We start from the raw sequence: 576,716 nt of genomic DNA on the forward strand, positions 1-576,716 counted from the left end.
GTTACATTGATTAAGATACAAACTATAGATATAATAAAAATGAAATCAAGATATAAATTCAATGAGGTTGGATAAAACATAATTATTCTAAGAATTTACTACCTTTTGATTTTTGTTTTCACTAATTCCATAAATTCCACTAATCCAGTATTCATTTTGATTTTTGATTAAATGAAAGTTTGAATTAAAAATGTTTTCCTCTTCTAGTGTTGTATCTTTAACTGCTGACTACTACAGATCTCCTCCCTCCCCTGAGAAAAAGATATAATCTTCCAAAGAAGATTACCAGATGAATATAAATTAACACATAGATACATAATGCTTCACTTTTTTCTGACACCATTAATAAGGTTACATTTACATGCTGGAAGCATCTTTTATCTGTGGCATTAAAGAAATCACATGATGTCTAAGTCAAAATAGGTATCTGTATGAAAGAAAATCCCTAATTATTTTATATCAAGACCAACTGACAATTATTTGAATGTCTAATACATACAATGCAATGAGAAAGAGCCTTCTACTTTTGGGGAGAAGGGGACGGATAGTAACTACAAAGGAGAGGCATCTACATTAAAAAAGAAGTTTTGGTAATTCCTGTATTCTGTAGCCACAACATACCTGATACAGTAATGAATATTTCAGAGTTTAAGACAGTCCCCACCTAAAGAAATTAATACTGAAAAAGCCTGAGGCAGATGGACATACAACTCCAAAAAACATTTCTTACAATTTTACACTAACTCGACACCATCATCTCCAGTCAACATCTCATTCAAATAGCTGATTTAGAATCTGAGAGTAAACAGACCGATCTGAGAAGGGACTAATCCCCAAATAGTGTGTTCTGTTATCTCACAATGAATGTAACAAAGTAGGTCAGCCTAAAGTTTCCAAAAACATCAGTAATTTTCAAAGCTCACAAAAATTACATGTAAATTCCCACATGTCTATTTTTCTAGAAGTATGAATCTAACAATTATGTTCTGGAAACATGGACAACTATCTGTAGTAAAAAGGAATGGTTGTCCCATATGCTCACATAGAGAGGTAAGGAAAAATGCTCACTGCTTACTTTGTAAAAACATATTTTTTTAATTTACCCAAAATAAAACTAGAAATTGCTGATTTTCTGATGTAACTGGCTTGAGAGGCAGTAGTGAAGATACAGTTACGGCAAAGGACACTTAATTGAAATTGAGTTTTAATAGCTAGAAACAGTTCTGATACACAAGTAAAAAGTTTAGGTGTGGCCTTACTTTACTTGAATTACTGATCCTAATCTGGAACTGTGACTAAGTAGGGAAACATGAGGCTGATCAACTGTGTCAATTTTACTCTAAAGAAACTAAAGATAAGTCTAGTATATCTAGTATAAGAAATCATCAAATTGATTTGCATAACTGCTTGAAAACAGAAATGAACTTACAAAGTATCTTTTAGTTACATCAAGTGTCGCTGAAGGTCTGCTTCAGTACACGTTGCTTTCATCAAGCTATACTTTCCCCCACACCTACTCAGTTTTACCTTAAAATTATTACACAAAATCGCATACATGAGTTATGATATTTGGAAGAGTTGTCCATCTATTTCCTTCTGATAAACATCCAATACAATTTGGAGTTGCTAAGACAAAACTTTTTAAATATCTCACTGATTATTGTCAACTTTGTTGACAGTTTTATAGACTTGAGTCAACTGCTCAATTTGCATCACTCATTCACTCTTTAATATGAAAATACAAAAGAAGCTCAATCTCATACAGTAATTTAGCTCCATCTGGAGCAAAAGCAAATGTAACAGACTGCTATCTAGGATTGCCACAGTCTTCCTATGAGGAAAAAGGAGCTTAAATATGAAAAACTGAGGCTTATTTGGGGATACATGATTGTAAAAGGACAAAGAAATTGTTTTATGTTTGTCATTTTAGTTAGAGTCCGCACGTTCAGGATTGATACACTAAATGAGTCGTGTGTGTTTTTTCTCTTAAAACAACACCAAAAAAACCCACAAGAAAACCAAAAAATCTAAGGCAGTTTCCTAAACTTAAGATAATGCAAGGTGATTTCATCACTAAAAAATTATTTCAAAAGGGGGGGGGACAACAATAAGGAAATACTTGGATATTAATCCTGGCATCATACCATAAGGTAGTGAACAAATGGTGATCTAATTTGGATAGTGCTGACTATCTACTTTGTCTTGCAGAAGGTTTGCAATGGAGCTCCAAGCACACGGGGAGGGACTTAAGTACTAGACTAAAGGGCTTGATGAAAGTTTAAAGGTCCTCCGGCTCAGCCTTAATTTTTATTAAACAATCAAAAATACGCATCTTGAACTCAAGTTCAAGATTCAAAGTTCTAAATTTTGAAACAGGTTGCATACAAATTTACTTTCTGGTACTCAAATTACTAACCCAGGACATAAAGACAGGATGCATAATACAGCCCTACTTCTACCATTAAAAAATTAGATCTTAGTCATTCCTTTAAGAATTCCAGTCCAGTTTGTATTAAAGATTGCAAACTTTGCTTGCATTAGTAAATTTACTGTGAAAATTCAGTACTTTCATAAAATGTGAGAGAAATGTGATGTTAATCATCTAAATTGAGAATCAGAAGTAAGTTTGTAATTCTAAGATTGAGTTAAACTTTTCCCAAGAGGTAGTCTGTACTGTATAAATACTGCAGCAGAGAATTATTCACCTAGATGTTTCTTTTTACAGGCCAATGTATACAAAACACAGTTTTTAAAAAACCTATTTCATATAAATTGAAGCCTCAATGTTTAAAATATTCAGCCTGGAATATATACAAATATTATGAATACCTTAATAAAATGAAAAAGGAGAGCTGAATAATAAAGTTGGGTACCCTATTGAAGACGCCCTCCCCAGGCACAAGCCAAAGCTCCAGAATAAGTAGGTCAGTACAGTGTTCTCTGCAATGGAAAAGAGACATGTGGTGAGGTCAGAAACCCCTAGCAAATCCTAATGTGAAGGTAGACTTCATCATTCCTCATCCAAGAGGCTCGTCAGAATCTTACTACTTTGACTGCCAAAAATCTGAATATAACTATTTGAGGAGTCTCATGTAGAAACCTTTCTTAACTAGTAAAGTGTAAATCAACGGCAAAGCAGAATTTTGCTTTAAAGAAATTCCTTTTATAAGTCAGCTTTAATGGGACAGATTAATTACATTAAAATTTTAATATGGTATTTAGAAAACATGGGAACAATTAAAAATCATGTGTAAGTACCAAAATAATTTTAAAATCCTTTTTAAAGACACTTAACTGTTAAAATCCTAGCTGAAAGAAAAGTTTTAAATCAATTATTTTACCTTAAAAAAAAAAAAAAAAACTCTGAAACTTGAATGAACTTTCTGGAAAGCAGATTCACAGAACCAAAATTCAGTCTCAAATAGCTAAAATTCTAAGTGAAATTCCATTTTAGAAATGTTCTAGTAGTTTCTACTCTTAACTTTCTAGAAATAGTATCTGAAAAAAGAAATCAATAACAGAGAAGTCTCATTCATTATTTGGAATTTTCTGGAATAAAAAAATCCTTCCGAGCATGTTATGTCACCTATGTTAATCAGTTAACTTAATGGCTCTTAATGACCAACTGTATATTTTAAGTAATAATGCTTCTGTTATTCTCCACAGAATACCATTCAACATAAGCTCTACTTCAAAGCAGTTTTATCAGTATTTCTCCTCTCCATTATGTCACAACTATTTTCAAGAAAACATTTTTTTACCTTTAAAAAAAATCCATTTGTGAAACTATAATTTGTGACATACCGTTTTCTAAAAACCACCATTTTAAATCTAGTCCTTTAGACTCGCCCTTGTTACTTACCTGGAATTTTATTTTCCCATTTCTCTAAATGCTTTAAACCATGGGGACTGCTAGTTGATTCTTCTACTATCATTAAGTATTACAAAAGGAAAATGATGTTGGCACACCTATTCCAAATATAGTTTTTAATGGCACCTGAGTGTATCTCCCTCTCATTATTTTTATCTTTTATAGTCTAGAAATTTAAAATCAATCCTTAAATACTGAGAAAGCTAGAACAACACAAAACGAAATAACAAAATCAATCCCATTCAGGACAGTCTGAATGCAAACACTCATAATCCAGTTTTACAGCTTAATGGACATTGTCTAATGATAACCTTACAGATCTGACATTATCTTAAATATTTGCCTCGTGTTTCTACTTTAAGTTACCCTGTTGTCCCTCACCCAAACATGTATAAAATATTCTACTTTTCCTTTTAATACTTTATAAGCTGATAATTTTCATCATCAGTAGTGGGCCTTGTTATTACTCACCTCCCGCTTCCAAAGTGTATAGAAGGATCAGATTAGAAAACGTAGCATCTTTTTTTTTTTAAAAAAATGTGCTTTCTTCTCCCTGTATAAGTGCCCACTCTACAATTTGTGAATGATACCTCTGTTACATATTATAGCACCTAGGTACCTGCTCACCTCAATCTTCCATGACCCTGCCTTGAACTGTTAGAAAAAGCCAACAGCCAGAGTTTAAAGAAAAGCAGTTACCTTCCTCAGACCAAATTATTGGATAAATGGTCTTGTCATTATGGCTTAACATGGATATGGCTATAACATAGGGACCCATCCCTGTTTTATTAACAGTGTGACCTGATCACAACTTTTTAAAGTCTAGACTAGTTTTCCATATGTTTTACATATTTTATTCTGACATATCTTTTAAAAACAAAAGGACGCAAACATTTGCACTTATCAATGCCTTTTTCTTTAGATGTGGTTTGACTTCTTTCCTTCAGGCTCTTTGCCACCAAGAAGCAAGGTCTGATTTCGATACTGCCCATTTGCTATGAAATTATCAGAAGGGGTCATCTTCCAAGCAATATTCCAGTTGGGCTTATTCACTGATTAGCTGCGTAATTTCTTCTAGGACATTTGTAACAGACACAACATATATAGGATTTCAGTTTGGGTTTTTCTTTCTTTTTTTTTCCCCCTAGGTGTGGTTCCCACTTCTCATTCGTATTTTCTTTTCTTTGAATATATTGCACAATATTTTATTATTAAAAAAGGTTTTATGTCTCAAGCAAAAAGTTTTTCTCCTTCACTCAGGAGGTGCTAATGTGTATTATTTTCTAAAAGAGGTAAGTGGTTGTCTGTGTGGCCATCCTCAAAGGGTACCTAAGGAGAAAAAAGACCAAAGCATTAGTTTTATTCCTTGCACTATTCCCTTTAATCACAATGCTTTATTTTGGGCAATCTCTTTCGGAGCACCAAAAACTATTGTTCAGACTTAACAATGATGCTGTGACTTAGAGGTCAGCGCCATTTCTATTGTAGCACTTACAGAACTGACAGGTTTGTAGGATCCAAGTCGGAAACGACAGTAAATTATTTCAACTATAAATTTCCCAATTCCATGTAACATGCCTGTAATAAAAAATAAGTTCATGTGTTCAATTAAATGATGCTTTAATGAAATTATTTCCTAATCATCTCCTAAATTATTACATAAGAATAAAAAACTCAACTAATTATAATGGCATAGATTAGTAAGGAAACAAAGCAGTTTGCTTTATTCATTTCCATGGTTAAAAATAACAAGGCGGTTGAATTTTTAAAACAAATGGATTTCCTTTCAAAATCACAAGGCCACATGATTCATGACCTTCACCATGCAGTCTTTTCAAGGGCGCTTTATACAACTCACACTCATACCATTTTGAAAAATAAATAATACCAGGCAGCACCACAAATTTAAACAAATTCAAATGAAGTAGTGACAAAGTCTTTCATAAGAAAACCTATTCATTCATTTCAAAAACATAGTTCAAAAAAAATAATTTAAAGTATATAAACTACATAGCTCCCCGTAAAACTGAATGGGGGTTGGGGGATAAAGAAGGAATGGTTTCCTTTCTTTATCTATTGTGCTTAACTCTCAGATTTTAATGATTATGATTCTAAAAGTTATCTTTGAGAACATCTCATAATCTCAGGGCAAAAAAGCCCCAAATCAGGAAAACAATTTGAAAATTTTTGTTGCACATATTGCACGGTTCAAAGTACCATAAGATGTGATTTTACATATTGTACAGTTAAAAATGCCTTACGTGAAAAAAAATTTACATTCAAGTGTCTACTATTTCTAGGCATTTTATCATCTAATCCTACAACACACTTGTAAGTATACATTATTATTCCCATTTTTATAGAGGAGAAAATTTCAGAAAAGGTAAGTGACCTATACACAAGCCTATCCCCACGTGATAGCAGATGGCAGAACCTGGATTCAATTCTAGGATCCTTCTAGCTCACTAAGTAATCTCCCTTGAATCACTGAATGCAGTGAACTTAGTTATGTGTAATGCTTAATCAATTCAGAGATCTGGAATTCAATCTTAAAGAAAAAATTCTTAAAATATCAAAACATGGGAATGTATATATATTTCTTGCTCCTGCTAAGTAACAGCATCTTAATTTCAGTGTAACATTCAAGAAATTAAACAAAAAAGGAATGAATCTTAACCTGTTGTTGAAAAGATTCCTCCAACAATACCACAGAGTCTTACAAAAAACTGCCAGAAAGGCATATGCTCCTCAGTGACGGTTACCATAAGAGAACTGAGATCATATTTCATAAATATCCCAGAGACTCCATGGCTGCCTGCAGCATGGTTAATGACACGTTCCTAAAACGAAGGGGAGAGATAGGAGAAGGAGAAAAATGGGATTCACATCATCTGGTTACTTGCACAGGCAATATGAAGCCCTACAGTCCAACTATACAAGAAGGATATCCAAATCTCTTTATGAATTGTCCTACTAGACTGAGCTCTTCAGAGACAATTGAATTATCCTGTATTCTTTGTGTGGTTAGCTTCTGAAAGAATCAAAAGAGCAGAGTCATTCTTTTCTATTTTCTGAAAAAGTCACTTTACATATAAGCATTCTACTGAGCTCAAGAGCTTACAACTATATGGCATCTTCTTCATTGATCAAATCCATAAAAACTAAGTTCATATTTTGACATACTTTTTGTAAGACTTCTTTGCTAAGAATTTACAAAATAATTATATTTATTTCCTATCATTTAAATGATCAGATTTGAAAACAAGTAATTTCACTTTCTGTTGTTTATTTAAACTGTAGGAGATATAATACAAGAAGAAAACAGCATGCACTAATTTGAAACATATCAATATTTGAGTTACTGGTTCAGTTTCTAAAGATAGTTTTATTCTTGAAAGGAATGGGACTAAAATCATAAACCCCCCATAGTGTATACACTGTCCAAGAAAATACTCTATTTCATTCCATCTTGTTTACACTTCAAAAATCAAGTTTGCAAACTGTCTAATAAATTTCTGTTATAGCTTGAAACAATTATGCTACCACGGTGCTTTGTTGACTTTTGTCATAACAGTCCCTATTTTAATTAAGCTATAACTAAACTGCAAGCTTTAGGAATACAAGTAACAAGGGAAATTAAAACAATTTTGTGTGAGGCATTACAAAACCCCTTCCCCTATTAGAACAGAGCCTTATAAGCCACTGATCGACTTTCCAATAAAGTGACTTCATCTTAAATTTCTGGTATGTTCAATATCATACCATAATTATATTGTCATCACCTGTATGGGCAGAAGCTGTTTGAAGGACGGGGGGTGGGGGTGGGGGGCGTTCATGTAACAAAACAGTAATAATGATTCACTTTGGGTTTCAGGACTAATGAAGCTCAGCCCTCCTCCTCTCTGTCCCCCTCATCCCCCATTTAACCAACTCTAGTTACTCCACACTTATTTTTTAAGTGAAACACAACTATTTTAGTCACCGTATCAGCACAAACACACTACAAAGAGGTCAAATGCTCTGAGATTATATATATATTTTTATTTAATTTGGCTGTTTAAAATTTATCCTGGAGGGGCACCTGGGTGGCTTAGTCGGTTGGGCATCTGGCTTTGGCTCAGGTCATGATATCACGGTTTGTGAGTTCGAGCCCCGCGATGGGCTCTGTGCTAACAGCTCAGAGCCTGGAGCCTGCTTCAGATCCTGTGTCTCCTTCTCTCTCTGCCCCTCCCCTGCTCACACTCTGTCTCTCTCTGTCTCTCAATAATAAATAAATGTTAAAAAAAAAATTTTTTTTTAAATTTATCCTGGAGTTAATTTCGTATCAATATATGGTTATCTTTTTCTCTTTTTTTGAAGTTCCATGTTTCTCCATTGTGAGGATGTACCATGTGAGTTGTTTATAATCTTCTACTATTACAAATAACAATACAATGAATAGCCTCATACACATCATTTTTGTATTTTTTTCACTATAACCTTGGATTCAATTTCTAGAAGTGAAATTGCTGGATCAAAAGATAAATGAACATATCATTTTGCAGATATTGCCAAACTCTCTTCCATAGAGAATATGGTGTTTTGCATTCCCATAGCAATGTATATGTGCCTCTTTTCCCCAAAGCCTTGACACTATCCAGACCTCCTAATGTTCAGGTGTTGCCAATTTTAGTGAAAAATGTTATCATTCAACCCCTAAAATTGCTGATGGGGCGCCTGGTGGCTCAGTCAGTTAAGCGTCCAACTCTTGGTTTCGGCTCAGGTCATGACCTCACAGTTCGTGGGACTGAGTCCGTGTCGGCTGTCAGTGCAGAGCCAGCTCTGGACTCTCTCTCCCTCTTTCTCAGCTCCTCCCTCACTAGCATGCGTGTATGCGCACACGTGCACACTCTCTCAAAATAAATAAAACTTAAAAAAAAAAAAATGCTAAAAAGCACAATATATTTTTTACCTAGTTTCTCTCTCTCCGTGTACACACACGCACACACACACTTAAGTTTTTCACCCTGAACCCTTTGAAAGTCAAACATGACAACTTCACCCCTGAAAACTTCAGTATTTAATCTCCTAAGGGAAACTCTATAATTACTGAGGACATAGTCATCATAAGCTAGAAAACTATCAAAAGGAAACTCCACATGGAGGAAAGCAAATTTTTAAAAGCACTTATACTTTGCCTTGGAATTCTGGATAATATTTCAATGTTCAGCATTCTTTAAAAAAAGGTTTTCTTAAGTTTATTTATTTTGTGAGAAAGAGAGAGAACACAAGGGTGGGAGGAACAGAGAGAGAGGGAGAAAGAGAGAATCTCACGCAGGCTCCATACTGTCAGTACAGAGCTCCATGCAGTCAACCCCCTGAACCCTGAGATTACGACCTGAGCCAAAATCAAGAGTCAGAGGCTTAACTGACTGAGCCACCCAGGCACCCTGAATATTCACCATTCTTAAACACAATAATTAGAAAACATGACCCCAGAATACATGTGAAGTCTGTTAAACTGTCCAATTCCAAAACTATATTCCTCATAATACATTTTTATAAGGCTACTCTCCCTGAGATTGCAGAATGTTCGTCCTTTTAATTAGATGAATAAAAAGCACTAACTTAGGAAGGCAAACCCTCTTAGTCTACTATCTGAGCCAGAAGAACCATGCATGCTCCAGGGTAAGTACATTAATTAAAAAATTAATAACACAAAACCAGAGAATCTGCTGGCAGGTAAGAACTAATTATACCAATACAAGAGAAAACATTACAAAATTAAGATATTAAGAATAAAATCATTAATACCATCATAGTTTAATATTTTGTTTTAATTGAAGAGAAGACATTCCAGATTTTTAAAATCTACTTTTCTTGCTCTACAGCATACTAATAATATCCAGTTCTAATATTTTATTAGCTTAAAATAAAATATTAATGCATTTCAAAACTTCCACAAATTTTAAATGGGGGAGAGCACCAAGTCGTAACTTTTTTTTGTAGAGGACTATAAAATACTGAAAAAAAAAATCATTTTATCAGTTAGATTCAACTTACCCTTTCTGTAACAGAAAACTGATGGGTGTCTGCTGAAATTTTATATGTATGTAGTTTTGTTGGCACAACTGTAATAAAATATTGGAACATCTGGTTGTCTAGAATAAAAACAAAATGTGTTTTTTTCATCAATCCAATAGCAACAATACTACTGCCAAATACACCCTCCTTCTATTATACACATTGACCTTGAAATTTAATGCTACTTATGATAGTGTTTAACAAAAAAAATTTTTTTAAAGAATCAACGAAAGCAATATACTCATACTTGGTAAACAAGTTCTCAGTAAGCATAAAACAGTCATGTATACACATCTATTAGTTGTTAAAAAAAATGGGGCGCCTGGGTGGCTCAGTTAAGGGTCTCTTATTAATTTTGGGCTCAGGTCATGATTTCACAGTCTTGACATCAAGCCCCGAGTCAGGCTCTGCGCTGGGCATGAAGCCTACTTAAGATTCTCTCTCTCCCTCTACCTCTGCCCTTCCCCCACTCACACTCTGTCTCTCTTTCTTTGTCAAAAACAAAAATGTTAAAAAAATGAACTAGTCATTAGATATCCTTTATAACATTATCCTTTTATCAAATATGAAAAGTAAAAGTAGCATTTCTTTACAGTAAAGAAACTAGTGAGAATAAAGTTATAATAGTATAACCACCACAAGACATATTTTCAGTTTTTACTAATATCTTAAGATATATAAATAAACCAATTTAGCCAGCCTTTGGATATATACAAAGAATTGATACAGGAGGAAAATAACTAAAGAACCTACTCTATGGTGGTCTAAGGTTCTTGCATAATCAAAAGGATCATATTTATATAGCCTTTAGGCATTTCTAAGTTTAATACAAATCATCAATACCAGTAGGTTATCAATTATTAATTAACCTTAAACAGGTAACAGTTCACAGAATACAAAACAGGTTAATTTTCCAGGTCTATCTTATAGAAAATTTAGAATTAGAAGTGTCTATCTAGAGTTTCAATTAGATAAGTAATAGGGCCTCCTTACATTTGACATGAAAATAGATGTACTTCACATTACATGATAATAACTGTCTATAGAAACTGTACAGGAATAAAATACACCAATTTTAAATATATGGTCTGATAAATTTTGACAAATGTCTCTGCCCACCACAGTCAAAATAGAAAATATTTTTACCACCTCACAAAGTTCCTCCATACCCCTTTGCAGTCAATACCCTGTACCTCTGACCCTAGGCCAACCACTAATCTACCTTCTGTCATCACAGATTAGTTTTGCCTATTCTAGAATTTCATATAAATGCGAGTACACAATATGGACTTCTGTGTGTCTATCTTCTTTTGCTCAACATTAATGAATTTTTATTTCCATCAATCCAATTTCTCTCTTATCTCAGTATAATTCAGAATAGGGGAGGGAAGGGTAAACTGTAGATAGGAGAGAGAGGTTAACAGTAAGAGTGTCTTCAAACACGAATATTAAACAAGTTTCTGACAAAATAAAATAAAACCTGTTTCAACTTCACTTACTTACCTACCACCTGTATGACTATAACTCTCAAAAACATGAACAGTGTTTGACTAGTTCCTCTATTATTAACCCCAACATAATAGACTTTAGTCTATTATCACAGATAAGATTAGGGAAGAAGAGTGTCAACTCTGTCCACCACCAATAGATGGCTTATTAATTGTGGGTGGTCTTCAGTTTCATCCTTTGATGTAAGATGAATTGCTTCACCTGTGCTTAGTTTTGAGGTTTTTACAAATAAACTCTATTGTGTTGTAAACAGAGGTAGTGAGCTCAAAGTGCTAAGAGAAAAAGGTATTTAAGTATTACATATTAATGAAAAAAAGGTGAAATTGAGAGCGGTGAAGCAATAACTTATAGGTGCTACACACGTGGGTAGGATAATTACTTTGGGAAAAAAAATGGAGGACAAAGGGAATTGTATCACCTGTGAGGAGTGAAGCACATTGAATAATAACCAAAAGGGTCAAAGAAATATGACAGGAAAAAATAGAAAGCATTGAAGCTGTGGCCAGAGAACTACTGAAGACGTAGGTGCCACTGTTAATTCAAGAAAAGGCTATAAATTGGTTAGATAACTTAATGGCTAGGTTTGGGGGTGAGGGTGGGGTGGAGAGGCAGATACTGTCGAATGACATTTTGTTGCAGGTCACAAATTGTTCCAAAGGTTATGGGTCTGTCCAAATTGGTACAGCATTCAAGATGTAAGTACTAAGTGATCCCCTCACAACTTCTGGGAAACATCCAGGGAATGGTTACCTGACACAACACATTTGTAATGCTAATTCTTTTTTCTTTTTGGGAAACAAAGCCCAATAGAACACATATTAATAAGGAGAAGTGCACACCTGCTTTAAAGCTTTGAGTAACCTACTGACACTCATCTGGTGGCATTTTAAAACATAACTCTAAAAGTCTCTTCGTCTTTGTGAATTTAGGAATAAACTCAAAAACAGCCTTTGAAAATTAATCTGTTTAGAACTGATTCTGTACAAAAATTCAAATTCATTTTAGCATCCTGCAACCAAGTATTAACCAACATGTTTTCAAATGATCATCTCATAAGTAACATACAGTGTATTTCTGTATACAATGAACATACACATAAAGAGGAGATTATATATTGAATAAAGCTTTTAATTCTCAGAATGTTTCTACTCACACATTTCCAAATTTAGTACACTCAAGTTTCCTTAAGTGAAGCATTTCCATACAAACATAAAATACTCAGGAATGTAAGCCAGGATTCTAAGTAAACCATCTTTGATGCATCTGATTACAACACAATGCTACAAGAGTAAAATACTGAAAATGATATTAATAAATCTATTTGAATTAATAAAAAATGAAATCCTTAATTAGAGTTTTGCAAAGGCTAGAATTCCTAGTAGCACAAGAAGCTTTACATGTCCTTAAAAGGTCCTATAGGTGGGGCATGTCATAAGATAGGACTATTTCAGTAGAGGAAAGGCAACCAAAAACCTTCAAGAAACACAAGATTGATTACTTGTTATAAAATTAAGAAAACAATCCATCCAAAAAAAAGAAAAAAAATAATCCATCCATATTTGGATAAAATGAAATTTTAAGTGGAACAGAAGGTTAAAACAGTAATAAAAGGGATCTATGCTATAATGTACTACTTCTGACTGTGTTAATAACCAAACTATTCTAGAATAACTCTACGTTTCTGATGTTCGTAAAATTCCCCAAGGAGGTTTCTATAATGGTAAATATGCATTTTAGAACTCTGAACCTATACTAAGAAAACATTCCTTATAATGTTGAAACTTTCATTGGTTCTTATTCTTTCTTTAGTGCCCTATTAGGAGTTATGCCCTATTAGCACATTCACCTTTCATATATTTAGAGAGCTTTTAAATTCAACTCTTTTTCCTACTTACTTGTTACTCTAATTTCTTATTTTGTTCTTATGGTTCATTTTTTAACGGACAAATTCTCTCTTACACACCTTACCAGAGAAAATTATCAATCACTTAATCCACTTAAAGATTTATCTGTTTATTACAAGGGGGTTAAAGAGAATTATTAAAAATGGGTTAATATTAAAGTTATAAAAACAATTCCTACATGCAAATTCCAATAGTAATCATTAAATACTTACGGTCTACAGCAACTTTTTCAGTTCCATCCAAAGGATTAATAATTCCTGGAACAAGCTCTCCAAAAGACAAATGATCTATTCTGTGAGAAAAGTTGTAAGCTAAGAGGAATAAAACAAAATTAAGTACAGAAATTAAATTATTCAAAACCACATATTACAGATTGGTTCACATTCCTATCTAACCTCAAATAAAATTATCTCAATCTGCAGGTATAATAATATAGTATTTAAAATCACATTATTTTGAGAGAATACAAATAAATATGTGGAATTAAATGTACAATGGTAAGTACATTCTGATAAAATGCTGTATCTTAAATTTCATAATTACATCTATGAAATATTACATCTAATCTTCATAACCAAAGATAATAATAATGAGTCTTTCCTGGTCCAAATCTTTATATAGTGATAGGAGTGTATTGTTAGAACAAATGGAATGATGTCCATGTAGCCAAATACTGAAAAAAATCAGATATATTTTTAATGCACACCATTGCTAAATGTGACAAACTGACTTTTTATGGAATTTATTACTTGGTTTTGTTCTCTAAAACAGACTTTAAAAACTAAGTTTTATGGCAATTATTACACAAAACTTGAATACTTTATATGTATACACGTGTCCAGATGTACGTTTATATATTGAAAGAAACTTCAAACACATTCCCTTCATTATCCCTAAAAATTAGCAGAAATGTGTACCAAGTGATAGAACGCGCACTGAGGCTCTACTCCCTAACCCCAGCAACTTCTGAGCTATAAATAAGTAGAAACACAGGTAATTTAAAGACATGAGAAAATGAATTAGAGTCAATAAATTAATCATTTATTTTCTCCTTTGGACATCTGTTTCGACAAAAGCCCACTTTTAAAACACTCCTTGCATCTGCACTCAGAACAAAACACAAGAAAAAAACCCACACACAACACTTTTCAATGACATCTTCACGGAAAAAATTTAGGAAACTGCTCACAGTCATGGTTGACAAGTGCTGCCAAGTGTGCATGACCTCGGGGATGTGGAATTGCCCTGAAAGGAAGAAAAAAAGATTAAAGTCGTAATATTTAAACATACAACTAATTAAAATCAGAAAGGGGATCTTTCCTCAGTTATATAATTTTATTAATATATAATAAAAACATGTTTGTCCTATGATTTAAAATGCTAAGTCTACTCATCTCAGCCATGCAAAAAACTGGGGGTTGGCACACTGTTTCTGTGAAGTGCCAGACAGTAAGTATTTTAGGCTTTGTGGGCCAAGATGCAACACTGAAAATATATGTACTAGTTACACAAGAGGAAAGAAAATTTTTCGCGACCTTTTCTTAATGATTTGTTGAGAGAGAATAAGCGAGGGTGTGTGAATGGGGAGGGATGGGGGAGAGGGATGGGGGGGGGAGAGAGAGAATCTTAAATAGACTCCACGCCCTGCATGAAGCCGGACATAGCACTTGATCCCACAACCCTGGGATCATGACCTGAGCCGAAATCAAGAATTGGACGCTTATCCGACTGAGCCACCCAGGTACCCTGACATTTAAAATGTAATAGTAATAACTGAGTACTTTTTTTTGTAGTTCAGGTATTTTTGCTGGGAGATAACCTTTCCTTAACTAGGGTTGAGAGTTAGGCTTCCCTATTTTCAAAATTGATCACAAAGATTTATGGGTTATGATGATCTATAATGAAATGTTATATGTTTTATCTTTGAAAATATTAAGCTATGAGCATATCTTTTAATTGAGTATATTCATTGCTTGGATAGAACTCTCTTACATTCTTCTCTTGGTATTTCCTTCCGGCATGTCATTGCATGACACAGATTGATCACTTGCATTTTAAGGTGGAATTTCCTTAAGTACACAGTTAAATAGATTTTGAAACATGTAAATTTCCTTTGCACCTGCATCAAGGTCTGAAACACTTCAGGAACTATAGTTTGAGGTTGCAAAATATATACAAGTATAAGAATGGAGATCTCGTTTCTTGTTTTAACTTTTGACAGTGCAGGCTGTCAAAGCATGGGAAGCAAGGAAAACCACTTAAAATCATTTGACGTTACCTATCGCTGAAATAACTTTACCACAATATGAGTTTCATATATAAACACTGCTTTTGCTTAAAATTTTAGGCTAACCTCATTGAGAAACATTATCCAGTCTGCACAAAACTTAACTTCCAAAGCTATTCAGTGCTCAATAATAATGGGTGGCAAGTGTCCTTATTCAGAAAAATTTCAATCTTGGCCCTGAGTTCCAAAACCATACACACACAAAATCTTTACCACTAAGCTGTCGAGCCGTTATGTAGCAGGGCAAGTTGTACCATTTAGCTTTTCCTTCTGACAAGTTCATGAAAATGATGATATTTAAGTCCATGAGAGCAAATGAAGTTCACCATCAACACTATCACTTCAATAATACATGCTCAATTCAAATATTTTCTGTGAAGTACTGCTACTGATACAGTAGATAGAACTACAGGCTTTAAACACCTTACATTTTCACAGGCTTTGAAAATTTATATACGTAAGCCTTTTTCTGCTTCATACATATTTACTACCAGCAACACACTGATGTTCTCTCAATTTCTTTAAAAATCTTTTTATCTATAGTTGTTCCATGCAGGCTATTCACAGACAAATAATTCTTCAATCGTTTCAAACTCACATCGACTCCTCAAAAAAAATCAACAAACAGTATTAGTAACTCCTGTTCACTCAACAGCCAAGGAAACGCACTCAGTATCACCTGCCTTGCTTTTTAACTGACTATTGGCTACTGCTCTCAAGGTCCTCAGTTGCTTAAGCACTTTACCCACCAAAAGGCTAACCATCCAAAGTCAGTCTATTTTCCCCAGATGCCTTTCTTTGATTGGTGCACACACACACAATTCCATCAGCCTGCCAGTAAGTGGCTTTCTTTCCTTAGCATTAGCTAACCAATTAGTCACGTTTAAACTTAATGTGGTGGCAGTCCTCAGTTTCATTTTCTATTCTTACGAAGAAATTCTACTTGTGTTTAGATATTCCCTTTTAAATTTTTATTTTCCCCAAGAGTTAGTGATGTTGTTATGAGTGCTTAGTCTGCTATTACTGAAGTGTCCTGTATCCTCATAGCACAGCTATAATGTCATTGCATAATAAACATCCTATTCTGAGGTCAAATTTGATAAAATAATCCACACTCCACTGTGCCTTAAAAGTATATCTGAAACCCGTATTTCTTTTTCTTTTCTGACAGAGTAACACAATAAATAAATTAAATGCTGGAGGACAGCAATACACAGGGCATCTATAATGCTGTCAAGCTATAAGTGTCATAACTGTTATAATTTGTAGTGCACACCGAGTAGCAGCACAAAGTGATGAGTCATGTACAGCCTTTGCCACAATTATTCAGTCCTCGTAGTGTGAAAGTAGCCATATGTAAACAGGGAAGCATGACTGTGTTCTAGTAAAACTTTGTTTTTGGACAGTCAAATCTGAATTTCATATATTTTTCATGTGTTACAATATATTGTTCCATGTGATTTTCAGTGAAGGAAAGATTGTTTTGAAAACTGGAAGGCTGGGAGGAGGCATTTTTGGCTGCCACGGTTGTCAGGGAGGAGTCACTACTGGCATTTATTGGACAGCAGCTAGGGAAGCAAGGCATCCTGCAATGCAGGGACAGTGTCACACAGAAAAATACTGTCCCACATCTTGCATGACCTATGAATAATGATCTGAGTCTAGAACTTAACTCCATTTAGCTACACAAAGTACTTTGTTGTAGTTTCAATACATACTAAATTTCCTAGGAAATGGAGAAAATATTTTACTTTGTTTTATTTGCAGGATTACAGAGTTGTTCCCTATTTCAGAATCAACAGAAATAGCATTTGTGGTATTTGAACAGCCAATACATCTGTTTCATTCTGCATACGCAACTGATATATACCTGATGATTCTACATGTAAGTGGTAAGCCTCTGCCTACTCCATTACCTTATCTAATGTATTCAGGCTCAAACATTTGCATATCGAAATACATATTATCGTGTTACAAATCATGTTCTTTTTATTTCTCCTTTATATTACAGTTGAGAATGATGATATTCTATCTGAGAAGATAAAATGAGATCTTCAAAAAGATCAATATTGAACTTGGTAAACCTAATACCAAATATTAGGAGTGGATTTCATAAGATATCCCGGAGATAAGGGTAAGATACAAACCAAATACTTTCCCATCTGGCCTCCCTTATTCATGGCATGAATTATCACATGGAGAGAGAAGTGAAATTTGGAAACAAGGCCATGATATAGAGGCTCATAAAATATTAGTCAAAGTTACCCTCTTTCTCTTTCAGTTAGTTTGGGAGTAGGATATTGTTTGTATCCATATGAGCAATAAAACCTCAATTTCTTTGAGCCAGCTATTATCTATTGTCTGCACTATACTAAGAAATTCTAAGGTTCCCAGCTACAGAATCAATCCTGGCAACAGTAAGAAAACAACAAAACATAAATGTCAAGAAGAATGGGACAAGAAAGACAAATGTCTGATCTCATCATTGTAAACACTGAAATAATACTGCATAAAAGACTTATTCTATTTATCTCCACATATAACAAAAAAATCTCTAGCAACGTTTTTTCCTGCTTTATGGCCTTTCCCTCAGTCTGGATGCCCTTTCTCCTTTATATATAAAATTCCTAATCATTCACTAGTGTTCAAAGGTTTTCCTCAATAAAGCCTCTGCTGATGTTCAGGGTAAGTCAAGTACCCTGTTATGTAGTTTCTTATCGGCCATACTTCTACAGCTTCAATACAACTATAATTAAGTATTTATTAGTGTAATTCACTGTTCAAAGTTTGGATTCTCTCACAGAATGTCAGCACCATAAAGGCAAAAACACTTTCTCTCTTTCTTTTTTATGGTTTTTATCCTTAGTATCTAGCATGGTACTATGCACACAGCAAGTACTCAAAAAATGTCTTTTATAATGAAGAACTGTTCAGCTCTACAACTCTAGATGGAAGGAAGGAGAATGAGAGGGAGGGAGGCAGGGAGAGAGCCAGAGAATCTATTTATTCAGAACTTTACCAAGTGTTTATATCATATGAGAGTATCTATACTGGTGCTGTTCATGAAGACAGGTGGTCTGATATTTTTCTTAACTTCTACATACTTTATCTTAGGCACTACTAATTTCTAACTACATAAAAATACTTGTCTCAAATTCATCAGGGATTGCATTTTGATGATGATCATCAGAAGGAAAAACAAAACAAAAACCTAATGCCATCCAACATGAACAAATTAACAAAATGTCTACGTAAGAGCTTCCTGGCTACTAATACTTGGCAAGTAGAAGGTTTTCATCCATATCCACTTACAGCTCATTTAATTTATAAACTATAACATGACTGTTTTACTTTTGTTTTGAAGTAGTTTTTAAAGTTAGTAGTCTTCTTGGGGCACCTGGGTGACTCAGTTGGTTGAGCGTCCGACTTCGGCTCAGGTAATGATCTCACAGTTTGTGGATTCGAGCCCCACATCAGGCTCTCTGCTGTCAGCACAGAGCCCACTTCAGATCCTGTCTCCCTCTCTCTCTGCCCCTTCCCTGCTCATGTGCACGTGCACACACACACGCACTCATTCACGCTCTCTCTCTCTCAAAAATAAACATTAAAAAAATAAATAGGGGCACCTGGGTGGCTCAGTCTGTTGAGTGTCCAACTTGGGCTCAGGTCATCATCTTGCTGTTTGTGGGTTTGAGCCCCACGTTGGGCTCTGTGCTGATAGCTCGGAGCCTGGAGCCTGCTTTGGATTCTGTGTCTCCCTCTCTCTCTGCCCCTCCCCCACTCATGCGTGCTCTCTCTCTCAAAATAAACATTAAAAAATTTAAAAAATAAAATTAAAAAAAAATAAATTGAATAAACACTGGGGTGCCTGCATGGCTCAGTCGGTAAAGCTTGGTCCAACTTCAGCTCAGGTCATGATCTCGCAGTCTGTGAGTTCAAGCCCCTCAACAGGCTCTGTGCTGACAGCTCAGAGACTAGAACCTGCTTCAGATTCTGTGTCTCCCTCTCTCTCTGACCCTCCCCTGTTCACATTCTGTCTCACTTTCAAAAATGAATGTTAAAAATTTTTTTAATAAATAAACATTAAAAAAAATTTTTAAATAAATAAAGTTAGTAGTCTTCTCTATCCTGAGATTGAAGCCCTGAATGTAAGTTTCAAAATATCAAAAATGCAGATACACAACATTGTAAACAGTCCTTTAGTAGTTATGTTATTTGATTAGCAAAGAATTTACTTTTAAACCAAGCTGCCAACTTGTCTAAAGTATTTTCAGTAAGTTAAAAGAACATACTTGCCCACAGTTATGTGAAAATTCCCCGCTACTTTATTGACATAGAGATGACCATGAATTCTGCAAGCATCTGGAGGCTGTGATGAATCATCTTCCCTGTTACAACATGAGAGGAAGGATTACTTATGGCACACTCAACACAGTCACCGTCCTGTGGAAGGAACACTTTGTAGATGGGGAAAAGAATCCCTAGAAATCAATTTTTAGGTAATGATTTAAATGTCAAAAGTACAACAGCAGTTTTTTGAAGTCTACACATTTATAAAAACTCTTACATCTACAAAGTAGAAAAACAATTACATATATATATACATGTATGTATGTATATATGTATATGTATGTATATATATATATATACACACACACACACACACACACACACACACACATACACACACACACACACATATTCGTTCCATGGTTCTTCACATTTGACCACAGGACTAAGGCCAGTAAGAGAAGAAAGATTAAAAGAATTAGTCCAATAAAAACATACTTTTGTCAGCTGTTTCTGGCACTGTAGGGGACAGAGAAAGATGGAAGTAAGAATGAGGGAAGGCATGCCATCCAAGTTCAAACAATGACATCTTCCTAAGCAAATGTCAAACCTCTGTATAGTTTTAAATTTAAATGATCATTTTCATGATTATAGCATTTCTAAATATCACCTGTTGTAACCTAAAAAAGAGAAAAAAAAGTGAAATAAAAACACAAACTCCTAACCAAAGTTTCTACATCCTCATAAAATAATGGCAAATGCAATTAATTTGTTCTTAAAACCTAATATAATTTTATATGGAAGTATGCCATACACACATAAGAGAAAAATTAAATGAAAAGGAAATAATATTATTTGTGATCAGGATGATCAATATCACAGGCTATAAATTTAAGAGTAAAAAGAAATCATCATACAGAATGATTACATCTTCTCTAAGAAATATGAGATTCAGGAACTAAACCAATACTCAAACTTTGTCACAGTCAATTCCTAATAAATAGTTGTACATTTAAAAATGACATCTCACCTTGGTGGAAGTGCTGTTGAAACACTTTTAAAAGCACTTTTAAATATGACATCTTGAAGTGAATGTTCTTCTTGGAGTCTGCTCTGAATCAGCTGCAGCATCCTACATACAACATCAACAAGCAACGGTTACAAATACACCTAGGAATACAAGAAAGCTAACACTTTTTTAAAATAACAATGGTTAGCTGACTTACTTAACCCATATATTTATTACTACAAGACTTTATTCTAAAATAAAGTACCAAATTTTCTTTGGTCATTTCCTTAAAAGAAGGAAAAATGAGGTAGGGCAGCTAAGTTTAATAGCTGATGGAGTGAATAATAGATGTGCAGTCAGAGTCACTAAGAAGGAGCTTCTCCTCACCTGAGTATCTAAACTCCTTTTTCACGCTTGCATGCAGCTGTTACAAAATTCTTACCTTTTGTCGGGTACTGAATAAAGTGTGACAGGTACAAAGAATAAGACAAGTACAACAGATTTGGTGGACTTAAGTGGGAGATTACTGGGATATAAACCCATACCACAAGCATCTAATTCTCATTACAAAATAGGCCATTATGGTGTCTCTTTTTCCAAAGAAAAATGGTATAAGACCGTTCTGAGCAAAATATTATACTCTACCTGTAATTTTTTAAAAGAATATTAGCATATAAGGCATATAACTATAAAACAAAGTATCCATTTGAGAACCCATACTTAGATTTTCTTTTTAAATATACCTAGCCCCATAGAACAAATTAGTTCAAGATTTTTTTTTTTTACAAATTTCTTTATGTTGACAGTAACTTATAAAATTATTTATTCTGAACAACAAAACCAAGAATAACAGCTTTCTCTCCCTCTAACACTTCTACCATTGGGCCATGTTATTTCCTACCACGTTTAGCAGTAAGTCTGTATCTTTAAATATAATCCTATTTTACCTCCTTTAACTCTACGTCTTCAGATAACTAAAATCCAAAATCATCTGTTTAAAGTTCAAACTCACCAAGTACAAAAATTACACACAGAGGGACGAACAGACAAAACACAGAGGATTTTTAGGGCACTAAAACTATTCTGTAGATACTATAATGGTAGACATATGTCATTATACATTTGTCAAAATTCATAGAATGTAGAACACCAAGAGTAAACTATGGACTTTGGGTGATAATGATGCATCCATACAGGTTCACAGATTGTAAGGAATGTACTGCTGTAGTGCCAGGTATTGATAATGGTGAAGGCTGTGCACGGGGGGTGGGGGGGCAGTGGATATTTGGGAATTCTGTTACTTTTCGCTCAATTTTGCTGTGAATCTAAAGCTATTCTAAAAAGTAAAGTGTTTTAAAAAAAAGTTTATCTACCTATATAAAACTTGGGGAAAATTATAAACAAATATAGACCCTTATAAAAGGAAGCAAACCTAAATCTAATATTTCACTCCCCACCATAATGATAAACATTTTTTAGAAGTGCAAGTGAAAGATCAAATATTTACGCACCATTCACTAAAAACACTGGTAAAATAGGTCTATTTAAAATAACAATTCATTTTTACACTGTAAATTTAGTTCAGAATAAATCTTAAATCTAGAACTAAAAAGCAGAAATCAGAAAGGCTATGTCTAGGGTTTGAGATTTATTTACTGCTACAGGAGAGAGACTAACTGGGATCTTAAATATTTTTAAAAAGCAGAATACCAACTGAAAGAAAACTTCATCTCTTTCAGCAAACTCTAAAGGTAAAGAACCATTTAATATGTACATTATTCAGGATGTTAGTCCTTCGGTATCTCTAGTCCATTCTAGAATATTTGTTTAGAAGCAGAATTGATAATCTACGAAGATTCAACAACCAGATCCCATCTTCAGATTCACATGTCTCAAGACAAAATCTTTGGATCTAATGCTACCAGAAACTGAAAGTTTCTTATTTGATGTGTGTCTTGTATTTCCAGAGTCCAATTTCAGTGCTGAGCAATGGAAAAAGAGGTTGAAGACAGCAAACTCTGTGTATAACTTTTGTCTCAAATATACCAATATCTAAGCTTATATTCCATATATGAAGATATGAAAAAAAAACCTCTGTTATGGAAAACAGCCATCATTTTAATAGTAAAAACACAGTGTCTTGAACACTGAATAAAATTCCATGTGAAAGGAGGCTTCTCACTTTAATAGTTCTGGATTAAAGTAATGTCTTTCATCTCTGGATGGCTTTCTACTAAAAGCGCTACAAGCCCAGAGACAACTACATTTGATTTCAACCTCAATTTTAAAATCTCCCCAAATGGCAAAACTGGAAATTAAAAGAGAAATGCCTTTGAAATGTACTTAGAAAGAAAAAAAAGGAAAAAAAAAATGGGAAAAAGGGTTTTTGTTTTTTTGTTTTGGCAATAATCTTAAATTAGGTAGAGCCTTTGTAAGCCCTGGAAACAAAAAAGAAAAAAAAGAAAAAAAAAAAAAAACAGCACTACATGGGAGTAGGGGTGGGGGAACCATTTATAACAAAGGACTACTTTCTTTAATATACAAAGGACTATTTAAAATTATCAAGAAAAAAAAAACCAACAACCAAGCAAAATGGGCATAGGGCATGAATGAGCAGTTTCACACAAAAAGAAATACAACAGGAAAAAAAATCCATAAAGATATTCAAGTGATTCATTCATAAAGAAATGTTAATTTAAAAAAAGCATAATACTATTTTCACCCACAGAATTGGCAAAAGTAAAAAAGCCTTGGTTATACCCACTATTGGTGAGGTTGTGTAGAAACAAATACTATCAGTTTTGAAGTGTAAGTAAAGATATTTTGGCATCACCTATCAAAATGTATTTTTTCACAGTTTTATTGAGATACACTTGACATATCACATTGTATAAGTTTAAAGTGTACAATATACGATTTGACATATTTCTATTTTGCAAAACGATCACCCCATAAGTTAACAACCATCATCTCACATAGTTACAAATTTTTTTCTTTGTGTAAGAACTTATCAGTATGTTAATTAAATATCCTCTGAAAGAGAAATTCCATTTCTATACACTTACACACACTTACACATATTCACACCAGTATATAAGGAATTAGGTTCAAGAATTTTCATTGAGCATTGTTTTTAATATTAGAATCCTGCAAATAATCTAAATGCCCAGTGATAAAAATCAAATTAAATAAGAACTATAGTTTATCAGAATGCTATATGTAGTGAAATGGGATGATGTCCAAAATATCAGGCTAGGTAGAAAAAAGCAAGTTCTAGAATGAATGTATAGAAAGATACCATTTGTAATGGGAAAAATAAAACATAAGCAAATATGCAAACATACAGAAAATTGTAAATTAACAGAAAATTTCTAGGCTACAAAAGAAATTTAACTCTAGTTATAACTGCTAGTTAGCAGCACTAAGAGTAATAATGAAGAGGCTTTTACTTTTAATATATACCCTTTACTTCATATCCTTTATATTCAAATTGAATTTTAAATGATCACATATTGCCTTATAAATTTTTAAATACTTAATAAAATTTTAAATGAAAACTAAAATGTACTTATGATTCAAAGTACACTAGAGAAAACATTATACAAAACTCTCCTATAATTTGACAATATTTTTGAAATTATAAAGATTAAATATTATATTCTGTTAATATTTCACCCCTAAAACTGCCCAGAAAAATGTTAAATCTATGAATAATTCAAAATGGACAAAATAGAGAAAATTTGATCCAGATTTCATGGACCACAATACTTTAATTCACTTATTACCTCTGCCACTCTTTTTGCTGTGGTGAAAGATCAAATATTACCTGAAATAAAGGAAAACATAATCACTAGCACTGTCAATTTCTCTTGGCTTTTATATCATAATTAAAAAAAAAAAATTTCTTTGAGCAAGTAACAAATTTATAATACTGATAAAAACAAGTATTCATGATTTACATTTAATCTTCTGTAAGTGAAAAAATATAATCTATAATATTCTTACTCAAAACCAATATAAAGAAATTTTACTGATCACAAATATTTACCTGTTACAGTTATCCACATTTATAGGAATGACTATAAGCTGATAATCTGGCATATGTACAAAATGGTATTTTAGGACTTAAAATCATTTAAATGATACGTGCATGAAAGTTTTTGTAAAAGAAAAAGAAAAACATAAAGCTCAACTGTAATATCCAAGCATCCAAAGCCCACATTGTTGCCAGAAAGATGCCACGATGAAATCAACAGTTTTGAAACAAGCTACACAAATTGCCCTATATTTCCCAAATGTAGGAATAAAATAAGGAATAATTCAAGAAACTGTATTTAAGTACTATCTTCATGAATTCAAAGTCAGACTAGGTGACTTGTAGAATCAGAGGGAAATATGCAAGCTTTCCATGCTTTGTGGCGATATCCACAATTTAACCTTGCAATAAAAAGGCCCACTTTTGATTTTTATAAAGGTAATCATAACAAAGCATATAGATTCTACTTTTTAAATTTAGCAATATTAGTTATCCCTCCATAATCGGCTCCTAACCTACTACTCTCTCTCTATAAAATCCTCAGTTTTTTAATCAAAGTGGAAGAAGCCTTCATTCTATCAAATAGTTCTACATCTCTGCCTTTGGTAATTTAATTATACCAACCTGGGAACTTCGTCTCCTGTAATTGTGACCCTCATGTCTGTCAAAATCCTACATACCATATCCTCCAGGTTAAATTGCCTCCATCTTTCTGATTACAATGAAATCATCTCTGATTACTCCTGCTGAACTTGTCTACAGCATGTTTCCCACCCTTTTCCCACCATATCACACAAGGAAAATGCTAACATCTGTAAAACACACGATGGCAAACAAGAGGCTGCGTGCAACTGCTTCCCAGTTACCTTGTAAATAAAACTTTTGAAGGTAGGGACTATGTGATTCTTCCTTTGACTTCCCCAAACTGCTTAGTGTAGTGCTTAGCATGTGGGTAAAGTAGAAAGGATCTACTGAGTAGCCTACCGCATGCTACGTACTGTTACTTAATTCATCACTTCATTGAACCTTCAGAATAAGCTCTGAGTTTGTTATTATTCTTGCCTTTTTTTATGTGAGGAAGAAGCTCAATAGGTTAAAAACTTCTTCCAAAATCAGAGACTGTAAGAGTCCATATATAAACCCAGCTGTCAGATTCCTCACTTTTCCACCATTTTTTAAATTCTTTTAAGTAAAGAAATAGTAATGAAATATGATAGTAAATAGCAAAGTAGTAACTCTCATAGCATAATGTGTGATCACAAGTTGGAAACTAGTAAAGCTATTAGGGTTAAGTTTTTAATATTCAGAGTACATATTAGGATAGTAAGTATGAAAACATAAAAACAAGTAAACATTTTCTCAAATAATTTTATATTGATAATTTTTACCTAAATCTTTTTTTTAATTTTTTTTTAATGTTTATTTATTTTTGAGACCGAGAGAGACAGAGCATGAATGGGGGAGGGGCAGAGAGAGAGGGAGACACAGAATCGGAAGCATTACCTAAATATTTTAATATAAATTAGGACAAAGGAACGAATACTTACCAGAAGTACTGAACATTTTAAAAATTACTAATGAAAAGTATACAATTAAGTATTTTTAAGTTCCTACCTTTCTGGCCAAGACATGACTTTTAATTATATGACACTGAAATTTAATTTTTTTGTTGTTGGGGGGGAGCAGGAGGGGAAAGAGTCTCAAGCAGACTCCATGCTCAGTGTGGAGCCCGACACAGGACTTCATCCCATGACCCTGAGAGCCGAAATCAAGAGTCCGAGGCTCAACTGACTGAGCCACCCACACACCCCATACGACAGTTAAATTTAAATAAAGCTTTCCTATTCCACAAGTGACTGAAAGAGATGACTAACTGTTGACAATGTAATAATCAATAATCTTGTTACAATTGCATAATTCTAACATATTCCTTATTGCCTATTATCTAACAAGGCACCTATACTTCACATTTTGTGAAACAAAGAAGAAAGGATAAAATTAATGCTTTTCAGGAGCTTAAAAATCTAGCTAGAGAGACAAGCTCTCCAGAAAATATATGTAAACAAAATCAGGGACTTAACAAATGTGAAAAAAGAGTAGGAATGAGAGCCACTCAGAATAAGGAGAGAATGCTAAAGAAAAAGTGTAAGTAAATTTTAGGGGTGCCTGGGTGGCTCAGTTGGTTAAGCATCTGACTTTGGCTCAGGGCATGATCTCGCAGTTTGTGAGTTCGAGCCCCACGTCCGGCTCTGTGCTGACAGGTCAGAGCCTGGAGCCTCCTTCAGATTCTGTGTCTCCCTTTCTCTCTGCCTCTCCCCTGCTCACTCACTGGTGCTCTCTCTCTCTCTCTCTCTCTCTCTCAAAAGTAAATAAATATTTAAAAAAAATTTTTTTTTAATTTTAGAGGGGAGGTTAAAGATGATTAAATCTCCTCAAAACCAAATTTTCACAATGTTCAGAGAAACATAAAATGAGGACACAATCTATATTATCATTTTAAATAATTTTAAATTCGCATCCCCATGCTAGAAATCGTCAAGAAGTTATGCAAGCTTGCATACAAGGGTGAAAGGGAGACTAAAGTGAGAAAAGAGTCCAAGACATAATTTATTTCATGGGACAGAGAAGTTTATATTAGGAAACAAGGAAAGTCCTTAATTCAGAGTAAGAGAGGCAACAGTGATAAAAGATAGTAAGACACCCAAGGAAGAAGCACTCTACCCTAGAAGCACTTTCAGGAGTTCAATCAAGTGCCAGAGACCACATGGTGAGGACATTCCAAAGCAGTGTTATTCCTAGCTCTTATGTGGCATGGACAGTGTTCTAAGTTAAGCAAGAATGCTGCCACAGCTGGTTGCTAATGAGGATGGTCACATGAGCTAAAGAAAGAGGAGTTACCCTAGCTCAATTTAGCCTGTCAAAACAAACACAGAAAAGAAAATTTGGGAGGGCCCTGGTGGACCACTCCACTATCCTGGACCAAATACCAACTTCTTCCTTCCTCTTCAAAAGCATCTTAAGCTCTAACATGATTTAAAAGAAACACAGTATAGGGGCACCTGGGTGGCTCAGTCGGTTAAGCATCCAACTTCAGTTCAAGTCATGATCTTATGGTTCATGAGTTTGAGCCCCATGTTGAGCTCTGTGCTGACAGCTCAGAGCCTAGAGACTGCTTCATATTTTGGCTCTGTCTCTCTCTCAAAAATAAGGATCAAAAAAAAAAAAAAAAAAGAAACACAGTATATCTAAATCTATACCCTTTCATCTAGGTATGAAAAAAAAAGTGTGTGTGTTGGAGAAGGTGGGTCAGATAGGAACTGACATAACTCAACAGTCTATTTCAACTCTCAATCACTTAATGGGCCACTTTATATCCCCATTCTAAAATTAGACAAGAAAATAAGTAAATAAATGAGTGTATAAAAAGATTCAATAACTTGAAAAAAGTGGTCAATCTCAAGTATGAGGGCTAATTTTCCTCTATATACCATTGCTAGGAATAAGAAGAAAAGTGTTAAGTTTTTCTAATTATTTCTCACCGACATTTAGCATCATGCAGACAGGAAAAAAATGGAATGATCTATGAGATATTAAAGATATAGAATATAATCATTGAATTTTAAAATATAATGAAGGCACTGAAAAGAAGATAGGTCATGCTGGATCAAGGTAATTTCTCAGAACTCAGAGAAGTATGAAATACACACCTAATGTAAGAATTGATAAGAATATTGAGAACCACTCCATGAGATTCAGCATCATATAAGAATTTTAAAAAGCAGAGGTAAAACCATTGCTTTAAACAAAATTAAAGCAGATAAACAAGCCAAAAAGTGTGTGTGTGTATATGAGTGTGTGTATGTGTGTGTGTGTACACACACACATATATATACACATATAAACTTTAAAATTCAGATCATTAAGATCAACAAGAACCAAAGAACAAACAAAAACAAAAAAATCCACACCCAAAGGGGATCCACACCTGGATATATAGGATAAATATGTGAATTGCAAAAGTAAAAGAAAAAAGCATTCAAGCATGAAAAGGTTATATGTGAAGGAAAAAATAATTGCATCAGAAAACAATGAAGGAAGTTCTATAAAGTTCTGAATACAAAACACCATATCCTGAGCTAAACTCACATGTATGAAGAACAGAACGGCGTAGGCAGTTGTGCTACAGTCTATAAAATATAACCCACATATTCTTACTGATTAAGAAGTCTCAAAAAGTCCTTCTGCAAAATGATAAAAAATAAAGAATGGTAGAAAATAAAAGCAATAAAACAGAGTTAAAACAGTAATTATTCTTAATAGTATGAAATGTAATACAAATATCATAAGTGTCTAATAATTATCAAGATCTACATCTCTAGATACTAGTTTAATATGTGATAACATGGTACCTGAATGTGTAAGGTACCTAACCTCATAAAAAATTACTGTGAAATCAGTTTTTTTGAGTGAGAATACAGGAATTAGGGAGCAGAGAGATTCAGTGTGGCAATAACAAAGTTGTCTTTTCTTTAGAAATCTCTACTTAAAAAGTGTGTTTCAAAAGGCATAAATATATTTTATTGCTATAAGCTACAAATAATTTGGTAATCAAAACTGACCTAAAGGCTTCCTTTTTTTTTCCCATGAAATTCAGCTACTTCTAATCCTTCTCCATCACCTTTAGTCTTCACTTTGCAATTTGCTTAAAGAAGTGTTCACAACTGTCAATGATAAACAAAAGAACTCAAGAATGCATGGATAAACATAAGTACCACAATGCCAACAAAGCAGTGAGCAACTCAAAGGGGCTGAGAGTTCCATTCCTTATTCCCTAAAGCTTCTTTAGAGCTGGTTATCATGACTTATTATCACCTGCTCCTGTAATGTGTTTTACCTGCCCCTGTCATGTGGTGGTGTTTCTGATAAATTGGTTATACACAACTCGTACTCTGCCAACAGAAGAAGAATGTCAGGATTTCACTAACTTTGGGAAATGGAAATATGAAGAAGAGAGAAGTAAATGCATAGAAAATTTCTCCTCTAGATATTGCTTCATTCTTGATTATGATAAGAGAAATACAGCTGAAACATTTCTAGACTTAAATTTGGTAAAGGTACAATACAAATAGGACAGAATTTCCAAATCATTCCAAATCATTCGAAGAAAAGAAGAAAATTTCATCATTAAAGCAACTATAAGAAAAGAGAAAACTATTAGGAAGCATTAACAAAAAATATAAAACACAAATAAGGTTATAAAACAGACTTTACAGCCTTATCCAATTAACAATGGTTATCTCAAGACTTTGGGATTAGATATAACTACCCCCCCAAATCTTCGTAAAGAATATGGATTACTTTTGAATAAAAAAAAAGGGTCTAGCTCATACAAAACTAAAAGCAAATATCAAAACTGTCTTCAAGAAAACAATACCTCAAAGCATATTAATTAAAAAAAACATGTGCATTAAACTTACTGGTTCATAAACTAGACCGTCAGCAGATGCAACCATTGTTTCTGCTAAATCCAATACATCTGCTCCAACATCTGCATAAAAAAATTAGAAGTTTTACATTCTGTGTTCAGAGCCAAACTATATCTGATATAAATTAACAAACAGAGATGACTAACAGAAAATTCAAACATATATAATTATTTGCCTATACCACTTATTTCTTCAAATAAGTAGCATTACATAGTTTTGGTGGAAAGTATTCCAAAATACTTCTGGAAAGTATTCCAAAAAATCGATAATACTTTTTCTAGTTCTTGTTCAGTAAATATTATGAAATGTAATGTAATTTCATATTCTTATAGTAAAAAGTGTAAACTCACTTCACTGAACTGAAGAGCTTTGCAAAAATGGTCAAGAACCTAATCACAAGTACTAAATGGCTGGTATATGAAATATTAAATACAAGAATTATTTTTAGAAATTAAAAGAAATTTTAGGAGAAAACTACTGATGACTTTTTAAAAATCAACAAATAGAAAAAGTTTATTTTGAAAAGACTAAAATTTTAATGGTATTCAAACATCTAAAATAAAGCAAAATATGATATATTCAGTAATAACACAGACTCATAAATATGTTTCTTTACTCCTAAAACAACTACAAGAAAAAATAAATGAAAAAAGAGATTTAAAGTTTTTCTCAATGAAATCTCCCAGAAATTAATCTCCTTAATTAGATAAAACTATTTCACAGTTAAAAAATTTTTATGTGAAATACTAACTTCTTTGTCTTCACATTTTAGGCAGTAATTCAAAAGATATCTTTCATGCAAAAGCATCCTCATTTTTGACAGCAATACTGATCTAAACATTATCTATCTAGCATATTAACATTTTTCTACTTCTAGCAGTATAATCAAATGAAGCAACAAGAAAACAGAAAAAAGTATCATCATTATTAAGTTAAAAGACTTGAATCCAGGGGCGCCTGGGTGGCTCAGTCGGTTGGGCGGCCGACTTCGGCTCAGGTCATGGTCTCGCGGTCTGTGAGTTCGAGCCCCGCGTCAGGCTCTGTGCTGACAGCTGAGAGCCTGGAGCCTGTTTCGGATTCTGTGTCTCCCTCTCTCTGACCCTCCCCCATTCATGCTCTGTCTTTCTATCTCAAAAATAAATAAACGTTAAAAAAAATTAAAAAAAAAAAAAGACTTGAATCCATATTTTAATATGCATAAGTAAAGAGTAGTAAACCAAAACAGTCAAACAGGATATGTTTGTAGAGCATGGGTGTAAAACTGGTACTCCAAATAAGAAATAAATGATACACCCAAATTAGAACTCTAACTCACAAGAATTTCCTCCGATTTTCTTTTTAATTATACTAATATGAAAGTTAAATCTCCTTTTTATGGAGAAAAAATTTAAAGAATATAAGCTGGGTAAAAAAATAACTTGCATTATTAAATAACATTACCATAGCATTTTAAGATATCATAAAGGAAAAAATAAAGTTAAGGCACCACCAGTGGTTTTACTTACTAGCAATTGTTTAAAACATAAACAATAAATGGATTCATCAAGTTAATGTGTACTTACATTGACACTTCATAGCAACAGTAATATCTATATTGATTCTCAATTTGCTAAAAGACAAAAAGAAAGTATTAGTATTACCAAGTGATCAACAAAATATAAGAAACATAAATCAACTGATCTATGAAAACTCAGATTTCAAACAGAATAAAATATGTTGATTAGAAACTGAATAGGAGCCTGGGTGGCTCAGTCTGTTAAGAGTCCAGGGGCGCCTGGGTGGCGCAGTCGGTTAAGCGTCCAACTTCAGCCAGGTCACGATCTCGCGGTCTGTGAGTTCGAGCCCCGCGTCAGGCTCTGGGCTGATGGCTCGGAGCCTGGAGCCTGTTTCCGATTCTGTGTCTCCCTCTCTCTCTGCCCCTCCCCCGTTCATGCTCTGTCTCTCTCTGTCCCAAAAATAAATTAAAAACGTTGAAAAAAAAAAAAAATTTAAAAGAGTCCAACTCCAGGGGCGCCTGGGTGGCGCAGTCGGTTAAGCGTCCGACTTCAACCAGGTCACGATCTCGCGGTCCGTGAGTTCGAGCCCCGCGTCAGGCTCTGGGCTGATGGCTCAGAGCCTGGAGCCTGTTTCCGATTCTGTGTATCCCTCTCTCTCTGCCCCTCCCCCGTTCATGCTCTGTCTCTCTCTGTCCCAAAAATAAATAAAAAACGTTGAAAAAAATTAAAAAAAAAAAGAGTCCAACTCCAGCTCGGGTTACGGACTCACATTTAGTGAATACGAGCCCCACATCAGGCTCTGTGCTGACAGCTCAGAGCCTAAACCCTGCTTCAGATTCTAGGTCTCCCTCTCTCTCTGCCCCTCCCCTGCTTGCAATCTCTCTCTCACTCTCTCTCAAAAATAAAGATTAAAAAGTAATTAAAAAATAAATAAATAACTGGATAGCATTTATTATGGCCAACACAAAGGCATTTTGAAAGTAAAAATTCTATTTTGCAATTCTAAAAGCCTTTCTGATGTCACAGGTTTTTAACACAATATCCTTTAATTCGATAATGGTAATTCAACAAACTCAACAATAACTCCAAGCAACTCAGAAAAGTCTACCTCTGTTTACATAAACCTTATATAGAATATTCTTTTGAAAACGTAAAACTTTCCAAATCAAGAGTTAGGAATTACAAGTCTTTCTCCTCTATTTATCAAATAAATATCATATATCAGGCATTATGCCTGATGCCCTACAAATATTAAATTTTTATTCCCTATCATGGACCTATAAAGTATACAGCTTCAGTTTTGCAGATAAGCCGGTGGTGTTCAAAGCAGCCTAAATGCCTGACTGAAGTGGTATATTGAAAACTAGGTCTGTGTGGCTCAGGGTAAATGCACAAACTACCAGAAAAAGAAAAAAAACAACACTATGATGTTTAAAATTTTGCATGGCCTTTAAAAAGGCTCAGTCAATGCCTTATTTTCAAATCAAATTAATTTTCAAGTATCAAAATTAATCAATCATCAGTGAATAACAGAATGAGTACAATCGTATCAGTCCCATCCTGTACTTCCAATCAAAAACTTTTTCATTCTAATCATTTTATCTTGTTTCAATAGGAATTACAGATTTTTGGAGCTTCCATAGAGTCTTAAAACTGTCTAGAGTTCAAACTGTGCTCCAAATGACTCAGGAGATGCTGTAGGAACCAGAGAATAAGGTGAAGTGGCCAAGCTTCTGGGCATCCCCACTTGGCTTACGTGGTAACCTATGAAATACTTCATTGGAAAAAAAGCAAAAAGTGATTCACTGGTGCTTAAAACAACAAACTCTTTGAAAACTAATGGTATCAAGAATAATACTCATACTATAGACAAAGAAACTGAGGCCCAAAAGAAGTCAGTTGTGTTATTTGCCCAAGGTTACACAGCAATTTACAAATACTGCCTTACTTAATTCTCATTAACCCCATGAGGAAGGTGCTATAATTATCCCCATTTTATGAAAAAGGAGACTAAAGCACATGCAGATATAGATTTAGTAACTTCCTGAAAGTCACATAGCTAGTAAACGGCAGAGCTGGAATAGGAACTGAGAAGTAAATGTCCCCCTCCCCACCCCTGCCCACCATCCAATGCAGTCTTTTTTTTTTTTTTTTTTTTTTTTTACATTTACTTATTTTTGAGAGACAGAGACAGAGCACAATTGGGGGAGGGGCAGAGATGGAAGGAGGCACAGAATCCAAAGCAGGCTCCAGGCTCTGAGCTATCAGCACAGAGCCCGATGTGGGGCTCAAACTCACGAACTGTGAGATCATGACCGGAACCAAAGTTGGACGTTTAAGCGACTGACCCATCCAGGCGCCCCCCCCCAGTGCAGTCTTAATATTATAAACCTGTTATCTTCAATCATTAAAAAATCCAAATACAAATAAAAGAATATATTTTCAAAGGTTTAAAGATGACACTATTTACATTAAAATTTTATTTAGATGTAATTTATATAAATCTAGTTTTAAGCATACACAATGTAGCTTTTAGACACTTTTCCAGCTCACACAAGTCAGTAAGATAGTTCAAAATCTAAAGAGTAAACAGTTTCAAAACATTAAACAATTTCTACCATTAAAACACCTAAATATATATTATGTCCTCCTAACCTTTTTTATACAAGTGCATATTAATTCAAGAAAATCTCTTTTAGAATTTAACCAGGATTGAAATGATTCTAAAATATTTCACCTAATGCATGCAATTAAAGAGGATTTTCCAGTACTATTTCTTCATAACTAAAATAAACCACATATAAAAGTTAGAAAAATTTTTAAAAAGAAGGTATGTTATCTTCAAAACAATTTGAGTCTAAAAGTATTTCAAGAAGAAAAAAGAAGTTACCTAGAAAAATCCTTATCTACTTCATATTCATACTTCATCCATGTATCTTGATATACTGAAAATTCCATTATGGTTAATAAAGCCATAGTGGTAAATGCTATTAGAGAAACTGAGAAAGCAAACAAACAAAACAGAATTAAAACAATTTTTAAAAAGGAAACAACGGGAAACTATTTTAAGTGGGATTAAAATTAGCAAAGAAAGCCCTTATATGATTGCCACATAAATGGATACTACTATAAAAGGCTTTTCTTAAAATATTCACATAGATTTCTAAAATAGTTAAAAAATGAGGATTTACTGAGCACAAACATAAACACAGCACTTCTACTATTGAGAAAACATTTTATCTCAGCAGTACTAAAGGTATCTCTCACTAAATAGATTTGCCAAAATTTTACGACACACAAAATTGTTCTTTTCTAATGTACAGCAGTGCCATAGATATGATAAATGATGAAAGTAAGCATAGTTTTACAGTACAAATTTGAAAGCAGTACCCTCATAATTAAAAATGCATCATCCATGCCTGTAGCCCAACCTATAAAAAACAAAATTAGACTAATTCCTAGTTTAAATTGCTAGTTCCTAATTCCTAGTCTAAATTCCTAGACTAATTCCTAAGCGATAACAATCTGTGTGCCAGAAACTCAAATAACATTTCCAAATCTCTAATAAAACTCTCATCTACTTTAGAATCTCCCAAATATATCACTTCATTTATAAAAACAGGTAAAAGATTTGACAAAAATAAGAGAACTATCAGATATTATGACATAACACACTTAAAATGGATCATGCAACAACTTGCACTGTTTTCATTAATAAAACTTAATTGCAGGTTAGAAATAGCAACCCCCTTACTATACTTTACCAAATGAAATATCAATCTTATGTGAAATATGCTATTTTATTAGCTCTTCATGGGGAAAGAAATAATAGTAAATACTGTCATAGTTGCATATTTTTCTTATATATTTCGTATTTATTTATTTTATTTAACAAATACTCCTATTTGTAACAGGTACTGTTTTAAACATTTTATAAATATTAATTTATTTAATCACTAAAGTAACCCTGCCAGGGAAATACTGATACCATCCCCATTTCATGGAAGAAAAAACTAAAGCACAGATGGATTAAGTTAACTTCCTCAAAGTCAGGTACTTAGGAAGGGGAAGAGGTGGGATTTAAATCCAGACAGTCTGGTTCTAGAGTCAAAGCTCTTAACTATTACCTCATGCTGCCCTTCTCCAGCAATGTGAAATTTAAGAATTTCTGTTATAATGTCTAAATTGATTTATTCTTAACCAAAGTAGAACTCAAGCAGTTCAACATTAAATAACTTCCTCCAAGTTCAATTCTATTTATATATAATTATACATAACTCAAGAGCACCAAAGCAGTAAAATTGGATTAAGTTGTTCAGTAATGTTTTAATAAATACTGCTAAATGCATAGACTGCTCTTGGTTAGATGCCAAAGAGAATGTATATGACAATAAAATTAGGGCAGTGTGACATGAGGACGGAGCAGTCACAGGTATGCAATTCACTGATGAGTTCCTCATGGCTGTATTTCTGTATGAGCTGACCGGCTCACCGAGAAGTTGCACTTAGTAAGGGAGTTTTAATCTGAACTGATACTTACCTGTACCCCCACTGGCTGAAGTCTCTACATAGCTGTCAGGAACCTTTGGAAAGGCATCCAACTCTTTCACCAAACTCAAGGTTTTTTTCCGATTCAGTCGCCTCATCTTCAGGAAAACCTTCTTCTTCTTTCATATAGTCATGCTAAGGAATAAATGATGAATAAATGAATCCTCCAAAAAAGATACAAAGGTTTCTTTTAATTTTAGGTAAGTGACAAATGTTCTTGAAACAACTTAACAATCTCATTCCTCCTTGAGAAAAAAACCTTAACACTTAGCTGAACCTCACCTTTCTCCATCTCACTCTGACAAAAAAATACTAATGAAAGGCAATTTATACACACAAACACCTTAAACAGCAAAAAGTGAAAAGTACTTGACATTCATAATATTTAAATGTATAAATTAAAATAAGAAATAACTTTCCTTCTATTAAATTAACAAATATATTAATATATTCCCACTAATAGATTACAATGAAGTAAATAAAATAGGCACACTCATCTATATTGCTAGCAAGAATATAAATATTCACCACTACCCTTTTGACTAAGTGAATTCCCTTTTTAGAAAAGTATCCTAAAATAATAATCTGGTGTCACTAAAATTTTGATTGAAAGGATAATTTTCCCTTTTTTTTTATTTTTTAATGTTTGTTTATTTTTCAGAGGGAGAGAGACACAAGGTGATTGGGGGAGGGGCAGAAAGAGAGGGAGACACAGAATTTGAAGCAGGATCCAGGCTCTGAGCTGTCAGCACAGAGCCTGGCGTGGGGTTCAAATTCATGAACCGTGAGATCTTGACCTGAATCAAAGTCAGATGTTTAATCGTCTGAGCCATCCAGGCGCCCTATGAGGATAATTTTCATGTCATTTTAAAATACTGAAGCTAGAAACAAATATCTGGTAGTCAATATAAAAACTATAGTGAATTAAAAGCTTTGAATCTATGTAAACACTGAAAATCTTAAAAAAGAAAACATTTAATGACAGGAAAATACTCATATACGTTAGGAAAAGACTAGAAGGTCATACATATAGTTTCATGGGAAACAAAAGGAAAATTTTACAAGAAACTGATTCAAAGTCTATATGCAAAAATGTTAAAAGTAGATCATGGGAGGATTTTACTGTCTTTTTTAAGAAAATTTTGGACTTTCCAAATTATTTTTAAATAAATAAATTAAATAAATAAACAAAATATTTAAAATAAAATAAGTATGTATTGAAATAAAAATATTTAAAAATGGACTGCTTGGTATTCTTTTTTTGATCAGTATGCCAACTGTATCTAAAATATGTTATAAAGCCATGAAAATAACTGAATTCTCAAATATCTGTGTAATTTTTATAAGACTATTGGTGATGCTATAAAGCATTACCAAAAATCAAAGCTGTATGACTAAAATCAGCACCTAACAGAATAAATCAAATAGTTGTGGAAGTCACTAAAAGAAAAAGAAGGTCTCTAGAAGAAAGCAGAAAGACTTGTCTGAAATCCATGGGTAGGATTAATACAGAAAGAATAGGCCATATAAAGGGCATTCATGAAGAAAAAGGAGAGTCTGAGAAGTAAAAACTGGCAGTGATCATGAACACTGTCCAAAAGACACTAGTCCCTAACCAGGGGCACTACTAATCAGTCCTAAAGTGAAGTTTGGATGCAATAATAGACTGATTTCATTTGCCATTAAAAACATCCAACTAACTTCTCTTTTCTATTCCATAAACACAACGTGGCCTTCGGATTATAATTTTGGTTCTCATGTGTATGTTTTTCTTAAGGAAAAAAGAGACACGTAGACAAGACAGATGAATTTCTGATCCCCATAACAGTCATAAAACTGGTATTCTCATTTGTAAATTATGCTTCCGTTTGTAAGCATAAGCTGTGCTCCCTAAGTTTGTTCATCTCTGAGCAATCACATTTATTTTCTGTACCTGCTTAGTGGTAACTGCACCAAGACCGATCCTTCTTCAATCTTTCAATTTCTACTCATTTGTTCCTATTGGGGTTAAATATTAAATATGTTCAAACCGCTTGTCTTTAAAACGAAACTCTGCATTTAAGATCAAGTCCAACTCCAACTATAGATCTCTGGCTGCTTATCTATAAACCAAACTTAAAAGGATGAATTGTCAGGGCACCTGGCTGCGACTCACAGGGCATGTGACTCTTGATCTCAGGGTGAGTTCGAGCCTCACATTAGGGGTAGAGTTTACTTTAAAAACAAAAAAAAAAGAATGAATTGTCCCCATTTGTACAGTGTGACTACTTCCTCACTACATGTTCAACTCTTAACTAAATTTGCTCTAAGTCATGAACAACTTTTTTTTTAATGTTTATTTATTTTTGAGAGAGAGAGAAAGAATGAGAACAGGGGAGGAGCAGAGAGAGAAGAAGACAGAATCTGAATCAGGCTCCAGGCTCTGAGCTGTCACCAAAGAGCCCAACATGGGGCTTGAACTCACGGACCACAAGATCGTGACCTGAGCCTAAGTCGGACACTCAACTGACTGAGCCACCCAACCACCCCATGAACAACTTCTTCAGTATAAAATTCTATGGACACTTTCTAGTCCTTACCTAATTTTGCCTCTGAAAAAATAGTTTATCAATTCTTTTTCTTCTTGAAACAGCATCTAACCTTGCCTTAAATAATACTATATTCCTGATTTTCATTCTATCTCTAAGAACTTTGGTTTACTATGCAGATTCTTCTTCCACTCAGATTCAGCTCTAGGCCCTCCTCCGACTCTTTCCTAGTGATCTCCCCTCCCTTCAATTTCCATTTATATGCCCATTCTTCTCAAATCTTTATTCCCAGTACAAATCTCTCCGCAGACATATATTTTTGCTTTCTATATTTTCATGGGGTCATTCCAAAGGCAATTCAGACTCAATTAATTGCTTGTTTAACTTTCTGTTTTCTCCACTCTAATGTTAGGGCAGGAACCCTAACTTGATCTGTGTATCTCCAATACCTGGCACAGAGGTATACAATAAATATGAAAGGAAAGAAAAAAAAAAAAAGGTGGGACATTCCCCAAAATATGAAGGAAGGAAATTTTCCCAGAAATACCCATGATAGCACAGCTTACCAATCAAAACAGTTAAGATAAGTAAATATATAAAAATATAAGATCCACAAGGAGAGGAATTTTTGTTTTTTTCATTATAGTAGTCCTAGTACCTAGAACAGTGGTTGGCACATAATAGGTATAGCATGGCTGAGCAAATGACAAAACTGAATTTTACTCCTAAACTTGCTATATTTTTATAAGTTTTATAAATATGTTCTTTTATATTATATATAAATATAAAGATATGACAAGCAGCTAGTAAGTTTTATAAACTTCTAACAATTCACACAGCTTATTCAGCACTCCTCCTACCTGGCTACCTCCCCGCCTCCATCTAGCATTTTCCATTCCTGTTTTCCATGATTACTCTTCTAGAATGGAGCACCTTGCCACTCTGCTACTCCTCCTGTCCCATTCCTGTTAGTCCAGCACTAACCTGCATCATCAAAGAAACTCATTCCATCTCCAATACTTGCCACTCTACTCTACAGAGCCACTGTTCTGATATGAACAAGTTGTCCAATAACTTCTGTTTTTCTGAAAGCAATCCTTTTATCTGCTTTCTTCACGACACTTGACATTCTCCTGGTGGTAATGCCCTTCAAATCCTTACTTCATTTCTGAGACTCACCAGGTAAGGCAGTCAGTGTTTTATTATGATTTCTCAACCATTTCTTCTCTTTTCAAGTCTACTTCTAATAATAATAATAAACACAGGGGTGCCTGGGTGACTCAGTATGTTGAACATCTGGCTCTTGATTTCAGCTCAGGTCATGATCTCATGGTTTGAGAGTTCAAGCCCCATATCAGGCTCTGCACTGTCAGTGCAGAGCTTGTTTGGGATTCTCTCCCTCCCTCCCTGTCTGCCCACCCCCCACTCATGCACATGCACTCTCTCTCTCAAAAATAAATAAATCTTTAAAAAAATAATAATGAACACATATACTACCCAGAATTATAGCTTTCATATTTTACGTTAGGTATTATTTGAATTATTTATTTATTCATTTAATCCTCTAAACGACTCTATAAAGATGATACTATTTTTATTCTCATTTATAGATAAGGAAACTGAGGCACAGAACAGTCAGGTAGTATCTGCAGGGACACACAGCAAGTGGTAGAACCTGTATTCGAACCCAAACAACTTGGCTCCAGAGTCCATGTTCCAAACCACAGTGCACACTGATACTTCAGTACTTGTGATCATCTTCTAGTAACGTCTGGATCTATTTAAAATTTCCTTAGTAACTTTAGCACCTGGATCATTCAATATGCTTCTCTTCTTCCCCATTCCTTCACAGTCCTTTGCAAGTCATAACCCTATGACACTCATCCTGTGGCATTTATTCACAATGATAATGCTTTTACCATGTAAATGTAACAGATTTTCTAAGCCAGTGACCTCCATCTATGCAAAGCCACACACAAGCGAGACCATTTTTGGCTTCTCTTATAACTTTCAAAACAGTTCCATCTCCAAAATCCAAAACACTAGTTTTCCTCTCTGAGCAGAACCAATTATCCTTCCAGCTCTTTAATTTACTAACTAGGACAGAATTTGTTCTTCATTTTCCCTGTGTTTTCAGTACACTGGACTTCTCCCCGTTATCCAGTCCCACTGCTCCCATCCCCACTCTATTTCCTTCACTGTCTAGCTTGGTCAGCCACTTTTAAAAATGCATTTAGAAATACGCCAAATCACTGGTTTCCAGAAGTCACTGCCATGCTATTAGAAAATTTTCTGAACCTAAATAAAAAAAAAAAATGAAACTTTTAAGCTAAATTTATTCAATTTAAAAATATTTTATTGGAGAGTATTTCCTTCCTTTTTAATGTGTGTCAATTCTTTTATGAAATGATAAAAGTGGGTAATAGAGGTTTTTGTTTCTTTTGTTTTTGGATGTCCTGCTTTACTGAAATTAAAAACTGCAATTCTACATCAGTCCTCAAATCCAGCCCCTTTCCCTGTATTCCCTCTATATTTTGTGCTGGTCCACATAATCTAAAAATTTAGAAGCCATTGCATTAGAATTTTTTGCCCACTGGTTGGTGCTGCTCCTCATACTTTCCCAATCTCCAGACTGTTTTCTTCAATATCTTCCCTAAGCTGTCATGTATATTAAGAAGCAAACAAACAAAAAAAAGTCCAGGAAGTCATTGATAATAGTTGAGACTAAGACAATGCTTTGAAAAACTGCATAAGAAATAAGAAACCACCTTTCATGCCGGAACACAGACATACATTATCAACCCTCAATCTAAATAATGTCAACAAAGCCCATAGTTCATCATTGCATCCATTTGAATATGAGACTATAAAATGTTTTGCTAAAATTAAAACAGAGTTCATGACACCTTTTAAAGTCTGCTCAATTAAGTTTACTTCTCCAAACAAAAATGGAGAAACAATTTTACTCCTGCTACCCACATTTTATGAGCTAACTTCTATTTTTAATATATATTTGGCAACATGAGAAATATTTAATTGGTTAATATATATGACCATGCTGTGGGTTGAACTGGGTCCCCTAAAAGGATACATGGAAGTCCTAATCTTGGTATTTGTGAATGGACCTTATGTGGAAATATGGTAGTTGAATCTTTGAAGATGTAATTAGTTAAGATGAGATCAACTGGATTAGGGTGGCCCAAAATCCAATGACTCTCGTTCTTATCAGAAGTCCATTTGAAGAGACACAACCAGGAGAGAATGCCATGTGAAGACAGCGGCAGAGATAAGAGTCATGCATCTACAAGCCAAGAAGAGCCAAGGAGTACCCAGGTGCGACAGGATGCAAGGAAGGTTCTTTCCTAGAACAGCCAGAGGGAACATGGCCTTGCCAAGACCTTGATTTCCATCTGCTGGCCTCCAGAACTGTGAGATAATAAATGTCGACGTTTTTAAGCCATTCAGTTTATGGGAATTTGTGAGAGCAGCCCCGTGAAACTAATACAAGCCATTAATAAGAATGAGAAAGGACACAAAACAGGTATTATCCAGGCCATCAACAAACTTCAGAAACAAAAAGCAAAACTACTTACCTATAACTTTAAATTATTTGATTATATTGCATTAGAATACTTTACACTAAAAATTTTTTATGAAAGATAACTTAGTTTCAATTGACAAATACTATCACCCAAAAGTACTTAATTCTTTTCACTTTACAACTTAGACCTTTTACAAGAGTTCTTGTTATTCTTAAAATTGTTTACCCCAACATAATTCAAATAAATGTAATAACCTTCAAAGTTATTTTTAAAAAAGTATACTTGGAAGCTGAGTAAGGTGGTATAAATATGAATTTTGTGGTCAGAAAAACTTGGGTTACTACCTAGGCCCTTATTAGCTGTGACAATTTTGAAAAAATCCTCAGCATCACAGAATCCTCTATTATATTTTACTTTAAAAGGAGGGAGGGAGGCATAAAGGCTACCTCACAGTTTCTAACCAAGATAAAAATGAGTCATTTGATAAATGTTTCTAATTCTCAAAAGAAATACAAACATTTGTAGGATACTTGAAATTTATGTTTAAGTCTTTGAGGAAAGTGGGATAGTATCTGAGGTTAGTTAATGTCATGAACAGAATGAAGATGATATAAAGTGTTGGAAAAGCTAAGAGAAGAGACTGTAGAGTGATGGCACAACACAATTTGGAAGTGCCTAGTAGCAATGTGAAGCAAGGACAAATATAATCCTCCTCAAATAATACACTGAGTATACTAACTACTGAATCAAAGTGTACAAAATTGAGGGACACCTGCGTGGCTTAGTCAGTTAAGCATCTGACTCTTGGTTTCGGCTCAGGTCATGATCTCACATGCGAGTTCAAGCCCCACATCGGGCTCTGCCCTGACAGTAAAAAGCCTGCTCGGGATTCTCTCTCTCCCTCTCTCTCTCTCTGCCCCTCCCCCACTCACGCTCTCTGTCAAAAATAAATAAACTTTTTTTTAAAAAGTATACAAAACTGAAGTGGAAAAAGGTCAAGGACAGGAGAAATACATTTATAACAGAACGAGTATCTCCAAATGCAAGGAGAATAGGTTAACTAGCACCAAGAGCAGTACTGACGTAGACGGTAATAAGACCATATGTAGTAGAAAGGAGCAATTTGTACCTCAATAATTAATAGAGGATAACAGCTTAAGAAAGCAAGCAACTGGAAGATGGAGTTTAAAGACATATTAACCACATAAAAGAAGAGTGTTTAATCACTTTAGGGATCAGAAAGAAATCACTTTAAAAAGTGTCTTCATGGGGGGCACCTGGGTGGCTCAGTCAGTTGAGCAATGACATGGGCTCAGGTCCTGATGCAGTTTGAAGAAGCCCCGTTCTTCAGGCTTGCTGCTGTCAGCCTGTCAGCGCAGAGCTTGGATTCTCAGTCCCCCTCTCTTTGCCCTGCCGCCCCCCCACTTGCACTCTCAAAAATAAACATCAAAAAAAAAAAAAAGTGTCTTCTTCAGTCTTTAATTTGACTAAGTACCAAGGTAACATCTTTTTTTAAAATTCTTTTTAATGTTTATTTATTTTTGAGACAGAGAGAGACAGAGCATGAACAGAGGAGGGCCAGAGAGAAAGGGAGACACAGAATCCGAAGCAGGCTCCAGGCTCTGAGCTGCCAGCACAGAGCCTGACGTGGGTCTCGAACTCACTGACCGTGAGATCATGACCTGAGCCGAAGTCGGATGCTTAACCGACTGAGCCACCCAGGCGCCCCAGTAACATCTTAAGTAACTACAGAAGTTAGGAACAGAAATGTTAAAACAACAAGGGCTAACATTTAATGCATGCTAACTATATGACAGGCATTGTTCTAGGTGCTTTGCATATTTTAACTCATTTAATCCTCACCAACTACCTTATAGTGTTAGGTATTATTATTCTTATTCCCATTTTGCAGATAAGGAAACTAAGACACAAAGAGGTTAACTTGCTTATTGTGACATTAAAAGGCAGAAACAGAATAAATACAGAAAAACTGTTAAATAGGATTTGTTAGCTGCTAGAATGCCTAAGGTAATGTCTATTAAAAATAAGTTTCACCATTTCTTCCAATTAAACCATTAACCCCTAAATAAAATAAAATTTTTTCTTCTAATTCTTTTTTGATGTTCCAGGAGACGCCTGATTTCCTTTGAGAGATCTTTCAATCTTGATATATTTTTATGATCTGTACCCTCAAGCCATTTCAACTCAGTTGTGTACTACAGTTTACTATCAAAAAAAGCAAAACAAAACTCCTCTCTTCCTCCTCCCAAAACAATGAAATTTATTTTTTTTCATGTTTTTCGAACTGGAATAACTGCACCAACTTAAAGATATCAATAAACAAAACAAGCAAACCTCCTGAATTTTAGAGTTTATGTATCAGGCTAGGCAATTACTTAAATACAACTTCAAACATATTAATAACTCCTGTTTTTAAAGGTATCTTTAATTGCCTCTGAAAGCCAGTCTTGCAACATTTTAACAGACATTATGTAACTTTGCACGAAGTTCGAGGGCACTAAATCCCAAATACAAAAGTTACCTAAACATGTTTTCTCAAACAATGACCTATCAACTCTATATATAAGCTATATCCAAGGCTATTCTCTACCACGAATTGACAAGTTACCTTCCGAGGGTTTCTTAAACCTCGAGGGTTTAAGAAAAGTAGTTACACTCAGACCAGTCTCTCCTAAAGCATCTTGCCAGACCTGCCCCTTTCTCATTCCCCCAGGCGATGTGCGAAACTCTGGAGACGAGGCCAAGACCTCGGTCTTTCTGAAAGAGAGCAACTTGCTGCCAAGAATTTGGTATTGGTCTGAATGGGGGTGGGGAGCCAGACACCCGGGAAGATAGGGACACGATCCGGCTGGTCTTCACAACGCGGGACCTTTCTCCCTGAGGACGAGAGGAGCCACCGGGGCACAGGGCACAGCGAGAAGCAATGGGTCAGGGTTAGCAGCTATCGGAGAAGCACTTAAACTCCTTCCGGTTGCAAGACAGCGCACAGACACCGGACTGAGAAGAAGGGAGCTCCCCCGCGCTGCGCTGCCCAGGGTCCTGCCAGTAACGCCCCCGGGGGAGGTGGAGCGGCTCCCCAGTCCGGCCCTCTCACCAAAAGACAGTGATGAAGACAGGGAACCAACCCCATGACAGACTCTTAGCCCCCTTAACCGCATTCACTACCGGAACAGCCTTGGAACAATCGGGAGAACATCACCCGGCGGGCTTTCAGTATTTTACCTTGTGTTATGGTACCAGCCGACCGCCATGTTTCGCAGAAGCCCGGGCCGCCGGGCTCCCGTTCACCCGAAAATATCGCGAGAACAAAAGCGACAACCACCGCTGAAAACGTCAGATGGGAGACAATGTAGAGTTCTCGCGATATTCCCTTTGCTTACGGAGCGCTTTGTGAATCAACAGGTGTGGTCGATATGAAAGGGGTGTGGCTAAACAGAACAGAGGTTGAAATGTATTTTAGGTGTAACCACGTGGCCAATAAGGAATCAACTTCTCCGGGAAGGAATGGGTTACCTTTGTAATGACACTTAGGGGTCACAGAATGAATCTCAACGCCTCATAGAGTGCTTCATCACTAATGACAGACTTGGGCACAGGTTTTATCATTTGCAACCCTAATGCGTATCAGTACAATCCGCATCATGTTTTGTGACTTCTGTATTGGCCTCCTTATTTCCTCACGTCAAGAACATTTAGACTCGCTTTTTCAAACGAAATTTCACTAAATTGAAACTATCTCAGAATATAAAAGCAGATAAAGTGTTTCCACTGATGCAATTTCATTTCCAGACTTTTCATGTCAGGGTTAGTCCTTCACATATTTAAGAAGAAGCTTACTGTAGTGGGTAAGAGCTTAGAGCTTTAGGAACTGGTGCTAAATTTTAACTAGGATTTCCTGGGTTAAAATTCCGGTTCAACCATTTATGGGCACATCATTTCATCTCGTTTCCTTATCTGAGAAATGACGCGATAATAATAATTTCATGTGGTTGTTATGAGATCTAAGTGAGTTAATAAATATCTAAACTGTTTCTTTACCTTAGCCACAAAGGTACCAGCAGACCATCCTTCTTTGTGGGTCTAAGATTATATGGGCTCTTGCTTGCATGGAAGCTAGCTAGCTGTTGTTCACTTAGTTACATCTGGTCCCTGGTCTCCAGAGGAGTCTGCTTTCACGATAACAGCTGACCCCTAAGAGTTGGAATTCCCAGTATAGCAAAACTGACTAGTTTGATCCTCCTTATTTAAAAAACAACTCACCATTTTCCAGACTACCAAATGAAGACAAAATTAATTTCCCCTGAAGATTGAAACTCAGCTTAACTTCAAAGTGAGGTGAATATTTAATCCTATGTTATTGGTGGTGGGTGTTATATCTGTGAAACAATTTGCTTAACACAAAAACATTACATTATATATTACCTGCAGAAGAGAATTGGGAAATAGGTTTTAAATTGGGGATTTAAACTGGTGCTAAACAACCTGTACTTTTTTTTAAAATTTATTTTAATGTTTATTTTTGAGAGAGACAGGGAGAGGCAGAGAGAGTGCATGCAACAAGTGGGGAGGGGCAGAGAGAGAGAGAGACACAGAATCCAAAGCAGGCTCCAGGCTCTGAGATGTCAGCACAGAGCCCAAAGCAGGGCTCAAACCCATAAACCACGAAATCACGACCTGAACCGAAGTCGGATGCGTAACTGACTGAGTCATCCAGGCGCCCCTAAATAACCTGTATTTGTACAGATGCTCAAAAGGTGTTTTCATGTTGCTTTTTTTTTCTTTATAGTTTGAGTAAAAGTTTTAGCAAGTTAGTAAAATTAAGATATATAGATAGATATACAAATGCCCCACAAACACCTCAAATTCGATATATTCCAAGTGGATCTTATTATCCCCAAAGCTTTTTCATCTCTTCTATGCGTAGGAAAGTCAAGGGTACCACTAACGTTAGATTCAATCAGTTTAGAATCCTGTGTCTCCTCCCCCTTCTTACTAACTACCAGTCCTCATGATCAGACAGTTCCTTTTATAAAATATTCTCAGTTTCGTGCTATACACCAGGTGCCTTCATTTTTATTTGCTTCTATTATACATGATTATCAATGTTATACTCAAATTGTGTACTTACATTTTCAAACATTGTGCTTTACACTCTTAAATAATTTTATCACCTACCAAGTTAGGACTTAAAAATCATTTTTCATGTGCCAAGTTTAAACTTGGTATGTCAGCTAATGGATAAATATTTTCAGTATGTTTATAGTGGCACTATCTCCCATTTAATATCTCTGTTTCAGTAGACTTACCACCAATATCTATAAAGCATTGTGCAACATTTCAGTATGACTAATAATAGATCATAGGGACCATAGATCACTCAATTAAACCTGTGACCTGGCCATTCATGTATCAAAGATTCGCTGAGTACCTTCTTTATGACAAGTGGTGTGTTAAGTACAGAACATGACCTAGTGACAAAGCAGACAATTCTTGTGGAATTCATACTACATTGGGGTATACAGTTACCAAATAATAAGCCCAAAAACAAATATATGACCGTGGCTGGTGTCATTTATCTTAATAGTAGTAGTAAACTATTTATTTTAATAGTTATTAATAATGTATTATGTGTATGCAACATTTTTTATTATGGTCTTCAATAAATTTTAACACAAAAACATCCAGCTGAAATACAGATTTTATATAATATTCTCTACATTGATTACAACATTTGAGTTGGTGTTTTGCTTTTCATTTCCAAACATTCTTTGACTAATATTTTTCATCTTTGCATCATAGATGTATTGTCTCATCTATTTGATTAGCTGTTTTTTGTGAACTCTCAATATTTTAAAATAAATTGTAGCTCTTTTATATTTCTTAACGCTTTTATTTTTTAAATATTTATTTATTTTTGAGAGAGAGACAGAATGTGAGCAGGGGAGGAGCAGAGAGGAGACAGAATCTGAAGCAGGCTCCAGGCTCTGAGCTGTACCCACAGAGCCTGACACAGGGCATGAACTCACAAACCGCAAGATCATGACCTGAGCCGAAGTCAGTCACTTAATCGACTGAGCCACCCAGGTGCCCCTATTTCCTAAAGCTTTTAAAAACATTACTAATTTCCTCCTAATAGCAGATGAAATTCTTTATATAAGTGCCTAGGTCATAATGTAATAAATACTTTAAGTTAAAAAGAGACAGCATATTTAACTCACATACTGTAGGTAAGCAAAATTTATTTTAAATCTTTTATTTATTTATTTATTTGATGCTTATCTATTTTTGAGAGAGAGAGGGAAAGGGAGAGATGGGGTGTGAACAGGAGAGGGGCAGAGAGAGAGGGAGACAGAATCTGAAGCAGGCTCCAGGTTCTGAGCTGTACCCACAGAGCCTGACACACGGCTTGAACTCACAAACCGCAACATCATGACCTGAGCCGAAGTCAGTCACTTAATCGACTGAGCCACCCAGGTGCCCCAAAATCTTTTATTTTTATTTTTATTTATTCTGAGAGAGAGAGAGAGAGAGAGAGAGAGAGAGAGAGAATTCCAAACAGACTCCACACAGATAATGCAGAGTCCAACTAGGGGCTTGAACCCATGAACCACAACATCATGGCCTGAGCCGAAATCAAGACCTGGACACTTAAATGACTGAGTCATCCAGGTGCCCCCAAATTTTGATTTCAATAATATGACATAAATAGAAATGTCTGCAAGCTTTATCACCCATCAAACTCAGATGCCTTCAGGAGTCAGGCTATCTGCATATGTGTCTCATCCAAAAGCTTTCAAAGTCAAATTTCTTTCCAGACCAAATGTCTGATAACCCCTATAACAATACTACCTAATTTTCACCTGTTGATGTTAATATTTATAAATTCATAATCCAGATGAACTTTGGAGGAGAATATCTAGGAGCAAGTATATTTGTATCTGTGTGTCTTTATGTTTGCATAATTTTTATGTACATGGGCAAACTGGCATAAGTACATAAAAAGGGGGAAATAACAGTATACTATGAGAGAAAAAAAACAATCAACTTTCAATTGAGCAGAGCAGAAGATATTTTTCCATTTTATGGTATAATTATCTAACATTGATGTTGAGCTAAAAAGATGAAATAATTTCCATCCTATATATGGGATGTGTCCCTACAAGGTAATTTTCATATCAGGTCAAAAATACATGAACATCTAAATATATAAATAATATATGGTCAGGATAGAGATGCTTTGACTAAAAAATATATACCTTACTATCACTGTTCAAAAGAACCTAACTTGGCAAATTCTTTTATTTGTTAAACTTGTTTTCCTAAGTAAAGGATAGTTGAGCCATCAGTAGTAAGGGCCTCTCCTTTCTGTCTGGGTCTTAGAAGGAAAGAAGCCAGTGAGACATAAGCATTCTCCCTTACCCTACACACACTTCCTCCTGAAGTAGGATTTGAGGGAGTAAGCTTGGTCAGAAGTTGATTTTCCTCTAATGGAGGGTATTTACATTGGGGGGGACCCCCTTAAAGATGGGAGTCTTTGACACAGATTGGGGCTGCTGCCCAATGGATATCACTTCCATCCTATAAGGGTGATGTTCTAGAACACACCGATCCCCCTTGGTATTCCCATAACAGCAGTGTTGCAGATCGCTGAGCCTGAGTTAGGAGAAACCACTAACATCAGTCTGTCATAAGCCAACTCCATGTTGAATGCATAGGAATCCATTGGAGTCTTCCCTTTGGAGGCAAAAGGTGGGAAAATATGAGGCTGAGAGATTAGTACCATTCCCATATTTTTCTTTTTGTCTATACACCAAACAAATAGTTTTGATTCAGTTAAGCTATGAGATTTGTCAGGGAAAAATTGAAAAGATTTAATTATGATAAAGCTTTAAATGCACTAGCAAAGGCCATAATGGACAGTGTGCCTTCCTCCTTGCTCTCTCTTGGATCATCCTTCAGGAAAATGCAGTTCTGTCACAGGCATACTTAAGAAGTCCAGTGGAGAGGTCCCCATAGTAAAATTTGCTTTAAATGTTCCCAATGAGAAGTTTAAAGCCACTCAGATCCCTGACCTATTGTGTGAGACCTCTTTTTCTCCGAAATCTTACATCATTTTCTTGTCCTTAGTACTCTTAAATTTCAGTGATGTGTCTGATATGGATCCACATCTTCATTGGTGTGCAGTGTATCCAGTGGCTCATTTCAGCCTGACAACTCATGTCCTTTGGTTCTAGGAAGTTTTCTTATTTTCTTAATTTCTCTTTTCTATTTTCTCTGTTATTTCATTCTTATACTCCTATTGTTATATAATATCTTCTGGACTTTATAAACATTAAGAGGAAATGGGACAAGGACAGCAGGGAAATAAAGAATTATATTTTGGGACCCCTGGGTGGCTCAGTCAGTTGAGTGTCCAACTTCGACTCAGGTCATGATCTCATGATTTGTGGTTTGAGCCCCGTGTCCGGCTCTGTGCTGATAGCTCAGAGCCTGGAGCCTGCTTTGGATTCTGTGTCTCCCTCTCTCTCGCCTCTCCCCCCCTCATGCTCTCTTTCTCAAAAATAAACAAACATTAAAAAAATTATACTTTTTGCTTTATACAACCACAGTATTGGTTTTTTTTAATTAGCACTATTTCTTTGCATTTATTTCTTTAAAAGGTATAAATTAAAATTAAGTAAAATTGAAAGCAATGTATGATAATTAGGAAGTGGGGGAGACTTCTGGTTGCCTAAATACTCTTTTCTCATTTAGTTCCAGAACCCTGGACAATAAACTCAAACAAAGAACTACATTCACAAGCTTGTCAAGCAGGGTAGGCAGATATGTAAGTAAAACTCATTGAGTAGGACTTTTTTTTTTTTTTTTAACATTTATCTATTTTTGAGACAGAGACAGAGCATGAACAGGGGAGGATCAGAGAGAGATGGAGACACAGAATCCGAAACAGGCTCCAGGCTCTGAGCTGTCAGCACAGACCCCGACGCGGGGCTCGAACTCACGGACTGTGAGATCATGACCTGAGCCGAAGTCGGACACCCAACAGACTGAGCCACCCAGGCGCCCCTGAGTAGGACTTTTATGAAAGCCATTTGTTCTCTTTTCTCCTTACCTTCCCTCTTCTCTGCTTGGAATGTGGGTGTGATGGCCTGACCCCAGCAACAATTTTATGGCTTATGGATTGAATTCATACACTGAAGATGATGGAGGAGGAAGACAGAAAAAGCCTCAGGCTATCATGGCTGTAGAGCTGCCTCCTAGTTTCCTGACTTCATTTAGGGAAGAGAATACAATCCTAATTCCTTCAAGCTACTGCAGTAAAGTCTTTTTAATTAGCATCTGGCAAGTAATTCCTAATGGATTCAAAGAAATTTTCACTATTTTTGACCTCTGAAAACAGAACCTCCCTATTACATATAAGCCTTATTTTTACCTCTACATTTTATTTTCATTCACATGTCCAAGTGTGTGCATGAAGCTGGCCCCATTCCAGTATCTCCCTGCTTCCAGTGTCATTTCCCTAGTTCAAACTCCACACGTACACTAGTGTTGTCCTCTGAAAACACTCATCGTTGTCATATGGTGATTAAGGTCTGCAATCATCAAAACCTATGTGCTAATTCTGCTGTGAAACTAGCTGTTTAAACATGCTCATGCTCTCTCAATAATAAATAAACATTAAAAAATTTTTAATATAAAATAAATCACTTAACGTCTCTTGCTTCAATCTCCTCATTGGTAAAATGGGAGAGACGATGCCTTTCTGATACGATTGGGCTTAGAATTAAATTAATACATGTAAAGTAGTTGGCACACAGAAAGCTATTAAGGTAGCCTGATGTCATTCCCCAATTAAATCCTTTAGGGATAAGAAAGAGAATTATTGAAAAAGACGTGGAGACATAAAGAAATGAGTAACTGAAAAGATATATAGGTACTTATATTCTCAAAGAGCAAGTCTTAATAAAATCAACCTTTCCCCAAGTAATATATGACAGTCTCTTCCTGCCACATGTAACAGTTTATTGCTGGATTTTGGCCACATTCAACTATCAGAGTTTAATCAGATTTGACCCATCCTGATAAAAGTTATTAAAGCAATTAAGAACTCAAACTACTTGAAAAAGGCTGTGTACAATTCAATGATTTTAGAAAATTTATGGAGTTGTGCAATCATTGCCATAATCCAATTTTAGGACATTTTCATCACCCCCATTTTGTTATCTCCTGCTCTCACCCATAGCCATAGATAGCCATTGTTCTGCTGTCTCAATAAATGTATTTTTAAGACACTTCATGTAAGTGGAATTACAGTCTTTTGCAACTGGATTCTTTCACTTAGCATAATGAGTTTGAGGCTCACTTTTTAAACTTTTAATTGTTCCCTTTTGTACAAAAATATTTTTAAAGGATTCAGGGTGTGGGGAATCCTCTTTAAAAGCTTTATTTTAGGAAAATGCACAAGATAATAATCACATGAATTGAAAGTTTACCAGGAGTCAGCTACTCTTTTAAGTGTTTTAAATTTATGAACTCCTTTAACTATAGGATATCTCTATGAATAGGTTTCTTTTATTACTTCCATTTTATAGATGAGGAATTAGAAATACAACAAGGCTAATTTGCCCAGTCATAACACTGACTAATGATAGAGCTGGAATTTGAACCCAAGAAGTCTGGCTTCAGAACCAACACTTAATCCCTATGCCCTGGGCTATATTAATAGCCCAGGGGTTATTAATATCACATTCAAAACATTTTCATAAAGATTAGCTTGAATAATTAAAGGAACCCAATGGAAATATCAGGTAATGTCTGGCATTCAGAAGATATTCAGACACATTTTAAACCCTTTTTCCCTAGAAGAGAATGGATAGTACAAAATGTAACTGCCAGCATTAACTAAGAAAAATTAATAGGCTGACTGTTAAAAGTGACATCAGCAAATACAAGTCACAAGAGCAATTCATGTTCTAGACAAAGGAAATCACAGAAAAATGATAGGGTTTAATGCTCTAGATGTATGTGGAACATTCTAATTAACCGGACAGAAGGATAAGTTCTACCCTGAGGAACTAGTGTAATTAAAATGGCCTTAAGTTGGGGAGGGGGATGAATGAGATAAAATAGATTCAGAGTACACTGATCAATGTATAGAATTGTTGCATCATTATACTGTACACCTGAAGCTGATATAACATTGTATGGTAATTATACTTCAATAAAAATATTTTAAAAAGCAAAGTGATATGGAAAGATCTCCAGCCTGTATGATCAAATGGAAAAACCAAGTTTAGAACAATTTACACGTTATTCTTGTGTTTAATGGGAGAAAATAAAAATATGCATTCATGTTTGCATTTATTTGCACAAAAACACTGGAAGAATATACAATAATGCAATAAAATTTAAAAAGGCCTTTAAGTAGATTTACATGGTGTATTTGATATATACAGAAGCATATATAAGTTACGAAGTAAGATAATATCCATGAAGCCACCACTCAACTAGAAAATTATTAATAGCATTGAAATGACTTGTGTGTGGTTCCTCCAGCATATCTTACTGCCTTCCCACTACTCCAAATACTGGGCTACATTCCCTGTTTTTTTTAACCATATATGATGTAAGCCTAAGCAAAATAATGTTTAAATTTGCTGGTTTCTAAGCTTTACGATGGCACCTAATCTTTTGAAATTTGCGTTTTAAGTTCAGCATTGTTTCTAAGATTCACCTAAAGAGCCTGTGGACTGTTTTCTATTTTTTACTCCTACATGAGTATACCACATTTTGATTATCCATGCTTCTATATGGGGTATTCAGAATTCCAGCATTTTGCTGATACTTACATTTCTGTAAACATTCTTGTACATGTTCAGTGGTCATGGTTGCCTCATTTCCTCTATGACGCTGTCTCAAACCCGACTGCACATTACAATCATGCCAGGAGCTTTAAAAAGCTCCAGATTTTACATCTTATTGCAGCCATGGTTGAAGACAATTCCCTAGGGCATACACCTAGGGGTAGAATTGCAGACTCAGAGGACACTGGCATCTTCAATTTTCCTGATCATGTCTCAGTCTTCCAAAGCTGGAGTTCCTGATTACTCCCCAGCCCCACCAGCAGTGAGGAGATTCCGCTTGCTCCACATTCTCATTATATTTATATTGTCATACTATGCAACTGTTTGCCAATTTTGGAGAATGCAGAAAGGCATTGTTCCTTGCTTTTGTATTCTGTTCCATCGGTCAATCTCTGCAGCAATATTATAATCGCTGTCTTAATGACGATAGCTTTTAACCTCTGTTAAAATTCTCCCACTATATTCTGCCTTTTTCTTAGTTTTTTTTTTTATGTTTATTTTTGAGAGAGAGAGAGAGAGAGATTGAGTGCACAAGTAGGGGAACTGCAGAGAAAGAGAGGGAAACAGAGGATCTGAAGCAAGCTCTGTGCTGTGAGTGCAGAGCCCAGTGTGGGCTTCAAATCCATGAACCATGAAATCATGACCTGAGCTGAAGTCGGTTGCTTAACCTACTGAGCCACCAGGTACCCCTCTTTTTTTTTTAAGTTTATTTTGAGAGCGAGAGAAAGAGAGAGAGAGAGAGAGAGAGAGAGAGAGAGAGAGAGAGAGAGAGAATGAATCCCAAGAAGGCTCCATGCCATCAGCGCAGAGCCCCATGTAGGGCTCGAACTCACAAACCATGAGAGATCATAACCTGAGCCAAAATCAAGAGTTGGATGCTCCACTCAGCCACCCAGGGGCCCCTATTCTGCCTCTTTTTAAGAGATTTTAGATGTTTTGCTCCCAGCAATTGTTTGTGTTGCCATTATTTGACAATTTGATGATTTATTCTTAGTTTGTAAATATCTGTAGGGAAAAGAAGAATAAGAGTGATAATCTTGTGACAATACAGCAAAGACCAAGATGAAATCAAGACCAGTGCCAAACATCATTGATCTTTGGTGAGAATTAGATACTTGTTAGACTTAATATTGTTGACTCTTGAACTGACAACATGCATGAAACACTGGAACTAGACTGCTGAAAATCATATGAAAGAAACAAGGTGGGGGTGGTGAGAAGAAATGAAGTCATGCAATTTCTGGCTTATGAATGAACACATTTGGGGTAGCTGGGTGGCTCAGTCAGTTGAGCGTCCAGCTCTTGATCTCGGCTCAGGTCGTGATCTCACGGTTTGTGAGATTAAGCCCACGTCAGCTCGGCACTGATATTTCTCTCTCTCGCTCTCTGCCCTTCCCCCATTCTTTTGCACACTCTCTCCCTCTCAAAATAAAAAGAATGAACACATTTTCCAAAAACATAAATGACAGGAGAAATTCAGAGTATGTAGAGTTGTCGATAGGAAAATAGTTTGATACAGATTTCTTTAACATAAGTGATTGGCATGTATCACTTTAAAACAAAAAAACCAACTAATACTTGAGCTCAAATATTACTTCTGCAAAACCATCACCCATTCCTGCAGAAAGTATCAGTTGTTCTCTCTCAGGCTGCCATGTTGAATGGTAATTATCTTTGTGTATCATTCTTTTCCATTGTAATGAGAGTCTAAAGATGAGGGAAACTTCTTTCTGGTTGCCTCTATTTGCCACATAGTAGGGGCTCAAAAATGATATTTTTAAATACATACATGGAAAATTAGGTGATTAGGTTTCTAATTTCTTTAAATTTGGCTATATACCTACTGTATCAATTTACATAGTGTTGATTGCAATCTGGCACACATATAGCTTGACCTTGCAATGTAAACAGGAGAGTTCTTGCAAAGAAGGTCAAAGTAAGAAAGTGTATGCCCTTCCTCAATTGAATTGGCTTTCAGCCAGAGGCAGGGCAAGTACAACAGTCTAAGAGGCCTCTTCAATACAGAAAAGATTAAATATGGAAGAATTTAAAAATTATTGCCAACTGAAGCTGAAAAGAGAGCACCAAATAGCTTCTGACCCTTGTAGGAAAATCAGGCAGCTTCCCGAGGTGGTACATAGAATGCTAATCCCATATCCTTTGCTGACAGAGCCCTGAAGTATCACCACCACCAGGTCACTGTCCCTGGAGGTCACAATGGAGATAGTGCCAGCACCAAAATTAACCACTAGCAAATCTCACTGTGAAGCAAAAAAGGCTTTAGACAGGACACTTTAAATTTTTTTTTTAACATTTATTTATTTCTTGAGAAAGAGCAAGCAGGGAAGGAGCAGAGGGAGAGGGGGAGTCACAGAATGCAAAGCAGGGTGCAGGCTCTGAGCTGTCAACACAGAGCCTGACACAGAGCTCGAAGTCACAAGCTGCAAGATCATGACCTGAGCCAAAGTCAGATGCTTAACCGACTGAACCACCCAGGTGCCCCAGGACTGACACTTTAATACAGCCCATCTTTAATCCCTTTTAATGTAATCTGATAAAAAAAAAAAAGAAATTCAACAAGAGACAAAGTAAAAATCGTACAAAATAGATTAACGGAAAAACTAGAGAATCCCCATTGCAAATCTCATCATCCATTTTACTCAGAGACCCTGTCAAAAAGCATAATTGAAATCAATGCAGGCAGTTTAGAACAATGTCCATGGAAGAAGTTTTTACCAAATACTAGGATATTTATAATACTTTCCCTTTGCAGCATTTGCAAAAGAGAGCAGGGATTGAAAGAGAGTGTGTGGGCTGAGGACAAAGAAATGACAGAAGGGAAAGAAAGATCAGACAGAGAATGAGAAAATATATTGCCTATCTCCTTATGAGTTGCTCTTTCATGGGGTTATATATGTGCTTACCTAAAGTTGAACTATACTCTGTTTCTGAATGCTATAATCTTGGAAACCAAATGATAAATTTTGGGTGGAAATATATAAAATAAGAAAAAAAAAGTTGCTACAGGCTCTCATTCTATATTACATATTTCTGTGGTGGATTTCATTCAGTCTTCTGGCTCAGGGACCTCCCTTAGTTCCTTCTCCCTTATTCTTAGCTACAACTTAGAAAGATGAGCATATTGGTTAACTGAGGTTCAGATGAATTGCTTTGTAAACAATTGAAATATCCTAACATTTGATCTAAAAAATTTAAAAATCAAGTGATAAGCCTGATAAATAATTCCTTAAATGTCCATTGTTCATTGAAATTCTGAAACTTAGAGGGATGGTTCCTATCTCACTGTACTCAGTGCACTGTTGTGTGTGAGGGAAATTAAGAATTATATGGACTGAATAACATTTGCTTGTATATTCTAATTTTTACCAAACTAGAAAAATAGTACAAGTGTATATGATTGTATTCAAATAATGACATATACATGGCATACTAAATATGAATTTAATGACATTTCAGATTATAAATTCCCAGGAGGCATGAATCAACATTATCTTTCTGTGTTCAATGTTTAACATTAAACGCATGTACACACCAAATCCAAGCTCCTCTGTGACAAGGGTTGGAGGAAGGGTCACTGGGTCTTTTAACACTGACCAGAGACTTATTTTTCAGAGATGCTGTTAGGTACTTCCTTTCCCATTTATGAACAGAGTTCCACCATGCTACTCTTTAGTGATCACACTTCCCCTCCAGTGACAGATGTGATCCAGTCCCTGTAGGCAGAAATTCTGGCAAAGACTGTTGGTGCAGTGGGCTGGCAGTTACTGCTGCCCCAGCTCACGATACCGATGAGCTTGTATTGTCCGTCCTGCACACACTGCAGAGGGCCTCCCGAATCTCCCTGCAACCGGCAAAAAGAGAAGTTCTTCTGGCTGCACAATTCATAATGGATGCTCACCTCCACCGCAGAGGTGATCAGACAGTGCGTAAGTCATTCTGCCACCTCTCATTACTGCTCACGACAGCAGAGGCAAATAGGCAGTTGGTGGATATTACAGATCTCTGAATCAGATTGAAACCTCTATTCTCAAAAGGAGGCTAAAAGGTACATTAAACACAAAGTCATTTAATGCTGACAACAGACTGCGTCTTGCAGAAAGTTTCAAGCATCTACTTAATATAAATCACGAAATTATGGCTTTGAGTTACATTAAAATATCTTTATATTTTCAATGCTACTAGAAGTAGATGCTCTGAGCGGTCTAATTCAGCTGTGAAGTTGAGACATAATAAATTATTTTTATAGGTCAAAAACAGTAGAACATCATCAATTTCACACAGTCACCCAAGCAAATGAACGAGCAATTCCTTTTGAGAATTGCATTCACTTCGAGTTTCAAATTAGCAATGACAGTACATCAGCTTAGCAATGTACTTCCTCTTCTCACTTTTCATTTTACAACTACCATGCACTTATACCTCTTTGTGGTCAGCAAACACCCATTCATGAGACACACTGAGAAGAAAACTGCACTCATCAGCACCATCCTTGAATTACCATGCATGAGGATGATCCTGCAGCCCCTCCACATATATTGGTGTTTTTAATATCCAGTCCCCAGTAACTTCGACAAGATGTACTACTGATCAGTGGTACAGCTGCCTGCTGCATTGTTTTAGAAAATTCGTCTTCTAGCAGGAAAGGAATAAAAACACAAAAATGTTTATGGACAAAACATCTGGGACATAAACATATGGGACAAAATATATGGGACAAAAATAGCCCATATATATCCAAGGGTTAAGTCCCACCCAATTCTCCTCTCTCCGCACTGTAATGACGCTGTTAAGTGATTTGTATAAAACATATTACTACTCCAGGTCACTTATACAACAGGAACCATCGAAAGAGAAAGAAAGAAAGAAAGAAAGAAAGAAAGAAAGAAAGAAAGAAAGAAAGAAAGAAAGAAAGAAAGGGAAAGAGAGAAAAGAAAGAAAGGAAAGAAAGAAAGAGAGAAAGAAAGAAAGAGAGAAAGAGAGAGAAAGAAAGAAAGAGAAAGAAAGAAGGAAAGAAAGAAAGAAAAAGAAAGAAAGAAAAAGAAAGAGAAAGAGAGAGAGAGAGAAAGAAAGAAGGAAAGAAAGAAAGAGAGAAAGAGAGAAAGAAAGAGAGAAAAAGAGAGAGACAGAGAGAAAGAAAGAGAGAGAGAAAGAGAGAAAGAGAGAGAGACAGAGAGAGAGAGAAAGAGAGAAAGAAAGAGAGAAAGAAAGAAAGGAAAGGAAGAAAGAAAGAAAGAAAGAAAGAAAGAAAGAAAGAAAGAAGCCCACTTCATGTGGTTCTTTTATTTTTTGTACAGTCCCAAGAAAATAGAAAAATGACATCACTATACGGAAGGACAAAGGAAGTTTATACCCAAATCAGTTGGTGATAAAGCAAACAACACGTTTCAGTTTTTACACATTTAGTCTATATCCCATTGGTTTCATGGTGTTCTTATTCTCTTGACTTCACGTTTCAGTGTTGACACTGGAGGTGACAACTGAAACTGCATTCTGACTTATTCTTTATTTTGCTGGATATTTGTTAACTTGTTAACTCAGCTGTAGAATATGGAGGATGTGAGATCAGAATCATGAGTTTGACCTATACGCAGACTATTTTCACATCATCTTTCCACCACTTACCATTCATACTAGCCTATGATTTCAGAAAAATGCATCACATCTTTGGAAATAGGCTCATGTCTTTAAGTAGAGGTTTTCACAGTAGCGGCCCCTATACTGTTGTGAAAGCAAGTGTGTGTGCTCACAGTGCAGCTGGGGGAAAATTACATATAAATGAGACACACAAATATTTACTAGGTACTAAAATCACTAGATGTTTTCTAGCACAAGTTTTTACAAGTATCAGTGAACTAATACTAATGAATATGATGTCATAAAACCCAAGTAGTCACCTTTAGATCCATAGTGGAAAAGACTTTTTCTACTATCATTCCTATGAAAAATACAGAAAAATTAAAAATAAGTAAACAATATATTAGACTCCACAAATATTTGTTTGGATTCTAATCTTGGAAGAGGCAGTGAGTATACTCACGATATGGTTCAGTTATTCCCCATCCAGCAGTCATACATTTGGAAAGTAAATTTATTTTATCATATTTCCCTGGCAAACAGATTAGAGACACAAACTCTCCTAGAATGAGAAAAAGGCAAATATCATTTAGTCCATGGGATTGATATTATCTGTACTGTTTGCTCTTCAATGATAGCCCTAAAAGTAACAATTTTGATCTGACAGTACCCATTTTAACCCTGTAATTTAATAAATAAGACTTCCAGAAGATTCCATCTATTAATTACTCAGAAGGGATCACCTCAATTTACATGTTACCACTTTATTCCAAGTATTACCATATCTGCCTAGGACAACAGAAACACAAGCCCCGCATAGAGGCATGCCCCGCATGGTTTCTTATCCAGTAACCATTTTAAAAAATGCATCTGCCTTTTTGTTTACATGCCTTCAGGACATCACCTTGTTGAATACGAGATGACAGTGCAGAACAATATAATTATCTTTTCTCTTCAGTGGTATTACATGAAGGATGGAGAAAAACCACATTTGTAGCAATTTAAACTTTTAAAGTATTTTTATAGCTAGTAAGTATCTTTGTGTCTATCTTCATAGGTATATTATAAAATAGATTGATATATGTTTAAACATTCACATTTTTTCTTATCACCAAAATTGGAATATATATATGAAATATATTTGTATATATTTGTATGTATCATTACAAAATTCATAAATATTGTCGGTTTATGTGTTTATGTGTGTACACACACATTCTCTCTCTCTCTCTCTCTCTCTCTCTCTCTCTCTCTCTCTCTGAATTTGTCCCTGTGTTTGCTCTCCCATGCTGTTTGACTTCAATTTTATTCAGACTTTTACACACTTACATGTTTCAACATATCTGCTGTCCTAGACCATTTATTTCAGTGATTTGTTCTTTATTTTTACTGCTGTCTCTTAGTAAAATCACATAAAGCTCTGTAACTTGTTTTTTTCTTACTTTTCTTTCTATACACATGCCAACTGATTCCAAATCTTACATTATGCTACTTTCATAGATATAATCATTGCTCAATCATATCGATTCCTGACATTTCCTTGAGCTAAAATATATTCCCTCTACCAACATATTTTTTAATCAGCCATTTTTCTTATTCTGATTTTCTTCATTTACTAGGTTATGGTCAAATCATCTATATCATTGCATATAGACTTATAATATATTTTTAGTAGTACACAGTATCAAATAGTGAATGTACTACAGTTTATTAAATCCCCTTGGTAAACATTTAGACTAATTTTTTTCCCCTGAAAAACTGCACCAAGTGTCCTAGATTATCAGTCTGTACATTAGTGTCAGTATTTGTGGAAAACAGAACTGCTGGACCAGGAGGCACACACTTTAGAAATTAACAGATATTGCGAAATTGCCTCATTTTTGGACCAAAAAAAGGAGGATGTATCGACTTATACTTATGTATTCCTTATGTCAGCAATCTTGAAAATAGTTATGCCCTAAAACTAGCAATTCTACTTCTGGGAAATTTATCTTAAGGCAATCCTAGAACTAGAAAAACACATACATAAGAATAGTCAATGCAGCATTATTTAAATTTAAAAAAAAGAAACTATAAGAATTGTGAAAAGTCTACTATGTAGACATTAAAATTACATTTTAAAAGAAATTTTAATAATATGAAGCAACACTGATAATAAGTGAAAAATCAGGATAAAATCCTTATAATAGGTATATTACAATTTTTTTAAGTACACATAGAGTTGTATAAAAAGACAAGAAAGAAATAGGCCATAAATGTTCACATGATGGCCATGGTGAGGTGGTGAGGATGAAAATCATAGGTAGAAATTGTATTGTTTCTAATGGGAGAAAGGATATTTCTCATTCTTACCGATGAACAGAAATGAATGGGTACAGATTAAATAAGCTAACCAAATACTTAAGGGGCAGAGGAACACAAAGTTTCATGTTGATGTTGACACCAGGTGGTGCTGAGTGGAAGTCAAGAGCCTTGGAGAACAAAATAAGGGGGAAAATTTCCAAGGGCACCAAACTTCACCAATGGTCTTTTCTAGAGCACTGGTTCTCAACTTTGGCTGCACATGGAAATTTCCAGGAGAAGTTTATAAAATACTGATCTGGATTCAGCAAAATCCAGGATACAAGATCAACATATATAAGTCAATCACATTTAATGTAGAATTTAAAATTAAAAACAATACTACTGGGACGACTGGGTGGCTCAGTCGGGTTACTATTGGACTTCACTTCAGGTCATGATCTCTTGGTCTGAGAGTTCGAGCCTCATGTCAGGCTCTGTGCTGACAGCTTTAGATCCTGGAGCCTGCTTCGGATTCTGTGTCTCCCTTTCTCTGCCCCTCCCCTGCTCATGCTCTCTCTCTCAAAAACAAAATAAACATTAAAAATTTTTTAAAAATTAAAAATAAAAACAATACTATTTATAATCACTGTTTAGAAAATGTGATGCTTAGATATGCATATACTCAGCAAAACATATACTGGATCTGTGCACTCAAAATGGCAATATTCTATTGAAAGAAATCAAAGAAGACCTAAATAAGTGGAGAAATACATTGTGTTCATGAATTGACTCATCATAGTAAAGATGTCAGTTCTCCCCAAAGTGATCTATATAGATTTAATGTAATTCCTACCAAAATCACAGCAAGTGTCTTAGACAGAGATAAGCTTATTTTAAAATCTACATGGAAAAGTACAGGGCTTCGAACTGCTAAAACAGTCTTGAAAGAGAATAAATTAAGAGCAATCGCTTTTTAATATAAACCCTACTCTACAGCTACAGTAACCAGGGCAGTGTAGTACTGGAGAAAGGGAGAGACATAGACTGACAGAATAGAGATCTCAGAAATAGACCCATACAAATATGCTCAGCTGATTTTTCACAAAGGCACAAAAGCAACTGATTGGAGGAAAAACAGCCTCTTCAACAGATGTTGCTGCCACAATTGGACATCCTGGGGGAGGAAAAAGAACCTTGACCAAAACCTTAAACCTTATATAAAAATTAACTAAAAATGGATGGTGACATTAAATGTAAAATACAAAAATTTTTAGAGAAATAAGAAAAAATGTTCAGCATCTGGGGCTAGGCAAGGAGTTCTTTGGCTTGACACTTGAAGCAAAATCCATAAAAGGAAAATGAAGAAAGTGGACTTTAACAAAATTAAAATCTATGCTTGTGAAAGACCCTGTGAACAGGGTCTACAGACTGGGAGACAAGTTACAGACTGGAAGAAAACATTTGCTAACCATCTATCCGACAAAGGAGTAGTATTTAGAATATATAGAGAATTCTTAAACTCTACAATATGAAAAACAATCCAATTAGAAAACTGACAAAAGCTAGGGCACCTGAGTGGCTCAGTCAGTTGGGTGTCTGACTCTTGATTTCAACTCAGGTCATGATCCCAGGGTCGTGGGATCGAACCTCGTGTTAAGATTCTCTCTCTCTCTCTCTCTCTCTCTCTCTGTCTCTGTCTCTCTGTCTCTCTCCCTCTGCCCCTCCCCTGCCACGTATAGGTACCCTCTCTCTCTCTTAAAAAAAAAAAAAAAAAAAAAAAAAATTGACCAAAGCTATGAAGAGACATTTCACTGAAGTGCTTTAAAAAAAAAAAAAAAAAAAAAAAAGGCAAAAATAGGCACATGGAGAGATGTTCAGTATCATTAGCTCTTAAGGAGATACAAATTAAAGTTATAGTAAGATATCACTATATACCTATTGGAATGCTTTTAAAAAATAGTGACAACAGCAAATGCTCATAAGGATGCTAAGAAACCAGATCACTCCTACATCTCTGGTGGGACATACAATGGTTCTACGACTCTAGATAGTCTGGCAGTTTTGTATAAAACTGAAATGCAACTACCATATGACCCAGCGATGGCACTCATGGGCATTTATCCCACAGAAATGAAAAGTCCTGTTCCATTTTCTTTACACAAAACCTATACACAAATGCTCACAGGAGATTTATCTGTAATATCTAAAAGCTGGAAAAAAGGTGTTCTTCAACAGATGAATGGTGAAACTTTGATGAATCCATATCTTGGAAAAGTACTCATCAGTTAAAAAGAATGAACTATTGATACATGGACCAATATGAATAAATCTCCAGGGCATTACACAGAGTGAAAAAAACGAATCCCGAAGGTTTACATTCTGCATAATTCCATTTATACAACATTCTTGAAATGACAAAACTATAGAAACAGAACAGATTAGTGGTTTCCAGAGGTCTGGTGGGGAGGAGGAAGTGAGTATTGCTATAAAAAGGCAACAGTATCACTTGTGGTGGTAGAAATGTTCTGTATCAAAGTCAATACCCTGCAAGATGTTTCCATTGGTGAAAGCAGGGTAGAAAGTACATTGGTGTGTCTATTTCCTATAACTGCATGTGAATCTATAATTAATTGTCTCAACATAAAAACTCATTAGGGGTGCCTGGATGGCTCAGGTCATGATCTCACGGCTGGTGAGTTTGAGCCCCTCGCTTGACTCTCTGCTGACAGCTCAGAGCCTGGAGCCTGCTTCGGATTCTGTGTCTCCCTCTCTCTGCCCCTCCCCCTCTTGCACTCTCTCTCAAAAATAAAAACATTAAAAAAAAATTTAAACATTTAATAAGCAAAATAAGAACAACAACAACAACAACAACAACAACAACAACAACAACACTGATGCCAGGTCTCCTGGCCTACAGTTCTTTATAAGCAACCCAAGAGATTATAACGCATAGCCAAGAGTAAGCAGCACTGTTCTAGATGCTCTCTCACTGACTCAGTTACAAAAGCACTGAAAGCAAATGGTGGGCTGAACCATGACAGAGGTTTTGCAGGATGAATATGTTGAAAAGACATTGAAGAGGGAAGTGAGTCTATCGGCAGGGGAACAGCTGAAGAATGCAGAAACACAGGAGAGAGTTGGAAGAGAGAAGAAAAACTGTCCCAGAGCCCCAGGAATCCACGGAAAGGCATGGGTGTGAAAGTGGTGACTCTCCGCTCCCCACCCCCCCGCAATTTACTTTCTCATTGAATGTGGACCCATGTTAAGTTGGTAGGAGGACTTCCATTAGGTAAAAACATACGAAAGCAGGGGCGCCTGGGTGGCTCAGTTGGTTGGGCAGCCGGCTACATCTCAGGTCATGATCTTGTGGTGAGTTTGAGCCCCGCATCGGGCTCTGTGCTGACAGCCTGGAGCCTGGAGCTGCTTCGGATTCTGTGTCTTCTTCTCTCTCTGCCCCTTCCCTGCTTGCGCTCTATCTCTCTCTCAAAAGTAATCAACGTTTTAAAAAAATTTTAAAAACCATACAAAAGTAAACTGTTTAGGCACATGCTTCAGCTTTTAGGGAGAGTGGCTTAGAATATAAGTTTTGAAATAATTATTGGCCCTCAAAAGTACGTATAGCACTATGAAGCAAGATGGAAGATAAAAACTGTATGGCAAAGCCTCAAAATCTAAAGAAAAGTTATCCATACTGACCTAGTTCAACAGGGTTCTCCAGACGCAGCAAAGACAGATCATCAGTAGGAGGGAACTGGGTAAAGCCAGGGTGAGTGTATACGGCTTTTACTGGTAGCAAATCACCGTTTCCTATGTTTGACAGGGAACTTCTTCCTATTACTAGGCCATCTGTGATGGTACTTGTCATAAGAAAAAGGAGTGGGGAAATAGATACCACTTTTAATGAGGTTATAATTTTTCAAAATTACTAAAAATGTACTGTGTAACATTTCTAATCTATGTAAAAATCTTTGTCATTTTGAATTCTTAGAAAATGGGGGTTCTTATTAATTCATCCCTGAGAAAAAGTATCTACTTTCTGGCCTTCATAACATCAAACAAAAAAAAAATTGATTTAGTATTGCTTGACAAGATTTATGATGACTCAAGGCAATGATTCCATGTATTATTACGATCATAATATTCCACATTATATGATATCCATATATAATGGTCACTGACACCTATTCTGTAAGTTATAGTTACTCTTCTCCCTGATACAATGTTTCTCAAAGAAATGTCTAAGAACTACATGCATTAAATCTGGCATGAGCACTAAAAATGCAGAATCCCAGACATAACTCATCAAATCAAAATTCAGAATTAAGATTCTAAGATTCCATTTATAGCAAACTCCCCAGATAATTCTGTGCACATGAAAGTCTTAAAAATGCATTAACAAGGAGAATTTCTTGTGATTTCTCTCTATCAAAGGAGTGGGGGAATGGTAAAGAAAATGAGTTTTTGATTTGTTGAAGGATCCTACTCACCAAGTTATTTGAGCAGGTACTTTTATTATAAAGCCTATCTTTGAGACACTGAAACACTAGATCTACTCACTTAACTGTCCATTGTGCAGCACTGTCAACCATATCACCACTTCTGGAAGACCAGTATTTAAAAACATCAATCTAACACTTCTTTGAGGGAGGAGTTTTCAGATACCTCCATATCACATGGAGACCAAGATTCAGCTAAAATGTTTAAAAATGTTTCCTTTAGGGGACATTCTTTAAAATTCTTTGAAAGTAGATATTTATTTTGAGAGTGGGTGTGATGATCAGTCATCAGAACAAGAAGGAAAGGAATTCACATTTGAGCAATGCCTGTGCTCTAGGCACAGTGCTAAGAAACCAATACAAAAATGTTAAGATATGATGTCCACTTTATAGATGAGGAAAGAGGGGGCACCGCTGTTACTTTTTAAATAAACTACACCTAGAGGCAGGAAGCACCTTCTGTAATTAACAGCTCTTGGTAGTAAATGTATTAGTGAAGCATGAGGTGTCATTGACCTAGTGTGCTCATTCGTTTGCATGATGGGGACTGTATCCTCGGGAGCTTACTGTTTCCTGGGATGTGGGGAGAGCAGGAGGATGCCCACCGTGGGCTCTCACACGGCTCCAGTGCCCCCTGCCCCACCCAGGCACACACCTAAAGTTACAGTGCGCTGCGGTCAGGACCCACTGCTTGGCGATCAGAGCACCTCCGCAGAAATGTTGTCCTTGGTGCTGCAGACTGACCAGCCAGGGCCACGACTTTGCAGGTGCTGCACGGCCACCAACCACCCTGGGCTTCCCCAGCCTAGTCGGCGGCACATTTGTGTTTCTCTTAGACCCTTCCATTAGAAATGGGTCAACACCAGGAATTCCACAGGTGTCTGGGGTTGGCTGTTTTCCAGGACTGGTTTCTACTGTTACCTCTGAGAAAAATAACAACAAAACATTAGATAGAGGTGTTTTATTAAAATCTATTAAAATCTCAGAATGGAGGTGTTTATTTCTTTTGTAGGTCAAAAACCAGGATTCTTAGCAAGAGAGTAGATTCCTCTTTTCTTTCATTGTTCATAAAATGAGCAAAAAATCAATAAACTAAAATATTAATATAGACAAATCAAATTGATTTTAAAAATATTATGCTTAATCATGAAATTGCTGGACATTGTTCTTTCTTTGGCATTATTTATGTTATCACAGTATAACACATCTAGACATATCAAGACTTTATACTAAACGTATTCCAAGTGCGACTTATATATAAAGGAAAAGCATAAGGGAAATTTCTAGCAATGTGTTGACTTCATTCTCAGATTTAAAAAGAAACCCACCAGGAAATTAAAAACAAGAGATTTTTCAAGTATATTCTGAAATATGAAGAAAATTTTCATGGCCTATAATTCGGGAATTATAAGATATGCTCATTTGTTAAATTCTTTACTTGAGAGGGGCGCCTGGGTGGCTCAGTCGGTTGGGCGGCCGACTTCGGCTCAGGTCATGATCTCACGGTCCGTGAGTTTGAGCCCCGCGTCAGGCTCTGTGCTGACAGCTCAGAGCCTGCAGCCTGTTTCCGATTCTGTGGCTCCTTCTCTCTCTGACCCTCCCCTGTTCATGCTCTGTCTCTCTCTGTCTCAAAAATAAATTTAAAAAAACCCGTTAAATTCTTTACTTGAGATTTCTTTGTTTACACCAGAAATCCATTCATTCATTCATTCATTTTTCGAGAGAGCAAGAAACAACATGAGCAGGGGAGGGCAGAGAGAGAGAGACAGACAGACAGACAGACATACAGAGAGAATATCTCCCCAAGCAAGGCTCCACACTGTCAGCACAGAGCCCAATACAGGGCTCCATCTCAGGAACCATGAGATCATGACCTGAGCCCAAATCAAGAGTCTGACGCTTAATGTACTGAGTCACCTAGGTGCCCCCCCCCCCCCCACCACTGGATTTTTAAAATAGCAACTGCCTTTTATGTTTATTTCTTAATCACACACACACACACACACCTGCACATACCCCAATTACCTATTTCCTCACATGATCTATATAAACTACCAAGGTCTTGTGCTTTAAGAAATGGTTTGAAATGACACTATGCTGTTTTGAGTATCAGAGAAGGTGACTACCAGGGAACCTATAAGCAGTATTCCACAGGTTCTACTTTGATATATATGGTTCCTGTTTTAGTATTTTAAAATCATTACTTACCATTAATAGGCAATTGGGTCCCCATATTACTTTTTTGTGAATGCTTCTGAACTGTGTCTTCCAAAATGAGTTTAAAACCTCTTTCTCCCACGGACTGATCAGTCTTAAAATTGATAGTCAGGTAAGCACCACTGGATATTAAGACAAATTCTTTCTTGGAGCCACACAGATGTGCTACAATATGAGATATATTCAATAATTAAAATAGTTCTTCTGGGCAGTAACATAGGTAAAAGAGGGCAAAAAGAAGACGTTAAATTCTGTACTGTTAATATTGGTAAAGGAATGATTATTGATAATGTGAGAACAAGATTTGTGGGATGGAATTCATGATTTGACTGCAGCAAAGGAAGGGTATAGATTTGAAAAGATCAAAGGCAAAGGACTGGGCTAGCATTTAATATGAAAATGATATATAATTCTATGGTAATCTGTGATCATAAGAATGAGAAAGAGACTTGCTGGTGAAGGTAAATGGACAGAGAAACAAAAGTAATAGCGGACAACATTCTGGACTGAATGTTTGTGTCCCCCTCGCAAACTCGTAGGTTGAAATCCTAATCCCAAATGTGATGGTGTTGGGGAGGTAAGGTTTTCGGGAAGTGGTTATGTCATGAGTCTGGAGCCTTCATGAATGGAACTAGTACCCTTAGAATGGAGACCCAGAGAATCTCTCTCTTTTTATTTTTATTTTTTTTTTGCCATGTGAGGACAGAGCAAAAAGACAGCTATGGATTGGGAAGTAAGTTCTTACTAGACACCAAATCTTAGACTTCCAAGCCTCCAGAACTGTGAAAAATAAATGCTTGTAGTTTAAGCCATTCAGTTTACAGAATTTTTGTCATAGCAGCCCAAACTGGCTGAGACACACAGGCTGCCCAAACGCAGACTAATGATGATCCTTTCTTAATTCAGAAACTCAAAAGTTGTTGCAAAGGTGGTCCTGACAGTGATAGGACATCTATTGTAATTTAGCTGTACATGCTATAATTTAAGTTCTCTCAAGATAAAACAGTGATACACTATTGATGCACCTTAAAGATAATGTTGTCTCACAAATCTGAGAAAGAAAGATAGGGAATAGAGGATAGTTAACCTCCACATCATTCTTATCTTCAAAGAATCTGTCTCATGAACTGGATTTGATGGGGAACTTTTGAGATACCCTATGTCAACAAACACTCCAGAAGTTTTAAAATAATGTAAATGGGAAAATGCTACTGATTAAAAAAAAAAAAGATTTAGAGGTGAGGGCAGTTGGGGAGAAGAGAGAGAAAACAAAATATAGGATTTCCAAAGTCATAGTCAGTGAAATTGTGTAGCTTAATGCTTAGAAGTACAGATTCTAGGGGCGCCTGGGTGGCTCAGTCGGTTAAGCAGCCGACTTCGGCTCAGGTCATGATCTCACGGTCCGTGAGTTCGAGCCCCGCGTCGGGCTCTGTGCTGACAGCTCAGAGCCTGGAGCCTGCTTCAGATTCTGTGTCTCCCTCTCTCTGACCCTCCCCCGTTCATGCTCTGTCTCTCTCTGTCTCAAAAATAAATAAACGTTAAAAAAATTTAAAAAAAAAAAAAAAAAAAAAAAAAAGAAGTACAGATTCTATAACCAAACTGGTTTAGACTAGCTCTGCTATTTCCTAACTATGTGGCACTGGGTAATTTATTTAACCTCTCTGCCTCAGTTTTTCCATCTGTATAATAGAGATAAAAATTATATTCAAATGGGATTGGTATGAGTTGGTATTTGCAAAGTATTATAAGTGCTTTTAAATAAAAATAAACCTCACCAAAATCTTTCAGCAAATCATTAGACAGATGGTTGCTGAACATGTGGAGAAGGAATCCATGGTCATGAGAAGCCAGCATGGGATTCTAAACATGCCACATTCAAGTAACCTAATTTCATTTTTTTTTGAAAGAGCTAATTAGACGATGGCTAAGGGGAAGGAGATAAACTTAATGAATCTTGATTGCTGTGAAGCACTTAATATAGCATGTTATGATATCCTTGTGAACAGATAAAAAATGTAACTAGATAATTATATGGCTAGGAAGTTTCACAGTTGATTAAATAGATTAAATAACCATACAACGTTAACCTGCAGGGAAGGTCTTAATGGTGTGGATATGGCTCTATCCTTGGTTCTGTCAAATACAGTATTCCGATTCATAACTTAGAAATATAACACATTTATAAAATGTGTAGTTTTTTTTTTAATGTTTATTTATTTTTGAGACAGAGAGAAACACAGCATGAACAGGGGAGGGGCAGAGAGAGAGGGAGACACAGAATCTGAAATAGGCTCCAGGCTCTGAGCTGTCAGCACGAGCCCGATGCGGGGCTCAAACCCACGGACCGTGAGATCATGACCTGAGCCAAAGTTGGACGCTTAACCGACCAAGCCACCCAGGCGCCCCTAAAATGTGTAGTTTTAAAATGGGTGCCTGGATGATAAGGGAATAGTGTCAATATGTAATCTTGGAGACTATTTAGTTCAATCTTTCATCTGACTGTGAGTCCTTGCTAAAATAACCCTGAACATGTGATTACTCACCTGGAAGATATGATGTAGAACTTATGAGCATTTTCTCTTTTTGAACGCTTCTAATTGCTAGACTGTTCTTCCTCACGTTGGATCAAAAAACATCAATGTAACAGTTTCTTCCTGGTTCGTGTAGTACCCAAGAATATAAGTGTTTGAATCAGAGTGCTGGGGTTTGAATCCCATTTTCTCTACTTATTAGTTATGTCACTGGAAACAAGTTACTTAATCATTTTGAGACTCGGTTTCTTTATATTTAAAATGAGGATAAATGTAACCTACCTCTACAGGATGGTTAAGAAAATTGAGACAGTTTTAAGTTTGTAGGACCATGCCTGAATAATGGTAAATATTCAATAACTATTAGATATCATCAGTCAGAACAAATTTCATATATGGCCTGAGAGTCTCTATGAGAATTCCATAACTACTTGAAAGGAAGACTTATGATCCTTCTGTCTTCTCCAAGGTAAACACTTCTAAGCACCCACACCCTTCAGCATCCTGGTCATTGTTCTCTATGTTTGTTTCAGTGTTCCCGTTTGTCAGTGTTCCTTAAACACTTGACTAATGTTACTATTTAATAACCAGAATGGCAGGGCAACAGCCAGGCATATTAGACACTGACCATGAAGATTTGTGAGACTGAGCTAGTGCATGCCCGCTAAGTGCCAACACCAAATTTAATGCAAGAGAACAGATTCCCTTTACTTATAATCCTTTACTAACACTGCGCTGAAATTTTGTCATTTGATATCTCTAAAATTTTTATTGCAAACATCCTGCTTTCTAAATCACCACCTCCTATCTATCCAACTTATCAGTGTTTCTCTACTATAATTGCTTGATTTCACCATGACCTTCTAGCCATCAATCCCACAAACTTTCTAAATCTAGCAGCCTCTAAGAAAGAGATTTTGCTGTAAAGGGAAGCAGAGAAATGGGGTAATAGCTAAATTTCTTGTTCAATTTTATTTAAAATGATGGGTAATACTAGAACATGTTTGAAACTGATGAGAGTGGTAGAGGAGATCAATGGTGTCTGAGAAAGGGTCACTTGAGGAAATCTGTTAAGGAGCTGGTAAGTCTCAAATCTTCATCTCTAGCCCAATCTTTTCCTCTAGCTCCAGAGTTCTACCTTTAGCTACCAACTCAACCAGGATGTTGCCAACTCAACCAGGATGTATTATGCCATTAAGAATGTAACATGGCACAAACAGATATCTCCCCATGAATCTATTTCTTCCTCTAGTATTCCCCATCTCTGTAAATGCCACCATCTCTAACCGCTCACTCCAGAGTAATCCTTGATTTGCACATTTAATTTCATATGCAATTCGCCCAGAAATCCTATTAGTTCTGTCTCCAGATCTGTCCACTTCACTTGCACTCCACAGTTGCCATCCTCTTATAAGGCACTATCTATCTGTTGCCTAAAACAGATAAAATAGAACATTCTGCAATGATGGAACATTCTGAATGAGGGCTGTCCACTATTACATGCAACAATGAGCACTTAAACATGGCTAATACCACCCTTTATTTAACTAATTTAAATGTAAAAAACAACGTGAACTGGACAGTGCAGATGTAGAATAACACAAGAGCCTCATAACTTTAGATATTCACCCTGTCACTCTAAAACTCACTCCCAACCCAGCAGCAGGAGCATTCTTCAAATTACTCCCTTGTCAAAAATCTTTAATGACCTCCCATTGGATTGGAACAAAATCCAAACTCATTACCATAGCCTGAGCTGCACAGTGGCAAGGCCTTCAGCCCACCTCATTCCTGTCTGTCCTCACTCAGTCTCCAATCACTCTGACCCCTGACAGTTCCCCAATTTACCAAGCTTTTCCCAAATTCAAGGTCATTTTCTCACCAACTTTTTTTTCATCAAATATTTACTAAGTGTTGGGTAGTACTCTACCCAGATGCTGGAGATACAGTAATGAATATGAGACTAAGTCCTGCTCTCAGGACATTTCATTCTGGTGGAAGGAGACAGATTATAAATAAATGAATACTTTGCTAGGTCTTGATAAATGCCAAGAAGAAGACAGAGGAGGCCTACTTACATCATGTGATAGAGGCCTTAGATGAGGTAACATGTGAACAGATACCTAAATGAACTGAAGACATGTACCCTTCCTCTGCAACTTAACTCCTTCAGATTACTTCTGACAATCAATAATTATTTGATTATTGTTTATTGTTATCTCAAATTATCATCTTATTTATCGTCTGTCTTTCCAAGAGAAGATGGCAGAGATCATTTCTGACTTGTTCACCATTGTGTCTCCAGTGTGCCTAACCTATTAGGAAATGCTTGGTAATGAATGAATTTAACCTGTACATTTAATGTAGTATTTACTAGTTACGGATATCTTACATCCATGGGGTAGGTAAATGAAAGAAGACCAGGTACAATTTAATTTTGATAATATAGTTTCAATAAGATATTATAAAAGCACTGCAATGGAAACCATTTGGTTGCTACATACCACTCCATTTACACTTACACAAATAACTAAAACCTGGTGTTCTACTTAGGTAAACAGATTTATTAAGAAAAGATAATGTGGTTCCATTTTATCTGGGAGATTGGCAATGGGGTTCTATGTTCACTAGTTTGAAAATGATTACATAAATTGTATGCTTTGTGGAAATAAATTATACAAATATATAAAATTTTATTAAATAAAATCGTATTAACTAACAAACGAATTGTGGCTTCCTTACTTTTTATAGAGAGTTATAGAAGCTAATAATAAAAATATGAGTAGCCTTATTTATAATCATTTGACATTTCTGAATTTTTTATTTATCAGAAATTTTAAAGAGGAATAGTACTGCTAGACTGAAAATACTAAAGAATAAGAAAGAGAAAAGTAGCCCCTGACATTCAGAAATGGGTTTGGTGGGGGCACCCAGGTGGCTCAGTTGGTTAAGTGTCTGACTTTGGTTCAGGTCATGATCTCATGGTTTGTAGGTTTGAGCCCCATGTAGGGCTCTGTGCTGACAGCTCAGAGCCTGGAGCCTGCTTCAAATTCTGTGTCTCCCTCTCTTTCTGACCCTCCCTCACTCATACTCCTGCTCACTCTCTCTTTCTCTCTCTTTCAAAAATAAACATAAAAAAAAAAAGACATGGGTTTGGCACTCACAACTAGACCATGTTGTTCTGTTAGACATAAACATTCTCACAGAACATCAACATCAGATAGGACTTTCTGAATCTATGATAAAGTGTGACAAAACACAAGGTTGTGTGCAACCACCAAAATACCAAACATCGACCTCTCTTGGCTAAAATGAGGGCTTGCCACTTCTTTGCCAAGTGCAGTTTTACCCTTGTTCGAGTCAGGCCTCCCATGATTGACATGCCTGTCATAAAATTACTGTACTTCTTAACAGCAACCAATCTTGAGCAAAGTCTACTTCCTTAGACCCTCTCCAAAACCACTTAACCAAAGCCAAAATCCCATACTAGGTTCTTTCTAACTCTCTCTGAGATACCCCATGGTGTGATCCCGGGGTCTTTGGCTGTAGGACATTGGTGAGAGTTAAGGTTACAGGGTCTGATGCTATAGATACCTTATATTAATCTCAAGGAGAACTGATATGTTTTATCTGCCTCCCGCCCCCCGCCACATTAGTGGCTTGAAATTCTTTGATAGGAAGTAAATTTACTGTTAAGAAAAAGTTAGGTACCTTTAGAATTTCAAAGCAAATTGCTGAGCTTGCTGGTGTTATAAATCAAATGATAACACATTAGAGATCAAGGTCTCAGAAAAAGATAGTATCAAAACTTTCCTCTTGCTCTTTGGGATAGGTGGATTGTAATGGCATCCTGAGGAGAACTTGTTGGAGACTGAAGAAGGTGATACAGTATTGGATTATAAAATCTTTGGAAAAGTTTTCTTCTATGACTCGGTCTGAGAGCAGGACATTGCCTGGCATTCAAGTGTGATGGACACCATGTGGTCAATAAACCTCTGAAGATTATTCAAGCTAATTGGACTTTTTTGCCTTTTATATTTACCCTGTGTCTAAAAAGGGCCACTCTTACTGTGAGGATGAAACCTGAGTAAACAAATTTTCAAAAAGCTACCTAAAAATGCAGTACAGTAATTGAACCTCTTAAAATACAGGACTTCCGGAGAAAAAACAGAATCAGAGCACCCCCTAATGGTAAAATGAGACAGGAATCAGCTAAAATCAGGAAGAGCTGGCGTTACAGGTAAAGATCCAGGGAGTCCAGTGGTCTCAAGCTCATCCCATTGTGCTCAATTAATACCTCTTTGGGATTCTGATGAAGGATCTCATGAAAAATCACTGACAACAAATTACATGTTTCCCAAGGCAAATGTAGGTCATGTTTTCCACATATATGCATTATATAAATGCCACTTAATGTAGGCCATTGAAGAAAGATCAGTTTACCAAGTAATCTTGATTGCTGATCTGGTCCATCATAAATACTGACATAATCCCACTCACAGTTCCAAGATTCTTCTGTTGTAAAGTCTTTAATCACTGCCTTCATTTTATTTCCTGATGCGGAATAAAAAATCCAAGTGCAGTTCAGCATGTTGGGATAAATGTGAGGATAATTGGGAGATGTGATCTCAGTTGAACTAACTGAGATCAAATCCAATACTGGACACCCTGAGGCAAAAATAAATAAATAAATAAAATATTTAACACAATAATCAAAGAGTAGAGTTATTTTCTGAGTCTAGTTGTAATGACAACCAGGTCATTACAACCTAAACTGCAGTGTACTTTAATTTCTGTCACTCCTCCTTCATACCCACAGTTCCAAATGACTTTTGTTTTGAAAAACTGACTTCTCCAGAAGCAGGCAGACTGAACTCATTTGACTTCAGTTCACAAACTGTGAACCACTAAACCACCCACCATCTACAGTTCAGTGTAGTTTTGTTGCTTATATTTAACACACAATCTTATTTAATGTTCACAATCAGGAGAAATAGATTTTATAATCTTTAGTCCACAGATAAGTGATCTATCACTTTGATATGCAATAGATATGTCCTGAGACTTGTAGGACTTCCCCAGATTTGTAACTACCACAGCAATATTTCATTTCCCACACAGCGCAGGAAAAGATAACTTCGACACCACAAAGTGGGAACAGAGAACAAGGAAAGCAGGTTGAGAAGCTGATCTGGGTACTCAGTTAGATTGAATTCCTGAATAAATTATGTGCTCCTAAAGGTCAGCCTCACAGCATGTACAATTCAAGTGCAAACATTTACTAGTTAGGGAAACTCAGGTCGTGTTCAGATAGCTGAAATATAGAAGTTAAGATTCACAAGGGCTAAGGGCCTACACCAAAAAGAGAACTGAAGAAGTCAGTGACGTTTGCGGCCTACTCCAAACGTTATAGGTATCATCCAACCTAAAATTAATGACATCCAAAAACTGATTTACTTCATCAATAATCTTAACATCTTAGTTTCATTCTGCAATGGTCCAGCAAAGAAAAACAGCAAAAATATATATGTAATCCAAAAGACATAAAATATATGGAAAGAATGGCAATGAATGGACTTCAAACAGCTATGAGGATTCCACAGACAAAACAGATGGGTTTCTCACCTATTAATTGAATAAGGTGCTACCTCCTCACCCTCAGTTCCCTAATGTGCCCCAGGTCTCTACTACCCCCAAAATTTGACATAAGGATCACTTCTTGGCCTTTTGGCTAAGATCAAGTGCAAAATTTGACATAAGGAAATTAATACAAATACCATTTTACTATAAAGTGACTAGAATCAGGCCACAAATACCTGAAAGTGTTTGACAAGTCAAAGTACACTTCTTACTAAATTGTGTTTAGTGGCAGTCATTTTCCACTCTATTTTCACAATATCATATAACCAAAGCAAGCCAGCTGGATTCCTTATCTCCTTTTATGGTCTTACCTTGATCATTAACTTTAATTTTTCCTTTCACGGAATCTAGAATAAGAGAATACTCAGCATCAATGCATCCAACTAAATATTTTATATTCCTTTATTCTTCTGAGTATAAAAGTGATACATGAACCTTGCAAAAAATTTCAAAATACAGAGTCCAAAAAAGATAAAAAATCTCTTGTAGTACCATCCAGTAAGTAACCAATACTCATATTTTAACAAATCTGGCAAAGTCCTATGGTATATATACAATATTATAAAAAGTTGTATGCCACTTTACGCCATTAAAACCATTTTCCTCCACTTAATTTATTGTGACTATTTTTCCATACTAAATATTTCACATAAATTTTAATGATTCTATATTTTTGATCCACATAGATGTAACATCATTTGTACCAATGTATTTTAATTTGTAATTTCAAAATATGAAAGATGAGTCAGATCTTTAAAAACTACACACGGGGTATACATTTTGCTGTCATTGAAAAATGTCTACACTAAAGGTTTTCTATGTTTATCTGAACACATAAATTGAATATATGTAATAATGGGCTCCTGAGTTGACACCTACCCATACACTGGTTCTCAGCCAGGAGGATTCCCATTAGTAAATGGATGCATTTCTTACTCATTCACTGGATATGGAGCTACCTCCTTACCCTCTTCTCCCTAACTGGCCCCAGCTGAAATGTCATTTCCTTTACTCAAACAATTGTTGCACACTATTTACTAGGCACGGTTGTAGGTTTTGGAAATAACCACAGTGGGGCATGTTTGGCGGGACTGAGGAACAGCAAGAACGGTGGTATGCTAGTGCAGAGTGAGCATAGGGGAAAATGATAGAAGAAGTGAAGGAGGTGGCTGAGATCCAAATTATATAGCATCTTGTAGACCACTCTAAGGACTTTGAATGAGCTGGGAAAACATTGGAGGATTATAAGCAGAGGAGTAACATGACAATCTGAATTATTCATTTTAAAATAGTCATTCTAGCTGTTATGAGTAAAACAGACTAAACAAAGACTTGTATCAGGATGCTACGGTAGAACTGCTCAGAACTACTTGCTGGAAAGCTCACAGATTAACTATACACAATATGGGATATGAGAAGATAAGTCAAGAACGACCAATATCCTTAGCTCGAACAATTAATTAATAAATGGGAGTTGTCATCCACTGAGATGGGAAATATTGGTGAAGGAAGGAATCTGGAGTCAGGGTAAGAAATTCAGAGTTCAATTTTGGTCACATTAAATTTGAAATGCTTGTTAGATATCCAAGTGGAGAGGGAGGTGATTGGTGATACAGTGCTGGAGGTCAAAAATAAAAAAGAATTTGGCACTACATTTGGGAGTTATTTGTGTACTGATGGTATTGAAATCTAGGAATTGGGTGAGGTCACTAAGGAGTGAGTACAGGTAAAGAAGAAATGAGAGTCCAAGACTGGGTCCAGGGACACCTCTACCTTTAGTGGTAGAGAAAACAAAGAGCAACCAGACAAGAGACGCTGAAGGAGACCAGTGAGGTAAGACAACAGCCAGAGAGTGGTTTCCTTCAGGCCAAGACAAATAGATTCCAAAAGGAAGGTGAGCTTATCTGGGCCAAATGCTGTTGGGGCTGAGAAGGAACTGTTGGATCTGGACGTGGGGATGTCATTAGTAACTTTGGTAAGTCCAATGCCTGTGGAATGGTAACAAAGAAAGCCCTATGGGAATGGATTTAAGAAAAAAAATGAGAGAGCAAAAGAGGAGACAGTAAGTAGAAATAAATTTTATGGCCTTTGTGATAAGAGAACAAACAAACCTTAAGTTTTCCTACAATTCTATTACCATCCTTTACCAAACTAAACAAGATCCCTCCATTGTATATTATTTTTGCATATATTTTTCCTTCAAAACAGTACAGTTCTTTCTTCACTCTATACTGTATGATTATTTGATTACTGACTATCTCCTCCACTAGACTATAAACTCTACTAGGGCAGAGACTGTTACCAGACTAAATTAAATACTTTTAGTAGAAATGTGTCTCCAATTGTATTCCAATTACATTTTTTAATGAGTATAAATTGATTAATCTCTTATTAAAAGTTTATTTATTTTAGAGAGAAAGAGAAGAGGCGGAGGGGCAGAGAGAGAATGGAGACAGAGAGTCCCAAGCAGGCTCCACACTGAGTGTGGAGCCCCACTCAGGGCTCAGTCTCATGAACTGTGAGATCATGACCTGAGCCAAAATCAAGAGTCAGATGCTTAACTGACTCAGCCACCCAGGTGCGCCTAAATTGATTAATCTTAAGGATGGAAGCAATTCTAATAACTTCCAAGTTGCAAATGTTTTCTCCATGATACTCAATTTCTATGATTTGCAATAGTTCTAGATTAATAGTTCTGATTTTTCATAATGTTATCGGTGTCTTCACCTAAACCATGGGAATGTAGGCCAAAGCATATTTTTAAATAATCTGACTGCAACCAATATAAATGAACTATCCACCAAAAAAATGAAAAACAACAAATTGCTCTTGATATTAGCACATTAAGGAAATTAATTTCAAAAGAGAAAAACTTTCTGAAACTTTAATGCTAAGGAAAAAGTTTCCTACTATATTTTTATAATCACCTAAATATCCAGAAAAATAGACAAAATTCTTAGATGCTATAAGAAAAAAAATGATAAATCTGATTGATATTATACTTTATAGAGGTTTAGCTGGAGGCCTCCACAAATTGCAGAAGTCATACTTTAAACACTGTCTTTTCTTCTCCCCCAAAGCTGACTAATAGAGAATTCAATCTGTTTATTTAATGACAGATTTTTCCTAATAAAGCACAAAACAAACAAAAATATATTCATAAACATATATGAAAGCAATAGACTTACCAGGAATATGAAAAGAATATCTCAAAGAAAATTCTTCCAACGCCAAACTGACATTGTATGTGAAAATCAACATCATTAGAGGACCACGAGATTTTAATGAAGGTGAATTTCCTGCACATAATTTTCCTGGCCCGAAATCAAGAAAAAAAACAAAGAAGCATACAAAAACTTACTATTCATCAAAGCAAAGGTTATTGAACAAAGTAGGAGAAAAACAATCCTGTTTTTGAAATTACAAATTTATACTGTATGCACTCCCAAGAATATAAAAATGAGAAAGTTAAGCAGAATAAAACCCAGTTAGAATAGAAAGAAAGATGTTCCAGATTCCTGGAATCTAAGCAGTTCTAAGGAAGGGGTCCTAAACCAAACAAAACACAGGACTCAGTTCTTACAATGTCTGGAAATAACCTAGATAGATCTCTCTCTTTTTTTTTTTTTTTTTTTAAGTTTGTGGGGTTTTTTTTGTTTGTTTTTTAATTTTTAAGTAATCTCTACACCTAATGTGAGGCTCGAACTCACAACCCGGTGATCAAGAGTTGCATGCTCCATTGACTGAGCCAGCCAGGTGCCACTAGGTAGATCTCTTTAAAGTGATATATTATAAAAGAAGATGACGTGGTCTAGCTAAGTCCTCAGGGAACTATATATCTATATCTAGGGAACTATATCTATAGCACAGCTAAATGAGTAAGAGGCAAGATGTAGCAATTAGCATGCTTCCCATGACAAACCATTTCTAACTTTAAGTGATCATACAGTAGTATTTTCTGAAACATTCTAACAAAGGTAGTTTGCTCTAAACACTCAATAGTATCAAAGTTTCAAGTCAACAATTCTAAGAATTAAGCTTTTCACTATTACAGAGAAACTCTGCCCTTTTTAGTAAACAGATGGCCATAGAATCAACTTCATTGTGTCAAGAAACAAAGTAAGAGATTTACTTCAGATTGCATAGTAAATGATATGAGAATATTCACTAACCTTTCTTAACTGTGAAAAGAGGCTAATGGTTAATCAGGGCTTTATGCTCTCAAGATCATGTGGATCCATAGTTTGTCATTTCTTGTAAAATGAACAGAATAAAAATCAAAGCTTTGGAGATTCTGGTTTTAACTTGAAATTCAATCACAGCTGAGTGATCCAAAGATATTGGAGCCTATACATTTATTTTTACAGATTTGAAATTTTTTAATACTGATTTGTTAACATTCCCTACGTTATTTACCTTAAACTTTTCTCAGAGCTGTTGAAAATTTCAAGTTTGTTGCTTTTAAATTTTGTTCCTATTGGGGTAGAGGTTTTAAATTTTATAGGAATTTATTGACAATTTCCTGTTTCTTCCATTGCTTTTATATGAGAAGGTCCTTCTCCATCAATAAATATTTACCCATTTTTTTCTACTCTGTATGGCTTAAGAAAAATGCTTAACTCTTTTCAATCAGCTCTTGTACAAAATTATGAAAAATATAATTTATATTTTCCTCTCTGATTTGTAAAGCCAAATTTCTTATACGTTCCCTTTTGGTCTATTTATTTCTACTCATGTGTGTTTCTGTGTGTATGTACTAGTCTGTTTTAATTATCATTGTTTTAAAGTATGTTTTAATATCTGATAATGTGCCTCATCACAAAAAAAAATCAAAACCTTTGGGGACTCTGGTTTTAACTTGAAATTTAATCAAGACAGTCTCTCAAAACATTTTCAGATAGTCCTATTTATTGTACAGATAAATAGTTATTATCAGTTTCTTCCTCACTCTCTGAAAAAAAAAATTCCTATGGGATTTTTCTGGGAAATATACTATATTTATATATTAATTTAGTGTGAATTAATGTTAATTCTGTCTTCCAGGTTTAGAACATGGTACGTTTCTCCATTCATATCTGTATGTTTGTGTGTATGTGTGTAAAGTTTTATATTTGCACAATAAATCTCACACTTAATTTTAGGGTTATGTCAAAAAAGAAATCAACAAGCCCAAAATGGAGTCATTTATGTGAGGCCATGTCACTAAACTGGGGTTTAATACCTAACCCAATTGCAGTTCAACCTCCCCCAGAAAATGCAGTCTTAACCAGTCAGTCAGGAATATTCTGGTTAGCACCAATAAAGTAATGTGTCATATGGGCCCTCTCCATTCCCCAAAGGAAGAGGAAGTAATCTGTATAAGAGTCTCTTTTCTTTTGCTAACTGTCCTGCTCTTTTTTTTTTGTCTATAAGGCCCTTCCATTTTGTATAGCTCCTCAGAGTATCTCTCTACTTACCAGATGGAATGCTGCCCAAGGCAGGAGTCCCTTAATAAAGACAATTAAGTCTTCACGTTTATTTGGTTGAATTTTCTTTAACAGATATTCTTATAGTTTTTTGTTGCTAATTATAATGATTTTTCCATTCTATCTTCTATTAATTTTACTGGTATGGTTTTAAGGGTATAATCGCTGTATGTTTAATTTATATCTTTTTTTCCTTATGTGACATAGTTCTACATAATACATTTTTCAATATTAAACTATCTTTGCATTCTTAAGATAAATCATATTTGGCTATGTTTAATAGTGAGTAACCTACTGACCTTAAGCACTGAGTTAACCCCCAGAACTTGTATATTTAATTTGCAAAAACTGAAATTTTAGGAAGTAGGAAATAGTACATATATTTTATGAACTTATTCTAAGATAAACAGGTATATAGTTCCATTAACATTCTGAATTATAACTGACATAGCTAATATACTCTCCCCTCTTTTTTATTTCTTTGTTCTTCCAAACTTTGTGTACTCTGACAATGCATTCATGGAGAGGCATTAGTGAAACATCAGTCTAATCTTTTCTTCTAAGCAACACAATTTTAAGAGTAAGAATGAAAACGTATGTTTATAATTCAAAGACAGCAGAAGCTTGCTCTCTTTTATATTGATTAACATGCATTCTTCCATTTAATTCCCAAAACAATCTCATTGGCAGTACAAGTAAAACATCTTATAAGGCAGGAAAGGAAGAAGTGTAGATAATTTCCAAGGATCCCGGGCACAGATTCTGCATTCTCCCCATAATAAGCTGTGGCCTTGTTGGTGCTCAATGGGCTCAGGAACCAGGAACTATCAGTGTTTATTAACATTTCCTCAAGTAGAAATACAAAGATTTTGAATGCACCTACTTCTGGGATGGTAACATAAGTTCAAAGAATAAAAGGACAGTGTATTAGCAATTGGCTGTTTTATCAGTTCTGGCAAGATCCTATCTAGGGAGAGAGGAACACTGGCATCTGGGCCTTTCTTAGGGAGTCAAAGGCCAGCAACATACCACACCTCCTCTTCCTCTCGGCAGTCAGCTGGTTTCATCAGGCATAGGTATGCCTAAGTAAATCGGTGGTAGTGACAGTGGGGGGTAAATTGTAAATTACCTGAAGAGCCAAGGCAGTTATTATTATTCTCTTGTCACAATTCAAGAAACAGAGTCTGAGAAAGCTTTGGGAACGCCCCCCAAATCATTTACTATGAGGTAGAAGTGAGACCTGGATACAGCACTATCAGATTTCCATCTGGACTGCTACATCACATCACATAGGGGAAGGCTGGTCAGCCAACTGAAGTCCCATTTTATTCCCCTTGTCTCTAGTCATCTCTCAGCTGGGTGTGGCTATGTGACAAATCTGGCCAGAGAGGCTTAAATCTGCCACAGGGTTCTTGGAAATGTGTTTGTTTTCTCAATGGTGACACTCCTTCTCTGTGTCCCTTCCTTTTTTCTCTATGTAATGGTGAGAACTGAAATAGCCATTATGGGACCATTAGGGAATGGCCAAGAGAACTGCCCTAACCTTAGTCTTGACAGAGTTGAACTGCTGAATTAGCAGTACATCTACAAAACTCTGGATATTTCTTTCAGAAAAATAAATTTAACTCACTGTAATGAGGTTTCCAGCTACTATCTAATTGATAAACCCACTTAATGCCTTTTCTGGTGGAAATTAGTTGGCCTGATTAATATTACAGTCTTAATTTTCTTGTGTTTCAATTGCCTAAAACTCCTTTATCTATCCATCCCTTATTTTCAGTACTTCTGGGCAAATTTAATCTAGGTATGACCCAGGTAAGCAGCATATAGTTGGGTTTTGTTTTTAACTCCATCTGAGCGTTACCTTAACCTCAATTACAAATCTAAAAAATACTAAGGCTATTTCAATACTACATAATTAACATCATCTGTAAGTCACACTGAATACAAAACAATATGAGAATATTTCATAAAAAATCAAGAACACAGTTCTTCATGGGACATTAGTTACCTATTAATTTTTTGCCTGATCCAAATCCTTCATAAACCCATATATGACCCTGACAGGCCAAGGGTGTCGACTTCATCTGGAAGTTGATAATATCAAGGCGAATGATGTGATCTAAAGGGGCTAATAACTTCCAGTGGCAACTGTGGCACAGATAAAAGAAAGTCAGGAATGATTTCCAAATGAAACATAATGTTATTTACTTTGATAAAAGAAAGTCAGGAATGATTTCCAAACGGCACATACTGTTATTTACTTTGTTCAGAATTTTATGTATCATTGTTACTGACTCGATCTTTGTGCATGGGTGAAAGAAAGATTTTTACTTTAAACTGTAACAATTAAAAAATATTTCTAATATCTAACTTATCAAAAGCGTTAATTAAGTTCACCCATCATGGCAAATGGTTGGTCAATCACTTGTACTCCTCTAAATTCTAATTGGCAATCTGTGAGTTAAGGATCTACTTTTGCCTGAATTTGCCCCAAACTCCCCTAAATCACATAAATTTACTTAGGATTGATATTATACCAATCTTCACTCCTCACATCACACTTTAAATTTATTCTCTTGTTTAATTCAAGGAAAGTTCTCCATTTTGGCAATTTAAGAATCATTTATTGAGTACCTAATATGTTCTAGAAGATTTTATGTACATTATTTCAATCTCCAAAACTCTTTGACAGAGATGTGACTTTCCACTTTACCTAATAAACGATCCCTTCTTTTGAGAAAGTGCACAATTTATCAACAGGGATAATCTTACATTCAGTTTTTGTATAGGGATAATCTTATGTTCAGTTTTTATATGCTGAAGGCCTTAGAGCAGGGATTACTTCAAAGGCTATTCTTCAAGGAGAGGAGGTGGAAAATAATGATTAAGCAAGTGTTGCAGTTTGTCAAGTGGTCATTCCTTCAACATAATAAGCATCCCTTCCTCACCTCATAGTGGTTCTGTGAGAGTATCTTGGGATCTGTATGATTCCTCCTGGTTCAGTCAGAATAACATCCTCATAAGTGGCCACATGTTCTTGGTTTGAACTTTGGAGAAGTTTGGGAGTTTTACTGCCCTTTGGACCTAAATATTTTTTAAAAGGCCATGAAAATAAAATTAATTTTTGAGAGGCTTATTATATACCATTTCAGATCAGTCACTTTTTCTCTCAGTTTTAGAAAAAAGTTAACAGGAAGTGGTTAGCCTCACTGAAAAGTCTCCATCAGAGAGCAGCACTTTTCTTGAAATTATCCTTGGGGTAGACTTAAGTCAATGAAAGATAATGTGGAAAAACTGTAAATAATGCTAGCTCTCTGCACAGTTCCAACTAAAAGCAACATTATTTTTCTTTAATGTTTATTTACTTATTTACTGAGAGGGAGAGAGAGAGAGAGAGAGAGAGAGAGCGCGCGCGCAAGGGAGCATGAGCGGGGGAGGGGCAGAGAGAGAGCAGACATAGGATCTGAAGCAGGCTCCAGGCTCTAAGCTGTCAGCACACTGTCCAACGCAGGGCTCAAGCTCATGAACTGTGAGATCATGCCCTGAGCTGAAGTCGGATGCTCAACCTACTGAGCCACCCAGGCACCCCAAAAGCAACATTCTTAATAAAGTTTTTTAGGAAAACTCTTTCACAGGATATGTACACTCTTCTTTATTCCTTATTGAACTTTTTCCCCAAATCTATCTCTGCAATACTTTTTGGTGCCAATGAGAAAAGGTGCAATACTTTTTGGTGCCAATAGCTTTCAGTCACCTTGTTCTAAAATGCAATCTAATAACTCTGAATTGCATAGCATTTACATTTATATTGCTAGCATTTCATGTTTGTGTAGTTTACCTTAGAAACTCATTCTGACCATTTATTATATTACTATAAAGAAAACTGATACAGAGATAATAAATTATCCAACCAACTAAGAGTTGGTAATCAACTCTAAGTAGATAATCAACCAACTAAGAGTTAGAACCCTAACCTTCTGATCCACAGAAAAGGCCCTCTGTGGCATAAAATCACATCACAGTAAAAAATGTCGTCTTGAAATGAACGTATCTTAGCCACATCCAGAAATCATAATTCTGGATGATTTACAAGTCAATCAAGTTATCCTCTGAGCAGTTTCTCTTTTGAATCTGCACCATTCTCAGATGACTTAAAGAGATTTTTCTTTCAAACACAAACTCCCCACAGAAACACCATCTCTTATGAAACAATATATGCTTTGAAATATTCCTAAAAAGAAAAACACTGATTTTTAACTTTTTAAGTTTATAAAATGACCAAGCCTACCTTGGACTCTAAAGACAATATAACTTATGCCCAAAGCACCTTGCACAAGGGAACGAAATGTCACCCTCACCAGTGGTCCAGAGCTCATGAAAATCATCGGGTAAAGCCCTCTTCCACATAATTCACCTAGTTAAAAAACAAATCTAGTAAAACACAAGAAATAAAATTTTTAGCAGTTTCTCTATTTTAAGAGAAATAGAGGATTTATTCATGAAATATTTGACATGTAACATTGTGTAAATTTAGAGTGTACAACATGGTGATTTGAAACATTTATATATTGTAATATGTCTGCCATTATAGTGATAGTCTCTATCACCTCTCATAATTACCATTTCTTTTTTGTAGTGAAAATAATTAAGATCTAGTCCCTCAGCAAGTTTGATGATTATACTACAAATATTGACTATATTCACTATACTATGCATTGGATCCCCAGGACTTATCTACTAGTTATCAATGAAGTAGGAATTTATTCCACTCAACAAAATGAGGAAACAGGGCTCCAGAACTCAAGTGACTCACCCAGAGTCAGACTGGTATGGTGGGGAGTCAGGATCTAAACCCAGGACCATCAATCCAGTATCCAACATAGTCAGCTAGGTCATACTGCTCCCTTAAAGGACAGTAGGGAGTAAATTACTTCATCTTTAAAATGACACTGATATGCCATGTTTCTTCTAGCAAAGTAATCTGCTTATAAAAATATCTCACTATCAGAGATCCATGATGGAAAACTTTCTACCTGAAAATGTATTCTTTCTCTATAGTTAATCTTCTTTTGATGGCTTTAGTTTGAGAACCTGAGTCTAAGATGTAAGGGAAAATTATAATTCCAGAACAATTCAGAGGGCTGATTAAGGAAGGTGTGGGGACATGTGGGTGGCTCAGTTGGTGAAGCATCCAACTTCAGCTCAGGTCATGATCTCATGGTTCGTGAGTTCGAGCCTGGCATTGGGCTCTTTGCAGTCAGCACATGGAGCCTGCTTCAGAGCCTGTTTTCTCTCTCTCTGCCCCTGTCCCTCTTGCTCTCTGTGTCTCTGTCTCTCTGTCTCTGTAACAAAAAAATAAACATTTTAAAACGGTGTGAAAAGAACCTCGGTTTCTTAGGATCAAACTCATCTATATTAAGAATAGGTCAGTATCATTCTATCATGCTTGTTTAAAAGTCAGACAGACATATTCTGGGTACACTACAGACAACTGTATGGTACCAACATCCCAGATTCTTCTCTTTCTTTCCATTTCATTTTCCCCCTAGCTTGTCTACTTAATACATATTTTATTTTATTATTATGTGTCTACTCCCCATTAGAATATAAGTTTGATAAGGGCAGGGATTTTTGTTTTGTTTTGCTTTTTGTCCATATTTCTCACTACTGAACCTCACTACCAAGAAAAGTCGGTCTCTGGTCCTTGCTAGACTCTATTCACAAGTATTTGTGGAGCAAGAGAGGGAAGAGATTATATCCGAGAAGAAGCAAAGAACAGAAAACATTAGACGGCATAACGGGTTAGGGTAAACGATGTTGAAATACTATTTGAAGAATGATCAAATACTTATTTGTAGCAAGTAGAGATCAATGCAGCTCTGGAATGAGTGAGTTGCTGGCTCCCACAGGGAAAAAGATAGCATTTTACAGTACAGAAGAATACTATCTGGCTTGAATAAGGGGTAATACCTGCTAGCTATCACCCAAAGAGACAGAACTACTCTACAAATTTCAAACTGACAATTTCATATCAAAGAACTGCTAGGTAGGAAAATTATAGGGTTTCCTCAGTTAATCCACAACAAAGACAAGCATGGTTTTCAATAGGTTATAAAGATAAAGGTAAGTTTTCCCAGAAAATGTTTCTTTTTATATAAGAATCCAGTGTATAAGAGATTGCTACAAGTTGGAGACAAAATAACTTTTTCTTAAAGAAAAAGATATAGTATCACTTTATCATATGAGAAAAAAACCCATTTCAGGAGGATTAAAGAAGTTTGTAATTACATTTTTTTTTCTGAACTCAGAATGAACAATGAATGTTCAAAAATAAAAGCTCTGAGGGGTGCCTGGATGGATTAGTTGATTAAGTGTCTGACACTTAGCTCAGGTCTTGATCTCAGGGTCATGAGTTCAAGCACCGCATTGGGCTCCACACTAGGCATGGAGATACTTTAAAAAAAAAAAGGGGTGCCTGGGTGGTTCAGTCAGTTAAGCATCCCACTCTTGATTTCTGCTCAAGTCATGATCTCACGGTTCGTGAATTGGAGCCCCATGTCCGGCTCAGTGCAGAGTGTGGAGACTGCTTGGGATTCTCTATCTCCCTCACTCTCTGCCCCTCCCCCACATGTGCACACACTCTCCCTCTCTCCCAAAATAAATAAACATTTAAAAATAAATAAATAAATAAGTAAATAAATAAATAAATAAATAAATGAAAGCTATGTGGTAAATCAAAGATCAAAGGTATATACAGATGGATTTAAACAAATAAACTTTAAAAATTTTTTATGTTTATTTATTTTGAGAGAGAGAGGGAGAGAGAGAGAGAGAAGAGGAGGGTCAGAGACAGAGGGAGACACAGAATCCAAAGCAGGCTCCAGGCTCTAAGGTGTCAGCACAGAGCCTAATGCAGGGCTCAAAGTCATGAGCTATGAGATCATGACCTGAGCCAAAGTCGGACGTTCAACTGAGACACCCAAGCGCCCACATACACAAATAAATTTTTAAATGTTTACATCAACATAGAGTAAAAATTAAAGACAAATGGCAATCTTAGGAATAAGTACTTGCAACTTACGACAAAAGGAAAAATGTCTCTATGTATAATAGTGTTCATAAACCAATAAAAAGAATAATCCTCAAAAATAGATGGTAATAAGTAAAAAACGCAAATAACTAACATATGAAAATAAAACTCCATTAATGATAAGAAAATGGTAAAAACGCCTACTAAATTATCACATGAGTTATACATATGCACGGTGAAAGATACTCCCATGTATTGCTAAAGGCAGTGAACACTGATTTAGCCTTTCTGAAGAGCAATTCAGCAGTATACACTTGTGCTGAGTCTTGAGGCATGACACTAATTTAGGATGATACAGAAGGGGACAAAATAGCAAGATCTTTGTTTTCCTGGAGCTTTTATTTTAGCCAGGTAAATAAAGAAGATGATTTCAGAGATCATGGCTACAAATGAAATAATTGGCATAATAGAACTATGGAAAATGACTATGGAAGGGAGTGAACGGTGCTACTCTAGATGAGAAGTCCTCTTTGAGGAGGTGACATATCATCCATTCCTTCACTCATTCATTCCCTGTCTTCTTTCTCACATACTATTCGAGGCACTGGAGATTCCTCAAGTGAGACAAAAGTTTTAGTCTTCAGAAAGCCCTCATTCAATAGAGAAAACACAAACCACAAACATGAAAAATAAATCATAGTTAGAAGACAGTAAATGCTAAAGAAGAGTTGAGGAGGGTACTAAGAGGTACTGGGGTAGGAGGTGATGCAATTGACAGCAATTAAGGGAGGACTCATTAAGAAGGTGACATTCTAGTCAAGACTTGAGGGGAGACACAGGATGAGGAGTTCTCTAAACTGCTAGGAGAAGTAGCTGGTCAAGGGCCCTGGGGCGAGAATGGGCGTACTTCATCATGTAAGCTGGGGAGCAGGAGGTAAGGCTGTGGTAAGGATTTTGGATTTCATCCTAGCTACAAGGAGACCTTGAGCCTTTTTTTTTAAGCTTTTTTTTTTAAGTTTATTTATTTATTTTGAGCAAGAGAGACAAAGACAGAGAGGGAGAGAGAGAAAATCCCAAGCAGGCTCCACACTGACAGTGCAGAGCCTGATGCAGGGCTCAAACTCACAAACCATGAGATCATGACCTGAGCCAAAATCAAAAGTCAGAGGATTAACCTACTGAGCCACCCAGGCACCCCAACCTTGAGCTGTTTTAATCAAGGCAGATGGGGAAGGCAATCTGATCACAGGAGAGAAATATACAAAGTGGATAGGCCAGTTAATAGCTTTTTCCACAGTCTAAATGAGATAGTATTTATGAAGATTCCTTAATAAATGTTTGTGCCCTCTATGTCAATGATTTAATCTAGGAGTCTATCTCAAGAACACAGTCTCACCCTCAGAGCAGTTTTCTTGGCCTCCCCATACTCCTGCATCCAGTGCAGGCATGTGTGAGTACCATACCTACTCACAACAGCATACACTTATTTTCTTCCCAGTCTTCCCCATCAACCAAATTACTTCCAGAACCTTCCCATCTCCCTCTTGACTAAGAGCCAAAGAGCCTACCACACCTACACAAACAAGAGGTAGCAACTTTGTTCTGTTGAGCAAAACAGGTTTGCCTATACATGAAATGCAATGACAGCTGATGTGTTATTAGCAAATATTTTTAATTCTGCCAGATTAGGGGCATCTGGGTGGCTCAGTTGGTTGGGAGTCCAAATCTTGATTCTGGGTTAGGTCATGATCTTACAGTCTGTGGGATCGAGCCCCATGTCGGGCTCTGTGCTGAGTGCGGAGCCTGCTTAAGGCGTTTTCTCTCTCTCTCTCTCTCTCTCTCTCTCTCTCTCTCTCTCTCTCTCTCTCTCTCTCTCCTTCTGCTCCTCCTCCCCCTCATGTTCTCTCTCTCAAAATAAATAAATCAACATTAAAAATAAAGAAAGGGCTTTAATATATTTTGCTTTATTTTGACATCTAACACCTACCCCATCTGATTTTTAACCATCTTAACTCTTCCTCCATCATATACATTTCTGGAATTCTTGCATGGTTCTGGTATATTTGAAGAAGTTGAGCTCTTTTTTTTTTTTCTTGTTGAATGCACACACATGCACATACTCACACTCAACCCCTAGTACACCTGTTTTGTGAAGTCAAGTTTTGACTTTTATAACAATATGAATAATACTATGTGTGCCTGAAAAAAAAGGCATGCCTATTACAAATATCATCAACATTTTGGTGGTATTGTTACCCAAGCCAAGCTCTCTTGATTGTAAGCTGCCTATATAGAAAAGGCTCCAGCACAAAGTTTAAATGCTAGTAAGGATTACCTGACACCCTTCTCTCACTGTGGCTTTCTTCATAAATAGTCATAACTGAATCTGGACACATTGGAGACCCAGGGAGTGACAGATATTCAACCGTCATTTTTGCCATACTGCTTGGTGAAATTCTGAGCACCCAGGAACATTCCAGTTTTCCTCTATAATCCAGTGGATATCTTGGAGTTGAAAAAAAGCCTCTGGGCTCTTCTAGCTCCACTTCAGAATAACAACCTACAATTCAGAGCACACAGACACCAGGGACCAACATAAACAAAGCAAAGTGAGGTTTTATCACAAACAAAAAATGTAGGCTTGCAAGAAGAAAATTAAAACTTTATTACTCTGTTCCATGTCCTTGGATAAAAATTATCATCCCATTTAATGTGTTCTATTTTCTTGAAATGAGATTGTAGGAGTAGAATTCAAATCATTACTATTCAAAATTTCTTTTCACTGAATCTTTTAAATGCCTTAGAAGATGCACAATGGATATGCACTCTCTACTTCTACCAAGTTTTCATTTTTTTCTTTGAGATGCAACTGAAGGTCTGTTCCTAAAGCTTCACTAATTTCACTCAGCATTATTCTCTTCTTTTTTACATTTTTAAATGTTTATTTGAGAGAGAGACAGATAGAGAATGTGAGCAGGGGAGGGGCAGAGAGAGAGAGGGAGACACTGAATCTGAAGCAGGCTCCAAACTCAGAACCCAACGCGGGACTCAAACTCATTAACTGTGAGATCATGACCTGAGATGAAGTTGGCCACTTAACCAACTGAGCCATCCAGGCATCCCCTCACTAGGCATTAATCTTGCTAGGACAAATGATTACATTCATAGAATTTGTGACTGAGATTAAAAAAAAAAAAAAAAGGAGGATTAGCTGACTACATCTGAATGTCTCTCACTTCTTCAATTTGCTCTGAAGTCGAAGGGCACCTTTGGATCTCCAGGGATACACTTGGCCCCTGATGCTGCAATCGGCTGCTGCTTCTTCAGGTTACACCCTTGACTTTTCCTTTTTCCCCCTTGTCTATTCCCTTGACAAAAATCCTCTGAGCAACTACAAACTGAAATACTCTGTATTCAAATAAACACATTTTAATGTATGAATATTAATTAGTACATGCATTATTATATATGCTTTTCCCTAGAGAAATTAACCTAACTGAGGTGATATACATAAATATACTTTTATGAATAGTAGGAATGAAGAATGACAGAAATTCAAGAAGGGAAATGAAATGCTATAAGAATTCAAGATTCTATTCAATTGCCTAGTCCTCTGTTATTTCTTTGCAAATTCTCCTTTTCATTTATATGGCTACTATGATATAATTTAGATATTTATAGATCTACTCTGATTTAAGAGTAACCTAACTGATTTCCTGGTCTCTAATCTTTTCCCCATCATGCCCTCAAATCCAAGATAGTGTATGAAACAAAAGAATTAAGTTCTTTCCTTTCTCAAAGCAACTAAAATTTTACAGCTTGCACTGTCTTTCAGAGTCTGGCCCCAACATGTCTTTCAATCATTTTTCTTGTCCCCATGAATCCTCTATGACAAATATGCCTGGAAAAGGAATCAAATCATATAATGTCATGAATTCCCAATCAGTCACTTCTTTTTATAAATGGGCTAACAATTCCCTTGTGTAAAAAGCAAGTGGTGGGAGTGGGTGATGTTAAAGATAGGATAGTCCAAACATTTGTCTCATAGAATACTCACAGAATTAAAACAAAACAGTAACTTGCCATATGTAAAACTTCCAATAACATGCATATGTATTTCTGAATATCTACAAATGGGAAACATCTTTGCTACATTTTAACATATTGTTTTTTTTTTTAAGATTTTAATTTTAAGTAATCTCTACATCCATTGTGGGGCTCAAGCTCATAGCACTGAGATCAAGAGTTGTGTGCTCTACCAACTAAGCCGGCCAAGCGCCCCAACAATGTTCACTTTCTAATAGCCTATGTGGAACAGTTCAACAAATACATTGGTTGGTCACTATGGCCACCACTTGTTGACTGTTAAAATTCATCATGCCATCTCTATTCTAAGTGCTTGGCATGTGTTCACTTAGGCACTGATTAACACTGCTCATTTAACTCAAACCATCGAAATCATTAGGTTTTAGGATCTTGGGCCTAAGTCTGCTCTCCATCTCAACCCCAATTCCAGATTGACTTTTAATCTACATAGGACTCTGATCCTCGTCTTGTCAGACTGTACCACCCACAGCTGGTTACTCCGCCTTACTCCTAGAAGATTTTAGCAGCCATTTTCTCCACCGCTATTCCTGCCATAAATCTTGCTGAGTTCACTAGCCATACTGATGATGAGTCGAGCACTGAAGCTTCTCAATTTTTCAACTTCTTCCAATGATCTTGTTCTCCACCCAACCTCAGCTATACACCCCAGTGGTCAGCCCCTAGAGACCCAGTCCCCAGCAATAATTCCAAGCCTTCTCTAATCTCGATTTCAAGCACTGCTTTCTCCATCCACAACCTTCTATCTTCTCAGCAACTTCCAGCACTCCTTCCATCTTTTGAGACTTGCAATTCATCTACCCAACCACCTTTTCTTTGTCCCTATTTCATCTCTCACCCTCATTCACTCTTTTCCTAGTATAAATTCCAACAATATATCATTTTAATCCCTTCCTCCTACATGCGTTCAATTCCCTGATACACTTGCATACCCACATATACACTTGGGAAAATCTGCTCTGAATTGAGTCTACTCTCTACCTGTTCTGCACCTATGTGCTAACCCTCTGTGTCTCTGGAAGAAAACATACAATTGAGCTAACTGGCCAGTTTCCCCTAAATTCATGATTGTTAATCTCAGAAGCTTTTATGTTTCCTAGCAATCCTACTACATTCTCCTAGTCCATGTACTTTGTCACTTTTTTAGAGAACTATTTTCATACTTCCCCTTTTTTCCCCTGAAAACCCCTCAAACCATCTTCCATAACCCTGTTTTGTCTTCTAAGAACATAGAAGCAATTAGAAAACTGCCAGAAGCTCCTGTCCTGCCACATGTACCCACACACCAGCGTGAGTATTCTGCCTTCCATTCAGCAGCTATGGGTGAACTACACTTTACTCCTGAGGCCAACCTCCCCTGCTGAGCACCACATCTCATCTCCTTTCTCCTCCTAAAGTCATCACTCCAGCTATCCCTCCCTCTCTTGTATCCTTTTCAGTCTTCTCCACCTCTTCCTAGTTCTCTACTGGGGTTGATTCCATGTTGGGTGGATGGAGGCAGAGATGGGTGAGAAAGAAGAGACTGTGACTACCTGGAAACCAAGGATGATGGTATCACAGAACTTTCATCTCCCTACAACTCTATTACAGACTCCTAATTCTCCAGCTGCAGTTTGATTTTAACTAAAAATATAAATCCCATTAGCAAACAGACACTGACAACTGTGGGAAAATTAAGAGTGACTGACACTGATGCCGGCTGTGGTTATCTCATATCCAGAGTCTTCACCTAGCAAGATACCTGAAAATCTAAGGACCTTTGTTTATGTAGAAATAAATAGATCAGAGGTCAGAATACTTCTTTGCATGTCTCCAAAATTCAAGCACTCGTTCACAGCCACAAGATCTTTTTTTTTAACCTGCAACAGCTGTTATCTGTGGGGTAGAAAAGAAACCCAGACGGTCACAGTAACAACACGCCTCTCATTCAGCTTAAACTACCATGCAGAATGAAAACACAGGGCTTATCCTGTTCCAAAGAAAATTAGTAAACCCAGACATGCAATATTTTTTGCTAAATTCTTACTAGCTGCATAATAGGCTAAGATAAACATCTATCACCTGGTCCAGACTCATTGTCTATTGAAGGTGTGGGTGGTGGCAACTGTTGTCTTGTTAGGGTTTTTCTTTCATTATTTATCTGAAGTGAAGCAGGACCTGTACCTGGAGAGAACATGTTAAAAAGAAATAAATATGAAAGCCTGGAAACAAAATATACCTATGGTAAAATAGCTTCTGTCAAAAGAGAAATGCAAACCTAGGATTAAAGCTGCCTCAGGAAAAGTCACTTTTACTATCACTCTGCCCAAGGAGAATGTATTCACACAGAATTTTAATGTGCATTTTACATGTTTTAGAACTAAAATAAATGAAATACCACTTTTTGGTTTTTTTTCTTTCATCACACTGATTTCTACCACACTCATCCTTCTCGCAAACCCACTCTAAAGAAAGAGGAAATATTTCCATAATAGCTGAAAAATATTTACCTTTGATTTTGGATTGGATCCAGTCCAAGAAGACACTCACCCTGGCAAATACATCTGGTTTCCTTGTTTGGGCACAGCCAGCTCCCCAGCTGACAATACCATACAGGACAAAGGGACCTTTTTCATGTCGACATACTAATGGCCCACCAGAGTCTCCCTGAAACACCAAGAAAATGTGTTGTAGAAAACTGCTTTAATCAGAGTTCCTGCATTCAATTTTGGAACCGAAATAGCCAATAATTTATTGCTAACACATTTCTTTAATTTAAAAATATTAATACTTTGTCAATTTGTATACCTTAGAGTACTTAAACTCAAAATCACAAATGAGAGAGGAGATATTACAACTGATACCACAGAAATAGAAAAAATTACTATGAATAGCTATACACCAAGAAATTGGATTACCTGGAACAAGTAGATTAATTCCTACAAACATACAAACTACGAAGACCAAATCATGAGGAATTAGAAAAATCAGAATAGAACAATATGAGCAAGGAGATTGAATCACTAATCAAAAACATTCCAACAAAAGTAAAGCTCAGGACCAGATGACTTCAGTGGTGAATCTACTAAACATTTAAAGAAGAATTAACTTCAAGAGTGCCTGGGTGGCTCAGTTGGTTAAGTGTCTGACTTGGTATTTGGCTCAGGTCATGATCCCATGGTTTCATGAGGTCTGGCCTCATGTCAAGCTCTGTACTGCAGCGCAGAGCCTCCTTGGGATTCTCTCTTACTCTCTGCCCCTCCCATACTCGCACTGTCTCTGTCTCTCTCAAAATAAATAAACTTTTAAAAAAGAACAATTAACTTCAATCCTCAAACTCTTCCCAAAAACTGAAGAGGAGGGAACACTCTAAAACTCATTTCATGTGGTTAGAATTACCCTGATACCAATCCCAGATAAGGACATTACAAGAGAAGAAAACTAAAGGTCAATATCCCTGATGAACGTAAAAGCAAAAATCCTCAATAAAATACTAGCAAACTGAATTCCACAGCATATTAAAAGACTCATACACCATGATCAAATGGGATTTATTCCAGTGATGCAAGGATAGTTCAACATACACAAATCCATGACTATGATACACCACATTGAATAAAAGTTTGAAAATCATATTACTATCCCAATAGTACAGACAATGTATTTGACAAAATGCAACATCCTTTCATGCTAAAAACCCTCAACGAATTAGGTATAGATAGAGCATATCTCAACATAATAAAGGTCGTATATAACAAAGCCATAGCTAACCTCACACTTGATAATGAGAGGTTGGAAGCTTTTCCTGTAAGATCAGAAACAAAACAAGGGTGCCTACTCTCACCATTCCTATTCTATATAGTATTGGAAGTCCTAGGTGGGGCATACAGGCAAGAAAAATAAATAAAAGGAAGGAAGGAGTAAATCAGGAACGAAGAAGTAACATGGTCTTTATTTGCAGATGATATGGCCTAAGGAAATCCTAAAGACTCCATCAAAAAACTGTTAGAACTAAAAACATACAAACAAAGCTGTTAGCACTAATCAATAAATATAGTGAAGTTTCAGGATACAAAGCAAACATACAGAAATTGTTGCGTCACTACACAGTAATAACATATGAAAAAGAAATGAACAGGGGATTAAGGAAGACAATTGTTGTTATGAGCATAGGGTGTTGTAAGTGTTGAATCACTAAATTCTACACTTCAAACCAATACCCCATTGTATGTTAAAAGTAACTAGAATTTAAATTAAAACTTGAAAAAAAAAGAAATAAAACAGTAAAGGAAACAATCCTGCATACAAAAGCATCACAAAATACAATACTTAGGAATAAATGTAACCAAAAAGGTCAAAGATCTCTACACTGAAGACTGTAAGACTTTGATGAAAGAAACTGATAAAGACACAAATGGAAAACATATTCCCATGTTCACAATTAGAAAAATTAATATTGTGTCCATACTAAACAAAGCCATCTATAGATTCAATACAGTCCTTTTCAAAATTTCAATGACATTTTTCACAGAAATAGAAAAAATAATCCTAAAATTCATATGGTCCACCAAAGACCCTAAATAGCCAAAGCAATCCTAAGAAAGAACAAAGCTGGAGGCATCACACTTCCTGATTTCAAAAATAAGTTACAAATCTATAGTAGTCAGCATACTATAGTACTGGCATAAAAACAGACACATAGACAAATGGGATAGACTCATGAGCCCAGAAAAACCCTCACATATCCAGTCAACTAATATTTTCCAAAGGAGCAAAGAATACTCCCTGAGGAAAGGATAATCTCTTCAACAAATGATGTTGGGAAAACTGGACAGCCATAAGCAGAAAAATAAGCCTATTGTACACCACTCACAAAAAATTAACTTGAAATGGACTAAAGACTGAAACATAAAGCTACAAATCATAGAACCTGTAGAAGAAAACATAGGGTAAAATGTCCTTGATATTGGTCTTGGCAACAATTTTTAATTTTTTTTTGGGGGGGGGGATATGAAACCAAAAGCACAAGCAGCAAAAGCAAGAATCAATTAAGTGGACCTACATAAAACTAAAATGCTTCTAAACATCAGAAGAAACAATCAACAAAAATGAAAAGGCAACCTATGAGATGGCAAAAAATATTTGCAAACCATGTATCTGATAAAGGGTTAATATCTAAAATATATAAAGAACTCATACAAATTGATAACAAAAACCATGCCAACTAAAAAAAAATGGGCAGAGGATCTGAACAGGCATTTTTCCAAAGAAGATGTACAGAGGAGCAATAGGTACATGAAAAGATGCCCAGCATCACTGATCATCAGGGAAATGCAAATCAAAACTACAATGAGATATCACCTCACACTTGTTAGAATAGCTATCATCAAAAAGATAAGGCAAAAAATGTTGGCCAGGATGCGGAGAAAGAGAACCCTTTTGCACTGTTGGTAGGAATGTAAATTGGTATATTACTATGGAAAATAATATAAACATTACTCAAAAAATTAAAAATTAACTACCATATGATCCACTTCTGGGTATATATCCAAAGGAAAGAAAAACAGGTTATCAAAGAGGTATCTGCACTCCCACATTTATTGCAGTTTTATTCACTAGCCAAGATATGAAAACAACCTATTTTTCTATCAAAGGATGAATGGATAAAAAATATATAATATACATATATATATATATACACATATATATATATATACACACACATATATATATATATATATACACACATACATATATAAAATATATGGAATATTATTCATCCATGAGAACAAAAGAAATCCTTCCATTTGTGACAATGTATGGTCTTTGAGGACATTATGCTAAGTGAAAAGTCAGACAGCAAAAGACAAATACTGTAGGATATCACTTACATGTGGAATCTATAAAAGCTAAACTCAAAGAAACCAAGAGTAGAATGAATAGTTACCAAGGGTAGGGGAGTAAGGAAAATGGGGAGATCTTGGTCAAAGGGTACAAACTTCCAGTGATAAGATGAACAATTCCAAGGATCTAATGTACAACATGGTGACTATGGTTAACAATACTATATATTTCAAAGTTGCTAAGAAAGTAGATCTTAAGTGTTCTCACAAGAAAGAAATAGTAATTATATGAAGTAGTAATGGAGGTTTTGGCTAACTCTACTGCGGTAAGCATTTCACAATACACAACTGCTTCAAATCATCACATTACACATCTGAACTTATACAATGCTATATGTCAATTATAGCGCAAAAAAGCTGTAAAAAAAAAAAAAAGCCTTAAAACAGATTTTCTTCTTAAGAAAGTCTAATTTTCAATCAGCCCCTCTTTTTTAAAAAATTTATTTATTTTGAGGGAGAGAGAGAATGCACAAATAGGGGAGGGGGAGAGAGCGAGCACTGTCAGTGAAGAGCCTGATGAGGTTCTCAAACTCACGAACCATTAGATCAAGACCTGAGCGGAGGTCGGCCACTTAATTGACTGAGACACCCAGGCGCCCCTCTTTTTTTTTTTTTTTTTTTACACAAATGTACTTAGAATCAAACTAAATCCTTTGTCTCCTCATAAAATAAACTGAGTTGATGATATATTTGATATAGCAGTTTATTTTCTATGAAGAATCTCACAGAAGAAATCCTAAAGTGGGAATAGGGAGATAGATTCCCCAGCCTATAATGTAGAGCAATGAACATTTTCTCTGGGCCTAATTTTTTTCCTTATGAAACAAGGTTATATATACTGACGACCCCTTCGAGTTTGAAATGGTCTGATGTGTCAAGTCAGGTTTTTTCCTTAAATAACTTATTCATGCAGTACCAATACATACCAAATACACAATTTTTCAGGCAATTACAAACATTCCAGAGCCTGTCTAATTTATCTGTTATTTCCCATACCTATCACAGGGCCTAGCATACAGTAAATATTCAATCAGCAAATGGTATCTATTTATTTGAAAAAAAATATTCAGTGCCTATTGTGAACTAGGCATTCGGAGCAAGAGAGAGTATCAACAAATTAGATGGTGATAACAGCTATAAAGAAAATATTTAGAATAGTAGAGAATAAAGGCAGGTATTTGTGCATGCTTACATGCACGTGTACGTGCATGTAGTTTCAATAACATCTGAGTGGATACATGAAAGATGAGAAGAAGCTGGGTTTTCAAAAACCAGGAAGAATAGCATTTTATGCAGAATTGATATCTGGGCTAAGGTCCCAAGTTAGGCAAGTTGTGTGGTCAGAAAGTAATCAGTGTGGCTGAAATATGTCAGCAAGAGAAGTATGAAATAGATTGGAAAATCAGCAGGAACAGGACATACACCACTCTGTGAGGACAGAGATGACTTTGCAGGTCAAAGAATTTGAAATTTTAAAAACTATCTAAGATGTGTTGTGAGCGGAGAAGCACAGGATTCTACACTGCGTCGCCGAAACTCCGTGTCTCTGCAGTCCAACATTCCAGCTCACCTTCCTGGATGAGAAATCACATTAGTAGGTCCATTACCTCTGAGCACACACAGGAGGGTAAAAATCAACTACCTGATAGAAATGCTTGAGCCCATATCATCAACGTTTCTGAAATCATCTTGCTAGTAATTTAGTGTTCTTAACTAGTCCCACTTATTAGCCAGAATCTCAACTCCTCTATTTTCTTCCCCTTGTATTGGCAGCAAATTCAGTCATGATGCAAAGTGACAGTTTGATGTAGCTGAAATACATGCCCACCGAGGCCACAATATTTGGGTCACCTCTGACATGGACCTAATTCCCTCCCCAGTTCTCCTTTGCTCTCTTGATACAGAATAAGGTGTTCCCTTAATGTCAGATGCTGTCAAACATGACAGAGACAAAGAAACCATTTGTGATTTCCTTGATTCGAAGCACAGAGGAAAACCATCCCTCAAAAGGGGAAGAATAAATGCATTCATTCAAAGTACTTTTCTATTTGATTTTTATAACATGGCATTTCTGTCCTCTGGCAGACATTGTGAGTGCCCTTCCCATATTTCTCAAGTTTTCCAGTCGCCATCTCGGCCCTGTGCCTGAGGGCTCTTCCTCTCCTCCACTGCATCCATGAGACAGGTCAGAAGTGTGCAAAGTCCTGAGGAATTAACAGACTCCTCCCCCAGCAGCCCTGGAGCTATGACTCTGAGCAAGTCTGGCTCCCTCACCCCTCGGATGGGACCACACGTGCTGGATTTTGCATTGCTGCAGGATCAAGCTCAGTCCCCTTACTGTGGGAGCCGACTCAATAGCACATCTTCCATTTCCTGCCTTCCCTTCCCTATACTGCCCTCCAGACTTTCTGGACCAGGGATAGCTGCACTTCCTAAACAGACCATTGTACCTGAATCCTTGTCTCAGGGTCTGCTTCTGGAGAATGTGAATTAAAACACTCAAAAAAGTTTTTTTTAGAAAACAGAATCTAAGTAGTACTTGCCACCACAAAAGTGTTTAACTACCATCCGTTGATACTCAGTGTTAAGAGGGAACTTTCTTCCTTTTCACCTCACATTTTCACACGGAAAGACTTCCATCTAGCTTAACACCCAGTTTTCTCCCATTGGTTCATGTTTCTTGATTAAGGGGAAAGACTATCAAAAAGCAGCACAGACTAGAGACATATCCTCTCTTCCCTCTGTACTCTAGACCAGTATGAAATGACAGACCTGGAGAAGTAGATCTTCCCTGTAGACCCCCAACTTTCCCATCAGTTGGTTGCCTCAAATCCAGACTGAATACTGAAGGTGGGCTACAGACCATTAGAAATCCTTTTTGGTTGTATATCTAAAGTCACATTCCTCAGTTGGCTTCTTGGATATTAAAGCTGGTGTTTTACAGTCCATTTGTCTACATTCTGTCTTCCTCTTAGCTGACTTGAACTTGCCAATAGCATGCTTGTGCAACTGACATGTTAATATATATCTGCATTGCTTTTGCCTCTAAATATCACTGAAATTAAACTATTGTTTTGTGATTTGTTTTCCACTACGTATGAATAACACTTTTTCAAAGTTTCTCATTTTCTTCACGATTATTTTATTTTAATCTGAAAATTAAGAGTGAGTACATAGGAGATATTAATATTAATTCAAAACAGTAAAAAAACAGGGCACCTGGGTGGCTCAGTTGGTTAAGCATCCAACTTTCGCTCAGATCATCATTTCAGGATTCATGAGTTTGAGCTCCACATCAGGCTCTGCGCTGACAGCACTTGAAGCCCGCTTGATCTCCTGTCCCCCTCCTTCTGCCTCTCCCCTGTGCATGCTCTCCCTCTCTCCCTCTCCAAAATAAATAAAAACATTGAAGAAAAAAAAGGTTTAAAAAATAAATTAAAAAACTAAAAACCTTAACTCATAAGTAGGATACACTGACTTAGAACCCTTCTCTGCTTGTTCCTCTTTTCCCACAGCCTTACATCTCTCTGAGCACATCTTCCTTCTTGCAGGCCAGTTAGCAGTGCTGCTGTCCCCTGTGTTCTCATGGGCTCCTCGGTCCCCACCTGCTTTCTGGCCCTCTCTCCATCTCAGCAAGTGTGGAGTCAGGAACTCCCTCTTCACATTGTCCTACTGGTGTTCCTGGAAGGGTGTGGTGTGATGCTATCAGGCACAGGCTGTAATGGTTACCTGTGGTTCTGAGCATGTCTCCTAAGGAGAGTCTCCATCAGATGACCCTGGATCTTCCTTTGCAAAATCAGAGTCATCTCACCTGACAGAAATCCTTCCCTCCAGAGGTTGCAAAACCAGCACAGATCATCCTCTCTGTGATCCCTCCTGGGTGAGAGCGGTAAGCGTGTCCACAGACCTCTCTTTCTAACACAAGCACCTGAATCTGCTGCAAGCGCCTTGCGAGGCCGCCACCTGCTTAAGAAACAGATTCAGAAATACAGCTTCTTAATGAAGTAAACAACACATTATGTTAAAAAGACATATTTAATTTCAGACTTCCTTTGCAGTAATGTAATTGCAATCACTCAGTTTGGCCTGAGCTGATGTTAATAAAAAAATGTGTTGGGCGCCTGGGTGGTGCAGTCGGTTAAGCGTCCGACTTCAGCCAGGTCACGATCTCGCGGTCTGTGAGTTCGAGCCCCGCGTCGGGCTCTGGGCTGATGGCTCGGAGCCTGGAGCCTGTTTCCGATTCTGTGTTTCCCTCTCTCTCTGACCCTCCCCCGTTCATGCTCTGTCTCTCTCTGTCCCAAAAATAAATAAAAAACGTTGAAAAAAAATTTAAAAAAAAAATGTGTCTCACATAGGGTGTCTTCATTTCCCAAACGTGGCATTTTGGTAAAAGAATACATTATCAAAAGAACAAAACCAGAAACACTTTTTTTCTAGTTTATTTTTGATTTAAAGGTTAGTGTTTCAAACATTGTTACACAAAAATTCAGAAAGAAAAATTCAGCAAGATATGAATTTTTGTTGTATAGGATGTATATGATTATATATTTTAAATGGTATATTTACAGATAAAAATATATTATAAATGTGAGAACATATTTATAAGACTTCCTAATATAAACCAAAATCATATCCCCTTTTCCTCTATTGTCACTGAGACTAATCTCAACTCCAATTTGAAAGGACTAAAAATGGTGGTGCTTGCGTGATTCAGTCGGTTAAGCATCCGACTTCAGCTCAGGTCATGATATCACAGTTCGTGGGTTTGAGTCCTGTGTCGGGCTCTGTGCTGACAGCTCAGAGCCTGGAGCCTGCTTTGGATTCTGTTTCTCTCTCTCTCTCTCTCTCTCTCTCTCTCTCTCTCTCTCTCTCTCTCTGTTCCTCCCCTGCTCATGCTCTGTGTCTCTCTCTCAAAAATAAACATTAAAAAAATTTTATAAAGGACTAAAATGAAGGCTACAAGGCTAACAATGAACAGTACAATACTTCTCATAACTGACCCTCAGGCAGGACTGTATTAACATGTATTCTGCATGACTTATTCTATCACTTTGGATTCATGGCTAATTTTAAAAAAGCTTAGTATTAGCAAGTACCTTATATTTGTACAGTAACTTAATATTACTCCAACCCAATAATACAACATTGGGAGGTGGGTTGTTCACATATATGATCACGTTGACCTCACACATGAAAAAAACACAAGAGTTTTGAAAATCTGATCTCACAGCACATGTGGGGCAAAACTAGCACTTAAGCCTAGGTTGGACTCTAAAGCTCGTGCTTTTTAATGTATCAATCTAATACATAAATAAATTTAATGATTTTTGAAATCCTCTTTTTAGAGACCATTCCTGCCACTGGTCTTTACCATTTCTTAAAATTAAGAACTCATTTTCTCTCAGATTGAAAGAATGAATTCGCCTTTCCTAAGACTGTAAGTAAGCACCTTTCACTTGTCTGGTGGTCACGGAGGTGGTGACGGTTAAAGGTGTCAGAGAATGGGCACATTTACTCAAGGTCTTGGAAGCCAGTCAGTCAAAAAAAAATTTACTGAGCACTTACTCTATGCTAGGTGCATCTGTAGCCCTGGAGGAGAGTGCAGAATTAGGCACCTGCCGCCACGAGGCTTCCACTCTAACGGAGGAGATGTGGAGAATGATTACATACACTAACGTCAAAGTACAATCGTGTGTGATGAAATGATAAAACTGGGTGGTGCAAATGTGACGGAAGGGCAGTCCTGAGGCAGCAAAGTGATCGGAGGAGGGTGTGCCGTTCTGCGCTGCGAGCAGAACGATGAGGAGGCAGCTGGGAGAAGACTGAAGCAAGAGTGTTCCAAGCTTCAGAAAGCAGAACAGGTCTTGTGTTGAAGAGGAAGAAAGAAGGCCACAATGCCTGAAGCGGACACAGGGAGGAAAGGAAGTTGGAGAGGTAAGTGGAGGCCAAATCACAGAGTTTTCCAAGTCAGGCTAGCAGTTCAGACTTTATTCTAAATGTAAAAAAAAAAAGAAAGAAAGAAAGAAAGAAAGAAAGAAAGGAAGAAAGAAAGAAAGAAAGAAAGAAAAAAGAAAAAGCACCAAAGAGTATCAGCTGAACCACGCTGATTTTAAATCCTAGCTTTGATAAGTACTAGTTATGGGATCTTAGCAAGTGACTTAAATCTCTTGAGCTATAATATCCTCATTTACAACACGGGGAGGATAAAACCTCCTCATCTGGTGGTTGGGCAGGTTTGAGGAACATGCAGGGTGGCTGCAGGTGGCACAGTAAAGCTATGCTTGCAGACAAGCAGATCCCAAATAAATGACACACAAACACAAGGAAACCATCTTCTACAGTGGAAAGAGGCAAAACGCAAACATCAACACGTTCAGATCTGCCAGTATTTTGCTGTGGCTTTAAGAACTCTACGATCTAGACCAGCAGTCAGCAAACCACAGCCAGCAGACCAGTTCTGTGCCAGCCCCATCCCCAGACCTCCTAGTAATGACGTGTACACTTTGAAATGGCTTCTAAAAAGCCCCAGAGTAATATTTCGTGACACATGAGTATTATATGAAATTTAAATTTCAGGGGTGCCTGGGTGGCTCAGTCGGTTGAGCATCTGACTTCAGCTCAGGTCATGATCTTGCGGTTTGTGGGTTCAAGCCCTGCTTCGGGCTCTGTGCTGACAGCTCAGAGCCTGAAGCCTGCTTCAGATTCTGGGTCTCCCTCTCTCTCTGCCTCTCCCTGCTCACACTCTGTCTCTCTCCTTCAAAAATAAACATTAAAAATTTTTTATTTAAATTTCATAAATAAACTTCTACTGGAACACGACCACATCCATTCTGTTAGATGTGTATGTCTATGGCTGCTTTGCACTACAATGGCAGAGTTGGATAACTGGGACATGGAACATATGGCTTGCAAAGATGAAGAAACGTATTATCTGGCTCTTTACAGATCTAACGTCCCTATAAATAAGTCACCCTGAAGGAAAACTATAAAAGTTCATTCTCTAATCACCTATGACTAAATAAAACATGGGTTCTATCTTTCAGAGAGAAGAAAGGCTAAAGCAGGTATTGCTTGGTATCATTTCCATGCCAAGTTTTTTAAATTAGCAACTGGCAATAATGTTTATGCAAAAGTAAAATGTTCACCTTCACTAATGCTTCCCCATCCAGTCACAGCACAGATCTCAGAGGAAAAGAGTGGCTCCGTGCTTTCTGGGAGACACACCGGCCTCACGACAGAGTTGAACGCCAGAGGAGAGCTCAGTTGTATTAGGGCGATGTCAGAGTCGAAGCTCCGGCTATCAAAGTCTTCATGCACCACAACGTGCTTGGCCCTTCTCACCTGTATCAGTGGTGAGCAAGCGAATTACAAGATAAAGTCAATGAGTCAAACTACTTCTTTGCATAATAGTCCAAAATAAACCTTCAATCTCTGTATTGCCATGCATCAGCAATGAAGGTGGCTCTGTACTGAATTGAAAAGGGTAATCTGTGTTTGTAATTTTCAGGAGGCCATGAACTTTCTGAGGACAGTCCTGGAGAAAGCAGGCTATGTGGACCTTGTACACAGACTTGAATTTACACTTCCTGACCTGCCTCACTTAATTCTCTGATGTAATTGTGAGCTCAGATTTTGTATTTTTTTTTATTGAAAAAAAATTTTTTGAATGTTTATTTTTGAAGGAGAGAGACAGCATGAGCAGGGGAGGAGCAGAGGGAAAGGAAGACACAGAATCCAAAGTGGGCTCCAGGGTCTGAGCTGTCAGCACAGAGCCCGACACGGGACTCCAGCTCACAAACCGTGAGATCATGACCTGAACTGAAGTTGGAGGCTTAACCAACTGAGCCACCCAGGGGCTCCACAGATCGTATCTTTAAATGTTGATACATCTGGTAACTGTATAGGGACACTAGGAGATGGATACCTAATTACATATTTTAGCTAAAGGTATTCCCCAGCATGTGATAACACTTAGGATAAAGGCAGAATGACCCTTCAAAACATTTCTCACCTGCTCAGTTGATTCCTTCAGGGTTCTGTCATGGTCCCCAGCAACAATGGTCCAGAAGAGTGGATTATTTTTCCTGGAGAAAGAACAAGAAAAATTTGACATGAGGAGTCATTTTTTAACCATTTGATCTAACCCCATGGGGCTCTACCAACACGCACTGTGTTTAGCTCAGCCAAATGCCACTATTCCCCTGTCTGGTGCCTTTGTGTGATCTCCTGCCTGGGAAGGTACACCACACCTCCTGATCTACCTGTAGAGTTCTTAATGATGCATCCTGCCCCTTTATTTTGGCAATAAAATGACCTTGGAGTCCCTACCAAATATCACCAAACATTATTTTTAAGTTGAAAAGTTAAAAAGAAAAACTATAGCTTACTTTCATTTCACAGTGATATTAAGAATACATAATGAGGTAGCTTCTGGCCTATGTTTTACTGTTAAAAGTAGGCAAACATTATCTTACAGGAATACATCTCAAATTGTTTTCTTTTAGCAAATCACCAGAATTAATGGAACAGAGGTTAAAAACTTTATCAGTTCACAAAACAGGTAAAACTCACCTATGGCACCTATGGGATTATTTTGGGGAGATGATGATTGGAAGAAACATAGGGAGCTGCTGGGTGTTGGCAATATTTTGTCTTATGATGTGGGTACTAGTCACGTGGGTGCTCACTTTGTGAAAATTCCTGTAACTATAAACTTGACATTTGCACCCTTTTGATATATTTCAAAAGGATGTTTTAAAAAATTTTAAATCAATGTCCATTAATCTGCCACATCAAGATTTTCAGCTGAAGAAATATGTGAGGAAAGAGTCCCTCAATTGTCACAAATATTATCACTTCAGCTTGGAGATTCTTTAATTTTCCAAAATTTACTTTTTTCCTTAGGAAAAGCAAGGTTATTGAAATTATTTTTTCAATACGCTTTATTCAAAGGAAAAGTTTCTTCATATACATGGGCATCTTCTGTCTAGTCTTAACCATGTTCATTTCAATTCCTTGCATGATGAGTCTGACTTATTCATGTGTTTCAATATGACTTATTAAAGGAGCCTACTCAGGTAAAGTGCTTGGCAAATACCTTGCAGATGGTAATGACTCCATAATGATAGCCATTATCAATGTTATTATCTGCCATGCACTCTAACTGAAGGATTAAACTTTATTTTCAAAGTCACCCTCTAAATTATTATTTGATAGTAAAGAGACTTATTTTCTAAAGCCACCCTACTTCTTTAGATAGAGGATAGCGTGCACAAAGGAATGAAATTATAAAAATCATGGTATAGTTGATATGTAGATCACAACTTCTAGTGAAGTTTTATGTGCACAGTCATCAAATTTCCTTTAATTTGGTAGAAAACTGTGTAAAAAAATTGTTATGACAGAACAACATACATGTTATGAGGGAACAGAGTCTGAGTTTTTCCAACAGTAGGATAATAGCTCTAAGTAGCAACTGATGGATTTCTCCATCCTATCTCCCCCCTTGCGCACAATCAAATTTCATTTCTTATATCCTTAGGGTCTTATCCCCAATCCAACAATGGGACATATGCCACTACTGCTTTGGGAGAAGAAATAATTACTGCTGAATTAAATTACAGAAAAAACAGTGGCTGAAACTTAAAAAATTTAGGTCTTTAAGAAAAATTTAGTCTTTAAGACTGGAAGATTCCAATGTAGAATTGCAAAGTGAATTTAGTTCCCTACAGGAAAACTCCCAAATGAGCACAAAGACCAGTGTGAAGTCAGCAAAAGAAAAATACCAGCTTTCCCTAACTGTGGAACATTACCTAGGAACTTCTTACAAACACAAATGTTGAGGCCCCACACCAGACTTATAGATTCAGCAACCCTTCAGGTGATTCTGGTTTATGCTAAAGTTTGAGAACTAATAAACTAATATTAAGAGCAACCAGTGCCAGCGAAGCCATGGGAGGTGGTCCAACGTTGCTGTTATCCTTAATGTCTTTGGAGTGCTACCCAACACTGTGAAATAGGCTGGCACCTAGTGCCCTTCAGCAAAAATGATGTCTACTTCAGCTCCCACACTTTGCAGATCTCCCCAGCTGGCTTATCCCACATGGCAAACTTCCCTTATCAATGGATTTGGATATGTGGAAGCCCTCTTCAACAGAGGATGGAGCCCTGGGTGTCTACCAAGTCAATGAAGATGATCCGGGAGAAACAAGCCCATGAAGGAATCCACTGCAGAGTGCCCACAAAGGCAGAGTATGAGTGGAACATACCAATTTTGTTACTCTGGCCTATCAAACACCTCTGGTGTAAAGAGCCATATACTCCAAGGAATAACTTCAAAAAGACATTTCTCTGGCGAAATAAGTCAGGCAACTATGAAGAGTAAAAGAAAAAATGAGGCACACAGACATTTTCTGTATCATTATACATATAATGATACAGATTTTGTGCAAAAAATAATATATATGGTATATACAAATACTATAAAATAGACCGTGTGCTTAAATATTAGTGGGAAATCATGGGAATGCAAGCTGGTGCAGCCACTCTGGAAAACAGTATGGAGGTTCCTCAAAAAATTAAAACTATAACTACCCTATGGCCCAGCAATTGCACTACTAGGTATTTATCCAAGGGATACAGGTGTGCTGTTTCGTAGAGACACATGCACCCTCATGTTTATAGCAGCACTGTCGACACTTTATAGCAGCACTATCGAAATGTTTATATCGACATGTTTATAGCAGCACTATCGAAAGTATGGAAAGACCCCGAATGTCCATCGATGGATGAATGGATAAAGAAGAGGTGGTATATAAATACAATGGAGTATTACTCAACCATCAAAAAGAATGAAATCTTGCCATTTGCAACTACATGGATGGAACTGGAGGGTATTATGCTAAGTGAAATTAGAGAAAGACAAATATCATATGACTTCACTCATATAAGGACTTTAGGAGACAAAACAGATGAACATAAGGGAAGAGAAACAAAAATAATATAAAAACAGGGAGGAGGACAAAGCATAAGAGACTCATAAATATGGAGAACAAACAGAGGGTTACTGGAGGGGGTGTCGGAGTGGGGGATGGGCTAAATGGGTAAGGGGCATTAAGGAATCTACTCCTGAAATCACTGTTGCACTATATGCTAATTTGGATGTAAATTAAAAAAAAATCAGATTAAAAAAATAAATATTAGTGGGAAATCAGATAATTAAAACATTGTTAGTATTGATCACTTCTAAAGAGAAGGAATGGATTCATGAAATGGAGAGAGTATTTAGATTTTACTTGATAACTTTCTTTAAATGCCTTTATCCACAAGCATTACTATTATAAAAATCCTTTTTTTTTTTTTTTAAGAAATCAAGAAATCACCAATGAAATTGCATACAAATTCCTTTTGTGGTCAACTTTAGTGGTTCACAAACATTTACAGCTGACTGTGTTTATTAATCTCAAATGACTCATCAATTTGAATATCCCCTTTGTGAAGAATGGTCTTGCTATGGTCTGTATCTTGCTGCAAGGTGTCTGGTTAATCACATAAATTCCCAGAACAGACTACACTAGTTGACAAGGGAATCTGCCAAAACGTCGTCTGTGCCTTGAGCTTCAATACTAATATTTGTCTTTTCTAATACATTAATTGTTACTAATTAATCAGCTGCTATTGAGGCTTCTTTTCCATGATACATAAAAATGAATTCTGATAGAATTACTTAAAATGGGCATTTCCAAGGGAGGGAAAGCCTAGAATGAATGGTATTGGACTGAGTTGGAAACATCCACATGAAGTCATGTTTAGCTTAATATAGATACAGAAAGATAGCTATATTTACAGAATGGGTTAGTAACCATAGCTATATTTCCTAGCTCTGTCAGTTGAGAGGACCTAGTGCAGTAACACCCTAGTAGCAACTAGTACACGCACCACTTAGACCTTGATTTCTCATACCATTCTCCCACAAAGTAGACCAGGGCTCACTGGAGAAATGACTGGTTCTAGGACTGAGGAGGGAATACATCAGATAAACCTGGAGCATTTTGTAGTGTCACAAATGGATAGGGGCATGTCAAAAAGATAAGAGGTGACCCTGAAAGAGCTGACACTGGTCAAAGCTGGAACAATTTGAGCAAAAAATAGATATGTAGTATTTTAATGTTATTTTTTTGAGAGAGAGCATGAGAAGGGGGGGAGGGGTAGAGAGAGAGGCAGACACAGAATCTGAAGCAGGCTCCAGGCTCCAAGCTTTCAGCATAGAGCCCGATGTGGGGCTCACACTCACAAATGGAGAGATCATGACCTGAGCTGAAGTCGGACGCTTAACCAACTGAGCCGTCCAGGTGACCCTGTAGTATTTTCAAATAAATATCCCTGAATCCATACCGATAGAAATACATTGTTTAACAAATAAATCAGGAAGAATAGACATATCTCCCATACAGAAAAATTTCAAACAATTTATGTAGACACTTTCCACTCAGGAGGTGAAGCTTAATACCCAATGCCTCAAGTGGCATATGACTTCTGTAGTTTTCCTCTTCCAAAACCATAATCCCAGTAAAACCATGAGGAAATAGCAGATAAATTCAAATTGAGGGACCTTCTACAAAATAACAGATGAGTACTCCCCCAAACTGGGAAGGTCATCAAAAACCAGGAAAGTCTGTGATACTTAGAGCCAAGAGTAGCCTTACGTGACATGCCGACTAAATGTAATGTGGTATCCTGAATGGCAAAGGGAATTGCAACCACAAACACCTTGAGACAGAGGAAATGCAGCATGTTTGAGGAACGGGGCTGGCCCATTATGAGCAAGCAGGGTCAAGTTTGGGTCAGATAGACAGATAGGAAGTGGTTCTTCATCATGGCTGTACATTGGAATCATGAGAGGGTTTTTTTTTTTTTTAAGTTTATTTATTTTGAGAGAAAGAGAAAAAGTGCATGAGCAGGGAGAGGGGCAGAAAGAGAGAGAGAGAGAGAGAGAGAGAGAGAGAGAGAGAGAGAATCCCAAGCAGGCTCTTGCACTGTCAGCACAGGGCCTGATGCAGGGCTTGAACCCATGAACCATGAGATCATGACCTGAGCTGAAATCAAGAGTCAGATGCTCAACCTACTGAGTCACCCACCTGAGGAGTTTAAATAAAAAATTAAAAATTAATGGCACAAAAACAGACACATAGACCAATGGAATAGAATAGAAACCCCAGAACTAGACCCACAAACGTATGGCCAACTCATCTTTGACAAAGCAGGAAAGAACATCCAATGGAAAAAAGACAGTCTCTTTAACAAATGGTGCTGGGAGAACTGGACAGCAACATGCAGAAGGTTGAAACTAGACCACTTTCTCACACCATTCACAAAAATAAACTCAAAATGGATAAAGGACCTGAATGTGAGACAGGAAACCATCAAAACCTTAGAGGAGAAAGCAGGAAAAGACCTCTCTGACCTCAGCCGTAGCAATCTCTTACTCGACACATCCCCAAAGGCAAGGGAATTAAAAGCAAAAGTGAATTACTGGGACCTTATGAAGATAAAAAGCTTCTGCACAGCAAAGGAAACAACCAACAAAACTAAAAGGCAACCAACCAAATGGGAAAAGATATTTGCAAATGACATATCGGACAAAGGGCTAGTATCCAAAATCTATAAAGAGCTCACCAAACTCCACACCCGAAAAACAAATAACCCAGTGAAGAAATGGGCAGAAAACATGAATAGACACTTCTCTAAAGAAGACATCCGGATGGCCAACAGGCACATGAAAAGATGCTCAACGTCGCTCCTTATCAGGGAAAAACAAATCAAAACCACACTCAGATATCACCTCACGCCAGTCAGAGTGGCCAAAATGAAGAAATCAGGAGACTATAGATGCTGAAGAGGATGTGGAGAAACGGGAACCCTCTTGCACTGTTGGTGGGAATGCAAATTGGTGCAGCCGCTCTGGAAAGCAGTGTGGAGGTTCCTCAGAAAATTAAAAATAGACCTACCCTATGACCCAGCAATAGCACTGCTAGGACTTTATCCAAGGGATACAGGAGTTCTGATGCATAGGGGCACTTGTACCCCAATGTTTACAGCAGCACTCTCAACAATAGCCAAATTATGGAAAGAGCCTAAATGTCCATCAACTGATGAATGAATAAAGAAATTGTGGTTTATATACATAATGGAATACTATGTGGCAATGAGAAAAAATGAAATATGGCCTTTTGTAGCAACGTGGATGGAACTGGAGAGTGTGATGCTAAGTGAAATAAGCCATACAGAGAAAGACAGATACCATATGGTTTCACTCTTATGTGGATCCTGAGAAACTTAACAGAAACCCATGGGGGATGGGAAGGAAAAAAAAAAGGGGGGTGGTTAGAATGGGAGAGAGCCAAAGCATAAGAGACTGTTAAAAACTGAGAACAAACTGAGGGTTGATGGGGGGTGGGAGGGAGGGGAGGGTGGGTGATGGGTATTGAGGAGGGCACCTTTTGGGATGAGCACTGGGTGTTGTATGGAAACCAATTTGACAATAAATTTCATATATTAAAAAAAAAATTAAAAATTAAAAAAAAAAAACTACCCATGTCTAGAAGTCACCAACAAGTGACTTTAGTTTGGAAGGAAAATGAATTAATTACAGTTATACAAAGGCACCTAGCTTATCTATATACCATTAAGATAAGAGCAATGCACAGTAAAATAGAAACTACAATTCTTTTACATTATCAAAACCAAGAAAAACCAAACAATGTACTAGTTTTAGGGATTCACAGATGTTAAAATTTTAAAAAACCCATCAGTATCATAAATACAAAATTTGGCATAGTGTCTTCCTCTTGGCAGGGGTCCTGGGGGGCTTAAGAAGTGTAAAGAGTCTTCCTAAACTGGGTGGCAAGGACACATATGTAAATTTACTATTCTTTAGACCACATATGTGTCATGTGCAGTTTTTCATATCATGGCATAATTCACAATTTAAAAACCCTGAAAGTGTTAAGCAAAATTTTAGTCCATTGGTAGTCCAGTGACCAACGCGGTAGATTATCCTACTGTGCTCTCCACTATTTGGACCATATTTTAAGAAAAACAACACTAAATCAATCCAGAGGAAGTTGTACCACATGGCTAGGTATCTGGAATTACTGACAAATAACAGAATGATGAGCCCTAGCTTAAAGATGAAATTAAGGGGCAATGTGAGAGAGATCTTCAAGTATAGGGAACACTGTTATGTGAAAGAAGAAGCAGACTAAGTTTTTGTTTTCCAGACCTCCAGTAAATTTAGACCAATAGGTTTCTGCTAAAGAGAAACAGACGTGTGCTCAACATAATAATCAGAGATTGCCATAAATGAGATGAGCAATTTCAAGATTTGATCAACATTTTCCTCACTGACATTGTTTAAGTAGAGGAAACGGCTGTATAGAAAGTCATTGAAAGATTCCTGCTTTAGAATTAGTCTGGATGACTTTATTAGATAATTACACTTCTACCCTAGGCATGACCATAAATACATGCTAAGTACGTTATTAAAATATCATCATCAGTTTCACTCACGATTGCAAACAATGGGCTGCAGTGAGAATCCAGGTTGGGTTGAGGATGGCACCTCCACACTGGTGACTGCCTTGAAACCTCACACCCACCTGCCATGGACAACAGTGGGGACAGGCTTCCTCCCCCACTACAGTTCTTCTGGAAAGCCATTGGAGACTAAATGGAGGGATGCCACAGATACCTATAGCAGAGAGGATGAAATTAATGACCTATCCAACTGAAATAAGAAAGAACATACACCTCCTCCAATAGCTGACGGTAGTAATTTCCAAATATCAGATGAGCTTTATAGAGATATCAACTCCCTAACATCCACCTCTGAGGAATCTGATTTTAAAAGCTTGCCTTGGTAACTCTGCTAAGCAATTAGGTTTTTAGTTACTGGCCTACAGAGTAATATTTACTCATTCATTCAATAATTTTAGTGGTTGGTACTGACAGGCAATGTTCTCGATAGTGATGTTTTAGGTGTCGCTGATCTATCAGTGAATAGAATAGACAAAAGTCTTGGCTGTCATGGAACTTACATTGTACTGGGATGGGTTATTTTTGTTGTTGTTGTTGTTGTTGTTGTTAACAGAGCATATAAACATATCCTTGTTTCTTCTCTCTCTTGTGGCATTTTCTCCTATTACAGCTCCCTGTACAACTTTCTATTATAGCCCATCTAGGCCATATTGAATACATGCATATAGAACAATGAAAGATCATAATTTTTGACCAGATACTTCATATTACAAGTAAGTTAAAAGTTGCCAGTGTGTGCTAAAATGAAACAAAACAAAAAACTTTGTTTTCTCCCTTTGCCTCAAAATCCACAATCATATATTAAATATGGATTCTAGGAAGATATTTTAAATATCAAGTTTGCACAGGTGAAAATGAGGACAAAGAATTACTCTCTGCACCATTTTCTTCTAATCATAAAGCTTATTTCTTCTTCCATTTGTATGTGTATATGCAAACCCAAACAAAATTCTGGAAGTTTCATGGACCTAAATGTAAAACTCATTCTTCTTCATTGTAGAGTTATATAAAGGTAAAATGAGGCTTTCCAAAGAAGAAAGGTTAAACAGGTAGTAACTACATGACCATCAACTCACCATATGGAATAAGTTTTGCAGAAGATACAAGATTGGTTTGGGGAGGTGATGTTGATCCAACTTGGTTTGAAGAGTCTACGGAGAAAACATTTTTTTAATTGAAAATATTTAAAGTCATCTACACTAGCTGACCCTGCTTGCTTATCCTGGTCAATCATAAAACCACTCTAATGTTGATTTCACTACTACAATCTTTCCAGTGCTAAATGCCGGATCCCATAGATGTGATTGGTTATATTTTTCTTAAATTCCTAGTGTATCTGACCCTTTTAAGCATTTCTTCCTTCTTTGGCTTCACTAAATTACTCTCTTGATTTTCTCAAAAAATCTATGACCATCTCTTCTCAATCTCAGTCTTTTTTTCAAGATCCTATCCTCCAGCCTGCAAGATATTCCACAAGGTACAGTTCATAACCCTATTACTATTCATTTGCATATATAGGACTTCCACATTTCTCTCTTAAGTCTCTTTTCTGAATTCTAGATGTAGAATATGCTAGCTATATTCATCTGGATCTCCCACAAGCTCATACAAATCCACTTGTCTCAAATGAAACCAATTGATTTCAAGAGTCAACACGGTCTTATGTTTCTCTGTATCATTTAGTGGCTTACCATCCACCTAGCCACTCAAGCTAGAGTCCTCAGAATCATGTTGGAATTTTTCTACTTTATATATCACCTTTGCCACAACATATCTGATCAAGGACTACACCTAAAATAAATTCTTACAATGATTTATTCACTACTCTCCTTGTAAATTCACTAATCTCTGCCTAATCTTTGTCTCTATCTTCCACATTACTACCAACGTTTGAGTTCTGGCTCCACCTCTTGGCAGTTATGCATCTTTGGGAAAGCTACTTAACCTCTCTGAACTTTATTCCTTCATCTGTGAAAAGGAGAGCATTGTATAAACCTCTTAGGTTTGTAAGGAGGAATAAATGTGGTAATGCATGTGAAATGTTTAGTCTATACTTGGTACAGAGCAAGTAATCAACAAATGTTAGCTGGCTATCCTATCACTCTGGTACCTAAAACTGAATGCCCTGAATCCATCATGATACGACTCTTGCCTCTTCTAACATTCCAAAACTTGAACACTGCCAAATTATTTGTAGTTTTTTGTACATCACCCATTCTTTTCCACACTAGGGTCTTTAAGGAATGATATTCCTTCCATCTTAGTAAAGGCTGCTTTACTTTCTAGAATGGCTAGAAAACTATAAATCCTTCAAAACCCTGAAATGTCCCAAAACAGAGACAGTCAACCTCATTTCTGAATTGCATTCTCTAATCTAAATTATCTACTTTTGATATAAGGTGCTTAAAGTGTTTTTTGATCATTGAGTGGATGTAGTTTCTTAGCTTCACCAGAGGTTCTTGTTAAAGCACAGATTCCTGGGCCCCATCACAGATCTACAGAACCTAAATCTTCAGGAGTGGGCATAGGAATCTGCAGTTAAAAATTTTTTTAATGTTTATTTAATTTCGAGAGAGAAACAGAGAGTGAGCAGGGGTGGGGCAGAGAGAGAGGGAGACACAGAACCTGAAGAAGGCTCCAGGCTCTGAGCTGTCAGCACAGAGCCCGATGCGGGGCTGGAACCTATGAACTGTGAGATCATGACCTGAGCTGAAGTCAGATGCTCAACCAACTGAGCCACCCAGATGCCCCAGAAATCTGCATGTTTTGGGGCACCTGGGTGGCTCAGTAGGTTGAGCGTCCGATTTTGGTTCAGGTCATGATCTCGCGGTCTGTGAGTTCAAGCCCTGTGCTGGGTTCTGTGCTGATAGCTCAGAGCCTGGAGCCTCCTTTGGATTCTGTGTCTCCCTCTCTCTCTTACCCTCTCCTGCTTACACTCTGCCACTCTCTTTCTCTCATATAAATAAACATTTAAAAAATGTTTTTTAAAGTAGGCTCCATGCCCATGACCCTGAGATCAAGACCTGAGCTAAGATCAAGAGTTAGATGCATAACCAACCGAGCCACCCAGGAGTCCCAGGAATCTGCATTTATATTTTGTCACCAAGGTGTTTCAAGCACCCTAAATTCAGGTAAACATGGCTAAGTGATCTTCCGTATAACTATTTTCACAAGCAAAAATAATTACTGTGCTAGTGCTTATCCTCACCTGAGAGCAAAAAGGTGAAACTAGCCTTGAAGCCTCGGAAGTTATTTTCACCATCACTTTTAAAATGAATCACCAGCATATTATGAGGACTGAATATTGGAGTAGGGTTTAAGATCCCACAAAGTTTAGCTGTAAAAGTTTTAGGAAAGTTTGATTTACAGTTACAAAATTTTTTAAGTCAGAAAACAGAGGTAAAACATTATCTAATTTTTTCCCAGCAATTCTGGTTTTCTTCAACTTTGGTTTGTAGGCACACTTTTCCATTGTATGTGGGAGTGAAACACTAGTTTCAAAATAACTATGTGTTGTAATTTTATCTCATAGAAAAACACTCTACAGATAGAGAAAAGACATCTGATTTTTAGCATGCATAGAAATGTTAATTGACTTTTAACGTACACAGTGCGAAGGGGCGAGTTAAAGAAAATCCCAAACTTCGTATCCTCCTTTCAAAGGGAAGGTGGCTATGCTTTAATGTAAGTAACACCTGAAATCTGCTTCACTTGAAGCCCACTCTATACAGATCCTATTCAGCTGGATGAGGGGGATTGTGCCTCCACTCAGCTGCCCTGAATATCCAAACATTCCCAACCCACCTATATTCCTGGGTCTCAGACCCACACTGACATCTAAGGGACAAATAATAGGTATATTAAGGGAGTGGCTGCACAGCTGGAAGAGATAACTTCTTATACTAAGTAAATTGGTAGGTCAAAATGGAAAGTATATTTGAAGTTTTCAAAAATTAACTTTTAAGATTCAAGTAGAAACTATAGTTTTGGTTACTTTGGTTACTTTTTTTGGTTACTATACTTTTCAGTTACTTTTTTTGGTTACTTTTTCATACAAAAAGGAGTTTAAAAAGTTACCTTCAGTAACTGCCACAAATTTATTCAATGTTACTATTTCCTTTTTCCCTGGGACTTCACATTCACCTTCCAAATATTCTGAAACATTCTCCAAATTTTACATGTTTCTATTAAAAATCTTACTGGTGAGGGGTGCCTGGGTGGCTCAGTCGGTTAAGTGTCTGACTTCAGCTCAGGTCATGATCTCACATCTTGCGGGTTCAAGCCCCACGTTGGGCTCTCTGGTGACAGCTCAGAGCCTGGAACCTGCTTTGGATTCTGTGTCTCCTTCTCTTTCTGCCCTTCCCCCACTCGTATGCTGTCTCTCTCTCTTTCTCTCTCTCTCTCTCTTTCAAAAATAAATAAACATTAAAAAAAATCTTACTGGTGGGGCAGCACCTGGGTAGCTCAGTCAGTTTAGCGTCCAACTTTGGCTCAGGTCATGATCTCATACCTGATCTCAGACCTTGTGGGTTCGAGGCCGGTGTCAGGCTCTGAGCTGACAGCTTGGGATTCTGTGTCTCCCTCTCTCTCTGCCCCTCCCCCGTCTCATACTCCCTCTCTTTCTCAAAAATGAATAAACATTAAAAAATTTTTTTTTAATCTTCCTGGTGAATCCATTGTTGGCTCATCGGTTAAAGCTAAAGTTTTTTGACACGTGAGTTTCCAGAATAAGAAATCCTTATTCTCATTCAACTTTGTGTCACCCAAGGAGGCCAGTCAGTGTTACAACTACTCTTGTTCTTTACAGATGGAATGTTACCCACCTAACTCGTGCTCCTCTTCAGGATCACCATAAATCACAACAGCATCATAAATACAGTTCGGGCTAAATTCAGTGATAAAGTCCTCAAATTCCAACTGTGCCAATTAGAAACAATAACCAGAGAAATGGTCAAGGAAGAGAAGAGATGAACTTTAAAAGCTTCCCTCTGAACATGAAAAGGCTGGCAGTTACCCCTCCTATTCTATTGATAGAAGCGTAAGTAATTGCAGCCTCTTTGGAGAGCAATTTGGCAATGACTATGAGGTTTAAATGCACAAATCCTTTGACACAGAAAGTCCGCTCCTGGGAATCACATACATCCACATGTGCCCAAATACATGGACACAAGAATGTACTACCACTGCTGGTAAGGGCAAAGACTGGAAACCCACTAAGTGTATATTATTGGGACCTGACTTAAATTATGGAATATCGGGGCCCCTGGGTGGCTCAGCTGGTTGAGCGTCCGGCTTCAGCGCAGGTCATGATCTCACGCTTTGTGAGTTCGAGCCCCGTGTCGGGCTCTGTGCTGACAGCTCAGAGCCTGGAGCCTGCTTCCAATTCTGTTGTCTCCCTGTCTCTCTGCTCCTTCCCCACTTGTGGTCTGTCTCTGTCTCTCTCAAAAATAAATGAACATTAAAAAAATTAAAAAGAAAGAAATTATGGAATATCACACAATATAATGTATGCAGTTAATGAAAAGTGCTCTGTGGACTCATTTGGAAAGATCTTTGAGATCTTTTTAAGGAGAAAAAGCATTGCTAAGCAATGTAAATATATGCATGTTTCTAAATGCTCAGAAGATCTCCCTAGGGACACTCTAGTGTTGCCATTAGGAGGTATGATGGGTGTTAGAGGAGAAGGAGGCCTACTTTTCGATGTATTCTCTTAAACTGCTCAAACTTTTCAAAGCACATTTATAGATCCAGATGTAGGTTGATATATTTATATATGCGTCAAACTGAAGCTCCTAGTCATAATGGCAGTTTCATAGCCAGGATGAAGCAAGTTCTGCCTAACCAACACAGCTAAGCTCTCAATGAAGTAAAGATCTTCCTTAGCTGCTTACCTTTATAATATGTTTCTCTGGAGCACGAATGAACCAATGACACTTTACATTCATGGGATACGAGTCAGGATAACTGGCAGAGTGAATCATCCCTTCTTCCACCAATACAGCTACACTCCCACAGCCTGAACCTGTTGAAGTGTCAGGGAAATCCAAAGTGAATGGCCAAAGGCATTCCCTCTTCCTTATCCCCATATCATATAAAAACATCAGGAAATTAAATATCTGAGATACCAGCTTCTGAGTTCTTCTGAACAGCAGTAAATGTAAGCTCAAAGCTGCTGTCACTGTTTTCTGGATCAGAAACAAATGTAACTGTGGCCTCACTGGTCTCAGTCAGCAATGGTGAAGGCAATTTATCTCCACAGACCTTACCTTAAAAGGAAAAGAAATTGAAATAGCATTACTAAAAATGTCACAAACTTGTTAATTTTTTTTCCTAATACTATGTTCCAGGAACTCTGTGTTCTCAACCCACCAAACTATTTACTGGTTAATTTATTTTTTCCACACTGTCTGTATCTGTGCTTTTTCAAACTCAATCTCACATGTCTAAATTCTACTCATCCTTCAGGGCCTGACTCAAAGTCCAGTTCTCATAAACCATCCTAAATACCCACTGAAGTAAGAGGTACCTTTTCTGAGTCACCACAGCACATTTCCTGTACCATGTCATTTTCTACTTTATGGTACACGCTTAGATACCTTATCAGACTGCAATTGCATTAGAGCAGAGTCTGTTTTTACTCCACATATGTGTAGGACTTGATATGATATCTGGCACATAGTTGATTTTTTAACAAATGATTGGTTGAAAGAATGGTTCCTAGGTAAATTGCAGGCCTGAATGTGAAATCATTTAGTCAATGAATATTATAACCCTTAGCACAATACCTTATCTACAGCATCCTGTCGATTTGCAACAAGCTATTTGTCCTAATCACTGGCCTAGGGAGACCTAGAGACCAAGGTCTATACCAGCTCTAGAGATCTTCTATCAAGATGCTTAACACATAATATTTCAATTAAAGTTATCAATTATGCTTATATAGTGTATAAGTGGTATTCCACAAATGACCTGAAATGATCTATTGTCATGGGAGAAAAGAACATTATAAAACAATGTGAAGTTCAATGTGTATAGTTATTGTGTATAAATGAATATACAGTACCCCAAAATGTTAACAGCATTTATCTCTAGGTGGTAGGATTTTTAATGGTTTACATTTTCTTCCAGTTACTTACCTGTCTTTACCAAATTTGGCAAACAGGCAACCACTTTTGTGATAAAACCAAAAAACAAAATAGATGTTGCCTTGAAAGGAAGTTTCTGATAATTGTGAGATCAATGTCATTCAAAACTGCTACTCAACCTGAGAAGGGAATAGCTCACTCAATATGCCAGTCATTGGTTCCTCTCTTACCACACACATCTGCCCCTTCAGGAAAGGGACAGCATATAAAGCGTTCTATGGCAGATATCTAACTTCAGGTCCCTTTGCACGTCTTCAGTTGTTCAGATACTCTAACATGACAAGAAAAAATAAATGTAACATACGTACTAATAAGCACTCCATTGTTTGATTGTAAAGATATATAGCCATGGTCACAACCAACTTGATTTTGTATGTCTAAGCTTGCAAATTTTATCAGGATAATTTTATCTTCTGGTACCATTATTTTCCACATACATAAGCTAGACAGGGGAAGGTGGAGAAAGTATAATAAATGGGACAGTCAAGTGTGACAAATAAGATCTAATATATGGGCTTTAGCTCATAACTTACCAGTAACAAAAATCATAAAGACTATTAGAAGATAAAAGGCAATGGAAGTTCCTTATGTAAGAATAATTTGTATAGGCTCAAATTGCTGGCATTTATCCAACAAATAGAGGCGTTAATTAGAGAGTGGCCGGAAACCACCCTTTAAATTTCATTCAGTTATAAAATGCTAGGATTCTGATCTGTAAATTGAAAACCCTAAGATTCACCTCTTTGTTCTAACTTATTAGCCTAATTGAAAATTCATAGTTTTCAGCCAGAAGTCAAATTATGGGTCATGAATTATGGATTGACCATGCTGCATATGTTAACTCTAACCAGCCACATCCTCCAAGGTCAGCCTGGATCTCAGTCCCTGCAGGTGCAATGTCACCTCCCTAACTCCCAGTAAGGTCAGCTGTGACCTTTTATTAACATCTTTAGAAATATGTCTAAACATTTTGAAAGGAGTTTTACATAATTTAACACATAATCTTTTACTTTTATTTTCCTACACGAATTTGTATTATTAAAGAAAAGAAATCCCAGCAGACCGTAAATCCTTAGCATCTTTTGTGCCTCACATTCATTGGGCTGCAAAGCACTCTTACCTGGAACCTAACATGTCAGAACAAACCTCTTTCTAAAACTTGGCAGTCTTTCTCAAAAGACTTAGACCTTTTTTTGTTGTTGTGTTTTTTTTACATAATTTTTTTAAGTTTATTTATTTTTGAGAGAGAGAGAGAGACAGCATGAGCGGGGGAAGGGCAGAGAGAGAGAGAGGGAGAGAATCCCAAGCAGGCTCCACACTGCCAGCACAGACCCCAATGCAGGGCTCGAACCCACGAAACCATGAGATCATGACCTGAGCCAAAACCAAGAGTCAGACAACTTAATTGACTGAGCCACCCAGGCACTCCATCAACAGCCTTAGACCTCTTGACAGTATCACTGCCCTCTAAGTAATAAGTGTTCAGGACTATAGGAGTTATCCAGCTTTTTAATGCCCTGTTTCCAAAAACCAAATGTAACAATTCTTACTAAATATCTTCTCAACCAGAAACTCCCTGCTTTACTTTTTCAAGTCCATCATCTTGAACATCGAGGTCAAAATAGGCTGCTTAAATATTATTAAAATCCCTCTTTAAGCACTTCAATTTATAAAACAATAAGCTGTCTAAAATATTACAAAGCTCACTTTTTTAGGCACTTCAATTGAAAAAGCACTCCACATCTATCATCCTTATTGAGGCTCTTTATAACCCTCTGAAGTGGGCAGGGAGAAATTACTCCCCTTATTCCAAATAAGAAAACTGTCATGATATTAAAAGACTCATCACACCTCACACATAATAGGAAATATAGGTTGGGCTTTATGGCTTCAAAGGCAAGTACTTTCTCCTGTTCATCAAATTATTGTCTACCTCAAAATCCCTACCTCAGTGATAGAAAACAGATTTCAAATCATATGCCAACCTGGTTTGTTGTTAGTGACTGCTGTGTTGCAAAGGATTCTGAGGTCTAATCAAGCTAAGTGAGAGAGGATTACCAAAATTAAGCTTTGATTTACCTATTCAAATGTTTATTGAGCATTATTATATGCCAGGCACTGTTCTAGGCTCTTAGAAATGCAACGTCTCCCACAGGCATGGAAGGGGAGAGATGACCTGAGTGTCCTTTATCTGCCAGGTCTCAGAATCTAGGTACCACCCAGCAGAATAAAGATAGGCTTGGAGGAACTGTGTAACTCCTTGCTCCTTCTTCATATTATTTGTTTCTATCTTAACATTAGTTAATTAACTCCATCTTCAATTAATCCTTCTACCATTCTCAAGGCTGCTTAGCATAATGGAGAAATCACTAAGATGCAGATTGATTCCGTATTGCATTACATTTCTAAAGCACATGTTTTTTCCTCCACATTGGAACATTCCAGAATCAGAAGGTTCTTACAGTATAGTCTTACAATTAATTCTTTTAGACTTAGATGGACACAGTTCTTGCAGAGAGGAATGATCTCTGGCCAGTCACCCAGGAGCACTATCAACTGCATGCTACTTACGTTATTTTCAGGTGTTTCATACTATACAGGTGGTAGGAATTTTAGACTACATACCTGCATAAGTATTAGCTTGTGATTCAAAATCTCAGAGAAGATTTTTACCTGTCTCTACACCAGTGTCAAGGTAGGGGCATGTAGCTTTCCACATGGGTGGGCCTGTGCCTGGTTTAGCCTTACACTGAACATACAGCTTTTGGTGTCCCATCTTTGTTTGAAATCTCCTGATCTTGGGTATTTTTTATTTCTTTGTTGAGTACATAAAATAACAATTTTACAACCAGTTTGTTTTAGATTTGCTGAAATACAGTATCAATTCATGCTAATACTGAATTGTAAAGTTGCTGAAAGTCTTCCCATTAATCTCTGGTTGATTCATTTTAGTCCTTACATGCTATTAAGTATCTTAACTATTTAATCTCAACTTCATCCTCTAAACTTGAAGCAGCTAAAACCTTACAATTACTAAGAAGACATCTAGTGTAAATTCATTTAACTTTCCTATAGGTAACCTGAATTTTGTTGTTGTTGTTGCTTTCTCAGGAGGGTGATTATTCTTCATTTTTTCCAAAGCTAAATCTTCTTTAACTGTTGTGTTCTCATGAAACATCCTTCATGTATTTATACATTTCTCTTGACTCATCTTACTCTTTCTTCTGCTCATAAGCACAGTTAAGCCTAACCCACCCACCACAACACAACAACAACAAAAAACCCTGCTTCTCTTGAAACCTGTCCTACTATCCCAAAGCCACTGTCCTGTCTTCCTCTTTCCCTTCACTGTTAACTGTCTCCTCATCTGAAACAAGGGCAGCAAACCCTCACTCCCATGCCTCCTACAGGTCAAAAACCCTCATGTTAATTATAAGTCTCTCTCTCTCTCTCTTACAACCACATTTTCAACTCAATATCAAATCCTGTGGTTCTATCACTTTTCACCTCCTCTACCATTGCAAACCTGGTCCCAAGCCATCGTGCTTACCTGGATTATTGGTGTCGATACAAATGACACTAACAGGGCTCAGCTCTTGGTCTTTCCCTTCCAGAGTCTATATTCTTTTTTTTTTTTTTTAAGTTTATTTATTTATTTAGAGGGCATGCATGCACAAGCAGGGGAGAGGCAGAGAGACAGGGAGGGAATTCCAAGCAGAATCTGTAGGGCCATTGCAGAACCCAATGCAGGATTTGAACTCATGAACCATGAGATCATGCCCTGAGCTGAAATCAAGAGTTGGACGCTCAACTGACTGAGCCATGCAGGTGCCCCTATGGTCTATTTTCAATGAAACAACCAAAGTGATCCTTTTTAAGTGTGTCAGATCATGTTCCTTGTCTGCTCAAAGTCCTCCAATGACAATACATCTTGTAGTAAAATTCAAAGTCCTTCTTATGTCTTCTAAGTTTGACCACGCTAACCATGACCATTTCCACCCATCACTTAGCTCTAGTGCTTTGATTCTACTGTTCCCCAGATATACCAAAAATTTTCCTGCCTCACATATGCCATTCCTTCTGCAAAGAATGTTCCTTCCCAAGATGACCATATGATTCCCTCCTGCACCTTATTCAAGTCTTTGTTCAAATATCATCCTTATAATTAGGCTTTTCCTGAGCAACTTCTCTAATATTGCACAACCATCCCACCTTCTTGCTATGGTTTTCTGCATAGCGCTTGCCACCTCCTACTATTATTTATAACGTTATTTGTATTACCCCTGTTCTCCATTTTCCAACTCGTCTCCAAAGGAAGCATTTCTGTCTGTTTCATTCACTGCTTTATTTCTAGCACCTGAAACAGTGCTTGGCACATCTTAAAGCTTTGATAAAAATGTTTTGACTATTTGATGAAGGAAAGATACCAAGTCTTCAACAACCACTCAGCCAGTTATGAATATAGCTCCTGATCCTACAATTCTACTCAATTAGCTGCCATATCCAATGGCATTTTATCTCACCTCATTTTGCCTTCTGTAATATCTAACACTGATAACAACCGTTTTTGCCTTGAAAGTCTTTCCTGCAGAAATCTCTTCAATACTTCATGTCTAAGTTGAATCACAGGTTCTCTTTGTTTGAGGGTAAATTGGCTGTCTCATCTGCATGTCTCTTAGCCCAATGTACAAATGCTTTCTACAACTTCACCCATAGCCATCCATGCTTTTCTCAAATATCTACTTATAAAGGAAATTCATTACTCCTGAGGAAGGCCATTAGATCTCAGAACTCTTTCAAGTTAGAAACTACCTTCTATTGCAAGGTGCCTGAGTAGCTCAGTCAGTTAAGCGTCTGACTCTTGATATTGGCTCAGGCCATGATTTCGTGGTTTGTGGGATTGAGCCCCACATCATACTGCATGCTAACAGTGCAGAACCTGCTTGGGATTCTCTCTCCTTCTCTCTCTCTGCCCCTCCCCACCCAAAATTAATAATATAAATTAAAAAAAAAAGAAACTACCTTATATTGGATTGAAATCCGCTTTCTCCTAACCTACCAGCTCCTTATTCTCAGCTCTGCACTTCACTGGAGCAAGTCCAATTCTGCTTCTGTAGTAGATCCTCAGACAAGACAGTTCCTTCCTCCTCTCAAGTCTTCTTTGCATCAAAACCATTCCTGGTTTCTTCTACCATATCTCCCAAGATATCATTTCAAATTTCTTTCCATGTTAGCCATTGTCCTTCAGATAATTTCTAGGTTATCAATGCCTCTTTCTAAAGATTGTACCTGAAGACCCCTCCCAATTCCCCTGCCCAGGACTCTAATAAAATAGGACTCTCACTCTTATTCTAGATGCTATTTTCCTCAAAGTTTAAGCAAAAATGGCAAAGCCTTTATTGGTATTACATTACTAGGTTGACACACAGAAAGTCAACTTGAACTTTTTAAAATTTTATTTTAGAGATAGAGTGTGCATACAACCTGGGGAAAGGGGGGAGAGAGGGAGAATCATAAGCAGCCTCCATTCTCAGTACAGAGCCCAATGCAGGGCCTGGTTTCATGACCCTGGGATTATGATCTGAACTGAAATCAAGATTCAGACACTAAACCAACTGAGCCACCAGGTGCTCCTCAACTTAGACTTTTAAGCCTTTTAAATATTGGCTGAAATTAAGCCACATTATTTCCTTTCTATATTTACAACAAATATCTACAGATCATTATACATTCATTTTATAAATTATAATCTTGCCACCATTTTAGTTTCCCATTGCTTACAGCAAAAAAATCTAATCTTCTCCTCATGGAATTTAAGACACTCTATAACTAAGAGCTAACCAGCCTTTTTATCTTCATTGTCCACTGCTATACCAGTTCTTATTTATGCTAACATTACTGTCCAGCTGTCCTGTGACTCACACTGTCCAAACAACCATGATATTCTCTACCTCCCTGACATTTCTTACACATTATCCCCTCTACGTGGCATGATACGTTGAAATTTCTTAGACACTAGAGCTACAAACAACTTCATGAGCTATAAAATTATAACTATCCTTCAATGCGTAGTTTCAATACTATCCCCTTCACTAAAACATTCCTACCTCCATGTCTCCCAACCACGGTATAAACACACACATGCCTCACAAACCACTGCAATGTGAATTAGTCTTTCTATTTTCCAAAATACCACCCTACGCCTGGGTAGTGTGGATTATAAAGCTTATTGGTCTTGTTTTACAGTATAGTTTTTTACCCAGCTCTTTCTTCTTACCAGATTATAAACTCACAGAACTATGATCTACCTTTGCATATCTTTTAAAAAAATTTTTTTTTAACGTTTATTTATTTTTGAGACAGAGAGAGACAGAGCATGAACAGGGGAGGGGCAGAGGGAGAGGGAGACACAGAATCTGAAACAGGCTCCAGGCTCTGAGCCGTCAGCACAGAGCCTGACGCGGGGCTCGAACTCATGGACCGTGAGATCATGACCTGAGCCGAAGTCAGATGCTTAACCAACCAAGCCACCCAGGCGCCCCTACCTTTGCATATCTTTAAATGCTCCTACAATTTTTAAAATTCAGAACACTTGAGGAAGTGAAATACTTGCAAAGCTTATTTCTAAAGCTTAAAGGTATCTTTAGAGGGGACAGAGTATGTAGAAAAAATTTAAAGACAGTGAAACATATTCATCTCCAGCTATTTCCCATCTTCTGGGAAATAAAATATCACCATTATTACAGAAATAAGTAGGAAAGGATTCATCACTAAATTCCCGTAACAATCTCACTAGCAGATGCTTTCAACATTGGATATTTGAAAACATCAATTCAGATAAGCTCCAGTCTTAATACTACTTGTGCTGATGATTTGTATTGGTGGATAGCAGAAATACCAACCAGCAAATGTTTGCTAATCAGAAAATATCAGATGAAACATATAGACTTTTATGTTAAGCAGATTAAGAAATTGAAATACTAGACAAAATTCATAAAACATAGCCCCTTAAGTGGCCTGATATTGGGGGGCGGAAACCCAAGAATCATCCTACCTTGGATACATACCAATTATGAGAACAGCTGCTTTCTTTGGAATGGTGGTAACGAACCTTCCCATTTTCTCCAAATAACACTGTTCTCTCAGATCTACAATCTTTCAAAATGTAGAAAAAAAGTTGATTATTTACTTCAGCTATGAACAGAATTTCAAGATATATGATACATAGCTTGAAGCTTTGTAATTTATATAATTTATATTTATGGGAATGCATGTTTTTAGATGCTTTGACCTAGACACTATACTTAGATTTCACTGAGATAATTTATAAATCATAATGTTCTTTTCTTTACCCAAGTTCTTCAGATTTAATATTTCTTTATCCAGCTTTTGCAAATCATGAGTCACATCGAGGTTTCAAATTTATATTACATGGCACTAATATGGCTTTCTCCCCCATCTCTCACTAGGATATCCTGGGTTATAATAAAATACCTTTGTATAAAAATACTAAAGTAAAAGTTCACAAGTTCTATATTTAAATTTTTTTATATTTAAATTTTTAATGTTTATTTTTGAGAGAGAGAAAGTGCACAAGTGGGGGAGGGGCAGGGAGAAAGGGAGACACAGAATCTGAAGCATGCTCCTGGCTTTGAGCTGTCAGCACAGAGCCTGACACAGGGCTTGAACTCATGAACCATGAGATTATGACCTGAGCCGAATTCAGGTGCTTAACTGACCGAGCTACCCAGGCGCCCCGAAAGTACACAAATTTTAGCAGTGACATGCCAAGTCTCTATCATGCACTCAGCAATTTCAAATTCCAGTGTCACATTTTAATTGTTGGAAACTAGAAGAAATAGGCAACTGTGGCATGAGAAGCTTAGATGATGTTAAGGAAGTATTATTTAAATAAATTGTCACATTGTGCTATTATTTGACTGTGGAATTAACCATTACTGGCTGATTTCATTGCCATTTTAAAATATTGTTACTGTTAACCTTTGTTCAGGGCTTATTAATCCTTTTAACCTTCTCTTTCAGGTGATGAAAACTGAATAGAATTGCTACCAGGAGAGACTCTCCCTGTGCAGTAATGTCAATGAACAGAACACTTTCACTCTGAGGTCCAAATCGGAGTGGCAAGCCTGCTCTAGTCAGAGGGAGCTCTGGTACTCAGTTGGACCAGTTAACAGTGGTGCTTCTCGAATCATCAGCAAGGTGGCTGATCTTGGACTGCAATGAGGGAAGGCTGGAGGGAGCCCTGTGCTCTGACCCTCTGGCTCCCGGCCTTGAAATGACTTGCTTCTTGTACTGAACTGCTTGGTCCTGTAAGTTGTGTGTCCTCACTCGCTCTGTTCTGCAAAGGCTACCCTCTTGCACAGGTGCTGTCCCTCTGCAAGGCAAACCTTGTATCCCTTGGGACTGAGCCCCTCTGCCTTGTCCTCAGTGCTCTGACAGCTCTCAGGGGCTTAGCTCACCTCATCTTTCATCACTGGGCCAACATACTCCTCTGTCTTCCCAAATAGTAGGAAAGTTCCCTGAGGACAGGCTTGGCATCTCCAGATCCACACTTGTTTTCCTAATTCTAGATTTTAGTGCTGCAAAACAAAGTAACCCTCCAAGGCCTCCCTTATTTTCCCCACTGTTGTCAAGTAAAATTAACAAAGGTGAGTGGGGAAAATGGGAGGTGAGTAATTTATTTTTAGTGCTCTAAACTAGTTTAGAGGAAAAAGGTATGTCACCTGGATAAATGAAGCAAGAATCCTTTCTCAAAGACTATTTTTTAAAAAATCTCATCATTACAAAAAAAGACCCATATCTCATGAAAATCTACATGAACATAAACTTGAAGATTCAGGCTCTGTCCAAGTTAAGTTCAAGTTAAACTGAAAGAGATCAGTTCTCATGAATTCAGAGATTTAAGTTTATATACATTGGATTAGGAATTGAAAACCAGATAAAGTCATCCTTTCTTTTACAGCTTAGTTCTGATTATATCTGCAACATATCAGAATAACTACCCTTGAAATAAGCATGATCAATTTTTGATTTAGAACAAAAGGCAGAAGGATGAATTCACAGAAATTATACCTACCTGTGAATGTGTTCTGAGTGATAAAATCCATCAACTCAAACACCTTGGAGAAAATGCCAGGTGATGCCCTTCTATGGTTATTTCTTAAAGGCCAACTTCTAGTCCAACCAGCTCCCTGGGAAGTTATCCCAGCAAGGACCCAGATTCCATTGCCTCTTCTACAAACAAATGGACTTCCAGAGTCTCCCTTTTATGGGACAGAAAAAAAATGAAACTTGAAAATATTCACGAGTTAAAAGTATTTCAGCACAGGGGCGCCTGGGTGGCTCTGTCGGTTAGGTGTCTGACTTCGGCTCAGGTCATGATCTCACGGTCCATGAGTTCGAGCCCCGCATCAGGCTCTGTGCTGACAGCTCAGAGCCTTAAGCCTGTTTCAGATTCTGTGTTTCCCTGTCTCTCTGGCCCTCCCCCGTTCATGCTCTGTCTCTGTCTCAAAAATAAATTAACGTTAAAAAAAATTAAAAAAAAAAAAAGTATTTCAGCACAACAACAAACAGCACTCATCCCAAAGAGAGAAGTAGTAGAGGCATATATACCCACTGGTTACTATCAATCAACATTTTTTTTATCCATCTTTTTGCCTCTTCATCATTAGTTTCAAGGTACAGTCTTTTTGCCCAAATGTAACCTCCTTACAATTAGTGCCTGCAATCTTGTTGAGCTAACACTTAATTTCTCTCTTGCCCCTACTTGTTTGTGAACAACCACATGCATTCTGCAACCAGTGAAAGGAGCAGGGGGAATTGACAGGTACATTCTTCCACTCTACTTTGCCATCTGGAATTGCTAGGAAAGACTGGGTCATATCCAAGCCTACAGCACCAGTGAATTGAGTCAAGTTCATGCAATGGCTGAAGGCTCTCAGAACAGAGGCCTAATTTTGTCCCAGGGTCTACATGTATAGGACTGTTGGTTCTCAGAGTAGAGGATAAAGAACGCATGATTTTAGGATCCTTTCTTTAATAATCCTTCATAATAATGTAGTGCTTTGGGAACATGGGTCAATTCTGTGCCGGACTAAACCCTCTTCAAAAGGCAGAGAATTGAGGGTTTAACCGCCTGCCCCCCAAAGGATTGCCTCTCAAGGATGCGGACAGGATAAAACACCCTTAATCTACCTGTGTCCCAATTTAGAAAGTGGGATAATTGTAAATTTCTATCTCTTCCCTTCCAAACTCTCCCCGCTCCTTGTCCTGTCACCACCTGCCCCCTTGCTCCAGAACAAAAAAGTCAAGAAATTTTCCAACAGATAATTTTAGGGAGCTTCCTACAGCAGTTTCAAGCTGCTTGCTGGGGAAGAATAAAAACTCCCAACTCCTCCAATTAAAAAAAAAGTGGTTTTTCAAGTAAATTATCTTCTCTATCTAAAACTTAAAACTCATGTCTTTCACAAATTGGTCTCCTTTTCCTCTAACTTGTGAAGATCGGTCTTCTTTATAAGCTACTGTAGTCAGCCTTGGGAGGTCATTCACAACATGTTTTAACCAACAGTTACTATAGCTGTGCCATCTTTGGTCAAACATTGTACAAACATTGCATTCTGCACTCAACACTTAAAAAAAGTCACAATGTTTAACAAAAAGTGGAATGAAAAATAATTCACAGACAGACCTAATCAGATAGAGCCAAAGTGCTCTTGCACCATTCCATTAGGTTGGAAATGTTGAACCCCCCCTCCCCATCTTCCCTCCTTCCATCTTCCCAAAAAGAGGGGTGGGGGTAAGAATGGGCACGGAACAGGAAAGAATGATCTCAGGCCAGGTCAAGTAAACCTTTTCAGTAGAAGCATGGTGGAAAGATGAACAAAAAAAGAATGTTGAAGCAATTATTCCCCAAAAGCAGCTCATGGGAAAAGGCAGAATCCACTATCACTTACATGATACTGAATAACTGGGCTGGCTTATGCTTTTTACCTGGCAGGCCTCCTTTTCCCCATCAGGAAAACTGGCACACATCATGGTACTCCCCAGGAGAGGAAAATTCATACCCGTCAGCACAGAATTACACGTTCTGTCGTCCATGATGGGAAGCTCCACTTCTTGTAGGACATCTGAATACTCTGATGCTGTGGAGGTGGACTGATGAGTTAGTCAATAATTGTCCTCACTGAAACAAATCAGTAAGAACCCTACAAGTATAGAACTATTTGAACCATGTTTAGGGGCACCTGGGTGGCTCAGTTGGTTAAGCATCCGACTTTGGCTCAGGTCATGATCTCACAGTTTGTGAGTTCGAGCCCCACTTGGGGCTCTGTGCTGACAGCTCAGAGCCTGGAGCCTACTTCAGATTCTGTGTCTCGCCCTCTCTCTACCCCTCCCCTGCTCACGCTCTGTGTCTGTCTCTCAATAATAAATAAATGTTAAAAAAAAAAAACCTATTTCAACCATGTTTAATCAAAATGTGGAAGTCCTTTTGTAAGGTATGAATTATATTCTTTCCTAAAATCAGATATGTGATAAAGGACATTTTTTTATTAGCAGATTTTTTTAAGGTAATATAGGCAATTGTATCTTTCCTAACCATATACTTCAAGTTTTCCTAAGTAGAAAACTTTAGTCAATAAAGCAGTATTTGTGAAATTCTTACTTTTGAAAAATCATAATATTAAAGACAAGGAAATTTAACTATTGTGACCATTGTCATAGTTACTGCTGGTTTTCTTTTTCTGACACATCATAACCAAAATGGTCAGCAGAAGTTTTATGTTGAGCCTTAGATACAGACATTTTTATGACGAAAACAACAAGAAATTCTCACTGGATTATAACTCGGGAAAAAAACAAAAACAAAATAGGATAAATATATTACTTGTGGCCAATACAATTTCTGCTTCTAGTGGGCAAAGAAATCTAAAACTACTATATATTTTTTGATGCCTCTTACTCTCTGAAATCTTGCACCATCCACTGGTCATGCAAAGAAGCCCTGCTTCAAATTTATCATCTTTATGGGGAAGACAGATTGGCTGAACAGCAGTTCCTGGAAAAAGAAAATTTTAAGGTTCCTAGATAGGCAAGTGATGCTGAATATATTTAGAAAAGTAACATCCAGTTGTTTTCATGGCTTCTACACTTTCCCTCTAAATATAATATTTATATATATTTTAAGTTTTCCCCTCTCATAAAAAACTATCCATATTTGTAGAAATTTAGAAAAATGCAGAAAAAGTAAAATAGGAAGAACATAATCCAGTGTTATACACACCACCTTGACCCTCCAAAACTAACATTTTAGGGTATACAATTGTCCTTTTTTTTGTCCTTCCAAGATTTTATTTAAATTCAAGTTAGTCTACATATAGTGTAGTATTGGTTTCAGTATAAGTCAGTGATTCATCATTTACATATAATACCCAATGTTCATCCCAGCAAGTGCCCTCCTTAATGCCTATCACCGATTTAGCCCATCCCCCCACCTACCTCCCCTCCAGCAACCCTCAGTTTGTTCTCTATCATTAAAAGTCTCCTGTGGCTTGCCTTCCTCTGTTTTTATCTTATTTTCCCTTCCTTTCCCCTATGTTCATGTTTTGTTTCTTAAATTCCACATATAAGTGAAATCATGGTATCCGTCTTTCTCTGACTTCTTTTGCTTAGCAAAATAAACCCTAGCTCAACCCATGTCATTGCAAATGACCAAGATTTCAATCTTTTTGATGTCTGAGTGATAATATTCCATTGTATGTATATATGTGTATGTATGTATCTTTTTTTATCCATTCATCAGTTCATGGGCATTCCATAATTTGGCTATTGTTGATAGCGCTACTATAATGCTATAAACATTGGGATTTATGTACCCCTTTGAATCAGTGTTTTTGTATCCTTTGGATAAATAATAGTAGTGTAATTGTAGAGTCATAAGACAGTTCTATTTTTAACTTTTTGAGGAACATCCATACTGTTTTCCAGAATGGCTGCACCAGTTTGCATTCCCACCAACAGTGCAAGAGGGTTCTCCTTTCTCCACATTCTCATCAACATTAGTAGTTTCCTAACTTGTTAATTGTAGCCATTCTGACAGTTGTGAGGTGGTATCTCATTGTGGTTGTGATTTTTTATTTCTCTGATGAGTGATGTTGAGCATTTTTTTTCATGTGTCTGTTAGCCATTTGTAGGTCTTCTTTGGAGAAATGTCTGTTCATGTCTTCTGCCATTTCTTAACTTGATTATTTTTGGGGTGTTGAGTTTGGTAAGTTCTTTATAGATTTTAGATACTAGCCCTTTACCCAGTATGTCATTTGCAAGTATCTTCTCCATTCTGTAGGTTGCCTTTTAGTTTTGTTGATTTCCTTCACTGTGCTGAATCTTTTTATCTTAATGAAGTCCCAATGGTTCATTTTTGCTTTTGTTTCCCTTGCCGCCGGGGTCTAGTAAGAAGCTCCTATGGCCAAGGTCAAAGAGGTTGCTGCCTGTGTTCCCCTATAGGATTTTGATGGTTTCCTATTTCACCTTTAGGTCTTTCATCCATTTTGAATTTACTTTTGTGTATGGTGTAAGAAAGTGGTCCATTTTTCCCGACAACCTTTGTTGAAGAGATTTTCCAGTGGATGTTCTTTGCTGCTTTGTCAAAGATTAATTGACCATATAGGCATGCGTCAATTTCTGGGTTCTATATTCTGTTCCACTGAGGGTATACCCTTGTTTCTAAAGGATAGTTTCCCCTAATGGTAATCCAGTACTACTATGTGGCAAGCACTTTTCTAGACTCCAGTAAATTAGCAGAAAGATAAATCCTTTACATACAAGGGTGTGTGTTGGGGTAGCAGGAATGCAAATTATAAATAAAATAACTTATTTGGTTGTTAGGTAATATCACTCCAGAAAAATCAGAGTAGGGTAAAGAAGATCCAAAGTCTGGGGATTAGGGAAGATGGCATGGGAAATGTAGTTTTAAATATGATAGTCATGGCAAGTGCCTTTGAGTAGATAACATTTCTTTTAATTAGGCTTCATACCTAGCCTAGAACCCAATGCCGGGCTTGAACTCACCACCCTGGTATCAAGACCTGAGCTAAGATCAAGAGTCAGACACTTAATTTACTGAGCCACCCAGGTGCCCCTGAGCAGATGACATTTGAGTCAAGCCTTGAAACGAAGTGGTTATCTGAGCATAAAGTATTTCAAGAAAGTAAGAAACAGAATGGAAAGCCCCTGCAGTGGGATAATGTCATATATGCTTGAGAACAGTTGGCCAGAATAGCTGGAACAGACTAAGGAAAAAAAAATAGTGAAAAAACAAACAACAGGCTAGATCTAGGGCTAAGAGGACAGAGATGGCAATTGATAAAAATATTGATTTCCATCTGAGTGTAATGAAGAACCACTGAAGTGTTTTGAACAGAGTGACATAATATAGCCTAGATTTTAAAAAGTATTATTCTGGTTGTTAGGTTAATAATAATTAGGCTTTCAAAAGAGAAAGCTAAAGACAATTTAAGAGACCATTAAAATTAACCCAAGCAAGAAAGGATGGTAGCCTGGAACAGGATAGTAAGAGTAGACCGGGCGAGGCAGAAGCCATGGGACTTGTGATGGATTAGGTACACAATGTGAGAGAAAGAAGAATTAAGACTGAGTGCAAAATGTTTAGCTTAAACAACGGAAGGGTAGAGCTGTCATTCATCAAAATCAAAGGCTATGGGTAATGTAGATTTAGGATACAGGGGACAAGATTCTGTTTTAAACATATTAAGTTTGAGATGCCTATTAGCCATCCGGGTGGGTGACCAGTAGGCAGTTAGTTATACGACTCCTATTAATCCCAGCAGCATGTGTGATAGGTAACATTTGGGTTAGTCTTCAAGCAGATGGTGTTTACAACCTTGAACCTGGATGAGAATACTAAAGGAGGGCAGATAGAGAAGAGGTCCAGGGACTGAACACTCCAACAGAGGTCACAAAGAGGAGGAGGTATCATCATAGAAGACTAACAAAGGGTGCAAAAAGAGGTAGGAGGAAAACCAAGGGACTCCTGGAACTCAACTGAAGAAAATTTTTCCAGGGAGAGTATGAGCCAGTCTGTCTAAACTCGTGCCAAGTAAGCTGAGGATTGAGAATTTACCTTTGAAATTTAGCAACATGGAGGGCAGTGACTGTGACAAGAGCAGATTTGGTGGCAGGTCAGGGTGAAAGTCTAACTTGGATGTCTCACTGATATCTCAGACCTAATACACACAATTATGAGAACTGAGGAGAGGAAAACGACATACCTCCCATAAGTGGAACTTCATAGCTTTTCTATAAAGGGGAACAGGGAAAAGGGCAATAGTTTCTTTTGGTCACAGGTGATGGGAATTCCAGCATCTAACTTGAATGAGGCTTGCTTGCTCATGATTACAGATCCTTCAGGGAACCTTCCATCCAGAGCCAAGATTCAAGCAGGTAAGTTTCCTGATACCCTCACTTTATGTGCCATATCTCTCTCTTTTTTCCCCGTCTTTCAAAGCATCACCTGTTGTGAAGTCAGGGGTTACATGGGAGACACAGATCAGATTCACCCATCCCCCACCTCTCCTGCCAAATAGGCTCCTTGCATGACAAGTTAAAGCTCTAGGTTCTTAAAGATCAATGGGATGCCTCAAGGGAAGTGGCTTATTTCAATGCCTGGCCAATTCTTCTAGATTTGTGCTCCTTCATTGTTTTGGGTCACGGATCACTTTACTTTTTTGCATTAAAAACAAAAAGATTTTAAAATTTTTTTCTAAAATGTTTAGATTACCTGTGCTCAGTGTCAGATATCTAGTCCATAATGAGGAGAGAAAGAAGTCTCTGAAAACATTTTCAAATGTCCCAAAGTCCCAGGCTGGAGCTGAGTATAAGTCTAGAATATAGCCCAGTCAAGACAAAAGACTTAAAATGCAGATTAAGTTAAGCATATAGAATTTGTGTCTGGGACTTTCAATCTTTACAGTGCTTTTATATGTTATAAACAAAATTTTAAGAAGGACAAAACTTAGCTATTCTAATAGTACCAGATATACACAGAAATTAATTGTTAATTGGTACAGAATAAAGCACAATTTTCTCCTACATTTTTAAAATATGCTAACTCCCCTTACTTACCAAACTTGACTTTGTGTTTTAAATACAGCAGTGCAATATCAGAGCTCATATATCCAAGTCTATTGTACTCAGGATGGATAATCATTTTTGAAACAGGAATCTTCTGTTCTTGTTTACCCTCCGGAAAGAGGTTGTGCCCCCCAGTCACAGTCAGACTCTTCATTTGGTTCCTAAAACCAAAGAAAAATGTTCCAATAAGTATAGCTGTTTCCCCCAGGAAAGACGGTCTTGTTTTCACTCACTTAAATGAAAAGTGATTAATGTAACTTGAAGCATTTCTAAGTCTTCAAAGAAGATGTACCTTTATTGATTACTACCAACTATCATAATTGCCTATAAATTATAGGGATCTGTAAAGTCATGGCTTTCCATCAGAGTGTTTACATTCTGTGAACCCTTTCCCCTCTCAACAATTGTAGTTCTGCATGAAATATTTAAGGGCGGCCTCTTTTTCTTTTTTTGTACTAGTCTATATATGCTCTGTTATTTTTAACAAGATATAAAAGTTGTTCCTAGAACTGTCCTTTTCTTATTATCAGCATCTCTCTTAATCTGGCTAAGTATCGGTTCTTTTCACAGTATTGTCTTCCTCCTAATGACTGAAATTCATATTAAAACGTTGGAGCCTCCATTTAACAATAAATGTCAATAATTTATTTGAACAAGTAACCATCGCCCCACCTCACCACTAACTCCACAAATTATAGAGGACATCTAGGATCTCTGGGGTCTCTAATTAGTAGAGTAGGAGGCACAGGAAATCTTGAGACAGATAAAGGTTTCCTGGGATCAGGAAGGTCAGTGAGTGGGTGGACCAGGTGGAAAAATTCAGAAAGGGATGGGGATTGAACTTTGCAGGGTATTTAGAGCTTCAAATCTCTCAGTCCCATTGCTAGGAGCCAAGGTTTGGTAAGTAATGGAAATCCACAACTTACTCATTGAGGCCAACCAAGCAGTGTGCTGCTGTAACAACCAGATCATCTTGGATCAAGCTTCCTGCACAGAAACGGTGCTCGCCTAATTTTAGGGAGACCTGCCGAGAAGAAAAGTATGAACACAACTAATATGCACCTCCCCATGATGTCATCTCCTTTAGAAACACTTGAAGTCAACTCTCCTTGTATAACATTCTTAAGTTACTGATACAATTGGTTAGGAAGAGATTTCCCCCGAAGTAAACTTTTTGGCAGACAGGGTTGAATGGGCTTAAGAGAAAAATCACCTGTTAACCAGAGCTGTAATATCGGAAACCAGAGGAAAACGTCAGCATTTCTCATTCAAGAGCTCAGTGCTTTGGTTATCCTGACCTGCCACGGTTGTCCACCAACTGCTGAATCCCTCCAGCGAGTACTTGCAGAGAAGAAGCCAGAATCCAAGACAGTTGTCCTACGTTCGACATCAACAGCAGGGATCCCACACTTCAGCCCTGTGTGTGAGAGAGAGCACCTGTGTGTGTGGGCACGCACCCGGAGCACCTCAGGTCAGGATTCCCTTGATCAAGACTCCACCTTCAGATTTTCCTGGCCTCACACAGATGTTCTGATATCACCGAGCAGCAGACTATCCCTCTTTTTTTTCTCAAGATATTCCCAAGACTGTCCCACAATTACCCCATGTTGACTAGAACTTGCCTCAGGACTCCCCTGCCTCTTTATAGCCTGAGCTGCCTTAGGGAGTCCCCGGGGGGTTGGCGGGGGGGGGGGGGGCAGGATGAGCTCGCTCCTTCTGGGGATCCATTTGGGGGTTACTCTGGGAGGGTGAGCATTACGTAAATTAGGTGGTCATAGAACACCATATGTTACTCAGAAAAGAGACATTTGGCTTTAAGTTACTTCTAATTGGCGATTGTTCCGTGGAGAAGGCGCCTTAGCATAAGTGCCTAAAGCCTTAAACTCCAGAATCCAAAGAATTTCCAAAAGAAAACCTGGCGCAGGGCTGTCTTTGGGAACTTCTGGGCCTGTACCGGCCCCTCACCCTTCCCTCTCCGTGGCCGAGGGAGTAACGAAGTCTCTCTCCCTCACCAGCACTCAGCCCTGGGCCGCAGCCTCGGCGCCCAGGGTCCGGGGTCCGGGCTCACCTAGGCTTTGGGGGAGGCCGACGGCGAGCAACAGCAGCAGACCCGCCCCGGCCAGCGTCCGCATGGCCCCCACGCGCCGGGACTCCGCCCCGCTTCCCCCCCCCCACAGCTGCGGAAAGCGGCGACAGCAGCGAGCCCCGCGGAGCGCCCGCCGCGCTCTTCACTCCTGCGCGGGCGCCAATGAGCCGCACCTGCGGCGCCGGCCGGCTCACAGCTGTCTCGGCCCGCGCTCAACCCACGCGCGGCCGCCCCACGTTGCACAGCTACCCGCCTTCTGGCCTCGAGGTGGTCGCCGCTCACAGGTGTGCAGAGGGCCCTACCGTCAGATCCAGGTGATCTGGAATCTGATCAGTGGCCTGGAATGCTCAGCGCCAGGGAATTCTGGCCCAGACCAGGGAGTGTGGCCCAAACCCAGGGGCGAGGAAGCTCCCGACTCCTGGAAACTTACTGAGGCATTAATAGCACTGCCCCTCCTTCTAACAAGCTTGTGGAAGCCTTTGACATTCAAGAATTTCAAATAGAGTGGGTATGAAAGAGCTGGTTTTACGCTGTCACCCCTTTTCCGGATGGTTGTGTCATTAGCTTCAGTGGAATGGGCCAAAGCTGTAGGATCCATCATTTAACATCATTAAAATGAATTCATCGGTAATACTATCATGTCAGCATTATTTCCCATAAATATTACTTTGTAATACGTTAGCTTCAGGTTGACAGAGGAACAAAGCCAGAATTTGTAATGTATGTATGTTTCATCAAAAAAATTAGAGCAAAGCTCGTGGACATTCTATATATAACTAACACCAATCTTCTAGGCCCAGTTGTCTTCTGTGAAAAATAGAAATAAAAGCTCCTTAAGGTAGGAGGTATACAGATTAGGGAGATAGGCAGTAGACAGATGGACAGGAAAACAGAAGATAGTCAAGGTGGAGGGAATGCAGGTACAGGCAGGTGACAATCAGCTGGGGCAATGACCCCTGTAACTGTAGAAGGTAGCAGAAGATGAATGGGCACCTTTTGGTGAAAAGCTAAAAGAATGTAATTGGCCCTGAAACTTGAAAGTCTCCTTCTTATCTCATGAACCTAAAAGGGGTTTCTCGGATTTCTGTGTCCCATCTTACAACATTAAGAAGCATTGTCCGATTAGAGGCACACGTGGTTAAATTAGTAGAAACTAAAGTAAAAACATTAGTTCCTCAGTCACACTAGGTATATTTCAAGGGCTGTGGCTAGCGCCCACCATATTGGAGAGCAGATACAGGATACTGCCATCATCACAGATAGCTCTATTGGACTGCACTGCTCTTGAGAATAAATAGCAAGGACCATTTTGTTTATTTATTTTAAATAAGACGCCTTGGATAACAGTTTTAGTAGATGACTGCTGTGTTTGGGGCTTGGGTGTCCAGGGGACAGTTGGGAGGGAGCTTGGTAAGGTAAGCAGCCTTTCTGTGAAAACAAAGCCCTGCACCACCAGGGCTCCAGGCTTGAGGACTGCAAAGGAAGTCCGCAGGTATGGTGGCTGTCTGACCAATGCCCCTCACCACCTCACCTTTAAAGTTTACTTTCACTGTAGTGATCTTACAAGGATTATCAGAGCCATCCCTTGCCCCAGGGGCAAACTACTCTCCAATAAAAGCTCAGACCCTCCGGATGGATCCAAATACCTCTTTCTTCTTAGCAAGGAGTCAGATTAAAACCATTACAAAGCTGTTACCAAACAAAATGGGAGAGGGAAAGAAAAATGCTCATGTGATGTGCAAGTATAGTTGGACCCACAGTGTTCAAGTTCATGGCTAACCTTTACATGGGCCTGCAGACTCCGTCAGTTTGCACTCTTCTGCACATGATGCACACACAGCTTTGCAGGATATTTAGTGATTTCTTTCATACCCAGAAGTCTCCTTGGGGTTGGGCATGGTCTCATTTCCTGTAACAGAATAGCTCTCTTTGTTTCCAGAGTTCAACACTCACAGCCTGAAGTGAGACCTTGTCCTTTTATGAGGATTGGTCCCTTATAGGCCTACCAAAAGAATGCCTTCCCATTAAATAGGAAAAGAGCTATTCAATATGCATTGTACACCTATTTGATAGGTTGTTCGTTTTAAATTTGCTAGTAAGATGATGGTTTAAGTATAAGTTGAGTTTGTGGTGATGTCACAGCATCTAAATGGAAATATTCATACATACACGTAAGGGAAGGATGTCAAGAAGGGACAGAGTGGGCTGAACTATCCCAGATTGGATTTGTGATGTATGAGAAATCTGCCTTTAATGTGAACATATCTTCATCATGGCAGGATACTCTCCTATTGGAGGCCTTCCAAGACCCTTAATGAAGCCCCACCTCTAAGGATAGTTGTACAATTAGGAGTGTTAGTGACTAACCTATGAGCAATGAGCAAATCATGGGCAGATAATGTTTTGTGTACAAAATTTTTTCCATCCAGACTAAACCACTGATGTAAACTCTAGAACCCTCTCCCATGTCCCACAAGGGATTTTGCACTAAGATTCAGCACTAAGGGGATTATTGGTGACCTCAGAAACAGCAATTACTTGCATGTTTGTTGCAGGGACAGATCACTATGAAGCAGAGAGAATGTGAAGGATGGAGGTAGAAAAAACAGGTGAAGACAATTCACTCAAACAGTTTGGCTGAGAAGGAAGAAAGACATGGTAGCAGCTAGAGATGAAAAGAAATACATGAAGGACTTCATTTTTATTTCCAAATGATTTTGATGGTGGTTATCGGTATATGTGTTTTAAAATAGAAGAGAATTCACAAGAGCCAGTAGAAGGAAGAAGTTGAAGATGAAAACGAGAGGTTAAGGGATGGAATGAATCTTCACAAGAGGCAAAATCCAGAGCGGGAAGAATTGAGTACAGGTGAGTTTGTAGAATGAGTATAGGATACTGAGAGAATATCTGTTTTCTACTTTCGTTTATTCTGTGAAGGGGTGAAGACATCTACTCAGCAAGATGATAGGAAGAGATCAGAACTGCATAAGGACTGAAATCGTCATTGTGAGGTGTGCAAAAGAGCAGACATGAAGCACACAGAACAATGCAGTGAATGAATGAATGAATCAGGGAAGGAAAGAAGTTTTTTTTCTTTTAAAGCAAACCCATCTAGTGACATGGATTTCAATGGGTACTAATCACAGAGCACTTGAGAGACTGAAAGAGACATAATTATTTTCATTATATTTTATATAAAATAAACATTTACATAAATTTTATTTTGGAAAGACCTAAGCAAAGTGTACATAATTGGACTTAAATGGGAGAAATACTTTATGGGAAGTAGATTTCTAACTGGCACATCAAAAGTAACAAAAATGTACATTTATATACAACTGATCAAAGTAGGAAACAAAAACATGAACAAAGAACAGGCTGCAAGTCATTTTCTCCCTGATAAAAGGAGGGATCTGCAAGGCAAATAATTTCCACATTAGAAAAGCAAGCCATGGCTTCTACAGATATTTTAATTCCTTAGGAGGAAATTTTTAAAAATACTTTTTCCCCAGAAACATAACAAAATCACTTCATTTTCATGTGTACAGACTACAAAATAAGAGTAACTGTCTCTGCCATGTTAAAGCACTTGGGCAGTGCAGTCCCTTTTATGGTTGTTTGTGTATGTGTTTTGATGCGGTGATTATCTTAAGAATTTCTAAAATGAAGGGCAACACTAATCAGTTATCTGTTCGATGTAAAGGGCTTTCAATCTGGATTCAGGAGACACTTAGAGCTTGATAGTTTCACAGAACGAACTAGTCTCTCACTGGGTGATAAACATGACTGAAACACCAGGTAGCCTGCCCAGGGTGAGGCAGTTCCTCCGGGGCAGTACAGGTCTACCACCCAGATTTCCAGATTCTTGGACTGGTGCACCCCTCTTTGGGTTAGCAAGGCAACTCCAAAGGCATGTTATACACACTGGAAACTTCCCAATGTGACATAAATACACTCCACTTGCACCGCTTGAGAATGGGAAGAAACTCCAGGATTTCTGGACATAGACATGTCTTTCCATTTTGGGGTAAATGATGATCTACACTTACAAACTAATCGTAACCATATATTGTGATGGATACTGATTTTACAAGCTACATGCTCTAAAAGATTTTAACTGAAAGGATCTTTGGTGATAAAAAGAACACATTTTTATATGAGCCATTTGACTGACATGAATATCATCAATTCTGTTGCAGCATTTTATTTTGCTGATATTAAACCACTCCTTTGATTATAGTTATTTTATTTCTTCCCTTTAAGTTAATGGCTCCTAAAAACAAAAATAATGGAGGAGGTGCTATTTTTTGAAGAACTGTTCAACATATTTTTTTACATCAAAACTTCAAGAATAATTATAAAAGTTATAATGTTTCCTTGTATGTGTGTGTGTGTGTGTGTGTATTTGGCATTGTAAACTTTTATCTTAATTGCAGCCTAAATGCAAGATTTGATAGGTCTTTACTCTTTTAAAATGCCAAAAGATGTCAGATAATTACATTTTGTCATCATTGGGATACGAACATGCCATTTAATCAAAGTAAATGTGATCTGGAAACTAGGTGAAAAATTAAAAACAAACAAACCGCCTACAACTACATTTGCCTTGATTGTTGTTACTAATATCCTATAGGTTGATTAACGTAAGAGGCAAATCCTTAACACATCAGAGCAAAAGTTTTTTCGTTTTCCCCTCAAAAACTGATTCTAATGAGTACAATTAAGAAATAATTAACCAAAGTTTACATGTGTATAACCAAGAGAGACATAGGTTTAGGAATATACTCTATGCCATGAACACCTTCTGAGTTTTACATACTGGGTGACTTGTCTGGTGTATACAAATGGCAATTCCTCTCCATCTGAGGACCAAGAATTCTAAAAATGTAAGGTCAAATTATAGTCCAACTGCCACAAGTGCAAACTACCCTACCCAACCGACCTGTCTGTCAATCTTGAAACAATAGTCTCAACCAATCAACTGTGCCATCAATTATTCTTTAGAATTCTTTGGCTCATTGTAGCCTAGATTTAAAAGCACAACTTGAGAAGGGTTATAAAAGTCCATTAAAGTTGTTAGCCCACAGTGGTTCCGCAGCCTAGCTGCATATTAGCATCTTAACCTGGGCAGCCAGCATCTCAGAGATTTCCAAAGGTCCCCAGGTGATCCTACAGCCCAGCCAGGCTTGAGAGCCGGTATGTGTGAGTTAGTTCTCAACTATCAGCTGAATGCAGCTCGTCAACCTGAGGGGCCTGGAATGTTTAATAGAGACAGTAAGAAACCACACATTTGTTTTTATTCCCCCTCCAATTATAGCTTTTGTAGGTGGGTTTGTATAGAACAGTTTGGATTTTCTCATTTAGTCCCATTGAAGAGCAGTTGCCCAGAAGCATCGTGCAACCACTATAAACCCCTGCATCAGATGAGGTATGACCTGTGACAAATGTCAGAGTCTCATGCTAGGGGCTGTGAAGTATTATAGGAAGTTGTAATTAAAGTGCCAACAATCCTCTTTGTTTTATGATAGACCTCAAAACAAATAAGCCCAAAAGAATATATCTCAGGATTCCCTAAAATAAAATTTCCTTTCCTCCAAGGCATTTGAATCTTTGGTTTAGTTTACCTATGTTACATCACGGGACCATGTTTTATGAATACAGACTGAAAACATCTGGATCATTTAAAAAATTCTGAATAATTCTTAGGGTTGAAATAAACTGGTAAAGCCATTGTCATGGCTCCTGTGTCAAGGGACTGTCATTTCCTGGGAATTTTAAAGACAAGGAGAACTGGTTCTAGGTAGGACAGAAGGACAGGTTAGATAGACTGGCAGTAAGAGGGAACAGACATACACAAGGAACTTGAAATGTAGCTGAGAAAAAAAAGCAAATGCTGCCCAGAGTAACACAGTCACAAATAAAACTGATCACCAGATCAAGTGTTCACCCAGACTAAAGCAACTCCTGTCTTGTCCTCAGTCAACTTCCCTCCCGCTGAGGATACCCTACATATTTAAGGGTCCAGCGCAAAATGGAATTGCAGGATTCGTCGTTCAAAATTATTAAGAATTTCAAGCAGAGCCTTTGACCAAGCATGGGTGCCTGAGTGCAGGACCCTGAGGGGCCACATGAAGTGCATGCTCATGAAGCTGGCTCTGAGACTCCATCTCAGAAAGGGCTATCAACTCTCATGCCAAGCATGCTTTTATTAAGGGCAATCTAGATAGATCTCCATGACTAGCCTGCTTTTATTGATAAGAATGAATATTATTTTCATGTTACAAGAACCAAATAAAAATAGTTATAAAATACACTTAATATCTTTGAAAAATAACATGTGATTTATTTTCTTATAGGCACTATTTAACTATGAAAACTATTTCATTGGCTACATCTCAGTGACATTATTAAATCAGGATAAAAATATCTGACCCAACAAACAGTGCTTACTTTTAATGTTCAAAGAGTTGCCAGTGTGTGCACACAGAATGAGGCAGAGTGATAGTGAGAAGGGGAGGGGGAGGAGGGACAGAATGAAAGGAGAGATTGAGGGGAGGGGGAGAGACAGAGAGAGACAGAAAGACATGGGGAGAGAGAAAAGCACCCAAAAGAAGATAGAAGAAGTCTCCTGAAGGTCATGTGACCCCTTCCCTTAGAAACTTTTACACTGTGACTGCCATTTCAATTATTCCCACTAATGGACCCTCATACCTTTAGCAGCCCTTCAAGTAAGGCTGAGAAAAAAAAGCTTTTCAAAACTTGGGGCTTAGTCTTTTCCATTAATTTCCTAAGTGTGAGTTTTGGTTACAGGTTATTTTAAAAAGTTGTGATTAAAGTCTTAGATACTGTTTTTAGCTAGGCTTATGCTTTTCAATTTGGGAGTGGGCTGATCATTTAAAATAAACTCTAGTACATTTCTTGGCCTTAGGACTACACAAGTATAATTTTGAAGGCAAGAAAAATATTTTAAATAAAATTTTGGAAAAGGTTATGATATATAAGGCTAAAAGGACTATTAGAAACAGAAGATCATAGTGGTAATACATATATTATTGGATTATTGATGCATACAAATACATGTATGCCAATTCAAATTCTGTAATCCTTTGCATTTAAAGTATTCCTTCCATCATCCCTTTCCAAAGAAGTTTTTTTTTAACTAGACTTACCTTGACAAAAAGATAACAACATAGAGGGGCAGTGTTTCCTGATACTGTGCTGAGAAGAAACAGACTTTTTACCCTGCCCTGGTCTGAGCATGTGAAATCTGAGTGCCTTCAGGCTACTACATGTTTAGGCCACCTGGCCCAGAGCTGTGAACAGCACTTGGTGGTTGTTCTTCCTCCTCCTTCTCCTCTTCTTCTTCTTCTTCTTCTTCTTCTTCTTCTTCTTCTCCTTTTTTTTAAAGGTTATGATGATGGCCAAATTAGAATCAGGTGTTCCAATTTCTTCACTTCCAAAATATATTACCACCCAAACACTGATGTCTGATTCTTAATTTCTTTAGCTTCAGCAAGTGAATAATCAATACAAAATTTTTGAGGGGCTGTTAAAACTTAACTACTTTGTAATTCAGATTTGTAATTTTTGTATGATCAGTTCTGAAAGCTACTATTAAAACCAGTATGTACAGGAAAAAATGTGTGTACACATATATATTAAATATTTTATAAGTTATGAAATAAATAACACTAAAAAACAAAGGTCAAATTGTAAATTCAACTTTGCTACCTCTATCTTTTAAATATAAATATATATTTTTTAAATTACAAATTGAGATTTTTTTCCCCTAGATTTTTTCAGCATTCTCCATGAAATCTCCAAAATTATAAATACAGAACCAAGAACTCCAAGTTTCCATCACTCATGTTCTAAGCGCAGAATTCTCATTGAGACCCAGTAGACAAATCAATAGAGCTCCCTTTCCATCTGTTTATAGTCTGTGAAGATTTCTGTGATATACTGTAAAGATTTGTCAATGGTTAAATATAGTTTTCAAAAAAATAATAAATCTCTGGATGACTGAACGTTAAGATAACAAAGTAGAACATTTCTCTTAGTTAATATCTTTAATATTTCTCATGTAGAATATACTATTTTTTCTCCACCAAAATAACAATATATGTGGAGGCAGAAACATTTATGATTCTAAAAGCACTTCTGAAATCTTAGAGCAGAACCACTACTCTAGTAGTACTTGTAATAAAATTAAAATAATCTTAAACATTTCCATAAAGAATTAGGGGTACCAAGATCCTTGATTTTCCCCTAGGGATAAGAATACACATACACAATTCCAGAAGCTTCCTTTTTTTGATATATTAGGCAACAGGAAAAGATTGCATCAGAGTGGAATTTAATTTACTCTTCAATTGGGCTCTAGGGGGATTATCCCCAGGGGAATATAGGCAGAGCTCACTTAACAAGAGCCCTTTCCCCCATATATTCCAGAAGATTCTACACAAACTATTACTCATCTCCAGTTCTGGAGAATTCAATGAGCTACCTCTTGGTGGAATTTCCCAAATGGTTATCCCAGAGATTTTATTCTCTTTGAAAAAACTCATTAAGAAGAGCTGCTCTCCCTTCATAGCATTTCAAGCCCATGTATTTCTGGGACATAAAAGTCTACACTAAGAGATGGAATTAGCTTCTCAAGCTGGGAAAGCAGAGAAATAGATGAAGGGAAATCTGGAATTAAAGCCAACAAAAATCTGCAAAACGTGTAGTAGTTGTTTTCCTTCCTCTCAGGCCTAGCTCTTGCTTGCTCTTTCTGTCTTCTTCCATGGAAATGCAAGTCCCTCAGCACAGAGGTGCCAGCGGTGTCCCTAAATGTGCCCCCCTGAACGCAGAGAGACAGGAAAGCTTCTTTGTTGCCCCCCTGCTGCTGTGAAAGCGAGCCTGCATCACTTTTTCCTCTTCCAGAGGCACCAGCACTGTCCCTCGAGACTGGTTCCAGTGCTGCTTATGTTTGATCCTTTTCTCGAACTTCTTGTAATCGTTTTTCTAGGCGATCCAGTTTGGCGAGATTTTCCTGCAGCAGTTTGCTGTCTGGAACCAGCTGTAAGGCTCTCTCATAATAAGCTCTTGCGGACACATAGTTTCCCTGTGGGGAAAAGAAAGGGAACAATGATCTATTCTGACCCATTGGAACTCTCTTGGAGAACAGGGAGACTAGGAAACAGACCTTCTGGCCCACTTGAATACATATGTCCTCAGAAGGAACCCCTGACTGCATGGGCAAAATTTTATCCTTATCTGTTGGTGCTTTTGGAGAATCCATTTGTTTTAAGTACCAGGCCAGCTGGAGAATGTGAGGGATGAGAGTTATAGTGTAAGGTGAAATGGCAAAAAACCAGATTTTCAATTCTACTAATGTAGGGCTGTCATTTCATAATGGAACTATTCCTTAGTAATCACATGGAGCCATGGCTAGACATTCAGAGAGAGAAAGAGGAGAGAAAGACGGAATGGAGGGAGATCTGTGGGAAATGTTTTTGAAACTGCACAAGTTGTGATGATTAAATAGAAATCCACTGTAACTCTTTAGTGGTAGAAGTTATTTGCATCTCCAGCTTAAGACATAAAAGCAACTTTTGCCTAATACAGGCTGTAATGGAAATGTAAGTTTTTATGTAATGAAAAGAACTTATAGGAATATGGGGTTAAATTTACCCAAGGCGTGTGACAATACGTACCTGCTGGATCCTCTTAAAGCAGGAAGGAAGGCACCTCACCCTGGACCTGCTAAAGACACCTATCACCACCCTCTGTTGACCCCTATCTGCTTTGTTCAATGGCTTTCTAACTGGAAACCATGTGTGCCCCGTCCCAGATGGTTCTGAGCAAATTAGTCACAATTCTTGTTTTCCAGGCCCATTTCTGCAACTAAATTTTACCTTCCTTATTTGGTCCACCCTCTTTCAGATCCGTGTCCTGCCATGTCTCCTAACTATGACTGTGAGTGTTCTCTCCATTCCCCCAAATTTCAGTTTGCTCTATTTTATGCTCAATTGCAGCTCCATGTGGAAGAAAACCGGTTACGCTCTGAATTCCCATCACAATTTAAAACAGCATTTCTAAGTGAAAGTACTAGGTCGCGACTAGCAACTAATATTTACTGAATGCTTAACTATCTTCCAGCTGAGTGAATACATGTTAAGAGCTTGGACACTGCCTGACGCACAGTGAACACTCAATCTGATGCTACCATTGTTGTCATTATTAGAAGACCATCCAGGTTTATGCAGACACTGTCCACTTAGAGCACTGGCTTGCCATAGTGGTGAAAAGGAGGGTGGAAATGGCAGAAAAGGAAAACATTTCTGATTATTATTATTATTTTTTTTTTAATTTTTTTTTAGCGTTTATTTATTTTTGAGACAGAGAGAGACAGAGCATGAATGGGGGAGGGTCAGAGAGAGAGGGAGACACAGAATCTGAAACAGGCTCCAGGCTCTGAGCTGTCAGCACAGAGCCCGACGCGGGGCTCGAACTCACGGACCGCGAGATCATGACCTGAGCCGAAGTCGGCCGCTTAACCGACCGAGCCACCCAGGCGCCCCAAAACGTTTCTGATTATTAACCTTGATTCTCCCAAGAGGCTAAACAGAATTCTGAACAAGTGAGAACCTGGGTTTGCTACATTCAATTATTATTTTTTTCAACTCCAGCATTTAACTTCCAAGTGTCTTGTGATGTGTATCAGGCTTAGCACACACATGCAGATGACTGAACATGTGTGCTCTGAAAATATGCTTGTACTTCAGCTGACCTGGAAGTTGCTCTTCCAAGAGTTTTCCCTGAATTTAGCCCTCAGTCCGGTGCGTTGGCATTTCCTTCTTTGATCACCAGCTTTCTTTATCCTTTCATATAAAATGTACTCCTAGAGTTATCTTTTCTTCCTCAAATTGCTCTTTTCTTGATTAAACTGGAAGCCTTATTATTACTCTTTAAAAGTTATATCCCTTGATTCAATTCTGAGATGCTAAGGTAGCAAATCTGAATGATCTGATTTCTAGGAATGTGCTATCTACACTATGGGAGTCACTGACCCCACATGGCTATCTAAATTGAAATCAATTATGATAAATTTAAAAACGCTACAGAGAGGGAGGGAGGCAAACCATAAGAGACTCTTGGATACTGAGAACAAACTGAGGGTTGATGTGGGGTGGGGGGAGAGGGGAAAGTGGGCGATGGGCATGGAGGAGGGCACTTGTTGGGATGAGCACTGGGTGTTGTATGGAAACCAATTTGACGACAAATTATATTTAAAAAAAAAAAGAATTCAGTTGCTCAGTTGCACCAATCACATTTTAAGGGCTCAACAGCCACATGGGCCAGTGGCTGCTGCCTTGGACCATGCAGATACAGAGCATTTCCAACATCACAGAGAGGTCTACTGCACAATGCCATTCTAGAAAATGCGTATTCTTATCATAGGACAGTACTGAAAATAGTACTTTGTGGTATGGCCCAGTTGATGCAATTGCGTGTTTATAAAGAATGTATTTTAGATTTTTATTCTATCCACTCCATCCTTTATAGAGCTTCATAATAATTATCTTTTATTACCAAGCAGTATAAACAAGAGACAACTCTCTTCTCATCTCTTCATGCCGCCTCCTTGCAAAGCCTTATTCCAACTGGCAACCTCAGTATCCTAAGCTTCACCCGGGCTCGGGGAAGGAGCGAGCCTGGGATGGGCTGACACTGATGGGAGCACTCTGCTACTAAGGGCTAACTTTCTGCAAAAAGACAGAAAGCTAACGATTGCTCTTTAGGATCTCATGATAATACTTTTGCTTCCTAATGGTGGCATCTATATGACCACATCCCAATCCACATTTACACTGGATTGCATTGTATGGATTCACTGATATGAGGCCATTTTTAAACTCCAAACATGGCCATTTTATATTGTTTAACCTAATACGTGATGTTTGCAGAGATGAAAAGCTGCATAAACTAATTTTTAATCTTGTGCTCATTACATTTTAAAGTCATACACTTAACAGATCTTTCTTCAACCTCCAGACACCTTTTTAGGGGAAGTACCTCTAAATGGAAAGCATGGATTCACTTGTTAATCTGAGAGTCCAATGAATGTACTATTATCCCTGTATTTCCAGACTTTCTGGAAAAGTCTTGAGTATATATATTGGACTTTTTACATTAACAGGGGAACCCAGCTGCTTTAAGTTGCAGACACACTCCCATCTAAAAACATACTGAGCATGCATTATTTTAAAATGTAACTATTTAACATGCTATTTAACTATTTAAAATTATGTTACTATTTGAAAAGTAAGTTCATACTGTTGGACACCCTAGAAAATCATTAAGATCAGAGCTCAGGTTATTCTGCCCTGATAAATGTCATGTTTGGATTCGCCATCTATGTTCTTCTATTAGACCAAGGCTGTCAGTCACAGAGTAACTATCCCATTATTGCCTTCCAGTTGCGAGTCACCTTTTTGTTTTGTTGTGTTTTTGAGAATGACCAGTTTCCATTTAATAGTGAACCCTATTAGGCTTTTGTTTAAATCCTAATCACTATATTGTTATTTTATCAATATAAAGACAGGTAGAAGCCTGGAAATAGGTTAGCTAAACAAGAGTGATCCTTTGAAAACATGTCAGACCATGGCATTTCTCTGCTGAAAGTCCTCCAAGGACCCCAATTCATTTGGCATGGCATAAAAGCCAAGGACCCTACAATCCCCCTTCAAGGCTCTGCATGTTCTGGCCCTGTGTCTTCTTTGACTCTGGCTTCTACCATTTCATCTTACTTGCCTCCTCCCTGTTCTTCAAACACAGCTGGTACTCTCATACCTCAGGACCTTTGCACATGCTCTTTCCCTGTTGTGCCACACGGCTTGTTCCCTTCAGTTCTCTACTCAAAATAACTTTTAAAGTGTGGCCTTCCCAGCCACCTTAATTTTAAATTTCAGCTCTTACCCCATAGCACCATGATATATTTTATATATGTATGTATGTATGCACATATGTATATATGTATGTATATATATGTATGTATATATATTATGTATGTATGCATGTATGTATTTATTTATTACCAGTCTCCCCTACTAAACGCTAGCTTCACGAAGACAGACACTTTTGTCTTATTTGTTCAATGTTCTATTTCCAGTGCTCCCAAAAAGAGTACCTGGCACATAGCATGCTCTGTATACATGTTTGTCAAATGAATGGATGAACGAGTGAATGTGAGTCTTTGAGTTCATTAGTTACAGACAGCAGTCCTCCCCAGGTCATTTTTAATGCTTCTCTCAAAGGTAGCTTTTTCTTTTGGAAGAATAAAAAACAAACCCACAAGTAAACAGCCTTGTGTTTCAGAAAAAGATTAGGGGGTAAAAGGCGCATTCGATACAAGAAATAGTAAAGTGATATGTAAAGTAACACTGTAGTCTTGACGGTGAGTTAAACTGTAGGACAATGAGCTACGCTAAGCTCCAACAAGGACTTAGTTCACATAAGCAGATTCCACTTGCTGTGCGATGATACTTCTCCTAAGTGCACACAATTTTCTTTATGTTAAGTAAAATCATGGGATTTAATTTGTATAGATTTATTTTTAAAATGGTTTCATGATATTCAATATCACGATAATACAAGATGAACATAAACTCCTAATTTTACTTTTAAACACCTACGTTTTTGGTGTTCAGACAACTCAAAGAGGGAATAAACAATAGTTTCTCAATCTTTTGAGAGAAAAGACAGAAAGAGAAAGCGCAAAGAAAAGCCAGTCCACACGGAAGTGAATTATTCTCCTACCTTGATGTGTTGGATTCCACCCATGTTCATCCAGGCCTGTGCTTGATCTGGATTCAGTTCCACGGCTGCTTTGTAGCTCTAAACATATAAGAAACATCTTCAGGCTGAGTAACGAGAACCCATGCTTCATGCTACAGACGTGGAAACCACTTTCTTCATCAGTGAGAATTTAAATGGTTAATACAATGAAAGCAGACACCACTAGCTCACAGGTGTTCCCGTTTATTTCAATTATTTTTCAAAATGGATGATTCGGAAGTGGAGGAAACTGAACTGTGTGATTTGCTTGCAGAGCCTGAGGACACCTGTGGGGAATCCAGGTGGTTTTATTACAGTGCATCATTTCTCTCTGGTCTTGATCTGCAAGAAAACTGCTTTGGCCTTAGTCACTGTAAACGGAGTTTGTAAGAATACTTTTCTTTTTAATAATCAGCATCTTCGAGTATTTTCCCACACAGCTTAGCCCTAGTGTGGCACCTCCTTTCACAATGTCACTGGCATGTTTATTCAGCCTATGCTGAAATACTTGCCGTGACAGGATGCTCTTACTTCTTTAAGGACTTCCATTTTCCTAGGGGATAGTTTTAATCATTACAGTCTTCCTTTATCTTCTGCTGCATGAAAGGTCTGAAGAGAGTTACTTCTCCCTCAAATACTTCTTTTGGTCTGAAAATGTGTATCCCATTAAATGTAATATCTGTGCGGCATATTTGTAATATTTTGCACATTGTTTAACGTCACAGGCATGTTCTCCACTGGGTCTGCACTTAAGAGTGGTCCCCTAAATAAAGCTAAAGGCGAAGAGTGCTACTTTCAATTTCAAAGCTAAGGATCCGTGTGTATATTTTAATGTCTTTGCTATTTTCATTAGCAAGACTCCAATGGAACAGATTCGTGAAGTAAACAGAATCTGGTCCATTCCTCCTCTACTTTAGTTTTTTTTTTTTTTAATTTTTTAACGTTTATTTATTTTTGAGACAGAGAGAGTCAGAGCATGAACAGGGGAGGGGCAGAGAGAGAGAGGGAGACACAGAATCGGAAGCAGGCTCCAGGCTCTGAGCCATCAGCCCAGAGCCTGACGTGGGGCTCGAACTCACAGACCGCGAGATCGTGACCTGAGCTGAAGTCGGACGCTTAACCGACTGCGCCACCCAGGCACCCCTCTACTTTAGTTTTAACAGAAGCAAGCAAACGTGGGGCGCCTGGGTGGCTCGCTCGGTTGAGCGGCCGACTTCGGCTCAGGTCATGATCTCGCGGTCCGTGAGTTCGAGCCCCACGTCGGGCTCTGTGCTGACAGCTCAGAGCCTGGAGCCTGTTTCAGATTCTGTGTCTCCCTCTCTCTGACCGTTCATGCTTTGTCTCTCTCTGTCTCAAAAATAAACGTTAAAAAAAGAAGCAAGCAAACGATAAGAAACTATGCCTTTAAAAAGCTGCTAAAGTAAACCTGAAGGAAGTGTCTCGGGTTAATTTCTATCAACAGAGATGAGGGTGTAGGGTAGAAGTTAGGAACCTGGATTCAAATCCCAGCTCCATCTCTTACCCCCTGTGACCTTGAGCAAGTTACACAACCTCTGAGTCTCAGTTTATTCAACTGTAAGATGGAGACCATGACCATAGCTTTCTTATGTGACTGTTGCAAAGATTAAAATACTGAATACATGTAATCATAAATAAAAATGTTAATAGATTTTATCTGCTACTGTTAGCCCAAGGCCCTACTCCTACCTTTCATAGATCTAGCCACTTTAATTTTTTTTAATCTTTATTTTTGAGAGAGAGGGGGCGTACGAGTGGGGGAGGAACAGAGAGAGAGGGAGACACAGAATCCAAGGCAGGCTCCGGGCCCTCAGCTGTCAGCACAGAGCCCGACGTGGGGCTCAAACTCATGAACTGCGAATTCATGACCTGAGCTGAAGTCAGATGCTCAATCGACTGAGCCATCCAAGCACCCCAATCTGGCTACTTTAAAATGATTATTTGATCTATTAGTTAAGCAACTAGAAAATACTTTGGTTTTCAATACAATGTATAAGATACAGATATAGATACCAAATAACTATTTATAATTTAATTACACATTAATCAAATTGTCATGTGAGGTATAAGTAACTTAAGGTATTAAAAAATGTTCACAGGGGCACCTGGGTGGCTCAGTCGGTTGAGTATCTGACTTCGACTCAGATCATGATCTCGCAGTTCATGGGTTCAAGCCCCGCGTCGGGTTCTGTGCTGACAGCTCAGAACCTGGAGCCTGTTTTGGATTCTGTGTCTTCCTCTTTCTCTGCCCCTCCCCCACTCGTGCTCTGTCTCTGTCTCAGAAATAAATAAACATTAAAAAAATGTTCACAGGGCAGAGAAAAGTGCACACTTTCTGCTTTAAATATGCCACTGTTTCTGATTTAAGGGTTCACATTCAAATTAGTTTCCCCAAATATCTTTACATGTGTTTTTGAATATTTTAAAAATCACTCACTGTTTTCAAAAACAATGTATCATTTAAAATTTTACTTTCCCCATGTTGTATTTACTGTAATTTTATGACTTCATTAATTCCAACTTGTGGCTTTACCAGAAATGCTTGGTATTTCTATAACATTTCTATTTGCTTGCAATATCGTTTTGATTTCAAGCTGTGTATAAATTTTATTTGAATGCCTATAAGATGCAAGATGTTATGTTTTGGAACACAGAAGGAAGCAGTCCCCTTCTATAAGGAGAAGTCTAATCTAACTGGGGAGCAGGCATTATGCACGGGGCCCAGAGGGGGTGGGGAGGCGAGGGACGGAGAAGACAGAGGGAGAGGAGAAAGAGACCTAACAATACAGTGTAATATATGATACTTTCAAATGACCTGTAGAGACAGTAAATGTTTTAAAAGTTCACGGGAAACAAGAAAGGATAGTCCAAGGAGAAAGGATAGGCCAGATGAGCTTCCAGAAGGAGGAGGACACAGGCTGTGTCTTAGTGGATTCTGACAGGGAATCTGTGGGGAATTGGGGACGGGGGGAGTGTAGAAGGATGTTATAAGGATGTGTGGAAATGCCAAAGCTATTCAGCACTAGTCCACCCAGACTAGAGGGTTATTGCAGGCAAACAGAGAGAGTGAGGGTGGCAGAGAGAGAAACTGGTTTGAGGGAAAAATGTGGAATTGCTTTAGGCACCAAGTTAAAAGTAATCATTCAGAAAATAATGTGGAGGTATTGCAGAACTCTGAATACTAAAAATCCAAAGGCTCAATGATAAAAACGAAACATATAACATCATGGTAATTAATCAGAAAATTCACTCCACAAACATGCCAATGATCTTAAATTTTGCCACATATGCTTCATTAAAGATTGAGAGTATTAATCTGAATCCCTTCATTTAATAACATAATTTTATTAAGTGTTTATACCTCAAAAGCTTTATCCAGAAGATTCTGCTCTCTTAGTTGGTTTCCTTTTGTGAAAAAAAGTTCAGATACGACTTTAGGGTCCTTTGGCTTCAGCTGGAGAGCTTTGTCTATAGCATCAAGTGCCTATAACAGGTTTGAAAATAAGACAGAATAAGTAGATTAGATGAAGAAAAACTAACTTAAATGATAAAATGTATACTTTTTGTCCTTATGTATTAGCTGGTGTGGTAAATGACAATCAAAACACATTCTTCATTCTCTCTGATGTTCTCACTGAGAAATAATGTGGCCCTGACCAGATAATTTCCCTATACTCCAGGGTTTCCATTTATATTAGTGACAATGAAATGTCCTTGACCATCCCATAGGAAGATCATGTGATAAAGCTGAAAGGAAACAAGATCTGGCATCATTTGTTTTGCCCTGCCTGTGTCCGTCTGGACCCCTCCAATCATGGCCTCCTCTTAGGTCCTTGGTGCCAACTCTGGCCCCCTCCCACCACCGCCCCCCCCAGCACCCACTGCCCCATCCCCTGCAGCCAGGGATCCCTTCAAAGCACAAACCTCACCATGCTGCTTTTCTCCATAAAATCCCAAAAGCTTGGGGTGCCTGGGTAGCTCAGTTGTTAAGCGTCTGACTTTGGCTCAGGACATGATCTCACAGTTCGTGAGTTTGAGCCCCACATTGGTGAGCTTGAGCCCTGCTTCAAGTGAGCTTGAGCTCCACTTCAGGTAAACACGAGCCCTTCTTCTCTTTTTCTCTCTCTGCCCCTCCTGAGATTCTCTCTCTCTGCCCCTTGCTCACTCCCCACCCCCTCTCTCAAAAACAAAAAACAAACAAAAACAAACAAAAAAACCCCAAAGCTTCTCCCAAGATATGAAACAAAAGCCTTGCCCTGGTCCCGCACCCTGTGGGGTGTTGTCCCCAGCAACCTCTACAGCCATTATCTTACACAGTGCCCTGCTCCCTTCATGCCCATCCCTCAGGCTTGCTACTTGCTGCTGCCACAGGGCCTTTGCACATACTTTATCCTGCCTAGAATGCTTTTCATTGCCCTCCTTTGTCTAATAACTCCTATTTATCATTCAGCATTCACCTTCATATCACTCTGCAGGGAACCTAACCTCCCAGATCACTCAGGTCCCTGATTATATGCCTGTGAGAACCATGTCACTCTTCATGACATACTGAGCACAGCTATAATTTTATATCTGTTTTGCGATTGCTTTTTAAATCTTGGTTTCCTCTTCTACTATAAACTCCATGAGGACAAAAGTGGTTTTTGTTTGTTTGTTTGTTTTTATTATACCGCTTTATTCCTGGTACCTGCCACAGTGTCTGGCATATAGCAGACATTCAATAAATATTTTGTTGAGTCAGTTCATAAGTTTACTGGCTATGTTACTTTTAAAATGGAGATAAACAATAACAGTTGCAACACAGGGTCACTGACCTATATAAGGGCGTTATAAGGACTCTACAAAAATATACTTGAAGGAACATGGAAAATGATAAAGCATACAAATGACAGAGCATATAAAGTTAGTATTTATAGAGTTAGGTGAAAACAAACTGAGATAATAGCACGTAAAATCTTTATTTATTTTTTAAATATTTACTTATTTATTTTTGGGGGGGGATGGAGAGAGAGAGAGAGAGGCAGAGGGAGACAGGGGGAGAGAGAATCCTAAGCAGGCTCTGAGATGTCAGCAGAGCTCAATCTAACAGACTGAAGCTCATGACCTGAGCTGAAATCGAGAGTTGCATACTTAACTGACTGAGCCATCCAGGTGCCCCTCACATAAAATCTTTAAACAAAAGATTAGTCAAGAAAATATTTCAAGGGGACATATTAGCAGTTAAGGGGATATCTGCAAAAAACATCCATAAGATAGGCCATGCCAACGGATGATAGTCAAGACTGCTCCGCCTTGTAAATGTGCAGACTGGAGAGTCAGTCAGGTGCGCACCATCTTCCACCTGTGGATCCAAACGACTCCCGTGTCCCTCTACCTTGTCGTGGCGCTCCTGCTTGCTGTAGATTGCTGACAACAGGCGGTAGCATTCGAGGCATCCAGTCTCCTCTGACACGATGTGGTTGGTCATCTTTTCAGCTTCTTTTGTCTGACCCATTACAGCCAAAACCTGAGCCTGCAAAACCACATGACCTTGGCTTCAGAGCCAGTTTGTCATCACTTCATCAAATACAGCATCTCTGAATAGGGGCGTGTCAGAAACACTCCAGAAAAAAAAATGTTCAGCTTCTATCTGAGATTCACAGAGGGAGCTGAATTCCCACAGTTTACAGGTTCTAATTTTTTGTTGTTCATTTCTGTTTATTTATTTAGGAGAATAATGCATGATACGTGAATAGCAGGGACACCAAAGACATCAGTGAAATGACTTGTGACTTTTTTAAAAAGTTGAGTAAATATTTTAAAAAAGAAATGATTTCTTATGGTTTCAACAGGACATTGCATTTATAACGAGTTTGATTTGTTACAAATCTAGAAAAGAGTAACAAAAATGCAAATTTCCAAATTGAAATTAAAAAATATTGTTGATACTAATTTCCTAAACTTGATAATCATACTGTGGTTGTATTAGAGAATGTCCTTGTTCTTAGGAACTATTTGCTGAAGTACTTAGAAATAAAGGGGGTGGGGTCTATAACTGTCATGTGGCTCACAAAAAAATACTATGCGTTTGCACACATACTTAAATATGTACATAGGTACATATATGGATGCATATATACAAGGCATTGATAAACTAATTCATCAAAATGCTAAAAATTGATGGAGCTGGGTGAAAGGGTGTACGGGAGCTATTTACTATTCTTGCAAATTTTTTAAGTTTGAAATCATTTCGAACCAAAAACTTAAAAAAGTTTTTAGTGTCTGTGTGTTTGGTGAATGGCTCTAACACTGGTTACATGGATAGTCAGGAAACGGATATACTGTAGCATCCTAGTTGAAGTTCTGAGGCTTCTGACTCCAACTCTCTGCACTGCACCCTGTGTGTTCCCGCCTCATTTTCTTTAGCAATCTACTTACCAGGGCCAGGCGGAGCTCCCTTTGAGAAGGCTGAAGGGCCGCAGCTTCCCGGTAGATCTGCAGAGCTTCCTCATATCGGCCAGTGTTATAATACAGCGCTCCCAAAGGTGATAATATCTCAGCTTTGCGGGACACCTGCAGTGCGCTAAGTTTTCAGAAAGATGAAGTGACACTTCTAATAGGTACCTTTTGAAAGCTCAAAACGCAGATTTAGGGATGACAGTCCACAGTTGGAGACTCTGCTTCAACATGGTCTCTGGTTTTTATTTTTTTATTTTATTTATTTATTTATTTTTAAATGTTTGTTTATTTTTGAAACAGAGAAAGAGAGCGAACGGGGGAGAGTCAGAGAGAGGGAGACACAGAATCTGAAGCAGGCTCCAGGCTGTCAGCACATAGCCCAACGTGGCGCTCGAACTCACGGACTGTGAGATCATGACCTGAGCCGAAGTCAGACGTTTAACTGACTGAGGTACCCAGGCGCCCCTGGTCTCTGGTTTTTATAATCAAGAAGACTGTTTTTAAAAAGATCATGACGCCGCCCTCTGACTATAAGAATGTCTCTAGTGACCTATCAATATGCACACTGAGCTCCAAGGATCGTTTCCATTAATGGTGATAGGCTTGTTCTGATGTATGCACAGTCTTTCCACCACATCCATTTTTGAAACTGCTATTTATGGCTTGGGCTGCAGTCCATAGCCTCAGAAAACAATGGACTGACCAAAGCAGGAATTACATTCCAACCTTGGTTTAGCACCGTGTTCTAACCAGCAGGCAGAAAGGCCATTCACTGGGACACCATTAAGGGTTTGGTTTTATTTTCTTTGGAGATGAGACTCTGTGTTGCCTGAATTGGCAAAATCTGTTAATATTCAAAAGGCATGTCTGCTTCAATTACGTAAAAATTGGAAGGGCAACTACTGACATCCTTGGGCAACTTACAAAGTGAAGAAAAGGAATTTTACCGTTTATACCATTCTTCGGCCAAACTGTTCTCGCCCAATGACCTGTAGAGTCTCCCCAGATTCACCATAGCTACGTGATGACTTGGGCTGAGTGTGATGGCCTGCTGGTAATGGGCCACTGCCTTCTCCGGAGAGCCTGTAATCAGTGGTAGTTGGAAATAATTATACAATGCACGAGTCTCTTCAATTTCTCTTCTGATGTAGATCATTCTTCTTTGTATTACTGAGTCATACCATCAATGATTCAGTGTGTAAATTAGCTTGTATTTTGGCTTCATCTCCTTGCCACTGCGTAACTTTGGGCCATTTTACTATTCATTCCCACTTCCAAGGAAATTAATAGTAAAAGAGCAATGAAAACTAAAATCTATTTCTTTTATTACACGTATCATTTTAGCCAAAGTGTTTTCTGGCCATTGCCCTAGCAAGTATGATGTTTTGAGATCATCAATGATTGTTATTTATGCGAGATATTGTTGCTTCTCATTATACTAAAAAACAGAATAGGCTATTATAGAAACAAAACTGTCCTGAAACAATTTCTAAGGGTTGGTCTCAATTACTGTACTGCAACATAGTAATCGAGGCACTGCTTTGAAGAAGTATGTATCAGCCAGATCTTGAAAATCTTTTAAAAAATGATACATTCTTGTTAAATGGGATTTATATAATGGGGTTTTAATAATAATAATAATAATAATAATAATAATGCTACCCTGTGTGTATCCAACGCATTACATATTTTAAAATATTTTAATTAAATGATCTTCACAGGTATTTTTGATACTAGTTAGCTGCCTTTAGATACCATTTAGCTGTCTCTTGGGCTTTAAGAGCTATTATAAAATAAACAAAAGTATTACTTTAAAGATATAAACACTAAAGTGCAAGTGCACTTAGGAGACTTGACAGAAATCCCAGGGCAACTGAGGATGAAGACCAGAACTAGAATCAAGCCTCCGATAAGGTCCCCAAAGAAGCTTCCTAGTGAAATCTTATCTAAGTGGCTGAAAATGGAATGTTTATTACCTGCAGACATCTTAGGCATTAAACGAGATACCATGTATGTATATATACATAGGTCACTGGTAATAGGGAGAATTTCACTAGTATAAAACACATGAATACAAAGGGAGTGATGAGAAGGTACACAGGGTGGCCAGTGAGATTTCTAGGGGAGTGGCATTATTTGTTGTTGAAGTAGAAGGAAGAGGGCTAAGACGAGACCAACAGGGAGGGGGTCTCTTTGGGTTTTTAGATCTTCATGACACTTAATGTATTATTGTGTTGCTAACAAACCAGCAGGTGGCACTACAAAACAATTTTACATGCAAAAATAAGGGACGTTTCCCAGGAGTTTTGGAATGTAAATTTACATTCTATAAAAAAGAAAAGTTTCAGATATACTAGAAAATAAACACCCTTTTGAGCATTCATACTGACAAAATAATTAAAATAGAATTTTACCACAAGGCAGATAGTCCAATACTCAATGAGAACAAAATGGTGCTTTTGCATTAAATTCAAATATCTTTTGATTCTTTATAGGTATTCATAGCATGCCAACAGCATATAGGACACAAATCATAAAGGAAACAGAATCCCTGCTCAGTAAAGTGTTGCCTTAATAAGAGGGAGTAAGTATATTTTATATAGCATCTGTCATGTAAGAGTACTCTTATCAGTTACAATAATATGGTTTCCGTAATGTATATCAAGTAAAGAATGATGAAACAATTCTGGAGGCTTTTTTATCAGATGTGGAAAAGTATTTTCCATCTGCTCGTAACTAGATTCAGAGGCAAGTTCTGCATCATTGCCGAGGAATGTTTCATCATCTTAGGTATATGAACTTGTATAAATGATACTCAAAGGACTGCTACTCATTAAATCATCAAGGCTACTTCCTGACACCTGGGGAGTTTTCCTTAGAGCTGTATGAACTGGGCAGATTTTGCTGAGCTGAGCTTGAAGATTTGGAGAAATGACAGCCCCACAGTGCAATGTGACTGTCAACAGTGTGAGTTTCCTGCCAAGCCCAGAAGTGAATGGTACTTCTGAGACATTATTGGGGTGGTTGCCATTTTGCTTGATAGATAGTATTATCTAATCTCAACAGAACAGGTTCTCTTTAATTTTACTCACCGGTATCAACTAAGAAAACCCCATAGTTGTTGTGTAAGTCTGAGCTGTCTGGACAGTTCTTTATTCCAGCCTGGTATATTTCCTCAGCTTCCTTAAATCTCTCCTTTAAAAGAGAACAAAGGAAAATAAATGAGAAAGTTAAAAGCAAACAACAATAGGGGCACCTGGGTGGCTCAGCTGGTTAAGTGTTTGGCTCAGGTCATGATCTCAGGGTGGTGAGATTGATGGAGCCCCGTGCTGGGCTGTGCTGGGCTTGGAGCTGCTTAAGATTCTATCTCTCTCCCTCTGCCCCTCTGCCCCACTCGTGTGTGCACGCTCACCCTCTTTCTCCAAAAAAAAGCCCCGAAATACAAAAACTACAACAATAAACTGAATGACATAAATGGAAAAGGTAGAAACTAATTTACTGAGGATCTTGTATGCAATAGGCCAATAGGCACTGAGATCAAACACCATGTACTTTTAATTGAAGTCAGTGCAATGGCACAAATTCCTACAATTCATATTTATATTTAGTTTCTTTAGGGCAAACAAGCCTATGTTTACTAAGAAGGGACATCTGAAAGGATTTGCCCTACAACTGGAAAAAGCCTCAAATGGTTGTTTGAATGGGATGCCCTCCACCCCCAGTAACTCTCTGTTTGAAAATGAGGGCTAGGTCCATACAGGAGTTTCTTCAGAGGTGACAATGTGACTGGGAGCAGGGACGCCTGCAACGTTTGTCTTACAGCTGCATTGCGTATCAAGCACTCCCTTTACCTACACTGTATGGTTTATTGGCGGAGGTTTTTGAGAAAAGGGGAGGGAGGCTGATGCAGGTTACAGAGGGCTTTGCCTTGACCTTTGTTTACTCAAAATATTTCAATAGCCCACCCAACTGTTCCTTCCCTCCTTTATTCAACCTGTGTGTTCCACCTCAGAGCCACACCCTCCAATGGGAATACAGGTCTTCTCGAAGGCATACCTCCAACTCCTATCCTTGTGATAAGGCCCCGTTCAACTATTGCATCTTCAATGGGTCATTTGCTAACTGTCCTGGTCTTCTTCCAAAGATTCACTTTAGCACACTAACAATTCTGAATTAGTTTTTAGGAACATTGTTCACCACCAGCCGAGATTGTCACGTCACGCTTCCTTTTACAATATCGGAAGGTAAAACCTACATAATGAATCAAAGCTACCCAGGTTCTAACAATTACTCACAAGTGAACACTTTCATGGTTCCCTGGTCCTGCTGGGAAGGTCAGGTAAAAGGAAATGATGCGGCATAAAGCACATAGCAAGTCTTCCTTTACTATGCTCTGAGAGTGGATGTTTTCCACAATTTTATCTCAAGTTACCCCTACTAAGCATTCATCCAGACACATGAAAAGGGAATGTACAGCACTAATTTCCTCAGATGTGACACCTTTGGCTTGTGAATAAAAATGCACCGGGTGTTGAGCAATAAACCAAGGAGCCTAAATTTGATTTGACCCAGAAAGATAAAGACATTTGACCCTCTGTGGAATGACTACGGCCATCTCTTTGAATCCACACATTTAAGTACCATTTAGGAAACAAGACGTGGTTTGGATTTGGCAAATTTCAGTTATTTGAATTACAAATCCACAGCCCAGCAAAAATTGAGATCTATGTTGCTAAAAAGTATATGCATTTTTTAAAAAAAGCATATGTATTTTTGATTGCCAAACAACAAATTGTCAGACTTCAAAAAAAAATAAAGGTGAATGAAAATCCCCAAATCATCTTTCAATCTATTAAAGAGAAGAAAAATTTTATGAAGATATCATCCAGGGGCACCTGGGTGGCTCAGTCGTTTGAGCATCTGACTCCTGGTTCTGGCTCAGGTCATGATCTCTCAGTTTTGTGAATTCAAGCCCTGCGTCTGGCTCTGCACCATTAGCAGAGAGCCTGCTTGGGATTCTCTTTCTCTCCATCTCTCTCTGCCCCTCCCCTGCTCACACTGTCTCTGTCTCTCTCAAAGTAAATAAATAAAGTTAAAAAAAAAAAGAGAAGATATCATCCATTGAAGGACCAACAAATTTGTGTGTGGGTGTGCATGTGTGTGTCTTTAGTTAGACACAGGCAGATCAAGTTAATAGCTACAGAGTACTATTGCAAACATATTCATTTATTCATTCATTCAAGACATATTTACCGCAATGGCCGTAGAGAGCATGGTATAATGATTAGGGATCGGGCTGCCAGTGTTTCACTATACGGATTGGAATCCCAGACCCACCATTTACTATCTATGTGACCTTACTTCCCCTCTACGTGCCCAGTTGTAACACAGGGATACCAGTAGTACCTATCTCATAGGGTTGTTGTGACAATTAAATGGATTAAAACATGTTAAGTATGTAGAACAATGTGTAGCACATAGCACCTTGTCACGATAGGATATGTCATGTCACATCCTTATCATTACCACTCCTTAGTGCTGGCATTGCTACGTGTATCACTGGGAGACAGATGCCAAAAACACGCAGATGAATAAAACAAAATCCCTCTGTTTTAGGAGCTCAAAGATGAGTGAACTATCAAATACAACCCAATGAGAGCAGTGTTTTAAAACGATTAAGTACAGCTGCTCTTGAGCTCAGGTGTACTAGAGTTGTCACTGAGGCCACATGGAGCGTCATGGCCCTGTCCAAGTGGCATCTTAGCCAAGAGTCTCAAGTTCCTTTCCTATCAAATATGAAAAATAATTAACTTAGGTGTTTTCCTTTTAACTTTTCTTAATCATCTTCTGAAACAGAGGTCAATAAACATCTAAGATCCTGGAGGCAACCAGAGAGAGAATACGCTGGCTAATCCAAACCTGAGTAATCAGCTCCTGAAAATCTCAAGTTTCCTGTGTTAGCATTCAACTAGTGAGACTGACTGTAATGCTATTTTTGTGTTAAAGGATCAAATTTTGTATATTACATGGTACTTTTAAAACACACTAACATAGTCATGGTAAAATCAACATTTAAAAAATCCCACCCAATTATTAAAAATACAATGGATGAGGGGCACCTGGATGGCTCAGTCAGTTGACCATCCGACTCTTGATTTTGGGTCAGGTTATGATCTCACAGTAGTAAGACTGAGACCTATGTTGGGCTCTGTGCTGAGCACTGAGCCTCTTGGGATTCTCTCTCCCCGTCTCCTGCGCCCCTCCACCCCCCTCAAAAAATAAAGTGGGTGAGATTGTCAGCAGAGGAGATAAAAGAATATTAGAGCTGGAAACAATATTAAAAACAGTAACTCACCACCTTTTTTAACTAATGAAGAAACCTGGCTGCAAAGTGGTTAAGAGACTTGCCCCAAATCTCATAGCTACATGGGGACAGAGAACAGAATTTAGGTTTTCAGTGGACACACAGGGAATGGGTGAACCCTGAATAAAAGCAGTATTTCTGGAAATAAATGGCGTCTCTGGCATCAACAGAAACAATTATACTTTCGGATATCCATCCCCTCAACAAATATTTTGTGAGCACCACACACATGCCAAGCATACAGTGGAGATAGAAGAGTGAACAAGACAGACAATCCTGCCATGGCAGTTGAGTGGGATTCAGATAGGAAGAAGACATTGCAATGTACTGTGACAGCGTCAGGGGAGGAGAAGCATAAGGTACTCGGGGCAACCAGAAGTGACATGACATCCAGACTTGAGATGAGATAGATTCTCTACACCTGTCATGACCCAAATACCCGAGAATGCTGGTTACCATTAACTCCAACAGCTGCATCACATAAAAATGTGTTTGAAAAATATCCGTGGCTACTTCAGATCTTAGAGCCATCACTGTATAACTAAACTGTGGGAGAGCTGAAAGGTGTGTTTCCTAAAAAGAATACAACTGATGTCTTCACGTTCTAACTTGCCGAAGTCAAATACAACATTCAACAACAGTTTTCAAGTACAATTACTCCTTTACCTGATTTAATTTTGCTTTTCCCCACATTCTTGCTACTCTGAAATAGCCAGAGAGATCACCTTTTTCATCTAAAACTTCTCTTATTTGGGGGTTTATGAGCTGGGTTTCCTCTAGAAATGCAATTTTCAAAGTCCAAAGAAGTAATGGGACTTAAAACACCATGCGTGTCAAGGGCAAGTGATCACATCCCTGTGCCTCCGGGAATCCAAGGGCTATCTCAAGACTCTGGGTCTATGAATAATGTCTTCAATATCTGTCTTTTCCTTTCGCTTGACTGTAAATTTCAAGGAATGATTAACTCCACTTATTAAAAAACAAAAGGGAACCACCACCGTGGGAGAAAAATACCTCCTAGGTGTTTATTTAAAATAAATTCCACCTTCTCTGGAAGGGCAATGCATTTATCTTAACAAGTAGTAGTACTGAATCCCTGAAGCTCTATTTCAAGCACTCACTTTTCATTTACCCCATCTGGCTAGATGTCCTGACCTAAGCTAATCATTCCTAGTCTCTACTGACTTGTGAGATTCAGAGGAAATGAATATAAGCTATTTATAGGACAACTTTAATTAAAAATGCTTGTGACCAGAGAATGGCTCTGACAAATAATACTGTCTGCTTTACACCAGAGTCCCCAAGAACCGCTGCCTCAGCATGAAATCACCTTTGAGGGTGATGGTTAAAATGGGCAGCATGCAAGCATGGGCTCCTCTCCAAGGCTGAAGCATTTTCAGGACTGTGGAAATAAAATGGGCCTTGGGGGAGAAATAAAACATAGTCAACATCTCCACTTCTTACATGCTGTAATTACCCAACACAACACGCTTTTCACCTCAAGGAAAGGAAAGTGAAGAGTAGATCTTTGGAAAAGTCACCTTGACTGCAATTTACTCTCTTGGGTCAACCGATATGTTTGGAAAACTTCTTACAGTTCAAGTTGCAGCAGCCAGGAGGACAAATGGACATGGGCTTAATGCAGCAATCCTCAAACTTCTTGGTTTTGTGGATACTTTTATACACTAAAAATTACTGAGGACCCCCAAAGAGCTTTGTTTATGTGGGCTACATCTGTCAATATTTACCACAACAGACATAAAGCTGAGAAATTTTAAAAATATTTACTAGTTTATTTAAAATATAGGGGCGCCTGGGTGGCTCAGTCGGTTAAGCGGCCGACCTCGGCTCAGGTCATGATCTCGTGGTCCATGAGTTTGAGCCCCGCGTCGGGCTCTGTGCTGACAGCTCAGAGCCTGATGCCTGTTTCGGATTCTGTGTCTCCCTCTCTCTGACCCTCCCCTGTTCATGCTCTGTCTCTCTGTGTCTCAAAAAAAATAAAATAAAAACGTTAAAAAAAAATATATATATATATATAATAAACTAAAACATAACATATTTGTATGACAATAAAAAATATTTTTCCACCGCAAAAAAAAATACTGGCATTATTTCATGTTTTTGCAAATCTCTTTAATGTTTGGCTTAATAGAAGACAGCTGGATTCCCATATCTACTTTTGTGCTAATCTATTTTTCATGCGTGCGTGCGTGCTAATCTATTTTTATGTTTTTAGTTGAGTATGGGAAGAAATGTTGGTCTCACACAGATATTTAATTGGAAAATGGGAGAATATTTTAATAGTCTTTCCATAATTATAAATATGTCATGTATCCTCTAAAAAAATACTGTACACTCACAAAAGAACGAGAGTAAAAAAGGCAAATGACTTGTCAGTAGTATTGTGAAAACTGCATTGACCTTCTTGGACCTCAAGTGTCCCCAGTCAACACTTTGTGAACAGCTGGCTTAATGAATGGCCTGTAATGTGCACTTCCTGTGCGGAAGGTGTAAGATGTGGTATTCCAAAGCGGTGAAGGACCTACAGGGAGGAGATGGAAAGTTGTGCTAATGCCCTGACATCATGGTCATGCATCTGAATTGTTTTCTGGAAGTATTTTTATGAACACAGAGCCATAAGGTTATTTCCCCTTTAGTCCAATGCCTTTATTTACTATGACAAACTTGGTAAGTTTAGGAACAATGGATGTTTAAACTCATGTCTCTAAGAAACTCTTCAAGACATAGCAGCTCAAAACACACAGCAGAGATTGCCTGCTTTCTCACCCTCTCCTTTGCTTTTATTTTCTTTATAAAACAGTTCTTCCACCCATCAGTCATCAGCATGGACATTCATGAGAAACGAGCTGCCAATATTTGATGTCTAATTCTCTTTTTCATCCAACTAAAATGAAAATTAACTTGGCATTTCTCCTCACCAAGGAAATGTCAGGTATTTCTTAATCTTGATTTTTTTTTTTTTATCACCCAGCAGACTGTGATCAACACCACTCTGTAACAATTTAAGTATGCCAGAAGTAATCACTTTAAAGAAGAAATGCTAAGAATTGTTAAATACAAGCTAAAAGTACAACAAGAGTAAGCAACCACAGGTGTAAAACACTGTCAGGAGACCTGGAAAAAAAGGGGTGGGGGGAGCCCACATTTGCAGAGAATTGCAGTTCCCTCCATCTGCAAACTCTTCTCACACTATTTTGTACTTATTCTCTGTAGGCACAAAATTTTCTATTAAAAGAAGAAATACCACTTTTCTTCACCCCAGAGCTGTCACACGGTCTATTTCCTCTAGCCAGAAAGTTTTTCATATTCATTTTTACCTTGTTGATATCTAAAAGTTCTTTAGGAATCAGATTAAATGTCACTTTTTGGCCACTGCCCCTGTTCTCCATATGTTCCTTCCCACATTAGGTTAGGTCCCTAGAATATTCTCAATGGTACTTTCTCTTTGCATATTTGTCGTAATTGTGTTAGATATTGGATATGGATATGGGACTGTAATTCTTTGCTTAGGGTTAGCCTTTCTAATATACTCTTAAGTTCCATGAGGATAAAGCCCACACCTGATTAGCTCATCAATCCTAATGCCGGGGCACCTGAGTGGCTCGGTTAGTTAAACATCCAACTTCGGCTCAGGTCATGATCTAGCGGTTCGTGAATTCGAGCCCCAAGTCTGGCTCTGTGCTGATAGCTCAGAGCCCAGAGCCTGCTTCAGATTCTGTGTCTCCCGATCTCTCTGCCCCTCCCCTACTTGTGCTCTGTCTCTCTCTCTCTCAAAAAAAATGAATAAACATTAACAAAAAAAAAAAATCCTAATGCTTAGTGGTACCTGTGCTGAATAATTAAATCAATAAATTATTAAGGTAGGGTCTAGTTTTTTTTTTTTTTTTAACGTTTATTTATTTTTGAGACAGAGACAGAGCATGAATGGGGGAGGGTCAGAGAGAGAGGGAGACACAGAATCCGAAACAGGCTCCAGGCTCTGAGCTGTCAGCACAGAGTACGACGCGGGGCTCGAACTCACGGACCGTGAGATCATGACCTGAGCTGAAGTCGGCCGCTTAACCGACTGAGCTACCCAGGTGCCCCAAGGTAGGGTCTAGTTCAAGTTGATTTGGCCACAATATATGTGGCTGAATCTACCCAAAGGATGGCAGGAGACTTTTCACTCTTGGTCTATATTCCTAACTTATATTTTATTGCTCCAATTTCTTTTCATTCCTATATCATGTGAAGTCATATCCCAAAATACATAAAAGAAAAATATTTTAAGTGTTATGAAATTAATTAATTGAGTTTTTCAAGAGGCTATAAACCTGAGGCTAGCAACAATTTACAGTAGGTCAGGGTCATAAGCAGTGTTAATTTTTTTTTTCCTTTACTGATAGTGTAATGCAAGCTATATATTCTATTGCAAGAGTAGGCTGGTTAAAAATGATGGTGGGCTTATAAATGTTTACAATCCTATCTGTGAAGCTGGAGTACAGCCAGCTCTGAGTGTTAATGGAGACCCAGGAGAGAACAGTAAGCCCGAGACCACCTTGACTTCGAATCTAAGAGTTTATTTTCTGTTCTCAGTCTTCTTGACTTCTTTGCTGCAGTAGACAAACAGGCATATCAGTTTTTTTTTTTTCTGGATTTTTTTTTTTTTTAATGTATCTAACATCTATGACAACTCACCCTCCTGGCTTTCCTCTATCACTTCTCTCTTTCCTTTCCACTCCCTCCACACTCTACCTCATTGACCCTACCCATTACCATGGTCCAATCATGGGACCTCGGTGTCATACAGTGAAAGAGCAGTGCCAATGAGTCAAAAGACCAGGCTCTAGTCCTGGTCCTGACACTAGTTATTTGTCCGACCTTAAGAGGCACTTAATTCTCTGAACTTCATATTTCTCTCTGTAAAATAATCAGGTTAAAAAATTCTTTAAGTTATCCACCCCACCCCCAACACACACACACTATTCTTCATTTTCCCCTCAGAGAAATTACCTACTCATAATATGGTTCCATTTATTTGAAGTCCTAAGTCCATCTTCCCAGTCCTAATCTTTCTCACTGCCATCTGCCCACATGCTATTTCCACTTAAATGTTCCACTAACATTCAACACTTAAAGGCTGGATACTGTTGGCAGCAGAGAATACTGGTATCACTCTTTCAGAAAGCAAATTAGTAATGTATCTCAAGAACAATGTAGTAAGGTATCTCACTGAAATATGTTGATACTCTTTGATGTGAGAATTCCACTTTTAGGAATCTATCATTAGAAATGACTCAAAATATTGTTTTGGAAAAGCCATAAGAAAGGAAAAGTTTGGGGTGCCTGGGTGGCTTGGTCGGTTAATCATCTGACTCTTGATTTCCACTAGATCATGATCTCACAGTTCATGGGTTCAAGCTCCACTTTGGGCTCTGTGCTGACAGAACAGAGCCTGCTTGGGATTCTCTCTCTCCCTCTCAATTGCCCCTCCCCTGCTCTCTATCTCTGCCCCTCCCCTCTTCACTCTCTCTCTCTCTCTCTCTCAAAATAAATAAATCAACTTAAAAACAATTAAAAAAAAAGAAAGGAAAAGCACACTGCCACACACATACACAGAACCCAAGTGTACAAAAGTTGGGCTAATTTATTATGTAAATTAGAATATATCATTTTGATAACTAGTAAGTAGCCATTAAAATGGTATTTATGGACCTAAATGTAAGACAGGAAGCCATCAAAATCCTTGAGGAGATAGCAGGCAAAAACCTCTTTGACCTTGGCCACAGCAACTTCTTACTCAACACATCTCTGGAGGCAAGGGAAACAAAAGCAAAAATGAACTACTGGGACCTCATCAAAATAAAAAGCTTCTGCACAGTGAAGGAAGCCATCAGCAAAACTAAACGGCAACCAATGGAATGGGAGAAGATAGTTGCAAACGACATATCAGATAAAGGGTTAGTATCCAAAATCTACAAAGAACTTACCAAACTCAACACCCAAAAAACAAATAATCCAGTGAGGAAATGGGCAAAAGACATGAACAGACCCTTCTCCAAAGAAGACATCCAGATGGCCAACCGACACATGAAAAAATGCTCAACACCACTCATCAACAATGAGATACCACCTTACACCTGTCAGAATGGCTAACATTAACAACTCAGGCAACAACAGATGTTGGTGAGGATGTGGAAAAAAGAGGATCTCTTTTGCACTGCTAGTGGGAATGAAAACTGGTGGAGCTACTCTGGAAAACAGTATGAGGTTCCTCAAAAAATTAAAAATAGAACTACCCTATGACCCAGCAACTGCACTACTAGGCATTTATCCAAGGGATACAGGTGTGCTGTTTTGAAGGGGCACATGCAACCGAATGTTTATAGCAGCACTCTCAACAATAGCCAAATTATGGAAAGAGCCCAAATGTCCATTGATGGATGAATGGATAAAGAAGATGTGGTATATATATACAATGGAGTATTACTCGGCAATCAAAAAGAATGAAATCTTGCTTTTGCAACTATGTGGATGGAACTAGAAGGTATTATGCTAAGCGAAATTAGAGAAGGATGAATATCATATGACTTCACTCATATGAGGACTTTAAGATACAAAACAGATGAACATAAGGGAAAGGGAAGCAAAAATAATATAAAAAAAGGGAGAAGGACAAAACATAAGAGACTCTTAAATATGGAGAACAAACAAGAGGGTTACTGGAGGGGTCGAGGGAGGGGGGATGGTTAAATGGGCAAGGGGCATTAAGGAATCTACTCCTGAAATCACTGTTGCACTATCTGCTACCTTGGATGTAAATTAAAAAAAATAAATAAATAGAAAAGAGTTGCATTCTTAACTGACTAAGCAACCCAGGTGCCCCCTTTACCATTCTTTTTAAAAACAGAATAAAATTCATTTTATCTTGCAATCACCAGATGAGTCCAGCAGACTATTTTATAAATTTAAAATACATTATGGGATTTTGGTGATCTTATTTTTCCTGTGTCTTGAAAGCTTGCTATTTGCAAGGTGTTTCACCCTTACAAATTACCCTAAGATTATTTCATTATTACTAAACAATTATTCCCAACTTTGCATGAAGAAAAAAAAAAAGACTAAAATAAAAGAACAGAAGAATGGTGGGATCACCTAGAGAAGGATAATTTAATATTGAAATACACTGGGGGCTCCTGGGTGGTTCGTTCAGTTTAAGCGTCCAACTCTTGGTTTCGGCTCAGGTCATGATCTCACCATTCATGGGTTCAAGCCACACATCAGGCTCTGCACTAATGGCACAGAACCTGCTTGAGATTCTCTCTCCCCACCTCTCTCTGCCCCTCCAGCACACTCTCTCTCAAAATAAATAAATAAACTTAAAAAAATTTAAAAACGTTAAAAAAATGGTATTTATGAAGGCCATGAATATGTATGATATGCATAATTTAATGGCAAGTGAAAAGGATAGGACACAAATTACTTGTGAATGTATGAAAACAAAATATTTATATTGCAAGACTTGCAGGGTATTAAAAAATAGTAATATTTGTTGTTTCTAGATATCATATTAATGAAAGGTATATTTTATTTTCTCTGACTTTTCCCCACTTTTCATTTTACATTTTCATATTACTTGTGTAATAGAAAAGGAATGTGGAAGCTGACCTCTTTTCCTCCTTTCCTAAATTCTCCCTTCTCCTTGGCTTCCCCATGGTGTTCAGTGACCATGTGTCTTCTCAGTCCTTAAGGTGCTCTGCCCTGGAATTTTTAATTTTCCGTTTTCTTTTCCTTCCAGCCTTCACCTACAAACAGTTCTTAAACACAAAGGGATTCTTTTTCCACAATAACGTCTGTCCATTCCCACACTTTGTGCCAGAAACAAGGCTCTCAACTACTCACACTGCACGGCATTTAAAAGCCTCCTCACAATATCCCACATATTTCCACATATTTTCTTCCTCTCCTGTTTTATAACCCTTTGCGTAGACACTTGCCTTTGCTTCTTATTATCTATCAATGTCAAATTTGGGCTCCACTGTGGGCCTTAAAAGGCTCCAGCATGTAATATCTTTTCGACTTATTAACCCATTTTTCAAATTTCCCTTTCTCAATTTCTCTACCGTGCCCCAACAGAATTACTTGTTGCCTTCAGGTTCCAACAGAGCAAGGAATACAATGTTAGTCTCAGATAAATCCCAGAAGGGATTATCACCCTCACAGTTTTACCAGCAGTGAGGATGGGAAGAGGTGTCAACAGACAGCTGCATGCATACAGTAAGAGCAACAAGGCATGGCAAATGACACTTGTGTTTTTTTGTTGTTGTTTTTTTTAATAGACTCACAACCTTCAATCAGGGGAAGGGTTTCAGCAGGTTTCTGACACAGTGTCTCACAACATCCAAGTAGATAAGACGAGGTGAGCTAGATGCTAATATGATTTGATCAGTTAATCAAAAATTAAATAACTGTACCTAAAGAGTCTTGGGTAAAATAGAGGTCAACGTGGAGAGAAGATCCTACAAACACAATGTAGGGCTTTCTAACCTGCTACTCATCTCTGCAGCATTTTTTTAAACCAAATACGTAAATGAGTAGCTAGAAACTATTCTTAGTTAATTCGCCAAGTAAAATATCTGGAAAGGGTAGTTAATACAAAGAATGTCAGAAAAAAGGACTAAAAAGTCCTAGAACACCTGAAATTTCCAGGCTGATTATAATAAAGAAGTTGAAATTAAATACAGATAAAGATGAATCCTCTTATCCAGGCTGTAAAAACATGCCTGCAAAATGGGTGAGACCTGGACTAACAAGTGTTCACATTGTTTAGAAATTTCAGTTGACTATCACTCATCACCAGGGAAATACAAATCAAAGCGACTGAGATACCACCTCACACCAGTCAGAGTGGCTAAAATGAACAAATCAGGAAACTACAGATGCTGGAGAGGATGTGGAGAAATGGGAACCCTCCTGCACTGTTGGTGGGAATGCAAACTGGTGCAGCCGCTCTGGAAAACAGTGTGGAGGTTCCTCAAAAAATTAAAAATAGAACTGCCCTACAACGCAGCAATAGCACTACTAGGAATTTATCCAAAGGATACAGGAGTGCTGATGCATAGGGGCACATGTATCCCAATGTTTATAGCAGTGCTTTCAACAATAGTCAAATTATGGAAAGAGCCTAAATGTCCGTGAACTGATGAATGGATAAAGATGTGGTTTATGTATACAATAGAATACTACTTGCCAATGAAAAAGAATGAAATCTTGCCATTTGCAGCAACGTGGATGGAACTGGAGAGTATTATGCTACGTGAAATAAGTCAGAGAAAGAAAGATATCATATGTTTTCACTCATATGTAGAACTTGAGAAACTTAACAGAAGACGATGAGGGAAGGGAAGGGGGGAAAAATAGTTACAGAGAGGGAGGGAGGCAAACCATAAAAGACTCTTAAATGCAGAGAACAAACAGGGAGTGGCGGAGAGGGGGAAATGGGTGATGGGCATTGAGGAGGGCACTTGTTGGGATGAACACTGGGTGTTGTACATAAGTGAAGAATCATGGGAATTTACCACCGAAACCAAGAGCACACTGTATACACTGTATGCTAGCCAACTTGACAATAAATTATATTGAAAAAAGAAAAAAAAAGAAAAAGAAATTTCCGTTGACTGTATCTCCCATGTGAGCCAAAGCATCATGTGGATGCCAGATAACCAGTATCATTCGTTTTAGGGCATCATTTATTAGACACAAGGGATGTCAAGCCAGGGAAGCATTTCTATTCCACCCTGACCTTGCTGAACTACAGTTCAATATGAGAAGTATACTGTCATAGAGAAAATGGACAGTCCAGAGGCTATGCAAAGCAACATGACCAGAAGCAAAGAATTTGGAAACCAGGGTAAAAGAGAAACAAGGTGAAAGAAACAAGGTTAGCTTTGAAAGTGATAATTACAGAAGTGATAACATAGCTGTGTTCTTCAGCTATGTGCAACAAGCTCTCTGTTAGAATGAGCTCAAAGGGAGCAAATTATAGGATGACTGACTTTAGCTCAGCGTAGGAAACCATTTTCTATCATTAGATTGGCCCATGACCATAGTATGCATGGGCCATGCATGTGTCCAGGTGACACTGGAAGATAACCTGTTAAGTGAAGGGATGGTTTCACAAGTGTGTTACAGAGTGACCAAGGTTTGTGGTCACTGCTTTGATATACTCTGAGAGTCTGAAATGCTCAAAAGTTATTAAGTAAGGTTGTGCCACCAAGAAATGAATTCATTTGCTGCTGAAGAATGTTAAGCTGGTGGATTTTTCTCTACCAGTTTCTCTGTGCCTTGCTTGTGCCTCTGAAGCCTTCTTTTCTTACTAAAGAATTCAAAACATGAAGACAAAATGTTGAAAGTCAGAGAGGGAAGGCAATCCTGAGTTATGCCCAACAGCTGTTCTCTTTGATGTTAAAATCAATTGCCCAAAGGAGCAAAGAGAAAACCTTCCAATCTTTCAATTACGTTCTTAGATCTCATTGCATTTTACATTTGAACTTCGAGTAAGAAAGCCTGGCAAAAGATGTGACCCTTGTATGGAAGAAAATATGATGATTGCAGTTTGTTCTTCTTAAAAATTGTTCATAACTTCAACTATGTGACATGCAATGACTTTACCTCAATTTATCACTGTGGTTCACGAAAATGAAATATCCCATAACTGAATTTAAATAAGGCATCTGATACTTCTTAAACATAACAGAGGAAAATGTATATTTCTTGTCCTTTTCAAACTTTCACTTTCTATAAAATGTGTTAGTTAATAGCAAGACACTGCAGAAGGGACTGCAGGAAATTTCAAGGTCACATTTTTAGAAGAATAGCTTTTCATCAACTTGGAGCTCATCGATTTAGAAAGAAAACACAAGTGAAGCTTACAGATATTGATTAAGGCAAATCACTTTTCACAGTATTAACATATTAATGCTGTATTTGTATAGAAACAATAGTACTAATTACAGTGGAACCATAGAGTATTCATTAAAAAATGCCTTAGCACTAAGGGCATTGAGAGTACATGTATACTGCTGAGCACTGAGTAATGTATAGCATTATTCAATCACTATATTGTGCACCCGAAGCTAACGTAACAGTGTATGTTAATTGTACTCGAATAAAAAAAAATGGTAAAGAACAATTCTAATGAATTGCCAAGTGAAATATCTAGAAAGGGTAGTTAATACGAAGAATGTCAGAAAAAAGGACTAAAAATCACTTAGTTGACGTTAAAGAAGATTAATTTCAGGCACTCAGAATGTTAATGCCATAGATGCAGTAAAGATCATCTAGAATATTTATCAATTTTCATATTTGGAAACTGGGGCCCAGAGAGGTAAAGTACTCCTCACCCAAGTCTGTGTAGTTGGCTAACTATGGAGTAAGGTCTAGAACTAGGTCTCTTAGTCCCCTGTCAATTGCTCTTAGTATCACACTACAGAGTAACTGAATCCCAAAGTAAATCAAGTGAAGACACACTGTCTGAATGACTGCATTACACAGTAAACTATCCTAAGCCCTGGAAAAGAAATAGGTATCTAAAGAAGACACTGCTTTTCTTAAAATAACTTACGGTCTTGTAAAGAAAATAAACCTGAAAAATTGTTTAGATTATAGATCAAGATATTAACTCAAGAAATAAAAATATGTGATTGGTTTGCATGTTGGTATGTGTTCCCATTAACATTACAGGAGCCCCAAGGAGGGGTGCCTGGGTGACTCAGTCAGTTAAGCATCTGACTCTTGGTTTCAGTTTAGGTCATGATCTCACGGTTCGTGGGATTGAGCCCCAAGTTAGGCTCTGTGCTGACAGTGCGGATCCCTGCTTGGGATTCTCTCTCTCCCTCCCTCTCTGCCCTTCCCCAACTTGTGTGCGCTCTCTCTCTTTCTCTCTCTCTCTCAAAATAAATAAATAAATAAACACTTTTTTAAAAAAGGAGCTCTGAGGAAACATGACTCCCCACCAGAAGGGGAGGTGGAGAAATTTCGGAGGAAGATGTGGGAGTTGAATTGGATCTTGAAAACTCGGCAGGATTTATAGGGGATAAAGAAAAGACGGCATTTTAGGAAGACAGAAGTACATGAATATATACAAGTTCTACTCATATCTGTAAAAAACTTCCCCCAAAACAACATACTGTGTTATCACTGGTCTTAGGTAAATGACAATATAATTTATATTACTTAAGTATAATTACTTACTTTAAGCATAATTTTCATCAAGAAGGAACAGTTAAATGTTTATTATCTGTCCTGGTGAGTTGGGGAAAAAAAAGATATGAAGTGGGCACTATTGGTGGAATGCTTTATTTACAGTTGACCCTTGAACAACATAGGTATGAACAGTGTGGGTCCACTTATACGTGGATTTTTTTTCGATAAATATAGCACAGTGCCGTAAGTGTTTTTTCCTTATGATTTTCTTAATAACATTTTCTTTTCCCTAGCTTACTTTGTTATAAGAATACAGTATATAATGCATATAATATACAAAATATATGTAATCAACTATTTATGTTATTGGTAAGGCTTCCAGTCAATAGGCTTTTAGTAGTTAAGTTTTGGGGGAGTCAGTATGTGGATTTTCAACTGTTCAGGTGGCCAGTGCCCCTAACCCCCTCATTGTTCAAGAGTCAACTGTATTTACTTACTTATACCTCATTATTCCACAAAGAAATTGAGATAGCTTTTAAAAATTGAAAACATCCAAGAAAAATAATAAAAATAAAAATTGAAAACAAAAACTGAATAAAATAAATTAAGGAAAATGATAAACCCGGGAGTAAAAGCAGCACATAGAGAAGAGCAGAATATACAGTCTAGATGGTTGTTAGAGGATGGGGAAAGGGGGATGGAAATACACTTGACCCTTTTCAGAATTTCCAAGATTTTTCCTGCATTAGATTAAAAATAAAGCAAAAAGCTTGTAACTCAGGAGAAGCTGAGCCTTTCCTAACGGTGAGATGAGAGAAATTTCTCCTGAGTCCTCATAAAGAAGCCACTGAATGATGCAGCAGGTGCTGTCCTCACCCCTGACTCTATGGTTACAAAGAATAATTTCTCACAGTGGCCCTCATACTATCGCTCCGTGTAGGACAAAATCATCACATATAGGTATGATCAATTGCAAAACAGTGTGGCCCACAGGCTTAGTTGTACTGTAATGTAAGAATAAAATTTAGGCTATATACTGGATTGGAGGGACCATATGCTCTCCAGTTCATATGGATTCATTTATTCACTCAACATTTATTCATTGCATATAACGTGACAGACACTGGGAACCAGCCATGAATAGAAGAGACAGTCATTCTCATGAGTTAAATATTCTAGTGGTGGGAGAACGATCATAGACAAACATATGTTAGATGGTGATAAATACTTTTGGGAAACATAAGGCAGGGCAAGGTGAAAGAGAACATGGTGGTCAGTCAGGGTGAGGTTGCTAGTTAAGAAGGGTAATTGCAGACAACCCCTCGGATATGGTAACGTGGCAGAGAAACCAGCATGACGTGAGGAAGGATACCCTAAGATATCTGAGAGAAAACTTGCAGACAAAGGAAACAGTTAGTGCAGAGGCTCCAAGAGAGAAGCATGCTTGGCATGTGTGAGTAACTGCCAGACACCCAGCCAGACAGGGTGGGGCAGGGGGAGGGAGGGGAGGATAAAGGTCTTCTTATGAAAACGAATGAGCCAGGATGAGGTGAGAAAAAGGGATCGAGACAGTCAATCTTTGTTTCAGAAGGTTCCCACAGTGTCCAAGGGTCCCTGGGTGGCTCAGTTGGTTAAGCAGAAAGTTCCCACAGTCTCTGCTTCAACACAAGCCAAAGGTAGCTGAGGACCGCCAGTGTATAACAGAACACAATCATCATCACATCAGCTTAACCACTATGCTAAAACATGCATTGAAATCACCCACCACAGACCTGAGCTTCTGTCTAAAGCCCACCTACACTATACAGAGAATATTAGAGCATGAAAACTAGTCTTATCATTTCTGACACTTAAATATCCACAGAAAGTTCTAAATTTGCTTCTTGTTGAAACATCCAAAATTTTTTCAATGCAAATTGCACATCTATGTAATTGATATCAAATCATGTATCAGTATCAAATCATTCATTACATTTCAACCAACTGAATGCTGCAGGGCATCTTTTGAAGGTGTTGACTTTGATTTTAAAGACAATCTGGCCAATTGTGTCATAGCAGAATCCACTGTCTATTGAGGGCACTTATGTGTGTCAACAAAACTGCATCATCAGTTTAGAGAAGACAGTTTATGCTTGTTTCCCCTTAGCAGGGGGCATGCATCCAGAACACTGAAAAATAGTATCCAATCATTTAGACACAAGTGAAGAGAGAAGGGGAATAAGAATATCCCTGTATACCATGAGAAATGTTATCTCTTCAGAGCCTGTTCTATAAGCCTCTGCGATCTTTTAACAGGTATTGAGACACAGGATCTATTATCAGTAATTGGTTCCACATTGAGTTTGGAGATCTGATTCCATTAACAAGTCCCCAGAAAAATATAAGAAATAGCAATAAAACTAGCAAATACCGTGTATTATTCTTGAGAGATTTTGCCCCAAAGTGATATAGAATACATGAATGACCTCTAATGACCTCTAATCTTTGTCTAAAGGCTACCTTCAGTACACAGAGAGTATTGGGGTAAGAAGCTAGGCTTATAATTTCTGTCAAGAAGAAAACAGACATAGAAATTAGTTGCTCAATATGGGGTTACAAACTGACTCATTGGTACCAAAATCTGGGTAATATTAATTTATATATTCAACAGCAAAAACTTTTAAGTTGTTTTTTTTTTTTTTTTTTTTTAAGAGACAGAGAGAGGGCAAGTGGGGGAGTGGCGGAGAAAGGGAGAAACAGAGAATCCTAAGCAGGCTCCATGCTGTCAGCACAGAGTCCAATGTGGGGCTCAAACTCATGAACTGTGACATCATGACTGGAACTGAAATCAAGAGTCAGACACATAACTGACTGAGTCACCCAGGTACTCCTCAACAATAAACATTTAAAAAAAATATGTGAAGTTCAAAGGAAACAATTACCTGCTCGGCCAGCAATGAAGCTAAGCTTGAATATGCATCTGCAAACTCTGGGCCGTATTTAATGGAGTCCTTCAATAAGGTGATAGCCTCTTCTTTTTTCTCCTGGGACCTGGAGGTCATAAAGAGGGAAAAAACAACATCTTTTAATAACACTGTGTTTAAATCCTCTGATTAGATGTAAAATCTCATTTCTTTTAGCAAAGATTACTGATTCCCTCTGGATTACATTGCAAATGAATTAAACTAGATTGTCTCAAGGTACTAACAGTTTCTGTCTCTGAATTCTAAGTGGAAAGAGGTGTAAATGATGCTGCAGGTTATTCACTGATTTTTCTACCTTCTATTTCCTGCTATACACTTTTTGAGAGTTTTATTTAATATTTTACAAGTTTCGGGGTGCCTGGGTGGCTCACTCAGTTAAGCGTCCAACTCTTGGTTTCGGCTCGGGTCATGATCTCATGGTTCGCGAGTTTGAGTCCTGCGTTGGGCTCTGCACTGACAGTGTGGAGCCTGCTTGGGATTCTCTCTCTCTTCCTCTCTCTGCCCCTTGTCCACTCTCTGTCTCTAAATAAACTTAAAAAAAGATATTAATATGTTACAAGTTCGTTAACCAGAAAGCTTGACCACCAGAGGAGCAATGTGGAGGCACTCGAGGGAGCCGGTTTACAATGATGTGAACGATGTGCTGAGCCCCTGGAGGACGAGCTGTACCAATACAGGCTGGGTGCCACGGTGGCCGAGCCACCCGTCAGGCACAAGCCAGCCAAACTGCTCATGTGAACCTTTGCTTTTACATTGAAGAGGGATCCATTTATACATAATTTATGAAGTTAGGAGGTACTGTGACTACTGGCTGGCAAAGAACGATCAGCTATTTATTCATCACACTTTCATTGAAAATCTGGGCTGGTTCTGTCTTCTCCATTTTAGTCTTTTCTTGAAAGTAATTGTTTCTGGTTCGAAGAGGACTCGAGGCCCCAAAGTTATTACCAATGTTTTGGGTAGCAGTTCTCTTTCCTGCTAGTGCCATGGGGGAAACACCGGGTCATTATCCTGATATCGATATTTTGAAGCCAAAAATATACAGTGGCAGTGATCAACTTTGCTACACATACAATTTCACAAACACTGGACACTTGCTAAGCAGTGGAATAAAAAAATAGAATCCCTGGAAGTATAGAAAGCACACAGCTTAAGAGTCCCCCCATCTTTACCAGTTACCACTATAGACTTATGTGCCTACGTTTTCACTATTTAGGATCAACAATCACTTACTCAGCAATGTACCATATAGACTCTGGTCACTTTTCACGTAACATTATAAATTTTCACAACAATCCCACACAGCAGGTGTTTACTGTCCTATCATATTCATTTTTCTAATGAGAAAACGTGGATTCAGAAAAGTCAAGTGACTCATCATGTTCATATAACCAGTCTTCTGGGTCGAGATCCAGTGCTTTTCCATCACACCACATCTGCTTCTTCTAACTACTTAGAAACCCACCTCTCATGACCTTGCTGCTCCAAGTGTGAGTCCTGGACAAGTATCATCACCACCACCAGGAGCTTGTTAGAAATGCAAAGCTTCTGGCCCCATTCAGACCTCCTGAATCAAACCCTACATTTAAAAAAGATTCTCTGGGGCGCCTGGGTGGCTCAGTCGGTTAGGCGTCCGACTTCAACTCAGGTCACGATCTCGCGGTCTATGAGTTCGAGCCCCGCGTCGGGCTCTGGGCTGACTGCTCAGAGCCTGGAGCCTGCTTCCGATTCTGTGTCTCCCTGTCTCTCTGCCCCTCCCCCGTTCATGCTCTGTCTCTCTCTGTCTCAAAAATAAATAAACATTAAAAAAAAAATTAAAAAAAAAAGATTCTCTGGTAATTTGTTCGCATACTGAGATTTCAGCAGAATTGCTCCATAAATTAGCAAAGACAGCGCAGTGTAGCTCCTGCTGCAAGCCCCCTATGGCTTCAGTCTCTGTAGGATGAAGATCTGTAGAGGAAAAACTAATATTGACTCCACAAGCGTCAGTTCCAAGTACTAGAAGGAGCATGCTACAAGGCGATTTTACCTAGAAAGGAGTCTTCTATCATAGACCTTGAAAAAAAAGACATGTTTCCAGCAAAGACCTTCCATTTAACTGTTGGGTTTAGCAAGCATCTATCATTATCTATTATGTGTTAGCCATTTCCTAAGGGAGGTGGCTGTCCATGCACTCCTCTTCTTACTGGGGGCAGAGCTAACCGGGCTCTTCCTGATGCACACTCCTGCCCCTGGTATCAAGGTGAAACACCTGCGTCCTTCAGTGGATTATTTTGGGATGTGGCTTGAAAGTTGCAGGGTTATAAGAAATTTGCATCACAGCTGTCTTAGTGCTGCTTTTTTATTGATTCAATCATTTAGTCAACAAACATTTAAAGAGTGTCTGTTAGGCTCTATGGAAGTCCAGGATGTTTACATACTTTGCGTTTTTAATCTAGAATATACCTTGAGGTACTTCTTCCATGGGCGCTTGTAAAGTAAAGCTTATTTTTTAATCTTGATAATTTGACTATTGATCTCATGCTTAGCAGAACTCTTTTGCCAAGGATTTCATAAGTCTTTATTAACATTAATTTGGAAATCCTCCCAAAATCCACAAAAAGATTTGGATTTAGGAAATTAAAGCTGAAGATTGAGTTCCCCGGGACATAATTGAGCTTGGATATTCTTCAAAATCAGCAGGAAAAAAAACCCACAACAATTTGACAGGAAAGATTTAATGATTCTCATTGGTCAGGCTCACATCAGTTAGAACGGCAACTCAAACTTTTTATATATGATTTCAGTGAGATTAATGACCACTTAATGACATCTAGGAATCTAAATATTTGAGGCTGTCCATTACCATTCATATGACACAGTGGAAAAGTTAGCATCACAGTTATTCACAGGGAGCTTGATTCTTTTTTTTTTTACATTTATTTATTTTTGAGAGACAAAGAGAAACAGAGCACAAGTTGGGTAGGGGCAGAGAAAGAATGAGACACAGAATCTGAAGCAGACTCCAGGCTCTGAGCTGTCAGCACAGAGCCCGGAGTGGGGCTTGAACTCACAAACCATAAGATCATGACCTGAGTCGAAGTCGGACGCTTAACCGACTGAGCCAGGTGCCCCAGGGAGCTTGATTCTTTATGAAAAGCTGTATCTCTATTATTCTCTTGAGGGACTGACACATTTTCAGAAAAATAGCTCATCATGTAATTTTGTTTAGTACAGGAGTATTGCAAAATGCAAAGACCAGGCAGAAAGGACGTTTCCTCTTGGCTCTGCATTCTCGGGTGATTCTGCTTTTCCCTGGGAGCCTTTGAGAGTCATTAGACCCCAACAGGTGTCAGGCACATGCCATCTTAACAGATATTTTTAAATGTTTTTTACAAAAGCCCAAGGAATTGGTAAGCAATAATTTTGTTGTTGTTTTGTTTCTGAAAGGGAGAGAAATGGTAAGAAGAGGCATTTCTTCTGTAGTCTCTCTTTTTGCTCAGCCTTTGGTGGGAGCTTGTGAAATAGGTGTGGTTTTGACATAATAATTTACAGAGGATTAATCTCAACAGTACTTTCTTTGGTCATACATTACACGTGAGAACTGAACTTCACTTCAACTCATTTCCTGTTTCAGAGGCATCTCTTTTCCTATCCACATTACAGCACATATTTCTCTACTAATTGCCTCATATTAATTAAAAATCAGTGACCATATTACTATAATTCTATTGAATAGACTACACCTTACTCAGTTTTGCTTGCTAACAGCTTAGTTCACAACCTGCTTCTAGTCCCCTCTTTCTTCTCCTTCTACTACATGCAGAGAACTGACAAATACATATTTTCTACAGCGCTGCTTTCAACCCATTCCTTTATATAAAAATCTTCATTAATGCCCTGCTGCATACAGATAGACCGTTTAAAACCTTCCATAATATGGTTCTGACCAACATTCCAAACATAACCAGGTACACACTAGTCCACCCAGACTGGGTGGACTTTGGCATTTATCCTACAGAACCTGAGAGATAACCGACTCCATTGCTTTTCTACCCTCAGTGTACTTTAAAATCACTTAAGGTGCTTCTAAAAAGACCTTTTTGTTCTTAGGCTGGGCTTCTTAAGAGGAAACTCTCCATATGAATATGACAGCCATTCAGATTTGAGAATTATGGCTATAATCCATCCTCCTTGACGTAAACTAGTGGGAAATGAGACTCAGAGGGCCTCAGTGATTTGCCCTGGTCCCAAGTGAAAAGGAAGGCCTCATATAGGTCTCGTGGCCTCTCAGCTTGGTATTCATGCCTGACACTTCACAGATGGCTTTCCCCTCCCCTACACTCAATGATGTTTTCCCTGTGCAATGGATTATCACCAGCTGACTCACAAGCTCAAAGCATGATCCCTCATCAGACCTACTAAACATATAACAAAATTAGAAAACATACATATGCTACCTTTCTTATAGTTTTCTTTATGTATCTCTGTAAGGAAAAAGATGGCAGGGGAACAGCCATCTGGAAGCCCTGTTAGGGCCTCCAAAGGGGCAGCTGCCCATTGTTCTTCAGGTCAATATTTAAAGGGTGACTGAGCTCCAACTCATTTTCTTCCCCAAGACCCTGGTGCAGCATGCAAAGCACCCCTGCCCCTGTCTCCCAAGGAAGGAGCGTCTGTCCACCAGGGAGTGGGTCATGCAGGCAAGTTGTTAAGGCTTCCCATTTCCTGATAGCTGTTTGCTGAACCTTTACTCTCGGCTAAGGACCCGGTAAGTGATTCTTTTGCATTATTCATTTTAATTGTCCCTAAGTATAATGAATTAGGCATCAGTATTTCCATTTTTAAGATTTAGAAAACAATACCAGCAACTATACCCCAACATGAATAAACTGAGATTTGGAGAGCTAAGTGGTGTGCCTTCCAGCACACAGCTACTGTGACACCAGGACTCTAATTCAGAACTTCACATGTGTCCTGTTCCGTGGGTAGGCCACCCTCAACACTTCTGCATCTACTCTCTTAAATGTTGGGCACTCTGGGACCATTACTAGGTTTTACGCTCCTTCACAGGCAAGACCCATGTCTTATTAACCTTACTTCTTTTATACTAGCGATCTGTACACAGTAGAAGTTAAATAATTTTAGTAAAGTGAACTGTACATAGTAGAAATTCAATAATTGCTAAATTAATTTTTATAAATGTGGTTTTACTATTTTATTCCTAGATCTTTGTAAACCTTAAATAAGCATCTTGGTATTCTAATCAAATTTGACAGAGGTGGGTAATATAATCATTCATTTTATATCTCCATTTCTACAGCTCTTTCAATATTAGAGAAGAAATCCTAAGTTAGACAGAAGCATTTCAAGCTTTAGAAGCATAAGAAAATTACAAGTACAGTTTTTTATTTATTGAGCACTTCCTACTTACCAGGCACAGCTAAAGCAGCTTCACTACCTTAACTCTGCATAGCAGTTAAAAGCACAGACTCAAGGCGTGCCTGGGTGGCTCAGTCAGTTAAGTGTCCGACGCCGGCTCAGGTCATGATCTCCCAGTTCATGAGTTCGAGCCCCACGTCATGCTCCATGCCGACAGCTCAGAGCCCAGAGCCTGCTTCAGATCTGTGTGTCCCTCTCTCTCTGCCCCTCCCCCACTTAGACTGTTTCTCTCTCAAGAAATAAACATTAAAAAAATTTAAAAAAAAAAAAAAAAGGCACAGACTCAAAAACCAGATAGACTGCCTTCAAGTTCTCCTACCATTTACTAGCTGTGTTTCTTTGGGCAAATTATCAGACCTCCCTCTGTCTGAGATACACTGTAGGTACTATATATATATTTTGCTTTTTACTAGCTTGTTCAATGTTTCCAAAATCACCCATTAAAACCTATCTCCCTCTTCTTCGTTTAGTTAATTTTAAAATCAAGGAGAATGTAGTGTTTTTTGAAATTTCCTCAAAAGTAATATACGTCTACATTTCAAACTATTCACAAAAAATCAAGAGCTAGACACCAGAGTGTTTTTTCCCTCTGATACCATAATAGATTTTTAATACAACTTAAATCATAATTAAATACCCAAATGAATATGTTGCCCTAAATGTACAATCACACTTGTAAGAAACAGTCACTACCCATGGAAACCTCATTCAAAGGCAAACACCAAGCTGAAAAGACTGCAATTGCAGGCTGATGGTTCTGAATCCACTCAGCTGATGCCCGAACCACTTAAAGGAGTGGGTCTGAATTTTTAGGGGTGATTGCTAAAGGTGAATATTTGGGCAATAAAGAATCAGGAGCAATTCCGAGCCTCTTCCTCAGTAAAGCCAGGAAAGCTTCTTAGAAAAGAAAGGTTTAGGCAGTTATCCCCATATGAAAAGATATAAAAGAGGCAGAAGATTTCAAATAGACATTATAAAATTTCTTAATAACAGGAATTACTATGTACTCCCACAGTACAGCTCACCCCTGGGCCAGTATTAAAACCTACTAACACATTCATTTTGGACCCATCATAAGCAGTTTTGGGAAATCAGAAGCCCATTTTCAATGTAAGCCCCATCTATACAGGACTACTCTGCTAGCCATTTAGACTAAATTGACAGGTTGATTCAAAAGGGGAAATAGACTAAATTGACAGGTTGATTCAAAAGGGGAAAAATATGGAAATAACATTTGCCTCTGAACTGACCAAGCATGTGATTGAAGTAACCAAGTCCACAGGTTGTTTCTCTGAATCGCATAGAAAAAGCTTGAATGAAGTAGCCCATAACTTGTGAGTAGATGGATAAAATCAAACCTTAGCACATACCCCATGGGCATACCTTCGGTTAGAAGTCACAGAAAGGAACAGTCTGAATCCCTTTGGAAACTCATGTCACACTAAGGTCTGTCAGAGCTCCCATTAGGGGGTTCAACTGGCACTGGTCGAACTATTAGGGATCCTTACATAGGTAAGAGAAGCTGGGAGTTGGTAAAACTGTCCGGGATCAGGTGATATTTATTGCTCTCAGCATCCTCCATTTCCTTATTCACCAAATAAGGAAGTATCAAGAGACTGCACTAGTGGATGACCGATGATCTAAAATATTTTGTCTTCCCTTTTCCCCTAGATCAGTAGTCCTCAAATTTTAGTGCCTAAGAATCATTGTGTGTTCGGTTAGATGCAGAATCCCAGGCCTCCTAAGATTCAGTATGTCCAGGCTAGGGTTCAGAAATCAATATTCTTAATAAGCGCCTTAGGTGATTCTGCTGAGGGGGGCAGTCTTGAGCCTATGCTTTAAGAAACTCTGCCCTGGCTCTGTGTGGGATTTGCCTGTTCAATTGATCCTGGATATAAAGCGAAATATAAGAGGATGATGAAAGCTAGGAAGAAAGAAGACCCCCGGGGACAATCAGAGCCAAAGACACAGTCACAGTGGCCAGTTGATTTGGCCAGATGATGGGGAGGCTGGAAGTGGGGGCAGGTGGAGGGGGCACTGAGAAATACTGCAATGGGAAGAGGCAGTTTCTCTGTCATCGAAGCTCTGTTGTGGATGCCTCTATTCTGCATCCAAGTCTTAGTTTCTGTGTCCTCCATGCGGGCATCACAACGTAAATAAAAATCTCCTAGTAATCTGCAAGCAAAACTACTCTCTCAAGTTCCCCCCAGGACCTTCCAAAAGGCTAAAAGTCCTGAGAAGGGCTTCCCGGGACCAATAACATCTTCATCATTGATTTCATGAGAGAAACATTAAGTAGAAATTAGATCTTGCTCATAATGTGCAAATTTTGCCATTAAACATTTGTAGCTTCACAGGGAATTTTCCCTTTGGTTATATAGCAGTGGGGCTGTTTTTCTCATGTGTTAAGTAAAAACATTTGCATCATCTCACTTTCCTGGCTCCATCTCAATGACAGATATTTAGCGAAAGCAAATAAGGCTTCACCATATTTTCTTTTAGTAATTAAGGACCTGTTAAGTTTGTCAATTTAGAAAACTTTTTGGATTCCTGTCTAAAATCTCATGACATATTCATTTAAACTAAAAGCAGATGCTTGCTTTGAAAAAGTATTGACATTTTGGGAGAATTTAGGAAATGCCAGCAACAGAAATAAATGGAATTGGCAATCCACTTGGCAGCAGTAAAATTTCCCATTAACCACTGTGTGAACTTGGGAGTGCTGGGGAGCTCCCTTAATTACTATTCCATTGTTGGAGTGTTGTGTTGTTGTTGTGTCCCAAAATGATGTCTCTCACAAAGGAAAAAGATGATTTTTTTTAGGGTTGGGGGGAACATATAGACTTGACCAGCTGTTCTGAAAAACTGAATTGTAAAAGTCAAGTTGTAAATGTCTGATAGATGATCTTTTCAATGCATACATTTTTCTATGGTTCTACTATTGGTATTTTCTATGGTTCTATTGGATCTTACTTTATGCAGCCTCTTTTATGTTCAGGTTTACTGAGCACATCTCTAGGCAATGCCCTGGAAATATAGTATCTAGTTTACTGGTGGTCACGCTAATAGTTCTACATAAAAACGTGAGTTTTTATGGAAGCCACACAGGAAAACTGTCTGGAGAATAGATTCATATTATGTGGTGATGAAGAATGAATTTTTTTTTCAATTCAAAACTATGATCACTATAATTAGCATTCAGAGAGTAGATCACCTGTACCTCACACCCTCCGCAACACAGGTGGGTTTGCAGGATTAGATTGAGGTCAATGCAGCCACGACTGGGAGGCAGTTAGGATGCCCACGCTGTGCGGTGCGAGTGGTCAATCTTTGGTTGCCTTTCACACCTCTCTCCCCAGCTAAAAACTGAGGAACAGAATGGTGGAAAGTTCTGACGCTATCTAGTTACAGAGCAGCAGAGATGGAGACACAGTTCACATAAAAGACCTCATGCAGGAGCTGGCACAGCGTAGGTCTTGAGGAAATGTTCATCTGGGATCCCTCCCCTTTCACTGCTATAGAAGGCTCTTGATGTCTTGACCAGCTCCATGAGGTGGCTGCCCTGAACCCCAAAGCAGGATGACTGCCCCATCGTGCCCCTGCTCCCGCACATACGGAGCCAGTTCTGTGCCACGAGTGCACGAAGGTGAGTAGGAAGTGAAGGGAAATACTCCTAAGCCAGCATCACTTCGGAGCTCACACAATATCTCTGCTAAGCCCTTCCATGATTTGAAGGAATGCATAGAAACAATGCTCCCAGTGTGGTATCTGGAGAAGAAGACAGCTGAGTATAGCCTGATTTAGCCAGGATTCACTTACCCCATAGACAAGGGGTCACTGTGATGATGCAATTGATGAATGCACATTCCTGGTTTTAGGCTCAGGCTGATTGCTGTCTAAATCCCAGCTCTGCCCTCATTAGCTGTAGGACCTGGATTAGATGTTCTACCGCCACGAGCCTCAGTGGCCAAACCTGTGAAATGTGCACACGGATCCCTCCCCCCCAGGCTCCTGTTAGGGTGCAGTAAAGGCACACAGGCTTGGAGAAGTGTCTGGCACAAGGGCAGATGCAATAAATGTTAGCTCTACTTGCTCAACGTTTCGGCCAGATTCCCATCTGGAATTGCCACCGGATGCCTCACAATTTACTTCTCAGCACAAACAGAATGCTGTCCCAGTGCTTCTACTCCATCTGAAGAGAAAAGGGACTTGCAAGTTCCTTTCTGGTCTTTCTCTTCCCCTGCACTGAAGAGATCAGAAACTTGGAGTCATAGTTAAAACCACAGATTCTTGCAGCTACAGAGATTTACGGGATCGCCTGCTCCCACCCCTTATTTCAAAAAGGAGACTGAGTCTCAAGGAGGTTGAATATTGCCCAAAGCTGTTCAATTGCAGGGGTGGAAAATGCGTTATCTACTTCTGATTCATTATTAATTTTATACCAAGAAGCTGAGCTTCAAATTGGCAGTGGGAAATTATGTCCCTGGGCTAATAATTAATAACAGCTAAAACTTATTTCGTCTTCATGGGGGTCTAGGTCCTATGTTAAGTACTTATATGCATTCTCATGTTTAGTACTCATGAAAACAAGTCACAGTATTATTTCCACTTTGTAAGCGAGTAATTAGAGGCAGTGAAAAATAAAAATGTTTTCCCAAGGTCACACACTGCTACACGGTATATAGATCCAAACTCACTAAGTTCTACAGCTCCTGGTCCTGAGGAGAGATGCAGACACAGTGTGACAGATGTAACAGAAAGTGCTGGCTACTGAGTTCCCACTTCACAGAGCTTACTGCTCCCAACCCTGGCAGCCTGGTTCCGTCTGTAATGGGAGAGTGATAGTGCCTATCCCCTGCCCACCCTGAGCGGGCAGGTGTGTGAGGCCTGAGGAAGAGCTTAGTAATTCATCATTCAAGTGTCAGTTATTCACAGGCTAGTCACCTGTTGGAGGAGAGGTAGCAGAAAGGTTGGGGGCAGAGAGCCCTGCAATGCTTCCCGGCAGACAGGTGGTACCGTATGAAAGCAGCAGGCTGGGTCCTCGAGGGAGGGGAACACGGGAGGAAGACTCTAAGGCAAGCTTCATGCCCCCATGGAGCTTCCTGGCCTGACCCTGCAGGCCACAGATAAGTAGAGAACATGCATATTCCTCTTTCTGCCCTTCGTGTTTCCCCTCCTGGTTTACACAGGGCTAAAGATAGACTTGAAAGCCTCTGACGATCTTTAACAACTCACATCCCAAATTTAGCCTCGGTGTCAGGACAAAATTGATCTACTGGATTTAAGATAAAAAAATTGAGATGTTTGGTCCCCTAAGGTAACACAATGCATGCTAGGAGAAATTTCCAATGGTTACCCTCATTTCCCTCTTTTTCGAAAGTTTTTTTTAACTTTTACAAATGTTTATCCATTTTTGGAGAGAGAGAGAGAGAGAGAGAGAGAGAGAGAGACAGGGTGCAAGTGGAGGGGCGGAGAGAGGAGGAGACACAGAATCCGAAGCAGGCTCCACGCTCTGAGCTGTCAGCACACAGCCCAATACAGGGCTTGAACTCACGAACCGTGAGATCATTACCTGAGCCAAAGTTGGACGTTTAACCGACAGCCACCCAGGCGTCCCTCAAGTTTTTATTTTAATTCCAGTTAGTTAACATAGTGTTATATTGGCTTCAGGGGTACAGTGTAGTGATTCAACACTTCCTTGTTCATTTCTTTTATTCTTATAAATTGACTTGTACCTTCTTTAAGCTACATCTCCAGTGAAGAGCTGCTCCAAGTCAGCACCTGGCACAGGATCTTAAGGAGACCAGACTGCAAATGGGGGCAGGGAATGTTTGTGAAGCTTAAAGGAGGGGGGATAATTTTCAGGACAGGGGAGACCGCTGGATACTCTAGCACTTGACAAGGCAGTCTGGCATGTTTAGTTATCCTCTGTCAGAAATATTTATGCAGGGAGAGAAAAAACATTCCAATTCTTTAAGAGAATGTAAATAAAACGAGGGGTCCCGTAAAGCTTGCTCTCCCTCACAGTGCTTCCTGCACAGACTGTCTTCTGGCCTCACCAGTGTTTACTGCAGCCATTACAGCAAAGAAAGGATTGAGGAAAGGGACGCTTCTTTGCAAACCATACTGTGGGTTTAAAACAACTCACTCATGCTCAATTCATTTAGCAATCCCAGCATGAATGAAAAGAGCTTTGGTGGGGGAGAGATACTTAGAAAAATATTTTAACAATTAGCAATCTGTTTATACACAAATAACTTTCAAATCTTGAGGAAATAGGTAAACATTCTCATTATTTCCCAGATAATTCAGTTTCGTGCAAACATTGAACGGAAGATAAAAATGCAAATGAAACCATATTTTAGATACACTAGGAGAGTTCTCACTTTAAAACCTCCGTGATATTCCCTCAAATGAAGTTTGCAGGCTTGTATTTCACATTCGTTTACAAGTGGCCAGTGCGGCTATGCACTGCGGTTCACATGGCATGGGAGGGTGGTAGGAAAGATGGAGGAAAGTGGCAGCATTTATGGAAAGTCCTAAATGCTAAGACATTTGGACTCTGTGTGTGTACATAACGGGCAATCAGTGAATCTCTCAGGCACCCCTCAATTTATAGGGAAGGTGGGAGAGGAGCAGATGTTAGAAATAGAAGGAAAAAACAATGTGTTATGATACACGCAATGAAATAAAGAGCTTCAAAACAGGAGGAGGCCAACATTGTCATATTCTTCACTTCAGAGACATCAGGGGAATGAGACCTGAACGAACAGGTGAGGAGGAAGGAGAAGCACCAAATGCTAACCATTCTTGCCAATTGACAAGAGAAATTTCAGAAAGAGTTAGGAGAACAGCTTGAGGGAATAGCTGAACTGAGAAAGATTCTCTGGAGGAACATTGTGTGGGGGAGTGGGATACAGAAATTTGTGGAATGGGAAAAATCTGAAGACCTAAGAGATGGCCCACAATAATGGATGGGGGAAGGGGAAAGAAATAAAATCAAGAACACATGTGGATTTTGCACTAATGCCTACTAATGGCTAAAATAAAAAAGACTGACAATACCAAATGTTAGGGTATGAAGCATATGGATCTCTTACCATTGTTGATAGGAGTGCAAGTGGTACAATTACTCTGAAGGACAGTTTGGCAGATTCTTAAAACATTAAAGATACATTTACTTACCCACAATTCTACTCCTAGACATTTACCTACAAGAAATGAACGTACAAAGACTGGGGGACCTGAACAGTCATAGCATGAATATTCATAATCACTCAAACCTGCAAACAAACCAAGTATTCAGCCACAAGAAAATGGATAAACAAAATTACAGTATATTAACACGATGGAATACTACTCAGCAATAAAAAAATGTAATATGGAACCACATGAATAAGACTCAAAACACTATGATAAGTAAAAATATCCAGACGCCAAAAAGTACATATTAAGGATCAACTTTCAATGAAGCTCTAAAACAGGCTAAACTAATCTATGGTGAAAAGAATCAGAATGACTGCCTCGAGGCGGGAGAAATTACTGGAAAGAGGCACGAGGGGTCTTTCTGGAGTGATTTCAGGGTCTTTCTGGGTCATTTCTGGAATGCTCTATGTTATCCTGGAGGTAATTATGAAAGTATATAGAACTGTCAAAATACAGATTTGTGAATTTTTTCCATGGTAATTATGCCACAACCTAAAAAAATACAAATAAACAACACATAAATAAGATGTAAGCACTGGCCTTGTTAAGGAGGCAAGACAGTGTCTCCTCCCTTGGAAGAGTAAAAGAAGAGATAGTCTGTCGACATGCAGGGAATTTTGAGATAGGAAGAAGGGAAGCTGAAAAAATTGACCCTGAATGACTTGAATGTTCTTAGTAAAAGTAAGGGATCATGTCATCTTCTGCATGTGTTTATGAACATGGAGGAGGGGAAGAAGGATACATGTATTAGGAAAAGGAAAAAAAAAAGGAGATATTATAGGATCATAAGGGATGAATCTCTAGCAGCTTTAACTCCTGACCCTGTTTGGTTTCACAATGCTCTCTTCAGAGTTTTGTTAGCTTTGTTTTTCATCCCTAACGCTTGACAGATTACATGACAGTCTAGAGCATACATTCCTGACAGAGGTGAAAATTGCTTCTTGGATTGGAGGTAGTGCTGTGAAAACAATATTAGATTACATATAAAAAATAAAATTAGATAGGACAATGGTTTGTGGTCTCCCAAAGCTCAACCCCTATGTAACAAATCTTATTCTTGAGTATTCATTAGGGATGGAGGTGATTAGGAAAAAAATGCTTTAAAAGGCTTCGAGGGTGAGGGTGGCGGCTAATAATGAAAACGAGTTGAGAAATATTGATCTACAGAAAGCAAAATGCAGGCAATGGGGTACACTGAGTTAGGAGCCTGGTCAGGCAAGTAAATGATAGTCAAGGTGTGAAAGAGTCTATGTTGATGTCACATGCATGAGTGAAATAGACAAATTAGAGATGAGATTATAAATTATGAATATAAAAATCAGAAAGAACAGAGATTCTAATAATGGAGAAGAGCAGGGTCGGTAGGAATGAGGGAGTAAGAGGGGAGTAACACTGGTCGTGGAAGGCACAACAATACTAAGGTCTTAAAAGAAGACAACTTGGAGGGCGCCTGGGTGGCTCAGTCAGTTGAGCATCCGACTTCGGCTCAGGTCATGATCTCGCGGTTGGTGAGTTCGAGCTCCGCGTCAGGCTCGGTGCTGACAGCTCAGATCCTGGAGCCTGCTTCAGACTCTGTGTCCCCCTCTCTCTCTGCTCCACCCCTGCTTGAGCTCTGTCTCTGTCTTTCAAAAATGAATAAACGTAAAAAAAAATTTTTTAAAGAAGACAACTGAACACAGAGAAGAGCTAGAAGGTGGCAGGTCAAAATCATGACCCCATCAGAGGGTTCGTAGGGACAACAGAGGGTGAAAGGGAAGAGGGGGGAGAGGTAAGAGGTTAAGGTCAAAGAGGAACATCAGAATTTAGGTGATACAAAGTAAAAAGGTCTGTGTAAAAATCCCATGGCATGGCCATGTTGGTGGGTGCCCAAGGTAGAGCAGAACCAGAGGGTCTGGGGGTAAAGCTGGCAGAAGAAGTGGGTGACTGATTAAGTTGGGGAGGGGATGTAATAGGATTGAGACTACACATAAATAAGGTTGGAAGTACCGTGAATACTAACAGATCACCATGGTGGTGGGGGCAAGGAGTGAGATTTCACTAGAAGGAAAGGGTGCAGAACTTGCCCACCCAAAGCTGACATCCTAATGTAGCGGAAAGGAACTCCAAAAGCTTTTCTTTATCCAATGGGCTGGCATTTTGAATTCCCAGAGGCTTCAGTTGAAAAGGAGAGAAGAGAACTACCATCTTGAATGTATGAATTCCTTTTTATAAAATAAAAGGTGGTGTAGCTAGTATCAAAGCTATAAAGAAATTTATCCCAAACATTTAAATTTATTCAAAGATAATGGTCACCCTTCTTTCCATGTCCTTTTATTCTTCAGAATTTAATTTTCTAAAGTACCAGACTAAAGAAAATCAAACGTATTTTTTCCCAAATTCAACTTATATATAGTTCAATTATTGGATATCCCATTTCACTTTCTTCTAAATTTGGATTATAATATTTATTATAATACCCATTAACACCCAAATCCTCTCATGTGAATAGAAGGTAGTTCTGGCAATGAGGGAGGTATGCTATATAATTCTTTAAGAGGGTCTTTTCGTATTCTGTTTCAGTAACAAACACTAGCAGCTATTTTCCCCAAGCAGTCACAAAAATATTTTCCTACGCCCTGAATGTAAATATTCGATTATATTCTCTTGAGCCATCAGGGACTTCTGCTCTTTTCAACCATGAAAAGTTTATGCTAATCTTGCCTATTTTCTTTTATGTTTTAGGCTTCAAGCAAAGCCAACAATAATTAATATAAATTAAGAATGCTGGCATGGATAGCTGCTCCTTATCAATCTGTCACACTGTACATATGCTGCACAGAATCATAATAGATTAGCTTCAAAGTCCAGTGAGATGGTCATGAAAGAGGCCAAATATATTTGGATAGCATTCATTGAAATCTATTGCTATGAACAGGTCTAAAGCTATATGTCATATAATTCCAAGAATTCAAGTGACATTTGTCCTCAGTGCCACACGATTTCTGGGATGGTCTGACAGAATCACATTTTATTTAGAGCTTCTGGCCTGGACAAAGACTTAATTTCTCTCTAAGTCAAAGTCATTAATAAAGGTCTATGCTGTGCAATACAGCAGCCACTAACCACACGTGGTTACTGAACACTTGAAATATGAATAGTCTGAAAGTAAGAAACATACACTGGGTTTCAAAGATTAATTGTAAAGAAATACACACTAGCTCAGTAATATTTTTACGTGTTCAATTTTAAAATTAATTTTTAATACGAATTACACACTAAAATGACAAAATTTTGGATATACAGGGTTAAATAGAATGCATTATTATAATAATTCCACCTTTTTATGTTCTGAAATATGGCTGCTTGAAAATTTTAAGTCACAGATTCTGGCTCTCATTACATTTCCATTGGGCGATGTGGCTCTAGGCTGTATCCCAGTTTTGAGGCAAGCCACAAAGAGGCAGTCGAGTGTGGTCAGACAGCTCTAGGTTCAATTCCCATGCCTTCTGTTACTTCGCTAAGGGACCTTGGTACATTACTTCTCCAAGCCTTAGTCTCTTCATTTATAAAATAGGAATGATGACAGTGCCCTGCTCTCAGCGATGAGCAAATCTAACACTTGTGCCTAAATAGGTGCTTGGGTTCTCAGAATGCACATTAAGTTCTAGATTACAAAAAAGGGCACAATTTAAAAAATTAGCTGCCTGATGAGAAACAGATAGGGCAAAAATCTTAAATAGCAAAATGGATCAAATCAAACAAAATTTAAAATATTCTTATTTATTTATTTATTTTTGTCTTTGACCCACTGCTAGTAGCAGACATATATTAAGGTTAAGTAGAAATGAAACTCAGAGTTAACTAAATGTGGATTAGCTCTATTTTCTGAGTTACCTCTCTCTGCTACTGAGGGATATAATGTAAACAAATGTCACTATCCCCCCCCCCACCCCCCCAAAAAAAACCCATGACGGGTCTTTCTCCCAGAAGGCAATCACATGCTGTCAAATAGCTGAATATGAAGTAATTCTTGGAATGGAGAGGTATTTGGGCAGCATGGGTCAAGGTAAGTGAATAGAATAGGAATTCAAGGGCAGGCATTCAGTCCTAGGTCTGACAAGGCCTAGGCCAATGTCACACGAGATCTCTGAGCCTTGGTTTCTCCATGTGTAAAACAGGGATGCAGATGATAATACCTCTCACAATAGATTAAAGATTAAATAATGCATATGAAAACACTTACCTGTAAACCGGACAGTATTATATAAATGTTAACTATTAGCATGATTTTATTCTACTGAATTGTAAAAGGAATCTACATAGATACAGCCACTCTGCTTTCTGGTGTAAATGAAAAGAACAAAAGGCAAACAATGGTGACTTTGTACACAGCACTCAACTTCGCAGGACCCTGTTTCCTCTTCTTCCCTGTCTACTTTAAGGAGTCACGAGGAGGGCCTCCTCAAAAAAACATGCACTCAGAAAAGTACAGTCTTACACAAATGTAAAGCATTGTCTTTGGTTTGGATAATCATCAAAAGTTGATTTTGACAAAATCTCTGATAAAGAGAGAAAAAGTCCGATGCTCAGTATCCAGGAATCCCTCCTACTGTGAAGAGTAGCCATTGCCATGCTCCAAAAAATAATCCCTTATCCTTTTAACTCACAGATACTCATTCAAGCTAATAGTGGAATAATATGTGAATTGAAAAAGGAAGGTTAGAGTGTGCATCTCTTGTTCGGGTCTTGGCAAGATGAAATTTAAGGACCGTCTAACCATTATTTTCAAGTAGAGGCCCATTCAGCACAATATTGTAACCATAACTGCAGGACATCATTCCTAACAAGAACTGTCATTAAAGCTGGCTCTTTGGGGAACAAATACTCATATGGTCTTTAAAATCAATACTATGTGGCACAAAAACAGACACATAGACCAATGGAATAGAATAGAAACCCCAGAACTAGACCCACAAATGTATGGCCAACTCATCTTTGACAAAGCAGGAAAGAACATCCAATGGAAAAAAGACAGTCTCTTTAACAAATGGTGCTGGGAGAACTGGACAGCAACATGCAGAAGGTTGAAACTAGACCACTTTCTCACACCATTCACAAAAATAAACTCAAAATGGATAAAGGACCTGAATGTGAGACAGGAAACCATCAAAACCCTAGAGGAGAAAGCAGGAAAAGACCTCTCTGACTTCAGCCATAGCAATCTCTTACTTGACACATCCCCAAAGGCAAGGGAATTAAAAGCAAAAATGAATTACTGGGACCTTATGAAGATAAAAAGCTTCTGCACAGCAAAGGAAACAACCAACAAAACTAAAAGGCAACCAACGGAATGGGAAAAGATATTTGCAAATGACATATCGGACAAAGGGCTAGTATCCAAAATCTATAAAGAGCTCACCAAACTCCACACCCGAAAAACAAATAACCCAGTGAAGAAATGGGCAGAAAACATGAATAGACACTTCTCTAAAGAAGACATCCAGATGGCCAACAGGCACATGAAAAGATGCTCAACATCGCTCCTCATCAGGGAAAAACAAATCAAAACCACACTCGGATATCACCTCACGCCAGTCAGAGTGGCCAAAATGAAGAAATCAGGAGACTATAGATGCTGGTGAGGATGTGGAGAAACGGGAACCCTCTTGCACTGTTGGTGGGAATGCAAACTGGTGCAGCCGCTCTGGAAAACAGTGTGGAGGTTCCTCAGAAAATTAAAAATAGACCTACCCTATGACCCAGCAATAGCACTGCTAGGAATTTACCCAAGGGATACAGGAGTACTGATGCATAGGGGCACCTGTACCCCAATGTTTATAGCAGCACTCTCAACAATAGCCAAATTATGGAAAGAGCCTAAATGTCCATCAACTGATGAATGGATAAAGAAATTGTGGTTTATATACACAATGGAGTACTACGTGGCAATGAAAAAGAATGAAATATGGCCCTTTGTAGCAACGTGGATGGAACTGGAAAGTGTGATGCTAAGTGAAATAAGCCATACAGAGAAAGACAGATACCATATGGTTTCACTCTTATGTGGATCCTGAGAAACTTAACAGAAACCCATGGGGGAGGGGAAGGGGAAAAAAAAAAAGAGGTTAGAGTGGGAGAGAGCCAAAGCATAAGAGACTCTTAAAAACTGAGAACAAACTGAGGGTTGGTGGGGGGTGGGAGGGAGGGGAGGGGGGTGATGGGTATTGAGGAGGGCACCTTTTGGGATGAGCACTGGGTGTTGCATGGAAACCAATTTGACAATAAATTTTATATATTTAAAAAATAAAATAAAATAAAATAAAATCAATACCATGTAATCCAGTTACCCCAAAAGACACTGATAGGACTTTATCCAGCCATTAAGTTACTTGGGCTCGAAGTTAGGACATAAACAGACCCAACAATGACTTTAAAAAAATGAGTCCATAGAGCTTCACATAAAGAAATAAGAGCTCATAAAAATAGCAGAGTAATATAAAAGCACTCTATTGACCTGCAACTAGTTATCTGCAATAACAGAGAACTCATTTTCCCCACATCTCTTGATTTGTTATTATTTTTAACGGGAGCTAACTGGTAATAAAATGGTTTTTCTGTCACAGTGTGTACCATTTCATTCATAGTTGTTTTTCATCAATCTCAATTTGTATCAAGTTGTAACAATAAATTATCTGATTCAAAAAATTACGTTTATTTGTTTTTTGCTGACTTATAGTTTTATTTCTTTCATTTTAAGTGTATTTTCCTCACATTTACTTATTTTTGTATAGTCTTCCTTGATTTTGTGCTCCTGTAAATGGATAAAGCCATTTCTAAACATAAAACTTCAGACTCAGGGGGTGCCTGGGTGGCTCAGTTGATTAAGCATCTCGCTCTTGATTCCAGCTTAGGTCCTGATCTCATGGTTTGTGAGTTCGAGCCCCACATCCAGCTCTGTGATGACAGTACAGAGCCTGCTTGGGATTCTCTCTCTCCCTCCCCCTCTCACTATCTCTCTCTCTCTCTCTCTCAAAATAAATAAATAAACTTAAAAAACAAACAAAAAAACCCTTCAGATTCAGGATGATACCTATCACATCATACCATATTAGAATGTTCTGTGATTAATCCACCCAATGCTTCTGTCTAAACGAGATTAGATAAAAACACACATTAACACACACATTAGGAGAAAGGACTATTATCTATCTATATATGTAAAATTAAAGGAGTAAACAAGAAGGTGGAGAAGCTGCATCACACTGAGTTACTGAGATAATTAGAGGACAGTCCTGCTGGAGCACCTGGGTGGCTCAGTCAGTTACTCTTGGTTTCAGCTCAGGTCATGCTCTCACAGTTCGTGAGTTTGAGCCCCACATCTGGCTCTGAGCTGACAGTGTGGAGCCTGCTTGGGATTTTTCTCTCCTTCTCCATCTCTCTCTCTCAAAAATAAACAAATAAACATTAAAAAAAAAAAAAAAAAGACAATCCTGTTAGGGAGAGGCCAAAAGAACAAAGCAAACCATTTGCTTTAAAAGTACCAGATAGATAATACCTATCCTTCTCAAGCTATTCCAAGAAATAGAAAGGGAAGGAAAACTTCCAGACTCATTCTATGAAGCCAGTATTACTTTGATTCCTAAACCAGACAGAGACCCAGTAAAAAAAGAGAACTACAGGCCAATATCCCTGATGAATATGGATGCAAAAATTCTCAATAAGATACTAGCAAATCGAATTCAACAGCATATAAAAAGAATTATTCACCATGATCAAGTGGGATTCATTCCTGGGATGCAGGGCTGGTTCAACATTCGCAAATCGATCAACGTGATACACCACATTAACAAAAAAAAAGAGAAGAACCATATGATCCTGTCAATCGATGCAGAAAAGGCCTTTGACAAAATCCAGCACCCTTTCTTAATAAAAACCCTTGAGAAAGTCGGGATAGAAGGAACATACTTAAAGATCATAAAGGCCATTTATGAAAAGCCCACAGCTAACATCATCCTCAATGGGGAAAAACTGAGAGCTTTTTCCCTGAGATCAGGAACACGACAGGGATGCCCACTCTCACCGCTGTTGTTTAATATAGTGCTGGAAGTTCTAGCATCAGCAATCAGACAACAAAAGGAAATCAAAGGCATCAAAATTGGCAAAGATGAAGTCAAGCTTTCGCTTTTTGCAGATGACATGATATTATACATGGAAAATCCGATAGACTCCACCAAAAGTCTGCTAGAACTGATACGTGAATTCAGCAAAGTTGCAGGATACAAAATCAATGTGCAGAAATCAGTTGCATTCTTATACACTAACAATGAAGCAACAGAAAGACAAATGAAGAAACTGATCCCATTCACAATTGCACCAAGAAGCATAAAATACCTAGGAATAAATCTAACCAAAGATGTAAAAGATCTGTATGCTGAAAACTATAGAAAGCTTATGCAGGTAATTGAAGAAGATATAAAGAAATGGAAAGACATTCCCTGCTCATGGATTGGAAGAATAAATATTGTCAAAATGTCAATACTACCCAAAGCTATCTACACATTCAATGCAATCCCAATCAAAATTGCACCAGCATTCTTCTCGAAACTAGAACAGGCAATCCTAAAATTCATATGGAACCACAAAAGGCCCCGAATAGCCAAAGTAATTTTGAGGAAGAAGACCAAAGCAGGAGGCATCACAATCCCAGACTTTAGCCTCTACTACAAAGCTGTCATCATCAAGACAGCATGGTATTGGCATAAAAACAGACACATAGACCAATGGAATAGAATAGAAACCCCAGAACTAGACCCACAAACGTATGGCCAACTCATCTTTGACAAAGCAGGAAAGAACATCCACTGGAAAAAAGACAGTCTCTTTAACAAATGGTGCTGGGAGAACTGGACAGCAACATGCAGAAGGTTGAAACTAGACCACTTTCTCACACCATTCACAAAAATAAACTCAAAATGGATAAAGGACCTGAATGTGAGACAGGAAACCATCAAAACCTTAGAGGAGAAAGCAGGAAAAGACCTCTCTGACCTCAGCCGTAGCAATCTCTTACTCGGCACATCCCCAAAGGCAAGGGAATTAAAAGCAAAAGTGAATTACTGGGACCTTATGAAGATAAAAAGCTTCTGCACAGCAAAGGAAACAACCAACAAAACTAAAAGGCAACCAACGGAATGGGAAAAGATATTTGCAAATGACACATCGGACAAAGGGCTAGTATCCAAAATCTATAAAGAGCTCATCAAACTCCACACCCGAAAAACAAATAACCCAGTGAAGAAATGGGCAGAAAACATGAATAGACACTTCTCTAAAGAAGACATCCGGATGGCCAACAGGCACATGAAAAGATGTTCAATGTCGCTCCTTATCAGGGAAATACAAATCAAAACCACACTCGGATATCACCTCACGCCAGTCAGAGTGGCCAAAATGAAGAAATCAGGAGACTATAGATGCTGGAGAGGATGTGGAGAAACGGGAACCCTCTTGCACTGTTGGTGGGAATGCAAATTGGTGCAGCCGCTCTGGAAAGCAGTGTGGAGGTTCCTCAGAAAATTAAAAATAGACCTACCCTATGACCCAGCAATAGCACTGCTAGGAATTTATCCAAGGGATACAGGAGTACTGATGCATAGGGGCACCTGTACCCCAATGTTTATAGCGGCACTCTCAACAATAGCCAAATTATGGAAAGAGCCTAAATGTCCAACAGCTGATGAATGGATAAAGAAATTGTGGTTTATATACACAATGGAATACTATGTGGCAATGAGAAAAAATGAAATATGGCCTTTTGTAGCAACATGGATGGAACTGGAGAGTGTGATGCTAAGTGAAATAAGCCATACAGAGAAAGACAGATACCATATGGTTTCACTCTTATGTGGATCCTGAGAAACAACAGAAACCCATGGGGGAGGGGAAGGAAAAAAAAAAAAAAAAAAAGAGGTTAGAGTGGGAGAGAGCCAAAGCATAAGAGACTGTTAAAAACTGAGAACAAACTGAGGGTTGATGGGGGGTGGGGGGTGGGTGATGGGTATTAAGGAGGGCACCTTTTGGGATGAGCACTGGGTGTTGTATGGAAACCAATTTGACAGTAAATTTCATATATTAAAAAATAAAAATAAAATAAAAAAAAATAAAAAAAAAAGTACCAGATAAGCACTCTAGAAATTTAGAGATATGGAAACCAATTCAGTAAGTGTGTGGACTGTCAGCATCCTAACGAGCATCACTACAATCTCATTCCAAACATTTTCATCCTATTTCCACTTCTGATGTACCATCACCAACATACCAAGACTCTGTATTAATAAAAAGACAAGATGCAAAAGTATCCTTGTGTGCTTTAGTCTTCAGTGACACTAATCAACCTTTTACTGGGCAGTGACAGTACCCGGTGACTGGTGACTATACCCGGCAGGTCTTCCTAAGAGTAAGACTTACCATCACTAAGTCCAGGCAGACCTTACTTTGTTTTTTACTGCTAGTACAGTAAACACTGAACACAAGCTGTGGTTCTGTCATTTGCCTACAGTTTTAGAGCAGATTGCTCTTTGTGGATAAGTACTTTTACAAAGTATACTCATGGAATACCTGGGAAACACCTTTCCAAAAAAAAATTGGGAAATGTGGTATTCCATATTGCCTTCTTCAAGATTCACGGGGCATTTAGGATATTAAAGGTTCTTGCAAGAGGGGAGTCATCCTTGTCTAACTTGGCATTTCCTAAGTTTACCTGACCAAGGAGCCCTTCCCTATCCCTACCCCTCCACAGACAATCTGTGAACATATCTCAGAACTAACATGTCCAGAGAGACACTCTCAGGAAACACTCTTTTTGACTGCTAAGGGATAGAGTTAATTTAGACGAATATGACCTCTTCTCACAGCTTGGAAACGTTTATTATCCTACTCTAAGAAGAGGACTGAAGCACGACCAAATGAGTGTTGAGAAAGTAAGGGGTGCCTAAAATGACAAGCGCACCTAATCGAAGGTCCACCTTGTACTTACTTGAGGAGATTCCCAAGATTGAAAAGAGCTCGGTTGTGCTGTGGATTTAGCTGGAGAGCCCTCTGATAGTAGATCTTTGCCTCTGCTGTGTCTCTTGTCAGAGTTCCGAGGTTGTTCAGGGCACTGGCGTGGCGAGGATACAACCTGAAAAATTAGAGATATTAAGCCAGGATTGTTCAAAAACTCCTAAGGTGGGCACAACAATTCGCTTGTTTTCCTCCCTCCTCCATCCTAGGAATGTCACAACCCAAACAAAACACTGAATTCTTCCTTTATTTTAATGGGTTGTCCATGTGAAATTTTAATTATGTATGCAGCTGCAGGCATATAAACGTGGCTGAGAAGTACCTATTTGACAGGGGTATATGTAAATAACCCCCAAATGGTGCAAAAATAAACAGTATACAAATCTATCAGGGTTAACCAAATTTTAGTCCTTTGGATCCTACAATTACTTTCAATTTGCTTTGACAGAAAACCCCTATTGCCTCACCACTTCTGAGTTTCTGGGCTGGTAGGACTGCTGACCAGCTGCCCGTACAATGCCCACTATGTACATAAGATGCTGGGGGTTCTTTGGATGAGGGCATCTTCATGAACATATTTGGATTAGAAGATGAGTCAGACTGCCATTATTGGGAAAGAATAATACACACGATTTTCCCATAAAAATAAACTTTACTCCCGAAATGGCTTTTCATCTTGGCTCTCTTTTTCCATTTTACCCCTTCTCTCCTCCTATTATAATTTGGGTGGCAACTGGCCTGAGAGAGTTCTCAGAATGAAAATCCTGACAAACACTTTCAAAAAAATTAAGTAATGCACAATGAAGTGAAAATGGCATTCCCAATGTTCAAAAGCAAATGTAAAGGAGGACTGGGGATACATCAGTAAGTCAAATTTATGCTGATTAAGGAGGGAAGGGATTCAATTTAGTTCCGTAACTCAAAACCATAAAGAAGGTAAATCCACACAGCTACATAGTTTAGTTGTTTCTGCTATATTTAGAGCAGAATATTTAGCAGACTAAGAGGTTCACTCCATCTCTGTCACCCAGAGTACTCAGAATAACCCTGTGAAGCTGCCTGTTAATGTAGGAAAGCTAAGATAATGCCCAAATAAAAATAGGATGTGTACTTGTCAAGTCTCTTGACAATCAAATGACATGCCTGGCCTCTCCCACTCTGTTCCACACCTTCTAAGATCAATTATATTTGGGAGCAGAAGGGGGTCCTATTTAAAAGGCTGACAAGACAAGTCTCATGGTTTGTCTTTTTAAACCTTTGCTTAACCCAAAGTTTCCTAGGTTTATTTGACCATGCAATCCTTCCCTACTCCCTTTTAGAGCAGCGATGAACACGATGAACATCTCTAAGAACTAGTATTTTCGGGAAGACATTACAGGTAATGCTCCTCATGACCGTCAAGGACTCTTCACAGACATGTTATGCCCTCCCAAAGCTGGAAAGCCCTAATTACTCTCAATGGCTGCAGAGGCTGCTGGAGAGAGAGATATTATGAGAGGAAGTTGGGGAAAAGAAAACATGCTGGGCCAGCACATGGCACTATTGTTTGCTTATCTCTGGTCACCTTTACTCAGGCAAAGACAACCTGAGGTCCCTGGTGGTAGCCCCACAACCCCAAGCTTCACGATCCTGAAGTATGCCAAGTCCTTGGCCTGAGGGACAGCAAGTCCTTGGCTCTCTTTCTCTGAGATGCCGCTATGGGACATCAGAGCTATGATGAGAGACAGAATGTTCTTGTACCTGTTCATTCACTACATGCCCACAAAAGTCTCCTGAGAAGCTTATGTCTAAGAATGATTTTGGAAGTGGTTACAGAGAGGATATCACTGCCAGCACTCAAATTCTTCTAAAGATTTTTTATTTTTTTATTTTTTTTGCGCAGGTGAAGATGTTGAGCAAAGCTCTCTGACTTCCCAAAGATTTAAGGGATGTCCAATGAACTCAGTGAGAGCAGTTCTCATTTCCCTGCTGACCAGCTGTAACAGAAAGCTTTCCGGGGACATCTGTCTTCTTAAACCTTGATCTTTTCCTTGATTCTTTAGGCTTGGGAGCCCTTGAAACAAATATGTGAGGTGAAACCACTACCTATGGGAAAGACAGTCTAAATTCAATAAGATCTTCCACCATGGGCTCACCCATCTCCTGCTGCACCCATCTGCACGGTCAAGCAACTGCCCTCGGCACTGGCTCTCAGCCCACCTTCTCAAACTTTACGTTCCCTCATGATCCACTGTCACTTAAATAAATAGTCATGCACTTCCAATTTCACTGAGTACAAAAATGTTTCTCTCTCTCTCTCTCTTTTGAAATCAGAAACAATATAAATCCACACCAAACTCAAAAACAAAAATAATCAGTGAGAAGGAAATAAAAAACAGATATAAGAAACAGATATAAGCACTATGAGGGAAAAGGCCTTTTTATGTCCCGTGTTCCGAGAACCTGTCTGCAACTGCAGAACCATGAGGCTTAGGACAGGGATTCACGGCCAACCACAAATCCCTGCCAACCATGAATCAAGCCAGGGAAGATGCTCGGTGTTAACAAAGAGTCCTGATCCATCGAGGAAAGGGATTTCTAGCATCTACAGTGGTTTACTTAATCTAGTACCACTCATAGCCCTCCACTTGAAAAATGTGCAATATTGTTTATTCCTAATAGTAAGGGTTTGCTGGCAATATCCTCTCTCACTGGGTATCCGATTAGGTTCACCTAATCACAAGCAAGCACTGCATTATTTATAAAACAAAGCTGAATTTCATTAAAAGAGTTCTTCAATAACCAAGTCGGCAAAAAATACCACTCCTTATTTTGAGTCTTAGATAGACAGAAATTTTCTTCGAACACATACTCTTTTTTTGTTTACTGAAGATCTATAGAAGGACAAGAGTTATTTTGTGCTTTTACTTTCCAAATAAACTTGGGTTTGAATTAGCTTGGGTCTAATTCAATACTGAGGGCTCCAGGAAGGGAATTTTCTACTGGAAAAAGGAACAGTTTAAGGGCTGTTTATGTTGCTACATTAATGGTCAGAATAAATTTAGTCCATCTTGACTTTGACTTCTACAGGTATGTTTTACAAAAGTTCTGTTACTGATTGATTATTCCCTTCCCTATCTAAAAAATCTCAGCAAAAGCTTCACTGAACTAGAGTGGAGTGGTGATTTTCAAACCTTTTTTTTTTTCACATTTTAGTAGCTTTATTTACTTTTTAAAAGTACCCACCCAACACCCTAGCAATCCTCAGTTTGTTCTTTCTTTTTTTTTTTTTTCAGGAGTAGAATTTAGTGATTCATCACTTACATATAACACCCAGTGCTCATCCCAACCAGTGTCATCCTTAATGCCCCTCAGCCCTTTAGCCCTTCCCCCACACCCAACACCCCTCCAGCAACCCTCAGTTTGTCTCCATATTTAAAATCTCTTATGGTTTGTCTGCCTCTCTGTTTTTATATTATTTTTGCTTTCCTTCTCCTATGTTCATCTGTTCTGTATCTCAAATTCCACATGAGTGAAATCATATTTGTCTCTCTCTGACTTATTTCACTTAGCATAATACATTCTAATTCCATCCATGTTATTGCAAATGGCAAGATTTCATCCTTCTTGATTAGTAAGTAATATTCCATTGAATATATATACCACATCTTCACTATCTATTCACCAGTCAATGGACATTTGGACTCTTTCCATATGTTGACTATTGTTGATAGTGTTGCTATAAACATTGGGGTGCATGTGCCCCTTTGAATCAGCATTTTTGTATCATTTGGATAAATACCTAGTAGTGCAACTGCTGGGTCATAGGGTAGTTCTATTTTTCATTTTTTGAGGTACCTCCATAATGTTTTCCAGAATGGCTGCAACAGTTTGCATTCCCACCAGTAGGGCGAAAGGGTTACTCCTTCTTCTCATCCTTGCCAACATCTGTTCTTGCCTGAGTTGTTAAGGTTAGCCATTCTGACAGGTGTGAGGTGGTATCTCACTGTGGTTTTGATTGTAATTCCCTGATGATGAGTGATATTGAACATTTTTTCATGTGTCTGTTAGCCATCTGTACATCTTCTTTGGAAAAGTGTCTATTCATGCCTTTTGCCCATTTCTTCACTGGATTATTTGTTTTTTGGGTGTTGATTTTGATAAGCTCTTTACAGATTTTGGATACTACTCCTTTATCTGATATGTCATTTGCAAATATCTTCTCTCATTCCATCACTTGCCTTTTAGTTTTGCTGATTGTTTCCTTCACTGTTTCTTTCACATCCTTCAAAAAGATTTTTATCTTTTTTTTTTTACTGTCATGGCTTAAGATTTATTCCAGCAAAGGATACAGTGAAGGAATAAAAGAAAAAGTATATATACAGTAAACCTTGGATTGCAAGTAACTTGTTCTGCAAGAAGATTTTTATCTTAATGAGGTCCCAATAGTTCATTTTGGCCTTGCCTGCAGAGACATGTTGAGTAAGAAGTTGCTGTGGCCAAAGTCAGAGGTTGTTGCCTGTTTTCTCCTCTATGATTTTGATGGTTTCCTGTGTACATTTAGGTCTTTCATCCATTTTGAGTTTATTTTTGTGTATAGTGTAAGAAAGTGGTCCAGGTTCATTCTTCTGCATGTTGCTGTCCAGTTTTCCCAACACCATTTACTGAAGAGACTGTCTTTTTTCCTTGGATATTCTTTCCTGCTTTGTCAAAGATTAGTTGGCCATATGTTTGTGGGTCCATTTCTGGGTTCTCTATTCTGTTCCATTTATCTATGTGTCTGTTGTTGTGTCAGTACCATACTGTCTTGATGATCACAGCTTGAAGTCTGGAATTGTGACGCTTCCGGCTTTGGTTTTCTTTTTCAGGATTGCTTTGGCTATGCGGGGTCTTTTCTGGTTCCATACAAATTTTAGGATTGTTTGTTCTAGCTCTCTGAAGAATGCTGGTGTTATTTTGATAGGGTTTGCCGTTCTCTATATTTAAGAGTCTCTTATGATTTGCCTTCCTCTCTGTTTTTATCTTATCTTTCCTTCCCTTCCCCTATGTTCATCTCTTTTGTTTCTTAAATTTCACATATGAGTGAAATCAGATGATATTTATCTTTATCTGACTGACTTATTTCGCTTAGCATGATAAACTCTAGTTCCATCCAGGTTATTGCAAATGCAGGATTTCATTCTCTTTGGTTGCCAAGTAATATTCCATTGTATATAATACCACATCTTCTTTATCCATTCATCAGTCAGTGGACATTTGGGCTCAAACCTACTTTTTTTAAGATCAATGTGAACAGCTCCTGGATTTTCTTTCTCATAGTCTTACCCAACATTTGTGTTGTTTATGGGGACTCTCTTGCTATTTCTTAATTATTGTCATTTTATTTCAGTGAGTTAAATTCTTAAAAATGTATGATAGAGGAAATATGTTATATTGTCAAGTAGTTCCAGGGTATAAGGAAGTTTATTTTTTCTCTTTAACAATGAAACCTAAACATAGAGATAGAGTTCCTATGAACTGAAGAGTTTTTTTTCAAATATCAGATAATTTGTATTCTTTTTTGCTAATGTTTATTTTGAGAGAGAGATAGCATGAGCAGGGCAGAGACAGAAAGAGAGAGGGAGGGAGAGAATCTGAAGCAGGTTCTGTGCTATGAGTGAAGAGCCTGATGCGGGTCTCGATCCCAAGAACTGTGAGATCACGAGCTGAGCTAAAACTAAGAGTCAGACACTCAACTGACTGAGCCACCCAGGCAACCCTGGATAATTTATATTCTTGATAGGAACACATCCATTTGAGCATTTAAGGGGTTCTTAATTTTTACCTAGCAGTGTTTTCTTAAGCAGGATTGATAAAATAGGTAGTTGAGGATATATGATTCCCCTTCATTCCCAGTCACCTTAACTCTGAGAACCAACATTGACAACATCACTGGGGGGTGGGGGAGCAGGAATAAAAGAAAATGGGTCCAAAGGGACCTGGGATGTATTAATGATACTTCACATTGTAGAATACTTTTTCTTCCATTATCTCCTTTAAGCCTCCTAATTCTTTAAGTAGAATTACTGTACTACTTTAGAGTTGAGGAAAAAAATTGAGTAGGTAATAGATTAAAAAAAAAAACAACAAACTCAGACACATGTGTTCTGTTCCTGTTCCTGTAAATCTATTTATTTTCCCCAAACATTATGAGTCATTTGACCTTCAGCAAATAAATAAACTGCTACAAATTAGAGCTTCCATTTAGAATAATTTCTCCTCTTTTTCTTTGGCCAATCCATTCACCTATGATCTTATAGGAACTAGTTCTCAGTGACAGAAGTAGAATAAACTCAATACTCAGGACACTTGACTATTGAGATTCTCATGCACTGGAAAAATTTGTTACCTGCTGTACAAAATAATCCTGGTACCTCAGAAAAGCATAGTATTAGAAAAAGCTATTCAGTGAGTGCACAAGATGTACACACTCTCTCATCTACTGTTCTTAAGCTTTAACCTCCAGATCACCTGAAGATCCAGAGACATAAGATATATATGACCAAAGTTTGGTTTTATATTTTCTTTCAGTCATTTACTTGGAATTTTGTACAATGTGTTCAAAAGTTAAGGATGCTCTTAATTTTTTATCGTTTGATTACCCTATAAGGATTTCACTATGCAAGCAATATTGTATCATGTGCTTCAGTTTGCAATTTCCTTTTAGAATATACACACCGTTGATTCATTTGTCTGATTTTCATTCCACACATTAATTTATTTGAGGTTAACTATGCCAAGGGCAGATGTTTATTTTCTATTTCCTGCTGAGAAAAAAAAATCCAAAAAAAAAAACATGGCTGGGAAAAAAATTCCACCATAAAATCTGAATTTCATTGGACTAAAAAAATGTCCAAAGCAAACTTTAATTCAGGAGTCAGCAGCATATTTTCAACCAGATTAGTCTCTGGCACTTTTTAAGTGCTTTCCTGTTATAAGATTTGAACTATCATGTCACTAAAATGTACCAGGTAACACTGATTATTGATCTGCTTTTTTACTTTTTTGAAATTGCCATTAACAAACAAGTCTTACCACTTTCTTTTTGTACTATTTAAGATAGCTTTGGAAAAAACCTCACAAGCAATTTTGGGAAATGTGACACACTCTCTAAAGAGGGCCAACTAAATTATCTGACCTCTCACAATGGATGACTTCTCACAGTGATCCAGAAGGACTCCGCCCAATTGATTTTCCGAGATAATTTAGAGTAGAACCCTGTTCTCTGATGCCCTCAGGAAATGAGTCATTTTAAGTGGCTGAATTTTCCTGATTCCTGACAATTTAACTCTAGAGGTTGGGAAATGTATTCAATTAAATACGTCTCTGCTTTTTGAAATAGAAAATGGTAAACATAATTTAACCTTTCTCAGAGGCTTGGTGTGATTGTAGTGACCTTTGGTTTTTGTGGCAGATGGTGGGGAATTGCTCTGGTGGAGTAGAAAAAAAATAACTGTATTTGGAGTCAGAAGCCATGTGTGACTTTCTAGCTATGTGATTTTGAATTTATGTCTGTCCTTTAGTTGCTTTCTCTATAACAGTAAGGTCAATAACATAATGACCTTCTTAACTTTTCATACCCATCATCATACCTGTTCCACTACAAACATTTAATGTTTTGGGATCGGTTGCAGGACCTCTGGGTAGTAGTACTTGGCTGCCCCTACAGCCCTAATGAACCCATGTCAGGCTGAAGCCACCAGCTCTCCTTCTCTCATGGATTTCTCACCCTCCAAAAAAATCATTGTCTCCACTGTTGTCAATGGCCTTCAGCTTGCTCCCATCAGTTAGAATAACATCCATTATTTCTTCATCACTAATCCAGTGAACACTCAAGTCATCTTGTATCTATCTGTCTCTCCTGTGCCGTGGGTTCTCAGATGTGAAGGACGCATCACTCTCTCCATTTTAAGAATGTAGGAATGTTCTTTGTCAAACCCTTATCCCAAAGCCTGTCAATCCTTCATCATCTAAAGCAAATGATCCCCACAGGCACCAGAGGCACTTCCTCCAAGCCTTTCTGATATGCTGAACACCAAGTGGAATTTCAGACACATGCAATTTTAAAAGCTACATTGAAGGTTGTAAGGAAATCCAAAGTCCTACGTGACAGATCAATGTGCGCATGGAATCCTTACTGTAATAACACTTTGTAGCATGAATAGTACTCTGCTTGTTGTATCAACTTAGAAAAAGGCAGTGGTGGGCAGGAAAAGTGTGTCCATATTCCTAATCAATAACTGCCAATGAAGAAGATCATGAGGGACAGGGAAGGAGAAGGGTACATATCCTGAATATCCACCTCAGGAATTGGTGGTCACCACTGGCAGAAACTAGGGGTATTAAATGCCTTGTGATACATACGACAGCCCTGAATAATGAAGAGCTGTTCCATCTAAATCGTTGACGGCTCTCCCACTGAGAAACAGTGCTTGTTATTACAGAGGGGTCCTCCGACTCTAAGGGAGCCTGTGATATTTTATGCATTATATTCCCTCAGTCTTTCTTTCAACAATCACTTATTGGGCACTTAGTAAGGGCCCACAGGAATAAAGAGAAAGCAGTCCTTGCTCTCAAGGAGGTCCCGTGGCAGAAGAGGGAGAGATAAGGACACCAACTTACTTTAGTGCACTATGGTCAGAGCACACAGGGCAGAAAGAGACAAAGCAGAAGGAGGGGAGTATAAGAGACAGGAGCTCATGGCAGGAGCCATGGTAGTAATCACCAAGGTGTTGCCAGGAGAGATGAGAGAGAGAGGCAGTAAGAGTTAGGGGGAAGGGGAGGAGGGGATACAAATAGGAAGAGGAAGGAAGGCTGCCTCAGAGAGAGAAAGCAAAACCAAACAGAACTCAGGAAACAAAACATTTTACTCCAGCTTAAGCACAAACTAGAAAGGAAGGCAATAAAGGGAAAGGAGCAGGTTTGGGACAGAAGGTGGTAATGTGAATCTCAGGTGCAGAGAGGGTAATTTGTGGAAATGTCCAGGAATCAGATGGATAGATGGCTCTGACAGAAAAGCTATGTGGTGAAATTACAGATCTGAGAGTTAATCAACACACAGACATTAACTAAAGCCTTTGGAACTCAAGAAATCCCTTGGGAGGAAAGCAAAGATTGAGAAAAGAAGGTGACCTAGCAGAGGGGTCTGAGGACTCCTCTATGAAGGGTTTGGAGGAGAGTCTCAAGAAATAGAAGAAAAACCATGACAGCATAAAAGCTGAAAAAGAACCTGTCTAAAAAGGAGAGAGCAGTCAACAAAATTAATGCTGCCAAGCATCAAGTAATTTACTGATATATTTATTTTTAATGTTTTATTTATTTATTTTGTGTGTGTGTATAAGAGAGAGACAGAGAGAGAGGGAAAGAGAGAACAAGCAGGGGTGGGGCAGAGAAAGGGAGAGAGAGAATCCCGAGCAGGCTCCACACTGTCAGTGCAGAACCCAAATGCTGGGTTCAAACTCACAAACCATGAGATCATGACCTTAGCCAAAGTCAAGAGTCAAAAGCTTAAATGACTGAGCCACCCAGGTGCCCTGAGAGTCAAGTAATTTAATTGCCAAGTAGCGTCCTCCTCAGGAGTTACCCACCTGGAGGCAGCTGGTGTGCTGGAGGAAAGCAGTTTCAGTGGTGGAGAGGGAACCAACTGCAGTTGAGTGATGAGAAGGACACAAGGGAGAAGAAGACACTGAGACTTGCAGGAAATTTCACTACTTGAAAGGTGGGAAGAGACAGACTGAATGGCAGGAAGGGCTAACAGGAGATGCAGAGGCTGGTTTGCATATTTATTTAAAGATGGCAGGGACGCCTAGGTAGCTAGTCGGTTAAGCGTCTGACTTCCACTCAGGTCATGATTTCACGGTTCGAGCCCCGCATCGGGCTCTGTGCTGACAGCTCAAAGCCTGGAGCCTGCTTCACATTCTGTCTCCCTCTCTCTCTGCTCCTCACCCACTCACACTCTATCATTCTCTCTCTCTCAAAAATAAATAAACATTACAAAAATTTCAAAAAATAAAGATGGCAGAAGCCTGAGAATATTTAAGTATTAATGGAAAAGTGCCCAGTAAAGGAAGGGTTTTAAACGAAATCCTGAGGAGCTGGAAATGATGCACTCCTGAGCACAGGAGTCAGCCTCAGAGGAGACAAACCAGAAGGGTAGGTAATTGGAGAGGAGGGGGGCAAGATGGGTTTGGAGGCAGATTAAATTTATGTTCTGTAGAAGCAACTAAGGATCTACTTTTGATGGTTTTTAGTTTTTACACTGTATTTCAGTTACCATTTTTAAAAAGTGGTTTAATTAATTTATTTTGATGGGGGGGGAAGGGGCAGGGGAGAGAGAGAGAGAAAGAGAGAGAGAGAGAGAGAGAGAGAGAGAGAGAATTCCAAGCAGACTCCATGCTGTCAGTGCAGAGTCTGACGTGATCACACGAACCATGAGATGATGACCTGGGCTGAGATCAAGAGTCAGATGCTTGGGGCACCTGGGTGGCTCGGTCGGTTAAGCGTCCGACTTCGGCTCAGGTCATGATCTCGCGGTCCGTGAGTTCAAGCCCCGCGTCGGGCTCTGTGCTGACAGCTCGGAGCCTGGAGCCTGTTTCAGATTCTGTATCTCCCTCTCTCTGACCCTCCCCCATTCATGCTCTGTCTCTCTCTGTCTCAAAAATAAAGGTTAAAAAAAAAATTTAAGAGTCGGATGCTTACCCAACTGAGCCACCCAAGCACCCCCTTGATTACCATTTTAAAAAATTTCAGGTAATTCACAAAGAAAAAGAGACCGTTAAAAGATGTCTACATGCAGCATTCATCCATCCAACATGCATTTACTAAGAGCCACATTCCTGGCATTGTTCTCCAGGCTGGGGGAAAGGACACAAATCTCTACTCTTGTGGGGCTTTCCTTTTAGTGGAGGGAGACAGACAATTAACAAAATGATAAGTAGGTTAGAGGGTGATAAAGGCAGTGGAGAAAATGAAGCAAAGAAAAGGAATAGAGTACGTTGGTGGTGACCGCACTCCTAGGTGGGGTGGCCCGGGAAGGCCTTGGGACAAGATGACATAAGTAGGGAGCCCTGAAGGAAGGGAGTGAGGCAGCTGTTTAGAGAGTGAGAGGGTGTTCTGGGAAGAGGGAACCACAAATTCAGAGTCCCTAAATAGGAAAGTGGCCTGACTGATGTGTGCCTGGAGCCCTACATGGCTGGAGCTGAGTGGTCAAGACAAGGTGCAGGAGGTGAGGTGTGAGAAAGACAGTGCAGGGCATGGAGCCAGCTGCAGGGGCCTTGAGAGACAGGAATCCAAGTGAGAGACGATGGGCTGTGGAGGTGGAGAGAAGGGTCAGATTTGCGATATAGTCATAACATATAATGAGTTTATCACTGCCAGATATACACACACTGCTTTAAGCTTTGAAATAAATTAATTATCTTATAATATTCCAACCCTATGAAGTAGGTAACACCACTATTTTCATTTTAATAAAAAATCTAAGTGATATTGTTTAAACTGTCATAATTGCTTATATACGAAATTGTAACGTAAGCTAGTGTAGTGAATGCTGTCTACAGCACCCAGACAACACCCATGTCTGAAGCACTCGCTGACAGCTCACTTGGGGGTCTTCTCTGGGCATTGCTCTCCGCCTTGGGGGAACTGCCTCACTAGAGGCTACCCGCCCTGCCTGGGACAGTGATTGGCTGATAAGGGGGCATAAAGGTTCCACCTCTTGCCTCCATTCTTGGCAACCCTGAGGGGCCCTCCCAACTCCAGAGCTTCCTAAGGGGTCAGCTGAAGCCCTGGGACGGCACTGCCCTCAACCCTCCCCCACATTGCCCATCCTGCTTCCCTGGCTTCCTTCCCTGGTGTTCCTCCCAACTCCAAAGCTTCCTAAGGGGTCAGCTGAAGCCCTGGGACTGCACTGCCCCCAACCCTCCCCCGCATTGACCATCCTGCTTCCCTGGCTTCCTTCCCTGGTGTTCCAGAGAGCACTTCTTAATAGACTTCCTGCATGCAAATCCCTGCCCCAGGGATTCTGTTTCCTGGGGAAGCACAGCAAGTTTTTAAAGTGAAAGTGGTATAAGGCAGGGAAAAGAAGAAGAAGAAGAAGAAGAAGAAGAAGAAGAAGAAGAAGAAGAAGAAGAAGAAGGAGAAGGAGAAGGAGAAGAAGAAGAAGAAGAAGAAGAAGAAGAAGAAGAAGAAGAAGAAAACGGAGTGAAATATTTTTGTTGTTATTTTAAATGTTTGTTTATTTTGGGGAGAGAGTGTGAGCGGGGGAGGGGCAGAGAGAGAAGGAGAGAGAGAATCCCAAGAAAGATCCATGCTGTCAGCACAGAGCCTGAGGGGCTTGAACTCACAAACCATGAGATCATGACCTGATCCAAAGTCAGATGCTCAACCGACTGAGCCACCCAGGTGACCCTGGAAATGTTCTTGAGTAGAAATTACACAACCTTCATTCAGAAATTTAGTCCATAAGTATGGCCATAATATGAGTCAATTCTAGTTTTCTAAATGAAATAGGGCTTAACTTCTTGGATTTAAGGAATAAAACTGCTATTCTTAATTAACACAAAATATATACAGTAAAGTTATAATTTCATCAACAAAAAAATAAAACTAATTTCAACTGTCTACTTGTGATACTGGAAAGTGTATTTAGACTTTTATAAACGAAAATACCACACGGGCAGAAAAGCCTATCTCCACTTGTTAAACCTGGCTAACAAACGGTCCTGGAATTTTAATTCTTTCCAGAAATACATGGCAGCTGGTATCCAAGGTCACTTTCACTCATAAGAGTTATTTTAAGTGTTCACTTAAAATGGGCTGTGTAATGAAGGACTTTTAAAACAGCCAATAAATCCTGATTTAAGAAAAAAAAATGTTCACACGCTACCAGCTTTACAGACAGCATTTTTCAAAGGAATTATATAAAGCAATCTTATTGATAAACTAAGAACATTAGTGAACAGTGGGTTAATTACACATAGTTAGATTTCTTTAGACTCTAATGATAATGCTGTTTCTTCGATTCTTTTATTACTATCTGTTTTCCCCATGCACTCCTACAGTCTAATGGAGTCTCCTTGCAGAGTTCTGGTTATCCACGCAGGAGAGAGTGCAAAGAATGCTATCCGTGGTTGCTATTATCATGACAAGTCTCTATTTTTTGCATTAAAAAAATGCAGTCAGTGGCTCCTGAGGGGCTCAGTTGATTAAGCATCTGCCTGTTGATTTCAACTCAGGTCTTGATCTCACGGTTTGTGAGTTTGAGCCCCACATAGGGATTCCTTGCTTGGGATCCTCTCCCTGTCTCTATGTCCCTCCCAGCTCGCTCTCTCTCTCTCTCTCTCTCTCTCTCTTCACCCCCCCCCCAAATAAATAAACATTAAAAAAATTCCAATCAGGAAGATTTTTAGTTCTATGCTGTCCCACGTGTTAGCTAATTAAATAGCTAGTAGAGATTTCTTTGGTACAGGAGCATTAAAAGCACATTTCTTCCCCTTTAATTATGCAAACAGAAAAGAGCTTGGTCAAGGACTTCTATCCCCTTCGAATAGTCCATTCATTACCTTCAGATTTTCTGTTTAGAACATCAACAACAGATGTATTGGGAATGGAAAAGGCTGCTCTAAGGGTCCCCTGGCTGCCCAAGCATATTTGAGTACCCTCAGGAAAGGGTAATGTATCTCCTGCTTGATAGGAGTATGGGAAGGTGGAAATCTCAGATGATTTACTGTGTATTTCATGTTGAAAGCATACCTGTGAGAAAGAAACAGCTGTCTGGGTGACTGAAGATCACAGCCCTTGTATTAGGAGGGAATCCTACGTAGCACTGATATCTAATCACTGGAGATACTCTGGGTGTAGTGCGCCAGGAGGAAGAGGGCATCTACATGAACAACTGTTCCATAGAACATGGGACAATTTGCTGCTGACAGTGGGGAGGCCTTCCTGACTCACCTGAACAAAGGTGAACTCTATTCATTCCCAGGTGAGGGGGCTTTTGATGGCCAGCCCATTTTAACCAACCAGTAACTGAGTCATGCAGGGAATTTAAATATAAAATGAAAAATAATTTCCATGACTCTATCACCTGTAGTGAAAAATCTTTTAAAATAGTCTCTTCACTATGCCATCAGATTTCCAGATGTTCTCTATTCTCTGGAAATATCCACAACTTAATAAACTTTCTCTATAAGCCTGGGCCTTTTTCATCCTGTAAGTTGAGTTGTATGAGTAAAAGCCAGTTGTGTTTATTGACAGATTTGCTGCAGTTTTAGTTTTTATTGCAACTGTACAATGTAATGAAACATTTTGCAAATTGACAAAATATAAATGTGGAAAAAAAGAGAGCTGTTATTTATAGAGAAGCTAAGGAAATACTCTGGAAATACTCAAAAAAGAGAAGCTGCTCAAGAAATTGCTGTGGAATTAGATGTAAGAGTAACTGTAAAAGACTGCAGGAGGAAAATCAGAAAAAGCTCAGTCATTACATTTTTACTCCCCTTTAAAGTATCAAAACCTGATCATCAGAGAAATGATTTATGGATGCGATTTTTGCAGATTATAATCAGTAGACTCTTACCCAAAGGAAAAAGCTTGGTTTGATATTTGAAGATTGGTGAATGTATGTACATGTGAAACTTGAGGGTACAATAAATCATTCAAGAATGTGCATAATTTGTCTTACGATTCTCCACTTTTAACTGACTTTTGAAGCAAATCAACGGGCCACTGGCCAAGGGCACATGCAGGATCTTCTGCACTTTATCCAGGCAGGGCCACCATCTCTCCTTGTGGGCTTCCTGGATGAGTCATTTCATGGAGTTTTTGTGCAGGAAGAGGTAAGATATTGGGTGGTCTCTGAACTTTCTACTCCCCTCACGTGAGATGGAATGTGAGAAACTTTCTCCAGGTTTTGAACAATGGTCGGCAAGCTCTGGAGGCAAATGGCAGATCCACCAGCGCTGTTCTGATATTCCACCATATGGAATCCCGAACTTTATAGAGCCTGGAATAGGTATAAACATGAGAGCTGCCCCTCACAGCAAAACAAAGCTAACACTTGTGTTCACTGAGGATTTGAGAAAAGAGTTTTGCCATTTTCCTCTGCTGATTTGGGTCTTAATCTGAATCTATAACCTCAGCTGCAGCATTTTCCAGGGGAGATTTTCCTTGCACTACAGAAATATAATAAATGAGGTACACCAAAAGGGAGGAGAAGTTAGTGGTGCTTCTTTGTTGTCTAAAACATAGAATAAGGTTTAAAAGAAGCAGAATATTCATGGCATATATAATTACCAATTTAATGTAGCATTATTTCCAGCATTGTAAGCCAGCCAAAATGATATTGGTATAGATACAACCCTAATGACTAATTTCATCATTGCCTTTGGGATCTACCCAGTTATTACAACAAAAATGGATAATTGTTGGGACTGATTTCAGATAATAGCGCCGTTAGCCCTGCATTTTCCTAATCATTCTCTTTCTTGCTGTGTGCAAATATGGAAACCATCAGATACACGAAAGTTGAAACACGGAGGAAGGAGTCAGAGCGGGGGGTGGGGGAGAGCTCTGTCTCAGCAACTTCCACAAAGAAAGAACAATATTAAAATAAGGGCAGGGGCGCCTGGGTGGCTCAGTTGTTTAAGCGTCTGACTTTGGCTCAGGTCGTGATCTCACAGTTTGTGAGTTTGAGTCCCACATCGGGCTCTGAGCTGACAGCTTAGAACCCGGAGCCTGCTTCAGATTCTGTGTCTCCCTCTCTCTGCCTTTCCTGTTCACACTGTGACTCTCTCTCTCAAAAATAAACATAAAAAAAAATTAAAAGATAAAATAAAATAAGGGCAGTCTTCCAGTCATCTCGGATAAACAATCATGAAAATGATGAATAGTCCTGGTATTTTCCTTTTCTCTCTAGCACAAAGAGTGACAATTTATTTAAAGGCAAACAAACAAAAAAACAAACCCACATCCATTGAAAATTCACCACAGAGGTATCCACACAAAAATGATGCTACTTAAATCAGAAGTATTTTGAGACTGGTGTGAGAGGATGAAATATTTCACTAATTACTATGCAGTGTATTTATAGCTTTAATTGTTTTTCCCCCACTTCTCAAGGGACATGTTTCTTCCAGAAGCACAGTTGCTGAAGCAAACATTTATTTTTATTGTTTCATGGGAAAAAAGCGGTAGTACCCAACCAGCTACTATAATTCTGTAAAATCAGCTGCTAGAGAATTTTATGTAATTTATACTTTTGCCCCAAGCGGTGCCTTAGGGTCTGCCTTATTTTTCTGTTTGAACTTGACAGAAAATAGTCTGCTGGAATGCAATACATTTTAAAATGTACTGATAATACTTCCTTTCAACGAATACTTTTCAGGCAAACTTACTGCTCTTTTCTTCTCTTCAAGAATGCTCACCTGAAATCCTGAAACATCAATTAACCATTAAGCCAAAACATACTTTATTTGTACCCTTGAAGGAATATGCCTCTTTAAAAAAGATGTCTCCTCATTGCAAAAATAATACATGTTCATTGTGGAACATCTGGAGTACAAAATATACAGAAAAAAATTAATCTACTCACCAACCAGAGGGAAGTATTGTAAACATTTGGGTAAACTGGCTTCCAGTGAAAGAATAGAAATCTGAATTAAATCTTAAGAATGATCTTTTATTCCTAAATAAAAAACCTATTTTCCTTAAAAAAAAGTTTTGTTACAATTTTCCTCTGGAACTTCCATTTCTTGGATCTTTGGAATAGTATTTGATACTGAACTTGACGTGCACAGTTTAAAATTTTTATCATATTGAATGCTAAATAAGAGACCCTGAAGTCTAAAATATTTCAATTGATGAATAATATACTTATGTAAGAACACCGTTCAAAAGGATAATTTAAAAAATCAGGCCAGTGACTTTCAGAATGATGATTTCTTTTTTTTTTTTAATGTTTTTATTTATTTTGAGACAGAGAACATGAGCAGGGGAGGGACAGAGAGAGAGGGAGACACAGAATCCGAAGCAGGCTCCAGGCTCCGAGCTGTCAGCACAGAACCCGACGCGGGGCTCAAACTCACGGACTGTGAGATCATGACCTGAGCCGAAGTTGGATGCTCAACCGACTGAGCCACCCAGGCGCCCCTCAGAATGATGATTTCAAACTAAGCTTTGAGACAATGCTAGTACAGGCTTCAGAGAAATATCTATTTGTTTGGTATGCATACTTTAAGCATATCCCAAAGTGGAACACTAGCCCAAAATTCAACCAAATGGGGGCCAATCTGCAGGGGTATGGAAACCTCTCTAAAAAGCTTCCGTGAGTCTCATAGTACTCAATAAAAGAGAACACTCACCTGTCTGTGTTTTGGCCATTTGGAGATTCCAAGCTATGTATAGTTCTCCTGCCTCCACATGTTCCAGATTAAAGACGTTTATCATGTGGGATCTTTTAGATAAGACCATCTTGAAAGCCAGGATTGCAATTGTGAGTACTCAAGAGCAATAGAGACTGCCACTGGTAATGTAGGCTTACGTTTGTAGTTTCTCTTAAAGTGACATGTAAAGCTCTGTTTAGTATAGTCTCTTCCAAATGAATACAAGGAGATGAGTACAAGAAGAGTGTCAGAGCTGTTTATATATATATATACATATATATATATGTATACACACATATATATGTATATATATATACACGTATATATATATATGTGTGTGTGTATACATATATATATACATATATATATATATACACATATATATGTATACACACACACACACACACACACACACGCCCCTTATTAACATATTCCCAGCATGGTAATCAAGTGTCTTCTAGTACTCTTTCTGTTGAATACAACTATCAGGGTATTTATTTCATTTCCATACTAAAATGCCTTCATATAAATCCTTTCTGATAACGGGAAGCCTGAAGTGAGAAGAATTCACTGGAATGAATACACGTTCTCAGAGTTTACTGGTGTATTTTTGACAACCAACTCCTGTTCTCCTGCATATGTGTATTTGACCGGGTGTCACTTGAGTATCGTGTAGCAATGGGAACTTTTACAGGAAAACACCAAGAATTAGTAGCAAGGCAGAGTTACCACATTCACAACAGACTTGAGCACTGAGCAGAAGATGGGGAGTCCAGGATCCATACCACCTCCAAGGAGATGTTCACTGCCCGCCCCCCCCTCCCCCCCCACACACACTGGGAGGGTGAGTGAATGAACCTGAGAAGCACAGCAGGGAAACAGTCCTAGGGCGCTTACCTGAGGGCTGTTCTGTAGTGGTAGATCGCTTCCCGGTTCCGACCTTGATCCTTCAGGAAATTGGCGTAGTTGTAGTGAACCTTGGCATTGTGGGGCAGAGTTTGAACTCCAGACCTACAATTAATACATTAAAAAAAAAAAAAAGAACAACAAAGAATACTAGTTAGGAATACTGTCAGTTTCTTTCACGTTTTACTCAGTTTCATGAACCTTCATTTGAAATGTCCATTGCATCCATCTAAGTCAGGTTTTCCAAAATTTGTGAATCGTGTCACTTATTAAATATGCTTCTCTGGAAAATAATGAAGGCAGTGTGTGGTTGTGCACAACTAAACAAACATGCTGACTGCATATGAAGCAGAGGGGGTGGGATGGGATAATTCTCTGGAGAACAAAACTGCATGCTCAGGTTAATTCAGTTTTTTCCTTCCTTGCTTCTTTTGTTCACTTACAACCTTCCTTTAAAAAAAAACGGAGAGCATCTACAAAAATATATCATTACTAGACTGGCCTCCCTATTACGTTTTATTGGAAATTAACATTTCCCATGTACCAAGCCTGGGCTAATTAAAATAAATAAATAAACAAATGCAGGTATAATTATTATTTTACAAGTTGCAGACAAGGAAATGAGGTTTTGCTCAAAAAGGTAAAAAAAAAAAACAAAAAAACCTTGCTTAAATGTCACTGTATTAGTCTGCTTGCACTGCCATAACCAAATACCTGGGGAATCCCCACAGGATAGCACTGAAATTTTGGAGACGATTCAAGGGGCAAGTGGGGGCAGGAGAGGAGCCATTTCTCATTCATAACTAGCCCACACATTTAACCTGTACACAACTACACAGCTGGTAAGTGGCGGAAATGGGATCCTAGAAGATTCTAGTTTGGTTCTAGAGTCCCTCGTTCCCTCACATGCAGGGAGGTGGGAGCAGGGGAATGATGAAAGAAAATGGGCTGGAGGGCCACTTGGAAAGAAAACTTCCGGAATTCTTGAGGATTAAATGCGGGAGGGGGACAGTTGATGAGAGAGAGCAATGAGAAAGCATAACAACCTAGTTTCTGGGCAACTTTAATGCACTACTACCTCTCCCAGATAATGTACTTTCATTCAGTTTTTAACTTATTTTTTTTAACGTTTATTTATTTATTCTTTGGAGGGGGAGGGGCAGAGAGAGAGAGGGAGAGAGAGAATCCCAAGATCGCGGGGCTCAATCTCACAAACTGTACGATCGTGACCTGAGCCAAAATCAAGAACTGGACACTCAACTGACTGAGCCATCCAGGTGCCCCTAGTTTTAAATTTAAAGGTAAGATTAATAGAAGGATTTCATACAAAGTGTTAAAACCCTGTTGGGGAAATATGTAAGGGCACTGTAATCTCTGTTGAACGTTCAGTGAAATAACCAGCAGAGACAGTCCCACTTAAAATCCACTGGCTGGACATCTGAGGAACTCCCCAGAGGACAGAACGTACAGCGTGCAAGAGGCTAGAGACCAATCCAAGGGCAACATCATCTGAAGCAGCAGACTCCACACTTACCCAGGTTGCTTCAGTGACTTCAAATGTATGGCAGGTAGCTGGGATTTTTTGGTGGGTGGGGTGTGGCTGAACACAGACTAAATCTGTATCAGGAGCAGTTAAACCTCAGATCCTCATCCCTACCCTTAAAAGCTAAGTGACTTTTTTCATTATTCTTTCCCCATCCCAGCAAAAGGCAGGAGTTTTACTCTCTGGAAAAACAGAGTTAGAGAGATCCTGCACTCAGGAACAGGTACAGCCGAGGGAAGGGGGAAGAGCTGTACCTTAAAGGTAGATTATGGGAGAATCTGTATTCTGAACAGTGGGATCTCAGTTTGTCCTCCTTAAAAAGCTCTCTGAATAGCCAGGATTAGACTTCTCCGGAGGAGCCTGGAGAAATTTTCTCAGAAACTGACCCACCCAAGACAAAAGATATACAAATGCTGACATTTGGGTTCTCCGGTAAAATCATCGGTATCCTTCAATCGCCCTATGGTGAGGTCCAACAGCGGCCACATAGAGCTAGAATTTTAATGTAATATTTAAAATGGAAATTACCCAAAGTGTTTTTAGTCACAGGGGAAAAATCTGGGTCAGAGTGGTAATAATGGCTTTAAAAAATTCCAATTTTTAACCAGGAAAACTTCTGATTTTTCTATCCAGAAATAAATAGTGCAAGGTAATAGGCAGATTTTAAAGGTAACTTTGATTTCAGCGTGGATATAACTGGCATATTGGAATTGACCCTTCCCTCTGTGTGATTAGCATGGTGACTCTCAGTTATATTTCACCCGAGGAACAGACAATTAGGCCTTGTGGAAGCATAGTCCCTGCTCGGATCAGGCATTGTTTAATGATGGCCAGAGGAAGTAATAATATTCATAACAGGCAAGCTGATGTGGGTGGAGTAACTTGAATCCTAAGAACACACTGCTTTTTCCATTGTTGTTTTTGACCTTTATGTTCTCTCTGTGATATTTTTCTGCTATGTTTTTCCAGTCTCTCATTTTACAATGACTAGTTTGTGGATAAAGGGAAATAAACAACTGGCCAAAGGCAAAACTTTCCACGTTGCTGTAACTGGCCAGGCTGCTCTTGCTTCCAGAACCAGGCTTTTCTATTTGCTCTCTTGATGCTATGGTTTCATAATCCCAACTGTTTTAGTGGAACCAAGCAACTTATATGCATTTATTCTACAAAGACATGCAGTATTCATTAATTACACAGCTGGATCCCGATCCCGATTAATAATCCCAGTGATGATTACAAAGAAAAATCTCCCATTCAATTCAGGATCCTAATTCATGTACCTCATAGTTCTCCTCCATGCCTCTTGAAAAATAACAGAAACAGGGGAGCAGGACTGGCTCAGTAGGTAGAACATGTGACTCTTGGTCTCTGCGTTGTGAGTTTGAGCCCCATGTTGAGTATAAAGATTGCTTAAAAATAAAAATCTTAAAAAAAAAAAAAAAAGATAATGAACAGAACCAACAAGAAAAGCCACTGCTCTCAGGTGTATCTCCGAGTTTATAGAACATCAATTTGTTTTATTGGTATCACTGGACAATAGGTCACAAGAACCATCCCCAAATTCCTGATTAGAAAACAAACATTAAAAAAATTAATGAGCAGCATCCAACCCAAGGGTAACAGGAAAGGAAAGTAAGGATTGGTGGTTCTCTTCAATTCCAACCCTGCTTTGATCTGAGGCAGCACAATGCCTCACTCAGGATGGCTGGTACTCACAGAATGGAATGCTCAGTTTGAATCAAGTTCTGGGCTGAGCACCCATTTCCATGGACTGACTGTCTCCTTTTATCCCTTCAGTAACTTATCGGATGGGTAGAATTATTGCACCTCCATACTACAGATGAGGAAATTGAAGTTCAGAGAGATTAAGACCTTTTTTTCTAAAGTTACAGACCTAGAAGGCAGTTGAGAAGAGATTTCAACCAAGGCCAATACGTGGTCAGAACCATTCCTGAAGCTGATCAACACTTGATGCTAAGCCAGAAAGGTACCACAGGATATAGTAACATTATAATTTCACTATCACAATGTTTATCTTATTGGTAAGCAAACTATGGCCTTGTGGGCCACAGGCGCGCCAATGTGTTTGCCTATTATTTTTGGCGTCTTTCCCGAGACAACAGCAGGGTTGGGTAGCTGCAAAAGAGACTGTATGGCCCACAAAGACTAAAATATTTACCGTCTACTCCTTTACAAAGGAATCTGCCAATCCTCAGTATATATTCTCTGCCTTGGGAGGTCTGCTGATCTCTGGCTTAGCAATTCAGAAAGCAAGAAACACAAATGTGTTTCCTACAGAGATGGAGAATAATCTAGGCCGTAAATTCTTAATTGGTGGTCCATAGATCACTTAAATACTTCATGAATGGGATTCAAAGAGACCCTTAACTACATTGCGAATAAAAGAAAAATGCAGCCTCTGCCTTTTCAGGTATTTCTAACATTTGGGGGGTAGAAGGGATTTTACCAAATTGTGTTACTACAGTATTTTTTACTCCAAACAATGTAAAATTGTGGGCTGTTACCAGGCTCAGCTGGAGCTATGCAGTTACCCTCTTTCCAGGTTAGGATATCAGAATAGTTTCTTGGCACAAAGAATTAAAGAAAATATACCTTGCAGCTATTATTATGAACCAATCCCTCCCCCCACTCTCCCACTCTCCCTCTCTCTCTTTTTTATACTGGGCTTATTTAAGTTAGAAAACATAAAAGTAAAAAATGGGTGTAGCAAAGCTTACATATTCTTGTATATCAAACTTGGGTTCAAATCCTGGTTTCTCTTCACAGCTATTTCAGTGTGGACCAATTACTCTCTTTGAGCCTCTGATAAGACACAAGTTCAGGCTTCTTACGCTTTTGTGTGTACGATTCTTGCCAGTGGAACTACAAAGCCGTGAGGGGGGCCTGCATCTGTATCTCCTAAAAATACATCATATGGTGAGATCTTTTTTTGTAAGAGGAGGCCTCAGCTGGAAAGGCTGGGACTTAACTGAAAGTTGGATTTTCTCCAACGCAAAGGTCTGTCCTAAGACACTCTGTAAGACTGTTCACAGCATTGCCAAGCAAAACCACCCCATGTAGTAAGAGAGGCCTTAATGAGACCATATGTCCAAGGGACGGTCAATAAGTTCACTGTTTAGAACAGAGGAGTAACCAGAAGGAGGGCCTCTGACACAGGGACATCGCCTTATCTAGAACTATTACAAATTTTTCTTAATACAGCCAGTTCTTGATTTTGATCATTATGGCTAATTTGGGTTGTTTGCATCTTTACATACTCAGTTCAGGTCTACGAGACAACAGTTCATGAAGGGCCTGCGCTGTTCTTAGCGCTTACGCACTGTCCTGCTCTACCTCTGTCTACCAGTGGCTACATTATGTTAACATGTGTTTATGTGTCTGACCCTCCACAGACTTCCAGCTCCTCCTCCTCTTTCCCTCTTCCCCCTGTCAACACCAATCTCTTTCATACACTAGAACAGAGCCTACAGCCATAACTTGAAAACCTTACATAGTGTTTACCATACTGCCTTCTGCATCTTTTACATAATCATTTATTCTTACACTACACCTGAAAGATAAACATTCTTGTTATTACTCTAAGTTTCAAAATAAAGAAAACTAAGGCACGGAGTCGTTAAGTAACTTTCCCAACATCATACAGCTATTAAATGATGGTACTTGGAGAGGACCCAGAAAGTCTAACTCCGGCCCCCACACTCAACCAGTAACCCTATCTTCCTTCAAAGATTCTTGATAAATGTTCACTCAACTGATTCCAGCATGACTCAGCACAGATGAATACATACAAATATCTGGTCTTTGAAGAGAAAGAATATTCTTAACGTCTCAGATTCTTAAAACTTTTCTTGGGACATACATAAATTATAATAGGGAAAGTTTTCAAAGAACTATCAAAAGCTTTGATTTGCATGTTATACAAAACTCCATTTGATCACCAAAGGCCTCTTAAGGGCACAAAACCTCTTCAAGCACATATGCGGAATGGTTATGTTTTAGTAATCCACTGTCACTTACTACATGCTTCCATCTGGAAAAACAAAAACAAAAACAAAGCCTCTGGATGAAAAGTCAATGAGCTTTTTGTTTTTCTGTTTTCAAACTGCTGGCATCAGCTGTAGAGTGTTGGAACATGAACTTGTTATCCTTGAAATAAACTGCTGCCTGCCAAAATCCACCCCCAAAAGTTGATCTGATTAAGCAGTAAACATAATTAGAAGACACGACCTCTGTTAGTACCTTTATTCAAGCAAGGGGTTTAGCACAGGGCAGAACCATTTTAAAGTTTCTCATAAAAGCACCAACTGTTGAAAGCAAAAGAAAAAAAAAAATTGAAGCCAACAGAGACTAAGAGGAAGTTGTATCACTGGATGTCCATGCCCCTGTGTTTGCAGATTGACCTCAGCATGGGTAGAAAGAGGGGACAAGTCCTTTGTGGTCTGTGGGGACCGCATTGAAGGTGAAGGATGTGACAGAGACTAAACGGAATCTGGATCCTCAAAGTGAAAAAACATTAAGTTAAAAAATCCCCACAAAAAACTTTACATGCCAACAGGTCTCTACAGTATCCACTGTGAAAATGATTATGACATTGACAATGGTGGTGATATAATAATAATAAAAAACCAATAAGACTTGCATGACAAACTAATATTTTTCTATTAAAAAAAAGTTAAAAAGTTAAATTGCCAAGTAGCAAAATCAAATATATTGTTTTGAAATAGTAAAAAAGTGCAGTGAACATTTATCTTATTTATCTGTTCGTTCATTCATTCATTCATTCCTGGCAGCCCAGAGTCTTTGCCCTCCTCCAGTAGTTGGATTCCCTGTGGGGAGTTCTCCCTTGCCTCACTTTGTGAAGTCTCAGTGGTACCCCAAGGGGCCGGGCCTGCCCTAACTCCCTCAGTGGAAGTCAGAGGGGCTCCTTTGGCCAATCATTCATTTCGGTGCCTGGTGGAGACAAAGGGCAGGCACATGACCTAAAGCTCAAGCCCAGCCAGAGGACTTAATTTCCCTAGGACTTTGATGTGAAGATAAAAAACAACTTGGTATAAGTCTCCTCATTTGCTTCCGGGCGGGCGCTCAGGTGCTCTCAAGACACCATCCAGACGTTTTTCCCATCTGCCACATGCCGGCTTCTTCACCGGCCCCTCAATGCCGTGCACTTCCCTATACTCTCCCAGTATGTTCCCTTTTATTTTCTCGAGTGATCCTAACTCTGTTTCAGTTGTTTGCTCCCAAAGTAGAAGTGTTGGGTATCAGCTGGCCAAGGAACCAAGTAAAAACCACAATGACCTAACTGGGCAACTGGGTCCTAAGTGAGGACAGAAGCTGGAAGAGGGGACACAGATGGGGGGGATCCCTAGAAACTGGGAACATCAGCTGTGGCAGTGTCAGGGAGCTCAGCTGAAGGTCACTGGGGCAGTGGCATTAGGGAGACAGCCTAAGCTCCAGAAAACAGAGCGATGAGCAGGAGTCCCAGAGAATAGTTTATACTTCACTACAAATTCGGGGCTTTAAGTTGACATCGTTATTTTCAGAAACAGCTTCTACACTACATAAAAACCTACCAGGAGATGAAAAAAGCCTCCCATTTCTTTGTTCACAATTAATGTTCAGAATAAAGCAACTAGATCACAGATCACAACTTGATACGCTGGAATATTCTAAAGAAAATGTATTGTATTTCTCTTCCTTCCTGCTGTGTGCTCACCTTTCTCATTTTCTTGTCTGCATAATGAAGTTAGGCTTATCATTTCGTTTGGTTTATAGCTGATTTTACAGCCCAGCTCATCATTAACGACTGTCTCACAGACCCAAAAACCTTCCCGTGAGCCTTATTTTCATAAATTCACTTAGAATGAGCTCACATTAAACTTTATACAATACCATTTAAAAAACTAAAGCTAAAACCCAAAATAAAATTACATCTCCCACTTAAAACTTTACTAAAAAAAAAAACCTGTGGGTTAATGATTATTGCCAGACCCATGTTACCTCATTTGTTTGGAAACAAATATCTAAGCAAAAAAATACATGGGAAGAGATTTGCTTTTATCCACCTAATCGTACCTGAATAGGGACTCTCTTGACAGCCAAATTTCATTCTGTTTCACCGTTTTCCAAGAGAAAAGCAACAGCAGCAACACAGTGGACACAGTCAGGGTGGTGGCCCCACATCGATTCAGCCAAGTGCACAGCTTGCTCAGTCCGTGCACAAAAAGGATGCAGTAGCCCATGCTGGAAAACAGTGTGGGAGAAGCAGGATTACTCTGGGGGTGCAGTGGAGGCCCCCTGTGCATTCTGTCCCATATAACTAGCTTTCACATAAAGCTTGTCCTGGGATGGAGAAACAAACATAAACACCCCTCTCTCACACACATTTACATGTCGGTTCTCTGATGGGCTGTACCAGCACATTGCTAGTCCTTTGGCATTTGTGTGGAGAATAATAGGTTCATCGTTTAGGCTCAGACTGCCCTGGATTTCAGAGCTCAGACATCATGAGAAGTCCCTTATGTATGTTCTTGGGTCCTGAATAGACCCTCTGACTCTTGCTTCCTTAGGTCATTGACATCATATAACCATATTGGTATCATGTGCCTACATTTACTGTGCTGCAGCCGGTCACATCATGGCTTTGTGACAGGCAGTCCCCAAGACTTCCCTAGCAGGTCCTGGGAGGGATGCTGGTTACCAAGGAGCACTGGTGTCTGTCTCTAGGGATGTGCTGCCTGCTGTGTACCCACTCTGGTCAAAGTCCTTATGCTGATGGAAAATCATCTGTCCACAAGCCAACTCCTGAGTCTTGCAGCTTGGAGCTCATCACAGACAGACTGTGTCGATATGATTTTCTTGCTGACTCTGGCTCAGCTTTCTAAACAGACATAAGAATTGCTCATTATCTGAGTGGCATGTCAGTATCACATTTCTAAAAGCCTCTGGCCTGGTGGATGGAATGTGGTGCTTCACATTATCTGTGCAGCCACAGAGATGCTTCCTGCTTGTTGACTGGCCTCAGAAAAACACAAACATTTAATTTGTACCCATTATTGCCACAGGCATTTTAGTTAAAACCCACTTCTTTCCAAAGATAATAAACTACAAATTATAACAGAATATTTTAAGGATGAAACAAGACTGTGTAAAGAAATCCTACAGGGTGCTGGGTGGCTCAATTGGTAAAGCGTCCGACTTCGGATCAGGTCATGATCTCACAGTTCATGAGTTCAAGCCCCACGTCAGGCTCTGTGCTGACAGCTCAGAGCCTGGAGCCTGCTTTGGATTCTGTGTCTCCTTCTCTCTGCCCCTCACCTGTTCACACTCTGTCTGTCTGTCTCTCTCTCTCAAAAGTAAATAAACATTAAAAAATTTAAAAAAAAAGTAATCCTATATTAGACATTAATGCTATAAGAACTCCAAATTAATACAGCCCATTTACTTGTTCAATTATTTACTCATTCTCTCTATGTGACTGGCAATAAACTAGGCACTAAGGATGCAATTATGAATAAAACACATGTCCTGCCATCAAACAACTCCAATCTACTGAGGCAGGTTGGGTTTGTAAAGGAAAACACTTAAATCGTCTCATTTCTAAACATACCTCCTTTAAAAAATCTCTCCACTTTCCTTCTGTTCACCTTTCTGAATACCTGTGCTTTGGTCTCAAGGACTGAAAAACAAGAGAAGCATCTGAGGTTTCTGATGTGGAGATGCTGGGAATCAGTTCAAGTTAGAGCTCCAATTCCATACTTCAAATCCCGTAAGTTGGTTGGTCCAGCTCCCTAAAGTTTTGGGGTTCACTGTTTAGCCAAAGAGAGTCACCATCCCACTTACCAGTGGGAGACTGTGGTTTGAGCTAAGGAGGCCCATACCTATTTACTGGATTTGACTGCCATAAACACTGTGCAGAAGCCCTGAACATTCCAGAACACAGAATCACTGGTGCAAAAAACAAAACAAAACAAAACAAAACAAATAAAAACTCAAAACCTCTTTCCATTTTCACAAGTCAGGTTTGGCCTTAGAGGTATCAAGGTTTTCTAAATGTCTCTCATTCTGTACAACTTGCCATGCTGATGCCATTACAGGCCATCATGGTTGCTCAAGTTCATGTGGCTGCTTGCCATTTGTCCCTCTAGCCTCATCCGGATCCCAGCCCTAAGTGAGCAGGATGTAGCTCTGGCCACAGGAAAGCCTTCTGGGCTCCATTCTTCCATTCAACAGATATTTAATAAGCACCAACCGTGCCCTGACATTGTTACAGGCACCAAGAACACATCGGTGGACAAAACAGACAATAATGTTTGTGCTTGTGGAATCCACCTGGGTGGGGAGAAACGGCCAATAAGCAAATAAAACACAGAGTATGCCACACAGCAGGGTGTGTTACATGGGGGAAAATCTATCAGGAAAGAGGAAGAGGGAGTCCAGGGTGGGGAGGAAGTTGAGATTTTAATGAGTGGTCAAGAACGGAGCCATTGAAAAAGGGACATGTAAACAAAGTCCTGAAACACATGAGCAGTGCCCCGTGCAGACACCCACATCTCTAGTGCCAGCTGACTTCTCCCCCTGCTTTCATAAAACAGCCCCACTGAGAACTACTATTTACTGAGTACAATCTTATGTGCCAACCACGCTCTATAGATGGGTTCAGCCTATCCTCACATCCCCGTGGGTCACTCACTGTGTTTAACCATAAAGACACTGACGAGGAGAAAGGTGAACTGATTTCCTGAATTGGGTCACATGGCTCGTACATAGAGAGCAAAGATACAAACCCAGGAATTTCAGATTTCAGAACTCACACTCCATATGCTGTCCTGCTTGTCTGGGTTCTGACCTGACTAGCTGATTCTTGTGTTCCTCACAGCTTTTTTTTTTTTTTTTAATGTATATTTATTTTTCGAGAGAGAGACAGAGAGAGACAGACAGAGAGAGAGAGAGAGAGAGAGAGCATGAGCAGGGGAGGGGCAGAGAGAGAGGGAGACACAGAATCCAAAGCAGGCTCCAGGCTCTGAGCTGTCAGCACAGAGCCCAATGCAGGGCTCGAACCCACGAGCTATGAGATCATGACCTGAGCTGAAGTCAGACAATTTACCAACTGAGCCACCTACGTGCCTCTTGTGTTTCTCATACCTTAGCACACAGCTTCATGTACTTCCCTCCTAACCACTCCATTCATAAAATTGTAATAGTTGTTATCTGTCTCCTTGTAGGAAAAAGAGCTGCCCATCTGGCAGAGCACTAGGGAAGGAAAACACTGGGATCTCCACACTGGATCTCAGAGCCAGGGCCACAAAATGGCAGAAGACAAGAACAATGAAGACAACAATAACAAAAAGTAATTAGCTAGTTTATACATTTATATGTTTATATTGAGTCCTTTCTATCTGTCAGGCACTGTGCTAAGAGCTTTGTATGGGCCTGTCCACAGGATAAGGACAGTATTGGCTTTAAATATATCATCTGATTTATGGGGCATTTAGGTGGCTCAGTCTGTTAAGCATCCCAGCTTCAGCTCAGGTCATGATTTCTTGGTTTGTTAGTTTGAGCCCCGCGTCGGGCTCTGTGCTGACAGCTCAGAGCCTGGAGCCTGCTCTGGATTCACTGTCTCCCTCTCTCTCTCTGCCCCTCCCCCAATCACGTTCTGTCTCTTTCTCTCAAAAATAATCATTAAAAAAACATTTTAAATATATTATCTGATTTAAAAATATAATCCTCAGTATTTTACATTTCATAGATGAGCAAACTAAAGGTAATAAGTGTTAAATAACTTGCCTGTAGCACCCACAGCTAATAACAGAGTCAGATCGGAAGACCCATGACTCTAACACGACGCTGTACTCCAGAAGTTGGCAAACTTTTTGTGTAAGGGGCAAAAGAGTAAATACTTCAGGCTTTTCTGTCCTTCCCACTCTATCTTTGTAGCAGGAAAATAGCCATCGACACTAGGTAAACGAACGGGCATGGCTGTGTTCCAATAAAATTTATTTATAAAACAGGCGGTGTGCCAGACTCCACTCAGGAGCCACAGCGTGTTGACCCCTGCTATAACCAAAGGAAGGAGAACGCCATTCCTTTCCACTCAGCACAGGCATCAGTATCAAGTAACACGGTAATTTTTTTTGGAAAGTCCTTGTGTTGACATATGGTTTAAAGAAATGGTAAGCCATATAAAATAATCTCTACTTAGGTTTGCAAATTTCTTAGAGAGTATCACATTCTCAAAAACTTGAACACAATATCACAAAGATTAAGATGCTTCTCTATTATGACATTTCATCCTTCAACATCTGCTTTAATACAGATCTCAGCAGCAGGGGGTGGGGGGAATTTCTCTCTCCATTGCTAGGGGCAGGGCAAGTCCTCATTTTGAAAGCAGAAAAATCAAGCAAATGAGAAGCTACATGCTTTTGTGGCCTCCAAGGAAATGAAACCAGACTCCAGATTGCTTTGGTTAATCTGGGTAAGGGGAAATCTGGGCTCTGAACAGAGACCTCTCCACAGAGCATGAAGGAGTCAGTGCAAACCACTGACATGTGACAAAATCGTAACCCGAAGAACCAAGAGCCAAACTCTGGCTGCTGATTGGATTAGCTCATTACTAAGATGCATTTTTTTTTTAATGCTTATTTATTTTTGAGAGAGGCAGAGCGTGAGCAGGGGAGGGGCAGAGAGAAAGGGAGACACAGAATCTGAAGCAGGCTCCAGGCTCTGAGCTGTCAGCACAGAGCCCAATGCAGGGCTTGAACTCATAAACTGTGAGATCATGACCTGAGCCAATGTAGGACTGCTTAACCGACTGAACCAGCCAGATGCATCTCCTGACCTGAGCCAAAGTTGGAGGCTTAACCAACTGGGCCACCCAGGCGCCCCGCTAAGATGCATCTGGAGAAGCACTGCTGCTTTTGTGAATGGAATAATTATCTGATCTCTCATTCACAGGCTGAAGGTATCTCCATTTCAGTGCATATTATAACTAGAGACACGGGCATCTCTCCTTATACTTTTATGGTGCACATCCAAAGGGAACTGAATAGGAAATGCAGGTCAACAATGTTGGTCCTTTCATATTAGAAAAATGTTTAAACCTGTTATTGGAGAACTTTGTGAGAAGTTCATCATTGTGTGAATAGTACAGTTGTACTTTCATGAACCTGGCCCCGAAGCTCTCAAGCGATAAAAGAAAAACACTTCTCCTTCCTGTTCACATCAACCTGAAGAGATGACAATTTTCTATCTTTGGGGCAAGCATTTTATGATGCTTACTATAGCTTCACTTTTTGTTTAGTTTTATGGAGCAAAGAGAATCTTTTCACTGCTAAGTAGAACTGAAATTCTACCTTTTAACAAACTCAAGCCACTGAAAGTATCTATAAATAACATTAGCGATATAAGAGAGACACAATCTCACCATTTTATTACTTAAAAAACATTCCCAACTTTAGATAGTTGAAATGAAACATATCCCTGGTTAACTTCATTCTGGTCTGTTGAGTCCCCACCTGGCAAATTATGGCAGTAAGATCTTACTCTGGTCTCATGGACGGTTAAACAATAAAGCCCTGGAATGCTGAGCCCAGAACAGGTGTTTGATGCGGCAGCTGGGAAGCAGCAGGGAGCCAATGGTGCCGCCTCAGATCAGATTTAACCCGGGAAGGGGGGCTGCCAGCTTCTGGTGAGCCAAGGTTCCCCCCCTGTTCTTTTTTTATCTCAAATATTTGATGGGTGGGAAAATTTCTCACAAGGTTGAATATATTTGGATGGGAGTTTATTCATATTCCAAGAAAATGACTCCAAAAGCATTTCTTGTACATTTCCCTCTTGTGCAGCTACTTGTCCTATGTGCTGGGCTCCTGCGGTAGGTATGAAGAGCTTCTTTCTATTGACTTCTCCACGAAACAGGTTTCTTCTGTTCTTTCCTCAGCGTATCTACGGAACACCTGAGATAATAATGCCATTGCTTTCACCTTCCAAGAACCTGATTCTCTTTTATCTTTTTGAAGATGAGATGTTCCTCTGAACCTAAGTCACCTACTAGCTCCAAATTTGTAAGACTTCCTGGGTTAAATAAGGCAGGGGTCTGGCGTCAGAAAAAGCCCTGTTTGCATTTCAGTTCTGACACTGTTGTTTGATCTCAAATTATTTAAGTTCTCTGGTTATTAACAGTCTTATTTGTAAAAGAAACTAATTTCACACTGTGCACAATGCTTGGTAGACAATAAACAGCAAGTGATAACATGAACATGATGTTATAATAATAATATTGCTAGGCAATTGTTTTCTGCTAAATAGAGTATGAGGCAGGAAAGTTGTACGGTCTGCACATAATCAGGTAGAAACCAATGTCTCTCTCTGCCAGGCTCCTGTCAATGTAGTAACTTCCTGGGGCCCATAAAACACTAAAGGCTGCTGTGGAACAAAAGTGTTTTAGTGCGAACTTTAAGTCGGGAGTTCACAGCTAGGAAAAGGAATTCATTGGAGAATGAAGAGTCTGGAACTGGGTCTGAGGAGCTGGGTTCTTCTCTGACACTTGTGAGTTCTGTGGCTCCGGGAGATTGACTCAACCTTGTGAAGCCTTAGTTGTTTATTGTACAAGAGGTTAATAGTGCCTGCCTTAGACACATTAAAATACAGCTACTTTAAAGGGTTGTTGGTTGGAGTAAATGAAATCAGGTATGTGGACATAGTCCATGAACTGAATACAATGTGTGTTTTCAAGTGTTTATGTGTTCATGTGTGTATTTAGTATGCCATATGCTATCACATCAGTAAAATGTGCTGTGCATATCATGAAAATATGTGATGAGATCTGGAAATACAACTTGAGAAATCCAGTTTATCAACGTCCAGATAGACCCAAACTATGTAATTTACAGGACAATATAAGTCTTTTAAAAGCATTCACAGACAGGGCCTGGAAGGCTTAGTCAGTTGATCATCTGACTTGATTTCAGCTCAGGTCATGAGCCCAGGGTTGTGCCAAGTGCGGAGCTTGCTTAAGATTCTCTCTCTCTCTCTGTCTCTCTCTCTCTGTCTCTCTCTCTCTCTCTGTCTCTCTCTCCCTCTGCCCCTCTTCCCCACTCCCACACTCTCTCTAAAGCAAAATAAAAAATAAAAATAAAATATTCAAGGAAACTCCCTTAAAATTACAAACTTCTTGTACAGTATCATTTGGTTCAGAAAGGTTTGATTGACACATCATTTTATAGAACAATACACTGCAGAAAGTAAGATACACTTGTAGTGTGTTAAATATATGTAGCTATGTATTTCCACTAATGTGCATTCATAGTTCTGGAATTCAAAAAGCACTTAAGCAAATCCTCCCTTATACTCATTTCAAATCTTTCTCTCTACTCTATCTTTGTGAATTAAAGAAGAAAGAAGAAAGGGAAGAAAACACAAACTATAATCTCTCTAATGATTTAATGCACAATAAAGAAGCTTTTCTCTTCAACTTTCATATGAAATAAAGTATTAACTGTTTGAAAGTTCAGGTTGGTTATTTAAGGATAGAGTAACATTTTATTCATTTTGCATCTTGAGCATCAGGTATGACAGGAGCTGTTTCACAGGTGTGGTTGAACAATGAGGTTAAAAGTATCAGAAATTAACATGGAAACAAACATAAACTTAAAAATGAATCAACCCAAGTCAGGGGTGAAGATTTTTAAAAATTAAATTTTTAAACATTTTAATGTTTATTTTTGAGATAGAAAAAAAGAGAGAGAGAGAGAGAACAAGCAGGGGAGGGCCAGAGAGAGAGGGGGAGACACAGAATCTGAAGCAGGTTCCAGGCTCTGCACAGAGCCCTATGTGGGGCTCAAATTCACGAACCGTGAGATCATGACCTGAGCCAAAGTCAGATGCTTGACTGACTGAGCCACCCAGGCACCCCGATAAGACCCACTTTTATCATCAGGAGAACTATCCATCTACAGAGTATGGATGTTTCCCCTTGGGAACCTTCCCCCCGGGCCTGGTTTACTTCCCTCCCAGCCTGGTGCAAACAGTCACAACCAGATTTTCTATCTGGGCATGAGAGGCCTTTCAGCCAAAGCCAAAGACCTCCCCCAAGTAACTCTAAAGCTACTCCTAAAAAGTTAGAAAAACCACCTTCTCTCTACCCTCCCACAGCATGCCCATCTCTACGACCTGAATTCTATCATTTCTTCTTCCGTAACCCACCGTATTCAGCATCTTCGCTTTTGAAGTGAAGGCATAACGGACAATCCATTAGTTGTTGCTGCCCCCTCCTCTATTCCGTGTGTTAACACAGAGCTGACCGCACAAGTGTATGATTTGTCATGTGTCCAGTGTTCTTTAACTCTACACAATCCTCTTTTATGAAGCATCTGTTGTGCCGGGTACCATAAGAAAACACAGACGTACAAAATGGTGGTCCCAAACCTCACGAGAGAAGAATACTCCAGGTTTCCAAAAAGAGTAGGGAGGATATTTTAAGATTACTAAAATGTGTAGAAGTCACTGGTGTAGTGGTAATCATTTGGCCATGTATAAATGTATCAAATCATGTTGTACACCTTAAACTTACACAGTATTGTATGTCAATTGTATTTCAATAAAGATGAAAGAAAAAGAAAAAAAAAGAAGTCACTGGTTTGAGATGCATTTCACTGTGCAGAATCGGAGAGAAAAGAAAAGAAATGAATTCACTTATAAGGACAAGATGGCCACACTTCAGTCAGTCCTGTGTTTCAGAACACTAACCTGTGAGGGTAGGGCTGCAGACCCAGGGGAAGAAGAAAAGAAGGAAGGAGAGACCCTTACCTATGTTGCTTTACTCTCCTTCAACTTTGCTTCCTCCAAACTCCTCGTTTGCACAGGGTAGACTGAAATAATGACTTGCAATTACCTAGCATAACTTATGGTATTTTTCACATATATTATTCCACCTAGGCTCATCTGAATCCAAATTATACTCTCCAAATTTTACTTTCAAATTGTGGTTTCCAGACATTTGCTGTCCATCACTTAGGACTTAATAGACATAAACATTCATCTTTTATAACTAATAGGATTCTGTAATATGAAGGTCATGATTATAGTTCAGCAAGTAACTGCTCAAGATTACCCTCCTTTCCTGCCCCAGGCCACCCTGAAGATTGGCCAAGTGATCTACGGCCCACAAGCACCCAATCTGCCCTCAGCTCACTTCATTTTCACTGTGGCTCTCTCTGTTCTGTTCTGTCTGTGATCTACAATCTCCAGTTTTAGTTGGTTTTTTTTTTTAATGTTTTAATGTTTATTTATTTTTGAGAGAGATAGGGCACGAGCGGGGAGGGGCTGAGAGAGAGCGAGACACAGACTGAGCCACCAGGCGCCCCACACTATGTTTTAGAAGAAAGCTGAGTCTGTCCTCCTCTGCTGCTCCCCCTCCCCCCATGTCTCCCATCTTCAATGGGAGACACCTCCACTGTCATGCAGTCGGAGGCTTCTTGCTGGTGTGATAGCCTACTCTGGGTTTCAAAAGTTGATTAAGGTTATCCTTCAGCATATGATGGAGTAAGGGTGGGAATATCTTCATGTCAGGTTGCTTGTCCTTTTCCTCTTGCTGTGCCAGAATACACTGTTCCGTCCAGCCCTCTGACACCTGGATTCAGAAGAGGTGTGAGACCTAGAAGCCAGGCCTTGTGCAGTGAGGCTGCTCTCGAAGGCAGTGCCCAGGTAGGAAGGGTCCTTGCACCAGGCTTGTGCAGGGCTGTGTGAAGAGCACAACCAGGAAGGAAAGAAGGAGGGGTTTACTGAGGGACTCAAGTGAATGTGTTCTAAAACTAGAGGCTGTAGGGGTGCCTGGGTGGCTCAGTTGGTTAAGCATCTGACTGCGGCTCAGGTTGTAATCTCACAGTTTGTGAGTTTGAGTCCCACATCAGGCTCTGTGCTGACAGCTCAGAGCCTGGAGCCTGCTTCGGACTCTGTGTCTCCCTCTCTCTCTGTCCCTCCCCCACTCTCTCTCTCTCTCAAAAATAAATAAACACTAAAAATTTTTTTTTTTTTTAATATGGTGCGGGACACAGAAGACACTGGATTTAAAAGGATTTGAATACCTCTCCAAAGTAAAAAGACCTATTTACTTCTTTACTCAAATCTTGGAGCTTCCCACTGTTTCTTCTCCAGTGGTATCACTGACCTTCACTCTTTCTTTTCAGATCATTTGCTGACATCAATTTATTGCCCCTCATTTAATAGTGCACTGCATTTCCGCTTTTCCTTTCTCTGCTCTCCTTATGAGAGAACTTTATCTTAAGACGACATGATAGAAATACACACACACACAAAATGGATTCAGAGCTAAAACTAAGTAATGATTGAGAGAGTTTGGGTAATTTAGCCAACACATATGCACACCTATACACAGGTGTTCTCAAGGAGCAGGTGCTCTTGACCTTGTAACTGAAAACTCCTTCTCAACCTAATGTTTAGGTTTTTGGCAGAGTGGCTCTTTGCCAAGCCCAGGGTGCTTTTCCCATCTCTCCAATGCATAATACAATGGGAATTTCAAACAAAAATCAAGCTAAAAAGCGAATATCTGGCTTTGCCTGGTTCCTGGGTTTTCTACTATTTTTGTGACTTGGCCCCATCAAAATCTAGTTACTTATGTCCTCTTAAGTGACTCAGTCTTGTCACATTCCTATCAGCCATGGCCTCAAAGGGGCTCAACTTGCTCTACAAGGTATCAGTTACTTTGGGAGCAATCTTACTGGTGCTTCAAGCCCCTGTTAAGATTCTACTAGGCTTCAACCCAATTGAGCCGCTTTCCGTGACATCATGTGGATGGGCAAACTTTTGACCCATTCTCATGGACTGCAACCTCTCTTAATAAGCTGCCTGTACAACTGCTTCTTGGAAAAGGAGGTCTGGCATTGCTCTTATTGCCATGGCCCCATTTCCTCCTGACATAAGTTCCTTCTTGATGCTTTCCCCACGAACTTCTAAGCATCAGCTATTCCTGCTGCTTATAAGGACACCCCATTATCTCAGAGTAGGGGCTCCATACCTGTGCTTCCCGACCACTTCCTGGTACCCACCTCCTGGCCCTGCAAAGTGCCTGTCCCCATGGCAAATATACTGCCTTCTTTTCTCCTTCCCCCCCAGGGGACCCATTGCCCTTTCCCTACGAGGCCCAGCCTGTTGAAAAAGAGCAGACAGAAGTGATCACATTCCAATGCTTGACAACAATCTTTGTTTAAAATCTTAAGCAGTTGGGGCACCTGGGTGGCTCAGTCGGTTAAGCGGCCGACTTCGGCTCAGGTCATGATCTCACGGTCCGTGGGTTCGAGCCCCGCGTCGGGCTCTATGCTGACAGCTCAGAGCCTGAAGCCTGTTTCAGATTTTGTGTCTCCCTCTCTCTGACCCTCCCCTGTCATGCTCTGTCTCTCTCTGTCTCAAAAATAAATAAACGTTAAAAAAAATATTTTAAATCTTAAGCAGAAAAAAAAAATTCATACTCTCCACAAGATTATTCTCAATCACAAAACGTTTGAACTTGGGAGCTGAAAGAGACCTTCAAGATCACGTAGCCTAGTAGTTACTGGAGTTTTAGGTTTCCCAAACCTGCAAAATTTCTAAGAAAGGGGAGTTGGGTGCAACCCCTGCTGCTCTTATCATCTTGTCATAGGAGAATATTTTAATGCCAAAAATATAAGAAAGATGTAATTCCATAATTTAAAAACTGCATGGATTTAACTTTATGAAACATTTATTACATTGTCTTTCTCTCTCTCCTCACCCCCTAATTTGGCCACAGACCTGAGAAAACTCTGTCACAGAGATCTAAGCAACACTCGGGGACCACTGAGCAAGGCCAACCCTCTGGTTTTACTGGTAGGAAAATGGGCAACCCAGGGCTGCCAGGTAGTAGGGGACAGATAGGGCTATGCTGATTCCCAGTTCAGTCTTCTTCCTACTGGATTTGCCAAAGTAAGCTTGGGTTGATATCAAATGACGGCTCTGCTGATTTTAATATTTGGCGAAACTTTGATTCAGTCTCAAATAATCATCATTCTCCTCCAGGAAGTTTGAAGAAGCCTATGCACATATGGCTTATCAGAAGGGGTTCCCAATATCAGATAACGGAAGTAGTACGACTTCCCGGGTATGGTTCCTCATTTTGCATTCTGAGAAAGGAATACTGCAGTATTGCTTTAATAGCTACCTGTGTAAAATTAAAAATTCCATTTCAAATTGACAGGTATGATTTGAAGGTATTTCTCAAAATCCAAAATGAATGGGAGTCATCATTTTTCCAATAGTCTGTGTCTGATGTGTCCAGAAGCTTAGGGATTATACAACAGAAATGGCATCTTTCTAAGAGTAGGGTAATTTTTTATTTTTCTTTCTTTCTTTTTTTTTTAAATTTTTCAATGTTTTTTTATTTATTTTTGAGACAGAGAGAGACAGAGCAGGAGCAGGGGAGGGGCAGAGAGAGGGGGAGACACAGAATCCAAAGTGGACTCTAGGCTCTGAGCTGTCCGCACAGAGCCCGACATGGGGCTCGAACTCACGGAGTGTGAGATCATGACCTAAGCTGAGGTCGGATGCTCAACCGACTGAGCCACCCAGGCGCCCCTATTTTTCTTTCTTTCTTCCAACACATGTTATCTAACTTCTCCTTCTGTGGTGTCAATTCTCATTTTTTTAAATAATGTATTTTATTTTATATTATTTTATTTCATTTCATTTTATAAACTAGAGAAAGAGAGGGAGAGGGAGAGAAAAATTTAAGCAGGCTCCATGCCCAGTGCGGAGCCAACACAGGTCTTGATCTCACGACCATGAGATCATAAACTGAGCCAAAATTAAGAGTCAGATTCTTAACCAACTGAGCCACCCAGGTTCCCCCGCAATTATTCTTGATCAATGCTATCCACAATATTGTTTCTACCTTCACTTATTCCCATCCATTTCTTCTCTCCACTCATTCATGTTTTCTTAAAGTAGCTTAGAAATTTGCTCTTTGGTGCTAAAGTGAATAAATCACCCTGAATCTGGCATATAAATGGATATCTGATCACATCCTGTGACTTCATTTGAGAGCTCTCAACAACTATTTCTGCTTCATTGATTCAAAGAAATTTTAGTCCTTTGAAGCATTCTAATGTGGTTTTTATAAAATACAAAAAAGTAGCCATAAAATTATATCCCTCTCTGGAGATAAGAATAAGAGATCAAAAGTTCTGTTAGAAAAGTGATTTAAGCACCAAACTCTCCTGCCTGTTCAAAAAGGAAATCCACAAAATAGGCACATATCACCAGAAGAAAAGATTATTCCAATTTCTTTTGGTGGTGAAACTCTGACCCTAAAGCCATGCAATGACAGATGGATAGCCTATTTCTGTCCCTTTTATCCATAGATTTCAAAGTGCAAGTGAGAGGAAGGTGATATTTTGGGTCTTTTCTAAGTTAGGTTGGAGGGAGGACAGAAGCCTGAAGATTCAAGTGGCTTGTTCATTGTTAGGCATAATGGCAGAGATAAAAGACCACTTGGTCTGACTCATTCTGGGCCGTCTTATAAAATAGCCTAATCAGCTCCTGGGATGGATGGGACTCACCCAGGCTTCAGTGAGGGTGTACATGACTTCTGTGGTTTCATGGATGGGATCTAAGGCCAGGATTTAGCTCCAAATAACTTGAAATAAACACTTAATGAGTAGGAAGTTCAACTTCCTCAGAAGAATTACCAATTCAGCTTTTTACTTTATTGTCCTATTGCTTGCTAAAGTTTTTGGGACAACACAGATTTCTGCATAAAGATGACTGTGTGTATTATGAAACTGCCACTGAGGACACTGTGCATATGCTTTCTTCAAAGACCTTGGAGACTTAATGCTGTGGAAATTGGCTGTTTCTTGTCAAGGACAATAATGCAAGGAAAGTCACACAGAGAAGACTCCTGTGTGTATAAAAGGCTTGGGAAATGTTCTTCACCATTGCCAAAGCCAAATGCAACAGGCAACATCCAGTGTTGTGACACTTTCCCAGGGATGCCTGAAGCATGTGCAAAATTTCCTGTGGCCCCAAGGCAACTTTCAGCAGCTCTAATGACTACATCACAGCCAGTTTATAATACTGACAGTTTTGTATGAAAATGGGGGACTTTCTCTGGAAAATATTTTACCCAGCAGAGACCAGTGGCCCCATCTCAGTGGAGAATAGTAAATAGTTGGGCAAAGACCTGCTGAAACCCTTGGAAAATGATGACTTAATGTCAATACTGCAATGCATAGATGCAGGCACTTGGGGAGAAAAGACAAAGACAGTCATCTTTTAAATGAAGACCAGCTTATTGACACTGATTTTGGAGGACCCAGCACCAAGTATGCAAAATGCAGCAAAATCCAGGTTGTTTCTGAGAGGTGGGCACTTGTTCTTGGAAATACTGAGGTCTTCTTCATATTCAGAACTTTCATTTTAATCCAAATGAGCTTAGTCCTAGCTGGAAAAGGGCAGGGACACTACTTTATTTTAAAGAAAAGAAGTAAAGTCAGAGTAAGGTCTATTGAAGATATGGCAACCCAAGAAAAGCCTGAGCAGGCATGATTCTGCAGGCGTTAGGGAGACATGCCTACCTTGGCGAGAGGAACCCCTTATTTAAGTAGGACACCCCACAAACGGTTGATAACAATACTATGGGCTTCCATAATGTTTATAATAAAGATCTCTTCCAGAAAAATGACATTTTAACTTCTTGTTTAAAATTCCTGCCCTTGGGGCACCTGGGTGGTTCAGTCGGTTAAGTGTCTGACTCTTGGCTTCAGCTCAGGTCGTGATCTCCTGGTTTGTGAGATCAAGCCCACATCCAGCTCTGCGCTGATGGTGCAGAGCCTGTTGGGGATTCTCTATCTCTCTCTGCTCCTCCCCTGCTAGTGTGCTCTCTCTCTCTCTCAAAATAAATAAACATTTAAAAAAATAAAATAAGAAAATAAACTCTGGTACTTTATTCCCTCAGAAATTGTTCTCTCATCTCTAGATTAGACAAGTTTACTGCACAAGCAATTCTTTGTCACCCAGACTCACAGATTCCTGAGGATTTATAACACAGGACTCTTAAAGTACAAGTCCTAATTACCAAATGGAGTTGAGCTGAAAGTACATTACAGTGTTCAGAATTTCTCCTTCTTTTCACTTAGAAAGAATACTGAGATGTTACTAGCAGAGAAGCAATATAGTTCAGAGGTGAGAGGATCCCTGACTTCAGTGGGGAGCTATGAACCACTACACAAACAGTGTGAATTCACTGACAAAGTAGAAGATGTTTAGCACAGTGACTGACACAAAATAGACGTTCAACAGAAGTTTTGATACAATTCATGTTCATTACTGTTTATCTGAAGTTAAACCCTTTGAGGGCAGAAACTGAAATTCAGTTATTTTTGTAGCCTCAGATTCCAGTACAGCCTGCAAATGTGTTCCGTGAATGCCTGTTAAGTGAAGAATGAACACAGATTCCACTTGGAATCCTCAGGACTACAGAGAAAAGCTGACTGAAGCCAGTTTCAGCTGGTCTAAGCAAAAACATATAGAACAGATACCAATGTCCCCTTTGCCCTTCACATCCCCTATTACTGGCAAGGCTTTATAAGCCTGTTATCTTAAAGCAACATAGAATACAAAGAATTTGTTGTATTTTTGTCCTAACGAACAGTATTTTTCAAGAAATCATTTCCTTCCCAAATTGTATTAAAGACACATAAAGAAAATTAAGGACTGCCCTCTCTCCTTGACCAAGTCAAAACAAGAAGTTGCAAAGACTTTGAGAAACTGTTAGGCACTTGGTTTGGGAGTAATCAAACGTTATGAAATTAATTTCTAATTATACATATTTTTAAACTTCTAACTCAATGTCAATTAATGAAACTAAATTTTATTGATATTTAAATTATTTTTAAAATAAAATGTAAAGTTAATTAAAATTCCTAATTCAATACCAATAAATAAAATAATGATTTCCTTATAAAATTTTGGTTTAGGATACTGCCTTTTACAAAAGTTCATTCTTATATAACATTTACGATACTACTTAATTTTAGGAAGTTTATTAAAATCCCTATTTTAAAAATGAGACAGGGTGCCTGGGTGGCTCAGTCAGCTGAGCGTGGGACTCTAGATTTTGGCTCAGGCTGTGATCTCAAGGCCCTGTATATGGCTCCATATACAGGAGCCTGCCTGGGATGCTCTCTCCTACTCTGCCCCTCTCCTGGGCTCGCTCTCTCTCTCTCTCTCTCTCTCAAAAAAAAAAAAAAATAAAGATATAAAAATAAAAATGAGAAAGCCTGGGTTCAAAAAAGCTTCATATCTTGCTCAACGTTACACAATGGATAAATGGCAGAACCATTTAGGGGACATTTCCAGACATCTGAAAAGAGATGTGGCCTTGAAACACTGACATTTGAATAAGACAAGAGAACAGACAAGCTGCAGCACAGTTGAAACATTCAGAGATAAGTGGCCTTATGTAATCACACATGGCTGAATACCCTTTATAATTTTTAACCATTTTTTTCTCAAGGACAAGTTTTCTTGAGATTGTTCCTATTTTTAAAATAAAAGAACAAAGAGAGACAGAGAGAAAGAAGGAAAAAGATAGAATTACAATCATGCTACTTAACATAGTTAATAACTTTATGCAAATCAAATATTTCTAGAAAATTACTACAATTACATTTAATGAAACATAGGTATTGTGGTAAGTGCTGCTAAAATCCTGAATATACTCAATACTTCATATTACCCAGCCAGCTTCCAACTGGAGGTAAGCCATTGTAAACTAGGGTGTACACGTGCGAAGTTGATCTCCCCCAAACTTCTCTGTGGCTGTTGTTAAAGCTGAGCTAATAAACACCTCCGCTCCACAAGGACCTAATTGTTACATGCGCAAAGGACCGTCCCTCTGGAACTATCCGTGTTGGAGACAGAGGGCAGGTCTCGCAAAGAGGAAATCACGAGCAATAATTACCTAGGCATGTAAAGGACTCTCTCGGCCACCACAAAACCCACCCTGAAGAAGAGATTGCTGGCTGGAATGAACGGGAAAACCAGGAACAACAAGCCCACTAAAACTTCCTTGTGCTCCAGTCTCTGAAACACACAACAGTGAAGGACAAATTAATTTTTAAAAAATTTCACTCCAGTCTGCATTTAACCATCTCTTTCATTCTCAAGTTCTCATTGAAGGCATGAATACATTAGACAATGTAAACCTTTCGATCAGTGTGCTGAATTCGTCAGAGAAAGCCCTCGGGCTAAAACCTCTGGCACGTTGCACGTTTGCCACCCAGAAACATCGGATAATTGCACAACACGATCCGTGACCATCACTCCTTGTTCTGTGCCTGCCCTACAGCAACCCTACTTCTTGGTTCTGGACCCTTTCAGAATTTCTGTCCCCCCCAGGCAACTGGTTTCCAGAGAGTAAAGCAGCTTGATAGAATCCAGCTCACTAGGACATTACTGTCCTCTCAGAAATAGAATGCATTAAAAAAACAAACAAACAAACAAACAAACACAAAACACAAAACCTAAACACAGAGCTCACCAGGAGCTTAACATAAATGAAATTAAATGCAAATATGGTAAAATTCAGGGAACCAATGAGAGATCATTAGAGCGGAGGAATTTTTAACTCAATTTAGCCAGTATTTATTCCATGAAATTTTTTGGTATCAAAAATCATTACAGTAACTCATTATATTGACAAAGCACCTTTCTCTAATATTATATATATTTATTGTGTATATTAACTTGTAAAGACTTTCCTGTCACTTCTAGTTAACAGAAAAAAAATATGTGTTACTAATAATTTGTTGTAATGGACACTGTAAAAATTAGTTTGTATTCCATGAATACATGGTATGGACACATTTGAAGGAGGTCTATTTAAAACAAAACTTAATATATGGATGAAATTATATTTTCTTTTTTAAAGAGCTTAAGAAAACCAAATAGAACTCTGCATACTATAGTCACAAACATTTCACAGTCTATTACTTTAATAACTGTAAAATACCAAATAAAAGAATTTTAAAACTATAAATAAAACCGCCTAGCAGAAACTACCAATGCTTTAAGTGTACAAAGATTTTTAACATCTTGAGAGATTTGTCACCTGGATTTTATTAAGAACTTTGTTTTGCTGACTATAACATATAGAGTAATAAAATTTTAGAGAGCAATTCCATACGAATAAATGTGATCTGGACGATTTCTCTTAAATAATTAACAGTTCTATAAGTTCCAATCTCATTTTTTAACCTAGCGGAACCCTCTTCTTTAGAATTAAAAGATGAAAGGGAAAAAAAGGCTCTCGTAACAAGCCTTCAACTGAAATGGATGCAACAGGATGGTATATTTTCTCGGAACATCTAAAATTGAGGGAAAAAATAGGTGAGGAAAGTAGCAAGTTCATTATATTGAAAAGCTGCAACCTATTTTTTTAGTTTAGATTACACTTTGAGTTTACAAAGTACATTTCATCTCAAGAACTTAAAGTTTACATAATTTAAAAAAGAACCAACATAAGAATCCTGTGACATCAAAAGCACGTATTTCTTGCTAAAATTGAAAATGAATCCCAGAGAATGAGTGTCTTGTCCAGTGCCCTTCATGAACTCCCCGCAAATTACTGAGTACAGAACTGGTGTTCTATTTTTATAGATGCACTTTTATTTTTTAGCTATAGTTGAATACTTCTTTCAAACCTGTCAAAAGCTGAAATATTTTTTTACAAAAGAATTCACATATTGTCCCACAGAAATTTCCAGAGAATTTAGTATGCTCTATTTATTAATCCTATAGAATTATGAAGAAAAGAGTATAAACAGAACTCCAACCAGGCCATCATCCATGTCCCTGGATAGTGTTACAGCCAATAAGTCACCTCCCTGCTCCTCTTCAAGGTTATCAGAAAACAGTCCCCTTGGGATAACCTTGAGGGAGGCATCACTTCCACATCCCTGGTGTCACACCTTCTTGCCTGAGCAAAGGCTGCCCTCCTCACTGTGGTGGGCATGCTTGTGCCCCTTACTCACAGAATTCCCAGGGCTTCGGGAGCGCCGAGGTTGGGAGGAGGCAGGTATCAGGAGACGGCAGACACCCAACTCTTACCCCCCCCCCACTCTTCTCCCAGCCCTGCAGGGGGGCAGGACCACCTTCCCCACCACACTCCCCACCCCCTGCAGAGCTCTGGACTCCTGGGCACAGGGAGATGAGAGGGGAGAGTGGAAGAGTCCCTAGCCTCCTCTGGGGACTGACTTGCACACTGAAAACCCACAACCCCATGTATTCGTTGTTCCCCCACCGGGCTCTTCAGGCCCCAAGTGCATCTTTATTTCCTTCATGGCCATCATCCCAGCTGTAATTACACATTTATCTCTGTGTTTACTGTCTTTAATGTCTGTCTTCCCCAGCAGACTGTGAGCCATGAGGGCAGGGAGCTGGTCGGCTGTGTTCACTGGTGCACGACCTGTGCTTAGCTCAGTGCCTGGCACTTAATGGGTGCTTAGAAATATTTGCGGAATAAATCAGCGAATGGATAAACATACTGGACAAGAGAGAAACTGGATGCGAGAAGGGGAGAGGGTAGACAGAGCATCTTGATGAGGTGATGATCTGAATTTAAAAAAGGAATGCATGCTTACGAGGCAGACAAATGTGGTTGTGGCTGGGATGGGAGGGCAGGTCACAGCTGGGCACACTCCAGGGAGAAGATGTAGCATGTACAAAACAAGGAAAAGACTAGACATGTTGCTGGGTGACAGAAAGACAAGCAATTAAGTCCATGTCCAGGAGCTGATGTCTAGATTCAAGTTGTGGCCCTGCCACCAACACACCATGAGTCACCCTGAGCAGGGTGTCAGCCCTTTCACCCCGAGACTGTAAAATGAGACACGTGAGGCTTATGGCTCAGTGGGCTGGATCATCCGGAATATCCCTTAGTGAACGGAACCCCACATCATCGGAGGTGTGAGTTGTGAGCTCAGAGGCCACGGCTCCATACTGCTGGTAGGGGGGGCTGGTCCTACAGGGGGCTTTTCTGTTTTCAAAACATTCAGTTGAAGACAGCACCCAACCTCAATAAAGTTTTATTATTTTATTTTGTCTTGAGAAAAATAATATTCACGAAAAACTCTATTCTCAAATTAAATTGACCATAATGCCCTTTGTCTTTAAGCCTCTTTGGCATTCAGACAAGAGAGAGAGAAAATATTCAGAAACGTATTTCTTTAAACTGCAAGTCAATCAACCAAGCAGAAAGTTGTAAAGTGGGGGGAAAATGTCATGGACGTGGCTGAATTTCCTAGAATGAAAAAGACTGGGAGGGAATCCAATTTTGTATCTTGTGGATTACAGATGTGACAAAATTGGCTAAATAATTTAAAGCTTGTTTTAGCCTAATAGATTCAGATGAAACTCAAACAAAATATGAGTGGGGGGGGAGGGGGAGAGAAACTCTGTGGCACTTTCCAAAGTACACAAAGTGCATTCCACTTCTAAAATAGAGGCAAATGGAAATTTACTTATTCAAATTACAGTAGGGCATGAAAAGACAGGATTAAAAGGGCTGATAATATGGCCATTGATAATACACATTATTTGTCCAATTAACCGTCCAACTTCAGAGAAATTTATTTCTTTTTTTTAAAATTAAAAAAAATTTTTTTTAACGTTTATTTATTTTAGAGACAGAGAGAGACAGAGCATGAACAGGGGAGGGGCAGAGAGAGAGGGAGACACAGAATCTGAAACAGGCTCCAGGCTCTGAGCTGTCAGCACAGAGCCCGACGCAGGGCTCAAACTCACAGACCGTGAGATCATGACCTGAGCCGAAGTCGGACGCTTAACCGACCAAGCCACCCAGGCGCCCCAGAAATTTATTTCTTTGAGCTTTAATTTGATGATCAGTAAAACAACAGAAAGCATATTGATACCCATGGCATCTGGAGGAAGAATGTGTGATAGATTCAGTATGACAGACGTTAGGTTTGATTCTTTTCTGCCTTGGGACAATGTGGAGAAGCATGCCCCTGAGCTGCACAGAGATGACGACCTTGCAACACCTCTCTTAGGGTGCTCAGAGAATTGACTGACCGCCATCTGCACAGCCACATATCTGACCAAGCAGCTAAGGCAAGAGCCATGGTTTTCTCAGGACCGTAATTGACCTCAGAGGAAATGTCGCTCTAGAATCCAAGTGTAGCCTAGCCTGGCAGCTTCTTGTTTATCTCTTCCCCTTCTCACAGTGCACCTGTGCACTGTGGCCAGCAGGGTGTGGGTGAGCGTTCAGGAGAAGACCCCTTTGTGCCCCATTCAAAACAGACATCTACTGCAGGCTGTCCCCTTCCAGGGAGGCAGAGAACGGGACTCATTATGGTAATTTTTTTTAAAAAGATTTTTCAAGTTTAATTTTTTATTTTGTTAATGTTAATTTTGAGAGAGAGAGAGCACATGCACGCATGCAAGCAGGGGAGGGGCAGAAGAGAGGGAGAAGGAGAATCCCAAGCAGCTTCTGCGCTGTTAGCATAGAGCCCCAATGGGGCTGGAACTCGCGAACTGCGAGATCATGACCTGAGCCGAGATCAAGAGTCAGACGCTTGACTGAGCCACCGAGACACCCCCATTTTTTTAAGTAATCTCTACACCCAATGTGGGGTTCAAACTTAAAACCCCAAAATCAAGAGTCGCATCCTCTACCAACTGAAGCAGCCAGGTGCCCCCTCATTATAGTAATTATCATCATCATCATCATTATCATATTTTCTCCCACCTCTACAGTTTACAGAAAAATGCTACAGTGCCTTTAGGGTGAGAGCGTGTTCTCCTAGTTCGACGTGTAGCACAGTTATATTTCAGTCCTAAAGATGTATTTGGCAGCTCTGAGCTCTAGCTGTCTGCATCTAATTTATCAATCTTCAGGGAAGGTGATGACAGTCAAGCTCCCCTCTTCGGCCCCAAGAGTAAGGCATTTGCCAAGCTGACAACCGAGATGGCTGAATACTTATGAGGCCCTCCTTTTTCCTTCTGCTTATGGGTCTGCTTCTTCCATTAGACTATGAATTCCTTGACAACGGTCACCATCTCATTTAAATCTGTTACCTAGATACCTGGCACACACATAACTGGCATTCAACAAGTATATATTATGATAGTAAAGATCAGCGATGAAAGCTGGATACACATCGTCGGGGTTCTTGAGCACACCGACGGCCATTTCGGGGACTGCCCACTAAGGAAATCTTTTACTTTTGGTAACGCTCTGAAACACAGTTTTTGCAACATTAATTTGGGGTGAAAAGTCCTCAGACTTTGAGCATCCAAGAGCATCTTGTAAGGGTCTGGCCATACTGACCAACAGTACTGAGGTGTTTTAATCAAAATACACGCACACCTTGGTGTGCTGGATGACTTAGTCGATTAAGTGTCAGACTTCGGCTCAGGTCATGATCTCATGGTTCGTGGGTTCAAACCCCGTGTCGGGCTCTGTGCTGACAGCTCAGAGTCTGAAGAAGCCTGTCTCGGATTCTGTGTCTCCCTCTCTCTCTGCCCTCCCCTGCTCGCGTTCTGTCTCTCTCTCTCAAATATAAATAAACATTAAAAAAATATATATGCACACCTTCGGCACTGCTCTGATTCTGTTCACTGCTACTTATTACTACTCTGTCTTGCCTGGTCATATGACTTGTGTGCTCCAGAAAAGTAACATCTTTCACTTTACGGACATTCAATTTTAATTTTTAAAATACTTTAGCTTATTAAAATATCCAATAATATTACTATCACTGTCATTGTGAAAGTTCTTTTTAATTGAAGAAGACAAGTTATTTAATCCATTAGAGTCCCCTATTGTTTTATGTGGCCCTGTAGTACTGCCTCATATCTTGTGAGGGGCTTGTCCTAAATTCCCAGTGACGGAGCTGGGCACTGATTTAGGCTCATCATCTGGCCAAGTGACTTCCTAACTGCAACCCTACAGCAACCAATCCGAATTTGTTCAAGTTTAATGTTTATTTTTAGTTTTGATAGAGAGAGTACAAGTGAGGGAAGGGCGGAGAGAGAGGGAGACAGAGGTTCTGAAGCAGGCTCCAGGCTCCGCACTGACATCAGAGAGCGCGATGCGGGGCTGGAAGCCACCAACTGTGAGATCATGACCTGAGCTGAAGTCAGACGCTTAACTGACTGAGCCACTACTCAGGAGCCCCCAAATTTGTGCAAGTTTAAATAATGATTTAACCTTATAACAACTCTGTGGAGGTTTCACTACCCCTGTTGTAAACCATTATATATATGTCTTAGACCTTTGGTCCCTTCACTAATAGCTATAACCATAATCAGCACAAATGCCAGAGTTCCTACATGATTTCTATGAGAAATATTTCTCAAGGTTGCACACAACTTCAGATCTTCTTCCTGAAAAACTTGTGAACCTGGGCTCCCCCTGTGCAGCTTTTGTACATTGCAACAATTCTTTTGTGGCCCAACACTTCTGCTGTCCACAGGAAATGGATTGGTGAGTCTCCACTTGAGCAAATCGGAGGCTTAGGTTTATTTAAAACATCAGGGACTTTAAATCTACAAAAGCCCTTAGACACTCTCAAGGATGGTGATAATACAGACTGCATCAAATGAATATAGAACTGGTCCCAAAACACTAACCCAGAAGCCACAAAGGATGATTTCGAGACCAGAATGGGAAGTGTCAAGTGAGAAGAAGAAAGACAGAGCTTGGCTTTTTGGGGCAAGAGGATTCTGTCTGAGCTCTGCACAATCGTACCTTGAACTTATTCTGCCTGAGTCGTCCTCAAGTCTACCTGATGTTCAGTCTTGTCTGTGTTTGCCTTTGAGTTTTACAGCCCCTCCCTCCTCTACCTCTGTCTGGCAGTGGCTCATTTCACCCATCTTCAGGCACAGCTCCTGCCTGGGGTTCCTCTCTGTGGTTACAGTTCTTACCCCTTTGCCTCCTGGCGGCAGTCTTCTCTTTTGCCTCTTTAGGCCATCTAGTAGGTGTCACTTTGCATGTTGGTCCGTTTATCACTACAAACGGACCCTTTGTAAACTCTTCAATCAGCCCGTTAGCCGTGCCATGTACTTCCTGCTGGGATACTGACTGACAGATCGGCTCAGAGTGGAGGCTGCAGGGATGGAAGCAGAGCTGTGGATGCCAAAGAAGGATCAGAACTCTGGCTTTTGTGAGCTGACAGGAGCCACCTCCAGCCCACTCTTGACTTGGTCCCATCCTTACATTGTTATATTTCCATTACGTTCCAGCCCGTGGCTAAACCACTGACATTATGGAAGATTTTAAATGTTGTATAAAAACAGGAAAGACAAATACCAACCCGAGAGAGCTTTTTATCTGGCAAATGAGATTGAGACCAATCTCTCAATAGTTGAAGAGGAACTTTTGAATTTTTACTGCTATTGCGATATCCAATACAACAGACCGCTTGTTATACCTCAGATGAGACCTAGAATCTAAACTCCGTAAGAACAATGCAGGAGGCAAGAGGAATCTTGGGGCGGTCTTAAAGGTAGAGAGAGTAAGGAATATTGAAAGCTGATTCTCAGAGCTTCAGTCATAGTGGCCAAATCCCTAGGATTGTATCTTCAACTGGGACCCTGAGTTAGATCTAAAGACCACAATGCTGCACTGTGAGAGGTTGAAGGACAGTCCTCCCATGACTTGAACACCCCTCACACCTCACATGTAGGCATGGAAAACACCACTTGTGATGTTTCTCTCCTAGTCTGAGATCAACGGGATAAGCTGAGCTGGGACAGAAAATGGCGTAGATTCAGGATCTCAATGGCATACCTGCCAACCCACACTCTCGCTGGCTCGAGCTGGGGATGTCATTTCCTCACTTCCATGTGCTCTAAAATGTACTCATAAATGCACAGGGAGAAAATTGTTAAAGGGGAAATGAATGAAGAAATTATACCCCCTCAGAGACAAAAGCAGATCTGTACACTCCGTGTCTTCTCTGAGCCAATTTAAACACTGAGTCTCCCCACGCCAAGCTTTCCTTCACTAAGAAGCTCTGCCAGATGCACTAATGACCAGAGCCGAAGGCAGATTAAAATCAGAGCATTCATAAATGGACATTTTCGATTTCTGGTCTTTGGTTCTGAACTTCGTTTTTCTGCGCCATTTTTGGTCTGATTTGTTTTTAATCAACAGTCCTAACCTCCTTGCCAACACTAGTTCCTGAGATTGAAATTCCTTATCTCACAAGAGCACACAAGCACGTTTCAAAGTTAAATCAGGTGGAAGGGTGAAACTCTCAGATTACCTTACTCTAATTGAGGATAAACTAATTCATAACATTATGGGAAATGGATGGTACGTTCTGCATACATGTGTTTTAAAGGAAAGTAAAAGCAAAAATCTTTTCAAAGGCACTTTAGAAGAGGCACGATCGGTAAATATCGGTCTAGTGCAAAAAACTGCCATCCACTTCATCACGCATTACTAAGGAGTTAAAAAGGAATTAAGTAAATTAGAAAATGTTGCTCAGGAAAGCTTTCCCTGATTAGAATGAAAATTTACAAGAATTTTTGGAGACATGGGAGAAGTCACAGAAAGGAACTTTCTTCATCTCTATCTGTGGTTCTGAACAGAAATGGAAAAGGCACTAGAAAGCCACAGTAGAGGGATGAAAGGTCACACCGAGAAATGATGGTCTGTGTGCTATCATCCATGGGGAGACATGTGGCGGCGGCATGAGAAGGCACCTGTAAGTTGCAAATGGTAGAGGATATGGGGAAAACAAGTACCTCTCAAGCACAAACCATATGCCAGACCTTTGGCTGAAATTTCCCCACTGAAATTGCATGATCATATTGAACACAGGTAATTAACCCCAGTTTTATAGATAAGGAAATTGAGGCGCAGAGGCCTTAAGACAGATCTAAGGTGATACAATTAGTGAGAAACAAGGTTTCAAACTGAGGTCTGGGTCACTCTAAAGCCTGTTCTCTCCCAGAGTCCAACTGGTTTTTGGAATCCAAAGTGTGTGTTGGGGGTGTGGGGGGATTTTAGCCCTTCACTGCCTTCTGGTTTTGCAGCAGAAATACACTGACAGCAGATGAGACCCTGCAATTTGGAGGTGACCAAGTAAGGCACTGCTAGGGTAGTCTAAAAAATCATACCCCGAGGCCTGCGACAGAAGGCACCACTATTCACTTTGCCAGATCAATGCAGATGCCAGTGTTCTACAATCTCCAGGAATGCAGCAGGATGTGCGGACAGAATACGTGTTCCCTGTCAAGTCTTAGGCTGGAATGAATGGTTTCAAGCGGTCCGTCTACTCGTTCTGCCAGCCAGCCTCTGGAAGAAAGGACATACCCATGTCTACCAGCTGCAACAGAATAAGACATAATTTATTTGACTGATCTTGGTTACTGAATTATAAGTCAAATTTATACTTGAGAAGTCTTGAGGGGGAAATAATGGTTTATTTTGACATAAGAAATCAAATAATGTAATGAAACTGCCCTCTTTAGTAAGGAAAATAAGAGAACATTCATATTCTAGTGACCACAGAGGCACAATGAATAAACTAAGTGGGCAGCTAAGTGGGACAAGCCTTCTAAATTTTAAATCTATACATGCTCTGTAACTTGTTACTGCTCTAAACTTCCATTTTTAATATTCAACCATTTATCTGTGAACTGTTTATGCATAAGTCTTCCAGGAATATAACAACGTGATAACCACTTACTCTTATATATTTATATAATATATACTTATATATATAATATATACTTATATAATATATACTGAATATATACTTATATATATAATTATATATATTATAATATATAATGTTATAATGTGTTATATAATATGTTAAAATATTATATATATTATATATAATATGTTATAAGTGGTTATCACATATATATTTATATATATAAATAAAAATCAGGATTTGGAAAATCAACAGTGGTGTTGCTCTGAGGGGTGTGTGTTTATATGTGTTGAGATCGAAGCTCACTGAGGAGGAAGGAGAAGGGGGAGAGGAACCTGAATTGCCATCAGACACCCCTGGCTTCAGGGGAGGGGCCCTGTCCAGAGGGTCAGTGATGCACTACACAAGATACCTGTGCAAAGCAAAGACAGAAATATCAAAAGAAGCTCAGTCTTGTGCCTGGAGCCTGCCCAGACAAAGTGGGGAAGAGAGAGAGAGTATGATGCCTGGAGGCCCTGGTCTCATGTCATGTTCTCTATGTCCAGCTCTGGCTGGCAAAATGGAGATGACACAAGTAACTCCCCAGAATCCTGGGCAACTCCATAGGGTGACCCGATGTGGGAGGGAAACAGGAACAATGAAACCTCCCCTCAGTGAGGATTCGGTTAGGGACCAGGATGGATTTAGCCAAGCAAGTAAAGTCAGGAGTGAATTTCACCTGTTTCAATTCGCATTGATGAATTCACTTGTGTGAGCAAACAGAAACACAGAATCAATTAGAAGCGTTTTCATAAATTGCTTTGTTCTGGGGCTGCTGGGTGGTTTGTCAGTGAGGCATCCGACTCTTGATTTCGGCTCAGGTCATGTTCCCAGGGTCATAGGATCGAGCCCCACATTAGTCTCCAAGATGAGCATGAAGCCTGCTTGAGATTCTCTCTCTCTCTCTCTCTCTCTCTCTCTCTCTCTCTCTCTCTCTCCCTGCCCCTCCCCCACACATGTGCTCTCTCTCCCTCTCTCTAAAATTAAACAAATAAATAGTTTTGTTCCTAGGCAAGTACATATGCTGGGCCGAACTGGGTGGAAGTAGTTTTCTACATATAGCTACTGCTCAAATACTTCTGTTAAGGAGATGTTCCTCTGCCAAAATCTTCCAAAGCAGGATGCCATAGACTTATTTTTTAGTTAAGAAAAAGACAAGGTGTTTTACTTTCTCACACAGTGAGTCACACTCACTAAAAAGTATGATTCACCTACTCACTTGGGAATGTCACAGAGGAGACAGACCTTCCCTCTGCAATCTAAAATAAATAAGAGGAAACCACAAAAATCCCACAGTTTCACACAATAAAGATCCAAATATTTTAGAGCAGCATTTCTTAAAATAACTCACCATACTTTATCAAACAAATTACAGAGAAATATTCGGCTTGCTTCAAGTTTATAAAATATGGAGTAATAAGAAATTTTGAAGGCTTCTCTCTTAGCAGATAAAAACAACAAGAAAGTAAGAGTTACTTGTATAATTGAGTTCTTAGAGGAACTACTATTACGAAGTGGATTTGAATCTGCTTATCCATCAAGGTAGTCATCCCCAAATCAAAGTATCTTCTATAAGCAAAATATGTGGTGGAATCTGACTGGATAAGACCCACTTCCTGCTTCTGAAACATTTAGTGATAAAAGCTGGATGGATCATTTTGTTTCATCAGAAGTCATTGAAAAGCTTTTTCCAAGTAACCGGCATGATTAAATAATGCTCTTCCCTCATCCCTAACTATGCATTCAAACAGCCGACCTACCACAGCTTAAAAGGACAAATTTAATAGACTAATAAAAGCAATGAAGGATAGAAACAAAGCCTGTGTTTTAAAATAGTTTTAAATATAGACGGACCCTGACTTCGGACGGTTCCACTTACCATTCTAGACTCTACGATAATGTGAAAGTGATAGGCATTCAGTAGAAACCGTTCCTTGAATTTTGCATCTGGATCAGTTCCCGGGCTACAAATACACGGTATTGGTAATACATAATACACGGTATGGTCTTCTCTGTGATATTGGGCACAGAGCTACAGCTCCTGGTCAGCCACAAGGGTAAGCCACTGATCCACTGACAACCATTCTGCACCCACACAACCATCCTTTCACTTTCAGTATAGTACTCAATACGTTACAGGAGATATTCAATGCTTCATTATAAAATAGGCTTTGAGTTAGGTGATTTTGCCCAACTGTAGGCTATGTTCTGTGTTCTGAGCCTGCTTAAGGTGGGTGAGGCTATGCTGTGATGTCCGATGGGTTAGGTGTGTTAGATATATTTCGACCTATATTTTCAACTTGTAACAGGTTTATCGGGACGCAACTCTATTTATTGTAAGTTGAGGAAGATGTGTAGTTGTAATTCCAAGTTCAGAAATTCAGACGCCTATTATTATTGTTTCATTAGGACTGCTTTCCACCAAACAGCAACAACAACATAAATCTCCGAAGTATATATGGGAGAAGCAGTTTAATATATCTATATGAGGCTTAACAAAAAAATTAAAGAATTTGACCACATAATTACTAACTAGGAGCCATTTTTTCTCCTTGGTTAATTCTTACAAGGTAATAGGAAAAATGTTTTAGACAAAAAACACAAAGAATACAAGTTTTCCTCCAACAAGCCCTGGCCTGGAATTATTCCCCGGTGAAAACACCGTCATTGTGAGGACCTAAATGTGTAATAGGCAAAAAACTAGAGTTCACTGCCAAAGCCACCCAAATCAAAAGAGACTGTGGTACGCTGTAGTGGAGAGAATTTTCAAGGCAATGCCAGAGAGCCTGACATTAATAAATGTTCTTCCTAATTAATCACTTTTTAATACCAAATGCCAGAGTCCCGAGTCACAAACTGATGAAGCCAATTTGGCCATTTCAAGTCGCCAAGTCCTTTTGTAAATACTGGTGGCCTCTGGTGATTAGACCCGGACAGGATACAAAAATGAACGCCGACAAGTTGCCAAAAGTGCAACCATTTATTAGGAAACAGTCACACACACTGGCTTGTCATAGAACTCAAGGAAGTCCTTTGTCCGCCAGCTCTCCTACAAGGACCACCCATGAAAGGAACCATATTCTGAGGCAAGAACTACTCAGGGAAGACACACAGCACTGTCTCAGGTGGCTTCTTGTAAATCAACGCCTAAGCAGGTAAAGACAGAATTTTTAGCTTTCTCCAGATACAAGAAAAACCACATGTGGAGAGATATATGTGGTGTCACTTTGGTCTTACCTTTGAAACTGCCACTTAACATACCAACGAATCGAGGTGATACTTGCTTCCCCAAACTGTAAAATTTTATGGATAGCCTTGTAGTGTCTCTCATCCCTCACCAGTCACAGTCACTGTTGTATCAAATGCCCACATACGCATTTCAAATTACAGCCTCAATACAGTGAAAGCCAAGATCCCACCGATCTTTTATTTCACGTGCCGTTGACTGGTTGTAAACCCTAACTCTCAAAGAAATGGTTTCAAAGAAATTCTTTTTTCAGGTGGTATTGACTCCTAAAGGGATAATAAACAGGAAAACTCTTTTGATGATGCTATGGTGGTGGTGGCTATTGTTTTTGAAAGTACAAATAAGGCAAAAATTTAAAAAAACGTTCAAACACTGCCCACAAATGGACTCTTAAAAGTTCACTCATCCACCTATCCTTAAATATTTAAGCCAACACTTCCCAAAGAATATTACAAGAACACTGACACTTGACGTCCCTAATAAGGCTAGCAAATTCAAATAAATTTGGGAAATGCCATTCAATGTACCCCACATTTGGAGACTCAAAAGGCTTAGAGCACAGTCAAGGCTTTTTGAAGTCCTCCAGCAGAGAACTATGTTTAACTTTTTAAAACCTAGTGCTTCTGAAATGCAGAATCTTTATTTAGAGTAACCTTACTTAATGACCTGGACGATGCTATTTTGAAAAATGGTGGTATAAACCGATCATGCAGCATGGAGTTAAAAGGAAAGTTTATGCCTTTGGAGTCTTTATAAGCAGTACCAAAAACTATCTCGCTGTCTGCAAACAGAAAATTTTCCCTGAATCTCAGCTGTGGCCTTTATGCTACAGTCAAGACACATTTTTTTGCTACTCATTTTTGGTAGATGTAGAATAGCCAACTGCCATTTTCTGAGTAGAAAAAACACTATATATTTAAAGAAATTTATTAAGTCATCCACCTGGCTCTAACCAGGATAAGTCTTGAGAGCAGAAAGGTTTCTCGGCAGCTCAGAGGCATGTTTAGATCATATCTGTATTTAGAAGAATAATTCTCTCAGAGGTGGGGGGATGGAATGGGAATAAAGAAAACTGAGTTCTTCAAGCAGCTACTGGGTTTTACTTTATCTTTATTCTCCAAATTCAGCATATTGTTTGGAACCAGGGAGTGGTCGGTAAGTTAAATATCTAATATTCTGTCTCTCTGTTTTCCTCTAGGCTTTTCCTCTGTGAATGCACCTTCCTGCATCTACATATTCCCTACAAATTTGTTCTGCTTATCTCTAAACGCTTTGTTGGCTTTTGAGACCAGTTCCTATTTCTTTTTTTTTTTTTAATTTTTTTTTAACGTTTTTATTTATTTTTGAGACAGAGACAGAGCATGAAGGGGGGAGGGGCAGAGAGAGAGGGAGACACAGAATCGGAAGCAGGCTCCAGGCCCTGAGCCATCAGCCCAGAGCCCGACGCGGGGCTCGAACTCACGGACCGCGAGATTGTGACCTGAGCTAAAGTCGGACGCTTAACCGACTGCGCCACCCAGGCGCCCCCAGTTCCCATTTCTATCTCATAGCTATATACATGGCTGCTCACTGTGAGTCGTCATGCAACTCACCCCCTGACCTCCTCCTCTGAGAGACACAGAAAGTGCAGGAGCATCAGGGCTACTATTGGACACTTCCCCCAATTCATTTGCCTTGTCAAAGTATCCTTGAAAACTTTCCCATCCTCAACAATGGTGCTCTTGGTTAAACATGGTCACTGATTATTCAATCATTCAACAAATACACACCGTTGCCGCCTCTTTTAGAATCTCTTTGGGCATCGTGCTTATAAGCAGTCGCTTCAAGAATTCAGCAATTACTTCTATCTCCTGGTTATTTTCCAGGCACTATTCTAGGTTCTTTGGAATGCATCAGTTGGCAAAACAGACGAAAAAAAAAAAATCCCTGCCCTTCTAGGGAGGGAAAAAGAAAGAGAGCAAGAGAGCCTGATAAAGGGTGTGTGCAATATGTGGTGGGCAAGAAGTGGGTTGCGATTCTAAACATGGTGGTGAGGGCATTCCTCATTGAGAAGCTGGCAACCAAGCAAAGGCTTGCAAGAGTTAAAGGAGTCCATAAAACTCACTTCATAGCAAAAGAGTTCGGGAAGGAACAAGAGAGATGATGAGGTGGGGCCAGAGCACACAGAACCTTTAGAGCCGTTATAAAGGTTATGATTTTTACTTTGAGAGCAATAAGGAGCCACTGAAAGATTTTAAGCATAAGAGGGACAGGCTCTGATTCACATTTTTAAAGAATCATCTGGTCACTCACTGTGTTGAGAAAGTCTGGACCAGCGGCATAAGGGTAGAAGTAGGGAAGACCAGTGAAGCAGTTCTGGCAATAACCCAGGTGACAGATGGTGGTGGTTTGGACCAGGATGGCAGCAGTGAGGGTGGAGAGAAGTGGTCAACTTCCAGATGTATTGTGAAAATACGGTTGCCAGTATTTATTGACAGATTGGATCTGATACTGGAGAGACAGACACACAGAAGAAACGACGAAACCTCAAGAATTTTGGCTTGGGCAACTAGTAGAATGCACTGAGATGGCAAACATCGTTAGGGAAGCAATGAATAGGCAAGTTCAGGAGTTAAATTTTGGAATGTTGACTTTGAGACATCCGTGTGGAAACGCACTTGTATAGATAGCACTTCCTTCCTGAACAACGGCAGGTACCATGTACATTACTTCATTTATGTTTATTAGATTCAAAAAGAAGATTGAAGACCTTACCACCAACATTTTAATGTACAACAACATAAATATATAAACATTTAAGCTCATATTACAAATATGCTTGCTTTCTGGTATTCTGCGCTGCCTCTTTAGGCAAAGCATATGTTAAAATAAGTATGCCTAGGTTTGTGTGAAGGGAAGGGGTTACTCTCCCCAGGCTGTGTTTGTCACCACTTTATAGGCTTTATTGGCATTGTACTGATAGCGAACCACCTAAAGAATGTGAGTAATGGGCATTGAGGAGGGCACCTGTTGGGATGAGCACTGGGTGTTGTAGGAAACCAATTTGACAATAAAATTTCATATTAAAAAAAAAGAATGTGGCCATCAATCACTTCAGCCTCCTTTGTATTTTCCAATACAATGGCAAATTCCAACGGACCTTCTGTTCACAGGGACTTGTAGCTCCTTTTATCTCTGAGAGTCCTAATTACACATTTCATGGTTTTCTTACAAAACGATGCTCCTTTAAATAGAAATTTCATGTCCTGAATGGAAATAGAAAGGACAGAATGACTCTAGGAGTTACAAAAATGTCTTTTGACCTTGGTAAAAGTTTAAAACAATCAAAAGCATTGCAAGTCTTAGTAGAAACAAGTTGCTTTTATGAGAGTATGAATCATTAAGAGAAATTAACATGTTAAAAAAGTGTTAAGATTATAGGGGTGCCTGGTTGGCTTAGTCAGTAGAGCATGCAACCCAGTCTCAGGGTTGTGAGTTTGAGCCCCACGTTGGGTGCAGAGCCTGCTTAAAAAATTTTTTTAATTAAAAAAAATTTTGAAGTGTTAAGATTATCACTCAAAAGGTGTCAATTATTCTGAGTAAAAGCCTATAATAACATCAACTATAAAAAATTTTTTTAATTAAAAAAAATTTTGAAGTGTTAAGATTATCACTCAAAAGGTGTCAATTATTCTGAGTAAAAGCCTATAATAACATCAACTATGAGATCTTGCCAAGAATCATAAAGTATACATTCAAGAAAAAGAACTACAGCTGTTACTGACATGCTTGAAACTCCTTTTTCCATTATGCAACTATCTAACTCTTCCATTAATAAATCCAGTGACTCTTCCAACTGAGGTATAAACATCAAAAGGGTAGGTAAGCCATTTTCTTATTAAAGAGTGTGGCTTGTGAAAACATAATTGCCTGGTGAAGGCAAAGAATAAAACAAATTATTTAATGATGTGGAAAAACTCCTACCAGGCCTAGATCAAAAGCCAAGCAGAGCACCCCAGGTACATTACATAGAACATGAGAAAGAAGGATTTGTATAAGGTTCCGATCCTGTACAAGGAGAACGACTTCACACGTGACTTATTAATAATGGACAGAAAGGAATGCCTGGGGAAGACTTTGCTCAAGGGCCTCTGATTTTTAAGTAGCCACTGAATAAAAAGGTGCATTTCTAGTGTCTATTTTGCTCCAATGGTCACCACCGAGTGGAATGGAGAAATCCAGCAATGACAGGAAAAGGTTTGAAGAACAGCAGCAATAAAAGAAAATGATTTCTTTCTTATATCCTGTCTATTTTGCTAAACTCTCAAAAACCTTTAAGGACATCCACTCTATCTCTATAGTTTGGACGTTTAGATGATAACTCCAATATTCACTTACAAATAGGTCAGTGATATTTGCCACGATTTTCTTCCCTTAATAAACATTCATTTATTATTATTATTATTATTATTATTATTATTTTTACTAAGCGTTGTTTTATGTTAGGATTCTGCCCTTCTGTTACATTTCAACATACCTACTTACAAATTCCAAAATATGCTGAAGCATTAAAAACTTGTATGTTTACTAGTAAACATACTAGTAAAAACTAGTATGTTTCTACCATTAGCTGTTAGGTCAAGAATTTAATCTCTGTTACATAGGATGGGGGATAAAACGAGGTTTGGTGGGCGGGGGGTGGGGGTGGTGGGAGATTAATCTTCAGTAGCATTACAAGTATTTTTTTTTATCGTGAAAAGCATGACTGTATATTGAAATATACAGGATCAAAAAGTCAGTCCAGCTGGATTATGTTTATTTGGTTTTTGGTTTTAGTTTTTATGATTATTCTTACAAATAAAGATGAGAGACCTAATTGTGCTTCTGACTTTAATCTGTGACAATTTCATGATGGTGGTGGTGATGATGATGATGACGATGACGACGACAAGGACTACAAGGACAGCTGAGAGGTATTCTGGGTTTCCCATGTGCCCGCCACTGTGCCAAATATCTTATGTGGCGTGCTCCGGTTAACTACACAATGACCCTACACCATGATGTAGGAACATGGCTGGATGAGGTGAGCCCACCCAGTTGGTCAGTGGAGAGCCTGGCCTTAGATTCAGGTGAGTGCTGCTAATCACTCTACTCCAGACTCCCTCCTCCCAGTCTCAGAAACCCTTGATCTAGAACTCAGAGCAGCTTTCTCCCATGTGCATACCTGGGCTGCCTCCAATATGAAAGGGACTGGCTCCCATTTGAGGATGACAGTCATGCATTGCAAGTAGACTACCAAACAGAAATTAAGAGACGGAACATACGTCAGAATTTGTATCACATACAGCAAAGTGATGACATAAAAGGATGTGGAAAGGGGCGCTTGGGTGGCTCAGTCAGTTGAGCATCTGACTTCGGCTCAGGTCACGATCTCGCAGTTGGTGAGTTTGGGGCCCGTGTCGGGCTCTGTGCTGACAGCTCAGAGCCTGGAGAACACTTCAGATTCTGTGTCCACCTCTCTCTCTGTTCTTCCCCCACTCACAGTCTGCCTCTCTCTCTCTCTCTCTCAAAAATAAAGATTAAAAAAAAAAGGATGTGGAAAAAGGCAGCTGCAATGGATCTTTCAGTATTTCCATCTTACAGTGAGGTGCAAATCTAACTTTTCTAATTTCCAACACTACATCTGATGAAGCAGGAAGCTTATGTTCACATTCTAATCAGAAAAATAATATAAACAAAAATTTCAGCTTTGGAGTATGGCCTAAGGGGCCAAAGTTGACTATAGCCACTGACCTGAAAAACTATGCCACTAAGGAGTAAGATGCTATCACCATGGGTAAAACAGTGGCAGGTGGAAAAGCCAGCTGAGACCAGTGACAAAAAGCTGGATCGACTGATCTGGTCAAATGTGAGATAGAGAGACACCCTAGACAATGGCTACTCCCACGGCACTGGTGGTCAGGGACAGATGGACCATGTCAAGATATCATTAGGATTTCTGTCAGTGATTGCAATGGTCCCAAAGCAGGACACTGGATGGGTAGTAAATGGGCTAGAAAGACTGGATCTATAATAGTATGAAGAGGATTTTCATGAATTGAGGATAGAAAAGGATGGAGAACATGGTAGTCTGCAGAAAATGGGAACAGAAAAGAGAACTGTAGGCCAGAAGGAAAAAAAAAAAAAATCAATCATGGCTCAGAGCCATTCACCATTAAATGCAATCTTCATTCCTCAAGTTCAATTTTATTTTACCACTTGGCATATTAAAACAAGATGCTTATTTTACCAGGTTTCATAATGGCTATTCTGGAATTTAAAAGAGTTGTTCCACAGTGACCCATGCACCATGATAATTTAACCTATTATCCGGCTGAACTAAATGCAAAACAATATCCAGAAATCTGAAAGCTTGTTCAGTTCAGCTGCATGGGTCTGTGGTGGTACAGTCCACAGTGGCAGAGGTGAATAGTTGTGATGGACAGTGAAGCTCCTAATATTTACAATTCAGTTCTTTTCACACACAAACACACAACAGTTTTTCCATCTCCTGGTCTACTCCACTGTACTGTAATTATAAGCTGCTTCAGTTCTTTCTGAAAAAAGGTAAGAATGTCAATGAGTAAATAATCACTCTCCAAAAGCGGTTCTTATTCTAATCTTACCTCTTTGTTGAGATGTGTGGGCATTTCAATGAAAGATCTAAGGCTCACAATCTGTTTGTCCATTGGATATCTATCTGTTATGTTATTGAGAATGTTGATGGAGGTTGTGATACAGACTAGCACAGAGGTTAATCAAGGGCAAGGCTGGGGGACAGGCATGAAGGGCGGTCCCGAGATAAACATAGCCACCTCTGTAGATGAAGAGATGCCCCCCCATTTCTACCAAGCTGTCACTGGAGGTCACCTCCACTGGCCAGGCTATAGATTTGTCCCCATGTAGACTTAAGAATTTGACTTGTTTTGAGGCCCCTGGGTGGCTCAGTCAGTTAAGTGGTTGACTTTGGCTCAGGTCATGATCTCACTGTTCATGAGTTCGAGCCCCGCATCAGGCTCTGTGCTGATGGCTCAGAGTCTAGAGCCTGCTTCAGATCCTGTGTCTCTGTCTCTCTCTTCCCCTCCCCTACTTGAGCTCACTTGCTCTCTCTCTCTCAAAAAAATAAACATAAAAAAATTTTTTTTAAAGGAATTTTACTTGTTTTCCAGGACTCAGAGATATGGCCTATGATTTATGTTGGTTGCAAGGGAATGATGTGTAAGACTGGGAATAGACAGACTGGGACAAAAACTGTGACCTCTACTAAAAATGAAACAAACAGAACAAATAAACGAAAACACAGCCCTGAAAGCCACATACCTGGAAGAGGGGACCTCCACTGTCTAATGTCCATTCTTAAAGGCATCTCATGGTTGAGGTCATTATGGGAAAGTCAGGTATCACTAAATTCTCTCTTTTTTCTTCAGGTTTTACTTTTACAAGTCTGCCACAAGATTATAAAAGATATTTAAAATAGCTTAAAATGTCTAGACACCCTGTGAGAATGTAATGAAGAATCAATAACAAATAAATTACTCTTAAATATGATTTAGTGATATTTCCTCTGTAATGCAGGGAAATCACATTAGAGAGCAGGGGAAAAGGGCAACTCTAAAGAGTAGGACCAACAGTATTGATTCCTTTAAACAATCCAAATTACACGGGCTGCTTTCCAGATATACATCACTATTGCAAGTCAACAGTCTAACATATAGTCTGTAAGAGGAATAATGAAAAACCTAGGTGCATTTTCAGCCTATGGTTCTCCTGGTGCATAAACAGTCACTATTCATCACAAACAAAAAAAGAACAGAATAATAAGCCTTCATGGTTTAAACACTCTTTCTCTACTATACATACTTCCCAACAGAGTGATTACCCTCAACACAAAGAGTAAGAGCAAATTAGTTCACTTTAAAGTTCACTGTTAAAAAGAATTCAATGCAATAATGAATTTGTAGATTGTTCTGTACGTCATGTAATGTAAGTTCAAATGCATTTTTGGTGAATAAAGGGTGTGAATGGGAGGTGGAGATGGAGGGGAGGCACAGAATACGGCAAATTCTACATTTAAATTTGCAAAGATGCCAAGTATATTCTTTTATGATAAATAATAAACTACTCCTTGAGTACACTGAAATATGTACTTGGTATGTCTTATGCCATGAAATCAGAGCAGATTAGAAACAATCTCTAAATTCATCCCGCTGTTACTGCTACAGAAAGAAAGCTTAGCTTTAGCTTCTGTGTCCTAGCCCTCCCACTCAGTAGTAGACAAGAGTGTGTCAGAAGTCGAACATCTACTCTTCGAGCTGCTTCCTGCAGGAATACTCCCGACTGCGTGTGGAGGTGGCCTGGAAGAGTCTGCAATCTGTAATGGCATATGACTTAACTTACTTGCATAAAGAATTTGTTTTTGTTTTCAGCAAGTGTAAAAATGTACAAGAACAAAATGTTCAAAGAAGGCCTATAGAGGGTGGGATTGGGGAGCAGGGTGGGTGGGGATTGGGAAGTAACACACCTGCTGTTTTATTCATTACAAGTGTTAATTTTTAGCTTTGTAAAGTCAATGGTTAAAATCGTCAAATAAGTGTCAATATAACTGTAACAGGGTAGATTACGCCCCCCTCCTCCAGAACCCTGGTTAACAACGAAGTAGGATGACAGAAGAAGAAAACCAGACAAAACCCACCTGACTATCAACATAGCCACAGGCCAAGTAGAAGAAGCACAGCAGGAGAGGAGAAAGTAGTCAGAGACTTAAAAGATAGAGGCTGAATCCTATGTACACACACACACACTCCATCACCTCTTTGGCATCATTTCATTTGGCTCTACGTTTGGCCCACTCTGTGCCACCCATGTCAGCTTAATTGGCTGTTCTGTGAACGCTCCAGGACTCTTCCTGCCACAGGACCTTGGCACTTGCTTTCCCTCTATTTGAAATGCTTTTCCCTAAATAGCCACATGGCTCACTCTTTTACTTTCTTCATGTCTCTGTTGAAATGTCACTTTATCTGAGACGCCAGCCCTGACCTCATTCAGAATGCTTATCAACACCTCGCAAAGAGTGACATATTTTAAGTATTTAAATATAAGCTCTAAGTAGACAAGATCTTTGTTCTGTTACTGCTCTAATCCTACTAACAGTTACTCAATCAACATTAAGAGAATTAAATTTGTGAAGCTAAATAGAAAATAGTCTCCCTAAAAAAAAAAAAAGAAAGAAAAGAAAAGAAAATATTCTCCCTGAATACAAGCCAGGGTGTCTGTTGTACAATTGAGAATTAGAGGTGAAAATTAAACAAAACAAACAAAAAAAAATGTCCACGATTTCCTGGACTCAATGTCTAGGCCTCTTTATCCAATGTTTCCCCCGCCCCTGCCACACACACCAGTAATATATTATATGGCCTCACTACCTCAAAATTTAAGAACACTGAAAATAATTTCAACCCCCGCCACATAGAGATGCAATACACATATCAGTTGGGAATACTCTGGATGGAAAAAGCCATGTTTCTTTTGCTGCCATTATTACAAACATTTTATCCATTGTTTTCTTTTAGCACAGGAAAACATCCATAAAACAGGACTTCTATTTTCATAAAAGCTTAATCCTACTGTTTATTGTCTTGGAGTCAGAGCTCTGAAGATCATGTCCTTAGTAACTGATCACCACATCGAAAAACTAGCATTATCCCCATTTTAAGAGGTTATTTACTAACTAGCATAAGAATTTGACTTTTAAGACTTTCTAGTGTGTAAGCAGATCAAGAACAGAGCACAAATATGAGCTAGATGCTAAACCTCTGTGTATGAACTATGAAAGAAGAAAATGTACAAAGTGTAGTGGCCTCCAAGAATTGCTAGAAGCTTCAGTTAATGTTTGCAAAGAACTTTCAAGATGAAAGCCACCATCAAAGAGCTAAGTCTTACTATTTCCACAGCTGGAATGCTTTGCTAATTTTTTTTTCCGGATGCATTAAAGGGATTTTGGAACAAATTCCATGAAAGAAAAGGATTAATAGCCTTCCAAAGAAGTTTCCATTCATTCATTTTGTTATCAAAGACACTCTCGAGAGGGCCAAGGCTCGCCTGTGTGTGGGGTCCATTGTCATCATGGAGGTTCATATTTAATACACCTGACCAAGATGACAGCCTACGAATACTCAATACTACCTTTAATCAGTTGGGAGAAAACCCTTACTGACACACCAAGCCAGTGCTCTACTACATTTTCTCCTGTACATCAATAACAATATGGCAGGCATGTCAAACTATGAGCTAAGGCCAGATTCTAATAAAACAAACCTCATCATGACCCCAAACAGTTCATACTCATATTGTGTGTGGTCCTTTTATAGCCTTTAAAAAAAAGTTCTGCATTCCAAAATATAATTGAACAGAGTTGCTAACTCTTTATAGTTTTATTCATTTAGATGATATATACTGAGCAAAAACAAGAAAATTTAGGTGATAAATATTGGATGTGGCAAGCTCTTGATGCTAGAAATGTGGCAGTGAACAAAAGAGAAAAAAAAATCTCTGTCCTCATGGGGCTTACGTTCGAGTTGGAAAGAGACGTTACATAAAATAACAAAGTTATACAGCATTTTAGAAATTGGAAGTATAGTGAAGAAAAAAGTTAAAAGAGAGAAGAGTGGAGGGTATATGATTGCATTTTAAATAGAGTACATATGGTAGGCCTTACCAAGAAGGTGAAATTTGAGCTCAAGTTTATGTAACTAATTGGCATGCTAGAGTTTCTTGAGGATAGTTATTCATACCACACTTGCTTTATCAACTTGATTTACAAAATGATTAGGAAGTGGATTACTTTAGGTAAGGTGTTTGGGGGGAAAAGAGTTTCTTGCAGAGATAAGTGGATAACTACCAGCAAAAAAAAAAAATGAAGCTCAATTCCCATCCCACTACATATAAAAAAATTAACTCAAAAGGGATCAAGGACCCAAAAGAAGAGCTAAAACTATAAAATTCTTATATTAAATAGAGTCATAAATCTTCATGACCTCAGCTTTGGCAACAGATTCTTAGGTTTGACAACAAAAGCAATCAGTAACAAGGAGAAGGAAGAGAAGGAAGAGAAGGACGGGAAGGAGGAGGAGGAGGAGGAGGAGGAGGAGAAGAAGGAGAAGAAGAAGGGGGAGGGAGAGGAAGGGGGGGGAGAGAGAGAGAGAGAGAGGGAGAGGGAGAAGGGAAAAAAAGAAAAGAAATTGGACATTATTAAAAACTTGTGTGCATTAAAAGGACACTACCGAGACTGTGAAAAGACAATCTAGAGAATGGGAGAAAATATGTGCAGATCATTTAGCTGTTGGGGATTTAATATCCTAAATATATAAAAAACTCTTACAACTCAACAACAAAAAGACAACCCAACTGAAAAACAAGCAAAGGACTTGCATAGATATATCTCCAAAGATACACAGATGGCCAATAAGCACATGAAAAGATGTTCATCATTGGCCATTAAAGAAATTCAAATCAAAGCCATAAAGATATATCTCTTCTTACCCACTAGGATGCCTTTAAACAAAGTAATGGAAAATAACAAGCATGGATATGTAGGAACCATTTGTTCCATTAATCCAGGTAGGAAATTAAATGGTGCAGCCACTATGAAAAATAGTTCCTCAAAAAGTTAAGTACATAATTACCATATGACCTAGCAATTTCATTCTTAGGTACATATCTAAGAGAAATGAAGACATAATGTCCACACAGAAACCTGTACACAAATGTTGTAATACAGCAATGCTCATAATAGCCAAAAGGTGAAAACAACCTGAATGTCCATCAACAGATGAATGGATAAACAATTTGTGGTGTATATATAGCCAATGGAATATTATTCAGCAATTAAAAGGAACTAAGTATTGGTATATGCCACAACTTGGATGAACTTCAAAATACTATGCAAAGTGAAGGTCACATATTGTATAATTCTTTTTATACGATATATCCAGAATGGGCCAATCCATTGTGACAGAAAGCAGATCAGAGTTCACCATGGGATAAGAAGGGGAGAGTTAGGAGTGATTGGTGCTTTTAGTGAAGTAATGAAAACGTTTTGAAATTAGAGAGAGCAGGAGGCACCTGGGTAGCTCAGTTGGTTGGGAGTCTGACTCTTGGTTTTGGCTCAGGTCATGAGCCGAGGTCGAGGTTTCTTGAGTTCAAGCCCTGGGTTGGGCTCTGCACTGGCAGCGTGGGGCCTGTTTGGGATTCTCTCTCTCTCCCTCTCTCTCTGCCCCTCCCCCACTCGCACTGTCTGTCTCTCTCAAAATAAATAAATAAACTTATTTAAAAAAAAGAAATTAGGGAGAACTGATAGTTACACAACATGATGAATACATTAAGTACCACTAAATTATACACTTAAAAATGGTTAACTGTGTGTTGTGTGAATTTCTCCTTAATATAAAAAAAGTTTTAATATTCAAACATATTTTTCATCAAATTTTCAGGATCATGTGTTTGTGTTTTATATTCAATAGTCCTGTATTCATTCCTGCTTTTGATGTTTGTAACATTTTAATCTTTTTAAAAAACATAGCTTTATTGACATATAGTCCACATACAACAGAATTCACCCATTTTGCATGTATATTTATTTTGGGGAGTTTTGGTGAACATAGGTCGTTTAGCAACTACCACCACAATCAAATTTTTAAAAAGCAATCAGTATCCTAAAAAGTCCCCTTAAGTCTTTTTACAGCCACATCCCCCTCTGCACATCTTTTTAGTTCCCATTCTCACATATTTTGTCATAATTCTGCCTTCTCTAGGCATTTCTAGGCAATTCTAGAAAAGGTAGAATTACAATGACAGACATTTTGTATGAACGGAATCTTACAGTAGTAGTTTTATAGGTCTGACTTTTCTTTTTTTACTATTTTATTTTTAAGTAAACTCTGCACCTGATGTGGGGCTCAAACTCACAACCCCAAGATCTAGAGTCACATGCTCCACAGACTGAGCCAGCCAGGCACTCCTGTCTGGCTTCTTTTATTTACTAAGATATGTTTGAGGTTCACATATGTTTTTTTATGTATAAGTAAATTATTTGTTCCTTTACATTTCTGAATAACTTACTATATTAAGTTTACCCATTTACATTTTGAGATCCACTGGATTGTTTCCATTTTTCAGCTATTATGAATACTTACTTACAAGACTCATATGGACCTCTTTCTATCTTTCTTTGAGGAGAATTGCTTAGCTTCATATTTAACTCTTTAAGAAACTGCCAACATTTTCCTCATCAGAATGAGGGTTCCAGTTGACCCACATTCTGGCCAACACTTAGTCTCATAAATCTTTTTTTTTTTTTTAATATATGAAATTTATTGTCAAATTGGTTTCCATACAACACCCAGTGCTCATCCCAAAAGGTGCCCTCCTCAATACCCATCACCCACCCTCCCCTCCCTCCCATAGTCTCATAAATCTTTTTAATTGCAGTCATTCTAGTGGATATGCAGTGGTATCTTCGTGTGGCTTTAATTAGCATTTCCCTAATGACCAATAATGCTAAGCATCTTTCTGTATGTTTATTAACCTTTGCATACCTTTTTCTGTGAAGATTCTGAATCTTTTGCCTATTTTTAATGAGTTATTTGTCTTATTTCTAAATTTTAAGAGCTCTTTAAATATCCCAGATCCAAGTCCTTCGTAGATATGTTTTGCAAACACTTTCTCCCAATGTGACTTGCCTTTTGAGTGACTTAACATTATCTTTTGATGAGCAAAATTTTTAATTCTAATGATGTTCAATTTGTCATCTTTTTCTTTCATAGTCTGTACTTTACGTGTCCTAAGAAATCTTTGCTTAACCCCAGTCTGCAAAGATTTTTCTCCTATTTCCTTTTAGAATTTTTGGTATTATTTAACTCTTTTGTTTAAGACCACGAGCCATTTAGAATTCATTTATAGGTATACAGTATGAGGGAAGGGTTAATGTCACATTTTTTTCCTTATTGATATTCCATTATTTCAGTACTTATTATTTAAAAGACTACCCTTTCCCCATTGAATTATCTTGGTCACTTTGTCAAAAATCAAGAGCATGTAAATGTGAGCTTATCTTTGGATTCTCAATTCTATTCTGTTTTCTACTTACTATTCCCAGCACCCCCCACCCCAAGTTTGAGTCACACTCTCCTGCTCCTTTACATGTCCAGAATCTGATAAAAAAAAACACAAAAAAACTAGGCATTGTGTGTCATACATTGTAGTGACTCTATATTCCATTCTGTTCGACTGAAATCTGCTGGTTTTACTGTTTTAATATATAATGAATTTGCCTAGACTCAAAATGAAAAATCTACTTCCTCTGCAGAGAGCTGAAATTTTTGCTCAGTTTTTTATTTTTTCTTTTGCCCGAATCTCTGGGGGAATCTCTCTTGTGCCTACACAGCTTTTTGATCAGCCAGTGATTTCAACAGAGGTTATACAGTGACAATTCAGGCCAATGAAGCTTCCCTCTCTGCTGACCAACCCGTGTATGGGTTAAAAAATTCATTCAAATTTGCAGCAAATAAATAAGTCTCCCCAGGCTTTCAGTTTTGCTTGTGCTCCCTGGGGAGGCCCACGTTGTTTAGCAGCCAGCCACGGATGCATGCAGAGTATATTACCTCAGCCCTTCTATAGCTCTCTTGTTTCCAAAAGTTCCCCCTTAAGTTTTCTGCTGCTGTGCTATGCTCCCAAACCAAATCAGCCACCTCTAACCAGTAAATTTCTGGTTTCTTTCACACCAGCTGGTGGGGGTGTGTGTGGAACGGAGTGGGGTGGGGATGGGAAGACCCTTGGGCAAGAAGCATCTCATCCAATGCAGTAGCAGTTTTTCATAAGTAAACATTTTCAAGTTCTTTGCTGTCTTTGGTCATTTTTGAAACGGTTGCATTTGGTAATTTTTTTTCCAGCTTTATATCATTTTTTTTGAAGTGAGAATCACCCAACCAACTCAGGCAGTCAGGCAGTCATTAGTGGGAGTAGCATCTTAACCATATTTTAAGCACTTATGAATATATTATCATTATCTCATTTATCATTACATGAAATCAAACAAGTTACTTCAAAAATTAGTCAACTATAGCAGGAAAAAAGTTTCTTGTTTGCAAGTATTAAATTTCAGATCCAATTTCTACAGGCTTGGTAGAACAGTAAAAGATATCATATAATTAAGGTGGCCATGATCTGTTAAGTCTACTAAGGTCTTTAAGACATATATTACTTACCTAGAAAAATTTAAATTTTTCAGGTTTTTAGACAAAAGAGTAGATTGAGTTTAGACCCAGACCCCTGTGGGGGGAGGCACTACTAAGTAAGTTTAGAGTATCTGTCTTCAAATGCTGAGAGTTCATCTGGATCTTAAGAAAATTACCTTGAAGGCTGCTAAACAATGAAGGCTCAGTAAGGTCATCACAACTGCCAGAAGGATGGTGGCCAAGTTCCGTGTGTCCCATATGGTCTCTACCAGGGGAATACTGCCCACCTGCCAGTCATAGCACAGGGTAACAGGTGCAAGCAGAAGCCACACGTTGAAGGCCAAGAGGTAGGAGTAGGTAAGGAACCTACAAAGAGAAGAAGAATCATTGAAACACGACTCAGGGTCCATGAGATGTCACTAACATTCATTTACCAAAGTTTAATTAAACAGCATTTGTATACTGTCAACAGGGTCTTACAGGAAAAGACAAAGCAAGGTGGAAGGCCGTTCATTTAGTCATTAAGTAGATCATTTTTAAACCGATTTACTAGTGCCAGGCACTGTGGTAGGTGCTGGTCTTTAAAAAGTGAACAAGTAAAGACAGTTTCCATGACATATATTTAAAAATTATCATATATATATAAATACATTACAACCTGAGATAAACGCCAAAAAGGAGAAGTCTGATGAAAGTTTACGACAGAAATGCTGTCCTGCTGCGTATGATTCCCTGGGTAAGAGACATTTAAACTGTCCTTTTTTAAAGTGCTCAGAAAACTGCAGTAGGTAGTAAAATATGTCATCATCTTTATAACAGATTGATCCATACTGAATTATTTCTTTTAAAAAATCAGAATATCTATGGTAGGGAGATGAAGTCTCTTATTCATAAGTGAAGGTGCTAGGCTTCAAGAAAAGGGAAGTACAGCCATCATCCCTGCGAAGGAGAACGGCCAGTTAGACCCAGGGAAGGAAGGAAGATAACAAACGCAGGTGGTGCTCCGGTCTCCTGGCTGTGTCTAGGCACTAAGAGAAGGTGAAAAGCATTCCAACTGACCCCATTCCTTTTCAGGGTAGAGGAAATGGAATTGATTTAAATGTGAATTTATTGGGGCGCCTGGGTGGCTCAGTCGGTTGAGCGGCCGACTTCAGCTCAGGTCACGATCTCGCGGTCCGTGAGTTCGAGCCCCGCATCAGGCTCTGTGCTGACAGCTCAGAGCCTGGAGCCTGTTTCAGATTCTGTGTCTCCTTCTCTCTCTGACCCTCCCCCATTCGTGCTCTGTCTCTCTCTGTCTCAAAAATGAATAAACGTTAAAAAAAAATAAAAATAAAAATAAATATGAATTTATTAAAAAAAAACAAAACCTGAATTTATTTACATGTGTTCAGTCAACACAAACTCATTAAGTGGTGGTCTAGACCCTTAAGAACTGCAGAACTTTCAGCACACCACAAACTTCACGCAAACCTGTGCACCAGGAGACACCAAACTCCAGCGTGGCGTCTAGCGACGTGAGGCTCATCCCAGGAGGACCCCTGCCCCCCATTAGAACCGTGGCCTGAGAAAGCTCAATGCCATCGGGAGAATTTACTATTGGCTCTAGCTGATACCTGACGAAAGGCCTCTGACCTCTCTGTCTCAGATCATTTTCTCCAAAGGGTTCACAATTGTGAATACGTATCTCCTACAACTCACAAGTCTTTCTCAAGGACCTGAGAGCCATTCCTTTAAAATGCAATCATCAGGAAGGAGAGGGCCTGCCTCCTTGTGTCTGCAAGAGGATAACTGCCAGCCAGCAGACACAGCCAGCCTAAATGCACTTAGATGACCATTCCTTTGTAATTTTCCACTTCTTGGCCTCTTCTGAGTCCCAGCTTGCCCTGCTCTCTCACTGTCCCTCTAAAATGCCCAATCACCTCTGCACAACTGAGAATGGCACTCAGCTCTCTCCTCTGCTGTCAGCAGTTACTGAATAAAATCTATTTTCACTGCTTTAACCGCTGTGTTTCTGCTTGACACCCTATATTAAATAGGGTTAAATAGAATAATTAGATATATTCCTCGTCTTCACAAAATATATAATCCAGTAGTGAAAACAAGATATACAAAATTAAAGCAGAATGAGATGAGCACTGAAACAGTATAAAATGTGAAGGTAAGTCTTCTGTCAGTTGTTGAACTCTTGGAGAGATTCTTAGATTAGCAAAGAGATTAGCTCAAATAACTTCTAAGTTAGCTTCCAAAGTAGAGGATTACTTCATCTTGAATTCCTCTCAGCAAGTAGCTACTGGTTGGGAACAGCCTTCTCAGACCCTGCCAACTCATCCTCTTCCCTTTCCTCCTTTCCCTCCAAAGTTGGCAGTAAAAAAGTCATCAATGATAGCCAGGTGAGGCTCAGGGATGAGGCTTTACTCATTGCCCCAACACTCAAACCCCAACAGAGAACTGGGTTGAAAGAGTGGGGATATTCCAATGGTGTTTTCCAACCCCTTCCTCTCTGTTGGTATTTTTAATAAAATGTTAACGTACAAATCGCGCAGTATACACTGAAAGCTTGATGAAGTCCAAGCTTTGTTATTTGACAAAAATAAAAACAAAAATACTGCCTTATCCCTTTTAGGCTTGGGGCTGAGAAACTGTCTCCTGAGAGAATACTAACTCCACAGGAGGATGATTGGGTCACTTTGGGCTTTGTTTTTTCACAGAGCTTCTAAGCTGATGCAATCTACTTCTTACTTTAGGAAAGATTCTCTGTGACTTGGCTTTAAAAGAGAAGGCAGAACCATCAAACTTAGGAAAATCACAACATTTTGTCATTCAGTTACTCTCCAGGTCTTAAAAATTACTTTTAAAAATGGTATCTCTCTTGCTTGATATAATAATTAGCAGCAATGATTATAAATGGCTGCTAAAATTATTAGGTGACGAGCTGATAGGATACTTCATAATGGATGGATCAGGATAAATGAGGTGCCTAAAGCTGACTAACCAATTTTAACATCATAGAGAGGGAGATTAACATCCAGATGTCCTCCTGATGAATACATATGTCACTACCTATGAAGTACTCTTGTCTAAAAAGAAAGAAAGAAAGAAAGAAAGAAAGAAAGAAAGAAAGAAAGAAAGAAAGAAAAGAAAAGAAAATTAAACTTGAGCAAGCCCTTTATTACCAGTTTACATCAAATACAAAGAACACCAGAACACGTTATGTAATTGCACAGGGCTGCAATGTGACAAATCCAGAAAGTTGGCATTCTACAAAACAAATGATGTCAGGTTCTTCAACAAATATATTGTAGTAGGGGCAGAGGTGGGGGGAAGGAGGGAAGAAAGAAGAGGGCATCTGTAAGTTAAATGAGACATAAGAGGGATTCTGGGTGGCTTAGTCAGTTAAGCATCTGACTTCGGCTCAGTTCACGCATCTCATGGTTAATGAGTTCGAGCCCCACATTGGGCTCTGTGCTGACAGTTCAGAGCCTGGAGCCTGCTTTGGATTCTCTCTCTCTCTCTCTCTCTCTCTCTCTCTCTCTGCCCCTCCTCTGCTCATGTTTTGTCTCTCTCTCTTTCAAAAATAAACATTAAAAAAAAAAGTTAAACGAGATATAAGAGATGTATCAAACAAAGTGCAGACATTGTTTAGATGCTATCTCAAACAAACCATTACTAAAAATACCCACTTATGAGCAGGAAAACTCGAAGCATTGATTGGAAATATGATACTAGAGAATCACTGTTAATTTTTAAAGTGTGATAATGGTATATAATTTAAGGATCCTTACCTTTCAGAAACCCATACTAAAATATATCCATATGAAATGAGATGATGCCTGGGATTTGCTTCAAAACGAAGGACTGGGGGCAAGGGCACAGAAGAGGGTGGGGGTAGGAATAAAGCAAGACTGGCCATGAGTTATGATTGTTGAAACTGGTTAATGGGTGTGTAGAGGTTCTTTATGCCCTCTGCTCTATTTTTGTACATATTTGATATTATCCATAATAACAACTATTTTTTAACTTGTGGAAAAAGGCAACAGAATTGCAACAAGAATACTTTCTTATGTCTAACGGCAGCTTGAAGGAATAACTGTAAATGCTAATGTGGAAATTTGTATTTAAATTGTGAAGTTCACATTTTGGCCTTACCCTGCAAGTTGTCTTCAGTTTCTTATATTTTCTAGACTTGCAATGCCATATTAACAGAAAAGAAATAATAAATAATATTTTTTCAGTTATAATCTCAGTATTGTAACTTGGATTTTTTAAAAAAAATATTTTTACACAGGCTACAACCCAAATACATTTAAAAAGTAAAGTAAACCACAAACCTAAAAGCAACTTACCCTCCTATAACACTAGGAAGGTCAACACTGTTAACTTACCCCTTTTAATACATATGTATTGTCTCCAGAAACTCAAGAGACATCACCTAGTGCATATGAATTCAGATCAATGTTGCTAGTAAACTCTTTGAAAACTATTTGAAATACTGAAACAGCGTCAGAAAATTTTTTGCAAATTTAAGTGTAAAGAAGCCATTTGGAATCATGCCAAAAGCTAATTACATTTTAGGGGGCTAGTTGAACTAGCTGTAATCAGCAACTCAAGTCTTTTAACTCACTGACTATGAATTACATTTTAAACTAATCATCTTGTTTATTTCTGCTAAAATTTTAAAAATGAAATAATCTGTTGAATATCTCTGCCCTGCTGGGTTCTTTTTTTAAAGCAGGAGCAAAACCAAAATGAATTATTCACCAATTTTCTACCACGAATGCTGCTAACAGGAGGAAAGCCGCTAGAATATCTTGCCAACAAAATGGATGGAATACACAGGGATTCAGCTTGAACAATTTAGTCATGTAGTTGCATCGGCAAGCCAGGAAACATATGTGAAAGGGAAGAAAAGGCTTTGGGGGAGCTGGCATGTATCAAATGGCACCAAAGGAAACTGGGTGGCCCTGAAAATGTAAATCTTCATTTTCACCAAGAAAAAAATGAGAGTGTTGCAAAGGCAAAAACATACCTGGAATCTGTTCTTTGCCTTCGAAAAAACCTTTTTGGCTAAGAAATAACACGAGCCTAACATAATTCCTTATCCTAGGAAGATGTGTATGATAGGTACAGATGAAAAAATCATGCATTGCAAGCACAAATATACAGCCCTTGCTTGTTTTATATAAAATGTTACTGCTCCAAGGATCTTTCTTTCTCATTCACCAAAAAAGCCCTTCCATTGTTTCATAAGTACAGGACATTGTGCCTACTGTATACACAGAGTCCTCCTGGGAAGGACACTGGCTAACACTGTCGATATACCAGCGTCAGTATAAACCACCTCTACCACCACAGTGATACCCCTCATTGCCTAGACTGTGCCTCTAGCCCTAGGTTTTGGTGATCCGTCTTACCTGTCCCTACACTGTCCCCTATTTTCAACTCTTGAATTACCCCTGGTGCTTCAAAAGGGTCTCCACGGTCTTGCTGTGCCCCAGCAGTAACAACAGGCCTTTTTCAGGCATAACCGGCTTATTATTATCATTAGGATCTTCTCCTACCTATTACCTTCTCCAGAACTAGCCAAAGGAAGCCACTTCCTGTACCACCCTTCTCCATAGACAGGACATCCTCACTGGAATTTCATAAATGTTGACTAATTACTCCGTGCACTTTTCTAGGTGCCAAAGGGTAATAAGATCTAGTCCCCTGCCCTCCAAAGGAGGACATTCAGCATTGGTAGTAAGAATGCAAACACGCGTTACATGGCTGAGTAATTGTGAAATATAAAGGTACAATTTCAATGGAGTTCTAAGAAATGAGAGATTAATGAAAAACAAAGGATTAATGACATCCTAAGGGGGTCTGGGTGGCTCAGTAGGTTAAGCATCCGACTTCAGCTTAGGTCATGATCTTGCAGTTCATGGGTTCGAGCCCTGCGTCAGGCTCTGTGCTGACAGCTCAGAGCCTGGAACCTGCTTTGGATTCTGTGTCTCCCTCGCTCTTTGCCCCTCACCCACTAATGCTCTGTCTCTGTCTCTCTCTCAAAAATAAATAAACATTAAAAAATTTTTTTAAATGGCATCCTAGAATCTATGGAGAATTTAAATAAGTGGAAAGATGGGAGACAGAGAGTCCAGGCAGGGCCACCAAATGGCTTCAAGTTGTAAATGAACATGACACTTTCTGCAGAGAGTTAAGAATATGGATCACATTGGGACTCCTAGGTGGCTCAGTCAGGTAAGTGTCAGACTTCAGCTCATATCATGATCTCATGGTTCATGGCCTCAAGCCCCACATCAGGCTCTGTGCTGACAACTCAGAGCCCAGAGCCTGCTTGAGATTCTGTGTCTCCCTCTCTCTCTGCCCCTCCCTCACTTGTGCATGATCTCTCTTTCTCTTTCTCTCTCTCTCTCTCAAAATAAACAGACATTCAAAAAACTTTTTTTTAAAGAATATGGGTCACACTAAAGTAGAATTAAAAATGTGTAATATAAAAAATTATAAAATGATTCCAGCTAAAATGTCTAAAATGAAAAATATCACATCAGTGTTGGGGGAGGATGTGCAGAAACTGGAACTTTGAAAAACTACTGTAAATTGATGAAGCCACTTTGGAGAACTGCAGGGAGTTTCGTGAAAGCCTAATAATAAATGCACGGATGATCAACCAAGTCTACTCCAGAGTTCATACCCAATAGCACTGCAGACAGATGTTGACCAAAAGACATTTATTACATTGCTCGCAACTCTTCTTAATAGCCCCAAACCAGAGATAACCAGATATCCATCTACAATAAAATGGACATATACATACACTGTCGTATATCCATTCAAAGGAAATCTATTCAGCGACAAGAATGAGTGCAACAACAGGGATCAAGGCCGTAACACAGACCAAAATACAGAACAAAAACAGAAGACACTGAAGAAAAGGAAATCAAGGAAATCATCTATAGACAAGGGCAGGGTGACTGGAAGGAGGACCTGGCCCCTGTGACACAGGGCTGGGGCAGAAAGCCACAAGGCAACCCCAGCAACATGGACTATGTAGATGGTGGTTTGTCCCCTCATCCCCTTGCTCCTCCGTAACAGCAGAGTAGAAGGTGCCAGGACCTTCCAGGCATTCTGGGACCAAGGCCCAGCAGCAGTACCACTCAGTACTTGTTGCTTCAGCACCTGGGAAGAGAAACAGCAAGCCTATTTCCGAATGGTGAATCAGAAAAGAGGTCCAAATGACTCATACCTTCTTGTGTTTTATTTTTAAAGTTCTCCTGTATTAAAAGAACCAATGGTCTAATCAAAGCACCTCAATTTACGGTAGGGTTATTTTTTAAATTCGCATAAGAATCTAAAGACAGGAAAGTAAGAGTATAACCAGGCTTCTCACAAACCCAAACCAGGTGCATACGGGAAAGCAGGGCAGCACCCTACCCTCCCTTTGGGCCACAGGCCTTCCTCACGGCTGCCCTGCTTCCCTCTGTCACATGAGGGCTTCTTGCACCCGTTCGGAACTGAGGCTGGAGTATGGTCAAAAGGGCAGCCCCTTCTCCTTTTCTCCTGTCCTCACACACTTATCACTACAGTCTTCACGGCTCTCTCTCTGGTGTCCAGGTCCTGAGAGCAGTGCCTGTCAACTCCCCTCACCTTCTGGGACCAACTCTTACAAGTCGCTGAACTCCAGCCCCCGCTGACCCTTCCGGTCCCAGTGAGGATGTCACGTCCTCTGACAAACCTGCCCTGTCACAGCCCACTGCTAGGCCAGGTGGGTCCCTCTCTGTGCTCCCACAAACTGCCATCCCACATACTCCCCATACTGCCCGGTAACTGCCTGTTCACGTGCCTGTCTTCTCAGCAAAGCAGAAGCTCCTGGGGGACCGGGCTGTGTCTTGTGGGTAGCTATTTCTCCTGCACCTAGCTCTTCAAATGGATGGATTCTGTGGGTTTTAAAACATTAACCTGATATTAAAATAATACCTAAAAATCTGAAAATATTCCCGTTTTATACTTTTGGTTTTGGCCTGAGGCAACCACACAGTTTTCTATGGTCCTACAAAGATACCTGCTGGGTTTCTAGTTGTCCAGGTATGTAGCTAAAGGGTCCAAACTGGAGATTCTGCTTTTGTGTCTCCCTACCCCCTCAGTGCATAGCTCATGGCATACCATCAAATAGTGAGGAATGTATGACTAAACACACCTCCTCTCCTTTGCCACAGAAGCATCATTAAAAAGAGATGCCAGCCTTACATTTTCTTATTTTACATTCAACTGCAACGAATATAGTTTAAGTGAGAACTCATGTTACCATGGATAAACGATAAAGTGAATCTGAAATGTCATTAAGTCTCTCTGACCTTTTTAATGTGCCATTAATACAGTTTTCTTATTAGCAGAGGCAGCTTCATCAGGATAGAAAAAATGAATTTCAACATGTAAAACTGTCAGCAACAACTTCTAACCCGTACACCCATTTAAAAGAAGTAAATAACACCTTCTGCAAAATAAATACTTGGTTCATTTCTTACCTAAGGTCTGTTTCTTTCTGTAAAGCATTTAACAAACACCTTTATTTCAAACCAACATGCTTTCTCTCATCGAGCACAGGTTTGCCTTCCACTGAGCAAACATGTACTAACTGCTTACTATGCAGCAGGCATAGATTTCCAGATTTCCATACAAGAATTCTGTTGGTATACTAATGAACCACATCCAATAGCATTAAAACTCCCTTAAACATGTACAGCATTTTCTAGTTCTCAAAGTATTTGCATATAAGGATTAGCTGATCCCAACACCATCTCTATGAAGTGGGTATTACCCTCGTTTTTTGCAGTTGGGAAACAGCCTAAAGGAGGCTGTGACTTGTTCAGTGTCCTGCAGCAACCCCACAGCAGAGCCTATACACAAGACACTGTTTGGGGACTTCACATGGAACCCCCCACCCCCACCCCCACCCCCCTGCATCATACAGTCTTCCATTAGCACATCTTTATTAACAGGGAGAACAGAAAGGAGATATAATGGATCAAATATTGGCGTTTCATGGAGAAGAGCCTGCCTGAGACCCTGACTTATTTCTTGAACAGTGAAGCCCAGAGGAACTTCAGTTTTTATATAACACAAACAAACAAACAAACAAACAACCAAAACTCTAACTTTTGGTTAAAGCGGGGCTGACAAAAACTTAAAACCAGTGTGTGATCCCAGCTACAGCACAGTAAACAGATGACTGCACTGATATAAATGTTTGTCAGAGCACCACACAGCAAGAAATAGAATCCTTACATAAAAAGCTGAGGCTTGGCATTTTACTCATTATGAAAAGCAATTTTTGTCTTTATGTTCTAATGTTAGGAAAAAAGAAGAGAACTGTTTCTTTAATTTTTATCAGCTTCTCAGGGATTTAAGATTATAATGGAAACACTATGTAGATTTATTTTTTCTTTTTACTGCTTATTTATTTATTTTGAAAGAGAGAGAGCATGAGTGGGGTAGGGGCAAAGGGAGGAGAAAGAATTCGAAGCAGGCTCTGACAAAGGGCTCGAACTCATGAACCATGAGATCACGACCCAAGCCGAGATCAAGAGTCAGATGCCCAAAGACTTGTATAGTTTTTTGGTGTGTCTTTAGATGTTTATTTATTTACTTATGAGAGAGAGAGAGAGAGAGAGAGAGAGAGAGAGCAGTCGCTCACTCAGTCGGGGAGGGAGGGAAACAGAAGGAGACATAGAATCTGAAGCAGGCTCCAAGCTGTCAGCACAGGGCCTGATGTGGGGCTCGAACCCATGAGCCGTGAAATCATGACCTGAGCTGAAGTCAGAAGCTTAACCAACTGAGCCACCCAAGAGCCCCTTATAGTGAAGTATCAATAAGTGATCCAGACCAACAATTTCCAACAACCTAGAGGTAACGTGGGCTACCTCCATAAGCTGCCCCTTCTGGCTGCCACCCTTTCTTCTTCCTTGTATTTCTCTCCTTCATTCCAGAGTCCAAGATAAATTAGGTCAACTACTATTACATAGAGCCATTTCACTTGGGAAAACTACTCTCAAAGCCTTGATAACCTCTTTCATCCCAAAAAGTTACTTTCTTTTTTTTAATGTTTACTTATCTTTGAGAGAGAGAGAGAGAGAGAGCACGCGCGCGAGAGAGACAGAGCACAAGCAGGGGAGGGACAGAGAGAGAGAGGGAAATACAAAATCCAAAGCAGGCTCCAGACTCTGAGCTGTCAGCACAGAGCCCCATCTGGGTTCGAACCCACAGATCACGAGATCGTGACCTGAGCTGAAGTCAGAGGCTCAACTGACTGAGCCCCCCAGGCAACCTCCTAAAAAAAAGCTACTTTCTATGAATGTAATACAAAATCCATAATGGAGACAAGAGTCTCCTTGCAGAGAGGTCTTCAACCACAGAGGACATAGTTTACACCTGAGGGTTTCAAAGAGGGCGACACACCTGCCTCCAGAACCACTTAGGCTGCTGGTCAAATCAAGACTCTCTTACCCACTTAATTCTTTCAGAATTTCTGTGACATGAATTAGAAGGCTTTGCTTGTAAATACTTCTCCGGGTAATTCTGATATTCACCCTAGTTTGGTAATCACTGATTTAAATATCAGAATGACTTCAGTTTCATTTTAAAACACACACACACACACACACACACACACACACACACACACACACACAGTTTCATTTAAAAAAGACCTTCTAGGGGCGCCTGGGTGTCTCAGTCGGTTAAGCGGCCGACTTCAGCTCAGGTCATGATCTCAAGGTCCGTGAGTTCGAGCCCCGCGTCGGGCTCTGTGCTGACAGCTCAGAGCCTGGAGCCTGTTTCAGATTCTGTGTCTCCCTCTCTCTCTGACCCTCCCCCATTCATGCTCTGTCTCTCTCTCTGTCTCAAAAATAAATAAACGTTAAAAAATATATAAAAAAAAATAAAAAAGACCTTCTAAAAACAAGGCCCTGCTAATTGCTAAACCAAGAACAGAGCATCTCATTTTGCATAGCTCACCTGGAACACACAATGCATTTTAAAATGATAATTTAAATTTTAATTCAATTTGTTCAGAGTTTATTATGAAGTAGCCCTTACATTAGAGAGAGCTATAAAGATTAGGATGGCATAGTGCCCTAAGACTGTAACAATCAAAACCTAAGGTTTTGTTTGTGCCTATTTAAAACTACCAACTGAAAAAATGGAAAGAGAAAAAAAGAAGCTTCTTTAGAAAGAAGATGCTGAGTTCTACCTTCATCTTATTATTTTGTATCTTGATGTTTTCCTACAAAGTAATACAAGCCTTTGTCTATGTTTCTGAACAGCAGAAACAGATCTACCCACTTAAGTAGATACATTCTATTTGCTTATCCAGGACCACACCTCATGAAAATACATGATGCTGATAGGGGGCCTTTATATTCTTTCACTGAAAATCCCATTTTATCTATTTCCTGGATTTGAAAGACAACCATTTACAATATTATAAAGGCAATACTTCCTCCATCAAGTCTACATGGCTTTACCTCCTGTCCCCTTCCAGTCTGTGGATGGAAAACCAATTACTAGGCAGGAGCCACCAAGAGGGGCCTTAATAGCAGATCATTACGTTATTTCTTCCGCAGGCTCCAGCCCTATGCAGAAGCCATACTTATCTCAGGCTTTTGTTCTTATTTTTAATCCAAGATTTACAAGATTGAATGTCGAAGTATCACATTTCTGAAGAGACTTCCGTAAACAGATGAGTAAATCCTGGGCCAAAAGACAATTCTGTGCTGGAACAAATTGCACGAAAACCTCTTCCATCGTTTCTCAAATGCAAGTGCACTGAAACCACTGAAGCAGAATCTTAGGGCATTTGAAGCAGAATCAACCCCAGAATTGATACTTCAGTGTGATCCTCAGGTGCTTTGGAGACACATGCAGGTTTGGCAATCCGGCTGGAGTACAATCATAAAGGCCCTGGATGGCTGCAGTCAGGGCACAATTTTCGGTGGTAATTTACAAGAAGCATCATAAGTGTCCACGGTCTTGGGTTCTAAAGGACATTTTGTTCAGATGGGACTCAAATTCTAAGTGAACCTTCACACTCAAAGGTGGAGTACAGTACAAATCCTCCCACCATTCAGAATCAGCTGAGCTGGCAGATTGAAAGAAACCACCCAAACCAGAGGCAGAGGAAGGCTGTGGAGTGTGTGGTGTGGGCTCCACACGCTGTTTACTCCTCGCCACCCCACCCATCCTTTGTCCTCCTGTGAGGAAGAGACCTCCGGAAGAGACCCAGTGCTGGTTCTAGGCCAGGGCTGCCCAACGGAAATACAAAGAAGCATGCATCATTTCGAATTTTCTATGAGAGTAAAATTTACACAGAGTAAAATCAAGCATGATTAATTTTAGTAATATATTTTGTTCAATGAATATACTCAAAGTATCATTTCAACATATAATCAATATAAAAATTATATTGTACTTTCTTTTTTTCTTACAGGATTTCATCTCCAAAATCCTACATAGACTTTTATTTAATCACAGCACATTTCAATTCAGATTAGCCACATGTGAAGTGCTCAGTACCCTCATGTGACTCGTGGCTCCTGTAGTGGCCAGTGCAGATCTAGACATCACACTGGCCCTCAGCCCCATCCTTCACCTCTCCCATACTCAACTTTTCTTTCAGGATTCTTGCTACAAACCCATAACTCAATCCTTGGCTCTAGCCACTTTCCATTCTGAAATCCAATCACAAAATTTTCCAACCTCAAATTTCCCAAATCACTAACCTGATATTTATTTTTATTTTTATTTTTATTTTTATTTTTATTTTTATTTTTATTTTTATTTCTTGTCCCTCTGTTTTAGAATGTGTTTTTGTTTCTACTCCCTCTCTTTCACCTTCTGGCCCTTGTTCCCACTGAAATTCCATGTGGGATGGGAGGGATGGAGGGATTTGGACATAAGAAGGCAAAATTTCCTGAACTATAAAGTGGTTTAAAAAGTCACAGCTATAGCCAAGCTTTCTAGACGTTCAAAGTGCAAGAACTGTGAGAGCACAGGAGGTTAAGTAGGAGAGCCAAGCTGACAAACAGGAGGGGGACAGAGGGTCCCACAGAGCGAGTTCCCTTAGACACTCCTGGCTAAGGGCTTCACCACCTCACAGTGAAGGAGATGAAAATTAATGCCAGAGCCACCACACTGTATTTGTATTGTTGTGTTATGTGTAATCACGCAAATTGACCAGATACCCCACAGCATAAATCCCATCATTCTCAAGGAAACATTTTGTTGCTTGTACGAAGTTACAAGTAAACAAACCCTTACAGATATTTTTGAAAACAGAAAATTGAACAAGGCATTGAGTTGGGGGGGAGGCTGCAACTGATAATTACAACCACACTTCTCGTGTTCCTGAAGGGAACTACCAGGTGTGCAACAATCTCCTCAGAAGGCACCTCAACGAGGCTCACTCCTTTCACTGGGTGCTATAACCAGGACCACCATTCGTCCACTCAACAATACACTCAAGATTGATTTTGTGCCAGGCTCCGAGCTCAAGCCTAGTAAGATAATGAAATAGCGTTAGGAGTCACCAAGGCAGCCATTGCTCACAGGGCTATGAGCAAAACTATTCCGTACCCCAAGTCTGCTTTTAGAACACTCTCCTATCCAACTTCCTGATACCTACTTCTGCGAAGTGGTCACCTCTCTTCTTGAATGGAAGACACCAGCCCCGAGGTCACCCCAGCCACCTACCCTAGACCTATTCCTCTGACAAATGCTCCCACTGCAAAGCTGCCAGGCTCCAGGTTCCCTCTCCCTTCTAAGCCAACACACCAGGTCCTAAATGTCAAGAAAGGAGCAATCTTACTGAAGCAGTTCACACTCTGGTAGAAATAACTAAGTGTACAGGCTGTGGGAGGTGGGCAGTCATATGAGTTTTCTATCAGGGAAACCTTCCTGCAACAGCTAGCACTTACCTGAGCCTTCATGAATGGCTTGGGCTTAGACTGGGAAACAGATGTCACAGGCAAACAGGAAATGGATGGGGGGCTGTGAGGGCCCCAAGACTCTGAGATGTTCTGTTGTAGTGGTTCAGGAAACATGCTTGAGAATCGTTATGGATACACGATTATGGGGGGGGGGTAAAGAACATGTTATTAACATGTTTTTGATTTTTTTTTCCTTTTCTTTTTTTTAAGAAAATACCATCACAGGTTATATCAGACACAAAGCTATGTACTCATTAAGTCTGTTTAATTCTCCTTCCCCTGAGTACTGAGGAGACTCTATTTCCCAGTACCTCTGCAGTTGTCTGGGGCACAGGTGCCATGAATCTCTTGAAGCTTAAATGATATTGATAAGGTATGTGGCTAAATGAATGCCTGATGATACTAAGGAATTAATGACAATATTTTTAGGATATCATTAAGATACGGTAGTTATATTTAAAAAAATTTTTTTAACAGTTATTCATTTTTGAGAGACAGAGAGAGACAGAGCATGAGTAGGAGAGGGGCAGAGAGAGAGAGGGAGACACAGATTCCAAAGGAGGCTCCAGGCTCTGAGCTGTCGGCACAGAGCTTGACGCAGGGCTTGAACTCATGGAGTGTGAGATCATGACCTGAGCTGAAGTCGGGCGCTTAACCGACTGAGCCGCCCAGGTACCCCTAGTGGTTATATTTTTAAAGACATTCTATTGCTAGGGTATGAATGTTTGGATGAACCCCACCCCCGTCCCAAAGTAATATGTGGAAACCTAATCCCTAATGTCATGGTATTAGGATGTGGGGCCTTTGGGAGCTGATTAGATCAAAAGGGTAGAGTCCCTAGAAATAAAATTAGTGCCCTGGGGTGCCTGGGTGGCTCAATTAAGTGTCTGACTCTTGATTGTGGCTCAGGTCATGATCTCACGGTTTGTGAGACAGAGCCGCATGTCAGACTCTACACTGACGGGGAAGAGAAGAGCCTGCTTGGGACTCTCTCTTTCTCTCTCTCTCTCTCTCTCTCTCTCTCTTTCCCTCTCTGCCCCCCCCCCCCCGCTTGTGTGCACTCTTTCTCTCTCAAAAATAAATAAATAACCATTAAAAAAAAAGAGCTAAGATTAGTGCTCTCATAAAAGACGTGCCACAGAGCTCCTTCACCTCTTCCACCATGAGCAAACACAGTGAGCAGGAGGGGACTAGGAACCAGGAAGAAGGCTCTCACCAGAATATGATCATGCTAGTGCCCTGATCTTGGACTTCCAGCCTCTGGGACTAAGAGAAATACGTTTCTGTTGTTTAAAAGCCACCCAGTCTATGGGATTTTGTTAGAGCAGCCTGAATGGACTAAAATATGTTTTAGAGGCACTACACACTGAAATAATGATAACTGAATTGACATTATATGTGGGACTGGTCTCAGGACTGTTTGGTGATGGTTGGGGAAAATGGAGAGGGGTTGTAAGTGTGGGGGGTTTGATGAAACAAGGCTGAACACAGTTGATAAAGGCTGAAACTGGGTGATGGGAACAAACATGGGAGTTTGTTACAGCAGTCTCTACTGTTATGTATTTGAAAGTTTCAACATAAGATGTACGGGACCCTCTGACTCTCTCTTCTTCTGCCTACACTGACATAGTCATTCCAGATGGTGGGACTCTAAAATGCAAGCAGCGTAAAACCCAGGGGCTGCACTAGGAAGAGAGCTTCCCTAGGGAGCGGCAGAATTCACAGCCATCTCCCTATGATCAAAGACTAAACCTTCTCAACGTCAAGCCATTTCCATTTTGGAGCTTACTATTACATCAGTATATATGGTTTCAGAGATGATTTAGTCTGAGATGGCCTATGCAGTCTAGAGTTGTATAAGAAATTATTAGAAATTTGCAGGGAGGAAGAAAAGAATAGGGAATAGTAGGCTATTATTCCTACTAATAGGTAGGACTAATAATAAATAATATATAACTGAGACCAGAGACCTGATGAAAAAAGTCAATGAGAACTCCCCAGGGGAGGAGTAGCTGAAGGATTCTGTCATACAACGATGTCTACTATAAATTATTTGTGTATGGCTTTACAATATAGTTCTGCTCACTTGTCCTCACATTTCAGTAAAATCTCTTATATGCAAATGCCTTACATAAGTGATACTTCAGGGGATATTAAGGTGAAAGGTCTATGATCTCTATCTTGGTTGGCACAAGAAAAGGAAATGAGAATGGCCACAGGCAGTAAAACATGGGTGAGGTGGGAAGTTTAGCAGGAAAAGGAAAAGGAAATGGGAAATGCCCATGAAAAGATAAGGTTCTTGGGAAGGATTAAAAATCAGGAGAGGGTAATAATGGACACCCAGCAGGTGGGAAAAGACTTGAGCCAATTTTCTTTAAATCTCAAAGAAGAGTCAACATGATATTGGGGTTCCATAATCACATGCATTTTTAAATATGTCATTACACTCTATGGGTCATTCTCATGATGGAGCAGAGTTATTCTACGATGCCTTATGATAAAATGAGTAAGACTACGTTTTCCATATTGGAGTGTACAAAGGCATATCCAGCTGAAAATGTCTTAACGCCAAAAAGCAAGGCAAGGATAAATCCAGAGGTAGTGGTTTGAAGTGGCCATTAGAGGCAGAAAGGTAAATGTAGGTATCATGTTTATAGATGCAACAGACATATGAGAGTAGATTTAATCATGTCTTCATCTATTATACAATAAAGTTATTGTGGCTCTGCCCTGGGCTTAGCACTGGCTAATATGCTGGAGATCCAAAGGAATATGATACGGTCTCCACCCTTGAGAAACATATATTTAAGTGGGAAATAAAAATTAGTAAATAGTCCATAAAGTAAAGTGTAATAAGACACAAAAAATATGTGGCCAAGATTTGGAGGTAAGAAGGTTCTGGCAAGATCTAGAATCAACAATGGCTAAAGAATGAAGGAAAGGGCATTATAGGACTGGAAAAGCACCATGTAAAAAGACTCTGAGGTAAAAGGCAGGGCTGCATTTAAGGAACTGAAGCAGATTAGGATAGTTAATGGCTAAGGTTAGGGAGGAAGGTGGTGGGGTACCAAGAGATAAGCCTGAAGAGAATAGCTATGGCCAAATTCCTACTGCTTATTCTAGAGGTACAGGAAACCACTGACTTTTAAAATAGCAAGCCAGTGAGAAATACCATCTGGAAATAGTGTGGAAGATGGATCCAAGGAGAGCAAACTGTAGGAAGAGAGACAAGTTACAAGGATTTCAGTAATACAGGAGAGAGTCCATGAGGACTTTAATGAAAATGGCAGCAGCAGGGGTGGATGTAAGTAAAGAAATTCTAGCAACATTAAGATCAAAGGGACAGGACTGTGTGATGGCTTAGAGGTGAGGAATAATAGGAAGGTAGTAGTCAGTCATGATTACTAGGTTATTTGGCTTGGACAATTGTGCCTGGGGGAATCTGCTTGTCCAGAGAAAGCTGTGCAATCAAACTACAGTATCTCCTCCATTCTTTAAATTCTTACACTTTTCTTCTCAGGCCTAAGGTAGAAACATTTAATTCAATCTCATGCCATTCAACTGATCCACACAATCTCAATTAACTACGAGTTGAAAAAGTTATTGATCAGTCACACAGAATTCTTGACAGCTAATACAATCTGAGTGTTTGGGTTAAAATGGAAAGATGAAAAATTAAGAGCCTCATTGCCAGTGTATCGTGATAATGATGATCCTCCAATTCTTTATCAGTTTACCTTGTGCTCTGACATGCCCAATGATCAGGTGTAAGAAGTCAAATTCTAAATGGCTTCCAAACTACTGTTAACATAAACTGTACCAATGTACGGTTTTCAAAATATTTTTTTTTTCAACGTTTTTTATTTATTTTTGGGACAGAGAGAGACAGAGCATGAACGGGGGAGGGTCAGAGAGAGAGGGAGACACAGAATCGGAAACAGGCTCCAGGCTCCGAGCCATCAGCCCAGAGCCTGACGCGGGGCTCGAACTCACGGACCGCAAGATCGTGACCTGGCTGAAGTCGGACGCTTAACCGACTGCGCCACCCAGGCGCCCCTCAAAATATTTTTAAAAACCTTAATCCTCATACAAATACACAATGAAAATAAAGGTGTGTATAACTTTTTAATAAGGGAACCAGAAACTTGATAAAGTCAGTTTAAAAGAAAATTTGAGTTAGGCAAAGCCTTCTTAGATAGAAGCATGAGCAACAAAAACAAAATAGACTGAATTTCATCAAATTTAAAAACATCTGTGCTCAAAGGACACCATCAAGAAAGTGAAACAACAACCCATAGAAAGGTAGGAAATGTTTATAAATCATATATCTGGTAAGCAATCTATATCTAGAATATATAGAAAACTAATACAGCTCAGTAATAAAAAGATTCAGTAATAAAATAATAAAATGCCTCAATAATAAAAATAATTAAAAACCGGTCAAAGAATCTGAATAGACACATCTTCAAAGAAGATACAGAAATGGCCAACAAGCATATGAAAAGATGCTCAACATCATTAGCCATTAGGAAAATGCAAATCAAAACCATAATGAGATACCATTTCATACCTGCTTGTATGGCTGTAATTAAAACAACAGAAAGATAATCAAAAAGACAAGTGTTGGTGAGGATATGGAGAAACTAGACCCTCACATAAGCCCTGCAGGCATGTAAAATGGTGCAGCTGCTTTGGTAAATAGTCTGGCAGCTCCTCAAAAAGTTAAATACAAAGTTAATACATATGACCTAGCAATCCCACTCCTAGGTACATGTGTAAGAGAAATGAAAACATACATTCAAACATTCATACATGAATGTTCACAGCAGCATTATTCATAGGGGTCAAAAAGTACAAACAACCCAAATGCCCACAGATGAAAGGAAAAATTAAAAAGTGGCATACCCATATAATGACATATTACTGGGGAATTAAAAAAGAATCAAGTATGAATACAAGTTACAACATGGATGAATCTTGAACACACTATGCTAAGTGAAAGGAGTCAGTCACAAAAGATCCATGATTATTTGATTCCATTGGTATGACACATCCAGAACCGGTAACTCAACAGAGACAAAAAGTTGTCTAGGAGTGGGGGACAGCTAAAGGATATAAGGTTTCTTTCTGGGGAGATGAAAATGTTCTAAAATTGATTTTGATGATGGTTGCACAATTCTGTGAGCATAACAAAAATCACTGAATTGTATACTTTAAATAGGTGAATTGTATGCCATGAAAATTGTACCTCTGCTGAAAGGGAGGGCCTACACTGGCCAACCCCATCTTGTTCTGTGTCCTTCACCTTGACCACGCCTCCTCCCCTTGAGTAACCTCCCGCTCACCTGCCTAACAGGACTCTGACCCTTCCCCAGCCAATCGGCTGAGGCCACAGCCATTACCTCACCAACTGCCCCTAGGCCCCAATAAAACCTTTGTCCTTTTGAAACTCGCTCTCTCTCCCAGGTATCTCACCGCTGTGTCGGTGCAGGTAGGGGATTGAGCTCGAGCTAGCTCGAATAAAGGCTCTTTTGCTTTTACATCGGACTCGGCTCCCTGGCGGTCTTTGGGGATCACGAATTCTGGGCATAACAGTGCAAAGCTGTTATTATGCATATATATGTATACTTATATCAATATATACAAATTAAATTTGAAAAACTAGTGTTACAATGTTCATGAAAAACAAAAAGGAATGAGATTGGTAAATTAGATACAAGTTTGTCCAATGTCCTACAAGGCAATAAAACTGTAACATTTGAAGCCTTATTTCCTACTAGAGAGAAAAGAAATAATCACTGCTATCATATTTCTGTATGTTAAGTTCTAAGTTGACAGAGTTGTAAAATATAGTAGTATAGATATAAATAAGTCAATCAAAGTTGTATTCCTCTAGGTTTGTTAGACAATGTCTTACATTACAGTAAATGTCACACAGTCATCTGTTGTCTTATTCCCTCATCTTTGATAATTTTTAACAAACTATTCTCAAGAGCAAACCACAATGATTTTGCATCCCAGTGTTGGTAAATAGAAAATGACAGGGTATTTCCTCCTGGCTAATTACATGGAAATAGATTATGTAAAAGTGAAGGGGGGGTGCCTGGGTGGCTCAGTTGGTTAAGCGTCTGACACTTAGGTTTAGGTGATGATCTCACAGTTCCTGGGATTGAGCTTGCCCAAAATTCTCTCTCCCTCTCTCTGCCCCTCCCTTGTGCTCTCTCTTTCTCTCAAAATAAAGAAATAAAACAAACAAACAAGCAAACTGAAGGAATCTCAGAACTATAAAGTCACAGGAAATCATTTGAAACAAAGGAAAACTTGACCAAGCAACTCTTAAAACTATTAGGATTTTTTTAAAACTACATGGAATTAGTAACTATAGGAATTATTAAAGAAAAAGTCTGAAAACTCTCACCTGATAATAGAATAAGTTATTATAGAAACTTTAAAAGATAAAATACTTGCAAGATGGAAGCAAAGATGCTACAAAAGTTGTTTGGAATTTACAAACCCAGTGAAAGAGGTGAGGCATTAATGAGACAGACTGACAAAGCTGAATGACAAACCTGTGATTAGTAATGACGGGCTCACAGAGCCAGCCAAATCATAGCTAAATTGCACAGCTAATGAGAAGAAAAGAAAAACCAACAGGACTAGGAAACAGACCAAGGTAATCCAATTTAAGAATCATCAGCCTACCAGAGTTCAAACAATTATTCAAGCAGAATAGAAACCTTACTTGAGAAAGGAATTAAAGACAATTTTCTGGATGCTCAAAAGAGACAATTATAATGCAGCTATCTTAGAGGAATGTGAAAAGCCATTTAGAGGAACTGTCATTGAAATGTCCCTGGGTTTCTATGTATTTTAAGCATGAAACACAAAAACAGAAAGATATGTTTTTTGAAAGAAAAAAAAAAAAAAGAGGATATTGTGTTCTATCACATATTGATTGAATCACCTGAGAACAGTCACTTAGATGGAGTCATATAAAGTCCTAAATGAAATATGTATCAGATCCCTCTGAAAAAGGATACATATGCCTTGAAAGTGAAAGACAGAAGCTGGCAAGTGACTGGCCCAAGGTACTAATTTTGCCAGAGGTTCCACCAAAGAATTTTTTTCTGCCACCAGAAGAGATAAAAAATGCAACCGGCAGCTAAGCAGTACAGGTAGGAAAGCAGTGAGTCAGAGACCAAAGGCACCTTGTCCTGACACTAAGAACCGTGGGGCAGGCACTTGTTTACTGATGACAGAGACAGGAATGAAATAATTGGTTGGTGAGTTCAGAACCTTCTGTTCTGGAGGTCAATGTAGCTATTTAAGGAGGTACAGAAACTGAAACAATTTATCAGTGAGCTAAAAATATCCACAAAGGGATCCCAGAAATTTTGAAAGCCAGGGAGAACTAAAAAGGACAAGTAGATTGCAACATTAATAAAAAGTGGGTTAAAGATGTCATGATTAATCAAACAACAACGTTTTTAAAAAGATAAGGTATAAACAATAATGTATAAGGCTCCAGACTACCTCGAAGAGATAAGCCAACACTCGAGGCTGGATATCATATGATTTCTGAAGGCAGAGTCAAGATTCTTTAATATAAATACATGACAGAAGTAAATAGAAACAATTGTGACATAATGTTTTTGTAAAAACGGATTAATCAAATTGGAAGTTATCTTTTTTGAAAGGGAAACTGTCTTTGAAAAAGAAGAAAATAAAGAAAAACATAAAAGGCAAAGCAAGTAGAAATGTATCAATTAAAACAAATTAGATAAATGAGTCAAATAAAGCAAAGATAACCGCCCGGCAGAGAAACAGAATCCAACAATGTGCTGTCCCTAAGATACAAGTAAGCCAAATGGGCAATAGGTCAAGGTTTAATTTAAGTTTTATTGTGTCTTTGCAAACACAAAAAGAGTGAAGGTTACTATTATGAAAATATTATATGTGAAAAGGTATATATAAAACTATAAAAATTTAATAACGGTGCATCTTAATGTTTTAACGTAATAGCAGCAATATATCCTGAAGAAAAGTTATGAAAATTGCCAAATATAATTATATCTGAAAGCCTTAGCAGGACACCACAGCTGACTGAACAGGTAAGGAATTAAAAACCTTTTCAATAAATCAGATCCCCTGATCAACATCACTTCTTAATCCAATATCTCTAAATCTCTTAAAGACAAATAGTGTGATAGAATTGCTCTATCTTAGCAAAAATCGTTCATTTCTGTTTTCCACTTTCAACCTCTCCACTGATTCTACAAATAGTTTTAATACTCAGTCAACCTCTATAGGCTTGGCGGTGCACTGTTCTGTAACATTTGCCATATAGGCCACTCAGTAGACATTTGCCATTGATCATAAGTGCTCAACAAAATACTTGCTGAAGAGCCAAATACATACCAATATGGGAACAGTAGCAATAAGCCTGGCAACACAGCACCACCCGCTGAAACAAATTCCAAATGTATGAATAGTAGTTTCCCCCCCACCCCCAGGATGGAATACAACCCTTCTTTCCTCAAAAGGCAAAGGCAAACTCTCATTTAAGACTATTTAAAACAATTGAATGAGTACCACGTTAAGTTAAAAAAAAATATGTTTACTGACCTTGTAAGAATGTAAGGCGAAAATGAAGCTGGATTATCCTGCTCTGAAAAGAGGGGCATAGATCCTCCCATTATCCACAGACGGAAGTACAAAACGACAATCACCTTCAAAGAAAAGGAGATTTGGTAAGAAAGTCATTGCTCGTTGGGCGTAAGCCCCACCTTTCTGGAGGACGCTTCCAGATGCTTTACAAATATTTTGTTTCATAATGAGCACTTCTATAAAATCCTAACACTCAAGATGAGTACGCAAGATGGGAACAGCTGGGTAAGGAGAAGAGTATAAACAATGAAGGTGTAGAGGGAGAGGCAAGCAAATTCTTAATTACAGCTGTCAGTAGCAAGCATTTATCAGCTGTTATCCACTGAGCTAAAGAGTTTCCATCTTCCCTGCGGCCTCACAGAACCTAGAGGTAGATGAGACAGCTGAGGCTTCCAGGTAATTTACCTAGGATCCCACAGTTAATAAACTGCAAGATCCAGGAGTTGAATCTATGTCTTGTCCAACCGCTTTCTTAACCGTTCCATTTGAACAGCCCCATGAAAGTTAATTTAAAATACAATAAACAATACTGCTGGGTTTTGGATAAACACATTTGAAGTGTTCCAACCCTCCAATGCCCTGAAGGAGAACATTCATGAAGGGTTATTTCTACAAATTCCGGGGCACAGCTTTTGTGTCACCCGCTGGAATTCTATCACTAAATGGTGCTATCCTGTTGCCAAGGTGAATAAGAAAGCCAGAAGGATAGACATTTCTGTGGGGAGGAGAGTTCGCCCAAACAGGCCTTCCAGATGCTTCTCATTTCAACAGGACCAATTACATTGTTTTTATTAAAGTCAGAGGAAAACCTTTGCTTGAATAAAAAAGCTAAAGGATTAATTTTGGAGGTAGTTAAGGCTGGATTTTTTTCCCCATGAATATCACTGACTTCCTTTATAAATATCTTTTATATAAATAACCTCAAATCTAAAATCCTAAAATAAAAGTATGGTGTCAGCCAAAAGCATAGCAACAGTAAACAATGCCTAGGCAGCCAATTAAAAATCGTCTTAACACTCGCAATGTCCTGCTCAAACTGAAGTTAAATTCTTACAGGCTTTATAATGGAAAATATCAACTACAAATGTAACAGCACAAGTATCCTGAAAGAATATAAATTCCCTAAAATACTATGAAGAGGAAAAAAGCCGTGATAATTAAACAAGAAGAGTAGGAAGATAAATAGTAGAAAGGGCTTTGATAATAAATTTTTAAAAGAACAAAGGGATTAATAATTTACAACTTTCATCACTCCAATGATGTCAGATTACTTGCATTCCCATACAATTCTAAGAAAATAAATCACTTCTGAAACCAGTGATGAATCATCCTAGCTCTGTGCAAAGATACTAGGGAACACTTTAGAGAAATGTTTTGTCCCTTTTGTTGAGACTGTCCAGTCAAGGCTCTCCACCTTCATTGAAATTTTCCATACTCTTCTTCCATAAACACGCTTTAGCATCAAGAAGAAAATCACATTAATTGGTGACATTACAATTCAAAGACTTTTTTGTAAGTTTCCTATCAAAATCTATCATAAATTTTGACAGAAATTTATGGGAGACAGCAGTGGCATAACAGACTGATCTCCTAATCATGAATTCTTGAATCCAAGAATGTAAGAAAATAATTATTGGGACTGTCACCAGAGATGGCCACCAAAAATTCCTGCCCCCTTTGCATGTACATTCTGCTCTTCTCATCAAGAATGAAGCCAACTGCCCCTCCTCTTAAATCTAAGTTGGTTTTGTGACTTGCATTGACCAAGACAATGTTGTAGAAAGTGCACTGCATCAGTTCTGGACCTCACCCTTGAGAGGTCCTGCAACTTTTGGCTCATTCTTTTAGAACCCAATTGACATGTTGTAAAAAAAAAAAAAAAAAGTCCTGGCTACACTGCTAGAGGGAGGTCACAGGGAGAGACTCTAGAGAAGGAGATACCACAGACAGACAACCTCACCCAGCTGACAGCTACAAGAACCTGCCTGTGCAACCCCAGTCAAAAATCATGATGAGCAATTAGAACCATCCAGCTAGATGCTGTCCAAGCTAAAGCATTCAGGGTAAATATATGTGGTTGTTGTTTTAAGCCACTAAGTTTGGGGGTGGTTTGTTTTGCAGCAATAGATAACTGATACAGCCAGGTTTGTGCTACTGAGACAATTCAGGATCAGCACCTTGAAAGGGACTCATAAAATACTATAATTCATCCGGTCTGTCTTTGAGTTACCATATTCCCAGAAGGCTTTCATACATACCTTCCAAGGCGTTGTAACATTTATGGCATGTAAACTCTTTGAGCCTAACATCATGTTGTTCGAATATATTGCTGATTCTATTAAATAATCTGGATCATGTCTCTGAGCCAAGTTAAAATAAAACACTTCTTATCAGATATTTCAGAAGCATATCTATACTTACATAAGTTATGACCAAAGTGGCCCTTTTTAAGAATGGCCTCATGGTAAGCAGGAAATTTCTATTGGTCCTTGCTGTCAAGTACCTGAAACAGGACAGAAAAAAAAAATTAAGTAAGTTTTAGAGTCCACCACACATAATGTTCTCCATTCAATGTGAACAGGTCATAGCTTGAGAAAAGACTAGAAAGGATCATAGCTAAGAGCATGGCTCCTGGTGTCAGACCACCTGGGTTTCAGTCCCACAGCTGCTTACTGTCTGGAAGGCCTGGAGCAAGTTTCTTAACTTCTTTGCACATCTGTTTTCCTCACTTATAAAAAGGGGGATAGTAGTAATATCTACTCCACAGAAAAGCTGTGGGCAAAAATGAAAGAATAAATGGAGCAGGACCTAGCACTGTTAGCTATCAATATTACTAGCCCATCTACCCAAATAACCCAGGCATTCTGGCAAATATAGGGTTACACTGGTCAAAGGGATGATCTTAAACAAATTAAGAGTTTAGCTATTTAATTTGAGAGACACTACATCTTCAACCTACAAAATATCTCACAAATATCTTACCCCTAAAAAAATAAAGGATGCCAAGGTTGCCCACGCTAAGAAATTTACCCAAGGTAACAAAGGTAGTCAGCATCAGTGGTGGGATCACAGCTCCCCAATATGCAGTGGGCAATTTTCTCACCTGCCTATGGCCTCTGGAACCAAACTAGGTTACAAGAATGTCAACTTCTAGAGGGGCAGGAAGTTATAAGGACTCTGCGTCTGCCACAGCTCACTCACTTGTACAAAGTAGGAGCTCCATATTTCCACATATAAGGCACATGATTGGCTGGTTTTAATAAAGACCATGAAAGGGAAGCCAAGAGAAAGTTATTAACAAACCCCAAGCAAAAACCTAAAGCAAGTCATTTCACCTACATGCAAATTTCTGTATTTTAATCTACAAAGTGAAGGAAACAAGTCAAATCGAATCATGTAATCCAGGAAGCAGTTCCCACCTCATCCTTATTTTCCCTACTCTTTTTCATTTTTTTCTTTTACCCTACTTAATCCAATTTCTCTTCAAAGTATTTCTTCCCAGAATCTCTTAAAATCTGCACTTGAATGAGGTCCCTTTACACAACGGGAATATTCCCATTATTCCCAATATCCCCAATATTCTATTGGAGAGAGATCCCTTTATAAGGCCTGAGTGGGTTACTATCACAAAAAAGCGTCTATCTTGACAACTGCTTATAAAACATATATGTCCAAATGGTACTGCAAGGAGGTACTATAATGTCACTCAGAAGTATGTCCTCTCTTCTTGCTTCCCTTTTCCTCTTCCTGGTTCAGAAACAGCTGTGGATCTGACCTTTCAAGTTTTTAATGAGTGGAGAAAATGAGGTGAGCCCAAAAAAAACCACTAGAGTCAGCTTTTAGCAAAATCTGGACTGGATCCATCCCCAAGCACTGCACTTAAACCTTGGCAAGGAGGACGGCCAGGGATACTGTCTGCTCTCACAACACAGGTGCATCACTAATGTCCCCAAAATAGGCTTAAGGGAGTCCACCACCTCCTGAATCTGTATACAAGATTTGTGTATGTTTTCATCTGTGCATTTCTCTGAAGCAAAATCCTTGGCTTTGATCTTTAGTGTCAACTGGATCTATGATTCCAAAAAGGTTAAAGCACTGGTAAGTGTCTTGTCTCAGCTCTGCCTCCACTATTACTATCATTTTCAGGATGACTCAACAAAGATCAACCTGGATATTTCTGCTGTTCCTTTACAGGATGTAATGTAAATGGCAGCAGGGAGGGAATAGCAATGCGGGAAGGAAAAAGGTGCTGGGGAGGCCTGAAATTGTGACACATATGAATGAAAAAGTGTTTCTTGGGTTGGTCTGCTCTTGGAAGCTTCATTTCTCAGGTTCCCTCTGTTGCTGCTTTATTTTAGCACAGTGTTAAAAGTCAGAAGTGGCTTCCTCTCTATAAAACAACAAACCGTAGGGTTTAGGGTGTTGTTTTTTTTTTCAATGTTAAACTTAGGCAAATTCCCAAATTCTGCATTTTGTTTCACTGAAAGCTCACTACAATGGTTATTTCAGGGAGTGATATTTATAAAGTGTCCCTTTGTTAAGAAATTTTTCCTCCCTGATAAATCTCATTTCCTTAAGAGGTTAAGCTCTTTCAGACATCAAATAATTTGTTCTTTAAGATGTAGTATCCCAAAGCAATGAAAGCCTAGAATGATACATACAGCACTGTTGAAAAATGACCTCTTTGAAGATTTCTATTTCTAGTTTCTGTCCAATATTAAAAGAGAAAATAAGCCAAAATGATATGGGCCCTTTTTTGGTAAACACTAGGTCAGAGGCTGAGATTCCTAAGCTCATACAGGAAGTACTCCAAGAGCTGAATTCTCTGTATCCCTTCCTCCTACCCAACTCACAATAAAATTAGATAGTGAAATTCTCCCCACTAATTTATGACATACGTATGGTCTGTAAAGTAGAATCAAACATCAACAACAAATAATGACAATATTATTATTAACATCATTAAAATGCGAAATAATTCATATGCCAGACACAAATCTAAGTGATTCAATTGTAATTATTTACTACTTACAACCATTCCGTGAGGAAAAATATTATAATTCCTTTTTTACAGAGAAAGAGACCAAAAAACTAGAAGTAATACTTAGCTATTCTATCAGATTCTCTCAGCTATTCATTTCAATCGCAAGCTTAAGTATCTATAAGTGCCTTATAAACAAAAGGCGCTATGCAAATACCACCACTGATAATGTTCAATTTCAGTCTCTGCTGTTTTCCCTGTGACCCAGAGAACGTTCCAACAACAAAATCAAACCACTGAGGAACCCTCTAAGATGGGAGCTAAGGGTTCTACTCCTGTGCTTCCAATTCATTGGTTATATGACTTGTAACAAGTCCACAAGGAGCTTTGTTTCCTTCTTTTATCAGCGAGAGTTGGACTTAAATGGTTTTAAAGTACTGTGATCCTTGGATGTTCTCACCAGCTGATGACATCATAAAGTGACAACTGAAGAAAAACAGAGAGAACCCTACTGAAAAATTTAAAAAGAAATGCCAAGGGATTAGGAGGAAGCAATTGTTAGTTCAAGTATGAGACTTGAGAGACCCTTCATAATCTGCAGTTGCACATGAAAAAAATATTTTAACATCAGTTTGGGGTGTTGGCATTATCACCTCTGCATTTTTAACAATTTCTGATTTTAGGCAAATAAAAGCAAAAGACCAAGATTATCCAAAGTAAATTCCCTAACCTGTGCTCCCCTACATCCTGTACTTTCTATTTTTCTGACATCAAATTTTCTATTAACATTTACCTTCTCAGTTGATTGCGTTCAAATATTCAGAGCTAAATGGGATTTCCTGAAGTTTTCCTCCATAGTTTGTCAGTCATCAAATCCCAGGGAGGTCCCAGCTGAGACCAGGACAACCAACCACCCTGGATCACCCACCATAATCTTCAGTGTTAAATAAATGCTCATTATTTCAAGCCACTGAACTTGGGTGACACAGAATTATTGTGTCAGTGGATAATTTATATAACACAATGATCAACACATGCTTACAGACCCAAACCGAGTTTTTAAAATATTTACCTGCCTCCACTCAACTTCCCCTCCCTCTCTCTCTCTCTTTTTTTTTTTTTTTTTTTTTTCTGTGTGTTCCTTATCCTCCAATGGTAGACCAGGGTGCAAAATAAGAATGCTCAGTTTGGGATATAGACAGCAAGCTGGAGGAGGAAAATCACGTGGATGGTACTATTTCCCTTAGCCTTAAATCCTGCTGGTTTAAATAAAATGTTATACTTTCCAGCCCTTCTAGGGATCTATAAAAATCTGTTTATTTTTGCCTTAATACCAGCTCCTGTGGCAGACATCTCAGATACAAAGAGTTGCTACTTTTTAACATTATCCCAATAAATTATAAACTGCTTGAAGGGGAGCAGAATACATGACCCTAAAATTCACCACTTTGGCATGTGGATTATTTTAAGCTGAAGACAATCAAGACCCAGCAGACTCCAGAAAATCTTTTATTTCTCCCTTAGAGAGGGGGCCTTCCTCAGAGAGAAAGCTATACCAGAGAACTGAAAGACCTATCTGTCCGAAAGAGCAAATATGTAATTACCAAACATCTGCTCTTCCTATTGTCTTGTGAATTACCCTTCTCCTCTTCAAAGTGTCAGGCTCCTATCCAATTCCTTAACTCAGGAAGGCAAGTAAGCCTCGACTGCCTGACTTGCCTGTGGGTCTCAAATTTTTATAGGGCTCCCACATATATGAAATGAAATTTGTTTTCTCCTGTTAATCTATTTTATGCCAACTTAATTATTAGAGCAAAGAAGCTAGAAGGGTAGAAGGAAAATTTTTCCTCCCATTAAGCTATATACAAAATTCCTTCTAGAACACCAGTCATACTAATTTAATTTATCTTGTTCATTCAAGGTAATAAAGGAGATTAATAAAGAGTCATATACTACAACCAATTGTTGTTGTTTTTTTTAAATTAAATTCAGAGCTCTATTTTTTTTTTATAAATTTTTTTTTTTTAACGTTTATTTATTTTTGAGACAGAGAGAGACAGAGCATGAACGGGGGAGGGTCACAGAGAGAGGGAGACACAGAATCTGAAACAGGCTCCAGGCTCTGAGCTGTCAGCTCAGAGCCCAATGCAGGGCTCGAACCCACGGACCGTGAGATCATGACCTGAGCCGAAGTTGGATGCTTAACCAACCGAGCCACCCAGGCGGCCCAATTCAGAGCTCTTTAAAATAGGAATTCAGGAATGTGCTTCCATTTGAAACACAAGTAAAATGGGTTTTTGTTTTTGTTTTTTTTTACTTGACCAAAGTAACAAAGACAAGGCTCACATTAGAAAAGATTATCAGATTAACAAAACAACAAAAAGAAACTTATGTGTCTTTGGGTTCTTCTTTAATGCACTCTCCTTGAACCCATAAAGTGCCTCATCTAAATCTTAAATAACCAAAGGCATTCTGAAGAGGAGTGAAACAACCTTTGATGTGTCCTTTGATATTCAAATGCAGAGTCTGAAGGAAAGGAGCTAACATTTCTAAGAAGATAAGATGCATTTCTCAGTTCCATCTATTCAAAAACCCCAATTGACCTTCAATACCCCATTCTGTGGCTGTGGTAAAGTTTCTTCCAGAAATTTTAAACTCTAACCTCTGTGTTATATACAAAGTAATACGTGGAAATAAAGACAAAGAAGACATAAGGGAATATCATTTCAGTTCTCTTAACCATTCTGAAAATCAAAGTTAAAACTGGAAGGGATCAGAATGGCTCAGGGCGTTTTAGGGAGAAAAAAATGAAGTCCAGAAACTAATTTGCATAAGATCAGGGTCTTTAGGTATCAAAAATCAATGAGTTTAGGCTTTATTAATTAAACTTAGGGTCTCCTTTATAGTCCTTCTAAAATGAATTTAGTCTCCAACTACATTTAGTCTCTGACCCCAATTTTTATTTCTTCTACATGTAACAGCAAAAATTCAGTTCTGATGGTATCATCCTGGTCTGTCATTAACAGTCCCAGAAAAGTTTCAATTCATTCATAATAGAGAATACTTAATGCACTGAATATGTGCCATTCACTGTGCTATGCACCTTTTTTGTTTCATGCAATCCCACACTAGCCCATGAGCCATGCTCGTCTCCATCTTGTGAATGAGGCTGAAGGAAAAACTTCTTCAGGATCTTGCAGCTGGCAAGTGGCAGAGGTGAGATACAAATCTAAATCTGAAGCATCCACTACTCACTATAGCCATGTAAGTAAAATACAGCTGGTTTATTTAGCACACTTTCAACATAGATTATTTACTAAGTGCATTTCTGCATGTAAACAACACAATGACTTCTACTTAAAAATGATCCTCTGCATCTTCAACCATTCTACAAGTCTACAATGAAATTTTGAGTACAGGTTTTTTCATACAAATGAATGAACTGAGGCAGTGCATAATCTTTAAAGGGTCTTTCATGAAGACCCTTTATGTCCTTAAAGGTGAATGCATGTAGTGGTTACTGCAGGTTGAAATGCAAGCTCCATGTACTGTGGGCTGATTCAGAAATTCTAAATGAGAAAAGATGGCCAAAAGGAGAGTGTGAAGAGCTCTGCAGGTGTCACTGCACTGTGAAACAATCAGCCAGCCAGCCCACAGAGACAAGTGGCAAGCAGGAACAGAGAGTTAAGACAGAAAAGGATGCCCCAAAAGAGTGACAATGAAGCTGACACCTGAGGAAGATGAGAAGTGAATTAGGTGAGGAGAGAAGGAATATGATACGTATACAGATGCCTAGGATTGAGAGAGGGCAAGCAAAATGAAGAAAATCAAAGTTCATTCTAGCTGCAGGATCTAATACTGGCAGAGTGGTGACAGACAGGGAGGCTGCAGAGGCAGGCAGGGGCACTTCATCGTTGACCCTCACATGCCACTGTGGAGTTCAGACTTTATTCTAACAGCAGTGAGCAGCCCGTGAAGGGCTTCACATCGTGATGACCCAATCTGATTTCTGTCAGAAACTGACACTATATGATGTTGCTACAGCAACCACTCTGTGGTCCATAACAAAGAGCAAAGGGCCCAGCAGTCCCAATGGGGGAATGGTAGGCAGCAGCGATTCTGGAAGTTTCTGAGATATCAGATTCAGATATGAGAGGTTCTAGTCTAAGTAGGTAGGCTTTATGGTAGGGATAAGTAAGAAAGTATGTGTTATTACATTTATTTAGCAGTCTAATTTACTGTTAAGTCTTTTCTTAATGTATTTCAATTATGTGTTAATTGGCCATTAATTTGGCATCTATAAAAACTTTCTACTAACCAGAATATTAAATTGCCAAAATAAAAACGCATTACAAGAATATACATATTATGCATCTGTATGGCATTTTCTATGTCAAAGGGCTTTTCAGTCCAGTCTAACATTTAATCCTTGAAAGATCCATATGTGGTTGGCAGAATAGAGAATACCATCCCCATATATCTAGACCTAGTGAGCAGTGGATCCTGAACCAGGATGTTTTATGGCCAATTCCATGCCTTTTGGCTGTGAGTTTTCCCTTATTTCTACCAGTCCAAAATTCTTGCACATGACAGACTCTAAGGAACCCATGCAAATGAAATCACTGCTACTTGCAATACACATTGGTGTGGGTACACAAGTAAACTTTTGCACAAAGAAGATTACAAACAGCCAATGATACCATAATCATATTTTTCTGAACCTCTTATTGGAATATACGGGCTGATAAATTCAAATACAATTCAGCTAGTGAAAAAGAGTATTTGGTATTGGGACTGTCCTGGTAAACCAAGGAAACACATTTTCTGTTAACAATGACAACAATAAAATAGCTGACGTTGAGTAAATGCCTATGGTACCCAAGCACAGTTCCTATGTATAAATCCTTAGCACAATCCTAGAAGATGTGCACTATTAATAGCTTCATTTTACCAATGGGGAAACCAAACTATTAATGGTCAAGAAACTTGCCCCAAGCTCCCATAGGTAATAAGGAAGGAGAGACAGAATGTCAATCTAGCTTATACCCTTAATCACCAATGCTCTGCCAGCTCTCACATCGTTGCCAACTAAATCTCTGTTTTCACTTTCCCTTTGCTTGGATTTCAAACACCACTCTGATGTACAAACATGTCAATAACACATGTTTAAAAGGATAATAATTCAGGATACCATACACACCTGATCAATTTAGAAAATTAACAAAAAGCCTTCTGCAACTTTATCTCTATGAAAAATGACAAGCTATTCCAACAGTAATATTTAATTGGCAAAATATTGGGCACTGAGTTAGGTCCTATAAACAACACATCAAAGAAATAAAAGCAGACATTTAACACTTAAATAATAGCTAACACTGAATGTACACCATGGGCCAGAAACTGTCCTAACCACTTATATTAGCTCTTTCAGCACAAACAACAACAAACTATGAAGCAAGTGGGGTTTTTTTTATGCCTTTTTATTTATTTTTGAGAGGGAGAGACACACACACATACAGAGCAGGGGAGGGGCAGAGAGAGAGGGAGACACAGAATCCGAAGCAGGCTCCAGGCTCTGAGCTGTCAGCACAGAGCCCGATGCGGGGCTCGAACTTATGAACCGTGAGATTATGACCTGAGCCGAAGTCGGACACCCAACTGACTGAGTCACCCAGGCACCCCTGAAGCAGGTGTTATTTCCATCTCATTTTATGGAAGGGGAAGCTTGGGGTGCCTGGGTGGCTCAGTCGGCTAAGTGGCTGACTTCAGCTCAGGTCATGATCTCACGGTTCGTGAGTTCGAGCCCCACAGTGGGCTCAGTGCTGACAGCTCAGAGCCTGGAGTCTGCTTCGGATTCTGTGTCTGCGTCTCTCTCGGCCCTTCCCCTGCTCATGCTCTGTGTCTCAAAAATAAACATCAAAAAAAATTTTATAGAAGGGGAAGCTGAAGCATAACGAAGTGAATGAACTTGCCTGGGGCCACAAAGCCAGTAAGGAACAGAACTGAGAATTGGACTCATGCATTTTGCTTCCTGAGCCTGTTGCCCAACACTCCACCACATGGCCTTTCTGGACTTGCTGTCCTGCCCCAAGGACAGACGCACACAATAAAGGATGAAAAGAGATCTGGAAGGTAAGAAGTCAGCATGGGCTGGAAAAGGAGAGGAAGCTGTGGGGAACACGTGAGATATGACCTGGGTCTGGAGGGACAGAGAAGATGGAAGAGCGGGGGAGGTAAGAGGGGCCCAGAGGAGAGGTGCCCAGGAAGCTGCAGAGGGACCGGGAGTGAGCACACCGCCCAGGACAACGACGCTCCCTGCAAACACAGCGCAGCAGCCCCTCTCCTGTATCTGGTGCACCCTCAGTGTGTCAGAGTCAAGTGTCTGCAATGTAAATAAGGAAATGTGAAAGTGGAACTTTCGAAACCATGGCGGCTTGAACAATAGTAGAATATCCCCATATATAATTGATGTCATTTCCATCTCCCTTTTACTCAGCCACAAAAATGGGCAAGGGATCTCACCCAGGCAGCTCCCTCTCCCCTAAGCCTTCCCCAGTCCTTACCCGGCATCAAGCTTGTCACTTGGGCTCTTTTGGTACCTGGAGCAGGACTGTGTCTCCCCATGGTCCCTTCTGTGACCTCCTCCTTAGGTGTTTCAAACCTTAGAGTCAACACCCAGGACATAAATTGGGCCACCATACCAGCAGGGTTGGGGGTCATCCTATGCTGCAGCTCTCCTGATCTCTCTTGCACTTGTTACATCCATGTAAAACGCAGGCCAGGTCAGCCCAGCTGGGACTCTATCCCACTTTTACACTTGTAAGTGGGTGAGTAACTTAGGTTAGGGTGTGTGCTACAGATGCAGACAGCTTAGATTTTAGACATGCGGCAGAAGAAGTCTCAAACCTTTACGAAGCCACTTTCTCCAATCCAATTCCAAGACAGGGCCGTCAGGCACATGCCCTGAAGCAACTTGCAAAAACAGACAGTAAACCCTGAAGCTCTGTAATACACTTGGTTTCGTGTACAGAGTTCGTGCAGAGGCCAAGGAGGACATTTGGCAGCCTGGGCTTCCTGCAGACACGGGCTCCTCCTGAAATAGATCACCTCCCTGCAGCCAAGGCCATGTGCGGTCAAGATAGGTGGCCTAAGAAAACACAGCACCACTCACAGGGAGGTAAGCAATGTTGATGCCAAAGAGAAACCTTTTCTTGGTCCAAACAAATTCATCCAGAGAACAGCCCATTTCCCTGGCCCCACGCCCTAATGCCATTTAGAGGGAAGGTCAGAGGGCTGACTGTCACAGCTGCAAAGGCTAGAAAGTGGGGACTGGTCATTCCTGCACAATCTTGGCAAACACCTTTAAAATTCACATTTCCTCCAAGAATCTAACTTTAGGGAGACTCAAGTTTTATTTCACTTGGAACTCTTTTTTATGCTGAGGACAATTACGCTACATTCTTTTAAGGTTTAATTCTAGGCACTTTGGTTTTAAATTCCAGCGCTCATACGTGTTGAAAGCGCCAAAGATTTCAGAGTAGAAATAAGAATCACAGTGGCTCTTAGCACAGAATATACATAACATGGGAACAATCATTATTCAGGTAACTGTCATGGTTTTAATGTTTGTGTAAAATGTTTACCAGTATTGCGGAAGTTAGGGATACATAATAATGAAGTCTATTTTTTTTTTTCAAATACATGCTTCTTTTGGTTATATCATTTTTAAAAACTTTCTCTTGATTTACCTGTAGACCTGAGTCTCATTTTAAAACATAACATAAAAAGCTATAGTAGGAAAGTTGCCAAAGGAACTAGAAATTTCAGTCCCAGTCATATTTTTCATATATATACTCATATCCAATTATATTTGTTTATATTTTTCAAAGTAAACATTAGAAAAAATGTAATAATGTCAGTTTGCTAGGTCTTAATTATCTCTGGGTATGATGCCTTGGTTGCCAGAGGGATCTCTAAAATAGCCTCTCAACAAACTGAGGGTTGATGGGCGGTGGGAGGGAGGGGAGGGTGGGTGATGGGTATTGAAGAGGGCATCTTTTGGGATGAACACTGGGTGTTGTATGGAAACTAATTTGACAATAAATTTCATATAATAAAAAAATAAAATAAAATAAAATAAAATAAAATAAAATAAAATAGTCTCTCATTCCAAGCAGCTCTCAAAATATGGTGCTCGTGCTATAGGGGCAGCCCAGGTGTGGTGAAGCAACCACAGGCTGTGGGGTCACACAGAATCCTGGCTCTGTCAGTCACCATCTGGAAGACTCGGCAACCCCTTTAGCCCTCTGGGGTCTCAGGGACCTCAGCCATAAAGTGGTCATCATAATTTCTCCCTTACAAGTTCATCAAAAGGATTTCCTTTTTTTTTTTTTAATGTTTATTTATTTTTGAGTAAGAGCGAGACAGTATAAGAGGAGAAGGGGCAGAAAGAGACAGAGGATTGGAAGCGGACTCCACACTGACAGCAGTGAGCCCAATATGGGCTCAAACTCACCAACGGTGAGATCATGACCCGAGCTGAAGTCGGAGGCTCAACTGAGCCACCCAGGCGACACTTGTTGAGCAGATTTCAATGAGACAAAGTGTGTAAGTGGCTCATCACAGCACCCAGAACACAAAGGCACCCAAAGTAGCCACTACTGGTGCAGCGATCACACCTCAAATGAAAATTCTAAAACCCTATGGGCTGTATTTCATGGCCACGCACAGAAAAAGGAAGGAATCAGTGAATTCAGCTAGGTAAGTACAGAAAAAAAGACTCATCTCCCTCAAATTCCACCAGCTCCATCCTTCCCAAAAGGAGAAGGGAGAGAACAAAATATTTTCCTAGAAGACTATGCTATAATTTAACTTTTAACATTCTCATTCACTGGTTTCCTCTAATTCAGTTTGGATACTGAAACCAGATACCCAAATGTGTTGTGTAGGTTGTGCCCACACGAGGTAGGCAGCCAGGTGGAACAGAGGTGGCCTGCAAGGGCTGAAATCCAGTGCATGTGCCCTTCGACAACCCATGAACCCTCGCGCCGGCTGCATCCGCCCTAAGGAGGTGGCAGCCTTTTCCGAATCCTCCCAAAAGAGCAAAAGGTGCCCTCAACTCAAACATCATGCACCTGCCATGCCACATACTCACAGCTTTTTTGACTTCATATAAATATCCGCTATTGGCCAGCAGCAGCCTGGATGCTTTTCTTTAATACCCATTAAACAGCTTCATTGTCCTAATGACTTTCACAGCAACTTGCTAAATATAGTGTTTCCATTTTCTTTGCAGCCAATTTTATTTTCTCACGGACATACTATCACAGTGCTGCTATATTTCCAGTCACCAAACCCAGTGCAAAGTAACTTAATGTTAACTAACATCCGTTTCTGTATTAATTTGGCTGAGTTTCCCTTGCCCACTCCCCATGGTATTTGATACTGTAGGAATCTCACTCATCATACCAAATTTTAAAAATTCTTAAATCATAGAAGTCTTAACACTGTCTTTACAATCCCCAGCAGTATCAGGGCCAGATGTGGGACTGTCAAACACATTTTTACTGTCCTAAACTGAACTCAAGCCAAACCGAATCCTTTGAAATTTTCCAGTCTACGTACAGTTTCCAGATTCTAGAGGTTTTATACACGAGACTGAATTGTCAGCAGGGTAACCAAGCAGTCCAGTGTTCCTATTACTAAGGAGCTTGCCGGAACCTGGGACTTCCAGTGATGACATTAAGAAAATCCTGGGAGAGGACACCTGGGTGGCTCAGTCAGTTAAGCATCTGACTTCAGCTCAGGTCATGATCTCACAGCTTGTGAGTTCAGGCCCCACATCGGGCTCTGTGCTGACAGCCCAGAGTCTGGAACCTGCTTCCGATTCTGTGTCTCCCTCTCTCTCTCTCTCTCAATCTCTCTGCCCCTCCCGGCTCACACTCTGTCTCTCTCTCTCTCTCTCTCTCAAAAAATAAATAAACATTAAAAAAAAATTTTTTTTTAAAAGAAAGTCCTGGGAAAACCAGAGTGAGCTGGTCATCATCTAGCAGGTTAGCAGGGCACAGTAGAATTAATTGCTATCAACCAAACCATTCGTTTTGCAAAATCTCAAAGAAAATAATTGGTTTCTTTCTCTTGCCTTGGGCAGCCACACCCACATGCGTGTATACACACGTACATACATACACACACACACACACCCCTCTACCACCACCACATATACCCTCTTACCCATGACATGATTCCTTATAAATAAGAGTTCAATCAAAAACAAGTCTTTCTCTGGTGGAAGATATTTACTAATTGACTGATCTGGTTAATTCTGAAAATATGAGAACTAGAATTTTCTCACCCACACTTTCCAGCTGTCAGATAAATCTTTACTACTTGGATAAGCCAATATAGGCTATTCTTTATAGTGGCATTTTATTACAGTAACAAAAGGAAAGGGAGGCAGCAAGAAACAAGAATTTAAAATTTCTTTTAATGTTTACTTGAGAGAGAAAGAGAGAGAGAGAGAGACAGTGTGAGCAGGGGAGGGGCAGAGAGAGAGAGAGAGAGACATAGAATCTGCTGACAGGCTCTGAGCTGTCAGCACAGAGCCCAACACGGGGCTCAAACCCACAAACCCACAAACCATGCCCTGAGCCAAAGTCAGAAACTTAATTGACTGATTCACCCAGGCATCCCAGAAACAAGGGCTTAATAACCACTAAGACTATACAGAATTCACTACATATGCAATCAATGGAACTGTAATGACTTTATTTACTAGACTATAAAGCTGCCTGGTTGATTACAGTAGAGTTGATATTTTAAGCGCTAAATTCAAATCAAACTTATACCAGTAATTAAAAGGAATTTAACAGTCTTGATTTTAAAATGCATCATATCCATAAATGACAGACACAGTAATACCTAAAATGATCAATCTTAGTTGTAAACAAACAGAACCAAACATTCAAGCAAATCTCAAGGTCCAAAATCTCGTGTCCTGTAATTCTGATATTTCTCTCTTTATACTCTGCGTTATGTAAACATCACAAATTCATCTTTATTTTTAAATACCAGTGATACTTAATTTAAAAGTTTATGAAAGTTTTTCTCTACTTATATGCCCCTCTTTTTTTATTGTCTTTTCCTTGTATGCAAGGTTTAGTGATGACAGAATTATTTAAAGTCATTCCCATTGTCTTTAAACACTAAGGTTTCAATTTCCTGGGCCCTATTACTAAAAACACCATATTAAATAGAGCTAAAAGCAGAGTTTTCCACCGTTCAGTGATCTCCTACTCAAGTAGAAGAACCACATTATGAATATTAAGGGAATACTTTAGACTGACAAAAACAACAGACGTTCATCATGAAGAAAACAAACTCCAGAAGAATCTATTTTGACACATCTCTTGCCCAAGTAAGAAACCGTGGTCCCTCTGCCATGGTCACTCAGTGATTTGTTTCTAGGGGTCCCATCTACACTCTACCTCCAAGCCAAATAGGCTAATTCCAGGAGTAACAAACCAGGCACAGCCTCTCTTCAAGATGTGGCAGCCGGTGAAATTCTATTAGGCAGGTGATTAAGAATCATGCTTGATCGCAATTTCTCTAACAAGCACTTTATGAGAAACCGATAGAAAGTGGGTACCCCCAGGTGGTCAACTGAAGCGTGTCCCAGACATGTGGATGGATGCCTTAAGCGAGGCCTCACCAGTGTGGACAGCTGGGGAATCATTAAGTCCTGACAGAGCTGGCTGGTATGCTACAGTGAACGAAAAAGAAGAACATCTTGTCCTCATATAATATGATTTGGTTGAGAACTAAAATAAGACAATTCACATGAGGCCCTTCTGGTCCTTTGTGAGAAAAGAGGTACAGGCAGGGAAACATACCCATCTGCCTAAAATCATTTACCGTTCCAGAACCCTTAGGATTTTTCAGGTCCACCTTCAAGAAAACAGCATAAAAATATTAACTGACATCTAATTTTGTTATGTTCTTCTTTCTTAGCTAGTTCAATCTAATGGATTTCAGGATCAAGGTTATTGCAAATAAAAGGAAAATCAAATTTGCAGCATGAATAACCCCTCTCCTGCATGGCTGTTTTGCACACTGGATTGTTTTTGTTTTCGTTTCTTTGTATTTACACCATATCTGCACAGTATCAATGAGCCTATTCTCTGATAGACACTTACCTTGCAATTACTTCAATATACATAAAATGGGCCCTTAAAATACTCAGAGGACCACAAGCAATCCAAATAAGGTAGGTGAATTAATAATCCATATTGGATGAGCCATTTTTACAGGAGATGATTTAATTTTTTCATTTGCTAAAGACAACCACTTCTATCATTATACTATTCGACAATCTTAATAAACTAATATGTCTGCCATATTCAGAAACTCATCTCCTGAACAACTTCCTCTATTGGTTATACATACAAAAATCAGAGATGAACAGGGGCACCTGGGTGGCTCAGTCCGTTAAGCGGCCGACTTCAGCTCAGGTCATGATCTCGCGGTCCGTGAGTTCGAGCCCCGCGTCGGGCTCTGTGCTGACAGCTCAGAGCCTGGAGCCTGTTTCAGATTCTGTGTCTCCCTCTCTCTGACCCTCCCCCGTTCATGCTCTGTCTCTCTCTGTCTCAAAAATAAATAAATGTTAAAAAAAAAATTTTAAATCAGAGATGAACAAAAATTGCTTATGAGCGACGAAAACTGATGTTTCCAACTCCCAGTCATCCAGGTTTCATCCCTGAAGCAAAATCAAACTAGGCAGAAATGTTGCCACAGAGAAGTACACTGTCACAGCGACTGGCTTGCTGTTCCCCAGATCCTGTTTACTCTTCTTCCTGAGCACATAACTTCTCTGCTTCACTGACAGTTAGAAACGACCACATGACTGAGTTCCAGCCAGAGGAAGGTGAGCGGGAATAACAGTCACAACTTCCAAGTCTGGCCCTTATCATCTTCCTGCATTGAAGCACCTCGGCATTTTCCTCTCCCTACTTCATGTAGCAAGCCCAGAAGCTGAAGTCACTGCTTGAAGATACAGAGTCACCAATGGAGGGAACCTGGGTTTCTGAATCACAGTGTGGAGGTAACCTGCCCACCAATCAAGAACATGTAGTTCAGACTTAATGTGAGGAAGAAATAAACTTCTATCACATGTAAGCCATGTTCGTGGCTGGTGTTATCTCACCAAAGAGAGATGCCAGTAGCAAGAAGTGGCATCTAAAAGCAAGGAGAGATCTACAAATTCATCTTTGGAAACAAATCTGAGAGATTCTAAGCAATTTATGTAAGGAACATTAGTGTCTCACTATTTACAAACACATACTAAGTTTTTGACAACTATAACAGAATACATTGTTGGCATGGGCTCTCCGTGAGACAGACAAAATGGTCGACTTCTCATGGGAGTGAAAATTTGTGTAACCCCATGGACTTTTTTCTGAATAGCAGTTTGGCACCATGCAGCCAAGCCTAAAACACCTTTGGTAATCACACTCAAATCAGAAATGCACAGAATGAATTATGTTCACATCAGTGAAAAACTGGGAACAACCTAAATATCTAATTATAGGGGAATAATTAAATAAATGTTACCATCTCCAAACATTGGAATAACACCATTTAATCATTTGAGATTATATTTAAAGAATACTTATGTATTTATTATTTTTGAAAGAGACAAAGAGTGCAAGCCGGGTAAGGGACAGAGGGAAAGAGGAAGAGAGAGAGAGAGGGAGAGAGAAAATCTTAATTTTTTAAGCAGGCTCCACACTCCAGCACGGAAGTCAACACAGGGCTTGATCCTATTACCCTGGGATTATGACCTGAGTCAAATCGAGATGGATGCTCAACCAACTGAGCCACCCAGGCACCCCTAAAAGAATATTTAAAGATATGTATAAACACTCATACATTATTAAATAAATATAAAAGAAGACGATCAAGAAGTACACACAATATGAATGAATCCAGTTAAAGTGTGTGTAAAAGACTGGTGAGCTATGCACCTGTTACTGATCGCATGTTTGTATCCCTCTACTGAATTCACGTGTTGGAATTCTAGTCCCTAGTGTGATGGTGTTTGGAGATGAGGCCTTTGAAAGGTGATTCGGTCATGAGAGTGGAGCCTTCACGGTGGGATTGGTGCCTTTAGAAGAAGACACAGGAAAGAGCTTCCTCCATGCTTTCTGTCATGTGAGAATACAATGAGAAGGTGGCAGTCTGCAAATCAGGAAGTCAATGCTCATATCTGCCAGCACCTTGATCTTGGACTTCCCAGACCCAGAACTGTGAGAAATAAGTATCTGTTGGTTAAACCACCTAGTCTAGGGTAGTTTGCTAGAGCAGCCGAGTAGATTAAGGCAGTGCCAAAACACTAATTGTGGTTACCCTTGGGTATTGATATTAGGCATGCCTTTTCATGTCTTCTTCATAATTTTCTGTAGTTTGGAATTTTTCAGCAGTTAACATAAAATACTTTTATAATCAGAAAAAAGGCAATCAATTCCATTATTTAAAGATTTTTTTAAGGAAAGTTAAAAATAAGAAAAGAGGGGCGCCTGGGTGGCTCAGTCAGTTAAGCATCTGACTCTCGATTTCGGCTCAGGTCATGATCTCATGGTTCATGGGTTCGTGCCCCACATCGGGTTCCACACTAACAGTGTGCTTGGGACACTGAGACAGCCTGCTTGGGATTCTTTCTCTCCCTCTTTCTCTGTCCCTCCCCCTGCTCGTCTCTCTCTCTCTCTCTCTCTCTCTCAAAATAAAGAAATACACTTAAAAAAAAATAAGAAAAGATATGAGCGCCTGGGTGGCTCAGTTGGTTGAGTATCTGATTCTGGATTTTGGCTCAGGGAAAAGATATGGGCACCTGGGTGGCTCAGCAGGTTAAGCGTCTGACTCTTAATTTTGGCCCAGGTCATGATCTCACAGTTTGTGGGATTGAGCATTGCACTGGGCTTTGCGCTGACAGCATGGAGCCTGCTTGGGATTCTCTCTCTTCTGTCCCTCTCCCACCCACTCACGGCATGCCTGTGTTCTCTCTAAAATAAAACAAAATAAAATAAATAAAATAAAATAATAAGCTAGAATCTTTAAAGAACTGAAGGCCAAAGAGAAGACAAAAGGAAATCCTTTGGGCCATCTCAGTGATTCTTAAGGAGCTAACTATTATAACAGTTGCTCAATAAGCAATGTTTATAATGATGATCCTAATATACTAGGGTCTAGGATACATTATTCAGTTAAAAAAACAGCAGAAAAGTATATATTATATGCTAACATTTATCTAAGGTGGGAGGATGGGGGGTATATTTTAAATTAAAGCTAACACTAGAGATGAGAAGGAAAAGGAGGAAGAGAAGGAAAAAAGAAGAAAGGACTACCTATAGGTGAAGTGAGGTGTCAGGGCAGGAAGGATTGGGACAGGCCTCTCTGAGTACACCTTATTTTGCAGATTTAGAAGCAGTGTTTATAGGGTTATAAAACAAATTAAATCCAAGAAAAAAAAATCCTTCAAAATCAAAAGCAACATGAAACAAACAAGTCAAAACTACACAAAAAGGAACTATATCAAGTAAGTTTAAAACACGGGAATTTTACTGTATATACCTAGTATTATACACTTTAAAAGCAAAAAGCATTGTAAAAAATTCACAAACTACTTTTAATAATCATACTGTTTCTGGTAATGTTGGTATTGTTATTTTGAGACTGTTACATGAGTAACATAGGATAAAAAGGACAAAACAAATATGTAATTATACCTGTGTTGTTAGGAACCAGAATTTTCAGTGGCAGCAAGAGAGAGACGTACCATCAATGAGATTAGGTAAACATCCTTGTAGTTCCAAATTTCAGCTGAAAGTGTTGGCTAGGGTGCAATGGGAAGTTACCCAAATAAGAGGGTTGCAAGCCATCAGGAGAAAGGAGGAGGGGAAAGGACAAAAGCAGGGAAAGGACGTTTGCAAAACCAAAAGTTCCAGCCAAGGAGTAGCTCAACTAGGTGTTTCTCCTGAGAGCCCCCTGCTAGGTGTGTTTCACCTAGAGTGACTTACATGAGCCAGTTTGAGCCGGACTGGAGCTGGGGACCTGTGCAGTAGCCCCCCTGAGTTCCTGAAGTTACCTTTAGTCCATTATAAAACTAAGACCCACCCCTATGGGTGGGGTTTTCTGCCATTTTTTGAACATGGATACATGCACTAGCATGCTGACATCCTAGCATGCACAACTGAGCCCAATTGTTTATGCAAGCTCCCTGCCCCCATGCCCCACACACTCAATAAAAGCTTCCTGTACTAACCCCATGGGGAGACAGTGCTTCTGAGACAAAGAAACTGAAGGGACCCCATAAGAGACTGCTTTTCTGGCTCCTTTAATTACTTCTATTCTTGCTAGGACCTATACCCCTGCCTTACACACACCTTATAGAACAGATAATGCATGTCCTCCTTGTAAAGGTCAAGGTGTTAATACTTCTTTAGAGTCTTCCAGCACAATAGATAACATCTAAGGAGTGATCAGGCAGGGTCTCTGGAATGTTTTCCAAGACAGCTGACTCACCAAGACCCCCTGGATCTTGGGCTTAAGTGACTTAGAGAGGTCACCTTAACACTCATCTTTGTTCTTGGATGCCTGAGAAGATAAGTGCACTGGACCACAATCCTCAATAAAACCCCAGACCCCAAGCAAAGTCAAGACTCACTCGCCTTTCTTTTCCCAGATGCTCCTTCTGTATCTGCCCTCCATGCCTTCAACAAACTGCTCTCACTTCCTCTTCACTCACATTTGATTTCTATTCTGCCTGAAGCAAAGGACCCTCTTCTCCTTGGACCCAGTCAGCCTGCATCACTTTGAGACCTATCTCCCTGTCCCCTTACTTGCAACAATAATAACAAGTTCTTTGCTTTCAACATTTCCTTGAATTGTGTTCAATTTGATGCACCCCAACCAGAAAACCACCCTGAGTTCAATTAAAAGAATCAGAATGAACTCATTACCTGTTTTCATATTTTAAAGATAATTGATTTTGACAGAACTTGCCACTGAAAAGGCCTGGAGACACAGTGAATTATCCACTAGCAATGAGCACCACAAATGCCCTGATTTTGTTCCTAAAAATCATTCCCAAATAAAAGGAACCAAAAGCTCTTTGGAGAAGTGGATGTTTCTAGGTTTGGAGTAGAGAATGAATAAGATAAGCATGGTATATCTAGAATAACAGGGAAGAGAACTGAAGTCACATCGAAAGGCCTTAAAGGCCAACTTGAAGAAAGCTTCACCAAAATGGGCATTTGAACATCAACAACAGAACCGGCAAACAAAGTTCAAGAATCAAGTGTTTGTCCTGTGTTGCCTATACAAACTGTATCCTCAGGATAACCAAATATTTCACGGAGGAATGTTTCTCTTGATAGATATTCTAGCAAATAAATGAGGAGAGAATGATAGAATTAGAATAGCACATTTTTCAATCCCTACTGAAATAATGGGTCTAGGTATATAGTAACTCACTTCTCCTGAAAGTATGTAACACTGTCTATGAAGTATTTTTACCCAAAATAGAAAACCTGAATGCAATCAAACTTCTAAATCCACCAATTTACGGGAAATATAGTGGACTGACGAACTGATATGTTCTTCAACTGATATGTTGACATCATGGAGATGAAATCAGCAAAAGGCAGACTGTGGGAAGCATCACAAAATGAAAAGAAAAAAAAAAGTAAAGAAAACAAAACAAGGCAAAATTGTGAACTGCATTCTCAGCATCACACTGCATTCTAGCCGTGGACTGAGACCTGACCCAACTAACGTGGCTTCTAACAACCTAACACGGAGTTCGTGGAATGAGCCAGTCCCCTTTTAAATTCCTCTCCAGAAGATCAGAGTTGTCAAAGGATTTCATGTTTGTTCTAATTAACATCTTAAGATAAGCTCCTGACCTGCCTTTCTTAGAACATTTAATAAAAAGGGTAAATAACTGTCAATCCTTCCTCAAGTCTTTTTGAGATGCAGCAGAGGCATCTCCTACAACCCAGGAGTGTCTTTCTCAGGGATCTGAGAACCATTCCTGTAATACATTATCATCAGAAAGGACAGGGCCTCTGTCTCCCACTCTCTGCAGGGGGTTAAAATCCTCATTTCAGTAACTGCTAGCTAGCAAACACCACTAGCCTGACCGCATTTACACTGACCAAATCTTCGTGATTTTCCAGTTGAGTCTTCCCCCTCTCTCCCACCTCATTCTCTCTTTAAAATCACCCAGTCACCTTTGCATAAATTGGAAAGGGGTTCAGCTCTTTTAGTAACTAAATGAAATCTGTTTCTGTTGCTTCAATATCCAGCTGTATTTATCTCTGATAAAAGCAAACTAACAAACTCAAAAAGAACAGCATTGGAAGGGAGAATTTATGGATTAACAGACACTTTAGAGGCTTATCAACCAATTGCAAGGTACAGATGGACATTACTTGTATTCTGTCTAGAACAAGTGAAAAAGTATCAAAAGGTGAAATGTAATGACTAATTAGCAATTTGATGATATTAGGAATTAGTGTTCTTTTAGATATGACAGTGCCATTACGGTTGTGTTTAAGAGAAGAGTCCTTATATTTTAGAGCCCTACTGAAATATGTATATATGAAATTACATGATGTCTGGAAACTCGATTCAAAACAATTTGAGTGTGGAGAAGGTACTGTTAATCATTAAAGAAAAGTAAGGTTCATTATACAGTTTTATCTAAGTTTGTGCAGGTTTGGCATTTTCCATAATAGTTGTTTTTTTTTTAATTAGGAAAGTCATATGACAAAGGGCTAGCATCTATAGTATATTAAGAACTCTCAAAACTCCACGCTTAAAAAAAAAAAAGCAACCCAATTAGAAAATAAGTGAAGGACATGAAGTGACATTACATTATGAAATATATATATTTCATAAACATATGAAAAGGTATTCAATGTCACTCGGCATTAGGGAAAGGAAAATAAGACTACAGTGAGATAACACTATGTATCTTAGAACAGCTAAAATTAAAAAACAGTAACAATACCAAATGATGAGAAGGATCCAGAGAAACGGGATCTCTCCTACGTTGCTGGAGGGAATACAACGCAGTACAGCCAGTATGGAAAATAGTTTGGCAGTTTGTTTAAAATCTAAATATACACTTACCAAATGACCCAGCAACTACTCTTTTGGGGCATTTAGACCAGAGATATGAAAATTCATGTCCACATAAAACCTGTACATGAATTTTCACAGTAGCTTTATTACAAGTAAGTTTTTCAAATAAAATTATTAAATTTTATTACAAATACAAATTTCATTGTATTTTCAAGCTGAAAACCAAAACAAAAAAACTCAAAACGTTCTTCAATAGGTGAAGGTTAAAAACTGTGGCCCACCCATACAGCAAATCCATAGGGTATAATACTACACAGCAATAAAAAAAGGAATAAACTATTGACATACACAACTTTAGTGGGTTTCAAAGACATTATGCTCAAGAAAAAAAAGCCAACTTCAAAAGGCCACATACCGTATGATTCCATTAATATAACCTTCCTGAAATGACAAAATTATAGAGATGGAAAACAGATTCATGGTTGCCAGGGTTTAGGGCTGCTGGCAGGGTAGAGAGCAGGTACAACTACAAACAGCATAAGAGACATCTTTGTTGATAGAATAATTTGGTATCTTGATGCTTATATGAATCTACAGGTATGATAAAAACAACTTAGAACTATATGTCGATTTCCTGTATTTGATACTGTAGTATGGTTGCATTCTACGTAACCTTTAGGGGTAACTTGGTGAAGGGTGAAGGGGACCTCTCTGTGCTATATCTGCATCTCCCTGTGAATCACAAAGTGTTTAAAATAAAAACTTTTTTAAAAGTCCAGATAATCTAATCCTAAATCCCATGTATATCTCCCTGTGCCATACTACCTCATCAATGAAGAACATTAAGCTCAAAACGTGAACAGGTGCTAAAAAAGAAAAACAAAAAACCAAAAAACCTCACAGGTGCTCATGCAGCCAGCACAGTGGACACCCAGGACTCCAAGATGGTGTCAGTCATATCTGTGAAAGAGAAGCAACCCATGGATGTCAAAATAGGAGAGCTCCAAGCTGGATACTGATGGGGGATACCACCCCTAAAGGCATTGCTGGAGCATTTGAGGTAATTGCCATTGTCACAAGTATGTCAATGTGAAAAAAGGGAGGGTTGCTAGTATTTCTACACTTGATCTTAGTCCAAAGGCTGAAAAGCGATTCTTTACTGGGAATTCTAAATGATTTTGAACTACTGCCCTTCTTACAAGGAGCTCAAATATGAGTGGTTAAACAAGTACCAGTGAAAATGGCTCAGTGTGGCAGGTGCACTCTGCATTCTTGACATGACCTTTGCCTGAAACCCCCAAATCCTTTCATGTCCCAACTGAGAATTAACACCCAATAAAAAATGACTGGTATCAAAATAATACAAAAACAAAAACAAAACAAAACAACTCCCAATAACTCATAGATTCACCATCTGAAGTTCCCTTATTTTGAAAAGGAGCTAGCATAGGCTGGATTTGGTTACTGTTCTCAGCATCTGAATTATCAGAACTTCTGGCTTCCTTCCTTTAATATACCAAGTTTAGGATTCGATCGCCCAGAGGGTTTCAAAGTGCATAGGGTTTACAACTGAAATCAATGGAAAATTTGACTATTAAGAAGCTAAGTCAAACTTACTTATATCACTCTTCCCCAAAAGCATCCAGAAACTTAATATAAGACCTCAAAAACTAGAAGAGAGAAGATGTGTAAAATTGGGATAAACATCATTATTCTAAGCCAGAGAGAAGTAATTTAATGAAAACCCTCAAACATCTGAACCTAAATTATACTCACTCAAACTCCCCATAGACCTCAACAGCTAAAAACTGACATATGTGTATATATATATATATATGGAACAGTCAATTGTGTGTAACATAAATAAACACTAAATCATAGTCTCTCTTGTTGGGGCGTTTCTGAAAAGTACTGCTAAATGTAACTGTACAATTTCCTCTTTCAGACAATTCAAAAGTTCAAAGAAAACAGAAAGCCCGACACAAGAAGGGAAATAATAAAAACATACCTGAAAGAAGCTAAGTGTGCAAACAGCCTCTCCTAATTATTAAACAGTTGAGATGTTTTCACTAACAGGGCAGTCTACAGGGAAACTGAAAATAATTTCTTTCTCATCACTTTGAATAGGAAAACAAATGTAGTGTTAGTAGAACACAGCAGTCAAAAATAAACACCAATTTTCCATTTTCACTCTTTTTCTGGGTAAAACATGGGATTTCCAGAGCAGTTCTTAGTGACCAGTTAGAGTAAAAGGAGGCTAAAAAGAAAACTTGAGCCTTGTGAACTCTTAACAGCTTGAGTAAAATTAATAGTAAATAATTTCAAACACACTTTCTCATATCAGAGGAAATATACATGGTGTAATCTCATTTGACTATACACATCACATCCAAAAATGATAATTGTGACAACAAAAAGATGGCCTTCTCTTTCTTCTTAATCCTAAATTAGTACTAAATTGCTTTAAATTAAGGCACATCTGTTTCACTTCCTAATGTTAAGAAATACCAAAAGTAGGGTCATTGGGAAATGTTTTTTGTTTTTGTTTTTTTTTTATTTTTTTTACCTTATTTCTCACTCTTCTAAAGCTACATTGATCAGACCTCGGTGTGAATGGTGTATAAGATCTCTGGTTCTAGAGTCAGGTAGCTCTGGCTTCAAATATTGACTCTGCTACTATGAGCTATGAGTTGTAGTGAGGATTAAGTGAGAAAATACAGTGAGAGCACTTAGCATAAGGCACGGGGGACTGACACACACACACACACACACACACACACACACAGTAGGGTATCCTCATTATTTCCTAACTGTTATTGCAAATGACTGGTTATAACGGACATAAAGAATTTTTCCAACTCAGTAGTTACACAGAAAACATGCTAACATGCCCCTTGTTGTTCCAATGTGCCATGCTTTTTTTTAAATAAAACTCCAAGAACATTTTCCTTTCTGTTACAAACAGTGCTTTTCTACTGCCCATCTAAGAAACTTTTTAAAAAGAGCAATTGGGCATAGGATGATAAGATCATATCTTTTCAATACACATTTTTATTTCTACAAGTAAAATGCATTCACAGACACTGTAAATGAAATGCTGTTCAACACTAAGAAAAGATTTCCCTGACTCAAATATTTATCATTCCGTGGTAGCAAATTAAATGAACTTGTGCTCTATTGTTGGCACAAAGGTTCAGAAAACAAATTCCCCGGCTTAGTATAAAACAGTCTACAACTCAGAATTTATTTATTTTAATGTTTATTCATTTTTGAAAGACAGAGAGAAACAGAGCACAAGCAGGGGTGGGGCAGAGAAAGAGGGACACACAGAATCTAAAGCAGGCTCCAGGCTCTGAGCTGTCAGCACAGAGCCCGACGCTGGAGCTTGAACTCATGAACCACGAGAAAATAACCTGAGCTGAAGTCGGACGCTTAACTGACTGAGCCACCCAGGTGTCCCTACACTCCAGAATTTAAAACTGCCATATTTGCTTCTATGTAATTTTTCACATGATTCTTTGTTCATATGCAATGGTATAGTATCCCTTGTTCCCAATTTACTATAAAAAGAAAAAACCTTTCCATGAAGCAATGTAACATCCAATAAACTAATAGTAAATGTAATACATAAGGATTTCTGTGCTTAACAATTCATTTTTGCTTTGCTACCTAAATTAAACATCAGTTTTTTTAAAAAGACAGAAAGAAAAGAAATCCCATTCTATAATACTTATGGTTCTAAAAAAATTTTTTTTCACAAACCTGACTACTGATTCTAAAAGAACAAATTAGTTTTGTAAGAGGCATTATTTTCTATTGAAAACACAACCGTCAACTAGAAGAGATGAAGAGGTCTAGTGATGCAAAATCACAAGTAATATTACTGAAAAGCTTGGTAAATGAATACAATTTTTTACTGAAAACTGTTTTTAAGTGTTATGCTATATATTCTGACAAAAAACTTCATTGGGGACCACAATACCAAAATTAAAATCAAGCAAATTCAAACTTCCTAAATGGGTTCCCTCTTTTATAAACAAAGCAGGCTAAGACACCCACAGAAGGTACACAAACTACTCTTGTACCTCATGTTCACTATGGTCTAAGATAATAGTCTATGTTACATGGCAAGATTATCAAAAAAAGGTGAGCCTGGGGTGACTTTTCTTGGCCCTGAAAGATCCAGTACCACCCATTCAACTTTCAATGGCTATTGAATTTTAACTAAACTCAATCCAGCATCTGCCCAAGTCACTAAATTAAAACTTCTACTAAGGTCATCAAACAAGTGAATACCCTGAACCACATTCAGTCTGTATCTTACTGGACATCTTAGCTACATGTGGCACTGTTCACCAAACCTGTCTTGGAAATATCTCTGCCATCTTGGATTCTTTAAAAATCTTCACCATGAGTTCCCTTTACACATTTCTCTCTCCATCCTTTCTGAAGGTCTTCTGTGGCTTTTCTTCTTCTACCCACCCCTAATATGCCATTTTTAATTAGCACATTTTATTCTTATATTAAACACTAATCTCTTAATGATCTCATTCACTTTCAGGATTTTAAATGGCACATATATGCCAATGCCACCCAAATAGTGGAGTGCTGGTAAACTGGCTGGGGCGGGGCACAGTGGAGACAAAACAAAGTGGAAGGAAAGATTGATTTGCATCATTTGCTAATTTCTGTGGTGGAAATACTCCCTCCATGGCTGATTTCAAGCTACCCATGTGATGGCACCGAAATGAAGTTGGGAAGAGATACCCATAATGGGCTCTGTGAACTAGGAAATGCCTGTTCTTGGTACACATGCTCCAACCCACATCTCTGCCAAACACCAACCCTGAGCATCAGTTTCCCACATCAAACCACCTCTCCCTGAATTTTCAGAGTTTCAACTTACTGCTTTCCTCTCTAAATCTCCTCTTCTCATTCTCTGTTATACCCAGCCTAGAAGTCAGACAATTATCTTTGATTCCTCCTTTTCATCATCCACAAACTCTTTTCCAGCTATGACAGTCTTATCTCCATATAAATTAATGGAAGTTTCCTTTTTGTGTCTTATTGCTATTTCACATGAAATAAATGGATATATTTACCCAAATCTGGAGAGTTTATATGGTATGACACGCATTAAAATAGGAGTCATAGCGTATTTTAATATATATGAGTCTATTTTGGCATAAATAAATATGCAAAAAATGGAGGAGAAAGGAAAGCTCTTCCTAACAGTAGAAAGCCAATAAATACATATGCAAGGAATGACAGAAGAAGAAAATCACCATTTAGCAACCACAGCAGTCGTAAGTGAATTGAGCAAGAAAATATTAGTGGATTCTAAAACCAGTGGGTAGAAGGAGATTTACAGTCTCAGGGTATATCCCCACAATCTATTTATTAATTACAAAAGGGAGGAAGGTAGATTCACAGTAGAGAAACAGTACGTACCATCTTATTTTTATCTTATCTTATTTATTTATTTATTTATTTATTTATTTATTTATTTTTGACACAGTGCAAGCGGGGGAGGGGCAGAGAAAGAGGGACAGAGGATTTGAAGCCCTCTCTGCACTGACAGCAGTAAGCTTGATGTGGGGCTCGAACTTAAAATGAGAGATCATCACCTGAGCCGAAGTTGGACACTCAACCCACTGAGCCACCCAGCTGCCCCGTACCATCTTAATTAAATGATCCAAGGTAACATGATACCCGTAATGGGACAAATTGACACCATGTGTCTCTTGGTATACTGCAATGAGAATACAACATCATTTCTGTTGTATTCCTCACAAAAATACATGATCTGAATCTAATTATGAGAAAGTATCAGACCCAAACTGAGGAACACTTTGCAGAGTACGCGGCCCTGTACTTACAAAATGCCTCAATGTCAAGGAGAGAGAGAAGGACTGATGAATTGTTCCAGATGAAGGGAGGGGTAAAAGACATAACAAGTGAATATAAGACATGATCTGGGATTCCTTTTGCTGTAAAACATATTATTAGGATGATTGATAAAAATCAAATTAGGTCTGTAGGTCAGAAAATAGTGTTGTTGCAACATTAACTTGCTGACTGTGATAACTGTTCTGTAGTTATGGAAGAGAATGCATATTGGTCAACTAGAGACGCCATGACAAATATTGAAGATTGGGTGTCTTAAACAACAAAAATTTATTTGCTCACAGTTCTGGAGGCGTCACATCCACGTCCAGGTCCAGCAGGGTTAGTGTCTGGTGAGACCTCTCTTCCTGGCCGCAGACAGCTGCCCTCTCACTTGTCTTAGTTTTCCTAGGTCCTCACTGTCTCCTAGCTTAACAGCTATCTTTGGAAATCAGTCCCTCCCATAAAACAATTTGCCGGGAGTCACGAGGCAAACTGACTCATCTCATAGCCTCTTAAGAGAAATTCCTTTCTTTTGGTAATAGGTGGTAAAAGGGCTTGGTACTAAATTCCAGCGAAGAGAGTAATGCACTCAGAGGAAAACAATGACTGTAATCAGCACGTCCTTTGTTTTAAATTCACTGCTTTCTTATGAGACAAGATGGAAGGTAAGGTCTTTGCATCTCAAAACAGGTTAAACCAAGCACCAGGCAATATAGGAGATAGGAAACTCAATTTATTTAAATCTCAATTACTAAAGCATATTGGTTTTGCATCTTATATATGAAGTGTGACAATAAAGTAATGAAATCACTTTTTTATTTGGTTCATAAACTGGCACTGATAGAAATCCCAAAATAAGATTGAGAAATTGTAAAATGGATGGAATAAGTTTATAGCCGAGATCATTCATTTCAAAGTATATAACCCTCATTGAAATATGTAAGCTCTGATCTATTTATTAAAACTATGTCATAGTACTTGATCTTCACAGCTCATATATACACATATATGAATTTGGTGATAAACAGAACTAAACTCTGAAGCGTATGTGTGTTTTCCTATTCTTTGAGTTAAAAAAAAAAAAGTCTTTCAAATTTGAATACACATTTTATTTTACTACATTTTAGAAAAATCTTTATGTTAACCCTTGAGACCAGGATAAAATAACTGGCTTAAGATAAAAACTGTTTTTGGGGGTGCCTGGCTGGTTCAGTCAGTGGAACATGCAACTTTTGATCCAGGGATTATGAATTTGAGCCCCACGATGGGTGTAGAGATTACTATAAAAATAAAGAAAATAAAAATTTAAAAACTGTTACGGATTCTTTACCACCATGACCATCCAACTGACCATCACCTGAAGCCAAAACTGAGGAAACAATTCTCAGTCATTCAGGTATTCACATTCACGGGGGAAATATCTCAGAAAGTTTCGTATAATGACTACGCGTTAAGTTATATGTTAACGACTCATGAGCCCAAAAGTAAAAAACAAAAACAAAAAACCCTACTCCACCAAAATGATGTCCCAAGGACTGTGATGAAGAAGGCAGAGGTTAAAAAAAAAAAAAAAAAGGCAAGGGCTCCTGCGTGGCTCAGTCAGTTAAGCTTCAGACTTCAGCTCAGGTCATGATTTCACGGTTCGTGAGTTCAAGCCCCATGTCGGGCTCTGTGCTGACAGCTCAGAGCCTGGAACCTGCTTCAGATTCTGTGTCTTCCTTTCTCTCCCTTTACACATTTAATAAACATTTTAATTTTTAATGTTTATTTATTTTTGAGAGAGAGAGAGAGAGAGAGCGCGTGCGCACTCACAAGCAGGGGAGGGGCAGAGAGAGAGGGAGACACAGATTCCAAAGCAGGCTCCAGACTCTGAGCTGGGGCAGAGAGCCTGATGTGGGGCTTGAACTCATGTACCGTGAGATTATGACCTGAGCTGAAGTCAGATGCTTAACTGACTGAGCCACCCAGGCATCCCTAAAAAAAATTTTTTTAAGGCAGAGGCAGAGAAGAGCAAAAGTGAGTGTACTGCACATAAAAGAGTTTGTTAATAGGAAGAAAGAACATGGAAATTTGAGATTATCCAGACTCAATGCTATGAGGCTCAGATGGACACCAGTGACCACAAAGGCCTGATGCTGTGTCCAGAAGGTAGCTGACTGATCACCAAAGGAAAGGCCATAACAGAAGACCTTAATAAATCAAAGAAAGAATCTATGAGTAGATGAAAATGTGCTCTTTCTGCAGAGACTAGACAAATGTAATGGATAATAACTCAAAAATATTCTCAGTTCATGAGCACATTTTGATCTAAATTAATGATCTCAGTATACATTGCCATTACTCTGGATGGAGAATGTTCAAATGGTTACCAATGTTCTTAATGTACTCATGTCATTTTTATCTTCACTGATATCATTATGATATGATTTGACTCTCCAAGCAACACAATTTTTCTTTTTAATAAGCTCTTCCTTCTCTTCTCTTTCCCATAATCATGCATTGTTCTACTTCATTCTCATACCTTCCCTCACCATCTTTATTTCATTTTTGTCCTCAATTCTTCTTACAACCTTTTGCTCTTCTTATTGTGTGTTCTACGTACTTCATTTTTAAAAAATGCGTGACTGAGTCTTGAAGACCAAAGATAGGACTTAAGAGCCAGAGTCTACTTAAATGGCCTCAAAGGACATGCTCAACATCACTAGTCATTAGTCAAAATGAAGTACCACTCGGCACCCACTAGGATGGCTATCATCCAAAAGACAGCCAATAAGAAATATTGGTGAAGATGTAGAATAATTGGAAGCTTCACACATTACTGGTGGGAAATGTGTACCAGCACTGCCAGTTTGGAACACAGCTTTGCAAAAATGACAACATGACACTTACTGTATAACCCAGCAATTTCTCTCCTAAGTATTTACCCACTCTTCCAAAAACTAAAAACGTATGTCCATACAAATATTTGTTTGCAATGTACATAGCAGGATTATAAAACCATCCAAATGTCCACTGATTGGTGAGTACATAAACAAAATGAAAACATTTATAAATACTATTTGGCAAAAAAAATGATCTATGTTATAACATGGATAAACCTCACAAACCTTCTAAGTTACAGAAATTCAATACAAAAGAATATTTTATTACCAGATTTGCATGCAATGTCTAGAAAGGGCAAATCTATGAAGACAGAAAGCAGATGAGTGGTTGTCTGAGACCGGGGTTGGGGGTAAGAATTGATTGCAAATAATCATGACGGGTCTTTGGGGTGGTGGGGATTTCTAAAAGTGGATTGTAATAATGTTTGTACAATTCTGTGCAATTATTAAAAAGTATTACGTTGTACACTTAAAATGGATAAATTTTACAGTATATGAATTACGCCTCAATAAAGCTTTAAAATACTGTATATCATTTTTATATAGTAGTGATAAATATCAGCATGACAAGTATCTATTCAGTGGATTCCACTATAAAATTAGAGATATATTTTCATGAAAGAAAAATCTGACAGCCTGGGTTAACAAAGGTGTTAAAATGCCCAGGCAGATTCATAGCATGTTGGATGTTATACTTTATTTCCCTTAGTGTTTAAAGAAAAGACGGAAATGTCCCCTTCATGTAGTATACTCCAGCTTAAAAATGCATCAAATTCAAGCCGTTAGACTATTGATTACATCCTTTTAATATTATTAACAAGTGTATTAAAAATAGCTTATTTTACAAAAATGCTTTTATTCATAAGTCAAGCAGAGCCTGCAGCTGACCTAACTTTGGCATCTTTTCAGAAAACCATTGGTATTCTTTCCATGTTCCCATTATTCATTTATGTCTGTATACTTTGTAATAAATCTTTTCACACAGCACTATAAAGGTTCGTCCCATACCTGACCCACTACACTGTGTAAGCCTCTGGTAGGCAGAAACAATTTCTTCCAAGACTTGCATCACAACTAACATATAATGGCTGCTCAAGGAATTGGTTGAATCCCACATGTATTAGTGTTCTGTGACTGCCATAACAAAGTACCACAAACCTGCCAGCTCAATACCATGGAAATCCGTTTTCTTACTTTTCTGGGGGCCAGAGGCCAGAAATGAAGGCGTTGGCAGGGCCACACTCCCTCTGGAGGTTCTTGGGGAGAATGGGATTGACTACAGGCTAATGGGAAAATAGGAAGTAACCTTTTCCATGACCAAAATAAATATAATTCACTAAAACATGGGCCAGCTGCATATTCTTCCTCCATGCTTTCCGATTTTTTCCAAATTTTCCTTTTGATGAAAAGCAGTTATTTCCTATGGTTCCTATAACTTCCACTAGTGTTTTTTCCAAAGGAGGTATACTTAAATATATCTGAGACTAGAATAATATATTTTAACTAACTATGAAGCAATACAAAAACAAATTTTGCTCTTTATCTTAACATTTTATCATAGCCTCAGGACCAGAGTCATCTCTATCTTTTGTCTATGTATTTGTTTATTTAGGGAAAAGATGTGACCAATCACACACATGTCTAGATCTGAGACACTGCAATTTATGTAAGTATGGAATTCTACTGGTTTCCCCAGGAAGAAGGGAGGGAACAAAAAAGTAATGTATTATTAAATATTGTAAAAATGAGAATAAGTGAAGATGGCCATCAGCTTTTTAAAACTCACTTCTGGATGTGACTAGAACTAAAAAACCCCAATGTCTCCACCTGTGAACTAGAATCCTAAAAAATACTGTAATACACTTCTACACTCTGTCATCTGAACTATCAAAGATTTGAGTTACTCTTTAATTTCCTAGATATGTCCCAAGAATGCATGAAGTATACATGTTAACAAACTTCTGTATGTTTTTCTCTTGTGAATCTATCTTTTGTTTAGGGGACTCAGCCAAGAACTCAAAGTAGAAGGAAAATTTTTTTGCTCCCCTACTGCTGCATGAACAAAACTCTAGTCCCTGAGAAACCAAAGTACAAGTTCTTCTCCTGGAGCAGAATTCAACTCTGAGCATCTCGCTTTCTTAGAGAGGTTGATTAATTATAGCCTATCTAAGAAAGAACAATCATAATAACAAGAAATAAACAATGGTGTATGAAGAGAAGCTAAAGAATATAAAGGTGTTTATCCTGGAGAATAAGAAAATGTTGCCTGCAAATATCTGCAGGATGCCAGTGGAGGAAGAGTCAGACAAGTCTTCCTCACTCCAGAGGAATGGGCAGCCTCAGGAAGTCTTGAGCACAGGGTTACTCAGAGGTCAGAGTAGAGGCCAAACACAGATAGCAACCCTAAACTGCAGAGGGTGCTGTGGGAGGGGTCAACTCTATTACCACCAAGTTCTCTTCAAATCCTGAGAGTCTAGTCCATCCACTGGTCAGGCTAAACGAACTCCTCTCTGGTCACTCAGTGCTAGGTCTAGTCTGCTCTAGAGAACCCTTAGGATGTGCTTACAGATTGATCCTGGAGAATCACATCTTCTATATCCTACCTTACTGAAGCTTTCTTTTTAAAAAAAAATTTTTTTAACACTTATTCATTTTTGAAAGACAGAGAGAGAGCGCAAACGGGGGAGAGCCAGTGAGAGAGGGAGACACAGAATCTGAAGCAGGCTCCAGGCTCCGAGATATCAGCACAGAGCCCGACATGGGGCTCGAACTCACGGACCGAGAGATCATGACCTGAGCCGAAGTCGGCCGCCCAACCAACTGAGTCATCCAGGTGCCCCTTACTGAAGTTTTCTAATCCCCAATAAATGTCTGCTTTGGAGAAAAAAAAAAGTACCATAGAAGCTATGAAAAGCCATAAAAAGGAAAACTGTAATTCTCATTATAATTTATCTCTTATCCCATCACTGATTCTACCAGGGCCACAGGATGTGTTTCCTACAGTTCTCCCTGTGCTTCCCAGAAATAAAATCAATCTACTAAAGAGGTTAACTCAAAGGGAAGCCCAGAATTTTATCATAATGCACACTGTCAGTATATGGTGCCTAAAAAACAATGCCTCCAGCCTTCAGAGAAAGACGCAATGGGGTACAGAGGGAGAGCTTCATGGAAAGGTGAAATCTGACCTGGGCTGTGTAGGAAAAGAAAGGTTTAGAAAGGGAGAAAGGTATCCATTTCCTAAAGGGCAAGAGCTTGAACAGCCAGGAACATTAAAGGCAGAGACAAGAGCAAAAATAATCCTGCTATTTTCTGTTATGTTGAAACATAAAGGAATTGCATTTCAGAACCATGCTCAACCACTGCACACCTATTTTATCTGTGTTTTAAAGTAACAAAAAGTAGATCTTGGCTTCTGAATGAGCTACAATGCTAACGAGGTGGCACCATTAGCACAAGATTTAGTCTGAGGTAATTACTTCTAGCTATATTTTGGCTTCCTCATTGAAACGTAGGATGTAAAGAGGTGATTCTAGAAGTACTTTTAACAGGGTTTGGAGTGGATGCGGTCATGTGGAACATTGGCTCCAAGAATCTTAAGCTGCTTGGGAACAGGCATCCATAAAAATAATTTCATTTCCTAGTGTATGGCCAGAACCAGTTCCCTGGAGTTTACTGTTACTTCTGTTGATGACATTCTACATAGGTATTTTTGGTAAACTTTAGTTTTTGTGCTGAGATTTCTTTTTCTATGGCACCATTTTGTTAATGATAACACGTGTGTACGTTTGTGTCCCCAGAATCAGCTGGCAGAAAGAGAGGAACAGTGGACAGAACTGAACACAGCCAGTGAAAAAATATCTTACATTGTATGTGGAAAACATGGGAGTTAGCGTGATAGCAGGAGAAGGCAACGGTATTCAAACCCTCGAGAAGAGAAGTGGTTCAGCCTGGAGGCTTTGGATCCTCTGGGAAAGATGAGCTCCCCACAGAATCATCCTTTGTTTTCTGGATATTAAGAAGTGACTCGGTTATATGTTGAGAATGGTCTTGGTTTTAGAACCATTCTTCAGGACCCTCCTTGGGTACAGCCCACCCAAACCCCTGCAGAAGGTATAGTGATGCTCCTTGAACCACTTCTACCATTTTGGTCCTCATAACATCCCTGAATCATGGGTGTAGCTTAGCTGTCATATATTATTCATTTCCTTTGAGAATAGGGCTTGCTTGGCTACCATGTGCAATTTCTTTCAGAATCATGAGCGTGTGTGCATGTGCGCACACGCGCGCGCGCACACACACACACACACACACACACACACACACACTCAGCATCTCCTTCTCCTCTGCTCTCCAGCCCTCAGGCATCCTGTGCTATAAAGGCTGGGGTTCAGAGGGCTAAGCACTCAAATTACTCCCAGCACTTCCCTTTCTTTTTTGAACACAGCTTCCCCAACACAAATTGCCAGGAGCCACTAGCCCTTCTCCCAAGCTCTGATTTTAAGAGAGGTGATGGAACACAGCACTGCAACCAGGAGACAGCTGCAGGCTCTGACGTTACCCCTGGGCTGGCCTCTGCACCATATGGCTGTCCCCACCTTTCTTGTGGATCCTGTTCTTCAATGTGCCCTGAAGCGTTCACTCTGCAATTCTCCTATCCCCCAGAGGTCCATCCCTAGTCTCACCTCCACAGATAAACCTTCCTGTCTGCTGACCACCCTCCTCCCTATTTTTAATCTCCCCTAGCACTTAGAAACGCAGGTTTTAGTAGGGCCCTCTATCCTCCTCTACTGCATTACAAGCTCTTTGAGACTGGGGATCACACGGTATTTTGTTTCTATCTCCATAGCACACAAAACTAGGTCAAACACTCAAAGAGCTGGACATTAGTTATTCCCAACAGATACGAAATTAACTCCTGTTAAGACACTGGGCACTCTGAGGAGACACACAAATGTCTTCATTCAGCAAATATTGTCCCAGATCCTTCTATCTGTCAGGCAGTGTGCTCTGCACTGTGGGACACATCAGAGAGGAAAAACGACACAGGCCCTCACCTCCTGTGACTTTCAGTCGCCTGAGAGAGACACCACACACATATATAATCACAAAGTGTGATAGTGGTTAAAATGGAAAGGCCTAGGATGGCATAATGACTGTAAAATGAGGTGACATCATTTCCTCTGAGCGGACAAGGCTTAACACAGTGTCTGCACATTAAGAACTTGAAGGATAAATGAGTGAATGAATGAATATAGCTAAGGAATGAGAAATTAAGGTGAAGAAAGCTACCAAAAACTTAATGCACTTTATTTACTGAGTAAATGCATATGTGAAAGGCACCGAGAAAATCTAGTTATAATTAAGAAACCCAAATTACAGGAACAAACGATTTGGTTGGAAGCCATTTCAGGGATCACTCAAAGCCACCAAAAGCAACTCCTAATCACAGAGCCCCTCTGAAAATCTGAAAACATACCAACATTACACACAGTTGCAAGGGGGCTCTCTATATCCCATGGACCCCAGGACAAGGACTGCATGCTATTCTACTCATAATATCCACCAAAGACAGGACTCCATTGCACGTTTCCAAACGTAGCTCCAGTATACCCACGCTGGTAGGTAGCTAGGAAAACTTGGGTTTGTGCAATACATTCTAAAGACACGATATTTTCCATGTTAGAAACACACACAAGCCCAAACATAAATCTAGAATCCATTTAAAAGAGCTTTAGTGCAATGCCTGGCATCGGAAGAAAGAAAACAATGTAGGCAAGAGAGTAAAAAGGAAAAAAAAAAAAAAAGAAAGGATAACATATTTCCCCATTAGACACAGATAAGAACAATACATTTCCATGTTCTGCTTTTTAAAATCCGCATACATTCAAAAGAAAATTTGTGAATGAAAAACGCCACAGATTTTCAAAAGAAAGAAAAAACTGGAAAAGAAAATCATAAAAAGGCTCCACACTTCCCTGAGCCTTCCTAACCTTTCTCTGCCTGTCTTTCCTTTATAGAAATTAAATGCCAGACAGCAATGGAGCCAGTCACAACTGCACAACGCTTTTCCAGATACACATCCACCTTCCAAAACGTGTTTAAAATTTTTACAATGCCTTTCTATTTACATGTTTTTTAAATGTTTTTGGTATTTTAAGTCTTCTTTACTAGAAACTAGCCTGCGAGATACGTTTCTTGAGGTTGCTGCAGTAGCTAATGAGAGAGAGGAGAGAAAGCACACTGGAAAGCCTGAAGTGCTCTACCATTGCAGAATCTGTCTCCCTGTCATTACAGAGAAGAAAATGCGGCCGGGAGACAGTCTCCGACATGAGGGCAAAGCACCTTGAAATACCGGTAAGAGAAGAATTGACAGTGAGCATATCATAATGTATAAATTTGTCCCATCATTATGTTGTACACCTGAAACTAATAACACTGTGTGTCAGTTACACTCAGAAGAAGAGCTAGGAAGGGATGTAGGCAGCCCAGGAGGGGCCGTCCCGATGTAATGTGTCCCTCTCTCCAGCTCTTCTCAAACAAACAACATTTGGAGACTATCACTGTTTTTCTCATTTGTTTCTTTCATTTCTACCGAACAACGCTCTTGAATCAAGCAGCTGCCATGCTGCTAACTGGCTTCCCGTCTGAGCTACTCCAAACACAGCCTGCACCGCCTTGCCCGGGTCTGCAGAAAGTCTTTAGAGCCGTTAGGACACAGCGGATCCCTTGTAAGTCATTTGGCCGCTCCTGCTCCCCCTGCATGCCAATTAGTCTGCGGGCTGCTCTTCCTCTGCATCCACTGGAACCACACTCCTGTTTCAGGGATGTCTCAGGAATGAGAGGATGCTGATGCCCACTGTGTGCCATCCACCTGGACCTCACACGTCCTTGGCCAAACCTGCCCGAACCCTTAGAAGACAATATTTAGAAAAGGACATGTAAAAGTTAAGTATTTTTCAAGGTAAGAAGGGAAAGCATAGACACAGGAATTAGCTTTATATGATGATTTGGAAAGGATGATTGGAAAGGATTATTAACATGAAATGGGTCTCTATGAGTAAAACACGCGTATTTAGCATTGGGCTTTCCTTTCCCCTCAAACACACCAATACTATCAACATTACCCACTGTGTTCTAGTATCAAAACTTAAGGACTAGGTCATTGGTGTCACTGGGTTAACTCGAGCTGTAAACTACAAGAGGCAGGGCACTCCTGGCATTGCCATAATGAAGTGAAAAGGACTGAACGGTGGGAGTAGATGAGGGAGATCTGAATACAGGGATTTGGGAGCGGGAGGCAGGGCTTCACGGAGCTGCTGGAATTCTGCACGAGCTCTGGCAAAGTGATCTCGGTGCCACTGTACAAAGCAGCCCTGTTTCGGCCAGCTCGTGTCTGAAAGGCTTTTCACAAGAGGTCACTACTGTCCACCATGTCATGGACTTCCCCTCCAACAAACCCTATGTAACAGAGAACCCCCCTCAAATAACCAACCTGCTCATTTCAGACTGTTCATCCTCCATCAGATGGAACGAACACCAACACCACTGAGGGATGTGGAAGCCGCTTTTATGTGAAGAATCTCATTACAGCACTAGGGTATTCAGACAGGTTAACACCGCAAGAGAAGTTTAACTCCCAACATGTGCTGTCTTTGTAAGCTATCACCTTTTCCCAAGCTATCACCTCCTTTTTATTAAAGTAACAACTATCAAACAACGTTCTTGCCTAAAGATTCCTTTCATTAAAAAATTACTGAAGAGCCTAGGTGGCTCAGTCGGTTAAGCATCCGACTTCAGCTCAGGCCATGATCTGGTGGTCTGTGAGTTCGAGCCCTGCATCAGGCTTTGTGTTGACAGCTCAGAGCCTGGAGCCTGTGTCAAATTCTGTGCCTCCCTCTCTTTCTGCCCCTCCCCCTCCCCTGCTCACACTCTGCCTCTCTCTCTCTCTCTCTCTCAAGAATAAACACTAAAAAAAATTTTTTTAATTATTGAAGAAACCAAAGCATTTTATGTGTGTTATATCTAAGAGAAGAGAAACAAAAACTTGATTTTTAATTCACTGTGTCAGTAATAAATCCATTACCTATTAACATATTTTATCTTTAGAAATCTACATTTTCTGAAACAAAAAAAAAGTAAAAAGGAGTCAAATTTAAAAAATATATTTTTGCAAATCTCTTTAAATATCTCTTAAATAGAAGAGAATAGAAACTAAATTCTTGTATTTCCTTCCACATTCAATCTGTTACTATATGCTGTTTTGGTAAAAGTTTGGTAAAAGAAAATCTGTACTTGCTCAGATGTAGATGGGAAAAGGGGAAGTGTTTTTAAAAGCTTTTAAGGTAATTATGGATATCCTTCTTTGATACTACATCACTCAACAAGTGGTAGTTTCTTAAACCTTAGCTGTAACATGGAATCCACTGGTCTATTTTGAACTTTGAATAAAGCTTTTACCCACTGTGAAGGTTAATTTCATGTAGCAACTTGGCTAGGCTCTGGTGTCCAGTTTATTTGGTCAAACACCAGTCTAGATGTTGCTGTGAGGGTGTTTTGTAGGTGTGGTAAATATTTAAATCAGCAGACACTGAGTAAAGAAGATTATCCTCCATAACATGTGTGGGCCTCATCCCATCGGTCAAAGGCCTTAAGAGAAACAGACTGAAGTCTCCAAAGAAAAAGGGAAGTCTGCTTCCAGACTGCAACATGGAAATTCTTCCTGGGTTTCTAGCCTTTGTACTCAGAACAACAGCATCAACCTTTCCTTAATTGCCAGCTTCTCAGGCTGCACTGCAGATTTCAGACTAGTCAGCCCTCACAGCTGCATGAGGCACTCCCTTAAAATTCATCTTTCTACCTCTCCCTTTCCCCACCCCTCTCTCTATATATATCCTGTTTGTTCAGGTCTCTGGAGAACCCGGACTATCACATCCATGCATGATTTTGTAAAATCATGCATTAATCACTGGGAAAATATTAGGTCACTGAATTACACAAATATTCAAAATGTTTACAAATTTCATGATATACTATTTTGAAAATTCCTTTTGTTAATATCACTACCAATCTCATCAAAAGTCTTTTGGTATGAAAAGTTTGTCAAGCTCACAATGGCAGTTAAAAGTTTTCCAAAATTCTAATTTCTGCTGGAAAACTTGGATTTTAGCATTAGTAATAAATACCACTGGTTGTTTTCCTTGTAGTACTGGGCTCATTGCTCACTTGGGGAAAAAAAAATGCCTATTAAACACCCAAGTCCGAATAACCATAGTTTTTCAATAAATGTTTCTACTAAAAATGATGTTTCATAAAGAAAGAAAAAAAGTGGCCAGTAAAGCTCACCGTTCAATCGTACAAATAGTTCTTCTCAAGACATCGCTCTCCAGTGTGCAGTAGAATTGTTTTGTGCACAATACCAATTTCATCATGTGAACATATATGAGTACACATGAAAAAGAGATATACTCAGCTGCTGGGTTGAGTATAATTTTTACTGCTTCATCAAGGACATTCTTAAATGAAACGGGAATTTTTTTTTAACTTCAAGTGTGCAGCAATATATACAATGACCACTAGCATAGTTTAGTGTCACTGGATTTGTCATAAGGGGCCAAATATTTTATTCGCCACTGTCTGCACTGTCAGTGTGCATATCAACACAGTAAAAAAGCCAAAGGATGTCTTTGTATTATTACGGCAATAATTTTGGCCTCACAGACTCCCTAAAAGGGTCTGGAGCCTCCCGTAGCTCTGGAGAACAGCTGAAGAAGCACAGAACTGACCTGCTCTCTCCCACACTCACATACCAACAAAGTCCAGAAGAGAAAACTCAGGCTGGCGGACACTGGGCATGATGTGTTCCTGGTTCATAGTGCCTAGAGGAAAGGGACGGCCCCAAGAGCCACGATCTTCAACTGGGGTACATGCAACCAGGGCGCACAAAGACCTTCCAGAACCGATTTGCTTTAGGAGTACAGTCTAGATCGCCACTTGTAGTTCTCGGTCTCCACCTTCTCTTTCCTACCAGTCCTGACTCTCTCTCCGTAAAAGAAATGGTATCTCTTACCCATCCTGTTTTGTAGTAGTGCACGGTCTGGATGGTAAATCCTCTCGGGCCACCCAACAAAGGTGTAGCTAGAAATGTTGGTACTGGTGTTACAAAGAAATGACTACAAAGACTGGAGGAAAATCACTTTGCAAGGGAGATGGTTTCCAATTGAATGCTTTCAACAAAACTGAAGCTGGAGCTAAAGGCCTTATGCACTGAAAGATCATTTAAAATGGTATCTGATGAAAGATCAGTAAGTGATTTTTTGGCACATCATCCAAAAGGAGTTAAAGAATTGAGAAGTTTTGTTATGAAAAGACCCCTTTCATTCTCTTCTACTCAATTGTACAAAAACTTTTCTTATTCTAAGCATATATATAAATGAAAAATTGAGAGAGCTGTGATGTTGAACTCATATTCAGGCCATCAATAAACAATATTCATAATTTAATAAGAAAATTAACTATCCAAATATTTAAAAGATACCTCCATCTCATTAAAATGCATTTCTAACAACAGTTTACTTTTCATTTTTAGTAAGTATGAACAGAATACTCAAGCAAACGATTATGTAGTATTTATTATGGGCTAGAAATGATCCTAAGCACTTCACATCCATTAATGCTCTTAACCTTCATAACATTCATGTTAGGTGAATATTATTCTTAATGCCCATTTTACAGATAAGGCAAGTGAAGCCAGAGAGCACCAAGAGTTAGAATTTGAATCCAAGACTTTTGGGCTTGAGTGTGTACATCTTCAATACATTATTTCAAATAAATACTATTTTGATATTTGTGAATTAATAATGATTACATTCATAACTAATCCAGAAGAAATTTTAATACTTAAATCCTAAGGGCACTGAGATTTAAAAATCATATTAATTTGTGGATTTTTTGTGCAAATACGATAAAGAGATTAAAAAAAAAACCATAAAACTGTATTACATGACAATGAGATTCCATAACCCAAAAGTAATGGAAATAGGAGTTCAAAGTGGAAAAGAATAATGTAAAATTCCAAGTGATAAAAGAGAAGCTTAATGATGTATGTAAAAAATGTATTACAGTAAGTAACAAAGTACTTTAGTATTTGTATTCCATTGGACATATTTAAAGCAGATATAACAATTTTATGTTGTTTTCAACATATATAATACATGAGAAATTATAGTCTTTGTAAGTACCGAAAACTTACCATGAACATTTTTTTTTAATTTTTTAAAAATGTTTATTTATTTTTGAGAGAGAGAGAGAGAGAGAGAGAGAGAGAGAGACAAAGCATGAGCAGGGGAGGGGCAAAAAGAGGGAGACACAGAATTGGAAGCAGGCCCCAGGATCTGAGCTGTCAGCACAGAGCCCGATGCAGGGTTTGAACTCAAGAACTGTGAGATCATGACCTGAGCTGAAGTCAGACACTCAACCGACTGAGCCACCCAGGCACCCCTACCATGAACAATTTTAGATGCTAACCTAAATGTAGAGGGAATCCATGGTTTTTAAAAATTAATTTAGAAGGTATGTGGTACAAAATGTTTAAAGACTATTGTCCCACAGAGGGAAAAGTTTCAAGCACCAACTCCTTGGCCTAAAGAATTTTCTTAGAATGGCTTGACATCTACCAGCTCTGAAATGAATGGGGCCTGTGGAACTCACCTGGAATGGCTCAGCTTTAGTTTAACAACCCTGTCAGTCTTCGTTTACCAATGTTCATTACACGGAAATGTATCTTTCCTCCAGATTTACTAAGAGGAACAGCTTTATTTATGTACAAAGCTTAACAGAGCTGTGTTCCTGAACAAAAACAAAATAAATTTAACAATTTCTAAGGGTCTGAAGAGAGTTTAACAATTAAATTCTTTTGTTTAAATGTTTTCTATTAGATACGAAGAAGTACTATCCTGTAACACTCACATGCAACTTGATCGTAATCATTTAGTAATTATTACGAGATTCTTAAAGTTTTGTCATGTTGGGATTTATAATTCCTTCCATAAATGGAAGGATGTGCACTTCATTATAAACTAATGGCCCAATAATTACTATTCTATAACACAATGCAGATCACTTGCAATACATTAAACCACTCAAATACACTCCTCCCAGTTACTACACAGGTTCTAAGTAAAAACGTCAGAACAAGTATAGGAAGGTCCTGTTTCTAACAATGATGGAGGATCTTGTATTAGACCAACCCTCCCACAAAAGCAATGTTAAACTTGCACAAAATATCAAAAATAACTACCAAAAGCACTGGAAAGTGATCAAAAGCAGGCAGAAACGAGAGGGGAAACTCTGAAGAAGGGATCAGCCCCATTTTTCATGTTTTATGTTTTTTCCTGTTTTTTATGGCTCTTCCTCTGAGAGGAGGGCAAAGTCTTCTCCACTCTGTAGGGCAGCTAACACTCAGCAAAATTCCTAGTCCTACTGGCTTGGAGAGCTGAAAGGCAGAGCCCAGGACAACCATAGTAGCCGGAGAGCGAGGGAGAACCCCATAAAAAAGAGAGCCGTGGAGGGCTGTCCCATGAGATTGGAACAGAGATTTCAGCCACCCCATTCTGGGAGAGGGAATTTAGAAGTCTAAGTTTAGCCAAGTTAACTGCCCACTAAAATGAAAAATCAACACTCTTCAGAACAATAAAGAATTTTGAATCTCTATAACATATCATTAACAATATCCAGGAAATCATCCAAATCACTACACATATGAAGAACAGGAAAATGCAACCCAAGTCCAAAACACAAAACAATCTATGGACACCCAGGTGTTATTAGGAGAAAAGAATTTTAAGCAGTTATTAAGACTATGCTAAGAAAATATGCTCCTAGTGAGTGAATAAATAGGGAGTCTCAGCATAAAATAAAAATCATATTTAAAAGTACTAAATGGGGGGGGGGGCAGTACCTAGCTGGCTCAGTCAGTGGAGTGTGCAACTCTTGATCTCAGGGTTGTGGGTTCGAGCCCCATATTTGGTGTAGAGATTACTTAAAAAATAAAAATCTTAATAAAAATAAAATATAAATGAAAGTACTAAATGGAAATTCTACAACTAAAAAATATGTCTATAATAAAAATTCACTGAATGAGCTTAACAGCATATTGGAGAAAGTCAGTAAACTTGGAAGATAGCTTAAAAGAATTGATCTAATATGAAGAAACAACAATAAAGAATGAACAGTATCTCAATGACAATATGGGACAACATCAAACATTCTAACACACATGTAATTGAAGTCCCAAAGGGAGAAGAGAGAGAAAAGAACAGAAAAAAATACTTAAAGAAATAATGACCAAAATATTCCCCAAGTTTGTGAAAGGCATAAATTTACAGTTCAAAAAACTGAGTAAACCTGATACAGTATAAATGCAAACAAACAAAAAACAAAAAACAAAACACCACCACATCTGAAGAGCACATTAAACACAAAGGAATAATAATATAATATCTAATGACTTGTTATTGAACACAAAGGAAAATATAAGGCAGCAGACTATCATCATTAAAATGCTGAAACAGGCACCTGGGTGGCTCAGCTGGTTGAACCTCTGACTCTTGATTTCAGCTCAAGTCATGATCTCGTGGCTTTTGAGACTGAGCCCCACATCAGGCTCTGCATCGACAGTGAGGAGCCTGCTTGGGATTCTCTCTCTCTCTCTCTCTCTCTCTCTCTCTCTCTCTCCCTCCCCCCCCCTCTTCTGCCCTCTCTCCTCTCTCTCTCTCTCTCTCTCATACACACAAAATAAATAAACATTTAAAAAACAGAATAAAATGCTGAAACAAAACAAGTAGGGCCAATCATTTTAAAAGAACTAATAAGTCTAAGAAACGGAGTATGACCAAATTTGATGAAGACATAAATCTCTTTCCCACAACCCAGTAACATGTTAACAGTGGTCAACTTCTATCAAGGGAAATGGGCAAAACAGTGCCGGCAAGAAGACTCATTTTTCACTGAATGCCCTTCTATATCTCTCATATTGACTTCCAAATACATTCAGCTATTCCTAATATTTTTATTTTTATTTTTTTAATGTTTACTTATTTTTGAGATGTTGAGAGACAGAGGGCGAGCAGGGAAGGGGCAGAGAGAGAGGGAGGCACAGAATCCGAAGCAGGCGCCAGGCTCTGAGCTGTCAGCACAGAGCCCGACGTGGGGCTCCAAATCACGAACTGTGAGATCATGACCTGAGCTGAAGTTGGACGCTTAACCTACTGAGCCACCCGGGCACCCCCAAAATATTTTTAAATAAAAAATTTGTATCTTCTCTTATATTTAGTTATGTTCCTTATTAATTTGCTATTTCATTCTCACTGATATGTTCAAAAGTTATTAAAACAAACATTCATAAATCTAGAAGAAATAAAAATGAGCACCCAAGAAAGAAGTAAATGAAGTCAGTAAAACTGAGGAGAAAAAAATAATATGAGAAAAAAATAAGACTGAGCTTCAGAATAGGAAGGACCATGATTCCATTTGTTAAAAAAGACTATGTTCCTTATGAATATTCTTTTTCATTCTTAACAAAATGGCTCAGAATTAAAATATGCTTAATAAATCTAGAAGGAATGGAAAGAAGCACCCCATAGATAAGTACAGTCAACAAGACTAACGGGAGAAAATATGAGTAAAAACCAAGGCTAAGCTTCAGGATAGTGAGAGAGAGTCCCAGAAACTGGGGAAAAGCTCAATTTGCATTTAATCTTTACAGTAACTTCCATTTATAGGGCATATGACACAGAAAAAAAATGATGATTTTACATTTAAAACCACAATTTGATTCCCTATACTATTCTACAGGAAAAGCTAAACATAATGGCCAATAGCAGTTTTGAGCTGGCCTAAATCACTTCAAATCATGGTTCTGTCACTTAATGGCTACGCAACTTTAGGTAAGTCCCTCAGTTTCTTTATCCAGAAAGTGAAAATAGTAACAATACTTATCCAATGTAGCTGTGTAGTTGTTGAAAAGATCAAATGAGGGAACACAGTATTATGTTGTTTAGAACAATGTGACACACAATAAACACTTGATAAATGTTTACATTTTTTATAAATGTTACATACTATTTTAATGAGGCATTATCAGCATTAATATAAACCCTGTTGCATAAAAACCAATATATCTTTGTGCCGAATACCTTCAATGGCTTTTATTATTCATTTGTATTTGATTAAACTTCATAAGTATACGCTATTGAAATAAGATACAAGAGTTTTAAGTTCTAGAATGGCTATGATGTGCTGCTCGGGGAAAAAGGGAGCCACCTGCCATTCAGAGCCATCTAGAGTCCATCAGGACTTTTCCCAAACAGAAATAAACATGAGTGCTTAAAGAAAGGACAATTAAAAATTAAAAGTGGAATTATATGATATATGAACTATATCCTCAAAAGCTGTTTGAAAAGTACCCAAACAGGCTCTTCTTAACAGCTAGAAATTTTGCAATTCATTTTTCTTCTTATACTCAAATTTTCATTCCATTTTTGCCACAGAGTTGCATCTTACATTGTATACTGTAATGGTCAAGTTGTCATTCTTAAACGAAAATATGTACATAGGCTGAAATTAATTTTTCCAAAAAATAATATTTCCTGGGAGAAAGTAGATGATAACTTGATTGGACAGTTTATCTTATTCCAAAAATAAAAATGTTTCACTGATTGGGATGTTTACTCTGTGTGGCCTACGTATCTTCACATCACCATGACCATTTAACAACCCGCACGAAGGTGGGTACAGAAATAAGGGATGTGTTCAATAGCAAGAGGACAGGTGCAATCTTGAAATTCCTGTGAACAACCAGAGCATGTGGTGCAGATTCATTTATAGATTGTAGATGAAACCTCCATGCAGAGATTGTTCCTTAAAACATGCAACTGAGGGGGCGCCCAGGTGACTCAGTCGGTTAAGCTTCCGACTTCGGCTCAGGTCATGATCTAGCATCTGTGAGTTCAGGCCCCGCATCGGGCTTTGGGCTGACAATTCAGAGCCTGGAGCCTGCTCCAGATTCTGTGTCTCTCTCTTTCTCTGCCCCACCCAACCCTCGCACTCTGTCTCTCTCAAAATAAATAAATAAGCATTAAAAAAAAAATGCAACTGAGGTTCAAAAGTCACTAACCTGTCACAAGAAGCAGCACAGGGCTCAGTCCACACCATATTTGTAGTTAGAAACAGATAAAGGTGAATTTCTTGTTCAGAAAGTATGGCGGCTAGATCCTCCCATGGAAAAATAAATTTGCCACATAAAAATTTTTTTTTAATTCAGTTTGCAAATAGAAAAACCTTCTCAGAGATGAAATATCAGGTGAAAGCAAGACACCACAAAGACAGAGGACTATAAAAACATTTGCTACATGGCCTTGAAGACACCAGAGAATAAAATAAAAAGATCTGGGGTACCCGGGTGGCTCAGTCGGTTAGGCGACCGACTTCAGCTCAGGTCATGATCTCTTGGTTCATGAGTTCGAGCCTCACGTTGGGCTATGCAGTGACAGCTCAGACCCTGGAGCCTGTTTGGGATTCTATGTCTCCCTCTCTCTCTGCCCCTCCCCCACTCACACTCTGTCTCTCTTTCCTTCAAAAATAAATGAACATTAAAAAAGAAAAAGATCCTGTGACCACCCTAGATGGGGAGTCAATGAGAGACTCTCCCCTGCATAAAGCTGGGATTCTAAACGGTTATGCTCTCATTCTAAGGGCACTGCAAGGAAATTAACTGACTTAAACATTGGCCTTAAATAGAGGGAAGAAATTCTCCCTTCAAAATTCACAATCACAAACTGACCAGCATAAGATTTTACAGCCTGAATGCATACCACGGTATTCTCCAAAAAACTTCAAGTTAAAATTTAAAGTACTCCTGGGTTTTGCACCGTCCCCCAAGAAAATGAAGCAAATGCAAATTATGTGATCTAAGTATCCAAGTATTCATACAGAAAAAGTTTTAAGAAATATGAGCTCAGAGGTAATCTTCAAAAGATATACAAGTAAACAAAAGACCATGAGAAAGCCTGCGGAAACGAGGGGGGGTGGTGTCAAAATCACATTCACAAAGACTTCATAAATTGGAATTCTCTGTAAGAGAGTATAAACTCCTGCATTTTATAAAATCTAAATGCCATCAATTTTAAAATGCACCGTTACTTTATTTAACAAAAATAAAAAGAGAATGCCAGCTGTATCCCAAGCTTCAGTGATCGCAAAATGTGGGGGGAAATGTTTATCTTAGGAAGAATGGTATGCAGTTAGCATGTTTAAATGACTAAGTAATAAGAATTAGCTTGTCTAAAACTGATTTCCCGAAGGCTGGCTTTCTGCAAAGAAAGCTCCATGGAATCCTTCTAGAGCTGAGTACTTGTCAGAAACAATCCAGGTAGCATACTGAGGCAAAAATCCAAGGCAATGGTCTGATACTGAACTGCAGCCACAACACCTGAACATGAGAATCCTGACAAAGCTGAAAGAGGGACTGGTGTTTCCTTGACCCCGAATACTGAGGTGGCAGAACAGGGACTGGGGTCAAGATTTTACTGTGTCATAATGCTACTACCCAAAGTCTTGAACTCCCCTCATTTATGTTGTCAGGAGAGGAGTGATATTACCCCTATCTTGCAGCTTAAACATTCCACAGCCCTAGACCCATAATCTCTCCTGGTGTCTTACAACCCTCCATGCTAGATCTCTGAACACATCCCATAAAACAATGAGCACAGGGGGATGAGCATATCTGCATGGACTCTTGTTTCTGGGAGTTTCCCCCAATTAAATACAGTGCCAGATGGCCCAATGTGTGTGCTCTTAAGTATTTCATACTTTCTTGCTCTGTAATGTCTAAAGAATCTGTAAATATACAAAGAAGAAAAAGAATATAAAAAAGACTAAGAACATTTGGATAAAAAACAAAACTTCTAGAAAAAAAAATGTAACTGATACTGTATCAGTTTGCAAAGAAGGTAGATCTTATGTTAAGAATTTCTGCCGGGGCGCCTGGGTGGCTCAGTCGGTTGAGCGTCCGACTTCAGCTCAGGTCACGATCTCACGGTCCATGAGTTCTAGCCCCGCGTCGGGCTCTGGGTTGATGGTTCAGACCCTGGAGCCTGCTTCCGATTCTGTGTCTCCCTCTCTCTCTGCCCCTCCCCCGTTCATGCCCTGTCTCTCTCTGTCTCAAAAATAAATAAATGTAAAAAAAAAAAAAAGAATTTCTGCCATATAAATGATGATGATGATGATGATGATGATGATAAAGAGGGCAAGAGGAAACTTTGGGAGGTGAGGGCTACGTTTATAACTTTGACAGTGGGACTAGCTTCACAGGAATACATTTATCCCCAATCTCACTGAGTTGTAGACATTAAATATGTACCTCTCCATGTCAATTATACCTCAATAAACTGTTTTTATTTTTTTTAATCTTTATGTTATTTATTTTGAGAGAGAGAGAGAGAGAGAGAGAGAGACAGCATGCACATGGGGGAAGGGCAGAGAGAGAGGGAGAGAGAGAATCCCAAGCAGGCTCCTTGCTGTCAGCACACAGCCCAATGCAAGGCTTGATCTCACAAAGCATGAGATCATGACTTGAGCCAAAATCAAGAGTCGGATGCTTAACCAACTGAGCCACCTAGGCACCCCTCAATAAGCTGGTTTTTTTTTTTAAAGTGTAACTGGAATGTTAAACTCCATGACAGGTTTATAAACACAACAAATCAAAATGATGAAAGAACTGAAGTGGAGTTAAACCAGGTTTATTCGTACAGAATACAACATAAAGACGCAAAGGGAATACGAAGCAGGGTTCATGGGAATGGTGGAAGAGTCAAAAAATTTAACACTTCAACAGGAGATGCAGAAGGAAAGATAAGAAAAGATGAGACAGATGCAATATTTAAACAGATAATGATTACAAATTTCCCAGATTGGTAAGAAGCCCGATCCACAGGTTCTGGACTCCTAACATATCTGAAGCCGGATAAATAAATAAAAAGAAATCCACCTCTTAACTATCAAGATGAAAATGCAGATGACCGAAGACGAAGAAAAAGCTTAAAAAGCAGTCAAAAGGAACATACAGGTTATATCACCAAGGAGTGACAGACTAGGCTGGTGATCCCTTGAAACCAACAATGGAAGCTGGAATCAGAACATTATCTTCAATGTACTGTGGGAAAAATAACTGTCAACCCAGAAATTTAGATATATGAAGAAATATATATGAAACATACAGATTAAAAATAACTTTTAAAACTTAAAGTGAAATATAGTTTATACATACAAAACTAACGGTGTATTCTACCAACATTCTTAGGCATTTACCTCAGGAAATCCTAAGAAATAATTTTCAGGGGCGTCAGTTGACATCTGACTTTGGCTCAGGTCATGATCTTGTGGTTCGTGAGTCTGACCCCCCCTCCATGGGTCTCTGTGCTGACAGCTTGGAGCCTGGAGCCTACTTCGGATTCTGTGTGTCCCTTTCTCTCTGCCCCTCCCCTGCTCACACTATGTCTCTCTCTCTAAAAATAAATAAACATTTAAAAAAATTTTTTTAAAGAAATAATTTTTAGGCAGAAAAGTGATTATAGACGGGAGGACTGAGGGCACTTAGAAAGGAAAAACTGATACCAAATTCTGTGGTTGGGTGTGTGTGTGCACACACATGCGTGTGTAGAGATTTGTAAAAACAAAAAAGATGAAAACAAAAGACATGACAAGAATAGAATATATGTCAAGAGAGGGTGAATATACTTTCTGATATATTGAATAATTTATAAATTTGTTTACAAAAGTCACACCTGAAATATAAAGACTAAAATTTTGGAAAGATAGAAAAATATATCAGGTAACACTAACCCAAAGAAAGCCAGAATACCCAAAATAATTTTAGACATAATATACTCTAAGACAAAAATCATGACTGCCTGACAACCAAAAATTTATATCATTAAGAAGATAGTGCATTTCTTAAACTTGTTTACTCCCAGTAGCACAGCTTGAAAACATATAGAACAAACTGACAGAATGCCAAGGAGAAATAAACAAATTCACATTAATGAGACAAATTTTAACATACTTCTCTTAGTAACTGATAAATCAAAAAGACCAAAAGAAAAAAGAGAAATCAATAATAATATGAAAGATTTGAATGACGCAGTAACAAGCTTGATCCCATCAACCAGAGGCTCTCAAAGATTTTGGTGTTAGGCCTCCTTTGCATTCTGAAAAACTGAGAATCCTAAAAACCTTTTGTTTATATAGGTTATTTTGGCTGATATTCACTATATAAGAAATTAAAACTGAACATTAAAGAAAGCAGTTCTTGATTCACAATTTAAAATAACAATAAGCCCATTACATGTTAGCATCAGTGATAAAGTGATATAAAATTACAAAAGTGATATAAAAGGAACATACAGATTATATCACCAAGGTGTGACAGACTAGGCTGGTGACCCCTTGAAACCAACAATGGACGCTGGAATCAGAATATTATCTTTAACGTGCTGAGAAAAGAAATAACTGTCAAACTTCTAAAACTATACAAAATTGGCGATAAAGAGACTTTGTTTTTTGTTTTTTTGCAAATCTCTTTAATATCTGGCTTAATAGATGACTTGTACCATCATATCTGCTTCTGCCATTTATTTTGTTGCAACATCATACGTCATGCAGCCTCTAGAGAACTCTTCTGTAAACTCATGAGAGAATAAGAAAGAAAAAGGTAAATAATGTTTTAGTATTATTACTAGAATAGTTTTGATTTCATGGAGCCCTTAAAAGGGTATTGGGGGGCCCCCAGTGCTCCCAATACTTCGACAACTGGTAGAATAAAATATGCAGTAATTTGCACCCATACACAAACGAAGAAAATACATAAAGCTTTCCTAAATGTTAATTATATATGGGCCATAAAATAGGTCTAAATAAATCTTATAAGATTTATATATTACAGACCACACTCTATGACCACAATGTAATCAAGCTTGTAATCAGTAACACAATCTTTTAAAGATCAAGAAATGACAAGTGTGTCCTCTCTCACCTCAGAGACAAAGCCCTAAGACAGGAGAAATAAGTAAAAGTTATAAAGATTAAAAAGGAAGAGGTAATTTGAATATGATAGGATTATAAACAAAGAAGACCCAAAAGATTTTACAAACTATTCCATGTCAGCAATGCTGCTAAATACAAAAATCTATGTAAAAAAATCAGTTTTATTCCTATATACTAGCATCAAAAGGTTGGTGAAATGTCATTTTTAAATAGTATCTTTTATAAGAATATCAAAAAATAAGGAGCCTCGGAAGATAAGAGCTTTACATAGAAAATTATAAAACATTATGTAAAGACACTATAAAGACCTCAATAATTGGATATACCAGTTAATGGACAGGAAAACTCAACATCATTAAGATGTCAATTCTGCCAAAATGATATCTTTAGTCTCAAGATAATTCCAATCAGAAATTTCTAAAATTTTAAGGGAAGAGCAAAGGTTAATAAAATTAAGAAAGACAACTCTATAAAAAACTACAGAGCAGCTATCCTGGCAGATATTCGGATTGTTTTAAGTCTACAATATTTAAGACTAGGAAGCATTAGCATTGGGAAGACAAAGAAACATAAGAGAAACCAGAAATATACACATATATAGAAATTTCATTTATGACAGTTCAGGCACTGTAGATTACTAGACTTTTCAACAAATCACACTGAGACATTTATTTACACGAAAACCAAGAAAGAAAGTAAAGAAGACTTGGGTAAAGACTGAATATAAAAGTCAAACCTATGTTTTTAAAATGTTTAGAAACCAATGTAAGAGAACCTCTTCATGACCTCAGAATGGAGAAAGATCTCTTCTCTATTTCTTCAGAATAAAGGTTTCACATAAAAAGTGCAAACAATAAAGGAAAGATTGATAAATTCTACTACATTAAAATTAACTACCCCATAGGAAAAAAATTTGGCAAGACTTGAAAAGGCACTTCCCAGAAAGAAAAAAAAAAACCCAAGTGGCATATAATAGTATGAAAGTATGGATAATCCCATTAGTATTTATGAGAAAAAATTAAAACACGGTGATAAGATTTCACATACACTAATTTGACAAAATGTTAAAGTCTGACAATATCAAATGTTGACAAAAATATGGAGCATCATGATTACACATGCTTTGCTGAATGTAGTATATATTGTTATAATCAGCTTCGGGGGGGAAATTGGCCTAATTAATAATGGCAAAGATATACATGCCCTATGACATGAAAAATGTCACTTATAGAAATACAACCTAGGGAAATCCATGTGCATATGCATCAGACACTTAAAAAACGTTCACAAAAGCACTATATTTGTGATTTCTTTCCATCATATTTTGGAAAAACAGTGATAGAGCCATTACGTAGTTTATGCAGCACTACACAGAATATTACACAGCTAGGCAAATGGTGGACTACAGGTACCACAGTAACAAAGAATGAATCTCAGAAACATAATGTCGAGTAAAAAGAGCAAGCTGCCAAATAATATGTATCACATGTCCCAATTTACACAGATTTATCATTTAGGAATACAAACATATTTATGGTAAAACCATTAAGAAAACAAAGGGGGAAATAAACACAAATTCAGGGTAGTGTTACCTCTGAGGAGGTTGGGATGAGAATGGGTTGGGGAGAGGACACTCAATTCACAGGAATCACCGCGTTATCAATTCTTTAAACTTTAGGCAAATTTTAATAAAATTCTTTAATCAAAATTTAACTTTTAAAGCGAAACAAACAAAAACACTATATAAAAGTGAACCAACAAACATGAGCTCAAGTGCCATATAGTTCACATTTTTTATTACAAATGACAACCTAAAATTCATTATAACACTTGGCCACATCTCTGCCAAGCTCTTAATGTAGTAATTTCTCATTTTGAATTATCGGATCATCACATAATAAAGGCAGAATTGAAAGACTACCAGTGAATAATCATGTTTATAAAACACTATACCCAGATGGATGACAAAAGTACTATAAAATATATTATTTATGCTTGGTTCATAATTAATTATACGCCCTACAGAGACAAGATGCTCCAGTAATAAAGTTTTTGTCATTTCGGGAAAGATATTTATTTGATCTGCTATTTCACAATAATCTATCATTTGCTACAGCATTCCATCTTCTATAAACAGCATTTCAAAGTCCTCACGGGAGCTCACTTCCAGGGGGAAACAATGACATTTACGACCCCCAATTGTTGAAATCAAATCTTCAAATTCAAAGCTTCATTTTTTTCCTTCTGCCAAAGACAATTTCAAAGAAGTGCATCTGAATCCAAAGAACAGGCTGCCTGCTGGAAGGAGAAGAATTCCATTCTGGATTCTCAACTTTTTTAAGACCTAAGCCTTTATATACAGACCCGCCCAGGCCCAGGATTCCACAGCACAATGGAGCCGGTTGCCAAGTATTTGGCCTGAGTGGAATTACAGAACATTCACCGTGTTCTAGTTCACGTAACACTGCTCTGGGAAACAACAATGCAGTCAAGTCCCCAGGGACACCACCTGACCCTAAAAGCCTGGGAGAGCTGCAGCCTGCACTGTGGGCTACTGGGCAGAGAGGCAGAGAGTTGAGGAGCAGGAAGAAGAAGCAGCCCATCTCATGAAAACATCCCCTGATTTCCATCTTCATCTCTGCCTGTTCAATGTCTCAAACCAGCTCACCAGCTGCATCTGATATCTTTATTGTTACAAGCAAGTAACACGAAAGCTGCTCTTTATAGACACCGTGGACATTTAACGGCAGCATTCACTCTCTCAGTAATAGAGATTCCACATCACCTCCCCATCTTAATATAACCCCAGAGAATCTCTCCCTTGATTATTAATAAAGCCCTCTCCCACCCACATCTGATTCTGCCTGCTCAAGAGGAAATAAGGCACATGGCCAACAAGCATATAAACAGAGGTACAGACCAACTGTGTTCCCCAGCCCTAGCCTCTCCTTCAATGTTTTTGGAGTACTCTCTGTCTTCTCTCCATACTCATCACAAGCTTTGTAACAATGTCTGACACTATTGTACCTCTTATCCTTTAACAATCCAAAAATCCCATCCCTGATTTAGTGCTGGCCATACTAACATGATGGTTTCAAACCACCACAGGAATAATCACTAGGTATCAACAGTACATGATAAAGATATTCCCAACAACAGACCAGAAAAAATTAGAAAGCCAAGTAAGGCAATGCTCTCATGACAGAGATTATTATATAATTATAAAGACCTGGTCAATTTGAGAAATTAAATGGGCATGTAAAAGATTGTCCCTTCCAAATAACTACATGACTTATAAGTAGCACTAGATGCAGTTAAAGAGATAACGAATCATGGAAACATGGTAATAGGACAGCAAACATCCTTCTCCACAATCTTCCAGAAGGCACTGCTGAGCAGAGCAGGGAGATAACACTGCTGCTCCAGCCTGATTAGGCTGAGAGCATCATCAAATGCAATTAAATCACCCCAAAATGTCAAAATACAGCAAGGAACCCATACACATAATGTTGCAGGAGCTCTGCATCTGGAACAATTTGATGTGTGATTTATTGAGCGTGTGCTATAGCGCTGCATGATCAAAGCAAAAGGAAGGAAAAGAAAAACAAGGGGTCTGTATTGTGGTCCCAGAGTGATTTTTCTGAAACACAAAGTCTGAGATTTTTCATATTGCATATGCTGCTGTAGATTACAGCAAAATGGGAGCCCCAAATCACAAGTGGAAAGCTTGGGAGCCCAGGGGACCAAAACAATGACATTTGTTTTTTCAGTGTTTAGTAGTGAGGGTTTATCACTTTCCACCGGCAGGTGCTCACGGCAGCAATGGCATTCTCCAGGCATTGCAAAAGGAAAATAATTTTCAAATTACGAGTTTTAGGCAGCGTACTGACTCTGCTTAAAACTGAAGCCACACAGTTAAGTAACTTCTACACGTCCAATAGTAGAGACCCTTTAAAAAGAAAAAGAGCCTTTTGAAGATGCTACAGGATTCTTTATAGGAGTAACACAGTTTCCGGCTGAAATGACAGAGCACAATGAAAATGATACAATGTGGTGCCCTGAGTATCAGGCTCCGTTTTTAGATCCAGCCCCCCCTAATCAGCTGTGACAGGGAATGAGAATCCATGAGGCAAAACCGAGCAGCACCAGATGCTGGCAAGCCTCTCAGACGTGGAAGGAAACAGCTGATCACAGAGCAGCCCCTGTCTGTCCAGAAGCTCAAGCACTGTCATCTGAACCCAGCCCGTAGGGAGAAGGAGGCTGTCCACACCAGCTCCCTTGTCTAGAGCCTCCTCCTGGTCAGGACCAGGAGAACTGCACCAATGACAGCTGAAAGGAGCCTCCTACGTCTGAATCATGGGCAGAGGGGTGTGCAAGGTTTGCAAGCTTGGCTGGGAATTCAAAATCATGCAATTGCTCATATCACACATCAGGAAAAGGAAAAGCAAAGAGATTAGCTAAATTGAGCTAACCAGAGTCTTATCCTTAAGACCGACTGGACTCCACTCTTCTATCACCAGCCCTTGACCCCTCACCACACAAAGCAGATCAGCATTTGGCAGAAGTGCAGATGCTCAGGCACCATCTCAGACCAACTAAATCAGGAACTATTTTTAAACAGGGCCCCCAGAAAATTCCCTGCATATGAGTATGAAAAGCATGGCTCTATACCACACTATTTAACTCTTGCAATCCAGCAAAGCAGATCTAGAGACTAACTTCCAGCTCCCAGTCTCGATTCCCTCACTTACTAGCTTGGTGACCTTTCCTGTCTCTTGGTTTCCATCTGTAAAAAAATCATCACAATGCCTACCTCATAGTGTTCTTTTGGGGGTACTAATTAACAATTACTGATTATTATTCTAACTATGTTAAAATGTGTGCTTACTCCCTGACGGGTTGGGAACTCCTTAGTGGCAGGGAATTTGATCTGTGTATTTGATACAGCTCTCCCTGTATCAGAAGGCTGGCTCATGGGCTACATCAGTGAGCTACCCTACCCTCTAGTTCACGATGGGGAGCCCTGGAATAAGAGGAAAGATATCAGGAGAGAGATTCGTTGCCCATACTTCCTCTTTGCCAGGTCACCACACGGATGGGGGCTGATGCCTCCACCAAATGTCTCAAAGGGACCTATCCTGCAGGTGCTGAGTGATAACAGCTCTTCTGCTGTTACTGCCCTCACCTCTAAGAGGTCCCTTTGCAAAGAATCCCCACCCTATTATCCTAATGTGAATGTGCCATCTCTTTGTTGATGTGACTCTCATCAATACACCATGTCTTCTTCCACCCATTCAATAAATATTCCTGCAAATCAACGATATTTGAAACTGCCAGTTATTGAAGATACAGAGCTAACATAAAAATGGCGAAGTCCCCGCACTCATGGCATTTATATTCTAGACCCGATGCAGTGTCTAACACAGGGCAGGCTCCTTTCTAAATGGATAAATATAATATCCTCTTTTCATTCAAATGTTTCCTCAGTCTTGAATCAAAAGTGCTAGCCACAGGCTACACCAAGAGCCTGCTGACTACATACAGCAAATGTGCAGACAGGGACCAAGGTTGGGGAGTAAGCCGCACAAGGCAATCAGAGCCTTGTGGAAGCACACAGCTGAAACAGGCACTATGTGGATTTGAATCTAAATCTACTCATTTTCATTTAATAAAGTCAAGGCTCTGAAAACATTTCACCTGAGAAAGATTTAAAAAACAAACACGGGAAGGTGAGTATTGCAGCGTTTCTGTCAGATCAAACCACTGCACGCAGCATTTACTCCTCTGATCTACCAAAGAACGACCTCCCACAGATATCCTGGCTGGTGCTCTTTTAAGATGCATTTTGTGGAAAACAACCACATTTCTTAGGGGGCAGATGGATTAAGCTATGTCTTATCAGTAATATGTGTCACTTAAAATTCTAAGCTTGAGGCTTTGCAAAATAATCTTTTCACATCTGCTTCAAAGTTTCATCAAAATAATACCCGTGCCTAGAGACCAGAGATGTTTATCAATTCTTTTCTCCCACTCTTCCTTCCCTCAAAGTCAAATTTACTGTAAGCAAACAGGGACTCCACATTCAAGAGCCATCTCTGAGAAGGATCAGCAAAGGACGACAGCATTGCCACCTGCAGTAGAGGATGGTGGGAATTAGCACTAAGATGACATAATTATTTCCTGACACTAACAAGCGTTTCTGCCTGCTCTTCCTTCAGTGGCTCCCAATTTGAATAAAGGCTGGAAAATCTGCAGTAATGGGTACTAATAACGTACAAATCTTAGGTTCCAAAATCTTCAAGGTCAACTTGATACTGGTTCATTTGGGATATAAAAATGGGAAGGATCACAAGGAGATATTCCACTTGGTATTTGCTCAAAAAGGGAGAAAGGTCCTCATTTTGTTTGTATTTTTGTTAGAATTTGTAAATATTCAGCATGAGTTTTCAAATATCTGCTTTATGCAAATAAAGTACAATAGGGCCTCCCGCAAGAACCATCATTATTAACACTAAAGGTATCAGGAGTGGATTCTACATACTCTTGAGAAAGGTCACGAATCGGGATTTGGAGTAACTAGGGAGTAGTCAAGTCAAATTAATGAAAACCTATTTTCTGCAGTTTTCTGTCAGGGAACTTTAGCTCTTACTAAAAGAGAATTTAATTCAAAAAAGAAATGGGCTGAATAATAGTCTAAAAGTCTAGCAAGTAGATTCTTAACAACATAATAGCAATGCAGCAGTGAGTAAGGTTTATGTTCTTGGAACAAAAAAAAAAAAAGAAAGAAAGAAAAAAGAAAAAAATTGTTTAAAAAGTGCTCCTTTCAAGCAAGTACCAGAAGAAAATGTAGCAGTCTCTAAACCTAATATTAATTTTATTTTCTCTTCTCATTTACTTGAAATAAATCCAATAACCAAATAAAATGTTCTTGGGGTGCCTGGGTGGCTCAGTCAGTTAAGTGTCCAACTCTTGGTTTCAGCTCAGGTCATGTGCACCAACAGTGTGGAGCCTGCTTGGGATTCTCTCTCTTCCTCTATCTCTCCCTCTCTCTCCCCCTCCTCCCCCTGCTCCAAATAAAGAAACTTTAAAAAATGTTCATGCTTTGAGTCTATTAAGACACACAAAAAAGGAAAGGAACGCGGCTATACAGCTACACAAATGTGTACAGATTTTTTCCAGTCACTTTAGTTACCACTTTTTGTTACACGTTTAAATATTTTTGGCACAGCTGACCTAATTCTTCTAAACCAGAATATCAATTCCCATGTGGTTCCAGTATATTCCTTCCATTATGATACAGTTTTTCTTGGCTGCTATTTTCTTTTGCTCATTCCCTTTTCTCTACTACAACATTCAAGCAACTTTAGTCTAATTCCCAAAAGCTAGGCAATGTATTATGATTATTTCATTCCAGCAGAATATTCTTTTCCTGGAATTAGTCATTTGAAGAATGTTCAAAAACTCAATATAAACTATGTGTGAGATATGGTGTCAAACACTGTTGGGATTCCTTTTTGAAAAAAGACTCGCACCACAAAGGCTTTAAAATCTTTTTGAAAAGGGCACACATAATAAAGGTTACAAATACATGGTAGCAAGTGATAATTGCAAAATCAGTTAAGCATTACCAAGCTCAATGGGTCTTAGGATAAGACCACCAGACGGAACTGCGTGCTCAAGATAGAGTGTTCAAAAGCAGGAAGAAATTATTGAGTGCGTGGAAAAGAAGAAGATGTGGAGGGGAACGACAAGAAAGGAAAATGACGGCAACCAGAAACCCAGGATATATAGTTCAGTGAAGTGAGGACAGCCATTTGGCTGAGCAAACCCTTCTAGTAGGAAAGCATAGGGAGAAGAAGATAAACCGATGGGCTCAAAGCCAATCCATCTCTGAATGCCAAGAGAAAGGCACTATGGGAGATTCAGAGATTGCCTCTAAGGCCAGACAAATCCTGTTCTAAACCTGCTTCTGCTACCTACAACCATGGGTTTCCACATCCATAAAATGTTGACAATAACAGCACTTATCTCAAAAGAATTCTCTAAGCAATAAATAATAAAACTCTTAACACAGTGCTCAGCATGTATCAAGGGACAAAGAAAAATATTTTAAGCTTGTTCCTATTATTAGCCACACTGAGAGGTCTAGATCTTGTTACAGGGGCCGTGGTATACAGTGACATGATGACGTACTCATCTGTCAAGTAACACTCCCAGCTCTATCCAGCCCTAGCCACCGCACCCCCTTCACGCAACCTTTTCAATGCAACAATATGGATTTGAACTGGCTTCTTACCCAGCCACATCATTCCATTACGCCAGAGGGCTTCCAGAACTAAGCCTACCTTTGTACTCTGCTATCAGTTCCCCGTAATGCTCCAGTGTCTGCTTCTATATATGCTAAGCCTCAGAGTACAGTGAACAAGGACCTGCGTCAAGAAAGGCCTGGATTCGGGGCGCCTGGGTGGCTCAGTCGGTTAAGCATCCGACTTCGGCTCAGGTCACGATCTCGCGGTCCATGAGTTCGAGCCCCGCATCGGGCTCTGTGCTGACTGCTCGGAGCCTGGAGGCTGTTTCAGATTCTGTGTCTCCCTGTCTCTCTGACCCTCCCCCGTTCATGCTCTGTCTCTCTCTGTCTCGAAAATAAATAAACGTTAAAAAAAAAAATTAAAAAAAAAAAAAGAAAGGCCTGGATTCAAATGCTGACTATGTGTGTTACTCTTGACAAGTTATTTTCTCTGAACTTGGTTATTTCATGTCAAACATGGAAATAATAAAACCAACTTGGGTATGTTATTATGAGGCTTAAGTGAGACAAATAAATAAAAAGCAACTAGCACAACATTAAACACAGAATGCTAGGCGCTGCTGATTATCTAGTTAACCCTGAAAACAACTCTATCAGGTACATGCTTATTATTATTCACATTTTGCAAATGAAACTGAGGCTTAAAGAGATTAACGGACTTGTCAAGTCCCAGATGGCCTGGGTGGCACAATTACATCAGAACCAGGCGGGTCTGACTCTGTACCACCTCATGTTCTCCTTCCCACCTGCTCAGAGCCCTGAGAGGGTGACTACCTTCACCAGGGTTAGCCTCTCCAGGCCCAGAACCATACTATCCTCGCTGCATCACTTGTGAGAATGTCTTTGGTTAACATAAAAGACATAAGAAAAGGGGAAATCCTTAATACCTTCTAGGAAGTTTATTTATTATCACACTTTTTATCCCTGATGTCAAAGACTAACACAGCCATTATGATGACACAGAGAGGTCTCAAGAGTTAGGCGAAAGTCCCAGTTGTTACCACACTCATGCCTCTTTTTCTTCCAGAATTAACACATTTTGAGATAAAATATTCCATCTTCTGAACACATCCTGCCTTTTCCGTCTCCTGGCTGCAACCTGACAAAATTTGCAATCAGGTTGGCTCTATGCCTCAGTGTGAGCTTGAATTTCTTATGAGCTACTTTTCTATTCACTCTTTATCAGCCTTTCCCTCAGTTTCCATGCCATCAATAATTTTTCTGTACACAGCACATCATGTTCTTTTCTTCACCTGTTTCAATATTGCTCTGCAGTTACTCTATTGTTTTTCTTGGGAAGCTTCCCATTTCTTTGTTTTGGCAACCTAAGGCCACTTTTTCTTTTCATTGCAGTTTCCACAGAACATTAATGCACCTAAAGATGTTTACTTATTTTTCTTTAAAGATATATATCCAACATTTTACTAAAGAAAGTAACTTGCTTCTGATATTGCTGCTGGAGTGTTTGTACCTTTGCATAATGCAATGATCCCTGTTCTCTCTCACTCAACCCAGGAACTTAATGTGCCCTAAAATATATCTTGGTACATCTGCTTTCTCACCGAGCTGACAAAAGGTACCTATTTAAGCTATGATTTATTCTTTCCTAATCCAAGACTGCCTTTTGCCTTCTTACATTTTCATGTGTCTCTTAAACTACAGGGAGGTACAAGTCCACAGGACTTATTTATTTCTGTTGAACACCCTGTTGAGTTTGCCTGCCTCTAATAAGGCCACATGCCTTTTCTAACCTGAAGATTAACTGACATGCTCTGATTTTTTCAAGTGGGTTCTAGGAAACGCAAGAATGTTTCACATGGATGAATCCCTGACCCCTTCCCAGAATATCAGGCCTTCTCCTTTCCTTTCCTTACATTTGGCAGACTCTTCCTCTGGGCTGTGGCAGTAGCTAGAAGATCATAAGTTACTTTGACAGTTCCACAAACCAAATGGAAAATATATATGTATTATGAATCACATTATGGAAATGTCTGAACAAAAGGCTTTAAGAACACACAAATTTGCCATGCTTTTCCTACTGGACTGCCACTAGCAATTTTTCACAAAGCTCATTTAAAAAAAAATAACTTAATTTTACTTTAATTTTAATATTGATTATTTGGAGTTTTTGTTTTCTTCTTTTGCTTTTTACAACAGATGCTGTGACGGTCAATATCTGTAGGAGGTATGAATCCTTCTGCCTCAAGACATCTATTGCCATTTAAACTGTGCTACGATTAAAGGGATTGTCTGGAACCTCCACAGCTATCCCAACTGGTTGTAAACACTGTCAGAACATAATTTGATACATCTGTTTGTGTGAGTTCTGCTTCTCCACAGTATTTCACTACTATCATAATAATTAGGCTATTCCAGCCTACTTAAAAATATACCTACTGTGTTCTCATTAAAGCCCAGAACCAAGCTGAATTACGTGAGCAGAGGTAAAGCCCATGACAGAGGGAAACACCGACAGCCACTCAGAAGGCTGACCCTCATAAAGGCATGAATGCATATAACTTTCTGCATTCTGCAAAGAGGAACATCTTTAAACTGGCAACTTGATCACTTTTTGAAGTTATGAAATTTCTCACCAAATGTCTCTTTGCAGAGGAAAAATATAGTGAATTGATTTTAAAAGAAAAGACTTAGGAGCCAGGCTGCAGGAATGAGACTTCCAGGTTCTGTACATATTAGCTATATTATTCAGGGCAAGTTACTTATCCTCCCCATGGCCCCATTATTGCATCAGTAAAATGTGGATAATAATGGCAGCAAACCATGAGTTATTAAGAGGATTGAGTTAATATATGTAAAGCTCTCAAAGCAGTGTATGAATATAGTAAATACTCAATGAATGTTAGTTATTATTAACTACACTCAGTATACTCTGGAGGATTAGTTACTGGAATTCAGTATTACATCCATAAGAGAATCATCACCTCATCATTTAGCATGTGTTTAGTAAATACTTATGAAGTTACACTCGTTGAAGTGATGACATTTCATAAAATACTCTAGCATAAAAGTTGATGGGCAAGGAAGAAAGGTGACTGCACTTGTAACTCCAGTGCTAACCCTCAAAAGCTGAGGTAAGTATTGCTAAGAGTCACTGTTGGCTCAGATGGGCCAAGGGATCAGGAGGGTCTTGGGGCCCAGGGGCCAGCAGAGCCATATCCACCTATAATGGGCTGCGAATCAACTGTACAGCAGATGTTGTTACAGGTGACAAAAAAAAAGCAAGAGAAAACAAGAAACTTCGGAGTCAGCCTCACACAATTTGGGGCTTTCTCAGATTAGATCTCTCTGCATTATTCCAGATCTAAAGATACTCCTCAGGTCTACTACAGACTATAGGCTAAGGAGATGAAAGTAAGGTAAAATCTGGAGATTCCTATGGGTACATTCTCTCCCCAGCCACACAGACCTTTCAATCCATTTTCTATGTGAAAATTGACTATATGACTAGATTAACCAGAGGTTGAAGCATAATTCAAGTGAGAAAGATGTGGTCTCAGAAAACAGCTTGTACATACAAGATCCAGAATGGTCGTTGCCTCTGAGGAGACAGCAAAGGAAATGAGACCAAAGGCAATGTTAAAGTAGAGTTCAACTATACCAATATAGTTCCATTCCTTAGGAGGGAAAATAAAACCCTGGAAATAAACACGACCAAACATGATATGGGTGCTAGTTATATTATTTTTTCATATTTGCCAGAATATTTTGTATTTCTCAGACCAAAAAAATGGAAAAAAGAAAAGCAGACTTTCCTTAAAATTTCCTCTTTAAAAAATAAAAATAAAAACTAATGATATGAAAAACAGACCACATGATCATCTATGTAGAAAATCCAATGGAATAGACAAAAAAAAATAAAAACATAAAAAATAAAACCTTGGAACTGATAAGCAATTATAGGAAAGTTGCAGGATACCAACTTAATATACAAAAGTCAACTGCTTTCCTCCATACCAGCAATGAGCAAGTGGAATTTTGAATTAAAAATAGAATGCCATTTACATTAGCACCCCCCAAAATGAAATACTTAAGTATAAATGTAACAAATTAAGTACAAGTTCACAAGATCTCTATGAGGAAAACTACAACACTTTGATAAATGAAATTAAATAACTAAATACATGGAGAGCTGTTCCAAGTTCGTGGACAGAAAGATTCAATATTGACAAGATGTCAGTTCTTCCCAACTTGATCTATATATTCAATGCAATCCAATCTAAATCTCAGCAAATGATCTTGTGGATTTGACAACATGATTCTAAAGTTTATATGAAGATGCAAAAAATCTACAGTAACACAATATTGAAGGAGAAGAATAAAATTGAAGGACTAACACTACCCAACTTTAAGACTTGTCATAAAGCTATAATAATCAAGACAGTCTCGTATTAATGAAAGAACAAACAGACCAATGGAACAGAATAAAGAGCTCAGAAACAGACCTATGGAAACATAATCACCTGATCTTTGACAAAAGAGCATAGCAATACAATGGAGGAAAGATATTCTTTTCAACAAATAGTGTGGAACAACTGGATATCCATATGCAAAAAAAAAAAATAAATCTAAACAGATCTTATAGACTTCACAAAAATTAACTCAGAATGGATCACGGACATAAATGTAAAACACAAAACAATAAAACCCTTAGAAGATAACATAGGAGAAAATGTAGATGAGCTTGTGTATGAAGAAGACTTTTTAGATGAAACACCAAAGGCATGATCCATGAAAGAAATAATTGATATGCTGGACTTCATTAAAATTAAAAGCTTTTATCCTGTGAAAAATAATGTTAAAAGAATGGGAAAACAAGTCACAGACTGGGAGAAAATATTTTCAAAAGATACATTTGATAAAGGACTGCTATTCAAAATATGCAAAGAACTCCTAGAACTCAACAATAACATACAACCTGATTAAAAAATGGGTCAGGGTCTAAGACCTTAACAGACACCTCACCAAAGAAAATATACAGATGGCAAAAAAAGCATATGAAAGATGCTCCACATCATATGTTACCAGGGAATTGAAAATAAAGACAACAATGAGATACTACTATACATCTACTAGAACGGCCAAAATTCAAAAGCTGACAACACCAAATGCTGATGAAGACTTGGAGCAAAATGCACTCTCATTCACTGCCAGTGGGAATGCAAAAAGTTACAGCCGCTTTGGAAGACAGTTTGGCAGTTTCTTACAAAACTAAACATACATGCACTACAGGACCCAGCAATTGCACTCCTTAGTATTTATCCAAAGAGGTTAAAAACTTACACTCATACAAAGACCTGCACACAGATATTTATGATAGCTTTATTTGTAACTGCCCAAATTTGGAAGCAATCAAAATGTCCTTTATTAAGTGAACGGATAAATAAACTGTGGTGGGTGCTACGCCTTGACAATGGAATATTATTCAGCACTAATAGAAATAAGCTATCAAGCCATACGAAACATGGAGAAAACTTAAATGTATATTATTAAGTGTAAGAAGCGAATCTGAAATGGCTGCATCTATATGATTCCAGCTATATGACTTTCTGGAAAAGGCAAAACTAGGGAGACAATAAAAAATTCAATGATTGTCAGGAATTGGGGAAGTGAGGAGGGATGAAAAGGAGGAGCACAGAGGAGTTTTAGGACAGTGAAAATACTCTTAAGGTATTATAATGATGAATACATGTCATTATACATTTGTCCATATACAACTGCACATGCACAGCATGTATAACTCCAAAAATGAACCTGATGTAAACTATGAACTATGGGTGAGATAACATGTCAATGTAGGCTCATCTTTAGTAACAAATGTACCATTCTGATGAATGATGTTGATAATGGGGGAGGCTATGCATGTGTGGGAGCAAGTTGACAGGAAATCTCTGTATCTTCTTCTCAACTTTGCCGTGACCCTAAAACTTCTCTAAAAAGGAAAAGTAAAAACAAACAAACAAACAATGACGGGCCACTGTAACCACAATGAATTGCTTTGGAATTCCCACAGTGATTGCTTTCACAGATATGCACTAACTTTTTTTTTCTCCTCGCATATGTGTTGGTTTATTTATCATTACTGCCCTACCCCTTAACTAGGCACAAAACAGCTAAACAATAAAACATTACCGAACAAATGAGTAAGTCACTGAGTTGAGAAAACAATGTTGGGCCATTGTATACCAGTGAAAGGTTCTAATTTTTTTCTCCTGTATCTTAGTGTAGTTGTAGGGTTCATGATTTCTGTTTTAAAATCTCTAGTTCGTGTTTGTTTTTTCTGAGGTTCAGCAAGTTACTTCATTTTTGAGACTCTCTTGGTAGTGAATAGCTTTACTATTGCCTACATTCGCTCAGTAGGAGCCCTCATGATTGATAAGCACTCAGAGTTCATTATAAGGTATCCGGCTTGCCTGTGTTTCTTTGTTTACAGTCTAGGGTAGCAAATGGTCAGTTTCTCAAAGTATTCATCACTGTTTTGGATTTCCATAACAGCAAATTCTTCAGGGACAGAACATTTTTTTCATTCTTTCTTTTATTTATTTCTTTTATATATTTATTACAGGGCTTTACTTTAGTTTCTTTATATCATTTCATCCTTGTTTTTAACTAAAGTGCCGTTGACACATAATGTTACATTGGTTTCAGGGGCACAACATAGTGATTCAGCAACTACAACTCATGTTATGCTATATACTCACAACTATTGTAACTATTGACACCACAACACCCTATGACAATATCATTGACTATATTCCTTATGCTGTACTTTTCATCCTCATGACTGATGCCAGGACTGCAAGCCTGTACCTTTCACTCCTGCACGCATTTTGCCCATCCCCCCACCTCCCCTCTCTGGCAACCATCAGTTTGTTCTCTGTATTTACGGAGCTGTTTCTGCTTTTGTTTGTTCATTTTGTTGTTGTTGTCGTTGTTGTTTATTAGATTCCACATGTAAGTGAAAAACTATGGTATTTTTCTTTCTATGTCTGACTTTCACTGAACATAATACCCTCTAAGCCCACCTATGTTATTGAAAATGGCAAGATTTCTTTCTTTTTTATGGCTCAGTAATATTCCAATGTACATTAACTTTGAAAAGTCCGAATCAAAAATCCACAAAGCAATACTACCTCTCCCTCTCTTTCTTCTCTCTCTCGCTCTCTCTCACACATACACAATCCATCTTTCAGAAATGTCACACACAGAAAAGTTTCACTGAAAAGCATCACAACCTTCCAGCAGAAAACTCAGCAGATATAATCATCAGGGGCTGAGGATCTCATCTATTACTGAACAGCTAGTTCACTGTTGCTTCACAGAACTTTTGAAAAATGGTATTTAATGACTGCTTACAGATGAAATGTGACACATCTCACCCAGTAATTCTCTTTAAATGATGAACAGTTTTCTTGGGGCACCTGGGTGGCTCAGCCGGTTGAGTGTCCAACTTTGGCTCAGGTCATAATGTCGCTGTTTGTGAGTTCGAGTCCCATGTCAGGCTCTGTACTGACAGCTCAGGGCCTGGAGCCTGCTTCGGATTCTGTGTTTCCCTCTCTTTCTGTCCCTCTGCTCGTGCTCTGTCTCCCTCTGGCTCTCAAAAATAATAAATAAAAACGTTTAAAAAAATGTTTAAAATGAAGAATAGTTTTCTAAACAGTGCTAAGCTGGGTGCTCCAAGCAGCGAAATCCCCCTTATCTCCGGAGTGATGATGACATGGCCAAGAGCCAAGCGGAGCATCAGCACCCAACATTTAAAATGGAGTAGGAGCGCCTGGGTGGCATGGTTGGTTAAGCGTCTGACTTCAGCTCAGCACATGACCTCACAGCTCGTGAGCCCCCACACAGGGCTCTCTGCTGTCAGCACAGACCCTGCTTTGGATCTTCTGTCTCCCTCTCTCTCTCCCCTCCCCTACTAGCTCTCACTCTCTCTCAAAAATCAATATTAAATAAACAAACAAACAAACAAACAAGAGTAAAGCTACACAGGCTCCATGAAATGCAGAAAAAAGAGCAGATTAATGCTCCCAGAATACTTCTGCTTTCCCCATAATAGTCCTTTCTAAGAGCTTCTTATAATATTTCCAGGAAACACTGTAAAGGGTTTGATCTCGATAACCTGTATAGTAGAATCAGACGGATGGGGGTTCAAATCCTGGATCTTCCACTTTCTAACTATGTAACAGTGTAAAAATCACTCAACCTACTTGAGTCTTGTCCTTCACATACATAAATGTGGTGGGAAGATCTACCTCCCAAGGACATGGTGACAATTAAATGCTTCTCTCCTGGATTGACACAGGCAATCCATATTCTGTCTGTGTACCTCCCAACGAAATGAGGCAAAATTCTCAAAGTTCTCAAGACATTGAATACCAACACCACAGATATATTAGACAGACAACGTATTTCCCCCATGCCCAACTGTAGAAACACTGGACATTTTCACATTAGTGAATAATGAGTGCTAATTGGGCTTGTGTTGTACTGGGCCCCAGGCTTTAGAAACCTCATTCCATTTATAAGAACTAATTATTCCTATTTTATGGATGTGAAAATCACTTAATCCAAGTTTATACTGCTACTAAATGAGAAATCTGGGACTTAAATCTGTTTTGTGTGACTCCAGGATCCATGTACTTACCCACTGAGCATACCAGTGCTCCCATCACTATTAAAGGGAAACGAGGTAGGAAATTCTAGAATCACTTTTGGGGGCAATGGCATCAATAGAGGCCTTCATGTCAATGTACTATTTTCCTTATGTGGACACTACACTGTTGTTTCTTATATTCACGCTCAAAGCCTAAGTCTGATGTACAAACTTGGTCAGAATTTATCTTAGCCAAAGTGGATTCTTGGCAGTTAACAGCTGCAGTCTGACATTGAGCTGCACTTGCTACATCACTTATGAAAACGCAGTCAATATTGGGCTGCAGAGCTTCCAATCGACCATGCCAGAAAAAGATATTTGTTTTGCATCTGCTCATATTCTTTGCCAAGTAGAAAAGCAATTATCTGTGCCAATACAAAACACAACAGCTGCTTGGACACAATACACATAAGAAGAAATGATTATTTTAATCAGAAACCAGAAATCAAAATTATGTCAAACTTAGTATACTGAATGCATAATAGGAAGGGATTATCACTTCCATGAAGTTTCCATTACTTTCTATTCTTTAGAAGAAAATCATAAATTGAAAAGGCTTAGATCAATCAACAGGTGTTGATAAAAGATATAGCCTTTCCCTACCATGGGCAAATGCGATCTTAAGGCTCCTGGTAACTTTTCCTAAATAAATATGAGAATCCTTCCAAACCTACAAAAATGTGTAAAGATAATTTTATATAAAACACAATCTTGAAAGACAAAGAAAGAATACTGAGTTTTCACAAATATGCAGGATTCAATTATACTAAAAATCTCAGAATCACTGCTTTGTCATTCTCAAAAGTATACAAATTAGTATCAAATGGGTTGAGTTTTTTCATCTTCATATAAATAATATGTCTCATCTGGCTTTATTATCAGACTTTTATATGTATGAATCTGGAACAAAGATGAACATGCCATTGTACTTGTCGCCCTTCAAGCACAAGAGTCAAAGTCCCCTGGCATCTCTCCCAAATTCCTTCATGACAGGGCTCCTGTTGGCCTTCTCAGCCTCATCTCCCACTACTCAAGTCCCAAGCTGCTTGTCATTGTACACACATGTGCACACGCAGAGACTCATGCACACATACACACATGCAAACACATGATGTACACATATACACACATGATCATGCATGCACACGCACACACACATGCACACACACTTTGCAGGTGCATGCCTCTGTGTTCTCCCTCATGCTGTACTCTCTGCCTAGAAAGACTGGCCTGCCTTTCTTCAGCTCATTGTCTCATCTGTTAAGACTCAGCTTGAGCCAGACTTCCCAAGGTGACGACATGTCTTATCCTGTGTATTCCATAATTCAGTGTGCATAAACCAGTGACATTATCTTTTTATCTGTATGACTTCTCCACGGGGATGTAAGCAAATTGATGCTGATTTCCAACCAGTCTCCTTTTTGGGAATTTGGAGTTAGGACACAATAATTCTAGTCCATCTCATATGGAGAACTGAATTGAGAGGCTGTATGAATCTAGGATTGAGGCAGCCCGGCACTCACCAAATTAAGAAAAGTCAGTCTTTAAAAAGAGACAAAAAGGAAAACAATGTGGATTTTTAAAAAGCAAGAGAGCATGAATCCCCAAGAAGCAAAAAATAAATGTTTTGGCTCTGCCAGTTCCTGCGCACAGAAACCAGGCTTGATACCCATGCTGGCGTGCTGTTAGATTCTAGTGTATCCTTCTAATAAATACAATTTGCTTAAGCAAGTTTTCAGAAGGTTTTGTTCTTTGCAAGCAAATGATCCCTAAGACATTTTTATACTAAGTGTTTAAAAAATGTTTTTTAATGAAATGAATCAACTGCCTCTGAATAGTCAGCAGCAGTAGTCAGCTTGCAAATGCACAACATTGACTACAACTATGATGGCTGAAGGTAAAATATGTATAAGGCCAAATTTAATCTTTTTTTAAAGATTTTTTAAAGTTTATTTATTTGTTTTGAGAGACAGAGAGCAGGGGAGGGGTGGAGAGAGAGGAGAGAGACAGAATTTCAAGCTGGCTCCGTACCGTCAATGCAGAGCTCAACTCAGGGTCCCAACCCATGAACCATGAGATCATGACCTGAGCTGATATCAAGAGTTGGACACTTAACTGAGCCACCCAGGTTCCTCTAATCTTTTTTAATATGGACATTTTTCATCAAGACATTTGACTTAAGTTCTAAAGACTCTGGGTAGTCAAGAATTCAAGACAGAAAAGGAAAAGAGAGAACAACAAAATGCACATTAGCAGAATTTCCTCCACTGTCCATTTAGTTATTTATGAGAGCCTCTCATTATGGTCATCTCTCAGAGTGGTCTCCTTTTAGGGTCAACCTCCCACCGCCCCCCCACCCCTCCACAGCTCCCAACCACACACATGCCCATGGAAGACACTAATTCAAAGAGGGAAGAGTTTGGCTAAAACAGGCCTTAGAGAGAGTAGCAAATGCCATGAAACCACTCCATCCTGTCTCCCTGTGTCATGTCACAGATACGAAAAACAAAAATCCACACAGAAGTGATGTAACTGGCCCAAGGACCATAGCAAATCAGAATCAGAGTGAAACCCAGTTTTCCCACCGACCAGGCCATGGCTCCTTACGCTACCCAGTGCTGCCTCATTTCTTTACACCCACAGCCCAACCTGGAAAAAACTCTTCCCTTTCAAAAAAAAAAAATAATAATTATCAGCACCCCTACACCTACATTGTTCAGATTTTTCACAAATAGCAATGAGGGGCAATGATGAGAGTTGCAGTGTTCAAGACATCATGTCCTCTTAGCCACCAACTATTATCACACCTGTATTTCCTGCTTAAAAATATCTGGAGACTGGCACCCAATCTTGATTTATGTAAAAGGTTTACCTACCCTTTGAGGCTGCACGTGACACACTGTAAAGAAGAGAGAAACACAATGCATTGAGGATAAATGCACCGTCTTTCAGTGACTTTGCACGGAAACCCAAGCTACAGTTTTATAATTAAATAGACAACTTTTTAAAATCAGAACTTTCCTTTCATCATAATTGTATTACATATCATAATTCCTTTCACGAAGTCACATTCCTTCAAGCTCCCAAAGAAAAATCACTTACAAGAGCCAAATGCAAAGTATGAAAAAAAATCTATGATAAAGACTTAAGTGTCAGGAACTAAAAGCTCTACCACCCAAAGTTGAACTGTATTGGTTATTCATTGGGGACTGAGGGCATGTTTAGCTCTTAACATGAGACATAAACATTCTTCTTTCCCTCCGTCCAACCTTGACTGGGGGTTTGGGTTTACTTGTTTTATTTCTTTTTTTCTAAATTATGATATATTAATTGCCTTCATTCCCTAAAAATCTATACTTATGTTCCCTTTAAACATTTTACCAATACTTTTAGAGGTTAAATCATTACTAGCAAATCTTTAATGCCAGGCTCTTCATGGAGACTGCTGCTTAGGGTGACTTTAAAATCAATATGCTTTTTCTACATTATACATAAAGTAATAAAAAGATCATGGTTTGAATAACATGAATGGCATTAAAAAATTCATAAATCTATAACATGATACACATCTTCCTATATGGTTATTAGGTAAATGAAGTCTTTATTATTTTATTTTCAACCTAATGACTTGTTGACTAACGTGATGTTTTATTCTATAGTAATTCTAAATACATAAAATTTTAAAAAGCTGACTATTCATCTCATAAACTAAAAATAGCTCTAAAGACATCTTTTGAGACGACTTGTAATGAGGATGGCATTCATCAGTTAAGAATAAGTGGTAGCACAGACATTCTAAAATCCTGCTAAACCTCAATGAACTTTCCATCATGGCTACAAGAATCTTTCTCGTTTATAATCATTTCCCTCTACGATATTGTAAACTCATAAAAAGAGAAAGTAACTAAATATCACAAACAAGGAAGATCAAGACCATATCACTTTCTTTCATAAATGTGGCAAAGAAAAGGTGAGTGTGACAAGAAGAAGATTTTTAAACAAGAATTCTTCCACATTGGTTTTGGTATAAATTAAGCATGAGGGGCCAGGGGAGCTAAATCTCCACACTACCATTAGTGAAAAGCTATTTTAAGCTCTTTTCATACATTAACCCATTTGTTCCTCCCAATAACCTCATGGGGTCGGTACCAGTATTCTTGCCACCCACCCACAAGGAAATGGAGACACAGAGAGTTGAAGGAATTTGCCAAAGATCACATACATGGTAAGCAGTGGAACAGAATTAGAACCCAGGCACTCTGATATGAACCCCTGGTCTTTACGGCAATGTACACTGTCTCTCTCATAGGTTTTTATAAAAATTAAAATTATAAGCTGCTCATAGAACCTGTAACACGATCTCTGGCAGTTGGTAAGTACACACTCCATGCGAGTGACAGTGGTACCTGTAATGTCCATACATGATCACGATGCTGGCTTCTGAATAAGGAAATTTTCATTCATTTGTATTTCCACAATTCTTTTTTCCTTCTGCTGGACAAGAGGTCCCTCCAAAGCCCACTTGGATTTTAAAAAACTGTTTTTTTCAAGCATGCATATTTTTAAGATTCTGTTACATTTAATCTGCAAAACATATTACCAGATCGAAACCCGTGGCAGACAGTTTTCAGAACAACAAACTGTACATCCCACCAAATTATCTGAAACCATCATGAATGTATTGCCTGGCATAGAATAATTCCTTGTGAAAGAGTTATTTATATAAACCCTGAGTATTTACAATGTTAAGATGAACTGATACTGCCATCACAATCACTCTACAACCTCTCAGCAGGCTAACATTTAAAAAGATAAAGAGAAAAAAAATTTTAAGCTGGATGCCAGTAGCATTAACTAAAAGAGCAAAGAAATCAGCTCTACACTACCTAACCATCCTAAGTGCCCTCACTGTGCTCTGAAAAAGAAGAGAGAGATGTTTGGTGGCCTTGAAGCCACCCAGATTCTTAACCACCACACAGGACAGAGGTGGAGTGCTCCATATAGAAACTGGTGAGGCAATGGAAAAGCATGAGACCCGGGATCCTCTTCTAAGAGCCTATTGTGGCAGTGACAAAATTGCATGCCAACCAGAAATGCCTACATTCTGATAGTTTTCTCTTTCAACATATGTCCCTGTGCATCCAGTTGGAAAGCAGATGCCTAAGCTTGATTGCTCTACACTGAGAGACGAAAGAACTTATCATCTACTGACTGAAATTCACAGGGGATTGAAGATTGCCAAGAATCAGTACCCAATCAAGATTAAACAGAATGAACCAGGGGCTGTCAGCAGTTAGGAACTCTACCAACTGCTATCCATAAATTAAAAGGAATTTTGCCTCCTTAGCATGTGATTTATTTGGAAGAAGCTTTTAGTGCTAAGTTCTGAATGAATCCAAGGAACACTTTATTGAAATGATCCATTTTAGTGCTGAGCTCAGTTCAAGAACCAAAGCAGATTATAATAAGCTTTCAGTCAAACTCATCAAGATAATTCCTGCCTTACCATATACTCTAGATCTGGTTCAAAAAGAATAACATCACTCCCAACTAATGGTTAAGAAATAGTAAGAGGAAAAAAAAGTTCTCTAGCCATAGAAGAGAATACTTTTCTGGTAAGTTCCATATTTTGGAAAAGCTACTTTGAAAGAACTCGAAAGCCCAGCTTGGCAAATCAACCCTACTAATGAACATTAAAGGCATATTAATGATACTATTGCAATAAACACAGTTCATAACTAAGAAGCCTGATAACACTAACAGAATAGAGAACCCAGAAAGGGACCCACAAATGTATGGCCAACTAATCTTTGACAAAGCAGGAAAGAATATCCAATGGAATAAAGACAGTCTCTTCAGCAAGTGGTGCTGGGAAAATTGGACAGCGACATGCAGAAAAATGAACCTGGACCACTTTCTTACACCATACACAAAAATAAACTCAAAATGGACGAAAGACTGAAATGTAAGACAGGAAGCCATCAAAATCCTCAAGGAGAAAGCAGGCAAAAACCTCTTTGACCTTGGCCACAGCAACTTCCTACTCAACACGTCTTCGGAGGCAAGGGAAACAAAAGCAAAAATGAACTACTGGTACCTCATCAAAATAAAAAGCTTCTGCACAGTGAAGGGAACAATCAGCAAAACTAAAAGGCAACCAACAGAATGGGAGAAGATATTTGCAAATGACATATCAGATAAAGGGTTAGTATCCAAAATCTATAAAGAACTTATCAAACTCAACACTCTAAATACAAATAATCCAGTGAAGAAATGGGCAAAAGACATTAATAGACACTTCTCCAAAGAAGACATCCAGATGGCCAACTGACACATGAAAAAATGCTCAACATCACTCATCATCAGGGAAATACAAATCAAAACCATAATGAGATACCACCTCACACCTGTCAGAATGGCTAACATGAACAGCTCAGGCAACGACAGATGTTGGCGAGGATGTGGAGAAGGAGATTCTCTTTTGCATTGTTGGTGGGAATGCAAGCTGGTGCAGCCACTCTGGAAAACAGTATGGAGATTCCTCAAAAAATTAAAAATCTAACTACCCTACAACCCAACAGTTGCACTACTAGGTATTTATCCAAGGGATACAGGTGTGCTGTTTCAAAGGGACACATTCACCCTAATGTTTATAACAGCACTATCAACAATAGCCAAAGTATGGAAAGAGCCCAAATGTCCATCGATGGATGAATGGATAAGGAAGATGTGGTATATATATAATGGAGTATTACTCAGCAAACAAAAAGAATGAAATCTTGCCATTTGCAACAATGTGGATGGAACTAGAGGGTATTATACTAAGCAAAATTTGTCAGTCAGAGAAAGACATATATCATATGACTTCACTCATATGAGGACTTTAAGACAGAGAACAGATGAACATAAGAAAAGGGAGACAAAAATAATATAAAAAAAGGGAGGGGGACAAAACATAAGAGGCTCTTAAATATGGAGAACAAACAGAGAGTTACTGGAGAGGTTGTGGGAGGGGGGATGGGCTAAATGGGTAAGGGGCATTAAGGAATCTACTCCTGAAATCACTGTTGTGCTATATGCTAACTAACTTGGATATAAATTTAAAAAATAAAACAAAAACAAAAACAAAAAAGAAGCCTGATAACACTGCCTTAAAACTAACTTCTTTACTTTTTAAAAATTTTTATTAAGTTTCTCAGGATCCACATATGAGTGAAAACATATGATATCTGTCTTTCTCTGCCTGACTTATTTCACTTAGCCTAATACCCTCCAGTTCCATCCATGTTGCTACAAATGTCCAGATTTCATTCTTTCTCATTGCCAAGTAGTATTCCATTGTATATATATAAACCACATCTTCTTTATCCATTCATCAGAAGACCATGGGGGAGGGGAAAGGGAAAAAAAAGTTACAGAGAGGGAGGGAGAAAAACCATAAGAGACTCTTAAATACTGAGAACAAACTGAGGGTTGATAGGGGGTGGGGGAGAGGGGAAAGTGGGCAATGTGCATTGTGGAGGGCACCTGTTGGGATGAGCACTGGGTGTTGTATGGGAACCAATTTGACACTAAACTATATTTAATATTAAATAAATGAATGAATGAATGAATGAATAAATAAATAAATAAATAAATAAATAAATAAAATTTTTTAAAAGAAATTTCCCACCATTTCCATTATTCTTATAGCAAAACTCCACCATTTGTTCACCCTTCCCAGGAAAATATTTCTTTCTGCACAGGAAGACCAATACCTACCACAATCAGTCACCTCCTTCTCCAGTGCCTTTACACTCACTAAGCATGTCTGCAGTTCAGTGACACCAAAATGTACCACAGGGTCTTAGCAAAAGCTATGGTCAGGTCACTACGTTAAAGAGAAATTGACAAACTATGAATATGCTCAAGATGTATGGGACAAAAGTCAGAACAGTATATCATTTTGATATGCTCAAATAATAGACTCATGGAGTAAGGACCTATAAAGTCATTATTTTTTTGTATTTTGTTTTTATTTGGTTTTACTTTTTTAATGGTTATTTATTTTTGAGAGAGAGAGAGAGCAGGGGAGGGGCAGAGAAGGACACACAGAATGTGAAGTAGGCTCCAGGCTTTGAGCTGTCAGCACAGAGCCCAACACGGGACTTGAACCCATGAACTGCAAGATCATAACCTGAGCCAAAGTCGGATGTTTAACCAACTGACCCACTCAGGTGCCCCATGTTTGTTTGTTTGGGTTTTTTTTAACTTTTATTTATTTGACAGAGAGAGAGAGAGAGAGAGAGAGAGAGAGAACAAGTGGGGGAGGGGCAGGGAGAGGGAAACAGAATCTGATAGAGGCTCCAGGCTCTGAGCTGTCAGCACAGAGCCCGACATGGGCTCACAAACTCACAAACCATAAGATCATGACCTGACCTGAAGTCAGACACTTAACTGACTGAGCCACCCAGGCGTCCCTAAAGTTGTTTAATAATAAATAATTTTAACAATAATTATACTAGTTGATTTGGTTATTGTTTTCATACAATGCAGCCTGAGAGTTAATTGGTTTCTTGGTCCTCCACCCATCATGTGCCTACCTCCCCCAAATAAATCATAATGATCTGGATAAAGTCATCTAAGAACTACAACTAAAGACCAAAGAATTTATACCACTGAGGAAGAGAGAAAATTCCCTGGCAAAATGTGGCCCATTTCATCTTTAAACAAAGCAAAGTGAGGAAAAATGATAAGCACCAACTGAAGAATTTGCAAAGTCTCTTTGTAATAAAATCTTAGTTAATATCTACCTCCACGAGGTGGTCTGTGTTCTTAACATGGATTCATCATTGAAGTTTACACTTGCATTAAGAGATTTTTAAAGTAGGGGAGGAGATTTACTATTATGAACCTACAAACTTCACCTGTAATTGTTGGATAATTTTCTGTGTAGACCTATTAGTTAATGCCACACCTCTTTCATTTGGTCATTTCATTTTTTTTTTAACATTTTATTTTGAAGTAATCTTTATACCCAACATGGGACTCGAACTTACAACACCAAGATCAAGAATCACACGCTCCACTGACTGAGCCAGCCAGGCACTCTTGGTCATAAAATTTTTGAAAGCAGCAGCTGAATGAGATTGAAAATGGCTCATTTTGGTGCAACCACTCTTGAAAAAAGCATGGAGTTTTTTCAAAAAATTAAAAATAGAACTACCCTACGACCCAGCAATAGCACTACTAGACATTTATCCAAAGGATACAGGAATAGTGATTCAAAAGGGGCACGTGTACCCCAATGTTTATAGCAGCACTTTCAACAATAGTCAAATTATGCAAAGAGCCTAAATGTCTATCAACTGATGAATGGATAAAGAAGATGTAGTTTATATATACAATGGACTACTACTTGGCAATGAGAAAGAATGAAATCTGGCCATTTGCAGCAACGTGGATGGAATTGGAGGATATTATGCTAAGTGAAATAAGTCAGAGAAAGTCAGATATCATACGTTTGCACATATGTGGAACTCGACAAACTTAACAGAAGACCATGGGGGAAGGGAAGGGGAAAAAATAGTTACAAACAGAGAGTGAGGGAGGCAAACCACAAGAGACTCTTAAATACAGAGAACAAACTGAGGGTGGATGGGGGGGAGGGGAAAATTGGTGGTGGGCACTGAGGAGGGCACTTGTTGGTGAGCACTCGTATGCTGTATGTAAGCAATGAACCATGGGAATCTACCCCCAAAACCAAGAGCACACTGTATACACTGTATGTGAGCCAACTTGACAATAAATTATATTTTAAAAAGAAAGAAAGAGAGAGAAAGAAAGAAAGAAAGAAAGAAAGAAAGAAAGAAAGAAAGAAAGAAAGAAAGAAAAGGGCTCATCTGAGATCGGTCAACAGAAAAAGTATGTAAAATTGAGGGTTGGGGGACACAAGAGAACTAAGTTATTCATCAGTAATGCAGACTTTCAACAGATTTTTTTTGTCACTTGCAAATCTCACTTTGCTGCTAAGTTTCTCTCAAAGCTGATATGAGGCTATCAATGATTATCTGAAACACACTTGCCCTACTCACTGGGTCATATGTGTGGATAAAGGTTCAAAATTCCACCTCAGGAGTTTAACCTGCACAGCATTTCTTACTTTGGGGAAAAAGAATACAATGCAAGGTCTACAGAAATAAAGCATTAAAATGACACTTAAAAGATCAGTTACCCATTCCATCAGTGAAGGTCAAAATATTTATATGCCTCCCTAAGTCCCCTGAATTTAATTACCTCACAAATCCACTTTGGTGCTAAACTGTTCTATAGTCCTAAACTTGTCTTAGTTTCTTGATTTGCATGCCTATGTGCAAAGTATTTACAAGAAAAACTTTTTAAAGACCCACTGAACTGAAATATCTAACCACTGTCTTGCCCACAAAGGTAGAAAATGGCCACCATGGCCACCATCCCACCATGTTCCATGAGGGCAGGGCTTTGTTTATTTGGCAGTGGCCAAATTCCTAACACCAAAAATGGTGCCTCAGCAAATACTGTTGAGTGAATGAATGACCCATGACAGATCCAGCTGAAAAAAGAGGAAACGAACAAGAATCTATTGAGCTAAGAACTGTCTTCAACACCTATTGTGATCGCTGTCATTTAAATATTAAATCAATCAAGTATATATACGAAGAGTAACTATATATTGTTATATATAGATTTCAATAGGAGTTATGAGGATAAGATTTCATGTAGAATTCACCGACCTTTCCAACGCAAAACGGAAAGTGTGTCCATGTGTGAATGAATTTAACATAATGAAGAAGATGAGGAAAGGAATGTTTAATACAAAACAGTCCTCATTTCACATGGAGTAATTCAGTAAAACATAGTATCAACTGAAATTTTATCTGATTCCAGAGTGTGCACCCCAAGTCTGAGGTCTTTTTATTTCACTTTCTGCCCATAAATCAATCACCAAATCACACAGAAAAACCAGCAACTAAATAAATTTAGGGTTTTTTCCTGGGTTGGGATTTTTCCCTGCAATTAGCAACTTCTGAAATCATTTTTTCTTTTAATGTTTATTTATTTTCAAGAAAGAGAAAGAGAGAGACAGAGCACGAGCAGGGTAGGGGCAGAGAGAAAGGGAGACGAAGAATCCGAAAGCAGGCTCCAGGCTCCCAGCTGTCAGCACAGGGCCCAACACAGGGCTCGAACTCATGAACCATGAGATCATGAGTTGAGCCAAAGTCGGCTGCTTATCCCACTGAGCCGCCCAGGTGCGCCATCTTCCGAATATATTTTAAGTGATAGTGTCAGCCCAATTTTTTGCCAGCCTAATGTTATACATGCAGTACAAATGTACACTAGCAAATAAGCTCGAGGTCCAATTACAAAAAAAAAAGTTCCACACAAACACACAAACTCCTCATCCCCTGCCTGCATACTACAGGTTCACCATTTTCACGATGCATGCTGGTGTTTAGAAACCCACACAAAAATGAAAATATTTATAATATTAACTACTAATAATGATGAAGCTGGCTGCCATGGGCCGAACGGCCACCCGTGTGCCAAGCACCTATTTACATGCTTATTACCTGTATGATTGCTCTTAGTCCTGACAACCAATTTGAGAGTAAAGTGTTATTCAATGGAGTACTACGTGGCAATGAGAAAGAATGAAATATGGCCCTTTGTAGCAACATGGATGGAACTGGAGAGTGTGATGCTAAGTGAAATAAGCCATACAGAGAAAGACAGATACCATATGGTTTCACTCTTATGTGGATCCTGAGAAACTTGGCAGAAGTCCATGGGGGAGGGGAAGAGAAAAAAAAAAAGAGGTCGGAGAGGGAGAGAGCCAAAGCATAGGAGACTCTTGAAACAAACTGAGGGTTGATGGGGGGTGGGAGGGTGGGTGATGGGTATTGAGGAGGGCACCTGTTGGGATGAGCACTGGGTGTTGTATGGAAACCAATTTGACAATAAACTTCATATATTGAAAAAAAAAGAGAGTAAAGTGTTATTACTGCTGCTTTCACCGTTTGGAGATGAGGAAACTGAGGCTCACGGAGATAATAACTTGTCCAGGATCAAGTAAACAAAGGAGCCATGATTTACAAGCTCTCTGTAGAGATCTTTAGAACTAGGACAGAGCTGCCTTTTTGAACTTTTATTTGCTTTACCTGACTACCTTCTGACAGAAGTTCAAGTATAGATTTCAAAAACAATTTTAATACTAATCAAACGCATACTCAAAAATATAATCCTTTTCCTTTACAAACAGGGAAAATACATGACACTTTTCAAGGGAGGGAAAATGATCCTTCTTGCCCACAAACATGGTAATTCAGCAAGCCTCTGACCCAGTTCCGGCTGTACTGTATACTACTCTTCAGACACCGTTGTTTCTAAAATAAATACCCTGGTGCTCAGATTAAAAACAAAACAAAACAAAACAAAATAAAATGTAACCTACAAAAGCAGGTCATCTGATTCAATGCATTAGCACCAAACACTATATGAAAGCAAGTTAAAAGGTTCCTCATCTGTGGACCAAGGATAATCGCAAGAATTTTTCTACCTCCTGGGAGTTCAACAGAGAGGCAAGCTCCACATAAAATGATACAGGCATCTCCTCCCCAAAACTGAATCCTCGCCAGGGACTCTGGACTTGAGAGCATGGCCAACGAGCAAAGCACAGGTTTAGGGGTCAAATAACTTGAGTTCCAATCCCGACCTTACACTTACTATGTAAATGTGGACAAGGTTTTTTAACCTCTAAGATCTCTGATTTCCTCCTGGCAGCAGGAACTGTCATAGCCACCCTAAATGGATATTGTGATGGTCACACAGGGTAACACGGGGGAAGTGCTCACCCACTTCCTGGTACAGAATAGATGGATAACAGAAAGCAAACTTTCTTCCTTTTCCCAAAGGACCTTCTTCACTGGTGTGCTAGAGCTAACTCACACTGGCTTATGGAAGATGTCTAGTAAATTTTTAGGAATTCTGCAGGCCAGTTATTAAATATGACCACTACTGAAAATTAAATTAAACTTCAAAGTTTTACAATTGTATTAAAGACAAAGGTGGTAAACACTCAAAACTCATCGCTTCCTAGTTTACCTCATTTTACTATTATCTATGCTCTTGAGGTTATGCCTGTTGTCTGCTAGAGAGTGGAAATACTACATAATGGTGGGTTCTGGTACATTTCCCCCAACTCCACAGTCAGTGACATCACATTTGTAGCCTGAAATGAGCCATGGTAGTGGTATTTACGTGGAAACAGGCAAACACTACAAGTCAGGATTTCCTGTTTTGGGAGAGCCAGGTATTAAACATTCACCAGCATCCCCCTGGTATTCATATTTCATCACATCCCTCTCTGCTGCTGTCTTTCATCTCTCCACTCTGCAACTTATCTACATACACACACATGTCCAGTGAATTTAAAATAAGAATGAAAACGAACACCTAACAGCCTCCAGATAACATCCTTTTCCACCATTCCTTCACTGCCAAATTCACTGGAAATGTTCTTTCTGTGATTCATTCCAACACTTTCTTACCATCAACTCATTTATTTATTCATCTCACAAACATCTGAGTAACTACCATTAGCCAGACACTATGAAAGTAACTGGGGACACAAATGTGAGCAAAGCCCAACATGGTCCCTCCTTCACGAGAGTCACGTTGTCAAACCCACCTTGAAAGTCTCCAATGTTCTATTAAGTCCTCCTTTTTTCTCCTCCTTGGCCTTTCCTTAGAAAATGTACAATTTCCCCAAATGTTATCTTCTTTTCCTCCATGGTCCTCTATTAAAAAGTCAAGATTTCCTCAGTGCTTTGACTATTTTTCTGCCTTCTTTCATCTTTAGGAATTTCACACATTTCTGTGATTTCATCCTCCCTCCAACTCCTAGGAAACCTATTTCTCCCCTAGCCTTCCTCTCTCAGTAACTGGCACCACCATCCACTCAACTGTTTGAGCCAGAAACCGTAAAATCCACATTTCCTGCCTTTCCCTTACCCCTCTTCATCCCAAGCATTAGCAAGTCCTGGGATCTATATCCAAGAGATGTCCCAAATCCAACACAGTACGTCATCCCAGCCTGTCACCCTTGGGCAGGACCTTTCTTTTTCACTTAATCTGTATAAAAGCCTCCGAACCCTCCTCCCTGCTTTACTCTTGCCCCCTCACATCATGCACTACGACGAAGTCAGGGAATATTTTTTTAAAAAAGAAATGTAATCATTTCTCTCCACACTTAAACAAACAAAAAACCTTTATACCACCCAGAATAAAACCCAAACTTGATTTCGTGGACAACAGGGCCCTTCATGATTTGGGCCTGCCCCCTTCCTGACCTCTCCCCCTTCCTGACCTTGCCCCCTTTCAATTCCCACTTGCTCATTCCAAGGCTGGAGCCCTCTGTCCAGATCTCGGCAGGTCTTTGCAGGACTAGCTCCTCCTATCATTCACAAGGATTCAGGAGGCCTTCCCGGACCAACCGACACAACTTTGGCCAGGCCAGGCCAGCCCACCCCTCTCCATCACTCTCTATCACTCTGTCCATTCCTTGGTGGTTATCTAGTATCTGTCTTCCTCTACTGGAAAATCAGCTACACAGGAGCAAAAACCTTGTCCTCCTTATTCACCAAGACATCTCTGGTGCCCGAAACAGTGCCTGGCACATGAGAAATGCTCAACAGATATTTGTTGATGAATGAAGCAAGATCCAAAACAAAAAACAAAACAAAACAAAAAAAAAACAAAAGCAAAAACAAAAAAAACCAGGCAAAGGCAGAAATAACTGGAAACTAAGACCCTGAAACAAGAGTTTTCTGAGACCGCACAGAGGAATAAGAACAGCAATCTGAAATGGTAACGTGCTAATAGAATGAATCTAATTTCCATCTTTATTAAATTCTAACTTGCCCATGGCTTGAGCTATTTTAGAGGCAACCTAATTTAGTGAGTACCCATTCTGGTAAATCTATGTTAATTTTCATGGCTAGGTCAAAATATTCTTAAAGGGAAAGAAAATTCCATGACTTAGAAAAGATTTCCTGCATCCTCAAAAACATTCCTGAGAAGCAGAGTCCCCTGGGCTTCCTCCCATACCTGTGCTGTAATAAATTCCTATCACATACAACAAGCAGGTGGAGGGAGCATGGAGGCAGAGTGCTCTCCTCCCCCGGGGAAACTGAGGGTGCCTGCTCTCCACTGCAAGGCTCCTCCACCGAGGACACGGTAAAGTGTTTGTTCTTCTTAACTGAGGCCTCACAGATCCACATCTCACCCCGTGCTTCCAAATCAAAGCAGACAGCAGGGTTTCTACTTGCTTCTTCTTAACTACTCCTTTCTTATCTAAATCTAATATAAAGAAAAGGGAAGAAGGGAAAGAAGGAGGGATGGAGGGAGGGAAAGAAGAATGGAGCTAGGGAAACAAGGAGAGAGAGAAGGGAAGTCAGGAAAAAAAACATTCAACGTTTGATTTCTCCCGCCAAGCCATGCTGCACCAGGCGGTGCTGGATGGCGAACATGGGCGTGGGGAGCCCAGCTCAGTACCTCATCATGGACCACATAGCTCCAGGAGACACTGGGAATCCACTGCTCTTGGGTTCTGGTGGCGATGGTGAGTGGCAGCCACCCCAAGCTCCTCGGTGAGGAAATCGATGCTGCTTCCCGTTCTCCCGGTGAGGCTGCGGGGGCAGTGACGGGGGCGGGGGACTCGCAGGCTGCTGCGGGCTGCGCTGATGGATGACCCCATTGCTCCTAATTGTGTATGTGGAACGGAGCAGAAACAAAGTCAGACAGAATGACAAGGTTTGCAACGAGAAACAGCAGTCCCCTGGCCCACTCCACGGTCTTGTTCCCTGGAAGCAGCCATGCTCAAGTCTTTCACCTCTTTTGTTTCTGGTACGTATCGCAATGCTTTAAAAATAACAAGAGAACATATTTCTTTTTATTTTAGAACATATACTGACTTACTACTACAGAAGACTAGGACTCAGTCCCTCTTACATGGTCACCAACACACACACACACACACCCTCTTCTTCACGCTTCATCCTCCAAATATAGATTTCTTTCAAAATACTTGGTTGAAGTGATATTCGGGATTTACATAATTTTGATCTTGTAAAATACTGCTCATAGTTGATCCATCCAATGTACCTTGATTACATTTTCTTTCATGAATCCTCTGAGACAGAGTTCATAATCACTGAACGAACAGAAACTAAAACGTCTGATACCACTGAATGATGTCCAGCATTTGGAAAAAAGCAAAGGGGATTCTTAGACACTGCTACAATCATTTCAGGAGCAATGTCTGAGCACGGGACACAGTGAACATGCATCTACCCGTGGTCCCAGTAAGTCCACTCCTATGGTTATGCCCGAGAGAAACTCACATGTATTTGCACACAAAAAAATCCATTGCAGCATAGTTTACAATAGTACAAGCTGTGAAAATTACCTAAATTCCAAATCCAGAAAGAGTTAAATAAATTGTGATAATTAAGTACTGTACAACAGTTAAAATGAATGTACTATAGCTACACATATGGACAATGATGTATCTCAAAAATCTCAAGGTTAAACAAAGAGAAAAGCAAGTGATACTATTTATATAAAGTTTAAAAATACATTAAAAGATACTCTTTGGTATTCACTGGTATATACATACTAAGTAAGGGCATAAAGATAATCATAGAAATGAAAAGTGATAAGTTCAGGATTATGGTTACTTTTAGAGAAAGAGGTTAGGGACAGGAGTCAGGGAATGTTATTCTCTGGAGGGGTTACCTTCTGTGATTCTGTTTTCTCCTCTGTAAAATGAGGCCAACAGTGATTGTGGGCATTAAGTGACTTCAAGCCTGTAAATGGTGTGGCACAGTGCCTGACACATGAACAGAACTCAAGAGATATTAACCAGTTTTGGCCAGGTCTCCCTGGTACATGCTCTCCATTCCTTCCTACCACTTTTCACAACTGTAATCAGTTACTCATGGAATTACTTATACAATGTCTGTCTTCCCTGATATTGCATATGCCCTTGGGGGGAAGAAATCTTCTGTCTCCTTCTTGGTCAGGCACAAAATGAGTATGTATTGAATAGATAGAGAAAAGATGAAGGAAAGAATGAATGTCTCCACTTATGCAGAGCTGCTGGTTATGAGACCCAAAAGTTTCTAAAAAACAAAGCAGAGGCTAGAAGCTTTTCACCTTCTGAGCTATATGTTAGCAATATGATTTCTCCCATAGAACTTCTAACAGTTTAGCATAATGAAGGCCAGAAACAATTATTAAAGAAATAAAAGAGACAATTATCCCTTTTGAAAAAAGCCTGGCTCAACAGTGACCAGATGAAAAAGAATGTTGTATACAGGCAACGGTGGCCTGGAAAGTCCCGAGCCCAGAGGAGACACGACTTCAATGATGAAGTTAAAATTGCTCTGGACTGGACCACAGGAGAGGGTCTGCAGCCAGCTTTCTGCTATCAGTGAGCAAAGAAGAAAGGGGTTAGGAGGCGGAGACAAAAATGATGCAAGAAGGAAGTGGGAAGCAAGATGAGCTGATAGGTTGTTTGTAAAAAGTAAGGCAGGCACTGCCATTACTCCCATTGGTTGAGAGGTTGCAGAGGAAAGGCATTCTCATATAAGCCAAGGGGAGGTCCTCTGGCTCACAGCTTTCTTGGCAGGAGCTTAGGTCAAAATGATAACTGAGCTCCTTCCTTTTACACGCCTCTGAGATTTACAGAGAGCCAATAGAGCACTAAAGTCTATTTAAATTATCTCCAAGCACGCCCAGGCAGGAAGGTGATCAGAATTTAATGACTCATCTCAGCTTGTTGCCACTCAGTAAGACTGCTCTTATCTTTATGTCAAGGAGTATAAAGAGGTAGGGAATGGGATAAAAAGGCAATTTTTTTTTAAGCTAAAATTCTTCATCAGATAAAGCAGAAGAATAAATCAACCACGTTTTTAAGAGTTCAAAAGTAAGGGCCTTATAATTACTGAAAAATGGGGTCTGCATGTCAAACTGTAAGTAATTATGGATTTGATAGAGAAAGAAAAATATAGTATGTGCTTCAACTTTTAATGTGCCACAGCATTCTTACCATCTATAATCTACAGGATATAATGCATGTGCTTAAATTCTTTTTTTTTTTAATGTGCTTAAATTCTTTAAGTGAAAATGGGCTACTAATTAAACTTGACCTTTAATTTGAATATAACATGTGAGTATTCCTGTATGGTTTAGACTGGCCTTTTGCAGAATTCCAAAACGAGACTCCCAAAACTCCTAGGTAACAGCATCATCCTTAGAACAAGTAAGCAGGTTCCAACTTAGCAGTGCTTTTTGATAGACAACACTCATTTGAATGCAGGGATTCAAGCAAGCTATTAAAAAAAAACCTGTCACCATTTGCAACCACTTCTCTTTGTGAATCAATAGGTCTCCATAGTATGCAACCGAAACAATCTAGCAATAGAAACCTGTAATCAGCATGGATACTTGCCAATTCCAAATGTGGGGCTCCCAAAATCTTTACGGTCCTCACTGACTTTTATAAAGTGTGAAGAGTTTGAACATATCTGATGCATTTATTTTAACAAAACAAGACTTACTAATTTATGGGCCAAGAGGTTACATTTAACACAAGAATGTACTTTTATTTATTTATTTTTGAATGAAAGTTTGAAAGCTACTGATCTAAGTAATTCTCTGTGCATGCTCTGCTTGATGGCAAAACTTAAAAATGACTTACGATTTCTCTTGCTTGTGGGATAGGGAAAAGAGATCATAAACCAGGCACACTCCAAACACTGTGATGCCGGTCTCCTTCACCAGCATCGCACAGGTCCCCAGCAACAAACTGAGCAGCAAGAAGAAGGGAGACACCGTGGGAGGGAAACATTCCCCAACATGACGCTGGTCCACACTCCTGGAAAACAAGATTGAGACTCTTTTAATCTAAGAAGAAATATGGGTCACTGACAAACACCAACTTTTTAAAAAATATGATTTAACTCAATTTCATCGTATTCTAAGTAAGTAGGTGAACAAAGATTTCTTCGTGAATATTCATCACAGAGTTATTTAATATTGCAAAGATGAAAAAAGTAAATGCCCAACAACATTGAACTTTGGTATTTAAATTAAAATACACATAAATTATGATAAAATATGGCATATAACAAATGGATACTGAAAAAAAACACTTAAAAATGTTTTTAACGTTTATTTATGTTTGAGAGAGACAGAGACCAAGTGTGAGCAGGGGAGGGGCAGAGAGAGAGGGAGACACAGAATCTGAAACAGGCTCCAGGCTCTGAGCTGTCAGCACAGAGCCCGATTCGGGGCTCAAACACACGAACCGCGAGATCATGACCTGAGATGAAGTTGGACGCCCAACTGAAGGAGTCACCCAGGCGTCCCCCCCCACCAAAAACACTTAACATGATACCATAAAGATACAGTTAGTGACGTGGAAGGATATTTCATCAATATATTTTAAATGAATAATACTAGTTACTAAGCCATATACATGAACTCTGGAGCCAGGTTCCCTGGGTTCAAATCACAGCTTTACAGTTAACTAACAGGGTATCATGGGGCAGGTTAGTATGCCTCTCGGGGCCTCAGTTCCCTCATATATGAAATGGGATCACAGTGTTGCAGGCAGGATTACATAAATGACTTATTACATGTGGAGTGGCTATCACATCATTATTATTATCCTAGTGAATATTGTGTATATTTCTATACACAAATCAGTCAGTAGATATACAGAATCCTCATTTTTCTGTGATGAAAATACAGATGTTTTGGCCTTTTTCTTTTTCTTCTGGTTAATTTGTATTTTTAAATTTAGTTTCCAAGGAGATGTATTAGATAAAGTGTTTTTTTTCCTCCGTATAATTTCCAGCAGGGATTTTCAAAAGTCTCCTAGGCCTATAAATCCTTTTTTCACCTTATATCATAGAATCAGCCCACACCAAAACTCATCACTGTTCCTTCAGTAGGTGCCACACCCATTTGCCCCTAATCCTCTGAAGCAAGGCCAATATTTCTGTAGCTACGACACCTGACTCTCACCGGTATGTCTTGGAACAATCACCTAAAATTATATGCCAAATTTGTGGCAGATACGCATTTTCCTCTTAAGCTGGTCTAGAGCTTACATTGCTAAAATTGAGAATGGCACGCACAACAGAAACTGTAACACCACGGCTCATTATCACACAGATACGGACACGCTGCTGGCCTCATCATGTTCCCGAGTATACCAACGACACAGCAAAAGCTGCCCAGAATAAGTTTAAACCCAACGGCAACTGTGAATCTTGTTCTAATACCGGAGCAAACAGGAAGCAACTACTTGGTGAATTTGGATTTATATTTCTAAGATTTTCACAACAGCACTTCATACGATTAGCTTTGTGACTCTGTAGAAAGTCACAGAGCCAGGAATAGAGGCCTAATACCACACAGGTATCCCCTGCTTTTCAAAAGTTCACATTACTGCCACTTTACTTTTATGAAAGACCTACCTTCGTACCTATTTTCACTAACAGAAAGAAATCTGAAGAGGGTCTTTGCTTTTACGAAAAAAGGTGAAAAGCAAAAACAGCATTTGTTTGTTAGGAACCATTGTAGAGGTGCTGTTAGGAACCCACAGCAGCAGGGGCAGCCCCCAACAAGTTCCTTCCCGGGAACCACACCCAGCATCTCAGTCCCAAGCCTCCAGAGAACTGAACCGTGTGAGCCTCTGTGCCTTATCTCCACCTATTCCGTGCATTCATTAGCAAGATGTGTCCTAAGATATCAGAAAAAGCCTAAGAGAAGTTGTTTTTTGGGTCTGGGAATGCCCCCAATTTTTCCATAGAAATTAACGGTAATTGCTTCTTCACTTTGAGCCATTTCAGCTTACAAAAGGTTTCAGAGAAATGCTCTACTTTCAGATAGCAGGGGAAACCTGTACTAAGAAAAGGCTCCACTCGTTAAACCGAAATTTCATAAGAATTAATTCTTTTCATTCTTGATCATCCAAGGTCTAAACCTGTTTGTTACAGGGCTTCTCAATCTCAATCTTGGTACTACTAGCATTTTGGGGAAAATGACTCTTTGTTGTTAGGGCTGTACTGAACATTGTAGGATGCTTGGCCTCTACTTACTAAATGCCAACCGCTAACACCTTTCCACTTAACGACAAGCAAAAGTGTCTCCAGAAATTGTCAAATATCCCCAGGGGAAGGGCAAAAGTGCCCCACATTGAGAACCACTTGTTTAGAATTGTATTTCTCAAGGTCCCGGGGCTCTGTAACATGGTAGGTCATCAAACTGAGCCAAAGATCAAAGCTCATAAATCCCTAACCAGACATCTCTCCACAAAGTAGGGTAACAGGATTCACTCCCCCCTTTTCTGGGCCACTCTCTGAGCCATCCACCTCGCTCCTATTCTCTTTTTAACCTGCCCCTTTCCCTATGTGGCCATGTCACAACTCAAGTAAGAATCCGAGCACTTTGGGGGAGAAGGGACACTATAATGGGAAATTATTTTATTGCTTTTCAGTATCCCAAAGCAAGCAACTTCTGTGTTTTGATGAAAGGGTGTGTATATTAGAAAACCATGGTTGAGAAATACTACTTCTAATTCAGCCTTGTTATTTTAAGCTCTGAGCTACTTTCGTGAGGATAATAAAGAGGAAAAAAAAATTAGGACCAAAATGAACGGGAGGAATTAAACCAATCATGGCCAAATGGAAGAGAGGACCATATCCAATATATACTGGCTCGGAGCGAAGATTTCAAATTCCATTCTCAGTAAGAAATGACAAGTAGGAATAATCAAGAAGCAAGGAGCACGAGGAGAGCAGTTCCTTTAAAAGGCTATGACAAAGTTGAGAATATGGCTGGAGGAGAGAGCAGCCTTGCATTTGGTAAGGGCAGGTTTCCTATCCTGATCTCCATGAAGCTTTTCTAAGCTTTTTACTGCCAAGAAGCCTCCCTCGTCTCTCAGGCAGATGCTCAGAGTCCGCACTACCCCCCAGCCCCCAACATGACAGAAATTCCCAAGGGGACAGCATTATTGTAACCACACAGAAGGGCATTCTTAGCCATACATACATACATACCTATTGTAGGAGAGAAAGGCCAACAGAAACAGCAGGCATGCTAACACGTCAGCTCTGCCAACAATTCCAGCCACCTAGAAAGTTTGAAAAGATAAAAACCTCAGAAAGTCACTTTCAGGAAACCGTTATAGAATGGATTCGTTTTTAGATGAATGAAAAGTATGATAAAATAAGAAAACACATTCTTCTTCAAAATTTGACTTATGACTAACCACCTCTTGTATCATATATATAACGATAAGTTTATAGGAGGAAAAAAAAAGGAAGGGAAAATATTTTCATGCTTAATTTCATTTTAACCTTTCTTCTCTAGAAGGCCAATTCATATCACCAAAGCTTATTCCTTTGTTGATTTATTCAAAAATATTTTCTGAGTAATGACTGAAGGCCAGACACTGTGCTAGTCTTCAGGTAGCAGAGTGCTAATAGAGCAGAAGATATTTACAGAGTATTAGAAAAAAATAAGTTTAGGAAACAATACTGGTAAAAACAGGAATGAGTATAAACACTTGATGGCCATGTATGTATGTGTGTCTGTGTCAGTGTGTTTCTTAGTTCTGTCGCTGAAAGAGCCTAAACGCAAGCTACCCCACTAGCAAAGAGTCATCCTGGCACTGACCACACACATTCCTCCACTAAGGAGAACGGGGGTCCATGGAGAAGTGGCTGACTCCAGGGCTGAGGCGAAGGAGTTCGAACCCTGAGTCAGGCTCTGTGCTGAAGGGTTCAAAGCCTGGAGGCTGCTTCAGATTCTGTGTCTCCCTCTCTCTCTGCCCCTCCCCACTCACACTCTCAAAAATAAATGAACATTAAATTTTTTTTTAAGTGACAGGTATGTGTCAAAAGGGCACAGAAGCTGGTGACAAAGGGCTCCCACCGACAAAATATCAGACCATTTGAACATCAAAATAAGTAAAGACGATAATAAAATAAACCATTTTAAAAAACCAGACATTCATGAATGCATACTGATATTGATGGATGGATGACTGAATGCACAATATAAGTACACACATAAACACAGTAAGCAAGTGAATGGAAAAGAATAGAAATCTCTTCCTTACATTAAAAAGCAAGTTAATGAATGTAGAGGGAATAGTGCAGCTGACAAATAGCCATTTTGTTTCCAAAAGAGTCAAGATTAGATAGAGCAAGAAACATCACAAAATACCAGTGGATGCTAAATCTAGGGTATAAAGGTTTGGTGAGGCAAAGCGTATTAGTAGGGCTTCAAAGCATGTCCTCATCAATTACTTGTTAAATGAAAAAGTAAAAAGAATAACTACACTATAGAGAAAACTCATTACACCTTAACTGGAGGTTCAAACTTGACTTCACCAATAAAGGGCCAATGGATGTGGCATGCCTCTGCACATGATACCCTGAGAAGGACACAATATCACTTTTGTCAAATTCCAGCCAAGGATGCATAACCTGAATGTAATCATGAGAAAACATCAGACAAACCCAGGATGAGGAATGTTCTATTAAATACATAAATAAATATATTTTACATTAATAAAGTATAAAATACAACAATTATACGTCATCTGGTAACATTAAAATTCCAGTATTTTAATATGTTCTAATTTATACCATATCATGATTTATTATGTTACAACTCCTATAATCTAATGTATTATAATATTACATATATGATATTATTATATAATACATGTATGTATATTATACCTGCATAATCTACTACATGTGCATATATTATGTATTAACAACTTATATACTATATTTTATATTTTTACATATTTCTATATTTATGTATTTACATACAATATATAGTTACACTATTTTTATTTATATATTATAAATTTTAACATATATATAAATCATGTGTTATACTTTGTATACGTGTTATATATATTATAATCATTTGATATAATATGAATGTTTATATATGTTATATAACATCAACTGCAATGTTATAATAAACATCATGTAAACATTTTATATTATGCACATTAAATATAAGTTTTAAATTATATTTAAAGCTGTGAGTTATATTATAAAAAGACAATGAAGACTGGTAACTACTCCAAACTTAAGGAGACTGAAGAGAATGACTAATGGCCTTGGTTTTAGAAAATACACAATTAAATTATTCTGGTGCAAAGAGGCATGAATTACACAACCTACTCTCAAATGCTTCAGAATACAAATAATATTTTTATATATTAAGGGAGACAGAGAGGAAGAATGACAAAACAAATGTGGCAAAATGTTAAAAATTGATGAGTCTGGATAAAGAGTATATGGTCACTTTATTTTTGAGGTTTAAAATTATTTTTTTTAATGTGTTACTTTAGAAAGGTACTAAAATGGAAGAGGGGTAGAGGACAGACAGCTTTTTATAAATCTTTGTATTATTTCATTACTACTTAAAATGTGTGTGCATTTCTCTTACTCTTTTGAAATCCAAGAAACAAAACTGTAAAGGAAAAAAATGGAGGATGGTTCAAAGAATGCTTCAAAAAAGGCCACGTATGAGCTGGATCTTAAAGATGAGTCAGAGCTCACAAGGGAAATGAACAGGGTTGACATTTCAGGCACAGAGAACAGCATCACCCAAACCACAGAGGACCTGAAGTCCACAGTGTGTTAGAGAATCAACCATAATTAATAGTGGAAAATAGAGTTCTGGGAAATGTACCTATAAATACTCTCATATAATGAGCACACTTTGCATTCATAAAGAAGAGGGAATGACACATGCATGGAACTAGGCCATCCAAGGCTTGAATACAGACTCCTTCTCTTGCCATTTGAATAAGACTCAATTTTGTTATCTTTAATTTCTGGGATTTGGTTTTGTTATCTTTAAAATGAGTATAACACCCACATCTCACGTTACTGTTATAATTAATGAGTTATATATATATATATATGTATGTATATATATACATTTTATATATATAAAGTGTATATATATATAAACTTCATTAGATAAATGAATAGTTTAGTTAAAAATATAAATAGAATGTAATTTAGTTATATACCTGCATATGGATTGACAGCAAGTCACATATTGAGAAAAATTCAAGTCCAATGTACACCAAGAGAAAACTGGATACAGCCAAAGAATTACACTAGCAGTACAGAGTTAAAAGGAATTAGCTAATGTGGCTGCCTGGACTATACACTGTTCATTGATCCATTCATTTATAAGGCATTTGCATGCTAAATCAGGAAGATTGCATGACACAAAGGAGGTACACAGTGACAATATGGTGTCACCTCAGCGTCAGAACCAGCTCAGACTTACAGTCTGTAGAGCAACAATTGCACACAGGTTAACTGTGAGCCCAGATCTGCTCAGTCTACACCACCACATCTCTGAGCATTGAGCTCAGCATCACCTGCGAGGCCTCTAGAACACTAAACAGAGAGCCCAACTCACTAGCAACAAAGTCTTGGGAGAAAGCCACACATCTGGACCCAGAGGGACGCTCACCACAGCACAACTGATGTGGCCAACTCACACAACAGCAAGAGGTGCAAGCTGATATTGGGTGTAGCAAGTTGGAATGAGGCAATCACAAGCTAGGCAAGCATAACTAATGTGCTAAAGGAGCCTGAAGCCTACTTCTCAAATTGCAGCCAGTTAGTGCTTCTGGGAAGCAGCAGCAGCAGCAGCAGAATGTGCCAGCTGGATGTGCCCAGATATAAAGAATGTAGTGTCCCTTGGAGCGGAAGCTCAGAGGGGTTGTTGAAATGTTAATGCTAACAGTGACAGACTCTGTGGCCAGTTTCAAACCACCAAGCATTCACTGAACACCTACTCTATATCCCTGTTGAGCTGGGGTCTCTGGGGCAAGAGGGTTAGATGTCTTAAAAACAAGGTGCTTGACACCAACTACTATATGTCAAGACCAACCATTCACTTTCCCTGTGATCCAATTAGTCGGTAGCATCATATTCAGTAATTGCATGATTTATTCCACTCAACAAACATTTTCCAAGTGCCTCCTATTTGCCAGGTACTGTGCCAGCTGGAGGGATATAACCTGCCTCAAGGAGTTTAACATCTGGTTGGGAGTCAAAAGAGGGTACTGCATGTATCATAAAGAGGAGAAATCATTGCCATGAGAGAATGGAGAGATTAATTTTGACTGTAGAATCTGGGAAGGCTTCATGGAAAGGCTGGTGTTATACACTAACATCTAAAGGAGAGGCAAGAAGGGCTCAGTAAGTTGAAGACAGGGGAATGTGAATCTTGGGCCAGGGAAGGAACACAGAAGCATTCCAGGCAGAGGAAAAGACCAGTCTCAAAACACAGGTGTTTCTGGAAGGGAAAGCATAAAGGGATGAAAGCATGGAGTAAATGAAAATGGACAGGAATGGGCAATGGGAAGCAAACTGGGATGCTAAGTTGGGGCTCCTGGGTTTGATTCTATGGCAATGTAGGCTGAACTGTAGGGTGATGGGAAATACAAAGGACCCAGCCAAAAATACATGCAGATGGATAGCATGTACTTCTGCCTCAAGCTGCAGGTTTTCATCACCAAAAGGGTAGCTGTAACTTGGGAACTGAACTCTGTAACACATACTCAAGTAATGGAAAAAATGAGTGAGCATCATCAGGGTAGAATGGAAACAATGTAACATTCAGATCTAGGTCCTAGTGAGCTTAACAGAATCACATGTGGAAATTACCAATTAAGAATTTAATTTGTCCCCAAAACTTGTTATTCTTTAGAATAACATTCATAGGATTTGTACAAAGTATTGCATGTGTATCAAGTTATTGATTGTTCCATCTGCAAGAATGAGTCCCATTAGTGTTAGACAGGGACAGGAAACACACACTTAACACATCCAACAGCTGAAAGCCAGAATGACTGATTAGATCACTACCAATTCTCTCCTACGTGCTCTTGTCCCAGTTCTGGAAATGTTGAACTTAACCTTCAGCTCCATGTATCAGCATTTCCTGCTCTTGCTTTTGACTTGACGTAAGTCAAGTGCATTCCTTCCAACCAATAATGTTTCTATAATGATTGCTAAGTTTTATTCCTAGAAGGGAATTACAATGATATTCCCCATTTTCCCAATTTCTCTACTTATTTTTCTCATGATTCAGGATTCAGAAACACATACAAATTTCCCATGATTTCCCCAGAAATATACTGTCAGAAACCCTTCTGGGCCACCTGGGTGGCTCAGTCGGTTAAGCGTCTGCCTCTTGATTTAGGCTTAGGTCACAATCTTATGGTTCATGGAATCGAGCCCCAACATTGGGCTCTGACCTGACAGCATGAAGCGGGCTTGGGATTCTCTCTCTCAACCTTACTCTCTGCCCCTCTCCTGCTTGCTGTCTCTCAAAAAAAAAAAAAAAAAAAAAAAAAAGACAATAAAAGAAAACTCTTCCAGAATCACAGGCCTTCAACGAAGAAAGGTCTGCGTATACCTTGGTCAGTGCTATACCCTCTGCAATCTATTTGTTGAAAGATTGAGTAAATAAATGAATTTGTTCCTGCATACTTAAATTGGAAATGATTTTTTTATTACAACATATTGTTTTGTCTTGTATGTATTTATGTGTATGTTCTTTGGCTTTTTTAGGAGCTTGTGAACAAATTATGGGTAGGGACCCCTTATCCACCCACATAACCTCTTGGCACCCAGCACAGTGCTTGCACCAAACAAGTATTCATTTACTATATGCTGATTACATAATTAAGGAAGCAAATCTTTGATCGGACCAATATGTTGAAACTAAACCCCTCCTCCTGTGGGGCACTGGGCTCTGTGCTGACAGCTCAGAGCCTGGAGCCTGCTTCAGGTTCTGTGTCTCCCTCTCCCTGTGTCCCTCCCCTGCTCCCTCTCTCGCTCCCTCTCTCTCTCTCTCTCTCTCTCTCTCAAAAATAAACATTAAAAAATTTTTTGAGCCCCTCCCCCAAAAATGTAAATCCTCCATCCTTCCTGGGATTACTTATGGTCCCATTTTTGTTCTTGTTTAACAAAAGGGAGATACATCCCTCTAACTGCCTCTCCAGCCACCCTGTGATCTATTTTCCCTTTTTAAAAATAATTTGTCACTAAGTCTTCCACAACACAATACCTTTTTTTCTATTTCTCTGTCTTCTTCCTTAGAAACCTAAACTATTACCTATAACTGAAATAGTATCTTGATTTTACTTCCTAGTATAGATTGTTATGTAAGTCAAATTTCTTTACTTCCTTCACTTCCTTCCTACACTTCTCTCATTCCTTGTGAATGCAAATAGTTTCTTTAAACTTTTTCCTTAAATGTCCAGCTCTCAGACTCCTTTGTCCCTATAATTGTGTTATCATGGATTTTTTTTTATTAGTACAAAAGCTTATTGAAACCTTTTCATTTTTTTAAGTCTATTTATTGTAAGAAAGAGAGAGCATGAGTGGGGGTGGGGGGGATTTGGGGAGGAAGAGGGAGGAGGGCAGAGAAAGAGGACTAGAGAGAATCCCAAGCAGGCTCTGTGCTGTCAGTGCAGAGCCTGATACAGGGCTCAAACTCACAAACTGTGAGATCATGACCTGAGAGGACACCAAGAGCTGGACGCTCAACCAACTGAGCCACCCAAGGTGTCTCCTTAATGAAACCTTTTTTTAAAGGTCACTTTGCTAACAGGATTTTTTTTCTTAGAATTCGACCTAACTCTACCAGCTCATGATCTCACTGTCCAAGGTTACCTGCTCTCCCCCTTTGCAAGCATAGAATTAAGACCGTTATTGTCCTATTCATTTATTCTTTCCTGAAAAAATGTTCCCCAAGATGCTCCACACACATATTTTCAACTGTACTTTGACCTGGTGTCATATATTCTATATGGCTAGGAGTAATAGTCTTTGATTATTTCTCTTCATATGACATCCAAAAAGAATATTAAAAACTTTTGTATCTCTCTCATCTTTTAAAATTCATATCTAAAATTTTTCATCATAATTTTAAATACTTGCAAAGATCTAATTTCCTATGCATTGTAAATACTGACATTTCAAAATAAGGCCATAATATTACTGTTTTAAATGTACCAAATGGAATCTGGAATGTACCACAGCAATTTGAAGCTCATTGTTTTCCATTTACACAAACATGAACAGGCTCTTCATTAAATGATGGATATTTCACACCCATTTCCCCTTGAACTCTTATTTCTATTTTATTTCCTCCTCAGCATTGTTTATTAATGTATTAAATAGTTATGCTTAAAAATATTCTACTTACCATCTCCTCCCTGTAATAAAAATACTTATATATTTAAATTTATTGTAAACGTCCTTGTGATAACTGTTAAATTTTCAATTTTATATTATTATTCCACTTAGTGTTAATACATAATTTTTTAATACATCACAAATTAGAAAAAATGATAAGTAGCTCTTAGATATAAAAATACACTTCTTAATAACAGTTATAGCATAATCTTCCACTTAGAGGCACCTTTTGAGAGGCACTCAAGGAACGGCAGGGAAATTTACCTTAAGTAATGTAATTGTTTTTGTAAAATCATTTTTTCTTTGTCACTCACTCCAAATAGATTTGTATCAAAATCTTGGGCTTACAGATTTACAATACTGTGTGTGGAAAATATCTATCACATATAGCCTAACTGGCAAAACCAGTCCTCATTATAAAACCAATTGGCCAAATCAAACTTCTTATGTCAATTCAAATGAACATATTATTATGCATTCCCATGACAACCATCTCACTTCTGAATTCAGAAGATCAACACAGGCCACCGTACCCTACTTCTAATGCCATGCTGTATTCTTCACAGAAATATGTGTAAGACAGAGCGTGATATGAAGCTCATCTTCGGGTCTATGATGCCTTCATTGAAGGAGGCTTTGCTGACACCAATATATCAAATTGTTTCTTTGTAAGGTATCTCAGAGATTTCTATACCTGGGGAATAGTAAAAGTCTGATGTATTTGAGACATTCTTCTTTTTCTTTTTCTTTTTCTTTTTTTAAATATAATTTACTGTCAAGTTGGCTAACACACAGTGTATATACAGTGTGCTCTTGGTTTTGGAGGTAGATTCCCGTGATTCATTGCTTATGTACAACAGCCAGTCCTCATCCCAACAAGTGCCCTCTTCAATTGTCCTTCTTATTTTTCAATGAGAGAAGGACAATTGAAAGGAGAGGAGGAAGGGGTGCCTGGGTGGCTCAGTTGGTTGAGCATCCAACTCTTGATTTCCGCTCAAGTCACGATCTCAGAGTTAGTGAGTTTGAGCCCCACATCAGGCTCTGCACTGCTGGTGCGAAGCCAGCTTGGGATTCTTCTCCCTCTCTCTCTGCCCCACCGTCTCTCTCTCTTTCTCTCTCTCTCAAAAATAAATAAATAAATAAACTTTTTTTTTTTAAAAAAGAAAGGGGATGACAGAGAGAAGAACCAACTTGACACTTTGACCCCAGGCATGTTCTGAGACAGATAAACTGTAGGAAAGTGTCCAGATGCAAGCTGAGGCTCTGGAAATGATTCTTTTAAAACATACCCCTTAGAAAGTCTTCATCTGCCCCCAGCAATACATATAAAATAAACCAACTGTGGTTACTGAGTTATGCTAAAATAAACCAAGTATTACTGAGATGTGAAATGAGATAAATTGATAATGCCTTCTGGGTGCATGATTAAATACCTATTTTAAAGAGGACCACAGATTTGAACTATCTTTTAAATAAATTTGTCATCACCCACCAAATAACTACACTTCACACGAAATAACTTAGAAACCTATTTATAAATCCCTCTCTTAAGTCTGTCTTTCTAACTTGAAGAATGTAAGTCTAACTTTTTAGTCTTTCCTCTTACTCACAGCTCAGCATCATAAATATTGTAAATAAAAAGCACAGAGAGAAAAGGTAAAATACAAACGCAGAGCAAGAACAATGCCTCGGCAGGACAAGTATCGCAAAATGCCCTGTGCTGTTTAAAACACGTTAGAACTTACATTTTATTCAAATAAACTGTGGCCATTTATTACTACGTGTAATAACAACAGTGGTTATTTAGAAAAGCAGTTAAATTCTGAAGGCCATTTGAACATTCAAAAAGAAAAGTTGTCAAGCAGAATGGTTTATACATAAAGACAAACACTTTAGTGGAGCACTGAATTACCGTGGTTTTGAAAGGCTCATTTTGTTGTTGTTGTTGTTGTTTTGTTTTTTGTTTTGTTTTTTGTTTTAGTTCATTGTTTCATTAAGTTCCAGGGATACTCACTGCCTCCGTGTGGATAGGATGCACAGCAAAAAGCAACGCCGTAGCAAAAGCAAGTCTGCGATTCCTGAAGACAGCTTTGTCACAGGTGTACATCAGGACAAGGGTCACTAGGCAGTGCAAAATCACATTCACTGCATGAAAGTAGAATGGGTTCATACCAGTCAAAAATACGTTCAGCCTGTAAAAAAAGATAAAAACAAAAACAAAAATGGAATCAGCTACAAACAGAAAACATAAGCGCAAGGGAGCAGAGAAAGCAGAGGGAACTGATCATTTAAAAAAGATAAGCTGTTCAATCAATTATTTTTAATGGATGACTCCCAACATCAGGTTACTCTACATATACAAGTATCATTTTTTCCCTATCTCAGAATTTTCCTATCTGCAAAAGTCATTGCAAAAGCAATACAATATTATTTCAGAAAACCCTGTGGCCCGAGAAGACAAGCAGCTAGGTGCTGGACCTGTTTTTCCTTCACTCCGTGGCTAATGCAAACAGCCCCGAGAGACTCTTGCTTTCACTACCAGCTCTTCCCAAGGAGCTGAGGGTTCAAAAGCAAGTCCACAGTGCTCTGGGTCAGAGATGCAGCCCCTGGAGAAGACAGAAAAGCCACAAGACTGTGACTGTGGTCAGAGTTGGGACAAATCAAGCATGAACGTGTTCTCTCACCCAGAATACCCACCAGGAACCAAATTTCCAGACTATGCACCCGGAATGATCATTAATTACCACCCCACAAGGGATCTTCAGTGCACCTAAAGACACTATTACCAGCTGCAGCTGAAATTAAAAGGATGAGCAAAAGCATAGCATTTCAGAATCTGTATTAAATGTTTTCTAACATAAATTCCCACAGATCTCAAAATCTGAATTCTAAAATTATGACGAAGAAACTAAAGAGTGTCACAAAAAGAAGGGAAATTTATTGTTCAACATCTTTAAAAATACTTTACTATGAAATGCAGAACAGAGACACTTCTGAAGTTTGCCTTAAATTTAATAACAGGACATAATGTCCCCAATTGACTCTGTGGGGTTACAGAAAAAAATAGTTGTATAGGGCATGATTCTTTTGGGGGAGCATATATACTCTAAGGGGGGTTGCCTGTAGTTGTCTATATTCCAGCTTATTTTACTGAAACCGTAATCCCATGTCTTTATTCTCATGCCCTTGATCTGCTTCTCTTATAGAAACACCTCCTCTTTGCCAAAACAATCGAGAATGAAAAAGTCAACTTTAGCGATGGCATATGCATATTCTAAATACTTGACTTGATTCATGCACAAATTTAACAGAATTTTAAGCATCTCAAGCTTTATTTGGACACATGAATATAAATGTCATAGTTACTAATTGACGCCAATTCCGTTCCCACTGAAGTAATCATGGTCCTAACTAAGTCTAGAAAAAATGAACTGTTTTGTGGAATCAAACTTCAGGGCTCCGAGGTAAGATTCAAGCCAGCTGTATGTTGGCGGACCCACTACTCTGCACACACCCCAGAGTCCTTAAGACAGGAATGTAGCGTGAAACATATGGAGGGAAAGAGGAATGGTCAGGTACAGCTAGAGGAGAGAGAATCGCATCCCATTCCAGTTCAAGAGGACCCACCTATGGTGAGAGAGCTGTTGGAAATCAGAGCTTAAGACGGTGGAGCTTTGAGAGAGGGCAAGACCAGGTCCCTATCCTCGGAGAACTTAGGTGCAGTTCCCAGAGAGCCCATCCTCCTGAGGCTGATTTTCATCAGGCTAAGCTTTCCAGACCAACTAAGCCATTCATTTAAAGTTCATTCACACTCAGGGCAAAAAAACTAAATAGGCAAACTATCTCACAACCCCTGGGAAGGTCTCAAATTTGTCAATACATAGCAAAGGCTTTAAGAAGTACGTAATTTTTGGGGGTGCCTGGGTGGCTCAGTGGGTTAAGCCTGACTAAGGCTCAGGTCATGATCTCATGGTTCATGAGTTCAAGCCCCATGTGAGGCTCTGTGCTGACAGCTAGGAACCTGGAGCCTGCTTTGGATTCTGTGTTTCCCTTTCTCTCTGCCCATTGCCCACTAGCACTTTGTCTCTCTCTCAAAAATAAGTAAGAGACATTAAAAAAAATTTTTTTTAAAGAAGTACATAATCTTTGATCAAAAATTCCACTTCTAGGAATTTTCCATAAGGAAATAACCTGAAAAGTGTTCAAAGATAGATGTAGATAGATATACAGATATAAACAGACAGATATGACATTGTAATATAATAAATATGCATTTTGGTCTTCATCCCAACTCCTGGTAGAAATGGTAAAACCTTTGTAATTTCTTAAGTTATAAAGGTAGTAGGAGTATCTTTTGTTCCAATTTTTGGTCTTTGGCCCGGTTCCTGACACAGAGCTCCTAAATCCCTTGGAACTTCCTAAGTGATAGGATTACCTTTTGCTCTAATAACATGACTCTTGGTAGGCTCCTGAATGGCTTCTGGATGGGGGCTGGTCACCAGAAAGATCGAGTTATGATTAGAAGCTTAGAACTTCCAGCCTTTCTCCCTCTCCCCCTCCTCCACCCCAGGGATTGGAGAAGGGCTAGAGATTGAGTTAATTATCAGTGATGCCTACTTGATGAAGCCTCCATAAAAATCTCTGAACTACAGGTTTTGGAGAACTTCCACATTGGTGAGCACATCCACAAGCTGGGCAGGTGGCACACCTCAATTTCACAGGGACAGAAGCTCCTGTGCTTGGGACCCTCCAGACCCCACCTAAGCATCTCTTCATCTGGCTGTTCATCTATATCCTTTATTCTATAATAAGCCAGTAAACATTAAGTAAGTGTCTGCTTGAGTTCTGTGGGCCATTATAGCAAATTATTGAACCTGAGGAGGGGCTCATGGGAACACTGATTTAACAACCAAGTTAGACAGAAGTGTGGCAATCTAGGGACCCATGACTTGCAACTGGTATCTGAAATGGGGTGAGTCTTGCGGAAGGAAATGAGCCCTTAACCTGGGGGATCTAATGCTAACTCCAGACAAACAGTGGCAGAATTACATTGAATTGCAGGATATCCACATACTGTAGGACACTGAGAATTGATCACTGTGGAAAAAAAGCCCTACATATCTGGTGTCAGAAGTATGGACTATAAGCAGAAGAAGAAACAGGACTTTTCTTTTTAGTATACAAGGATGCATCATACTGTGATAATCATAAGATGACAATAGAGAGAAGGCAAGACATCTAATAAGCCAAATCCCTGATTTTTGGGGGGAGGATTTTTTTTTTTAATCTGAGTATAGTTGACACACAATATTACATTAGTTTCAAGTGTACAACTTAGTGATTTGACACGTTTATACACATGCTATTATGTTTACCACAAGTATAGCTACCATCATATTATTATTCCTGGAAACTGGTTAGGAAAAAAATGCTTGGTGTTTCAAGGGAATTCATTTAGACCCCAAAATATAAAAATAAATTACTGAATGGGGATCCACCGCAGTACTAAAGTAACTGAAAGCCTCTCACATGGTACCAGTTACTGGCAAATCTAAGCTTTAAGAAATTACTGAGAATCTAAAGTTAGGAGAAGTTCCCAAGTATCTAAAAAGATAGAGAGTGAACTCTTCAAACTATAAACAAGTGATCTTGAGATGAAATAATAACAAAATGTTATTTGTGAGCATTGGAAAAAGAATCTCTGATCCTAGGATCCAATACGGGTTCACAAAAAGGGGGTTCAACTGATGAACCTCACATTTTAATTGGGCAGGGAATGTGACAGACACATCCTATCTTTATTTTAACAAAGGCATTTATCAAAATCTTTCACAATCACCTTGTGCACAAGATATAAGAAGAAGGATTTGTAGCAAACACAAAGAGTAGTGAATAATAATCAATGTCCCCTTAGATGTAGACCTTCAGTGTAAGTCACAAGACTCTGATGTTATCTCTGGTCTGTCCCATATTTCTATCAAGGACTTAGCTAGATCTGTAGTGTATGCTAACCAAGCTTGCCAGAAAGCCTGTATCTGGGAAGGAGGGTCACTGTTCTGGGAGACTAAGATTGGCAAAGGGTTTAAATGCCTGATATTGTTAGTTAATTCTTACAGGATTACACAGAATATGGGTAAGAGCAAAATCCACATTTGGACATAAAAGGGAACAAAAAACTTGCAATCTAGACTAAAACTACTCACATAGCATTGTCCAAGAGCTGTTAGTTTACTCTAAACTCAGAGTTATTATGTCCTGGCTATCAAAACAGACCAAACCACAGACAGGGTTCTGCATAAGTCCAACTAACTTTCATTTCAATTCACTCTAACAGATATTTATTGAGTACCTACTACATGTCAGGTGTGATGTAGGGCCCAGAGACACAAGGAGAAGACATGGCATCTGCTACCAGAGAAAGAGAGACACTAAGCAGATAATTAACAGTGAAAGAAACCTAGCAAGGGGAGAACCTACCAGGTGCAGAGATAGGAAAGAGGGAGACATTCTGTCTGCATGCGGGACAGTGAAGGTAGGTGGTATCCAATGTGGGGCAGCAGCCTCTGTGAGTGCTACTTAAACGCTGGAGCATCTTCACAGGAGAGCTCCAGGATGCTGAAGGATGGGGAGTCTCAAAGTGATGTCTCAGGAAGGTAGGCTTGAGGAAATGGAGGATGCTCAGCCTAAAGAAAGATGACAGAAATGATACCAAATCCTCCAAGGGAAATGATCTTTGCCATATTATGGCTGTATCCCTAGTATCTAGCATACTGCCTGGTTCACAGTTGTCAAAATTAAGTGGATACGTGGATGGATATACAAATGAATGAATGATGAAATATTTAAGCAATGCACTTACTCAAGTACCTCTCTGAGTGGAAACTAAGATCCAATAACAATGTTGCAAATAGACTAAGGGCCAAGTTTAAGTCTGCAAATTATTTTGTTTCATCTGTATACCTTTTCTTTCTTTCTTTAATTTACCACTTTTTTTTCTTGAGAGAAAGAGAGTGCACACAAGCAAGTGGTAGAGGGGGACAGAATCTTAAGCAGGCTCCACGGCCAGCACAGAGCCTGCCGCAGGTCTCCATCCCACAACCCTGAGATCATGATCTGAGCTGAAACCAAGAGTCAGACGTTGAACTGACTGAGCCACCCAGGGGCCCCGAATTTACCAACATTTTTATTTTTATTTATTTTTTATCTTTTGAAAAAAAAATTTTTAATGTTTATTTATTTTTGAGAGAGAGAGACAGAGCGTGAGTGGGGGAGGAGCAGAGAGAGAGGGAGACACAGAATCCGAAGCAGGCTCCAGGCTCTGAGCTGTGAGCACAGAGCCCAACGCCGGGCTCAAACCCACAAACCGTGAGAGATCATGACCTGAGCCGAAGTTGGACACTCAACCAACTGAGCCACCCAGGCACCCTACTGACATTTTTTTAAAAATTTTTTTTAAACGTTTATTTATTTTTTTGAGACAGCGAGAGACAGAGCATGAACGGGGGAGGGTCAGAGAGAGGGAGACACAGAATCCAAAACAGGTTCCAGGCTCCGAGCTGTCAGCACAGAGCCCGACGCGGGGTTCGAACCCACGGACCGCGAGATCATGACCTGAGCCGAAGTCGGCCGCTTAACCGACTGAGCCACCCAGGCGCCCCCCCACCGACATTTTTAAAACAGACGATTTTATATAAAAATTTCCAGCTTCTCTTGAAGTACTACATGGCCGCATGGAAACACGTTGCCTATTCAGAGGGCACAAGTATGCACAATTTACCACAATACGAAACAACAACAGCTATGAGACAGGCCTCAGCTCAAAAACAAAGAAGTAATATTTAAAACTAGAACTGGTGTTTGGACACCCAGAAATGTCCATGCAGGAACATGATAAACAGCACACCTGAAATACCACCTAAGTACAGTCTCTAGGGTTCCATGTCACCCCGAACAGACTCCATTATAGCACACATCAGTTTTTTAAAACTTTTACTATATTCCTCAAATATTATAAGCATTTTTTCATACACTGTAAAACATTAATTTCTTTTCCTCATAGTATCCATCTCACTTAGTACACAGTGAATTGATTCTAAATGAAAGTTTACCGAATGAGCACATAAACTCACCTTAAGTTGAAAGTTGAAAAGATCATCTTTCCCAGTCAACAGTAAGAATCTCTAATTTTATTTCATTTAGCCTTCATTTCTCATTTAAAGCTAAACTGGCCAATAGGATTTTTTTTTTTCCAGAAAAAGTCTGAACAGCCATGTCGGACTGCTCGAAAGCCTTCCAGACTTTGGCAAATATGAATGCTTATACCCCTCCTCTGTCTGAGCTCCTCTGCCTCCTTGTAAAACTGTCCAGAAAGGTGGGGCCATGATGAGCTCACAGCAATCAGAAAGCACCTGTCCCCAGAAAAGGTTACAGGGTCACACAGTTTGGCACCAAGATGTCACGGAAGGAGGGGTGGGAAGGGGAGAAGAAAGCCATTGGCCGCACTTCCTTCTCCTCACACCTGCATACCCTGGAGCTCTAGATAAACAAAGCCCCTTACTCTTGATTTTCTTCTTTGGAAAATACTTCTGGTTTAAGAAAACAAAAACAGGCTGTATCTTCTGGAAGAGACTTCTGCTAGGAAATATACTAGGGTCTTTCCTCCAGGGGACCCCAACTCCACATCAATCAAACAGCTCCATCTCAACAAACTAGCAGAGGTCTGGAGCCTCCAGAAGAGGTCATGGCTCACGTCTGGTTTGGGGCCCAAAACCTGGAGTTTTCGTGGTATACAGCTGAAGCAAGATTTAAGAAGGCTGCCCATCTACTTCATACCTAGGGACAATGTGACTGATTAGTCACCACCAATGGCCCCTCTCAGGGGGTCAAAACATTGTGATTACTACTGCATCCCTGCTGTCAATCATGGTAAAAGCACTCACCTTGTCTGTGGCAGCTAAGCATTGCCACTTGGCATCTGGTACTCCAGGGTCCCATCACCCCCACTGAAATCAGAAAGTCTACCTCACTCGCAGCATCTCCCACACCACACTTGGCCTACAGAAAAGAGTCCACGCAGAGCTTCCCGAAGTTGTCGGTGCTCCCCTGCTAATATATTTCTCAATGCCTCAGTGAAGGGAAAATCATCTGGCCTTCTCAGGAAATGTAGTAGAGTGGTGGGAGGAAGGTGTGGGCAGGCAGCATGTGATAAGTGCATTGCAACATCCTTATCTCAATGAGCTTTGGGATTCCTTTTTGTATATTACAACAGCAATATTTGGCATCTCAACCTCATGAAACATATGCTCCCACTGAGTCCCAGTGGTTCACAGGATTCTGAATCCCCTGGCGTGCTAGCTACAATTGCTGATTCCCTTATCCCATCCCAAGATATTCTAAGTCAGTAAATCTGAAATGGGGCCCAGAAATCTGTCTCAAGAAACCCAGTGATTCAAAACAGGTGATACTCAGAACAATGAGAGTCATGCATCACAAAGCTTAAAGGAAGGCTACATATGTTTGCCACACTTACCAGGAGAATCCAGTTTACATTTTTTTCCAATAAGAGCTACAAACTAGGGGAAAGAAAAAATTACATTTACCCCTTTACAATCTGTTTCTGCTATCCAATAATGGGCTCTCCAACACTTGCCTTGTGAGTTCCCACAGCCCAATACTGAACATACGGTATATTCTCCTGTCTTCCTCTATTCCCATCCATTTTTCTTCTTCCCCTTCTCCTGCCATCCTCCCAGCTCTCAAATGTTTGTAAGTGGTTTCCATAGTCTCCTTAGATCATTCAACCAATAAATAACAACATCTGTTTTTTCTCGTTTTCCTCCAAGGCGAATCCCTTTGGCCCTTAATCATTCTGGTTGCTCTTCTTCTGCATTCCCTCTAGTATCAAGAATAAATCAGCAAATCATCATCACTTAATGTATCAAAGAACCAAAGGATGTGATTCACAAGCACCAATGCAAACAACAGTGCAAAGGGGAGATTGGTGCTCTGAGACAAAAATAAAATTCATGGTTTTGGTTTGTGCTCAAGGCATCACATCTTTGCCTGGCTATGAGGAAGCCATAGGGAGGGAACAGGGGAGGAGGGGCTTGTCAGGAGGAGCCCACACCCCATGCAAGGGGAAGTTATTGTCACTATTGTCTCATAAGTGCTCAGAGTAGCAATAGCATCAAAGAAAGGGTGGGAAAATTGAGGAAAGGAAGATCAGTGACCATATCTAGAAGGCAGCAAGTCCCAGAAGAAAATCTTCATAAAGAGAGTCAGCAAATAATAAAAATTAAAAGATCAACACCAAACATCATATAAGTACAGTTATAACTATAATGGGGTTGTGAATTTTTAGCAAATTTGTTTTCTTTTATTTTTATTTTTTTATTTTTTTATTTTAGAGAGAGAGAGAGATCATGAGCGGGGATGTGGAGCAGAGGAAGAGAGAGACAGAGAATCTTGAGCTGGCTTCATGCTCATCGAGGAGCCTAATGCAGAGCTCAATCCCAGGACCCTCGGATTATGACCAGAGCCAAAATCAAGAGTTGGACACTGTATCGACTGAGCCACCCAGGCACTCCTGGAAATTTGTTCTCTTTTAAAGGTATGTGTTTGGTAAAGTTCCTGGGTGCAGTGCAGTTCTGACAGTGACTACCCAGAGTTTATGTGAGGACAAAGTCCTGCTTCGGACTCTACTCACTTCAGATACCAGCTGCAAGTTCAATGGTTCCCAGGCCACCTGCACTGCTGACCAACTGACCACAAATTAGGGGATTCCCACGATTCTCTCAGGTTAGGAATTTGCAGGAATGCCTCACAGAATTTAAGAAAGTGTTAAGCTTACGACTGCAGTTTTATTATAAAGCATACAAATCAAAATCAATCAAAAGAAAAGATCCATGGAGTAGATCTGGGAGGGTCCTAAACACAAACCATCCATGCCTTCAGGACACATCACCCTCTCAGCACAATGATGTATGATTACCAATCAAGGAAACTCAACCAAGCTTCTACGTCAAGTTTTTAATTTGGGTTTCTGGGCATCTGGTGGCTCAGTCGGTTAAGCGTCCATCTCCTGATTTCAGTTCAGGTCATGATCTCACAGTTTGTGAGATCAAGCCCCACATCTCTGCTGACATGCAGAACCTGCTTGGGATCCTCTCTCTCCCTCTCTTTCTGCCTCTCCTCTGCTCACTCTCTCCCTCAAAATAAATAAATAAACTTAAAAAAAATTTAAGTGGGGTTTTATTACTTAGGCTGATTGATTCAATCCTTCATCATGTGACTGAACTCAATCTCCAGCTCCCCTTTCCCTTCCCAGAGGTTGGAAGGTAGGGCTGGTATGTGGCTCAAAGTCCCGTCTCCCTAATCATATGCTTGGTCTTTCCAGCAGAGCCAGCCGACGTTCTGAAACTATCTGGAGGCCCATCATGAGTTACCTCTTCCTTAACATAAACTGAAGTGTGGTCTCAGGCCCACCATGAACAACAGAGACACTCTCATCACTCGGGAAATTCCAAGGGTTTAGAAGCTCCCAGGAACCTGGGATAAAAACCAGACAAATTCTTTATTCTGTAATACTTGGGGACAGAAAGTCACAGCCATCATAGTTCCCTTGAGAAAGTATTTTCAGGGCCTTATAATCTATTTGATCCAACCGGAAATAATATTTCATGTCTACCTCATTGGCTGGAAAAAACATGGCCATTCTTTATAGACTGTAGGCCACAGGCATGGCTGAGCTTTTGTCCCCTGACAGTAGGGTATGGAGAGAACCCTGTGTAATTCTGGGGTTTGCCTCAGAAGGTACAGCTGCTGTGTCCGGTCTTCAAATCTATAGCAAGCATCCAGCAACCAGCACACATCAGTATGCCACGCAAGAGGAGAATGGTGGGTCGCAAAGCGCTGTAGATCCTCATTCTCTACAGAGTCACAGTCACAGCAGGTGACAACAGGGAGCCACAGTTGCCCCTCTCAGAATCAAAATTGCCCCTTAACCGCCCAGTAAGCAGGACCTACTGCAACCATCTCTATGTGCCTCTACTTTTCTCTTTGACAGAGGAAGACAAAAGGTAAATAAACCAAGAAATAAGTCAAGCAGACTTTTTCATCTATATATAAAGGTGTAGCCCTACCTAAATATTAACCTGAAAAAGTCAAGCATTCACATAAGTTATTAATTAACTCATTCTTTTAACAGTAATTTATGAAGCCCTGACTTTGTATGACAAGCACGGCTCCAGGTGCTAAAGATATACCTCATGGAGTTTACACAGTATGAGAGAAGATAAAAACCAACAATAAATCCATGTTGTCAGATAGGAATGAGGGCTACTAAGGCAAGGAAGATACAGAGTGAGAGAGTAAGGATTAAATATGGAGGAGAGTCTGCCATTTTGGATTGGGGAACCAGGGAAAGTGCAAAGGATGAAGTGACATTTGAACAGGGACTCAAAGTGGTGAGAGAACAAGAGGGCACAGGTCTGGGGAAAGCAATTCAGAAAATGCAAAGGCAGCAGCAGCAGGTTTGGCCTGTAAAGGGCATAAGAACTCTAGAATGAGTTGCAGATTGATAGACTAGATGGTAGAGGTCAGGGGTCAGATCAACAGGGGCTCATAGAACAGAAACCATTTCTTATCATTTGGAAAAGTAACAGAGCCATTACTCTCACATGGCCAAGCATTCCTTACCCTGCCCCATCCTTTTAAGTGGGATAACTATGTATTCAAAGTTAAGAAAAACATCGTACGCCTAGGTGTCTCAGTTGGTTAAGCATCCCACTCATGATTTTGCCTCAGGTCATGATCCCAGGGTCCTGGGATTGAGCCCCATGTCAGGACCCTGCTTGGGATTCTCTCTCTCTCTCTCTCTCTCTCTCTCTCTCTCTCTCTCTCTCTCTCAAATAAAAAAAAAAACAAGAAATTAAAGAAAATTTTAAGGAAAACATGAATGTAGCTCCAAAGGAAGATAAAAAAGACATTTGTTAATTTAAAAAAAAAAAAAGTGTTTCCAAGCCCCCATTGAGAGATTCACCTACAAAAACCCTCATAATTCAAAAATATATTCCTCTCATTTTCCATCCTTCCTACACTGCCAGACTGTAGTCTAAAGCTTATCTTACATCTAAAGTATATGCTAGCAGGCAACAATCTTAACCCCCTCCTCTTGGGGTTTCTAAGATAAACCTTAGTTGGCATGAAATTTTCAGAGGCCATTTTTTCATTTTTCTCTATAAAATCTCTATCGCATCCAATCATATTTTTCCTTGGCTATATCCATCACTGAACATCCTAGACAATCTAGTCAAACAATCTCCATTTGTCCATTTATCATAGACTCAGAACACAAACTTATGAGTTTTGCTGCAATAGACAGACTATCTCAAAATGAATTCCAAAGAGTTGCGGCAAATCAAAAGAAACAGAACCAAAATGAACACTCCACCATTTCTTTCAGTTTTGGGGCACAGAGGCTAGAGCTGATTTTCATGGTTGGTGTATCATCTGTGACTAAAAGATGCAAACTGCTGCAAAAAAAAAAAAAAAAAAAAAAACCCTCTCCAGATCCAAGCATTAAAATGTTGCAAATGCTTACAGCTGCACATATTAAGATATTCTATTTTTTAACTCTGACATTTTAAACCACCCACTTTCACTCTTACGGTTTATATCATCATCAGAAGCCTTCAATAAAATAAAACTTTATAGCAAACTGGTAGAACACTATGATCTAATAGCCTAAACATGGAGACAGAATCAAGAGTTTAAGGTCCCTTAATTTGCCTTCATTTCCCCATCTTTAACCTGAAAACCATTGGATCTTCCTTGTTGAAGGAAGCTTCTCCTTCCTTCCTGATGCAGAATGGCACTGCTAGCAATCCAGCAGGAGCTTCTTCTCAAGAGGAAAGAGGTAGAAAGGAAATAAAATTAAAAAGCTAAGCACCTTTTAAATCAATCAGGGCCATATTTCAAGGTGGAGGTTATGGGCATCATGGGTTTTGGTTCTGTGTCAATTAAGTGTCTACCAAGTGACTGAACGTGGTTAATGTCCTGATTCCAGAGTTAAAAACAGGTCATGGCCAGTGGAGGATAAAGAAGCAAAATAAAAAAGGTTACTGCTGCAGATTAAGTTTTCACAGATGTTTTGATTCTGCTCTACAAGGGTCCAAAAATATTCCCGTGTGCCCTTGGAAATGATCTTACGAAAAGACCGATGTAAGGTTTGACTAGAAACAGAAACTCATTAGAATTCTAAATTCACTTCAGGGAACACAGATGACCGTTTGTATCAGTTAAAGTTTGACTGCAGAAGCGGAACCACAGGGAAGGATACAGCAGAAGGGATTTACTGTAGAGATTTGACCTTTCACAATTGTGGAAGCTGGCTAAATGGCCTATGCAAGGCTGCCACTTCTGTCCGTAACAGATGTCAAAAGCCAGCAGGGCAGGCAGGGCAGGCATTCGGGAGGGAGGAAGGAGGGTCTTGAAGTAGGGGAAAGGGAGACAGAGCTGGAAGCCACGAAGATGAACTACAAGGTACCTCTGCTTCTCACCGCCTCGAAGGCTCCAACTTTAATGATGTGAGTGGCTTGCAAACAGGCTGGCACTCTTCCCTACAGAGCTGCACTCGCACTTGCACCATGATACGAAGTAGCTAGAGCACCATGATCTGGAAAGTTCTGGAAGCACCAGGGACCTAGCCACTGTCACACAGCAGCAGTGGGTTAGCCGCCCTGTCTGTGATAACCCACAAGACTCTCTTGACACGAGCCTTCTGACTGGGATAGGCAGTCTCACTTTCACTTTCCATATCTGGAAGAAATTTGTGTACAACTATAACCTAGCACAATATAGGGAAGGAATTTCCAAAAAACAAAATTCCAGTTTCATTAAATTGACATAGTACAAAGCCACCCTATCTTGGTAAAATGCCTTCATTTTCCTTTATACCCTGTCCTGCAAACTGGTAAAAGTAGACCCTCTAAAAATCCATTTCCTCACTCGAAATTCAGCTCATTTCTTATTTGAGAGAAACTGTGATTAATATCTTTCTATACATGCAAGTACCTTTATAGAAACAAGCATTACACATCTTTACTTATTAATTAACATATTTATTTATTGTTTATTCTTAAGGTAATTTCCAGCTCTCAGTGTGTACAAGGTTCATTCAATGAATCAAAGGTAATAAACTATTTTAATAGAAACTAGGTTTGAGTTTTGGACTGAGAAAGACCCTCTGAAGAGGATGAAAAGAGGCTACAGAATGGGAGTAAATATGTGCCAACCACATGGCTGACAAAGGACTTGTACCTACGATATATGAAGAGATCTCAAAATTCAACAACAACAAAAAAAATCCACTTAGGAAATGGGTGAAAGACATGAAGAGACATTTTTCAAAAGAGGATATACAGAGGGCAAATAAGCACGTGAAAGTATATTTAACACCGAGAGCCATTAGGGAAATGCAAATTAAAATCACAATGAGATTATCACTGTACACTTATCAGAATGGCTACAATAGAAAAACAATGATAATGCCAAATGCTGATGAGGAGGCAAAGTAAACTGGATTACTCATACACAGTATGACAAGGTCTGGAAAACAGTCTACCAGTTTCTTAAAAAACTAAATATGCAACCACCATATGACCCAGCAATTGCAATCCTGGTCATTTATCCCAAAGAAATAAAACATGTTCACATACAAATGTGTAAATGAATGTTTATAGCAGTTTTATTTGTGAAACAGCCAAAAACTGGAAACAATCCAGATGTCCTTTGACAGGTGAATAAGTAAACAGTGCTACATCTATACAATGGAATAGTACTCAGCAATAGAAGGAATTAACTACTGAGATGCAACAATCTGAATAAACTCCAGAGAATTATGCTAAGTGCAAAAAAAAAGGCCAACCTTAACAAGTTACATACTAAATGATTCCACAAATAGCATTCTCAAAATGACAAAATTATAGACATGGAGAACAAATTAGTAGTGATTATGAAGTAGGGTGGGGTGTTATGAATTAGGGGGTTGTTATGAATTAGGTGTTTATAATTATGATAAAGAAGCAGGAAGGATCCTTGTGATGAAACTGTTCTGTATCTTGACTAGTGGTAATGTTAGAAATCTGCATGTGACAAAACTGCATAGAATTAAATACACACTCAACAAAAATAAAAATAAAAAAGAGTATATGTAAACTTGGTAAAAAGTAAATAAAAGCTGTGGATTGTATCAATATCAGTTTGCTGGTTGTGATATTATACTATAATTATGCAAGACCTTAACCCTAGAGGAAAATGGATAAATGGTATAAGAGATCTCTGTATTATTAGTTACAACTGGGGAATGTACAATTATCTCAAAATGAAAAGTTTTTTTTTTAATTTATTTATTTTTGAGAGACAGAGACAGAGCATGAGCAGGGGAGGGGCAGAGAGAGAGGGAGACACAGAATCCAAAGCAGGCTCCAGGCTCTGAGCTGTTAGCACAGAGCCTGATGCGGGGCTCAAACTCACAAGCCGTGAGATCATGACCTGAGCCAAAGTTGGACACTTAAATGACTGAGCCACCCAGGCGCCCCTCAAAATTAAAGGTTTTATTTTTTGTTTTGTTTTGTTTTGTTTGTTTGTTTTTAAGGCAAAGACACTATAAGAAAATGAAACCACAGGCCAACTTTCATGATAAACACAGATGGGAAAGTCTTAAACAAAATACTAGCAAACTGAATTCAACAGCACATTAAAAGGAACATGCACCATAACCAAGTGGGTTTTATCCCTAGGATGCAAGAATAGTTCAACATGCAAAATTCAACTAATGTTATTTACCACATTAACAAAATGGAAGCTAAATTACATGATCGTGTCTATAAATGCAAGAAAAACATCTCACAAAATTCAACACCCTTTCATGGTAAAAATTCCCAAAAACTAGGTTTAGAAAGAATTTAAAGGTCATATATAAAAAGTCCACAATTAACATCATACTCAACAGTGAAAAACAGAAAGGTTTTTCTCTAAGATCAAGAGCAAGACAAGGATGTCCACTCCTGCATTTCTATTTAGGACTCTACCCAGAGCAATTAGACAAGAAAAAGAAATAAAAGGCATTTACATTTGGAAAAAAAAAAAAAAGTAAAACTATGTTTGCAGATGACACAATCCTTTGCGTTAAAGAGCCCTAAAGATTCCCCCCAAAATAAAAAACTGTTAGAATACTCAAAGTCAGTAAAGTTGTAAGACACAAATCAATGTACAAAAATCAGCTGCATTTGTATCAACTATATTTCAGTTAAAAAAATCAGCTGCATTTCTATATAATTATGAACTATCCAAAATTAAGAAAGCAATTCCATTTATAATAGCATCGAAAAGAATAAAATAGCACTAAAAATAGAGATGAAACTTGTATAATTAAAACCCTAAGTCACTAATGAAAGAAATTAAAGACACAAATAAACAGAAAGACGTCTCATGTTTACAGATCAGAAGACTTAATACTGTTAAAAAGTCCATACTACTCAAAGCCATCTATAGTCAATGTATTCCAATGTATTCCATACATTCCAATGTAGTCCATAGTCAGTGTATTCTATAGCCAATGTATTCCAATGTATTCCAATAATATCCTAGTGGCTTTTTTTACTGAAATAGAAAAAAAAATTCATTTGTAACTGCACAAGACCCCAAATACACAAGACAATTTTGAGAAAGAACAAAGCTTGGAAGCATCACACTTCCTAATTTCAAACTATATTACAAAGCTACAGTAATTAAAACAGTATAGTACTGGCATTAAAAGAAACATACTAACTAATGGAAAAGAATAGAGAGGCCAGAAATTAACCTACACATATATGGTCAAAGGATCTTCAACATAAAGGCCAAATATACACAATGGGGAAAGGATAGTCCCTCCAACAAATGGTCTTGGGAAAACTAGATATCTGCATACAAAAGAATAAGCCTGGACCTTTATCTTACATCATAGACAAAATTCAACTTGAAATGTATTAAAATTTTTAATGTAAGACCTGAAACTGTAAAACTCCCAGAAGAAAAACAGGGGCAAAACTTCATGATGTTAAGGCTTAGCAATGATTTTTCAAATATGACACCAACAGTAAAGGCAATAAAAAGAAATTAGGTAACTGGGACTATCAAACTAAAAAACCTCTGCACAGCAAAGGAAGCAATCAACAGAGTAGAAAGGCAACCCACAGAACAGGAGAAAATATTTGCAAACCATGTATCTAATATATTATTAATATCACAAATACATAAGAAACTCATACAACTCAAGGTAAACAAAACAAAACAAATGAACAAATAATCTGATAAAAAAAAATAGGCAAAGGGCTTGAAAAGACATTTCCCCAAAAAAGACTTGGCCATAAAAAAGAATAAAATCTTGCCATTTGTGAAAACATGGATGGACCTAGAAGGTATTATCCTAAGTGAAATATGTCAGTTGAGCAAAGAAAGATGAATACCATGATTTCATTTACAAGGGAAATTTAAAAAAGAAAACAATCAAACAAAAGAGAACAAAATAGAACAGACTCACAGATACAGGAAACAAATGATTGATTACCAGACGGGGGCTGGCTTGATTGGGGGTTGGGGGGCAGGTAAAAAAAATAGGTGGAGGGGATTAAGAAATACAAACTTCCAGTTATAAAATAAATATGTCATGGAGATCTCATGTACAGCCTAGGGAATCTAGTCAATCATATTGTAATAAATTTGTATAGTGACAGATGATAACTAGACTTATAGTGAGGACCATTTTATAATGTATAAAACACATCACATCACTACTAATAGGACATTGCATGTCAATTATACTTTAAAAACAAGATATACAAATGGCCAACAAGTACATGAAAAGATGCTTAACACCAGTAATCATGAGGGAAATGCAAATCAAAACCACAATGAGTTATCACCTAACTCACACCAATTAATTAGGTTGGATTTTATGAAGAAAAAAAAAGATAACAAATGTTAGCAAGGATGTAGAGCAACTGGAACCACTGTACATTACTGGTGGGAATGTAAAAAAGGTGTAGTTCCGACGGAGAACAGTATACAGATTCCTCAAAAAGTTAAAAATACACTTATCTTAGAATCCAGCAATCCTACCCCTGGTTATAAATCCAAAAGAATTGAAATCATGATCTTGAGATATATGCACTCCCAAGTTCACTGCAGCATTATTCATAAAAACTAAGGTATGGACACAATCTGGCTGGCCACCATCAGATGAATGGATTAAAAAAAAAAGTGGTATGGGGCACCTGGGTGTCTCAGTTAGTTAAGCGTCTGACTTCGGCTTAGGGCATGATGTCTTGGGTACGAACCCCGCGTGGGCTCTGTGCTGACAGCTCAGAGCCTGGGTCCTGCTTCAGATTCTGTGCCTCCCTCTCTCTCTGACCCTCCTCCACTCACACTCTGTCTCTCACTCTCAAAAAAATAAACATTAAAAAAATTTTTTTAATTGTATATACATGCAATGAAGTATTATTCAGCCTTTAAAAAGAAGGAAATCTTGTCATATGCAACAACATGGCTGGACCTGGAGGACATTATGCTAAGTAAAATAAGCCAGCCACAGGACAAATACTGCATGATTATACTTATATAAGGTATCTAAAATAGCCAAAATCACGGAAATACAGAGAATAGAATTATGGCTACCAAGGGCAGGGGGAATGGAGCCCTGGAATGTTGCTGTTCAGCAGGTCTATAGTTCCAGTTATGCAAGAGAAATGAGTGCCAGAGATCTGTTGTAAATCATTGTGCCTATAGTTAATAATATTTTATCAAGCTCTTAAAAATTGTACATGGCAAATCTTATATTATGAGTTCTTACAATAAAAAGAAAAAATCGTTTTGAATTCTCAAAGATTTTTATTCAAACATTCCTACCTTAAGATATAATTAAGATAGTTTGTATGTATATTTAACAAGCCACTTTATTTTCACCAACTACCTAAAATAAAAATCATAAAAACATAATCTGTGTAAAGTGCTTAGGCCAATGTTTGGTTCACACTGAATAGTTAATAAATGTGATTCTCTGTCCTTGCTTGAAACAATCTTTAGAGTTGGGTGGGTCTAACATCATCGATGCCAGCTCTTATACGTGCCCCTCTTTAAGCTATTGCAGAAGATGCAGTATGGAGAAAGCTTCTAGGTCCTATTTAAATCCACACCTGTGAGCACAGAAAGATGAACTTTCTCTTCGAAGAGACATCTACCCCTTTCCAATTAGTGCTGTGTTGCTTTCTAGATTTGCAACTCAACCTTCTCAAAAACAAAAACAAAATAGATGCAATATACAAAGAACAATGGCATTAGACACCAGTCTGCATTTTGTGACCAAAGAGTACACAGTGACGATTTGACCCTGGCCCTACCAACTCTCCTTTCCCTACCCCTGTTCCCCCAAACCCTTGCTACCATTCCTCTTCATCAATGGCCTTGCTTCATTGTCTACTTCCTTCCCCCACTCCTCTCTTTTCTGTCCTTGCCATTTCCTGCATGAGTGAAAAAAACATTTTAGAAAGTCAAGAAGTGAAAACATCTTCCCCACTCTCCACCAAGTGGGCACAGGCTTTTGGCCCTGACCTTTTAAAATGGAAAATGCTCAAATCAAGACGGTCTCCATGGCTGTTACAAGCCCAGCACATCTCATGCTGTGAGCTTTCACACCTTAAATTAACCACCAACCCTCACTGTAATAAATGAAAAAGCAGGTCAATCTAGAAAGTAAACATATATATTTGTGCCATCTAAGGAGATTTTAAGAAACATTTAGAAAACTGAAAGTACTGAGCAACTCACTCAGTAGCTGACGTTATCTTTCAGCGGAACACCAAAACCGCTTCCTAAGCGGACAAATGTTTATAAAATATTCTCTCCAGATTCAAATGTGCAATTTCCTCACTCTCTTTAAAACACTGAACTTTCAATGGAAAAATTAAGTCAAAAGCCCATGAATTACTGCCAACTGCTATGGTTTCCTTTTCTAAGTCATCTGAGCCACCTGTCAAGAGACCTTGGCCTCCTGGCCAGAGGCAGGCTTTTCAAGCTGCCTATCCCGTCTCGGATGACCACTACCATAAAGACGGGTTCATATTACACCCACTGGAAAAGGCTTAAAACACTGATGATACCGAACCAATATTATTTCAAGTTTTTGTCCGACACACTGTTAAGCTTAAACACGGAGCCAAATTGTAAGGGGTTGAGTCAAGCTCATGGTGTAGGAGATAGTACTCATACAAAGCCCTCCCCCCCATCCATCTGAAGCAAGCCCTCTTTTAAATTCAAGAAAATACTCCACCCTACAAAAACCTGGCGTTCTCTCGGCTCCCTTTACACTTTATTCACACCAGAAATGCTGAATCATGACTCTGAGGTTGTGAAACGAAAACTATTTCGACTGGGACACCAGGATCCCCAGAGGATCCCACGCTTCTGCATTCCTTTGCTTTGCATCTTTTAAAATCTAAATCCCGAGCCCTTCCGCAGACCAGCAGATTGGAAAGGCTTGGAGAGCAACCAAAGGCTGCAGGTCGGGGGAGAGCCTCTGCTCCCTCCGCTGCGCCTCCCCAAAACCCAAGCAGCCCTGGCAGCTCACAGCTCTCGCCTCTTCTCCGAACGCGACCCCAAAGGGACTGATCCTCTCTCTCCATCAGCGAAGCTGCCCAACAGCCTCTGAGAAATTCCCAACTTGGAAGCATTCCCACCACAGCCCCCCAGTCCGGAACTCGCTGGGCCCGCACCGTCGCACTTGACCACTGTCCGGCAGGGGTGGGGTGCAGGAGCAGCTCTACCAGCCCCGCGCCAAGTCCTTGCCCGACAGACCAGCCCGCTGAGAGCACAGACTCTTGAGAAACTCGATCCCAACTCCCAGCCCGCGCCTCCCGAACCGCCCCGGGAGCCCAGAGAAGCGGGGCCTGGGACCGCGGAGCAGAGTGGCGTGGACGGGAGGACAGCAGGGAGGCGTGGAGGGGAAGGCGCCGCAAGAAAAGGAGCGCCCCCCACGCGGGTCCCGCAACTTCGCCCAGCTCGGGCTGGGGGGTGAGGAGAAACTGCGGCGGCTGCAGGCGCGAGGTGAGGGACTCACTTGAAGGTGAGGACGCAGAGCGGTCGGTAGGACTTGTGGCTGGTGTTCTCGGCCATTCCCTTGCCCCAGAAGTCGTTGGTGAAGATGCCCCAGCGGAGGGGGGCGCCGGGCCGCACGTCGGGGTTGTTCACGATCGCCCACACGTCGTCGTGCACGAACTCGCCCTGCAGGGAGCGGCCGTAGCACAGGCAGCTCGCCCCGGCCAGCAGCGCCGCGGCCCCGGCCGGCGCGAGTCCGCAGCCCCGCCGCCGGGAGGGCGCGCGGTCCCCGCCGCCGCCGCCGCCTCGGGCACAGCCTGTCACTACCATCGCGCCGCCGCCGCCACCACCGCTGCCCTGGCCGCTCCCGGGCGTCTGGCATCCTCCCCGGCCGGGGCCCCGGCGGCGCGCCGCGGCTGCCCGGAGGTGGGCTCGGGCATGGTGCGGCGGCAGCTGGACCCGCCGCTGGCGCCCCGCGCTCCGCAGCCGCCTGCGCCGCCGAGTTGGCCCAGCTGCAAATAAACAGCAGTCCCCCCGCCTCCCCCGGCCATCGCCACCTCCTCCGCCCCACTGCGCATGCCCCGCTCGCTCTCGCCTCCACCCGCCCCCCCTTCATCCCCGGACTAGAGCCGCCCCCCCACCCCCGTACCCCCCACCCCCGCCCGGCTCGTCTCCACACTCAGCCCCGGGCGCCCGCGTCCCCGGCCGCGAGAGTTCGCACGCAGGTGGAGCGGGGTCGCGGCGCTAGGGCGCCCGAGAGGCAGAGAAGGGGCACCGGGGTCCTGCCTGGCGCTCCGGGCCGCCCCACAATCATGCACCCTCACCCCCCCCCCCCACCACCACCACCAACGAGGTTGGGGAGGGCCTCGTCTGCGGGCACCTCCGGGCCCAGGGCCAGGGCGGGCTTAGCAGGTGCGCACCCCGAAACCCCCCCACCCCGCGCTCCGAGAGAGGGAAAAGTGGCCGCCGCTTCCCGGCAAGTTCCCGGCTTTCAGCACCCCGGACAACAGCGGCGGCGGCGCCCGGAGACACGCTCTCCTGCCCGGCGCCCGCGCTCGCGTCCCGCCGCCCTGTCCGCGCCTCGTCCCCGGGCCTTTCTGTCCCCCACCTGCCTGCGCCCCGCGCCTGCAGCCTCCGCGTGGAGGAGGCGGTGGGGGAGACGGAGCTGCCCGAAGCACCTTCCCGAAACCAAGAGAAAGGGTCTCCTGGCCGAGGGCTTCCTGCTCGCCCCGCGCAGTCTGTTCAGGGGCGCCAAGGGCTGTTTCTCTTTGCCGCCCGCCAGTTGCTCAGCTCGCACTTAGGAAAAGTCCCAGGTTCGACTTGGGGTTTGCGTCTGGGGGCTAAGTTGGTTTGTGAAACATTTCTCCTCGTTTTATTTCTTACTGAAACTCTTAAGACGATCCAGGAGATGCAGAGCATATTACTTTTTCTTCCCACCTAAGTGGATCACTTGGGTCTGATTATTTCCTGGGCTGTGGGTGTGTTTGAACTTTTCCTGATAAGTCAGTACCACTTGAAAAACAAAAAACATGGGGGAAAAAATTAAAACGTTAAGACCTCTGGCTTTGACCCCCAATCTCCCTGTTTTTTTGAAAACTTGTTTTCTTTTTTAAAAAAAAAAATACTAATTATAATACGTAAATAAATTAGGTATCCCAAAATGATGATTCCTAGAATTTCTCCAAGTTTGAAAAATCTGTTAACTCTTTGAGGCCCATCATTAACTTCCATTTCTGTATGTTATTGAAATTACCTGGAATTTGACACATCCAAAGAGGAAAACTTAAAATACAAAATTTGCCAAATATACCCAGCCTCCAGAAATTCTTAAAAGTTTCATTGATCTTAAAAAAAAAAAAAAAGTAAAATAGAAGGCATAAATTGTTCTTATACTAACTGAGCATTTGCATGACTCTTTACTACACCGATTTATTATTTTTTAAATTTTAAGATGTGTCTGAGCAGTTGAAAATTCAGCGAATTAAGACAAACATATTCCAAGTCAAGATTCATTTCATCCATTTCACTTTGCTTTTTGGTGACTTGAAAATTAGTGACTGCAAAATGAAATTGAAAAACCCAGGCATTGATGTTTTTATCCTTAAGTCAAAATTTTTTGACCTCTGAGAGCTTCAATAGCCAGACCCCACATACACCTGAATCTACCATCTCCAGAAGAGAACCCACTACAGCCATCTCCTCTTTGCCTGCCCATCAATTTAATAGACATACTTTAAGAGGATACTTTGTGATACAATGTGTTAAATACTAGGCTGGATAAGGAAAGTTGCTCAAAGTGTGCCTGTGTGGAATGTGTGTGTAAGATCAACAGCATAAAGTCTAACTTTCTAAGTTAACAGCTGACTAGTTGCCTTGGCTGAAATGCCTTTGCTGAAATGATATAGCCAATGCATCAATCCTTACCTATAATTAATAGAGGCTTTCTTTAGACAATGTCTTAATCCCAAAGAGTGACCAATAATAGATTTTTAGAAAGAGCTGACCTTTTTTTTCTCCCTCACACCACCCTTAAATTGCCCTTGTAGGAATACAGCCCTGCCCATCCCCTTCTTCTCTAAGTTGTTTTCCTTTTTAGATGAAAAGAGCTATCAGAGTTCCATGACAATGGAGAGAAATGGAGAAGGACCAGAGCTGGATTCCAAAAAGGCAATGGAGAAGAGATAAAGGAAACCTCTAAGTGGGATTCCAGCTTTCTGAGCCTAGTTTCCTTAAGTTTTCCTCTACATTCAATGGCATCTCTACTCTATTTATTACTCTATCATTTTGGATGATAAATTTGGGATTAATTCACTTTAAAATACCGAGACACCGCAAAAGTCTTCTCAAGCACGAACCAGAAAGTAAATACTTTTTAAAACCAAATAGTTCCTCTGCTGCCCCATCACTTCCTAATTCAATATTGTTTTGTGTTACAGGAAAACAGTGTGAAAGTGGTGGTGATGTCAGAGAAAGGTTTACATTAATATGCCAGTCCATCATCCTCTGCTCCTCTCTTAAGGTGTAAAGCACTCATCTTGGCTAATAAAGGGGCCCAAAGGAAATGAGATTAAATTCTTGTTACTTAGTCACTGATTAATTTACTCAGAGCAATACTACCTTCTAAGACACCTTTTGTCCACTCAGTGCAATTTAAAACATAACTTATTACAGAAGTGCCTCTCTGAGACTCATACAGATTAAGTCACTCATGTAAATTAAAGTGGACCAAAGTCCTTAAAAAAATTAGGACAAACTAAAAATAAATCAAGGACAAGTAGGTATTTTAATAAAACACATTTCAAATTACTGCCCACTGTGCTTTTTCAGCCTAATATACACCCCGTTCAGGTACATCCTATATAAAGGGACAAATGCAATGTTACAAAAGCACAAATTCAGAAAAAGTTGATAATGTAATTTATATTAAAAATAATTTTTTGTGGTCTTATTAAACTATTACCTGTTCCTGAAGAAAATCCCAAAAAATAGAAAAAAAAGAGCAAGAAAATTACATATACTTACCCCACCACCCCCTGGCCTATGGTAGGACAGGCAACATGCACTTTAAGAAGCTGGCCAGCACCAGGGAGGACACATGTGGACAGTCTGGGGTGCCATGTGGTCTGAGTGGTGGCTGTGCCCAGACTTGGCCCAGGCTGGTAGCAGCAAATGGTGGCAGCAGAAATAGCAGCCCCTGGAGAGAGGAGGGGCTCCTCAGGGAGGTAAACTGGCCTCCACTCCCATCCCCGGAATGTATCTCTGTGAATTCTGCCCAGAATTAAAATGAAAGAATATCAAAAATTATCTGTGATCTTGCACTTGCTGTCTCTCAGGCAATAAACTTTGTCAGCGAATTACTAGAAGATAAAAGCATGCATATGTACATTAAAATAAAGCATATCAAGTACTCACTAGACTTCTTCAAAGAGTTCAGAATCTCCGGTTTTGAAAACTGCTGCACCATCACAAAGCAAATACCCAGTCTTAGAAACAGACATTACATTTTAAGATTAGTGTATTCAACAGAAAAAAAGTATTTTCATATGAATGAAATTTTAATTACATATATTTTGGTTTTACACTTTAATTATATACAAATGAAAAAGGCACTCTTAGTTTCTTGTACAACCTCCACAATGTATAGGATATGTCAGGAAAAAAAAAAAAACCACTAAAATGCTGTATCAATTGACATTTAAAATTAAATTCAGGCTTACAACAAACTGATTTGTATGAAGAGTTAAAACTTTTTTAGATAAATTATCCCATCAGATTCATCAGCTCTAGACACACTATGACTTATATTTTGAAATAATTTCTCAGAAATTTATCCTAATGTTGTCACAACCTATAAATACTCTTAACAGTTCTAGTAACAGTTGGATCAACAGAAAGATCCTTCTCAAAATTAAAAAGTATCAAAACAAAATCCTGATTCATAGCATTTACTGAATTTCATGGTGTAAAGATTCTTAGTATGGTCAATTTCACGCTACCCAAGCAACAAGTGACATCACTGAATGAATGCAGACGTCATTCAGTGGCATAGAAGTCTAACATTCTACATAGTTCTCACCAGACAGATACAGTAGATATGAATACAATCAGGAGCATAGTAACAGTAAAATATAATAATTAGAAAATGATGAGTTTTGAACATTTATCTTTGTTTTTAATCTAATTTATATAATTATATGTTTATAGAACACAATTTTTTATAACAGCTGTGTTTAACAACCAACTTAACAAAACTCCTAAATACCTAACAACCAATTTTTGTGAATAAATATGAGTTGACTCTGGCACACTCTCAGATGAAATAAGAAAATTATTAGCATCGTAATTTGGAATTTGAGTGATCAGTATGGGCAGAGGCAAAGGGATCACTATACTTGTATAGTGAAGAATTAGCCTTACCTGAAGAGACGCCTGGCCTTTGCCTGGGCTACTGGGAGATAATCTTTAGGCCCCTGGAATTTCCTGACTGACAGGAGTATCTTTGTTTTGCCTACGGCTTTGGCCAGAGTACAGTCTAACAATGTAGTTTATGGCAGGAACTTTGGGTCGCACAATATCAGCTCTGATTTCTGGGGATTTTAGCCTGACCTCTGGGAGAGGCTGACAACTAAAGTCAGTCATGCAGGCAGTATGTGATGAGCCCCAATAAAAACTCTGGACACCAAGGGCCCAGGTGAGTTTTGCTGGCTGACAATACTCTGGGCATATTATCACACGTTAATGCCAGGACAGAGACATGTCCTTGACTTCATGGAGAGAAGACAATGGCCATTTTGTGTTTGGTACTTCTCCTGGACTCTGCCCTGGGCACTTCTTTCCTTGGCTGATTTTCATCTGTATCCTTTTTCTGTAATAATCCTTAACTGTGAGTATAACAGTTTTCAGTGAATTCATTAAATCGTTCCAGAAGATTATCAACAGGGTGGTTTGACGAACCCCCTAAACTTGCAATTAGTGTCAGATGTGGGGTCATTCTTATGAAGACTGTGTCTAAATGCTCCTTAATACTATTTTTCTGCTTTTAAATTTTTCTGTAATACAAAATTTTTTTCTCTTAACCGGATAGCTATCCTCCAAGAAGAATGGAAGAAACAATAGGCATCCTCAAAGCTATTATATTAAACTTCCTTCTTTTTCCCTATTTAAAGTCTTCGGGAAAGGCTACCAAAGTAAAACAAAACTAAGCTAAAATGAAGAAAGGAAGGAAGGAAGGAAGGAAGGAAGGAAGGAAGGAAGGAAGGAAGGGAGGGAGGGAGGAAGGAAGGGAGGAAGGAAGGGAGGAAGGAAGGAAGGAAGAATGGAAGGAAGGATGGAAGGGAGGGAGGGAGGGGAGGAGAAGGGAAGGGAAGGGGAGGGGTGGGAAGGGAAGGGAAGGGGGATGATAGATTGGGAGAGAGGGAAGAAGGAATAAAGGAAACCTTAAAAACCTAGAGCCACTGCATAAATGCACCTGAGGAGTTAACTTCAGAAACTCATGTGTGATTGTCAGTTTGTAGATGATGAAGCTCAAAACTAAGGACTATTTTTGGGGTGCCTGGATGGCTCAGTCAGCTCACTGTCCAACTCTTGGTTTCGGATCAGGTCATGATCTTACAGTTCATGAGTCCGAGCCCAGTGTCAGACTCTGTGCTGACAGTGCAGAGCCTGTTTGGGATTCTCTTTCTCTGCCACTCCTGTGCGCTCTCTCTCAAAATAAATAAATAAAAACTTTTAAAAAATGACTATTTTAAAAAGAAAGAATAATGAGAAAAATATGAATGCTTGGTTGGTCTACATAAAATATTAGTCATCAATATTGTTTTTTGTCCTATGCCATACAATAATACTTTGTTTTAATATATTTGTGTCACATTTCTCTGTTTTATTGAAATATAAAAATTATTTTGGTAAGAAATTCCCCACCTCACAGATGGTCCTGAGGTCCATTCCCCACCTTTCCTTATAAAGTCTGGGGACAGCCAAAATTAGTACACTCAGGGCATAAGGAACCTAATAAAATACCTGCCAAAAGCCAATGACATTGCCTGCATCCTATATTATTAAAGAAATTGGAGAACCTACCATGCCAGTTTTTCTTTGTCAAAAAGTAAAGATTATATCTGGAGATAAATAATTTCCCTTGAGAAATAACACTCTCCTATCTTTTCTCACTGTGCTGCTAAGTCTTATTTCTTGGCCTATTTTTCCATATGTGAGACAATCCAGGGGGCTACAAGTGAATTATTGCAGGATCCACTGAAGCTTACAAGAAAGAAAGAAAGAAAGAAAGAAAGAAAGAAAGAAAGAAAGAAAGAAAGAAAGAAAGAAAGAGAGGGAGGGAGGGAGGGAGGGAGAAAGAAAATGTCTTTCAGATTTTATTTTTGGTCATGTTTCTGTGAATGAGACAGTCAGGGGATTTTTGTTGTGGTGGTGATGGTTGGTGGTAGTGGTTGTTTTTTAAATAATTTTATGTCTTTGCACATCTTGGATTAGGGCTGAATATTGTGGCCTTTCCAGTAGACAGAAGACAAAGTAGAAACAGATCTTGCTTTATAGTCTGATTCACAGACTCTTTTTCTTTCATTTCCCATTTGTTCAGTCATTTCCTTCTTTCCCTCTAAAGTAGTCGGAGGGATTAGGAGAGCATTTTATCCATTTGACAACCTTTTTCCAAGAGAATGAGCATTATACCTACCTTCTAAGAATCAGAGTGACTTGTAATGCTGTTACTGCGTTATTGCTGACCTAAATTCGTATTTATGGAAACACCCCAATTTTATTTTATTTTTCCTTCATACTTGGCCCAAAATTCAGATCACAATTACTGAGAGGTGGTATCATGAGACACAGGGATGGCAAACCCACAAAACATGTTCTAAACCCTCTTCCTTTCTATGCTTATAAAGATCTTGACTAATCAACTGTCATTGTCTTGCATATCCACTCCACACGCAATCTTAGAATCTTTCTCAACACAGCTCTCCAGGCTGCCGCTTTCTATGGATAGATTGGCCCTTGAGTCAAAACCCCTTACCAGTGGAAAATAGCTACTGAGTGGCATGGTACTAAAACAGTAATGCTTTCCATAAAAATAGAAGTTTATCATTACAAAGTTTTCATATATATGAATATGAACATATATGTATATGTATATATTAATCTCATGTAAAATAAATATATTTAAATTTTTAACTTTAGATGTGATCACTTCTATTTGAATAAATTTTTAAGCAGGTCTAATAAGAGTATACCTTTTGTATCTGGGGGTACTTTTTAGGAGGTTTCCGTAAGAATGTTCATTGTTCTCAAATATATTACCAGATGAGTGAAAATTACCACACAAGAATTGAATTGCCATATTAGAGTTTTTCTACAAATAAGATGCCTACAACATTTGAAAAATCTAGAAAAACTACTATTAAGAGTCATTTATAAAGAAAGTCAATAATTTGGGCACAAATATAGTCTTAGCTATAATTTATCATCACTAAAATTAATGCTGAGTTTTGTTGTCTGCCCCCAAATTAAAGATAACTTGTTCATGAATAAAGGAGGATTTTATTTAATCTATGTTCATTAGATGGAGCCAAATTTTGGTAGTCCAATGACCTATACTTGTTTCTGAACTAATTGCTCTATTTTGCTTCCAATGGTTTATAGCCAAGGAATGCACAAGAGCACGGGCCCCTCTCTGCCCGATCACCACTAGACGGAGTCCCGGTTTCCTAACCTGTGAAAGTACCTCAGAGGGCAAGTGTGAAGATTGTGTGAGCTGAGTCAAGAGCTTCGAAGACTGCCTGACACATAGTAGGTATGCTCAATAGAAGTATAGCTTCGATAAAAGATGGTGATGGTGGTGATGATTTTTCTCCACCTCTTTTTTCTTTTTTCTCAGTAATTTTCTTGTTACTTCTATTTCTTTCCATTATGGAAAACCTGCTTTTAAGTAATACTTGGATATCTGCTTCCCAATTCCTGACCATTCATTCAGTCAGTCACTCACTCATTTATTCATTCATTCTGGGAATGTGGCTATCAGCCTAACCTAGATTTAGGACGACCATACTCTATTTTGCTCACCGTCATCTCACTGCATTGTGGGACTGAGACTAGAAACCTTCTCAGTTCCTGATGCCAGCGAATGCCTCAGTTGCCAGTGAGTCCCCCAGCTGTTCTGCTGTTTCTAATTTGACTGCCAGGATCAAATTGCTTCTCAAAGAAACTTTAATAATATTTCTTCCCAGAACTTTAACCTTTAACATCACATGACGTAAATTTTTAACAATTACTTCATGGGACATTTTTCATGTTTCCCCATGGTTACAAAAGAATTACTAGCAAAGTTATTGGGCTATTTTATCATGAATATTTATCCCTTTCCTCAATCTGCTTTTAAAACATTTTTTTTAAGATTTCCTTATGAAGCTGAGTTTATGCTGACAATAAACTAGCAAAAAAAAAAAAAAAGGAAGGTGTGAAAATACCTGCTTTTCCAAGGATATTCCTTTCCTAGGGTTTTCAAGGAAATCTTGGGTTCCTTTCCTTTAAAGCTGTAGGTCCGGAGCTTAAGCTCCTTTGCTCTAATGTTGTAACTCTAGGGTAGGAGAGAGTGAACAGATATCCTGGAGAAAACAAGAATGTCATCTGTATTTAAAAAAAAAAAAAAGTGAGAGGCAAACCTGGATGGCTCAGTTGTTTAAAGGTCTGACTTTGGCTCAGGTGGTGATCTCACCGTTTGTGAGTTCAAGCCCCCGGTTGGGCTCTGTGCTGACAGCTCAGAGCCTGGAGCCTGCTTCAGATTCTGTGAATCCCTCCCTCTCTCTGTCCCTTCCCCCCACCCCCCACGCGCTTTCTCTCTCTCTCAAAAATAAACAAACTTAAAAAAAAATTTTTTTTTAAGTGAGAGACTTTGCCTCCCTATAATAGGGAACAAGATGATTTCAATCAATCCTCCTTCAGAGGATATGTAGACAATCAGATTAAACAACATTTGCCTCATAACATCAGATTTTTAACAGTAGAGAAGAACCAGGCCAGGAGAAGATAAAGGGTGAGCCCAGCATTTGGGACCCTTTTTGCCTCGGGGATGAGTGAGAGGCTGAGCACATCATTGACACCCTGGAGGCACCAGGAAGAATAAAACACTTAGAATCCAAGGTCCACCCTAAGAGTAGGTGTCCTGGTAACCCAATCTTTACATAGGGGTGAGACCCTGAAGAAGGCATCCTACAAATAAAGAGGAACTGGAAGTCACCACCGCTGCTAATTCCAGCCCCACTTTCTGGGATCTGGATCATCCCAGTAAAGGTGGAAGAAAGACTTTTACTAGCAAAACCGGAAAGAGTTTATCACTGGAAAACCAGTACAAAAGAAAATTCTAACAGATAGTTTTTCTGACAGGATGAAAATGATTCCAGATGAAAGTATAGAGGGAGAAAAAAAATGCAATTTAAATGGTAAATATGGTGATATGTGATTAAATCTAGTCGAAACTGCATGCTTGCAAATCTATAGAGACAGAAAGTAGATTACTGGTTGCCAGGGGCTGGGGAGAGGGGGAATGGAGAGGACTACTAATGAGCACAGGATTCCTTCTTAGAGGCATGAATATGTCCTAAAATGATATTGTGGTGATACTTGCACAATTCTGGGAGTACACTAAAATCTATTGAGTTGTATACTTTATAAGGGTGAACTGGATGGTATATAAATTATCTGTCAGTGAAGCTTTTTGAAAAAAGAACAGAAAAATGTATGACATCAACAGCATGTAAATTGAGAGGCTACGTGGACTTGAAGTGTTCCGAAACATTGAATTGTCTGGGAAGACGACAAATTAGGAATTAGTCCTTAGGCTTTGCAATGATGTTTTATGCACATGTTATGGGTGTGTTGAGTCATTTTTCAAACAACACACACACACACATTTTTTTAAAAGAATGACAGGCAACAAAGTCAAAAGGATTAACACCAACATACACTCCACTTTTCCAGTCAATTCCTCCTTAAAGAACCCAAACAAAACAGTGATAAAGTTTGCAAACACAGAATGGGAAGATAAATTTTCTCTTGTGTTTTCTTCCTAAAATGGTATACGTAAGATAAGTGTAAAATGTAAAGAGTAAACCATATGAATAAACTTAGTAAACACAATAGGTACAATCACCTCAGACAGTGAAAATGTGAAGATTTAAATAATACAACTGGCTTAGGGAAGACTAGGACTTAGACATTTTTTCTGCTCTGTAAATGTTTTACTGTGGTAAACCTTTTTCACTGGCTTTAAATTACCAAAATCAGGACCAGCAACTGTTCTGTCTGCCTCTGAGCTTAAGCAGATTGTCTGCACACAGTAACAAGTCAGATATCTGATAATTGATGGAATACACAAATGTTTGAATGCATTCATAAATAGAAGACAGGACTTCCAGTAGCTGGATGTTTAGGATTTCCTGGTGGCAGGAGGGAAATTCACTTTGTTCTTTTTCTATTACAGTATACATTTTAAGTACCTTCAATGCCTAAAAAAACAAAGTAACACATTTATAAAATTTTATAAATTTCTGAGTGTTGAGTAAATTCACACTCTGGAGGTATAGGATTCACTTTCTACATTGTCTGTCACTTCTACTGAAGGTTGTTAATCCTGATTTCTGATTTGGAACCACTTCTACCTGCTTTCCTTTTGGAAGGAAATTTCTGAGGTCAGCGCTCTTCCTTCAGACAGCCTGTCTCAAATTACTGCAAATATTCTGAAACCTCTAAAGAAGGAAAGTCCAGCCTCTTATTCTAAAGTTTCTCTTCCCTACATTTTTATTTTATCTAATATTATTCACTAGCTACAATTTAAGATCATCTCTTTTTACCTCTCAAGTGGGAATGAAGAACAATTCCCAACAAACATTTTTTGTTGTTTTCCTAATTATTGTTAAGTGATTCTCTTCCTTTGTAACAATGTTGCTTGAATGTCAGAATGAACTTGATCCTTTTCAAATTCAATTTACCAAGCTGTCCCGCCCAGCTTTGACTTCGTGGATGGCTTACAGTATCTAAATTACATCTCAGAAGAAACTAGCTCAGAGAAAGCCAGTTCTGCCACACCAGGCTTGGCAAAAATGAGGTCCAGGCCTGGTTTGGTCAGTGATAGGAGCTGCCACGAGGCGGATCCTGCAGCAGAGACAAGAACGGACGAATTGAGACAGAGAATGGGTCTGCAGCCAGAGTTCACAGGAGGAAATTCCAGTGGTTATTCAAATACAGGAGCTAGAAAATCAGAGTGGTGAAATGAAACGGAAACTTGGAGCAGAAGGGGAGTTGGGTGTTTGTGCAGGCAGGCGACAGCAGACCAGTACTCACCCCCAAGACAAGGCTTACCTTCCTGGGGCTGTGGTGAGACCGACCCCTGTGTAGGGATGCTGGTCCTGGGGTGTCTCAAAGATGACCAGAAGCTTCTGAGCAGTAAGACACAGCTCAGAGATGGATGGGAAAATTGTTCGAAACAGGAAATAGGGTGGTTCAGTCGGTTAAGCATCTGACTTTGACTCAGGTCATGATCTTGTAGTTCATGAGTTCAAGCCCCACGTCGGGCTCTGCGCTGACAGCTCAGAGCCTGGAGTCTGCTTCAGATTCTGTGTCTTCCAATCTCTCTGCCCCTCCCCTGCTCGTACTCTGTCTCTCTCTCTCTCTCAAAAATAAATAAACCTTAAAAAAAGAGAAAGAAACAGGAAATAAGTGTCATAAAAGTGAGATTTCATTCCACTGAGGATTTGGAATCAGATGGTTGGTACAAAAACAAGCAGAAAGCCTAATTTTATCATCTTGAGAAGTGACTAGGAAAGCAACATTAGCATGGAAAATTAACTTTAGTTAGTGATAAGAAAAGGGGTTTAGAAAAATATAGTAAGAGTTCATTTAAAAAGTGTTGTCCTATGTTTACTTTTTTAAAGTATTTGTTTCTGTATTTTGATAAGGTTTTATCATAGTATGAAGTGTGAATGTTACATTTAAATAATACTGTATGTAAACAGTATTGATGTTGTTTATTCCTAGAGCCAAAACCTAAAAGAGTCACATCTAGAGATGATTTTTAAAATTCCATATTTAGTGACTTGTGAGGCATGGGCACTGGCCAACACTGACCAACCAGAACAAAGTCCGTCTTGAGATGGCTTCTGAAACCCCTTCTCTGCACTTCTCTGCACTGGGCATTAATTCTCTTGTTAGGGGTTAGGAGAGGAGGTCCCAAGGGTAGGGCCAACAGGAAGCAGCAGAAGGAAAGTTTATATCAAAACTTATAAAAACATTTCAATATTTTAACAACCTGTGTTACAGTGCACACTCGTATCAGCTTTGACTACAGTTCATGTGCTAACTCTGACCAGGGGTCTGAAAATACAGTGGCAAAACGCATGCTCTGTGGTCAGACTGCTGGGGATTGAATCCTAGACCCACCACTTACTAGCTGTGTGACCTTGGGCAGGGTTACATAATCTGTAAAAAGCACTGAGGTGAAGATTACGGAATTAATTTTTGTAGTGCTTAGAAGAGTTTATGGCACATATTAAATGCTCAATTTAACCAATATTACCTGTTGCTAGTGGTTATCTGGAACACTGTATAGAGCAGAAAACATACTGTTGTGAGTGACTAGCAATGCATTCCACCAGCCCGGGAAAGGGTTGTGGCAATACTGAGTGCCATCGGCTTGCCATCTCTACTCTAGTCCTGCCCTAACACCCAGCCAGATCACATCACACATCAACAGCAGCAGCACATTCGTGATGAACAAAGGGGGACTCTCACCAGCCTTTCTGTTCAAGTTCCAACATAAAATCAGTGATGTGAACGCTATACTGGCCATGAAGAGTGACTGTTTTAAGGTCTTGTCAGGCAGTGGCCCTCATAAAATAAACTTTGCTTTTGGGTCACCATCTGGAAACCTTACAAGTTCTGTCTTTCCCTCTGTCCCGGCTTTGTGCTCCCGAGAGTTTGGGAGGTAGAATTTCCCAAAAACCCCATCTATGGAGGCTGACAATTGTCAGATCTGAAGTCAGGGATTCTGACTGAGGGCCTGAGAGAAGAGGTGTAAAAGCAATCCCTGTGCTTTTATCTTCTAGGGTCATTTCATACCATATTAATACCACCCAGGTCAAATGTCTTCCTCTGATATGTATTGTCACTTTAACTCAAATTCTTGTGCATATCTTACAAAACAGTGGGAGTGCACTACAGATAATTTGGAATGTAAGTGGCCACTTTGGTGAACTTTTAATATGATTAAAATTGTTTACCTTAGAGATAATATAGGGCAAAAGGGCAAGACAATTCCTAACATTCAAAGCTTGGCCTTTTTTTCATGGTAAGAAGCTTCTAATCAAAATTCTGACTTCAAAGTAGCTTCATGAAGGGATTTTCTTGGTCCAAAACTAATGAAAAATGTGGAAAAACTTAAAACATTTTGGTTACAATAAAATCGTGTCATTTCCCGCAGCCCACCCTAATTCTGCTTCCTTTGAATCCTGTTCTCATGGCCAGTTCCTCCTCTTTCCCACTCTCTCCAGGATCCTCTCTTCTCTTCCCCCCAAAGCCCTCCATCCTGGCACATCCTTCCCCTCTGCTCCCATCCCCAAAGTACAAGTTCTTCCAAAAATAGTCCACCAAAATAGGATGAGAACCAGGTACATTATAAGCAAAAGGATTCTTCCAAGTCCTGGGAGAAAAGACAAAAATTTCCCACAACTTTTAATACTCCTAGGAACTAAGAATCCCAGCCTCCCTGAACTAAATCAACTAGAACAGTAGGCTCTTCTTATGCTAAAGCCTGGCTCCAAAATGTTGAGTGGAAGGCTTAGAAGAGGCTCTGGCTCTTCCTGATTCCCTAGAACAAAACAGAAAACATAAGATAAGAGACAAAGCTTATTCACTGGGGCCATCTCCTTGCATTTTCAGTAAAGATGGAATTGAATTGATCTAGTTTCTAAACAAAGAAAGGGGAAATCTATAGGAGAGAAAAGCATCTTTTCAATTCCTTCTGACAAAATTCTGGATAGGTCCACAGGCAATTGCTTTAGCTGCATTCCTCTCATTTTTATGCATGGCCTTCCTTAAGCTGGAACTAGAACTTAGCTAATGAATTTTGTTAATAAGCAAGGACTGGACTTGGAAATTGCTTCCCCAAAATACCTGCCAGATTTTGCCAAAGATTTTGAGATGTTCTTTGAACAAAATGAAACAAGGCTTTGCAAATTAAGTAAGGTGGCACCTGACATTTATTTTTTCTCTTATACTTTTTAGAATTATCATTAACAATTAAGGGCAAACTCATAGTTTTGACTATAAGTGTTAACACTGTTGATGATAAGTCCTACTACTATGTTTACTCATCTCCCTCAAAATCAATCAAATACCTCATTGATAAGCACCTCTAACTACCTTCAAACACCCCTGACTCCCATATTATTAACCCTACCTTCCAATCATATAAACACTGGACCCTGACTTCAAACAGCAAAATACTGAAAAAATAATTACAGTACTGTCCCTGGGGACAGAGACAACACAGAAGTAATTAATATTGGAATAAATATTTGGATTGTCTTTTCTTCACTTGCTAACCTCAGATAGTTTTTCAACTTCACCAAGAACTCTTCCTTTATCAACAGACTACAACTGGCAAATTTTTGTCATTGTAAATAAACATATAACCTCAACAGTCCCTAGACCCTTCTAGAATATTATTTCTTCTGTGGACAATAGCTTTTACTTGTTCACCACACACAAATCTGATTTATGACTGTGGGGTAATTTTTGGAGACTTTGATATATTCCAGATCCTTTTACCTTCTATGAACCATAGTTCATTGAAGAATGTATCCAGTAACTTACAAAATGAAGGGTAAATTATACTCAAGATTTGCCCACTTGTTATGCACACCATCCTATAGTGAGGGTAATACAACTGGGAAAATATGATAAATATATTATTATTCAATTTGGCCAAAGTTATAAGAGATGCTTCTACAACTAAAAGATAGTAATTGATAGTATAATTGCTTTTGACTTCCTATTAGGTAATCCAGGCAGTGTTTGTGCCATTGCTAACAATTTCTGATGCATTGGTCAAGTAGAACAATCCATTTCTAAACTAAAGGAGATGTGTCCAGATCTCCAAGGTAAGACCAAATGGACGCTGAGAGAAGTGTTCTTGGGTTCACTGCTCTGAGATTGTATCTTCAAAGCATTCTATAAAGGCGAATCACCCTCCTGCTCTTATTCTTCATGTGTTTTACACTTGTGTAGTGTGGATTTCCAGAGTTTTAAGTGCTGCCATGCAGCCACGGTCATTTGACAAAAGGAAAAACAAGGCCAGATTCTGTTCTATCCCTGAACTCTTATTTTGAGATGATAAAATCACCTCTAGATCATGATAGCGGTATAGATCTGCACCGCGCTTGCTTTTATGGCCAACCTCTGGACTAGTCACAGGGTAGCTAAAAGGGAGGTTGTAAGAACGACGACCATCTTTACTAGTTATGCAACTGCAAACTCAGGATGTCTTGTGACTCAAATAACACTTCCTTCACTCAAAATCTCATCTTGCTTGCATTAACCCTTACCTTAAGAAATCTCCTAAAATGAAGACTGAGCTTTTTCTTCTATCCTGCCCTAAGAACTTCTCAGCCAGGGGTGACTGGGTGGCTCAGTCGTTAAGCGTCTGCGTTTGGTTCAGGTCATGATTTTGCAGTTCATGGTTTCCAGCCCCAGATCAGGCTCTGTGCTGACAGCTTGGAGCCTGGAGCGTGCTTTAGATTCTGTCTCCTTCCCTCTCTGCCCCTCTCCCACTGTGCCCTGTCTCTGTCTCTCTCACTCAAAAATAAATAAAAACATTGAAAAAAAAATGTAAAAGAACTTCTCAGCCAAGCCCAGAAGCAAATTAAGCCCTAAGTTAGTAGATAGAAAGAAATTATAAAGACAATAACAGAAATCAATAAAATAGATTAAAATAAATTGAATTAATGGAACTGAACTTACAATTAAAAATATTTCCGTAACGAATACTCTAGGCCCACAGAACTTTAGTAGTAAACTCTATCAAACACTTATGGAAGACATAACAGCAACACTGTAAAAAAATCTTTCAGAAAATAGAAGAGGAAGGGACAGTTCTCGACTCTTCTCTAAATCCAGAAGTATGCTATTACCAAAATCAGACAAAGACAGTACATGGAAAAAAAAAACTAGTGACCAATATCCCACATGTACACAGATACAGAAATACCAAATAAAATATTTTAAGTCAACTTGATCTATATATTAAAAAGTAAAATATCATAACCAGAATGTGAGGAGGGTTTAACATTAGATCTCAATCACTGGATTAATATGATTCACTAGATTAACATAGAAGGAAAAAATGATCCTTCAAAGATAAGAAACTCTCAGTGAACTAGGAATAGAAGGGAACGAACCACTTCCCCTGATAAAGGTACCTACAGAAAAACTCTGATAAGTATATTCAGTGATTAATGATTGACTACTTCCTTCCTAAGATTGGGCACAATTTAGGGATGTTATTTCCCTCATGGCTTCTATTTAACATTGTCCTTTCTAGTGTAATAAGGTAACAAAAAGAAATGACATAAATACGCATTGGAAAGGAAGAACTAAAAGTGTCTTTATTAGCAGATTATGTGGTTTGGTATATAGGAAATTCTTAGGAACTTAGGAAAAGCTACTAGAAATAACTGAATTTTAGAAGATCACATTATACAGAGCCAAATTAAAAAACAATTATTTCTAAGCACTAGCAATAAAAAATTGAGAAAGCTGGGGCCTTGGTGGTTCAGTTGATTGGACATCTGACTCTTGATTTTGGCTCAGGTCAGGATCTCAGAGTTGACACAGGCTCTGTGCTGGGTGTGGAGTCTGCTTAATAGTCTCTCTCCCTCTCCTTCTGCCCCCCCCCCCACCATTTATATGCACACACACACTCTAAAAAATTTTTTTTGAGAAAGTAAATTAAAAAGAAAAATAACAGTTTCAATGACATCAAAAACCATGAAATACATGGAATAAATTCCAAACAATATATTCCCGATCTGTGAAAACAAAGAAACAAAAAACAAGAAACAAACCAAAAAAAAAAAAAAAAGAAAGAAAGAAAGGAAAGAAAACATTGCTGAGAAAAATTAAAGACTTAAATAAATGGAGATATATATCATGTTCATGGATTGGCAGATCCAATATGACTAAGATATTAATTCTTCATAAATTAATAAATAGATTCAGCATAATTCAATCAACCTGCCAGAAGACTTTTTCAGGGGGTGGGGGTGGGGCTGGTGGAAGGCATGGTTTGACAAACTGATTCTAAAGTTTACATGGAAATATAAAGGACTTAGAAAAATCAAACAATTTTTAAAAAAATTTTTAAATTTATTTTTGATAGAGAGAGACAGAGCACAAGTGGGGGAGGGGCAGAGAGAGAGGGAGACACAGAATCCGAAGCAGGCTCCAGGCTCCCAGCTGTCAGCACTGAGCCCGATGCAGGGCTCGAACTCACAAACTGCGAGATCATGACCTGAGCCAAAGTCGGACACTCAACCAACTGAGGCACCCAGGTGCCCCTGAAAAATCAAACAATTTTGAAAAAGATGGATCAAGTTGTAGGAATACTACTACTTGAATTCAAGACATCATAAATCAACAGTTTATAAAGATGAAGTGGTGTACTGGCCTATAAATATATAGCTCAGTGAAACAAAATAGAGTACAGAAATAGATCCACATATATAAGGTTGATGGATCTTTGACAAAGTGCTAAGGTGATTTAATGGGAAAAGATAGTTTTTTTTCAACAGATGATGCTGGAAGATTCATAGGGAAAGAAAATGAACCTCAACTGTTAATTTACACCATATGCAAAAATTACTTCCAAATGGATCATAGGCCTAAACATAAAGTTTAAACCATAAAAGTCTAGAAGAAAACATAAAAGAAAATCTCTGTGACCTTGGGTTCTACAGATTTCTTAGAACACAAAAAACATGAATCATAAAAGAAAAAAAATTGATAAATTAGACTTCATCAAAATTAAGAAGTTTTGATCTTTGGAAGATGCCATTAAAAAGAATTACAAGTCCAGGGGCACCTGAATAGCTCAGTTGGTTAAGTGACGGACTTTGGCTTCGGTAATGATCTCAGAGTTTCTGAGTTCAAGCCCCGTGTTAGGCTCTGTGCTGACAGTGCGGAGCCTGGAGCCTACTTTGGATTCGGTGTCTCCCTCTGCCACTCCCCTGCTCGTGCTCTGTCTCTCTCAAAAATAAACATTAAAAAATAAAAATTAAAAATTGAAAGTCCCATTACAAGCTGGAAGGAAATTTATTTTATTTTATTTTATTTTATTTTATTTTATTTTATTTTATTTTATTTTTTAAAGTTTAATTATTTTTGAGAGAAGGGGGGGAAGAGTAGGCGCATGCGTGCACCTCAATCAGGTAGGGGCAGAGAGAGAGGAGACAGAATCCCAAGCAGGCTCCCTGCATGCTGCCAATGCAGAACCCAATATGGGCTGGAACTCACGAGTTCCCGAGATCATGACCTGAGATGATGACCCCAGCCAAAGTCAAGAGGACTCTTAATCAACTGAGCCACCAGGTGCCCCTGGAAGAAAACATTTTAAGTCCATATGATCAAGTACTCCTTTGTAAAATATACAAGGAAATTATAATAATATGACAGTCAATCCAATTAAAAAATGTAACTCACACTTCACAAAAGGTTTAAGAATGGACAGCAAGCCCATGGAAAAGTATTTAAAATCACTGAGCCATCAGAAAATGCAAACTAAAATGTCAATAAGATACTATAATATACTCACTAGATGGGCTGAAATTAAGGCATTTTTTTTTCAGGTGTAGCAAGGATATAGAGAAGGTGAAACATATGCATTGCTGATAGGAATGTAAAATGGTACACATTTTGGAAAATAGTTTGACAGTTTCTTATGAAAAATATGTCTGAGCAATTCTACTCCTAGATATTTACCTAACTGAAATGAAAATATATATTCACACAAAGATCTGTACACAAATATTTATAGCAGCTCTGTATAGACCCAAACTGGAAGCAATCTGAATGTCTATCAATAGGTTAGTGAGTAAACAAAATTGTGGTATGTTCCTATAATTCATCACCATTCAGCAATAAAAAAGGAATGAAATACTGATAACTGGAGCAGTGTTGGTGAACATTAAACATATTGTTGTGGGGAAAAGAAACTAGACACAAAATATACATATTTTGTTATTCAATTTATGTAAAATGTTAGAAATAAAAAACCTAGTCTACAGGTGACTAAAAAGTACATCAGGGGTTGCCGAGGTGAGGAAGTGGGAAACAGGGATTAACTGGAAAGGGGCAGAAAGAAAATTTTAAGGTAATGAAATTGTTTTATAACTTGATTGTAGTGGTAGTTAGATAGATGTATACATTTGTCTTTGAAGTGTCCTCCTGTTTTTAAATGAAGTATAATTGACATACAAAATTATATTAGTTTCCGGTATGCAATATAATGACTTGAAATTTGCATATATTGTGAAATATTACCACAGTAAGTCTTGTTAGCACCCATAACCATAAGTAGTTATAGAACTTTTTTCTTGTAATGAGAACTTTTAAAATTTGCTCTGTTAGCAACTTACAAATATGCAATATAGTATTAACCATAGTCACTGTACTGTACATTACATCCCCATGACTCATTTATAACTGGAAGTCTGTACTTTTTGACTTCCCTCATCCATTTCGCCCACTCTGCTCTCCCTCTACCCTGCTGCCTATGGCTATTACCAGTCTGTTCTCTGTACCTCTGAGCTTGTTTATTTTTTAGATTCCCCATATAAGTGATATCATAAGGTATTTGTCTTTCTCTGACTTATTTCACTGAGCATAATACCTTTCATTTCCATTCATGTTGCTGCAAATGGCAAGATCTCATTTTTTACAGCAGAATAATATTCCACTGTATGTATATAGAATATATATCATATAATAAATAATATATATATTAAAAACTTGGTTTGTGAGCATAATTCATTCCAGAAACATGCTTTTAATCCAAAGCACTTGTATATCAAAGTGAATTTCCCCATAAGAAATAATGGAAACTGATGCTTAGTTCCACAACCCCAAAATATTCATATAAAAATGATTACAATACTGTAATATAATACAAAATAATAAAGAAAATACAAAATATAAAGAAAAAATAAACAAATTAACCTGCACTTACCTTTGAAAACTTTTGTGACTGGTGTGAGGGAGACCAGAGAAAGGAGGGTTATTGTGTAAGACGGCTTTCACTATCACTAATGGAATCACTGCTCTCTATTGGCTCAATGGAATCTTTCTCTTTTCATGAAACTTTAACAAGGAATCTATCCAATGACACTTGCTTTTACCTTCTTTTGAGGATTTCACAGAAATGTGACATTGCATTGTCGTTAAATGGATTCATCGCTCACACTGCTACAGCCTTATTTGGGTGGTGCTTTTCTACAAAATTTTGCAGTTTCCCACATTTGACACATCTCCCTAATTTCATTTGAAGTAAGGGATTCCTCTGCCTTTTTCTCCTCCTACTCTGCAGATGAGATGCAGATGCAGACCTTTAAAATCTTGCAATTTTGGCTACTCACATACCTCATTCATACTTCTCAATGATTTCCTTCTTACCTTTCACCGTAATCATCTCCTTCTTCTTACAGCCTTTCTTTTCAACCATTTTCTACATGAAGGCCATTGTATACACTTGCATGGATGTTGACTACAGTACAGTATTAATGAACTCTTGTCATATACTGTATTTAATGTAACTGGCAATAAGGCATCAGAGGAAAGGGTCTATATTTGCAGGCAGCTTGACCTAGAATGAAGCAAAGCATTCCTAAGTTTACTCTTGTATGGAAAAGCAGAAAACTGTCCATAGGTGCTTTGAAGTGACAAAAAATATACTAGTGCCAGTTGTGGGCACCTTCCAACGTTCTGAAAAATCACTGATTTCCACCAAACACCGCGGCCTGAGACCAACCATTGCCATGGGAGATGATCACCCACAATCACGCAGGGCAGGGGGAGTAGAGAAGAACCATTGGCTCAGTTGTGATCATATGACATTCGGCGTCATGAACTACTCATATTGCAAGACACTGCTTGTTTATCAAATTAAAATTTATTAGAAATGTTTGCTTGTCTTGCAGAACACCCACAGAACAAGTTACTGGCAATCATTGTATATATGTACACCATATTTTAAGAATCCATTCACCCATCAATGGACACTCGATTTGTTCTATTTTTAGTTATTGTAAATACTGCTGCAACAAACATAGGGGGGCACATATGTTTTTGAATTAGCGTTTTTGTTTACTTCAGATAAATATCCAGAAGTGGAATTGCTGGATCATAAAGCAGTTCTATTTTTAATTTTTTTTTTATTTAAATTTTTTTTAAAGTTTATTTATTGTTGAGACAGAGAGAGACAGAGCACGAACGGGGGAGGGTCAGAGAGAGAGGGAGACACAGAATCGGAAGCAGGCTCCGGGCTCTGAGCCATCAGCCCAGAGCCCGACGCGGGGCTCGAACTCACAGACCACGAGATTGTGACCTGAGCTGAAGTCGGACGCTCAACCGACTGAGCCACCCAGGCGCCCCTCTATTTTTAATTTTTTGAGGAAATTCCACACTGTTTTCCATAGGGTCTGCACCAAATTACATTCCTACCATCAGTATATGAGGGTTTCCTCTTCTCCACATTATCGCCAACGTGTGTGTGTGTGTGTGTGTGTGTGTGTGTGTGTGTACAACAGCCATTCTAACAGGTGTGAGGTGATATCTCATTGTGGTTTTGATTTGCATTTTCCTGATGATTAGTGGTGTTGAGTATTTTTTCATGTACCTGTTGGCCATCTGTATGTCTTCTTTGGAAAAATATATATTCAGATGCTCTGCTCATTTTTCAATCAGATTGTTTCAATTTTTGCTACTGAGTTATATGAATTCTTTATGTATTTTGAATATTAACCCCTTATCAGATATATTATTTACAAATATTTTCACCTATTTGATAGGTTTACCTTTTAGTTTAATTAATGGCTTCCTTTGCTGTGCAGAAGTTCTTTAGTTTGATGTGGTTCCACTTGTTTATTTTTGCTTTTGTTGTCTTTGCTTTTGGTGTCAAATCCAAAATATCATTGCCAAGACATGCCAAAGAGCCTACCCTTTATGTTTTCTTCTAGCAGTTTTATGGTTCCAAGTCTTACATTCAAGTCTTACATTCAAGTCTTTAATACATTTTGAGTTAATTTTTATGTATGGTATAAGATTAGTGGTCCAATTTCATTCTTTTGTGTGGTTGTCCAGTTTTCCCAACACCATTTATTGAGGAGACTGTACTCTTAAAATGGATGCATTTTATAGTAAAATATCTCAATAAAGTTAGTTTTTAAAATTTTATTTGCACCATATGAAAAACTGCAGATATTCAGACAATTATGATATATAAAAAATGTCATTATTATAGATAGCTCAATATAATTTATGAATTAATGAAGATATATTATTTAGAACTAACTCAAATTGAATTTTTGAAGAAGTTTTTACCACAAGTAATATTTGTGTGATAACAGGGAAACTTTTAAAAATGACAAATATCGGGGTGCCTGCGTGGCTCAGTCAATTAAGCTTCTGATTCTTGGTTTCCACTCAGGTCATGATATCACGGTTTATGAGTTCAAGCCCTGCATTGGGCTCTGTGCTGACAGTGAGGAGCCTGCATGGGATTCTTTCTATCTCCCCCCTTGCCCCCGCTCTCTGCCCCATCCCCTGCTTGTGCTCTTTCTCTCTCTCTCAAAATAAATAAACTTAAAAAAAATTTTTTTAATGACAAATATATGCATCCTTCCTTTAAGAATCACTATTAGAGGGCCACTATTTTTGTTGAGTAATTGGAACTAGTAAGAAAAAAATCTTTGAATGCTGCTTAAAAAAAATTTTTTAAGTTTATTTATTTATTTTGAGAGAGAGAGAGAGAGAAAGCATGAGCAGAAGAGGGTCAGAGAGGGAGGAGAGGGCGAGAATCCCAAGCAAGCTTTGCACTGCCAGCACGGAGCCCGATGCAGGTCTCAAACTCACAAACTGTGAGATCATGACCTGACCTGAAGTCAGATGCTTAACCAACTGAGCCACCCAGGTGCCCATTAATGCTATTTTTGGGGTAAGTTTTAGGATCCCTTATACCTGGTTTTGATCAACTTTAATCAAGAGTGATATAGCCCCAACTACCACAATTTTAACTGAACAAACATGATACTCTCAACAACATGTTGGAAGATGGTCTTAAAAATAGTAATTTTATAAGTAAAAAAATTATTTTCTTCTCAGAAAACTAGAAATACTAATTTCTTTTAAAAAAAATTTTTTTACATTTATTTATTTTTTGAGAGGCATAGAGACACAGAGCACAAGTTGTGGAGGGGCAGAGAGAGAAGGTGACACAGAATCCGAAGCAGGCTCCAGGCTCCAAGCTGTCAGCACAGAGCCCGATGATGTGGGGCTTGAACTCATGAACCAAGAGATCATGACCTGAACTGAAGTCGGACACTTAACTGACAAGAGCCACCCAGGTGTCCCAGAAAACTTCTTAAAAGAGTTATAAAAGCATTCTGAAATTGTTGAATCACTATATTGTACGTCTGAAACTAACATAACACTATGTGTTAACTTTATTGGAATTAAAATAAAATAAATTAAAATAAGAGTTATAAAAGCACTTAAAAATCAAATTAAAAAAATCAAATTCAAGGCATCCTCCTTGACATTAAATGAAACAATGTCATTTGCCTAATTTAGAAATCTTAGTTTAAAAAAACCCCAAATATTCAGACACAATTACAACAATGTAGTCGATTTCAAAAAGCATGACATTCTTGTTTCTCATATTATTTTGTCCTACATGTGTTCATGTTTCTATTTTAGGATGATTGAGAAATGTACTGTGGTCAAGAAGTCCTTCTGGGAAAAAAGAACCTATTGAGGTGCATTATTATAAAAATAGAATGAAGAATAAAGAACAGCAAATAGACTATGACAACCTGGAAAAGCAATGACAACAGAGTCGGCTTTCACTGTGTTTTTCAGCTCCTTCTTAAATATTTTCCTTGCTGACATCCAAGTGGTTAGATCAATTGTCAAGGAGTGGTTAGTTTCTAAAGGGCAAGCCAAGATATTTGATGCAAACTGATGTAAAACATACACTAGAAGCATTTCAGGTGAAACTGGTCTCTTGGTAGGATTACCAGATAAAATACAGTGTGGCCAGTTAAATTCTTATTTCAGATGATTTTTTTTTTACTATCGGTATGCCCCATGCAGTATTTACTATACTAAAAATTATTCACTTATCTGAAAATTACAATTAAATGGGTGTCCTGTATTTTTATTTGCTTAATCTGTCAACCATTTCTCTTGTAGTGATTAACATAATTCGGTAAAATAATAGTTCATAATCCATTAGAGAATTTATAAAATATACCTAACATATTCTTAAAATTAAAACAGGACTGAACAAGCTGGCAGGGTTCCTTCCTTCCTTATCTTTCAGGTACATTATCAATATCGTTTTCTGGAAAACAAATGTTACTCAGTTGTATGGATAAAAAGCAAGTAATTAAGTAATAAAACTCATTTGTACAGGGGGAAATATCCAACACCCCACTGCCTCAGTAAAGATTATAATGATTCTGGATTGCATATAGTCCAACCTCCAGAAAGAAAAAAAAAACTTTCTGAGAAAGGTTGACAGGAACTACATCTTAATTTCCTTTGGGAATTTCCCCATGCATTTGTCTGTGACACTATCCTGTATGTACAAACACACACAGACACACAGACACAGACACACACACACACACACACACACACACTTTCTGTTTGTTTCTGTTGCAGTAGAGTTTATTGTATCTGAAAGAAGTTTGGAAGGTGTTTACTTGGACCATGTCATTAACATTTCCAACTTGTTGAGTGGTTTCCATGTTTCTCAGAGGTCTTCACCCTGTAAAGGCTGATGGATGGGCTGACAGAGCCTTCTAGGCTTCGGTTGGTGTAATGTGAGCTCAGTGCCTGGAAACAATAAAACAGCAATTTTCTGAGAGATTTGCCTGCAAAAGAGCCAGGAACATAAAAGCCTTTTCCGTTTCCCACCCTAAGCCTCTTCTTTTCTCTCAGTCCCAGGAGGGGTTTGGGAGACTGTATCCTGTCAGGTTAATTGAGGGTGACATTAAATGTAGTCTCAGCAGCAGCCGCTGTAATGGCTGGAAGGGAAAGACCCCTGGAGTAGGAATCAGAAGAGCTGGGCTCCGGTCTGGCCAGAGTGGAGGCTTCAAGTCAGGAACGACAGAAGCAAAGGCTGCAGGGGTGAGACAATGTCAGATCTTTTCACTTGAAAGCTGGATGCGGGCATCCGGTCATGTTTTGACAAGCAATGGTTCTGGCTCCAGTAATGGCTTCGAACTAGGAGAAGGTCCTTCCCCAGTTAAGTCCATTAAAGCTGGGCCAGACTGTCTAACTTCATGCTGAGTACCATTCACAACGCTGCATTCTCAGAGGGCCGTGCCTTGAAACTGGGCTTTTTTATGTTACAAGACAAGATGGGAAATGCATCCTCAACCATGTGTGCTAAAGACAGATTCAGGGTAGGAAGATCAGGACTAGAGCGAGGTGAGGGGCTACCAGGGGGATTTTGGTTCCCCAGGGCAGTTTTGTAACAATAAGCAATAACTCTGGAGAAGTCTACATTCAGGATCCCTTGTCCAGTACCACAGCCCAGTGGATACTTTCTGATTTAAAAATGCATTGAATTGGGACAATTCTGCCTACCACTGCTACTTCTTCTTTGGTAATCCAACGATCTTGTAATAGTTTACTTCCAGGTTCACCCAGTAATCTGATACTATTCCAAATAATAAATAACTATAAACTTAAAATAAGTTCTCTGGAAGGCCTAAAAAAATAATGTTGGAAAAGTCTCTTTTAAAAAAATGTTTGTTTTTGAGAGAAAGAGAGCGAGTGGAGGAGGTCCAGAGAGGATCTGAAGGGAGCTCCGTGCTGACAGCAGAGAGTCTGATGTGGCGCTCAAACTCATGAACCATGAGATCATGACCTGAGTCCAAGTCAGATGCTCAACTGACTGAGCCACCCAGACACCCCTGGAAGAGTCTCTTTTAATGAACTTTTTGGCTCTCATGAGGAAACAACTTCTATTTTCAGGGTTTAAAATCCTAATTGAGGTTAACTTATATGATGTTGTGATATGATAGAGAAACTGTGTCTTATTGCCCTACAAGGAACAGGACTGTCGGTAAAGATGGAAATAAAGGTTATTAGTCCAGGGTGCCTGAGTTCCCTTTACCTAAGGGGAAGGCCAGAAGCCTGTGTTAAGCTCATGCTCAAGACAGCAAAGAAGAGAGGGGCTGGGAGCAATGCAGCCAGACCCTGGGAAGAGAGGTGGATTCTTCTGAGATGGAGGAAACAGATCATTAAAACGAGGAAATCGGGGGCGCCTGGGTGGCTTGGTCAGTTAAGTGTCTGACTTCGGCTCAGGTCATGATCTCACGGTCCGTGGGTTCAAGCCCCGCGTCGGGCTCTGTGCTGACAGCTCGGAGCCTGGAGCCTGTTTCAGATTCTGTGTCTCCCTCTCTCTGTGACCATCCCCCATTCATGCTCTGTCTCTCTCTGTCTCAAAAATAAATAAACGTTAAAAAAAATTTTTTTTTTTTGAGGAAATCGTAGGTTTTCACAGGCAGGCACTTATATTCTTCAGTCCCACACAGTGCCTCAGGTGACAGGACAATGAAAGGGAGTACATGCATGCCCATAAAATGAACTCAAATTGCTACGGCCTTGAAAGCCTCAGCAGGTCCAGTGGCCAAGCCATGAGGTGACAGAAGCAGCAGATGACATGGGCGGCAGGACTGTAAATAGAACACCCACCCACCTCAGAATGGAGATATGAGCCAGAGATAAAAACAACATTTTCTTTTCTTTTCTTAAAAATTTTTAACGTTTATTTATTATTGAGAGACAGAGAGAGACAGAACATGAGCATGGGATGGGCAGAGAGAAGGGGAGACACAGACCCAAAGCAGGCTCTAGGCTCTGAACTGTCAGCACAGAGCCCAACGCGAGGCTCGAACCCACAAACCACAAGATCATGACCTGAGCCGAAGTCTGAGGCTAAACCGACTTAGCCACCCAGGCGCCCCAACAACATTTTCTGATCCAAACTGGAACACGACCCAGTCTTTCATACTGATGCTGGACCCACATCTCCTGCCTTGGCCAAGATACTGGCCCCCAAACAGTTAAGTGTTGGTCATTGTCAACTTCTTCTTGCACAGAGCAGTAATGGGAAGCCCATCTGGAACCATCTTTTCCAGCCACAGGTAGAAGTCAGGGGACAGACTGGCCACCAGACAGAAGCAGAATTGACTTCAGAGACCCTGGCTTGGTGTCAAGAGCCATGGGAAGCATGTGAACACTGGCCAGCCATCGTGAAATCTTTCCAGAAAGACACTCGGTGCTGGTTCAGCTTCCCATCTCCTGTCTAATCTTTTCCCCCACCTCCCCTTCAGGCCTCTGCTGGCAGCTGCACTTTCAGGACTGATTGTGATGGTGATTTTCTGTGTAAAGGATGAGTGAGCATTTCTATAAGATGCATCTCCTATTACCAACATCACTAATTGCTTTCTTGCATCCAATCCGTCATTTCACTTCATCTGTGGATTTCATGAATGAGCCATTGACTCCCTCCTCCAGGTCATTAGTGAAGATGTCAGATTCTGACCGACCTAATACCACTCCCCATGGCTCAATGCTAGCTTCACTGAGCGCTCCCGTGGGAGGCACTCATCACTCCCATATGTGGGCCTTCGGTGTCTGAAACCAATGTTAAACTATTTTGCAAGAAGTCTTAGGATGTTGTAAAAATTAATGTTTTCCCAAGGAACTCCCAATTTTCATAGGATCAGAACAGACGGCCGCATGACACAGTACGATATACAAGCTATCAAATCCTGGCTCCCAGTGGCCAGAGAGTGCAGGCTCATTTATCCATTCATTTTTGTCGCTGGAAGAACAAAAGGATTACATCCTTCTGTGATAATCCTCTATGCTTTTTATGCCTTTCCAGCATCACACTTTTATGTTAATTTGTCTTTTCTATTTCACAGAAACTTTTGAGTTTAGTCCATCCTCCTGGCTACTGTTAGGGTGCTTTATGGAAATCAGCAGGTTACTGGATTGGCTGTGAAGCATACATAGATGGCTGAAATTTAAGTTTAGAGAAGATGTTCTCCACGGCTGGGAGAGCAGGTATTGTTCCTGGGGTTTCTTGACTGCTCTTTTCCCACTCCCAGTGTAAATCAAGTTCTAATTATGAGAACTGAATCAAAGAAAATGATCTAGTAGGTCAGATGAATTCTTTTTTTTTAATCCCTAGATACTGGTTACACAGAGTATTCAAGTTTCAACACCTACTTTTTCTTCTTTGCCTTGGAATTTCCTTCTGAAAATCAGGAAAAGAGGAGCACTTTTCTTCCCTCTGTTAAAATATTTATTTTGGGGCGGAGGGGGGCATCTGGGTGGCTCAGCCGGTTAAGCGTCCAACTTCAGCTCAGGTCACAATCTCGCAGTCTGTGAGTTCAAGCCCTGCGTCGGGCTCTGGGCTGATGGCTCAGAGCCTGGAGCCTGCTTAGGATTCTGTGTCTCCCTCTCTCTCTGCCCCTCCCCCATTCATGCTCTGTCTCTCTCTGTCTCAAAAATAAATAAACGTTAAAAAATAAAAAATAAAATAAAATACTTTTTTTGATTAAAGAAACATAACTAATTATAAACATAACATAATTATAACTCAACTATCACTATAACTTGTGAAAAATGCTTATAAAAGCACACTGAAAAGAAAGCTATAAAATGAAATGTTTGTTTTTTTGGAGTGGCAAAACTGAAGACAAATTTTATTTTATTATAATATTTAGTATGGTTAGTATAATATAATCTGTAATATACTCTCATATAGTCTGATAATAAATGTTTTTTCAAAGCTGAACAATTAAAACCTTTGGGGAGATAGTTTCTTTCTGCTTGGAGTCCAAACTGAAAATGGATCCCCCATTAGCCAAGTGTTGTGGTATTTCCTGAGCAACACTATTAAACATTTTCCAGGCAACAGGATCTCTGATATTACCATTTAATCACTTCACACCAAAAAGCATGTGAGTTGCATCATGTAACTCAAAAACTATTCTGGAGGGTAATGTACCACAGGATCTTTGGATGTACTTCCAAGTTCTAGTGAGGATTATCTGATCTTGTATTGTAATATATAGAATAGTATAGCATATTAGAACAAATTGTAGAACAAACATATAGCATAATAGTTAGAATACTGACTTTGGCAATAGCATAGGTTCAAATGCCTGCCCTGCCACATATTACCTGTATGATCTTGGGAATATTATTTAATCTCTTTGATCCTTAGTTTCACTGTATGAAAATGTGATAATAAATCTACCAATTATAAGGATTAAGTGAGTATATTAGGATTCTCCAAAGAAACAGATCTATATCTATATAATCTATATCTGTATCTATATCTGTATCTATGTCTATATCTTCAAATATATACATAAATATATTTATTTATATGTATATATAAATCTCTGTCTTATTAAGGCCTCCAACTGATCAGATGAGACCCGCCCACATTATGGCGGGTAATCTGTGTTACTCAAAGTCTACAGATTTAAATGTTAGTTTCATCCCAAAAAACACATTCACAAAAGCATCCAGAAGACTGCCTGAACAAATATCTGGGCACCGGTGGCCCAGCCTACTTGCCATGTTAAAATGAATCCTCACAGTGAGGTAAGGTTTGTAAACAGAAAGAAAGAGATAGGGCAGACAACATTTAATAAAAACTTCTCATTATTTTATATATGCCAGTGGCTTGGGGGATAAGGATAAAGTTGCTCGTTTTAAGAGAAGTGCTTTGCTGAAAGTGTCTGATAAAGAATAGCTGGTATATGCTAAGGAGAGGTGGAGTGATCGCCGATTTACTATTTAAGACTACAGGTGTTGTGATCCTGCAAGCTAGCTACTCTCTTTCACAAAGAAAGGAGGAGGCCGGAAGGATGTGGAACTACAAACTCTCACACCACTAATATAAAACAAAACAAGATTTTTAGGATGATTCATCAGTGATAAACACGTGCACTCTCTTAACTCCAGAGCAATGCAAGGTCAATACTGTAGTAAAAAACAAGTGTATACTCTTCCGTTTTATATTTTTCTCTTCCAAACCATACACAAAGTGAAGAACCAGATGTTCTAAAAGAGATGCCCTCCTGGGCTGCATGGGTGGCTCAGTCAGTTGAGCGTCTGACTTTGGCTCAGGTCATGATCTTGCAGCTCGTGAGTTCAAGCCCCGCATCGGGCTTTGTGCTGACAGCACGGAGCCTGGAGCCCGCTTCAAGTGTTGTGTCTCCCTCTCTCTCTCTGCCCCTCCCCTGTCATGCTCTATCTCTCTCTCTTCAAAAACAAATAAACATTAAAACAATTAAAAATAAAATAAAAAATAAAAGGTATACCCTCCAAATAGTGGAATAAAAATGCAAATGCACCAATTAATATTGTGGGGAACAAACTCTTAGCACATAAGGTTTTCTACAATAAATTCAACACAAATTTCATTCAGACTTGATACTGATAATGATCTTGCCTGACTGGATCTGATATGTTTCAGACTTAGAAGAACTCAGCAAAGATATTTACATCCTGCACATACACCCAACCCCCCCCCCAACCCCCGGAAAATAATAACATCTATTAAGATACAGAACGGTCAATAGTACACAGGCAGTAGACGTCAAGGAGACCACAGGTGTTACGAATGCAAGATTAATCTTTAGAATTGTTTAAATAAGCTTTAATGAAAAGTGCATTGGAATGGAGACAGAATTGACAACCGGCTGATGTTTCCTTTTAGAAATGTTTTCCCCTTTCTATTGGGAAATGCTCTTTTTAAAAAAAAATGTTTTTTAACGTTTATTTATTTTTGAGACAGAGAGAGAGAGACAGAGTATGAACGGGGGAGGGTCAGAGAGAGAGGGAGACACAGAATCTGAAACAGGCTCCAGGCTCTGAGCTGTCAGCACAGAGCCTGACACGGGGCTTGAACTCACTGGCCGTGAGATCATGACCTGAGCCGAAGTCGGACGCTCAACCGAGCCACTCAGGCGCCCAGTTGGGAAATGTTCTAAGCCAAGTTTCCTCTCTTGGAACATTAAGAAAATAATATGACCTGTCCTACTTTCCAGAGAAGTTGTGCTTGTCACATACTGCAAGATATGTGAAAGCACTTTGAAAATGAAATGATGTAAGTAGAGTTACTATTTTTAGTATTAAAAAAGAAGAGAAGAGAGACAGAGTGGAAAATGGGAAAGGTAACAGCTTTTGAATCAGCCAGTCTGGAGGCTGAACACCAACTGTGCCTCTCTCTACTTGTGTGACTGTGAGAAATTCTCTACTTCTTGGAGCAAAAAATGTCGGGCTTTATAAACCGAAGTTTCCAGGTGTGTGGACACTTCGAATATGTAGTGAATGTATATGAATGATACGTAAGAAGAAAGGACAGGTGAAATTACTGCATTAATAGCACAGTGAATGGAAACATACTAATTAACACAGGAAATGCTAAAAAGAAAGTTTTCACTTTGCAGAGCTAAGAATACAATACTTTCGTAAAAGGAAGTTACAGTGGCCCAGGGAAAGTGGGGAAGAAGTAAAGGAGCAAAGCTGGATGTGAAGTGAAACTGAAAAGACGTTTCAGGCAGCCAGCTCGAACCTGTGAGGCTGAGCTTCCGGCATCTCAGTAGGAGACAGATCTCAGGGCAGAGTGAAACCACATCAGTTTGAGGCATGGTAGTCTTTCTCAAACAAATCTCAAATTAGGAAAGCAAAACAAAACTGAGGTGACGTTCTAATGACTCTTGGGACTTAGTCTTGGATGGAAGAGAAGACATGCTTGAGTCTAAACTCCAGATGTATTTCTTGGGTGCCTGTTGGTAAGCTATTGTCTCATGGCTCCACACTCACCTTTCTATAGTCAGCATTGTGATTTTGGGTCTGGGACTCTGTAAACCACATCTCTGTTTGGCCAAATGATTCCATGTTAGGTTCCTTTTGCCAATAGGGGCCACGAGAGAAAGACTGGAAGTCTGAGGAGGAAGAAAGCCTTGCTTGTTTCTGTTTCCTTACTGTGACCTTCCTGCCTATTTTCCTGTTCCTGTGAGTATCATCCCAGGAATGCTTCTTGGCTACATAGTGGCAGTTTCTTCTTGTAATTCTGTAACACTTGCAGATCCAGATTCATTACACCCCCTTGCAGACACCTGCACCAGCCAGTCAGCAACCCCCCTCCTCACATATCTGGGTCCCAGCCCCTTTCTCTGAGCTCAGAGACACCAGAGTCAGCTGAGCAGAGTAGAGTGCATTCCCCAAAGGATACTCACTCTCACCATGTCCCCTGAACATCGAGCTGGAGATCTTGGTCACTGCATACTGACAAAAAAAAGAAAGAAGAAATACAAAAGAATAATGATCGGGAAAGAAGTAAACTCTTTGCAGATTATATACTTCTTTCTATAGAAATTCCTAACAATATATAAAACAACTACTAGAACTCATGAACTTGTCAGAGGCACAGGATCAACGTTACTATATGCAAACAGTTGTGTTTTTATATACTGCAGCAAACGGCATGAATATTCAATTTTAAAATTTTCATATACAATAGCATCAAAACCCTGAGCAGTTACGGTTCTGTCATATAAGATTTAGCGTAAACTTTTGATCAGGTAACAATAAATGGTGCTGTCTCTCCCACAGCCAGCACACATGGATTGTCTAGGCCTCAGCAGATGGAAGCAGGAATGGGTCTCTCATTACTATACCAAATAGCCCACCTGCAGAGTTTCTGCATCCATCTCTGCATCTTTAAGCTCTGCCCTCTGGAGGTCTTGGTTTCTAAGAGAGAAATCCTTACAACAATGGTTTCATGGAACTGGAGTTTGAGACCACTATCAGATCATTTTGAGTTCCTCATACCATGAAACCAATAGGCAAAGAAGGAAGCTGCTCTGCTGGGTAGCTGATCCGGATTATCAAGAGGGAACTGGATTCCTGCCTAAAAATGTGAACAGGGAGGATTATTTCTGGAACCCAGGGAATTCTCTCTGATTGCTCTTAATACCATCATTTCCAATAGTAAAAGTGAACTGAAAACTACATCAAGCAATAAAGGAAAGAGTCACTGAAGACTTTTAGGTAATGAGCCCCGACCAGCTGAGGTCCTGGCTGATGGAAACGGAAGCATGGAATGTGTAATGGAAGGAGGAAATTATTAATACCAACCAGCCACAGCTTTGCGATGAGTTACAAGAATGAAAATGTTGGTGGCTTCACATAGATTCTTGCTTGCTGTTATGTGTGTTTCTATGTATATATTAACTATTTTCTTCTTCTCTTTCTTTTCCATATTTCTTAACATTTTTACTGAAGGTCAAATCTATGATGGGATTGGGATTGGGATTGAAAACGAGGTATAATTAACATACCCCAGAGATGGCTAGAAATCACAGTATGGGTTTTCCCACCCTGTTGTGTATAGGAAGAAACCATTAAATATCTATTTATATTGATTTTAACCTTGTCTTTTAAATTTTTTTTTTTAACGTTTATTTATTTTTGAGACAGAGAGAGACAGAGCATGAACGGGGGAGGGGCAGAGAGAGAGGGAGACACAGAATTGGAAGCAGGCTCCAGGCTCTGAGCCATCAGCCCAGAGCCCGACGCGGGGCTCGAACTCACGGACGGCGAGATCGTGACCTGAGCTGAAGTCGGCTGCTTAACCGACTGAGCCATCCAGGCGCCCCTAACCTTGTCTTTTAAAATTTGTTTTATAAGCATATAATGTATTATTAGAAAAACACATATATAGTTAATAAACAGATAAACATCCATACATTAGGGGTGTATGCTAAAAAAAGGCATGCATGCTAAAAAAAGGCATGGTAGGGTATGTGATCAAAAAAAGCTTGGAGATCACTGGTTAGGGCACAGTAGTTTGGAGATCAGGAATATGGCTTTGCTATCTATGTGTGGGCTACTTAGCTCTGCAAATAGGCTACTCTATCCCCAAATTACAGGCTACCCTCACTCATCCGTTCTGTACCATCTTACCCACCCATGGTATCAGGTCAGAAGTTGAGGTGCCTTAGTAGAATACATCTTTCCTGCTTAGACAATGAGTCCACATCACTGGTGTCAGATCTGAAGGCCAGTGCTTACACATCCTAAACAAATGGGTCTACTGTGGTCACCTGACTTGGTTGGTAATCTCTCAGAGGGCAGTGATCTGGTTTGTTGATAGTTAACTCTTACTCTCACATTCTATCTAGCAGAAATATCTGCAAATGACACCTTGAAACTCCACCAGTACAATGATGTGTGTTGTTCACAAAGGTCCTGAAGAATTATACAATCCTACTCTCCCTCCACAATGAAACCACAAGAGTATAAATTATGCTCAGTTTGGGGTATTCTTAGAGCAGTGTAGCATTCTGTTACCAAAAATATTTCATTAACTAAAATGCTTCCTCTAGCCAAGCCTGAAAATCAGTTTGTACTGTGTTTCTTTTGTTCTATCATCCATCCAATTCCTCCATCCATGTTCTCACTCGCTGCACCTGTATTTACCTACTGAGTGAGCAGGCAAAACTTACAGATGAAGAGAATGTCAAAGTCTTCATTTTCCTTATGCATTAAAATTGGGAATCGAACTCAAGTGACCTTAAAACTCTAACAGAATTAGAGACCTGCAACAAGTGTTGATCCTCAGCATTCTAAGTTCCTTTCCAGTTGATCAAGTCAGCTAAACTCCCTCCCAAAAAGAATCTCAAGATCCCTTTCTCTCAACCTGTTCCCTGCCTGCCCAAGTCTCCCTTTTAAAATGTTATTGGATCCAGGGGCGCCTGGGTGGCTCAGTTGGCTGAGGAGATCTCATGGTTGTGAAATTGAGCCCTGCATCAGGCTCTGCGTTGGGTGTGGAGCCTGCTTAGGATTTTCTCTCTCTCTCCTTCTGCCCCTCCCCCACCTCAAAAAAGAAATGTGCCCAGATCCAGAAATATCCTAACAATCATTACCTGTTGGCTACTGGGTCACCACGACAATGAGAAGCTGCTTTGTCTCCGGAGCTGCCCGGTGGCATGTCTGACGAGGGAGGACCCCTTTTATTTCTACAGACAAAATGTCTCTCTCTTGAAAACAATTGATATTCTTGACAGACTGTGAATTGTAGAAGTCTTGCTCAGAAGGAAAGCTGTCAAGGGAAGAAACACTTCCTTTCTTGATCGTTTGGATAATAGAGAGCAGAGATTTTTTTTAAGGGAAACCAAAAGATGTTTCAGGTGACCCCAAATGAGAGAGGAATTTTCCTTGTTGGTAAAATGAGGCACATTCATCTAAATGGCTGCCAGCACACAAACACATCCACACAGGGTTACATGCCTTAACATTTATCTTACTAATTAGACAGCAATCTCACATCCAAGAAGCCACTCAGAAGTGGGACTCTTCCCAAGTCTTTTAAATAAATCTCACTTGCAAAAACTCCTTCTGTTCCACATTTCTGAAATAAAGTTATTTGAATGCTACTATGTCTTTGTCATATGTCCATTATTTTAATTGTCTTCAGTCTCCTGGTCCACCAGTGTCGATATTTTTCCTCATCTCCAGGCCAGGCATAAAACTGCTTAAATCCAATCATCCAATATTAACACTGATACTGCTGACTAACCAATGAACTGTGCTCGTGGATCAACCAGTATTTCCTTTAGCCTTTACTCACTAAAACACTGCAATTGCCAATGTGAAGTTCCTTTCTACAGATAGGATTTGGAGTTTCTTCACCTGGGCCAAGAACTAGAGAAGAAAGATTGAGGAGAAAAGACCATAGATTACAGCGCAAAGTCACTTGAACTGCTGCATTTAGGCCAGAGTAGCTTTCACAGTGATTTTTTTTTTTTTAAGAGGAGGGTTGTTTCCTTTTATGTTTGAAAAGAAAAACTGTATGGGTGGGATGGGATTTTAATGGATATTTATGCTTTATAGTTAAAACGGATCACGTCATACTGAGACCCCTCACCACCCTCTAAACCTGCAGCATGAGAGCGTTCTTTTAAACAGGATGGAAAGTAAACAGTTATGTGAGCACTGCCATCTGGATAGGCTCTGGTGCTAACTTTCAAACTCCGCTTAGCATCCTCTAAAAGATACTTGAAATGCATTCACATGATTCTGAGTAAGTGCTGTGGGAGTCTGAAGGATTTCAGCAGTTCTTCCTCTCTCAGTCAGCAAGAATTTTCTGCTAAAGATCTCCAATTACTTTAGTACTTTGCAAACACTGTGAATGAAAGCACATCAGTGCTACCCACAAGCAAGCTGCTTTCAGAAAGCTTCCTCAGCGAGCACTGGGCTATCTGCTTACTGTGCACACAGTCTCCAAGGGTCCTGATGCCCGATGGCCTTGATGTCCTCCTGGAAGAGGACAGGAGAACCAGACCTTAGTGGCTCTGGTTTCAGTCCACTGGCCCAAGGAGTTCAAAGATTGGTTATGGAGATGTCACCTGAATGGGAAAGCAACCAGCTGGCTTATAGAGAGGTTTTTGATTAGAAATCTTTAAAAGCAACAATAAACCTACTTCAGTTCACAAAACAAACCACTGAAATCCAGTAGGGGATGTCTTGATTTAAATACCTAGGAGGTTCTGAAAAATTAGGTCCTTTCATACACAGTTGGTAAGACAGTTTATTGGAACAACTATTCTGATAAAAATGTTTCAAAAATTTAATTGTGTATATCACTTGACTAAATAATACCTTTTCTGGGAATTTATCCTAAGAGTACAATCACACAAGTATGCAGAGACATATGCATAAAAGTGTTTATTGTGGTATTGTTATTGGAAACAATTTGAATGCTCATATTGGGTACTTCATAAATAAAGGATAACACATATTTACAAGGGATTATCTAACCATTAAAATAGTTATGGTACTCATGGAATAAGATGCTCATGATACATTTTTAGGTGGTAAAGGTAGATGATATGTAGAGTATGAGTCAAAATATGTGTATTTTTTAGTGTGTAGATAAAAAATTGAATGAGCTCTTCTTGGGTTCCCCATTTTTGGTACCAAATTCTGCATGAGTCACAATTCAACAAGAGAAATAGAATCAGAAGGATATGTCTATCTATATCTATATCTATATCTATATCTATTATCTATTATCTATAATCTATATCTACCTACATACCTATAATTAAAGATATTTGTTACAGGACTTGGTTTATACAATTACAGGGGCCAGGGAAGCAGTATCTGTAAGGCTGTGTGTCTGTGTCTGGTGCTGGATCTTGAAGTTCACATGACAGAGTCAGGAAGGGAATTTCACACATAGGCTGGAACCTCATGAGGGTTAACTGAAACCTGTGTCTATTGTAGTTGCCTCTCGGTGATGAGAGTAGCCCTCAAAACAAACAAACAAACAAACAAACAAACAAACAAACAAAACAAGACAGGATTCAGGGGAAGGCAGAGGCAAGCTTAGCTGCTGCCTCATGGCAATCAGGTGAGTCAGCAGATCAGCAGCAACGTGTGTCAATTACAAAACGGCTGCTGCCTCCCTTCTGCCTACCAAAAATTTTGCAAGGATCTCCTGTGTGATCTACGCTATCGAGAAATATACAAGAAGAATTCTTGGAGATGTAGTTCAGACTAGCCAAGTTGACACATTGCAAAGCCATCACAGAGGCCAAGTCGGGATGTAGCTCGGACTGAGAACCCAAGGGCTGCCTGCTCTCTGACCCCCCCAACTCCCAGATTCAGGCTCATTTGTTCACCCAGGCCTGGGTAGGTAAGAATTGCTTACATAGTTTATATGGTTTTCTTCCTTCCCACGGCAGGATTTAGCATCCAGAAGTTAAAAAGATAAGATGTCACTGTTTTGGAGAATGACTCAATACAAATCACGACAAGAGTGTGTGCTTGTCCCAAGTGTATTACATATATTTATTCATTTAGTTCTGGCATCAAATTGATACCAAAGATGAAATTGAAATACAAAGGGTTAAGCACCTGGCTGGCAAGCACACAGGTGAAAAGGGGCAGAGTCAAGATCTCAAACTTAGCGCTCCGGTTCTAATCCTATGTGCTTAATCATTATGCTGTACTTGTTCCTCTTAGATAGCTACATTACCTACAAATTGGCGTCTGCTGCGAAAACCCTGAAACACTGCAGAATTCTTAAGAATCTAATGAAGTATACTGTATTCTGTTTACTAAACAGGGAAAAATAGTTCATAGATTTCTCCAGAACTGTTGTGTTAAATAAAGTACAAGATGTGAAATAGCCAAATCATAAATTCTCATACAAATACAAAATGAACATCTGTTAAATATTTTATTTAATTCATGGATTAGTGAGGAAACCAGTACGATATTAAAATTGGTTCAAAGGAGTGGCTGATTTACAGATATTTTTATTCTCTGGTGGACAAAATTCATTTGCATCGCTATAAACAGGAATCTTTTGCTTTTCTGGGGACAAGAAATGTTTGCATTGTTATTAGTTTTCCACATGAGTAGAATTCTATCGCTACAGATTTGCAAATAGCCTTGTCAAAGACAGTCAAATATGCACATCCCATAGAGTCAGAGAATCCCTGGAGGGTCTGCTAGACAATCCCACATTCACCTAACAAACACTTTAGTAATCTCTCCTGCCCATTTCCAAGGCTTTAACAACTTTCCTGACAACTGAAATATAAAAATTCTTTACTGAATTAATTGAGCCATCATAAAACATTCTAGCTACTTCAGGGGCACCAGGGTGGCTCAGTTGGTTAAGTGTCCAACTCTTGATTTTGGATCAGGTCATGATCTCATGGTTCGTGGGATTGAGCCCTATGTAGGGCTCCGAGGTGACAGCATGGAGCCTGCTTGGGATTCTCCCGCTCTCCCCCTCTCTCTCTGCCCCTCCCCCTCCTCTCAAAATAAGTAAATAAACTTAAAAAAACATTCTAGTTACTTCAAATTGTATTTTAGCTGACACATTTCCTAAGCATCCTTTCTTTTCTAGAATTCTATGATTCTAAGAAAGTGGATATTTCCTGATTAGATATTATAAGAATAAGATTACAGTAATTTTATTTTCCTATTTTTGTGGGTATTATAATTTTGGGAGTAAGGGGAATTTTTTAACAAAAAAGTTTTACCAAGGGTAATTGTCAAAAACAGGTGAGGAAAGAAATGCAAGAAGAATTAAGTTTAAAAACTGAAAAAGTGAGAATAAGAAAGATAGAACAGGCATAGGAACAAATACATGGATAATTTCTTTAAGTCACGTAGTGGACTGTGGTCTATAGGTACTCCACGCAGACACTCTGTATTTATTTACTCACCAAGAATCTTAAAACCATTGACTCAATGTCGTGGAATCCTAAGTAACTAACCCAGAGAAGTTTTCCTGGTCTGGGATTGGTGGGAAAGTAAATGTTCTAAGATTCCAATTGGGACACTTAAAAGGAATGCTTACTCTTGTCTGATTATAAAAAGGAAGAGAAGAACACAACGTGCAAGATTAAAAACAAAAAACAAAGTTCCAGAAGGAAGAATGCTTCCATTGGGTTCCTTCTGAAAGGACAGCCCTGAGACAGTAGGAGAAGCGGAATAGTTAAACACGGTAGAAGGCAGCCTTTCTGTGTGTGCTGTGGGACATATGCGTCTGTGTTTTGTGAGGAAACCAGTTACACAGGGGGCTGTGTGAATTGAGACCATGAACCCAATTCTCCCTTGGAGCCCCAGGAAAGGGGAAGGGCCTATTTGGAAGAGCTCACTCACCTGAGTATACTCACTGGCACCCTACCGGTATCACTTCAGCCTTCGGATTGCCCTCGGAATAGTTCAATGCTGAGAGTGTTGGGCCATTATTCTCAAAAGATTCAACTCCTGGTAAGATGGCCATTAGATAAAGTATTCTTCCTTGAGGGTGCTTTAATCTCTCTCATTACGTGGTGAGCAGGATTTGGAATTGCTTAGCCCATAAATTCATTTAATCTAATTTGTCACATAAAGCATCAGAATTAACTTCCAGATTAACATTGTGGCTGTAGGCATGTTCATGCAAGCCTTCCTGCTGAGCACCGGGCCAGTCACCAGAAGAGGGGCCACACCCTCAAGTTGCCGAAATTTTAGTTAAGCAATACAACAAGCATATATAGAAAAAGGCCCATATCTCAGGACTCAGGGACTCAGGGACTTGGGTTCTAGTTTTGGATCTAGCTCTGAGGAAACGTTTGAGTTTAGCATGTTACCATATTGTCGATCTGTAAGTAAAAAGAGGAGACAATACAATTCCTGAGATCTCTTCTACCTCCCTTGAACAACACAGGCTTGAACTACATAGGTCCACTTATATATGGAATTTTTTCCAATAAACACAGTACAGTACTACAGGTGTATTTTCTCTTATGATTTTCTCAATAACATTGTCTTTACTCCAGCTTAATTTATTGTAAGAATACAATATATAATACACACAACATACAAAATATGTGTTAATCAACTTTATGTTATTGGTAAGTAAGGCTTCTAGTCAACAGTAGGCTATTAGCAGTTAAGTTTTGAGTCAAAGCTACACCTGTATTTTCAACTGTGTGGGGTCTCGGCACACCGACCCCTATGTTGTTCAAGGGTCAGCTGTGCTTAATTCTTTTTCATGAATATGGATTCATATATATAGAATAAATAGAGCTGAAAGCATAAAAAACAAAGTGTTCAAAATCATGGATTAGTCAGGACAGAGTCAGATGTAGAATTAGGAGTAGGAGTAGTGTAGTGACTAACATTGATTGTGCACTTACAATGGGCCAGGCACTGAGTTTACCACTTTAAAGCATATCTCATGTAAGCGTTGAAACAATTCTATGAAGCAGGTCATGTTAGTAGGCTCACTTTACCGATAAAGAAATTGAGGCATCAAGCGTTAAAGTCCATAGATTACATAGTTTGGGTATTGGGTCACATATCTAGTAGAAATTTTTAAAGTGGAGATAAAATCTTTGGGAGGGGTGCCTGGGTGGCTCAGTTGGTTGAGCTTCTGACTCCTGATTTCGGCTCAGGTCATGACCCCAGGGTTGTGAGTTTGAGCCCTGTGTGGGGCTCTGCACTGAAGTGTGGAGACTGCTTGGGATTCTCTCTCTTCTTCTCTTAAAATAAATAAGTTTTGGGAGGGGTGCCTGGGTGGCTCAGTCAGCTGAATGTCTGACTCTTGATTTTGGCTTAGGTCATGATCTCACAGTTTGTGGGACCGTGAGATCATGACCTAAGTGCTGGATCGGGCTCCATACTGACTCAGTGCAGAGTCTGCTTGAAATTCTCTCTCTTTCTCTCTCTCTGCCCATTCCCTGTTTGTGCTGTCTAAATAAATAAATAAATAAATAAATAAATAAATAAATAAATAAAATTTTAAAAGTTTGGGGAGATAATTACTGAACATCTAGGAAGTCACATTCAGTAGGAATAGGGGATACACACTCCCTAAATAGGTTGCAAAACCAATTATTTCACCCCATGTCCACTGCTAAGACCCTGCTTCAAGACATCATCATCCCCTGCTGGGGCTCCTGCAGTAAACTCCGAACAGCCAACCCCATGGTTTCTCTTGGCACACCCACCACAAGGCAACTTCCACACTGTAGCCAGAGTGGGCTTTCCATATGATGAGTCTCATGTTGTCCTTCCCTCAACAGATATTTGCTCATGAATACAAGAAAAGTACAGTGAAGTCCATCCATGCCAGAGAACTGATGGTTGGAAAAAGAAGAGGCAAGGTGGAAGAGAGAGAGACAGAGAGAAAGAGAGAGATAGAGGGAGAGAGAGAAGCACGGAAGCTGACCCAGGAAATGGCATGACTGAGAAAAAGTATCTCCAGAAGTTGTGTATGGAACACCCTGGCAAAGACAGACAGCAGGGAGATGGTGGCTGCCTTCTCGGGTGGCGCTGATGACAGCGGCCAGGGTGGGAACTTGCAACTTGACAGAGGGGCCCATGCCAGGAAACATTCTTGGGAAACCATCCAGGGGGCTGGGGTAGGGCTAAGTGAAAGGAAAAGGGAAACAGAAAGCTTAACCATGATTCATGAGCCTTAGGGACATCATTGGTGGGAAACAAAGCAGAATGATCATGGTATATTATTTCTTTAGCACGTTAACTATAAGGAATTTCAAAGGAATCTACTTGTGATAAACCCCGATTTTGTCAAGCTCTTCTACATCTATGTTTCTAACAGAACCAAAACATTTGTCTAGAAATCCTTTATAACAAAAGAAACTTTAATGATAAAATTTCTAGAGCTCATAGATGATGAAAATCTTTGCAGAATGTATCATATGTTTAATTATTTCAGTAACTTCAGATTATATCCATCATTTTATATTATACATTTATATTATACATATCCTCATGGTATAAATCTTTGCCCCTATTTAATCGTCATAATATAATATTTAACTGTGCCAATATGAATGATAGCTTCACTTAACTTTAACTGATGAATTATATAAGAATTTTTGGGAAAGCACTTCTAACACATAGAGCATATTTTTTTAATTCCCAACTTACTGGGCCCAGAAAAGGAAATGTATAATGTTTCGTTCACTACTGCTATCTATTTTAGGTCAGGAGACAGCTCAGAAAAACAAATATCACTTGAATCCCACATCTGACTAGGCAAATCTACACTTTCCAATATGGATTATTTTTGGTCCAGTGAGTTTTGTTTCAATTCTTTTTCTGCTATGTCTAGTTTCACAATGTGATTAATGACTGAACTTTTCTTGTCTTCCCCACGGTTGCCTTGAGAATTTGCAGCATTAGATTTACTCATTTACTATAAGAGCAAAACAGAGATGTGATATCCAATGTAAATGCTGCTGTCAGAAGTGCACATATATTCATCATTAACTATGTTTTAATCATTTTTCATGATAATCCACAGAACAGTTTTATATGGCACACACACTTTTTACCCATACTTTTGAAGTAAAAATAGCGCTTATGAAAAGTGTCAGATTAACATTACAAATTAAACCCTCTCTCTAGATTAAAGGCACCAGAATGGCTGACCATGGTCCTCTTTCTACAATATAGTCTCAGTTCTCAGAAGAGCTACTCTAAAAAATAAGAGTAATTTTCACAGACAGAAAAAAAAAACAATTAACTTGAAATTTCAATCTCAAAATTGAATATTGATAGCAAATTTTTTCAAATGATCAACCTGAGAAACCACCAGACATTTCTCCTCTGAATTCCCTTCCGACCCACTGGAATTTTCTCTGAATCTTAAAGCACGGTTGCTTGTGGAAAGTCCTGACTCACAGAGTTAGCATATTCAAAAACTCATTCTTGCTATTTGAAACTACAGACCAGTGCAATGGGACTACGCTGTCATCCTGAAATGACAAATCCATTTCTTCCTGGCTTTTGGGACACCCAAAAATGGCAGCCTAATCTGGATTCTTTGCACATTTCAAGAGGCTGTGGGGAGAATGTCCAGAGCAGGTATTGGAATCCAACAGGCCTAAATTCTAATCCTGATGCAGTAATTTGTTAGTCAAGTTGCCCTCACTCTCTGCCTCCAATTCTATGATCCAAATACTCAGAGCATTTTACATTTATTTTAATCACCTAGGTCCTCTCTCATTTCCAAGCTTGCAGCATGTTTTTCAGTATATTTTCCTGGACTACACTTTCTGTCCCCTTTTAGCTAAACTAGTAACACTTGTCCTTCAAGTCTCAGTTTAAAGGTCACTTATTTCCTCAGCAAGGCCTTCTCTGCCCACCAGATTAGATTCCTTCTGATATATATTTCCATAACTTCCTGTCTATAACAAAAGCAAGCATCATATCATACTGTAAAGTACTTCTTTAATAATGCAGTATCTTCTTTCTTGAGATTATAAATTCCGTAAGGGTAGGGACTGTCTGACCTTAGATCTTAGTATAGCACCTGGATGGGAACAGGGGTTTAATAAATATCTGTCGAGTGAATGGTTGAATGAAAGGTGTCTGTGTAATAGAAACCTAGTTATTCATCACTTTGAGATTCTGTGTGGGCACTTCCAAGAATTAAAAGAGCTGATGTACATAGAGTATATAGCTCCAAAAATCAGGAGCTTATTAAATGGAAGCTGTCTTTATCAGAGTAGTTTAAGCACTTAGGGCCATGGTGTGAAAGATAATAGCAAGTTGAAGAGGCTGCTGGAGCCCAACAGAGGCCACTTTAGAATGCCCCAGCTCAGAGTCTTGAGAGCACATTTCTCCATGAAATGCCAAGCTTGACTGCCATGGCAACCAAAGAAAGCAAATGTTGCCGCCCCATTGGTTTAGGACTATTTCTTAATGTTGCTTTTGGTGTAGAATCCCACTTTTCAGTTAAAACACAGTAAGAAACACAAACCTAAGCCTAAGGTCATAGGATTATTGATATCGTAGGGAAGCGTTTGCTTGTCATGTCCCCTCACAGAAGGGAAGTGGCTAAAAGGCAGGGATTGTGTCTTTCTTGTTTGGACAGAACACCTAGTCCAGACCTTTCCATAGAGTGAAGACTCACATCCTTGTGAAGTAAAATTATTAAAGTAATTTTGGCTTCCTAAAAGACACCTTCAGATTTTACCTGAAATTCAGGGTGATATTTGTAGAAGTCTACTGACTGCCTCCATTCAAGTGCTCTGCTAGTTTCTAGAATTCAAAATTAATTTCCTAGGATTTCAAAATTAAGCTTGTTATTTCTATCAACCCGAACTCCTTTCCTTGTCATCTAATATATTCCAGGGGTATCATCATCAGCATCATCATCATCAGCTTTAAAGTTATTTTTGAGTTTCCCTTTGCTGAAATAGAGCTTCTATCTCCAATCTGTCACAGAATCAGTGATTTCTCTTTATTGATTCGGGGTGTCATTTCAGGGTTTCATTGCTAACTTCCCAGATAAATATCTTCATGACCAGTTTCCTCAGCATTGCGACTGTTAATTCTCCTAAATTAATATTCATGAATATTCATAAATATTAAGAACTTATATGCCTTCCTACTCACTAACACATTAGGAATAGACGGTTTCTTGGGGTTCAAATAGCCTGCCTCCAATAGTTGATTTATCATCTTTACCCATTATTTCCTCACTGCTCCAGTAAGGCCCATTTGAACCCTGATTGCTTTCCCTCACCCCTCACATAAACACATAAGCCAGGTTCATTTATGAAATGCGTTCTCCCTTCTTCCTTACTTAATCAAGTACTTCCTTACTTAAATCATTCTTGGAGGCCTACTTAAAGTTTTTATCTCTTTCATGACCTCTCTAAATCCCACACTGTAGTTGCATTGTTGGTATAGTCATTGCCACAAAAATAGCAATTAAATATTCCCTGTTTTTTTCTATCTTCTTCCTTTCCACAAACATTTCAAATATACATGTACATGTGTCAATGGGTTGGGCAGATGAGTAAGACCAACAAGACAAAGACCCTGCTCTTAAGATATACTGACATGGATATATGCTGTATTATCCGCCTGGAATAGCATCCTCTTCGTACACAGCCCTTCTGGGAAATGCTCCTTTATCCACTGAACCAATCAAAGGGAGGGACCATTGTCTTATGGAACCTACTCTCTTATAACCAATGCTGATTGTCCCTGGGTACATATGAGATTGCACTTGGGACAGACACAGTAAGGAAGCTTTACCTTCCTTCCTTCCTTCCCTTCCTTCCTTCCCTTCCTTCCTTCCTTTTTTAGAGAGAAAGGGAGAGAGACAGAGTGTGTGTGAGTGAGTGGGGAAGAGGGGCACAGGGGGAGGGAGGGAGGGAGGTGGAGGGAGAGAGACAGAGAGAGAGAAAGAGAGAGAGGGAGAATCTTAAGTAGGTTTCATACTTGGTGTGGCGCCCAATTCAGAGGTCAATCCCATGACCCCATGCTCATGACCTGAGCCAAAATCAAAAGTTGCACGCTCAACCGACTGAGCCACCCAGGCACCCCAAGAAGTTTACGTTTCTAGCCACAGTTAATTGGAACTGGGTGGAAACCTTACAGAAGGTTTGATCAGTTGGAATCCTTGTTGGACATTATGAATCTCACCATAGAGAACAAATTTCAGCCCATTGTGATGGTGATGTTGTGTGATGTGAAAGCCATGTGCCAAGAGCCATCAGCAGCTGCATTCCTGATGATGGAGAATCCAGGCTGACTGAAGGCTGAATTTTAACGGTGTGTGCTCAGGACCAATTGCAGTTCCTGGTACACAGTACTCAATACATGTTGGACAGATGGTGTCCGATACCAACTTAATGTCCATTTTATGCACAATACTACATTAGGCATTGTGAGGAAGAAACAGAAAAAAAGGAATGAAGATTAACATACACTAATAGGTTTGATAATCATGTCATGACTCTTTTTAAATTTTTATTTTTTTTTAAAAGTTTATTTATTTTGAGGGGGGTGGGTAGACAGCACAAGTGGGAGAATGGCAGAGAGAGGGAGAGAGACAGAATCTCAGGCAGGCTCAGCGCTATCAGTGCAGAGCCTGATGCAGGGCTCAAACTCATGAACTGTGAAATCATGACCTGAGCTGAGACCGAGAGTCAAGAAACCTACCGACTGTACTACCCAGGCACCCCATCATGCGGTGATTCTTTTCTCCATGTTCTGATAAGGAAATAGAGGCTCAGATGGTTAGATAACTTGCCTGAACTTAATACAGGTGGCAAATGGCAGACTCACATGGAGCTGGGGCTCACCGTTCTGTCTGGTCCTCAGTCTATGCTTTCTCCATGACACAGTGGTTCCTGTCTTCTCAAAGCTTACAGATTTGTTGGGAAGATGAAACATAGAAACATTAATTAACTTGAGAATCGGGTATGTTTGTTGATCAAACAGATGCCATTTAAGTTTAGGATGAAGCTCGGTTGGAAACTCAGCATGTCTCAGGACCTGCCACAACTGCAGACAGTAACTTGATCAGATCTGGGGTTAGATGATTGGTTTTGGCAGTACTAATTACTAAGGCCTGCCAAAAATATAATTGTAAACAGAAACAACTTCTGACTGTAACACAAAAAGAAGGTAATATAATATATCCTGGTATTCATTCAGAGTTTGGCTGTTTCCAGGATGGCCAGAAAGTGATAATAAAGAGGTGTTCATTATAGCTGGGGTTTCTGGCAAAACTGTCACCACATTTCTCTCTGGAACACATTATACTCTTGGTTTTGTTGTTGTTGTTGTTTGTTTGTTTGTTTGCCTCATGTGGTCTATCCTTATTTCATTACCAACCTTTGTAGATAGCATGTGTGTATGTCTAATTTTGTCTCATTTACAAATTCAGTTCAATTTATATTCACGTGCTTTTCAGGCTCTCCCTTTCTGCTATGACTTAAGCCATAATCTGTGGGAAATGAAGGTGAGCACTGGCGTGAAGAGAATCAGTGTCAGAGGAGAAACAGTTGCTTTGATACTAACATCAGAGGAAATGGGGAGAATTGCTTGGGGTTTCTCTTCTCCAGGCTTCCTTAAGGAAAAGACAGGCTGGGGTTGGGGGATAAAAAAGGGACTAGTCCAGCTATGGGCATGGTATTTGTATCAGTCAGGGTTCTTTGGTTGTGAGCAACAGAACCAGTTCTGACTATCATGCAAGAAGGAAATATATTGGTAGGACAATGGGTAGCTTTTGGGATGATTAGAGAGGGTAGAGAGGAAGCCTTATGAAGAGATGGGAGCCAGGACAACACCAGCAATGACTGAGCATCTGCATTTTCATTTCTATCTTTGCAACATGGCATTCAAGATTCAAAGTCCCGGGAAAACCCAAACTGTGCTATATGAGTCACTCTCCTACCCTTGGCTAGGTGAGGCCAGGGCACTTTTATTTAAAAGACTAGTAGTGTCATCAAAAGAAAAGAATAGATGCTGCATTGCAGGATAGTGATAAATACCCACCGCTTCCCCTTGTTCAACCCGGCTCTCCTTATGGCCCAGCTCAGAGCTGTTCTCAGAGGCATCACCCAAAGACCAAAGTTTGCACTGAACCTGCGAGATAGTAATGCCTGCTTTGCCTTTCCCTCTGTGCGTAGATTGGAGAAGTCCTGAACACCCTGTAGACCTGTCACAATCCCATGACTGTCCTGATTCTGTGGAATAAGGGTTAGCAGCTCTGAATTTTTCTGTCTCCTGCAAGTAATGGAAACTACTCATTCTGTCAGTTGTACATTATCAATACAAAAAGAATTTCTGGTTTTCTATTCCATTCTCCTGCTATAAGAGACCTGCATGTGATGGTCAATATAGCTGCGTACCAAAGATAGAGTCATTTCAATGCATGTAAAGTGACAGTTTTAAATTGGTATTCAAGGTATTCAGTGTTTGTGCCCTAATGTACTGAAGACAGGGATTAAACCTGTAGATATCAGAGACACTTATCAAACAATAGTTGTGTTGTCCTCAGCTCAAATTATTTGACATTTGGCTGGCAATTTTGTCTTCAAAATTATTTTCTCTCTTGGTCTTCATCTGTCCTTCTACCTTTCTGACTGGGTCTCCTCTGTCTTGTCCACTTATTCATACACTTCGCATGTTCTAAAGAGAATAATTTCTAATTATTTTGAATATGGTTCTCAGTAGAAATAGTGAGTATCCCAATAGGAATGTAGACTATTGTTGTGGGGCTTTGGGGTGGCTAATGTTCAAAAGTTTTGGCAAGCAAGTGCTGGCATCTCAGGGTTCACCATTTGATTCTCAGTCTTCTTTCCCCAGAAAGAGGATCAGCAGAAAGGCTACAATGCCCCGGGAAGATCATAGCAAGAAGAGAGAGGAGAAGACTGAGGCTCTAAGCAAATCCCTGGAATGAGACACAGAACTGGGGCTGGAAAGCAAGTATGTTCTGGTGCCTGGAGGACGCTGGGTTTTGGACATGAAGTCTGTGCCCAGAATGAATCAGCCTGACTTGCCATATGGCCCCAGAATGTGAAGCTGGGACAGCCGACTGCTTTCTGTCTCAGAACCCTCCAGTGAAAGAAGGGCAGTCAGACGAGAGGGGGAGGGAGGGATTTGGATGAAAAGAACAGAATTTTGTACAATATGAAGCTGACACAAAGCTGCAAAGGACAGAGACTGGTATAAGGCTCAAGCATCTGAGTGCAGGCAATTTTGGTCCAAAGTGCCAATTGTCCAATTATGGGATTTAGTGCAGCTTAATAACAGCTTGTGTGACAAAGACTTTGGGGCTTTTATTCATGGTAAGTTCAATGTAAATCATTATTATGTTTTGACTTTCCCCAAATGTTAATTTGACCATAGACTGACTGTATTAATGAAAGTAGAATACCTTAAAGATCAGAGGTGATAAATTTGCTCTACCCTGTACTGGTTGGATCCCCAGAGTGTTACACTCAGTTCTGACTTGGAGGGACACACACACACACACACACACACACACACACACACCAAACAAACAAACAAACAAACCCTGACGACATTCAAATAGGGTTAACAAGGAAAGTAAGATTTCTTTTTTTTTCTTAGTTTTTTTTTTTTTTTTTTGAGAGAGAGAGAGATAGAGAGTGAGAGTGGGTGGGCAGAGAGAGACAGAGAGAGAGGGAGACAGAGAATCCCAAGCAGGTTCCATGCTGTCGGTGCAGAGCCCAGAGCCGGGCTTGAACTCACAAATTGTGAGATCATGACCTGAGCCAAAATCAAGAGCAGACACTTAACCGACCGAGCCACCTAGGTGCCCTGGAGAATAATATTTCTTAAAACAATATTGTATGAGAAACAGTGGAAGAAATTGGGGGCTTTTAATCAAGAAAAGAGAAGATACAAAGGTAATAATAGCTACCTTTTAATATTTGAGGGGTTGTCATATGATAGAAAAATTAAATCTCTTCTGTGCTGCCTAATCTGTAAGTAAGAGATGTATGAAATTTTCAGAGAGGTAGATTTCAGTTCAATACCAGAAAGAATTTTCACAAAAGCATAAATATCCAAACATGAAATGAGTTGTTCAGGAGGACAGCAATTTATGTCATTGCTGCTGTTCAACATAAATACTTGAGCATTGCATTGCGTGGATATATTAGAACTCTTGGTTGTGACAGAAAACCAATTCAGGCTAGCTCAAGCAAAAAAGAAAACATAAAACATATTAATTGTTTTAGCAATCATTTCTTGAGCTCCTACCATGTACCAGACATTGTTCTAAAACCTGGGGATACAATAGTTAACAAAATATTTTAAAAAACCAAGTATCTTTGTTCTCATGGAGTATACATTCTAAGGGGGGAAACAGACAATAAAAGATACAGGCTGATACACACACACACACACACACACACACACACACACACACACACACACACTGTACAGTCTGTGCAAAGCTCAATAGTGCCCAGTGGAGAGGGCAAGCGGGGCTGAAAGCAGATTGGAACTCTATCACCAAGCCTTAAATCTCAGTGGGCTGCAATGTTAGCCTGGAGGAAAGGTCAGTGTTTTGTAATTTGTAGCAAGGCACCAAATGTGCTGACAGACAAATGTGTAATTTGTAGCAAGGCACCAAATGTGTCTTTTAGCACAAAGGAATAAAATGTAGATCATAAGAGCGCTGTGAAGAAAGCTAAAGCCCTAGGCAACATGGATGGCATCTGAGTAAAGACCTGAAGGTTGGGAAGTCACAAAGATAAGAGGCAGGGGAGAGCCACTGATAGAGGCTCCTGTGGACCACTGCAAGGACTCCGACTTTGACTCAGAGTGAAGAGGGGAGACGATGGAGGAGTGACGTGATCTGAGTGACATTTCAAGAATGTTGTCCTGGCTGCCCGGCTAAGAACAGAGTGAAGAGAGGCAGTGGCAGAGGCAGGAGGCCCAGGTAATAGGCTGCCAAAGGGACCCAGGGAGATGACTGGCTGTGCTGTGAGCGGCAGCACAGTGCTGACAAGAGCTTGGGTTCTGGATGTATTTTGAACACAAAGCTAGCAGGATGTGTTGATGGGCTAAATGTGGAACCCATTTAATGAGAAAGGCCAAGATTGAGACAAACATCAGGCAGAGCTCGGTCTAGGAGCCAAAACGATAAAGTCAGGGCTCCACGTCTCCATTTTCAGATGGCTCGTTATACACAGCAGTATGGTGCTCACATAAAGCCCAGCGCTCATATGCCGCCAGTTTGAAGAGTGTCTTCTTCCACGACTGCCAGAGAATCTTACGTTTGTGCTCTGTGTTTATCCCTGGGTCAACAACTATGGCCAAGTTTGGATTATATGCCCAGTCCCTGCAGGTGTAAGAAGGATGGGTAGGGACAGGCAGGGTCAGTCCAACCAAACTTTAAGTGACATCAAAGTTTTCTGGCTAGTAGACAGCCAAGCCAATAAAGAACAGATTATGGGGAAGTCTGTGTGAATATGTAGGAAAGTTGCAGATAAATTATGCCCAGAATGGAGTAAAAATGAATGAATCTATAATTCCCTCTGAAGCTGTTTTTTTTGTTGTTTTTTGTTTTTGTTTTTGTTTTTGTTTTAATCACTATGAGATGTTTTCAGAGAGAATGTTTTGAGGGCCTATTAGTTTCCTGTTGCTTCTGAGAAAAATTAATGGCTTAAAATAACACAAATTTACTGTCTATAGTTTTAGAAATGAGAAGTCTGACACAGTCTCACTGGGTTAAAATCAAGGTGTTGGCAAGATTCTGTTCCTTCTAGAGGTTCTAGAGGGAGAGTTTATTCCCTCTCTTTTTCAGCTTCTATAAGTGGCCTGCATACCTTGGCTCATGGCCTCCTCCTCCACCCTCAAAGCCAGAAGGGTAGCATTTTTAAATCTGTGTGCCTTTCTTATTGGGTTCACCCAGATAATTCAGTATAATCTTCCCATCTCAAGATCCTTAAGCTAGTCAAATTTGCAAGCTCCCCTTTGCCATGTAGGATAACATATCCGTAAATTCTGGGGATTGGAATGTGGACTTCTTTGGAGGATATTATTCTGCGTACCACAGCCTGCCATATATACTTAGCATCGTTTTGAAGACAGTTGCTTTCTCTTGGGATTGTAAAAACATTCACAAGTGGTTTTTACCATGATAAATGTAACCACACTCGCTCACCCAGGAATGGGCCGTCTGATGCAATGGCTGACCATCCAAAGGACTGTTTCTAGAGTTCTTCCCAGTGGAGACATTGTATCCAAGAGGGAGAGGGGTCCAACCAATCAGATCTTGTCCTTTGGGGTGCTTGCCATGCACACAGGGGTATGGCCTGTGGGTACAGTAGTGAAGATTAGAAATACAAAGAGTGAAGGTGGTGAAGAGCAACCATGCCCTTGGGAGAAGAGTGGAGAACCAGGTTGGGGGGGGGGGCGGTCCAGAAGAAAGGCAAAGAAGGGAAGGGGGAATCAGAGACCCAAGAACTCAGGCAGAGATTCTGTACCTTGGGTTGGCTCCTTTCCACTCCCTGTGCCAAAGCGGCTATTGGACCATCAGATCTACCACTGTAAATAAGCAAATAAACAGTTACAAATGAGGCTCTGTTCTCTTTGTATGAGGCAGTTTAGATTTTTTTTGTACCTTTACATTCCATCTATTCTCACAAGAAAATCACATACCTGATAACCTGAGCACGTCTCTCTTCCCAGCCGTCTGGAGAACCTGACGTAAGAGTAAGGCATGAAATCTTCCCCCAGTTAAGACATTAAATGAGAGATATCTGGATTTGACCACAGACAGTACAGATCAGCCCCTTATAAAAGTTTACCACTACTTTCCCAATAAACTCCCTCTCTGGATTCCGGACTCTCTGACTTAAAAAAAGAACCCTTGTATGACAACATAGTAGTACCCAGCTTGCTTATGACACTTTGTCTTCAGGGGTGAAAACAAAATTGAGTTGGACTTTACATGTCATGTGTGTCCTTATTTAGGTTTTTTGAAAAGTAGACTCTAAAACCTAGTGTCATCCACAGAGGCCATGGAAACAAGACAGTGGATCTGGAAGGAGGCCAGCAGAATTTGTGACCCCACCCTCTTAAGCCAAAACAATACTGACAGGCATAAAATTGCTGTTTATGAGGTTATAAGTCCTAAAAGGATATATTGTATATACAGAGAAAAATGCCACCCACAGAGCTAATTCTTCTCCATGTTGGAATTTAGACTAAGAGGCTCTGGGGTAAGAAAGCCAATCTTTTTGATTTTCAAGCTGTATTTAATATCTGGCCAGAGTTCAATAACCACCCTTTTTTTATACAGTTGTTCCCAATCTTCTTTGAGTCATGGACGCTTTTGGATATTTTATGAAAACTACTGACCCTATCTTCTGAAAAATGAACATGAACATACAATTTTGCATAAAATTTCAAGGAGCTTATCATGTCCTTGAACTGCCATAGACCCAAATTCACAAAACAAAACCAAAGCTCTACGATATGAAAGGTTAAGGAGGATGCCGTGGGTTATTCAACAGGTCACCCGATGCCACAGGTACTACTCTCTCTGATCCTTTACTTCTTTTTCATCCTCTAAAGCTGCTCATAAGCATTTATGGATCTTTGCACAATGTGTGCATTTAAAAAATGTGTGCATTTAATGTTTATTTATTTTGGAGAAAGAAAGAGACAGAGACAGAGCACGAGCTGGGGAGGGGCAGAGAGAGAGGGAGACACAGAATCTGAAGCAGGCTCCAGGCTCTGAGCTGTCGGCACAGAGCCCGACGCGGGGCTCAAACCCACTAACTGTGAGATCATGACCTGAGCTGAAGTCAGATGCTTAATTGACTGAGCCATCCAGGTGCCCCATTAAAAAAAATTTTTTTTAATGTGTATTTATTTTTGAGAGAGAGAGAGAGAGAGCATGAGCGGGGGAGGGCACAGAGAGAGGGAGATACAGATAATGTGTGCATTTTTGAGAGAATTTCCAAAAGAATAGCACTGGTAGTACCTGGCTATAAATGATTTGCAGAACGTTTCTTGGGAGGAGGGGCAGAGAAATGCTGCATATGAGTGTTGAGTTAAGGGTACCATCCACATTTTTCTCTTTGCTGTCCTAGCATGGAGGCTGCTTCCACCTAACTTGTGCTCTTGGTTTCATTTTATTTTATTTTTTCTGTTGCAATACTGTTTTTTTTTAATATATGAGATTTATTATCAAATTGGTTTCCATACAACACCCAGTGCTCATCCCAAAAGATGTCCTCTTCAATAACCATCACCCTCCCTCCCCCCCTCCCACCCCCATCAACCCTCAGTTTGTTCTCAGTTTTTTTTTTAATATATGAAATTTATTGTCAAATTGGTTTCCATACAACACCCAGTGCTCATCCCAAAAGGTGCCCTCCTCAATACCCATCACCCACCCTCCCCTCCCTCCCACTCCCCATCAACCCTCAGTTTGTTCTCAGTTTTTAACAGTCTCTTATGCTTTGGCTCTCTCCCACTCTAACCTCCTTTTTTTTTTCCTTCCCCTCCCCCATGGGTTTCTGTTAAGTTTCTCAGGATCCACATAAGCGTGAAAACATATGGTATCTGTCTTTCTCTGTATGGCTTATTTCACTTAGCATAACACTTTGCAGTTCCATCCACGTTGCTACAAAGGGCCATATTTCATTATTTCTCATTGCCACGTAGTACTCCATTGTGTATATAAACCACAATTTCTTTATCCATTCATCAGTTGATGGACATTTGGGCTCTTTGGATAATTTGGCTATTGTTGAAAGTGCTGCTATAAACATTGGGGTACAAGTGCCCCTATGCATCAGAACTCCTGTATCCCTTGGGTAAATTCCTAACAGCGCTACTGCTGGGTCATAGGGTAGGTCTATTTTTAATTTTTTGAGGAACCTCCACACTGTTTTCCACAGCGGCTGCACCAGTTTGCATTCCCACCAACAGTGCAAGAGGGTTCCCGTTTCTCCACATCCTTTCCAGCATCTATAGTCTCCTGATTTGTTCATTTTGGCCACTCTGACTGGCGTGAGGTGAATCTGAGTGTGGTTTTGATTTGTATTTCCCTGATGAGGAGTGACGTTAAGCATCTTTTCATGTGCCTGTTGGCCATCTGGATGTCTTCTTTAGAGAAGTGTCTATTCATGTTTTCTGCCCATTTCTTCACCAGATTATTTGTTTTTTGGGTGTGGAGTTTGGTGAGTTCTTTATAGATTTTAGGTACTAGCCCTTTGTCCGATATGTCATTTGCAAATATCTTTTCCCATTCTGTCAGTTGCTTTTTAGTTTTGTTGATTGTTTCCTTTGCAGTGCAGAAGCTTTTTCTCTTCATGAGGTCCCAATAGTTCATTTTTGCTTTTAATTCCCTTGCCTTTGGGGATGTGTCGAGTAAGAGATTGCTACGGCTGAGGTCAGAGAGGTCTTTTCCTGCTTTCTCTTCTAGGGATTTGATGGTTTCCTGTCTCACATTCAGGTCCTTTATCCATTTTGAGTTTATTTTTGTGAATGGTGTGAGAAAGTGGTCTAGTTTCAACCTTCTGCATGTTGCTGTCCAGTTCTCCCAGCACCATTTGTTAAAGAGACTGTCTTTTTTCCATTGGATGTTCTTTCCTGCTTTGTCAAAGATGAGTTGGCCATACGTTTGTGGGTCTAGTTCTGGAGTTTCTATTCTATTCCATCGGTCTATGTGTCTGTTTTTGTGCCAATACCATGCTGTCTTGATGATTACGGCTTTGTAGTAGAGGCTAAAGTCTGGGATCTTGGTTTCATTTTAATAAGAATATTGAAGTTTAGCTATTTAAGATCATCTTTTTCAAACCTTCTCAAGCTTTTATGTATCAGAATCACAGGGAAGTCTTGCTTAATGGCAGATTTTGAGGCTCTATCTTGCAATTTCTGATTCAGTAAGTATGGGGTGCCACCCAAGAATCCATATTTCTAACAAGCTCCCAGGTGGTCCTGATGCTGCTAGTTCTAGGACCACATTAGCAAGGCACTGATTCCATCTCTTGTAAAAAATGAGAAACTGAGACCTGCTCCCATTTCTGCTGCCGTTCTCCATGTCTCCCCGAGGATGCACAGGTCCACGTAAGCTTTTATGTCCGTCTCACAAAACCAGCAGCAGCAGTGAAGGAGATGAGGATGGCAAACACATCAAGCTCATTCCTGCCTCAGGAACTTACACTTGCTGTTCCTACATCATATGACTTTCTGCCTCACTTCATTCAGATTTCTGCTCAAAGTCCTTCTACTCTACCTTTCTTGACCAGCACGTATAAAATAGATCCCATGACTCTTTTTCCCCCCAAACAAAAGGTCTCACATATTTATTACTACACAAACCTACTAGTGCAGAAGCATAGAAATAGAGAAAAAACATTTTTTTCCCCAGTAAAACACACCTAATTGTTCAAGTAGCAGTGATGTTTAGAGAGTGATATGGTATGACCAAGTGACCTTGATGAACATGAATACATGTGCCATCTCATGGGCGATTTCTTGTGGATCCAGCTTTGGTTCTTCTCCAGTGTCTCTTCCTGGAGTTGTAACTGATTTTATTACCAGGTTTCATCCAAATCCCACTGGGGAACAGGATGATTCTGCTTTTTGTTTCTTGACCAGGAATCACTTGATCCTGAAAGTCTTGTGAAAAGACATGGCAGGGAACAGTCAACCACACACACCACAATGGCAGAGAAAAGGAGGGGCCACTCTGTATCTTCTCATATCACATTAATTTTATCTCCAGCCTTGACCTTAACTTGAAACATGTGCTTTGTTCGTTGTCTGTGGACATAGCTTCATAAGGACAGGACCTGTCATGTTCACTACTGTGACTGCAACTTCTAGAACTGGCCTGGAACATGATACACTCTCAGTAGATATCTTCTGGATTAATGAATAAAAGTAGTTTGTGTAGTACAAATTCCATTCTGCTTTATATGTTTATAGCCTTCCTTGAAATGATCACTTTTTCTATAATTTTGGTATTTTCCAGACTTCTATTTCAGCAGCTATGGTTGTAACAACAAATTGGGTAACAATGTCTAGATGCAAGAGAAGCAAAAAAGTATTTTAATTTATTTAAAATAAATTGATTTGAATTAATTAATTTTAAGTAACTTATCTCAATGCAATGCAAATGTTGTTCATTAGTCAATGTGATTGGGAGACTACATTAGTCAAACAGAGAAGGCCATAAATGAGAGGATGTATCTCTTTACAGAACCAGGGGAAATTGGTATCCTACCTGATTGCTTTCATTCATTTTTGCAATAAATATCTACTTATGGATGCTAGGTTAGGAATATAGAAGATAATAAAATGGGGGAAAATCACTGCTCTCAGAGAACTTTCATAGCAGTGGAAGGAGAGTAGAGAAAAAAAATATACAATATAAATATGTTACATAGTATATTATCAGGTAATAAAGGCTCATGAGGGCAAAGTATGGAATGAGGGATAAAGGATATGTGTGTCTGTGTGCAATTTTAAATAGGATAGTGAGGGAAGGCCCCAATGAGAAGGTAATATAGAGAGAAGTCTTGACTGAGGGAAGGGAAACAGCTATACAGATCTCTTAAAGTATTATGGACAAAGAGTGGATGTGCAAAGGCCCTGAGGCAGAATCATGCTTAGCATGTTGAGGAAACATCGAAGAGGACAGAATGGCTGAGGAAGAGTGGGAAAGAGGGAAAAAAGTAGATAAGGTTGGAGAGGGTGGAGTGCATATCACATAGGCATTGTAAGGATGCATCTCCATTGGTGGGTTCTGGGGCTAAAAGTCAGGATCTGCCTAGGATTGTGATTATAACAGTATCACACTGCTGTTGAGAACAGTACCTAACACACACCCAGGCTCTAGACTCCCTAAGTAGAAAATCTGAGTCCCGAAATGTTTTTTAAATACTTAATTGTTCAAATTTCTCTCTAACAAGTTCTGCCACAGTACATTATCTAAAAATATTTATTGATCATCTACTAAAAGCCAGGCATTGTGGATAACTGTTTCTTAATGTAGGAGAGAGAAGTGAAAACCTCTATTTATCAAGAGCTTTTTTGTGTGCCTGCCAGGCAGGGTGTCAGGCACTTTACCTCGGTTATCACAGACTCTGTGCTCTCCTAGAGCTTTGGGTTGGCAGGAAATATATACAATGAGCATCAGTAACAACAAAGACTCTATGCAAGGACCCCATGCAAACAGATAAAGTACCACTAGCTATGTGAGGAAGAGCAGGTCACCCCTGACAGGAGCTCTGTGGGATCTTCACCAATTGGCCAAGACCAGAGTGGGAGTGTGTTGGATCCTGGTCAGCAGCAGGGAGTAAAAGCTGGTGGGGAACCGAGCAGATGCAAATGTGGGATATGTGGACTTAGGAGGAGGAGGGGACAGTAGGAGCTCAGTAGAGTTGGCTGCATCCAGATTCTGACAGGGTCTTAGGACCTTAGGGGTGGTTACAAGGAACCAGTGAGGTCATTCAAGAAGGGGACAGCACAGCAAAGCCACAGACGTCTGAAAGGCATGTGGGAGAAGGGAGGTCAGGGGGAAGGGGGGCACTCCTGGTGGGGGAAAGGAGAAGAGGAAGGAAGAATGGAAATGCTGTCGGGGGGTTGGGGGGGATCTCCAGCCTGAAATGAATGTGTGTTGGGACAAAGCGTTTCTGGTTAATTTTTAAGCATTAGTAAACTTTTAAGTCTCAGCTGCATGCTCCAACTTCTGTCTAGAAAGGGATAGCCAAGAAGAAATTCTTCCATTGGCATGAGGGCTATGATTAGGGGAAAATTCCTCAGGGCAGACAATTCCGTCAGCATATTTTTCTAATTTATATTTTAAATAGTACAAGTGTTCCCAGAGGCCTGGTGACAGACACAGCTTCTATAAATATATTAAAGTCAAACAATCTGCACATAACTGCCAGTCTGCTGAAGACTCCCACCCCTTTCCAGATTTAACCAATTTTTAAAGGCAATTACATTTGGAAATTTTAAACTTGCAGCTAATCAATCTAAGGAAAAAGAGTTTACTCCAATACCATTGCAAAGGAGCATTTCCCTCACTCTTTCAGTGTCTTCAGCCTTTGAGTGTGGGAGACCTGTTCACGTTACCAAGGCTATGGAAGAAAACATAAAGCAGGGTAAGGAGTAGGCAGATAGGGCGGTGCAAGGTACTGGGGTGAGCAGACTATAGTCTGTTGTCAGAGAGGCTCAGGTACAAATGCCACTGCCAATCCTAGCCCTTCCTAGAGGTGACACACACACACACACACACACACACACACACACACACACACACTAACTCCTACCTACATATATTTAGTTCCATATCTATCTATATGTGTGTATATTAAAGCTCATGAGCTCATTCTTATATCTGTAATTCTAATCCTACACCACGGGGTCTTACATTTTTTTATTTGTTACTTTTTTCTCTGATCATGAGCAACCTGGCTCTTATTATCCACAATATGTTCACTTATTTTTTCAATCCTCATGTACACATAGGTAGTTTCTGAATTGCTAACCTACCACACTCCTTTGAGAAACCAATTTACCAACTCAAGTACAATATATGTCTATAGTTCTAGTGCTTTTTGCTTTGGTTTTATAATAAAAGGTAAAAATACTGTTTTCCAAAATTGTTGAGATTAGTATTTTCTACAACCCCTTCAGTGTAGTTATGTTATTCATATATAATAGTTAAATTTGATTTTTTTAATGTTTGTATTCCATTTTGAGTTCCCTTATATCCCTGTTCATTAAATTTTTTTTCTTTCAAGTTTACTTATTTATTTATTTTGAGAGAGAGACAGAGTGAGCGGGGAAGGGGCAGAGAGAGAGAGAGAGGGAGAGAAAGAATCCCAACCAGGCTTCACACTGTCAGCACGGAGCCCAATGTGGGGCTCGAACTCACAAACCATGAGATCATGACCTGAACTGAAGTCAAGAGTCAGACACTCAACCAACTGAGCCACCCAGGTGCCCTGATTTTTTCTGAGACAGAGTGAGAGAGAAAGAGAGACAGAGCATGCAAATGCGTGAGCAGAGGAGAGGAAGAGAGAGAAAGAATCTTAAGCAGGCTCTACACTCAGCATGTAGCCCAACGTGGGGCCCGATCTCACAACTGTGACATAATGACCTGAACGGAAATCAAGAGTCAGATGCTTACCCAACTGAGCCACCCAGGCACCCCTTTCCCTGTTGATTTTTAATTAATTATGTATTCTTTGAGTATGTGGAATATTGCCATGGTTCTGAGTCAGAGCTGTGTAGAAAGTTATCATCAGAAAGGTGGCTCTCCCCACCAAGTCCTCCCACTAGCTGGTCCCCATTTCCCCACTCTCGCACTCCATTCTTTCCTGCTCCCTGTAGGTAAATCTCGCTAGGCTTCAGTTTATCCTTTCTGTATGTTTGGTGTGTAAGTGAGCAATTACATGTATAAATTTTTATACCCCCTTTTCCTTATATAAAGTATAGCATAGTAGACATATTATTTGTACTTTAATCAATTGATTTTTGACAAGTTGCCAAGGAAATTCAACAGAAAAGAAATAGTCTTTTCAACAAATGACGCTAGAACAACTAGATACCCATGAGGAAAAGAAAAACGAACATTGCTGTTTACCATACCATACCATTACCTGGTTCTATACACAAAGCTCAACTTAAAATGGATCATGGATCTCATACAAAAACAAAAAACTAAAAAGCTTCTCAAAGAAAGCATATGTGAAAATATTTACGATTTCAGAGTAGACAAAAAATTCTTAGGCAGGCCTCAAAGTTTTTGTTACTTTAAGATGTTATGGTTGAGGTAATTTGTTCTGGCAGCAACAGAAAACTAATACAGAAAGCATAGAAAAATCACCAAAAAAATTCTCAAGAGGCTACTGGTCTTGTCCATGTTTTATTTGTGTTGGGATTTGAGGGAAACCAATAAATAACAATCCTTTCCTCACTGGAATTTGGAACTGACTGAAAGTTACACATAAGAATCAGGCAGATGGGAGCTAAAAATACAAGGAGATGAAAACATTACTCTCACATATTACTTATAAAGTAGATATTGGAGAACATAGCTTGGATCTGCTAGTCAAAAGAACTTGCTAATACTCTTTGCTCTCTTTTTGAAACCTTGGAACAGCCCTCACAACGAAAATCTTCTGCCTTTAAGAACAGAGAACAGTCTTGTGCTGGAAGAAGAGGAAGCCAAAAGATATGAGGCAGAAAAGGAACTCAGAGAGAGTGGAAGCATGACATAGATTCAACATGCTGGCTCCAAGATGTAGGACCACAGGCAAGGACCAGAGGGAAGTCTCCAGAAGCTGAGGGTGGCCCCAGCTTTGCAGCCCTAAGGACAAATGAGCAAATGGCCAGTGGAAAATAATAAAACCTTCAACGAGAGATCACTGCTTAGATGTTTATTTATGTGGCTAAAACCCAGAGCAATAAAATCAAACACAACTTGGAAAGAATTTTATTTTTAAGACTTATTTGAGGAAAGTAAAGCTTATTAGCAACTATAGAGAATATAGTGAAAAACATACGATACTATATAAAAATAGAAGTGGCTTCAGGGTGAAAAATACCAAATGATCTTTCCAGCTCTGCTACTTACTTTGGCTGTGAGAATATGAGGAAGTCCTCTGAGTCCACATCTTAAAATAGGAATCACACACTACACCTAAGAACAGAATTTCTGCAATGATCTAATGTAATAATATCTGTGAAAATGCTTGGAAAATTGGAGAATGCTATTTAAAGATATCATTTTCATTAACATTATTAAAGATAATATCTTACCATTACTAAGCCCCTGGGGCATAGCGTAGGTGCTTTAAGACACATCCCAGCTCTTCACTGATACTTGGGTATCATTTATCATATCTCGAGAGCAATTTTCTAAATGAGACATACTTTCTCTTTTCCTTGGTCACTGGCCATGGCATGTCTACAGAGAGCTCTATTTCAAATGAACAGCTGATATAATAATGCCTAAGAAAATGAATGCATCTTAAAGAGGAAAATGTTGTCCCTTGGATGTGCCAAAATGAAATGCTGCAAAAAAAATCAGAATAGCCATCTTAACTTCTACCTGTGAACTATTGCGAGCCCATTAATAAGACTGTATGTTCATTTGCACATCTTGTTGTTCAAGCTCCTGAGAACATTGTAGTTGTATGTGGGGGTTAGCAATTACTCTCTGCCAACTTTGAGGGGCAAAGTTGAGACCTAGAGAGGTTGAGCTCAGTACAGCTAAACCTTTTTTCACCAAGGTCCAGAAGAGAGGTATGGGAGGACCTCACTAAAATTTAGAACTAGAATTTCAAATTACATATCTCAGAGAAAACATAGAGATAAAATTAGCTTCCTTCTCAACAAGTTGACCTTGAATAAGTTGGAGGGAGAAGATACAAAAGAGTACACAAATATAAGATGGATAAATGCTTGGGCCCAGAGACAAGAAGCTAAGAGACCACTATCAGGTTCAAGAACAAAGAAATCAGAATAGCTTACAGAGTCTTCCATTGTTCCTGGTCATGACTGAACCCTAGAACACTCTGTGTGACTCTTTATTTCACAAGTAGGGAGAGAGTTTGGAGACATGATTACAGTGTTGAGAACTGAAATTATGACAGAAGGATAAAAGGAGTACTGGAGCTCAGTCTAAAATGGAGAGTAATGGGAGATAATAGAATATTAACACTTCTTTTACCTGATGAAAGCACCTGGGTGGGGGGTCATGGGAAAATCTTGAAAGGGAATGGTTTAAAGTTTTTTTAAAAATCCACTTCATGAAATAAGCCATACAGAGAAAGACAGATACCATAGGGTTTCGCTCTTATGTGGATCCTGAGAAACTTAACAGAAACCCATGGGGGAGGGGAAGGAAAAAAAAAAAAAGAGGTTAGAGTGGGAGAGAGCCAAAGCATAAGAGACTGTTAAAAACTGAGAACAAACTGAGGGTTGATGGGGGGAGGGAGGGAGGGGAGGGTGGGTGATGGGTATTGAGGAGGGCACCTTTTGGGATGAGCACTGGGTGTTGTATGGAAACCAATTTGACAATAAATTTCATATATTGAAAAAAAAATCCACTTCAACTAGGTATGTAATGAGGAAAGATGTAAATCTGACATGGTAAATGACAAACATTTATCAAGTGCCTTCAATGTGACAGAGCCTCTGAGCCTTCCCTTGAAAAGGTGCTCTCCACCTGTCCTGGGAGGCGGCAAGTACAGTGTGGTTAGTGTGGCAGATGGACTAAACATTCAGTTGCAGAAAGAAAAGGGGAACCCACCTAACCCAGGAAAGGTGCCATCTTAGCCACATTTTGAAGGATGTGCGATCGAGGGAAGAGCATTCCAGGCAGAGGGAACAGCATGAAGGTTTGAGATGACATGGTGTGATTGTAGGACTAAAAACTAGTTCAAAAGTACAGGTTTGTAGAATACAAGGCTGGATAAAGTTTAAGTGGCATAATTTATTGAGTGTCGATTTGTACAACTTATACTTTTTGTTTTTCTACATCATCATGGTTAATCCTATAACAGCTCTTGGGGGGGGTAGTTTTGTTAATCAAGGTTAATATTCAAACCCCAAATTCTTAGTGACTTAGTATAATTAAAATCTATTTTTCATCTCTAAAGGTCCAACGTGGGCCAGGCAGCCTACTTATATCTAGTAGCCATGACATCTGGATCATGTGGCCTCTAAGGCCACCAGCACAGAGGAAAAGGGATAGAAGAGATACTCTGATTCATAACTGCTTGCAGTCACTTCTGCTCAGTCTGTGGGCTAGAACTAGTCTTATATTCCCAACTTCACTGCAAATGAAATTTGGAAATGCAGAGAAGCACATGGATATTCGATGAGCACCAGCCATCCCTGCTCTGGGAAGGCACCTGTAAGAGTTATTTATCATGGCATAACAATGACCATAAATCTAGTGGCTTAAAACAACACGTTTATTATCTTACTTGCTGTAGGTCAGGAGTCCAGGCACAGCTCAGCTGCATCCTCTGTCAGAGTCTCAGAAGGCTGCAATCAAGGTGTTGGCTGGGGCTAGGGTCCCGGCTGAGGCTTGAATAGGGGGGGGGAATCTATTTCCAAGCTTTCGGGGCTATTAGGAACATTCAGTTCTTTATGGGCTATTGGACTAAGGTCCTCAGTTTCTTGCTGGCTATCAACTAGAGGCCTCCTTCTTTCCTTATCTCATGGGCTTTCCCAACATGGAAGCTTCCCTCCTCAAAGTGAGCAAGATCTATAGCATGTCCCAGCCAGGCTGGTGTTGCAGTCTTATGTAATGTAATTCCTGGAAGTGACATCCTGTCCACTTTACCATATTCTTTTGGTTAGAAGCATTACAGGTCTCACGCACATTCAAAGGGACTGGATTACACAAGGGTGAGTGTACCCTGAGGTAGGTTCAATTGGGAGCAATCTTGGAGTCCATTCACCACCACACCATTATTAAATCCTTATTTGTTAGAAAAATAAATTGGGCCACAGGGAGGTTAAATGGTTTGTCTAAGGCCTACAAGTAAGGAATACAGATGGAATTCTGCTCTCTTCGCTGTACTACCAGATTATGAAGAGCTTTCTGTTTGAGAAGAAAGTTGGATTTTTATCCTGTAGATAGTAGTAACAGGATCAGATTTTCATTTTATTTCTTTTTAAATTTTTATTATTATTATTTTTAATTTAAGTAAACTCCATGCACGATCAATGTGGGGCCTAAACTCACAACCCTGAGATCAACAGTCACATGCTCTACCGACTGAGCCAGCCAGGTGCCCCCAGATTTTCACTTCAGACGAGATCAGAAGCATTCAGGGTGGTATGGCCGTAGACCAGATTTTCATTTTAGACAGATCAGCTGACTGTTGGGATTGGATCTGAGAAGGTTTTACTAATGGCAAGGGTCAATTTAGGAGATTCTGGACCTGATTGATTGGGAAAAGAAGACAGCAGTGACTGGGTAGGATGCAGTTGCTTCAAATGGGCAGGGGATTTTCCACGATGGTAATCATTCCAAATGCTTTTAAGATCGATCCTACAAAGTAGACTCTGTTGTTATCCCTATTCATAAGTGAGGAAAGTGAAGGGTGAAGGGGTAAAGTAAACCAACTCAGAATAAAGAACTGATCTCAATTCAGACCTCATGACTCTTACTTAACTCCTCAGTCCCAGGTTTATTTCAAAGAATCAAAAAGATTGTATGGCTTAGAGAGTCACAAGGCTAATCTACTCCCATAGTCCATTCATTCATTCATGCATTCATCCCCAAATATTTATTAAGCTCCTGCTCTGTATCAGATGAATACTTACCATTTACATTCATTATCCTTTTGAATCCTCTTAATCACCTTTTTAGGGAGTTGTTGAGAAGTATTACTTTCCCCAATTTATAAAGAAAACACTATTTTGGTATCTCCTACTGCGCTGAGGATAAAGTGAATCCTTCATCAAGTCTAGCTGAGTCTACTTAACTTCAACATGTTTACAACAAAATTGGTTAAATTTAAGGATGGTACCAGCACAGGTACCTCTCTGTTCCCTTAGTACTTTCTTCTTCAATTCTAAATACTTCTATTTGGGCACTACTTATAAAGAAGCTGCAAACTTGATTCAAACAGAACAACAACAACAACAACAACAACGTGGTTCAGGAGCTTCTGGTCCAAAACTTTACATTTCTCCACCCATTAAATTATAGAGGGAGAGATGCCAAACTTTTATAGATATTTAGTTCAGCCAAATTAGTTTCTCTCCTCTCTGCTTGCCAAACATAAGGCAGACTGTCTTTATCCCAATGAAAACTTCATTGTTACAGGCAACAGCCAACTCCCTACAGATTCCCTGAAATCATTGTGATCTCAGCAACTCTTGTTCCCTGCACACACTTTCCAGATTGATCCCATGAAAGTACCTCATTATCTTCACTCTCTTGAGTATTTGTAGCATCTTCTAGGACATGTGCAAGGCTCTGCGTAAATCACTGAGGCACAAAGCTTTCAAGGACAGAGACAAAGTAGCTCAATTCTATCACATCATTACTAGAACCTGATTCCCAGTAGGAATTCAATGCGTACTCATAACTTGCCAATTCTTCATCCAATCATCTATAGGGGAGAGGATAAAAATGACAACATAAGTGAATGTTCCCACCCTTTCTCTCTGCCAAATAAACTAGGCTTTGTTTTTGCCACTGTTCCTTTTTACCCCCTCCACTTGCCTCTACGCTTGTTGTGAGCTCCAATCACAAAAATGGGCTGAGGGATAAATGCTCTATAAAACAGTAGTGAAAGAGAATGTGGAGCTTTCTTTCCCAGAGGACAATGAGTGTGGGGAGCTGACACTTCGGAAGTCTGGAGGAACGTGCTGGTGATGAAGGGCTTGGGGAGAGGTTGAGAAAGGCAAGAGAAAGGTCATGGTCATGGCCAAGAAGAGTCACGGGGGATGAGGGAAAGAAAACTAGTGACAGACCCTGGGAGATATGTGGTGCTAAATCATATGAGAGGAAGAGAATTTTAGCAAGAGTTACCTTTGAGTTTTACCTTCTTTAAGAAATATGTGTGAAGGTTTGGGTTCCTATTGGACTTTCCTCCTTTACATGGTGCCCCTCTTGAATAACCTATGTAGAGCATGGTTATGATGCAGTGACATATGCAACAAGCATTTATTAAACTTGCCTGGTGATCTCAAACATTATTATACAGGACAGGAGATAAAAAGAAAGAAGTGCCGCTATTAGAGACCCTCACAGTTTAGCTAAGGATTCAAATAATAATATCTGTACGTTAGTTGACAGCTTACAAAATTGTTCTTTATCTTAAATGATTTAAGGGAACCATGCAGGTCATATGTAGATTATTCCCATTTTCGGGATAAGGAATCTGAAGCTCAGAGAAGACTTGACAGTGGCTGTCATCTGGCAAGTAGCAGAGTTAGAAACAAAGCTCATATCTGGGGAGCAACAAGGTTGTCCCCTTTCTGCTTTCTCATACTCCCTCTGGTCAGCAAGGAAAATGAAACAGCAGAGAGTAGAGACCTTGATTCAGAAGGGTAAAGTGGATTTTTTAAGATTACGAGAAAGGAGGTATTCAGGTAACCTTTGTTGTGATAAAGGTTGGGATTCAGGGGCATGTCAGATGGCTCAATTATCACCTCCTTCTTGGTCGTATGGTCACTTTTGGTCCCACATACATCAGCAGTTGACTAGAGAGTAGGTCTCACAGAGGAAGAATGATATCTTTACAAGCTCTGGGATCCACCTGCAGACTTATGCACTCCGGGAATTCCTTTTTTCTAAGAAAGAGGATCTGATTGAGTCTGTTTGTTACTACTCCATACGAAGCACCTGATGGGAAAGAGCTCGGCCAAAGTCCAGCAGTGGTTTTTGGCCTTTCTCATGTCCAGCCCACCCCACCAGTGACTCTGGCTTAGGTGACCAGGATAGCATGGCTCACTTCACTCCTTGAATTTGGCTCAAGCTGTAGTAACTTAGTGCACAAAGGAGTATAGGAGCTGTTTTCTTCAGAAGATGGCTTGGAGTGCACCTTGCAGATGGCCTCATGGACCTTTCCCTATGGGCCATACCAGTGAGGTGCAGGGAAGGAAAGATTGTGACTCAGAGGCTCACAGGCACCCAGGAGCCCTGCCCTGCTGCTGTACTTCATGAAATAATAAGTGTGTTACCCTTAGTGCTTACCTGAGCACAATAGATACCCATGACCTCATATCTCTTATATTTTTGTCTTCTAAGCAGCATGTATTTTTAGTCTTTATTTCCATTTCTTGGTCTGTTTTGCGATTCACAATGTGTTGATACAAATTTTGTCTAATAAGGGAAGAGAGATATTTACATTATTTAATTTCAAATGATTATAGATGCAATTGAAATGCAGTGCATATAAATGTATCACTTACCATTAAATAGTGACAAATGTCTCTGACGAAAAATTGTTTAGAAACTGTCTATTTGCCTCATTAGTGCATTATTTTATCTCTATTTTTTAGGTTTATATGAGAAAACATGAAGTACTCTGGTCTGTACCTCAAACTTTGATTGCTTTCAAAATAAAAAAAAATTAATAGTACAAACAAATGAACAGTCATGAGTACATTCAGGGTAATTTAATATAATTCAATTCAATTAAATATCATTGCAGCAGAGAGGGATTAAAGGCTCGACAGCTGCACTCTAAGTATAGCAATTAATGTAGTTGGAATTCAGGAACCTAAAAACTACCCCATTACATCTCACTAAATCAAAGGATCTAAAGAGCGGTTGTTGAATCATTATTGGATTAACAGAGGACTGTTGATGTTACATCACTGAAATCAGAGGTCTTAATCCCTATAATAAAGTCAAGTATTACAGTATTTGCCAAGCAGGACAAGGTCCTGGGACTGGGGAGATCCATTTCAGCCACACTTCCCTGCTGTCACATTGATACCCACTCACAACATTCAGTGGAATGTGTTAACAATGCATCTGGCCAGGGATGTCAGAGTCACTGGAGGCCAGATGTAGAGGCAGGCTGGGAGTGGACAACCTCCTATGATTTGAGGGATTATGAAAAGAGTCTCTTAACCAAAATAATATCCTCTGGCCTCTGTCAGGATGTCTGAAACCCAGCCACTCAGATTATGATCCTTTGGAACTGGAGGGTTTTCCAGACTTCCTGACATTTCTGTTGCTAAAGAGACCAGTTGTTTCTTTAAAGGCAAAGACTTGCTAGTTGTCACTAGATAGTTGGTGGTTCAGCTAAACATGGTAATGCAATGATTTTTTTGGTGGATAACCCGAGGTTTGATGGGGTTAACAATCCAGGTAGTTAAGACTTTGCCACAATCCTATAAAGAGAATAAACAGACTAGCTAAATGCAAGAGCTACTTCATTTAACAAGATTTAAATGAATAACATGATAACTCTTTATATTAAAATTTCTTATAAATTGGCTTTCAAAATCCAGGTAAATTTTTTCTTAAGATTGCACAGCTCTGACATGATATTTCTGAACCAATTTTTATGTAATTGCTTTTTGTCTGAAGAGGATGTTTTTCCTGGTTGCACTGAGGCTCAGAACCCAGTCTCCTTTTGCCTCCTCTATTCCTTTTCATAGGCTTAATAACAAAGTTTCAGTGTTTTCCCTCCCTCTCTGCTCTTTCGACTTCTCTCACCATGATTAATACAAGAAAATAACGAAGAAATCATGATAACTGCGTACCAAATTTGGTCCTGTGAAAATGTCTGCCCATTCATTCTCAATATTCGATTTAGCCTTGCCCGCTCAATTCCTGCTACACCAAATGTGCTCCCAAACCTTCAAGAAAACAGTTGACTGAGATGAGCACCAGTCACAATATCCGCCTCAAACCTCAGGCCAACTTCATTTTTCACATCTTTCTTTGAAAGATTGAAAACAGATTTTGAAGAGAATACAATGGCAGTTTTTCTCTCTTCTTTTTAGATCACAGTTGTAGAACTTCTGGTAGGGACATGGTGCCAGCTTAATTCTGGATCTTGCTTCAACTCCTCTTGGAAACCACACAGAGAATTTTTCCAGAAGTCACACAATTTGTTTATAGTGAAGCCAAGAGACAGAGAAAACCTGGAAACTCCATTTACATTTAAGAACTGCCAAGAACAGCTGAAGCCAGCAAAAGTCTACAGGAAGCCAGGTGGGAAGCATCAGGGAAGAATGGGAAGGACAGAGGGCTTAGTGGTGGTGTGGCTCAGAAATCTCCAGAGAATTCCTCCCTCAGGAGGAGAATATTCCACCTATGAGAGAACTGCTGCAGGTAGGGGTTAGATCAGAGAGGTTAGAAGTAGCAGGAACGGATGAGAAGAAAGATGTGGAAGGTGCCTGGGGGTCCAGAGTTGGGTATTTTAGAAAGCATCAACAAAAATACACCCTCAAAAAGTGTGGGGATTGCATTGAAGACAGTCTCCTGGTTGCAGTACTGGTCAAGGAACTGGGGAAGCGTAGGCCTGGCTGGACGAGTCAGACAGAACCAGGATGAGCTCAGGGAGGCACAGAAGATGTGGCCACACAACAGGGTCATATTTCAAGGAAACATTTCTCACTATACGAAGGGAGGAGTTACAGCTCTTCAGTTACTAAGTCAAGAGAGCTACCCTGGCCCTTATTCCTCCTAACCTATCCCTCCACCTCTAACCTGTTTCAAAAAATGGTTCAGGACAATATGACAATACATTAAAAAAAAGAGAAAAATTAAAGGAAATGTATGCTAGTCACCCAAAAATACTCTAAGAAAATATGTGGGAAAGAACAGCAAGACATTTATATAAGACAAAGAAAAGTTTTCAGGGAAAGTGATAGAGCAGACAAAAATTATAAACAAATAATTTATCATTATTTTGGAGAAAAAAAGTTAAATGAATCCTGACCATGAAAACCAAGATGGATACATCAGGGAAGAGAGGAGCACACAATAGAAGGTAATGGCAGAATTCAGGAAAGAAAGTAAGACAAAAAGTAACAGAAATAAAACATAAAGTAGGACGGGCATAAGGGAAATCTGACAACAGTGAGGCCACAGTAAAGGACACAGAGGATAGAAATGGGAAAAAACAAACAGAAGAAAAGAGAAATACAGACATAGGGTCAGTGACAGATCACAGCTACACAAGTAAAGAAGTGAAGCAAAGCATAGCCCTTGTACACTTAATTGGAATTCCAAAGAAGAAACCCCAAAGAAAGCAAGAGAATGAGTGTTTTAACATGTAATTAAAGAAAATTCACGGCACACTGAGCAACAGAGAGTTGACCCAGAACCATCAACACCAAATCACACTTTGGTGAAGTTGTTGCCTTTAAAGATACAGAACAAATCCCTTTTGGAATCCTTTAAAGATCTAGAAAGAATCCTTGCCTTTTGGGAAGCCAGGCAACAGATGAAAGAACTCACTTTTAAGGGAAATACAAGCAGGGTGGCATCTGATTTCAGTATAGAAACACTCAGTACCAAAACACAGTGAAGACATGTCCTCAGTACATTCAAGCAATGAACATGAGTCAAGAATTTCATAGCCAAATCTTACTTTAAGTAAAAAGGGAAATGATTTTATTTTATTATGAGGTCATTTATAGAGAATCAGACTAATCAAAGTTCTTTTTATAGTCTCATCAAAGCTCAACCATTGTTCTATGCATGTATATATGTATTATGAATGTATTATGCATGCAGATTTCGATGTAAGTAGGTATTATTTATGTAATAACAAACTCAATGAACCCAAACATAAAAACTTTATCAGAGATAAGAACTATATAAATCACGTGTGTGTGTGTTCCTAAAATATAGAGTTTTCTTTGTTTTTAGCTTTTTGCAAGATTTTGCTGTATATGATCTCCTGACACTTCAAATCTAATACCCTATGAATTATAAGGAGTATAATTATGTTTCTTAAAGTTTATTTATTTTGAAAGAGAGAATAAGAGAGCACGCAGGAGGGGCAGAGAGAGGGGGAGAGAGAGAGAGAATCCCAAGCAGTCTCTGAGAAGCCAACGCAGGGCTCAAATTCATGAATCATGAGATCATGACCTGAGCTGAAACCAAGAGTCAGATGCTTAACTGACTGAGCCACCCAGGCACCCCAAGATGGTACAATTATTTTATGTACTATTGTATTAGTCAGACAGAAATCACACCAGTTATTTGACCAGAGGAATTTGATACAAAACACAGTACCAGGTATAAAGTTGTTTTCCACTGAAAGGGTAAAAAGAGGACTCTAAGATAGCATGAAGGTAGAAACTGCAGGAAGAAACTATCATGTCCTATGGCTGAGAAAACAGAGGAAACTAAGGGAAGAACTTAGAAAAAAAGGTCCATATGGGGCTGAAACTGAGACAGATATCTGAAGAGGAAGCACTGCTCAGTTGATGCATCTCTGAGCCCAGAGGAGGGGGCTCCCTGGGACACAGGTCTAGGCCTCTGGGGAGGGGGTAGTTGCCCTCCGGTGAGGCAGTGTTACCAAGCTGGTTTTCTGCATGTGACGGGAAAGTTACAACCGAGTTTAACTGCCACTAAAGGAATGATTTGCCATCGCTGTTGTGAAGAAAGGTTGCTTGGAGGGGAGGGAGATCACGGGGAGAGGAAGCAGGAAGCCAACAGGAGGAGCAAGTCCCTTCTTCCTTCTCTGGCACGGAAACCTCCTCTGGTGCCCCCTGTTGACAAACCTTTAACAGAGCCAGCTGGGGAAAGCACAGGAGTGCGTTGTGGTCTCTCAGTGCTGTACCACAAAGCAGAATATAGATGAGATGATTTGGAGCTAAAGAACAATATTTTCATGGTTGGCACAATCACTAATAAAAAACCTCTGCCAAGTAAGCTAAGATTTTTGAGACATCATAAGAAAAATTGCACACATTAGAGGAGATGAAATACAGTACATTTCTGACTGGTTATTTTGAAATGTTTTTGGGCTGTTTCCACGTTTTGCTGGGCAACTACTTTGGATATTTTTGTGCATGTCCTCTAATACATTTGTCCAGATTTTTCTCTTGGATATAAATGTTGGTGTGAAATTGCTGGCTGTTAGAGTTTGTAAATATTCAATCTTAAAATTGAATACGTTACACCAAACCATATTCCACAGTAGTTGGAAATAAGTTCCCAAACTATTTTCCATGGCAGTTGTACCAATTTACATTGTAACCTGTGATTGACAGATCCTGTTGTTAGACATTCTCTTCAGGACCTGATATTATCAAACAGTTTTGAACACATAAGAACTTAGGCACCATTGTTCATATGAGCCTGGGATCCCAGGGAAAAATTGCTCTTTTCAAGGGAAACTACAGGAGGACACACTCTGGCCAATGAATAGATGATGGGAAATTTTGGCAAAGAACCGGTGGTAAGAACTCTAGTTTCACATATCTGATTGTCTATATGACATCTTCTCTTGGATGTCTAATAGGCATATCAAACTTCACATGTTTAAAAATGAATTCATGCCAGCCCCACCACATCTGTTCTTCTGGTCATTCTCCTCATCTCAGTTAATGTCAACCTCATGTCTGTAGTCGCTAAGATGAGAAACCTTGGAGTCCTCTTGAATCTTCTTTTCTTTTTCTCATATTCCTTATCCAAATTATCAGCAAAACCTTTGGATCTACCTTAAAAGTGAGTTGTGAATTCCATCACTTCTTCTGATCCCTATAGTGCTACTACACTGGTCCAAGCCACCATCATTTCCCAGCCAGTTTATGATGATAGCCTCCCAACTATTCTCTCCAGTTCTGTCTTTGTCTCCCTTCAGTTTCTTTTTCTCCATCTAGCAGCCTCATTGATTCTTTAAATATGTAAGCTGGGTCATGTTATTCCCTTAATGGATCCCAATTTAGAGTAAATGTGAAAATCTTTTTAATCTCAAAGTACATCTTTCACAATCTCCTACAGGTTTCTGTGTGAGCTGGCCTCCTTTAATTTTTAACCTCATCTCCTACTACTTTACCCTTTCTCACTGTCCTCTAGCCATATGACCTCCTCTCTATTTCTCAAATAAGCTTGGTATGCTCCTGCTTAGGGCCTTCACACTGGTTGTTCACTCTGCCTGAGATACTCTTTTCAGCTGTCTGCCCAGCTCAGTCTCTCATCAAGTCTTAAAAAAAAAAAAGTATTTTAAATGTCACTTTCTCAAGGGCTTTCCTGCCTACCCTGGCTAAACGTGCAAACCACCCCATTCCACTCCCTACTCACTTTTCTATGTTTTAGTGTTCTCTAAAGCATTTATCATCATCTAATATAGACACATTATATTTCTTCACATCTGAGAAACCATAAATTACAAGAAACAGTATAATTTTATGTGGTACTAAGAATTAAATTAAAAATTCCTTTTAAATTATTTTACACTCACTGCAACAGCTATTTTAGATTTATCTATACCTATCTTTAAGTCTAGATAACTAGATAAGTCTAGTTTTTATTATATGTCACTATTGTGCAAACCAAGGGGGAAATACCAGCAACATAAATTGACGTGTTTCTAAGACTGCATCGTATTCAGAGTTCAACTGCTCTTGACTATGTAACCCAGACTCATCGACAGTGTTTCTCCACCAATCACTGTTTTGTGCTATCAGCAGCTTTGGAGATATGGCATTTCCCGAATGCTCTGCCAGTGTCGCCAGGATTTTGTCCCAAATTGCTGACTTCACTCTACAAGTTTTGATGAATTATGAACAGGCAATAACAGCAAGGGCTTGATGGACACTAGGCCAACAGCAACTATAAGACACAAACAAGTCTCTGAGGTACAAAAATGTTTATCTTAATGTAAATTAACTATGGTATTTAGTCTCCCCCTGTATGAGAAGGTAAGCTTGAAAAAGAGCAGACTTTTTGTCCATTCTGTTTCCTGCTGTAGCCTCAGGGCCTAGTACAATCTCAAAATCTCAGGTACATATTTGTTACTTTATACTATTGTACGAAGAACCAACAAATTGCAATAATGAATCATGCTTTCTAGGCTCCACTTAACCTTTGTGAAATGATGTTGAATGAATAGATCCTCCCTGCTCTGAGTTACTCTTTCTTTTTAAAATTGGCAACATTTAGGACTCTTTCTTTAGACCTCTACAGGGCTCTGACTCTAAATTAGACATTTTCAATTTAACGCATTTTAGAATTTGTAACAAGAGTAAGAAAAGTTGTAGTAAAGCTAATGGATGGATAATGGTACTATGCCCTGAAATTGTACACCTTTGATAACATTCTGAGAATGTATCATTGCTTAAACAAGGGGATCAAAAACATTTATAAGTAGAAACTGTCCTTCATCAGAACTATGAAAAAGGAGGAATATTGCTCAGATGAATCACTGGAAACATTCTTATGTTGGAATGAGCCAAACCAAACTGACCTGGTGTGAAGTCCCCTGATATTATTTTATTGTCAAATGGGCACCTATTCAAACTGCTCCTATTCACAAAGAAGATAGGGAGACAATATCTCATCTGATTCCTTTACTTACTGCCTTTAACATCTTATATTCATTCAATCAGCATTTATTGAGAACCCACGGGTGTCTGATGCATAAGAAATTATGGAATAAAGAAAACAGAGCACAGATAAAACCAGCATGCCTAGAGGAAAGATCATTCCAAACTCATTATTTAAGTCCCCATATACTGAGACTAGCTCCTTCTGAAATGGTACATGGGACCTAACCTTGTACATAAGAAAGCTTACTTCTGAATGTACAATGCAAAAACTTTCATTTTCTAGTGTAATTACGCAAAAATTATGGTAACTTCATCTTTATTTTTTAAGTAAATTAAATTTTTAAAAGTTTAAATTTGTGGCAATTATATCACTGCTTTTAATTTGATTTGCAGAGTTCACCTGAAATTTGCAACTGTATATATTCTGTTGATTTCTGTTTTATCAGTGAGCAAAACTGAGATAAGAGGAGAGTAAGCTTCTAAAGGAATAAAAGTAGTTTGACTTTATTACTCTTTAAGATGTCAACACTTCTTGTCATCTGTGTCAAATTAATAATAATAAAAAAGAAACCCTGTGGCAGTGCTAGCATGCACATCATGTACAAAATCCATACTTGTAACCTCCAGTCTTTTCATCTTCAAAAATAGTGAGGTACATAAGGAATGGATGATGAAGTCAGTTACATTTTCATGCCCTTCAGGTAAATAGAAATGATCACTTTCTTGGCTATGTTCTATAGCTATTGAGAAAAGTAAACAGAATCAGTGACTCAAAAATCAGCAAGGACTGACTAAATACTTAGCGTGTGTGCTCAGCAAAAAGAAGGAGCACTAATTAGTAACAAGAAAACATATGAAAGAATAAATCTCCCTGGAAAGGTAAATATATAATAAAGGTAGTGGATTAATAACTTATAAAGTTAATATAAGTTTAAAAGACAAAAGTAACTATATGACTGATTACTATAATTAATTAAGGAACACACAAGATTAAAAAAATGTAAAATGTGACATCAAAAATATTAAACAGAGGTGCCTGGGTGGCTCAGTGATTTCAGCATCCAACTCTTGATCTTAGCTCAGGTCTTGTTCTCAGGGTCCTGAGTTCAAGCCCAGCATGGAGCCTACTTAAAAAACAAAAAACAAAACAGCACCATAAAACATAGGAGATGGGGAATAAAAAAGTCGAGCTTGAGAATGGAATCAATCTTAAGTTGTTATCAACTTTAAATAGACTGCTATAGATATAAGTTATTATACATAAGCCCCATGATAACCACAAAGCAGAAACCCATGGTAAATATGCAAAAGATAGAGAAATATAAGCATATTATGAAAGAAAGTCATAAAACCAAAAATGAGGAGAGCAAGAGACAAAAAAAGGAAACAGAGGAACTACAAAAACAGCTAGAAAACAATTAACAAAATAGCATAATTATGTACCTAATAATAATTATTTTTTTAATTATTTTTTTAATGTTTATTTATTTTTGAGACAGAGAGAGACAGAGCATGAATGGGGGAGGGTCAGAGAGAGGGAGACACAGAATCTGAAACAGGCTCTAAGCTCTGAGCTGTCAGCACAGAGCCCGACGCGGGGCTGGAACTCACTGACCGTGAGATCATGACCCGAGCCGAAGTCGGCCACTTAACCGACTGAGCCACCCAGGCACCCCCTAATAATAATTATTTTAAATATAAATGTAATAAATTGTATAATCAAAAGACAAAGAGTGGCTGAATGGATTAAAAAAAAAAAAAAAGACTTGTCGATACTACCCAAAGCAAGCTACATATTCAATGCAATCCCTATCAAAATAACACCAGTATTCTTCACAGAGCTAGAACAAACAATTCTGAAATTTGTGTGGAATCAGAAAAGACCCCAAATAGCCAAAGTAATCCTGAAAAAGAAAACCAAAGCTGGAGGCATCACAATCCCAGACATCAAGCTGCCTTACAAAGCTGTAATTATCAAGACAGTATGGTACTGGCACAAGAACAGACACTCAGATCAATGGAAGAGAATAGAGGACTCAGAAATGGACACACAAATATATGGCCAACTAATCTTTAACAGAGCAGGAAAGAATATCCAATGGACAAAAGACAGTCTCTTCAGCAAATGGTGTCAGGAAGACTGGACAGAGACAGGCAGAAGAATGATCCTAGGTACTTTCTTATACCATACACAAAAAGAAACTCAAAATGGATGAAAGACCTAAATGTAAGACAGGAAGCCATCAAAATCCTAAAGGAGAAAACGGGCAACAACCTCTTTGACCTCGGCCACAGCAACTTCTCACTAGACATGTCTCCAAAGGCAAGGGAATTAAAAACAAGAAATGAACTACTGGGATCTCATCAAGATAAAAAACTTCTGCGCACTGAAGGAAACAATCAACAAAACTGAAGGCAACTGATGCAAGGGGAGAAGATATTTGCAAATGACAAATCAGATAAAGGGTTAGTATCCAAAATCTACAAGAACTTATTAAACTCAACACCCTAAAAAACAAATGATCCCGTGAAGAAATGGGCAAAAGACATGAACAGACACTTTTCCAAAGAAGACATCCAGATGGCTAACAGACACATGAAAAAATGCCCAACATCACTCATCATCAGGGAAATACAAATCAAAACCACAATGAGATGCCACTTACACCTGTCAGAATGGCTAACATTAACAACTCAGGAAATAACAGATGTTGGAGAGGATGTGGAGAAAGGGGAACACTTTTGCACTGCTGTGGGAATGCAAACTGTTGCAGCCACTCTGGAAAACAGTATGGAAGTTCCTCAAGAAATTAAAAATAAAACTACCCTATGACCAAGAAATGGCACTAGTAGGCATTTATCTAAAGGATACAGGTGTGCTATTTTGAAGGGGAACATGATCCCCAATGTTTACAGCAGCATTATCAACAATAGCCAAATTATGGAAAGAAGCCAAATGTGCATCAACTGATAAATGGATAAAGAAGATGTGGTATATATACACCATAGGATATTACTTGGCAATCAAAAAGAATGAAATCTTGCCATTTGCAACAACGTGGATGGAACTAGAATGTATTATGCTAAGCGAAATAAGTCAGTCAGAGAAAGATAAATATTGTATGATTTCACTCATCTGTGGAATTTAAGAAACAAACAGATGAACATAGGGGAAGGGAAGGAAAAATAAGATAAAGACTCTTAAATACAAAGAACAAACTGAGGGTTGCTGGAGGGGTGTTTGGTGGAGGGATGGGCTAAATGGGTGATGGACATTAAGGAGAGCACTTATTGGGATGAACACTGGGTGTTACATGTAAGTGACAAATTACTAAATTCTACTACTTAAATCATTATTACACTATATTTTAACTAACTTGGATTTAAACAAAATTTAAAAATTAAAAAGAATAGGACTCATCATATGCTGCCTATAAGAAATTCACTTTAGAGGTAAGGACACACACAGACTGAAAGTGAGGGGATGGAAAAAGATATTACATGCAAATGGAAACCAAAAGAAATCCAGAGTAGCTATACTTATATCAGAAAAAATAGACTTTACAACAAAGACTATAATAAAAGACAAAGATGGACATTACGTTATGATAAAGAGATCAATCCAATAAGATGATACAACATTGGTAAATATTTATGCACCTAACATAGGAACACAAAAATATATAAAGCAAATATTAACAGATCTGAAGGAAGAAATAGATATCATACAATAATAGTAAGGGGTTTTAATACTCCACTTACACCAGTGGACAGATCATCCAGACAGAAAATGAATAGAGAAACATAGGCCTTAAATGAAACATCACACCAGATGGACTTAACAGATATATACAGAACATTCCATCTGAAGGCAACAGAATATACATCTTCTCATGTGAAAAAATTTCCAGGATATATCATATGTTAGTCCACAAAACAAATCTTAATAAATTTAAGAGAATTGAAATCATATAAAGCATCTTTCTCCACAACAGTGCTATGAAACTAGAAATTAATTACATGAAAAACACTGGAAAATTCACAGCTTTGTGGAGATTAAACAACATGCTACTGAACAACAAATGGGCCAAAGAAGAAATCAAAAGAGAAATAAAAAACTACCTTGAGACAAACGAAAATGGAAATATAACATACGAAAATTCGTGAGATGCAGCAAAATCAGTTCGAAGAGGGAAGGTCACAGTGATAAATACCTATCTCAAGAAGCAAGAAAAGTCTCAAATAAATAACCTAACTTTACACCACAAAGAACTAGAAAAAGAAGAACAAAGTGCAAAGTTTGTAGAAGGAAGGAAATAACCAAAGATTAAAGCAAAAATAAATGAAATGGATACTAAAAAGACAATAGAGAAGATCAATAACACTAAGAGCTGGTTCTTTGAAAAGATAAACAAAATTTGACACACCTTTAGCTTGATTCACCAAGAAAAAGGAGAGGATTCATATATATAAAATCAGAAATGAAAGAGATGTTACAACTGATACCACAGAAATACAAAGGATAATGAGATGACTATGAAAAATTATATGTCAACAAATTGGACAACCTACAAGAAATGGATAAGTTCCTAGAAACATACAACTTTACCAAGACTGAATTATAGTGAAATAGAAAATCTGAACATACTAATTACTAGTAAGAAGATTGAGTTCATTATTAAAAAACCTCCCAACAAACCAAAGTCCAGGACCAAACGGTTTTGTTAGTGAATTCTACCATTCCAAGAAGATTTAATACCAATCCTCTCAAACTCTTCCAAAAAACAGAAGAGGATGAGATTCTTCCAAACTCATTTTATGATTCCAGCATTATCTGTTACCAAAACCAGACAAAGACATTCCAGGGAAGGAAAATTATTGGCCAATATCCCTGATGAACATAGATATAAAAATCTTCAACAAAATACTTGCAAACAAAATTCAATAACGCATTAAAAGGGTCATACACCATGATCAAGTGGGATTTATTCTAGGGATGCAATGATAGTTTAACACCCGTAACTCAGTTAATGTACTACATCAGAATAAGAAAATGAAGAATAGGGGCCCCTGGGTGGCTCAGTCGGTTAAGCGTCGGACTTCAGCTCAGGTCATGATCTCACGGTCTGTGAGTTCGAGCCCCGCGTCGGGCTCTGGGCTGACAGCTCAGAGCCTGGAGCCTGTTTCAGATTCTGTGTCTCCCTCTCTCTCTGCCCCTCCCCCGTTCATGCTCTGTCTCTCTCTGTCTCAAAAATAAATAAACGTTAAAAAAATTTAAAAAAAAAAAAAGAAAATGAAGAATAAAAATCAGACGATGATCTCAATAGATCTAGAAAAAGCAATTTGACAAAATTCAACATCCATTTATGATTTAAAAGACTCAACAAAGTAGGTATAGAGGGAACAAACCTGATAAAAGTAATATTTGACAATGTTACAGTTAACATCATACTCAACTGTAAAAAGCTGAAAGCTTTTCCTGTAAGGTCAGGAACAAGAGAGAAATGCCATTCTTACTACCCTTATTCAACATAGTATTGGAAGTCCATAGTCAGAGCAGTAAGGAGAGAAAGAAAGAAAAAAAGAAAGAAAGAGAGAAAGAAAGAAAGAAAGAAAGAAAGAAAGAAAGAAAGAAAGAAAGGAAGGGAAAGAAAGAAAAAAGAAGGGAGGGAAGGAAGAAATGAAGAAAGGTCATCCAAATTGAAAAGGAAGAAGTAAAACTGCCACTATTTGCAGATTACACAATATTATTTATATATAAATATATAAATAATATATAAATATAAATATATATATATATAACCCTAAATATTTCATCAAAAAACTGTTAGAATAAATGAATTCAGTAAAGTTGTACATAGAAAATCAATATACAAAAATATGTTGCATTTCTATACACTAATAATGAACTATCAGAAAGGGATATTAAGAGAACAATCCCATTTACAACTGCACCAAAAAAGTAAAATGCCTATAAATTTATAAATTTAACCTAGAAGGTGAAAGACCTATATATTGAAAACTATGAGACATTAATGAAAGAAATTAAAGAAGACACAAATAATTGCAAAGATATTCTGTGCTCATGAAGTAGAAGAATTAGTATTGTTAACATGTCTAGAAGCACCTGGGTGGCTCAGTCAGTTGAACACCCAACTTTTGATTTAGGCTCAGGTCATGATCCCAGGATCATGGGATCCAATCCCGTGTCAGCTCCATGCTGGGGTGTGGAGTCTGCTTAGGATTTTCTCCTTCTCTCTCTCTCTCTCTCTCTCTCTCTCTCTCTCTCTCTCTCTCTCCCTCCTCCCTCTCTCTCTCCCTCTCTCCCTCTGCCCCTCCCCCACTCATGCTCACACATTCTCTCTCAGAAAAAAAAAAGAAAAAAGAAAAAAGCCCATACTATCTAAAGCAATAAACAGATTCACTGTAACCCCTATCCAAATTCCAATGGCACTTTTCACAGAAATAGAATGAACAATCCTAATATTTGTATGGGACTATAAAAGATTCTGAATAGCTAAAGCAACCTTGAGAAAGAAGAACAAAGCTGAAGGCATCATGTGCCCTGATTTCAAACTATATTACAAAGCTATAGTAATTTAACCAGCATGGTATTAGTTTAAAAACAGACACAGATTAATGGAAAAGAATTGAAAACCCAGAAAAAAACCCATGCCTAGGTAGTTAATTTATGCAAAAGGAACCAAGAATATACAATGGGGAAAGGACAGTCACATCAATAAATGGTGTTGAGAAAACAGGGCAGCCGTATGCCAAAGAGAGAAACTGGGCCACTATTTTACACCAGAAACAAAAACTAACTCAAAGTGGGTTAAAGACTTGTATGTAACACCTGAAACCATAAAACTCCCAGAAGAAAACATAGGTGGCAAGCCCCTTGGCATTCATCTTGGCAATGATTTTTTAAATCTGACATCACACACAAAAAGCAAGAAGAGTGAAAATAAACTATTGGGCCTACGTCAAACTAAAACACTTCTGCAGAGCCAAGGAAATCATCCACAAAACAAAAAGGCAACCTACCGATGTTATCGTGAAAATTATGAATACATCATTAGGAGACCAGGAACAATACCAAAATCTTTAAAATAATAAAATAATTTAAATACCTTTTAAAGTTCTACATGTGTTTGCCTCTAAAATCAGGCATACTATCCTATATAATCACTTATCACATTGGATATGCAGGGACTGCAAAATGGTATTGATGCTGGGAATTAAAATGGTAAAGCACCTTGAAGGTATATACATATTTGGGATTTATATATATGCTGGGCACACATTCTAAGTATTTAGTCAGTCCTTTCTGATTTTTTTCCCATTTTTCTCTTTAATGTTATTTCATATAAACAATAATGTTACTTTATATCCATCAAGATAGGCCACAGAGCTGTGGTTTCAAATAGGTTTTTAGTATTGAATTTTTCTTTTTTCTTTCTCTTTTTTTTAGACTTGCACGTTTTTCCTTAATAAATAAATGTGTCTGGTGATGTTTGTTCATTTTTACACATTTGAAAAGAGAGTTAGTTAAGCAAGAGGATGAGTTCATTCATTCCAGCATCTTCCCTTATTACTTGATTTGCGTTTTGCTTAGTAAGCAAATATATTAAAATCCAACACTTAAATTTTTCTGCGAGAGTGTCATGGTGTTAAAACTTTCCCTTGGGATCACATTTACAATATTATGATGCCATGTAGGGGGAAAATAGGGCCATTATAAAGAACTGCACTTTACGCATTTTCTCATCTATTCAGTTATTAAGGTATACAAGATTACATGGAGTCTAATTGAAAGTACAATCCATTATTCTAATTTAGTGGTTCTCTGCATGGCAGAATAAAATTAATGGTGTCACCAAATAACTGTCACAAAATGACAGCTCAATAAAAGATCTGGGGAGTCAAAAGCCTGGTTAGTGTTTTACACAAACAATCCTGTTCCTCTATTTAAACCCATAGCCTATTTTAAACCCAGACATTCATGAAAATTGGATTTCAAGTTGAATATAAAAATGAGATGTTGAAAACAGAGCCCAAGGGCAGAAAGTCATGTCCAGACTTAAAAACACTCTTGAATGATTCTGAGGAACAGTTTTGCAGAAATGCAAATCCTTTGTGCACATTTAACTGATGTGTTGAGAAACTGTCTTTGCTCTGCATTTATAAATGTTTGCAGTTATCAAATTCAATCACCTATGGTAGAGTTGACCCACTGAGTAAAGAATAAACACATCTATTACTACAAATGAGCACATTAACAAGTATTAACCTGAGATAATGCCTGAATATGTTTAATAAAGAATTACCCATTGTTCCAAAAAGGGCTTTATGGACATATAAATGTAACCTATAAATTTGATGATGCTTTCTCACTTGTAGAAAGTTTTCTTATGTTAAAAATGTAGATGACTTAATAAAAACAAAGTGGAAGGGATGGGGAGGATAGTCCCTGAAATCAAATGCCTAGTGGATGCAAACCTGAGTCTAAGCCACTGAGTTCATATCATAGCTATTTTTAAGCATAATAGTTTGAAAATATACAAGCTACATCATTCTGAAAAAAATTCAGTTCTTATTTACTCTCCGTATTCAAACTCTCACAGAATCTTAGAAAGAGAAGGAATCTTGGAGGTGATCTATTTCTTTCTCACATCTGATGCTGACTTTTCCTCTCTTGTGCTTCTGTGTGCACAACACTTATCCTTTAATTAACAGCACAAGGTCTGTGTGTCTTTATGTTTCAAAGTATAAGATAGGTATGTGCCCTAATTAAGAAGGACATACTTTCTTTTTTAAAAAAAATTTTTGATGTTTATTTTTGAGAGAGAGAGAGAGAAACAGAGCATGAGCATGGGAAGGACAGAGACAGAGAGACCCAGAATCCGAAGCAGGCTCCAGGCTCTGAGCTGTCAGTGCAGAGCCCGATGCGGGGCTCAAACTCACAAGCTGAGATCATGACCAGAGCCCTAGTCGGATGCTCAACCAGCTGACCTACCCAGGCGCCCCAAGAAGGACATACTTTCAAGTAAGACAAGCTTTCTACCTGTAGTTTTCAAATAAGTAGAATGAAAGTTAACACTCCTATGTCACTTATCAAAATGAAAGTTACTATAGTCTTGTGTAGAATATGTAATTTATCATTTTATTTTATTTTATTTTATTTTATTTATTTTATGTAATCTCTACACCCAGTGTGGGACTTGAACTTACAACCCTGAGATCAAGAGTCACATGCTCTACTGACTCAGCCAGCCAGGCAGCCCTCAATTTCTATTTCTAATGATCTTTGTCACACTTCCCTCTTTCTTTCTTTTTTTTTTTTTATAATTTTTAATGTTTATTTATTTGTGAGACAGAGACAGAGACAGAGTATGAGCAAGGGGCCGGGCGGCGGGGAGAGAGAGAGAGAGAGAGAGAGAGAGAGAGAGAGAGAGAGAGAGAAAGAGAGAGAAAGAGAAAGAGAGAGAGAGAGAGAGAGAGAGAGAGAAAGAGAGAGAAAGAGAAAGAGAAAGAGAAAGAGAGAGAGAGAGAGAGAGAGAGAGAGAACGAAGTTAGAGCAGGCTCCAGGCTCGGCACTGTCACCACAGAGCCTGACGGCAGGGCTGGAACTCACAAATGGTGAGATTATGACCTGAGCCAAAGTTGGACCCTTAAACTGACTGAGCCACCCAGGTGCCCCCACACTTTCCTCTTTCAAAAGAAAATAATCTGACCCATTATGTTTCTAATATTGACACCTCCATATTTCTCACAGATTTCTACATTTCCACAAGGTACTGAAGAAAATGTTGAAACTTTCAGAATTTTATATTTTAAACAATGTCACAGCTCATTAACACTGACTAGGAGGCCTTCAAGTGAGTCAATTCTAAAGGAAAATAAACAGCGATGATAGAGACAGAAAAATGCCAGAATGCATTTGAACTTTTGTTTACTACAGATTTATGTCTCAGGAAATGAGGGGAAATATAAGATTGTGGTTTTCCTAATACTAGGTTCTAGAAAGCAGAGTCTCACAGGATGACTGAAGTACCAGACCTGGCATGGTTCCTGCACCTTGGGGATTGGGATATTGACACACTGTGAGAGCAGTGTCCTTAGTCCCCATACTCACTCCCCCTTCCCCAAGATCACATTAACTTTGGGGCACTAGCCCTGATACACCAGACCGGATAAATTCTGAATGATGCAAACCTGATTTCCTATACATACACTGAGAGGCAGTAGAGAGGGAATAAACTTTGGAGTCATTCCTCACCACACACTAACTGTAGGATTTTATGGGAGTGCCTTAATTTCTCACGCTTCTGTAAAACAGGAATAATAATGCTTAATGTACACAATGGATGTAAGGAATTATCAGGTAGGAGACAACATCTAACAAAGTGCTTATTTTATGGTAGGTTTCCAACAAATTGCAGGTGCCCTTCTTCAATTGTCAGTCTAGTCTCTGCAATAAGTAGTCTGCCCCAACCAAAAGAGAATGGTTCGACCCTGTTTAAGTTTGGCATACATGCGTTTCTCCTAAGAACCATGTAAAGAAGAAAATGTTTCTGCCTTGTCTCATGTCAAATTTGGTTTATGAACAGAGAATAATAGTTCATCTGGGGCCACCCACCTAGGAGCAAAGTATCAGTTTGTTTCCCATATCAGTGAGCATTCTTGATTGCAAGCAACAGAAACCAACTCTGGCTAATGTAAGTAGAAAAGGAATTTATTAGAGAGACTTGAGACTGCCCACAGAACTGAAAGGAAGGTGGGAAGTCAGGCATGGGCACTGTCAAGAAGTAAGAGAGCTGGGCAGCAGGAACCAGCATAAACTTGTGCCCCATGACATATATGCCCTCCCCTAGTTGCACCTCCTCCCCTGCTGTCATGGAACAGCACTGCCACAAGGCACTTGGTGCCACCCAGAATTCGAAACTGCCTTCTCTAGATTCTGCTGTTTCATCTCTGATGCTGCTGCCATGAATAATTTCTAATGAGTCTCAAATTTTTGATCCATTCCCTTGAGAGTCAGGTTTCCTGGTTGTCAAAATGGCACATATCAGCTATATTCCCTGAGTGCTGTTCACAGCAACAAGTTTTGAAATACCAGTCTGAAGGAGATCTTCTTGGATAAGGAGAAAACTGCAGTCATTGCTGAATCCTCTGAAGTGGAAAGTCACCTATTCAAATAATCCGCTCTATCAGATTTCTCCAACTAGAACAACCGCTTCTATTCCCAGGCATGATTCCAAGTCCAGACAAGCTGAGCTTGTGAAATAGCCCCCTTTCACCTGATTACAGCGGTTCTCAAGTTTGGTTGGGTGGCAGAGAACCTGGATGACAGTCCTGAACAGATAATATGCTTTGGGGTAGACACAACGTCTATTCAGTTCAAAAGGCTTCCTCCAATGTCCAGATAGTGCTTAGAAAGAGCTGAGACTAAATAAATATTTGTTGAATAATATATTATCTTGAAGTGCAACATGACATTTTGCATTGGATACTACCGTATACTGTTGTAAAAGTTAACAAGAACAACTCACGGTAGCTCTTCAAAATGCAATTTTAATTTTATCTATCATTGTCCCTTTAACATTTACTTACTGGAAGAATTTCTTTCCTTTCCATGGATTTCCTTTCCTTTTCCTTGGATAGAATCTTTGCCAGGCTCATTGCCTGCCCTGGTCACTTTTAAGTTGTAGCAAATCACTTTAAATGTGAAGTTGTACAACACGAACTTGGTTCAGAAATGGGAACATCTGGTCCAAGGTATTAACCAGCACTTCAGACTTTATTTAAAGGCAAGACATCCCATCTCACCAAGGCCTATAATAATGCAGCCAAGCAAAGAATACTCACTGGAGAGGAGAAATGAGTGGGTGGAATCTTCAAAGTGCAGTTAGGGAAAGAGCACCACCTACAGTTGTGGCTGACTCAGGATATCCCATATTCTGAGTACAAAAAGGAGGTGTACCTTTTCAGGTGTGGTCCTGGATGAAAGTGTGTGAGTACTCCGCTCATTTTATCATCTCTGCCTTCAGAAGTGATGTACTACTCCCTCTTAATGATGAAGGGTTTTAAGAGTCAGCCACAGCCCAATTAAAAAGGCTGGCCAGCTGGGGAGTGGCCTAGGACACCAGTCAATAAGGAGTCTTAAACCTATTTTTTTTTCTTTACTTTGGAAATATGCTGCTAGTTAAGTTAGGTCTTCAATTCCAATTCCTTATTTAACTAGTGGAATAAAAGTTGTCCCTGCTCCTACCAAAGCAGATGATGCCCTCAAGTAGAAATGAACATGCCTTGCTGGCATACATGCGTTGAATATGGTACAAATGGACTATAAAATGAGCAAGAGGAAAACAATTTTCTAAGTTTTTCCACCAGCTTTCTGTTCTCTATTGCAGAAAGATCTTGAACTTCTCATAGGATTCCAGGAGGGCTGGTACAGAAACTTCAGAAATACCTACATCTATGGGAATAACAGAGGAAACTTGGTATTGAATTATGTACTTATTCCATCACGTTTCCTGAAAATATATCTTTGTAAATATGAAAGGTTTTCCATAGATCTATTTACTGTGATCACTGATAATCCTCATAAAAACGAATGTCTCCAGTTCAAAGACTAACAGCTAATGATAAGAATCACTACCATATAAAGTCCAACAAAGAGAAATGGAGAGTATTTTCTCATCTGCTTCCAGGAGTCCAAGTTCCTTGCAAGAACTTATTATGAAGTGCCTTAGGCTATGTGTGGCTGAGATGCTTTTGTTGGTGATCCAGTTGATTAACTCTTTTTTAGCAAGAGTCATTGTGACTCTTATTCCTCACCTTTGCTTCTAAAATGGAATAATGGTAGGAATAAGAATATTGTCTATAAACACATTAAAGATGTACAGATGGTGCAAAGTTAATATAAGTAATTAAAATGATGAACAATCAAAATAATGCCAATTCTTTATTTTCTGAAGGGCTGATACCTGTCAAGTTAAAAACAGCATTTAGACACAAACCAGTCTATAAGCTCACCTGCACTACATGTACTGCAATCTAGAAAGTAATCTGGCTGACCCAGCACTGTGCTTCAGTGTGAGCCACCGTGCGGACCTCCTTCAGCGCCCTCCCCTGTTCCTTGGCAGCTGATGGCAAGGAGCATTCCAGTTCTGCCCAACTGTCTTTTTGGGGTTGTCATAGGGAAAGGAGGAAAATATAACGAGAGTCCAGTGACAATTCTTAAATCAGACAATAAGTGATGATGTGATCAGGTTACAGTAAAAACATTTTAGGCAGAAGATACAAAAATGCAGCACTGCTACAAACACAGAGCAATGATGCTCATTCAGACAGCGATACATTTCTGTGTACTCCATTAACACCCACCTCTGCAAGATAGTAAAGAAAATTTAAGACATTATAAGCCTCTGGTTTGTGTAGTTCTTTGACCATGGTGCTCTTCTCTGCCTCCTTTCCTTTCTGCTGTTTCATTAAGCATGTATCACATACAGCGTCCCCCAAATCGAGATCTTGGGCAGCACAAGTGCCCTGCTCTTGTTCCTCTCCTCCTCTGTAAGTCTCACTACCTGTGGCTTCAGCATCATTTTATACCAAAGACCCAACATCGATACCTTTAGGTCCAACCTTCCTCTATGCCTACTAGCCTTTTTCTATTTGAATAATTTACCTCAAACTCAACACATCTAACCCCGGGTTTAACATTTTACCTAAAAGATCCTCTCGTCCCCTCATCTTCATCACTAGTTCTACCATTCTCCCAGTCAACCAGGCTAAACTTTTGGCTTCTTCAACAATGTCCTCTCCAATCACTTCCAGACTTTTGGCTAAGATCAGATGCAACAATGTCCTCTCCACAATCATTATTCTTGATTTTAAAATATGCTTTTCTCCTATGTGCTATTTCCATCAACTGCGATTCTAACACCAGAACAAGGCCTTCTGAGCTGATTCCCAGTCAATAAAGTAACCTTCCGGTGCTTCTGGCTCCACCCCTTTTAGCTCCTCTTGCCTGTGATGTTAATTCCTGGTAACACTCAAGTGTATGAGGTCACGGCCCTTAAGGAAAAACATTCAACAGCTCTCTTGGATATGGCATAATATCGTCTTAGCCCAGAATTTAAGCCTACTACAGTCTGTCCCCAGCTTACTTTTCCATCTTATTCTTTTAAAAGAACCCACACTTGGCTGACTACCTAAGAAGCACCTGGGGCATATTTTTTAAATACACATTTCCAGGCCTCACCCAAGACCTAAAAGCTTCCTAGGTGATATCGACATTTGGAATCCATCACCATACAACACACACTCCTTAATCTCATATCCATATTTAGGCTTGTATTTTCCCCATGTTCTGCAATAGCTTCCCTTTTGCTCTCTGCCTTTAATGGGTGTCTGTCCTTCAAAGACCAGACTGAGCCTGGCTTGTTCCATCTTCCCCCAATCACCCAAGCCATAAAAAACACCTCCCTTGGCTTTTGACTCCCGTAGTACATATACTATCACATCTTTGGCATTACAACACTACACTACGTTTTCTTTTTTTGTTTTAAAGCTCTTCTTCATCTTCTCTCTCCCCCTTCTTTTTTTCCCCCTCTTCCTTCTACTTTCTAATAAACAAAACATATGTTACAATGAGATTTCCTGTATAACCACTTCGTTTATGTTTTACACGTATCTTTTCCTGGGTCTTCAACTACTGCTTTAGAGTAGGGACTATGTTCTCTCTTTTATATCCCCCATGATATATTGCACAAAGTAGGCACTCAATAAATATTTGTTGGAAATATTTCACAATGAGATAGTTTTGTGAGATACAATTGAGACAGTAGAAAGGAAAGTCTGTAACATGAAAGACACAGACCAAAACAAAGATCATGGAAGAAACAGACAGCTCTGGGAGAAAAATTAGCTTTAAAACATCATTCACATCCTCAGAGAGACAGAAAAAGATAGTGCATCCATAAAACAAGAGGAGACGATACAAAGGGATTATCAAAGAAACAAGAAAACTTTTGATATTAAATACACACTAGAAAAAATAAAAAAACTTAGTATCATAACTGGAAGATAAATTTGAGGCAAATCTCCCAGAAGTGACCACAACAACATGAAAATAAAGACATGGCATATACATATGAAGTATAAAATGTACTGGTAAAGGTAAGTATATATAGTAATACATCACCATACTTTAATATGATGGTATATTAATTATTTAATTATTTAACTTTAGTATATAAATTAAGACAGAAGACAGAAGTATTGAAAATAACTACAGCTACTACAATTAATGGAAACAAAATAGAAAAATACATAAATTGAGCAACCAGGGAAGAAAAAGAAATGGCATTCAAATTGTAAAAGAAGTAAAACGATCTCTGTTGCAGACATGATGTTATGTATAGAAAACTGCAAAGACTCCAATCAAAAAATTGTTAGAACAAATAAATGAATTCAGTAAAGTTGCAGGATACAAAGTCAACATAAAAAATCAGTTGCATTTATACACTAACAATGAACTATCTGAAAAAGAAATAAAGAAAACAATCCCATGAACAATAGCATCAAAAACAATAAAATACTTAGAGATCAACTGGATGACGGAGATGAAAGACCTACATGCTGAAAACTATAAGACATTAATGAAAGAAATCAAAGAAAACAAGTATAAAAAGGAAAGCTTTCTCATGTTCATGGATCAGAAGAGCTAGTATTGTTAAAATATCCATATTACCCAAAGCAATTTATAAATTCAATGTAATCCCTGTGAAAATTCCAATGACATTTTTCACAGAAATAGAATAAACTGTCCCAAAATTCATACAGAACCACAAATGACCCCGAGTGTAAAGCAAACTTTAGAAACAAAAACAAAGCTGGAGGCATCACACTTCCTGACTCCAAACTATACCACAAAGCTACAGTAATCAAAACAGTATAGTACTAGCATAAAAGCAGGCACCTAGACCAATGGGACAGAAGCAAAAACCCAAAAATAAACCCAGACACATATGATCAACCTAATACTTGACAAGGGAGCCAAAAAATACTCAAAGGAGAAATGATAATCTCTTTGATAAACAGTCTTGGAAAAACTGAATATTCACATGCAAAAGAATGACTAGACCTCTATCTTCTACCACTCACAGAAACTAACTGAAACGTAAAATTCCTAGAAGCAAACATAGGGAAAAAAGTCCTTGACCCTGAGGTTGGCTATGGTTTTTTTAGATATGACATGAAAAGCACAAGCAACAAAGGTCAAAAGAAAGAAGTGGTACTTATTTTTAAAAGCTTCTGCACAGCCAAAGAAAAAATTCAACAAAATGAAAAGGTAACCTAGAGAACGGGAGAAAATATTTGCAAACAATGTATTTGATAAGGGGTTAACACTGAAAATATATAAGAAATTCATACAACTCATTAGGAAAAAAAAATGCAAATAATTGGATTAAAAAATTGTCAAAGGACCTAAATAGATGTTTTTCCAAAGATGTACAAATGGCCAACAGGTACATGAAAAGGTACCTAGCATCACTGATCATCAGGAAATGCAAATCAAAACTAGAATGAGCTATCACCTGACACTTACTAACACGGCTATCATCAAAAAGACAAGAGATAATACATGTGGGCAAGGATGTTGAGAAAAGGAAAACTTTGTGCACTGCTGGTGGAAATGTAAATTGGTATAGACACTCTAGAAAACAGTATGGAAGTTTCTCAAAAAATTAAAAATAGAACTGCCATATAATGCAGCAATTCCATTTCTGGGTATATATCTAAAGGATATCGAATCACTATCTCAAATAGATATCTTCACCCTCATGTTCATAGCAGCATATTTACAGCAGCCAAGATAAGGAAACAAACTAACTGTCCATTGACAGATGAATGGATAACGAAATTGTCACTGTCACACACACACACACACACACACACACACACACACTGGAATATTATTCAGCCATGGAAAAGAAAATCCTGCCATTTTATTTTATTTTATTTTATTTTATTTTATTTTATTTTAATTTTTTAAAAGTTTATTTATTTTTGACAGAGAGAGTGGCAGAGGATGAGCAGGGGAGAGGCAGAGAGAGATGGAGACACAGACTCGGAAGCAGGCTCCAGGCCCCGAGCTGTCAGCACAGAGCCTGATGCGGGGCTCGAACTCACAAACTGTGAGATCATGACCTGAGCTGAAGTCAGATGCTCAACCAACTGAGCCACCCAGGCGCCCCAAATCCTGCCATTTTAAACCTGAGAGTATACTAAGTGAAATAAGTCAGAGAAAGACAAATATAGTATGATCTCACTTATACGTGGAATCTAAAAAAACCAAATGATAGAAACAGAATGGTGGTTGCCACAGGTAGGTGGAAGGAAATGAGATGTTGGTCCAAGGGTACAAACTTTCAATTTTAAGATGAGTAAGTTCTGGGGATCTAATCTACAGCATGGTAACTTATAGTTTATTGTACACTTGAAAGTTGCTAATAGATCTTAAATGCTGTCACCACAAGAACAACAAAAAAAAGGCAATCATGTGAGGTAAATGATGTAACTGCCTTCATTATGATAATCATTTCGCTATATATACACATATCAAATAATCACATTACACTTTAAATTTACACAACGTTAATTTGTAATTGTAATTGTATTGTATAATATACAATATTATTATATGTTCTATATATTCCATATATAATATCTAGGAATGTCCACTTAAATTTTTTTTTAATGTTTATTTATTTTTGAGAGAGCGAGAGAGCGTGAATGGGAGAGGGGCAGAGAGGGAGACACAGAATCCAAAGGAGGCTCCAGGCTCTGAGCTGTGAGCACAGAGATGGATGTGGGGCTCGAACTCACGAACTGTGAGACCATGACCTGAGCCGAAGTCGGACGCTTAACCGACTGAGCCACCCAGGTGCTCCCAGGAATGTTCGTTTTATATTTTCTCACTCAGAAAACTACACAAACGACTTCATGTCATGTCCTTTTCAGGATACCACATCTGAGGATAGGCACATGATGACTGGTGATGTAATCTGATCATCCATCAAAGTTTTGCTGGATGTCTCTACTATATAATCATTTTTTCTCTCTTGGAACTAATATGAAGTCTGTGGAAAGACATTTTAAGACAATGGAAATATTGTACTCATTATAAAAAATTTCCCCTAGGTTTAAAATCCACTGAGGATCCTTGCTTTACTGTGACGGCTGAAAAATAATGATCTTCTAAGTCTAGCACCCTCTACACACTTACCACTGACACATGGCATTCTGCTGTGAGCAAAAGTCTCTTTTCCTTCCCCTCCTCTTCTTTCTCACTCTCTTCCTCTTTTCTCTTTCTTTCATCATTCATGAATTCTTATTTTTAAAAGGCTTTGTAATTCATTTCTGTACCTAAATATTTTGGCATTCAAATTGTTCCAAAATTAGCCAGTGAGAACCCCTTCAAGCCAAACCCTCTATATTTATTACATTTCCCATCAAGTTTTTGAGGATTTCTTTACTTTCTAGTAGTAACAAAATGTTCCAGGCCTATCTTACACCTATTCCTCCCCAGTCTGGAATCAGCCACTTTTACAAGAAGACCTAGAGGGAATGATGTTGGAAATGAAGATCTTGGAAAAACACTGTTGAATATGGTGATTATGCAAACTTTCAGGATAACAGTTCTTTTTTTTTTATTTTTTTTTTTAACGTTTATTCATTTTTAAGACAGAAAGAGACAGAGCATGAATGGGGGAAGGTCAGAGAGAGAGGGAGACACAGAATCTGAAACAGGCTCCAGGCTCTGAGCTGTCAGCACAGAGCCCGACGCGGGGCTCGAACTCATGGACTGCGAGATCACAACCTGAGCCGAAGTCGGACGCCCAACCAACCGACTGAGCCACCCAGGCGCTCCCAGGATAACAGTTCTAATAGAGGGTTAGAATGAGAGTCAAATTTCACAAGAGCCAATAACGAGCAAGTGACTTTTCCCAAGTGACTGGCAGAAGCAATAAGAGCTATTAGTTCTAAAGAGAAAAGTTCACTGGAAGGGGTTCTCCGAGGAGGCTTATGGAGAAGGAATTGAAACTAAGCACACAGAATCAGAAGGACTTAGATCAGTGCCTCTTAAGGCAGTGCAGACAGACTGCTATTGGGTGTCACTGTGGCCAGCTCCACAGGGTTCATTCCAGGCTTCCCCACTGTCATATTTGCAACTCCCTTCCCCAACAATGAAGCAGGTATATTCTCTATTATCAAGGTATAGTGTTGGATATAAATCCAAAATGTCTGTCCTCTTAATTAAGTTTTTAAGATCTCTTATAGCTATACTTCTTTTTTGTCCACCTGACAAACAAGGTTTTCAAGTCTATTATAAGTGCATGTCTTCTGCATCTTTTCTTGCATCTCCCACCAGTATCTGCAATAGTTACTGCAGCCAGCCCACTAGTGAGTGGTATTCCATGCAGCATAACTATCTTTACTTAAAGCATTTGTCTCCCATATTTTTAGCTAAAGGAATCATAACTTCACTTGCTTTGCAAGTATACCTTGCCAGACCAAAGGAAGAAGGTCAAAATAAACAAGGTCTGTTTACCTTCTCTGGCTACTCTAATCCCAAATAAATGAATGATAATAATTCACTTCCCTGTGAAATGAGAATTCCCTTCTAATGATATAGACTATATTAACTAACTGCCCAAATAACTAGCATTTCCTCTTGAAGGTAAAAATTCTCTACATATTTTTGAAAATTATTAACCTAAAGTTAATAACAAAAAGGATAAAATCAAATTAACCTTCCATCCAAACAATAAGACAATCACTTAATTTTCTTGATTCTTTCAACTCCTTGTCCATAGGTACATATTTTCTTGCCATGAAGGCAAACACAATTGAATATTCTCTACTTTTCAATTAAAAACATTTCCCCACTTTGCCACATGGGCTTTATAATCATTTTCAACTATATAATGTTGTAAGAGGTGAATGCCAATATTCTAGACAATTTCCTTATTAAGTCTTTTCACTGCTACAAACAACTTGCAATTGATATCTTCATATATAAAAGTTGGAAAAAAATTATCACCTCATACCAAGTTTCATAGAATAGAGACTAATATATTAGAGCAGAGCTTGATTGTATTAGAAATTAAGAAAGGCTACAAAGTTAATGAGCTACAAGTCCAACTCAAGAAGTTAGAAAAACAATAGAATTAGCTCAAAGAAATGGGAAATGAAGATGAGAACAGAAATTAATAAAATACCATAAATTACATCAAACCAAAAGCTAGTTGTTTTGAATCAAGGTATATTATCCCAAAATAATTTTTAAAATGCAAAGAAAACTCTAAGAAACAATATCAGGATTGAAATCAGAAACATAGCTATGGCTATAGTTTACATTATAATATTTTTGTTGTAGAATTATACTATTTTCTCCTCCAAAATAGCCATATATTGCAGGAGGTCATTTGTGATTGATTGATTTTACATTTGTGATTTTATTATTAAATTTTTTTTAATGATTTTATTTATCTTTGGGAGAGAGAGACAGAGTGTGAGCTGGGGAGAGGCAGAGAGAGAGAGGGAGACACAGAATCTGAAGCAGGCTCCAGGCTCTGAGCTGTCAATACAGAGCCTGATGGAGGGCTCAAACCCACAAACCATGAGACCACGACCTGAGCCAAAGTCAGACGCTTAACCAACTGAGCCATTAAGGTGCCCCTCACATTTGTGATTTTAATAGCATCTTTTTAATGTTAAAGGAGAACAAATATTCTACTATTTCTTTTTTAATATTCTACTAATTCTTGTACTAAACCTAAAATAGGTAAACATTTCCATAAAGAATTAACAGTACCAAGCTCGTTGATATTCCTAGGAACAAAGACATCCATATATGACTATGGAATTTCCTTTTAATATATTAGGATAATGGAAAAAACTTGTATTAGAGTGAAATGTAGCTTACTTCTTAACAGGGATCTAATAATATACTTCTGGATCAATTAATGTCATCCCTTTTCCCCACGTTATCCCAAAGGCTCTATAAAGACTATAGATACTCTACTGCTGGCTCTAGAGAGTTACACACTGCTCCTCTTGCTAGCATTTTCCAAATAACTTACCCCTGGAGGATTTACCATTTTTGAAATATCTTCCTCCATAAAGAGTAGACTCTGTCTCCATAGCCCTCTAAGTTTTTGCATTTTTGACATAAATAACTCAGAAATGGAATTACATCCCCCATTTACAAGTGCAGAGCAACAGATGATGGTAAGACCAGGAGTTAAATCACTCATAAATCAGACCAAAAGATTTTTGTTTTTTTTCCCTCTCCCTGTTTTATCTTTTCTTGCATTTGATATATTCTGCCATGGAAATGTCAGTCTCTCAGTACAGAGTTACAAGCACCTGTGCCAAACACACCACTCAGAACTCAGAACTCATAATGAGAAGATATCTTCATTGGTGTTGCCCTTAACAATGTCAGAATTAGAACTTTCATCCCTCTGTTCTCTCCTAGAGGCATCAGTTTTGTCTCATGAGACTAGGTACAGGTGCTGCTATGTCTGACCCTTTTCTTGAATATTCTCCAATTTTTTCCTTAGGCATTCCAGTTTAGCAAGACTTTCCCTTAGTAATTTGCTATCTGAAACTAGTGGTAAGATTTCCTCATAATCGTCCCTTTGCAGACACCCAGGAAGAGAATGATTTTATCCTGATCCACCAGACTTCTTTCATAATAGAATTGAGGAAACTGAGAAAACATTGCCTGGATGAGCTATACCATCCTTGCTGGTCCATGTCTCAAAGAAATTCATTGTTAGTGTTAAGTATATGACCAGCTGGAGAATTCAAAGGAAAAGAGTTGTAGCACAAGGTTAAACAACAGAAGAGCAGACTTTTTCAATTCTGCTTATGACAAGTATGAGGATATCAGTTAAACCTTCTGGAAGTAACAGCTGGGGCTAACATTTCATAGTGTTCTCATCAGAGTGTTGGCTAGAGATTCATATTATTGGGAAGAAGGAAGAAGGAAGGAGAGAGGGAGAGAAAGAAGGAGGGAGGAGGAGGGTGGGCAGGAGGGAGTAAGGGAGGAAGGAGAGAGTTTTCTGAATCTGTAAGAGCGATGATGAAGGAACCCATAAGTGTATCATACCTACTGAATTGAGTTATTCTAATCTTCAACTTAAAAATATGTACATGTGAGTAATTCTTACATAGTATAGTTTAAGTGAAAGTGGTTTTTTTTTAATGAAAAGAACAAATGAAAATAACAGTACCTAATTTGCCCAGTGCCCAAAATGTATGGCAGTACATCCCTCTGGACACTTAAGCAAGAGGGAAGGTACAGTGCCCTAGCCCATCTCCTGACCTGTCAAGCACACTGTCCCAACCCTCTATCAGCCCCCTCTGTTTTGTTCGATGCCCCGTAACCTAAATAGCATCCTTAGACCTAAATAGCATCCTTAGGTCTGCCTGGTCCTAGGTCCTTGTGCATAAATCCATTTTCTCCATTATCTGGTTCACCCTCTCTTTGGATCCATTTCCTGTAGAGTTTCAGAGCTAATGCCTTTTAGTTTTCTCTATTTCAATTAAAAATTTTTTTAATGTTTATTTATTTTTCAGAGGCGGGGAAGAGGGGCAGAGAGAGAGGGAGATGCAGAATCTGAAGCAAGTTCCAGGCTCTGAGCTGTCAGCACAGCTCAAAACCACAAACTGTGAGATCATGACCTGAGCCAAAGTCAGACACTTAACTGACTGAGCCACCCAGGGACCCCTTTCCCTATATCAAAAAATATGACTTATTTCCACTTTATTCTCTTTTAAAGCTCCCATAAGGATGAGAAATGTTTACTCCCTAGATTTCAATCTTAGATTGAAACAGTATCTCTTGGAGTGAAAGTACTTTGTGCAACCAAAGCCTAACATTTTCTGATGGTTGTTTTGTTCCAAATGTTGAGGGACCACATGCAAAAGGCCAGAACAGAGCCAGATAACAGTGAACACTCAATGTTCTGCTGTTATTATTGGTGCTGTTATTAGTACTCAGGCATTGTCTAAAAGTGTCTGTCACTGATGTATCACTTGTGAGGTAGGTGAAAGAGAGTGGGAAGAAACGAAAAACAGCAGGTTTCGTTGACAGGGATCCGCAGGCTCTGTATGTACCCAAGCACGTTTAAAAAGCATTCTTATTATTAACTCTGATGAGGATGAATAACAAAATCCAGAATAGTGAGAACCTGGACTGCTGCATTTCATTACTCTTCTCTACCCGAACATTTGTCTTACAAGTATCTTCTGATATTTATTAAAGTTCATACACATGTGTAGTCAACTGAGAATTTTCAAAACATATTTCTACTGCAGGTTGTTATCAACTTATTTCTTTGAAGAGGTTTCCCTGAATTGAAGCCTCTCGTGTGAGGTCTTGGAATCTCCTTCCCTGGTCACCTCAGGATTCTTTCTTCTGACCCTTCACTCAAAACCCAGGCTGAGTGTGGCAACACTTAGTTTCCCAAGTTTTCCTTTCATTTTTTCCCCCCCAAATGAGAAACCATTAAAAATATGTGCTGTACCCTTGATTTAATATCTTTATTTTCTGTATCTGAAAGAATTGAAGTCTTGCAATTTTCTAGGCAATATTACATTCTAGAGTGTTTTTGCAAAGAAAATACAATTTATGACGTGCCAGATTGATGTTTCCATTTGTTCATAGAGAATGTTGGCATTGCTTTTTTTGATCCAGTATTCAACTGCATCCCAAACTCTAAAAATGCTTCTTTTTGTTACCAAATTTTCTGAGCTGGAGACGTCCATGCTCCCCACCTCCCTCACCTCACCTCTTGGCTTCCCTTTCTCTCAGAGTGGCAACTCATCTTGCACCCTTCCCCCTGTCACAGCCTCAGCTAATGCTAAGCAGTATCCAGTCTCAGGGAAAGAGTGAGGCACATCAGATGCAGTGCATCTGGGCAACAAGTTTACCACCAGTAAGACCAGGGTTTGAGTCAGATGAAGGTCTGCTCACATGCGCCCATTTTGTTCTCTATTCAATCAAGTCCTGCCAGTCACGAGGCCACAATCACACCAACACTGCTTCCCATGCCCAGCACCATGGATGACCTTTCTGGTCTGGGTATTTTGTTGTGCTGTGTTCTTTAGAGTGGTCCGGTTTCTGCAGAACAATAAGCCTTGTTGGCCAGGAGGCACTGTGTTCATCACAGCTGCAGGACGAGGCTGACATTCTAATCTCTGTCCTGCCATTTAACCTGTTTACATTTTTTGGATATGGGTCCGAGAGCACAGAGGCCAGGCGGGACTAAGACTGAGAATAGCTCACTTGAACCACAGTGGTCTTGCTCAAAGCCCTCCGAAAGTCTCCAACTCATCTGACATGAAAGCCAAAGTCCCTATAGTTACCTTCAGGGCCCTACATTACTCTAGCCCCTGCCATTATGATCTGAGCCCCGCAATCTCTGACTCACTTTCACTTGCTCCACCTCAGCCATATGGCACTTTGCTGCTACTCAGGGCCTTTGCACTTGCTGTTTGCTTTGTCTGGAACGTTCTTCTTTTAGACCACCACGTGGCTTTTTCCCTTATGACCTTTGGGTCTTTACCCAAATGTACTTTTCACCACGGCCTTCTTTGATGACCGTAATTTTTAATTGCATTCACTACCTTCAGCATGTCCTATCCCCCTTTCCTACTTTAAGTTTCTTTGCAGCATTCACCTACATATCTCTATATGCCTTTCTGTTCATATATGTATATGTATTGGTCAATGGATCCTTTTCTATTGAATAAAAGCCCCATAAAGTCAGGACTTCATCACACTATTCTCAGTACCTTCAGAAGTACCTGAAGCATAGGATATCTTTCATAAATATTAATTGGATAAATGGATGAGTAAATGAATTATGGTGAACTTTGGCTTTTATTAGATACCAGCATTACAATATGGTCCCCCTACCTTCAGTTCTCCTAGACAGGGAGATTCGTCAAGGGTAGCTTTTACTATAGCACAAACAAGCTTGTTTATCAATAAGAGGAAGTACTTTTTACATGAGAAATAGGAAAATAACATTTGAAGTAACACTTTAGCCTTGACACTTAAGTCAGAGGCTGTGAAGAAAAGGAGCCACACAAAGCACTAACACATGGTTTCTCAACCTTGACCATACTGATATTAGGGGCTGGGTAGGTCTTTATTGTGGGGACTGCCCTGGGGAATTTAGGATGTTCAGCAGCATCCCTGATCTCTGGTACACCTAGACTCCAGTAGCACTTTCAGGTTGTAACAACCAAAAAAGTCTCCAAATATTGCAAATGTTCTCTGAAGGACAAAATCCTCTTAATTGGGAATCGCTGCTTCAACAGGACTTTAGTTCAATAAAACAGATCATAACGGATGTTAAATGATACTTCCCATAAGTACATATGATTCTATGATCAGTAAAATCACAATACCCAATTTACACAGACCTATCAAAAACAAAACAAAACAAGACAAGGGAGTCATCATATTCTGTATCTGGTTAACACATGGCAAAACATAAACTACTAAATTCACTTTTTAGAAATCTCTCCTTTTTGTTTTAAAATAACCCAAAGAAATAATAACCTAGTGTTTTCAATTATTTGAGAGAATAAAGATATAAGGAAAAAACCCAGGAAGACTCTTTCCATTTAAAAATGATTTCTTTCTTATATCCTGATGTGCTGGAGTCCACGCATGTACATCCAGGTCTGTGCTTGATCTTGATTTATTTCCAAGACGGTTTTAGAGCTCTAAATAAAATATTTAAAAATAAATACCTTCATGTCACAAAACCAGATCCCTATAGGTTTGTGGAAAGCACTCCCTTCACACACAAGAATTTAAATAATGAAATGCAATAATCATTGTCATGGAACCAGCCACTCCCAGCTCACAAAGTGACCCATTTTCTTCCCGTTATTTTCTAACGTCGCATGCACAGTGTAAGTTGCTGATTCCAAAGTGCAAGAAACGGAAATGTGTAATTTCCCTGCAGAGCTAACCTCGTGGATGAAAAGGGGATGAAGATGCCTGCAGGAAATCCCGGCGATTTCTATTACAGGACATCATTTCCCACTGGCTTTGACCTGTATGAGAACTGTGGTTTTCGGCTGTTTTCATTACAAATGAAGTTTGTAATAAAAATTTCTTATTATCCTTGGATCTTTGAGCAGTTGCCAAAGTCCGCTCACTCAGCGCTCAATGCTGTCTTGCCTTTCACAACGTTACCTAGTCCAAGCGCAAATAAAGATGAAGACGTCCGGGTGTTGCTTCCTCCTTAGGGAGTCTGTTTCACTGACAGAAGTTTTAATTACTAGAAGGTCTTTATTTTCAGCTGAAATTTGCTGCTTAGTATAGAGCAACACACAGTGAGTTTCTCCTGCCACATGAAAGGTCTTCACATGTGTGAAGTGCTTCCTCTTACATTTTTCTTTTTATCTAAAGAACAAATATTGTATTGAATGCAATGTCTATGAGGATTCGCTTTAAGTATTTTTGCTTGATTTGCAGTAAAGAAATTCTGCCCAATGATTTTCAGTGTTAATAGCATGATCCTCATAAACTTGTTGACTCAGAGTAGGCAAAGGTTAATAGTTGCTGTCAACTGAAATACAAATTATACATTCAAAGATTATGATTTTATATTAAAATATTCTTTATGATTTAATTATTAAAAATACAACTGAACAGATATACCAGGTTAATGATGTGAACATAGAAAGAAGCAGTCTCTTTCCTCAAAGAATTTTCAATCCTGTTTGGGAGCTTATATATATTACATGAGGAGATTTTATATATTAGGAGATTATATATATTATATTAGAAGATTATATATTAAATTAGGAGATATTATATATTAAGAGATTCTATATATTATATTTTACTTACATGATGTAAAATTTGATGTATATCATGTATACAATGTATATAATCCCCGAGACAGGACTGGAAGCTTCTTAAAACTTAAGGAAGTTTCTATATTTATATCACTGTGTCTTACATCTTCTAGCTTGGTATTCAACAGATACAGCAATGAAATAAAATTCATACACAGCTTGCACATTGCTATGACATTTGCAAATAAATATAAATAGTATGGAAACACGATTCTTTTTTTTTTCTGGTAAAGCAATTAGTTGATGTTTATGTGGAGTATATATACTTATATGAAATTATGTATTACATATTATAAGTACAGAAAGAGTATTAGTTTTGGATATTTCCACATTTGCATCTAAAGACTGATGACATATTATATTAATATAGATATATAGATATATACTATAGAGACCTAATAGTACAAGGCAACATATGAAGGCCTTCAAGTAATCAGTACGGACACTAAATGACCTGAAAGTATAAGACAAGCAAGGTCACTGGGAGCAGGGATGGTCAGGAAGGCCTTTCTAAGGAATGGAGGACACAGTCTTGGTAGATGAATGGGACTCAGGGATGACAGCAACTCTTCCAAAGACACAAGTGCATGTGGATGTGGAAATGTCGAAAACTACTCAGGTGATAGTTAAGCTGGAGTAGAGGGTTCTGGGATCTTGAAAAATAAAAATGGACACTTATTTAAAAAAATTTTTTTTAACGTTTTATTTATTTTTGAGAGAGACAGAGACAGAGTGTGAGCGGGGGAGGGGCAGAGAGAGAGGGAGACACAGAATCTGAAGCAGGCTCCAGGCTCTGAGCTGTCAGCACAGAGCCCGATGTGGGGCTTGAACTCACGAATCGTGAGATCATGATGCAAACTGAAGTCGGATGCCCAACCGACAGAGCCACCCAGGCGCCCCCAAAACAGGCACTTATTTACAAAATTAAATGAGGTCAATTAATCAGAAGATAAATTCTACAATTGCCGACGATAGTAGATTTTACTGTGTAAGTGTGTAAAGACTGAGGAAGCACTAATTTTATCCACGAACATAATTTAATGTCTTGATTTTATTAATTGTTTATATCTTTGAACTTTTGTCACAATGGTTCTGCTCTCTTAGTTGATTTCCTTTTGTGAAAAAAATTTACATATGACTTTAGGGTTGGGTTTTAGCTGAAGTACATTTTCTATATAGTCACATTGAATTAACTCATGCACATAAGAGACTGGAAATTAAGACTATGAGTGCCAACTAGATAAAGAAATTCATGCTTAAATAATAAAAATTATGCTCTTGTTCGTATGTATTACTTGGTACAATATGTTAAGTAAATGCAGTGGGGTTAGAAACAAAACAGTCATATAATTCCTGACTTTCTTATTGAGAAATAATGTGTACCTGACAAATTCACACATTTCCTATCTATAAATTAGTGACAATGAAATGTCCCGGATCACTGTACAGGGAGGTCATGTGATACAGCTGAAAGAAAACAACATCTGGGGCTGGACATCTTGCACTGACCACATGACCATCTGGGCCCCGCCCCTAGCCCCCTCTTGGGTTCCAGGATCGACTCTGCCCCCAGCACTCACTGCCCCACCCCTTGCAGCACACATCTGATCACATTTCTCTTCTCCTTTGCATTCTCCATCATTCCTTGAATAACAAATAAACTACTTGAGCTGGCTGTACATTTGGATCTCACCTCTTGCTCCTGCTCCCTTATTCTGCTCCTCAAGTAGGCCATATTTTCTCCTTCATAGGGCCCTCAAAAGTACTCTTTCTCTATCTGGAAACTTGTATTCCTGCCTCCCCTCTTTTGAGACCACATCATTCTTCATGTCATGATTGAGTACCATGATAATTTCATGTAGGTCAGGGTGCGGTTATTTGATTCCTATCTCCCCAAATATCTAGCACATGGCAGGCATTCAATAAACATTGGTCGAATTAATTCATGAATTTAATGGTTGGGTAATCTTTAAAATGGAGATACTGATAACAGCAACGACATAGTGTGGTTCACTTGTTTCACAGGGTTTTTACGAGTCTTTTACAGGGAAAACAGAGATAATGTATTAGGAGAAATGTGGCAAACAATAGAGCACACAAATAAAAGAATTCTTCATAATAGGAATAGCTAAAAACAAACTGAAATAATAACCCATAAACTTTCATACCAAATGTGAATCTAAGGAATTCAGTGGGTATCTGTGAAAAGTGGGCATCCATAAGATACACTATGCCAACGGGTGATAGTCAAGACTGCTCTGCCTCGTAAACTTGCAGACTGGAGAGTCAGTCAGGTGCGCACCATCTTCCACCTGTGGATCTGAACAACTTGCGTGTCCTCTCTTGTCTCTCTTGTCATGGTGCTCCTCTTGCTGTAGATTGCTGACAACAGGTAGCATTCGAGGCATCCGGTCTCCTCTGACACGATGTGGGTGGTCATCTTTTCAGCTTCTCTTGTCTGACCCATTACGGCCGAAACCTGAGCCTGCAAAACCACACTGACCTTGGCCTAGGAGACACTTCGTTATCACCTCATCAAATACAGCATCCCTGAATAGAGGTGTGCCAGAAACACTCCTGACAAAAATGCTCAGCATCTGTTTGTGACTCACAGGGGGCTGAATTTCCAGTTTATGGTTCTGTGTATGTGTGTGTGTGTTCATGTGCGTGTGCGTGTGCATGTGTGTGTGTGTGAGACTGGCAAGGATGTCCAAGGAAACTCCGAGAAATAATTTGTGCTTTTTAAAAACAAATTAACTAAGTATGTCAAATCATGACCCAGAGCCACAGTACTGAATGATTTCACAAGCTTTAAGGAGAAGAGCACACTTGTAGAAAAAAAACTTCATTGACTGCATATTTAATGAGAAAGAAGTGCATGGAACAGAAAATTGAAATAAAAAAAGAACTTGGGTGTCTATGATTTTGGTGAATGAATCTAATTAAGTGTCACATCAGTATTTATAAAATCGATATACTACAGATATTTTGGTTCCAGCTTTGAGGCTCATCAAAGCCTCCCCACACTGCTCACATGCTCATCCTCACCTTTGTTTTCTGCACTCTTCTTACCAATGCCAGAGATCCTATGTACTGTAACTTTCTAGCAAATCTGAAAAGCTTCTTCACACTGTCAGCATGGTAACATAGCTCTCCCAAAGAAAGTCTCTCCCTTTTATGTACCACCTGCAGTGTGCTCAATTTTAAGAACCAATGCTTTCTTTTCAAAAAAGTCCATTTCTAAATGTTGTGAAAGACTGGGGAGGACTATCCTTAGATTGAAACTGCGTTTAACATAATGCTTGAGTTTATATCAAGAGTAAAAATATAAAATAATTATGTCACTATCCTCTGCACTTAAGGATGCTTCCCTCTGCTGAGGCACTAAGATGGAACCAAGGGTCATTCCATCAAAAGTGGTAGACTTGTCTGCTAATGCATAGGTGTTCTTCTATTACCATTTTAAAAATTAACAATTATTAGTTTTTCTTAGGGCTGTAGAAGATAATGGGCTTATATGAAATATAGAAAAATGGATTCCAAATTGAGCTTGATTAACACCACTGTGTAATCAGCAAGCTGTTCAGTCATTAATTAGGACAGTATTTACGGCATTTTATTCCTATTTTTGAGAAAGAGAGTCAATGCTACCTAAATGTTTGACACTTTCTAACACTTAAAAACTGGTTTCTTCCAACCAGCTAAAAAAATTAATGGGCAATGTGTAGGTTTCTACACAATTTGCAAAGTGAAGAAAAGGATCGTCACCATTTTTGGCCAGGCTGTTCTCTTCCACTGGCCTGTAATCTCTCCTGGTTCACCATGGCCACGTGATGCTTTGAGCTGAGCTTAGTGACCCATTGATAATGGGCCACTGCCTTCTGTGCAAACTCTGACAGTGAAGGTTTGGTAATACCAGAGCTTGCTTTCTTTCTTTTTTTTAAAGTTTGTTTGTTTGTTTGTTTGTTTAAGACAGAGGGGAGGAGCAGAGAGAGAGGGAGGGAGAGAGCAGACTCTGTGCTGTCAGTGCAGAGCCCAATGAGGGGCTCAATCCCACGAACCATGAGATCCTGACCTGAGCCAAAACCAAGAGTTGGACGCTCAACTGACTGAGCCACCCAGGTGCCCCAACACCAGCGCTTTCTTAATTACAAAACATAACTCTTCAATCTCTCTTCTTATATGATGCTTCCTTGTTATTAGAGGGTCACACCATTAGTGTCCTCTTGCCAGTGCCTAACTTTGGATACTCAGTATGTACTCCAAGCATCAAAGTACATAGTAACAAAACAAAACAAAAGCCAAATGTCATATCTCTTTTTATTTGTGGAAGTTTACAAAAACGTGTGCCACCAACATCCTAGCAAATGTGATATTTTGAAATTTTGTAGCAGCTGTTATTTATCCAAATCATTCTTATTTTACATTAAGATACATAATAGAAAAAAAATCATTCTCTAGCAAACGCTAAGTCTGCCTCAATACTAAGCTGGAACACCATAACTGATACATTGTTCTACATAACTGTATATTAGTTGAAGTTTGAAAATGTCTTTTCCAATCAGGCATTTTTGTTTTACTGGTGTTTACTTCAATAGGATTTTGAACCATATAACACATCACCTTGCACTTGTCTGGTGATGTAATGAATCAAAAAACTTTCATTTGCACATATGACCTTAATTTTAAAAATATCACTTCACTGCCTAAAATCCCTCTTGGGATGGAAGTGATATAAAGAAGTAGACAAAATCACCATTTCACAAACCCAGAAGCCAAAGCACAAAGAGGTTAAATGCTCGGACAAAGATGTCAGGGCAAATGAGGTTCTTATAGAGAAGTAGAATTAAGTCTCTCTGGTTTAGGTAATTTTCTCCAAAGTAGCATTTGAGTGAGATTATATGTAGATAACTGAATTTGAGGTGCATTTTCCCTAGCGGAATGTCTCCTCTCTACATCATAATATTTTTAGGCATGCCACATTAGAATGCAAGTTTGGCAGGTGACAAGAGACAAATCTATATTCAGATATACAGCAGGTGGTGGGGAGAGGATTTGGGGAACTTCATAAGCACATAAGCAGAAAGACAAAGGATGTTGTTCACAAGATAAATAGTGTGTGGACTGTTCTGGGGGTTTGTTTGTCATGGAAGTAGGAGAGTCATTCTCTTGAATTCTCTTCTGCTTTTTGTCAATGCATTAATTTTGTCAATTTTGTTGATTTCCTAATGTGTGTAACTCCTAATTTGTATTATGTTGCTAACAGGTCAGCAAATAGGAATATAAGACAATTTTAAGTGAAAATTAAACAAGCTTCATAGGCAGGTCATATTAAATAAATCCAAAATATAAATTTATATTCTTGAAAACAGGCGAGCTTCAAATTTACCAAGAAATGAATACCATTGTGTACGTTTCAGGTTAGAAAAATAATTAAAATAAAATTTTACTGCAGGGCAGACAGTCTACTGGGCAATGAGAACAGGGCGGTCTTTGCATTAAGCTTGAATTTTTTAAATTATTTATAAGTATTCATTATATGCCAAGAGTGTATGTGGTTCTGCCCGAATCATAAAGAAAATAGAATCCCTTCCCATACAGTGTTGCTTTAAATAAACTGCAGTAAAAGCATTTTATAAGAACACCTGCTATACAAGAACATCCTATCAATTATAAGGTATAGTAAATGGGGTTATATGATGTGTTTAAATAAGGAAAAAAACAACAGCACTGGAGGCTTGTGTCGTGCATAGAAAGCTAGTGTCTGCCCTGAGCCTATGTCTAGATTTAAATGAAGTTTCTGCCTCACTGTAGAGGAACATTTCCTCATTGTGGATTTATAAAATCTTGTATAAATGATGTAAAAAGAAGTCTGCTGCTCAATAAATCATTAATACTACTTCTTGCAGCCTGGGGAGTTTTCTTTAGAGATATGATTATAAGAACTGGGCAGATTTTGCTGAGCTGATCTTGGAGAGCTGGAGAAATCACCGTCCCCAAGGTACTAGGTCCTGTCAACATTTTGAGCTTACTGCCAAGCTCAGTGAAATTTTATTTCTTGGGCATTATTTGGGTTACTGCCATTTGTTTGATAGATACACCTGATTAGCATTATCTAATCTCACCAGAACAGGTTCTCCTTAATCTCCTTTGCCAGCATCAAGTAAGAAACCCCAAGACTGTGTAAATCTGAGCTCTCTAGACACTTCTTGGGTCCAGCCTAATTCATTTCTTCATCTTCCTTAAATTACTTCTTAAAAAAAGAACAAAGAAAATGCATGATAGATTTTTAATATTTTTTTTAGATTTTTAATAATTAATACTATAATCTCCACTGAGGGCAGGTGGGGGGGGGTGTAAAATGGGAAAAGAACTAACATTTATTGAACATCTATTGTATGGCAGACATGATGATTCACCCTTTAAATATTTAGATGCACTGACGTCAGTATTAACCATGCAAAAATAGCTACAATTCATAGCCATGCTTATTTATTTCAGATTTAGTTAGTCACCCCTAAGTGACTTCTGGTTTCAGCTAGAAGATATTAAGAGGTGGAAAGAATATCACTTCCACTTTTACAATAGGAAAAAGCTGGATATACTGCAATGACTTCTCTTCAACCTATCACATAAATGAGGTCGCAGAGCAAACAACTAACCCAAGAGGCAGATCCTTGCAGGGAGAAATAGGACCTGGGCATTTGCTTACCAAACACCATATAAACCCATAGGAAGATTAGCCAGAAATGTTAACAAACTGCTGCAGGCAGAGTGCAGGCTACTTGGAAAGTGCGAGGCCTCTGGGGATCACAGACATGGGGGTCCATGTGATCTAGGTCCCTACTGGATTTCCCTCTGAGAACCCCATTAGGCTCTATGGTGACCAAATGGCCCTTCTGGGACTGAAGGGGACACCAGGATGTGGGATTTTCAGTTTTATAAGCAGGACAAGGTGGTGACCCTACTAGGATTTTACAGGAGAGGTGGTGGAGAAACACAAGAGGAAGCTTCTGTATACTGCTGCCGGGGCAGGGGAAGGACAGTCACTGCCCACATCTACTCAGACCAGCAAGGATAAGGCGCTGGAGGTGCCGCCACACTGCTCTCTTCCAAGACCCTTTCCCCCTTTCTCCCACGCACTGATCTCAGCATCACATGTAATATAAACATGTACTTTAAAAAAATCCAGGGACACTTTAGATCCCAAAGACACCCTTATAAACAAACGCAGGGGAAGTATTTTTCCTGAAAGGATTAAAATCAATTTCCTCACGAGGTAAGTTCTTGAAACAGAATATAGCAGTAAACAGGAGTGCAATTGCTATCTTATCTGAATTAATTTACTTCTCTGATAGTTTTGCTGCTGTAAAATAGTCAAAGAGAGCACAGTTTTTCATCTAAAATTTCTTCTTCCTCTACTGGGTTACTCAGCTAGGTTTCAACTAGAAATGCAAATTTTGAAGTCAGAGATTTTAACAAGGGAATTCAAATTAGCACATATATCCAGATCATATAATTACATCTCTTACTTCCTTAGCCCCAGGGAGTGGTCTTAAGATTCTGGTTCAGAGGAAAATGTCCTCAGTATTTGTCTTTCTTTTTCTTTCACTCCCGACTGTGAATTTCAAAGAGGAATTAAGACTCTACTTTAAAAAACATGAAGAGAGATCACTGCAGAAGGAAAACACATGACATACAATATATTCAAACCCAATTTATTGTTTTGTTCTCTGTAGAGGCAGTACATTTATCCCCAATAAAAGTACGATCTATGTATTTCAGGCAGTTCCTCTTCTGTTAATTTACCAAGTTAGAAGTTCCTGAGCTAAGCCTGTCCATTCTCTGTCTCTACAAATATTGTGAATTCCGGAGGAAAAATAAAATAAAATATTTATAAGTCACCTTTAGTTTAAAATGTGTGTGACAGTAATACTGCCTGTCTACTGATAGTGGTGTGCTGGATCCAGCTGGGCATATATATCTCTTTCAATTTTGTGGTCACAGACATCACACAGGCAGCTTAAAATTAGCCACAGTGGGAGTACCTACACCATGGAAATTAGCAAATGTTACACCCAGATGTGTTAACATACACACTGCCTAATGGATGATCTCTAATAACATATGCTTCCTGCCTAGAATGGTAAGGGGCAGGCATTTCAGAGTCATGGAGGAGCTATAGAAAAGGAGAGAGACATGGGGTACCTCCACTGGAAAGTTGTCCTAGTGCTGAACCACTTACTTTCTGGAAGTATTTTTCACCGTAGTTAATGATGAGTCACAAATTATCTTCCATAAACCATTTTTCCCCTACAATAGTGTACCTCTGGTAAATTGAAGACTAGAGTGAGTTAATTATGCCCTCCCCCCCAAAAGATATGTCCACACCCAAATCCCTAGAATCTCTGAATATGTCCTTATCTGGAAGAAGGGTCTTTGCAGATGTAATTGGCTAAGGAATTTGGGATAAGATCATCTTGGATTACCTGGGTAAATCAATGACCAGTATCCTTATAAGGTAGAGAAGAAAAAAAAACACAGAGAAGTTCATACTTAGATGGAGGAAGAGAGTGGAGCCATGTGGCCACAAGCCAAGGAAGCCAAGAAATATGTGGAGCTATCAGCAGCTAGAAGAGTCAAGCAAGGATTCCCCCCCAGGGTCTCCAGTGGGGTATGGCCCTGTTGACACTTTATTTCAGACTCTGGCCTCCAGAACTGTGTGAGAATATTTCAGTTGTTCTAAACCACCTGTTTGTAGTAATTTGCTTTGGCAGCCACAGGAGACTAGGACAAAGACCAACGGGAATTAAGATTTATTGTAATTATTTCTCTAAGACACATACTACCCAGACCCACTAATTCAAAGATACAATAGACAGGCATACTCTTTCATCCTCTGCCTTTCCACTTCTACTTTCTATCCTCTGCATTTCCTCTTCAAAACAGCTCTCCCACTCATCTGCCATCAATATGGTCATTTCGTGAGTGACTCACTTTTCATGTCTGCTTCCTAGTTCATCTTTCACAGAAGGCTGAAATGAATCATTCACTCTGGCATTCTCCTCACCCTCATAACTCAGCAAATATTGGTTCTCTTCTAAGCTGGGTTTTCTCAGCAGCAGGCAGGGTGTGATCAATATCAAACTGTGACAATTTAGGCAAGAGAGAAATATCATTTTAAAGAGGAAATGCCAAACATTATCAAATAAAAACTAAAGAAAAAGTGTGACCTGAGCCAGGACTACAGCACTGTCAGGAGACCATGACAAGGGAAAACACAGAAACAACTATCTTTATGTTGCGTACAATTGCAGCTTCCACTTCTCCAGACTCATCTCATGGCATTTTCACAGGTGTTCTATTTCCAGGCACAGTAAACTCTATATACACCTGGTGCCTTCCGCTGAGAATTACTGTAGACTGACCTGGCCATTCCTATAACAGAATAAGTGGTTATGAAATACCTCTCACCTTTGGACTCAGGAATTCTGCTAGGTCTGAAGATGATTACCCCAAATCCATATTTTAGAAGTCATATGCATGAAGATATTCATTGCCACAAAAAATAGAAGGGAATCTAAACGTTCAACAGGGAATTACTAAATAATTTCTAATATATGAATTTGATAACTACTAAGCAGCCAGAAAGATAGTATTTATGAGGGCTCTGTAGTAACATAAAAGACATGTGCAACATTTTATATAATACAATGACAAGTGAACAGAATAGGACATAAATGTGTAAACAACTTCATGTGTGTGTAGGCATATATAGTAGTTTTACACATGTAGAAAGAGAATATTAGTTTATATTGCACTGTGACTAGTTTTATATTGCACAAATTCAGCAGTTAAAAACATTCATTTATAATATCTCATAGTTCTGTAGGTCACAAGTCTGAGGCTCAATTGGGTTTTCTGCTCAGTGTCTCCTAGGTTAAAGTCAGTATATTGACTGTGTGGGTTCTTGTTTAGAGGATCTGGAGAAGAACTGGACTACAAGCTTATTAACATTGCTGTCAGAATTCAGTTCCTTGCATTTACAGGACTAATGTGCCCATCTCCTTGCTCTCTGTAGACCATCCACATTCCTTCTCACGTGACTCCATCTTTAAACCAGTAATGGTGCATGGAGTCTTTTTCATGTTTCAACTCTCTCTGACTTCCCTTTTGGTTTCCTCTTCTGCCTTTTGAAGGTCTCAACTAATTAGATCAGGCTTACCCAGATAATCTCTGTATTTTAAGGGACACTGATTTAGGAATTTAATTAAATCTGCAAAATTCCTTCACAGCAGTCAGACCTAGACTAGTGTTTGACTGAAAAACCAAGGGATGAGACTCTTAGCAGGGCCATCCTTAGAATTATATTTGTCTGTTTATCTATCTATCTATCTATCTATCTATCTGTCTATCATCTTTGATAGTTAATTTTATGTATCAGTTTGTTAAGGCATGTCTAGATAGCTGGTTAAACATTATTTCTGGGTGTCTGTGAGGATGTTTCTGGAAGAGATTAGCATTTGAAATGGTGGACTGAGTAAAGCAGATGGGTCTCCCAGTGTAGGCAGGTATCATCCAATCCGCTGAGGGCCTGAACAGAACAAAAAGGTGGGGGAAAGTTGGATTTGCTCTCTTCATCCTGACTTGATTGCTTGAGTCAGGATATCCATCTCAATCTGCCTTCAGCTGCATATCTTCAGCTGAAGTTCCCGGTACTTAGGACTTCAAACCTAGACTGAAATTTACACCATTGGCTTTCTGGTCTCAGACCTTCCAGCTATACCATGAACTTCCTTGGGTTTCCAGCTTCCAGAAGGCAGACTGTGGGACTTCTCAACCTCCATAATAGTGTGAGCCAATGTCTTATAATCTATCTATATATCCTAATGGTTTTGTCTCTCTGGAGAACCTTGAGTAATACTCTCTTTATCTATTTATCTATCTTTCCACAAATGAAGGAGGACTCCCCATGCAAAATTTGATTCAGACAGTAGGACTAAAGATGCCACATATGCATATATTCTATAGGAAAGACACTTAAATAAATACATAAATAAATAAATGTGTATTATAATTTATTTATTTATTTATTTTTGCTTTTCCTCTTTCCAAATATTCCATTTTTCTGTTACATGTGTACATGAAAAACGAATCTGATTTTGTTTCATCCCTTCCTAAAATTTTGCCTCACCCTAGTGTCTTCATCAGTGGCTTCAGTGGCTGTTCTTCTTGGTCCTCTAGGTGTTTTGTCCTAGATTCCTTAATTTTCTATTTCTCTACTGCTTCTCTCTTCATATTTAAGCTCTCCCCAAGTACAAACAAATCTGCTTCCATGATGGATTCTATCCATTCCAACACTCTCTGCCTACCTCCAGGCTTTCAGCCAATCTCAACAGAATGTCTTCAACAGATCCCAAATACTCTACATATTTCCACAAAAATCTTTCCCACATATTGTATCAAAATCCCCCCCCTCAAAATATACCTTTGCCTACCAATTTAAATTTAGACTTCAATGTGTGTCTTACTACTCCCTTTATATAATCTTTCTTCAACTCCTACCTTAATTTTAATATTTCCTTATTTTGAATTCTCTCCTTTGGCCAAGTAAGCTTTGCTGGATTCATCAACAGGATCTGTACCCAACTGTCTGTCTTTTTCCTCTCTCATTCAAACCTATCAATTTAATGACACCTTATTCCAGGTCTTCTTGGTACTTATTTCCATGGAATTTCTAAATATGTGAAAAGATATTTGAAGATATGCAGCTGTTATGTAAGATATTGCTATAGCATAGCGTAGTCATTTTAAAAATTATGGTTGGTAGAAAAGGTCCCAGAACCCTTAAAACGAATATTTTTCAAGTTTTTTTTAAATTGGAAAGGTGTGTCGTAAAAATAAGAGATTAGTGAACATAGTATTAGTCACAGACAAAATAGTAGAAGGGATTATGTGGGGATTTTTGTCACTTAAGACAGGAAATATGATCAGTAGACACAATAAGAGTGTTATCTAATCATACATTTTTTCAGCTTTATTGAGACATGATTGACAGAACTAACCATAGTTTTGATAGATTTCATTAGCTTCCATCAAAGGAATGCTTTCAGCAAGGCACCTGACAAAGAGTCTCATGATATCATTGTAGATGAGACTGAGAACTGAGCTGGGTGATAGCCAAGTAGGTAAATTCAAAGCTAGAGGAATAACTACATCCAAGAATTTGAATAAGATAGAGGTCAACTTGAAGAGAGATCCCATAGACATGCCACAAAGTTTAACATCAGCCCACTCTCACTTAACACAGGTATCAATGATTTAAATTTTTGGAGGCGTTCTTACCAAATCTGTCAATTAAGTTAGCTAGAGAAAATTTATTAAGTCATTGAGTAGCAGAAAAAAAATCAAGAAGTTCCAGGAAATTTCAAATTTCAGGCTGATATCAAGAGAAACTAAATACAAATAAATATGTATCCTTTTTCTTGGGCCTATTTCATCATGGGTGAGACATAACAAATGTTTAACAAAAAACAAGAACAAAGGTTTATGTTGACTGCCTCTCCAATCTGAGCCATAAAGTCTTGTGAATGTAAAAAATATATATTATTTCATGCTGGATTATATCAATCCAGTGGCTGGCAAGTAAATAATCACTCTCTACCCTGAACTTATTGAACTTCAGGTAAAAAAGCCATTTCAGATTCCAGGTGCTATATTTTAATGGGGAAAACAGATAATCTGAAGACTAGCCAAGCAATGTCATTAGAAAGATAACTATATGAGAAACCTGGCAAATAAGGGGAAAATTGGAAAAAGCGAGGTGTTTGGCTTATAAAAGACATGGTTAGAGAAGGAGCATGGTGGACATTGACATACACCTCACAGGTTCTCAGATGGAAACACAGGGCCCACGTGGTGAAAATTATAGCGAGGTTGATTCTAGCTCAATGTAGGGAAAACCTTTCTAACAAGTCAACTGTCCCCCAAATAAAATGTGTCTTCTTGCGTAAGAGCGAGATGCCTCTTCCTGGAAGTTTTCAGGCAGATGTTGAATAATTCCCCTTGGGGTGTGTATTATATATAGGGATTCCTGCATTTTGTAGGATACTGAATTGAGAAAAGGCAGAGAATAACTAATGTATGCTGCTGCTCGTATAGTCCTCTCCACCCCACCCCTCCATAACTGCATATGCACATCTACAATAAGCATAAGCTGTGCGTGCAGACAGATGGTGTCACTGAAAAATGACAGGTGGTTTGACAGGGTTTCACAAGTTGTGATGGATTGAGAAAGGTTTGTAGACAATGATTTCATCTGGTGTGGGTGCCTGAATTGTTGGGATGATAAACAAAGTGGTATCATCACAAAAGGAATTTGTTTTCTGCTAAAGAATGTTGAGTCAAGTGGGTTTTTTGTTAACAGATGCTCTGTGCTTAGCATGGATTAGGAGCATGCTCTTATTATTATAAAATTCAAAACATGATGAGATCATGAAAGTCAGAGAGAGGTGAATAATTCTGAGTAATGCCCACCAGCTACTCTGCCTCTTTGATGCTAAAATCAATTACCTAAAAAGCTAAAGAAAGAAACTTTCAAACTTTCGATTTATTTCTTAGATCTCATAACATTTCAGCATTGTATTTAATGTGAGAAAGCCTACCAAAGGATGTGACCTTTGTATATAAGACAAGATCATGATCTTACTAATATTTTGTTTTTCTTTAAAATGGCTCACAACCTCAAATATGTGAAATGCAATAACTTTGCATCAGTGTACCCTTGAGGTTCACTCAGATTCAACCTGTCACATTACTGATTTTAAAATAGAGCATCTGTCATTTCTTAAACGTAAGTGAAGACAAATATATATATGTTATATTTTTTAAATTGTGTTAATATTTATTTTTGAGAGAGAGAGAGAGAGAGAGAGAGAGAGAGAGCATGATTGGGGTAGGGGCAGAGGGAGAGGGAGACAAAGAATCCGAAGCAGGCTCCAGGCTCTGAGCTGTCAGCACAGAGCCCAACATGGGGCTCAAAGATCAGAACTGCGAGATCATAACCTGAGCTGAGGTTGGACCTGACTGAGCCACCCAGGTGTCGCATATATGTTATCTTTTTAAAACCTCCATCTTTTATAAAAACTGTCAATAGTAACGATGAATGCAAAGATCAGCAGAAAGACATTAAAGTCAATTTTGAGGTCACTAAACAACTCAAACATTTAAAAAAGTAACTTTTCATGAATTTGTAGTTGACCAATCTAGAGCCTACATGTAAATAGTACAAGCCATGTGTTCAATTAGAACGTCAAGTGTTATTAAAATATAAGCTATTTTAGCATATTAACATATTTGCATTTGGGATAATAATACTGATTGCAATAGAGACAAGTTATTCATCATAATAGTGGCTACTAGTTTATTGATATCAAGGGCAATAGTACTAGACACTTTTGAAATTTTGGAACTAGAGGAGAAAACATCACTGAGAGTATTTTTTAGCCTTAGATTTAGCAACTAAGACCAGAGAGATCCAGCCCCTACCAAAGCCCATGTAGCTGGTTACTTTGGTGTGAGGTCCAGAACCCAAGATTCCCTGTTCATAGTGAAATGCTCTTTTATAACACATGGCAGGGTAAATGAAGCCCAAAGTAAATTAACTCAAGAGAGACTGAAATGGACTTCCTGGTTTATACACCCTTGTAGGAAAAGTAGGTTTACCAAAAACCTTAGCACTTTAAAGAAATAGATAGTTTTATTTCAGGGAACAAGACTAAAGACCTGAAAATCAACACAAGGCTTAAAGCACAGTTCAAGATACTAACATAAGAAATAAAAACACATGACTGGTTTGCTTATTGATGCGTGTTCATATTGAACACGTGCTTGGCACTAGGGGGGATGAGGCGCTGAGTCCTCTGACCTACGGAGAGCATGTGACCTGTGCTTACCGTTCAGTCAGTAAGCATTTGCAGAACAAAGGCTGTGTATGGAGCATGCGCCTGCATTTTTTACATTAAGTTATTCATTAATTCTATAAGGATCTCATAATGTGTCATTATCATCCAATCATCATCATTATTATGCCCATTTTCCCCATGAGACAATTTGGATTCTGAAAAGTTAAGTGACTCATATGTGGTCACATAACCTGTCCTCTCCAGGTTCAGTGTCTTCCATCACCCCATATCTGCTTAGTCTGCCTGGTTATTCAGGATTCTTGCTCTTTTTCTACGACCTTGCTGCCCCAAGTGTGTTCCATGGATGCCATGTTGGTGTCACCTGGGAGCTTGTTAGACATGCAGAATCTCTGAGGTCTAACCTAAAGTTTTTCGTAGAACAGTTTGAACTGTGAAAGGATACTACCTGTTTGGGTTTTCAAAATACAGTCTATTCTCTTTAACTTTAGAAGATAAAGGAAAAAAAAGGAGAAGATATTTAGTTGTAAATGGTTACTTTTTAAAATTAAATGAGATAGTAAGAGCTGAACAAAAATTGTGCCTTCTGTGTGCTAGTCCTTATCACTTAAAATCATCCAATTACTCTATTTTGTTATTATAATATTATATAATTACAATAAGGTCAGAGGAATAAGAGTCACATTCTGCCCTCAGTGCAGACCTTCTGAATCAGACCTTGTGTTTAACAAGCCCCCTCCTCCCCCCACCCCCGCCCCCGCCCAGACAGTCTGTCTGCAGGCTGAGATCTCAGCAGAACTGCTCCGTGAACCATCAAAGAAGCTCCTGCTACAGAACCCCTCTGGCTCAAGTCTCTGCAGGATGCAGTAGAGGGAAAACTCACTTGACTCCATAAATTGGGGTTTGTGAGTGCCACGGGAGCTTATCACATGGCGATTTCATCTAGAAGGCAGTTTCCTATCACAGGCATTGAAAAAATTCTGTTTCCCACACAGACCCTACATTTAATGATTCAGTTTGCAAACATTTATCACTGTGTGTTATTTGTCAGGCCCTGTGTGCAGTGCAGGTCTCAGAGGTCTCCTGTGGGAAGTGGTGGTCCACGTTACTCCCTGCTTATGGTGATTTGGCCAATTCTTGGTTTTAAAGTTGCATGCTTATAATAAAATGCATCTGCAGCTCTCTACTTGTTGCTACATTATTGATCCATTCATTTAGTCAACAAATATTTGAAGAGTGTGTACAAAGCACTTCAGAAGTCCATTATGTTTACATATACTCAGCTTTTACACTAAACTATCCGATGAAGTAATCCTTCAATGGGCACATATTTTTTTAATGAAATTTTGTTGTTTTTAAAGCACTATTAAATTTGTCATGGATTTTATGGCTAATATAGTTCTTCAGTTAAAGGATTTAAAAGTTTTTTACCAATTTTTTCCTTGGAGAGCTATCTCAAGGAGGAGTCAGTTTAAGAAACAAAGGCTGAAAACACCCAGGATTTATTGTCTCCATAATAATATAACTTCTATGCTTTTCAAAATCAGCAGAAAAGAAAAAAGAAACAACACAATTTGATAGTATAGATTTGACAGTGCTTAATTTATTTGATTTTATACCAGGATTGGCCTTTTATATAATGACTCTAGTAGGGTATCTGGCACTAAACACACATGATGAATTTATTTCAGTTCCCCCTTTCACATTCATGTGCCAAATTAACAAGTGTTATTAAGCGTCACCTTCACTAGAAAGTGCTTCTTTACAGGAAGATATACCTCTAAAAATCCCATGAGGGACTGACCCCTATAAAGAAAAGCATCTCATTACATAATTTAGTATATGTGTTAGTGTTTTCCAAAGGGGGGGAAAATAATAAAATGTATAAATATAAAGAGAGAGATTTATTATAAGGATCTGGTTCATGTTATTATGAGGCTGGCAAGTCTAAAATCTAAAGAATGGGCCAGGAGGCTAAAGACCCAGGACAGCTGATGTTTTGATTCAAGTCCCAAGCTGAAGGCTGTGTGCTGGAGAATCATCTCTTGCTTGGGAGAGGTTGATCTTTCTGTTCTATTCAGGCCTTCAAATGATTGGATTAGACCCATTGATATAATGGAATACAATCTGCTTTACTCAGTGTTCACCTATTTAAATGTTAGTCTTAGCCTAAAACACCCTGCAAATTGACACATAAAATTACAGTATAGGAGTATTAAAAAATGCAAAGCCTTCTGAGGCACATAGAATATTTCCTCTTAGCTCTCTCTGCACTGTAGGATGACTCTACCTTTTTTGGGGGACTTTTGGAGAGTCATTAGACACTGAAGACTCAGGCTAACAAGTCTAGTTCATGCCACTTGGAAAGTTGTTTAAAAACTTTTTAAAAAATAAAGTCACCAAGCCCAAAAAGTTACAAGAGATAATTGGTGATTTTTAAAATCAAAATTATTTACATAATTTACATATAATTCAGTGCAACTAAGTGTACAGTTCAGGGAGTTTTGATAAATATAAATACCCATGTAACCATCATCTCAATCGTTTCCATCATTCCAGAAAGTCTCTACTCATGGACCATTTTCTTTCTGCCAGGTATCATGCTTTGTAATGTATAACATACTTTAATTCATATTAAACATTTTGAAGTAGGCAATATTATTCCCATGCTAAAATTAAATAGGAAATTTGTAAATTTGCATTTGCATTTGCATTAGCATTGGCCCAGTCAACCAGCTACTTACTCAGTGATAATGTTGTAATTTGAACCTGGACGTGCCAATTCTTCCAATTCCTTAACCACTGCAGGGTACTAACCTCCCAAATACTTCACCACAATTCTCATTTGCAACATTAGATCTAGCCAGTTCCATGGGCAAGCCACACTCAGCATTCCCCTTCCTCCATTTACTCTTAGGTAGTTGTGCACTCCTCTGTAATCCTTATCATATTACAGTTACCCTTGAACAATGTTGGAGTTAGGGGTGCCAGCCCCCTGTGCAGTTGAAAATCATGTATAACTTTTGATTCCCCAAAAACTTAACTACTAATAGCCTACTGTTGATTAGAAGCCTTACCAATAACACAAACGGTTGATTAACATATTTTGTGTGTTTTATGTATTATACATTGTATTCTTACAATAAAGTAAGCTAGGGAAGGGGAAATCGTATTAAGAAAATCATAAGGAAGAGAAAATACATCTACAGTACTATACTGTATTTATTGAAAAAAAAAATCTGGGTAGGGGCCCCTGGGTGGCTCAGTCAGTTAGGCATCTTGATTTCGGCTCAGGTCATGATCCCACAAATTGTGAGTTCAAGCCCCACATGACCCGAACTGAAATAAAGAGTCTGAACCTCAACTGACTGAGCCACCCAGATGCCTCAAGTAAATGTCCCTTTTTTAAATATGATAAAGCTGTTGCTGGCCCCAGTATCCCTCTTTCACAGATGTGACCTTTTGGAGGTTTCGGAGAGAAATGTACAGAGTGGAATGTGGGGTTTGCTTACAAAACACTGGGAACCTTTGTTCCTATTTTGATGGACATTTGGATCTGCAGGAGCTGGGGCTTCAGTGTTTCTCACCTAACTCAAAGTGGACAATCTCTTATCATTGCAGCATTTCTCAGTATCATCCAACCTCCAGCCTTCTCATCTCACCAAGTGGCCACAATATTATCATCATGGATAATGAGCCACCGGGGGATCCTGGGAAGATGGCGGCGTAGGAGGACACTGGGCTCACCGTGCGTCCTGCTGATCACTTAGATTCCACCTACACCTGCTTAAATAACCCAGAAAACCACCAGAAGACTAGCAGAACGGAGTCTCCGGAGCCAAGCGCAGACAAGAGGCCCACGGAAGAGGGTAGGAAGGGCGGCGAGGCGGTGCACGCTCCACGGACTGGCGGGAGGGAGCCAGGGCGGAGAGGCGGCCCACTGGCCAAGCAGAGCCCCCAAGTCTGGCTTGCAAAAGCGGAGGGGCCAGATGGAGTGTGTTCTGACAGCAAGCGGGACTTGACATCTGGAAGGTTATAAGCTAACAGCTCTGCTCGCAGAATGGGAGGGCTGATGGACAACAGGAGGGAGAGTTGTTGAGCCCCGGACGACAGAGCTCAGCTTGGCGGGGAACAAAGGCGCTCGCAAGCTCCATCTCCCCCGCCCATCCCCCAGCCAAAATCCCAAACGGAACCAGTTCCTGCCAGGGAACTTGCTCGCTCCGCGCAAACACCCAAGGCTGTGCTTCTGCGGATCCATCCCTCTGGGAGTGGGTCTGACTCTCTCCCGGGGCCGTAGGGCCCCTCCCGAAGAGGATCACCCAAGGATAAGCAAGCTGAGTCTGCCCCTCCCGCCCCTGTGCACCTTGCCGATCCACCCCAGCTAATACGCCAATTCCCCAGCACCACAAGCCTGGCAGTGTGCAAGTAGCCCAGACGGGCTATGCCACCCCACAGTGAATCCCGCCCCTAGGAGAGGGGAAGAGAAGGTTCACACCAGTCTGACTGTGGCCCCAGTGGTGGGCTGGGGGCAGACATCAGGTCTGACTGCGGCCCACCCACCAACGCAAGTTATTCGAGACAGCACAGGGGAAGTGCCCCGCAGTTCCGCACCACTCCAGGGACTATCCAAAATGACCAAACGGAAGAATTCCGCTCAAAAAAACGTCCAGGAAATAACAACAGCTAACAAACTGATCAAAAACGATTTAAACAATATAACAGAAAGTGAATTTAGAATAATAGTCATAAAATTAATCACTGGGCTTGAAAACAGTATAAAGGACAGCAGAGAATCTATTGCTACAGAGATCAAGGGACTAAGGAACAGCCAGGAGGAGCCAAAAAATGCTATCAATGAGCTGCAAAATAAAATGGAGACAACCATGGCTTGGATTAAAGAGGCAGAGGAGAGAATAGGTGAACTAGAAGATAAAATTACGGAAAAAGAAGAAGCTGAGAAAAAGAGAGATAAAAAAATCCAGGAGTATGAGGGGAAAATTAGAGAATTAAGTGATGCACTAAAGAGAAATAATATATGCATAATTGGTATTCCAGAGGAGGAAGAGAGAGGGAAAGGTGCTGAAGGGGTACTTGAAGAAATTATAGCTGAGAACTTCCCTGAACTGGGGAAGGAAAAAGGCATTGAAATCCAAGAGGCACAGAGAACTCCCTTCAGACGTAACTTGAATCGATCTTCTGCACGACATATCACAGTGAAACTGGCAAAACACAAGGATAAAGAGAAAATTCTGAAAGCAGCAAGGGATAAACGTGCTCTAACATATAAAGGGAGACCTATAAGACTCGTGACTGATCTCTCTACTGAAACTTGGCAGGCCAGAAAGGAATGGCAGGAGATCTTTAATGTGATGAACAGAAAAAAATATGCAGCCGAGAATCCTTTATCGAGCAAGTCTGTCATTTAGAATAGAAGGAGAGATAAAGGTCTTCTCAAACAAACAAAAACTGAAGAATTTGTCACCACTAAACCAGCCCTACAAGAGATCCTAAGGGGGATCCTGTGAGACAAAGTACCAGAGACATCGCTACAAGCATGAAACCTACAGACATCACAATGACTCTAAACCCATATCTTTCTATAATAACACTGAATGTAAATGGACTAAATGCACCAACCAAAAGACATAGGGTATCAGAATGGATAAAAAAACAAGACCCATCTCTTTGCTGTCTACAAGAGACTCATTTTAGACCTGAGGACACCTTCAGATTGAGAGTGAGGGGATGGAGAACTATTTATCACGCCACTGGAAGCAAAAAGAAAGCTGGAGTAGCCATACTTATATCAGACAAACTAGACTTTAAATTAAGGGCTGTAACAAGAGATGAAGAAGGGCATTATATAATAATCACAGGGTCTATCCATCAGGAAGAGCTAACAATTATAAATGCCTATGTGCCAAATACAGGAGCCCCCAAATATATAAAACAATTACTAACAAACATAAGCAACCTTATTGACAAGAATGTGGTAATTGCAGGGGACTTTAACACTCCACTTACAGAAATGGATAGATCATCTAGACACACGGTCAATAAAGAAACAAGGGCCCTGAATGATACATTGGATCAGATGGACTTGACAGATATATTTAGAACTCTGCATCCCAAAGCAACAGAATATACTTTCTTCTCGAGTGCACATGGAACATTCTCCAAGATAGATCACATACTGGGTCACAAAACAGCCCTTCATAAGTATACAAGAATTGAAATTATACCATGCATACTTTCAGACCACAATGCTATGAAGCTTGAAATCAACCACAGGAAAAAGTCTGGAAAACCTCCAAAAGCATGGAGGTTAAAGAACACCCTACTAACGAATGAGTGGGTCAACCAGGCAATTAGAGAAGAAATTAAAAAATATATGGAAACAAACGAAAATGAAAATACAACAATCCAAATGCTTTGGGATGCAGCGAAGGCAGTCCTAGAGGAAAATACATTGCAATCCAGGCCTATCTCAAGAAACAAGAAAAATCCCAAATACAAAATCTAACAGCACACCTAAAGGAAACAGAAGCAGAACAGCAAAGGCAGCCTAAACCCAGCAGAAGAAGAGAAATAATAAAGATCAGAGCAGAAATAAACAATATAGAATCTAAAAAAACTGTAGAGCAGATCAACGAAACCAAGAGTTGGTTTTTTGAAAAAATAAACAAAATTGATAAACCTCTAGCCAGGCTTCTCAAAAAGAAAAGGGAGATGACCCAAATGATAAAATCATGAATGAAAATGGAATTATTACAACCAATCCCTCAGAGATAAGAGCAATTATCAGGGAATACTATGAAAAATTATATGCCAACAAACTGGACAACCTGGAAGAAATGGACAAATTCCTAAACACCCACACTCTTCCAAAACTCAATCAGGAGGAAATAGAAAGCCTGAACAGACCCATAACCAGCGAAGAAATTGAATCAGTCATCAAAAATCTCCCAACAAATAAGAGTCCAGGACCAGATGGCTTCCCAGGGGAGTTCTACCAGACGTTTAAAGCAGAGATAATACCTATCCTTCTCAAGCTATTCCAAAAAATAGAAAGGGAAGGAAAACTTCCAGACTCATTTTATGAAGCCAGTAGTACTTTGATTCCTAAACCAGACAGAAACCCAGCCAAAAAAGAGAACTGTAGGCCAATATCCCTGATGAATATGGATGCAAAAATTCTCAATAAGATACTAGCAAATCGAATTCAACAGCATATAAAAAGAATTATTCACCATGATCAAGTGGGATTCATTCCTGGGATGCAGGGCTGGTTCAACATTCGTAAATCAATCAATGTGATACATCACATTAATAAAAGAAAAGATAAGAACCATATGATCCTGTCAATCGATGCAGAAAAGGCATTTGACAAAATTCAGCAACCTTTCTTAATAAAAACCCTCGAGAAAGTCGGGATAGAAGGAACATACTTAAAGATCATAAAAGCCATTTATGAAAAGCCCACAGTTAACATCATCCTCAACGGGGAAAAACTGAGAGCTTTTTCCCTGAGATCAGGAACACGACAGGGATGTCCACTCTCACTGCTGTTGTTTAACATAGTGTTGGAAGTGCTAGCATCAGCAATCAGACAACAAAAGGAAATCAAAGGCATCAAAATTGGCAAAGATGAAGTTAAGCTTTTACTTTTTGCAGATAACATATTATACATGAAAAATCCGATAGATTCCACCAAAAGTCTGCTAGAACTGATACATGAATTTAGCAAAGTTGCAGGATACAAAATCAATGTACAGAAATCAGTTGCATTCTCATACACTAATAATAATGAAGCAACAGAAAGACAAATAAAGAAACTGATCCCATTCACAATTGCACCAAGAAGCATAAAATACCTAGGAATAAATCTAACCAAAGATGTAAAAGATCTGTATGCTGAAAACTATAGAAAGCTTATGAAGGAAATTGAAAAAGATATAAAGAAATGGAAAAACATCCGTGCTCATGGATTGGAAGAATAAATATTGTCAAAATGTCAATACTACCCAAAGCTATCTACATATTCAATGCAACCCCAATCAAAATTGTACCAGCATTCTTCTCAAAACTAGAATAAGCAATCCTAAAATTCATATGGAACCACAAAAGGCCCCGAATAGCCAAATTAATTTTGAAGAAGACCAAAGCAGGAGGCATCACAATCCCAGACGTTAGTCTCTACTACAAAGATGTAATCATCAAGACAGCATGGTATTGGCACAAAAACAGACACATAGACCAAAGGAATAGAATAGAAACCCCAAAACTAGACCCACAAACGTATGGCCAACTAATCTTTGACAAAGCAGGAAAGAACATCCAATGGAAAAAGACAGTCTCTTTAACAAATGGTGCTGGGAGAACTGGACAGCAACATGCAGAAGAATGAAACTAGACCACTTTCTTACACCATTCACAAAAATAAACTCAAAATGGATAAAGGACCTGAATGTGAGACAGGAAACCATCAAAACCCTAGAGGAGAAAGCAGGAAAAGACCTCTCTGACCTCAGCCGTAGCAATTTCTTACTTGACACATCTCCAAAGGCTAGGGAATTAGAAGCAAAAATGAACTACTGGGACATGGGCAGAAAACATGAATAGACACTTCTCTAAAGAAGACATCCGGATGGCCAACAGGCACATGAAAAGATGCTCAACATCGCTCATCATCAGGGAAATACAAATTAAAACCACACTCAGATATCACCTCACGTCAGTCAGAGTGGCCAAAATGAACAAATCAGGAGACTATAGATGCTGGAAAGGATGTGGAGAAACGGGAACCCTCTTGCACTGTTGGTGGGAATGCAAACTGGTGCAGCCGCTGTGGAAAACAGTGTGGAGGTTCCTCAAAAAATTAAAAATAGACCTACCCTATGACCCAGCAGTAGCACTGCTAGGAATTTACCCAAGGGATACAGGAGTACTGATGCATAGGGGCACTTGTACCCCAATGTTTATAGCAGCACTCTCAACAATAGCCAAACTATGGAAACAGCCTAAATGTCCATCAACTGATGAATGGATAAAGAAATTGTGGTTTATATACACAATGGAGTACTACGTGGCAATGAGAAAGAATGAAACATGGCCCTTTGTAGCAACGTGGATGGAACTGGAGAGTGTGATGCTAAGTGAAATAAGCCATACAGAGAAGGACAGATACCATCTGTTTTCACTCTTAGGTGGATCCTGAGAAACTTAACAGAAACCCATAGGGGAGGGGAAGGAAAAAAAAAAAAAGGAAATTAGAGTGGGAGAGAGCCAAAGCATAAGAGACTCTTAAAAACTGAGAACAAACTGAGGGTTTATGGGGGGTGGGAGGGGGGGAGGGTGGGTGATGGTTATCGAGGAGGGCACCTTTTGGGATGAACACACGGGTGTTGTATGGAAACCAATTTGACAATAAACTTCATATATTGAAAAAAAAGAAAAGAAAAGAAAAGAAAATGAGCCACCTATTGTGACCTTAGCTCAAATAATCTGAGGGAAGTCTTCTCTTTTTGTTAGCTGTTACCATTGATACATTTAATCTGATAGCAAGCATCAAGGGATAAGGAAAATTCACATGCTAGTATTTCTCAAAATGTAGCCTACACACCACTTCTATCAGCATCACTATGGTGTTTATTTTGAAAGCTGATCCCTGGGTCCCTGCGGAGACCCACTATGTCACTGAAGGGCCTAGGGCTATGCATTATAACAAATACACTAATACTTATGGCACTGAAATTTGATCACTGCTGATCTAGAGGAAAAGCCGAGGATTGTTGATCCTTACTTATTTACACCATTTGATAAGGAAGTGCAGGTTTCTAGAGGGAAATAATACTGCTTTATCCTAGAGCAATTTTTACTTCGCTTATCTCATTTAACTAGTGTCTTCATCTGTCCAGGCTGCTATCACAAATGCCACAGTCTGGGTGACTTAGAAACAGAAATGTATTTCTCACAGTTCTGAAGTTGGAAGTCTGAAGTCATGGAGCCAGCATGGTTTGGTGAAGGACTTTGTCGGGGCAGCAGACTTCTCACATGGTGGAAGGGGTAGGGGAGCTCTCTTGGGTCTCTTTTATAAGAGCATTAATCTCATTCATGAGGTGTCTGCCTAATTAAATGACCTAATCACTTCCCAAAGACCCCCACATACTACACACCATCATATTGGACATTAGGATTTCAACATATGAATGGTGTGGGAGGGACACAAACATTCAGACCACAGCAACCAAAATATCTTGGTTCTATCCAGTACCAACTGCACAACCCTTAACAGAGGTTCTGAGAGCCACTATATCACATGATTTTCAAAAAAGAATGAAAGCATTCTTTTCTCTGGCTTCAGACTAAAGTGGATCCTTGGCTAATTGTATAGAATATGTACTGAAGTGTTATCTACTTGTACAGCTGTTTCAACCATTTTTATTTATTTGTTCAACACATATGACTTAGGGATTTTAGGCTCCATTGATATAATATAGAAAAACAACTTCATTACATATGACGCTTGCCTAGTGAATTCAGAAGAAATTTTATTTTACTAATTCTTTTACTTTCTGAATATACCTGTCAATCTGGTTCAGATAATTAACATGATATTCCTTTATAGATAAGGCCTAAGTTAATACGTGGCTTCTGGCTTCCCTAAATATTTATTGCATAGTCAAAATACATGCATTAGGAAGTTTTAATATTGTCTGATGCCACCTCAGGGGTGATCTGTGTTGTTAGAGGAAATAGGTAAATAGTATTAAGAAACTGCATAACAATTACCTGATATTTCTTATATGTCTTCTTAGTATCCCCTCTTGGTTTTATGTTTAAGTAACTCTTGAAAAAATTAACTGACTAGGAAGCTTGTTTGTCTCTCTAAAATGAAAGTTTCAAAAGACTCCTGTTTTTTTTTATTTGCTTTCTTTTAAATCATGTGTGTGTGTGTGTGTGTGTATTGAAAACATTCAAGTTCTACTCTCTTAGAAAATTTCAAGTATATGCTACAGTTTTGTCAGCTATAGTCACCATGCTGTACGTGAACTTCTCAAAACTTATTCATATTGTGATTGAAAGTTTGTACCTCTTGACCAGTGTCTCCACAGTCCCCCCACACCCAGCCCCTGGTAACCACCATTTTACTGTTTCTATGAGCTGACTTTTTAGATTCCACATATAAATGAGATCATACAGTATTTGTATTTCTCTGTCTGACTTATTTCACTTAGCTTAATGCCCTCAAGATTCATTCATGTTGTCTCAAATGGCAGAATTTCCTTCTTTTTATGGCTGAATAATATTGCATTGTACCTGTTAATGAACACTTGTGTTGTTTCCATGTGTTGGCTACATAAATGACACTGCAATGAACATGGGGGTGCAGATTTCTCTCCAAGATAGTGATTTCATTTCCTTTGGATATATACCCAGAAGTGGAATTGTTGGATCATATGGTATTTCTATTTTTAATTTTTTGAGAAACCTCCATACTGTTTTCCATGGTGGCGGTACCAGTTTTCACTTCCACCAACAGTGCACAAAGGTTTCCTTTTCTCCACATCCTTACCAGCACTTGTTATGTCTTATCTTTTTGGTAATAGTCATTCTAACAGATGTGAGGTGATATCTCATTATGATTTTGATTTGCATTTCCCTGATGATTACTGATGTTGAGCACTTTTTTGTGTACCTGTTGGCAGACTATAGGTCTTTTTTGGAAATATGATTATTCAGATCCTTTGCCAATTGTTTTTGTGCTGCTGAATCATACAAGTTCTTTATATTTTTTGGATATTAACTACTTATCAGATATATACAACTTGCAAATATTTTCTCCTGCTCTGTGGGTTACCTTTTAATTTTGTTGATTGTTTTGTTTTGTTTTTCTTGTTCGTTTGTTCATGCTGTGTTGAAGCCTTTTAGTTTGATATAGTCCTGCTTATTGATTTTTTTATTTGTTGCTTGTGCTTTTGGTGTTATATCCAAACAATTATTGCCAAGACCAATGTCAAGGAGTTTTTCCCTATGTTTTCTTCTAGGACTTTTACAGTTTCAGTTCTTATGTTTAAGTTCTTAATCTATTTTGAGTTAATTTTTCTGGGTGGTGTAAGATAGGGGTCTGGTTTCACTCTTTTGTATGTGGATAACCAATACCATTTATTGAAGAGATTATCCTTTCCCTATTGAGTAGTCTTGGCTTCCTTGCCAAATATTTCTTGGCCATATATGAATGGCTTTATTTATGGACTGTTGATTCTGCTCCATTGGTTGATGTGTCTGTTTTTACACCTGTACTACATTGTTCTGACTACTCTAGCTTTGTAAGATTTTGAAATCAGGAGTGTGATGCCTCCAACTTTGTTCTTCTTCAAGACTGCCTTGGCTATTCAGGATCTTTTGTGATTCCAAACACATTGTAGGACTGTTTTTCATTTCTGTGGAAAATGCCATTGAAATTTTGATAGCGACTGCATTGAATCTATGGATGGCTTTGGCTAATGTGGACATTTTTAACAACACTATCTCTTTTGATACATGAACATGTGATATTTTTTCATTTACTTGTGTTTTCTTCTATTTATTTCATCAGTTTTTTAGAGTTTTTCATATACAGATCTTTTATCTCCTTACATTTATGCCTAAGTATTTTTATTGTTTTATGCTATTTTATATGATTGTTTTCTTTACTTTTTTGCAGATAGTTTGTTGTTAGTGTATAGATATGCATCTAATTTTTGCATATTGATTTTGCATACTGCAGCGTTGCTGAATTTGTTTATTAGTTCTAACAGTTTTTTGGTGGAGTCTTTAGAGTTTTCTACATATAAGGTCATATAATACATAAACAGAGACAATTTTACTTCTTCCTTTCTGATATGAATGCCTTTTATTTCTTTTTGCTAGCCTAGTTAGCTACTGTGGCTAGGACTTCCAGTACTATGTTGAATAGGAGTGGTGAGAGCAGGCATCCTTGTCTTGTTCCTGATCTTAGAGGAAAAGCTTTCAACTTCTCACCATTTCATATAATATTTGCTGTGGACTTTTCATATATGGCCTTTACTATGTTGAACTATGTTCCTTCTATAACCAATTTGTTGATAGTTTTTATCATGAATGGGTGTTGAATTTTGTCAAATTCTTTTTTTGCATCTGTTGAGAGGATCAAATGATTTTCCTTTCATTTATTAACGTGGCACATCATGTTTAGTCATTTGCATGTTGAACCATGCTTCCATCCCAGGCATGGATCCTACTTGATCATGGGTATCATCCTTTTAATGTGCTATTGAATTTTGTTTGCTAGTATTTTGTTCAGAATTTTTGCATCTATTTTCATCAGAGATATTGGCCTGTAGCTTTCTTTTCTTTTATAGTGCCATTATCTGGCTTTGGTATCAGAGTAATGGTACAGCCTCATAAAATGAGTTTGGGAGTGTTCCTTCTTCTTCAAACATTGGGGGAATTTGAGAAGCATTGGCATTAATTATTCTTTAAAAGTTTGGTAGAATTCACCCAAAGAGCCATTAGTTTAGGGCTTTTATTTTGGGGGAGGTTTTTTATTATTGCTTGTATCTCTTCAATTGTTATTGGACTGTTAAATTTTTATTTCTTCATAATTTGGACTTGCTATGTATGTTGTAGGTTGTATGATTCTAGGAACTTTTTCATTTCTTCTAGGTTATCTAGTTTTTTGGCATATAATTGTTAATAGTAGCTTCTTTTGTATTTCTGTGGTATCAATTATGTCCCCTCTTTCATTGACAATTTTGTTTTAGTCCTTCCTCTTTTTTTCTTGGTTAGTTTAGCTAAGCTAAGGGTGTTAATTTTGTTTATCTTTTAAAAAACAACCTTTTAATTTCATTGATTTTTTCTATTGTGTTTCAAGTATATTTAATTTATTTCTGCTCTAATCTCTATTATTTCCTTCCTTCTAACTTTTGGCTTAGTTTTTTCTTCTTTTTCTAATTCCTTCAGGTGTCAAGTTGGGTTGTTTATTTGAAATCTTTCTTCTTAATGTAGAAATTTATCACTATAAACTTCCTTCTTACAACTGCTTGGCAGATTCTGTCTAGTCCCCAGGTGGACGGGACTGACTCTAATACCTTGTTCAGTAGGGTTGCGCTGGGACAAGAGTCCACTTCACGGTCCACAGTTAGGTCCTCAGACAGTGGACCTGATAGCAGGTGTGCATAGATGTGACTCCCACCAGGTCCCTGGAAGACTCCTGCTGGGTCACTGGGTAGGTCCCTGGGTGAAAAGGACTAGCCCTGGACCATGGCTGAGAGGTGCTAGAACTGAGCCCTACTGCTATTTCAAGGTCCACAGGCAAGATTATGTCTGCAGATCTTACCCAGGAGACATGAATGAACGTGTCTCCCACCAAGTCCCTGGGTAGGTTGGGCTGCCCCGTTACCATGACTGGAGCCAAGTATATGGTTGTTTCAGAATCTCCTGAGGTACACACAGGAGTGTCTCCTGACAGGTCCCTGTGCCAGCAGGATTGTTTGTGGACTGCGGGTGGGAGGGGTTGAAGCTAACTATAAGGCCCTTTCATTAAAAAAAATTTTTTTTTCTAATGTTTATTTTTTAGAGAAAGAGAGAGACAGAACATGAGCAGGGAAGGGGCAGAAAGCAAGGGAGACATAAAACTTGGAGTAGGCTGCAGGCTCGGAGCTGTCAGCATAGAGGCTGACACAGGCCCAAACCCATGAACCGTGAGATCATGACTTAAGCTGAAGTCAGATGCTGATGCTCAACTGACTGAGCCACCCAAGTGCCCCTCTAAGGCCCTTTCAGAATCCCTGGATGTGTAAATGGGAGTGTTTCCTTCTGGGTCCCTGGACTCACAAAAATGCTTGCAGACTGTAGCTAGGAGGAGGCTGGAGCCGAGTGTGGGGCTCTTTCAGAATTTATGGGGGAGCAGACAGACATGTCTATGTTTGCGTCCCTGTACTGGCAGGCCTGCTTACAGACTGCAGTTGAGAGGGGCCTGGAGCCATGTGTAGGCCCAAAACTTCTCCTACCTGATTCCTGTGCCAACAGATCAATCCATAGACTATGACTAGGTGGGGACTAGTCATAGATCTCTGGGGGTACTTGGGAATGTTTCCTGCTGAGTTCCTGTGCCAGCATGGCTACTAATGAACTGTGGCTGAAAGGGTCTGAAGCCCAGTTATTGGACCCTTTTAGACTCTACCATCAGGCCAAGTTTGGTGGACTTACCTCAAGGATCTTCCAGATCATAACCAAGAAGATCTAGAGCTGATTCATAGGACACTTCAGGGTCTACAGCCACGACAGAGGTCTGTATGCTTACTACTTAGGTGGATATGACTCCTTCTGGGTCATTTGGTATATGATGCTGGTGACAGGATCAAGCCACAGAGGGCTGTGGCTGAGTCCTCTGGGATAAAGAGCTATTTCTACTTCTGTGGTCCCAGCCACAGATTTAGCCACCTCCACAAAAGCTTCCACCAAGGCAATTTTGTCCATGAGTGGCTGCCAAATTATTATTGCCAAAGAGGAATACAACAGGGGACCTCTTATTCAGCCATCTTGCTGACCTTTTATTCTTTTTTTAAAAAAAGGTTTATGGAGATAAAATTCACATACCATACAATTCAAAGTATATAATTCAGTGGTTATCTGTGTATTAATAGCATTGTGCAAATACCGCCCCAAACAATTTTAGAATATTTTCATCTCCCTCCCCATAACTCCACATCTCTTAGACATCACACCCTAATTCTCCATCCCCCACAGCTCTTGGCAGCCACTAATCTACTTTGTGTCTATGGATTTGCCTATTCTAGACACTTCCTATAAATAAAAATTACCAATATCTTGTCCTTTGTCACTGGCTTCTTTCACTTAGCCATCAGTTTTCAGGGTTCATCCATGTTAGATCATGTATATCAAGAGTCTATTTCTTTTCATTGCTGAATCATATACCATTGTATGGATATACCATATACTGGTTATCCATACATCAGTTGATGGATATTTGGGTTGTTTCCACCTTTTGGCTATTATGGATGCTGCTTTTATGGCCATTTGTGGACAAGTTTCTATATGAACATCTGGGGTAATAAGTAAGCATTCTCATTCTCATTATAGGTAATTCAAGTTTAGAAAGAAATCTGATTATGAGTAAAAAACAACTCAAATGGAAACACATTTTAGGTGAATAAGAAGAGTTCTCACTTTAAAGAAACCCTTAGGTGATTCCCTTTGTAACATTTCCTCAAGTTGAATTTTGGTAGATTTTTGTTTCCCAATTACTGCCAAGTGTTTAGTTTGGCTGGAGGGCTGGGTTTACAGGGTACAGGAAAATGGTGAAAAAAATAGCCATAGAAAGTAACTGTATTACTGCAAACCCTGAGTGCTAAGCCTTTTTTTAATTTTACAGAGAGAGAGAACAAGTGGATAGAGGCAGAGAGAGAGAGAGAGAGAGAGAGAGAGAGAGAGAGAGAGAGATAATATCTTAACCAGGCTCCACACTCAGTGCAGAGCCTGACTCAGGGCTTGATTCCATGACCCTCGGATCATGACCTGAGCCAAAATCAAGAGTCGAATGCCCAACTGACTGAGCCACCCAGGCGCCTCAACTAAGGCTTTTTATGTACGCAGACAATATATAATCATGGATTAATTATCTCTGATGCCTGTAAATTCAGAGTGGGTTAAAGAAGGGTAGCCACCAGATACAGAGGTTGCAGAAAAATACCACAGAAGCAAAGAAAGAGAACTTTCAAAAGAAGGGAATTAAACAGTGTCAAATTCTTCATTCTAGAAAAATCAAGCATGCTAAGGGCTGAGAGAAGGTCTTGGGAATTCACAGCTGATGTTCAAGAGATCAGCTTGCTCACACTGAATGGGTGGGAAGAAGTAGAAGTAACGGCAACAGCCCCTCTTTATGTTAAGGTGGAAATCTAACAGTGCTTAATTCTAAAGAAAGCCAGTCGTAAATAATATAAATCAAGAATAACAATATGAAAGCTATTCTTTATGAATCTCTCATATTGGCACCATGCTATACAGAATCTTGGCTGATTTCCTTCTAGGTTAATGGAAGAACCTAAGTGTTTGTTGAAGAAGTCAGAGTATTCACATGGCATTCAGAGAATTCTTTCACCCTGAAAAGATTCATAGTAAATTGTCATGTAATTGCAAAGATCCAAATAAAATGTGTTCCAGCACTACAGCACTGTTACCACAGGAATGGAATGTTCTGATATTGCCTCGTTTTTAGACCTTCCAGACTGGTCAACACCTCAGTCCAGGATCTGCCAGAGCCAAGGTCACGTGAGATCTCTGAGCCTTGGCTTCCTCATGTGTAAAATGGGGATGCAGATGATAAAAATAGATACGGCTAAAGTTACCATAAAACTTAAGTAAGGTAAAGGACATGAAATCATTCAGTAAAGTGAAAAGCATTATACAGATGTTAACTATTATAATTATTCTAAACTGCTGAACCATATTATCAACGATTCTGTTTATGAAACACACACACACACACACACACACACACACACACACACACACACACACCTGAGAGTGTAAACCACGGTGGCAATCCAACCAAGTACTGTCATTCATTAGTTGTATGATCTTTTTTTTTCAAGCTTTTATTTAAATTCTAGTTAGTTAACATATACAGTAAAATTGGTTTTAGATGTAGAATTTAGTGATTCGTCACTTACATATAACACCCAGTGCTCATCACAAGTGCCCTCCTTAACACCCATCACCCATTTAGTTCATCCCCTACCCACCTCCTTCTATCAACCCTCAGTTAGTACTCTATAGTTAATATTCTGTTATGGTTTGCTTCCCTCTCTCTTTTTTACCCCATCCTCTATGTTCATCTGTTTTGTTTCTTAAATTCCACATAAGAGTGACATCATATGGTATTTGTCTTTCTCTGACTGACTTATTTTGCTTAGTTAGCATAATATACTCTAGCTCCATTCACAACATTGCAAATGGCAAGATTTCATTCCTTTTGATGACTAATATTCCTGAGTAATAAACACCTTCTTTATCCATTCATCAGTTGATGGATATTTGGGCTCTTTCCATAGTTTGGCTATTGTCAATAGTGCTGCTATAAACATTGGGGTGCCTGTACTCCTTCAAATCTGTATTTTTGTATCCTTTGGGTAATAACCTAGAGAGACAATCCCAAGCAGGTTCTGCACTGTCAGCACAGAACCTGATGCAGGGCTCAGTGTCATGAACCATGAGATCATGACCTGAGCCGAAATCAAGAGTCAGACATTTAACTGACTGAGTCACCGAGGTACCCCATCTACTTTTAACTTTTTAAGAAAACTTCACACTGTTTTCCAGAGTGGCTGCACTAGTTTGCATTCCCACCAACAGTGTAAAAGGGTTCCCCTTCCTCCAATATCCTCACCACCATCTGTTGTTCCCTGTGTTGTTAATTTTAGCCATTCTGACAGGTGTGAGGTGATATCTCATCATAGTATTGATTTGTATTTCTCTGATGGTGAGTGACGTTGAGCATCTTTTCATGTATGTCTTCTTTGGAGAAATGTCTGATCATGCCTTCTGCCCATTTTAAATTGGATTATTTGTTTTTTGGGTGTTGAGTTTAATAAGGTTTTCATAGATTTTGGATACTAACCCTTTATCACATATGTCATTTGCAAATATCTGCTGGTGTGATCTTCTACAAGTCACTTCATATCTCAGGACCTTGGTTTCTCTTCATCCTGGCCTATTTTGCACACTTAATACGAGTTCTCATGAAATAATGACAAGAACACACTTTGAAAATTGCAAAGTACTACATAAATGTAAGCCATGGTCATTATCTGGGATTGTCAGCAAGAGTTGACTTTACTGCAGTGGACTTAGAGAAAAGAACTTCTATGTTGGTGTTTCTTGAACCCTTTTACTGTAAAAAGGAACCATTTTCATCCCTCAAAATAATTTTTTTTCTAAATTGAACTGATATATATTAATTCAAGAAAACAGTTACTGGCAATTTATGTGAATCGAAAAGGAAAGATTATAGCATCGATCTCTTCCTTAGGTCTTGGCAAAATGAAATTTAAAAGAATTTCTGCCATCCTTCTTGTGTGGAACCACATTCAGCACAATGTTATAACATAATTGCAGTGTATCTTTCATAAGAACAAAATGTAGCCAGGCCGTTAAAGCTGGCTTTCTTGAAAAGAATTAGCCAAGAAAAAAATAATACACATCTGCATGATACTTGAAATGATTTTATTTCATTGTATTACACTATCCAGGGACCCAAAAAAGTATAAAAAGGAGTTTTTCCGGGTCTTCTGTTATTTGGGCTTTAAGTAGAACATATTGAGAAGCAATAACTTCAAACAATGAGTCTTTAGAACTACACATGAAGAAATAAGTGGCCATAAAATCGAAACACAGTAGGATAAAATAATAAGCTTCATATAGTCCTGTATTCTAAATAAATACTATAATAACTATACTCATTCTTCTTTCATCTTTGGATTTCCTTTCATTTTCGTACAGAACTTCTTGGTACTAAAATGGTAGTTCTGACTCACTGTGTACTCTTTCAATTATCCTCAATGTTTATCTTTCTCTGTTTCTATCAAATAGTACCTGGTTTTCAAATTAAGCTTTAAATTTTTTTTACTGATTTATACTTTTTAAACCTTATTTAGTAGTACAATAATAGCAGTTATTTTTTGCGTTGTGTGTCCCCTTTATTTTGTATTCCATCATGAGATCTAAGGCCATTTTTGAAGATACAAATTACTTCACACCCCTGATGGATGTTATCACCATACACTATATTAAAATTATTCCATAACTGACAAACACCAATGCTTTTGTTTAATGGGACTAAAGAAAAAGATGAGTGTGTGCATGTGTGCACACACACGCGCGCACACACACACACACACACAAGCACAAGTCTCCCTATGAATATGATCCTAAGATTCAGGGGGTAAACAGGCAGATGCATTATACTTTCAGTTACCAAGGCAAATGAATTAGTTTTGTTATGGAAAGGCTGGAGGAACACAAGCAACCCATTAACTTTAAGGGCCATCTGGAGAGAGCCCTTGACAAAGCATTAATGGAAGACAAAACTAGAGGCGTCATGTCAATCATTGTACGTGTATACTCAGCTGGCAACCATGACTTTACAAAAAGGAATGAGAAAAGACTATGTCTGCTTAGAATAACCAGAATTTATAGAATAATTACTCATTGTGATGGGACAAAAATATTTATGAACAAAAAGTCTTATTGCCTCATCAAAGTTAGTTTATACTATTTCAAATTTTAAGAGAAAACACTTGAAAATATTTTTATTCCTAAAGTTTTAAACTAAAAATATAGAGAAAGGTTTTAATTTTTTATCCTTGTAGATAAAGCAGGACATTCCAATAGCATGATGTATGAAGGCTGAATTTCTGATGAGTTGTTTTCATTCATTTAAAAGCATCATCAATTATCTAGTAAATACATACTAAAGATGTACAAACATGAATAAGTGTATTATTTGTCCTCTAGAAGTTTATAAATACAGAAGCTATTTCATTATTTGTGTGTGACTTCTCAGCTTCTCAAAAGACATATACAAAATATTTCACTGCTTGCTTTTCTTTGAGTCCGTTTTTTTAAAAGTGTTTCTAATTTTTGTTATTATTGTTTTCATTCTGACTAGTTTGGAAGTAAAAACACTATCATTGACGCAACCATCACAACACATCACCCCCATGTCTAAGGTTTATATCAATAAAAACACAAGATACACCCAGTTCTAATTCAGTCTTCAATGGCTTAATTACATTATCACCTCATAACAGATGTAAGCAAAAACCAAATACTATTCATAGGAACCAAGGTCACCACTACTAATCCCAGCTCAAGGTGTTTCTTATTTGTAGCATAAACTGGGCATGATAACTGAATTATAATCCTGAATGTTTCTCCCCAAATTATGTGTTTTGGAATGTTTGTCTTAAGAAATGCTTATCTCCTAAAAACCATCCCTTGGGCAATTGTGTCCGTATTTCTTTTTTTAAAGTTTCACAGGGTTCTTAGCATATTAAAGGTTCCTGCAATAATCATTTACCTTTGCCAAAGCCTTTGCTTCCTGAATTTATTTGACCAGGCAACTCCCCGTTCCCACCTTGCCCATTTAAGAACAGTCGTGGATATCTCTCAGAACTAATATTTTCAGGAAGAGACTTTGAGAAATGTTATTGTTGACTGACACAGGAAAGAATTAATTCAGATGGAGATTACATCCTCCTAAAGCTTGAAAAGTCTAACTACTCTGCCTTAGGAAGACACCAATGCAGGGTACCTAAAACAGTGTTTAAGTTACAATGCTTCTTGATATTCTGCTTCCTTAAAGATATTTCCAAGATTTCAAGTGGCCCAGTTATGCTGGGGATCTAACTGGAGAGCCCTCAGATAGTACATTTTTTCCCCTGCTATACCCACGGTTGTTCAAGGCACTTGCATGGTGGAGACATAACGTGAAAGATTGAAAATGTTAAGCCATTTGTTTGTACAAAAAGCTCTAAATGAGGCAGAGTTTATTTGTTCTTTTGTCCCCAAATATTCCACTATCAAAATCAAACACTGGTAAATTGTCCCTCAGTAAGAAAACCATTGACAGAGAATATTAAATAAATAACCACCCAATAATGCATGATTTGGAGCTACTTGGCAAAAGCTACAAGCATTAAATAAATTTTAGCTCACGGGGATAAGATTACTTCCAAGTTTTTGCATTAGGAAATCCTCCTTACCTCAGTCAGGTGCTGAGTTTCTGTCCCCCACCCCGTCCCAGGGCTGCTGGCCACCTGCTCCTACATGCTCTCTGTTCGCTCTCTGTTCTCTGTTCACACAAGGTGGTGGAAATTCCTTGGGTAAAGAATCTACATTATGGAGAAAGGAAACTGTACAAAATTTCTGCCAAAATAGTTCTTTCTCTTGATTTTTTTTTCTGTTTTATTTCATTTCCCTCTTCTTCTGCCACTAGACTCTGTCTGGCATGATATATATTTTTAGCATTGAAATCCTGGCAAATACTGTGAAAAGTATTAAGCAATGCAAAAGTATATGGAAACAAAACAAAAACAAAACAGAAGCCAGGCCAACATTTCCAATATCCAGAAGCAGATGCAAAGGAGGACTGGATGTCTGCACCAATTAAGGAAACAAGAGACTTAGCTTACTAACTTCTTTGACTCAAAACTATAAAGCAGCCAAATCAGCACCCCTACATGACTCAGCTGTTTTTGCTACATTTACAGTAGACATATTTGGCATGTAATAGGTTCCCTCTAACTCTGTCACCAAAGGTACTGGAAATAAGCCTATGGGACTGGCCTTTAATGTAGAAAAGCCAAGATAATGCCCAACTAATAAAAACAGGATCAGTGCTTGTCAAGTCTCTGGACAATTAAATGCCAAGCTTGCTCCCCTGTCCTGCCCTATCAAAACAATCAATTTAATATGGGGCAGAAGTAGATTCTATTGAAAGGCTAAGGAAGACAAGTTGCATTAGCTTAAAAGGCCCACACAAGAACTTAGGAAGCTGTGATGAGTGACATATAAGAGCTAGCTGGACAAAGAAAACCATGAGCCTCAGAATGCCCCACTGCTTCTTTCTGGATATCTTTAATTGGCAAGAACAGTTCAAGGACCTTCTAATCTCCCCAGTGAGGGGATAGCAAATCCCAAGTGCCATCTCTGGAGGCAGCTAGTGGATACCATAGCTACAACTGCAGCATAAAAATACCCTTCTGCTAACCTACTCAGGCCTTGCCCTAGCAACTCTCCTGGGCAGCTGTGTCTAAAAATTGCCTTGCTGCTTCTTAGAAGTGGTTATAAGAGCACATCATAGCCAGAAGTATAATTTAAAATTTTGTTCTATCTATCTATCTATCTATCATCTATCATCTATCTATCTGTCTATCTATCTATCATCTCCCTATGTATATATCAAGCTAAGCTCTCTGGTCACTAACAGATTTAGGGAATGTCCAGGCAACCTGGTGAGGCAATTCCCAAGCTGGTTGTTTCCTTGATGACATGTAGTAATAAAAAACCTACCTGGGATCTTTTCCTCTCTTCATCACAGAAGTAATTTCTTAAAAGCCTGATCCATTCCCTAGGAGAGAGAAACAAATATAAACTCTGTGAGCAGAGAAGGCCTTTCCTATATTCTGTGCTCAGACACTGTCTGCAGCTGCAGAATCATGAAGTTTACGGGGAGGCTTCAAGCTGGCCAGAATCAAAGGAGGAACTTTGCTGTAACAAATAGCCCAAACCATCATAGAATGGAATTGCTAGTATTTATGGCAATTTACTGATTCTACTATCAACCATAGCCCTCCATATGGAGAATATGCAGATACTTTTTGTTCCTAGTAACACTAAATTTCTGAAAGCAAATATGCTTTCTTACCAGGTATCTGGTTAGGTGAAAATTCCTTTGGAGTTCACCTAATCATGTACAATCATTGCATCAGTTATGAAACAAAGCTTAATTTCATTAAAAGGATTCTTCAACAATCAGGTGATGAAAAGTAGCATACTTTATTTTGATTTTCTAAATCAAATACTCTCTTAAAACATATACATATATTTTTTTATTTATCACAGACTCATGCAGAAACAATACACACTTTGTGTGTTTCCCCTTTAGATGTGTTTAAACTAGATTGGGGTTTGAGGTCCCCAGAAGAGTCAAGTAGGATTATTTTCCTTTGGAAAGATGAATAATTCAAGAGATGTCTATCTGAATAAATTTAAGTGCATCTTGATTTTGACTTTTACAGGTGTGTCATACAAAAATCCTGTCAGTAATTATTCCCTACCCCATCTGAAAAACAGAGTTGCACTGATATAACTCAACAAAAGCTTCACTGAACTGGAGCAGAATGGTGTTTTTCAAGCCCGTTTCGAAGTCCGGCATGAATAGCCACTGGATTTTCGTTCTCACAGTCTTGTTCAACATTTGCATTGTTTGCGGAGGACTCTCTTACTGTTGCGTTTTCATCTTTTTCTGACTTGGATTTTAAAAATTTATCATAAGGTACTATGTTTGATATTTTAAGTAGTTCTGAGGTGGAAGAGCTTATTTTCTTTTAAAAGACTAACTACAGAAATATAGTTTAATGTGCTGAAGGAAAAAGAAAGAAATTAGTTGCCATGGAAATAATCTTTAATCCACTGAGAATTTTAATCCTTTTAATTAAAACATTAGAAAACTTAAATGCTATTTAAGTTTTAAAACAGAACTATTTGATCATTTAAGGGGATCTTAGTATCTAACAGCATTTCCTTAAACACAACTAGTCAAATTGGTGAGGATATTGTTATTTCCTTCCATCCAGCCAGTGCATCTGTGACATTTGAATAAGACGTAGTCTTTGGGAGGGAGAATTTGCCTAAGGGAAAAAGCTAAACCCTAACAAAAAGAGGTCCAAATAATCTATGTTAGTAAAGCTGATACTTGATATTTGTGTTACTGTCATTAGATCATGTAATCTTCACAATTCTTTAAGGTGAAATTACTGTTGTCTCTACTTTACAACTGAGGAAACCACAGCTGGAAGAAATTAAGTAAAGAATGTATTATAAAAAATATAAATAATTATTACTTCAATTATATTATTAAGAACTGCTCTTAAAGGATATGAAAGGAGTCCAAGTGTCTCCTGTCAATCTGTGAGTTTTCAAAAAAAGAATTCAGTTAATTTTCAGGGAAAACAGCTCACTAATGAAATGTTTAAATAGCTACTAGTTAAATCTGTTGGGATAGTTACTTCATTTTGTTTCATTGGCCAATCTAGTCAGCTTTTAAGGGCCACAATAGAAGTCAAACAATTTTCAGGATCCTGGGCTACAGAGATTTCTTTTTTTAAATAAAAATTTGTTTCCTATTACACAGAATGAACATTACATTCCTGAAAGGTATGGCATTATGGAAAGCTGATTTAGAAAAGAGGATATTCAGAAAATGTATGAAACTTAGCTTCCTAAGTTTTATAGAAAAATATAAAATAAAATATAACAAAGTAAAATATAAATATAAATATAAAAATATAAAATAGTAGAGCATTCAGCTCTACTATTCTTGACTTCAGCCAAAGGTCCAAAAGCTGAAGTCTGGAAAATGGGCCTGTAGTCCAGATAATAAACAAAGATTATTTGTTGATGAAATTCATAGGATTAAATCTTAATTTTACATTTGATTTCAGTCATTTCCTTTAGATTTTTTTAACATTCTTCAAAATTCAATGATTTGGGCCAGCTTTTTATCGTCTTAGTCATTTTCTTACTGTCACATGTGAATGCATGCATCATTATTACTTGTCTGATTGCCATTCTCAAACATTCACTTACTTGAAGTTAACTATGCTTAAGATATATATTTTCTATTTCATGTTTTAAAAAATCAAGAGAAAAATATGACTTGAAATTCATAAATGTAACTTTCACAGAACTAAAAAAGACCCAAAGAAACTTTATCTCACTCAAGTTAGCTTGTGTCATTCGTTAAGTGCCTAGATCTTTCCTTATTCCTGGGAAGCATTTGGTCTGTAACCTTAACCTGTACTTAATTCCTGTTATAACATTTGAATTATCATATCAATAAACTGCCACTGACAAATATAGCTAACCCTACTGGTCTGTTTCCTTCAATATTTGCAATTGCTGTGAACAATTCAGCGCTGTGGGCGCTAATTGTACTGCTTCTGATCCATAATGGACAGACCTGAAAAAACTCTAAGGTGATTTAGGAAAATGTGGACATTTTCAAATGAGTGGTCTACTACATAGCAAAAGGAGCATGGATGACTTCTAGGAATGACCTCAGAGGACACTACCCTGTTTATTTTTCAAGTGAATTTACAGTAAGACCACCGCTGTCTATTTCCTCAGGAAATGAACCTTGGTAAATAACTGAATTGGCTGATAGCCGAGGAGTTAATCCTTTAAGTACCAGTAAGCAGGGATTTTATTGAATGAAACTGTTTCTAAATTGCACTATTATACTCTCTGCTGTTTATTTATTTATTTATTTATTTGTAATTGATGTAGAGTTGGCACATAATGTTACATTAGTTTCAGGTGTACAACACAGTGTTTGGACAATTCTATAAATTATGGTGCACTCACCACAACTGTAGCTATTATCTGTCACCATACAAGGCTACTACAATACCACTGACTATATTCCCTAACTAGAAACCTGTACCTCTCACTCCTCTTCACCCATACTGCCCATCCGCCACCTCCCTTCTCTGCTCTTTTAATTTTTTTTTTAACATTTATTTTTGAGAGACAGAGACAGAGCACGAGCAGGGGATGGGCAGAGAGAGAGAGGGAGACACAGAATCCAAAGCAGGCTCCAGGCTCTGAGCTGTCGGCACAGAGCCCGAGGTGGGGCTGGAACTCACAAACTGTGAGATGGTGACCTGAGTTGAAGTCAGACGCTTAACTCACTGCGCCACCTAGGCGCCCCTCTCTGCCCTTTTAAAACCCTTCTTGGTGGCTTGGAATGAGAATACTGAGCCTCAATTTTTGTGACAGAATGATGGGAAACCACTTTGGAAAAATGGAAAGACAAGTGAATTTGGATTCAGCAGCCCTGACTTTTCTGATTATGATACTTTATAACCATACGATTTTAGACTTATGTCTTGTTTTAGTTTGTCTCTCTGAAAATTAAGGCCAATAACATCTCCTTGAGCTGCTGTGTGAATAAATAAAAATGATTTGGGGCACTTGGGTGGCTCAGTCAGTTGGGCCTCTGACTTCGGCTCAGGTCATGATCTCCCAGTCTGTGGGTTCGAACCCTGCATCGGGCTCTCTGCTGTCATCACTAAGCCTGCTTTGGATCTTCTGTCCCCCACCCCTCTTAAAAACAAATAAACATTAAAAAAAACTTATAAATAAAATGATTTGTGTAAAACCATCCACTAGTACACATTTACAATATGTTGTTATATTTAAGTATTTAAATGTGGTTGTCTCCATTCCGAACTTCCCCCAGGGGGGAAGGACCCTTAGCTCTGTCACCTGGAGATGCATCAGAGCCCGTGCAACCACAGGACCTCTGTGCAGTGACGCTGGCTCCACAGCCAGGATGAGCCCAGACCACGCTGAAGACCCGGCTCTGCTTCTCTCCTATCCTTCTTTCATCTTCCCCCAAACCATTCTCGACACACCTGTCAACAGCCTTCGACTTGTTCCCATCAGTCAAGATATCATCCATTATTTCTCCACCACTAACCCAGTGACACTCGAGACAACCTTCCCTTACACTGAGCGCTTTTAGGTGTGAAAGATGAGTGATCATCTCTATTTCAAGATGGTGAGAGTGTGTCAAGAACTCACTCCAAAGTCTGTCAATCCTTCATCATCCAGAGCAGATAATCTTAAATACGTGAGCAGTTTTTCTTGAAGCTTCTCTGAAATGCCAACATCAAGTGGAATTCCAGGCATGCTCAATTTAAAAGTCTACACCTAAGGTGATAATAATGTTCAAAATTCTGTGAGGTGCCAGGGTGACAGATCCACATGTTCTTGGAATTGCTGTTGTTACAATACTTTGTAGCATGATTAGCACTCTGGTTGGTGGATCCACTCAGGGAAGAGACAGAAGTAGCAGGAAGTGTGTGCCTAGTCAGTAACTGTCCTCTGAGGAGACCTGGGAGGCGATATATCCTGTATTCCCTTTCCAGGAATGCAGACAGGACACGGATTTCATTTACAGGACACGGATCATATTAGGCTTCCTGTGAGAAACTCTAAATGGACAGGCTAGGGTATCCACTCCTAATTCTCACTGAAAACTTGAGCTCTGGAAATTTCTTTCATAGAACAAAAAAAGATGACAGAATCAGCCAGAAAAAAAGTCTTTTTTTTTAGTTTATTTATTTATTTTTCAGAGAGACACAGAGAGAGAGAGAGAGAGAGAGAGAGAGAGAGCGAGCAGGGGAGGGGCAATGAGAAAATCCCAAGCAGGCTCTGAGCTGTCAGCACAGAGCCCAATGTGGAGTTTGAACTCATGAACTGCGAGGTCATGACCTGAGCTGAAATTAAGAATCCTATGCTTAACTCACTGAGCCCCCAGGCGCCCCCAGAAAAAAGTATTTGTGCATCCATACATTTCTATGAGAAACATGGACATTGTAACATCTTTGAGTATTCTGGAATTAAGACATGTTGGATCACCAAATGTTATCCTGCATGAGACCCAAGAATGTTCAAACATAGAAGAACATGCAGTTTCTCCTTATTTTTCTTATGTCTTGGAGAACTTGATTCACTTGCAGACAGACATTGGCAAAAACCATACCAAAGTGGACTAGTCCATCAGAAATTAGACTCTTGTTAGAAAATACGCTTTCTGGAAAATTGACAGAATTTTTTTTCTTTTGGTAGTCACAGTCACATCCATTTTCTTCAATGCCGTGTGAATTTGAAATGCCAAAACTCCCCTCCCTAAAGTTAATATGCCTTAATTAATCATGTAAATCTTTGCCCTTTTAAGAAACAAATAGCCAGAAATCAGGAAATTTCTCGAGATCCATTCACAAAAGAACATGGTCTGGGTCAATAATTCTCAAAGGAGGGTGCTTAAGAATCTCCTATGAAGTTTGTTGAAATGTCCAAGCTTCTCAGAGCTTGTCCGGTGGTGGGTCTGGGGTGGCACCTAGGAATCTGAATTCATAGAAAGCACTCCAGTCACAGTCTGGATTTTACTGTTCTGTGAGCTCTGATTGTGATTCAGTGTTTGCAACTGCATCAAACTTCAATGACTCAAGATGTGCAGAGCACAATGACAGATAGCTTTTCTGAAGCTGGGCATTATAAAGGTAAGGAGTGCTAAAAAATTAACTGACTCTGCAGCAGTTTAATGCCTTCATCTGTTTCTAGTGAAGATCCACATTTTTAATGCATCAGCCTTCTGATTTTCTTCTTTTTTTTTTTAGACAGAGAGAGCAAGCTCAAGAGAGGGGCAGAGGGAGGGAGTAAGTGAGAGAAAGTGAGAGAGACAGAGAGAGAGAGAGAATATCTTAAGCAGGTTCCACGCTCAGCGCTGAGCCCAACTCAGGGCTTGATCCCATGACCCCGGGATCATGACCTGAACCAAAATCAAGAGTTGGATCCTCAACCAACTAAGCCACCCAGGCGTCTCTCTTCTGATTTTCAGTACAGCAGTTGGAATCTATACAATTAGATAGTTTTAATAAGAGGTCTACTTCTCTCTGATTCCCCGAGTACTCCCACTGTATAAACCACTGCACTACCCAGAGCACCAACCTTTGCCCAGAGATTCCCAGCCCAAGGCAAGCTATCTCCACAAGAAGCATCTAGAAATATGTGTGTGTTTGGGGGGGGGGGTGCATTTCTGATTTTAGTGACTGAGGGTACCACTGTGGTGCTAACCATCCTGCAATGCTTAGGACAGGTGCCAGGCTCTGAGCAGAGGGGTGACTTTAACAATTCTACCAAATGGAGTTGTTCCATCCAAAATGCCAACATGTCTCCCATTAAGAAACTCTGCTTAATATTACCAAGTTGTCCTGTCTCCCAAGAGCTCTGTAGCCCTTATACACTCACACTTATTCAGTCTTTCTTTCGACAGACAATTATTAAGCACTTACAAAGTGGCAGGCCCTCTGCTAAGTGCAGAGGACAGAAAAGAAAAAAGAATGTAGTCCTTGTCCTCAAGAAGCTCTCATGGTGGAAGAAAACCAATTTATTTCAATACAGTGCAGTGAGGGCTGAGACAGAGAGGAACAAGGGATGACAGGAGCAGCCAGGAGGACCAGGTACTCACTGAGGTCTTAGCAGAGAGAGTGATTTTGGACCAAGAATCGGGGTCCAGGGATAGGGGTGGGGGTAAAAGGGAGAAGAGTAAAGGCTTTCCAAAGAGAGAAACCAACACCCAAATAAAAGTCAGGCCACTGAAAACATTTCACTCAGATGCAGCACAGGGAGGGTATGGGGAGAATAAAGGACCAGGAGTGGGCTTTGGAAAGAAGACAATGAGCTTAGTTTTAGATATTCTGGGGTTGGAGGTGCAGAGGGCAAATGGTGGAAATGCTCTTTAGGTAGTGGGGTAGATGGCTCTGATATTTGGGGGAAAATATGGGGTGAAAATATAGATTTGAGAGTTAGTCAGCATGTAGGCTGTAACCGAAACTGTTGAAACTAAAGAGACCTCTTAAGAAAAAGCAAGCTAGGGGCGCCTGGGTGGCTCAGTCGGTTGAGCGCCGACTTCGGCTCGGGTCACGATCTCGCGGTCCGTGAGTTCGAGCCCTGCATCGGGCCCCTGTCCTGACAGCTCAGAGCCCGGAGCCTGTTTCAGATTCTGTGTCTCCCTCTCTCTGACCCTCCCCCATTCATGCTCTGTCTCTCTCTGTCTCAAAAATAAACATTAAAAAAAAATTTTTTTAAAAAGAAAAAGCAAGCTAGAGTGCAAGAGGTTGGCACAGCCACAGAGAAAGAGGTTAAGAGTAGTTGAAGGGACTGTGATATATCTTAAGCCAAGAGAAGAGACAGTATAGAGGAGGAGTCAGTGGTCCACAAAGTCAAATGCAGCTGAGAGGTCAATGAGGATAATGTCTAGGAAGAGCCCACTGGGTCCAGCCACCAGGAACCTAGTGAGAGCGACCCTGGCAACTCTCTCAAGGAGTAGCTGCCATTGAAACGTGGACGTGACCTAGGAAAGGAGAGAAAGGAGGGGAGGAATAGCTGGAGGGGAGAAAAGAGGTTCAAGGAGGTCTGTTTATTTGCTTATTTAAAGATGAGAGAAATCTGAAACATTTATATACTAATAGGAATGAGCCATTAGGGTTTCAAGGAAAAGTATAACTACAAAGTGAACTTGAGAATCTAGAAGCTTGGAGTCCTGGCCACAGGAGGGAGGAGGGCAGCACAGTAGTAAAGGCAGGTGCCTTTATGGATTTGCTGTAAGGTAGTTGAGGCTCTCTCCCTACAATGACTGAATGATTTCCTTATACCTCAGTCAATACTTTTAATTTCAGACAATGAATCTTAAAAAAAACCAACAGCATGAGTAGTGCATGTATTCAAAGTACATACCTGCAGCATTCATTCATCCAACAAGTATTTATTGTAGGCCTGACATGAGCCTGATGTGCTGAGCACATTTACAAAATATCTGCTCTTCAGGTAGTGGGAAACAGACAATTAACAAAACAGTATGTGATCTATCTGGTGGTGAGGAGAACTAAGGGAGAAAACAAAGGTCAGAGGTGAGGAAGTGCTGGAGGTAAGGGGCTGGTAATTTTATGCAGTGAGGTCAGGGAAAGTCTTGTGGTGGGGACACAGGATCTGAAGGAAGCAGAACGTGAGCCATGCAAGGCTGAGGGAAAAGCACTCTGGACCGTGGGAACTGCAAATGCAAAAGCCCGGATGCAGGACTGAGCCTGTGGAGCTCCAGCAGCAGCAAGGAGCCTCGGGTGGCAGGGGGCAAGAAGCCAGCAGCAGGCGGTGGGGACAGAACAGGGAAGGCCAGGCAGCATGGAGTGTATGCACCCACGTGGGGGCTTTGACTTTTCCTATGGATGAGATGGGGTCCAGTGCCAGGCTCTGAGCTGAGTAGGGACTTGAATCCACGACCCATGAATCCCTGAGGCTGCCCAGGTGAGAACTGAGGGGACGGAAACAAAGGTGGGAGGCTGAAGACCTGTGGAAGGAAAGGCAGTGACCCAGGCTGGGTTCCAGGGGACAGGCTGGAGAAGCAAAGGAGGGCAGAGACGTGGGTCTGACTGCATTTGCAGTGCCATACTGTTCTAAGTGCTTAACATGAATTAACTGCTCTATTCTGACAGGAACTCTGTGAGATAGGTACCACTACTCAATCTGAGAGATACCCTCCCCAAGCAGCCATACTTACTCATGTGATGGACTATCAATCTACTTTTGAAGTGCAAGAAAGATATGAGGTCAAAAACCAAACCAAAAACAACAACAACAACAACAAAAAAAAAACTGAAAAAATCAAAAAAACACAAAAAAACCCACTATTTTTGAATAAAAAGTATTGTGCTTTGATTTTGAAATTTGGTTTATACAGGCATGACCAGTATGAACTAAAACTGTAGTACACTTTTTAAAATGAAGTAATATTTATTTTACTTAATGAACATTCATTTGTTACTTTTTTGCCAGACTTAATTAACACAGAACAGGGAGTGAGAATATTATTTTATTAATGAGAGGAGACAAATAATTTCAAGTTTCTAATCGTGATACCAGAAGGATATTTTGGGAGCTCTACAGGCAATTCCCAAAATAGTAATACCACTTTAGCAGAGGAACCTCTCTCCACTTGTTAAGCCTGGGTTACAAATGGCCTTGGTATTTTAATTCTTCCAGAAATACATGGCAGCTGGTATCCAAGGCCACCTATAGCCATGAGAAAGCTATTTTAAATGTCCTTTTATTTTTTAACATTTATTTATTAATTTTGAGAGAGAGAGAAAGAGCATGTGTGAGCCAGGGAGAGGCAGAGACAGAAGGAGAGAGAGAATCCCAAGCAAGCTCTGTGCTCAGCACAGAGCCTGATGTGGGGCTGGATTCAAGACCATGAATGAGATCATGACCTGAGCAGAAATCAAGAGTCCAACCATTAACAGACTGAGCCACCCAGCTGCCCCTAAATGCTCTTTTAAATAAGCAATGTAAAGAAGTGTGGGATTTTTATAATATTCAGTGAATTCTAATTTTTGCTATTTTTAATTTATTGACTATACTTTTCATTTGGAATTATAATAAGACCTTTATTAATGATATCATAAGATACTATTGAACAGTAGGTTAATTTACAACTGAGATTCGATTTTTTTTTTTGGATTTCATTACAATACAAACAATATGGTGTTTCTCCAATATCCATTCATTGGTTATTTGTTTACTCAATCTATATTTATCAGAGTCTAATGGAATTTCCATATAGGAGAGATAACAAAGTAGCATATTAGTGGACACCAGTCTCATGACAAGTCTCTCCTTATGTGTTAAATTAATTTTAATCAAAACTATTTCAATCCTTTTCTTTCCCATGTGTTACCAAATTAAAAATTGAATGAGCATTCCTTTTGTACAGGAACATTAAAAACACATTCCTTCCCCTTAATTTACCAATAGAAGATCAAGGACTTCAAATTCTTTGAACATATATGTGTATTTCAGTTTGTATTTTCTACAACAGTTTGTATTTCAGTAACAGATACACTGGGAACTGATCAGACATTTCCAAAAGTCCTATGACTGCGCAAACACATTTCAGTTTCCTTCAGGACATGGCAACATATCTTGTTTGTCCAAAATAGCAGGGAGAAAATAAATCCTATTTGATTTATACATTTTTATACTGAAACTAATACTTTTGCAGAAGGAAATGGCCGTCAAGTTTGAGTGAGGATCACAGCCCTTTTATCAGGTTGGAATCCTGCACACAGCTGATAACCAAACAACTGGGCATATCAGCAAATTTAGACCACTGAATTCAGCAAGTCCTTATGGGGTGGAGTTTCAGAATGAGCATCCAGGTGAACTAATATTCAATGGGAAATGGGTAATTTTCTGGTGATAGCACTGAGACCTTCCAAATCACCAGGCATAGAGAATTTTATTTTATATTCTAAGATGCAGGATTTTTTGATGACCAGCTCACATTAATCAACCAGTAATTGAATCATTTCAATACTATTTGAACAATAGTAAAATTCATAGTTGGTACTGATCCACCTATTATAAATTACCTATTTCCCTTATAATAAAAACTCTTTTAAATAATGTCCACTTCATCAGGTCATCAGTTAATAGATACTCCCCATTTCCTCTGTAAAACATATTGGTGGATGCCCACAGCCCAATAAACATTCTCTGGTATGCTCATACATTTGTGTTTCCATTGTTTTGAATTGCACAACTGCTAAAAGTCAACTGAGTTTATTCCCAAATTTATCCGGGTTGTACTTTTTATCAAAATTGTATAACGTATCTGGAAATTGATAAAAATATAAGTGTAAAGGGACTTAATGCTCTTTTAATGAAAACCATTTAAGTGATGTAGAAAGATAATGTCACAATCACCAAGTGGCCCAAGTAATTGCTGTGAATGAGGTGTGAGACAACTGTAAGAGCTTGGAAGAAAATATATAAGTGTCAGATTCTCTAAATAGATTGATATGCAACCATATTTGTATTCATTCCACTTCAAAGCTATTGATATTGATAATCACTGGCTATCATTACTGGTGGGTTAATACAAGAAAGATAAAGTGGTATTCTAAACAGTGGATGCTTACTCAAAGAAGAGCCTTGGGTCTGAGGCACCTGGGGCCTCAGGCAGTTAAGTGTCCAACTTTGGCTCAGATCATGATTTCACCATTCCCAAGTTCGAGCCCCGCAGCAGGCTCTGTGCTGACAGCTCGCAGCCTGGAGCCTGCATCAGATTCTGTGTCTCCCTCTCTGTCTCTACCCCTCCTCCACGAACACTTTCTCTCTCTCAAAAATAAATAAATATTAAAAAATATTTAAAAAAAGAAAAGCTTTGGGACTGATATTAAAATATTGATGAATGCATACATATTTGCTCATTTTAGGTTAGAACAAAGTGTGTGAGATTATATATAATTTGTTTTATGATTCCTTATACTTAACTGACTTTTCAAATTAATCAGCCAACTATTGACCAAGTACCCATTCACTTGGAGGATTCCTCCTGCACCTATTCACTCGGGTTTACTGAATTTCTTCTTATTGGACAACTACTTTCAAGTTCCTGTGTAGAAATAGTGAGCTGATTTCAGATGGTCACTGAAGGGGGAAAAATATATATGACTTGTTATTTGCCTCCACTGTAATGAAATGATAAAAAAACATTCCTCAGAATAACTAGGCCTTATTGCTACAAAAGAGCTCCCAATGAGTCACTCCTCCTTGATTTCATACCCTTGGATACAACTCTCCAATATTATTAATTTCTTGGACTGACAAGACATGACAAAAGCAATGTTGTACAAGAACTGGGCCTTGACCTTAAGAAGCCTCATTCTTTTTGTTTTTGTTCTCTTGCTGCCATATGATGCCATGCAAGGAAGCCCAAGCCAGCCTCCTCGTGAACTGCACCTCATGTAAAGAGACAGACTTTGGAAGATAAAAGACCACTTTGAAGAAGGAAAGGCTAAACCACCACCCACTTGTTCCAGCCATCATAGATGATGATGGTGCCAACATATGACTAAGTCTGTCTTGGATGCTCCAGACCCAGTCACAACACCAGCTGACTGCAAACACGTGAGTCTGGCCAGCTGATACCACATGGAACAGAGACCAGCTGCCCAGCTGCCCAGCCTGTTTGCAGAATTTTGCACAAATAGATGACTGTTGTTATTTTAGTCCACTAAACTTGGGAAGTAGTCTGTTACACAGTAAAAAGTGACTGTCACAAAACTTTGGAAGCCTATGACAGATGTCCCAGTGGTTCTCTGGTGTCTGGAAATAAATACTCAGAAGCTCTAAGGCACTAGCAACAGTAAAATAAGAAAGCTGCCTCATACAAAAAAAAAAAAAAAAAAGGAAAGCTAGCACTCATGTTTGCTGAAGCTTTAAGAAAAGGGTTCTGACATTTTTCTTTGATTCAGGGTTTAAATTAAATCCATAACCTTAGAAGCAGCATTTTCCAAAGGCGATTTTGCTCGTAGTGCAGAAATAAAATATGCGATGCTAAAAAGAGAAAGGGCAATGGGAATTCTACAATGCTTTAAAAATAAAATGAAAAGTTGAAGCAGAACAGTCAGGCAGTCTATGAATACCAATTTAATAGTGTGCTAATTTGAAAAATATAAGCCAGACCAAACAGATTGATCATTACAGATAAATATAACCCTGATGACTAATGTAACTATGATCTTTGCAATCGGTGCGTTCACTGCAGCAGTAACAGATCATTGTTAGAACTGATTTCCAATTCTATCCCCTTATCCCTGCGTTTCTCAATTATTCTCCTCCCTGCTGTGTGTGAAGGCAGAGAACATCAGACACACAGCACTTAGAGCTGGGAAGGGGCAAATGGGAGAGGAGGAATCTCTCCCTCAGGAACTGCTGCTATATCAAAGTAAAAACAATCTTCCAATCACTTGTGTAAATAACCATTAAAATGATGAATCATCCTTGCATTTTCTCCTTTCTCTCCAGTGCATATTAAAAAATGATAATTTATTTCGGAAATGACCAACGTCATTTGAATATTTACATCAGGGGCTACCCACACGTGATAATATTTTTAAAGCAGGAAGTGCTTTCAGCCTGGTACAAGAAGATAAAAAATTACTACGCGGGATATTTGTGGCTTTATTTTTTTTTTCATTTCTCAAGAGACAGGTTTCTTCCAGAAGCACAGTTGATAAAACATGATTTATTTGTATAATTTCACCAGAGAAAAGCTGAAAGTACCTAACCAGCTTCAATAATCCTGTAAAATTAACTGCTAGTGATTTTTGTTCATTGTATACCTTAGTCTGAGCTTTGCTTTAACGAATGCCTTATTTTTCTGTTTGAACCAGATAAAAAAATAAACTCTCAGAATGAAAATAAATTACTAAAACATTTTTTCTTTCTGTATTTGTCCGATAAACTTAGTGCCCTTTATCTTCACTTTGGAATACCACTAAAACTACTAAGTTAATTAATTAATTA

General features: G+C 38.9%; 3 protein-coding genes and 2 long non-coding RNA genes across 14 annotated transcripts; 1 reads left to right on the top strand and 4 right to left on the bottom strand.

The window, feature by feature from the left end:
- Positions 1-5,060: 5,060 nt before the first annotated feature.
- Positions 5,061-45,912, bottom strand: ERGIC2 (ERGIC and golgi 2). Of its 2 annotated transcripts, none has more exons than XM_007098825.3 (14): positions 45,813-45,912; positions 36,492-36,634; positions 34,842-34,950; positions 32,018-32,064; positions 30,447-30,517; positions 24,719-24,759; positions 20,955-21,056; positions 19,927-20,022; positions 14,537-14,592; positions 13,560-13,658; positions 9,914-10,011; positions 6,549-6,711; positions 5,367-5,449; positions 5,061-5,200 (listed from the first exon to the last, which is right to left on the bottom strand). In XM_007098825.3, the coding sequence occupies exons 2-14, from the start codon at positions 36,595-36,597 to the stop codon at positions 5,138-5,140; spliced, it is 1,134 nt and encodes a 377-aa protein (XP_007098887.1). In that variant the 5' UTR covers positions 36,598-36,634; positions 45,813-45,912; the 3' UTR covers positions 5,061-5,137. The 2 variants fall into 2 exon arrangements, with proteins under 2 accessions (XP_007098887.1, XP_042847965.1); XM_042992031.1 differs by lacking the exon at positions 45,813-45,912 and adding an exon at positions 38,433-38,483.
- A 12,036-nt stretch (positions 45,913-57,948) lies between these two features.
- Positions 57,949-140,738, bottom strand: OVCH1 (ovochymase 1). Of its 7 annotated transcripts, none has more exons than XM_042992033.1 (33): positions 140,675-140,738; positions 139,905-140,023; positions 139,533-139,630; positions 138,598-138,767; positions 134,420-134,515; positions 133,450-133,601; positions 131,537-131,723; positions 129,507-129,594; positions 122,748-122,881; positions 121,420-121,560; positions 121,186-121,316; positions 120,118-120,211; positions 118,503-118,631; positions 116,371-116,445; positions 115,268-115,448; positions 107,712-107,784; positions 106,846-107,041; positions 103,512-103,663; positions 96,308-96,464; positions 95,880-95,981; positions 92,050-92,274; positions 86,973-87,098; positions 85,633-85,768; positions 84,693-84,832; positions 80,405-80,530; positions 77,528-77,563; positions 76,020-76,244; positions 69,037-69,210; positions 67,484-67,751; positions 66,029-66,189; positions 60,513-60,611; positions 58,974-59,107; positions 57,949-58,316 (listed from the first exon to the last, which is right to left on the bottom strand). In XM_042992033.1, the coding sequence occupies exons 1-33, from the start codon at positions 140,736-140,738 to the stop codon at positions 58,152-58,154; spliced, it is 4,554 nt and encodes a 1,517-aa protein (XP_042847967.1). In that variant the 3' UTR covers positions 57,949-58,151. The 7 variants fall into 7 exon arrangements, with proteins under 7 accessions (XP_042847967.1, XP_042847966.1, XP_042847968.1 ...); XM_042992032.1 differs by having other exon boundaries at positions 103,512-103,666; XM_042992035.1 differs by lacking the exon at positions 57,949-58,316 and adding an exon at positions 60,370-60,410 and having other exon boundaries at positions 58,984-59,107; positions 103,512-103,666.
- LOC122240324 lies at positions 137,496-208,401 on the top strand. Of its 3 annotated transcripts, XR_006219860.1 has the most exons (6): positions 137,496-137,572; positions 137,875-137,916; positions 143,248-143,560; positions 163,465-163,553; positions 187,099-187,247; positions 208,207-208,401. It is a non-coding gene; the product is annotated as an uncharacterized LOC122240324 (long non-coding RNA). The 3 variants fall into 3 exon arrangements; XR_006219859.1 differs by having other exon boundaries at positions 137,567-137,916; XR_006219861.1 differs by lacking the exons at positions 187,099-187,247; positions 208,207-208,401 and adding an exon at positions 170,155-170,221 and having other exon boundaries at positions 137,570-137,916.
- Positions 147,055-422,712, bottom strand: TMTC1 (transmembrane O-mannosyltransferase targeting cadherins 1). Its single transcript, XM_007098851.2, has 20 exons — positions 422,405-422,712; positions 402,266-402,443; positions 393,043-393,116; positions 389,673-389,849; positions 386,465-386,671; positions 302,349-302,430; positions 299,886-299,989; positions 277,458-277,647; positions 249,018-249,139; positions 232,106-232,273; positions 224,461-224,574; positions 206,139-206,282; positions 182,459-182,567; positions 164,062-164,164; positions 161,917-162,052; positions 160,949-161,093; positions 159,906-160,043; positions 157,893-158,015; positions 154,496-154,573; positions 147,055-149,798 (listed from the first exon to the last, which is right to left on the bottom strand). Exons 1-20 carry the CDS (start codon positions 422,710-422,712, stop codon positions 149,658-149,660), a joined length of 2,841 nt encoding a protein of 946 aa, XP_007098913.2. The 3' UTR covers positions 147,055-149,657.
- Positions 422,713-490,841: 68,129 nt separating this feature from the next.
- On the bottom strand, positions 490,842-563,130 carry LOC122240086. The gene is made up of 3 exons (XR_006219412.1): positions 563,073-563,130; positions 561,764-561,892; positions 490,842-490,924 (listed from the first exon to the last, which is right to left on the bottom strand). It is a non-coding gene; the product is annotated as an uncharacterized LOC122240086 (long non-coding RNA).
- Positions 563,131-576,716: the final 13,586 nt, after the last annotated feature.

This window comes from Panthera tigris, chromosome B4, assembly GCF_018350195.1.
Source record: "Panthera tigris isolate Pti1 chromosome B4, P.tigris_Pti1_mat1.1, whole genome shotgun sequence".
NCBI lineage: Eukaryota > Metazoa > Chordata > Mammalia > Carnivora > Felidae > Panthera > Panthera tigris.

Excerpts from the sequence above, each read along its gene's own strand:
- ERGIC2 (XM_007098825.3), bottom strand. The coding sequence starts at position 36,597 with ATGAGGCGACTGAATCGGAAAAAAACCTTGAGTTTGGTGAAAGAGTTG. Across the intron at positions 10,012-13,559 it reads TGAAAAAGTTGCTGTAGACC|ACAACCAGATGTTCCAATAT; the intron begins GTAAGTATTTAA and ends TTTTTATTCTAG. Across the intron at positions 5,450-6,548 it reads AGGAATCTTTTCAACAACAG|GCATGTTACATGGAATTGGG; the intron begins GTTAAGATTCAT and ends TTTTTATTACAG.
- OVCH1 (XM_042992032.1), bottom strand. The coding sequence starts at position 140,738 with ATGCGGACGCTGGCCGGGGCGGGTCTGCTGCTGTTGCTCGCCGTCGGC. Across the intron at positions 121,561-122,747 it reads AAACAATGGAGTGCTTATTA|GTAAGGTCTGTGGAGATAAA; the intron begins GTACGTATGTTA and ends TTTCCTTTTAAG. Across the intron at positions 107,785-115,267 it reads GCAGCCCATTGTTTGCAATC|GAAAAATAATCCACTCTTCT; the intron begins GTGAGTGAAACT and ends TTCTTTCTCCAG.
- TMTC1 (XM_007098851.2), bottom strand. The coding sequence starts at position 422,712 with ATGGTAGTGACAGGCTGTGCCCGAGGCGGCGGCGGCGGCGGGGACCGC. Across the intron at positions 160,044-160,948 it reads GGGAGCTCCGCCTGGCCCTG|GCTCAGGTTTTGGCTGTAAT; the intron begins GTAAGTAGATTG and ends GTGGTTTTGCAG. Across the intron at positions 149,799-154,495 it reads GTGGAATCCAACACATCAAG|GGAAACTATGTGTCCGCAAG; the intron begins GTAGGAGAATAA and ends TTTTCCCCACAG.